The sequence below is a fragment of the Eschrichtius robustus genome, chromosome 2 (genome assembly GCF_028021215.1).
Source record: "Eschrichtius robustus isolate mEscRob2 chromosome 2, mEscRob2.pri, whole genome shotgun sequence".
Classification (NCBI taxonomy): Eukaryota; Metazoa; Chordata; class Mammalia; order Artiodactyla; family Eschrichtiidae; genus Eschrichtius; species Eschrichtius robustus.
The window spans coordinates 63080843-63612569 of NC_090825.1; the positions used below are offsets into that span (position 1 = coordinate 63080843).

A 531727-nucleotide genomic window follows, 5' to 3' on the forward strand; every position below is an offset into this window, starting at 1 on the left:
ATATTTTATTCTTTTTGTTGCAGTGGTAAATGGGAGTGTTTTCTTAATTTCGCTTTCAGATTTTTCATTGTTAGTGTATAGGAATGCAAGAGATTTCTGTGCATTAATTTTGTATCCTGCACCTTTACCAAATTCATTGATTAGCTCTAGTAGTTTTCTGGTAGCGTCTTTAGGATTCTCTATGTATGGGATCATGTCATCTGCAAACAGTGACAGCTTTACTTCTTCTTTTCTGATTTGGATTCTTTTATTTCTTTTTCATCCCTGATTGCTGTGGCTATAATTTCCAAAACTATGTTAAATAATAGTGGTGAGAGTGGGCAACCTTGTCTTGTTCCTGATCTTAGAGGAAATGGTTTCAGTTTTTCACCATTGAGAACGATGTTGGCTGTGGGTTTGTCATATACAGTCTTTATTATGGTGAGGTAAGTTCCCTCTATGCCTACTTTCTGGAGGGTTTTTATCATAAATGGGTGTTGAATTTTGTCAAAAGCTTTCTCTGCATCTATTGAGATGCTCATATGGTTTTTCTCCTTCAATTTGTTAATATGATGTATCACGTTGATTGATTTGCGTATATTGAAGAATCCTTGCATTCCTGGGATAAACTCCACTTAATCATGGTGTATGATCCTTTTAATGTGCTGTTGGATTCTGTTGGCTAGTATTTTGTTGAGGATTTTTGCATCTATGTTCATCAGTGATACTGGCCTTTAGTTTTCTTTCTTTGTGACATCTTTGTCTGGTTTTGGTATCAGGGTGATGGTGGCCTCGTAGAATGAGTTTGGGAATGTTCCTCCCTCTGCTATGTTTTGGAAGAGTTTGAAAGGATAAGTGTTAGCTCTTCTCTAAATGTTTGATAGAATTTTCCTGTGAAGCCATCTGGTCCTGGGCTTTTGTTTGTTGGAAGATTTTTAATCACAGTTTCAATTTCAGTGCTTGTGATTGGTCTGTTTATATTTTCTATTTCTTCCTGGTTCAGTCTCAGAAGGTTGTGCTTTTCTAAGAATTTGTCCATTTCTTCCAGGTTGTCCATTTTATTGGCATATAGTTGCTTGTAGTAATCTCTCCTGATTCTTTGTATTCCTACAGTGTCAGTTGTTACTTCTCCTTTTTCATTTCTAATTCTATTGATTTGAGTCTTCTCCCTTTTTTTCTTGAAGAGTCTGGGTAATGGTTTATCAATTTTGTTTATCTTCTCAAAGAACCAGCTTTTAGTTTTATTGATATTTGCTACTGTTTCCTTCATTTCTTTTTCATTTATTTCTGATCTGATCTTTATGATTTCTTTCCTTCTGCTAGTTTGGGTTTGTTTTTTTTTTTTTCCTCTTTCTCTAATTGCATTAGGTGTAAGGTTAGGATGTTTATTTGAGATGTTTCTTGTTTCTTGATGTAGGCTTGTATAGCTATATACTTTCCTCTTAGAACTGCTTTTGCTGCATTCCATAGGTTTTGGCTCGTCATGTTTTCATTGTCATTTGTTTCTAGGTATTTTTTGATTTCCTCTTTGATTTCTTCAGTGAACACTTGGTTATTTAGTAGTGTATTGTTTAGCCTCAATGTGTTTGTATTTTTTACAGACTTTTTCCTGTAATTGATATCTACTCTCATAGCGTTGTGGTCGGAAAAGATACTTGACACGATTTCAATTTTCTTAAATTTACCAAGACTTGATTTGTGACCCAAAATATGATATATCATGGAAAATGTTCCATGAGCATTTGAGAAGAAAGTGTATTCTGTTGTTTTTGGATGGAATGTCCTATAAATATCAATTAAGTCCATCTTGTTTAATGTGTCATTTAAAGCTTGTGTTTCCTTATTTATTTTCATTTTGGATGTTCTGTCCATTGGTGAAAGTGGGGTGTTAAAGTCTCCTACTATGATTGTGTTACTGTTATTTTCCCTTTTATGGCTGTTAGCATTTGCCTTATGTATTGAGGTGTGCGAATATTGGGTGCATATATATTTACAATTGTTATATCTTCTTCTTGGATTGATCCCTTGATCATTATGTAGTGTCCTTCTTTGTCTCTTGTAATAGTCTTTATTTTAAAGTCCATTTTGTCTGATATGAGTATTGCTACTCCAGCTTTCTTTTGATTTCCATTTTCATGGAATATCTTTTTCCATCCCCTCACTTTCAGTCTGTATGTGTCCCTAGGTCTGAAGTGGGTCTCTTGTAGACAGCATATATACAGGTCTGGTTTTTGTATCCATTCAGCCAGTCTATGTCTTTTGGTTGGAGCATTTAATCCATTTACATTTAAGGTAGTTATCAGTATGTGTGTTCCTATTACCATTTTCTTAATTGTTTTGGGTTGTTATTGTAGGTCTTTTCCTTCTCTTGTGTTTCCTGCCTAGAGAAGTTCCCTTAGCATTTGTTGTAAAGCTGGTTTGGTGGTGCTGAACTCTCTCAGCTTTTGCTTGTCTGTAAAGGTTTTAATTTCTCCGTTGAATCTGAATGAGATCCTTGCTGGGTAGAGTAATCTTGGTTGTAGGGTTTTCCCTTTCATCACTTTAAATATGTCCTGCCACTCCCTTCTGGCTTGCAGAGTTTCTGCTGAAAGATCAGCTGTTAACCTTATGGGGATTCCCTTGTATGTTATTTGTTGTTTTTCCCTTGCTGCTTTTAATATTTTTTCTTTGTATTTAATTTTTGATAGTTTGATTAATATGTGTCTTGACATGTTTCTCCTTGGGTTTATCCTGCATGGGTCTCTCTGCACTTCCTGGGCTTGATTGACTATTTCCTTTCCCATATTAGGGAAGTTTTCAACTATAATCTCTTCAAATATTTTCTCAGTCCCTTTCTCTCTTCTTCTTCTGGGACCCCTATAATTCGAATGTTGGTGCACTTAATGTTGTCCCAGAGGTCTCTGAGACTGTCCTCAGTTCTTTTCATTCTTTTTTCTTTATTCTGCTCTGTGGTAGTTATTTCCAGTATTTTATCTTCCAGGTCACTTATCCGTTCTTCTGCCTCAGTTATTCTGCTATTGATTCCTTCTAGAGAATTTTTTATTTCATTTATTGTGTTGTTCATCATTGTTTGTTTGCTCTACAGTTCTTCTAGGTCCTTGTTAAACATTTCTTGTATTTTCTCCATTCTATTTCCAAGATTTTGGATCATCTTTACTATCATTACTCTGAATTCTTTTTCAGGTAGACTGCCTATTTCTTCTTCATTTGTTTGATCTGGTGTGTTTTTACCTTGCTCCTTCATCTGCTGTGTGTTTCTCTGTCTTCTCATTTTGCTTAACTTACTGTGTTTGAGGTCTCCTTTTCACAGGCTGCAGGTTCATAGTTCCTATTGTTTTTGGTGTCTGCCCCCAGTGGCTAAGATAGGTTCAGTGGGTTGTGTAGGCTTCCTGGTGGAGGGGACTGGTGCCTGCGTTCTGGTGGATGAGGCTGGATCTTTTCTTTCTGGTGAGCAGGACCACATCCGGTTGTGTGTCTGTGACCTTACTATGATTTTAGGCAGCCTCTCTACTAATGGGTGGGGTTGTCTTCCTGTCTTGCTAGTTGTTTGGCCTAGGCTGTCCAGCACTGTAGCTTGCTGGTCGTTGAGTGGAGCTGGGTCTTAGCATTGAGATGGAGACCTCTGGGAGAGCTTTCGCCATTTGATATTACGTGGAGCCGGGAGGTCTCTGGTGGACCAATGTCCTGAACTCAGCACTCCCACCTCAGAGGCACAGGTCTGACACTGGGCAGGAGCACCAAGACCCTGTCAGCCACATGGCTGAATCACTGCAGGAACAATCTGGAAATGAAGCATGCTAATCTCCTAAGCCCATTTAGAAATACCTTGGAGAAGGATCATGGAGTCCGTCCAGTCTAGTTTTCCTTTCTCCTTCTGTCTTATGGTGCTCCGGTGAGTTTTCCAGACTCCACTCTTAGAGAATTTGCAAGGAATTAGGGCGAGGCGACTATCAGGAAGCTTCTTAGCATTCTTAGGGACACACAGATGGATACTGCCATAGATAACAATCTAAGAATGACATTTACATAATTAAGAGAAATATATGTTAGATATCATGTATGTTAGATATCCCCAAGCAATTAGTTACTGTGAAGTTATCCTTGATTTGGTCTTTTTGTTAGGACACTGACATTCGTTAGACTCTTCCAGAGAGGGTCTCAGCCACTGGTTTCCGCAACATCACTCTTCCTTGGGTTTCCAACTGGCTCTCAGGACACATCTTCTCAAACTCTTTTATAGACTCTTCTTCCTCATTCACCTTCTTAATTGCAAAGTTACACAGGATTCCACCCATGGACCTCTTCTTTTCTTCTTCTCCACGTATTCACTGGGTAAAGTCAACCCCAAAGGCTTCACTTAATTCTTCCAAGATAACACTCCCATTTATGTCTCCAGCCCTGACCTCTTCCTTGAGGTCCCTGACATGTCTCCTGTCTCAGAGGGTGACCTCACAGTCTACTGCGAGCCCAAGCTGCGAGCCTGGACATTGTCCTTAATTCCTCTCTCCCTCACCCTTCACCATCCTAGACACACTTTAACAATCCACTTCATTTCTTCCCACTGTCACCAACTCATTCCTGCCAACATCATTCCATGCCTGGATTTCTATGACAATCTCCTAACTGGTACATCTCCTTCCACTATGTTCCCCCCAACTGAAACCACAGGGGTCTTTCTAGAGCACAAATCTGAATGTGTCACTCTTCTGCTAAAATCCCTTGTTCAGGATTCTCACAGCTCTCAGGATAAAGTCCAAACTTTGTACAGGCTGACAAGGGCCTTCATGGTGGAGACCACATTTCCCTCTCAGTAAAATCTCCCCTATCATTGCACAACAGACTGAATGCACTATGTTGGCCTTTTCTGTTCCCTCTGCTTAGAATACCCTTTCCCCTCATGCCTACTCTCTCCTGGGTCGATTTAGCTTTTTTTGGCTAAGACATCACCTCTGCTGGGAAGCTTTCTCTGCCTTTGCAAGACTGCTTAAGGCACCTCTCCTAGGCCCTCCTGTGTACTCCTTGGTAATTCACATGTCACAGCACTTAACACGCTGAATTGCAATAGCAGGTCTTCTCCTCTGAACTGTAAATGTCTTCAAGGAGAGATGTGTCTTGTTCATTACATCCCCAATGACCACTTCATTCTAGATGCTCAATAAATATTTGAAGGCTGAATGAATGCAGTTGCCTTAAAGATCTGTTTCTCAGGTTCCTGACTCTAAAGTCTGAGCAGGGAGAATCTAATTAGCTTAGCTCGGATCAGTTTCTATCCCTGGTCCAATGAGCTGAGTTAGGGGTGTGAGGGTAGGAACAGAATCTCTTAGAAAGGAGTGTTGGGGTGAAAGCAATGGGTGGCATGCATACTAGAATTATACAAAGTCCTTCACTGAAACAATAAAACTACGTTTTATTTTAAAAATCATACATTGTATATTTTTCAGTAATTCATACAGCCTCCTCCCATCAGTTCATTATAAAGAAGTGAAACCGTACTTTCATTATAACACATAAAATAAAAGTCAGTCACTTCTTACTCAATGTTAGTCACTCATCCATCCATCCATTCACAGATATTACTAAATGCCTACTATGGGCTAAGGTCTGTGCTAGGCACTGGGTAGATAGTGGAAAATAAAACAAAATCCTTGTTCTCATGGAGCTTTAAAAAATAAAGACACAAATGTCTAATTATCAATTATGAAACTTACCATGAAAGAAATGAATAGGGTGATATGAGAAAGAATAATTGGGAGGATGTGATTCATTTATGGGAATCAAGGGAGGCTTCTCAGGGGAAAAAAAAAATTACATTCAAGCTAAGACCTGGCTTCTTTGGGAAGAATGACTGGGGATGCTGAGTTGAGGGAGGTGGGAAGGACAAGAGTGGAATTGGAGATCTCCAGGGAAATATGACAGTCTTGGCAAAAGGCTAGGATGATGGCAACTGTGATGGAAAGAAGTAGATGGATTCAGGGCATTTTTGGAAGTAGGACTGCTTGCACTTCTGATAAGTTGGATGAGAGTTTGTCAGGGGTGAATCAGAAAGAGATACCAAGAATAACAGTTGGTGTAGAGGTTAATTTAAGCACATGGACTCTGAAGCCACATCATCTGAGTTTAAATCCCTGATTACTTACTTACCATTAGTAAGATGTGTGACCTTGGGCAAATTACGTAACCTCTCCGTGCCTTAGTTTCCTCATCTATGAAGTGGGTGATAATAATAGTAGCTGCTTTACGGATTTGTTAAAAGACAAAGTTATTATACATAAAACATTTTAGGCATTGCCTGGCATGTTAGTAGGTTTTCTTTTTTTTTTTTTTTTTTTTTTTTTTTTTAGTAGTAGGTTTTCTTAGGGACTAAGAAAGAGGTAAACGTTCAGGTCTCTGACTTTGGCAACGGAGTAGCGCAGGTGATGTTTATTGAGATGGGAAGCACTAGCAGAGGAAGAGGTTTTGGCAGAGTGAAGATCAGAGTTCAGCTTTAGATTCAAGTTTGAAATTGCTGCAGACCTCTCAGATCTCCTTTGGATAGGAGTCTGATCTCACAAGAGATGCCCGAGACATGAGTCTGTGAGATGTCAAATTATAGGCAGTATTTGAAGACTGAGAACGGAAAAGACAAACAAGGGAAAGTGTGTAAAGTGGGTGCGTGAAGTGAGTGAGTAAAATGTAAACACAGGGAAAGGATTAAGCCATGAGAGTTCTCAGAGCCGAGCAGAGAAGAAGCCAAACATGATTTAGGTGGAGTGCTGTTACACACGCGCATGAGCCAAGCAGAAATAGAAACATCTAGTATAATGTGACTACATGGAACATGGCAACAAAGGACCTCTGTTGGGCCGCACCCCGCAGGCCTGCAAGCCTTGTAGTTGCCCAGCCTTGAGACTGAAGGAAGAGCCCAGAGACAGCAACAGAGACATCAGTGGTTTGGTGGACAGGGGATCTTACACGTCTGAAACAAAAGGGTCATGGAGCAACATCCCACCCCAGCAGGGAGGACATGGCAGCGATCTTTGCTACTCCAGGGAGAAGGAGGAATTGATGTCAGGTTGGCTCAGTTACCAGGGAAACCGGCAGCTGGGGCACATCCCTCTCAGCCCTTCAGGTTAAGCACCATCACAAGGGCAGATGTTTCCCTTTGATAAATTAGCAGGTGGACCCATTCTGGCCTAAGGATTAGAACAGTCGCTAGCTGGGGCAGAGGGCAAGCACGTTCATATGAGTAGGTGTAGGTGAAGCAGGGTCTGGTCAAGCAGGGGAATTACAAAGGGCAAGAACAACCTCCCTTCCATTTCTATTTTAAAGGAGCCTAAAAGTCTAATTCTCTCTTTAGTCTTGTTAAATTGATTCTGTGGCTTCATCTATTACTCATCTGAGCCTCTTCGTCCAAAGACTTAAAAGAAAGTATGGAGTGATTTGGAGATTTAGGAGGTTTGGTGGCTGGATCTTCAGTGGTGAGGACAGAAGGTGGGGGCAAAGTTGAACTTGAACCAGATGATGAAATGTCTTATAGGCTCTCTTAAGGAGCTTAGACTTGAAAACAACAAGACACCATTAAAAGGTACTAAGCAAGGGTGAAGCATGATCTTTATGCATTTTATAAAGATCACTCTTGAACAATGTGGAGAATGGTTTGGAAAGGAGCAAAACCAGAGATAGGAGGCTGATGGTGTATCTGCAGCAGTGACCCAGGATAGAAGAAGCCATGGCAGGAGCACCGTTCAGATCCAAGTGATGACCATAGTGAGGAACAGATGGGACTTGGTGATTGACTAGATAGACAGGGAAAGAGATAAGATGACACCAAGGTTTCTGGTTTGTTTTCAGACTAGTCGGTGCCTTTAAAACATTATATTTTTCCTAAAACATACTTATGCTTCACAAAGCATTCTCAATGCTTTCTATAGCAATAACCCTTTAATTTTTGAATATGTTCTCATCCTGTCCCCTGATGAATGCACACAGTCATTAAGTGGCTCAAATGGAAAATAAAGATGCAGATTTACTTCATTTGGGCTCAGTTCTCTGGGCCCCAGGCCTAGATAAAAGAAACGAATTCTATTACCTAAACCACAGAAGCTGAAATCCTCTAGACAAAGCAGAAAATACTCCAGTGATTGACTTCGTCTCTGCATCCTCTGGCTTAACTAAGTATAAATGTATTAATATGCTTATTCACAAGAGAATTTAGCTTATCATTTTGAGAAGAATCCCATGTTTCAAATAGCGATATTTTTGTAATAAATAAGAAGTCCCTTGACAAACTCTATTAAACCCCATTTGAATCTCTGTTAAAGGGAAGGTTTCCTAATGACCTAGCTCAGCACTGCTGGTTGCATGCTGACTTGATTTGCAGCTATACATAAACATACATAAATAAATAGGTAGCTACGTTCTTGGTGGGAGCTCAAGGACCCACAGGAAGGCATTTTTACCTCTAGATATCTTTCCCAGCTCTGTCATGCTTTTTACAATTATCCCCGTCATCATTTGTTTCTTCTCACTCTTCCCAATTCCTCTCCTCCTAGTCTCTCTTGAACCTATTCCTATCCGCCCCTCCATGGAAACTGCTCATCAAGGTCATTTTGCTAAATCCAACGGTCAAGTCACAGTCACCATCTTACATAACCCATCAGCTCTAGTCACTGCACTTAATCACTCCCTCATCCTTCTTCATTTGGCTTCAAGGACATCACCTTCTTTTGATTTTCCTCCAGCCTCATTGGTCTCAGGCCTCCTTTCTGCTTCTCTCCATGGTCTCTTCATGTTCAGAGTGTCCCTGGTCTCAGTTCTTAGTCCTCTTCTCTTCTCTATAACTTAAATCCTTGATGATCTCATTCAGTCTCATGGTTTTAAATAACATCTTTATACTCATGACTCTTCAGTTGTATCTCCTGAACTCCAAACTTATATCTCCTCAAGTGCTTACTCAACATCTCCACTTGGATGTGTAAAAGATATCACAAACTCAACATGTCAGAAATGGAACTCCCAATCTCCCCTCAAAAACTTTTCTCTTCAGAGCCTTTCCCATCTCAGTTGACGGCAACTTGATCCATTCAGTGCTCATGCCAAAAATCTTTAAGTCACTTCTCTTTTTCTCACAACCCACATCTAATCAGTCAAAAAATCTTGTTGATGGTACCCGAAAATACATCCAGAATCCAACCTCTTCTTACCACTTCCACTGCTACCATCCCATCCATCTGAGCCACCACCACCTCTTGGCTAGATTGCTATAATATGCTCCCAGTTGGTCTTCCTGCTCACACCCTTGTCAATCCTCAGCATCACAGCTCAAGTAGTCCTTTTAAAAAGTAATCAGCGACATCACTTCTGTACTCAAAACCTTGAAATGGCTCAGAGTAAAAGCCAAAGGCTTACAAATGCCCACAGGCTCTTACCTGGTCTGCTCCCACTCCTTAGCTCACCGATCTCATCTCTTTCACGCTCCACCTTGCTCACTCTGCTCCAGAGACACTGGCCTCCTTGCTGATTCTCAGACATGCCAGACAAACCTTCCCTTAGGACCATTGCTCCACCTAGGATGTTCTTCATCAGATATCTGGAAGGCCGCCCAACACTTCTTTCAAGTCTTTGCTCATCTTCACAATGAAGCCTATCTTGCCCTATTTAATACTGTCACTTGCCCCCAATCCCAGCACTCCCAGCCCCTTTATCCTGCTTTACTTTCTTTTTCCATAGCACCTCCACTTTCTACTACATTATATACTCTGCTTATTAGGTTCATTATTAATTGTCCCCCCCCCCCAACTAAAATGTAGTACCCCAACAGCCGAGATCTGTGTTTTGTCCACTGATGTATCCTCAGTACTAAGAACAGTGCCTGGAACATAGGGGGCACTCAGTAAATACTTGTTGAATACATGAATGAATTTTTTTTAGCCATAAGGACCTTCTGTTACAAGACAAATATGTCTGGGTATAGGTGACACATTCAGCTTCAAGCTTCCAATTTGAGCCATTAACATACATTACAAGCTACAACTGGAACTACAAGTGATACGTCTTTGACACCTCTACTTTCCAGCTCACTCCTTCAACATATTCTTTGCACCAATGTTCTGGTCTTCTCCTCGGGATGGGGAATGGATACAGTAAGCATCACCTGCTTAGGGTTTGTCCTCCCTAGAATAATTTGGTCCTCTTCCTCTTCATCTCCATGAGGTCCTCACTGTGACCCAATTCCAAAAGCCCTTGTAACTGAAAATATGAGAAGTGGTGGCTCTATTAAAAAAAAAAAAAAAAAGAGTTGGAGATTCCTAAAGTGGGTCAATATTGCCAATAAATCTGACTTTAGTTTATTGACATCTAGAGAAAATACAAATGATCACTAGACTTTTATAGCAAGAGAGAAGGATAAGGGATAGTAAGAAATGCTGGAAGGAACGGACTGCCTCATGGAGCAGCCATTGGGAAACTCACATCTTATTTTTGCTTAAGCTGGACCCTGTACTAACCCACCAAAGGTTTTGTAGGGCCCCCTCATGCTGCTGGCAACTAGGATAGCCTGGAGGGAGCTGCTCCAAGAGTTCTTGGCAACACCCACTGAATGAGAGATGCCAGGTAGGAGTATGGCGAGTGATCTATCCTACTAGAGCTTTTCTGAAGATTCCAGCCACTTCCACAATGCTCTCTATACTGAAAACACTCTAACAATCATTAGGATCAACTAAAAGAGAGGCTGAGCTTTTGTTTCATTAGGTACTGAGTTAATCCTCAAAAACTCTATTTCTTACATAGCACTAAATTGCTTAACCTCAGTCAAAAAGAAATCAACACGGAAAGTACCAAATCATAGTACTGGGCACATACCATTAGTTCGTGCTTCTTACTTCTCTTGTTTTCCTCTACTCCCTCCCCACACCCACAATCTCCTTTGAGATGACTGTTTTTCATGTTTGTCTCTTTCATGGCATGTCTCTATTTCTTCTTATTTGGCCCCAGATGTCAGACTGGCTTGCATTACTCCAGGCTGAATCATTTGATTTCCTGTCCATGTTCCTAACCTTTCCGGCTCCTTTTGTATCATTTCTCAGTCATTCCTGCTGTTTACAATACCTCTCAATTTAAAGCCATCTGCCACTCTCATTAACGAATCACTGACTCTCTCCCCCATGATCCCAGGGCATGTTGGATAAAACAAGACCTGACACCAATTCTCTTCCTTCCTTTCAAGGCACCACAACTCTGGGTTACTTTAACTTATTACCATTTTAAAATATGATTATATTATTATTGCATGTTTACTCCTAATCTAGGCAAATCTAATATATGAAAATTAGAATTGACCTCTTTTTTAACTATTCACTTTTCAGAAATTTTAATTATTAATTCCTTTAATTAGTCACCTTAGTGTACTTAAAATATGTACTCATTAGCTTACAAAAAAATAACTCAACTTTTCAAGGCTACTTACGGCCTTGAATACAAATATTTAATGTCCTTTAGCCACTTTATAAGAAATTGTTTCTTGTAGAGCTTTGAGAATAAAACCTAAATTCTTCCATTTGAATAGTAAGCTTCTGAGGAACACACCAGTTTTCTCACTGCTGATTCACTGGATCTCGGCTTCAACTTTTCTCACTCCTTTTCCTGATATACTCAAAATATTTTCGAATCCCAGCTATTCCTCCTCCCTCAAAAACTTTTTGAGCTTCTTCTCTGTCCCAAGCACTGTACTAGGTGCTGGGATAAATAAAGAAAGAGTCTCCATCCTCTGGGAGCTCTTAATCCAGGAAATAACATGAAGGAAAACAATACTGTTGCGTGCCTGCCATATTCTGGATCTGCAATGTGTTATTCCGTTTAGACCACAAGGAAACCCCATCTTACAGCAGAGAAGACAGGGTTTCAGAGAAGTTAAGTAATTTTCCTTTCATGCAGAATATGAATAGACAACTTACAGAAGAAACACAAATGGACTGTAGACATATGGGGAAAATATTCACCCTACTAGTTATCAAAGAAATACATATTAAATAAATAAATAAACTATTTTTTACCTTTCAGATTAGTGACGAGATAAAGAACTCAAAGTTCGTGGGGTTGCAGTAGAACAGGCTCTCCTACACAGGGCATCAGAGAATATAAAGTGGTGCATTTTCCTGAGAAACAACTTAATAACATATAACAAAGACCATTACAAGAGGAATTTACCCTAATGTCCACTGCAAAGGAATGAAATAAACAATGTAACATCATGCACTGAAATTGCACACAGCCTTTAAAAATCATGTAGAATATGTAGTGACCTACAAGATTTTCTGAACACTAAGTGAAAAAGCATATTACAGAACAGTACATACTAGATAGGATTACAATATATACAGAATTGTGTGTGTGTGTGTGTGTGTGTGTGTGTGTGTGTGTGTGTGTAGAAAACAGAAGACTGAAAGACTAGATACCAATAGGTTAACAGAGGTTATTCATAAGGGGTGGGATGGGGCTCTTCCTATTGGTAGCATCTAAATTTTAATAATTTTTTTTAAAAAAACCAAACACATAAAAATGTTCATACATCCAGATTCAATTATTCCATTGCATTGCAATGAATAGTAATGCAGACTCAGAATCAGGTGACTTGCTTAAAATCACCGGTTTGGTGTGCTGTGTTAAGTCAGGCTTTCTAACTCTGAAATCCACTGTCTTTCTACATTCCATTCCTCTCCCTCGCCACAGCCCCAATTACATCATATTTAGAGTTCCTTTCTCTTTGGTTCTTTTTCCTTTTAATTTCTACATCTACTATATCCCTTCCCACCTTTTTCTAAACCATTTTAGCAGTAGTCACTGTGAATTGCATATTATATGTAATACAAAACGTAAACCATGTTCATTAGATGAAAAAGACAATTCCTCCCTCATAGAGAGAACTGGGACAACACATATCAGAATAGGCACAATCTGACAGTCTTCAAATAAGTCAGTTTGCTTCTTGCATTTAAAATGAAACTGAAATCTGTTTGGTCTTAACTGTGATATTTGGAAAGCATCATGCTTCCTTCTATACCAAAAGATTTCTTAACTTTTTCAAAATGTGAATTCTTGAGAAGACCACCTGCCCAAAACTCGGATCTGAAAAACCAATCCCTAATTTTATTTATAAATGTCAAGATTTCCCTATTTTCACTCGCTTACTCAAAAAGCAGGATAAATGTAATAGCCCCTCTCTTACTTGGAAAAGCACAGCTTTTGGAGCGAGTTGCCTGTGTCAGGAATTAGCAACGTCTTTGATGATGCACAGCTGTCTTCATTTCGTAATCACAGACGTCTAAAGCATTCCAGGAGGCTGACTAATGTACCTGGAGAAATGTGCCATGTTTTCTCATCCTTTCTCCTGAACTTCTTGTCAGATCAAGAAGGGATGAGTATCTCCTTTGCTTTACAACTAGGAACTTAATTACAAGATGGAGTAAGACAAATCCTTACATTCTCCACCACCATTTCCTTCTTGTTCTCATTCATACCTGTCTCAAACATATGCGCAGTCCTCAGTGATCTTAGTGGTTTCCCCTTTATTTCAATCTTTCTCCTACGGAGATTCACTTAGGACAAGATCCCCATATGGAAAACTGAAAAGTTTTCCTACCAATGGCTGCTATTAATGGCAAAAGAAAAACAGAGCACCACTTACGTTGCAGCCTACTGTTCACCAAAGGACATCATACTAAATACTCAGGAGTTTTTGAGCACCCCAAATAGTCCCAGACCAAAGTCAAGCCTCTGAGCTGAGCAATTAATAACGAAAAATTCTGAAGGTGTTTGTTGAAAGGTTCTCAGCTTTGTGACTCCAAATACCATCTTACGGAAAAACCCGAATGATCTTTTTGGCCAATCCAACAGTTGTCTTTCCCCAAAAGAATTCTATTATCCCACCACCACCAACTCCTCTTTCCTGCTCTCTTGCAAGAAGTAAGTGATCGTTACCACCTCAATCCACCCAAGGGCATTTCATCTGAAACCCAAAGTTCATACCCAATTAAGATTTGTATTCTTTGGGGATAGAAGTATCAACAAAGATGTAGCTGGCTTCTCATGTGAGAGGAATACATACCTGAACAGCTCTACTTGGAAGGTTGATGCATTTTACTATACATAAATTATACCTCAATTAAAAAAAATAAACTCTACTAACAAAGACTCATCCCCTCAGGGAACCTGCCCTTACTAGACTAACAGCCCTAACAGGGTTCTCCATACCCATATGTGCTACCCAATTAAAAAAAAAAAAAAAATGAATATCTTCCCCACTAACTAAAGTTGCATTATTTTTCTCAGTGTATGCCTTCCATCCAATTGCATGGAACATCACTGGACTTTCTAGGTGAGCAAAAAAGAAAATTTTAAAGAAACTTATAAAGCCAAAGGGATAAGCTAACTAGAGTCCTGAAAAGTTGTGTGAGCTGTCTGAGGTTACACACACACCATGGCCTAGGGAGCAGGCCTCTAACCTCCTTTAGCACAGGCTGGAAAGAGCACAAGTGATCTCAATGCATCACAGAAAGAATGGACATTTTAAAAAGAACAACCCTCTATCTAGCTCAGTCCCAGCACAGAACTATTTTGAACGACCCCAAAATTCTTCCCAATGAAATATTCACCTCAAGGAATAAATAACATTAAACCAGGAATTAATAAACATTCAAGCAACTTGAGATTTTATTGTGAAAATAGCTATTTTGACATTATATCCAGTTTCTCATTTATCAGAATAAATTCTTTACAACATTGATCATCATCACCACTTCTGGGTATTTATACACAGTCTCTGGGTAAAATATCTTCACACTAGGCAAGTCTAGAATATTGAAATTATGACCAACAATGCTTATTTTAAGATTGTTTACTTCATAACAAAACTACAGTGTTTGTACACTAGAACAGATGTTTCAAATGTATACCATTTGAAGATAAACTTGGTGGAACAAAACCGATATGAGTATACATAAATTTCTTACTTGTCTCCTTTGCTATCAGTCTTCCAGAAAGCTAAAATTATATTATAAACACCTCAAATTTCCACTTCGGGATGAACAGAAAAATGGAAAGACATTATTTCCTATTTTACAAAATAAAACATCAAGTCAGAAGAAGAATAAAGCTCATCTTTATGCAATTAACATAAAAGCTTGAGTACACCCGTCCTTCTCCAAGAAATAAGACGCCAGCACTGCAAGAGAGGCAGCCAACAGGTCAAAGAAAGAATGACCAACACAGCCTCCTCTATAGTGCGTGACTCGCTCAGGACTGACGCAAACTCTGGCAAGCCATTGTTTCTAGACATCCAGGGATCCGGGACATGTAAACTCAATGATTAGAAGGCATTTCTCTGAATTTGCATGAGGAGATCTAAAGAATCAGAACAAAGATCCAACTGCTTTGCACATGGCCAGATGTTCACCACACCACAACTCAAACCCAAAGGCAAGCTTTCCAGCAAATACACATCCAAAGCAGGCAGTTCCAAATATGCAAGCATATACACTGCAGAAAACAAAGAGCATCCTTATGCCTGATGAGTGAACTGGGTTTATACTTTGAAATGAAATCAGATATACTTAGTCCTCTGAAATTAGAAGGTCTAGTGAGGCTTAAACTTGGGGGGATACAGAAACTTGCTGAGAATTTAATAAAAACCGTAAACCCTCATCCTAGAAAATGCATACACAAACATACAATCCTTTTTTAGACCATGTCTTCAGTAATAGAAGTTGAAAATATTAAACTTTCCTTGCTTTTGTCACTGAAGCAACTGTACACTTTCTAAGACACTATGTGTGTATGCATGTGCATATATATATATATATATATATATATATATACATATATAATAACTAGCTTGTATGTGACTTTAATGCTATAAATAGTCACTGCCTTTCTGGTACTTTTAAAGCACAGCCAAGAACAGTTTGGAATGGAACTCCAAGTTGGTTCCCTCTGTCTCATAGATGCCTAACAAGTGGTTAGTTCTCTGAAACCACCAGTTCACACTCCTGTACAGCTGTTCCAAGCCAACTGGGATTCTAGAGAAGCAGCTGGACTGACCAAGGGCCTCACATGTGCCTAAATAACCAGCCTATTTAGACCCACAGCCAAACCTCCGTCAACTCCATGGTCCTAGGGAGCCCTAACCTGTCGCTTCCATTTTATCACCACTCACTAGAAGGGCAGCCAACAACTGGAAACCTCTGCGATGAGTACAAACAAGCAGAAGCACTCTTAGGGCAGCATTTCCCTAAGTGTATTTCTCAGAACACAAATCCCACATGACACCTACTTAAAAAAAAAAAATCCACATAAAAATAAATTAGGAAAATAGTGTATAAAATACAGGCCCTTCTTGGAGTCTGAAACCACCAACAGCATATGTAAGGTTCTGAGAAGCCTACAGTACCTTAACTTTGTCTAACCCAGCATTTCCCTATTTAGCCAAAGAACCCTCTATTCATATAATAACAATATATTCTGCCAAAATACATCTTGAAATGCTTCTCCAAAGAACTGAAATACAGTTTAAAAATATCTTACAATATAATTTCAAATTAATAATAATGAGGATATAAAAAGACTTATTTTCCTGCATTTTTTTAAAGCAACTACTTTGTTTTGCTCTAAATAGTCTTTTATCATAACATTCCACTCTCTGTTTACAAACATCCAACTCAAAGCTACCCTTTCTTATATCATTGTTCAAGAATGTTAATTCTCATCAGTAATCATTGGCCTCCTCATCTGGAACAAACGATTTTTGTATGCTTTTTGATTCCGAGGATACCTCTCCACCTCAATCACAATAATTTTAAGTCTAGGGGAGGTAACCTGGACTTCTAGCAAACATTATATCCCAACAAGAGTTTGGGGCTAAATAATTTTACAAACCCTTTAAAAAAACAAAAGCAAAGCACTCCATCTTTACATCTCTATGAAAATCAACATTTTGAAGATCTAATGAAACTTCAGTTAAACCTTTGAGACTAGGATTACTGACCTTTGGTTCATGTAATTAACAACAAGTTTCTTAAAAATCTAGTAATTTCTTAGGAAATATGAAAACATTGAAAAGTAAATGTAAATTCCACAGAGCTGAACAAGAAAAAAGGCAAAAGATAATTCTAAATGCCAACAACATATACAAAAGACCGTCATTACAACCCAAATATAATATGTGGCTCTGCTCAGGATTTCAATTATATAAATAATTAAACCAAGACAAAGTCAATCACTAAATCCCTGTGAACTTAAAAAACAAAAAGCGCACAGACACGCTGCATTTTGTTCATCAAAGCATGGTCCTAGTGTAGTTAGAGAGAGAACACTTGCAAAACAAAGAAGGATTACCACACAGAGACAAGGAGTTTTTTTCAAAATATTTTATCCTCAAAAGTAAACCCACATACCATAGGAAAAAAAGATACAATTACAAACATAAAATCGTAGAATTTTTAATCTCCTAGGGAAAAGGGGTTCTTGGTTTTAGGGGTTCTTGTTGTTTTTCTTTGCTGATATGGCAAAACAGATCTTTAGATTATCATTTGATATAAATCTGAGGTGTTTTTTTCTTTAAACTCAAGAATGAAATAAATTATATTTAATTTATATTATGCATTTATTCATCTGGAACTGAATACTGAATACTATGTTTACAGCATTAAATTTTAAATCATAGTTTATCTAGATAATGATAAACTTATTGAATTTATTTTTAAAACCCTTTTATTTTGAAATAATTATAGACTCACAAAAAGAAGTTGCAAAAATAGTACAGAGAGATCCTATGTAACCGTCCCTCAGCTTCTTGTCTTTACATTTAAGCATTTATATTTTGGTTTCAGAGGGATACAATTTTTGACAGTTTATGAAAAAGTAAACAGTTTATGAAAAATCTAATAACATGGTAAATGTCTATTCCTGGAAGAGGCCCTAAGAAAACATACTACTGACTTCAAATACCACTTTTATCACATGATACTACCTTTAAAAATTGGTTTTCTGAGATACTAACACTGTTACCAATTTCTGCCTCTTTTGATGTCTAGTTTTCTTCCATTTTTGCAGACTTCTGAAAATTGTAACTTAGCTCTGATTGAAATAAGCTTCCCCATTCCTTTAAGTTAATATATCTAGCCACATTAAGTGAACAGAAATTACAAATGGAAATCAAAATGCTTCGGATTTAACATAAAATCTCTAATCCTCTAGCACTCAAAAAATAAAACAAACATGTCTAGGTTGAAATTTAATTCGTTTGTCAGTGCCAACCTTTTAGGGGGAAAAACATTGTGTAGGAATAACTGTCCTTAAAGGTCTTTTACAGTTTCTTTGGTCTTAGGGGAATGGCCAGTCTTATGGATAACTGATGACAGTTTGTTGATGAAAGATCTTTATCTTATGGGGATTATCTGACCAATTTTCTCATCCTATACTACCAAGAAACATAAACACAAACATAGTCCCTTTTATCATATTATCCTCCACCATCACTTCCAAAAGAAAGTGGCTCACAGTATTTTAAGACTGTGGACCATTTATCCCAGCCAACTCAAACTTTATCCAAAGCATATCCTGACAGGTTGCTCAAAAGCTCTCTGCCCAGTCTGGAAAGTTATCCCTTTCCAAGAGCTTCCTATATGTGTGGCTGATCCCTGGAGTGGCTTGTGCTCAGCGATAGCTTCCTAGCATCTCATTAGCTTATACCAAAACCCTCAACTAAGTAACCCAGCATATAAATTCTCACTTACCTAAATCATATTTTGCATCTTAGGAAAGATAGTCTGGAAGCATCATGGCCTATATAGCATACAGCTAAAGGCAGTTCAAAGCAGGAATGACCAAAAGGAAATAAATCATATTTACAGTTGTCTCTCTACTAAAAAAGGATAGATACTTGTTATTCTAAGATGATATTTTTTTATTAAACTTTCAACACATCAAACATTACAGTATGCTTACTGGCTGCATCTTTGTGTCATAAGAATACGATATTCCTTCCACATTCCAATAAAAATGTAAACACATTTTGCTTACTCATGGACAGTAGTAACCTTATTGACAGAAAACTTTACATAACCCAGTATTATCCTTTGACTTTGCCCATGGAGAAACCTGGAGTGAAATTTACCATTCAATTTTAGAATCTGTTAGGGTTAATATAGTTCTTTCTCCTACAAATTTTTTAGTTTTCCAAAAACTAATTTTAATTGTCCTGTTTTACACACGTTTGACAATTGTAAGTCACTTCAAATGCTTTTTGAAAGTTTTAATAGAAATCATAATCGAAAATGACTAACCCTGACTAAAGCATAAGCAGATGATTAATGTGCTAACCACTCATCTCTAATAAACATCAATCAAGCCCTATGGTCATGATTTCCAACACAGAACATTCAAACAGATTTCCGATTGCTGGACTATAACAGAAGACTAACGCATCACACACACACACACACACACACACACACACACTCTCTCTCCCACCTTTGCAGAAGTAATGTGAAACTCATTAGCTTCTTTCTCTCAATGCATCCAAACAGATGAACAAGACTTTGAAGACTACCCTGTTTCTCATTAAAACTTTCAAGAAAAAATATTTACAATGACATAAAGACTTCTGTATAAATAGCTACCTAAATACAGAACAAATTGAGAGGATGCAGGTCAAACACAGCCGAGTTCCACTCAGCTCAAATCAGACAAGTCTCTTGAGTCCAAAACTGTTTTCCTAACCTGGGGGTTTCTGCAGGATGTGACAAGATTTGCTGAGCACCATAGTAATCTTTTAAGACACTAATCAAAAACATGGTCCTATATTTTAAAAACCCCAGAAGTAGTTTTAGGACAGCAGAGGCACCTCAGCCACTAAAATAAGCAAGATTCTATTATAAGTAAAATTACCCACACAGCAAATCTTTGAATAGTTCAGCAACCAATAAATAGAAAATGTTCTTTAAAATCTGCTATTTCCGATTACTCCATTGACTCCTTCAACTGCAGTTAACTCTATGGAAAATAATTAGTTGTCATAAAGGTTGTGACTACATGATATGTTTCTTAGGAAAGAGCACTGGTCTGAGCCAAGCATGGTGAACCTGGACCAGGTGCACAGTAGTACTTCTAGTTCGCTGGCAGTGGGCTCCTCCTGAGTAGTGTCTAACCACTGGGCAAGTGTCAGTCAGACTTTACAGCCTGGCGTAATAACGATGCTAACACATTCAGCTCTCCTGAAATCAACCCAAGAAAGAGATGACTGGAGTTAAACATGTACTATGAATACACAGGTCTAAAGCTCCAATAAATTAAAACAGCCCTTGCTAACCTGTATTGAACACATGAGCAAATACTGTTACATTGAAGTGCATATAATCAGACAAATATTATATGTAACCATCTTTAATATTTATATATATGGTACTAACTCCCCCAAAGATTAGACTTATGAGAGCATAATTAAAAACACATTCCTCATTGCTTTTTAAAGTTAAATACAGGCTTTTCTACTGAAGTAAATAGAATATTAGAATAATACATTTTTCCTAACGTCTAAAATAAGCATCAGATTTCTAAACAGAAGAAAAAAAGGCTTCAGCCAAAGAGCCACATATTAGATATTTAGACTGGTCTAAGAATACTAAATTAATAAGTTAACTTGAATAAACTAACAGTGCACATTCAGAACAGAAGTGTAGCTTTGGGCCAGCAACATGTGAACCAAAGGCAAAAATCTGCCAAGGTTAAGGCAGGTTTTTTATATACAGTACAATGTGTTTTCTTTTTTCCCCAAGTTCATTTAGCATTTACGTTGATGTTATTTAAAGTGCATTGCCAAGCTAAAACACGAGCTTCCTAACTAAAAAAAAAATTGCTGTCACAGAAAGTTTCTTTTGTTTTAGAGTCTTCCTTATACTTATTTATGAATTTTCTTTTTGCCTTCACACACTTAGTGTAAGAGATTACTGCAACAATTACATGACTTTGGGCACAAAGCATGAAGACTGTCAGGGTGATAGCCGTTGTGAGGAATTACTTTCTTCTTCTGCTGGAGTCAATTTAAGTGTTGGAAGTTTCCGAGGAGGAAGCTGAGGGCTCTGGCGAAGATTGTCATCCATCTGTGGAAAGTACAAAAGGTACATCTGACTAATGGCTATGGCACCACTTATATGGACTGTGGCCTCCCCATCCAAACTATAGTCTAGAAGAGTACTGAACCTTATGTTTCTAGGACTGCTAGAGAAACCTTTTTCTTGCAAATAATCTCTCAAGAATTCTAAACGTATCTAAATACTGGCTGGCTCAGTATATGTATGAAAGCAATATGGCTCATCCTCGATGACTTCACAAAATTATAGTAATTCCACAAAATGAATAGTCTACCGAACTCAACCACAGCACAACTTGGGTTAAGAGATCTTCTAATATTAAGTGTAAAAGCAGTATTTCTGTTACATTACTCTCCACAGTTTACAAAGTATGTTCTCATTTGATCTTCCCAACGCAACTGTGAAGGAAAAAAAAAAAAAAAGGCGGACACAATCATTCCCTATTTTAAAGATTAGCAAAATGAAGCTCAGAATGGTTACCAGATTCGCATTAGGTTGCAAAGCTAGCATCAGAGCTGAAATGTGAACACAGGTCTTCTTATTCTAACACTATTGTTCTTTCAACTATAGCTCATTGCCTCAATAAAAATGGCCTGTACTCCACTCAAAAAGATCACCTCTTTTAGGCTATGACTATTTAGACCAAGAGAAGTTACGAAAAGAGACAGAAAGAAGGATAAATTCTTTAGACCTAATCCAGAGGCAATGCAAACACTGGATCAGTTCTAAGTCTGCTCCAGAGAAACAAATCAAGAGCATATTTAGAAAATGTCCAAGAGTTTCAGACTTAACCTAAGGAGTACGTTAGCATCCCGGGAAACACTAGGACAGGGGTTACTTAGAACTGAGTCAGACCTTAGAAAACTACCTTTAACCAGGGTACCCCAAAACCAGAGTGCAAGGTCCTGGTGTTAAGCTGCTTCATAAAAGACTTGAAAGCAGCTGCCATCAATGACCCAAAACCAACAGAATATACCATCTTATCATCTACTTGATAGGTAGGCTTTTTTAGAGTTTTGAATATAAGCAGCCCAAAACTCTCTCTTATCAAGATGCTTTTATAAAGCATAGGGGAAATGTTTCAGCAGAGGTACATAGGGTTCATAATAAAGGGAAAAGAATAAAAGATTAACTCTTAATTTTCCGAGGGAAAAAGTATTCCCAGTGAACTATCTGAATCAATTGTGATACCTTTTTTTTCCTTGCAAGAACTAAGTTCCTCAAACATAACTCTCTCTTTTTTTTAAGCTCTAGATTTCCTGTCTAAATGGTGAACGGTGGTAGCCAATAGAATTTGTTGTTCTAATGTCTTGTAGCAAACAGTGAACTGTACTGAAGAGCAGATGGGAAGTGGGGTGGAGAGAGGTGCTGATATAGGGTCAGGAAACTCTCATATATTGATGATGCCAAAATGGAACTGTACCAAGTGGTGACAGGGCCTCCTGGCTTCACTTTCTGCATATGTAGGTATTTCATGGTTCCCTTCACATGTCTAATGAATTTGCCACAGATAGAAATGGAAACTATACTGGATAGCCTTCATCTAGCAGAAACGTATCTAAAACAGTCTGAGTAATCTTTCCATTATCCACACTTAACTCTCAGTGTATTTCCTCTCATGAGATTTGCTGGGTTAGGCTATGAATTAAGACAAACTTGGCTTTGACTCAGCTTACCCAAACTTTAATAAGAGGTACATGCAATACCATAAAAAGAAATAAAATGGTCATTCCAGAGAGTGGCAGTTATAAATCTGGCTATTACCGCCAGTAGTAATGGATACATACTTTCATTCATGAGTTAGATGACTGACTAACTGCAAAGCCCATGCTGGAATCCAATTTCTAGGGTTCAAATTCCCTCTCTACCTCTTGCCAGCTGAACGGCCTCGGGCAGGTGATGTTATAAGCTACTCTCGAAGCTTCAGTACCTCATCTGTAAAATGGGAATGACAAAGTACCTGCACACACAGAGCTGCTGTGAAGATTAAATGAGATAACTCACATAAAGCTCATATGACACAGTGCCTGTTACTCAATCCCCCAAATCCTCTAGCCAGTGTTATTAAGTCACAATGACCTATTAGTTTGTGAAAGAATAAAGCATTATCCATTTGTATAAGAAAAAAAAAGAAAGTTTATCAAACACTTGAGGAAAACATGCATAACTCCCTTGTATTTTTCCAATTAGAATCACCCTTGAAATTTCCATTGTTGGCTCCCTCCCCTACCCAATTCCTCAATATCTCTCTCAACAAATGCATACTCCCTAAGTGGCAAAATATCCACACTGGCAAAAATTGTAGACAACGTTGAGAACAGAGGATAGGAAGGAGACAAAATAAAACCATTTATGTGGAAGAAAGAAAAAAACACCATAGTGCTTTTAGCAAGAAAGGATAAGCACAGGTGCTTACAATCTCAAGAAACGTTAACCCTCAGAGACAGAAAGAAGCAGACAAGCAAGAAGTGTTTTTTTGTTTGTCTCTCTCTTTTTTTGAAGCCAGGCTTTTGGGTCTCCTAACTTGAAAAGTACTACTAACTGGGTGGTAAAAGTAAATCCAGTACCATTATCAGATCTTTCCCCAAAGCAATCAGGCCATTACTGGCTTCAAAACACTGTATTTTATACAGCTTTAGTAAATGTATGTTTAAACAGCTTTCTGAAAAAATAAACTTAAAAAAAAAAAAAACTGAAAAGGTAAAGTTAATGCATAACCCAAAACAATATTAATTGCAGTAAGGAAAATACTAAACTACTATAAAATAACAATTGAAGTAAACTTGACCTTTTCAATCAAGTTGGATTCCTTATTTACAAGTTGTGTGAGTTTCTGCAGATTTGCATCTACCGTTTCTTGTCCAGCAGGAGAGATGCCTAAGAAGCCAGGACAGAAATCAGAAAGAGGAAATTCTGAAAGCCTTACAAGCTGTTTAGATTCAAAGAATATTGAGTCTATCCACCCTCCTAAGTGCCCCACTGCCCACCCCACCCTCCAAAAAAGGCAAAATGAAAAACCATTCTGGGTTCAAAGGCAAACTTAAGAGGGAGAGTAATGCCCCAAAACCAAACCCTAAGCCAAAGGACTATATTTGTCCTTAAGGAGACCCTGTTAGCCAAGCATTATGCAGATAACCAAGGTCATTAGCAAGAGCACAACAGTCCTTATTTCCTTCTCAAATTTGACTTGTACCTTCCCCCCCATTTCACACAGGTCTTTAGTTACAACTATTTGAACAGCTTTCTAAGGCCCAAACAGCTATCCACGAAGCATCCGAAGTACTTGGAGGAACTTTAAAAAATACAGATTCCTGGGATCCATCCCTAAGGGATTCTAATTCAGTGAATCTGGTATAGGACCCAAGATTTTGTATTTGTTCTGTAGTCAGGTTTGCTAACCACTGCTCCCAAGTAACAAGGTTGAAAGTTACTCAGTTTCATGACCCCCAAAGTAACTAACCCCTCCCTTGTTATATACAAGTGTATTACATACAAAACACATAAACCACTATAAAAAGTAAACTGTCCCTAAACCAACGATCCTTATGACTTCTATTTTTTAAAAGGACAATTCTGGCCAACTCTCCCCATACAAATTTTGTGTCCCAATCACTTAAGCACAAGGCCCAACACTCTCGAAGAATCAGAGCCTAAGTGACAGGTGCCCTCTGTTTACTGTACCTCCAGTCGGATGCAATCAGTTTTGAAGTACTGGAATCATGGGAGTGTACCTCACCAAAATCAATCTGCTGCTCATTTCTGTTCACACAGGAAAATGCTAGAAGCAACATTTAAAGTAATTGCCCATTTGCATTAGGATAAATGCTATCTTTCAGCAGGGACACAATAAATACCTGTGGTTAACTTTTAGAAGAAAATGACCCACTTCAAAGGGGCAATATTTAAAGAAAAAGAAGCAGGAACTGTATAAAATCCAGAACAGACAAACGGCAAATATATATTTCTCTATTTAAAGAAGAACTAACACATGGGAATAAAAATAAAGTTGGAAAAATGCAACTTTTTGAAGTTCTATAAACCAGCATTTAAAGACAATATACAAACTTCTTTAATAAGTAATGGATTTGGCTTATACATCCTTAGGAGAATATGCAAGTATTCTATGCAAACAAAGATTAGCTGAAGAGGAACCAGCTTACCTCCAAGACTAAGCCTAAAATAACTGTTTAGGATGTCATCACAAAAGCGACACAGGTTGGAGAGCTGTTTCAAATGTTCTTGTAACTGAACTTTAGGAAAGCATACTTTATAAAGAGGTGCGAGAAAACCAAACACATAGGCATCCAAAGTAGAAGGCCTAAAAATAAATTAAGGATTTTTTAAAAGCACATAAGAAAATATTAATTTGGGATTATGTTAAAAAAAAACACTTTTTCTCAAATACATTTGTCAATTCTGAAGTACACAATACAGTCTTTTAAAAGGTTTACTACCCATTCTGGCTTATAAAAATGATGCAGCTAGGGTTTTACTCATTTGTAGCTTTAAAAAAATACTCTACCCATTTTATTTAGAAGAAAATTAAGTTGTAAGTTAAAGATTCATTTTTAATCATAAGTGTGATATAGAGACTGGAGACACGGTGGGAATAGTCTTAGAAGTTTCAAATTCACATATGTAGCATATTAAGTCAATGTGAGATTACCCAAACAGAAAAAGTTTCCTATAGTAAAAATCCATTAAATATTTTTTTTAGGTGAAAAACTCATTGGGGATGGGGTGGGAGGACCGGGCAAGGGAACTTGCTTTAAATAACTGCTCACTGAATACATGCAAACAAAACATCAAAATGGTTTTTAAGGGCATGCACTCACGTATCTCCAAAGAAAAACTGAGATGTTCCCAGTCTGTTTGACAGAAGATTTAGGCACTCCTTGGCATCTCTGTATATCTAATAAGGATGAAATTACATCTCAGAGGTAGGAAAGATACTTGAGAACTCCTTTTCAGACTAGCATCTATAGGTAAGTTCACCCCTGCTCTTTCTCTTGTCCTCCTCTGGAGGGCCCTTGCTCTGAAGGTAATCCCAACCATACCTGAGCTTCTACATCTCGGAGGTGGTAGAGGGGAGGCTCTCCCCTGGTCAGGAGAATCCTATTCAGTGCTCCCTTAGACATTCTTCCAGGCAGGATCAAACTCAAGGGAAAAGGCATTCGTGAAGCAAACCATGGCTTTGTCACAGTAAAGTAATTGTCACTCTCAACCCAGAATGTGTGAAGCTGCAAAAGGAGGGAAAAAACACTACAAGGATATTCTTTTACTAAAAGGAAGATCCTCAATCAATGTGAAAGTTTTTCATACATATCTCTGAATGAAGTTGACTTCACACAAATTTTCCAGTTAGGATGACTCAAGGATAAATCAAGGTTTTTAAATGTGTGAGTTTTGTTGACTGCTCTATCCCAAGCACCCAGAGTAAGGCCTGGAACATAGTAGGTGCTCAATGAATATTTGTTGAATGAATGAATTACAGTTGGCCCAACTCTATACATGGACAAACTCCAATCTTTCACAGAGAATTTTTATTTCCAAAATGACATTATCTTTCACTTTGTTGTTTCATACACTAGTTGAACGTCTAACAGAATCAACCCAGTTCTGCAGTTACATGAAAGAATCAAGACTGATACATAAATGAAATTTCTTCTCTTAAGCCTCTTCCATTATTTTTCTTCTAAATCGACTAAGTACACTTTCAGTAAGTCACTAAAATACTGTAATATTCACCAATGCTCACCACTGCAGGAAGAAGTTTCTCTTCGAGGAGAGCAATGTAAGCTAGTGTATCTGCCCCTTGTTTTGCTGACAGTTCATAATCGGCATTATATTTCTATTAAAAAATATAAAACCAAAAACCTCATAAGTCAAGAACATCCCAAAACAGTGAAGCTAAATAAATTAGGACTCCTATTCTTCCTCAAAAATGGCAAACATATTAAAAGGGGAAAAGAGAAATACAAATTCAGCGACAAATGCTGGTTAATGCAAATAAAGTTCTTAGCACAGCATCATGCACATGTTAAGGTCAATAAATGTTAGTTTTAGGTGTTTATTTATTATTAACTATTATTTCAATGATTGTTAATGACCTAGTTTAGTGCATGGCATGTAGTACAAACTTAATAGAGGCTATTATTATTCTTGTTAACAATAAGGAAAAAGTTCTAATTAGTAGCATTTTCCCCTTGAAAAAAAGAAAACCTTCCAATTGAGAAAAGTTCTAAATTTTGTTGATATAGGACTTCTTTTTTTAAACTATTGGCAAAAATCAATGATAACTTTCGCATTTATGTAAATTGTTACAGTTTAAACATTTTAGATATATAAATCTTGGCATGTTCAGATATTTTGGATACATTATTTCATGAAACATTTAACTGCAACTATTAGTTTAAGTGCTTTTAAAAAATAAATAGTTGCTAGTTGATGGGAACTCAGACCTCACACCAAGCACAAAATGTGTAGCAATTATGGAACTAAATTTACAATCATATCAATAAGTACAATAGTGAAAATGGTTAAATTGAATCTACTTATTCCTAAACTTCAATAAAAACCAAGCAAAGTGCATGAAAATATAAATTGACTATAACTCACTATATGGCTTTTGAATCACAGTACAACTCATGATTTAGAGCAGTGACTCTCAAATCTATTCTTATATCAAGCCCTATGTATCTCCAAAAAAGAATTCTAAAAAAAAAATTTTTTAATGCACTTTCTTTGGAAGCAACATGCAGGGATCAAGAATCTACTTCTTCAGAAGGAACCCACCTGTTTTCTTAAAAAGTTTAGTATTTTTGCTGGCTGAGAAACAATATTGTCTTCCGTTGTCAAAACTGGTACATCTCCTGTAATCAAAACACAGTTTACATACAAGGAAGCATTTCGATTTCCTCTGAAGAGATTCCAATACCCTAAAAACTATGCCAGTCACATTTGGAGAAGAAAAAAATGAGTAACTCATCTTAGGTTTTTGCAATTTCACACACACACAAAAAGTTTTGGAGAGCATTTTCATTTCTCGTAATTTCCACTGATTTGGCTTCTCCTTTGAAGTATTACTCAGAATGATCAAAACATAAGCAACACACAGCCAAGGTCATGGTAAGAACTAAAACCCCAAGGTACTCCATGGCTACAAGCCCCCTAGCTTTAAATAAGAGGGGGGAGGGTGCTTACAGAGGGCAGAAATGGGTGTTTAAAAGTTTACACTGTACCTCTTGAACCTCTCCAGGTGTTATCTATGACATTGACTTTCAGGGGTGCACCAGAAAATTTGGCGTAAGCCTGAAAGAGAGTTTGCAATAAAACATTTTAGACTGAGTACGTAATGCAAATCTGCAGAGCAGCTTTACTTCAAAGCCGGGTCCCCCGAAGGCAGAAACGCCTGACTCGGGGGCTGCGTCCCTCCCGCTACTTCTAGCCGGGGTTGCGCGCTACCAAGATTTCGAGGACTTTTTTCCCCCCACACGTTTGGGGGATGCAGAGCGGGTAGCGCGCGCCTCCTGTTTTGGGCTTTCATTCCACTGCGCAGACGGCTTTGCAAGGCTGAGAAAACTCGGAGCCAAGCGGAGAAGCCATGACTTCTCCTCCAGGCTTCGGCGGGGTCACAGGCTAGGCTGTAACTCGTCGGACGGGAGGGAGCCCCGGGCGGTGCAGCGAGCAGCGCCCCGGCCGGCCGGGCCCGAGCGCCGCGGGAACCAACCCCAGCCGCCGGAACCCGGACCAGCCAGCCTCGCGTCTCTGGCCCCGCCCCTTCTTTCCCGCGCCCCGGCTCGCGAGGCGGCCTCACCATCACCACCAGGGACTCGCTGTGCACTGACGGGAGCCCCCAGCCGCCTCCCCAGCACCTGAGCTCCAAGGGCGCCGCCATCTTGCCGGGGCCGACCTTTGCTATCCCGGAAATACTTTTGCCGCCTACTTTCCGGCACGTGGAAACGCGGGGGCGGGGCGCGAGGGAGGGAAGGGTACTTTGGGGACTGGGGGAGGTGCAAGGCGGGAAGGGCCACTGAAGGGGTTAGCAACACGCTGAGCATCAGTTTGGCCTGGGGGTTAAGAGTCCTGGGCAATGTCATACAACCCGCCAGTAATTCCTCAAGTACTTATTGGATGCTTAATGTGTACCAAGCGCTTTGACTATTACTACCCTGGGCCTAAACTAACCCATTTGTAAACCAGGCATGACATAGTTTATTCACAAGATTGTTGTGTTTAAAATTATGACATGGAGGTAAAGAACTTGGCGTGTAGTAGGTACTCTGTAATTGTTTGACCCCTTTTCCCCATATATTTGGCTTCTGCTTCTTGCCACTCTCAATCTCAGTTAGTCACCTTCATATTTGCTCGTTACACTCTTCCTAAAAGTAACAAGTTTCCTGAAGTTTGTCAAGTGAATCTGCCGTTCTTCAGTCTGGAATATCGTTCTTCCCTGGCACTGCTCCCTCAGAAATGAGCTTAACTGTCACCTCCCTGGGACAATTTTCCAAAGTTAGAAACTTCTGGATTCCTGAAGCATCTTGTACATACTTGAATTGTAGCTTCTATCTGATACAAACCTTTTGCCTTTCAGTGTACTAGAAGTTCTTTGAAGACAGAACAGGGCTGGCTTCATAGATGTGAGACCTCTGCAGTCACACACGGCCCTATACTTAGAAGAGCTCACACTTGCCTTAAAGTTCTGGTGTCATTGTCTTGAAATTCTTAATAATTTTTGAACAAAGGGCCCTGCATTTTTTATTTCAATTGGGCCCTGCAAATCATGTCACCAGTCGTGTCTGTGAGCCTAGTGGGCATGAACTACATGTTTCTTGAACATCAAACTGACAATTTCTCAGAAAAATGGAGGAAAAAGAGGAAAGATAGGCCTTGGGAATGCCATGATCGTAACATGCTCTCTGGGTCTTGAAATTAGCACCTGGATGTCAGGCTTCTTTCTAGAAGGCAAAGTAAACTTTCTGGGATACCCTCCCAGGCACTCCTCTGAGATCCTTCCTTCCTTGTGCCTCTGAGATGGCTGGGTCCCTTTAAACAACTGAAAACTCAAAAGAAATCTCTGCAAATTTTCATAAAATTACAATTGAACAAGTAATTGCTAAGCACTCCCTTACTGTTTACATAGCCATCTAAATTACAGTATGAATCTGCTAAAGTCCATTTTCATGTTTCAAAGGCGAGAGTTCTCAGAAATGGGTACGGAAGTTATGTCAAAGGTGACATTCCTTTAACAATACTTTAAACTGGGAAATGTGTAACATATGTACCATTAAAATTAAATGTCAAAATATTTATTGAGCAGCTACTATGTCCAAAACACTGTAAGGCTCTGGGAGAATACAGAGATAAATAAGATATGACTTCTATCCTCAGGAGTTTATACTCTACAAAGGAGACAAAGGATTAGGTGTAACAAGTTAGATTATCATGTGTAAAGTTAGAGATAAAAATAAAATACTATGAAAGCAGAGAGTAGGAATGATACATCCTCTGTGGGATCAATGGAGTCTGTCTGTTCAGTCTTCAGTATAAAGCAGGTAATTCAACTTTCAGATTCAAGTAATTGGACCTCCCTGTTTAGAGAATTAAAATCCCAAGTCATAAAGCTCGGAGTCCATATACTACAATTAGGCATTTTAAATAATCGTACACAGAGAATGTAGATTACTTGAGTCTTGTTTATAGGAGGGAGGGAGGTGAAAGTGGATGTACATTCTTTGTGGACACACAGCATAATTACTCAGTTTAGCCTTCTCCCTTATTGCTGCTGTTACATACAACAGTTTCATTTGCATTAAAGAGAAATTAAATCTCCTAGCATTGAGCTGAGACAGAAAATAGCATGCTAATGCTTCTGATGAGAGAATCCTTACACACAGGTTTATTAGTGCCTGTTTAATAGCAATCTGTTATTGTTGCAATTCCTCTTGAGAGTCTGTATTTTCTAGATTGAATTTTAAAACCCTAGGCCAGTTGATTGCACAACGAGGCTGAATATGGTTCCAGAGAACCACAGAGAAAGCTGAAACCTTCAGGAATTATGCCTGGTATGGGTAGTTGGTGTGCCCCTGCACCTTTTTCTGGCTGCTAAAGAGTATTATTCAAAGTTCATCAAAATAATTTCAGATTCCTACCAGGAAGCATGCTATCTGCAAAACATTGATGTATGTGTGGGATGACCTGAATTACAGCTTTATAATGAGTATTCCAGACAGTGTTTTCCCTGAAAAAGAAATCTTACTTTTCAAAATATAGACATTGAAAGTGGCTTCATCTAGTGATGGTCATCTGGACTCCGGGGACCTGATCTTGGCATCCATTCCTATCCCTCGTGTGTTTCTTAACTTAGGAGCCATGGTATTAGGATCTTTTGTCTGGATGATTAAGAATCTGTAATATGGTGCTGTCAGCAAAGATGAAAGGTTTGTGACAAGTGATTATGCATTATGAACTAGAGAGCCTTGAATGTCGCTTTCAACTCTAAACTTCTGTAATTCAGTTCCATGTTCAGATAAGGAATGCTTGGGGAGGAAACTAACAAACACTGAATAGAAGTCAGGAGAGCTGGTTTCCTGACTTTGTTTCTAAATAGCCATATGACCTTGAGCCAATCATTTTACCTTTATTCCTCAACTCATTCACTTATAAAGTAAAGGTTGTTCTAGCTCTGAGACACTATCATTTTATGTGTGATAAGCATTTAATAATAGCTGACATTCATGGAACAATTTCTACATGCCAGAAATTGTTTTAAGTATCCAACATAACTCATTTGATCTTCATAATGACTCCATGAGGTAAATACTATTATGTTCCCCTATTTTCAGGGAGGGAAATTAAGGCACAAAGATGTTAACTAACCTTCCCAAGGTCACCTAGCCGATAGGTGATAGAGGCAGGATTTGAACCCAGGCAGTCTGGGCTTATACTCTTAACCACTATGTCATTCTGCCTGTAGCCTTCTTTTTCTTTTAAAAAAAATTTTTATTGAAATATAATTGATTTACAATGTTGTGTTAGTTTCAGGTGTACAGCAAAGTGATTCGGTTATATATATATATATATATATAACTTTTATACATTCTCTTCCATTATAGGTTATTACAAGATATTGAGTATAGTTCTCTTTGCTGTACAGTAGGTCCTTGTTGGTTACCTATTTTATATTTAGTAGTGTGTATATTTTAACCTCAAACTCCTAACTTGTGCCTCCCCCCTTTCTCCTTTGGTAACCATAAATCTGTTTTCTGTGTCTGTGAGTCTGTTTCTGTTTTGTAAAGGAGTTCATTTGTATCTTTTTTTAAGATTCCACATATAAGCAATATCATATGATATTTGTCTTTCCCTGTCTGGCTTACTTCACTTAGTATGATAATCTCTAGGTCCATCCATGCTGCTGCAAATGGCATTATTTCATTCTTTTTTATGGCTAATATTCCATTGTGTGTATATACCACATCTTCTTTATCCATTCATCTGTTGCTGGACACTTAGGTTGCTTCCATGTCTTAGCTATTGTAAATAGTGCTGCTATGAGCATTGGGGTGCATGTATCTTTCTGAATTATGTTTTTCTCTGGATATATGCCCAGGAGTGGGACTGCAGGATCATATGGTAGCTCTGTTTTTAGCTTTTTAAGGAACCTCCATTCTGTTCTCCATAGTGGCTGTACCAATTGACATTCCCACCAACAATGTAGCAGGGTTCCTTTTTCTCTACACCCCCTCCAGCATTTATTATTTGTAAACTTTTTGATGGCCATTCTGCCTGTAGCCTTCTAAGTAGTCCTATAAAAATCATAGTTTCACTCAGAGTAGAATTATCAGTGCCATGATATTACTATCATTATTTATTTAATAGTATTTGTTTAGAATTAAGCCATTAAACAAGTTCATGAAGCAACTTCTATATGCCCAGCACCTTGCTGGGCAGTCAGGGAATAAAAACTTGTGTTCATGCTTTCAAAGGGATAGTTGATAAAACAAGGCCTACATATTTGAGGTAACTAGAGATGATTAAGAGGTACCATTTTGTCAAGCAGACCACAAGTCTAATGTGGCTTTAGACAAAGTCTTTAATGTACTGCAATGCTTGGCAAAGGCCTGGTAGAAGAAGTAGGACTTTAGCTGACCTTGAAGGATGAGTGCATTGGATTTAAGTTGGCACAGAGGAAGGCACTCCATGGGATATACTACATATATAAGTCAAGGCTTAGAGATGGGAATGACAATGGCAAAGAATCTGAAGACAAGTAAATGGATGCTGGATTTGACAATAAGCTGGAGACTGATCAGGAAGAATGTTGATTGACTAACTTGAGAACCATAATTGGTGATATTGGAAGGCATGGGGATATGTAGTTTTGAGGAAGTAAAAAAAGAGTAAAAGTCTTAATACAATATTAATGGATTCACATAGTCCTGGACGGGAGGTGGAATGTTATTGTTTCATGGACATGATAGGAGGAAGCATTTTATGAACTCATGCATTGCATTATATGAATTTAAATGTGAAAATAATGAAGGGAGGAAATGCTGCAGAATATTATTAGAAGAGAGTCACCTGGCACCCTTGCACTGAGCATTTCTCATTGAATAGGTTGTTAGAAATCAAATTGCAAGAGATTACTAAAGAGAATGGTATTAGGAATAGGGGCAGGTATAATATCACAAGGAATATGCCAGATAAAGGATGGAAAGGAATAGGACAGGAGCAGAAGACTCAAGATAAAGTTCTTGACGGATTTGACAGGGTGGATCTACATACAGACATGGTGAGCAAAAGCCTGAAGATGGCAGAGAGAAGAGTGATGGGGTCCTAGGAATTACCCTAAGAGTTGAGAGGCTGAGATCAGAAGCTTGAGCAGTGGCGCTGGCATTGAAAATGAGAGACATGCTTTCTTTTTGACACTGGAGAAAGCTTCAAGGAGAGCATGGAATGCTGAGTTAGCTCAAATCAGTTACCTTCAAATATCCCTGTTACATTAGAAAACAAATCAAAAGAGCCTGAGGGAAAAAGATTAGGGGCTCTAAAGAGAGAGAGAAAGCAATTTAGAGGATGTATCAGGGAGTTAGTAAAAAGTGAATGGAAGGGCTTCCCTGGTGGTGCAGTGGTTAAGAATCCGCCTGCCAATGCAGGGGACATGGGTTCAAGCCCTGGCCTGGGAAGATCCCACATGCCTCAGAGCAACTAAGCCCATGTGCCACAACTACTGAGCCCGCATGCCACAACAACTGAAGCCCGTGCGCTTAGAGTTCGTGCTCTGCAACAAGAGAAGCCACGATAATGAGAAGTCTGCGCACTGCAACGAAGAGTAGCCCCCGCTTGCTGCAACTGGAGAAAGCCCGTGCACAGCAACGAAGACCCAACGCAGCCAAAAGTAAAAACAAATAAATAAATAAATTTATTTTTTTTTAAAAAAGTGAATGGAAGCATTGCTGACAGTAGCAAAGGTCAAATTTAAATTAGTATGAAGGAGACAAATCAAGTGAGAGCCACGGGCAGGCTAATAATTAGATGCCCTTTCAAAGAGATATTCTTTAAATATTTATTCAACTATTTTTATGGAAATGAAGTTAGCTAGAGAATGTAACAGGATCAATTTACATTTTACCGATTCCAACTACTAGAAGTCCTATGTGGGGACCTGGGTTTTAGTACCCTTTAAAGCTTGGTCCTGAGGATGATAGAAAAGGGAAGCGATCCTAGGAATTGCCCTACGAATTGAAAGAAGATGGAATCTAAAGCTTTAGCAGTGGGGCTCAGCCATCTTGAAGCCTAGCTAAGTTAGCGCAATTGTGTGACTTCCTCTAATGGTACCTTATTGCCTAGAAATGTAAATGGGGAGTCAGGTTCATTTATTTATTTGGTATCAAGGCTATTAGGCAGTGATATATATTGAAAGAGATTCACTTTGCTCCTCCAGCATAGTGAACCAGTTGTCTGTATTTTGTACAGGCATACCTTGGAGATATTGGTCAGTTCCAGACCACCACAATAAAGCAAATATCACAATAAAGCAAGTCATACAAATATTTTGGCTTCCTAATGCATATAAAAATTATGTTTACACTATACTGTAGTCTGTTTAGTGTACAATAGCATTATGTCTTAAAAAAAAACCCAGTGTACATCCCTTAATTAAAAATACTTTATAGGGGCTTCCCTGGTGGCGCAGTGGTTAAGAATCTGCCTGCCAATGCAGGGCACACGGGTTCGAGCCCTGGTCTGGGAAGATCCCACATGCCGCGGAGCAACTAAGCCCGTGAGCCACAACTACTGAGCCTGCGCATCTGGAGCCTGTGCTCCGCAACGGGAGAGGCCACGACAGTGAGAGGCCCGCGCACCGCGATGAAGAGTGGCCCCCACTCGCCGCAACTGGAGAAAGCCCTCGCACAGAAACGAAGACCCAGCACAGCCAAAAATTAAAAAAAAAAAAAAAATACTTTATAGCTAAAAAATGCTAACCATCTTCTGAGCCTTCAGCAAGTCATAATCTTTTTAAAATAATAACATTAAAGATCACTGATTACAGATCACTATAACAAATATAATAATGAAAAAGTTTGAAATATTTTGAGAATTACCAAAATGTGACACAGAGACACAAAATAAGCAAATGCTGTTGGAGAAATAGTGCCAGTAGTTTGCTCAATACAGTGTTTCCACAAACCTTCAATTTGTAAAACACAAAACAAAAAGCAATATCTGTGAAGTGCAGTAAACAAGTTATGCCTGTATTAAAAAGAATTAAGTGAAAAAAAAAATCATTTGACATACTGATCAATTATGCAGAAACAGAAGAATTATATTTTAAAAGTGGGGGTAGTAAAGGGTCCTAAAAGGAAATAAGGTTTCTATACTTCACTCAAAGTGATAGAACATCATATGCCTGTAGACTGTGATAAGTTATATATGTATATTGTAATGCGTAGAACAACCAATAAGAAAATAATACAAAGTGATATACTCAAAAACATTAAATAAATCAAAATAGGATTCTAAGAAATGTTCAAGTAACCCACAAGAAGAAAAAAGAGAGAGAGAGTGAGAGAGAAACAGAGGAATGATTAGCAGGGAACAAATAGAAAACGAATAATAAAATGACAGATTTGAACTCAACAAAATCAGTTATTACTCTAAACGTAAATGGTCTAAATACACCAACTAAAAGACAGAGACTGGCAGAGTGAATGAAAAACCACAACCCATAATAAGGACCCACTGTAAAGCACAGGGAACTCTTCTCAATACTCTGTAATGACCTATATAGGACAAAAATCTAAAAAAGAGTGGATATATGTATATGTATAACTGATTCACTTTGCTGTACAGCAGAAACTAACACAACATTGTAAATCAACTATACTCCAATAAAAATTAAAAAAACAAACAAACACAACCCAGATAAATACTGTCTACAAAGAACTTCAAATATAATGACAGAGGTAGGTTGGACACAAAAGGATGGAGAAAACTATACCGGGCAAATATTGATCAGATAAAAAAGTAAGAGTGGATATATTAATATCAGATAAAGTAGGCTTCAGAGCAAAGAAAACTACTAGGGACAAGAGGGATATTATATAACAATAAATAGGCCAATCCGCCAAGAAACCATACCAATCCTAAATGTGTACACCAAACAGCAGTGCTTCAAAACACGTAAAGCAAAAACTGATAGGTATGAAAGAATAAATATACAAATCCAGAATTATGGTTACCCCCTCCCTTCTCAGCAAATTGATAGAACTACTGGACAGAAAATAAGCGAACATCTAGATGAATTAAACACAAGATTTAATTGACATTTATACAATGCTCCAATCAACAATAGATCACACTTTCTTTCCTAGAGCTCACGGAACATTCACCAAGATAGACCATATCCTGAGTCATAAAGCAAACCTCAACAAAAAATTTTGATGAGATCATACAGAATGTATTTTTTTACCATACTAGAATCAAGCTGGAAATAAGAAACAGAAAGACAACAGTAAAATCTCCACAATCTTGGAAATTAAACAAGACACTCCTAGATAATCAATGAATCAAAGAGGAAGTCTCAAAGGAAAAAAATATATACAATTGAATAATAAAAATACAAAACAGCTTATTAGGAGACTGAAAAGATAAGCCACAGACTGGGAAAAAATATTTGCAAAACACCTATCTGTTAAAGGACTTGTATCCAAAATATATAAAGAACTCTTGAAACTCAACAGGAAAACAAACAACCCAATTTAAAAATGGGGAAAATATGCAAACAGACACCTCATCAAAGAGGATATACGGATGGAAATAAGCATATAAAAAGATGCTCAACATCATTTGTCATTAGAGAATTGCAAATTAAAACAACGAGATATCAGTACACACCTGTTAAAATGGCTAAAATCCAAAAAGCTGACAATCCCAACTACTTTGCAAGGCTGTGGAGCAACAGGAACGTTTATTCATTGCTGGTGGGAATGCAAAACTTTGCAAGACAGTTTGGCAATTTCTCCCAAAGCTAAACACTATCTTACTATATATTGTGGGTTGAATTGTTTCCTCCTCCCCCAAAATTGTGTTGAAATCTTAACTCCTAGTACCTGTGATGTGACCTTATTTGGAAATAGGGGCTTTGCAGATGTAAACAAGTTAAGAGGAGATCATACTGGATTAAGATGGACCCAAAATCCAGTAACTGATGTCCTTATAAAAAGGAGACATAGATACACAGAGACAGAGATACACAGACACACAGAGAAGGAAGATGGCCATGTGAAGACAGGCAGAAATTGGAGTGATGTATCTGCAGGCCAAGGAATACCAAGGATTTCTGGCAGCCACCAGAAGCTAGGAAGAGGCAAGAAAGGGTTCTTTCCTAGAGTCTTCAGAGGGAACAAGGCCCTGCTGACACTCAATTTTCACTTCATTTCTAAACTCCAAAACTGTGAGAGAATAAATTTATGTTGTTTTAAGCCACCCAGCTTGTCATAATTTGTGACAGCAGCCCTAGGAAATTAGTATATCATACAATCTAGCAATTGTGCCCCTAAGTATTTACTCAGCTGATTTGAAAACCTACATCCACACAAAAATCTGCACAGGAATGTTCATACCAGCTTTATTTATAACACCCAAAACCAGAAGCAACCAAGATGTCCTTTAATAGGTGAGTAGATAAATAAACTGTGGCATATACATACAATGGGATATCATTCAGCTATAAAAATAAATGACCAATCAAGCCCCCCCAAAGGCATGGATGAACCTAAAGTGCATATTGCTAAATGAAAAAGTGAAACTGAAAAATTATATGATTCTAATTACATGACATTCTGGAATAGGCAAAACTATAGATACAGTAAAAAGACTGATGGTTGCCAGGGGTTTGGAAGGAGGGAGAGAAGGTTGAATGTAAAGCACTGGGGGTTATTTAAGGAGATGAAACAACTTTGTAAGATACTGTAATGGTGGACACATGACATGATCCATTAGTTTAAAACCATAGAATTTTACAGCACAAAAAGTGATCCTTAATATATGTAAATTAAAAAATTATTTAGGAGGTCAGGGGATCCCAGCATGGGATATAGACTGTGACAAAAGAATCTTTCTTACAAATGCATGAAACGACCACACTGAAGGGGATGGATGGTGGTCCTAATCTAAGCAACTTTGGAAATGAGTGTAATCTGTATGACTAAAGGCAAAAGGAACTGTACATAATGCTGTACTGTAGTTGATAAAGTTCACAGGTACGGGTATGGGTTAGCAATTCTGGTACTGCTATATGTACTATGGATTTGAACAATTAAGTACATGGATGGCAGACGATAGGCGTCTTCACTGTTGGAGGTGGGAAGTTACAGATTAGATAAAAATCTAAAAAAATCTGAATAAAGTATGGACTTTAATTATAATTAATATATAATATATATAATTTATATATGTATATAAATTCATTTATGTTTATTCCATTGCATTAACTCAAGTTACTAGGTAAAAAACAAATTCACATGCCACATTTTTTTATGGTGGTAATTAAAAAGTTATAAAGTACCATTTTCGGAAGTGTTTAAAAATGAGTATGTAAAACAGTTTTAGTTATTTCCAGAACTTAAGTCATTCCATGATATTGTTAAGTCTGATGGAGCTGCATTAACTTTTCCAGCTTAATAAGGTACCATTCATATGAAGACCAACTAAGCTCTGCCTTGTGAAATCCTGCCCTCTGGATCAGTAGGAGTTCATTACTGAAGGATTCTTTGCTTTATAAACAAAAATTACATAAAAAAAAAAAACATAAATTGTTTTAAACAGCAAACTCCCTAGTATTTAAAAATAGTCCCTATCTATAAATTATATCTATATACACAATCACATCAGTTGTGTAAAATGACACATGTCTGGTCTGATACCCCACTTTATGAAACCTCCTCTTGAAATGTCAGCCATTACTCACATCAGTGTTTTAAATGTTATCTTAGCAGACTAAGTGTATATTTTACTTAGTGTATATTTTAAGTAATGGTATGAATTAGGAAGAGGAAAGGACAGAGTCTAATGAGTTTGAAATGGTGTCACAGGGCAGTTTTACACTTGTGTATCACTCACAGCTCTTGAAATCTTGCTTCCCATATTCATCAAGGTTGCTGAGGCAACAGCACTAAAATCAAGCCAAAAGGTATATTGAGTAGGTATATGGGAGAATGGAATATGTGTTGACTACTTGACAAAATGTCTTTGTATGTAACTACTTGTTAATATTATTAATTTTGTATAACAGTATCTATTCACACCATATGGTTGCCCACACATGAAGATGCATCCTGGTTTTCTACTTCAAATGCAGGAGCTAAGTCTTATATCCCCCACGGCACCCAGCAAGCATATAATAAATGCTCATGGTTGATGAGAGCTTCCTTAAAGTGAAGAGAAGGATGCAAAACATGTTCAACTATTAAAGGAGCAGAATTTTTATTGCCCCTTCAGTTTCCAGTGTCTCAGTCTCACCCTTTGCTTCTCATGACAATGTCTACCCCTCCTTATAGTGATTTCCTCTGATGTCTGTATTTTATCTTTCCATTGCATCTTCCCCCCAGTTCTGGAAACTTCCTCCTTTCGCTGACCTCTGCCTCTACAAGGTTTATCCATTCTTCGGCTTCCAAATACTTCATGCCTTCTGTTACTGTCACCACAGCCTTCCACTCTGTACCTCTGATTCCCATCATAAGGATGAGATGATAAGACTATTGTGTGAATAAACACAATTTATGTGCCTTTTCCCCTCTTTCTTGGAGTAGGTAATTAAGTGACCTTGAACTCTCATCCAAGGTTAACTAAATACTGAAAACCTACAAGATAAAGAGAGTGACCAAAGCAAGCCCAGATGAGGTTCTCTTGGGTGTATTTTCCAGTGTGTACAGTAACTCAGTATCAATACCCAGGGTTGGTACACCAAGAACAAGTGTGTGTGTGTGTGTGTGTGTGTGTGTGTGTGTGTGTGTGTGTGTGTGTGCGTGCACGCATGAATAGTGGGTGGAAGAAGCCTTACAAGGCAGGAATTGTTGAAGAAACTTCCTCAAGCAAAAGAAATATCCCAAATGGTCTCCATTTTGAAGAAAAAATTCTTTTCTCTCTGATCTTTTCAGGTGTAGATGTATTAATTATGTATGTAGACCTGTTTAAAAACCAATCTATTTTTACATTTATCCTTCTTCAAGATAATTTCTACTTGTAGATATGGCCAACAGTTTATAAAAATTAAGAGAGACCAGTTGACTCTCAGTTAAACTGTTCATCTGGTCCATAAGAGTCTTTCTGCTATTTGGATTTCATAAGCCAAATGGTATCTTAAAATTAGCAAATATGCTTACAATTCAGTTGAACATATTTTTCTATGGAAAATGTTATGAGTACAAGAACGACATCTAGAGATGACTGTCAATATATATTTTCTTTGCATGTACGATATATTTGTTTCTGTGTTTTAGAAATACATTAGAAGGAGGCTGGGTAACAGAATTAGCAGCAGCATTTTAAAATTCCTCCTCACAGTAATCCTAGGGATGGTATTATACTCATTTCACAGATATATCCCTCCCAATCCAGCAAACATTTATTGAGCTTACTAAATGCTGACACCAGTGTTACCAAGATAAATAAGATGTAGTTCTTGTTTTTGAGTGGCTTATATTGGAGGAGATAAACATATAACATCCATTCTGTGTGCTTCGTGCTGATGGGGATAAGTTCAGGGTATTATGAAATTATATGCGAGGGATAATTCACCCATCTGCAAATCGCTTGGAGATGAAGCAGTGTCAGGCAAGCATCCCTCATGACCAGTGAGGAGTTCCTAGCAGAGATAACAACTCCAGTAAAGACAAGGAGTAAAGAAATAGTATGTTGTGGTCTGAGAACGTGTAATTCAACATTTTAGGAGAATAAAGTGAGCAGTAGATAATAATGAGAAATAAGACTACAGGCATAGTCAGAGGCCTGTGTAGTCATGCTAAGGAATTTGGACTTGGAGACACCAAGGGTAGATATCTTGTCCTGAAAAGTGATTACATGAGGATTTTTACCCAGTTCTGTTTGTCTCCAAAGCCTGAGCTTTTTACACCAAATAAAATTTACTTCATAGACATTCTTGACATTAACTATTTACCAAAGACGTAAATAAATCATATTGTAAGAATGAGAAAAAATACAATTTGGAAATTAGTTAAATAGCATTATTTGGAAAAAGCCACTGTTATACAGCCCTACTTCCAACATTCTTTGTACTTCAAGTTTATTGATTAGATATCTTTTACTCTCATATTTTATACCATACCATGCACTCTATTTTTGTTAACTGTCATCAATATTAAAACAGCAAACTGACCAGCATCTAATTCTGGGCTTACTTGGTGGTACACCACTTGGTGGTGCTCCACAGCAAGCACTCTGCTCTTTGGACATCCAGTCACTGCCTTCAGTAGCTGCCTGACATAGATGTGGATCTGACACCAGACCTTTACATCAAGGGCACCTCTACAAAGGCACATCTGCTGGGCCTGATGGGAGCAGAGGTCTCTCTCAGTCCTGGCACCGGGGACTGACATCCCCTCATTGGATGTCAGGAAGGCCCAGTTGCTAAGGATGACTCTACCGCCCCTAAACCATTAACATTTTCCAAAGAGGAACAGGGGCCCAAGGACCATGCTCTCTGCCATGGTCAATAGTCATCCTGCCTCCGAAGGGCTGGAAGCACCTCTCTCAGTGACCTTGTGCTCCGTCCTAATGTGAATGGTTTTCATCCTTTTTCACCAAATCATTTAGAAAAGGTGCCGAGAAAGTCAACTATATTCATTTGGTACCGAGCAGAGAGAGAACATTTTATGTTTAAGAATAAATTGTCCAAGCAGTAAATGTCATTGGGGTGAATCCTGTAATGAGACAGGAGAGAACAATTGGACAATTGGGGAAACTCCAGAAGAAAAAAAAAAAAGGAAAGACTGAGAACTAAACAAAAGAGTTATTAAAATTACAGAGATTCAGAACAAGACTTCTGAACACAATTGTATTGATGGTGTTGGGAAACTTTAACTAGTGCATGCCCCTTCAGCAGGAGGTGGCTGGAGGAACAATTATTTCAGTGTACGTTCACTTGAAAAACTTTGTTTCATCTTTCTCTTTTAAAATTTAATTAAGTGCCCTGATTCTTTTTTTTAACTTATTTTATTGAAGTATAGTTGATTTACAATGTTGTATTAGTTTCTGCTGTACAGCAAAGTGATTCAGATATATACACACACACACACACATTCTTTTTCCTATTCTTTTCCATTGTGGTTTATCACAGGACATTGATATTGAATATAGTTCCCTGTGCTATACAGTAGGACCTTGTTGTTTATCCATTGTATATATAATCATTTTAAATGCCCTGATTATCATAAGAACAAAGAATGTAATTTTTTTTCAGAGAGAACAAGTTTTTTTTTAAGTTCCATTTTATAATCTGTTATAGGTGAATGAGTAGCAAGTTAAGCATTGTGTTTAACTCCTGGCATGGAGAATGGAGGGTAGATATATCAGGAGGGGGATATAGAATGGGCTTCAATAATTTGCAATAACAAACTTAGCTGAGTAGTAGGAACAAATATTTGTTATGTTATTCCTTATGCTTTTATATATGCCTGAAGCATTTCGTAGACTTTTAAAAAGCAAATTAGAGATTCAGGAAATACTTAGGGAAAGGAGAGAGGGATCAAGAAAGGGACCAGAGGGGAAGGGGATTAGACAAAGAGGAGGATTAAGTAGGGAGAGATAGAAAAATAGGTGAAGGCATGGTTTTGAACCTAGAGAGCTTTCTTTCTTTTTTAAATTATTTATTTATTTACTTACTTACTTACTTACTTACCTACTTATTTATTTAGCTGCGCCGGGTCTTAGTTGCGGCACTCGGGATTTTTGTTGCAGCGTGCAGGATCTTTTAGTTGCAGCGTGCAGGATCTTTTAGTTGCAGCATGCGGGCTCTTTCTGAAGGGTTAGGTTAGTGGTCACACCATGCTGTTTGCTAACGATTTGTCCTGATTGAGTAAGCTCTCTAACCCCTTCCCACCACACATGAGACTCAAGAACTGCCCATGGCATTCTGATCTCTGCAAACCAGACATAAAAGCAGTTCTTCCAAAGGAAAAAGGGCAAAAGAAAAAAAAGAAAAAAAAAAAAACTGAGAGCAAATGCAAGAAAAAAAGAAAAGAAAAAACAATGAACATATATGTATGAATGAACCTACAGCAACTCAAAACTGCTCCCCTTTGGGGACAGAAGCAGATACCATAGCCAAGTTCAAAATGAAATCCCATATCCCTCCAGACCCCTTTCTTGCCATTAGTGTATAATTTACATGCAAGTTGCCTGCATAGTTAATCTTCCTCTCTAGCATCTGGTATTTATCATCAGAAATAAATTGGTGAGAGATTCTGGAGAAGCTCTTCATATATTGTGGGTTTTAAACATTCCTCTACAAGTCTGTTTCTTTAAAAGTTAAAAGAGCAGCTGAGCACAGGGAAATACGTGATAGCAAGTGAGGGGATGGGTCATTCATACTTGGGGCTCTCCCAATTCGGCATAAATGAATCGGGGCCAGAGAGGTGAAGATAAAGGGAGCTAAAATTTAGAGCTAAAAGGACTTTGAAAACCTCCCAGCTCAGCTTCCTGATATTCTACCCGTGGCTGGTCACTTTCACAAGGAATCTTAGCTGCAACAGCCGAGCTGAAACTGGAGGCTACGTTTCCTGAAGTGTCATTCAGGGTTGCCTCAAGGGTTTATTTTTTTCCCCAAATGGAGAAAATAGAAAAGTTTTAGATTATCCATTTTAGAGTGATAACTAAGATATGTAAATGATATTGTTCATTCTGTAAGTGTGATCGGCGCTGCATTCGACTGGCCTGGAGAAGTCAGGACTCTGTCTGTGCCTTCTGGGCAAGTGCTTTCAAATGCTGGTGACGCAGCATCTCTTGGTGTTTGTTCCTGAGATGCAGATCTGAGGTCCTGCCAGACACATCCTGCAGGCTGGACCTTTGACGACATTGGGTTGGATCCTTCTTGCTTCTTACCTGCTAGAGTCTTCCCTTCTCTGAGGCTTGTGGATTTGATTTAGAAATTCAGAAAAATTTTAGAAATGGACAAACAGATGAAAGATTAGAGAATTGTTTACCCATTGGGGCAAAGTGGCAACTTTTAGCATTCTGCAACTGGGGTAAATGAAAAAAGTAAAATAAAAACCAATTTCAAACATTAAAATAATAACGAGAGCTCAGAAATGACAGTAATTAGACTAAGATCATGTGGAAAAGTTGCATTCAATATATTTTGGAACAAGGTGGTTTTACCTTGTTCTTTTTCTTAGCTCCTTTTGGGACTATTTTAGTGCTTCAGTGCTACTACACAGAAAATAGTGTAAATGTCTTCATTTTTACTGTAATATTCCCCAGCTCTTCCTATATTGGCAAAAGATAATAGATTATGGATTTCTTAAAGTTTAGCAGCTTGTAATTCCATGTATAGTATAAATAAGTATAGTTAAAGTTTAATTTAATTAGTAAATTTGCAGTTATCTGAATTAATTATTCTTTAAAATTTAATTTAGCGGATGTGACAATTTTGTGATAACATTAAGTCATTTCTCATATATTTTAATATACCTAAGTCACAGAGCATCTTAAACTTGGTAAAGAGAGAGCCGAGTGTAGAGGGATGAGCACTAGATAAGAGATCCAGAGTGAGCCAGTGACAGAACCTCAACCAGAATGCAGGTCTTCTGACCCCAGCCCTGGGCTCATACACATGTCACATAGTTTTATGAAAGACAGATATTATTGTTTTGGATCTTACAGTCACTTTTCTTCTGGTGATGTGGATGGTGTATTGGATTTTGTCTGAGATTATCAATATTAATTATTCACATTCTTCTCAAATTGTAACCACTTAGTTTTATTTTGAGAGTGAAGAAAGCAATAGATGGTCCTGCAAGAAAAGAAAATGAAAGACCCTGATTTGTGTATTTGGGGTAAGGTCTTAGAACAAACTGGGCCCAGGTCCAGAATAAAAGAGGACCATTCCTAGCAGAGCGTAAGAACATTTGAAAGTCTATTATCACATCACAGCTATTTAACAAAAATAAGATTGATATAATTTTCAGAGAAGAAACAAAAGATACTCTCAAGCTGTGTTCATAATAATACGGTCTTTCTGAAAGTTAATCAGTTTGTTTACGTACCACATTACCATAAAAATTTTTTTTAAACAGTGAGCATCTTCTAACTAAAATCAGTGGTTTAAATTAAAATATAAAATTGGTTCTACCAGTGAAAACTATGGCAAATGTCTCCATCTAAGATAAGGTTGCCAGATAAAATACAAGATGCCCAGTTAAATTTGAATTTCATATGAATAATGGATAATTTTTTCATATAAGTAAACACTTCAAATTTAACTCAGCTTCCTGTATTTTTATTTGCTAAATCTGGTAACTATAATCTAAGGGGCAAATTTTGTTTCCAAATACTGCTCCTGAATAAAATCCAAAGTATATGATAGCCAGTTAATTTGGAAAATAAGTACAATTTCAAATCTTATTTAGGTAGGGCTTCTCAACACCGGAACTACTGACACTCCGGGCTGGATAGCTCTTTGTTGCGGGGGGGCCGTCCTGTGCATGTCAGGATGTTTAACAGCATCCCTGGCCTCTACTCACTAGATTCAAGTAGCATGCCCCAGCTGCGACAGCCAGAAATGTTTCTAGACATTGCCAAATGTCCCCGGGGTGGGGTGAGGGGGCAAAATGGTCCCTGGTTGAGGACCATTGTTCTGAGGAAAGAAGCTTATTTATAAGTAAGTGTGGTACATGTATCTTGGGAGAAAACTAGCCTGTCCTGGTCTTGAAGAAAGAAGGGAAAAACCATATTTTACGTAGTTTTCATTTTAAAGCGTCTTGGGAGAGATACCAATGGAGGACTGATGGGAAATGGTTGAGGAGTTGAGTGGGTAGACGTGCGATTGTTTTACAACCTGAGGCTCTATTAAAGAAGCTTCTGTTTCCTCTTTGAGAGAAAAAGATGATAGAAAGTACTCAAGAGAAGCCTCAGGTTCCCAACATGGCCTTCATCCAGGCTCCGAGAGAACAGTTAGTACAGAGTCTGCTGATTTCTGGAAAAGGAGTGTTTTATTTGGATAGCAATAACTGAAATTCCAACCTAGACCACCTAGCTGAATAATCATGTATGTGTGTCCCAAAAAAAACAAATTGCCAAGAGATGTGTTGTGAACCAGAGTGGGGAAACTATTTACTATTTGATTTTCAGAAAACAATTTGACAGGGAATTTTGCTACGAGGCTGTTGCTTCTATTTTCCCCAAGAAAACATATGAATTTAATTTGCTGTCTAAACCAAGAAAGTAATGTGGTTACACATACTATGGAGAAGTTTTGAAAGAATTGACCTTTCAAGTCTTTGTGCCTCTAATTACTATTCTATAGTCATATAGAGTCACTAATCATTCCACCTGCAAGGAATTTTCAGCATAATCCTATTTTCCACTCAAGTTCTACAGGATTGCCAGATTGCAGTGAAAAAAATCAAATCTACTTCCAGTAAAGAGAGACTCAAAAGAACAGTGGTTCAAATAAAATGCCAAAGAGAATAATCAACTTCTTATTCTACTTTTATTAATGTGAAATCCACAAATTTGTATTTTGTGAGGATAATACAAAAAATTTTTTTCTAGTAATTGAGTCATTCTAACTAAATTTAGGCAAATAGTCCTACTAATGTTACTTTTTTAAAGACGTATGTCAAGGCAATTCTACTCTAAGAGTGAAGCAACTCAGTTCCAGAGTTTTTTCTTAGACAGACAATATACACAATGCCTAAAGATGCAGCAAAGGTGCACTGTCCTAAAGATAAAGTCTGGAATCCTTACTGTGGTCTACAAGGTCTTAAATTATCTGACTAGAGTTGATCACACTTTCTCCAACTCCTATTGTATAGGCTAAGCTGCTCTAACATAGAAACCCAACAATAGCGTGGCTCAGATAAGACCAAAGTTGATTATTCTCTCACATAACAGACTAGAAGGATGCAGGTGGTCAGTGGTCCAGTGTTCATGGGGAGCTTGACCCATGACATCATCCAGTGGCCCACCTACCTTCTCTCTTGTTGCTCCTCCACCCTGTAAGGCATTTCCTCATTCATATGGTCAAAGCTCGCTCACCACCGCCCTCTCTGCATTCCAACCAGTAGAAAAGTAGGCAGAAAGGAAGGCAAATAACTTTCTTTTAAAGATGTGCTGCAGGGTGGGTTTCCTAGGAAATCTGAGATGGGGATTCGCGTGTAAGAGGTTAGTTAGGCAGTGCTTTTGGGATCAACCTCTGCAGGGGGAAAGGAAGGAGGCAGAATTGTGCAGAGAGAGAAGTTAGGCTGCAGGACAATCACAGCCAGGCCTCAACTGACCCTATAGTTAACTGTGAAGGAGAGATGGCCCTTCAGAGTTGGGATGGGGAGTTGGGCCTTTATATCCCTTGACCAGTTATTGGCTGTGAGCTGCTCCAGGAGGAGGGCATGACCTTGGATGAGATGGCTCTTTTCAGCTGAGGGAATTCCCAAAGAGGGCTGTCAGCCAACAACCACACCCCACCCCCATGCCCCAATGGCTAGAGGGCAGCACAGCACAGCACCTATGATGGGATATGACCCAGAAGTTGTACAAACCCCTTGTACTTACATCTCCTTATCTAGAATGTCTAGAATGGCCACCACAACTGCAAAAGAGGCTGGGAAATACAGTCTTTAGCTAAGAGGACATATGCCTATCCTTGACTAAAAGGAAGAAGGGGTGAATGGATATTGGGGAATAATCACAGGAGGAAAGGAAAATCATTGCTTGAGTTTGTTCAGCTTGTTGACTCTTTTAGATCAAAAACTATCACATCAAGGAAGCTACCCACAAAGCACAGAGGCAGAAAGAGAGGTAAAAGGGGGGCAAGAACAACTGAGAGGTGATCATACCCAGTGATGTCCCGCGAGGAATAATGACAACACCAAACTTGGCTAAATTTTGGAATGATCCAGGGCTGGCTCCCCAGAGCTCTGCAGGAAGAGGTTCCCAGGGCACACTTCCAATCTGCTCCCCCAAACCCAAGCCACAAGGAGAACTGAATGAAAAGCCTCTCCCTAAAGGGTCCTACTTTGAGCTCTATGCCCACCTCTGGGATTGGATGCTTTTCTAAGACCTGTTACATATCAGAACCAGTCGCTTTATGTAGAGGATAAAAATACTGAAACATGGTTGTTTCTGTCAAAAAAAAAAACCCCAGTAATTATATTGACCTAAATCAGACCCAAATCAGACAGCACTAATGTATCACTTTCTTTTAGTGGTAATGGGACTTTCTGCAAAATAACGGTGTGTGAAAAGAAAGGAGGCTAAGAAAAGCTTATGTGCCTGCCCCCCTCTATCTGAACAAAGCAGCTAGACCAGTTCCTGCCACTGACTGGACCAGGGATTGGAACCTGACATAAAAGCCATCTATAGGCTGAACATAAGGAGATCAGCTTCTGACAAAGCACAGTAATAAAACTCTTACCAAGAGTGGTGCTGTATTGGATAGTGTGGGACTAACCAACCAACAGATCCTCTTAGGCAGTTGGCACAAGGCAGAGAGAGGAGCCAGTATGCACTAACAGTGAAACTAGAGAGAACAAAGCAGAGGGAGGATGAGGAACCATAAATTGTCTGCTTTCTAGAATGGCTGATGGGCTCCTAGAAGTATTCCTCTCTCCTCTCTCCCTGCCCTCATCCCCATCCTTTCCCATACACCCACTGCTGGAATACAGGGGACTTCTTAGCTGCAAAAAGGCAGGGCCATGGGGATCCTCAAAATGGAGCAAGTTTCTACCCTCCCCCGCAAAAAAAAAAAAGTGTTTCATTTCTTAACTCCACAGGCGTCTTGCCAGGATCCTGCATACTGATATTTTAAGAATAAAGTGGTAACATTAAGGGCCCTACTTTGAGCCTTGTGTCCACCTCTGGGTTTTAGCCATAGCCAGGCACATGTGACAGTGGTAATGGTGGGCTGCCCAAAGTGTATTTGTACCAGTCAGTATAGGATAAAGCTTAAGAAAACAGGTTCCAGAATTCCACAGATCTGGGTTTAAATGTTAGCTCTGCCACATATTAGCTGTGTGGCCCTGGAAAAGTCGTATATCCTCTGTAAGGCTCCATCTCCTCTTCTGTAAAATAAGGACATAATAATAGTATCTGCTTCACAGGGCTTTTGTAAAAGTTAAGCGAGGTAAAATTGGCTCTTGGCACAGGGCATAGAATGTAGTAAGCACCCAATAAATCAGCTGTAATAGTAGTTACCCCATAAATAAGCCTCCTTGGAGGAAAATTACCCTAAGATATGAAGAAAGTCAATTTGACCCAGAAACAAAGTCTCAGAAGAGAGATTCTGACTATAACTTGGTGCCCAGCTCTTAGCTCTGTCTCCTGGTCCAGCTTCACAGTGATTCATCATCAAATCCCATAGAGGTAGGATTATAGTAAATTATGAAAAGAGTTTTTCATTGAAAACTGGTTAAAGCTTTGGTGTACGAGGCAGCGTTGCTTTGGCATCACCACAACTTCCTATAATACATGTGTTCCTCCTAACCAGGAAAGAAGTAATCTCTCAAACTTCACTTCAAAATGCTGCACAGCTTTGGAATCTCACAGGATCCAAAGCACCAGAGGTGGTACTCAGCAGATGTGACAGTGGTTTCCAGCAGACATGAATGTGGTCCCTGCCAGATGTGATAATGGTACCTAGCAGACATGACTGTGGTCCCCAGCTGATGTGACAATAGTATCTAGTAGACAAGAATATGGTTCCCAACAGATGTAACAATGATCTCTAGCAGAGATGACAGTGCTCCCCAGCAGATGTGATGGGAGCTTCAGAAGCAGAATGGCGCTCTGTGGATGCAGCAGGACCCTTGGAAGCAGCAACAGACTTAAGCTGATTGATATCAAGAGAGGTGCTGGAGCTCAAGGGTGTGATATTGTCTAAGGTCAGGGGAAGAGAGCAAGAAAATGACCATGAAGTAGCTGCTAGTATTTCTTTGTGAACATGTGTGGATTATAGCCCAAGGTACAGAAATTTGGGGTATGAGGGAAGTGGAGAAAAGACTCTGATTTGAAACAGACTGAGGAAAATAGGCAGGGAGCTATGGAGTACACTTCTATTATCTGGCATTCCCATAAGAGTCAAACAAAGGGCTTTACTTACAGCACCGTATTCCAATGTGGACATGGAGAGAACACTGTACCAGGAGCCTGGAGAACTGACTGTTCATTCTGGTCTGCTACTGACTGTCTCTGGGGAAATAAGTTAACCTCCTTGAACCCCGGCTTATCCTCATATAGAAAGGAGAGAAGAGGGTTGTACTCAATAACTGAGGCCCTTTCTTTGATAGTTTTATGTCATCACTCCCAGATTCAGATAAAGCCAAGGTCTCCCTGACACTCCTTCCACATTGAAATGTGTTTAACTCCCAAGAACTTGGAGATGTTACCATTCCTGTAAGCAATCTTGTAATGGAAATTTTACATCCTTTAAAATAATTAACATTCAGTACCCAATCTTAGAACATTATCCAAACTTAGATGAGAAAAGATGAAGCAACGAAAAAGGTGTTACCTTATCATACTTTTTTTTTTTTTGGCATTAAAAAAAAAGACAATTAGGGGATGAGGAAAGTTTTAGTTTCTTTAGTACTGAGTTGGTGGCAGCAAAAGCTAAGTAGGATTTGACTATCTCAGGAATAGACTTCCCCTAGGTGACCCAGGTACCTAGGGGAAGGTGCAGCCAAGGTGAGTGATGTCCTCTGGGGCTTACATGGCCTGGCCACAAGTGAGAGACCTTCTATAAAGGTCTACAAGACCCTGGGAACATAGGAGGGTACATTCTAAAGGACTGACACCTGCCTCACCTTGGGTGGGTAGGTGGGAGGAGTTAGCCAGGACCTCTATGAGCTGTACTGGGAGAGGTGAACCCATGTTTTGAAGCTCATCTCTTTACCTTCTGGCACATTCCTTCTTCTGATAAGGAACCTCTGGTAATCACATGTCTCATTGGAACATTATCCTCATCTACTAATGTAAAATGATGGCTGACTGTCAACATTCAGAAGGTCCCTGGGGAGGCCAGGTGTCACGGGGAAGACTGCCAGACTGGCTTCCAAGGGGAATGTTCCTTTCCGTGGTAAAAGTACCAGAGACCTGGGTTGGGGATTCAGTCATAGAGATGCAGAAGCTCTTGTCTTGTCAATGTGGAGGGAGGCTGAAGGATAATAAGCAGACTGCCCTTATTTTCATTAAAAGGCAGTGTGTCTTTTACTGGGCTGACATTAGCTTTTACTGGGCTGGCAAGTACATTCTTTTTTTTTTTTTATTCAAACAGAAAGTCACAAAAATTATAATCATCCTCATCAGTTCACTCAGTCCCATGTAATTAATTTTTTTTTCATCTTGATCTTTTGTTAGCACTTTTATGAGTTCATCAGTTTTCCATTAGAGTTCTGAAAATGCTTATTCATTCAGTTCAGCAGTATAGTCAGTTACCAGAAACCTGTACTTGTCAAGTCTTTTCCATGAATTCCTTGAGGATGAAACACTTTTATAGGAACATATTTGCAAAAGCATCAGAGTACACCCAGAACTGTCTGTAAATGACAAAAGACTTAAAAATGACCACGGTTAAAGATTTGATGAAAGTTCATAATAATGCAATTGACAAGGAAATTTAGTTATTTCTGAGACATACATTTTAAAGTAATAACTAGAATTATGACTTATAACATTATACCAGAACATATAAGATTTTTAGAAATTTCATATAATGTCTGAAACATCTATATTAACATATTTCCATACAAATAACCCAATGAAAGTTTAGTATTAGTTGTTTTGTTTGTTTGTTTTTTGTTTTTTTATACTGCAGGTTCTTATTCGTCAACAATTTTATACACATCAGTGTATACCTGGCAAGTACATTCTTAGACAAACTGCCAGGAAGCCAGTTTAACAGAAATTTGCTTGGCAAGCAACAAGGGTGAGGTTTAACTGGGTCAGCCTATAATTACCTGATGCATCCATTTCTACCATGTGGCCTGTCTGCCACTTGTCCCAGAAGGGTTGTATCAGCGGCCAGGACAACTCACGTGTCCACTGCCAACTTTTGCCTCACTGATTCTTCCCATACCACCCATTTCTAAAACTTCAATGTCTGACCAGTTCCCTTTCTGACTGCCACAGTCTTTCCTTAAACGTGTTAAAATTTTTCATTGGGACAGGTTAAAGTCAAGTCTCCGTACTCTGCAGGATGTAGCTGTATACTGGGTTTACCCATTACCTGTGGTCAGCTGGCAAAAAGCTATTTCTTTGCATAGCCTAATTCTTGGGTCACCCCACTGTTGGCCTCCTCCCATATAACACCTACACTGTAGTCTTAAAATGTCATTTTGTTATTTCATTTCATTTTTATTTTCTGTGTTCTTTTGAAGGTCTCCACTGATTTTTTTTTTGAGTGGGATTGCTCTGAGAAAGAATGTTATTTTTAGCATAAATTGAATCAAGTGTGATGAACTCTTATAACAAATTCAACTGCCATAATCAGCTTCATTATATCAAAGGAGGGCAGCTTCTTTCTCCATTACTATTTCCACCTGAGAGACAAAACTGTGTTCACAAATGACGAAATATATATACGTATAATATCATGTTTAAAATACTACTAGCTCTAAAAGTTGGTCAGTAATAAGTTCTCATTTCTTTTTTTCATAATAGATTTTGCTTGTCATGTTAGTGTTTTGCACCACTAACTGCTACTAAAAACCCCAAGCATAGGCAAGCCGCTTGGAATTCCAACCCTGGATGAATTGATTCAAACAGGGTAGACTAATTCATACCACTCTTCCTGTGCTGCCACTAATGAAGAAGACTAAAGAGCAAGTAAAATAGTTACCACTTTTCAGATTTCAATTTTTATTTGCTTTAATCATTTCATTTTTACTTATTGATCCATTCAAGTATGTATTTATTTATTCCTACCTAATTTGTCCTACAGAGCATTTAAGACACGAACACAAGATGAAAATAAGGATCAGAAAAAATAAAAATAAATGGTAGATAATCAAAGTGGGAGGGGACAGTTAAAAGATCTATAGGATAGTAGCTCCTACATAATTATTAAAGTGAAGGTCAATGTTTGGGCGGGGCTTCCAGGTGGCAAAAGCAAAAATGAAAATATAATAGATACAAAATTACCTATTAGCCATAAAGAAATCTCCTAAAATAAACAAAGCTTTTTGTTGGCACTTGGATCTGAAGGAAATTTCTTATTTATAGCTTTATATAAGAAAAACTCAGTGATATGGATGGCACAGTCCCACAGTATAGTTTGGCAACATGCAAACCAAAAGAATTTTGTGTATTGGGGGGGAGGATATTTTCTTTGTTAATTTCTTCCTTCTACTAGTTCCTGAGCAATACATTTTCTATTCTCCCAGAGGTAAGCATAAATATTTTAATATTTTATGAAATCTAAACTTATCAATCATTTTACCTGCTCCTGAAAAATACAAGATCATTATAAGACTATGTCTAATTGCTTCCCTCCCAACTTTATTGTTTATAGTACTTTAGTTCTGTCTTGCTTTTTAATTCTACAAATTAAGCATCATTGTTACTGTTTTATATGACCAATGTTTGTCTATTTATTTATAAAACCTTTGCTCATCATTTCTTCTTGTATTTCAGACTTCCAATTTGAGTTCATTTTTCTCTGAGTCTGAAGTATATACCTTAGAAATTCATTTTGTGAGGATCTATACTGAGTTTTATTTGTCTTTAAATGTCCTTATTTTACCCTTATTCTTTTCATTAATTATAGAGTTTGGGATTGATAGTTTTTTTTTCCCTCAGCACATTAAAAATAATATTCCCTGTCTTCTGGCTTCCATTAATTATTATTTATCCTGTTTGGGATTTGTTGGGATTCTGTAGTTTGGTGTCTGTCAACAATTCTGAAAAATTCTCAGCCATTCTCTCTTTAAATATTGTCTCTTTTCCATTCTTTCTAACATCTCCATCTGGAACTCCAATTAGACATATGGACTTCTTACTCTATCCTCCTTTACTTTTAACTTCTCATATTTCTTTTTAATCTTGTTTCTCTGTGCTATATTTTATACAAGTTCTTTAGATTTATCTTCTACTTCACTAATTATCTCTTAATTTTGTCCAATCTACCATATAATTCATACATTGTTTTTCATTTCAATTCTATTTTCCTTTCATAGAAGTTCTATTTCAAATATACTTCAAAAAAAATTTTTGTTTCTTGTCCTTATGTTCAGGCTTCTCTTATTTCTTGAAGCATATTAAATATACTTATTGTATAGCTTGAAAGTCTGTGAAAGTGTGATTCTGTGTCAGTTGTTTCTGTTGGCTCTCACCTATGGTGCCTTATTTCCTTGAATGTTTTGTAATTTTTTTTTTATTATTTGGAACATTATCTGTAGGAATTCTTTGAGAACTGGGTTAAAGTTTTTGTCCTCCAGAGAGGATTTTTTTGGACTTTAGTTGCCTGGAGGCACTACCAGATCTCTATCTGATATTTTTTCATGCCATACAGTAGCATGAATTTAGCACTACAAAACCACAAGAAGCAACATCAACTATGAAGCATTCTTCTTTTTTTTAATTTTTTTTAAAATTTATCTATTTATTTATTTTTGGCTGCAGTAGGTCTTCATTGCTGCGTGCAGGCTTTCTCTAGTTGCGGTGAGCAGGGGCTACTCTTCGTTGCAGTGTGTGGGCTTCTCATTGTGGTGGTTTCTCTTGTTATGGAGCATGGGCTCGACGCACGGGGGCTTCAGTAGTTGTGGCGCATGGGCTCATTGTTGTGGCTTGCGGGCTCTAGAGCACAGGCTCAGTAGTTGTGGTGCGCGGGCTTAGTTGCTCCGTGGCACGTGGGATCTTTCCGGACCAGGGATCGAACCTGTGTCCCCTGCATTGGCAGGTGGATTCTTAACCACTGCGCCACCAGGGAAGTCCCTGAAGCATTCTTGACAAAAATATTTAACTTGAATCTAATAATGAGAAACAATTGGTCAAATTCAGAATATAGGACATTCTACATGACAGTTGGCTGGAATTCTTCAAAAAAGTCATTGTCATACTCGCACATAAAAGGCAGGATACTCTTCTTAATTAAAAGAAGCTTAAGAAACAGAACAATCAAATTCAATGTACTTTGGGCAGCTTCTGTTTTTCTTAAGTCATAAAATATATTTGGAAGACAATTAAGAATATTGGAATACAGACCATATAGTAAATGACATTTTATCATTACTTTTCTGAGATGAGATAATATTATGATTCTATAGGAAGATGTCCTTATTCTAGGAAATGCGTATTGAAGTGCTTAAGGATAAAGTGTCCAGTGATTATAAGTTAATTTCAATTGGTTCAAACCAAAAAAACCCAGGTATTTATCTATACGCACACGCGCATGCACACGCACACACACGTGTGTAGGTATAGATATTGGCGTATGTATAAAGAAACTGGTGACTCTAGAACTGTTCATTGTACTTTTCTCTTGACTTCTCTGTAAGTTTTAAAACATTAAATTTTTTAACTTTGTGGGAAAAGGCAAAAACAAACAAACAAAAAAACCACATGAAGGATAGCTATAGGTACAACTGCTCAGGGGGAAGATTTTCTCCCCTACACCAGAGCTAAAATCAAGACAGGCAAGATTTCTTGTTCTCCCCTTCTGAACAGAGGGTTTATTTCTAGTCCACTCTTATACTGAGAGTTTGACTCCTTCAGGTCTCAGCTTTACATGGGGGAGGGCGTCCTCCTATTAGTCTCTTCATCCTAGGAGGGCCTTAGGCTTTTTTTTATCCCTTCAACCTGTGAAGCTGATAAAACAGAAGTTTAATTTCCCAAGGTTTATCAGATACTCTCAGTGTAAAAGCTGACTTCGGTGCTCATCTACCTTTTAGGATTCAGGCTCTAACTTTATATTCGGTCTCTATGAATTTCTTGCTTTCTTACAGCTCAGTAATCCATCTAATTTTTAAAATATTTTCTACTCTGAAATGTTAATTGTTTTTACTAGGAGGATCATTCAGGGCATCTTGACAAAAGTCTTCATGCAACAACATTTTAAATAAAAATTCAATCACAATTATTTTTCTTCCAATTTTTGTAGAGATTTAAATAGCAGTTATAACCACAAGCAAGTTTCAAAAAAATGTTCCTTCCCATATCATTATTAAAAAGCCTTTGGTCTTAATACATAAATCCAGTACATTTACCTTTCAGCTACCCAGGTGAAAATATAGTTGTTTCAATACACAAAAAAGTACGCTATCAAGCCAATCTTTTCTCCTGATTTATGAAGCTCATTTACTCAAATTGTTGTAAAATCATAATCTACCTTATGTACCAAAAATGTACATAAAGAGAGGCTAGATCATGAAAGAACACCTTCTCGGTGTCATAAATTCCTTTCATAACAACAGTGGAAACAACCCTGTTGACAAGTCTGATACATCATTTTTTCCATGCTTTATTTATTTGCTTATATAAGGATCAGACTACAAAGCCCACATCTCTCCCATTTTCGTTTTACGGTACTGGACTTGGGATGCTCTGGACCAAACTACTCTATGAGGATGTCACACTTTTCTCAACACAAGGCTCCACCTAAGAACAGGGCAAACCTTTCCCCAAGATAGCTGGGTAGGTTACCATTGATTTCCTCAGCTGGATGAACACCAGCCTTAATTGAACAGGAATATTTATTAAAGAAACATAGAGAAATAAAGGAAACGTAAACAAACATCTATTCTGCAAAAAGCAAATCTCAGAATCATAACATTCCATGATGTCCCACAGACCCTGATTATAGCAGAATAATTATTCCCCAGAGTCAATTACAGTTGTGGATTGAGGATATTTTTATCCTGGGACTTTCCTTAGCCTTTACCAGCCTCCAAAACTCTCTATTTTTCTGATCTGTATGTTGGCCAACATATCTAACTGTACCTGCACACACATAGAGTTTCCCAGGAGTGAGATTACAGAGTTTCTATATATAATAGCACAGCCTCCTCCTTGATTCTGAGCTCAGTTTTTGCCCTAGGTAACCAAGGCAGCAAAAGCATTAATTCTGCTTGTAGTCAGAGTAATTAAAATTTCCTCTAAGTCCTGCTGTCTTTCCCTTCTTTTTACAAGAGGGTTGGATGTTCTTCCTCTAAGAGAATATGCTCTACTTGTTTAAAGATTGTCAAGGCAACCTACTGTTTCCCCATTTCCTCTCATTTAGGCTCTGGAGAATAATAGATTAACAAACTCAATTTAAAATGGAAATACCTGAACCTCATCCCCCAAAATAAAAGTAATAATGAAACCACTTAGAAACCACTTTGTGTCAGGCACTAGGTTAAATGCTTATATTTATTCTCTCACCCAAAAAGTGCTATTGGCATCTCCACTCATCTTACAACGGGTACCATTAGCATCTCCATCTTTTGAATGACACTTCAGTCTAAGGAACAGAGCCATTAAATGCCTTCCTAAGGGCACACAGTATGGAATCAGGATCAAAGCCATTATGGCCGCAGAGCCTACTGCATTCCTAACCAAGACAATACCCCTGCTTATTTTCAGCAGCCCTTTTCAGAAATGTTTCAGATTCACACATCCTGGGAGTCTTCAGGTCCCTGAAGTCAGAGTCTCAACCTAGGAATAAACAACCACTGTTAATTGAAAGTTACAATATGTCAGACACCATCCTGGAGCTGGTTCTCATACAACTCGCAAGGTAGGCATCATTCCCATTTCCCAGTGAGGAAATGGAGACACCACCCCCTCCCCCAACAAAAGTTTTAAGAGACCATACACCTTCTAAGGCCATACATCTAGAGAGTGATGAGTGGGGTTTCAAACCCAGGTGTGACTCCATGTGCCACCTCTCCAGATCAGACACAGCATTCCTTCACAGGACAGGGCTAGGTCATGATACACTGTGCTGGTGACCACAACCATTATGGCAATGGTCTTTAAAAAGTGTAGAGAAAGAAAAGCAAATACTGGAAAACTGAGTTTTTGGTTTCACATAATATATTAGAAGAAAATAAATTAAATTAACAGCAAGAAATTCATTCTTATGGCTTCCCTTCCCTTAGCCTGCCCAGGAAGCAGGGGTTTTTGCATTGATCAGACATGCATTCTCTAGAAGCCAGTGCAGTAGAGTAGAAAGGCGCTGGGCCCGGGGTCAGAGACTTGAGTTTGAGGCCAAGCTTCAGCATTCCCTTGGGTAGGTTGTTCAACCTCCCTGACCTTTAGTTTTCTAGTCTGTACAGTGGGAATTTTAATGTCTATCTATCTCACTTCAGTGTCGTGAAGATTAAATGAGAACAAAGATATGACAGGGCTCTGTATCTGAATGAGATAAAGTTGATTACTATTATTATGTGAGTTACTAAGACTCTTCCACAGAAAAGAGATAAGGATGGGGGGTGTGTGTGTGTGTGTACTTATGCATATACATGCATATATATGCATGCATGAATATGCATATAAATACATATGTATAAGTAAGTTGTGCTGTGCAAATGAAGATTAAAAAATTAGTCATAATGTCACAGGAAAAGCCCTGTTCGGGTGTGCTGGGGCAAGCCTGCAGGCCTTGATTTTAGCTGCTTAACTAAGCCGCTTATCAGATATGCGGATAGTGTTGAAAGACTGCTGCTGTGACCAAGATAAGAGGGATAGTAATCCTCAGAGGACTAGTACCAAAGTCTGTGCTCCCACTGGTGACTTCCAGGAGCCTCACTGAACAGCGTGTTCCAACCAGAGGGCACTGGGAAAGGAGCTCTTACATTCTGGAGAGAGAGAGAGAGGGAGAGAGAGAGGGAGAGAGAGTATGTGTGTAAGAAAGAAAAATGAAGGTATCAAATGGAACGTGGTACTCTTTGACGGGTCCTTTAAAAAGAACCAGCACTCAACACCCCTGCACACAATGAGCTTGTTCTTGAGGGACTCTTGGCTGCCTCCTCACCTTGCCTTCCTCTTTTTCTCTCCTTCTTCCCCCAATTCCTCTGCTACATTTGCTCACTTCTGCTTTTTCTGCTGAAACTTTTCCTTTATTGGATTTGTCACGTCTACTTGGCTTTCCCACTGGTCACTTTTTAAATGCGGCAGCCAAAGTCATCAACATCACTAGCAATTACATCCATACTCAGAATTATTTCTTTGAAGGGACATGCCACAACACCAGAAGGAAATCTCTTTCTGAGAATTATGCAAGGCGGAATCTCATTTTTAACTGACATGTATGATGAAACACATGCTATCTACCAATGAAATTTAATGCTCAAGTGGCAATATAAAAGGTCTGCAGTTCACATTTCCCTAGACCCATAAAAGGAAGCGTATTTTCATTAGTAAGGAATGGAATCAGCAACAGGAGTCTGCTAATATTTGCTTCCTCTTCCTTCCCTTCCTTTCTTCTGCTTCATAATTAAGTCTAACATAATGGATAGGATTTCAGAAAACGTATGGCCTAGAAAAGGGGCCAGTCACTTTTCCCGTGAAGGGCCAGAGAGTAAAGACTTTAGGGCTTTGTAATCCACATGGACTTGGTGGCAACTCCCCAGCTTTGTGGTTGTGTCACAAAAGCAGCCGTAGACAAGTGAACATGGCTGTGTTCCAACACAATTTTATTTATAGACCTTGAAATCTGAAATTTACATAATTTTTGCATGTCATAAATAACACTCTTCTTTATAATTTTGTTTTCTGCAGCCACTTAAAAATGTCAAAACTCCCCTTAGCCTTGTCGACCCTACAGAAACATGTGGTAAGCCAGATTTGGCCTGTGGGTCACAGTTTGCCAATCCCTGGTCTAGAACTTCTTATATATTAAGAGTATTCTTCACATTAAACCCATGGAAACTGAAGTTATTTCGTCTCTTTTTGCCCATCCTCTTTTCCCTAAGTCCATTATTTTTCCCCACCCCCTCCCTCTTATTCTCATTTACCAGTTCATCCCTTCTCTTCTAGCTTCGCCTATTTGAGCTATGAACCTCAAAAGAGAAAAAGGACCATTTGCCAAAGACCCACTTGTAAGCACCCAGCCCTGCAGGGGGCACTAGCAGAGTGAGAGACACAGAGCCTGTGGTGACCATGTTGGCCTGGTCTGTAATCCACCCTCCTCTCCCTCTTCCTTCCTGGTCGAGCCCACTCCCACAATGGAGGCTGAAAACACCAGTCGTCCCTTTCCCACCCTTTCTGACAGAAAAGACACAGGTATGTCTGTGACCCATTCCTGGACAATAAGACTTGAGGAGAAAGAAGTCTATTTGGGTGCTGCTGGGGAAGGTCTTCCTCATGGAAAAATGAGCAGTGGTTGGAGATTGAGAGAGATACAAGAGCAGACGCCTCACCGTCCCCTTGCTTCCTACTCTTGGATGATGTCATGTAAAGACATGACGTTAGGAGCTGCAATAACCACGAGGGAAGTTCAAGAGCTGATCCAGAGGCATAAGATTGTTAATTCACTGAACCACCCCTGCAATTCTCTCCCTCTGGACTTCATGTTATAGGAGGTAATGAACCCCTGGGATGGGAATTCTGTTACTGTCTTAACACAGACAGCCTTCATTCTTGTGAAGCTTCTGTTGTGATACAGAAAATGAAAAACTGTTATAAGAAAACATAAACTATCAAATTTAATAGACCACCACATGATACTAGTTATACTTTTAATGCCTCTTGATTAAGAAAAATCACATATCATCAACTCCCTCCCTGGCAGCTCTGTTCCATCTACGTCAAAATATGTTCCTGTCTCTCCCAATGATTACTGCCCTATCTCCACCTTCCACATCACAGGCAAGATTCTTGAAAGTTATCTTACTTTTATCATTATCTTTATTCTCCACTTCCTATTCTCTCATCCTCACTCCTCAAATGGCGGTACCCTGTTTTTCTTTCACCCACACTACTCCATCAAATGCTTCCAACAGAGTCACCAATGACTTCCATGTTGATAAGCCGAAGCACAGTTTTCAGTTCTTATCTTGCTTGACCTCTCCAAGGTATTGATACTATTCACCATGCCTCCCTGATACCACACTTTCCCAGTTTTCTTTTACTTCTCTCCATCTTTATCTCTGCCTTCTCCTCTACTGGTTCTGAACATTAGTGTTCCTCGGTGTTTTTTCCTCATTTGACGCACGCTTCTTAGGCAGTCTCATCTACACCTACAGCTTTAGTTGCTACCTGGAAATTAATGAGGCCACACCTATCGACCTCTCTCTTGAGTTACAGACCCATGTAACTAAGCTCCTAATGGACAGCTCCACTTGAACGTCTTAAAAGTGCCTTAACCTCAACATGGCCAAGCCAAACCATCATCTAGCCCTCATATCTCAGGGAATGGCACTACAGTCTGCAAAGTGGCCCAGGTCAGGACCCCAGAAATCATCTTGACATCTCCCTCCATGGTCTTGCACATAACATGCATTCACTCTGCTTGCAATGTTCTTCCCTTACTTTGCCACATGGAGAATGCCTCCTCATCCTTCATGACCCCAGTGAAAAGCCAGCTCTTCTAGGAAGACTCTTCCAATTCTCTCTAACTATAAGTTGCTTTCTCCTCAGCATTTCCTTATTTCTTAGGACACATATCTGTTATAGCCTTTGTCATGTTATTTATATCCTCTCTATTTCTGTATTTGTCGCAGCAGACTGTGAGCTGGAGACAAGAACTGTCTTTCATTCATCTTTGTATGGCCATTGTCTAACACAGTGCTGGGCACATTCTTGAAGACTGTTGAGAAATATTTGTTGGGTGAAGTAATGAACAGGCACAAAATAATTATTTGTTGGATAGCTGATTACATTAATGAGAAGAAACTCTAATTAAGATTTCATGATTGACAGGCAAATATTCTTTCTAACTCAACACTTTTGTCAATGATTGGATAGCAACACCTACAGAATTTTATAGTTTAGAGTTGGAAAAAATATTTATATATATGGTCCAGCTTCTTTACAAACTTGTTAGGGCTCATTTGTAATTAGCAGTACCAAGTTTCCTGTTGACAGTTAACTACTAAAAACCGTCATGTGTTAGTTATTTTAGTAAAGTTAAACATGCCCCCAGGAATTCACTATTCACTATTCACTTGCTTACAAACATTTTTTTACTATTCACTTGCTTACAAACATTTTTTTCCCCATAGATGAATTTCAATCCAATTCAAATCAAATCATCCCCAATTCTAAACTCCTCACATCCAAATGAATATAATTTTAGCATATTTTGCAAGTTTGCTTTATGTCCTATTATTTCATTGCAGTTTGCATCATATTTTCTTAGCAAATACATTTAGACATTTGGCACTAAGTTTGGGATTTCCCTGGAACAATAATCATTCTTATCATTAGACTTTGCAGGAACCACCATTTGGATGGATTAATGTATTGTTTAATGAAGCAGTGCAGTTACTTTACGAAATGCTAGTTGTCAAAGCTCTATCTGGACTTCAAGCTGGGTAGACATAGTTACTGGTAATAAATGTCCTCACAATTGCACTTCTGGCTATTTTTCTAACGAATTTTTACACAGTATTTAGTAAAGTATATTAAAGAAACTTAATAAGAATTTTTTTAATAGTCTACTTAGACCCTTAGTGAGATTGAAAATGAGTGATTTTACACACTTCTTTTCTTGCTTCACTAATCTTCAGTGCCTAATTGCTAAGGCAAAGTATCTTTTTCTGAGTTCTGCAAAAAAGTTTTTTCTTTTAATTGTACACTAATCAAAAGCCCCCTGCTTCATTTACTAGGCCCTTATTGGTGTTAACTAGTTTCTAGAGAAGCTATTTTCCTGTCACTTAATCAAGTTGTTGAAACTAACTCAACATTGTAAAACAACTATACCCCAATTAAAAAAAAAAAAGGATCGTTCTTTGTTATTAACACTAAACTAAATAGTAGTCCAAAGTCTACATTTTCCAGTGCTCTGGCATAAATGTCATCACACATTACAGTGTAAACCATACTCCCTTCAAACCATCTTTAAGTGTTAGTAATTATCTTCCATTTCTATTCCCTTCAAGAATTCTAGTGGAGAAGGGGGAGACCTTCAAGAGGACGGAGGAGTAAGACATGGAGATCACCTTCCTCCCCACAAATACATCAGAAATACATGTACGTGTGGAACAACTCCTACAGAACACCTACTGAATGCTGGCAGAAGACCTCAGACTTCCCAAAAGGCAAGAAACTCCCCATGTACCTGGGTAGGGCAAAAGAAAAAAGAAAAGACAGAGACAAAAGAATAGGGACAGGATCGGCACCACTGGGAGGGAGTTGTGAAGGAGGAAAAGCTTCCACACACTAGGAAGCCCCTTCGTGGGCGGAGACTGTGGGTGGCAGGGGGGGAGCTTTGGAGCCGGGGAGGAGAGCGTGGCAACAGGGGTGTGGAGGGCAAAGCAGAGAGATGCCCACACAGAGGAGCGATGCCGAACAGCACTCACCAGCCCGAGAGGCTTGTCTGCTCACCCGCCGGGGCGGGCAGGGGCTGGGAGCTGAGGCTTGGGCTTCGGAGGCCACATCCCAGGGAGAGGACTGGGGTTGGCTGCATGAACACAGCCTGAAGGGGGTTAGTGCACCACAGCTAGCCAGGAGGGAGTCCAGGAAAAAGTCTGGACCTGCCAAAAAGGCAAGAGACCATTGTTTCGGGGTGCACGAGGAGAGAGGATGCAGAGCACCGCCTAAACGAGCTCCAGAGATGGTCGCGAGCCACAGCTATCAGCACGGACCCCAGAGATGGGCATAAGATGCTAAGGCTGCTGCTGCAGCCACCAAGAAGCCTGTGTGCAAGCACACGTCACTATACACACCTCCCCTCCCGGGAGCCTGTGCAGCCCGCCACTGCCGGGGTCCCATGATCCAGGGACAACTTCCCCAGGAGAATGCACAGCGCGCTTCAGGCTGGTGCAACGTCATGCTGGTCTCTGCCGCCGCAGGCTCGCCCCGCATTCCGTACCCCTCCCTCCCCCCGGCCTGAGTGAGCCAGAGCCCCCTAATCAGCTGCTCCTTTAACCCCATCCTGTCTGAGAGAAGAACAGATGCCCTCAGGCGACCTTCATGCAGAGGCAGAGCCAAATCCAAAGCTGAACCCCAGGAGCTGTGCAAACAAAGAAGAGAAAGGGTAATCTCTCCCAGCATCCTCAGGAGCAGCGGATTAAATCTCCACAATCAACTTGATGTACCCTGCATCTGTGGAATATCTGAATAGACAATGAATAATCCCAAATTGAGGCAGTGGACTTTGGGAGCAACTGTAGAAGTGGGGTTTGCTTTCTGCATCTAATTTGTTTCTGGTTTTATGTTTATCTTAGTTTAGTATTTAGAGTTTATTATCATTGGTAGATTTGTTTATTAATTTGCTTCCTCTCTTCCTTTTTTTTTAATATATAGATTTTTTTTTCCTTTTTCTCTTTTTGTGAGCGTGTATGTGTATGCCTCTTTGTGTGATTTTATCTGTATAGCTTTGCTTTTACCATTTGTCCTAGGGTTCTGTCTTTTTTTCTTTCTTTACTATAGTTTTTGGCACTTGTTATCATTGGTGGATTTCTTTTTTGGTTTGGTTGCTCTCTTCCTTCCTTTTTTTTAATTACTTTTTAATTTTTTTAATTTTTAATAATTTTGTTTAATTTTTTATTTTAAGAAATTTATTTTATTTTATCTTTCTTTCTTTCTTTTTTTCTCCCTTTTCTTCTCAGCCGTGCGGCTGACAGAGCCTTGGTGCTCCGGCCGCGTGTCAGGCCTGTGCCTCTGAGGAGGGAGAGCCGAGTTCAGGACGTTGGTCCACCAGAGACCTCCCAGCTCCATGTAATATCAAACAGCAAAAGCTCTCCCAGAGGTCTCCATCTCAATGCTAAGACCCAGCTCCACTCAATGACCAGGAAGCTATAGTGCTGGACACTTTAGGCCAAACAACAAGCAAGACAAGAACACAACCCCACTCATTAGCAGTGAGGCTGCCTAAAATCATAATAAGGTCACAGACACCCCGAAACACACCACCGGATGTGGTGCTGCCCACCAGAAAGAAAAGATCCAGCCTCATCCACCGGAACACAGGCACCAGTCCCCTCCACTGTGTAGGAAGCCTACATAACCCACTGAACCAACCTTAGCCACTGGGGACAGACACCAAAAACAACAGGAATTACAAACCTGCAGGCTGCAAAAAGGAGACCCCAAACACACTAAGTTAAGCAAAATGAGAAGACAGAGAGACACACAGCACATGAAGGAGCAAGGTAAAAACCCACCAGACCAAAAAAATGAAGAGGAGATAGGCAGTCTACCTGAAAAGAACTCAGAGTAATGATAGTAAAGATGATCCAAAATCTTGGAAATAGAATGGAGAAAACACAAGAAACATTTTACAAGGAACTAGAAGAACTAAAGAGCAAATAAACAATGATGAACAACAAAATAAATGAAATTAAAAATTCTCTAGAAGGAATCAATAGCAGAATAACTGAGGCAGAAGAACAGATAAGTGACCTGGAAGATAAAATACTGGAAATAACTACTGCAGAGCAGAATAAAGAAGAAAGAATGAAAAGAATTGAGGACAGTCTCAGAGACCTCTGGGACAACATTAAACACACCAACATTCGAATTATAGGGGTCCCAGAAGAAGAAGAGAAAAAGAAAGAGACTGAGAAAATATTTGAAGAGATTATAGTTGAAAACTTCCCTAATATGGGAAAGGAAATAGTCAATCAAGTCCAGGAAGCAGAGAGAGTCCCATGCAGGATAAATCCAAGGAGAAACATGCCAAGACACACATTAATCAAACTATCAAAAATTAAATACAAAGAAAAAATATTAAAAGCAGCAAGGGAAAAACAACAAATAACATACAAGGGAATCCCCATAAGGCTAACAGCCGATCTTTCAGCAGAAACTCTGCAAGCCAGAAGGGAGTGGAAGGACATATTTAAAGTGATGAAAGGGAAAAACCTACAACCAAGATTACTCTACCCAGCAAGGATCTCATTCAGATTCAACAGAGAAATTAAAACCTTCACAGACAAGCAAAAGCTAAGAGAATTCAGCACCACCAAACCAGCTTTACAGCAAATGCTAAAGGAACTTCTCTAGGCAGGAAACACAAGAGAAGGAAAAGACCTACAATAACAAACCCAAAACAATTAAGAAAATGGTAATAGGAACATACATATCGATAACTACATTAAATGTAAATGGATTAAATGCTCCAACCAAAAGACATAGACTGGCTGAATGGATACAAAAACCAGACCTGTATATATGCTCTCTACAAGAGACCCACTTCAGACCTAGGGAAACATACAGACTGAAAGTGAGGGGATGGAAAAAGATATTCCATGCAAATGGAAATCAAAAGAGAGCTGGAGTAGCAATTCTCATATCAGACAAAATAGACTTTAAAATAAAGACTATTACAAGAGACAAAGAAGGACACTACATAATGATCAAGGGATCAATCCAAGAAGAAGATATAACAATTGTAAATATTTATGCACCCAACATAGGAGCACCTCAATACATAAGGCAAATGCTAACAGCCATAAAAGGGGAAATCGACAGTAACACAATCATAGTTAGGGGTCTTTAACACCCCACTTTCACCAATGGACAGATCATCCAAAATGAAAATGAATAAGGAAACACAAGCTTTAAATGACACATTAAACAAGATGGACTTAATTGATATTTATAGGACATTCCATCCAAAAACAACAGAATACACTTTCTTCTCAAGTGCTCCTGGAACATTTTCCAGGATAGATCATATCTTGGGTCACAAATCAAGCCTTGGTAAATTTAAGAAAATTGAAATTGTATCAAGTATCTTTTCCGAACACAACGCTATGAGACTAGATATCAATTACAGGGGAAAATCTGTAAAAAATACAAACACCTGGAGGTTAAATAATACACTAATAAATAACCAAGAGATCACTGAAGTAATCAAAGAGGAAATCAAGGGATTTCTGTGCATTAATTTTGTATCCTACTTTACCAAATTCATTGATTAGCTCTAGTAGTTTTCTGGTAGCATCTTTAGGAATCTCTATGTATAGGATCATGTCATCTGCAAACAGTGACAGCTTTACTTCTTCCTTTCCAGTTTGGATTCCTTTTATTTCTTTTTCTTCTCTGATTGCTGCGGCTAAAACTTCCAAAGCTATGTTGAATAATAGTGGTGAGAGTGGACAACCTTGTCTTGCTCCTGATCTTAGAGGAAATGGTTTCAGTTTTTTGTCACTGAGAATGATGTTGGCTATGGGTTTGTCATATGTGGCCTTTATTATGTTGAGGTAAGTTCCCTCTATGCCTACTTTCTGGAGGGTTTTTATCATAAATGGGTGTTGAATTTTGTCAAAAGCTTTTTCTACATCTATTGAAATGATCATATGGTTTTTCTCCTTCAGTTTGTTAATATGATGTATCACGTTGATTGATTTGCGTATATTGAAGAATCCTTGCATTCCTGGGATAAACCCCACTTGGTCATGGTGTATGATCCTTTTAATGTGCTGTTGGATTCTGTTGGCTAGTATTTTGTTGAGGATTTTTGCATCTATGTTCATCAGTGACATTGGCCTGTAGTTTTCTTTCTTTGTGACATCTTTGTCTGGTTTTGGTATCAGGGTGATGGTGGCCTCGTAGAATGAGTTTGGGAGTGTTCCTCCCTCTGCTATATTTTGGAAGAGTTTGAGAAGGATAGGTGTTAGTTCTTCTCTAAATGTTTGACAGAATTCGCCTGTGAAGCCATCTGGTCCTGGGCTTTTGTTTGTTGGAAGATTTTTAATCACAGTCTCAATTCCAGTGCTCGTGATTGGTCTGTTTATATCTTCTATTTCTTCCTCGTTCAGTCTTGGAAAGTTGTGCTTTTCTAAGAATGTGTTCATTTCTTCCAGGTTTTCTATTTTATTGGCATAGAGTTGCTTGTAGTAATCTCTTATCATCCTTTGTATTTCTGCAGTGTCAGTTGTTACTTCTCCTTTTACCTTTCTGATTCTATTGATTTGAGTCTTCTCCTATTTTTTCTTGATGGGTCTGGCTAATGGTTTATCAATTTTGTTTATCTTCTCAAAGAACCAGCTTTTAGTTTTGTTGATCTTTGCTATAGTTTCCTTCCTTTCTTTTTCATTTATTTGTGATCTGATGTTTATGAGTTCTTTCCTTCTGCTAACACTGATGTTTTTTTGATCTTCTTTCTCTAATTGCTTTAGGTGTGAGGTTGGGTTGTTTATTTGAGACATTTCTTGTTTCTTGAGGTAGGATTGTATTGCTATAAACTTCCCTCTTAGAACTGCTTTTGCTGCATCCCATAGGTTTTGGGTCATCGTGTTTTCATTGTCATTTCTTTCTAGGTATTTTTTTATTTCCTTTTTGATTTCTTCAGTGATCTCTTGCTTAATTAGTAGTGGATTATTTAACCTCCAGGTGTTTGTATTTTTTACAGATTTTTTTCCTGTAACTTATATCTAGTCTCATAGTGTTGTGTTCGGAAAAGATACTTGATACAATTTCAATTTTCTTAAATTTACCAAGGCTTGATTTGTGACCCAAGATATGATCTATCCTGGAAAATGTTCCAGGAGCACTTGAGAAGAAAGTGTATTCTGTTGTTTTTGGATGGAATGTCCTATAAATATCAATTAAGTCCATCTTGTTTAATGTGTCATTTAAAGCTTGTGTTTCCTTATTCATTTTCATTTTGGATGATCTGTCCATTGGTGAAAGTGGGGTGTTAAAGACCCCTAACTATGATTGTGTTACTGTCGATTTCCCCTTTTATGGCTGTTAGCATTTGCCTTATGTATTGAGGTGCTCCTATGTTGGGTGCATAAATATTTACAATTGTTATATCTTCTTCTTGGATTGATCCCTTGATCATTATGTAGTGTCCTTCTTTGTCTCTTGTAATAGTCTTTATTTTAAAGTCTATTTTGTCTGATGTGAGAATTGCTACTCCAGCTCTCTTTTGATTTCCATTTGCATGGAATATCTTCTTCCATCCCCTCACTTTCAGTCTGTATGTTTCCCTAGGTCTGAAGTGGGTCTCTTGTAGAGAGCATATATACAGGTCTGGTTTTTGTATCCATTCAGCCAGTCTATGTCTTTTGGTTGGAGCATTTAATCCATTTACATTTAATGTAGTTATCGATATGTATGTTCCTATTACCATTTTCTTAATTGTTTTGGGTTTGTTATTGTAGGTCTTTTCCTTCTCTTGTGTTTCCTGCCTAGAGAAGTTCCTTTAGCATTTGCTGTAAAGCTGGTTTGGTGGTGCTGAATTCTCTTAGCTTTTGCTTGTCTGTGAAGGTTTTAATTTCTCTGTTGAATCTGAATGGGATCCTTGCTGGGTAGAGTAATCTTGGTTGTAGGTTTTTCCCTTTCATCACTTTAAATATGCCCTGCCACTCCCTTCTGGCTTGCAGAGTTTTAAAGATGATACAAACAGATGGAGAGATATACCATGTTCTTGGATTGGAAGACTCAACACTGTGAAAATGACTATACTACCCAAAGCAACCTACAGATTCAGTGCAATCCCTATCAAACTACCCATGGCATCTTTCACAGAACTAGAACAAAAAACTTCACAATTTTTATGGAAACAAAAATACTCCGAATAGCCAAAGCGATCTTGAGAAAGAAAAGTGGAGCGGGAGGAATCAGGCTCCCTGACTTCAGAGTATACTACAAAGCTACAGTAATCAAGACAGTATGGTACTGGCACAAAAACAGAAATATAGATCAATGGAACAGGATACAAAGCCCAGAGATAAACCCACCCACCTAAGGTCACCTTATTTTTGATAAAGGAAGCAAGAATATACAATGGAGAAAAGACAGCATCTTCAATAAGTGGTGCTGGGAAAACTGGACAGCTACACGTAAAAGAATGAAAGTAGAACACTTCCTAAAACCATACACAAAAATAAACTCTAAATGGATTAAAGACCTAAATGTAAGACCAGACACTATAAAACTCCTAGAGGAAAACATAGGCAGAACACTCTATGACATAAATCACAGCAAGATCCTTTTTGACCCAGCTCCTAGAGTAATGGAAATAAAAACAAAAATAAACAAATGAGACCTAATGAAACTTAAAAGCTTTTGCCCAGCAAAGGAAACCACAAACAAGACGAAAAGACAACCCTCAGAATGGGAGAAAATATTTGCAAATGAAGCAACTGACAAAGAATCCCAAAATTTACAAGCAGCTCATGCAGCTCAATATCAAAAAAACAAACAACCCAATCCAAAAATGGGCAGAAGACCTAAATAGACATTTCTCCAAAGAAGATATACAGATTGCCAACAAACACATGAAAGGATGCTCAACATCACTAATTATTAGAGAAATGCAAATCAAAACTACAATGAGGTATCCCTCACACTGGTTAGAATGGGCATCATCAGAAAATCTACAAACAATAAATGCTGGAGAGGGTGTGGAGAAAAGGGAACACTCTTGCACTGTTGGTGGGAATGTAAATTCATACAGCCACTATGGAGAACAGTATGGAGGTTCCTTAAAAGACTAAAAATAGAACTACCATACGACCCAGCAATCCCACTACTGGGCATATACCCTGAGAAAACCATAGTTCAAAAAGAGTCATGTACCAAAATGTTCATTGCAGCTCTATTTACAATAGCCAGGACATGGAAGCAACCTAAGTGTCCATCGACAGATGAATGGATAAAGAAGATCTGGCACAATATATACAATGGAATATTACTCAGCCATAAAAAGAAAAGAAATTGAGTTATTTGTAGTAAGGTGGATGGACCTAGAGTCTGTCATACATAGTGAAGTAAGTCAGAAAGAGAAAAACAAACACTGTATGCTAACACATATACATGGAATCTAAGAGGAAAAAAAAAAAAGGTTCTGAAGAACCTTGGGGCAGGACAGGAGTAAAGATGCAGATGTAGAGAATGGACTTGAGGACATGGGGAGGGGGAAGGGTAAGCTGGGACGAAGTGAGAGAGTGGCGTGGACATATATACACTATCAAATGTAAAATAGATAGCTAGTGGGAAGCAGCCACATAGCACAGGGAGATCAGCTCGGTGCTTTGTGACCACCTAGAGGGGTGGGATAGGGAGGGTGGGAGGGAGACGGAAGAGGGAGGACATATGTGGATATATGTATATGTACAGGTGATTCACTTTGTTATAAAGCAGAAACTAACACACCACTGTAAAGAAATTATACTCCAATAAAGACGTTAAAAAAGAAATTCAAGTGGAAAACTTGACATAACTAATGATAGCTTTATTCAAATATCAATTAACAAATATGTATAAAGCTTCTACTTAGCTGTGCCAAATAGCAGCGTGTAATACGAGTAACTTCTCCCCCTTCTGAAGAACAGGAGGAGCATAAGCAGGATGGGTATCCCCACGCCCAGCTGCAAAAGAGTTTGAAAAGGTTTATTACTCACATAGGGAGGCTTTCTGGTGAGAGCAGGATGGGCTCCCAAGCTGGTCTGCAGATGGCTTGAGAGAGCAGGGAAAGGAGGCTCGCTTTGGGGTGTTCATGATGATTAGGGGGTGGGGCTGGGGAGAGTGTTCCCATGCATGATGCAGGGCTTGCACAGCACCAAAGGAAGGAGGACCCAGGCTTTCTTATCAAGTTGCTCAGATGTGGGACCAAGAGGAAGGGGAGTGCTGAAGCTTGAAATCTGTCAGCAAACATCAAAAATGGGGCATACTCTGTGTTAACAATAATCAGAAATGGAACGGAACCTAGTATATCAGTTGCTACAATAAGATCGTAATGTTACGATAGTAAACATAGTAAACAACCCCCAAATCTTAATGGCATACAAATATAAATGTTTAAAATAAATAAATAGGGACTTCCCTGGTGGTGCAGTGGTTAAGAATCCGCCTGCCAATGCAGGGGACATGAGTTCGATCCCTGGTCCGGGAAGATCCCACATGCCACGGAGCAACTAAGCCTGTGCACCACAACTACTGAGCCTGCGCTCTAGAGCCCACGAGCCACAACTACTGAAGCCCATGCTCTGCAACGAGAGAAGCCACCACGATGAGAAGCCCCCACACCGCAACGAAGAGTAGCCCCTTCTCGCCGCAACTAGAGACAGCCCGCGTGCAGCAGCAAAGACCCAATGCAGCCAAAACTAAATAAATAAATAAATACCTACATTTATTAAATAAATACATTTTAAAAAATAAACGTTTGTTGCTCTCGTCGCTGGAGTCAACAAGACAGCTCTGCTGATCTTGCCTGAACCTATTCACCTGTGTGAGTCAGCTGTGAGCAGATCTCAGCTGGCTTTGCTTAGGGTGACTGTGGTGACTCGGCTCTGCTCCATGTCTCATCCTCCAACAGGCTAGCACAGCCACACTATCATGGCAAAGGCAGAGGTGGAAGAGTAAGCAAGTCCAATCACACACGTATGTTTTTTACTTCTGCTTGTAGGAGTTTTGCTAAATTCTTATTGACCAAGAAAACTACACGGCCAAGCCTAGAGTTACAGCTGGAAAGCAAAAGATATATAGAGAACAGTGAAGCTTTGGGGCCATTTTTGCAATCTACGGCACGAATGGATTACTAACATATCACAACCTCTTATCCTGCTTTACAGTACCAAGAGAAGGAAAGTCAATTCAATGAGCTACTTACTATCAAGTGCCAGCACTGTACTTGGAATTAGGACTATGAAAATAAATGAGATAGTGTTAAAAAAGAGCTCAGTCTGATATGGGGGAATATTTAAATAAATTAGTACATTATTAAAATAAATTAAAATTCAGTGTAAGTGTTAACAACAGATATTTTAATGAGGTGGCACAGAAAAGACACAGATTAACTCTTTCACCTCCTTTACCATATATTTCACAGCCAATTTAATGAATTTTATTGTAATCAAATTTCCTCTTGATTCTGAGAACCTGAAGAAAAAGCTGACTGAGATTCCCCAAAGAATAGCCTCATAAAAATGCAGTCTCTTTAAAAACTAAATCATAAGTTCTATTAGGCTAGCAGAAAGTCATTTGATTCTTTTGTTGCTCAGTTACACTTAGTAGTCATCCAGTTTCAACCAAAATTTATTGTGTGCCTACCTGTGCAAGCTATTTTGCTGGGAATTTGCTAGGATTTGGGGATGACTGGCAAAGATGACTAAACAAAGATGACTTAAAAAAAATGGTATCTGCCTTCCAAATAACTTAGTCCTACTTACTCCGAAGTCCGTTGCATAAAACATATACAAGCAAAGCCATTGTGCTTAAAGCAGAAGTTGGGAGCCTGGAGCTCCCTCCAACCCAGGCCACTCCTGAGGACACCGTTTAGTGACTTGAAGATTCTCTAGTCTAATCCATCTCACTAGTGTACAGTCACATTGCTGGAAATATGTGCCCTTTGTCTCTTCAGTGCTCTCTTATATGTAGACATATGGTGACCCACTCCATACAGAGACTTAGTGTAATGTGGCATTAAATGAAGCCTGGATTAGAACTATGTTAGACCTCAAATAGAAAGGAGCTCTGAATATAGCTCACAAATTTTCAGGTCATTAGCTGTAAATGGAATCATAATTGGTGAGGGGTTATTCTAGCACAGTTTGGGAATAAGATGATGAGTTAATCTTCCAGCTTATGGCAGATAGCTTCTTAAACTTTGAAATGGAATTCTTTGAGACTTAAAGATAGGGATATAAATACTTTGCTGGATTTTCTCCATTAGTCAAGATTGTTTAAGAGGGAAAAGTTTGCCATTGTTCTGAAATATTTTTTCCTCTAATTAATCCACATTATTTTTAGGGGGCTTTGCCTAGGAGGAAGACTAATTCCTTATGTTCCTTCCCTCTCTTTTAGGTCCTACTCTCATAGCTTTAAACTGTCACTTGGAATCTTTTGGGAGGGCGGAACAGAAGTGGGCAGAGTGTTTGGAAACCGGACTGAAAAATTCTCCATAAAGCACTACCATCCTATAAATGGTTCTGTCTGGATGGATTCCTTGAGATGTGTTTTATTTCCATTAAAAACTCAAAAACTTTGAAACATTCACCGTTCACGTCTCAAAACTTGATGGGGAAAATATTCATCATTTGAAGTATTCAAGAAAAGATTGAAGAAATAAAAGAAACCAGTTGTTCTCCGGACCACCTTAGGAGGCAGAAGTTCCCGGAGAGCCTTCAGGGCTCGTTGGTAAGGGAACCCAAGATGGGCGTTAAGAGCCTGACAAAACGATGTTCTTCTGTTTAGAAAAGAAGAGGTGGGGGATGGATGGTGCCCAAAGCTAGCGGGTCAGTGTCACTTTCTTCCTCCTTTGCCCCGCTCTTGTCCTTCTTCTCTGTCCTGCGAGTCCTCACTTTCTCACCAGCCCCCCGACTGCCCATCCTCGCCCTTCGCATCCTCCTAACCCCCTCGTCCGTCCGGGCCCGGCGACTACGCCCACCCACCCAGGACCGGGTCGGCCCAGGGCTCCTTCCCGTCCCCAGTCCCGAAGCTCACGCCTCTCTCTCTCTCTCTCTCTCTCTCTCTCTCTCTCTCTCTCTCTCTCTGCCGCCCACGCTCCCCGCTCCGGCCGCCCCCATACTTCCCGGCCAAAGGGGATCCCAGCCAAGTAGGCCGCCCAGGCCTCGGCCCTCCCCCACCCCGGCCAGCCAGACCATAAAGCGCCCTGCCCCGCCGCCAGCGCACTCAGCTCCGCGGCGCCAGGACGCGAGCACCGCCCCCGACGGCAGCCCGGACGCCGCGCTCGCCTCACCTGCGCTGCGCGCGGGAAGCCCGACCGAGGGGCCGCGCGCCGTCCGCACTCCCAGGCAGGGCCCGCGGAGCCGTGAGTCCCGAGCGCCCGCGGGGAGCAGGAAGAGCCAACATGCTGGCCCCGCGCGGAGCCGCCTTGCTCCTGCTGCACCTGGCCCTGCAGCTGTGGCTGGGGTCCGGCGCCCAGGCCACCCCCCAGGGTAAGTGGGAGCGAGCCGGGGCGGGAGCCACGGGCCAGGGTCCCTCGGTCACGGAGTCCGCCGTCCCGCGCTCCACTTGGGCGAACGGAGGGACCAGCTCCGCGCGCGGCTCGGCCCCTGGCTCCTGGGGCCTCGCTCGGCACCTCTCTGTTTTTTATTGTGATTGGAAACGATAATTAAAGATTAGAATTTTCGGAGATTAGATTATCCAGCGATGAGACCAATTCCCTATACAATAGTTTGGGGGATGCAAAACCTATTTTCAGTCTAGGCAAAGACGTGGGGTTTCCAAGCTTACGGTGCGGCCCTAGACCTCGAACACGTCCTGTTCGAAGTAGGGTGAAATCCGAATTCCGTCCCCCGCGGCTCTCTCTGGCCGGCCCTCCACTCAGCCCAGCATCCTAAATCCTTCGACAGGGCAGGAGCGATGTTCCGCCCAGGTGGTCTGAGGCTGATATCCCCAAGAAAGGTGCACTATTGCTGTATTGCCCTGCCACTTGCCTTTTTCTGCTCCAACTTTGCTGTGACTCCAAAGCCTCCTTTGGGAGTTGGCTTGGTCTCTTGATTCTTGAGGTAAATTGAACTGGAAGGCTGAGAAATGGGTCTTTCTCTACAGAGGTTAATAAGTTGATTAATAATTTGAAAAGCCACCTGGATGATCAGTCTTCAAACCCCTTTGTGAGATGGGGTGAAAAGAACTGTTGGGCAGAAAGCACTTAAGCTTAAACAGAATTTTGGAAAGACCAAAAGGAAGAAATTATTTAAGCAAGAAAACATCTCAGGGCTTTAACTGGCTATCCAGTGATGACCTTCATCTGTTTGAATTGATGCCTGGGGTTAATTTTTACTGACTAAGAAAATAAAGCTGGAAGAGACACGCAACTTGAAGTAAAAATTGCTAATTCTAGGAAGGCAGAATGAAGAATGCCTGTGCTGGTGCTCTCCATTCCCTTCCCCTCCCACTGCAGTAATTACCCATTTAAACTTTGCATTTCACCAGATAACTCATTTTGATTCCAGACCAGGTAACCAGAATTGTGTTTTCAGGGGGTACTGAACTGCTTTTAGTTTGGGTTGAAATGTTTAAAATGCTGTACTTTATAGTATTTATTCATTGTGACCTTGCTTCTAGGAAGGTAAGAAAGGAAGCCTTTTTTAAAAATTAATGTATAATTGGCATATAATGTTATATTAGTTTCAGGTGTACAACATAATGATTTGATAATTGTATACATTGCAAAATGATCACCACAATAAGTCCAGTTAACATCCATTGCCGCACATGACTACCGATTTTTTTCTTGTGATGAGAACTTTTAAGATCTATTCTCTTAGCAACTTTCAAATGTGCAATACAGTACTATTAACTATAGTCACCACGCTGTACATTATATCCCCATGGCTTATTTATTTTATAACTGGAAGCTTGTACCTTTTGACGTCCTTCACCCATTTCACCCCCACCACTACTACCCCACTTCTGGCAACCATCAGTCTGTTCTCTGTGTCTATGAGCTTGTCCTTTCTTGTTTGTTTGTTTTTGTTTTTGAGATTCCACATATAAGTGAGACCATACAGTATTTGTCTTTGTCTTAATTACACTTACATAATGCCCTCAAAATCCATCCATATTGTCATAAATGGCAAGATTTCCTTCCTTTTTATGACTAAATAATATTCTATTGTGTGTGTGTATCACATTTTCTTTATTCATTTATCCGTTGATGGACACAGGTTGTTTTCATATCTTGGCTATTGTAAATAGTGCTGTGATGAATAACTCCATATATCTTTCAGAGTTAATGGTTTTGTTTTCTTTGGCTAAATACCCAGGAGTGGGATTGCTGGATCATATAAGGTAGTTCTGTTTTTAATTTTTTGAGGAACCTTCATACTGTTTTCCATAGTAGCTGCCCCAACTTACATTCCCACCAATGGTGTACAAGCGTTCCCTTTTTCCCACCTCCTCACCAACACTTGCTGTTTCCTGTCTTTTTGCTAATAGCCATTCTAACTGGTGTGAGGTGATATCTCATTGTGGTTTTGATTTGCATTTCCCTCATGATTAGTGATGTTGGGCATCTTTTCATGTATATGTTGGCCATCTGTCTATCTCCTTTGGAAAAATGTTTATTCAGATTTTCTGCCCACTTTTAAATATGTTTGGTTGTGATTTTTTTGTTGTTTTGTTTGTTCTTGCTATTGAGTTGTATGAGTTTTTTATATATTTTGGATATTAACCCCTTTTCAGAGATGTGATTTGCAGATGTCTTCTCCCATTCCATAGGTTGCCTTTTCATTTTATTGGTTTCCTTTGCTGTGCAGAAGCTTTTTAGTTTGATGTAGTTCCACTTGTTTACTTTTGCTTTTGTTGCCTTTGCTTTTGGTGTCAGAAAGGAAGCTTTTTGACACAGTTCAAAAGTTTTCTTATTGCAAACATTATTTAACAGGTTTGAATTCATGGGTATAATATTTTGTGTTATATGAATTCTTGACATTTGAACACACAACTTCATGGTGTGTTGCAGGTATGGATTTTGCTTCTCCTTGGACAGAGCTGCCTGTTTTATGGAGACTTGAAATCAGGCTATACCTAAATTATCTGGTTAATTTAATTGCTGCAGGCGATCTGATTAAGTCAAGTTTCTGATAGATTCTTTATTGAGTTGATTAGTTTGCAATTATCAGCTCAGCTGAATAATTTGCTTATCTCCTTTTTCCTCTGAGCTGCCTTGCTAGTCTTATTGGTAAGTATTCGATTTTCCTACAGTGATGGTTGGGCTCATTGGTAGCAGTAATTTCACCTGTAACACTAGAAGGTTGTGCTTAGATCCTGGCGCTATTACTAAAGCGTAATAACATTGGTAGAAATTTGTGGTGACTCATTTCCTTTTCAAAACACTCTCCAAACTCATTACTAACTAATCCCAACTTGGCCTCTTGAGAGTGAAGCCAGTGGATTAGAGGAACCATACAGATTGAAATGCGGTAAATTTAGTTTCAGCTGAATTATGAAGTAATCATGGTCAAAGCAAAAATCAGGAATACCAAGAGTTTAGCTTTGCATGCAGTTCCCATACTTTTAAACACACATCTCTTTCCTGAAGATGTCTTGTCCTGAATGGAACTTTTAAATATATTGCCTTATTTCCCTTTGCTCCCACTGGTGGAAATGTAAAGTTTCCAGTTCTCTGGAAATTTAAAAATTCTATGCCCCTTTTGAAGTACAGTGGGCAGCAGTCCTCATGTTTGGGGAATGTGGGATGCTGGAAAGAACATAATAGATATTCTGCTTTCCAGCACTGCTAGTATTAAAATCATTGTTGTATAAGGTTCTTGATACACATGAAAGAAACAATACAGATCCAATCTGAAGACAGATCATCTTTTAAAAGGAGTAGACATTCATAAATAACTAGGCTTTTGCCTGTTTGTTTTATAACTTTTTTTCTTACGAAAGCAACACCTGTTCATTGTAAGAAAAAAAAGAAAAAGAAAAAGAAAATTGGATAAGTAAAAGCAAATGAAATTAAAAATGTATAATTATTCAACCCAGAGATAGCTACTATTCTTGTTAGCATTTTGTCGTATTGTTTTTCAAATCTTTTTCTGGGCAAATACATATTTCAAATGGGGTCATGTTATACATGTACTTTTATCATCTGTCTCCACTTAATATATCATGAGCTTTTTCCCATATCTAAGTATTCAGCTGCATTACCCTTTTTAATATATAGTAATTTAATATATAGTATTTCTCTTTTTGGGTGGACCAAAATTTATTTATCCAGGGCTCTAATGTAGGACACTTAGTTGTTTCCAGTGTTTTTATACTAAAAATAATTTGTTGAACATTTGCAGTGCCACAGGATGGCTTCGGAGGGCTGAAATCCCTGTAATCTCTGTCAAGCCTTTCTGTCTCTGTTAAGAAGAGACAAAGTGCTGTGCCAGCAAAGGTTCAGGTTTCTCACCTCTTCCAATTAGATTTTCACATAACTCCTTCCTAAATAGAAATTCTAGAATTAACACTGGTGGTGAATCTCCTAAATAAATTACCATGTCATCCATTATTTTCTTAAGATAAATTCCTTTGGTAGCAACGCTAAATCAAAGAGCATATGTGTCTTAGGGCCTTTGATATTGTTATTTAAACTGGCTTCAAAGTGTTTATACCAGTTTAAATCTTACCCACCAGTATATGAGTACCCACTTTCCTGAATCCTCACCAACAGTTGGGTAGTATTGTATTTATTGTTTTTCCAATTTGATGGTGAAAATAATACCTCGTTGTTTAAGTCAGCAATTCCTTCATCATTAGTTAAGCATATGAACACTTATATATATACTTATTTGCCATTGTAACTCTTTTTCTGTAAATTGCCTTTTCATGTTATTTACCTATTTTTCTATTAGGATGCTTATTTTATTGATTTGTAAGAGCTCTTTATAAATTATGGATACTATGACCCTTTTTAGTAACCAGATTATTGCATCCAGCAGACAGCTCTGGAGCCTGAAGTTCCTGCAGGCTATGGAATTGTCCAAACGATATTTGCATAAACCAAGAAAAATACTAAGTAACTTCTAGTGCGTATTACCCAAATTTGACCTTTGCCTTTTAAATTAACTGGACATACTCTCTCATAGCTTTCATAAAGTTTGAGAGAAGGTGCTGCTGACTCGATCAAAAGCAACTTACACAAATATAAATGCAGGTTCTAGTTTTTGTAGACCAACTCTATCAGTGAGGTTACAATCAAGAAACAGAAACCACGTTGTATGGTTTTGTTTTGTTTCCACATCGGGATTTCTTAACAGAGAAACACTGGGGCACTGTAAATGCACAAAGGGAACACTTAGGTCTCACAAAGGTAGCAAACTGTTTTGTTGACAGTGTATCTCCTACCATACCCCTGCTTTCTGCTGCATATTCCCTGTGTCACTTATCACTGACCAGGAAAAGACAATTGGCTCCGGTCCAAGAGGCACATGAGAGACCCCAAGGCAGAAATTCACTACTAGGGGCCATAAGAAAAACAATGATTTGGATGCTGTTACCTGTGTTCCCCCCCCCACCTTATACGTTAAGCCTTTAATATAAAGGCTTTTAGCCTTTATAACTACTTTATTTATTTATTTTATTTATTTTTGGCTGTGTTGGGTCTTCGTTTCGTGCGAGGGCCTTCTCTAGTTGCGGCAAGCGGGGGCCACTCTTCATCGCGGTGCACGGGCCTTTCACTATCGCGGCCCCTCCCGTTGCGGGGCACAGGCTCCAGACGCGCAGGCTCGGTAGTTGTGGCTCACGGGCCCAGTTGCTCCGCGACATGTGGGATCTTCCCAGACCAGGGCTCGAACCCGTGTCCCCTGCATTAGCAGGCAGATTCTCAACCACTGTGTCACCAGGGAAGCCCCGCTTTTAGCCTTTATACTAGCCTCTCCCTAGTGGGAATTTTCAGAGCCACTTCTTCAGCCAAAACGCAATTTTGGGTTTGCAAATGTTGTCTTCTCTTGGGGGCTATAACCTTGTGATGAATACTGTGCTCTATTTCTTCTGGTTCAAATGTCCAGCCACCGTAAGAGTGATGAGGAAGAACTGGCGTGTTTGACAATGTGGAAAAATGATTACAATATCAGTTCACTTCATAGCTTACTGTCAGATTGTCTCCCCTCAAAAAACGTGTTTGCCCCAAAGTTAAACCTTTCACTGATTGTTCCTGTCTCCCCATTCTCCGCAGTCTTTGACCTTCTCCCATCCGCCAGCCAGAGGCTGAACCCAGGTGTCCTGCAGCCAGTCCTGACAGACCCCACCCTGAAAGAGCTCTATGTGATCTCCACCTTCAAGCTGCAGACCAAAAGTTCAGCCACCATCTTCGGCCTTTACTCTTCAGCTGACAACAGCAAGTATTTTGAGTTTACTGTGATGGGACGCTTGAACAAAGGTAAGGAGATTTATAGAAATTATTTTCTTAAAAATCCTCTCTGCCTATTCCAGGATCTGGGGTCTACTTTCCTTCAGATGGTTCCATCCACCATTGATTTCAGTTTTCAATACCAAATTCCTCTGATTGTGCATTTACCCGTATAGGGAGGGTGAGTTGATATCGGGAGAAAGAAGGAAGAATAGCTTGCGGCAAAAATGCCCTTTGACGTTGTCCGATCCTCGTGTTATTTTGGATCCAGTTCTGGAAGGAACAGGACCCAGGACAGTTTGGCCACTCAGTTAGTCAGCTTGAGCTGCTATAACAAATACCATAGACTGGGTGACTTAAGCAAGAGATGTTTATTTCCCACAGTACTGGAGGCTGGTAAGTCCAAGGTCAAGGTGCCAGCAGACGTGGTTCCTGATGAGAGCCTGGGTCCTGGCTTGTAGACAGCTGCCTTCTCACTGTGTCCTCATATGGCCTTTCCTCAGTGTGTGCTGGTGCAGAGAGAGAGTGTGAGCTCTGTCTTCCTTTTCTTGTAAGGACACTAATGCCGTCATGGGGGGGTCCCACCCTCATGACCTAATCTAAACCTAATTACCTCCCAAAGGCCCACTTCCTAACACCACCACATTGAGGGTTTGGGCTTCAACATATGAATTTGAGGGGAACACACACATTCAGCCTGTAATAGCCACTCACACCATTCTTGTGCTCCCTTAGAAGCATGTGGCTTAGCAGACCTAACTCCTAGCTCTGCAAGCACCTCCCGAACTTGATAGAGAGAATATATCTCAGCGGTAGAACAAAATGAACAGCTCTCTTTTCTACCTGTTTTGTGCCAATTTACACAGGTCTGTCACTTGTTTGTTCCCTCTGCTGTCAAATGTTTCACTGTCAAATTGAGTTCCTACATATACTAAGAAATGACTTCCAAGGAAAAAGGTCACTATTTTTTCATCTCCTTCTCTTCCACCCGTGCCCTGGGGACAACACCTGTTCCTGCTTATTGAGGAATGTGACAGATATGTGTCCATGCTGCCTCATGCTTTTAAAAAAGGAGGACTGGTCCTTCCGGCGAGATTTTTTTATTTCAGTTTGCTCTACAAAGTAGATACTTCTAGTGCTTCAAACTCTCTGAGATTCTAATTGTGATTGAACACTTAAAGCTGCAGGTGTTGGGAGCTGAAAGAAATTCCTAATTCTTAGAGTTCACAGGACTATGGAGTTAAAAGCAAGAACGAATGGGCTTTTGACCCCTCCTTTTATGTCAAGTTCCAATATCCTCCCTCCCTCCTTCCATCTCACTCACAAGTCTGCTTTCTCTGTCTGTTCCTCACGGCCTCTCAGGGGCTGAGGTGCAGTTTCAGACAGTGAAGGGAGTTGGGGACATGGTTCATGATTTAGCAGATGTTTCAACCATGCCTGCTCCCTTTGCCCCGCCTTCAGCCCTGATGGGAGGTAATTTCACCCATCTCTCTGCCTTGATTCTGACAACCCCATTTTGCCTCACATCTCTTGAAGGAACAGCTCATTGTCTAAGAACCCAGCTACTCCGTTTATCATCTATAAACGCCACCCTTCTTCATCTAAAGGGCAGTAGCTTCTCACTAAATTATTTTAGATGCACTGGAAGGTTTTTCTTTTAGCTCACTCAGCTTAGTGGCTAAAAGGCCCGCTATAGAGCCAAAAACTCTGCTTCTAGATTTAACTCTCTCTGAATCTCACCCTCTATTTCTAAATTGGCCATTGTGGAAAAACAAGCAACTTCCCCCCAGCTGATTCTTTCTGTTCACTCTATAGAGGCCGGGGTAATGCTAGATACATGGGCAGGTAGATGGATAGGGAAGGGGGTTGTTAAGTGCGTTTCCTTTGAAGAATCATCAGTCATGTGAGTCAGCTGTTAATACCAGCTGATCTCCATGTTAAAGGAGAAAAAAAGAGGAAAGGATTGAACACCTTTCCACCTGCCAACCTACTAGAAGAGATGAAAAGCTCTTAGAAGAAATATTTTTTAAAAGGAGTCCTAAAAGAATCCAGAGATGACAATTCTCAGAAAACAAAGAGGGATTTACAACAGTATTAGAGTTGAAGAATTTGACACAGAGAAGATTCCCTGGAGCAATAGGAAAAAGGCCAGAGATTTGCCATCCCTGGTGAATCGGAAAGTTCTAGGAAGGAGCAGGAGCCCATTGTGACTGGAACAGAAAGAGAAGTCACTGGGTCCATCAGGTCCAGAAAAAGATGCAGCATGTGTTTGTGACGCCCCATTGAGGTGTTCAGTGGTGGTGCTGGGCTGCACCCTGCAGGCCTGCAAGTCTTGTTGCCCAGCCTCAAGACCAAAAGAAGAGCCCAGAACGGTGACAGAGACATCAACAGTTTATTGGACAGGGGATCTTACATGTCTGCAGCAAAAGGTCCTGGAGTGACATCCCACTGTATAGACCAGACAGCAGGCAGGACATGGCAGCGATCTTTGCTACTCGGGGGAGAAGGAGGCTACCATGTATGGGGGAATTGACGTCAGGTTGGCTCATCAGTTACCGGGGAAACCGGCAGCTGGGGCACATCCCTCACAGCCCCTCAGGTTAACCACCATCATGAGGGCAGAAGTTTCCCTTTAATAAACTAGCAGGTGGAGGCATTCTGGCCTAGGGATTAGAATAAGCACTTGCCGGAGCAGGGGGCACGCACGTTCATGTGAGTAGCGAGTAGGTGAAGCAGGGACTGGTCAAGCAGGGGAGTTACAGAGAGCAAGAGACCATCTTCAGTGACCTGACCGTTCAGGGGGCCATGCACACCTGCCATGATTCGTGGAGGGTGGGGGGAAAGCATCTTCCTGGAAGGTGAACCCCAGTCCATTATTCAACTGACAAGGCCCAGCTGATCTTGTCTTCTGTTGCTTTGCATGGAAAACAGCGAAACAAGAAATCAAGATGTATCTCTCGTGACTTAAAACACCAGAGTAGGAAATAAGACACATCTTTCCCTCTATTAAAGGTTATGGTTTGGGAGAGGGTGACTGCACAGATGGAATCGAAGAGAGGATTTGGTTGTCTGGGCCTTTGACGAGCTCCTACGAGAAACTAAAGTGTATTCCATGAAGACGGCAAAGAATGAGTTTGCCACTGAGCTTTCTGTTTCTACCCTCTCACTCTCCAAGTCATCCTACCATGGTCGCCTCATTACTGTTCGCAAAGCGTAACTTGGATCTAGTTATGCCTGACTGCAGAGACCTGTAGTGGCTTCCGATCCCAAACTGAATAAGGTGCAATTGCCCAGGCTGGGCATTTAGGTCTTTCTATTGCCTGACTCCCAACGAGCCTTTCCAGTTTATCGGTCCTTCCAACTGTCCGTGCAGCCTGTGCTTCAGCCGGATGGACTAACTGCTGTTCCCTGGACGCACCCACGCTGTCGCTCCTTCTCTGTCCTTTTGCTCTTGCCCTCTGCTTCCCCTGGTGCATGCCCTGCACCATCTCAAGTTACTGAAATCCTACACACGTAAGACACATCTCCAGCTCCTCCCGACACCTTTCTTTATATGACTTTGTACCTCCACAGAAGGTGCTACTCTTCGCTTGCCTTGTATTGGAATTACTTAGAGGTCTTTTCTCCAGTAGGTTATAAGCTCCCCTAAGGCAAGGACTGAGCATCCCTTAACTCACCTTTGTGTATACTGCAGCACGTAGCACAGTGCCCTGTACATAGAAGTGGCTCATGAAGAGACTGGATAGACTAAATGGAGGCTGAGAAGAGTAGCTTTGTTTAAAAAAAAAAAAGACATTGTTGTGGAAATTCTAGATGTATACAGTGTCACACAGTAGGCCTGGCTCAGAATCACTTTTTGAATGAATGAATGTTGAAGACCATTTGGTTGAGGATGTAAAAGTAATACAGGTAGTATTTCTGATAGAAATGCTCTGTCAGATTATTAGTAATACAGTGGTATAGAAATAAGCATTCTATAGAAACCACCTAGCTGGGTAGAAGATATGGTTGGTGATTTTCTTGAATCTGGCATAGAGACAACTTTCCAGTTAGTATCCTGAGTTTGAGTCACAATTAAAAGTCTCATGAACTATGTCACCGTGAATACATCTCTGAATCCCCCTGAGCATCGACTTACTGTCTCTAAAGTGGGGATGATAATAGCTACCTCCCAGGTTGATTGCCAGAACTGACTTATATAAAGTATAATAACTTAGACTCTGAAGCTCAATAAAAATTTCAGGTTACTATATTAGATAGATTAGATAGATAGTGAGAGACAGAGACACCTTTCTATTATTTAGGCAACTGTCTTCCAAAAATGATCAGTTGGTGAACTCTTGGCTTACGTTAATGAAAGCTTCACCTTTCAGAAAAAGCATGAGAGGACCGCTTCTTTAGTCTTAATTTGAGAGCCACAGAAAAACAACCTGATGCTGTAGAAATGAAGGGAACTCCAAGAATTAGCAGTAATGACTGGAGAGAGTCAGGCTCCTCAGCCTATGATAGGAGAAGTCAAGTGGTTCAGAGTAGTTGTTCTGAAACCTGCAGGCTAATGAGAGATACAGCTGGAAAGAGATGGAAGAGTTTAAAAGTTAGAAATCTGGAATTCCCTGGCTGTCCAGTGGTTAGGACTCTGAGCTTTCACTGCCAAGGGCCCGGGTTCAGTCCGTGACGGGGGAACTAAGATCTCGCAAGCTGCGTGGAGCGGCCAAAAAAAAAAAAAAAAGTTAGAATTCTAAACCAAATAATGAAGGGGAAAAAATGAGGTGCCTCAAACACTTATAATAATATTTATTTATGGAGCCATTACAATGAACCAGGGCCGTGCTAAAGGCTCAACGCTCATTTTCCCTTTTAACTTTCACAGTACTCTTATGAGGTACCCTTGAATGAACTCAGTTTTAAAATGATGATATACAGAAAGTGGAAAGAATTTTCGTGAACTTTAGGACAAACCTTCAGATGGTTGTACTATTATTCATGCATTTTGGGATTTCCTGGAAAAGAAAGCTAGGATTATTTGAAGGCAAATAGGTTTACTAAAAATAAATCCTGCCAAACTTTTTAATGAATTTTATGAAGTCACTCATTATCCCTTTCTGAATAATATAAAAAAAGAATAAGCTAGATAAATAGTACTGTTAGGAGTTGGTAAATTGCCTTATAGCAAAGTATCTAGTGGTTTTTGACAAGGCTCTGTCTTGGGCATTGAACTTTTCAACATATCAGTGACTTAGGTGGAAACATAGTATTTTAACATGTTTGCAGTTGGCACAAAGCTGGAAAAAACAGTTGAACATGTCAGAGGCCATTATCAAGATTTACAGGGTCCTACCTGGCTGACACACAATAGGCCACCATCAGATTAAATTTTACAATAATAAATGTAAATCCGTCCTCTAGGAATGAAAAGTAAATTGTAGACACCCAGGATGTGGAAGACCCATCCTAAGCATTCTAGTCAACAACATTAAGAACCAAGCAATGTTGAGCACAGTGCCTGGCACTTAGTAGTTGCTCAAAAATGTTTGCTGAATGAATGAATGAATGAACAGATACAGTGATGCAACTTTTTTAAAAGCTTTTTAAATTTTAGGCTTCATTAATACATACATGTGGCCAGATCAAGGGCACTGATAGTCCCACTGTACACTTAATTGTCCAGCCACATCTAGAATACTGTGTCTAGTTGTGAGCACATTTCACAGGGACACTGTCAAGTCAGAGATTACCGTGAGGAGAGTCACCAAGCCAGCATCCCTCTGGATCCCGTTTTTTACCACATCACAAGTCAAAAAATTAAAGGAACTGGAGAAATCAAGGAGCCAGACAGAAGACGTGAGAGAGATGAAAGTTGCCTTAGAATATTTGAAGAATATCATTTTGATTGAGAATAAGATTATATCTGTCTATAGTTCTGAAGAGTAAAATTAGGACACACTGGTGGAAGTTGGAGGAAACACACATTGGCTCTGAATTAGGAAAATCTTGGGGAGCAATCCAAAAGTGAAATGGGTTTTTCTGCAAAGTAAAGTTCTTTGTTACTGGAAATGTGCTGGTAGAGACTGCACTTTTACTGAAGGGATTTGTGAAGGGAGATATTAAGCTGGATGACTTATAATGCTAATATTCTGTGGCTCTACTAAGGCTAGAGAGCATTCCATGGGCATTTAAGAAGTTGCTTTGCACCTCTCTCCTATAAGGTGACCTTGGGATTCTGTGCACATTTACAGCTCTGTTACCTACCAGATAGTTGTTTACAGTGATGCCTCATAACTTAGCAAAATATAAAGCCTTTTGCAGATGTTCAATATAACTGCTGTGCTTCCTTTCACTGGATGTTTCTTTGCTCCGTGTGTGTGTGTGTGTGTGTGTGTGTGTGTGTGTGTGTGTGTGTATTCTGTAAGCTTTACATTGGTTTAAACTGCTACAAAAAAATTTCAAAACACACATACTGCATTTATCACACCTGGGAGTCACCCAGAGTACTTTTAGGAAAAGCAGTTTGATGATTTACCTTTTATGTATTTCCAAAGCACTAAAGTTACAAAGACCTTAGCGTATAGGGCGTAAAGATAAATGAGTCAAGGCAAACAAGAATATCCGTCACAAGAGACATTAATGGCAAGAAGTCTTTTTTTAATGTACAGTTATTTGGAGAAGAAGAGGAAAGGTTGACAGCAATTACTTTCATCATATATTTAAAAGGGCCAAAGAGCAAAGCCATTTGCCAAGCAAAGCAGAAAGCCCCGAAATACCTTGCTGAGTTTGCTGCCTGCAGGCCAGGTCACTCTGAATTTCTTTGCCCAAGCAGACAAAATATTATCATTTCCAGTTCTTTAAAGCTGGCAGCCTGCTTCGTAGCTTTGATATTCAACACATCATAATATTTTTGACTACCAAGTCCGTCCACTTTTCAAAAAGCACCTTTTGAAACTTTTCCCAAGATAGCAATATTTCAAATCTTCATTGCTTGGGTTTGCTTCTTCATCTTCATCCCCCGCCAGTCACTGAGATGGTTTTAATCAGGCCAGGCTGCGTGACTCCTCTGTCAGGCTGGTGCCCAGACATGGAAATGCAGCCATAAAATGAGGCTCCAAACTCTCAAGTACACAAAGATGCTACGTTTAGAAGGAAAAGATTTATGTAAGTAAACTAATAGAAACTGCTCCCCACATTTTTAAAAAGATTGTGGATTAAAAAAAATCAGAGTAGATACATGAATACTCTATTTTATCTATTTTTTCATTCAACAGATAGTTGTATTTGGTGTTCTCAGATGCTGTGGTGTATGGGAAAATTAGTAAGAAATAGACTGCTTGTCCCAAGAGTTTATGCTTAGAGAGAAGACTTTAGTTATGCTTTAGTTATGCTTTAGTAGAGAAGATGAGAAATAAACAAATATACTAGTACCTACGTTTGTATAGCAGCTTATATTTTTGCATTTTCTTATTTGACCACCACTGAAAACAAAATGAAATAAGAAGGACAGCTTTTATTGACTCCTTTTAATAGTTTAAGAAGTGGACACTTCAGGCCCAGGGTCACATAGGGATTTAATATCCGAGCCATGACTGGAACCTGAGTCCTGAAAAAGTATACCTAGCAAAGCACCGAGAAAGTGTTAGGGAAGATGAATGAGGCAGTAACTTCCAACCATGGGGAAGATGGAAGACTAGAGGGAGTCTGGTGCATTTGAGCTGGATCTTGGCTTCAGATTTGTAGTAATGATGGAGCAGGAAGGAGAGGAGTGGAGAAGAGAACATTCGCACAGAAAGAAAAGGATGAGGGAGGCTGGAGAAAGCTAGAGAGGGGTGAAAATGGGTTGTTAGAACTGGTCGTTCAGCTTGGCTGGTGATCAGCAGAATGGAAGGTGGCAGGAAGGTTGGGCCAGTCCTGGGATAAGTTACACATTAATTAGGGACCGCTAGGGAGCTAGTGAATGATTCCATTGGCTCGCTTGTGTGTTGCATTGAAAAGGCAATCATTTGGTCAAAACAGTCCTGTAAGAATCTCAAGCTTTCAGTCCAGAAAAACTGCATAGAAAGAGACCCTCAGCAGGAAAGTAAGTAAGGAATCTGGCAGAGAAACCCAGAGATAGAACAAGGTAGAGGCAGAAACACCGTTTGAAGACCTGCAGCCTTCAGTTCTAATCAGAGGAGTTCTTGGTAGTCGCCCTGAGAGAAAACAAGGCTGAAATCTCCAAGCAAACTTGTTTCAGTGAGAAGCAAGCAAGAGAATGGAATGTGCCTCAGCTGAAGAAGCAGAGCTGTACCCAGTGACGGTTTTCCTGAGTGCGTTGCTCCCTGGGGTGCTAAGGGGCAGAAGTGGGCTGGAGCCAGGAGAAGACTGCTCCTTCCGGCTTCCAGGCCTGACTTTTCACTCCTTCTGGAGGCAGAAGTGATGTCTTACTGGCCCACTTGTATTTTCCCCTCTGTTTTGCTCCCCTCTGCTCTGTGTATATGTTGGGCTAAGATTGGGCAAGGTGAGCACTGGGAAAGGGGGACCAGAGAGAGGAAGGGAACCATGTCTGCTCTCTCCCCTCCAGTGGTGCTGCTTCTGGAGAAGGTCAGGGAATCTCCCAGGCCGCAGGCTCCTGGGTTGTTGAGGCTGTTTCTAGACTCATTGTGACTGATGGGAAAATGCTGAGTTTTCTGAGCAGGTGCCTGTCGACCCTCTGGGGTAGTCTTACTGCTCTGAAGATAAAATAAGTATAGAAGCACTGAAGTAAGGAGTTTGCAATAAAAAAGAAAAATGAAAAAATGGAAGCCATAAGCAAAATGAAAATTATTGGATCAAGTATGAAGAATGGTAAATGTCAAAGCACTTGACAATTTTCTGCTAACAGACCTTGTGAAGATGGAAGTTTCCATAATTCTTCTTTTCCTTTTTTTCCTCTTGCTCTTGTCACAAGATCTAGAAGCATGAGGAATTTGTCATTTCAGTGCTGCACTGCAACACAAAGCAAGGCAGAAGTATAGTGTGCCCTTAAATGACAGCATGAACACAATGGCAGGTTTGGCTGCCTGCAATAGATGTTAAATTGCTACTCTCTAAACTTTTAAATTTATATGTGAAAAGCTTTCAAGGCAATCACTTAATTATTCATTGGAAGTTTATATTCACAACATTAATGTGTACCTGTTATATATAACGTACTCCACTAGGTACTATTTATAAAATTAAACTTAGCGGTTCAGTTATGAAAATAAATCATGGCCCACATGGCCTGGAAGGCCTGCTAAAAGCAGGCAAGAGGCCCATGAAAATATGTTTCCTTTGAATCCCACAGAAATCCCAGGGGAGAAAGACCAAGGGTATTTGTTTTAAGCTGCTCTGTGTATCCTCTTAAACTGTTACTATGAGGAACAGAGGTTGTGGCCATAATGAAAATGAGGAGATCCTGAGTATATGTGTCTATGACCTGGTTGAAGTCTGGTAGTCCAAGTGGTGTTTTCACTGGCCTGTAAAAACGCCAGGGATTTGCAAAACTATTCAAAAAAGTAAAGAAATAGACGTCTTAAAATATTGAATTAGTGCATATATTTGGGTTCATTTTCCCCCTCTTTTGTGTACCTTATGCCTCCAATTTCCAGCCATGCTATTACTATTATAAATTCTCAACAATATTAAATAAAGGGGTAAAAAAACTCTGTTGTATCCCATGTTTAAAATACCTCAAGAATTTCTACTCACGTCTGTTTTCTTTCTCCTCATACCACATTTACTTAAATCTTACCAATACTTTGCTTCAGGAAACGTAGTAATGTACTACAGCCATAGAAAGGCCTTCTAGCCAGTCTGTTCTGTCAGGTCTTACCAATTCTTCTCTCTCGGTAAGCAAGTGGCGGCGACCACATGGGCACGAGAGAAGATCTCCTGACTCCTCAGGGCATCTCTCTACACCACAGACCCTGATGCCAACTGGCCCCCTCCAACCATGGTCAAATGGGAAAGCAAATCTAGTCAGGGTTTAGAAGGGTGGGGAAGTCAACCTAGAAAGTCTAATGTGTTTGGAGGAAGTCTTCAAAAACATCTTTAAAATTTCATAGTAGGGATTATTTTTTCTGGCAATATTGCAACATAAACAGATATTCCTGGCTGGCTACTCCATGGGGCAGCACCAAGTTGGCATTTACACTTCACAGAAGAGGTATCTGAGGAAAGATGGTCCCAGTTACTTGTTATGAATCATACAGACCGACTGTAGCACACTCTGGGTTTATATGTGGAATTCATTATTTCTTTTACTTTTTTGTATTACATAAGTAATGTGTGTTTCTTGTAGAAAAATCAGGCAATGAAAATGAAGAAAAGGAAAAAAACACATCATCCAAGCGCCCAGCAATGACCGTATTAATATTTCCTTCTAATTTTCTGTATATACGTCTATGTACATACCTACATAGTTTTTTCGGAATGAACCTGTACTGACTCATAACCTTTTTTTCACTCAACATAATACTGGGAATGTCTTTTTGTGTAAGGTAGTGGATCTCCTGTGAAGTCCTTCCAAAGGCCTATCCAGGCCTAGCATTCTTTTAGTCATGGAATAAACCACACTCAGTTTCAAATTCTAGTCCTGTCACTTACTGTGTCCTTGAGCAAGTTCCTTCACTTATCTGAGCTTCCCTTTCCTCACCTGTAGTCATTCCAGTTTCATAGGGTTGCAGTGAGGAGAAATTAAGTGTTTACAGCAGCGAAGGGCAGCACCCAGCCCTGTAGTAGCGCTCAGTAAATGTTTGCAAATTAATGAATTCATGCCTTCAGGAGCTTAGATGTTACTTGACTTTTGATGGGTTCTACTTGCTCACTGTACTCATCATTATCTGAAATTATACTGTTTATTTTCAAATTTACTACTTATTGTCTCTCTTCATGAGCACAAAACATTCTCAGCAACAGAGTGGTGGCCAGTGCCTAGAAAAATGCCTGGCACACAAAATGTTGAAAATTTATGGTGCTGACGTACTTGCGTCTTTCCAGTGACCCAGCCTCGCCATTGTCACCTGGAGGCTGTGCAGCACAGAATCACGCCCTTTCCCTTTATCTCATTATTCGCTGACCCGTGCTTGGTTCTAGCCATCCTCCGTTACCTGAAGAATGATGGGAAGATTCATTTGGTGGTTTTCAACAACCTGCAGCTGGCCGACGGCAGGTGGCACAGGGTCCTCCTGAGACTGACCAATCTGCACCGGGGAGCTGGCTCTGTAGAGCTCTACGTGGACTGCTCGCAAGTGGATTCCATTCACAATCTCCCCAGAGCCTTTTCTGGCCTCACCCAGAGTCCTGAGGCTGTTGAATTGAGGACTTTCCAGAGGAAGGCACAGGTAAGAACCCACAAATCATTCTCCAAAGTGGAAAGATGAGTTTCTGAAGCTTCTGCTGAATGCAGAAGAGTGGGCTGAGGTCAAGAGTGGGTCTAATTTTGGCTGCATGTTAGAAACACCTGTGGAACTGAAAAACTGACTGCTAGAGGGCCCACCCTCCAGACAAGTTACATCAGAATCTATAGCGGTGGTGCCTCGGCATCAGTATTTTTTAAAATACTGATTCTAACGTGAAGTCAAAATTGAGAGCTGCTCTTTTAGATGATAAGTGGAGACTTTGGGGATATAATTGTAAAGCAGGAAAGGAATAGCAAAAAGAATAGCAAAAATTTTTAAACTATCTTAGGGCAATAGGATGATCTACTTGTAATCTTTCTATAATGTTATTATATATATATATTTTTTTTTAATTTATTTATGGCTGTGTTGGGTCTTCGTTTCTGTGCGAGGGCTTTCTCTAGTTGGCGGCAAGCGGGGACCACTCTTCATCGCGGTGCGCGGGCCTCTCACTATCGCGGCCTCTCTTGTTGCGGAGCACAGGCTCCAGACGCGCAGGCTCAGTAATTGTGGCTCACGGGCCCAGTTGCTCCGCGGCATGTGGGATCTTCCCAGACCAGGGCTCGAACCCGTGTCCCCTGCATTGGCAGGCGGATTCTTAACCACTGCGCCACCAGGGAAGCCCCTGTTATTATATTTTTAATGAAAGTAAAAAAGAATGATTGGAAATTGCCAAGCACCAGGAACAACATTTTTCACAGGCCTCACTAGAGCATCCCTAACAAAAAGACCCTTATGGCCAACTTAATTCCATGAGGCCTTACAAATCACATCACTTCTGTCTTCCGTTTTATGCCCTGTTGATGGTATTTTTTTTCATCATATCATTGCACCTACTGTAGAAATTGCCACATATGTTTCTCTTAGAATTTTGCACTAGGGGGACTTCCCTGGTGGCGCAGTGGTTAAGAATCCGCCTGCCAATGCAGGAGACATGGGTTCGAGCCCTGGCCCGGGAAGATCCCATGTGCCACAACTACTGAGCCCACGTGCCACAACCACTGAAGCCCGTGCTCCTAGAGCCCGTGCTCCACAACAAGAGAAGCCACCACAGTGAAAAGCCCGTGCACCACAACGAAGAGTAGCCCCTGCTTGCCGCAACTAGAGAAAAGCCCGTGTGCAACAACGAAGACCCAATGCAGCCAAAAATAAATATAAAAAATAAATAACTTATTTAAAAAAAATTTGTGCTAGGAAATACTTTGTTTCCTATAAATAACTAGTATTCTTTGTCTTTTCCAATTATTACTGTAACTGCTCATCATTCCAGAATTTCATCTGATACAGAAGTCAATCCCAAAATCAATAACTACGTTCATCCACTGTGGCCCATATTGTTGTTTTATATATTGCAATCACTATTTTCCACTTCTATTTCATTATTATATGTTTTAACTAAATTATATGTGCTTTTAGCAAGTTATTCTGAGCCCTTTGTGTAAAGAAGCAGGGTGTAAACAGTAATTTCCATTGTAACTAGGAATGCTGAGAAGTTTTAGATAATAATGTAAACACTATGAATCAGATACTAGAATTTGTGCTTGAAACATAGGAAGCATTTTCAAGCAGAAGTTTCAAGAAAGCTAAAATCCAAGTTTAGAGAGAGGGAGAAAGAGTTGTATATATATTTAGTGTAGGTTTATAGAGAGAGAAAAAAATTAATGGAGAGATATGCCAAACTTTATTTCTGAATCCCCAGAGTAGCCCAAATAGTCAGAATGACAGTCAGAAATTGTGTCACTGACATTTCAGAAATTAGTCTCCACCACCAAATAAGTCCATTTCTAAAAACCAAGGTCATCAGAAATAGATGGAATTTTTTGGAATTTTGTCCAAAAGTTCTACCTCCTTAGACTATCAACAAGGACCACAGTGCTCTGTCTTCATAGTCACCTTCTCAGTCAGTCAGTCAGTCAGTCAATTAGTCAGTCAGTAGGCACATTCTAGGCATTAGACCAAACAGTCATGGCTCTGCCTCCATAGAGCTTATGGTCTGATTCCAACAAAATACCTGTTATGTAGCACATGTTGCATACATCTTAACTTAGCTAACTGAAAAAGCAGAGTCCCTCTGAAAATCCTTAGCATGCTCATTTCTAAATAAGAATGATGACTTTATGTTGCCAGTTAACATAAACATTTTCTATCATACATATATAAAGTAGTGTGTACAGTAAAAGCTACAAAATTAAGGGATGAGGAAATTGACTATGACTAACAATGAATGATGGATATAAACCAGTAATGTGAAAATATATGAAAATATACATCACAGAATATACAGTTTAATATCACTAATTATTAGAGAAATGCAAATCAAAACCACAATGAGGTATCGCCTCACACCGGTCAGAATGGCCATCATCAAAAGGTCTACAAATAATAAATGCTGGAGTGGGTGTGGAGAAAAGGGAACCCTCTTGTACTGTTGGTGGGAATGTAAATTGGTACAGCCACTATGGAGAACAGTATGGAGGTTCCTTAAAAAACTAAAAATAGAACTACCCTATGACCCAGCAATCCCACTACTGGGCATATACCCTGAGAAAACCATAATTCAAAAAGACACATGAACCCCAGTATTTATTGCAGCACTATTTACAATAGCCAGGTCATGGAAGCAACCTAAATGTCCATCAACAGAGGAACGGATAAAGAATATGTGGTACGTATATACAATGGAATATTACTCAGCCATAAAAAGGAATGTAATTGGGTCATTTGTAGAGACTTGGATGGACCTAGAGAGTGTCATACAGAATGAAGTAAGTCAGAAAGAGAAAAACAAATATCCTATATTAACATATATATGTGGAATCTAGAAAAATGGTACAGATGAACCTGTTTGCAAGGCAGAAATAGACACAGATGTAGAGAACAAACGTATGGACACCAAGAGGGGAAAGGCGGGGGGGGGGGATGAATTGGGAGATTGGGATTGACATATATACACTAATATGTATAAAATAGATAACTAATGAGAACCTACTGTATAGCACAGGGAACTCTACTCAGTGCTCTGTGGTGACCTAAATGGGAAGGAAATCCAAAACAGAGGGGATATATGTATACATATAGCTGATTCACTTTGCTGTACAGCAGAAACTAACACAACATTGTAAAGCAACTATACCCCAATAAAAAAGAAAGAAAAAGAATATACGGTTTATTCATCCTCATAGTCCAAGGAAACCAGAGACTTTGCTAAAACCTGGCTCCAAGACACCCTAAAAACAATAGTGTTTAAAATTGGGGTCAATGTCTTATTCATTACAGTCTAAACTCCATAAACAGACAACTCTTAAGAGGCTTCTGCCACAAAAGAGCTTGTTTACCACAAAGGAAAACTGCCTTTTCTCTTCTCCGAGTCACCTTCATGAACTCTCAGACCACGCTGGATGCCAGCACTCTCCTAAGCTACTGGTTTCTTCCATATTTGCTTCAGTCAAAAGGATAGGGCTGGCAGGCTTCAGGAAAAAATGCAAAACCACAAAATTATGTAAAGTGTCAGAGTCCAAGTATTCAGGCCTACTCTGTGATGAAAATTGTGTGCATCTGCAAGCTCATTGGCTTTTGAATGACATCAGCAATGTGTGGTATGAATCCGATTTCTTCCAGGACTCCTTGGAAGAGCTGAAGTTGGCGGTGAGAGGCTCGCTGTTCCAGGTGGCCAGCCTGCAAGACTGCTTCCTGCAGCAGAGCGAGCCGCTGGCCGCCACAAGCACAGGTGTGGGCTCTTGGGCAGTTTGCACGCCTCCATCAACACAAACCCCCAGGCCCCCGGCTGGACTGGGTCCCATCCCAGAAAGGTGGGCTGTCGGCAGAGCAGCCCTACAGGATCATGTACCTACAGAGATGAGGCTCTTGTGCCAAAGTCCAGGGCAAGGAATATTTTCATTGCACTTTTATTGGTATAATTCATAGGAATTTGGAGTAACCAGCCCAGTGGCATCATTATCATTATGTTTTAGATGAATTAAATGAATTTTACCCCAAATTAAATTCCTGTATCTTAGGTTCTTTGTCTTGATGATCTCTGGGAAATCATTTGTTTTTGAGTCACTGTAGAAATAGCTGTCACTGACTGAATGCTCCTTACCTTCTGCTATTCCTGCAGGAGACTTCAATCGGCAGTTCTTGGGGCAGATGTCACAACTAAACCAGCTACTGGGAGAGGTGAAGGATCTTCTGAGACAGCAGGTAACAAGTAGGACATACCATCAGAGAAGGCCCAGTCTTATCAGAGAAGCTCTTTGTTGGAGTTAATGGAGCTGCAGGCCTGCAGAGGCAGGGAGGGGACCTGGAGCCTGACCCCAAGTGGCCCCGTGCAGCCCGCTGCCCTGGGGCTCTGAAAATGGGGGACCAGCTTGTGATAAACACACCAGGGCTCCATGCAGAGTGGGAACTACCAAGAGCTCCTTTAACACTCCTTTAAGTACTGCTTAGTAGTTTGCTACTCATGGATTCTTTCACTCCTGGATTATACATCAGGCACTCCTTTTCCATCTTTTTTTTTTTTTCCCTTCCCATTTCTAAAGGTCAAGGAAACATCATTTTTGCGAAACACCATAGCTGAATGCCAGGCTTGCGGTAAGTGCTTTTCTAGTAACTGGTGCATTCTGAGTTGGACCAGCAAATGCCGACTGATGACGGGCCTGGGTGGGTGAGGCTCCACTGGCGCTGATTTTTGGAGGTTTGGCACAGAGGCGGAGGGAAGGGAAAAGAAGTTCACTGGGAAACTAAACTTGATTCTGTATCAGCTCTGTTTTCTTGGTGGTTTATAAGCCTGTGGATGATGGTTTTCCTCTAGGTCCTCTCAGCTTTCAGTCTCCAACCCCCAACACTGTGGTGCCCCCCGTGCTCCCAGCATCCCCGACACCCCCAGTGCGCCGGTGCAATTCCAACCCGTGTTTCCATGGCGTCCGATGTACCAACACCAGAGATGGCTTTCATTGTGGGCCCTGCCCCGAGGGCTACACAGGAAATGGGATCACCTGTTCTGACGTTGATGAGGTAAAAGTTCAACTAGATAGGATGGGGCTCCCTCAGTATCTTGTACACCCGACAGCTTATGGAAAAAGAAGCCATGTTGATGACTAAGGGACGACTTGGGTTGTCCTCCAGGCTACATAAAAACTACTCCCTCAGGAATCCTTAGAGATCTGTGATGATGGGAAGGAGGAGGCATGATGCATAGTTGTGGCTGTGATCATTACATCTCCCCTCCGTGGTTCCCACTCTTCCGGTTTGTGTTGCTACAATGCTGAGATTTCAGCCTTCAACTCTAACATTGATTCTTTCTCTTAAGCAGTCTCTGTGACAATTGTGATTTTTCCACACATTTGCAAACGTGGGAGGGGAAAGATCTGGGTAAGGGTATATTTCAGGGGTTGCAACTGATTGCTTCAGGCTTCTTAAAACAGAGGAGCAGACAGGAATCTCAAACCAATAAGACCTTTTGAAGAGGCCCCATAATCTGGGAGTAACCAAAAGTGCCCAGAGATGGAGCCAGAAAGACATACAGCAAATACGGGCTGTTTGGCCAGCTGGCAAAGCCTCTGAAGGACCATGGTTAGCCAGTCACTGGTCCAGTCCCAAAACAGTGTTCACAGTGGGTAGCAAGGCTGCCCCCAGAATGTGCCTTTGCCCTCCCATCAGGCCAGAGGAAGGCTGGAAGGAGCTTTCACACACATGGATCCTGCAGGCTTGTGGTCGCTGATTACCTCCCCAGGTAGTAAGCAATTAAGATGGTCTCTAGTCATCCCTCCACTGGAAGAACATCTGCACATGTTTCACAGAACTGCATCTGGTTTTTATCTGTAAGCTGGAATTTTCCTCCTTTTGAAAGGGCAGGAAGTAGTCATGTTTTTTACATTAGTTGGACTGGTTCAAAACAAAACAAAACAAAACAAAATCAGAATGAACCTCCTAGACTGTGAGAGCCTAGGAACAGTCATGGACTTGGTAGGGCACAAAGGCAGGCACAGACCCTGATGAATCACATCTTACTCAAGAAACAACTGCCCTGGCTTTGTCTTCTCAAGGTCTTTTTGTTTGAGTAGTTGGTTCCTTTGGACTCAACTAATAGCCAGCTGACAGGCGGTCCAGGAGCACTGTCCTCTCACAGAGGTTTTAAAACTCCAAGTTAGAATATCAGGGAATTTGCACTGGGAGGTAGACTGGTTAACATTAAGGACTCTTTCCACTCGGCTGTGCGTGATTCTATAATATAGCAAAAGCCCACTACAAGGAAACCTCCAGACCGTGTGGGTCAGGGATTCTGTGAGTAACTATGAAATTGGAAGCCTTTATTGCCTTTGATCATGTCGAGCACCAAAAAATGGGTAGTTAAATGAATCCCCAAATCTGTGCAAATAGATGAATGGAAGTTTGAGAGTGTTTTCTCCAAGTGGCTAAAGAGTGAATTTTTCTTTCTCTCTAGTGCAAATACCATCCCTGCTACCCAGGCGTGCGCTGTGTGAACTTGGTTCCTGGCTTCAGATGTGACGCCTGCCCGGTGGGCTTCACAGGGCCCATGGTGCAGGGTGTTGGGATCAATTTTGCCAAGACAAACAAGCAGGTGGGCTGAAGTTGTGGCCTTTTAATCTCTAATTACCAACAGAAAGCCTTTGGTTGGTTCCCACCTCTTTCCATATAACCCTTTACCTCCCTGAGCGGCCAAGGGTGTGCGGAATGTCCTCATGCACTGCGGGTACATTGGGAAGTTTTCCAACTCATTTCATCAAGGCTAGTGAGGAGGAAGCTAGTCAACTGGGATAATCGAGTAGCACTAGGAAAGCAGTGAAGGGGGTAATCCTGGATATGTGGCATGATTCAGCCTTATTTTGTTGGTAGTCTTTGAACATTTTGTCCCACCAAATAACTTAAGAACTGGGGAAACAAATAAAAGCTTTGAAAAATTAGATCACTTTCATAGAGTCATCGTTGCTGATCAGAAGCTGTTTTAGAGATGAGAGGATTTCAAGAGTAGAAATAATCCCCTGAGGAAACCTGCCTTTCTTCTTATATAAGCCGTAAATTGCTGTAAAGCACTCAAGCACTTTGTGACAGTCTCCGTTTATTTCCAAATGTTCTACTATATCCTGGCCATTATTTAACTGACTGACCGTGAAATTCTTTTTGATGTTTTCAGCCCTTAAAAATGGTTGGTCTATAAATATATTTTACCACTTTAGGGAAATTACTAGCTTTAAAGAAGGGCAGAGGTTCATTATTTCCTAGCAGCCTATCAAAGGATTCTAGAGGGCATCATTTTTTAGACTAGAAAAAGGAGCCAAGCTCGACACACAGGAATGACAAGAAGCCATTGGAGTAATGACCTAAGTTTTTCTTCCTCTTCTCTAAAGACAGAATCGCCAAGACTAAACTAAGGAAAATAGACAAGAAGAAACAGAAGGTGCTTTATGTAAGCTAGGAAGGAGCCCTTGCAGTGGATTTCCAGAATATGGTAGAATGAACTCAAGTCAAAGGGAGCCAACTTGCTAAAATTAAACAACAAATTTTAATGCATGACCAATATCAAAAGAAATAAAAGGAAATGTGCAGGTTCGAGAAACAAAGAGGGAACTCAAAGTCAGAGCTGTGGGTGGAAACTGATGTCACAGCAGCTCATGGGAGGTGGGAGATGGTTTTAGGTCCTCCAAGTGGGAAACTGGGGTTCAAGCACTATGTGGGTATAGCAGATGTAGTCTTGAACCTTTAGAAAGACCTAATACCCCTGAAGAAAGCCGGAAGCCTTAGAGAGCTACCCTACTCATTACAAGGAGATGAGAAAACTTTCTTAGCCCCCCAAAATCAACAGGAAGCTTGATGTCAGCTTTGGGACACGGTTGACAGAAATGACAGTTGCCCACAACAAGTCAAGGCTCCAAGCTTGTAAGACATATAGTCATGAGCTCCGAACCTATGTTACACATAGAATGCGGAAACAGAAGCCCCAAAATTGACATAAAAACCAGCCCTAGAGCAGTAAAATCCCCAGGACCCTGGCTAATATCACTTTGTGAAGAGACTGCAAAACTCAGGGCAAGTGGGACACCCTCAAGCAAAAGCAGGGCCACTAAGGATATACTCTGATCACCAGCCTACCTGAAATTCCATGTCCTCGCTTCACACAAAGATGTCAAAACAAAGCAAAATGTATTTGTCTTTCTACTTAAACAGTGTCCCTTTAAACTTCTCTGCACTAGATCTGCACTGACATTGATGAGTGTCGAAATGGAGCGTGTGTTCTCAATTCTATCTGTGTTAACACTTTGGTGAGTATTTTTCATGGCTCTTGTTATCGAAGACCAGTTACTAAAACAAGTATGTGTACGCAAATCATAACCCTAAAACACATGGAGAACATATGGGCATAACATATTTGATTTGCAAGTGAGGATAAAAGTTTGTGCTGAAAAACAGTTTTTAATGTAAGAGTAATTTATAAGTAATTTTCTATATAAGAATGATTTTATATGGGAATTCCCTGGTGGTCCAGTGGTTAGGACACTGCACTGTCACTGACGAGGGCTCGGGTTCAATCCCTGGTCGGGGAACTAAGATGCCGCAAGCTGTGTGGTGTGGCCAAAAAAAAAATAATAATAATAATAATTTTATAAATGCCAAATTTGTTCTTTATCTTCTCTCAAAGTTGCAGTGTTGGGTTTTGTTTTTTTATATATATATATATACAGCAGGTCCTTATTAGTCATCAATTTTATACACATCAGTGTATACATGTCAACCCCAATCTCCCAATTCATCCCACCCCCACCCCCCCGCCGCTTTCCCCGCTTGGTGTCCATACGTTTTTTCTCTACATCTGTGTCTCTATTTCTGCCCTGCAAACCGGTTCATCTGTACCATTTTTCTAGGTTCCACATATACACGTTAATATACGATATTTGTTTTTCTCTTTCTGACTTACTTCACTCTGTATGACGGTCTCTAGATCCAGCTACGTCTCAACAAATGACCCAATTTCATTCCTTTTTATGGCTGAGTAATATTCCATTGTATATATGTGCCACATTTTCTTTATCCATTCATCTGTCGATGGGCATTTAGGTTGCTTCCATGACCTGGCTATTGTAAATAGTGCTGCAATGAACATTGGGGTACATGTGTCTTTTTGAATTATGCTTTTCTCAGGGTATATGCCCAGTAGTGGGATTGCTGGATCATATGGTAATTCTATTTTTAGTTTTGTAAGGAACCTCCATACTGTTCTCCATAGTGGCTGTATCAATTTACATTCCCACCAATAGTGCAATAGGGTTCCCTTTTCTCCCCACCCTCTCCAGCATTTGTTTGTAGATTTTCTGATGATGCCCATTCTAACTGGTGTGAGGTGATACCTCATTGTAGTTTTGATTTGCACTTCTCTAATAATTAGTGATGTTGAGCAGCTTTTCATGTGCTTCTTGGCCATCTGTATGTCTTCTTTGGAGAAATGTCTATTTAGGTCTTCTGCCCATTTTTGAATTGAGTTGTTTTTTTTTTTTTTTAATTGAGCTGCATGAGCTGTTTATATATTTTGGAGATTAATCCTTTGTCCGTTGATTCGTTTGCAAATATTTTCTCCCATTCTAAGGGTTGTCTTTTAGTCTTGTTTATGGTTTCCTTTGCTGTGCAAAAGCTTTGAAGTTTCATTAGGTCCCATTTGTTTATTTTTGTTTATATTTCCATTTCTCTAGGAGGTGGATCAAAAAAGATCTTGCTGTGATTTATGTCAAAGAGTGTTCTTCCTATGTTCTCCTCTAAGAGTTTTATAGTGTCTGGTCTTACATTTAGGTCTCTGATCAATTTTGAGTTTATTTTTGTGTATGGTGTTAGGGAGTGTTCTAATTTCATTCTTTTACATGTAGCTGTCCAGTTCTCCCAGCACCACTTATTGAAGAGACAGTCTTTTCTCCATTATATATCCTTGCCTCCTTTGTCATAGATTAGTTGACCATAGGTGCATGGGTTTATCTCTGGGCTTTCTATCCTATTCCATTGATCTGTATTTCTGTTTATGTGCCAGTACCATATTGTCTTGAATACTGTAGCTCTGTAGTATATTCTGAAGTCTGGGAGCCTGATTCTTCCAGCTCCGTTTTTTCCCCTCAAGACTGCTTTGCCTATTCGGGGTCTTTTGTGTCTCCATACAAATTTTAAGATTTTTTGTTCTAGTTCTGTAAAAAAGGCCATTGGTAATTTGATAGGGATTGTATTGAATCTGTAGATTGCTTTGGGTAGTATAGTCATTTTCACAATATCGATTCTTCCAATACAAGAACATGGTATATCTCTCCATCTGTTGGTATCATCTTTAATTTCTTTCTTCAGTGTCTTATAGTTTTCTGCATACAGGTCTTTTGTCTCCCTAGGTAGGTTTATTCCTAGGTATTTTATTCTTTTTGTTGCAATGGTAAATGGGAGTGTTTCCTTAATTTCTCTTTCAGATTTTTCATCTTTAGTGTATAGGAATGCAAGAGATTTCTGTGCATTAATTTTGTATCCTGCAACTTTACCAAATTCATTGATTAGCTCTAGTAGTTTTCTGGTGGCATCTTTAGGATTCTCTATGTATAGTATCATGTCATCTGCAAACAGTGACAGTTTTACTTCTTCTTTTCTAATTTGTATTCCTTTTATTTCTTTTTCTTCTCTGATTGCTGTGGCTAGGACTTCCAAAACTATGTTGAATAATAGTGGCGGGAGTGGACATCCTTGTCTCATTCCTGATCTTAGAGGAAATGCTTTCAGTTTTTCACCATTGAGAATGATGTTTGCTGTGGGTTTGTCATATATGGCCTTTATTATGTTGAGGTAGGTTCCCTCTATGCCCACTTTCTGGAGAGTTTTTATCATAAACGGGTGTTGAATTTTGTCAAAAGCTTTTTCTGCATCTATTAAGATGATCATATGGTTTTTATTCTTCAATTTGTTAATATGGTGTATCACATTGATTGATTTGTGTATATTGAAGAAACCTTGCATCCCTGGGATAAATCCCACTTGGTCATGGTGTATGATCCTTTTAAAGTGTTGTTGGATTCTGTTTGCTAGTATTTTGTTGAGGGTTTTTGCATCTATATTCATCAGTGATACTGGTCTGTAATTTTCTTTTTCTGTAGTATTGTTGTCTGGTTTTGGTATCAGAGTGAGGGTAGTCTCATAGAATGAGTTTGGGAGTGTTCCTTCATCCGCAATTTTTTGGAAGAGTTTGAGAAGGATGGGTGTTAGCTTTTCTCTAAATGTTTGTTGGAATTCACCTGTGAAGCCATCTGGTCCTGGACTTTTGTTTGTTGGAAGATTTTTAATCACAGTTTCAATTTCATTACTTGTGATTGGTCTGTTCATATTTTCTATTTCTTCCTGGGTCAGTCTTGGAAGGTTATACGTTTCTAAGAATTTGTCCATTTCTTCCAGGTTGTCCATTTTATTGGCATACAGTTGCTTGTAGTCGTCTCTTAGGATGCTTTGTATTTCTGCGGTGTCTGTTGTAACTTCTCCTTTTTCATTTCTAATTTTATTGATTTGAGTCCTCTCCCTCTTTTTCTTGATGAGTCTGGCTAATGGTTTATCAATTTTGTTTATCTTCTCAAAGAACCAGCTTTTAGTTTTATTGATCTTTGCTATTGTTTTCTTTGTTTCTATTTCATTTATTTCTGCTCTGATTTTTATGATTTCTTTCCTTCTGCTAACTTTAGGTTTTGTTTGTTCTTCTTTCTCTAGTTCCCTTAGGTGTAAGGTTAGATTGTTTATTTGAGATTTTTCTTGTTTCTTGAGGTAGGCTTGTATAGCTATCAACTTCCCTCTTAGAACTGCTTTTGCTGCATCCCATAGGTTTTGAATCATCGTGTTTTCATTGTCATTTGTCTCTAGGTATTTTTTGATTTCCTCTTTGATTTCTTCAGTGATCTCTTGGTTATTTAGTAACGTATTGTTTAGCCTCCATGTGTTTGTGTTTTTTACGTTTTTTTCCCTGTAATTGATTTCTAATCTCATAGCGTTGTTGTCACAAAAGATGTTTGATATAATTTCAATTTTCTTAAATTTACTGAGGCTTGATTTGTGACCCAAGATGTTATCTATCCTGGAGAATCTTCCGTGTGCACTTGAGAAGAAAGTGTAATCTGCTGTTTTTGGATGGAATGTCCTATTAATATCAATTAAATCTATCTGGTCTATTGTGTCATTTAAAGCTTCTGTTTCCTTATTTATTTTCATTTTGGATGATCTGTCCATTGGTGTAAGGGAGGTGTTAAAGTCCCCCACTATTATTGTGTTACTGTTGATTTCCTCTTTTATAGCTGTTAGCAGTTGCCTTATGTATTGAGGTGCTCCTATGTTGGGTGCACATATATTTATAATTGTTATATCTTCTTCTTGGATTGATCCCCTGATCATTATGTAGTGTCCTTCCTTGTATCTTGTAACATTCTTTATTTTAAAGTCTATTTTATCTGGTATGAGTATTGCTACTCCAGCTTTCTTTTGATTTCCATTTGCATGGAATATCTTTTTCCATCCCCTCACTTTCAGTCTGAATGTGTCCCGAGGTCTATAGTGGGTCTCTTGTAGACAGCATATAGATGGGTCTTGTTTTTGTATCCATTCAGCAAGCCTGTGTCTTTTGGTTGGAGCATTTAATCCATTCACGTTTAGGGTAATTATCGATATATATGTTCCTATTACCATTTTCTTCATTGTTTTGGGTTTGTTTTTGTAGGTCCTTTTCTTCTCTTGTGTTTCCCACTTGGAGAAGTTCCTTTAGCATTGGTTGTAAAGCTGGTTTGGTGGTGCTGAATTCTCTTAGCTTTTGCTTGTCTGTAAAGCTTTTGATTTCTCCATCGAATCTGAATGAGATCCTTGCCGGGTAGAGTAATCTTGGTTGTAGGTTCTTCCCTTTCATCACTGTAAGTATATAATGCCACTGTCTTCTGGCTTGTAGGATTTCTGCTGAGAAATCAGCTGTTAACATTATGGGAGTTCCCTTGTGTGTTATTTCTCATTTGTCTCTTGCTGCTTTCAATAATTTTTCTTTGTCTTTAATTTTTGCCCATTTGATTACTATGTGTCTCAGCGTGTTTCTCCTTGGGTTTATCCTGTACGGGACTCTCTGCGCTTCCTGGACTTGGGTGGCTATTTCCTTTCCCATGTTAGGGAAGTTTTCGATTATAATCTCTTCAAATATTTTCTCGGGTCCTTTCTCTCTCTCTTCTGCTGCTGGGACCCCTATAATGCGAATGTTGTTGTATTTAATGTTGTCCCAGAGGTCTCTTAGGTTGTCTTCATTTCTTTTCATTCTTTTTTCTTTATTCTGTTCCGCAGCAGTGAATTCCACCATTCTGTCTTCCAGGTCACTTATCCGTTCTTCTGCCTCGGTTATTCTGCTATTGATTCCTTCTAGTGTAGTTTTCATTTCAGTTATTGTATTGTTCATCTCTGTTTGTTTGTTCTTTAATTCTTCTAGGTCTTTGTTAAACGTTTCTTGCATCTTCTTGATCTTTGCCTCCATCCTTTTCCCAAGGTCCTGGATCATCTTCACTATCATTATTCTTAATTCTTTTTCTGGAAGGTTGCCTATCTCCACCTCATTTAGTTGTTTTTCTGGGGTTTTATCTTGTTCCTTCATCTGCTACATAGCCCTCTGCCTTTTCATCTTGTCTGTCTTTCTGTGAATGTGGTGTTTGTTCCACAGGCTGCAGGATTGTAGTTCTTCTTGCTTCTGCTGTCTGCCCTCTGGTGGATGAGGCTATCTAAGAGGCTTATGCGAGTTTCCTGATCAGTGTTGGGCTTTTGAATGAATGTTTATTGAATAAAATATTATCATTCTAGTATTTTTTAAATAGGAAGAGCTTTTTAGTTTGTATTAATAGTTCAGTGTTCCAAAATATGCATTTTACTCGTGACAACACAATTCCCAAATGGTGTTCATTATTTTCATAGAACTTCTCAAAAGTCATTTGTATTAAATTAAAATGCTTAACGCTTAGTGGGTCGAAATTTTGACTAATCAGATATGGCTTTTATTCCTGAAAAGTTCCTGTTGACTCTTTCCAAGATGATAGGTGTAGCACAGTAGACTGTCAAGGAAAGAACTATTGGCTCCAGGTATGACTGCTTCTCACTTACTGTATGTTCCTGGGAAAGGTTTTTAATCTCTAGGTTCCTAGTTTCCTTATATATCAAAGCATTTTATAAATATCAAGTCACTTATTTTAATCCTCACAACAAACCTGTCAATAGGCACTATTATTATCCCCATTTTACAGTTGAAGAAACTGAGGCACAAGAAAGTTAAATAATTAGGCGAAGGCCACACATCTCATAAGACATCCAGTCTGGCTGCAGAGCCCTGTTCTTATCCACAGTGCTGCCTAGGAATATACTGGGATTTACTGCTTCTTAGCTTTTTACCAGGACAAAGCTAGTCTGCCAAAATGGATTTGGGAGACACTGACATGAAGGTAATAACTAAAGCCACTCAGGGGGAGGAAAAGTAGACAGTGGAACTGTCTACAAAATTGAACTCTAGAAAACTTCAAAAATGAAGAAGTAGGCAAAGGAAAAAGAGCAGAGAAGCAAAGAAAAGGAAAGAACTGACCAAAGGGAGTCTTCCAATGAGGCTGACAGATCACGAAAGATCACTGGAGAGAATTCCCTGGTGGTCCAGTGGTTAGGATTCTCCCAGGGCCTGGGTTCAACCCCTGGATGGGGAACTAAGATCCCACAAGCCCTGCAGTGTGGGAAAAATAAAATAATAATACTTGGAAAGCATCTTTTGGATTCAGTGATTCAGGAGTTGTGAGTGACCAAAATCATTGAAATCATTGAATTGTATAGTTTACGTGGGTGTCTTTCATGATATGTAAAGTCTATCTCAGTAAAGCTGTCTTAAAAAAAAAAAAAAAAAAAGTCAGGCTTGCCCTGGAAGTGCCATCGCAATGGAGCTGACAGCTCATTTGCCAGGTTTCTTCCACAGCACCCCACCTCGTCAAGAATTCTCAGTGCAAGGCCAACGACATTTCTCTGTTCCTTTGTCACTTGATTGTTAAAAACAAAAGCCAAATGAACATTAAAAAAAATTTTTCTCATTTGCTTTTTAACCAAACCATGTTCTTTGTCCCCAGAGTAAATTTTCTCACTCCACCTCCCAGGACTTCATTGGAGTTTTCAGCCCTTTCCTCCTTGCCCTCCACAGTGGAACCGGCAAGTCAAAGTGGCTCACTGGCCAGCCTCTGCCTTCGATTGTGTTCCTTCATGTCTCCGTGGCCTGCTGTGGCTTCCAGTCTGGTAGTGTCTCCCCCAACACTCACACAGTGTTATAAGACGTACACATAAGCAGAGGCAGGCATGGGGCTCACTTCATTCTGGCATCATCGAGTACATGTAAAAATAGACACAAGCGCCGTACCTTTGTTCACAGGTCTGAGGCCCTGGCTCACCGTCTTGCTCTGCTCCTTACAGGGATCTTATCGCTGTGGGCCTTGTAAACCAGGGTACATTGGTGATCAGACGAGGGGATGCAAAATGGAAAGAAGCTGCAGGAATCCGGAACTGAACCCTTGCAGCGTGAACGCACAGTGCATTGAAGAGAGGCAGGGGGATGTGACATGCGTGGTAAGTTGTTTGCTACTTGCTTTATCATTTTCCCCCTTGCATTTGAAACACCACCCCTCTCCGGTTTCTACTTGCTTCAGGGTAAAAGTACTCAAGAATGAAAGCAATTCCATCACAGTAAACAGAGGATGTAGTAATAACAGAGTCAGCTGAGTTTGTGGGGAGCAATCTGAAGTCCACCTAACCATCAGCCACCCTCTTTCTCTCCCTCTTGGCCGTGGGTCGGCACCATCCCCTTGGGCACCTCGGTGGTGGAGCCCCAGCCCCCAACCACCCTCTATGGAAGGCCCGAGAAGTGAGCAGCCGGAGAGGAAGGAGCCTCCTTCCCTCCCTTCCGACTGCTGCCATTCCTTACTGTCCTCACCCTGAGGACATCCAGTTTCAAAATCTGGCCTAATGCTCCAGGAGGTGAGCCGCAGTGGAGGGGTGGTGGGCTGCTCTTATACACCCTGGGAGAAAAACCTCCCGTCTTCTGCAGCACCCTCTGTTCTCTGTGTCCACCTCGGCCAGGTTCAGGAGTGGCTCAGTGGGTGCTCACTCTCCTTCCCATGCGGTTCCCCACCAGGGAGCCGGCCCGGGGAGGAGGAGGTGGGTAGAGGGCAGGGCACTTGCAGCCTTGCAAGGGTCTCCCGCCAGGCAGGTGTGTAGTGGGCCCTTGGCGAGGAATGAGGTTCATTCCTGCCATCCATCCTGCCCTGGAGCCCTGGGGGATCCTAGGCGCTGCTAAATCAGCCGTCTTCAGCCACTCACCTCCTCCTTCCTCCCCAGGGAGCCAGGCCCTTTAGAGTTGGGGGTTCATAGGTTCATGGCGATCACGCTGAGCAGCAGGATGGATCCTGGGAGACTTTTTCTCTCTTCTTTATACCTCAGACTCAGACTTCCTTACCTTCATGTTCTCAGAATTTTCTACAATGGGCATATCACTTTCAAATAGGAAAAATGAGAAGAATCAAAACTAAGTTAGAGAAATAACTGTAATGACACCAGCTCTCTCCAGCAACACAGATTATTTGTAACAAGATACTGATGAAGGAAGGAGCTGGGTTCAAGGGGGAGAAAAAAATCAACAGTTCCTCTAATTCCTGTTGATGGGGCATGTTTATTCCCACTGAGAGGCAAGCATATATCTATGTTTAAATTCTCATTTTCTGTGAACAAATTAACGATTCCCCTGGGATGGTGGGAGATGAGGCTCTTAATGTGGTTTTGAATTTGTAATAAGGCACAGTGACAGATGGTAAAGGATTAATACACTTGGTGTGACTACTAAAATAATTTAATCTGCCAGAAAATGGCTCATTAAAAACATACTTGTTCCTAGAGGAAATCTTTTCTTCATTAAAATGAGTCAAGGACCATACCCCATGGCTGAGCTTTCCAGGCCTTCTGAAGGCCCTGCTGAAGCAATTGAACAGAAATAGGGGTAGTTACTGGGAGGGGTGTCTTTGGATCCTGCCTTCTACATCTCTGGTTGCAGAAGGGGGTCGCGCATGATTGAGAACAGACAGACTACAGCTTAGGAAGTCACTGGTCTTAAATCACCTTATTTTGATTAATGAGGGCAGAAAATTTAACATTTACTCATGTAAAGTTTCTTTCCTTGGCCCTGTTCCCCCGACTCTTACCCGCCCCTGCCTTGCTGGTTCCCTGTCATTTTCCAGGCCCCCTTGTCTCCTGTTTCTTCTGCTGTTCTGCCTGCCTCTCCTCGGGCACCCATCCTGCTCCTGAGCTGAGCTCCTAGGTACCACCTCATACCCAGGACACCACTTATGGAAGGATTTCCTTTCTCTTGGGTTTATCATTCATCCTTTAGCCAGGCCAACTATATGGAATATCAGAGGGAGAACTCAAAGTGCATGTTAACCAAATACATGTGGCAGAAAACATTGAACTGGGACAGTCTTGAGTTCAAGTCCCAGCTCTGAGACCTTGGGCAAGGCACTTAGCCACTTTGAGCTGAGTCGACTCTTTTGTAAAATGGGATAGTGATGACCTTGCAGCATCGCTGTAAGGATTGGAGAAAATGCCTGTAGAGTCTGGTATAGAATAACTGTTATTTTAATGCCTTTTCTGCTGACAATGAAGGCTTGCTCTCAGCAGCTGGTGGTGGCACGGAACTTGGGTAGACTTTTCCAGAAACGTAGAGAACACGCAGACCCAGCACTACACCTGTGGGAATCTTCACCTGTTTAAAGTTATGAGTGGAGGTAAAGCACTTTGGAAGGTTCCTGCTGTGGTGGAAATTGATCTAGAAGACCATTAGATTCAGAGATACGACTGTGGCTCCAGAATGCTAAGGAAGGGGCCACAGCAGCCGCTCCACCCTTGTGTGCATTCATTTCCACTGGGAGAAGAAATTGGATAATCATATGGAGAACATTTTGACAATAATTCAGAAGTACAAATACCAATACCCTTTGAACCAAGAATTTCATACTAAGAAGCCAGTACATGTGCAGAATGATAAATGTCCTCGAATTCTTTGTGGCAGCATTGTTTGCAACAGAAAAAGGTTTTAACGACTTGACACCGACCAGTAGGGGACTGGTTGAATTAATTGAGGTGCATGCATTCCACTTTATGTGTGATATATCTGTGCCCATTAAAAAGGAAGACACAAATCTACATGTGGTAATATGAAAAGAGCTCTAAGATATTATGTTAATTTTTTTAAAAATCAAGGTACAGAGCAGTGTTTATATGTGTGCTACCAATTGTGCTGAAGGACAGAAAGAAAAAGAATGTATGTGTGTTTGCTGGTCTCTGCCCAGCATGTCTCTGAAAGTATTCATGTGAGCAGATTGCCTTGATTCCTGAGCCAAGGTGCAGGAGCAGGAAGGAGTTTTCACTCTCCCTTTGTACTTTCTGAATTTTGAACCATTGGACTATTCAAAACACAGTTTAATAGTTTTAAAATCCTACCAACAAAGCTTTCTGGCCCTCCCTCTGGGGATGCACACACAGGAGCAGAGGCCCCTGTCAGACCCCGGCCTCCCACCAGGCTCAGCTCCCGGGCTCCTGACGGGTTTTCCCTTCACAGTGTGGGGTTGGCTGGGCTGGTGACGGCTACATCTGCGGAAAGGACTTGGACATTGACAGTTACCCTGACGAAGAATTGCTGTGCTCTGCCAGGAACTGCAAAAAGGTAAGGGGGACGAGCAGGGGAAAAACACACACACACACGCACGTGCACACACACTCAGTCTGTGGCTTTCCAAAGTCACATCTTATATGGGGCAGAGGTTCTGTGGGTTCCATTTAAAATTGTATTTTTGAAGTAGCTGCATCTCAAATGTAGCAAAACAGCCATCAACAATAAAGCCAGACAGGTAGGGACTTCCCTGGTGGCGCAGTGGTTAAGAATCCGCCTGCCAATGCAGGAGACACAGGTTCGAGCCCTGGTCCGGGAAGATCCCACATGCCGTGGAGCAACTAAGTCCCTGCACCACAACTACTGAGCCTGCGCTCTAAAGCCCGTGACCCACAACTGCTGAGCCCACGTGCCACAACTACTGAAGCCCGTGTGCCTAGAGCCCTACTCCGCAACGAAGAGTAGCCCCCGCTCACCGCAACTAGAGAAAGCGTGCAGCGATGAAGACCCAACGCAGCCAAAAATAAATAAATTTATTTTTTTTAAAAAGCCAGACAGGTACAGGCAGAAATAGTTTTTGACTTAAGACAGATGGAGATGGGGATGGGGGAAATGGGGAGAAGTTGATAAAAGGGTGCAAACTTTCCGCCACGAGGTGATTAAGATCTGAGGATCTAATGTATAACATGGTGACTATAGTTGATAACACTGTACTGTATAGTTGAAATTTGCTAAGAGAGTAGACCTTAAATGTTCTCAGCAAAAAAAAATGGGGAGATAAACATGTGAGGTGATGCATATGTTAATTAACTCAATGGGGGAATCCCTTCACAATATCAACGTATATCAAATCATCACATTATACACTTTAAATGTCTTGCAATTTTATTTGTCAGTTATACCTCAATAAAGCTGAAAAAATACAAATGTAGATGTGTCTCTGAGCTGTGTTTCTCCAACTTAGGACAACTGCAAGTATGTGCCAAATTCCGGCCAAGAGGATGCAGATGGAGATGGCCTTGGAGATGCTTGTGACGAGGATGCTGATGGAGATGGGATCCTGAATGAGCAGGTAGGTGCCTGCTTTGCTGGGAGGGCCTCTGAATTGCCACGTACCAGGGATGGTGGAAGAAAGGCCGTGAAGTCAACTATTTATATTAATCATCCCGATTGTCTGTTTCCATGCCTGCGTTCCCATAGCACTGCAATTTTTTATTCTAAGATTCTGAAATGTTTATAAAACTGATGAACTTGGGCCTCCTGAGTTGCGACATCTCATGCCAGTCGGGGGAAGTTTGGCTGGCCTCCACCGCAGGACCAGGCACACAGTGGGGATTCAGTAAAAGTCAGAGTTAATGTCGGTCTTTTGATCCTTTAGGATAACTGTGTCCTGACTCACAACGTGGACCAGAGGAACGGTGACAAAGATATCTTTGGGGATGCCTGTGATAACTGCCGGAATGTCCTAAATAATGACCAGAAGGACACTGACGGGGATGGAAAAGGAGATGCCTGTGATGACGACATGGATGGAGATGGTGCGTTTGTCTTGCTTAGTCTTTTACTTGGGACTCACTTGTCCTTTTTCCCCTTGTTCTCTCTTAGGAGCAGGAATAGAATGACTGACTCTGAGGGCCTTCCCGCTCCAGGGGGTTCCACATGGCCTGTGCCTGGCGGCCCCAAGGCCCACTTGTTTCTGTGGAAGAAGAACCCTGGTGTTCTGGGAACTCTAAATCATTGCCAGAAACTTTGTAGGAATCCCTTCGAGCAGTGTCTTGTCAGGGATGTGACTTTGTAGGGCATCTGTCTTCCCAGACTGTAGCTTTCCTCCCTCCCCACCATCCTTCTCATGCATAAGGGTCCTGGAAGTGGAGGATTGAGGTAGAGGGGCTGAGCAGGGTCCTGGGCCGCAGCCCTGGGTCAGGCTCCTCCTGCAGAGAATCGGGCATTTCCCAGGAGACTGGGAAGAGCTGTCAGGCAGGGCAGCTGCATCACCCAGCTCCAGGGTCCACTGAAGGGGCCTCGTATTGTGGTCTGTGTGAATAGCACCTCTGGAGCACAACTCTGGAGCCTCACAGGCCGTGAGGAAGGACGTTTGTTCCTGTATAGCTTCCGTAACATATAGATGACTATCATCATAGTATAGGCTGGATCCGATAGTTTCTGTAAAACATATCACAACACAGGAACTTGAAGGAATTTCCTTTTAGAAATACACTACACCCACCACTAACCAACACACACCCCACACTCCAGACTATTCACATGTCTCTAAAACACGACCCCGCCTTCTATAAGCCTGACTGATGGTAAACCAGCTCAGCAAAACAAACAAAAAATGCCCCGAGTTGTAGCATTTGCCAGTTTCCATTATGTAAATACCACTTCCACCATCACTGGTTCCAAGGTACCAAGAGGAGATGACATGATTGAACGGGAATCTGGGGAGAAATGGGTATGACTGGCCTGACTCCAGCACACCACTGCCTGAGCCCCGGGGCCCTTGTCATAGCTCACACACCCATGAGGTCCTCCCTCTCCAGGGTCGACCCACCTACCCCTCATGACCCCCTCATCCGGTTGCAGTGATAGCCCTTGATATCTTCAACAAATTCTAACTCAGTGGATAAATGCCTCAGGTCACTTTTCTTTTTTAAGCCTCCCAGAATCCATCCTTTGACATTACCTCCAGGTAACTGCGGGAAAAGGTATGGCTCTCTGAGGATGACCCAGGCAGACATTACCTACTGTGTGCCATGTGCTGGCCTGATCTCTACAGCACCTGGAAGTCTGTGCTCCAGACCTTTCTGTGATGTTCGCCTGACTCAGGGAAGCATTCCTTTCTCATAGGAATAAAAAACTTCCTGGACAACTGCCAGAAAGTTCCCAACCATGATCAACAGGACAAAGATGGTGATGGCGTGGGGGATGCCTGTGACAGCTGTCCTGATGTCAGCAACCCTAACCAGGTTAGTAGGATCCAGGGGAATCCAAACTCTAGGCTGAACTGCCCAATGCAAAGACTCGTGTAAGACCCGTGTCTGGAAGAACCCAGCAGAGCCTGCCAGCCCAGTTCTTTGCTGTTGCCTTATACCTGACAGCAGAGGTGGTGAAATTGTATACTTAAGCCTGGAGGTGATGGGAAGGACATTACAGGAGATCTGAGGCCTTCTGGACTAACCTCACAGGCTGTGAAGTCCCTATGAGGTTAGGAATAGGAGTTTTTGGGGTTTCTTAAAATTTATTTGGCTGTGCAGGGTCTTAGTTGCAGCACGTGGGCTCTTCATTGCTGTGTGCGGGATCTTTAGTTGAGGCATGCAGGATCTAGTTCCCTGACCAGGGATCGAACCTGGGCTCCCTGCATTGGGAGCACAGAGTCTTAACTGCTGGACCACCGGGGAAGTCCCAGTAATAGTTTAATGATGCCCAAAACAAGTTGTTTTTTTGCTGAAAGGAAAATGCAATGTGGAAATTAACCATTGGGAGCCTCATGTCCCTTTCATCCCCAAATCCCAACAACAGCCTATGTATGGACATTTCAGATTGGGTCCAATCAGCGATGTGCTGTTTCCCTTCTCTCTCCTCCTTCCTGTCTGGATAATTGGGTATGATGTGTCACTTATTTTTAAAGCCCTGAGAGAGGGGCATCATTATTGCCCTCTGACTCACTCCTATTCTGGCTCAATTCCAAAATGCAGAAGCAGAGCAAAATCTGTTTGCCTTGTCCCCGTGCCTGTGGCTGGCTCCCTTCCGACCCGTGCCAGAGTGCCACGTCTCCACCTGCCACCATGCTGCCCCAGCGCCCTTCTCCAATCAGCTCATCTGGTGTGTAGGCAGCCCATCCTTGGAGCTTGATATTTTGGAAGGCTTTTTTGAAAATTCAGCATTGTGCCTACACCAATATGGTGTTGTCCTTTTGCAGTTTGCACCACCCCAATTCCAGAGAAATAATTCCTGAGATCCAGTGATGATGGGCTGGGTCTGCCTTCTCTGGAACATTCTGTGCAGGCCCAGGGGTAAATAACACGTTTTGTTCTCTTTGCAGTCTGACGTGGATAACGATCTGGTTGGGGACTCCTGTGACACCAATCAGGACAGGTATGGCATGTTTCCCAGCTGCACAGGGCCGATGAAAATTCCAGAGAAAGTTTTCTCTTTCAGAGCTCTCTGTTGCCACCATGCTTTGGGATCTCTCTGGGCAGATTGAGTTGCTGGAGGGACAGTAGCCCTGTCTTTGGTCAGGGTCACTGCACCTCCATGAATGGGGGAGTTGACGGTACCAGGAGGGGCCACTAGGCACTCAAGCAACTGAGACTCTATCACAGGAGAGGCGGTGTAGCATCATGCTTTAGAGATGGGCTCTGGAGCGACACAGCTAGATATAAATCCCAGGTCCTCCATTTACACATCAGCTTACCTTAGGCAAGTTACCTCATCTCTCTGTGCCTCCATTTTCTCATCTGTAAAATGGGGATGGAAATGGAATGTAGCTCTTAGGACTACTGTGAACGTTGAGTTAATTTATGGAAAGTACATATTACAGTTTCTGTTGCATAGATGTTAGCTCTTTTGCTGTTACATTCTTTCAGCTCAGGAAAGCTTCACCGTCATCCCAAAATAGAGAGCTGTCAGTGTGCTGAGGGAATCACTGTTATTTCATTGTCCTTGGAATTTTTTCTTTCAGTTTTCTTTATTTGGGTGGAGTTGTTCTATGCAAATGAATGTTGTCAGCCCTTCTAGCCCCACATGGATGGAGTCCTACGTTAAGACACGGGGCTGGATCAGATGCTATAGGAACATCAAAAATGTAGGCATGGCCAGCTCTGCCCTAGAGGTACCTGCCGTCCAAGACTCTGAACCCTTTCATCTCTGTAGGGAATCAAAGGGGCAGCAGGACAGGGATGAGAGAGGGAAAGGAGTCTAAAAGGCAAAGCAGGAAGAAACGTAGCTGCCCTTCTCAACCTCTTCTCAGAGGCTGCCCTACAGGCAGCAGCTCCCAAGCCCAACCTTGCTCAAGGACAGCTCCTATCAAGTCCCATCTCTGTCCTTGTGCTCCGTGTCCTTGCTGCACAGTGCATGCCAGCTAAGTGAACGTCAACATACTTCTCAGTCTCTGAGTCTCAATTTCTTCATCTGCGAAGTAGAGAGAACTAAATGCCAAGTGATGGTAAAAATGAAAGAATGTAGGTAAAGCTCCTACCTCCAGTGCTGGCCCTCAGGTGACCTGCAGAAAATGGTAACTGAGGTATTATTGTTATCACAGCATGAGGAGAGGAGAGGCAAGTCGGTGACAGTCTGACATAGGATGTCTCCGTTTTCGAGGGGAAGATGGGACTGGTACCCTGACAACTTCCCTCAATAATGTACATCAAGAATGTTCCCTGTTGCAGGTCATCCTGCACTCTCAGTGCCATCTAAGTGATTTCTAAAATATCCCGTCCCACCAGCCTCTAGATTTTCTGCCTGAAATAAATAACTCATTCCACTACATCTTAATTCCCACAAACTTGAGGACAGAAACTGCTTGGTTTTGCATAAAAATGTTCAGGGCTATATGGAATGGCTGCTAATGGAAATAGCTCAATCTTATGATTTGGAAAGCAGCCCTGCCACATGCCCAGGAATTCCACTGTTGGAGTTGTGTCACCTTCTGCCTGTCGGGGTTGACCTCACTTTCTCTGGGACCCATCTGGGAAGCACTGGCCTGAAGGGCATGGACTGGCCCCTGGCTTCCCTTCCTTGTCCCGTTGTGGACGGCGTGGGGCAGTTGCTGGTCCAGGACGGGCTGTGGGTGGCGCCCGTGAAAGGAGTATCTGCTGTAATCCAGAGTAGCCGTGGGAGGCCTCCATCAACTCAGGGAAGCCTGGGGACAGGGCAGACTCACCCTCAGGTGGCCGTTAGGCCTGGAAAGAAGGAATGTCGGGTGGGCAGAGAATGAGGGTTTCTGAGAAGTGCGTTAGCCCAGGGCCGAGCCCAGCCTACGTGCTCAGTTCTTGGGAAGGGCGGCCCTGCTGTTCCTGCCCTTCTCCCTGTGCATTCACATCTGACGCTTCTCAGGCTTACTGGCCGGGCATGGTGAAGAGTCACAGAAAAGGAAACACCATAGGGCTTCCCAAGAGCCAGGCACTTAGAAGTGTTTTTCTTATATTAAAACGTAACATGCAAAATTCAAATCACTTAATCATTTAGTCCTCCTAACAACCCTGTGAGGTAGGCTGTTGTTATTCCCCTGGTACAGGGGAGGATACTGAGCCATAGCGGGGTAAGCGTCACGTCCAGGGCCCCAGGCTGGTGCGCAGCTGAGCCAGGACTCACAGCGGGCAGTTTGGCTCCACTGCCCCTCACTTTGTTCCCCTCCCACTTTCTCTGTCGGGGATCACAGTCGTGCCCGGGGACTGAAAGGAGCATCTGGTCACAAAATCACAGAAATTGGCCCTTATTTGGAATAGAAAATGATCTACTTGTTTCAACAGGTTGGAGAAGTGAGAAATGGTCTCTGAGGCCCATAAGGCAGCCTCATCTAAGGACCTGTGGGTCTGATAAAAGACCAAGCCTGGTTAAGACCCCGAACCCAAACTCTCCCTCCTGAGAACTGGACTCTTCGTGTCCTCTGCTGAGCTGGGACGCAAACCCCCTCTCCTTTCTCCCACAGTGATGGAGACGGGCACCAGGACAGTACAGACAACTGCCCCACGGTCATTAACAGCGCCCAGCTGGACACTGATAAGGATGGGATTGGTGACGAGTGTGACGACGATGATGACAACGACGGCATCCCGGACCTGGTGCCGCCTGGACCAGACAACTGCCGGCTGGTCCCCAACCCTGCCCAGGAGGACAGCAACAGTACGTGGGCTCAGCCCAGGGCTCCCCTCAGCCAGGCACGTGGTGGCCCAGCTCCGCCAGGGCAGGAGCTGCTCCGGCACAGCCCTGGGGTGAGACCACGCGGGGCAGGGAAGCAGCCACGTGCCCCCCACCGGGGCTCGGAGAGCCGCTCCACCGTCTTGCTCGCGCCTCTCACCAGAGTCACAGAGCAGGAGCAGGAGCAGGAGGGAGGGGAGGGCCCCGCAGCCCTGCGTGATGCCTGATGCCTGCCGGGGCCACGCTGTTAAGGAGAGGTACGCCCAGAGCCAGAAATGAGACAGCAGAGTGGTGAGGACAGTGGTGAGCATGGGGGTGCGCTGGTGAGGCCACGCCCATCCCAGTATGCAATTCAGATTTTAATACTATCTGCCAGCTGGACAAAAGACACTGGGTGATATTCAGCCTAAGGATCACTGTAAATTATTCTTACAGAGATTTTGGTGACCATAACTTCCCTGCTTTTTATGCGTCATAGTCCAGAAAGTACTGTAGACATTTGCTTATGTAAGGTCAGGCTTAAGATCCACCAGTTGGTGAAACCCCTGTCCTAGAGGACAGCCAGCGTTTCCTGTCAGGTCAACTTTGAAGTGTACATTTTTTTTTTAAGATTTTTTTTTTTTTTTTGATGTGGACCATTTTTAGTTTTGGTTTTTTGGCTGCGAGGCATGTGGGATTTTAGCTCCCCGACCAGGGATCGAACCCACAACCCCTGCCTTGGAAGGTGTAGTCTTAACCACTGGACCACCAGGGAAGTCCCTTGTCAGGTCATCTTTGGACAGTTGCCCTCCACTCTGTCCCTAGGAAGTCCTTTTGATCACCTGCAGTGGGGTTCACCAACCCACCACGAGGACTCCGGGGCCGGCTCAGACACGGCTCATTTCAGGACTCCTCGCTCCACGCGGAGCTGGGTCTTGGGCTCTCTCTGCTCCTTGCCCAGCCCCCTCCCTGTCACGGAGGGGGTGGCTTGGAGGTAGTAGGCATTACTGAACTACCCCCCTCCTCCTCCACCCCCGCAGGTGACGGCGTGGGGGACATCTGCGAGACAGACTTCGACCACGACCATGTCATCGATCGGATTGACGTGTGCCCGGAGAACGCAGAGGTCACCCTGACCGACTTCAGGGCCTATCAGACGGTGGTCCTGGACCCTGAAGGGGACGCCCAGATCGATCCCAATTGGGTGGTCCTGAACCAGGTGAGGGTCATGCGGTTGGCACCGGCTCAGCGTTGCCTCTCAACACAGGCCCTTCTGAGAGTAGTGGGTAAATTTTGCGGGTGCCGACCTCGAGCCGGGCACTGTTCCACGTCGTGTTTGTTCCTCTCAGCAGCCCTGTGACAGAGCTCTTTCATTAGCCTCGTTTTACAGAGGATGAGCTCAAGTGTTACAAAGCTTGAATGATTACTCAGGGTAGCACTGCAGGTAAGCAGCTAAGATTGCTGGATTTGGGACCTAGGCAGTCTGGCCCTAGAGCTGTGCTCCTAATCTCTGCAGTAGATGCTCCTGTGTGTCCTCCTCCTTGTGGCCCTAAAGAAGACAGGCACAGAGAGGCTTAGTAGGTTTTCCAGTGTCACCCGGGAGGTCACATTCATTAGAAGCATATGTTCTCTAATTAAGGGTTTATTGACTCAGCTTAAGTGACAGTTTTAGCAAAACTATTTCTACTTAGCTTTGAGGGTTTTTTGTTGTTTTTTCCTAAGTGTACGCTTTCTTTGAGCACGTAACAAGGTAGAGCAGTTCCTCAGATAATGAAATCTTTACATGGAGGTCTGAGGTTCTGGGCTTCTTTGAGATTATCCTACCCCCTCTAAGGTTAATCTTAACCTCTTCAACTCTCTCTGCAGGGCATGGAGATCGTGCAGACCATGAACAGCGATCCAGGCCTGGCAGTGGGTATGTCCAGGGCCTCATCACCACTGGTGCAGAATTCACTCTTTCCAGCTACTCGTGTGGCTTGTCTGTTTTTCTCATCTATTTTGATCTTTACAGGGTACACGGCTTTTAACGGAGTGGACTTCGAAGGGACCTTCCACGTCAACACCCAGACGGACGATGACTATGCTGGCTTTATCTTCGGTTACCAAGACAGTTCCAGCTTCTACGTGGTCATGTGGAAGCAGACAGAGCAGACGTACTGGCAGGCCACCCCGTTCCGAGCTGTCGCAGAACCTGGCATTCAGCTCAAGGTACTCATCTCCCTTTCTTCTGGGCCCTTCACCCGCCTTCTAAGTTCTGTGTTCGCCCATATGGCATTTATTCATCTAAGGAATTGATGCATTCCTGCCAGCATTCAAGTTAGTTAGGGAACACTGGAGCCCATCCAGGGCCTTGCCTTCACTCCTGCGTGCAAGCTACATGCTTCCCTCGGGATGACTGATGGTGAGAATGTCAGCCCCAGTAGGGCCCAAGAGGTGGGGAAGATTTGGAGGTACAGCTTAAGGCACACTCTTGGAAACTGGCTAATGTGTTTCCTTGATGGGGCCAACTTTGTACAGGAGGGCTGGAAGGCTACGTCTGTCTGTCAGTCATTCCTGCTGGGAGGAGAGGCAGACTTCAGAGCCCTCATTGGCCAGATGTGGGGAGCAATGGATTTTCAGCAGGAAAAACATGGACTGGGTTAGTGGAATACTGGCCAGGGCGGATTACTGGAAGGCTGGGGGGAGCATCGCAGTAGAAATGGCACTTAAGTGTTTATGCTTTGTGTCCAGATCCAAAGCCACCAGATTGTAACCGTGAATTCCCACCCCATCACCACCCCAGGGATGCGGGGTGCAGGAAGGGTGGTCTGTGCATTCTAAGACCTCGCTCGTGTCGTTGTCCAGGCCGTTAAGTCTAAGACGGGTCCGGGGGAGCATCTCCGCAACTCCCTGTGGCACACCGGGGACACCAGCGACCAGGTCAGGCTGCTGTGGAAGGACACCAGGAACGTGGGCTGGAAGGACAAGGTGTCCTACCGCTGGTTCCTGCAGCACCGGCCCCAGGTGGGCTACATCAGGTAGGTGCAGCGCCCCCTCCTCCCTGTGCACTTGAAGTAAAGCGCATCCTCCTCCTGCATCGCGGAGCCTTCGCTTCCCTGAGCAGAGGGTCCCCGAGGACACGCTGGGACCTCAGGCTCCCAGAAAAGAGGTGGGAGGACGACACCCGGCTCAGACTGACCGCCTGGGTGGTAGGGCCAAACTGGGGGTAGAAGGACCTTCTGTGGGGGAGGCCTTGGCACCGGGGCACCGGAACGGTGATTCCCCTCTGCCACGCTGACCCGTGTGAGGTGAGACGTGCACTGATTCTGCCATCCGCATCCCCGTGTGTTCCCTCTGGGCCCTGTATCATCACTTACCCACAAACAAACATTTCACGCTGCAGTGAGTCCCTCACGGTCTGATAAACTCCACGAGGGCAGCACCCATGTCTCATCTTATCTTGGTCTCCCCAGTGCCTGACACAGTGACGGCACGTCCCACCCTCGGCATGAACTGACCCTCATGTGAGCCGATGTAATCTGCCTTATTTCCCTGTAGCACTATTTAAAAAACAAACAACTGTTCTCAGAAGCTAGGATACCTTAGCACTACATCTTTCTTTGAAATTTAGTCGGTGTACTTTTCTCCCTCATTCCTCAAACTTACAGATCAACACCCATGCCAGCTTATGTAGCACTTTTAGGAAGGGTGCTGATTACTTTCTCCTGACCGGGGGCAAGGAAGCTGCTGAGTGGAAAAAAGCGAATCATGAGGGCTAATTCATATTTTGTCCTTCTTTGAGACATTACATAAAATGTAATCTGTCTCACAGTAAGATGATCATGTTCTCAGCCCTATTAAGCTTAATGCCCCTTTTTTATGACGTATTTTGAAATGCCCCCTCTGTGTCCCAAAATGAAATCATAGAAAATATAACCTACCTGCACATATTATTTGAGAGAGTCAATCTGATCCCTAATAGAGAAATAATAATTTATAACAAAATCATGTAAATGCTTGGACACAACCACACCCAACACAGAATGAGACAGACACTGGCACCTGTGCCTAGAATCACTGCAGAGGCAATGTCCTACTACAGATTGGTGTGTTGTGGACACAACAGTGGTATTGCCAGCTGTGATGTGACTTTCTAAAATGGTGAACAGCTACAGAGAAGGACAACTATCGTATGACATCGCTTATATGTGGAACCTAAAAGGTACAAATGAACTGATTTACAAAACAGAAGTAGAGTCACAGATGTAGAAAACAATCTTATGGTTACGGGGGGGCGGGGAAGGGATAAATTAGGAGGTTGGGATTGACATATACACACTACTGTATATAAAATGCATAACTAATAAGGACCTACTGTATAGCACAAGGAACTCAATATTCTGTAATGGCCCATGTGGGAATAGAATCTAAAAAAGTGGATATATGTATATGTATAACTGATTCACTTTGCTGTACAGCAGAAAGTAACAACATTGTACATCAACTATACTCCAGTAAAATAAGTAAATAGTGAACAGCTTAATTTTTAAACAAAACAAAGTACAGTTGACCTTTGAACAATTCAGGGGACCAGTTCCAGGACCCCGCCGTGGATAAAGATCCGCAGATGCTCAAGTCCCATAGTCGGCCTTCCGTATCAGCAGCTCAGTATCTGCAGAGTCAGCCACCTGTAGATCACATAGTAAAGTAGTACTTGGGAAAAATCCACATATAAGTGGACGCATGCAGTTCAAGCCTATGTTGTTTAGTACTCAGTTTCTCAATTTACCCTGGAAAATCAATACCAGTGCAAAAAATGCTTGATGTTCACAAGTGAGAGAGAGTTAGTTAGGTTCTAAGCCCAGATAAACAGTCTCTCCACCTACCCAAGGGTCTGGAGGAGCACCCCAAAAGTGTCTGGATGCGGGACAGGTTTTGATTTTTCTCTCCAGGGCCTTGTAAGCCACCCAGCACCCCTGGCCTCTGTCACTAAATGCCACGGTGACAGCTCAAGATGCTCCCACAAATTTCTAAAAACCCTGCTTAGGGAGTGCTGTCCCTCCCGAGGAGAATCATCGCTCTGGGTTTCCACCAAATGTTATCAGTTCGACCTAGAGAAAAGCAGTGGTTTTCAAGCATGATGTCTGGACAAGGTAACTCACTGGACAGTGAAGTCACAAAGCCTCTTGGTCCTGAGTCGTATTGTGATTTCTCTTTAACTCATCAGCGAGTACCCACCGAGTTGAACTCGGTGCCCAGCATCATGCTAGGCCTTTGGAGAGACGGAAGAGGGGAGGTGTGGACAGGTGGTCCCTGACCTCATGGAGCTTCCAGTCTCGTAGGGAAAGGGGAACACAGCAGCGGGAGTGCGATCCAGGTCTGCGAAAAGTGGAGTATGAAACAAACAGAGCAAAGACGCAGGTGGATAAGAAGTGGGACCCCCTGGATCTTATGACAGGCGCTTCCCCCAACCTTGGTTTGAGACCCGCTCGTGGAGACCCGCTCTGGCTGTGTTGTCCGCAGGGTGCAGTTTTATGAAGGCTCCGAGCTGGTGGCTGACTCGGGGGTCACCATAGACACCACCATGCGTGGAGGCCGGCTCGGCGTGTTCTGCTTCTCCCAGGAAAACATCATTTGGTCCAACCTCAAATATCGCTGCAATGGTAACGTACATTCTTGTTACTGCATAATATTACTACTAGAAAAAAAATCAAATAACGCCACCCTATTGTATAGCACACATCCCTTCCAGAAGCCACAAGCTCATGCCACATATTCCCGAAACCTGAGAATCCCTGTGTAATCCAAGTAAAAGGTAGATCTCATTTTTCCTATTTGTGATAGATGAGGAAATTGAGCCCCAGAGAATTAAGCTGCTTGGCTTAGGACGTGGGTTCAGTGAGAGATTCAGGCAGGTTTAATTGACAGGCAGCCTTCATTTTCATACAGCTCACACATAATCATAAACTCAAAATCCATTCTGCGTGCAAATTTTCTTTAGGCCTGTGAATGAGCACTCCTGGGCTTGAAGCCAACAATTTGCAAAGCAGCCTGCGGTAGAAGATGGCTGCCGGGGGGGTGGTGGCGTGAGGTGGTGTCTTTGGGGGCCTGCTGGGTGGACTGAGAGCAGCCCCTACAGGAGGCCTCCCAGCGTGAGATGCACCAGGATGTGGGCTGGAGGGAGCCCTCCTAATCCCGCTGTGCCTGTTCTCCTTTGCAGACACCATCCCAGAGGACTTCCAAGAATTTCAAACCCAGAATTTCGATCGCCTGGATAACTAAACCAAAGAAACAATCCGTGACTTCTTTTACAAACACTGAAACCACATATTTTTTAACTTCCTACAACTTTCTTTATATACACTGTGGCTTTCTTTTGCCCACCCAAATATACCAAACGTTTTATATGAATGTAGCAATAAAGAAGAGATAATTTCTAAAAACCGTGTTACCCAGACATCGCCTGCACGTGGCTCAGGCTTTGATGATGTGTGTGCCGTTCTCTGTGGTGTCCACGTTCGACTTGCCAGGGGATCTTTTTTCCTCAGACGTGAGATTGAGCGCGTGCATCAATCAAAAGGCTCAGGCCAGAGGTCTCATCTTCCGTCTCTCCAGTTAGCTTCACACAGAAGCCTAACAGTCCCGTGCTCACCTCGGCAGCCTCCTTATTCTGGGTAAGGAGCCTCAGAAACACTGCTCAGGGACACCTTTCCTATGAAGACTTTCCCTGACCCATCCTGGGGCAGATTTGTCCAGTTCCTTCTGTTACCCTCCCCACCTCACACTCACTTTCTGCCCACACTTCTATGCCAGCACTTTCAACGCGGTTATTGTGCTTATTTATATATTTGGCTCCCCCTAGTGGAATATCAGCTAATTGAGAATTAAGGACCATGTCTTAACTACAGTCTGTATAATCTGAGTGCTGGGCATGGAGTAGATATCCAGTAAATTTTTTGCTGGCTGGCTGCACGAATGCCTCTTAATAAGGACAATAGGGTATATGGATCATGTAAGCCCTCTTACAACTCAGAAAGCGGCTCACAACATACACTCTATCTGCAGTGGTATCAGCAGCCTCGCTGTATGTACGGGACAGAAATGTGCCTGATTTTTGCACTAGCCTTTCTCCAATTCCATTTGTTAGGCAAAGATCCAGGCAAATTTTTATGAATTCCCTTAGATTTTTGTTTCAAGGAATATTGCTGGGCAATAATATATTCTCCAAATTCTAAAATTCCTGGAAATATTTTAAATCATAAATAAAGGATAAACACTGGGACCACTGTTTTATTATGATTTCAGTAGTCAGAAAACACAGTGGCACATGCATGACCAATATGAGATGTGCAGGATTTCGGGCCACCTCTCACATGTAAAGCCTACAGATGGAGGTTGCCTCAAAAGTCAGGACTTAGACCTTCAATCAGGGTCTTCAGTGAGTGGACAGAACTTAGACCTGTCTACCAATTATTCCCTCTGCTGACACACAGGGAATCTAGTCTCGCAGGCAGATCCTGCTACAGGAGCTGCCTTCCCAGGATCTCTGGGCCATATTGCTGTCATGACACCTGTGGTTCCACATCTACAAATCTTTCCCAGTTCCAAAAAGCCCAGGAAGGAGAAGTAAATTCATATGGTTGGAGATTGTCATCTCTTAATCTTCCCCGCTTTCCTTGCTTTTTTGTATCCCACTGAAAGGTTATTTCCTGAGCCCTGAGGGCCTCCAGGAGCTCTCTGGCCCTCCTGGTCCCCACCCACTCTGTGGTAGAGCTACATTATACCTTTATAGGTATAAAGGTATTTCATACTACAAAATTTTAGTGCGCTTTCTCTGGAGTCCTTGGCACTTTACTAGCAATATGTGATGAAGGCTACAGATCCTCTTCTTGGGGGATTTCATTCTAATCACTGAAGTACATGCCAAACCCTGTACCTGAAATACATGCATTTATAAGAGAAAAGGGTGTTAGCTGATCAGCTCTGGATGTGAACCTGAGTTGAACTCTTACAGTATCTCGATCTGACTTTCAGTGAGACTGGCATGCTTATTAAAACTATCCTGTGCTCCTGTATTTTCCCCTACAAGCCTCCCTGAGGCTGGTGGAAAGAGGAGGCAGCCTCCCTGCTCTTAGCTGGGCAGTTGCTCCCAAAAAGCAGTATGTCCACAGGAAAATTTCTTTAGATAATTGATACATTTTTGTCTATGACCATGATAGTACCATGGGCTCACAGGAGATTTAGAACATAATTCCATACTTTAGAGAGCTTATTAACATCATATATAATAAGTTTTGTCTCCCCCAAAATCAGAAGGCAAATAGAAAAGGTAGACCCAGTGGTGTGCTTAATTAAACCAGCACATGCCAGCTCATGAGAGCTAACCAGTAAATTCTTAGGAACTTTGCGAGACAGTTCTTGAATTGTTGAAAATGTGAAATTAGCCATGGTGGGCGTATTTACACCACAGAAATTGGCAAACACTACAAAGTAGATCTCCAGATTGCTGACTGCCAAACATTTACCAGCACACAACTGGGTACACTTCCTTATTCCTAGTCATTCTTCATCAATATCTTGGAAGCTGGTGTAGAAAGCTTGAAACTTTCAGAAAACTTCTTGTTTAAGAAGTAGAGAAGTACTCTTAGAAGTAAACGTAGGGAAGAAGCTCTTTGACACGGATATTGGCAGTGATTTTTTGGATACGATACCAAAAGCACAAATGACAAAAGCAAAAATCACAGAGCAGAATAAAGAAAAAAGAATGAAAAGAACTGAGGACAGTCTCAGAGACCTCGGGGACAACATTAAACGCACCAACATTCGAATTATAGGGGTCCCAGAAGAAGAGAAAAAGAAAGGGACTGAGAAAATATTTGAAGAGATTAGGGTTGAAAACTTCCCTAATATGGGAAAGGAAATAGTTAATCAAGTCCTGGAAGCACAGAGAGTCTCATACAGGATAAATCCAGGGAGAAACACGCCAAGACACATATTAATCAAACTATCAAAAATTAAATATAAAGAGAACATATTAAAAGCAACAAGGGAGAAACAACAAATAACACACAAGGGAATCCCCATAAGGTTAACAGCTGATCTTTCAGCAGAAACCCTGCAAGCCAGAAGGGAGTGGCAGGATATACTTAAAGTGATGAAGGAGAAAAACCTACAACCAAGATTACTCTACCCAGCAAGGATCTCATTCAGATTTGATGGAGAAATTAAAACCTTTACAGACAAGCAAAAGCTGAGAGAGTTCAGCACCACCAAACCAGCTTTACAACAAATGCTAAAGGAACTTCTCTAGGCAAGAAACACAAGAGAAGGAAAACACCTACAATAACAAACCCAAAACATTTAAGAAAATGGGAATAGGAACATACATATTGATAATTACCTTAAATGTAAATGGATTAAATGCTCCCACCAAAAGTCACAGACTGGCTGAATGGATACAAAAACAAGACCCATATATATGCTGTCTACAAGAGACCCACTTCAGACCTAGGGACACATACAGACTGAAAGTGAGGGGATGGAAAAAGATATTCCATGCAAATGGAAATCAAAAGAAAGCTGGAGTAGCAATTCTCATATCAGACAAAATAGACTTTAAAATAAAGACTATTGGGCTTCCCTGGTGGCGCAGTGGTTGGGAGTCTGCCTGCCGGTGCAGGGGACATGGGTTCGAGCCCTGGTCTGGGAAGATCCCACATGCAGCAGAGCAACTGGGCCCGTGAGCCACAATTACTGAGCCTGCGCGTCTGGAGCCTGTGCTCCGCAGCAAGAGTGGCCGCGATAGTGAGAGGCCTGCGCACCGCGGTGAGGAGTGGCCCCCACTTGCCACAACTAGAGAAAGCCCTCACACAGAAGCGAAGACCCAACACAGCCATAAATTAATTAATTAATTAATTAATTTTAAAAAAAAAGAAGTCACAGCTTCATTTCCATTTCAAAAAATAAAAAAATAAAAAAAATAAAGACTATTACAAGAGACAAAGAAGGACACTATATAATGATCAAGGGATCGATCCAAGAGGAAGGTATAACAATTGTAAATATTTATGCACCCAACATAGGAGCACCTCAATACATAAGGCAAATACTAACAGCCATAAAAGGGGAAATCGACAACAACACAATCATAGTAGGGGACTTTAACACCCCACTTTCACCAATGGACAGATCATCCAAAATGAAAATAAATAAGGAAACACAAGCTTTAAATGATACATTAAACAAGATGGACTTAATTGATATTTACAGGACATTCCACCCAAAAACAACAGAATACACATTTTTCTCAAGTGCTCATGGAACATTCTCCAGGATAGATCATATCTTGGGTCACAAATCAAGCCTTGGTAAATTTAAGAAAGTTGACATCGTATCAAGTATCTTTTCTGACCACAACGCTATGAGACTAGATATCAATTACAGGAAAAGATCTGTAAAAAATACAAACACATGGAGGCTACACAATACACTACTTAATAACGAAGTGATCACTGAAGAAATCAAAAAATACCTAGAAACAAATGACAATGGAGACTCGACGACCCAAAACCTATGGGATGCAGCAAAAGCAGTGCTAAGAGGAAAGTTTATAGCTCTACAAGCCTACCTCAAGAAACAGGAAACATCTCGAATAAACAACCTAACCTTGCACCTAAAGCAATTAGAGAAAGAAGAACAAAAAAACTCCAAAGCTAGCAGAAGGAAAGAAATCATAAAGATCAGATCAGAAATAAAAAGAAATGAAGGAGACAATAGTGAAGATCAATAAAACTAAAAGCTCGTTCTTTGAGAAGATACACAGAATTGATAAACCATTAGCCAGACTCATCAAGAGAAAAAGGGAGAAGACTCAAATCAATAGAATTAGAAATGAAAAAGGAGAAGTAACCACTGACACTGCAGAAATACAAACGATCATGAGAGATTACTATAAGCAACTCTATGCCAATAAAATGGACAACCTGGAAGAAATGGACAGAGTCTTAGAAATGCACAAACTGCCGAGACTGAACCAGGAAGAAATAGAAAATATGAAAGGACCAATCACAAGCACTGAAATTGAAACTGTGATTAAAAATCTTCCAACAAACAAAAGCCCAGGACCAGATGACTTCACAGGCGGATTCTATCAAACATTTAGAGAAGAGCTAACACCTATCCTTCTCAAACTCTTCCACAATATTGCAGAGGGAGGAACACTCCCAAACTCATTCTACGAGGCCACCATCACCCTGATACCAAAACCAGACAAAGATGTCACAAAGAAAGAAAACTACAGGCCAATATCACTGATGAACATAGATGCAAAAATCCTCAACAAAATACTAGCAAACAGAATCCAACAGCATATTAAAAGGATCATACACCATGATCAAGTGGGGTTTATCCCAGGAATGCAAGGATTCTTCAATATATGCAAATCAATCAACGTGATACATCATATTAACAAATTGAAAGAGAAAAACCATATGAGCATCTCAATGGATGCAGAGAAAGCTTTTGACAAAATTCAACACCCATTTATGATAAAAGCCCTGCAGAAAGTAGGCATAGAGGGAAATTTCCTCAACATAATAAAGGCCATATATGACAAACCCACAGCCAACATTGTCCTCAACGGTGAAAACCTGAAACCATTTCCACTAAGATCAGGAACAAGACAAGGTTGCCCACTCTCACCACTATTATTCAACATAGTTTTGGAAGTGTTAGCCACAGCACTCAGAGAAGAAAAAGAAATAAAAGGAATCCAAATCGGAAAAGAAGAAGTAAAGCTGTCACTGTTTGCAGATGACATGATACTATACATAGAGAATCCTAAAGCTGCTACCAGAAAACTACTAGAGCTAATCAATGAATTTGGTAAAGTAGCAGGATACAAAATTAATGCACAGAAATCTCTTGCATTCCTATACACCAATGATGAAAAATCTGAAAGTGAAATTAAGAAAACACTCCCATTTACCACTGCAACAAAAAGAGTAAAATATCTAGGAATAAACCTACCTAAGGAGACAAAAGACCTGTATGCAGAAAATTATAAGACACTGCTGAAAGAAATTAAAGATGTTACAAATAGATGGAGAGATATACCATGTTCTTGGATTGGAAGAATCAACATTGTGAAAATGACTCTACTACCCAAAGCAATCTACAGATTCAATGCAATCCCTATCAAATTACCAATGGCATTTTTTACAGAACTAGAACAAAGAATCTTAAAATTTGTATGGAAACACAAAACACCCCGAATAGCCAAAGCAATCTTGAGAACGAAAAATGGAGCTGGAGGAATCAGGCTCCCTGACTTCAGACTATATTACAAAGCTACAGTAATCAAGACAGTTTGGTACTGGCACAAAAACAGAAACATAGATCAATGGAACAGGATAGAAAGCCCAGGGATAAACCCATGCACATATGGTCACCTTATCTTTGATAAAGGAGGCAAGCATATACAGTGGAGAAAAGACAGCCTCTTCAATAAGTGGTGCTGGGAAAACTGGACAGGTACATGTAAAAGTATGAAATTAGAACACTCCCTGACACCATACACAAAAATAAACTCAAAATGGATTAAAGACCTAAGTGTAAGGCCAGACACTATCAAACTTTTAGAGGAAAACATAGGCAGAACACTCTATGACATACATCACAGCAAGATCCTTTTTGACCCAGCTCCTAGAGAAATGGAAATAAAAACACAAATAAACAAATGGGACCTAATGAAACTTAAAAGCTTTTGCACAGCAAAGGAAACCATAAACAAGACCAAAAGACAACCCTCAGAATGGGAGAAAATATTTGCAAATGAAGCAACTGACAAAGGATTAATCTCCAAGATTTACAAGCAGCTCATGCAGCTCAATAACAAAAAAACAAACAACCCAATCCAAAAATGGGCAGAAGACCTAAATAGACTTTTCTCCAAAGAAGATATACAGATTGCCAACAGACACATGAAAGAATGCTCAACAGCATTAATCATTAGAGAAATCCAAATCAAAACTACAATGAGATATCATCTCACACCGGTCAGAATGGCCATCATCAAAAAATCTAGAAACAATAAATGCTGGAGAGGGTGTGGAGAAAAGCGAACACTCTTGCACTGTTGGTGGGAATGTAAATTGATACAGCCACTATGGAGAACAGTATGGAGGTTCCTTAAAAAACTAAAAATAGAACTACCATACGACCCAGCAATCCCCCTACTGGGCATATACCCGGAGAAAACCATAATTCAAAAAGAGTCATGTACCAAAATGTTCATTGCAGCTCTATTTACAATAGCCAGGACATGGAAGCAACCTAAGTGTCCATCATCGGATGAATGGATAAAGAAGATGTGGCACATATATACAATGGAATATTACTCAGCCATAAAAAGAAATGAAATGGAGGTATTTGTAGTGAGGTGGATGGAGTTAGAGTCTGTCATACAGGGTGAAGTAAGTCAGAAAGAGAAAAACAAATACAGTATGTTAACACATATATATGGAATCTAAGGGAAAAAAAAAAAAAAGGTCATGAAGAACCTAGTGGCAAGACGGGAATAAAGACACAGACCTACTAGAGAATGGACTTGAGGATATGGGGAGGAGGACCGGTAAGATGTGACAGGGTGAGAGAGTGGCATGGACATATATACACTACCAAATGTAAAATAGATAGCTAGTGGGAAGCAGCCGCATAGCACAGGGAGATCAGCTCGGTGCTTTGTGACCACCTAGAGGAGTGGGATAGGGAGGGTGGGAGGGAGGGAGACGCAAGAGGGAAGAGATATGGGAACATATGTATATGTATAACTGATTCACTTTGTTATAAAGCAGAAACTAACACACCATTGTAAAGCAATTATACTCCAATAAAGATGTTTAAAAAAAAAAAAGCAAAAATCAACACCTGGGACTACATCAAACTCAAAAGCTTCTGCACAGCAAAAGAAACAATTAACAAAATAAAAAGACAACCTGCAGAATGGGAGAAAATTTTTACAAACCATATATTGGATACGGGATTAATATCTGAAATATATATTTTTAAAAACCCATACAACTCAATAACAAAAAACAAACAATCCAATTTTTAGATGGGCAGAGAACTAAACAGTTTTCCAAAGAGGACATCAAAATGGCCAACAGGCACATGAAAAGATGCTCACCATCACTAAGTATCAGGGAATTGGAAATCAAAACCACAATGGGATTCATCTCATCTATTAGAATGGCTATCATCAAGAAGACAAGAGACAAGTGCTGGCGAGGAGGTGGTGAAAAGAGAACCCTTATATACTGTTTGAATGTAAATTGGTCCAGCCACTATGGAAAACAGTATGGAGTTTCCTCATAAAATTAAAAATAGATCTACCATAAGATCAGTATATACCAAAAGAAATGAAAATAGGATTGCAAAGCAATACACGCACTCCCATGTTTATTGCAGCATTATTCACAATAGCCAAGATATGGAAACAACCTAAATGCCCAATGGATGAATGGATTAAAAAAAAAGATGTAGTCTACACACACAATGGAATATTATTCAGGCATGAGAAAGGAGGATCTCCTGCCATTTGCGACAACATGGATGGACCTTGAGCATAGTATGCTGAGATAAGTCAGATAAAGAAAGACAAATACTGTGTGATATCACTTGTATGTGGAATCTAAAAAAGTCAAACTTTTGAAAAACAGAGTAAAATGGTGGTTACCAGAGGATGGGGAGTGAGGGGATAAGATTGCTGTTGTTTAAGGGTACGAACTTGCAATGAGAAGTAAATACGTCATAGAGAGCCAATGCACGATACGGTGAATATACACGACAATATTGTACTACAATCATCAAACTTGCTGAGACTAAAACTTAATTATCCCAACCACTAAAAAGAAATGATAATTATGTAATATGATAGAGACACCAAATATCACTGCAACAGCAATCACATTACAACATGTAAATATATCAAATTAACATGCTGTATACCCTAAATTCACACAACGTTATATATCAAATATATTCAATTTTAAAAAGCAAAGAAGTGGAAGAAGCTGTGAAAATCGGGAAGCACTTGAGAGAGGCTAGACAAAGGCCAGATACACACCATAGGAACAGACCAGCAGGTGTGGTACCCTCTTCCCCAAGTCACAACCTGGGACTTTTGAATGTTTACACTCAACTTTATCTCAGTGACTCAAATTCCTATTAGAGCTTCATTCAGGTTAGTAAGATCCTCCTTTGAGTTTTAGTAACACCCCTAGGAGTCTGAGCAGCCATCACTCACTCACCAACGAGGATAAAGTCATCCTGTTGCCTATCCACCTCCTCACTTCTGACTGAGATCAAGGGTCCTGGGGGCATGGGAGGTGTGACTGGGCGAGAGAAGAGGCTCATCACTGTGGGAAAAAGACTGTGCCTGGGTAGACTCCCACCAGGTGTGGGGAGAGTTCTTGGGGCAGGAGGAGGGTGCTGAGGGCATCAGGAGACAGCCCCAGGGCCTGGGAGCAGGTGCAAAGAGGGAGGTAGAGCACATTTTGCCTCCACCCAAGAAAGAAAGGAAGCTCTTCCCTCTCCCCTCCCAGGTTGTTATTCCAGGATCTCAGAATTAATAAAAGACACAAACTACAAAATCTTAAGTTTATAAGTTCAACTTAAAACTCTTACTATACTCGGGGAAAGGGCAGGGGGGATAAATTAGGAGGTTGGGATTAACACATACACACTACTATATGTATAATAGATAAGCAACAAGGACCTACTGTATAGCACAGGGAACTCTGCTCAATATTCTGTGATAACCTACAAGGGAAAAGAATCTGAAAAAGAACAGATATATACATATATACACATATATCTATAACAGAATCACTGTGCTATACACCTGAAACTAACACAACATTGTAAATCAACTGTACTTCAATTTTTTAAAAATCTTACTATTCTACTATACTCTATCAATATGCAAATCTACTTAGTACTCTATAGCAAAATTTATAACCACTTTTAAGCTTTTGATTGTTTAGTCCCATTTGCAAACTTAATTAAATCTCCCTAAGCATTAAAAATTGCATTTATAAACTTAATACATTAATCTATAACATAATACTACAGTAATTTGTGATATACTATAAATTTACTATGTTTCAATTTCACTTATAAATTAAATTTTTCTGTCATTTGTCTGACAAAACCTACCTACATACTTATGTAACTCCTACAAATATAACAAACATGCATATTGTGGATCATAAGGTATCTTAACCACCTACTATTTATATATTCAACCAAACCCTCCCATACCTTTTAACTTAACATTACAAGACTAAAATCAAATACTCAAGTTCAGTTTATTAAATGCTCTAATATGCCAAATTCTCTTAAACATTTCAAGTGCTTTACATACCACATAGTCAAAGATAATTCCCAAACACCACACAAAAATATTGGGATGACCAGTTCAGCATCTCTATATTTAAGTTTCCTTAGGAATAAAAGACCCTTACCCAATAAGGAAACTATACTGTTTCAAGACATTTGGGGTGAACTCAGTGGACTGAGGTTGTTTATTAGCCAAAGTTTTGGGGCTCTGGACACCGAAGGGGATTTTTCTCATGACCCCAAAGGGAAAGCTGAGCCCTCCTACAGTCCCAATGTTATGAGAGACTCCAAGTGTATGCCCTCCAAACAGGGGCGGCTCATATCCCACTCCCCTAGATTCATGTATAAATGACCTAGTTCTCAAGTTTCCTCACCTCTAGACCAGATTCTTTTTGTGCTGGAAGAATCTACAGTAGCCATAAATTGTGTTTTCTGTGTACAAAAGCTTCCCTCATAAGGAAAAAAGCAAAACCAACAAAAAACAGCCAAGTGACAACACTGATAGAATTTTTTTTTTTTTTTTAATTTTGGAGGAGTCTGGGAAATGCATCCTCAACTCCAAATAAGTGGCTGACAGTTGTTCTAGAGCACAGCCCATTTCTACAATGGGGATTGTCACTCTGCAGAGGGGACTGTCACTGTACCTTGGTGCAGCCCTCCCTGGCTCCAAGGCCATCAACACACAGCAGGCTGCAGCATCACCGAACGGCCTGGCGATCCTGCCACAAACCCTCTGAGGCAATGAGCTCAGGGTCCACCCTCTGCCTGAACGGAAGAAATGGGGGAAAGGGAAATATGAGCAGGAGGTGGGTCTGTGTCTCAAGGTGCTACCCTACCGCATTCTGAATGATCTCAAATGTTGGTGATCTAAAGGGTAGGATCATCTTTGGGTTTCTGGGGCCTACCTGAAAAAACAAAATAGCCACCAGGGATACGGTTTGGAAAAGTAGGACTTGATCAAGGAATGAAACTGGAGTTGGTCTAGAGGTAGAGGGGGGTGGCCAGAAGAAGAGAGAAAGGGATTCCCCAAGGCTGGTGGAGCAGTGGGGTGGTGGGGTCTGGAGTGGCAGGGTCTGCCCTACTCCCACACAGCAGGAGAAGGTGGAGGAGCCTCCAGTGGGGCACCCGTGGGTGACTGTGGACTGGACACTTAGCCCGCACCCTGAGAGCAGAGGTGAGGGCTCTGGGTAGCCAAGACTGCAGGGGCAGACAGGCCCATTACAAGCAGCATCACTGCAGCCACCAAGAAATAGCGCCCCCGTGTGGTGGAGGACCAGACGCCCGCAGGAACATCCAGTGGCTGAAGAGCAATGGTAGAGTGGGTGACCACCAAAGATAAAGCCCCCAATCTCATATTCTGAAGCCATATAAGCCCAGGGATACTGAATGGGGGCATGGGGGTGAGGGAGGAGCCCCAGGAAGAATTGACAATGGAGGTCGGCAGGATGAGTGGGCAGGAGGCCAGAGTGAGAGCAGGGGCATCTGCTGAGCCCCAACAGAGTGGAGCAGACAGAAGGAAAGTCAAGGAAGGGAGGACATGAGGGGCAGGGCCAAAGGGAGCTGCACTCGGAGGAGAGAACTGGGCCACAGCGAGAGCAGGACCGCCTCCACGACCCACACTCCCAACTCCAGAAGGTGTTTCTGGAGACACTGTCCATCCAGCTCCATTCACCAGAGGCAGTAGCAGGCAGCCCCAGACCCACATGCAGAAATGGGGAGCCTGCAAAGCACGTGTACTGTTCTAAGATAAAACTCCTGAACGTGTGTTGTTTCTGTAAGAAAGAATGGAATACAAGTTAAGAAAGTGTCACACAGTCCCATGAGCAGTTTAAATGGGTTCAGCAAAATATTGCCTAAGAGAAGTATAGATGAATAAATGATATAAAATGAGAGCAATTAAAATACAAACAAAACAGCCTTGATTTCAACTCCTAGTTCACACCACCAAGGCTGGACCCCAAGTCAGTTTCTTGAGCCACTACAAATCAGACTTGCATTATTCAGCTCCTACTGACTAAATTTGTTCTTAAAATTAAAAGCTGTCTGTGTTTAAACCAGGCCACATCCTTCACCTTAGAAATTCCACAAAATAGCTCCTGAGCCGAGGGGTCCAGATGGGTGGCTGGGTGGTGGAGCCGGGTCCCAACCCTGCCCTGAAGGGTAGCCCTCAGAAGTCACAGCTTCAGCTCAGAGTACTCCGAGAAAAGGATTCGTTTCAGTCCTTGATCCAAGTGGTGAACTAACACACAAGTTTCGCCTCCGTGAAGTTTAACTTGCTAAGTACTACCAAATTTATACACGATAGAGCACAGCAGGAATCACTTTCGGGAGAATGTGTGCCCACAAAAAAAGACGTGCCCAGCTAGGCATGAACATCTGCTGCCACGTTTCAGGTTCTTAACTAAATACTTGTTCATTAATGCTTATTCTATAGCATCCGCTAGAGTAAGCAGTAGCAGACATCTGAAGTCTAAGAAAGATTTATGGAAGGAAAATTTTTATAGAAAACTTCTCCGTTAATTTATTTTTAATGAGTTATCCTCACAAGCCCATCCTGTTTCCCAACCCTCTCCCACCAGAATTCTGAGGATGAGAGCTCGAGAACCAACATCTCGCAAGTCCCTTCTCACCCTGTGGTTTCTGTGAGCTCCTGGAGGATGAGGACTGTGCAATATTCATCTCCATCCCTCCCCTCTCCAACCCCCCACCCCCGCCCTCATTAAAGTGTTGAATTGGAAATGCCAACTGCATCAAGCCCAAGAGCAGTCGGCTTCAACTTCCTGTCTTTCTCCAGAGAATCCACTAGGTGGCAGCAATCCTCTAAAAATAGCCCTATTCTGAACAAACTGCTCTTTTTTATTTTTTAGCTAAAAGACAACTCCTAAAGTTCTAGCACTGTTAACTGCTAATAGTTCAGTGCTTAAGAGCTCTTATTTACCAAAACATAACAACAAAACAAAAAACAAGCACCACACATGAAACATCCTAAATTTGAATTATTGCAAATTGGGCTCTGAATGATCACTGAAGCCTCATTTCCTTTGGTTTCTTTCAGGAATTGCCTAGAGAAGCCTTTTTCCATGTCCCTCAACCTAAATTCACATGATAGTCTTCTCTGTGAGCCAAGCAAAGAGCCATTCTCCATCCATTCATTATTCATTCATTCATTCACTCACTCATTCATTCATCAAACACCCAATAAGCAATTACCATGTGCCAGACACTGTGCTAGGCACTGTGAGGGCTACAAAAAAGTACACAAGTGCAGTTAGCTTCAGTCCAGGCCTCTGTATGAGTGAAAGTCATTTTCATTCTAGTACTGATCATAATTGCAAAAGTATAATTGATTTTAGAATTAGATGAACCTTAAAGCCAGTCTCTAGATTCCCTTGCTCTTAGACTATCTATAACACATTTTTCTATTGGAAGAACCCCTACTTACTTAATCCTGAGAGTTCTTAGCTCTTAGCTGGGTCAAAAGAGCCTTGTCCTAAATGTCCCACCAGGAAGGATTTTCCAGGGAGCAGAGGGCAGAGTCCCAGGCCAGGACAGGTGGCTTGACAGAAACTGACTGAGGCAAAAACTGGCCTGCAGGGTGTTTTTGTTGTCGTTTGGTTGTTTGTTGGTTTTGTTAACCCAAGCAAACATTTAAAACACAGAAGAGTTCACATAAAAATCTGGATTTCCAGCTTCCCTCAAAAAATCAAAAGCTCTGGCCACACCATCTGCACTCCTGACCAGGAACCTCAGCAAGGGCTATGTCCTCCAGGTCTCCCAGGCCCCATTCAACTCTCGGCACTCAATAGGCTCCTGCCTGGCTGCTACAGGCGACTGAGTCTGACTGAGACCCTCAACTTGCCATGTCCAAGGTACTCGGCAAGCCAGCCGGGAGTACAGAGAAGGGTTAGACGGCAGCCCTCTGGCTGATGACCTGCTAGGTACCTTGTCCCCAGTCCCACAGCTACTGAATGGCTCAGGCTGGGCTCCAATCCAAGTGTCCTAAGTCCTTGTCTTAGCAGGACTCCACAAGAAACAGAAGGCTGTCAAATTCATAATTGAGACGAGTTTAATAAAGGGGCTAATTTAGAAGGTAGGGGCAGGTTTCGGGAAACCAAAAGCGAGAGTACAGTATCCCTTCCTCTGCTCCTGCCCCACTCCACCCACCAAGCAAGAGAGGGGAGCTGTTCCCGTCCCTCCCCACCTCCCTTGACAGAACTAGAGGCAAGAGTTGTCACCATTTCTGGAGAGGGTGAGGGCAGTGAGTGCAGCCAACAGGACCTTGGGTAGAGGGGCACAGCTGCACCCCACGTGTGCAAAACCCCACGTGCGCAAAACCCCACGCAGGAGCCAAGGAAACAAGCAGCCCACCCTCAGTCTCCTCCCCCTCCCCGATCACTCAGACTCAGCCAGAGCCAATGTGCCGGGGTGTCCACTGATGCAGAACGCCGATGCCAGCCCCTCCAGACAGAAAGCAGAGGAAGGGCAGGTGGGGAGTGGGCCCCCCTTTTGACCCAGGACAAAGAGAAGACCCCCTACTTCTACTCCACCTTAATTCAGCTCCACCACACTGCCCTCTGCCCCGGGCATCAGACCAAAATATCACACACCAACACAGACAGGGAGGAAACAGACTAACAGTAACAGCTCAACTTAGCGTTCCAGACAGCTTGTACACACTACATCTAATCCTGACAACAACCTGCGGGGGAGGGGGAGGAGGGAGAGGATTCCCTTCTTGTAACTGAAGAAACTGAGGCACAGACTGGGAAAGGGACTTGGCAAAGGACACCTACTTTATAAATGGCAGAGACAAGATTCAAACCCAGTGTCCCTGGCTCCATAACCTGAAATTATTATATAGTTATAGAAAATATGCATCAACTGTGCAGAAAAGGGTTAACAAAGCAGGCCTGAGATTTCTATCCTAAAAGCCTGCTTGCAGTTTTGATCATGAAGAGATGTTGAATGACAAAATTGTTTTTTCCTCCTCTACTACAGGGACTGTTTGGTTATTCTGCTTTATTCTGTTTATACAGTGAATTACATTTTTAGGTGTCTTTTAATATTAAACCATTCCTTAAAAAAAAAAAAAAAGGCCTGCTTGCCAAGTTGGCCTCTGGCTGGCACCTGAGAGCCTGGGTTTGGGGAGGGCTACCTCCATTCCCAGAACTGATAAGTGTGGCCCATATTGTACCATGTGGCTTATGCTGAACACCTGCTTCCCTACCGGGCATCTGGAATTTTGGTACATGCTAGGCAGAGTGTGCTTGCATGCCCAGCCCCCAGTAACAACCCGGCTGCTGAGTCTCTAATGAGCTTCCCTGGTGGACATTTCACATGTGTTGTGGCAACTCCTTGCTGGAGGGGATTAAACACGTTCCTCTGGTAGAGGAATCTTGGAAACGTGCACCTGGTTTCCTTAAGATTTTGCCCCGTGCCCCTTTTTCCTTTGATGATTCTGCTTTGTATCCTTTGCTGTAATAAATCATCACCACGAGCTTGACTGTATGCCGAGTCCTGGGAGTCCCCTAGCAAGTCACTGTACGGGAGGTGGTCTTGAGCACCCCTGAAACATCAGGCAACTCTCACTAGCAGGTGAGTGAGGCCGTGGGGCTTGTCAAGTGCAAAGACTAAATGAAGGGCTATTTCTGCATCATTCATGAGGAAATAAAGAGGGACCCAAAGGTAAAAGCTAAGGCTAATAACTACAAACCAGGGGCAGAGACAAAATGGTGTGGCTTATTCGGCTACTCCTGCACCTGGAGGAATTTAAGGTAGAGGCTGCAACTCCCAATATCTGCTCTATCCTTCTTTCATAGGCATAGAGCCCACAATTTTACCTGGAACATAGATGCCCGGAATAAGTCTACATCTCCCAGATTTCCTTGTAGTTGGGTGTGGTCATATGACTGAGTTCCAGCCAATGGCATGTAAGCAAAAAAATTATGGTAGCTCTGGGACTCTTCTTTTAAAGACAGTTGATGTTTCCTCTCTATCCTTTTCTCCCTCCTCCTACTCTGGAATATGGATGTAACGGCCAGAGGTCCAGAAGCCATCGTCGACAGAGGAGACAACTTTGGGAATGGAAGCGTCATAGCACAGAACAGGATAGAATTGGTACTGTGAAGTCAAACACTGGCCCTAATATTTCTACATCTTGGCTTTTTGAAAACGAGAATTTTTCATCAGCGTATTTGGGGCTTTTCTGTTACTCCCAGTTGAATTTAATTCTCCCTAATACAGAAGATACTCAGGATGGGCAAGTGTTTGCAAAGTTATGTATCCAAAACCATGAAATCACTAGATTTTATATCTGAATGGTGATTAGGGACCATCTTTTTCAACCTCCCCATTTTACAGTTGGAGAAATGGAGACCCGGTCATCTCTGATTTGTCAGGATCCCATGGCTAGTTAGGAGCGGGGCTGAGACTAGATCCCAGGTGTGGGAACCTGCAGGCTCAAGCTTCTCCTTCTGCTGTGAGAACCACCTCAGCTAAGCCAGGTCAGAGGTGAGGTCTGAAACGCTGTTCCCCTCCAGAGCGCTCCAACAGAAAGTGCTAATAGAAGGTACGAGACAAACTTCCAGGAGTCTCCTGGGAGGCCACCCCACCTCCTGTTTTGATGGGGAAGACCCAGCAGTGGAAGGTGGGCACGTCCTGGGACTTTGGAGGCCCCAGGTTTTCTTCTCCACACCTTCTTGTCACCCTCACCAGACTTCATGCCTCCATCTATCCTTGGAGTTCAAACCCGAGGCTACTGGGAGTGCCTCTGACCCATATGGTGCATACTGAGCAGGACCCAGGCCGGACTTGAGCCCCAACTGTGCCTCCTTGGCCAGCTGCCTTTATGAAGCGCACAAAACCAGCAACTTTATAAAGCTGACCCTTGAAAAACACAGGTTTAAACTGTGGGGAGTCCACTTATACGTGGGCTTTTTTCAACAAATACGTACTGCGGTACTACATGGGCTGCAGCTGGTTGAAACTGCAGGTGAAGAAACACATAATACGTAGGGTCAACTGTAAAGTTATACTGGATTTTCCACTGTGCGAGAGGGTCAGCACCCCCAACCTCCATGTTGTTCAAGGGTCAACTGTACAGAGCCCCTAGTCAACCTCAGGCTTGAGAAAGAGCTCACTGGGATCCACCTTGCTTCCCAAAGCACACTTGGCCTTGCTTACATCAGGGGAACTTATGTTCCTACTGAAAAACACTGTGGCAGGTGCGTTTGGTGTCCATCTCTCTCAGCACTTCTCACTCACTGATGTCAAAATGCCAGCACCTGCAGCACTTTTTTCAGAGCGTTCTCTGGTGCTGAGACAACTTTTTCTACCCATGTCGCAGGCTGGGAGTGCAAGGGAATTAAGAGTCCCGGGAACAGGCTCCAACTAGCCCCTCACCTTGGGGGGGATGCCCCTGAGGTATTGTTGCAATGTACATAGAAGTGAGAGTTTTCTTTCTTCTCCTGAGAGCAAGGAAAGCAAAGGGAACCACGAACAGGCTAGATAAGAAACATAACCTGGCCTGAAAGAGTTAATCACTCCTTGTTTTACTCTAACTGTCACTAATTTGTAGTAAATAGATTTGTACTTTACAAAGCTAACCTCACTCCCTGACACTATGTAATTTACATTGGGCACCTATCACCCCCAACTCTGCGTGAGTTACATCAATAAACCAGAGGCAAATGGAAGCAATTACCGGGCGGCCTGACACCAGCTATGACTGTTTTGAAATAATGTAAAGGAAAGGAAGAATGCAAGACCTTCACTACTTTGATCCTTATCATATACCCTGGACTGCGAGACCCACATATAAAATCTTCCCTGATTTCCAAGGGCTGGGGGAGCACAGTTCTTGAGGCGCTAGCCTGCTGTGTCTTCCCTTCTGCCTGGCAGAAAAATAAAGCCATCTCTCTCTTCCTCCAAATTCCCTGTCTCCATATTTTTGTTCGGCACTGGTGTACAGGGAAGCCGATACTTCGGCAACAGTATGTGTTCTCTGTCACCCCCAGCACAATGAAGCTCCAGTTGCCTCGGTGGTAAATGCCATCCCCTCCCTGCCTCACTCTCCACTCCCCTACCTGGGGTGCCTTCACCTCCAAATAAACAAGCTGTACTCAAATCCTTAACTCAGCGTCTGCTTCTGGATAAACCAACCAGAAGTAAACCTCCCTCTCTACTAGCCCACTTAGATTTTACTTGATCCAGAGTTAGGGAATCTGAGGCTTGAATGGATACCCAGTGCTCATGAACATGCGCACACATACACGTGTAGAAATGTCCATCTCCCCTCTGGAGCAGTCATCCCAAAGACATCCATGTGTCTCAGCCACTTAGCTGGGCTTCACTGTCCCTCCATGAATAGCCCAGAGGTCCAGTACATAAAAGGAAAACTAGAACAATGAGGGCATAGTGATACTGGATCTCATTCATCTTTTTAATCATACCCGCTGTCCACCATCACATCCAGCCCACAGACTTTGGTAAATGCTCATTAAACATCTGTTCATCAGAGAAGCAGTTAGAAACAGGCAGCTTCCGCTGCACAACAGCCCACCTCCAATGCCCAACTATCTCATCTCTCTGGGCACCAAGGATAATTCCCCCACCCCTACTCTCTCCGCACATAGCGATGCAGAAACTGTACTTGGTTTTTTTCAAGCTATTCTTCTGCATCTTCAGAAGCATGTGCCAGGAACATGCTCTTGAAACAGCCTGCTTGTTCATAAGTACATTTCCATTTTAGCAAGCACAGCTGTCGCTCCTGCTGGTCTCACCCATGCCACCTGCCCAGAGGGAAAATTTAATTCACAGAAACTCAGAGTACCTCCCAATTCAGGGGTTCTCTCAAGAGCCTCCCTGACAGTTGTCATCTCGCTATTTCATGAATACCTCAAGTGACAGGGAACTCACTACCTACAAACTTTTGACCTGATAGGCTACATGAGGTAGACTATCCTTTTGTTGGAAGGTTCTAATTATAATAGTTTTGAATAATAGACATCCATTATACATTTACTATATGCCAGGCGCTATTAAAAGTGCTTTACCTGTTGGAATTCATTTAATCACCACAGCAACCCCATGAAATAGCTGCTACTGTTATCATCCCCACTTCAGAGCACAGAGAAGTTCATAGCTTGCCCACGATCACAGAGCTGGCAACTGGCAGAAGGAGATTTCAAATCAAGGAAATCTCACCCCAGAGTCTTCCTTATTGCCTTTTTCTTTTTACTCGGGGTAGAAATCTCCCACCATATTAACTAAGCCCTTGTAAGTCCAGATCCTTGTGAAATTGTGATGAAAGCCAAGGACCCTCCCTCTCCCTTTGCTAGTGTGCAGATGGACACAACATTTTGCATATAATTTCAGGGAGTCAACCTGCCCAGCCCATGGCACACAGGTTAAGAACCACTACCAACACACCAACACAGAATATTTTGCATTTGCCTCTACTTGAAAGTCATTTGAGGAGATTTTATGTATTCAATGGGCTTCCGCATGTTTCTCCAAGCTAAATTCACCCAGTTCCATTAGGAAAGAATATTCAACCACCCCTCCCCCCAGTAACCAAAGAAAGACAAATTTTAAAAATAATGAGATTAAACAATAATGAGTGCTATTATGTACTTTTTTAAAACAAGCAACAATAAAGAAAGACTTAAAAATCATGTGCTTGAGGGTTGTACTCATTTGTTGCTGCTGGCATTGGACCTATATCCACTACGTTTAGAAAGAAATTTGGCAACACACAGGAAGGAGTGATGAAAATGCCCACAAGCTTCTGACCTGACAATTCCACTCCCAGAATCTATTCCAAGACAATGATTTATGTGGAAATAAAAGCCATATATAGAAAGATATTCATAGCAAACTTACTTCTAAGAGCAAAAAAGAAAAAAAAGGAAAAACTTAATGCCCAAAAAACAATGGGATAATTATAAATATAGTTATTAATAATGGAACATATCAAACAATGGAAAGCATTATAAGAATATTCAGAGAAAAAATGTGTAACAGAGAAAGAAAGTCATGATTGTTGTTAATTATGGAGTGATAAGGCAGGAACGCCCAGAGAGTTTTAATTAGCTTTTTAGTGCCTCACTCTAAAATGTGAGACCCAACAATGAAAATAAAACCAGCTCAGAGGGGTGAGAAAGAGGCCATAAAGGGACCAGAGGAACACGTAAAAGAAAAAAACTAAATAATACCCTCCTTGGGAATTCCCTGGCAGTCCAGTGGTTAGGACTCCATGTTTTCACTGCCGAGGGCCCGGGTTCAATTCCTGGTCGGGGAACTAAGATCCCGCAAGCTGCGTGGCACAGTCTAATAATAATAATAATACCACCCACCTTGAAATATGAGAAGATATGTGCTATGGTCCATATATTTGTGTCCTCCCTAAATTCATATGTTGAAATCCTAACCTCCAAAGATGATAGTATTAGGAGGCTGGGTCTTTAGAAGATGTTTATGTCATGAGAGTGGGGCCTTCAACAACAGGATTAGTGCCTTATGAAGAAAAAAAAAAAGGCTACAGAGAGAGCCCAGCCTCTTCCACCATGTGAGGGCACAGCAAGAAGGTGCTGGTATGAGCCACGAAAAGGGCCCTCACCAGAAGGCAACCAGGCTGGCACCTTGATCTTGGAATTCCCAGCCTCCAGAAGTGTAAGCAACAAATTTCTGTGGTTTATAAGCCACCCAGTCAGTGTTTTTTTGTTATAGCAGCCTGAACAGACTAAGACAATATGCATCCAGGAAACAAGAACAGAATGCTATTTTTAGGGAGGGAAAGGAATAATCAGAAAACAGAAAAGAACTCTTGGTAGATAGAATTATGATAGCTAACATAATAAATTCAACAGAAAATCTGGAAGATAAAATAGAGAAACTCTCCAATAAAGGGAACACAATAAATAGAAAGTGGGAGAGAGAAGGTGACTAATCTGGAAGGCTCAGTATCTACCTAGTAGGAGTCCAGAAAGAGAGATCAGAGACAATTTCCAGGACAGGGAGTTTAACTGGCCAAGGCAAAGGCATGTACCCTGCCCACAGCTGGGCAGGGAGGGGAGGATCTGGCCTCTTTGAGTTCTTTAGAGAAAGGGCACTGCCTCCACCACAACTATACCTAGGAGTAGCGTCTCCAGGAGAGAAAGTAATAAGGTGCTATTAGGAAGTGAGGTTTAGATCATGGACAGCCAAAAACTACTAATGTCACTACACAGGAACACACGTTGACTCCTAGAAAACAGACATTCTTCTCCAACTCCTGATAGAACACCTTAGAATCCTATCAAATGCAAGATCTCCCATTCTAGATCTTTTGTGTATCATCATAGGATAGATTTCTTGTGGTGTCCTACATTCCAGTTGCTTCATATAGGTTATCTCATTAAAGCCTTACAACAAAGCAAAAAAGTAAATACTCTTCATATCCCCATTTTGCAAATGAGGAAACAACTACCCAGAGAGGTTAAGAAGCAAGTTCAAATAAGAACCTGCTGTATAAAAAAATAAATAAAATTGTAAAATTAAAAAAAAAAAAAAAAAAAAAAAGAAGCAAGTTCACCCATCTAATAAGAAGGAAAGCCAGGATTTGGACCAAGTTCAACTGATTGTGGAGTATGCCCCCTTACCCATACCACAGGACTTGATATTCCTCTCCCAAAAGGCTTCCCAGTGCTCCCAGAGACCCAGATGTCCCACCTTACTCAGGACTCCAAAGAGGATGTAAGGCAGCTCATTAAATGGCCCACAGCCTCAGCAGAGCCATGTACCAGGAGCATGTAGCTCAGCACCTCAGCTCAGAAAGTCCTTGGCATCCATGGTCACCCACAGGAGGGCCATGAGCCTTCTCCAGTAACCTTTTTTTCTAACTGACATATAACATTACTTTAGTTTCGGTTGTACAGCATAATGATTCAATTGATACTTGTATTCATTGAAAAATGATCACAAAATAAGTCTAGGGGGCTTCCCTGGTGGCGCAGTGGTTGGGAATCTGCCTGCTAATGCAGGGGACACGGGTTCGAGCCCTGGTCTGGGAAGATCCCACATGCCGTGGAGCAGCTGGGCCCGTGAGCCACAACTGCTGAGCCTGCGCGTCTGGAGCCTGTGCCCCGCAACGGGAGGGGCCGCAATAGTGAAAGGCCCGCGCACCACGATGAAAAGCGATCCCCGCACCGCGATGAAGAGTGGCCCCCACTTGCCGCAACTAGAGAAAGCCCTCGCACGAACTGAAGACCCAGCACAGCCAAAAATAAAAATAAATAAATAAATAAAGTAACTATAAAATTAAAAAAAAAAAAATAAGTCTAGTTACCATCCATCACCACACACAGAGACAAATGTTTTCTTCTTGTGATGAGAACTTTTAAGATTTACTCTCTTAGCAACTTTCAATATGCACTACATTATTATTAACTATAGTCATGAAATATTCTCCAGGATCGATCACATGCTAGGCCACAAAACAAATCTCAGTAAATTTAAGAAAATTGAAATCATATCAAGCATCTTTCCTGACCAAAATGCTATGAGACTAGAAATCAACTACAAGAAAAAAACCTGCAAAAAACACAAACACATGGAAGCTAAACAATATACTACTAAACATTCAACAGGTTAGTGAAGAAATCAAAGAGGAAATTAATAGATATCTGGAGACAAATGAAAACTCAGTGATCCAAAATCAATGGGATGCAGCAAAAGCAATTCCAAGAGGGAAGTTTAGAGTGATACAAGCCTACCTCACGAAGCAAGAACAATCTCAAATAAACAATTTAACCTTACACTTAAAGAAACTACATAAAGAAGAAAAAGACAAAACCCAAAGTTAGTAGAACAAAAGAAATCATAGAGATCAGAGGAGAAATAAATGAAATAGAAACAAAGAAAACAATAGCAAAGATCAATAAAACTAAGAACTGGTTCTTTGAAAAGATAAGCAAAATTGATAAACCTTTAGCCAGACTCATCAAGAAAAAAAGAGGACCCAAATCAGTAACATCAGTTATAAAAAAGGAGAAGTTACAAATGATACCACAGGCATACAAAGGACCATAGGAGATTACTATGAGCAATTACACACCAATAAAATGGTCAACCTATAAGAAGTTAACAAATTTCCAGAAATGTACAATCTCCTAAGACTGACCCAGGAAGAAATAGAAAATACAAACAAACCAATTACCAGTAATGAAACTGAATCAGTTAAAAAAAAGAAAGAAAGAGAGAAAGAACAAAAAACTCCCAACACAGAGGAACCAAGATGGCGCAGTAGAAGGACATGCTCTCACTCCCTCTTGCGAGAACGCCAGAATCACAACTAGCTGCTGGACAATTATCGACAGGAAAACACTGGAACTCACCAAAAAAGATACCCCACATCCAAAGACAAAGGAGAAACCACAATGAGACTGTAGGAGGGGCACAATCACAGTAAAATCAAATCCCATAACTGCTGGGTGGGTGGCTCAGAGACTGGAGAACACTTATACCACAGAAGTCCACCCACTGGAGTGAAGGTTCTGAGCCCCATGTCAGGCTTCCCAACCTGGATGTCCGGCAACAGGAGTAGGAATTCCTAGAGAATCAGACTTTGAAGCCTAGTGGGAATTGATTGCAGGACTTTGACAGGACTGGGGGAAACAGAGACTCCACTCTTGGAGGGCACACACAAAGTAGTGTGCGCATCGGGACCCAGGGGAAGGAGCAGTGACCCCAGGGGAGACTGAACCAGACCTACCTCATAGTATTGGAGGGTCTCCTGCAGAGGCAGGGGTGGCTGTGGCTCACCGTGGGGACAAGGACACTGACAGCAGAAGTTCTGGGAAGTACTCCTTGGCATGAGCCCTCCCAGAGTCTGTCATTAGCCCCACCAAAGAGCCCAGGTAGGCTCCAGTGTTGGGTTGCCTCAGGCCAAACAACCAACAGGGAGGGAACCCAGCTCCACCCATCAACAGTCAAGTGGATTAATGTGTTACTGAGCTCTGCCCACCAGAGCAGCAGTCAGCTCTACCCACCACCAGTCCCTCCCATCAAGCCTCTTAGATAGCCACATCCACCAGAGGGCAGAGAACAGAAGCAAGAAGAACTACAATCCTGCAGCCTGTGGGGAAAAACCCACATTCACAGAAAGATAGACAAGATGAAAAGGCAGAGGGCTATGTACCAGATGAAGGAACAACATAAAACCCCAGAGAAACAACTAAATGAAGTGGAGATAGGCAACCTTCCAGAAAAAGAATTCAGAATAATGATAGTGAAGATGATCCAGGACCTCGGAAAAACAATGGAGGCAAAGATCAAGAAGATGCAAGAAATGTTTAACAAAGACCTAGAAGAATTAAAGAACAAACAAACAGAGATGAACAATACAATAACTGAAATGAAAACTACACTAAAAGGAATCAATAGCAGAATAACTGAGGTAGAAGAACGGATAAGTGACCTAGAAGACAGAATGGTGGAATTCACTGCTGTGGAACAGAATAAAGAAAAAAGAATGAAAAGAAATGAAGACAGCCTAAGAGACCTCTGGGACAACATTAAACGCAACAACATTTGCATTATAGGGGTCCCAGAAGGAGAAAAGAGAGAGAAAGAACCTGAGAAAATATTTGAAGAGATTATAGTCAAAAACTTCCCTAACATGGGAAAGGAAATAGTCACCCAAGTCCAGGAAGCACAGCGAGTCCCATACAGGATAAACTCAAGGAGAAACATGCCAAGACACACAGTAAACAAATTGGCAAAAATTAAAGACAAAGAAAAATTATTGAAAGCAACAAGGGAAAAACGACAAATAACATACAAGGGAACTCCCATAAGGTTAACAGCTGATTTCTCAGCAGAAACTCTACAATCCAGAAGGGAGTGGCATGATATACTTAAAGTGATGAAAGGGAAGAACCTACAACCAAGGTTACTCTACCCCGCAAGGATCTCATTCAGATTTGATGGAGAAATTAAAACCTCTACAGACAAGCAAAAGCTAAGAGAATTCAGCACCACCAAACCAGCTCTACAACCAATGCTAAAGGAACTTCTCTAAGTGGGAAACACAAGAGAAGAAAAGGATCTATGAAAACAAACCCAAAACAATTAAGAAAATGGTCATAGGAACATACATATCGATAATTACCTTAAACGTGAATGGATTAAATGCTCCAACCAAAAGATACAGGCTTGCTGAATGGATACAAAAACAAGACCCATCTATATGCTGTCTACAAGAGACCCACTTCAGACCTAGGGACACATACAGACTGAAAGTGAGGGGATGGAAAAAGATATTCCATGCAAATGGAAATCAAAAGAAAGCTGGAGTAGCTATACACATATCAGATAAAATAGACTTAAAAATAAAGAATGTTACAAGACACAAGGACACTACATAATGATCAAGGGATCAATCCAAGAAGAAGATATAACAATTATAAATATATATGCACCCAGCATAGGAGCACCTCAATACATACGGCAACTGCTAACAGCTATAAAAGAGGAAATCAACAGTAACACAATAATAGTGGGGGACTTTAACACCTCCCTTACACCAATGGACAGATCATCCAAAATGAAAATAAATAAGGAAACAGAAGCTTTAAATGACACAATAGACCAGATAGATTTAATTGATATTTATAGGGCATTCCATCCAAAAACAGCAGATTACACTTTCTTCTCAACTGCGCACGGAAGATTCTCCAGGATAGATTACATCTTGGGTCACAAATCAAGCCTCAGTAAATTTAAGAAAATTGAGGGCTTCCCTGGTGGCGCAGTGGTTGAGAATCTGCCTGCCAATGCGGGGGACACGGGTTCGAGCCCTGGTCTGGGAAGATCCCATATGCCACGGAGCAACTGGGCCCGTGAGCCACAACTACTGAGCCTGCGCGTCTGGAGCCTGTGCTCCGCAACAAGAGAGGCCGCGATAGTGAGAGGCCCGCGCACCGCGATGAAGAGTGGCCCCCACTTGCCGCAACTAGAGAAAGCCCTCGCACAGAAACGAAGACCCAACACAGTAAAAATTAAATAAATAAATAAATAAATAATAATTAAAAAAAAAAAAAAGAAAATTGAAATTATATCAAGCATCTTTTCTGACCACAACGCTATGAGATTAGAAATCAATTACAGGGAAAAAAACGTAAAAACCACAAACACATGGAGGCTAAACAATACGTTACTAAATAACCAAGAGATCACTGAAGAAATCAAAGAGGAAATCAAAAAATACCTAGAGACAAATGACAATGAAAACATGATGATCCAAAACCTATGGGATGCTGCAAAAGCAATTCTAAGAGGGAAGTTTATAGCTATACAAGCCTACCTCAAGAAACAAGAAAAATCTCAAGTAAACAAATTAACCTTACACCTAAAGGAACTCAAGAAAGAAGAACAAAGAAAACCCAAAGTTAGCAGAAGGAAAGAAATCATAAAGATCAGAGCAGAAATAACTGAAATAGAAACAAAGAAAACAATAGCAAAGATCAATAAAACTAAAAGCTAGTTCTTTGAGAAGATAAACAAAATTGATAAACCTTTATCCAGACTCATCAAGAAAAAGAGGGAGAGGACTCAAATCAGTAAAATTAGAAATGAAAAAGGAGAAGTTACAACAGACACCGCAGAAATACAATGCATCCTAAGGGACTACTACAAGCAACCGTATGCCAATAAAATGGACAACCTGGAAGAAATGGACAAATTCTTAGAAAGGTATAACCTTCCAAGACTGAACCAGCAAGAAACAGAAAATATGAACAGACCAATCACAAGTAATGAAATTGAAACTGTGATTAAAAATCTTCCAATAAAGAAAAGTCCAGGGCTTCCCTGGTGGCACAGTGGTTGAGAATCTGCCTGCCAGTGCAGGGGACACGGGTTTGAGCCCAGGTCTGGGAAGATCCCATATGCCACAGAGCAACTAGGCCCGTGAACCACGACTACTGAGCCTGCGCGTCTGGAGCCTGTGCTCCGCAACAAGAGAGGCCGTGAGAGTGAGAGGCCCGCGCACCGCGATGAAGAGTGGCCCCCACTCGCTGCAACTAGAGAAAGCCCTCGCACAGAAACGAAGACCCAACACAGCCAAAAATAAATAAATAAACAAATAAATAAATAAAAATTAAAAAAAAAAAAAAGTCCACGACCAGATGGCTTCACAGGTGAATTCTATCAAACATTTAAGGAGAGCTAACATCCATCCTTCTCAAACTCTTCCAAAAAATTGCAGAGGAAGGAACACTCCCAAACTCATTCTATGAGGCCACCATCACCCTGATACCAAAACCAGACAAAGATACTACAAAAGAAAATTACAGAACAATATCACTGATGAATATAGATGCAAAAATCCTCAACAAAATACTAGCAAACAGAATCCAACAACACATTAAAAGGATCATACACCATGATCAAGTGGGATTTATCCCAGGGATGCAAGGATTCTTCAAGATACGCAAATCAATCAATGTGATACACCATATTAACAAATTGAAGAATAAAAACCATATGATCATCTCACTACATGCAGAAAATGCTTCTGACAAAATTCAACACCCATTTATGATCAAAACTCTCCAGAAAGTGGGCATAGAGGGAACCTACCTCAACATAATAAAGGCCATATACGACGAACACACAGCCAACATCATTCTCAATGGTGAAAAACTGAAAATATCTCCTCTAAGATCGGGAACGAGACAAGGATGTCCACTCTCACCACTATTATTCAACATAGTTTTGGAAGTCCTAGCCATGGCAATCAGAGAAGAAAAGGAAATAAAAGGAATACAAATTGGAAAAGAAGAAGTAAAACTGTCACTGTTTGCAGATGACATGATACTATACATAGAGAATCCTAAAAATGCCACCAGAAAACTACTAGAGCTAATCAATGAATTTGGTAAAGTTGCAGGATACAAAATTAATGCACAGAAATCTCTTGCATTCCTATACACTAATGATGAAAAATCTGAAAGAGAAATTATGGAAACACTCCCATTTACCATTGCAACAAAAAGAATAAAATACCTAGGAATAAACCTACCTAGGGAAACAAAAAACCTGTATGCAGAAAACTATAAGACACTGATGAAAGAAATTAAAGATGATAACAACAGATGGAGAGATATACCATGTTCTTGGATTGGAAGAATCAATATTGTGAAAATGACTATACTACCCAAAGCAATCTACAGATTCAATGCAATCCCTGTCAAATTACCAATGGCATTTTTTACAGAACTAGAACAAATCATCTTAAAATTTGTATGGAGACACAAAAGACCCCGAATAGCCAGAGCAGTTTTGAGGGAGAAAAACGGAGCTGGAGGAATCAAACTCCCTGACTTCAGACTATACTACAAAGCTACAGTAATCAAGACAATATGGTACTGGCACAAAAACAGAAACATAGATCAATGGAACAAGATAGAAAGCCCAGAGATAAACCCATGTATGTATGGTCAACTAATCTGTGACAAAGGAGGCAAAGATATACAATGGAGAAAAGACAGTCTCTTCAATAAGTGGTGCTGGGAAAACTGGACAACTACATGTAAAAGTATGAAATTAGAACACTCCCTAACACCATACACAAAAATAAACTCAAAATGGATTCGAGACCTAAATGTAAGACCGGACACTATAAAACTCTTAGAGGAAAACAAAGGAAGAACACTCTTTGACATAGATCACAGCAAGAATTTTTTGATCCACCTCCTAGAGTAATGGAAATAAAAACAAAAATAAACAAATGGGACCTAATGAAACGTCAAAGCTTTTGCACAGCAAAGGAAACCATAAACAAGACTAAAAGACAACCCTCAGAATGGGAGAAAATATTTACAAACGAATCAACGGACATAGGATTAATCTCCAAAATATATAAACAGCTCATGCAGCTCATTATTAAAGAAACAAACAACCCAATCCAAAAATGGGCAGAAGACCTAAATAGACATTTCTCCAAAGAAGACATACAGATGGCCAAGAAGCACATGAAAGGCTGCTCAACATCACTAATTATTAGAGAAATGCAAATCAAAACTACAATGAGGTATCACCTCACACCAGTTAGAATGAGCACCATCAGAAAATCTACAAACAACAAATGCTGGAAAGGGTGTGGAGAAAAGGGAACCCTCTTGTACTGTTGGTAGGAATGTAAATTGATACAGCCACTATGGAGAACAGTATGGAGGTTCCTTAAAAATCTAAAAATAGAATTACCATATGATCCAGCAATCCCAATACTGGGCATATACCCAGAGAAAAGCATAATTCAAAAAGACACATGCACCCCAATGTTCATTGCAGCACTATTTACAATAGCCAGGTCATGGAAGCAACCTAAATGCCCATCAACAGACGAATGGATAAAGATGTGGTACATATATACAATGGAATATTACTCAGCCATAAAAAGGAACGAAATTGAGTCATTTGTTGAGACGTGGATGGATCTAGAGACTGTCATACAGGATGAAGTAAGTCAGAAAGAGAAAAACAAATATCGTATATTAACGCATGTATGTGGAACCTAGAAAAATGGTACAGATGAACCGGTTTGCAGGGCAGCAGTTGAGACACAGATGTAGAGAACAAACATATGGACACCAAGAGGGGAAAACTGCGGTGGGGTGGGGATGGTGGTGTGCTGTATTGGGCAATTGGGATTGACATGTACACACTGATGTGTATAAAATTGATGACTAATAAGAACCTCCAGTATAAAAAAAAAAACAAACAACAACAAAAAAACAACTAATACTAAACTTTCTTTGGGTTATTTGTATGGAAATATGTTAATATAAATGTTTCAGTCATTACATGAAACTTCTAAAACTCTTATATGTTCTGGTATAATGTTATAAGTCATAATTCTAGTTATTACTTTAAAATGTATATCTCAGAAATAACTAAATTTCCTTGTCAATTGCATTATTATGAACTTTCATCAAACCTTTAACCGTGGTCATTTTTAAGTCTTTTGTCATTTACAGACAGTTCTGGGTGTACTCTGATGCTTTTGCAAAAATGTTCCTATAAAAGGGTTTCATCTTCAAGGAATTCATGGAAAAGACTCTGACAAGTACAGGTTTCTGGTAACTGACTATACTGCTGAATTGAATGAATAAGCATTTTCAGAACTCTAATGGAAAACTGATGAATTCATAAAAGTGCTAACAAAAGATCAAGATGAAAAAAAATTAATTACATGGGACTGAGGGAACTGATGAGGATGATTATAATTTTTGTGACTTTCTGTTTGAATAAAAAAAATAAAAAATAAAAAAAACCCAAACAAACAAACACACAACAACAACAAAAAGTCCCATCAGCCTCCCAGAGGCTCCTATGTGTATTTTAATAAGAATGATCATCATGAATGACGACGACTACTGTCATCATTGTGCTTTGTATTTAGGGGTGGGGAGGGCTCTTGGCTCTGCAGACGTGGCCTGGGGGCCTCACCCAGGCCTCCCAGGAGGAAGGTGGCCAGTGTGCCTCTCCAGGCTTCAGAGGCACCCCGAGGGGCCTGCCCAGGCCCACACAGCTGCACCTCAGGAAGAGGAAAGCCCTACCCACCACCACTTACTGTGGCAGGCTTTCCCGGTCCCCAGTCTCTCCTGGGCTACTCATCTGATACCCTTAAGCATCATGGTTAAGAATGAAGTTTTAGGAACCAGACAGGCTGGGTCTGAATGTGACCTCTGCTATGTAATCTGGGCACAACTTCTCTGTGCCCACCTCATGGGATCATTTTGAGGATTACATGAATTAACACATGGATCATGCTTAGAACGATGCCTGGCATGAAGCAAAGCTCAATAAATGCTGGCTTTTATTAACAACAACAACAACAAAAACTCCCAACAAACAAAAGTCCAGGACCAGATGGCTTCATAGATGAATTCCACCAAACATTTAGAGAAGAGTCAACACCTATCCTTCTCAAACTATTCCAAAATATTGCAGATGAAGGAATGCTTCATTCTACAAGGCCAGCATCACCCTGATACCAAAACCAGACAAAAAATATATCACAAAGAAAATCACAGGCTAACATCCCTGATAAACAGATGCAAAATTCCTCAACAAAATATTAGCAAACAAATTCAACCATATATTAAAAGGATCATACACCATGATCAAGTGGGATTTATCCCAGGGTTTTGATATCCACAAATCAGTCAATGTGATACACCACATTAAAAAACTAAAGAATAAAAATCATATAATCATCTCAATAGATGCAGAAAAAGCTTTTGACAAAATTCAACATCCATTTATGATTAAAACTCTCAACAAAGTAGGTACAAAAGGAATATACCTCAACATAATAAAGGCCAAATATGGTAAGCCCACAGCTAAGATCATACTCAACAGTGAAAAGCTGAAAGTATTTCCTGTAAGATCAGGAACAAGACAAGGATGCCCACTCTCACCACTTTTATTCAACATTCCAATACCATTCTTAGTATTGAAAGTCCTAGCCACAGCAATCAGACAAGAAGAAATAAAGGCATCCAAATTGGAAAGGAAGAAGTAAAACTGTCACTGTTTGCAGATGGCATGATACTATACATATAAAATCCTAAAAATGCCAGCAAAAAACTGCTAGAACTCATCAATGAAGTCAGTAAACTTGCAAAATTAATATACAGAATACAGATACAAAATTAATATACAGAAATCTGTTTTCATTTGTATACACTAACATCAAACTATCAGAAAGAGGAATTAAGAAAACAATCCCATTTACGTCAAAAAGAACAAAATACCTTGGAATAAATCTAACTAAGGAGGTAAAAGACCTGTACTCAGAAAACTGTAAGGTACTGCTGAAAGAAATTAAAGACCACACAAACAGATGGAAGGATATACCATGCTGATGGATTGCAATAATTAATATTGTTAAAATGAGCATACTACTCAAGGCAATCTACAGATTCAGTGCAATCCCTATCAAAATATCCATGGCATTTTTCACAGAACTAGAGCAAATAATTCTAAAATTTATAGGGAAACATAAAAGACCCAAAATAGCCAAAACAATTTTGAGAAAGAAGAACAGAGCTGGAGATATCACGTGCCCTGATTTAAGACTACACTACAAAGCAACAGTGATCAAAACAGTATTAGCAAAAAACAGACATGTAGATCAATGAATCAACAGAATATAGAGCCCAGAAATGAGCTCATACTTATAAGGGCAATTAATCAACAGCAAAGGAGACAAGAACATAAAATGGGGAAAAGACAGCCTCTTCAATAAATTATGTTGGGAAAACTGGACAGCTACATGCAAAAGAATCAAACTGGACTACTCTCTCACACCATGCACAAAAATAAATTCAAAATGAATTAAAGACTTAAATGTAAGACGTGAAACCATAAAACTTCTAGAAGAAAACACAGGCAGTGTGCTCTTTGACATCAGTCTTAGTAATATTTTTTCAGATATGTCTCCTCAGGCAAAGGAAACAAAAGCAAAAATAAACAAATGAGACTACATCAAACTAACAAGCTTTTGCCCAGTGAATGAAACTATCAACAAAGTGAAAAAGCCACCTACTGAATGGGAGAAGATATTTGCAAGTGATATATACAATAAGGGGTTAATATCCAAAATATACAAAGTACTCATACAACTCAACAGCAAAAAAACCAAACAACCCAATTTAAAAATGGGCAAAGGATCTGAATAGACATTTTCCCAAGACATACAGATGGCCAATGGGTACATGAAAAGATGCTCAACATCACTAATCATCAGGGAAATGCAAATCAAAATCACAATGAGATATCACCTCACACCTCTCAGAATGGCTATTATTAAAAAGACAACAAATAACAAGTGTTGCAAAAATGTGGAGAAAAGGGAACCTCATGCACTGTTGTTGAAAATGTAAATTGGTGCAGCCACTGTGGAAAACAGTATGGAGATTACTCAAAAAATTAAAAATAGGACTACAATATGGTCCGGCAATTCCACTCCTAGGTATTTATCTGAAGAAAACGAAAACACTAACTAGAAAAGATATATGCATCTCTGTGTTCAGTGCAGCATTATGTACAATAGCCAAGATATGGAAGCAACCTAAGGGCCCACTGATAGATGAATGAATAAAGAAGATATGAGATATATATATACACATATATACATATATATATATATATATATATATATATATATATATACACAATGGAATATTGCTCAGCATTAAAAAGAAAAATTGAAATCTTGCCATTTGTGACAACATGGATGGACCTAGAGAATATTATGCTAAGTGAAATAACTCAAACAGAGAAAGACAAATATTATATGATTTCACTTATATGTGGAATCTAAAAACAAACAAACAAACAAATGTAACAAAACAGAAACAGAGTTATAGATACAGGGACCAAACAGGTGGTTGCCAGAGGGGGGCAGGGTAGAAAAGAAACAGGTGAGGAAATTAAAAGGTATGAACTTCCAGTTTCAAAATAAATGAGTCACAGGCATGAAATGTACATTGTGGGGAATGTAGTCAATAATTAGGTAATATCTTTGTACGATAACAGAGAGTAACTAAACTTATCATGGTGATCACTTTGATACCACTAGAAATATCAAATCACTATGTTGTATAACAGGAACTAACAGTGTTGTAGGTCAATTATACTTCAAAAACAAACACACAAATGAACTCATAGGAAAAAGAACAGATTTGTGGTTACCAGAGGCAGTGCGGGGTCGGGGTGGGGGGCAGGGGGGTGCAGAGGGTTGGAGGGAAGAAGAATTGGATGAAAGCAGTCAAAAGGTACAAACTTCCCCTTATAAGGTAAATAAGTACTAGGGCTGTCATGTACAACATTATAAAGACAATTAACACTGCTGTATGTTATATATGAAAGCTGGTAAAGAGTAAATCCTAAGAGTTTTTAATCACAAGAAAAAAAAATTTTTCTACTTCTTTTATGTTCTATCTATATGAGATGATGGATGTTTCATTAAGCTTATTGTGATGATCACTTCATGACGTATGTAAGTCAGATCATTGTGCTGCACACCTTAAACTTATACAGTGCTGTATGTCAATTATATCAATAAATCCGGAAGAAAAAAAAGAACTATAGTCACCATGTTGTACGTTACATCCCCATGACTTAGTTATTTCGTAACTGGAAGTTTGTACCTTTTGACGTCCCTCACACCTTTCACTACACTCCCACCCCCGCCTCTGGTAACCCCCAGTCTCACCCCTCCTTCTCATCTCAGGTCTCACTCAGGGGCTCTGCCTGCGGGTTTGCTCAGGCTGTGGAACAGGAACTCCTGTTCTTTCCCTGCTGGGAAGCCAGACAAAGCAGAAAGAAGCTCGGGCAGTTTTGAGATCCCCCAGACAGCTGACACCTCCTCCCAAGCAGCAACAGACAAGGCCCCAGTGCTTCACCAGCATGAGAGCAGCTATGCAAAGAGCACACTGACGTCCTTGTCTGAGCCCGTGGAAGCTTCCACGGGCACAGGCTGTGGGTCAGGTGGAGACCCGCCTTGGAGCACTCGCCTCTTTTTTGCCTGACTCTTCCTTGTTCCTTTTCTTTAAAATGCTGACCTGGACAGAGAAGCTCTCAGCACGTAGGAAACATTCACTCTAACTCCATCAAACGTGAGCTCTCTATAAAAGTTCTTGAAGTGGCTCCCAATCTCAGGCCACAAGTCCAGGTGTGCAGAATACACACACATTTTCTATTACCAAATTTAATTTGTTTTGATCCCCAGCCCACCAATGTGGCAAAAACATAATCTCAGTTTGGAATTTACCCCCTGCCTGAACCTAAGATCTTGTCAAAGTCCCCCTAAGCTTTGAGGGATGGGGTCTTCAATGTCTTCTGGTTGTCCGTGTGTCTGGATGTTGTCACATATTGTCACTTTGTGGCCTGCACAATTGCAGGCTCACCATCCAAACATTTCCTATTGCTGCTGGAACAAATTACCGCAAACTTAGCAGCTTAAAACAACACAAATATATATTAACTCACAGTTTCTGTAGGTCAGAAGTCCAACACGGGTTTCCCAGGGCTAAAATCAGGTGCTGGCCAAAGCGGGGCTTCTATTGGAGATCTTAGGGAAGAATCACTTCCGAGGGCATCCAGGGTTTTGGCCCAGCTCAGTCCTTTGTAGTCAAGGGACTGAGATCCCCATCCCCTTGCTGGCTGTCCACCAGGGTACCCCTGGTTCCTAAAAGTCTCTCTCTGGGCCTTGCACATGGGCCCCTCAGCACCAGCAAAGAGGCAGCAAACGCCCCCCACCCTTGGAAGATCTGTCTCTGACTTGGCGTCCTCTGCACCTCTCTGACGGACTCTGACTTCCTCTCCTGCTTGATTCCATTGGGCCCACCTGGCTAATTCAGGCTGATGGCCCTATTTTAGGTCAGCTGATTAGTTACCTTAATTCCACCTGCCAGAGTCCCTTCCCAGCTGTACTAAATTGATGCTTGATTGACCAACCAGGGGATGGGAGAATGGCTCAGGGAAGGCAAAGGGATCTTTGCAATTCCACCCACCACACAAACCCTGTGAGGGCACCCGAGGAGGGATGCAGTGCGGCCACCCTGCATGCCCACTGAGACATCACCCGCCCCCTCAGCCCACAGCCCCTGGAACACAAGACCTCCTTTCAAGGTCATGGTCCTCTTAAGGCTGACGCTTCGCTGCTACTCTCATGGCCATCTCAGGAAGGAACTTGCTCTGCTCTGAACCACACTGGGATGGGAAGCTCTGGGGGCCAAGGTGTCACTTCTGCCTGAACACACTGCACAAGCCACTTCCTTTTTGGGGTCTCCCAGGGCTCTTTCTAGTTCACAGGACATAGGACATCCCTCCCACCATAGGAACCCCCATTTCTGTACTGTCATGGCTTTCCTTCTTCCTCCCTTCCCCCATCCCAGAGGAATCTTTTCTCCTGTTTAAGTGAAATCATCCTCTCACCAAACCCCCCAAATTCCAAATGCTTTGGCTACATCCAGAGTCCTGTCCATTCAGCAGCGGCTTTAGGCTTTTAGAACCGGAGGTCCGGTCCTGCTTTCCTCTCTGTTACATTCCTCACCTGGGGCCAAGGGGCTGGAAGATGGCTGCTTTAAAGTTCAAGCTGCTGGGGTAGGAGGCGAAGGGAGGGAGAGGACGGCAAAGCAGGGAAATACTTGAGTTAATATTTCAAACATGTTTTCCTGCCACTCTCCTGACCTGGCCTGTTCTTTAAAATGCCCTCGGCATGCGGCCCATCACAGGAGTCCATCCTTGGGGACTGAGCTGGAGCCAGCGTCTCCCCGGCCCCAGGCTGTGCCTTCAAGTGCCGGGCCAGGAGGGGCTGCGGGCAGCTTTGAGGCCTGCACCTTCTTGGAGTCTTTTTTTTCACTCTTCGGAGCCTAATTCAGAGGTCACCTCTCTATGCGGCCTCTCCTTCCCTTCAGGTAAGTGTAAGCACTCCCTGCTCTGGGCCCCCAAAGCTCTTTGACTTGTTTTTGACCACACGGCCAGGGGGTTCGGCCTAGGTTAAATCAAAACCAACCAAGATCCTCAGAGCAGACTCCCTCCACTGGGATTACAACTCTCAGCCCGTCTCTGCCTCAGAAATGCCACCACTGCTTCCTTTAGGGGCTCCTCATCCTCTTTGGTCCCCTGAGTGTCTCCCTGCCTCCCACCCCGGACTCCTGAGGCTCTGGCTGTCCCACTTGGCTCCCGCCAACACAATGCACAGCTGCAAGGGCTGCCCCTCAGGACGGGGCAGAGGCTGGCACTCCAGACTCCAAGGATGTCATCATCATAGTTCAATCCAGACACACTCCTAGAAGGGCCTGCAGGAGACCCAGGGTGCCCATGGACCCTGGAGCAGAACTGGGCTTCTGTGACAGCTCAGGCTCCAGGACCTAGAGATGGTTTCCAGGAGGGGGCAGCAAAAGGCCCTGCAAACCAACCAGGCCACCGCTCTCCCCCACCCCACTCAGCACCCATAGAGGCCTTCTCCAGGGCCAAGGGCTTCTTGGATATCCTTTCAAGGTCATGGCAACACGCTCCACAACCAAGAGGGCTTGTTCTCAGGATCAGACTGGAAGGGCAGAGAGATGAAGTCGCAAGAACCTGCAGCCTCGATGAATGCAGTGCTGTGCCCAGGCCCACCTGGAAGGACCACATTAGGCTCAGCCTCTCACCCTAACCATGCCAGAAAGTCTACGAGCAGAAGTGAACAGGAAGGGAGGAAAGTTCTTCAGATCAACGTGGTTTTATTGATATTCTGACCAGCACTGGGCAAGGGCCAGTGGAATTTTTAAAAGGAACATAATCCTGGTCTTTGCCCTCAGGAAGCTTATGATTACTGAAGAGAACCAAGACTGTCACATAAGTAAATTAGGCCAGACACCGCTGGGGGATGGAACAAGGCCTTGGCCAAGTCAAGTCTGTGTGTAATGGAAAGTGAGCTGAGCAAATAAGGAGAGAGAAGAGGTAGGGGGTAGGAGTTACCACAGGTGGTGAATCCATTTGCTAGGGCTCCTGTAACAAAGTACTGTCAACTGGCTGCCTTAAACAACAGACGTTCGATGTCTCCCAGTTCTGGAGAATTGGTTTTGGAAATCAAGGATCCTTCCAAGGGCTTTGAGAAAAGGATCTATTCCAAGCCTCTCTCCTTGGCTTGTCAGTGGCCATCTTCTACCTCTGTCTCTTCACATCATCTTCCCTCTATGCACATCTGTGTCCAAATTTCCTCTTTTTATAAGAACATGAGTCATATTGGATTAGGGCCCACCCTTATAACTTCATTTTAACTTGATAAACTCTGTAAAGATCCTATCTCTAAAAGGGTCACATTCTGATGTACTTGAGGTTAGGACACCGATATGTCTTTTTTAGGGGACACAATTCAACCCATAATAGGTGGCTTCAGGGAGGACTTAAAAGACTCAAAAAATTTGCCCATTTGAAGGATCAGGTCCCCCAGCACGGGTGAGAATTTTATGATTACTGAACAATTCCCCAGGGAAGTACTTTCAGGATTTGGAACTGAAATCCTGTAGGAACATCAGGACCAGAGGACACCATGTTGGGCAGGCTTTCTTAACGCAGGTCCTGAGTCTGGGAGCAACAGAATCCTGGCCCCAGCTGTGCACAACGGCTGAAGCCAAGCCTTAGATTTTCCCACCAAAGGGGAAATCTTCTGGGATCCACATGAGGACCATAGCTGAGATTGGTTTAGAGGGCAGCAAGCAGCCAGAGTAGGCCAAGGAGGAGGGAAGAACCTTTCTCCCTGTTTCCATCCCCGCATACAAACACAGGAAAAATCAGACACCTCCTGCTGCCCACTTGGATGGTTTATGGGTCCAGGACACAGACAGGGGGGAGGAAGGAGGGCCACTGGGCCTGGGTCTTACATTCATAAGAGGGCTTTATTTTAGCCTTTCGATGTTATTTCCAAATGTTTGTTACAAGCTGAGTTGTATTCTCCAAAAATTCCTAACACCCAGGACTTCAGAATGTAACTGTATTTAGAAATAGGGTCTTTAAAGAAGTTAAGTTAAAATGAGGCCATCAAGGTGGGCCCTAATCCAATATGACTGGTGTCCTTTTAAGAAACGGGCAACTGCACACAAACACACAGAGAGAAGACCACATAACAACATGGGGGGCAGACGGCTAATCCACAAGCCAAACAGAGAGGCCTCAGAGAAGGCAACCCTGTAGACAGACACCTTGATCTCAGACTTCCAGCTTCCAAAACTGTGAGACAATTTCCGCTGTTTAAGCCACTAACTTTGTGGTACTTTGTTCCGGCAGCCCTTGCAAACTAATACAGCGTTAAATCTATATTCACATTGTCTGTGTTTTTAAACATTAATTTTTTTTAAATGTTATTTCCAGTGTATTTTTTTTTTAATTTATTCATTTTTATTTTTGGCTGCGTTGGGTCTTCATTGCTGCGTGCAGGCTTTCTCTAGTTGCGGCGAGCGGGGGCTTCTCATTGCGGTGGCTTCTCTTGTTGCGGAGCACGGGCTCTAGGCGTGCGGGCTTCAGTAGTTGTGGCACGTGGGCTCAGTAGTTGTGGCTCACGGGCTCTAGAGCGCAGACTCAGTAGTTGTGGCAAACGGGGTTAGTTGCTCCATGGCATGTGGGATCTTCCCGGACCAGGGCTCGAACCCGTGTCCCCTGCATAGGCAGGTGGATTCTTATCCACTGCGCCACCAGGGAAGTCTTAAACATTAATTTTTTAAGTGTAAATATATTTTAAAAATAGTATAACATTTAACCTGTTTTTTTCCCAGCATTTTTAATGTATTGGAAACTACCACCACCCGTCCTCAAAAAATGAAAGTGGCCCAGGAGTCTGTAGCTCTGAGCAGCCCCTGAGAGAATCCAGCAGCCCAAGTGGCAACTCTCTGGAGATCTGGAACGATGGTGTGTCTGGACACAGCCTTCATATCTGGCCCGAGAGCCAGCTGGCACTGTTAGGCCGAGGAGAGAGCTCTGGGCTTCCTCAGTAGCTGGCAGCATCCCAGCCTGCCTCCTCCCAACCACCCCCAAACCATCTGGAAAATGAAAATAATGCCTCTGCTTCCTACCAGGCTCCAGAGACCCTGCGAGAGACAGGGAGAGATTATCCACTAAGCCCCCCACATTCCTGGAGAAGGTTGCCCTGGAATGGGCTCCTGCCCGGCCTCCTTTGCCCTAAATAGCAGAAGTAAGACGCTCATCGGGGCTCTCGCCAGCTGCCCTGGCCTGGCCTCTGGAACCGCTTCTGCTCGGAGGCCACCCGATTGAAGGCGAGGCTTTCCACCGGCTCCCGCTCCTCGGGGTGTCCTCTTCCTACCCCGCCCCTCGTCCCCTGCAGCCTGCCTGAGATTCAGCCACCTGAGTGGTGACTCTGGCAGAGCTATGCAAAGGCAGCTGTGCTCTTGAGTCACCTGCAGATTTGTTAGAATGCAGAGTCTGATTCAGCAAATCTGCCCCAAGGCCCTGAGCTTCTGCCGTTCCCCCTGGTGATGCAGATGTCACTGGTCAGAGTGGAATAGCGCTAGACAATACAGCAGGAGGGAATTATAGTCTCCAAGGCATTCTGGCAGAGGCCAGCACTCCCAGTCAAGAAGCTTGACCACTGTTAGGAGGGAAACGTGATGCTCTCCCCCGCAGCTCCGAGGGGGATGCAAATCCACACAGGCTTCTGCCCAGCCGCTTTTCCTCGCGCTTCCACGTGGGCACATAGCCCTCAAGTCAAAGCAGCCGTTTAGCCAGCTGGCAGTCCAGCACCAGCAATTCATCTTTAAGTTAGGAACCTGGGAATCAATAGGCGGGCACAGCTCAGTTTTGCGGTGTCCCTGAGAAACAACGCAGCCCCTCTCCAGATGGGCTTCTCTGCACCTTCCCTCCCTCCAGTGGGGGCTGGCCAGACCCCAGGGTGGATTCGTTCTGGGTAATTGCACTATTCCTGGCAGGGCTTCCAGGCTCATGAAATTCATCTCTTGCCAAAGGCAGAGGATCAGCTGGCAACAGAGAGCATGGGCTGCAGCTAATCAGGTGCAATCATTTTTTTAATGACATCTTTTCCCCTCTAATTATCAAAATCATGCAGCAACTCACTTTAGAAAATTTAGAAAACATTGTAAATAGAAAGAAGGAATAAGCCTGCAATTCTACAATTCTAAAATAATCCATTTTAACATTTTGAAAAATGTCCTTTCAGTTCTTTTTGTGCTTAAATGTCATCGGCATGCAGTTACACATTGGGCTCCCCAAATTCTTTGAAAGCATTTTTTTTCAAATGATTAACATCTTATTATAGAAAAAGCATCCCAAATACAGGATTTCGTAAACACTGGTAGGTGAACAAGTGCAACTTTAAAAGTAAATACAAAGTAAAGAGGCAAAAAACCTATAAGCATTTTGCCTTCAAGAAAAAATGTAATGTTCTCCTGCAGAGGTGATCCCACCCAGAGCATGAATGTGGCTCCAACCCCCATAAAGTCATCAGGTTTACTTTCTGAACTATGCCCAGTTTATCAATTTCAAAATGATGGCAAGAAGTGGCATTGAATAAATCACTGAGACAGATTCTTAACTTTCTATTGATTATTACTCGATAAAAGCTTCCCATCACACTTTGACAATTTAAAGCCTGTGTTCTGATTGTTTTTACTTACAGAAGGGCTGGAACACTATCCATCCTTCCTGGGCTTATTCCACAGTATTTTCATAGATAGACCTGTATACATTAGGTATACAGAGATCAGAGAACTAAATTCCAAGAGAACAGAGATCACACTGTTCTCTTGGAATTTAGTTCAAAATAATATTGGCTATTGCATATCGTGCAGTAAATCCAGCTACTTTCTAGCTTCCTTACCTTTTTTTACTGTCATTCTTTTAATACCTTTTCTCCACTTTGGAGAAACCATTAAGTAATCTCACCAGAAAGAATGATTTTCAATAGCTGCATAATAGTTTCCCCAAATAGACCTTGAGCAAGTTGAAGGCAGACTTGTTCTTTTCCACATTCCTAGAACTTGACAAACAATAGGTACGCAACAACATTTTGTTGAATAAACGAAACTTTCCTGAGTTTATGTTTACCACATAAAAGTCTATACATTTTTGCTGTCTTACACTTACTTCTTTTAAGGTGTCAATATACTGAAATTTGGTAAATATAATTTCAATCCCACTTGAATCTCTGAAGGCTAGGTAAGAGTATTACAAAAAATGTAGACGTGCACTTACCGTCTGCAAGCAGGGCCATCTAGAACTCTTCTATGGCTCTTTAACAAACCTTCAGTGGGATTCCTACCTCCACTGACAAATGGGGAAAATTCTAGAAAGGAGGGAAGTCTTTTTGATTGGGATGCTTAACAGATTATTCACAAAGTTAATTCAACATTGGAAGGATAGAAGATGTCAATTCCACACAAATGTAGAAGAAATCAACACTCTGGCCTCATGGAAACCCATGCTGGGGAAGGCGGGGGCAGATGGGGGAGGAGTGTAGGGCAGAGCAGAAAGCCATTTCTTGGCTGCAGCAAAATGCAAAATCAGGCCCCTTACCTTTGGCCCCTCCAGCACAGCACTCCGTCCTGTCTCTTCCCTACTTGGAGAAAAGCAAACTGTATTCAATCATCTTTTCAAATTCTAAAACCAGGCTTTCCTGTCAGAATCAGGCCCAGGAATTTTCCATTCCCTCTTGCACTGAGGATATTTTACCTGGGTCTTAAGTCCATAATATTGAGAGCTTCTGGGAAAGGAATAGAAATGAAAATCCAGCCTCGTGTCCCTCTCCTCTCCTGAACAGAGGGTGGGACAGGCCCAGCCAGTCCAGATCACCACCAACCCAGAGGAAACTTCAGTCCATATTCCCTATTTCCTTCACTGGGGTTTGCATGCTATACCTTCCTCCAGGCAGTGAGAGGCAGCGCTCACCTGCCTTCTCCCCACCCCTGTGTGCAGCAGCTCCGTAACTGAATGCAGAAACCGGTGGCTCACCTCCAAGAGGATGCCGTGCACTTCTCCAATGGCCCTGTAGCAGCCAGAGATCAGCTGGCACCCCGTCCTATTACATCTCACTCATTAACAAACATCTGCGGAGGCGCGCCTGCTGTGGCCTGGAGGGGCATGCCATACACTAGAGGACTCAGGCTCATGGAGCCCATTGCTCCGTCCACCCCTCTGGCTCTGGCCACCCAAAATGGTGGAGCCGTTAACTACAATGACTAAGCATGTAAGAAGTTACTAAAAGGGAAGACGATGTAGGGAACTGCTTAAGCCAAGACTCAGGAGCAAGACAGACCTGAGTTCCAGGCCTCCCACTGGCACGTATTCACTGTACAACCACAGGTGGGAAATCACCTTTCTGAGCCTCAGTTTCCTCATCTGCAAAATAGGATAATACTAGTACTTACCTCATAGAACTGATGGGAGTTTTAACTGAGGTAATGCAAGTAAAGCACTTAGTCTGGTACCTAGCACATATTAAGTAGTCAACAATATCAGAAATGATGAAGGTGATGATGGTGATGATGATGTAAGTCCAACACAGAGAAAGAGACAGGCAGGTACTAACAGATAATTACATAGGGCTAACTGACCCCCAATTTCAGTGATCTCTGTCTCTGATTTTCAGGGTTTTTTTCAATCGGTCAGCACACAACATAATTCATCCTTGAATTATATGCTCCCTGAGGATTTTGCTTAAAACAAATAGGGTGTATTAGTTTCCTGTGACTGCTGTTAAAAACAAAAACAAAAACAAGACAGCCACAGACTGGTGGCTTAGAACACAGAAATTTATTTTCTTGCAGTTCTGGAGGACAGAAATCTGAAATCAAGGTGTTGTCAGGGCCCTCCATACTCTCGGGGACAATCCATTCCTTTCATCTTCCAGCTTCTGGTGACTATCAGCATTCCTTGGCTTGTAGCTGTATCACTCCAATCTCTGTCTAGAAGTCACATCTCCTCTTCTGTGTCTGTTTTCTCCTCTGTGTGTCTCTTATAAGGACACATGTTACCCACCTGGATAGTTCAGGATGACCTCCTCACTCAAGATCTGTACCTTCATTACTTCTGCAAAGGTCACATTCACAGGTTCTGGGGGATTACGATATGGACATATTCTTTCAGCCCACTGCTCAGAGAAACTAAGAACATGAGCTTTAGAATCAAACTGACCTGGATTCAAATACCAGATCCACAACCACTAGCTAGTTGAGTCACCTTGATTAAATTACTTGACATCTTTGAGCTTCAGTTTTTGGAAACAATGCCGACTCCTCAGTGTTTTTTGTGAGAATTAAATAAGCTAATATGTAAACTCCCTCTGTAAATGGTACTCCCTCTCATTAATGGTAGGTTTACTTTACCAGACTAAAAGCTTACAAGAGCGGGCAGCATCTTGCTTTGCTTCCTTCACGGGTCCTTCTAGCACACGTCTGCAAGCAGTCCATCCTCAGTGAAGACAGGGTGAGAAATTGGCTGAACAAGCAACCCAGGCAACCAACATCACCAATGACATGAGATTCTACAGATGATAGGAAGTTGGGTTCATGTTCTCCACATCTGAAGGAGGCCGTTAGAGGAGTCCAACAGTGACCCCAACCTGAGCATTGCAGGGGCCCAGATGGGTGGGCTTTAGGCAGAGAATAGGACCATTTGGCAGGCATGCAACTGGCCTCACTCAGCCCTGTTGTTACCATTGAAAAAAAATCCCTCCCCAGTGACATGATTCCTTGGAGTGGGGCAGGGGAAGCTACTCTGGAGAAGCCCCAGAATTTCATAAACAGATCAGAACCCCAATTCCTAGCAAGGAGCACTTTTCCAGACCAGAACTGGGAATTCACCTACTCATGTTCATTTCAACACATCTGAATAACCCAGGGTGCTTACTTAATGCAGATTCCTACCCCCTCCCTGACCCCCAGACTGGCTGAATAAAACTTTAGTGGAGTGGGGCTAGGAACTAAACATTTCAAACAAACCTCTTAGGTAATTCTGATTCATTTGGAGAAAACCAGCCATGATAATCAAATTATAATCCAACCAACACATCCCTAAACATGGGTTTGACCTCCAAACACTCTACCGAAGAACTATTATATGTCAAACTGGAAAGAGTAAGAGTTTGGGAGTCAAATAGGATTGAGATCCTAACTGAGGTGGTTCACATAACAGCTGTGGGACCCTGGGAAAATTATTTCTCTGGCTCTCAGCTCCCAGTTCTGTAAAGCAGACCAATATGCCTCTCAGGGCTCTGGTGTTAATTAAATGAAAATTATGTAAGGTGCCAGTACACAGTAGGTTGAAGCAGAGACTGCTACTGTTCACCAATCCATTTCTTCTTCATTAATATACAGCTAGACTATATCTCCAAGCACCCTGACAGCTAGACATGGCCATGTGACCAGCTGTCACCAAGGGAATGACTGTTAAGTGATGTGTACTTCCACTAGACAAAGGCTGGAGGAACAGATGCATCTCCTTCATGTTCTTTCATCTTGCACCAACTGGATGTAGGTGACAGCCCTAGAGAAGTGAGGAGCTACAATATGGAAGGAGCTACAATATGGAAGGAGCCTGGGTCTCTGAATCACTGGGTAGAGGAAAGCTACCCACCAACCAGAATACCTGCCTTGGACTTTTTTTTTTTTTTGCAAATGAGAACTAAGTCCCTATACTTTGGGAATCTATTTTTTACAACTAATGTATAGGTGGTCAGAAGATGTTCACCTTCTTTCTCTGCCTTCAAATAATAATTACACGTTACCCAGAACTGGTTCAAGAGTTTATCTCCACTCAGAATTTCTTCAAAGTATAAAACATGTGGTAGGCAAATTCTAAAGACAGCCTCTCCAAGATTCCTGTCCCCCGGTTATTCATTCAATTAAACACTAATCTAGAGACTTCTGTGAAGGAATTCTTCAGAGATAATTAAAGTTCCAAGTCAACTGACCTCAAAATAAGGAGATTATCTGGGTGGGCCTGATCCAGTCACATGGGTCCTTTAAAGGACAGATACAGAAGTCAGAGAGATTGGAGTGCAAGAGGGCTCCATATGCCCTTGTTGCTTTGGAGATAGAGCACCATTTGAGAAGGAACTGAGGGTGGCCCCTAGCTGGCAGGCAGCAAGGAAACAGAGACCTCAGACCTACAGCCACAAAGAACTGGATTCTGCCAATAACTTGAAAGAGCTTGGAAGCAGATTCTTCCCGGAGGCTGCAGATAAGAGCCCCGTCTAGCCAACGCTTGCTTTCTGGCCTTGTGATACCCTGAGAAAAGAACTTAGCCAAGCCCACCCAGACTTCTGACCTCCAGAACTGTGAACGAATTCATTTGTGTTGTCTCAAACCACTAAATTTGTGATAATTTGTTACAGCTGCCACAGAAAACCAATACGTTTTCTAAATCTGTTTCCTCACCTGTGTTTTTAAGAATTCTGTGGGGTGGTGGTAGAAAGTAGGTTAGGTGATATCCAGGCATCCTTTTAGCTTTACATTTGTTCAGTTCCGTGTCTCCATTGTATGTTAGGGAGCCCCATGGCCCTACGGCACTTGGAATCTGGTGGGAACATGGCACAGTCTGGGTATTAGTTGCAGCTTTATGAGCAGATGATCCACTCCTACTTCACCAGCCCCCAAATCCAAATCTTAGAGGTAGCACTGCTGTCAAAGAAAACAAAGTTGGGCAAAGTGATTCCAAAGCCTACTGTGCTAACCTGCAATCTCCCAGCAGATCTCCAAGCCTGATGAATGTGGAGGATCCAGCCTTTACCACTGTGCTCTACCAGCTCTGGGTGTCATGAACGGGGAAGGTGGCTTATTCTGATCACATTTCCTGGAACCCTCCTGGCCTGATGCATATATCTTATTTCCATGTCTCTTATCCTAAAACACCCTCCAAAAGCAGAAAGTGTTCCCGCACATATTATGCCCTTGACCAAGATGAATTTAAGAAGTTTTTTTTGAAGTAAAGGAGTTCAATACATACAAGTATCATCATGAGATACTGAATATACAAACGGACAATGGCCAGATTATATATAAAAATAGAACTCTGGGGAATTCCCTGGCAGTCCTGTGGTTAGGACTCGGCATTCTCACTGCAGGGGCCCTGGGTTCGATCCCTGGTCAGCGAACTAAGATCCCACAAACCGTGTGGTGTGGCCAAAAAAACCCAAAAAAACAAAAAACAAACAAACAAAAGAACTCTGACACACAACATGCAGCAACCAGACCAGGAATCCAAACAACAACCCTTGTAGCAAATGACTCAAAATGGCCAGGACTTGGTTAATAACTGATAGCTTCCCTAATTTTTGCCCCCATTTCCAATTTAGGACTAACCAGAGAAAGCTAAATAGGCACCTTCACCAATCACACAGGATGCCTGCATCTAGTTAGCCCGTTAGCCTGCAAACAGTTTCCTCATGGCAGCAGCTTCCAATAAGAGTATAACTGAAGTCTTCTCTTTTCTCCACTATAAAGCTTTCCCACTCCTTTGTCTTTTTGAGCCTGCCAAGCACTGGTGACGGTGGCTCACTCCCCTGCTATACAGCAAGATCTGGAGAGCCTTTGCTTGTTCTCTTTTAGGTAGTCTTCATTTATGTACTTATTTTTCAAGCAGATTTAGAGCTTTGAGACATAAAGTGACATATTGATTGTTTTTAGTAATGTTATGTTATTCACACTAATTCCAATAATAAAAGGAGAATTTCGTAGTAGGCTACAGGAGTGTTTCCTGGAAACTCAGGGTCAAGAGAGCATCTGGGCCACAAGAAGATCCTAGAACCATAGTCTGGAAAAGCCACCAGAGCTCTCTATCTTGCATCTTATCTCAGAAAGTTTTCTCTACCTTATCTTGTTGCAAACAGAAATCTTTGCTTTTCTGGCCCACAGGGCAGAAAACGTGACCATGAACAGGGTCTGTGTTTAATGGTGCTTGTCCAGCCAAGGGGGAGTTATCTGCAGAGAGAACTCCCCTCCCCTCCCCTCTTTTCTCTTCTCTTTTCTCTGTCTCTGTCTTAATTGCAAGCTCCAGGGTAAGGGACACAGACCAGGCCACTGGGTCTAGTGCCATCTTAGAATAGTTCACCAACTATTATAATTCTATATTCTAGGATAAAATAATTCATCCTAGAATAGTCCCCAACCCCGAACCCAGGTGGTCAGTGGCTGTGGGCGGTCTTGTTTATGACCGCGGCAATAAGGAGCCCATCCCTGTAACTGTTTGAGGGGAAGAGGGGATGGGGACAGTTCCCAGAGAAAATGTACAGGGGCAGACAACCCAATAGGGATTCACTCCATTCCTGATGGCACAGGGAGAGAGTAGTTATGTGGTGCTAGATTCTGTGCCTCCCAGTATCACTAACTCACATGGTCTAGTCACTGATTTTCCTTGGGAAGAGATTCATCCATCCATTTCACAAAGAGCAAGTGCACATCCCAGCATTATGCTAGGTGCTAGGTGTACAATGGTGAAAAAACCCATCATCTCTGCACTCATGGAGAGGAGGATACCACCACATAAATGGAAAATTAAAATACGGTGAAGAGTATTATGCTCAAACCATAACCCAAATCTGATCCGGGTGGGGCTGAGGAGGGAGCTGTTTCAAGAAATCTTCCTTAAAGAATATGATATCTGAAAGGAATCTTGAAAATTAGGGAGGTTGGCAGAAATAAAAGAAGGATGAATGTTCCAGGCAGAAGCAAGTTTCACTGTCAAGGAAGGGCATTTAGGGACACCGAAAGTAGTATAGTAAGGTTGACACGAGGAGTATTAGGGTGAGAGCACTGGGAGGTAGACTAGAGAAGGGGTCAGAGACCAGGTCTAAAGGTGAAACCGTGACCCTCAGATTGGGACTTGAAGCCACGTGCTGGGACTCGAACCCAGCCAAAACCCAGATTGGGACTTGAAGCCACATGGCGGGACTCAAACCTGGCCAAAACCCACAGTCTTCCAACTGATACTGCACACCTGGTTTCAGGACTTAATGAAGCTCAGGTTCTTGATGTCTCATTGCAGAAAGAATTCAGTGAGAGACAAAGTGATAGGTAAGAAGTGGATTTATTTAGAGAGAAACACACTCCACAGACAGAGTATGGGCCATCTCAGAAGGTGAGAAAGGCACCAGGGTATGGGGATGTCAGTTTTTATAGGAGTGGGTTATTTCATAGGCTAATGAGTGGGAGGAGTATTCCAGCTATTTCAGGAAGGGGCGGGGATTTCCAGGAATTGGGCCACCACGGCCCACTTTTGGATCCTTATGGTCGGCCTTGGAACTGTCATGGCGCCTGTGGGTGTGTCATTTAGCTTGCTGATGTGAGCGTATACTGAGGCTCAAGGTCTAGTGGAAAAAGTCGACTTGTCTGCCATCTTGGACCCATTTGGTTCTAATTAGTTTATGTAATGTCCTCAGGCTATGTCATTCTTTCAAAGGTTGTGCCCTGCCTCCTTCCCTCCTGTTTCAAAGGGACTTGAATGCCATAAATATATGATGAAGGCCATGGGCCCCTTACACAGGAGTGACCTAGATTACTAGATTTACATTCCTGAAAGGTCACCAGGGCTGGTAAAGGATTGGGTGTATCTGAAAATGGAGAGAGCCAGTTGGGCAAATTATGCAGTAACCTTGGGGTTCTAAGGTGAACTAAGACAGAAGGCAAACTGATTCAAGAGATGTTACCACATGGATCAAGAAAAGGCCATGCAGTGGATGAGGTGGTTGGGGGAAGATATATATATAAAGTTATTACTTGAAATAATGGAAGAAAGGTTGAGAGAGATTGATTCTATCACCATTTATTTGGCAGGATCACAGGCTGAATCATGAGCCTTCCTGCAACCTAATCTAAAGTTTGTTCAGTTCAGAGATTCTATCTGAGCAAGGAGGAGCTTATGAGTCAGTCACCTGTCAATGTGGTCTTGTGAGCTTTCTTGTCTCCAAGAGACAAAAAGGAAGAGAAGAACACTTTAGGATTATAATTATGAAAATTCATTTAAATATACTGAAAAACCAAAGTGGTGGGGTAGAGGGGAGAACTGAAAATCTGATTTCATCTCAACCACCAAGTAGATTTGGGACAGAAACAACAAATTAGGCAGAAATCCAATTTGGATTACAAAAAGCTAGTTCATCAGTAAGATCAGTACTGACTGTAAAAATCAGAAGCAAATGAAGAGTCAATTAAGCACAAAATCTTCGCTGTGATAATATGCAAAGAGATCCAAGCTGTACTAAGTGTAAGTTTCCTGCCAAAGAGAAATATCATCTTCCATGGTGGCAAAAGTGAGAATTTCATGACATCAGCCAGATAACCACAAAAGAATGTATCTTATAATACAAAATGCCTCTAAGCCATCATGAGACTATGCTCTCCCCACCCAACTAACCAACATTCATCAGTTACTGAGGTATATATTTAACAAACACATTAAATTTTATAGCCACACTCTTTCTAAGCTGACAGGTTGGATAGAGAGATACCTAAAACACAAGCTCTCCAACATACATTTTTTCCTTCTATGTTGTGAGATATTAAAACACTGTTTTACACACATCACCCTTCCTATATTAAAAACAAGTTATCCACTGCCTTTTTTGTCCAAATAAAATTTATAAATTTTAATCTGGCTATGAAAATTTTAATTAAAACTTTAAATTTTTAATTTGGTTTCAAAATAACTATATATTCATTATGGAAATTTTCAAAGAAGAAAATTAAAATCACCCTAATTCCAATACCCAGAAGCAATCACTTCTGTAAGTTAAGATATTGACATCATGTATGACAGGGGAAAAAAGTAAATTATAAGAATTTTTAAAAATCTCCTTATTCCCTATTATAGTAGGTTGTATTATTGTTCAAAATATCAGCTGCCCCACCCTGGGGGAGGGTAATACTTCCCTGCCTCATTGCATCAGCTATGACTTGAGGCACCCCTCCTTGTGGGAAGATTATATATCCCCACCCTGTGGACCTCAAGAGTAGCCATAGGACTTGCTTTGATCAATGCAGTGATAACAGAAGTGATGTGTACCACCTCTAGGAAGAAGCTTTGGGAGTTACCATGTGATTCTGCCATGTTCTCTCTTTCTTCCATGAGACCAGTGTAGGGGAGGAAAAATAATTTTCCCTTTACTCTTCTAAGCTCTTAGCTGAGACTTCTGTAATAAAACAGTTAACAAAAGACAAACAAAGACATTTATTAACATGCATACCTCATGTATACATGAGAGATACCCAAGGGAAAAATGGCTCCCCAGAGTGGCTTAGAATTCACTTAAATACCGTCTTAATAGGGAAAGAAGAAAGAGGATGTAGGCCTTCTAGGGGAGAGTAATGATTTTTAGGAAGGATGAATGGACCTTTAGAAGAACAGATGGGAGTTTATGTTGAAGTCTGTCTCGGTGTGGTGTCAACTTCTAGTCTCCTCTGGTTGATGAAATTCCCAGGGAAGGGCTCTATGACTACTGAGTTCCTTTTGGAGGATCTCTCTGTAGGCAGGTAAGGGGCATTCAGAGAAAGCTTCTCCCTACTTGCTATAGCTCAAAACAATCAGTATGCCAAAGTGGCATATTTTGTGGTGGCATGTTTTGCTACCCTTCATTCTGTACCTCATGTATACATGGGAGATGTACTGGAAAAATTAGTAGTTCTCAGAAGTAGCTTAGAACTCAGGCTTAAATACCATCTTTAGCTAAAGACAAGGGAAAAGTATGGGAGAAGCCAAGTATGAGGAAGTGACCAGGAAAAGCATGGTAAACTAGAGTAAGTTTTATTATGCAGATTTAAGTCAATGTCTTCTCCATTGATAAGGGTCCAAAGTTGCCTCCAGGTATTAATGTTTGTCCTTCCTGGTAGAGAGGGGAGTAGGGATGCTTTTCTAAATTTATGTTCTGCTCTTAGGCAAATGGGGGAGGGCAAAAAAGTTTTCTTGTATCTTCTCAATTGCCTTCAGCTCAGAAGAAGCCTTCTTCCAAAGTAGCATATTTTGGAGTGGCAAGTTCAGCCACCTTCATCAGCAATATCCCAAATAGGGGCTGCTGTATCAGCCTGGCTCTCAGAGTGAAGAGAACTTGGAGCAGAGCTGCAGACAGCCCACAATTGAAATGTAATGTGAGTGAGAACTGAACTTTACTCATTGTAAACCACTGAGAATTTTAGACTTGCTTGTTACCACAGCATATCTTAGCCTATACTGACTGACACACCCAAAGTATCAACTAAATTTTTCTTATGTCTGAAGACAGCTTTTATGCATTGAAAGAGTTTCAACTTACATTTTATATACTTAAATTATATGTATTTTTAAAATAATTTTAAGTCTTTAAACTCATGTCATTTTATTTACAAATTGATTTATTTTGTGTTAATATTACTAGTCAATTTTGTTTTTGATTAATGTCTCCTTGGCTTATAAATGTGATATATACACCCAAATGTTTATCACGGTTTAAAAATTAAGTCTTAGAAATTTCAAAGTACAATCTAATTTTAATACATTCGATTTTCTCAAGCCCTTCAAAAACCCAATAAAGATTCATGTTAGTACAGACAAAACTCTCTAAACATTTAAAACACATGAAACCTAAAAAGTTTAACCTTATAAACTTGGCTTTAAACTTAATTACCTGTATCTTCTTTTGAATTTTTATTAATATTGTAAGTCTAATTCATCTGAGTCTCTTCACTCACTTTCTCACCTTAAAAGGCAGAAAAACGCATAACATACTATAAAGATTACAAAATTTACTTCTAGATAATAGTCATTGCTAGACATAACTTAGCTTGTCACCAGAGCGTCTTTAAAATTATTCTTGTTTTCTGGCAATAACAAGATACTCCAGACCTTTATATTTCCTGCCCTGAAATGTGCAATGTGCTTCTCTTCAGGGAGCCCTGCACCCTTCCTTGGTTTTCTGTCTGTAATGTAGTTAGGATGGATCTGCAAAGCAGTCCCTGGAGTCCACAAAAGAAAAGCCAGAAATTCACAGTAGTCTTTAGCCTGACATCCTTGAGATGCTGAACCAAAATCCCAGGTGTTTAAGGCACTGAGGTTCACTCTGCTACTCAAATGCAAGTCCTTACTGATATAATCCTTATGCAAATAGAAAAACCAAGAGAAAACTCTATATACTAAAAGGAAAAACTGACCTACAAAGGAAAACCTTGGGAGGTGGAGAATGGTAAAGAGAAAAGGAGATGGGAAAGATGGGTGGGGAGAGGTGAGATTTGGCAACCTCTGTAAAAACAGTTGCATTTAGTAAGGATTTTAAGAAAAGTTCGCCTTTTTCCTTCACGTGTAAAATGAGAATTAGAACAGTAACTTCCACAGGATCATTGTGAGAATTGTACCAGGCATACATCAAGTGCTCAGTGAATAAGAGCTATCATTATTATTTCAAGCTGGGGTTCCAGAACAGAATTCAAGTGGGGGACATTAAGTACACCCTAAGAAATCCGTAAGTCCATTCTCTCTCTCTCTCTGCCCCACCCCTTCTCTCTTTCACAACTACGCCTCTGCATATCCATTTTAATCCTAGATCTTCCTGCAAATTGGCTTTCTCCCTGTGTCCTAAACTAATCACTAGCAACATCTTTTAAGTTTCCCAACTCCTTGTTTCAAGTCCAAATTTCCAGAGAGGCTGATTGCCGAACTTAAATGGGAAGTCCATTCCTGAATCAATTAACTGTAGCTATGACAATTATGTGGAAAGAAAATAGCTGCTCCTGCTACAGCCATGAGAACAGTTCCCAAAATGTGGAGAGGGAAACACAGGGCGGGGGTGCTGCTATGAAGACAAAACAACGTGAACACTTTGGGTGCATTTTCTCTGAGCGCACAAGCATGCATGTGTGTTCTAACCAAGTCCCTCTCCTTGACCAAATGTTAGTCAGGCTCCTCTGAGCTCTCTTCTTGACTAGACCTCAACCTTAGTCTTCCACATCCAGCCTGTCCTTGCCAGGTGGCACAGCCTAGTCTTAGCAAAACTCCCCACCCTTGATATCTGACCAAGTTCTTCATCCCCTCTACCTTTGATGTATAAGTCCTTGTGTTACCCAAAAACTGGGTTCACCTCTTCATGGGTGTTGAGCCAAAAGACACAACCAAGCCAAAGATTGAGAGAAGGAAGGATTTATTATTACTTGCAGCCAGTAAGGAGAACAGCAGGGGTCTTTCTCAAAGCAGTGTCTCCCTGAATAGCAAACTTGGGGAAGCTTTAAGCTAAGGGTCCATGCATATTCATGAAGGGGTTTGTGTGGTATATGCATATTCATTAAGGGGTGTGAGCAGAGGAGAATTCAGCATAGACTTGGGACAAAGGTTGACAGAGTCCAGGCCCTAGTTGATAGAAGTCATGAGGGTCAGAAAATGTCAACATCATCATCCCTTAGGTTCCAGTTAATCTGATGGTTGAGGACTCCAGGGGGTTTGAATTCTGCAAAACAACTCAAGAATGTGCTTCAGGGTAATCTTTACCTTTGAAACAGAACTGGTAGTCTTTACCTTCTTTTTTTCCCTTAATATCACTGACTACTGAGACCTATCCCTCTGCAAGGACAAGCACTGTAGCCAGGCTTAGATCACAAAATGGCTTAGGCCTAAAATGGCTTCTTATGTTTATAAAGTTATGTCTGGTTCTTTCTCTGGGGGCCCCCTACCCTATTTGCTTACACTTGGCCTACCTTTAGCAAGAATCTCTCCCCCCCGAGGTCTCCTCTTGTAATTTTCCATCTACTGGATCCCTTCCCTCTGCTTGTTGGCTATCAGTCCCCACTGTCCTTGTATTGAGTTGAGCCTGATCTCTCTGCCCTATTGCAAAACTCCTAATGAATGGACTTGAATAAAGTCTTAGCATGTTGTTGTTATTCTTTTTTTTTTTTTTTTGGCCGCACCATGGGGCATGCGGGATCTTAGTTCCCCGACCAGGGATTGAACCCAGGCTCTCGCAGTGAAAGCACCGAGTCCTAACAACTGGACTGCCAGGGAATTCCCAAGTCTTATTGTTTTAACAAGTATCAGAATAATTTTTTCTTTAAGAGTTCACACAGGCAGGATTTGGATCACACTGTATATATGGTTTTCTAAATTACTTTTCATTTAACAACACACTGAAACACTTTCAATGAAATATTTTTTCAACAACACTATTTTTTTAACTACTCATCATTTCTAAGATGCCACAAGTAAAGTGTGGCCTCAAGGTCAAGATAAAGCCTCTTATTATGACCTCAGAGATTTAAGGAAGTGCGTCTCAAATCCTCCTGGCTAGTGTGTCTCCTAATCTCAGCTAGATAAAAGGGCTTCTGTAAGAATAAGGGTATTGTCACACAGCACTCTGACCTGTAGCCCAAAGTAGAGGGGAGTGTTTCTGGAAAATATTGGTGGGGATGGTTTTATCTAACGTAGTGAATCCCAGTAAGAGTCACACAATGTTTTTAAGAGAATTGAACTAACAAAAGCACCACCAGCTTGTACCAATAGGGACAGGGACAGAGACGGTTCAAACTGAAGCCACTGGGCTCCCAACCACTTACGGGCAGGAAGCAGGCTGAGCAAACTATTCAGCTACAAATCAGGCCTTTTTTTAAGGAAAAAGAAGGATGACCCAGAAGGTGGAGCTAAGAACTAAGTCAGGTCCTGTTGTGGATGATACTTCCAGGGGTGGTTCCTTGGATGTCGTTCTGTGGGTGCAGAGACTGGAAAAGACAAGTTTTTTAATTAATTAATTAATTTATTTATTGGCCGCGTTGGGTCTTCATTGCTGCGCACGGGCTTTCTCTAGTTGAGGCGAGCAGGGGCTGCTCTTTGTTGTGGTGCGTGGGCTTCTCATTGCAGTGGCTTCTCTTGTTACGGAGCACGGGCTCTAGGTGCTCAGGCTTCAGTAGTTGTGGCACACGGGCTCAGTAGTTGTGGCTCACGGGCTCTAGAGCACAGGCTCAGTAGTTGTGGTGCACGGGCTTAGTTGCTCCACGGCACGTGGGATCTTCCTGGCCAAGGGATCGAACCTGTGTCCCCTGCATTGGCAGGTGGATTCTTAACCACCGCGCCACCAGGGAAGTCCCAAAAGACAAGTTATTTGCCTCCCATGATCTTAAGGGCAATGTGAACAGGGACAGGATAACTACAATAGACAATCCCTTTCAAAAGGTGGGGATGAGTGTATGTAAAAACCAGTAAAATCTGAACAAGGTTTGTAATTTAGTTGACAGTTAATACTGCCAAGTGCTGGTAGGTCAAGTAAGATGAGGACAATGGATTCAGCAACATGAAGGTTACCAATGACTTTGAAAAGCACTTTCTGAAAAACGTGTGTGTCAAAGCTTTACTGCGGCAGGTTCAATTCAAGAGTGAATAGGAGAAACGATAGAAGCATAGTTTTTGGATCTTCCTGAGTTCCTACACAAAAACAGTGCGAGAGGATAACACAACCAAAAACCCCATGGACAACATTTACAACAAAAAGTGGTGAACCTCAAAGCACAAAAGCCGGAAGACCTGAGCAATGTCAGCATTTATGTGGGAAGAAGTGGTGGAGGGTGGGGAATGGCAAATTCACAGAGGTAGAAATAGGATGGTGGGTGGTGGCTGCCAGGGGCTGGCGGGAGGGGAACGGAGAGTTGCTGTTCGATGGGTAGAGAGTTAGACCTTTGCCAGAGGAAAAGGATCCTGGAGATTGGCCGCACGACAATGTAGATGTATGCCAACTCAAGGTTGGCCCCTGCCACCGGCCTCTACAAGGATTAAATCACAAGCTGCTGGGACCGCTGACCTTCAACACCCCCTGAAAGGAGTTCAGGGTGGAGATCAGGAATGAGGCACTCTGTGCTCTGGGAAAAACTGGCAGAACAGGCCTTCAGATAGTTAGATATTTGCAGAAGAAGATTTTGAGTCCAATTCTTGCACCTCCTCATATCTAGAAAAGCACTAAAATCTTTCATGGTGATGTCTGCTCCTAATATACTGACCTTCCCCGCTACCTCTTCGGAACAGTTCCTCAGAGCTATCTGAAATGCTGTCTCTTGGGCTATAGTCCCCATTTTGCTCCAAATAAAACATAACTCACAACTCTCACGTTGTGCTTTTTTTTTTTTTTCAGTCGACATGTATTTAACACTGCTGACTGCACACTAAACAACAGTTAAGATGGTAAATTTTATATTATGTGACACATACTGTTAAAAAAAATCAGGATACTAACCTCACATACAAATGAGGATTAGAAGTATCAAGATTAAATCCCATACAAAGATATTTTAATAAAAACAAAAGTATCATTCAATACTGCTAAAGAAATTTTAAAAGGCCTATGTAAATGAAAGATACAATCATACGTCAGAAGACTTAATGTTGTTATCATGTCAACTCTTCCTAAATTGATCTAATGACTCAATGCCATCCCAATCGAGGGAACTGGCAAGTTAATTCTAAACTTCAGAGGGAAACGCAAAAGACCTAGAATAGCCAAATCTTGAAAAAGAAGAACCATGTTGGAGAACTCACACTACCTTGTTTAAAGACTTACTCTAATTCTCATGTTTAAGACAGATGTCGTTATCATAAAAATAAGAAAAAGGAAGCAGGCTGCAGGGGCTTTCAGAGAGAAAGAAGGCAAAAAGCTTGCGTTTTCCTGTTTGTATTTTCATTCTCTAGAACTAGAACAGACTCTATGAAGCTTATGAGAGAGCAAATTAACACCTGAAGACATCTTTGGAAAACAGTACCTGCAAGACTTTAATTACAAATGTATTCAACAGAAGGGAGAAAAAACAACAGTTTTCAATTTTATTAAAGTTAACAAGTTTTGAGTTTTCTACCTAGGAAAAGACTGGTCAACTTCGGCTGCTTCATAGAAAAATTAGCATCCAAAAGAACAAACATAAATCCATAGTTGCCTTTGTGACTTAAAGGAAAAAAAATAACTATTTTAAAAGTTACCAAAACTCCAACCATATCTGAGAGCATTATAAATTTCAAACAGTAGATTTACCACACATATTACATTTTCAAATTCTAACATAGCAAAACATAACCACATAATTTGGCTACATCTAATTATTTCCGAAAAGTTAAAAAAAAAAGTAACAAAGTTATGACTATAAAACTTTTGTAGTTTTTTTTTTTGCAAAGTAAAAAAACCTTAAATCTTTAATAAAGGAAAACAAAACAATCCTTAAATTTCTTATAAATAGCTCTCAAGACATATATTACCCATCTGCTACAAGCTTTCTTTACCTGACAGAATTTCCCAGGATCCTTCACCACAAAGGATTACCTTAAAGAATTCTTCTAAAAAAAAAAAAAAAAAGAATTCTTCCAACATTTTACTCACATAAATATGATTAAACACCTGTAGAAGTGGATGTGGACAAATGCATTCTTAATCCACCCTTCCCCAAGTAAGTTTTTGCTGAAAGGATTTTGCTTTTAAAAAAAGAACACCTCTTTGGTAAAAGACAAATATTTCCTCCTTTCAAAATGAACGCCTCTGCAAATGATTTACTGAGGAAGCGGCGGGCGGTGGGGGGTGGGGGTGGGGGGTGGGGAAAGAGTGAGAGGTCTTTAGAATGGCTAGTATCAATTCAAAAGATCTGTGTCTTGCGAAGCAGCTCCAACATTAGAGAACGCATTTCTGCCTAAAATGCAAAACTGGATTAAAATGTCTTGAGGCTTTACAAACATATTAAAGATGGCAGGAAACACAGTTAAGAACGAGGCCAAAGGGATTTAGTAAATTAAGGAGAATACCCTCTAGAGAATGCCATGAATCCAGGGGCATTGGCACTGTACCTGATTAAGGAGGGCCCAGCGTGCTCTCTGGACACGTGGGGTCTTGGCCCAAGGTCACAACCTTCTTAGTTATAACTAAAACCGCCTTTCAACTTCCAAGAGGGGGTAGGACAGGAATACATACCAAGATGAGATGCTCTTTAGAAAGGCAGTCAAAGGAGAAAAAGGCCTAGGCAGCTTAAATGCACACAGGCTCTGGAATTCCCTTTTGCAGGGTAACAGGAAGCACCAATGGTAGTAAACTTCTGGCCAAAATTAAATAAGCACATAATCTTAAAAAGGCAGAAGGTGACAATTTTGGGGGGATTAGCACTGCAGAGGTCATCCATAATGAAGGCACCGCTGAGCAACTGGAAATAAACAATGGGGTGTGGGAGCCCCTCTGTTGGCCATTCTGATGGGCACCAGAACCCCAAATCCCCAGTAACCCCACCCTCCATCAGTCCACACGCACATGGCCCATCTACTCTACAAAGGAGCTCCAAAGACCTCTGCAACAATTCTTTCAAGCCATTTCCCAAGAAACTGTGAGAACAAAAACAAAACCAACTAACCAGTATTAAAAAATTCAACCCAGTAAGGACAAAGTAGGGTTTCCAAAAACCTTTGACAAAAAAAGTCTCCGGTCTTCAGTGAGGTGACACATCTAGACATACACTGCAACACTCCAGAAGAATCCCTTCCCCTACTTAAGTGTCTGTGCTCGTGAAAATGAGAGGGGAAAAAATTTCCACATCGGATGATCAGCACAGAGGAAGCACACACAGTTTTAAAATATCTTCGGCTTTCATCACTAAAGGAGTCTGACCAGCAGCTTCTGGGAATGCACTGTTTAAATCATGTATAAAAAGTTGTAGGAAGCAGAAGTCTATTATTTTAAAAAGATTATCAGTGAATTTATCAAATGGACATCATCCTTAAGAGCAACTCGGAGCAACTGGCACAATGTTTCCAGTTTCTTAAAACACAACAGCACAAAAATGCAGGTTTTTTAAACCCATGAATGTTGACTTATCACCTGAGTATTGTTTATTACAATTAATAATCATTAAAGTCAACTTATTTATATGCCCTCTGTCCTCACAGAACACCTACATCTCTTGATCATTCAGATAAACTTGCTTAAATTTTCAGTTGAGAATAAAAATCAGTGACTGTAACTCTCCTTCTTGTGTCAGACCAACCTTCAGAAAGGAACATTATTAGGCACCAACCAAGTCTTAAGCAGCTGGAAAATGGGGGTTGGCTGTAGGAGAATTTGGGCGGCTAAGGAAGGAAACTCCGAGGGCCTGGCCACTGGCAACGTCCTTTCCTCTGTGTCTCCCTGAGCTTCCTTCTGCACAGGAAGGGCCCAACGAAGGCCCACTAAGGAACACAGGGCCTGGTCAGCTTGACCTTGACCTGCCAGAAGGGCCAGTTCTAAAGTCACACGGCTGGATGCCAGACCCCACTAGACCCCAGCAGGGAGAAGACACAACGAAACCTGTCACTGATGGCACCCCGGCTTACCCAGAGCCCGTGTCACTGCACCAGCCGCTGCGGTGGCCTCTGCCAGGACGCTGCGACACACACAACCCCACTCCCTCCACCTGTCCGGCCCACAGAGCTCACGCTCCCACTGGCTTAACCTCGGGCTACACATGGCGGCCATTCACTTTGTGCCTACAGAAGATCTCTGGACCACCGAGCCCAAAGAGCTCCTGGTCTGAAAAAAACTTGATAAAGTTTACAAAACAAGGCTCTCACTCACACACACAGTGAGCGAACCTCCAACACTGTAAGTTCCTGGAGGAATTCATCCATTGTTTGACCCCCGCCCCCCAATTTTCTTGAAAGGAGGGCAAAGCAGTGAGTGGAAATGAAGAACTGGACTAATTTCCCAGGTCAGCATTTGGCACACTGGAGGCCAGCTTAGGTGGGACCCAATGCATACAGCAGGGCACAGAAAGTACAGGCCAAATCTCTTCATCCTCAGACCCTCTCTGCCCGGGTGCTGAGAGGATTCTTTCCATCCTGCATGAAATACTAAGAGGAGGGCGCCCACCGTCCTCCATCAGGGTCTCTGATGGACTTTCCACTGCGTAAACTCTCCCCTGGCTGACAGCATCAGCACTGAAAATGGACGTCTTCTTGGGCAGCTGCCTAGAGTCAAAGCTTTCTTCAGTATCACCTAAAAAGTATGTATTTTGGAAATTTCTGCGGCTTTTGCTTATGGCTTAGTTAAATACCTCCCCACCCACCTTTTCTTCTAAGTACATTTGGTCACTTCTACAACTTGTGTAACTGGAGGCCTTACCTGGTCAGCCCTGTTTGAGGTGTTGCCTGTGATCCCCACCTCAGCAAATCCACCCCCAAAATCATAATGGACATTAACGGTGTGGTCACATTACAGAGCTGGAAAACAAAAGTCCTTTTGCTTTTACAATTTCAAAGGCCTCAAGTGGAAGAGAAACTGGCTGACTTTAGTAATGGAAAGAGGGGTGCAGCAGGCTTCAGTCAAGAAGCAACTTCCCAGGTAAGGTCCTAAAGTATCATGACTATCAATCCACAAACAAGAAAGAACCATAGCAAAGAAAACAACACAAATATTGTTCTCTAATCATGTGAATAACACCACGAGTAAGAGTCATATTATTGCAGTAACTCAGATCAGGTAGTGATAATCTGGTGGGGGATCACATGGGTGGTGATGGCAAATTGTGCTTTTTCACATTATAACAAAGATGTTGAACCCAGAAAGGATGAGGGGAGCTCTGGGAAGGGCAAGGACAGAGGGAAGTCTGTGATTCCCAGCATCACAACTTCAAAGGGGAACGTTTGGGGGCTGGGAGGAAACAGCACAAGGGTGGAGTTAAAAGCAGATGCTTCCTCTTGTAGCCAATAAATCCCAGGGAACCACGAGCAGGGGTCCCGCAGGCCAAGGTGTGGGAGAGGGGTCTGCGTTCTGTCAGGAGCTCAGGGCTCCAGATTCTGTCATGTCTTTCTATTTCAAGGATAGGAATAATAGGCCACACAAGGTAAGCTTTTCTCCCTGTGATAAAATGTCATGCCCCAAACTCTGTTTTGGTAAAAACATGCAGAAGGAAAATACTAGCCTAACTACTATCCCAGTTTTTAGGGGTAAGACACATACAAAATATATCACTCAGGATCAACTCGGGTGAAATTTTCAATTCTGGGGGGACAAACTGGTAGCTTCTTTTCGAATTTCAGAATTAAAAAAGCTAAGCAGGTGATTTTTTTTTCCCCCCTGTAAGTTTTTTTTAGACCCACTCAAGCCAGCCAGGGGAATGTCAGCTTGTCACAAAGTACCAGTCACTGCTCAGACTCCTGGTACATTTGTTCAAAGGACGTCACTGCCAGCCTGCAGAACCAAGGAGATCGCTCACATCCTCACACGGAGAAGTGCGGAGAGGGTCGACAGAGGGGAGCGACCAGCGTACCCAGGTATAACAGCACACATATCCAGCAGGAAGCCATCTTGACCCAGAAGATGGACCAGCTCCCGCTGAAGAAGGTTTCAATGTTGGCACTTTCATAGCTGCGGAAACAAGAGACCCAGTTGTGATCAGGGCAGGGAGAGAACAGGTGGTGAGAAGGTCTCTTCCACCAAGTCTGTCTCTCCCTGCTTCCACCACCTCCAGCCTTTCTTTTTTCCCTAGCAACTCAATTCAGGTATAATTCACACTGACTTAAAGTACACGATTTTTGTTACATTCATAGACTTGTGTAACCATCACCACAATCAATCTTAGAACATTCTCACCCCCCCGGAAAGAAACCCTGCACCCTTCAGCTGCCCTCTCATTTCCCTCCTCCTCCCAGCCCCTGCCACGCATTTATCCACTTTCTGTCTGTATGGCTTTGCCTATTCTGGACATGTCACCATGCATGGAATCATGTGGCCTCTTGTGACTGGCTTTTTTTACTCAGCATACTGTTTTCAGGGTGTATCTACGTTGTAGTATCTAACAGTACTTTATTCCTTTCTGTTGCTGAGGAATATTCCATTGTGTGGATATAGCACCTTTTGTTTATCCATTTGTCAGCTGATGGACATTTGGTTGTTTCCACTTTTCGGCTATTATGAATGATGCTATTATGAACATTCGTGTACAAGTTTTTACGTGGACATACGTGGTTTTTTTTTCTCTTGGTTATATAATTAGGAGTGGAATTGCTGCATCATATAATAACCCTGTGTTCAACATTTTTGAGGAACTATTTTCCAAAGTGGCTGCACCATTTTACCTACCAGGAGTGAGAGGGGGTTCCAGTTTCTCCACATCCTTGACATGTTATTTTCTGCCTCCATCCTTTCTTAAACTTCCGAAGCCAAAATTTTCCAGGAATTCTCCAGGTATCACTGGGAAGCATTAGAGGCTCTAACACCCGCTTCTCCCTCAGGATGTTGGGGAAGAATCTCCTCAGGGAAGCCTTCCCCATCACTCTATTTGAAACCGCTGCCCCCAGCATCCCCGACCCCACTGGTACTCCTCCTTCCTCTTCTTCACTTTTCTCCCCAGTAGTCAGCACTGTCTGACACGCTGTATTTGCTGTGGATCACCGTCCATCTCCCCTGTTAGAATACAGTCCCTGCCACCCACAGCAGTGTGGCATGAAGGAGCCACTCACATGTTTGTTGTACAGTGAGTCTTAATGTCTATCCGAAGTTATTCTAATGTCTATCTTAGGTATATCCTCAGGCACAACAAATTATGATGCAACAGAAACTTTGGATCGGGCAAAGAAATCTCCAAAAGGAATCAAAAAGAATCTCCATGTAGTGACAGGGAAAGTCGGGCCCATCATGTATTGTCCATCACGTAAGTTAAAAAACAACCCTCAAAGGGGAAAATATGTGTAATCACATTTATGTTTTAAAAATTATATAGGCTTATAAATGCACAGAAAAGGAACGAAAGGATACATACCATATAGTTAGCAGTGGTTATGGGGTGGGGGTGGGGGGTCCATTGTTACTTTTCACACTTCCACCTTAATTTTTTTTTTTTTTTTTGGCCGTGCCATGCTGGCTAACCCGCGCCCCCTGCTGTGGAAGCCGGGAGTCTTAACTACTGGACCACCAGGGAAGTCCATATGTTAGTTTTTTTTAACAAGATGTTTCAAACTTTTGTAATGAAAGTGTAAAAAAAAAAAAAAAAAAAAAGACAAAGTACAAAGTAGAAAAAAAAGAGTATCTTCTCTTTCTTAAAGGCACAGTTCCATGTTCTTCCTCCTTACTATTACTATGCTCTCAAGACTGCCCACGTGCCATTAACCTCCCATTTTCTTAAAGCTGCAGTAAGTATCACCAATTGCCAGGCTTAGAAGCACTCCAACAGAGGGACTTCCCTGGTGGTCCAGTGGTTAAGACTCCATGCTCCCAATGCAGGGGGCCTGGGTTTGATCCCTGGTCAGGGAACAAGATCCCACATGCCGCAACTGAAAGATCCCGCAACTGAGACCTGGCGCAGCCAAATGAATAAATAAATATTTTTTTAAAAAGCATGCTGACAGACTGTCAGGAACACAGACTGTTTCTGTGAAGATGAGTACAGCAGCACTTGGAGAAGAAGTTAGTTGACTCCAAGAGATCTGATCTTCGGGCCATAAAAAATAGGACGTTTTTAAAAGACTTTTTTTTTAACAACTTCTAAAACATCTAAGACAATGGGGCCACTCACTTGAACCAGTTGGTGACGGTCATCATCACATAGAGGGAAGCCAAGAAGAATACGAAGTGGAAATAGGCATAGCTGTAGACAGTGCTTCTCTTCTCATCATAAATGACCCTCGGGCCCTCTTTCACATTCTGCTGCTCTTCTGTGTCTGTGAACCACAAAGCGAGCACAAGCCCAGTGAGTGAACACACTTATGTTTACCATTTTCGCAAAGCCACACTCGCTAATTTCCATCCCAGGGGCTGTTGAGTAGAAAAGCTGTCAAAAATCATTTGTACCCTCAGGCAATTTCATCTATGCCATAAGCCCCAAACACCCACCTCACCCCAGAACCTTCTAAAACAGGATGAGTTACCTAATGTCGGTCACTTTATTTTAACAGAAGAGAGCCCTTAAACACACAAAACATATTATAAGCTCAGAAGAAAATGAGAGAGCAGAGCAAGAGTTGTCAAGCCCCTGGGATGCTCTAATTCAAGAAGAAAAGTAAGCTGAACGAAAGAAATTTTCCAAATTATCATTCCTTTAAAAAATGCACCTCCTGCTCCTTGAAATCTCACTGGGTAATGTAACTTATATAAATATGACCCAAAATATAGACTGTTCTTCGCCTGCCAGAATATCAACACAAACAAATCCCAGCAACCCTTTGGGAAGAATGTGTAAAGTGTTAACACATAAGAAAAAACCAGCTCTGGAATAAAAATTTCCTCTTACCACTCAAGTTATTTGCGTCTGAATCCCAAATGCTTACAGACTAGAGCTACAGGTCTGCAGGGCCACACGGAGCACAGAAGGAAAGCTGTCTACTTACCCTCTCCACCGGAGCCGAAGCAAAAACAACACCGGGCTACCTGCGAGGGCAAAACCAACAAAGTCAGGCAGCTTGCTTTCTGCTTTTCTATCTCCACATTGGTTAAGAACTAAAGGCCACCTATGTGCCAAACCTTCTCCATCTGAACTATATCCCAAGCCCTGAACTGCACGCTTCATTCCTTCGAAATGTTCTGACTACCTGTTTGTTCTTCCAAGACGCTCTGGGGGCTACTGACAGGAAATAAGGACATGGAGGTGAGCCACGCAGATCCCCTTCCAAGGTGCTCCCTTAGTGCTTGCTCAGCTACTGCGAGGCTCTAGAAGGCAGCTCCAGGCTTTGCCCCAGCTGTGGGTTGCCCCACCCTCGAGGGAGCCTGTCCTGGGCAACCCATACAGAATGCCCGCTCACGGCAGGGCTGTAAAGGCGCAGCCACTGACCCCTGGGGGACAGCTCTGATGGGTCGGGTATCTGCTCCGAGTGCCCGGGGGGTGAGCAGTGGCTCTGTCCAGCCTGCAGTGCCCTTCGACTTCACCCTCTGCCCCATGCTGCCCCCTCCCGTCCTTCCACATGTTTTGATCCCTAATAAACATCCTGCACATCAGGCTCTGCCTCGGTGGCTGCTTCTGGAAAACTCAACCTGGAACACAAAGTGAATGAGACAAGGTCGCCACACTCATGGAGCTCACTCCTGGTGCTTTGCTCTACTTGCTACTTGATGACATCCTCTTCAGCACCTGGGGCTGGGATCATTATCCTGTTTACACGTGAGGAAACTGGGGTCAGGCAGGCTGAATAACTGGCCTGAAGTCACAAAACTAGGTTAGTGACAGAGCTGGGAGAGGAACGCAGTGAACCCCAATAGGCAGCATGTGGTATCTAGGAGATCGTGGGGCTGACAGACTCAGAAAGGGTAAAACTAAGGGATCTGGGGCCAGGAGGCCTACCCACATTTCCTATTAAAATCAGGCTCTGAGCTGGCTGCCTCATGGGGGCAGGGGTGCTGGGGACAGCAATGGATGGGATGCTTTCCTTTAACAGTCCTTGGTTCCTTCCAAATGTCATGCCATGTTTCTGACCTACTCAAAACAATAAACAATTTTTAAAAAAAATCAGGTTACGAAAAATTACTACATGATTCCAGAAGTACGCTGGTAAACAGAATAAGAAATGCTACACATGCCAAGACAGTCTGGGAAGTGCTGGGTCCTCAGCACCTTCTGGCTAACAGTTTCACGACGAAGAACAGAGAGCCAGGGTCAAGGACATGGGAGCTTGAGCCTTCGTCCCATTTATACATCTCAAAGCCAAGCCCTTTTTCCTTCGTGCATCAAGGAAACTTGTCATAGAGGGATTGGCCTTGACAGAATCTTGGATCAAGTGATACAGTCTAAGATTCACTAATTCATTCAATGGGGCCAAGACATGGTATGCTTAAGCTTTTGAAGCTTAAGTTACAACAAGAAATGAGTAACTCTCTCTTTCAAAGGTATATCCGTGAAATGTGAGGCAAGGAGTTAGCAAACCAACTTCCATCCTGTGTGCTCTCCAGTTCAGAGGGAAATGCTGGGGCTCTTTCCTTGGAATGAGAAGAAAAACATCCTCTCTTAAATCTAATTCGGAGACTTGCTGTTCTTTGCACTTTAACTCTGTACACAATGGGGATATTGAAGCCAGAGCGGTCCAACCTCAGCAGGGGGTGACCCAGTCAGTGGTGTGAATGACCACTTGCCTTCTAGAGGCCATTCTCTTCTGGGAGAATAGGCAGTAACCCATTCAAACTCAGCACAGCTTTCTCCTTCTTCAAGTGACAGAAAGAGCTGTTGAATGATACTGGCAGACTGACAACCCCTCATAATGGTCCACTATCTCCAGATCTGGTGCAGGGAGGACCATCCCCAGAGACCCACTGCAGAACAAAGTGCCCATATCTGGACAGACACCAGGGCCCTTCCTCCACGCAGCCAGGGCTCGGACGCCAGGCAGGATCAGCAACAGGGCCCGTGGAGAGCAGCTGAATCTCCGGCAGTGGTGGTTAGAACACAGCACAGACTCCGGAACCAGAGGGCACGGTTTACATGCTGGCAGATCAAAAGTTTCAAGGACTTAACTTTTCTGTTTTTCCCCCTTCTGTGAAATGGAGATAAAACCCTCCTTGGGTTTCTCTGAGGATTAAATGAAGTCACAGATGTAGCACTTAGAACACAGCTAGTCTTAGCCATCATCGGAACCTCCTGTTCGTTCCATTCTTGGGGTCAGGGCTGAGTCTCTTCCTGGCTGCCTCCATCTGATTAGACCTTTTGTGACCTTGGTGGATGTTCCACTGAGGGCCCCAGAAAAAAGACTTTTGCACAAGAAAGAAAATGACATTCTGCTGACCGACAGGCACCCGCCGACCAGCCTGGTTCTTCGGACGCCGACCGTTCACCATTCTTCGCCCCATGAGATGCCCATCTGCTGGAGCTGCTGCAGTTAACAAGCTCACGTACAGACAGTGCCCAGCAGGGCGGCACAGAGCACAGGCGTGTCCCTCCCCTGCTCCTTCCCGCAGCTACCGTATGACCTCATGGCCATGCCGTGTACGGAGAGCGCAGACAGGTAAAGACGAGGGGAATGGGCGAGAAGTTAAGACAACCCGCACACATTCTGTTACAACAGAGGAAACGAGCAAAGAGCAGCCCAATGAGCTACCCAGGCCTCTGCTGGGAGTGGGGCGGCCGAATGCCACACCAGAGGCCAAATTTGTTGGAGGAAAATCAAGGATTTATTTTAATCCTGTAGTATATTCAGGACATTTCTTTTCCTGTACGAAAATTGTATTCCTTCCTGAGGAGAAAAATGGGATCATGGAATGCAGACCACTAAAGATGCAAATAAACACAGAAAAAGCCTTCTGAAAAATGGGCCTTCTGAGATGAAGCAGGGCAAGAAAAGGAAATGAACTTACTTCCAGTTCAGGAGCTGCGTACCGCCCCTGCAGAGCATCGGAACTTGATCTGGTTGTCGACGTCAAACTAAGAGATAAACAAAAAGGTCAGCAAAGCCTATTAACGTGTTACATCACATAGAAGGAGGGCAGAGCCCCCTGGCCGAGGCGCCAGTGAGAGGCTCACTCTAACCTACAGTTCTGCTTAAATAAAAGTTGTCCATTTTAACATCCCACTTTATTCCAAAATTGCCTGACCTGTTCGATGGCTGATGTTTTTTTCCCATGTTGCATGAGATCATTTTATGCAAAGAGAAGTTTATAGGTTAAAAAAAATAAAAGTCATTTTTTGGTCCTATTATCCCGGTTTTCACTATTGGTTTCTGCTTCTCCTCCCTCAAATGCCAAAATAATTTTCAGATTTCACTTTTATCTTTCCCCTCCCTTTGACTAGTCTCACTTAGAAGGGATCAAAAGCAATGAAAAGAAGCCAGAAATGGCAACAAAATGCACAGGCATGAAAAGCAAAGGTCATCACTATTTTCTGTGATAATCAGCCTGTGGCAGAACAAGGTTTTCTGTTTGGAAATTCAGCACGGAGTAGTTATCAGTGTGATTTAAAAAAATTCTTCCTGCCACTCTCCCCATGCCTAGAGAGGTAAAATGTTATAAAATCTGGCTTACAGGGGTAAAAAAAGAAAAAAAAGGTACTTATTTTTCCTGGGGGGGAAAAAAGGACCATTTTAAGCAAATAGAAAAATATTCAATATATATGAATAATCTTTACAGATTGATTTAGCAAATATTTACCGAAGGTGTGCCATGTGCCAGGCCCTGTTCTAAGCACTGGGCACTCAGTGAAACACACGACAATCCCTGCCCTCCTGCAGCAAATGCACTAGCCTGGGGGCGGTGGGGCTAGTGGAGAGGCAGGAATCAGCAGACTCATTTCAACCAAATAAACTGCAAGAGGCAACACTGCCTTCTCTGCTCATACTCTTCCTCTTTCCCAAGGAGAGAAGAGATCAATGAGATGCAAGTAAACAATAACAAGCTTTCCTCATAAAAAGGTCCCTTGGGATCCAAGAGCATTGCTTCTTCTGTGGTCCCCTCAAGTCCAATAGCATCACTTTCACTTCCGCTTTGAACAGATGGATGTTAATGGAGGCCCACTCCACTCCCACGTCCTGACTTTGAGCCTGGTCTGAGGAATGACAGAAACAATTCCCAATGGCTGTGCACCCAAGAAACACATACACCTTGCTCCTGCACTCAACGGCGTGCTCCATTTTGTGCATATGAATTAGGATTTAACACAGTATATCGTTTCCATGGAGGAAAATGTAACTTAACTTTAGGAAGAGATCAATATCTGGAATTTTCATCTGAAAGATGGTATTTATTCTTTAAAAAAGTTCAAATAAATATTCCATTTCATAAATTCTTGGGAATAAAATGGTTTCAGAAAAGTAAAGCTTTTGATCCTGGCACCTCTGCCACTTTGCTTCCATCATCAGAGAGCCCTTTAAAAGGGGAAGCTTTTGTTCTTCTAAAAATACCTATAATCAGTTCATCATTACTGACACGTGACTTCTACAAGTAGATGTTACAGTAAAATAAGGTCTTTATTCAGTCATGGCCTTTACCCACAGAACACTCTTCTTAAAATTACTGAGAAAATACTGTTTTTACAAACTCTTTAAAAGCCTAGGAAATTCTTATTGTCTGCACTCTGGCTATTACTAAGACCCATCTGGTCGGCACAAGACAACAATTCCCGGATTATCCATAACCTCTTCCCTTCCAGGGCTAAGGCCTGAGTGACTTTAACCCAGTACTTCCTGTGGGGGTGGGAGAAGCCTGACAGCATTTGGTTGGGACAATGCTTCAGTGGACAGAGAAGGTCTAATCACCTTATTTGTTTACTATCTCGAGCCCTCACTCACCAAAAGCCAGTGGCATCTTGCAGTTGTTGTGACAACCAAAAAAGAAAAACGCCTCCCTGCTACCCCCAACCCCTCCCAACCTCTGTCATGCCCAGAATCTCTTCCATATTGTAAGAATGATCTGCAATGCAGGTGCCCCTCCACATCTGCTTCAGTGGTTCTGGAACTGGCCAAACTCCACTAGGTCACAGAAAATCTCTAGACAACATGTCCAGACTTTCCTATCGGAGACCGCAGATTCTGCCCCCGACAAACTTACAGGGCCCTTGAGAGATCCCGTGACTGTTCTCAGACTTGGTATAATCAAGTTCAATTATGTTCCCAGTGGAAACCAGAGTTGGTGGAAAGGGGTCTTCAGCATGTTCCTGATGCAGAGACATGAAGATTTCTAGCTGGCAGGTTAGGGAGTAACAGGATTCCCAAAAGGTACTCCCCCCTCTTCTTAAATAAAAGCAGTAGGTCCAGAACTCACCAAAAGAAGAGATAACCCTCCTTGACTTGCCAACTTTTCTCCATTTAAACCAATCTCTCCAGTGCCATCTTACCAATCTTGCACCTATTTCCATATGGTCTGCTATAGTGCTGTGAAATGTCCCATTTGGAACTAGCAAGTTGTTTGACCTTTTTTTTTATTTTTATTTTTTTTAATATAACAAGCTTACCCTTGTTTTTTTTTTTTTTAATTTTATTTATTTATTTATGGCTGTGTTGGGTCTTCGTTTCTGTGCGAGGGCTTTCCCCAGTTGCGGCAAGCGGGGGCCACTCTTCATCGTGGTGCGCGGGCCTCTCACCATCGCGGCCTCTCCTATTGCGGAGCATAGGCTCCAGACGCGCAGGCTCAGTAGCTGTGGCTCACGGGCCCAGCCGCTCCATGGCACGTGGGATCCTACCAGACCAGGGATCGAACCCGTGTCCCCTGCATTGGCAGGCAGACCCCCAACCACTGCGCCACCAGGGAAGCCCCTGACCTTTATTAAAGAGTCAGTTTTTCCAATTTTGTACTCAAATTCCTAAGACAGCTGAAAAAATAGTTATTTTTTTCACTTAAGCATAGCTAAAACTGAAATAGCCGGGGAACATTTTACAGCACAAATGCCTCTTAATAACGCCATTATGCAAGTCATCCAGCTGATTGTTCCACCTAAGTGAAGGACCTTACTCCAAGTCTTCCCAGGGGGGGAAAAAATGACGATGAACCTGTCTCTCCCAATACGCCAGCAAAGGAGATGTAAGGAAAGGCTTCCTGAACTGGGGGAGAAATATAGGAGCAGTGCCCACATCTCAATTTTCCTTATGTGAACAACGAGGGAATTGAACTTTTCTTTTTTTGGGGGGGGGGGTGCGCGCACAGCTTGTGGGATCTTAGCTTCCCGACCAGGATGAAACCCGGGCCCTCGGCAATGAAAGGACACAGTCCTAACCACTGGACTGCCAGAGAATTCCCAAGAGGGAATTGAACTTGATCGACTCCATGATCCTGTCTCATCTGACAGTTTGCGAACTTGAAGCCAACAGAATAACAATTTCAATCAATATCTAGAGACCAAGGAGGGACTTCAGGAATAGCTGGGGGAGGCCAGGGCCTATGACAGCAAGGATCCAGGCCTAAGGGGGTACAGGGGCATCCGCTCATAGAAAGAGCCATCGGGGGACTCCTGACGGGGTCCGGGCTGTGACATTTCTTTACAGCGTAATGCCTGGGTACAGTAGAAGAGGCTTTGGGAGAAAGGGCAGCCTCAGTTGGAAAGCTGGGGAGTGGGTTTTGGCTGAGCCCTTCTTCCAAGCTAAGACAGCCAAGAGTAAAACATCCTGACAGTGAGTGCCCAGAAGCAGGACTTGGGACAGACAGCCAGAAACTGAGACTGGAGGTCATCATGAGAGCCTCCTAAAGAAGTGTTTGAGAGAGAGAGAGAGTATGTCGGGGGTGAGGAGACTCCAGTTGGGTGAGAACATAGCACAGTGAGCCTCTAAGATCTTACCAAAAAAAGTGAACCCCAATCCCAAGCAACCCTGGACTTCCATTGAAAATAGGTGATTTCTTCTCCCTTCAATGCACACACCACCCGATCTTCTGGCTTCCTACAGATTCTATGGAGAATTCTAGATATTCCTGCAATCATCTTCAAATGACAGTTTTCGCCCAGGCAGGGCAGCCTCCTTCTGTAATATCTTCCAATCTCTCAATCCTCTGAGTCTAGGAAAGTCAAGATTTGAAACACTCCTAATTGTGCCGCCTCTCACGCCTCCCCGTTTAAGGCCCTCCTAGGCTGAACTCAGTACCCCTTGAGCTCCAAGATGCTTAGTATCAAGTTCTCAAAGCCCATTCCTCCTGGAGCTGTGGTGGGTAATCAGAGCAAACATCAGTCCCTCAGACACCCTCACCCCACCCTGCGCAGCACCTCACTGACCCCTGAGGAATCACCTGCCTTCACCAGGCAGTGTGTTCGTGCCGTGTGTTCCACCAGTACCCTGGAGCTGCCTGTCTACTCCTCATCTGCACTCGGTGTGGCTGCTGTTTCTGTCTCCTCGTTCCTTTGCGCTCTACGGTTTTGCAGTTTGGTTACCAGCATTCAAAAATGCTTGTTACTGGCATTTAGACAGATGTTAAGTAGCAGCTGTCAGCTTTGAAAGTTATTATCTTTTGGGAATATCAGATTAGACCTTACCAACCTCCACTAAAGTGCCTCTAAATTCCAAAAGGAGCCATGTTTTATTCATCATTTCTCACTCAAGGGTGGCAGTGAAAATCTAACAGGGTGGAAATTCCACACCAACTGGTGGCAGTTCTATCAGCACATTAAATAGCATTTTTGCCATCTTTTCCATTGATGGGCTTATAGCAAATCTATGCCCTATTTATATCTCAGGGCACAAACATTTTTTATCATGCAGGATTAGGCATTCAGCAACTCAAAACACATATGATTTTATTCTAACAAATATCTTTACAGCTTTTTTTTCCTGATAGTACAAACAAAAGAAACACTAGCTCACTGTAAAAAAAAAAAAAAATTTTTTTTTTAGAAAAAAACAGGAAAAAAAGTTATCTCTAATACCACCACTCTTACAAGCTTGGTTTATCTCCTTCCAGGAGTTTTTCTACATGTGTAAATACAACTATATTTTATTTCTAAAATGGAATATTCTACACTTATAGTTTAGTAACCTACTTTCTCCTCACTGGATTTACCAATATTTTTTTACATACCAATACAGAAAAAAACGTGAGTGACAAATCGTAAAATTAGCCATGTTGCTGACACTTCTCCCCAAAGCCCAACAATAACAGACTCAGGAAGGAAAATCTTAAGAAAGGAAGGGCTAAGAATCAGGATTAAAATGTGGGTGGCCTTTATGAGTTTCCTGAAAACATTCATTGATGAGGGCCCGAATCAGTGAACAAGTATGGAATTAATAACGGTGCAAGGCCAGAAACCCGGTCACCACAGTCCCTTCTGCTGCAGCATGGAGAGGCTGTCACCACATCACAGACAGGCTGAGAGCTTGCACGCATTTGCAAGCTTGATGCATGACTGTGAACACGTGCTTTATAAAACTCAGTTCTCTTGTCTACGTCTGTCGTCTATGTCTATGTCTGTTGGTCCCTCTCTATGGCATTAGGGGGTGTTAGAAGCTCTACGAGAAAAAGCCAACATGCTCAGAGAGACATTCTATTTATACAAGCTATCACCACCAGGATGGTACAGTTTCGGCCAGAGGAAGATTACCATGTGCCTGTGACTAGCTGAAATTTTTAGACACTGAAATATAACAAACGAGGGACTTCCCTGGTGGTCCGGTGGGTAAGACTCCATGCTCTCAATGCAGGGGGCCCAGGTTCGATCCCTGGTTGGGGAACTAGATCCTGCATGCATGCCACAACTAAGAGCCCGCGTGCCGCAACGAAGATCCCATGTGCCGCAACTAAGACCCAGCACAACATACATACATACATACATACATAAATAAATAAATATTTTTAAATAAAAATAAAGAAGAAGAAATATAACAAATGAAATGTAAAACACAGGAGTAAAACCTAAACATGAAAGGGTTACTGTCAAAGGGAAGCTTGCTCATCAGTGAAATATGTACCTGAAGTAAGAAACTTATCATTCCTACCCTTTACTTTTCTCCTTCTCGTATCTTCTACAGATTTTGAAGGTGGAATAAACCTCACCCCAAGCATCTGCAACACAGCCTGTTTATGTATCACACCTACTTTTGGAGGAATGACTTCGCCTCCTTAATAGCAATGTGGGTTTTAGCATAAAAGAAAAGGGATGCTTCCTGTCTTTCCTGGACCAAGCACAAAATGACTCTGTATGGAGTGCTCTGTACTCTTTCCATCAACAAGAGAACAAACGGTATTTCCGCTGGAGTAGAAAGTTGCCAAAACATTCTGGCACATACCACCTCTTCCTTACTTTGTGCTCCCTTACCCTCCAAAAATGCTTTAGCAAGTAATACTCAACCGTCTGCTAAAGGATTGCAACGTACCATATATTTTATTTACCTCATAGAAATACAAGTTAGGCAAATGAAGTCCAAACACCTAGATTTCATGCTGTAATACCAACCTTTTTACTTCGGGCTACATTTTCCCTCTTCCTCAGATGGTATTTGTTTGGCTGCCTCACACTGCTAAAACGTATTTAAATTCTCCTCTTATACTTTTAAAGTCTGCAAAGATGGCCTCAGGTAACTCCTGAAACTTACCAGGAATACAAGATGCACGCACACAAGAGAGTGGTACCCAGTCCAGCAACCAAGTTTTTGTCTCTGTACAGGTCCTGACCAAAGTCAGGCACACAGATGGTGATGTTCTTCCCATGTTGATCTAGAACTTGTGAAGAAAAGGGAAAGGAATCACAGCCAAATTAGAAAAGCCCGCTGTAGCTCAGGAATGCATTCACTTTGGGAAAATTCATGCAGCGCAGAACAGTGAACACTCAGCACTGGAGCTTCTCCTCTACCGTCCCACTCGACTCAGACTAGATTGTTACTACTGTGAAGCGCCCTCTGCCACCTAGGAAGCCTCTCGGAGCAAGACCCTCGGGTTCCAGCTTAGTGCTAAAGGGATCTTCAGTCCCAGGACTTTCTAAGAGTCGTGTTATTTTTCAGTACTATTGAAACAATAGTAAAAAGTAAACTTCGGTCGTTTTTCAGTTGATTGGGCGGCAGGTAGCATGCAGCTAACTGAGAGCATCCTCCATGTCTGTCCTCCCTGGAGGAGCGTCGAGACTATTACATCAAACAGGAACCTGCAGGAACTGCTATCTGGCCGACAGCCTCCACCCAGATGAGAAGTCATTTTACTGTCGGTAACAGGACAGTCATGACATCTTAAGGCTGTAACCTGGGAACCTCCTCAAATGGTCTAGAGCTTTAAAAAATTGTGAGAGGCTACATAACAAAGAATTGTATCATATTACCATCACTAGTCGTTTACTTTTTATCTATCACAGAGTCTTCAATTTTGAACACCCAAGCTGGGTCTGTTTGCCAACTCTGCCCAAAAATAAGGAACATAAACATAAAATAACAGGCTAGAAACCATTTTACAAACATGCACATTCTGAGAGTTTAAAGTTGGACTAAAATTATTACTGGTGCTCCCACTTGAAACTGTAAACTTAACTGTGTGTGCTGTGGTTTAAGGAATCTTTATTCTTAGGCCAATGAAAATTTTCTTTACAAAACTGACCAAAATATGAACTTTGCTATTTAAGTAGTACCACCCGAAATTAAAAATAAAAGTTTTTTTCTGTATTTAAGTGATACCTGCCATTAAAAAGAAAAATGTTGTAACCAAAAACCCCGTTAAGTTAAAAACAGAGATTAATACATAAATAGTCAAAACACTCATAAAAGTCTTAAATAGACTAGACTTAAATAAACTTAGAGTCACGATAGACCTTTTTTTTTTAAAAAAAAATTATATCCAGGATAGACTATACTTAATATGACATACAATTATATTCGCATTGTACTATAAATAGCTATAAAGGCAAGACCCATATGTAGCACATGTATAGGCTAAAATTCCAAATTATCTTTGCATTTGCTTTCTAAATTTAAAAAAGGAAAACAACTTCAATTTTCTATTCTAGAGAAAAGAGAGTACATGTATTTAACCTGATGTATATAAGATAAAATGTACCCAAACATACTCACGTGTATATGAGTATACATTTATGTATCACAAAAGTGATAAAGATGATGAAATATAACAAGTATAGAAATCAACACAAGAAAATTTGGTCCTTTACTGGGAAAGCTTATAATATAATAGTGCTTTTATAGTTCTCAAATATTCATTGCAACTACTCTACAAGAATAATAGGTACCCTTTATATAGCACCTACTACATGCCAGGAACTGTACTTATACTTATATACACACACATACTCACTGAATTCTTAAAAACCACCCTATAAAAGAAGAATTTTATTTAATTATCTTCTTAAAATAATAATTAAAATTCTTATTTTAGGGGCTTCCCTGGTGGCGCAGTGGTTAAGAATCCGCCTGCTAATGCAGGGGACACAGGATCGAGCCCTGGTCCGGGAGGATCCCACATGCCACGGAGCAACTAAGCCCGTGCGCCACAACTACTGAGCCTGCGTTCTAGAGCCCACGAGCCACAACTACTGAAGCCCGTGCGCCTAGAGCCCCTGCTCTGCAACAAGAGAAGCCACTGCAATGAGAAGCCCGCGCATCACAACGAAGAGTAGCCTCCGCTCCTGCAACTACAGAAAGCCCGCGTGTAGCAACAAAGACCAGATGCAACCAAAAAAAAAAAATCTTATTTTAAAGGCGAGATATCTAGGGAGAGAAAAGTAAGTGACTTTATACAAGTTACTTAAGCGGCAGAACCACTCCCACGCTCTTTCTACTCTCTCCGTTACAGTCAGAGAAATGACCACCTAAAAACAATTAATAACCATCTAAAAATAATAATAAAAAAATAAAGAGAGCAAACAAATTTTTCTTGAAAATTCTGATTATTTCTTGAACATTTGAGTATTTCTGAGCAGGAAAATGCAGATTAGGCCTCAAAGCAAACTCAACAGCCCTCCTTAGTTCATGTCTTTCCTGAACAGCAGGAAGACTCAGGAGAAGGAAGTTTCATGTTCATATCCCATGTTGAGGACGTCATTTAATGAAGAAGTCTAGATCATCTATTTTGATGTGTCGTATCCCTGATACTGAAACGATAGCTCACAGAGACACAGTGCTCACTCCACAAATGACACTATTCATCCTGCAAGCACAGGCTCCCTAACAAGCCGGCTTACCTACTTCTACAGGTTTGCTGGACAGAGCTGAGAACGTGAGATACGTGACGTAGCAGCTGATGAGACCCGACTGCAGTAACCCAGAGTGCGGCTGTCCTGGAGAATGAGAAGAGACAGCGTTTTAAATCAATGATGAGAAAGCATATGTGCCTTAAAAAAACAGGTCTCTCCCAAATGATATCCCTCCAACTTGGAGCCCCACCCTTCAAGGTAAGAAGAGGTACGTAATGTGTTTCTCAGACGACACCAAAACATTTGGGGAGGGGGCGGGGCGGGGAGTGATACACTGAACCTAACTGCTGTTTTAGAGACGACAAGTTCTGCCGAGTTCTCTCCCAACACCCTATTTTGATAATAACTACAGCTGTACTGAAACATATTGCCTGGTCTCCCTGAGGTTCATAACGTTAGTTCTTAAATCACAAAATCTCCAAAGAAAATTTACCGTTGTTATTTGTGACATCACATAGCTTAGTGGGGTAAATGATGGATTTTATAGGGTGGGCCTGGATTCCAGATTCAACAAGGCCATCAGACACACATAGTCCATGACAGTGGGAAAAAGCTCGTATCTGTCAATGGACAAAAAACCTTTGGGAATACCAGAGCTGGTCCAAACCAAAGAAGAAGGCTATGGGACTGAGCATTCACTGGGAAAAGGGCTTCAATGTTACAATATTTAAATTAAACTGTTTGGATGGTTGAGAGTAACCAAGATGTGATAAAAGGGATTCATCCTTTTTTTGGTGAAATTTTCAACCACCTGCAGACATAAAAGGATTTAGTTTTACCCAGTCTTCCCTCTGATTAAATTTATGCCCAGAGTTATAATTATTAAATTATAATGACCAATAAAGGTAAAAAATAGGCCCTTTTATAATGTTGCTCTTTGGCATGGGAATAAGACTCACCTTAACAATTAATGGCATTAAACCAAATATTTCAAAATATTATAACTATTTCAAAAAGTAGGATTTAACCCAAAGAATATTTTAATCTGAATACTAATGCTTTAGGAAATTCTTAATTGATCAATTAAAGGAACTGGAGGAGTAATAACAGTCTCAATTTCAATAATGAACTTCGATCATCTCTTCCTTTTGGCTTTGAAACAAGCATGAGCAAGATGAGGCTCACAGGTTTCTGTTGGCTTTGCAGAGGAAGGACCGGGATATGAGAAAGGTTAGCTCCCGGAGCTAGCTGCCGGCAGAGCCAGGATCGGATTTCCTGCTTCCTGACTCTGGGACCACGCTGTCCTCAATTTGTGGTCCACAGGGGTCTTAAGTGAAAGATGAGCCGCAAAACAGCTCCTTCCGTAGCCTTCTCACTCATTCAAGTTTTACACAGAGATCACACGGAAGAGCTAAATATCCACTCAAGGTGTTTTCCATTGAAAGGCTCCTTGTAGTACATTATGTAATGGCAACATCTATCTCCTTATTTATTGGCTTCATTACACTCAAATCTTGGACACAAGGCATGCGTGACTATCACATTCGCCCCAGTGTGGGGCATGAAGGGGACACTGGGGTCCCACCTTTCCTATTGCTGACCCACCCGTGGTAAATTAAGGAATGACCATAATTTCCAAAAAGGGAGGGGTGTTGCTCAAAGACATTTATAATATGAATAAGGAAGAACGGAAAAAAACTGTGCTTACGATTTTGGACACAGGGTGAGATGGCTACCGCTGAAATAAGCAGACACAGGCCTCCGTTTATCCCCAGAAGAATTTTATTTTCCACGCAACCATCTTTCTGTGTATAAAACACTGCCATCAAAATCAAGCCTCCCGTGGCGATGGAGTACATGATGAGAGTCACCAGGGACAGAGAGGCGTACCACAGCTTGTTGCTAGCTGTGCCTGCGGTCCTGTTTCTCCAGGAAGTGGAGAAGAGGAAGGGGAGAGAAGACAGGTCAGTTGATTCTCCGACAGCATCTACCATCCCTCAGGCATTATTAACTAATGCTATCAGGCCCCAGGCCATAGTAATGAGTTATCCAGAAGGCCTATCATTTTACCGACTAGAAGCTCGAAGGTACAGGTAAATATGTAAAAACTTCTTGGCTCAAGCATAGAATTTTTTCTAAACACTGAAAACATTCCATCTTTGACTCAAGTGTATTATTCACCAAGTAAAATGAATATACCACAGACTTTATTCTAGCTTCCCCATTCTGGATGTCAATTACCCTGGGACAGGTTTTGGCAGTATTAAAAAGTGGCTCTTTGCTGGAGTTTGAGCTTTCCCCATAAACACAGAGCCTGGAGGTGCCAGTCTCTTACGCCAAGCGCTGCCAGCAGCTCCTGCTGATGCTCATCTTCTCTTCAGGGAGAGAGAAGCAAATGAACTTCACCCGGAGAAAGACTGGCTGACCTCAGCTCTTCTGTCCCTGCACTGAAAAGGAGAATCTCTACTAGTACTGCTTCTCCCAAACAATGCCAGGTATGATTAAGGAGAAGTTTGACATTAGAAAAAGTGAAGACAGGAATTCCCTGGTGGTCCAGTGGTTAGGACTCAGTGCTCTCACTGCCAGGGGCCCAGGTTCAATTCCTGGTTGGGGAACTAAGATCCCGCAAGCCACGCAGCACAGCCAAAAAAAAAAAAAAAGGGGCGGGGTGGGGGGAGAATAAAATCAGCCGGCAAAAGAGTAAAAATTTTAATGGGATTTACAATAAAGAATCTAAAAGAGGAGGTTAATGTGCTCTCTGGTTTATATAAACATTAATAAAGGGATGGGAGAAATAAGTAGTGATTTCACAATCTACAGAAACCGTTCAGAACAAAGAAAAGAGTGCTTATTGTTGCTAAATGAAGAGGACAGAACAACAACAGGGGGATGGACTGAATCACTGTCGTCTGCCTCAGGATTCAATTGCCCTTTGTAACCACACTCTCACAAACCTTCACAGAGAAAGCAGCATACTTAAGGTCTTCACAAAGCCGGAAAGTGTTCAAGCAACCCAGCTAAAATGTTCCAATTATGAAGTTACTGCAGCCGGAGACAAAGAAAACAGGGAGGAAAGGCCAAAATGACAATGACCATCATATTCCTGAAACTGAGCCAGGTGCTCCGATGACCACAGAGTTATTCTCACAGAGAAGGCACACAAAGCAAATGAAGAGAAAATGAAACTAGAGAAAGGAAGGAGCCAAATGGTAATCGATGACATGGAGAGAAAATGGATTATGTAGAAAAAGGTGAACACTGCTGACCAGTGTGTAGGTGGGGTCCAGCTGTTTCCTCACTAGTCTTTTGGGCTACGTTATTAGTATAAGAAGGATTTTCTTAACAGTTAATTTATGCTCAGATTCCCAAGGTTAAATCTTCAACCCTAACCTCTCCGCTCAACTCCAGGCTCCTATTATCCAACTGTTAATGTCTCCACTTGGAGGTCTAATCTGCATGTCAAATTCAGCAGGTCCAGATTAACTTCCCAATATTCAAACCTCCATCCCCAAATGTGCTCTTCTATGATCTTCCCAACCTCAGAACACGGCAATTCCATTCTTCTCATTAGGGGTGGGGGTGGGGGGAGATTAAAGAACTGCAGTTGCTCTTGACCGCTGTCTTTTTCTCTCCCTGCTCCTGTCCTCTCCCCACCACCATGCCATCCCCAGCAGCAAATTCCACTGGTTCCAACTTCAGACTATATCAGAATCTGACTGCTGCTACCATGTGGCTCCAAGCCACCTCGTCCCTCACCTGGATCACCTCCCACTAGTCTCCTTACTTGCACCTGTAACCCCCTCTCATCTTTTCTCAACTTAAAATGTGCATTAGACTCCATCTCTCTAGTGCCCTTGCATGATGGTCCCAGAAGCCCTTCATGAGCCAGCCCAGGGCCGTCTCTGATTTCATCTCTTGCACCCTTCCCTCACCACTGGGGTCCAGCCACAGTGGATGTCCCTGTGCCCCTTAAAGAAGCCAGCACAATCCTGCCTTAGGCTCTCCCCAACTTCCCTCGTCTCCCTCACACCTCGTCATGAAAGCCTTTCCCTGCTCTGCTCGCCCCAACTCCCATACCCTGCTTTCTTTTTCTCCAGAGCACTTTTCGTCATTGAACCTAGTCGTATTTGCTTGATTATAAGTTGATTATCTATCCCCCCTCTCCCCAGGAGAATGTACGCTCCACAGAGCAGGACACGGTTGCATTCACTGCTGCTCTCCTACTGTCGAGTGCCCGGCAAATAATAGGTGCTTAATGAATACGGGTGCAAGGACTGCCAACTGTTAGAGAATAACTGGGTGCAGCAATGGTGGCAGAGTGGCTGTGATTCCTGCTGCTCCAGACTCAATTGGTCCTCCCAATGACATCTGCTATAGACACCCCAAATAAGTGCTGTGACTTATTTACCTTTATACTCTTGGTGCCCGGCACACAGTTAATACTCCAAAAATTTTGAATCAGTGCTCAATAAGAAGCACTTGGATGGAGATTAGAAAAAGACCGGGCAGCGGGGAGGAGTGTATGGACACAGAAGCAAGCAGGTTATCAGGTTAGGAAAGATGGCTGGGCTCAGGCTTCGGGTGAGGGTTAGGAGTAAACAAAACCCAACAACAACATTAATTTAAAATCTAGAAAATCTAATAAATAAATAAATAAAATCTAGAAAATGGGTCTTCATTAGAAATACCTAAATAGGGCTTCCCTGGTGGTGCAGTGGTTAAGAATCCGCCTGCCAATGTAGGGGATATGGGTTCAAGCCCTGGTCCGGGAAGATTCCACGTGCCGCGGAGCAACTAAGCCCGCGCACCACAACTACTGAGCCTGCGCTCTAGAGCCCGCGAGCCACAACTACTGAAGCCCGTGTGCCTAGAGCCCATGCTCCACAACAAGAGAAGCCACCGCAATGAGAGGCCCGCGCACCGCAATGAAGAGTAGCCCCCGCTCGCTGCAACTAGAGAAAGACCCAATGCAGCCAAAAAAATAAAAATTAATTAATTAATTTAAAAAAAAAATGCAACTCCCCCCAAAAAAGAAACACCTAAATATACTGTTTACTTTTTGTTATTTCAGTTTTTTTTTTAAATAAATTTATTTATTTATTTATCTATTTATTGGAGGCGTTGGGTTTTCGTTGAGGTGCACGGGCTTCTCATTGCAGTGGCTTCTCTTGTTGCGGAGCATGGGCTCTAGGTGCGCGGGCTTCAGTAGTTGTGGCACACAGGCTCAGTAGTTGTGGCTCACGGGCTCTAGAGTGCAGGCTCAGTAGTTGTGGCACATGGGCTTAGTTGCTCTGCGGTATGTGGGAATCTTCCCAGACCAAGACTCGAACCCAAGTCCCCTACATTGGCAGGCAGATTCTTAACCACTGCACCACCAGGAAAGTCCCTGTTATTTCAGTTTTGATATAGAACTGATGGTTCGAGTTATAAAAATTGACCTAGAAAGTGTCAAAAACAAGACAACAGGCTTAGAAAGGAGTCGCTTATGCTAAGCCCCACATCACCAAACCAACACAGCTTAGAGTTTCAGCTCTCCCAGAAACGGAATCTTAAACCAGTCAATCCGGAATCCCCTGATCAGCACTAGTTAGGTCACCTAACTGGCAGACGCCTGCCATCCCCTGAAGGAAAGTTACCTCACAATAACCAACCTGCTTTTTTGCCTAATATTACTTCCTTGTCCCTGCTCTCTGCTGCCTATAAATGTCTTTTATTTAGTACAGCTCCTCGGAGCTCCTTTCTATCTGCCAGATTGGAGGGTGCCCAATTTGAATCAAATTTTGCTCGGACAAACTCTTAAAAAAATTTTAATATGCCCCAGCTTACCTTTTAACAAAAGAACAAAACACATGAAACATCACCCACCCACAACATTTTTCAGGTAAAAAAAAAACTGAGGTCAGAGAGGCCAAGTCATATGCCTCAAGTAAAACAGCCAGAGAGCCAGGGGCACTAAAATCTGCAGCATTTGTGTCCAGGCCCATGCCCTTTCTATCCTACTGCTTTTCGGGTATTCTCCTTCTCAAGATCTTTACAAAAGGAGAGAAAAAAAAAAGAAAGGAAAAGGGAAGAAAAATTTTGGTTGTTCCATGAAGAGTGATACAGGTATTATATTTTCTAGACTAACCTTGTAAGCAAGAATCTCTGTTAAGAAACACACCAAAAAAAAACTAAATTAGATGAATTTACATAAAAATAACAATACTTGTACGTTTCCTAGCTTAATCCTAATTTTAGGCCGACCAACCAGCTGTGCGTACGTAGACAAAAGAGATTTTGTTGGGACACTGGCCTCAAAGCCGGGACAACAGCAACATCAATCGTTGCAAAGCTCTTAAGCCGTTCCTATTGGGTGGTTTCTGGAAAGTTTTTAAAGCAATCAAACTCTTCCAAAATGCCTGTTAAAACCTGGCATCGATAATTAGTCCCAGAAAATGGCTTCAGAATCAATCAAAACATTAAAGTCAGAGTAAAAAAAAGCACAAGTATTCTCAAGAGAACATACTATTTAATGGGCAAACCAGGCACTCAGTATCAAAGATGTTGATATTTTACCATGAAGTTCCTTACTCGAAGTTTACTTGTAAAAATTTTAGAAAAAACTTAGGGTGATGCATTCATTTTGTCAAATAAAAAATTCAGAATGAAAGTACTTAAGAATCACCAGGGAATTCCTTGGTAGTCCAGTGGTTAGGATTCCATGTTTTTACTGCCGAGGGCCCGGGTTTGATCCCTGGTCTGGGAACTAAAATCCCACAAGCCACATGGTGCAGCAGCCCCCGCCACCCCCCCCCCAAAAAAAAGAATCATCATCAATGGAAAGAATGGTATTTAATCAATTAAAATGCATTTCCAACTTACTGTGCATATTTCTTCTGCATAACTGAGAACAGAGTCACATAGAACTATAGTCAACCATTTGACTTACCTTTAGGAAAACTTTGCTGCCTCGAAACAAGATCTAGTAGAAGCCCCAAACATACTAGGTTTCAGAGATGACCCAAAATGCAGGACAGCATGCAATATTAAACTTATATATGTACTCACACCTAGAAATCTGTATTATCATAGAGATTAAGATTTGAGGGGAGTTCCACGGCAGTCCAGTGGTTAGGACTCTGCACTTCCAATGCAGGGGGCGCGGGTTCAATCCCGGGTCAGGGAGCTAAGATTCCCACATGCCGCGCAGCGTGGCCCCCACCCAAAAAAAAAAAAAAGATTTGAAAAAATACCAAAACACGCCTGTAGTGCTACCTGTATGACTATTCAATGTGCTGTAAACATTTTTAAATTGGCATTTGGGTGCTTACTCCAATATTTACCAAATAATAAAATGGTTAACACTATCTTTTCACTCAGGCATCTCATGATTCGATTTTCAAAAAAACAAAACCAAAACAAAACAACTACTACTACCACCAAGCTGAGGAATATAATCAGGATGAAAAGCGTTTTGAGAGAATTTGGACAGTATATTTTGTTTTATCCAAAATAAAAAATAAAATTCACATTCATATAGAACTTTCAGATCCCCCGCCCAAACAGTACAAAATAACGTGATGCCTACAAAATCTACAAAACTACAAAAGCCTTACTAGATATAGCGGGCAGTTATTTTCATTCATATTTTATAAGTAAAGTAAGACAGAGCACTTCAGTGCTTTGCCCAGAGGTCACAAAGAGAGTCAACCTGGCCTTAGCACTGAAGGAGCTGGACCCTTGCCTAGCTGTCATTTCCTCAATGTGGCTCAGCAAGAAATAAAACGAGCCATTAATAGTTTGGCATTTCCCATGTATTCTAGGATGTGAATTCTATTTTCAAGGCACTTAAAAAGGGTCTGTATTTTTTTTTAAAGTCGAGGAGGCTTTCTAAGGTAGAACAACAGATCTTCCTTATGAAGGGGTCCTTCCCCTCTTAGGCAGTTGAGAAGGAACAAAATTTTTTTTAAAAAGAAAAGCACTATTTCATTGAATATTCTTTGCAGAAAATGAACCTCCAGCTCCAAAGTACTTTTTTCTTTTTAATCTCCTAAGGATGGGCGCCTAAGATAAAGCCTACCCAAATTTTCAGCCACTAACGCAAGCATGGAGCAGGGGCTGCGAGGTGCCAGCAGTGGGGTTGAGTGTGGCTAAGTCTTAGAGCCCAAATGAGAGGGTGCAGGCAAAAGAGAGCCAAAGAGTGAAAAGAAATGAAGTGGAAAAAGGAAAAGTAGAAAGGCGAGAAAAACAGTATGGGAGAGGAGTAAATGAAGAGGTCCAAAGAGCAGGAAGAAAGGGAGAGAACAAGCAAAAATTGTTTTTGGTGTAAGCAGGCTGCTAATCCCTGGCAATACAACTCGGGGCAGAGCCTCTGTCAACACTGGGCACTTTCTCTGAGTCAGAGAGTGAGTTCACGTGGAAGCTCTCCATAAAGGCACATACCAGTTCTTGTTCCATTTATGTGCAAACTCCACAAGTAAGAGGAGCTGGATGCCTATGAACAGGAAGCCTCCGACGGCTCCCACATAGCGCCAGGCTGCAAAAGAAGACCGTCCGAAAGGAGATGAGGTGACTGTCCCAAGTGTTTAACTCAAAAGAGAGTAATGACTACAGTTAGTTTTTACTGCAGGCTCCCTGTACCAGTAACACATTTAATTCCCACACAACCCTACAAAGTGGGTACTACTATTACACCCACTTTACAGATGAGAAAAACTGAGAGTCTACACGTAAGTTGACGAGGTCCCATAGCCAGTAAAGGGTGGGGCTGGGATGTGAACACAGGCAATCTGGCACCACAGCATCCAAGCTTCACCTCCATGCTATAAATAAATGCCAGATATCCTAACAGATGCAGTAATTCATAAAATCAACAATGACCCTCAATTTAAAAGTAAAATCACACAATGCCAGAAAAACCAAGGATTCAAATTTTACCGGATAGAGACCCACCAATGTCCAGTGAGGAAATGAGGTTCAAATGGGGGGCCACGGACTCAGGTTCTACTTCTGGCTCGGCCACAGAGAAGCCCAAACCTTGGATAAGCGCATCACATCTCTGGGTTGTCTATAATACGACTGAGCTGTGCTAGAGGATGGACAGCTAGGTCCCGTCCCATTCTAAATATATTATCCTAATATATATAAGGACCTCTGTGGAGAATAGAAAACTAGTTACCAGTATTTTAGGTAAAAAGACAACTTGGATACAACTTCCTTAAGGAGTACATAAAACCGGTATGACCCTAAGAAACTATCTGGAGCCTGGTATGTGGCTATTTGAGGGACTATGGCTGTTCCTTCTTCACAATGTGAATATTTTTACTATCTTAATAAGGAAAGTGAATCCATTTGGGTCTGAACAGTGTTCTGAACCTCTAAAACTCAGGCTTTTTTTCCCCTCCCTACCTCATATGAAGAAGGGCCCCTTGTTTCAGCTATGATTGAATGCTTTATATTAAATAATTTTGGTAGGTTCTATCAATAAGGAATATAATTCAGTGTTAATACATTTTCACATAAGGCGAGTTTAGAGATAGTCTGGAGGATGCCTTTCTCACCCCATTATAGCTACAGCAGATTTAAAGCTGCTAAGAAGCCCTAAGTTTGTGTGCAGTGCTCAGAAAGAACAAGGTCCCCCTGGGTCACGCTGACATGCTAAACTAGTTTTCAAACAAGTTTTAAGTGCTTCATTTTCCCTTCAGGCTAATAACCTTAATTTCAATTCTTCAACCGGTAGAGTAACTAAAGGTCCTCTCACCCCTCCCAGGGAGGGAGAAGCGGCGGGGGGTGGGAGGGGGGAGGAAGTACAGAGGGTGGGTGAAGTGTGGGCAGCTGAGGCAGGATTTTTTTTTTTTAAGCTACAAGAAAGTTAGTAACCTACAATATCAAAGGCACCCCGGACTACGCTTTCGAACGGTTTTACAAAGTGAATAAAAACACAATAAATAGATACCCCCAATACCCCATTTGTACCATTTAGAAAGGTCTCCTGATCTGGAATGAAGAAGGCTCCTGAGCACATGGCCCCCAACAGCAGAAGTTTAAAGAACCAAAAGCTGGAGGGGAAGAAAAAAAAAAAAAAAAAAAAAGGAAATGTATTTAAATGATATTCAAGGAAGGACAAAAGACCTCTTAGAGGTAAGCGTGTCAATTCACGATTCTGTTCTCTCCAAATGGAGGGGAAGTAATTAAGTGACGGGAGACTGCCTTTTCTCATAATTAGACTTCGGTGTGGCCTGATTGTGCAAAACCATTTTGTTGCAGGGGTGGAAGTGACCTGGGGGAAGCTCTTGGTACAAGAAATAAACTCTTATCTCCAAAGCATTTCTCATCATGGTACCAGGTGTTACAAATAGGATTCCAGTTCTTAGGCCACTGTGTGGTGGTAAGCATCAGTTCCACCTTCCCTAAAATCAGTGTCAACAGTTTCAACCAGAGGAAAGCAGTCAGAGGGTCTGAAGAGTGGAAGAGGTCCTGGAATGTTGCTCTGAATATAAGGAACGGTGAAAGGATCCCCAAAAAGACTCACCCATTGTGAATATAGGCTCTACAACTTTTACTGTTGTTGATTTTCAAGGTCAGGAGGCAGAATATAAAGAAGAAACAGGCCATTCCAAAACAGACTCTATATACTGCAGAATACCCCACCAGCTTCTCACAGGTGTCGCCAGCTTTAATGCCTTTACAGATATCCTCGAAAAAAGGGATCTGAAGAAAAAGAGAAAAAGTCATTTGTTAAAACTAGGAAAAGAAGGGCTGCCATGGAGTGTTCTTTCAGCCTACAAGTCAAAATCCAGTGTGAAATACACCATGTGCAGAGAGAAATTAAGACTGAGAAGAAAGTCTCTCTTCCAAAGACCTCTTTCTTTCTCTGAATCTTTCTTAAAAATATAGTGCTCATAACATACCACTCCACCTCCACTTACTCCTAATGAATTCTGAAATCCAGCATCAGAGTTTTAAAAAATGATATTTATAATACACAGGTATATTTTTCTTTATTCATTCATTCATTCATTTTTGCTACGCCGGTCTTAGTTGTGGCATGCGGAATCTATCGTTGCGGCCTGCAGATTTCTTAGTTGCGGCCTGTGGGATCTAGTTCCCCAACCAGGGATCGAACCCAGGCCTCCTGCATTGGGAGCTCGGAGGCTTACCCACTGGACCACCAGGGAAGTCCCACGGGTATATTTTTCTTGAAATTCATAAATATAGAGAATAATTGCACATATGCCATTATTTATATAGGATAAGCTCCTGACCTGGAAATGAAATCGGTGGGTCAAGGAGTATCTACATTTTAAAATTTCAAGAGATAAAGTCAAATCACACTTTTAAGGGCTGCATTTACATCCTACCAGTAATATTTGCGACTGCTCACATTCCCAACCTGAGCACCAAATTTAAAGGTTAAAAAACACTATCTTGTTTTAATGTCCTGTCTTCCTCATCACTAGTAAGGTTCACATCTTTTCTTAAATTTATGGCCATTTGTATTATTCTCTGTGAATTGGCAGTTAATTGGATTTTTTTCTTGATCCACTGGAGCTCTTAATTATGGACCTTAATCTTCTGATAAATGTTGATAATGGTTTATTCTAGTACAATTAGAAGGTTTTAATGTAAAACCCACTTACATTTTCAGAATAATTAAAATCTTACATTATGAGAACAAGCAGCACGTTTCTATTAATGTCAGAAAATAAAGATTTAGTCAGTGTTTAAAAAAAAAAACTTGCTTCTTACCAACATCAAAGCTGACCACTCTTTAGAACAGAAAATAAGTTGAAAATCACATTACAGCCTTTACTCACAAGCCAAAAAAACAAAACAAAAAAAACCCAGGAAAAAAATGACATAAAACTAGAGGTAAAACTGAAGCATGATAATTTAGTTTCTTCTCCAGAAAATATCCTAAAGAAACAACAACAGTGGAGGTTATTAAGATTTCCATAAACAGAAGGAAGACTACATTTAATTGCAGTTCATCTTCCTCCACGAGGGTTCCCTCCCTCAGAAAAGAGCTTCAATCATTACTACACCTGAATCTCAAACATGCTTTTCCAAACAAAGCATGTTTTTCAAAATTAGTGTCTCGGGCAAAAAAGCATTAATACTGAGACCCTATTAGGATAGCTCCATTTCCATGAATAGCTATAAAAGATTTCATGGGACTTCCCTGGCGGTCCAGTGGTCAGGCTCTGCACTTCCACTGCAGGGGACACGGGTCTGATCCCTGTCGGGGAACTAAGATCCTGCATGCTACGTGGCGCAGCCAAAAAAAAAAAGATTTCATAAAGAAATGCCAAATATTTTGCAGTCAGCAAGTTCCTGCAACTCCAATTTCTTTTTGATCAGAGCAAGATATAAATGCATAAAGGGAGACACTACTGTATTTTTGACCAAGCCGGGTAAAATACTAAGCCTAATAAAATACAGAATGTCTAGTTAAATTTAAATTTTGGATAAATAATAACTAATTTTTTAATATAACAACACTTGGGACATACTTAGACTAAATATTGCATGGGACATATTTATGCTAAAAAAGCATTCCTTAGCAAGAGATGAAGCTCAAAAGAAGGCAGGGTCTTGGTGGGAAGGGCCAGGCGTATGCCATGCTAAGGAGTCTGGCTCCCACCCTGTAAGGGAAACAACTATTTAAGCTGGAACGCCTTTGGCTGCAAAGTGGAGAACGTATGGGAAAGGGACAGGTTTGAGGCAGGAGGATAAATTAGAGGGCCACTGGATTAACAGTCCAGATAACAATCGAAGAAGGTAAACTACTAGCAGAGAAAACAGAAATTCTGTGCCTAGAAGTCATAGTTGGCAGGACTGTAGGGACGGCGAGAAAGTGAAGGATTGGGGGGAGGGTTCTCTTCTGCTTTTTTAAAGCTGTTTGGGGTGGTGGGGGAGTAGGGTTGGCAGAGGACAAAGAGTGGAACTGAAAAGAACAGATCGGGAGTTTGCTTTTAACATATAGGGTTGGAAGCGCCTTGGGGCATCCCAGTGAGAACGGCTGGTCTGGAAATTGCTTCAGTATAGCGATAAGGATACAGGATAAAGGAAGTGCCCTCACACAGGTAATGAGAAGTCAGGAAGGGCCTTCTGAAGGACCTTGAACTTTTAGCAGTGTTTCACAGTGAGTGAGCAAACTCACATGGTTAAGATCCTCATATACTGAAGTAATGGGGGACGCCACACAAGTGAACGTTTCAGAGCCTCTAGCAGGAAACAAAAGCTGCACCCGTATGAGTGGTACCGATAATAAGGAGGTAACACTGCATCGAATCTGTAAAAGGAGGCGCCATGCCACCTCACTTACTCCGTTTTGTTCATATGGGATTTACTGCTCTGTAATATTCATGGAACTCTTCTCTTCCCTCCCTTCCGTGTCCCACTCTCTCAGCAAAGCTAATCCCTGCTGCACACCGCCACCCTCACTTCCACTGTAACACGCGCATGGCAGCATCCCTTTCGTCTACACCAGCCCATCTTTCCCGATTAGACTCTTCTCCACCTCCCTACCCCACACCCACTTCTCTCTTCTCCTTCTCAGATCAGTTCAAGAAGAACGCTACTGCCAGCAGGCCTGAACGTCTACCCTACCATCCCGCATAAATCCCCCCTCCCCTAAAACCCTTGTTTACCGCCAGAGGCCCTTAGGCTCATCAAAGGCTGAGTATGTGGCACTGCATACTTCATCCAAAATATCAGTAGGCAAACAACCCCCTGCTCCAAATACTAAGACCTGCTTTATGCTCTGTGGGTGACTTAGTCATGTAGCCTTCAGTACGTGGTGAATATTTTTAGGCAAAGAACCTCCGAGTTGAACAAGCTGGCAGGATTTAGCGAGGGGAATCTGCTCTGATTAAATATTTGCTTTTCCAAGCTCCATCCCAGTTTTAGAAAAAGAAAACATACATTACACACACAGATAACACACTGTGGGGTAGAGGGGACAGGCCTGCTAAGGGTGTTACCACTTATGTCTGGTTCTGGGCAACCAAGGACACTGCATCTGTGTTGGTTCTGTGCAGACCCAAGGGCAAGGGTTTCCCCCCACCCCTCAGGCAACCAAACTCAAAGCCACAAATTATCAGGAAGAATAAAAAGCTCACATGGACTTCCAACCCTGAGAATTAAATCAGTGAATCGTTGTAAAAAGTGCTCATCACAGCTCCTAATCCACAGTAGCCATTAAGTAAACGTCCTTAACTCTAAGGTACTATTTTATAAAAAGAACTTCTCAGGGAGGGAGTTAGGCACATTACATGAACCCCTGATTGGTTGATGCATTCTGATTTAAACATGGGGGGAGATGAACATCTTAGAACTCAGTAGATGCTCTATTCACTTTACAAAGGATTCATATTGAAAGTTACAGTTGGACCCCCATATCTGCCAGTTCTGCATCTGTGGATTCAACTAACCACAAATGGAAAATATTTTTTTAATTTTTTTTATTTTCCAGGAAGTTCCAAAAAGTGAAACTTGAATTTGTCATGTACCAGTAACTATCTACATAGTATTAGATATTATAAATAATCTAGCGATGATTTAAAGAATATAAGAGGATGTGCCTAAGTAATATGCAATGTCATTTTATATAAGGTACTTGAGCATTGGTGGATTTTGGTATCTGATAGCGTCCTGGAACCAATCCCCCACAGATACCAACAGACAACCGTACCGGGTAACTTTCAATAAGGTGAATCCTTCCCTGGCACATATATATATGCATACATCAGAGATATTGCAGGTTCAGTTCCAGACCACTGCAATAAAGCAAATGTCTCAATAAAGCAAGTCACACAAATCTTTTGGTTTCCCAGTGCATATAAAAATTATGTTTACACTACATTGCAGTCTATTTAGTGTGCAATACCACTATGTGTGTTTTTTTTTAAAAAAAGCAGTGTATAGACCTTAATTAAAAAATATTTTATTGCTAAAGTACACTAACCATCATCTGAGCCTTCAGTGAGTCATGGCAGTAACACCAAAGATCACTGATACCATAACAAATATAATAATAATGAAAAAGTTTGAAATATCATGAGAATTACCAAAGTGTGACACAGAGACATGAAGTGAACAATGTTGTTGAGAAAATGGCACCAACAGACTTGCTAGATGCAGCATTCCCACAAACCTTCAATTTGTAAAAGAACGTAGTATTTGCGAAGTGCAATAAAGCAAAGGACAACAAAACAAAACAAGGTATGCCTGTATAAGAATTGAATTCTAAAAAACAGTGCTCACTACTTATCTTTCAGAGACCTAGTTGCCACCCAAAAGAAAATATGTCTGAACTCCCAAATCAGGGAAGACATTTTGAAACATCAACACAAGTATTAAGCTCAAAGAGATGGAAGCTAGAAAATCCCCGTAACTCATCTATATAGAAGAGATGCTAGCTATGCCTCCAAAACAATTTCAATCTCAGGTAAATGAATATAAACAAACAACAGAAGAGCTATAGGAAGGCTTACAGGTCTAGTTGGCCAGGGGCCCACATGCTGCAAACTTAGCAATAAAGTATAGAATTTGGGAGTGTTTCTTACAGAAATGAAGAGGAAAAGGAGCGGCGTGTTCCTATAATATTAAACTATTATTTGGGAGAGATGAGAAAATGGCATATTAGCAAAGCGAATGAGTCTTACATTTCATTACATCGAATTCTTAGGGCACTGAAGGAAACCAAGCTGCAGAGAAAGCTTTGGGCGGCTGAGCAGGAGTGATACCATAAAACCTAGAAGAACCGTATCTGTAGGTTCTGTTTAGTATCTCTTACTTGAAATGAATTTCAGAATCGAGACCCTCTCCCCTTTTTGATATTCCACTTATTTTCAAACTTTCTAAGACAATTTCTTTTTGTCTGTGGAAAAATTCCAGTGTCCATGAGAGTGATGCCTGTCTGTTACCCACCCACGGACAGGAGCTGTGAAACAGGGAACACTAAGATCAGCTTCCATCCTCCCCTCCACGGCCTCTAGCAATCAAGGCTCATTTCTCTGGAAATTATTACCTTTGAGGCCCTTTTTGTTGGGGGGGGGGGCTATTTTTAAAAACAGTAACAATCTCACATCTCTTTTGTTTGGGTTTCTAGACATTTTTAGGAGAAAAGTCTACATTGTGTCATTATCAAAAGCCATAAGGGGAACTAAAATTTCACCGAGCCTGGTTTTATTTGACCCCGCCACCTCTGCCATCAGGAACTTAACGTCCGCAAATAGTAACTCCCCAGAATCTCGGAAGCATGCAAGACAGAGACGGCACTGATGCTCACAGCTCCTCCTCCACCATGAGCATTTCGTCAGGATCAAACCACCCCACATACGATTAGACAGTTAGAAAACAACTCCAACCAAACTTTAAATAATAAGCTTGCAATCCAAACAAGACAACTTGCAGAGAACTGACTAATAATGACGGCACGAAGGGCTCTTCCTCAGAAGGGAAGCAGGGACAGCTAACGTCAATCTGCTCAGGGAATTAAGGTAACATGAAGGCAGCATGTACAAACAAGAATCACGCCAGTTACTAATCTTGAAGGAGAGATAAGAGTTAATCCCAGCAAAAACTCATATAAATCTTCAATTAGGCAATGGCAGTGGGGATTGGGGCCATGGAATAGACAGGTCCCGTGTGCTGACTTGATGGGGCCTAGGAAGAAAGGCAGAGGAACCCAGAACTAAGATTCCCAGTTCCTCGCTTGGCAGTTGGTTGGATGGCGGCCCAGCAGCGGATAGGAGTCACAGAAGAGCGGTTTCAGGATGGAGGGGCAGTCATTCACTTAACGACAGGCGGCCAGTATCCAGCGGAAATGTGGGCAGATGGCTAAGCAAGGGTGCAGTGCTCCAGAAAGACAGCAGGACTAGAGAGAAGGGCAGAGATGGCAAAGGAGGCACTCAATGGAGTAAATAAACTCACCTGGAGAGGAATGCGGGTAGAGGAGGGGGAGGGAGACAGAGGTGGGAACAGCCCGGAATGCTGGGGAATGCAAACATTTGGGGACTGGGAAGAAGGGGAAAATAACCAAGGAAGAAACTGAAAAGGTACAGAACCAGAGAGAAGTTGAGGGAGGCTTTCAAGAAGCAGAGTGTGTCAAATACCACCAATGCGATGACGACGCAGGTTGGATTTGCCAACAAAGAGTCATCGGGGCAGTGATCAGAATATTCTCTAGAGCAGATGGGGGCAGAAGCCAGACTGATGGCTGAAGGCTGAGCAGAGGAGACAGTCAGGGGGGCTGGGTAGCGGGCAGGGAGTGAACCCAGCAGCCCTTTCACCCCTGCTTTCAAGAAATCTAACTGCAAACATAAGAGTCCAAGCATCGTTCTAAAATATATTTATTTACAATTATACAAGCAATACATAATTATATTCTTGTTGCCAAAGAAAATGTAAATTATAACAGATACAGATAACTGAATCCCCTTGCCCATCATCACTCCAACCCTAACCTGACTGCTTCCCAGAGGGAACCACTGTCACACTTTCGTGTGTATCCTTTTAGGCCCTTTGCTGTGTTATTCCCCTCTCATTACGTCTCACACACTGTTGCGTGTTCAACACATAAATCTATTTGCACCCTTTTTAACTACTATACAGAAATCCACAACCCAGACCAATCGTAATTTAGTTTCTGTGACGCTAGTGGCAGACATTTACGTTGTTTCTGAGTTTTCACTCTTATAAACAATGTACAATGGATAGTTCCCATATTGTGCATATCACTCTCTGCACATGTAGAGCATTTAGGAGGACTGACATCCAGAAGATGAATATTGAGTCATAAAATTGGTTAAATTTTAACAGACACTGCCAAACTCTCCCCAGGGAGGGTTTCTGAAAACTCTAGGGCTGGGGGGAACAGGGAGAGCAGGAGAGAGGAACAGAGATGCCCACAGAGCCCCCCACACACCCATCTCGGAGCCAGGAAAGTCTCTGCTGCTCCCCCCTACGGTCAGCATCTCAGTAAGCACTGCCCCCCATAATCAAGAGAAAAGGGGTGGAAGCAGGGGGCCCTCTGAGTCCAGAAAACAAATCCACACCTAACCCCAGAGACAAAACTGCAGCTATGGAGGTCTGGACTTTGTTTTAGATGGCAAATACGGTTATTGGCCCACACTCCCTCCCACAGAATGCAGGGTCTGATAGAGAACTCTGTGACCCCTGAGAGGAGCAAGGCCCACTGACAGTTCTCTCCTGAACACAGAGATGCTGAAGTTTCTATTAAGAGGACTAAATGCCTAAACAGGCAGAGCTTTCTAGCCAGACCACTCATCGGTGGGAAGATGTGCTTACGGCCTAAGTGAGCACCAAATCAGCTAACTTCCTCTTGAACTTGTGAACCTGGAATAGAGTGGTAACATATCATATGCAAATCCAACTACGCTCATGGCTGTTTTCTGTAAATCATTATTAAAAGCCCAGTGAAATTAGAGTTTACGTGTGTATTCTTCATCCCACACGATATATTATATAACTATACCTAAGCGTCACAGCACAGGGTTTGCTCATTCCCTGACTCATTCATATCTACTGTGTACAGGTACTGTTCTAGGTTATGGAGATTCAAGCAGCGAATAAAGCAGGTTAAAAAATCCATGCTAACAAGGAGCTAACTTTCTAGCGAAATACATGCTGTACACACAAAGCCATGTGTGCTCTGCTTTATGGATATTTCAGGCATTTTCATGGTTTAATTTCAACTATCCATGATTTTGCCTTAGGTGGGACACAAGAACCTAATATCCTCCAAAAGACTGAATCCTACCAAACCTATACCCTCAAGATTCTGAGAGCCCCTAGTCACTTGTTCCCCAATCCTAGTTCTGAGAACCCGGCCAGGCAGACATTTCAGTTTCTGGCCCAGCATCCTTCCCATTTTACACTGGACCAGGAATTGGGGGCCCCAAGGAGCAAAGAACTGGGGTACCCACACACTCATTTTCTCCATCCCCACTTCTTCCCAATCACCAAAATGCTTGGTTTGGCTACCTAAAAAGAAGGGCTGATTTTTTTTTTTTTTAACCTTTGAATGATTTACCATGTATTTCAAAAGGCCAGGAAGAGTAAGACATCATACTGTTGAACGTGTCACATTGAATTTATCCCTACATTGTTCTTGCCTAGTCAACCCAGTACATACGAGCTCACACAGCCCAGTATTTATTTGCAACTTAATCAGGAGCTCCGGTACCCTCAGCACAAAGTTTAGGCCATTCAAGTTTCCCCTTCAGGGAGAAGGGGAGAATAACTGCATATGACATGCACAGGGCCACTGAGGTCTACCACAGGCCAGCGAAGCAAAGGACAGCGTGTGGTAGCTCCTGTTCATGTAAATAGGGAACACAGCCACGCTCATTTGCTGGCCTTTTGTTTTGGCTGCAGAGTTGAGTAGTTGCTAAAGACCACAAGATCCTCACAGCTGAAACGTGTACTAGCTGGCTCTTTACAGGAAAAGTTCGCCCAGCCCAGGACTAGGAAGTAGAGCAGAGGAGCTGCGCTGAACTGCCGCTGAAGCATGAATTAGCATCTCAAAGGCAAATGACAACTGGCGATGACTTACTCTACAGATCATAAGTCAAAGGAGCAGCAGAGACGCGACTGGCGGAACTTGTGCTTTAAGAGAATTAAATCGTACACCTCCCATATGTCATTTTCAGAGCTGCAGCTTAAGGATTTTAAATTATCTGCCTGCAAAAAAAAAAAAAAAGCTTTGTGGAGGAGGTGGTGGAGGACATGTCTGTGAGTTCAATGCTTTTTTTTCTGTGGGTCAGAAGCCCTCATAGTAGAAAAAAACCTCACATCTGTTATACAAACATGGCTTGTGGAACCAAAAATAAAACCCACACTGATGAAAGCCGGCATGTAGAGAGATAATTTTAGACTTAATTTTAAGACTGTATAAACAGCCTCACTGAAATTTAAAAACCACACCCCCCCAAATACCCAATCCCCCTTGTGATTAAGCTCAACCCTGCTTTAGAGGGCAACACATTCCAGTCCCTTGTACAAACCTCCTTCCTCACCTCGGCTCCCAGTCTCCCATGAGGACGGGGAAAAAGCACTCCTGAGTTCTAACGTCACCCCAAAGGTCAACAGAAGGGACAGCTAAGCTGACACCACCATCTCCAACAGTTGCTAACGGAATTCAGATTATTTTTAACTATGCAGCCTAACGCTGGGGGCACCTTCTTTATACACTTTCCACCTGAGGCCCAGTTCTCTAAGGACAACTGTATGTTACTCACACCCACATCCCCTGCACCTGCCACAGTGCTTAGCACTTACATAGGCAGGAAAGAAAGGAGGGAGGGAGGAAGGGAGGAAGGAATCAATTACGTGACTTAAAAGATATTTTAAAACATGAACTCGGATTACAGCTTAACCAAGTAACACGATCACCCTTTTAAACTCTGTTATCAAGTATCAAGACTCAACTATTCACAATATTTATATTTCCTGCTCCCAGCGATCTGAGGCTACTGGTGTGTATTGTGCTATTTGTTCCCTCTGGCCCCATTTTTATAACAGAGCTGTTTCCAACCATAAGCTCTTGTCTGTCCCATTTATCTGCAGAGGGCTTCGCGGTCCCGTCTATGGACAGTTGCTTAACGGGTGCTTTTGATGGTCACAGAAAAAAGGGTCAGGAAAACTTCAGTTCTCACATCTTATCACTGTACTCCTCCTACAGTTGGATGGATCCTGAAACAGAGATCCTGTTAACGTCCGACGCTCCCCCAAAGCTTCTGGGTAACGGATCCTCCAGACCGAGGACGATAACTATTGTTTCTTGTCTTCTGGCTCCTGGCAAGCTCAGTATTACTGGACTAGGATCAAACCTCTCTGTCTCTGGTTCAGACTCAAAAAGGCTCTCACAGCAGGGTTTACATTAGTTCAAATCACTGCCTGTAGAACCAAACTATTTCCCACCATCACTCTCCCCGCATTCACTGAGCGCAGGAGGTTGGGGCCTGAGCCATGAGAGAAGCGAGGGATGGGAGGGCTGCGGGGACTGTTTTCTCCAGGTAGTGTTACGCCTGGATGAACTTGAGATCTAAGATAAAACTGTTTGGAAACATGTGTCCCCAGAGTCGCCCCAACTTAGAGAGGAGGGGACCCACAAGATTTAAGAGGTGGAACCTCACTGCCAACGCACACCAGGGAAGCTCTGATCAGGCCACGGTGAGAATTTTCCCTCTGTGTTCTACAAAGAACTTGAAGTTCAATGGCCCAGGCCCACCTTTAACCTCAGAAACACACTCGCTGATACACTGGACACATATAAGGTACAACAGTACAAAGAATTCAGCTGCTGTTCAGAGCGAGGACTTTTGAAAAGCATTTTATCTCAGCTGGATTAAAAAAAAAATACTCCAGACTCAAATAACTGGGTCAGCAATTTTTTTTTTGGCGCTAATTCAGCACTTGTTCTAACACAAAAGCATAAAATGTCAGCTGAGAATGGAGAGTTCTACTCCCTAGAACTTCAATGCACGATAGCAACACCTGATGCTGGGTCTCAGGTACACAGTTCTCTTAACATTCAACCAGTAAAGACCAAGATCAAAACAAGAGCCAGACTTTCCAGCTTCAGCATGAATACCTGTCATTCTATGCTGCGACAAACTACATGGTGTTTGGGATCAAACTGGAATATTTTTCGTTGCTGCTGTTTGTTTACTTTGAAAAGATGGTCACGCCAAACACAACTTGAAGGCAGGTTCTATTTCACATGCAACGCCAATGAATAAATAAATACTGGATCTGTGGTTGCCCCTATTTTCTATTTCAGACTAGCCATCATCCCTAGAGCCCAGCTTCTGGCTTTACAAAGGGAAGGAGGCAAGTGGGGAAGATAAGCAAAGAAAGCCACTGAGGGCCCGAGGTGGTACTATTTCCAGAGGAAATACTTCTCCCTCACCACCGAGTCCAGAAGAAAGATCAGGAATGAAGAGGAAGGATAAGTTTGCTAAGGCTTCTTCTGCTACTTCTGTGAACATCTGAGCAACAGCCAAACCCAGTCGTACAGGCCGGAGGGGCACCCCTGGCTGGGGACCAGCAGTCCTGGGTCCTCGTCCCAGCTCTACCTGGTGTCACGGCCTTGGACAAGCCACCTCACTGCCCTGCGCCACATCCTCTCATCTGTCAAATGAGGGCGTTGGTTAGGATTATAACTTAAGATTCTTCCACTTTAAAATAATGTTTTATCCAAATTATACTCTAAAAAGAGAGCAATATTTTCTCTGCATGACACTTAACACCGCATAGCATCTGCTGTCTCTTCACTGGGCAGAACACTTATGAATAGGAGCTGCATCCTTTTTTCCATTTCTTATCTGTTTAACTAGATCCTTTAACTAGTAACTTTGTTTCATGTATTTTTTTTTTTTACCCCCTGTGACTGGCACGGGAATGGGAATGGGAGGGCTTTCCCAAAACCAATACTTATTCTAATGTTTTCATATTCCTAATACTGTAGGTTAAAAAAAGTAGAGTAGCTCATTACCAAATTTCAGCATCTCTAACGTGCTGGATCAAAGCTCTGTCAACTCTAGGAACCACCGAAGTATGGTTAAACGTCACTGTGAACTGACCTGACCACAGGGTGTACTCAGGAGAGCATTTTGAAATCTAAGTCGTCTCTAAGGAAAGTAGCTTCTGTGTTCATCTATAGTTGCTACACTGTGGGAACTCCAGAATTTGAAAATGGAGTATTAGATGGGAGACATACAAGTACAAACAGCATCCTCATGGGGTCACCCATGGGATTAGTCATCTGTAGAAAGAAGTCTGAGCGGAAGTGAATGTGTGAAGCTAGGGACGGGGACAATCCAAGTCTAAATAAGACAACTGGAACAGGACATCAAGGAGCCTGGTGGGGTCGAATCAGGACTGCCTGAATGCAGAGCAGAAACCCAACCCTTTTATGACCTGCGTGGGGAAAGTATGTGGTCAGCACTGGACCTAGAAAAAAGGGGGAGAATGGATCTGTCCCCAGCACTGTCCTGAGAAAAGTGTGCCTCAACCAGCAGATAAACATTAGGAATAACCAAAGCCGGAAATGAAAGCACGGCCTAGGGAAAGCAGGCAAAGGAGAAGGGCTCAGGCCAGGAAATGACCACTACACTCAGCGGGGATGGATAACCAGATGTGGATATGGCCTCGGAACGAGCCTGGCTATAAACAGTCCTCCTTTATTTCATTTTCATCCATCTACTTCCACATAATCTTATGTTAATACAGCTAATATACATGAATTTCCCATTACCACATCTCCTTCTTTTTTTTTTTTTTTTTAAGATTATTATTGATCAATTGATTGCTATGTTGGGTCTTCGTTTCTGTGCTAGGGCTTTCTCTAGTTGCGGCAAGCGGGGGCCACTCTTCACTGCGGTGCGCGGGCCTCTCACTATCGCGGCCTCTCTTGTTGCGGAGCACAGGCTCCAGACACGCAGGCTCAGTAGTTGTGGCTCACGGGCCTAGTTGCTCCGCAGCATGTGGGATCTTCCCAGACCAGGGCTCGAACCCGTGTCCCCTGCATTAGCAGGCAGATTCTCAACCACTGCGCCACCAGGGAAGCCCCCTTCTCCTTCTAATGAACAGTGAAAATGACTGAGAAATACAGAGCAAAGCTAATTTATATATCCCCTCTAGGGAATGTGTTGAGAGAGACTGGGTTTTCTGAATAAATAGAGAAAAGTCCTTTAAGCCCATCCTGCTACCTCTGTTCCAGGGGCCTAAATCCACAGTTGGTAGCCTCAACATCCATCCCTGTTCCCCTTCCCTGGCAAATTTTGGACTTCATGATAACTGTAGAAATCGCAGGTAGAATACCTACTTAAGATTTTTTTAAAGGGGTGGGGGGAGGTGATGACTGTAACTTGGGAATGTAACTGAAGGAGGGGCAGATTTAGGTCCAATCAGCGTCCCACCTCCACTTAGTCCTGAAACTGAGTGGTCCATTGAGTCCAGTGGACCAAAGTGACCAGAACAATTTCTAAATAGTTAATTGGATAAAAATGCCAGATTCCAGCGTACCAAGGGTAGAGGAGTGACGGCAGAGACAGGCTTCTCGAGCCCCGGCCTGGGGCTGTGCGTGAACATCTGCAGAGACCACCCAAGCACACTCAGCAACCTCCCTACTGCTCACCGTCAGGGGTGGGTAAGACGCCTGGTGTCCGTTCCGACATTTACAGCCTTTTCAGAAACTCGTGAACTCAAAGAGTTTAAGCTATTTCAGGAATTTCAAATCCAAATGCTACTCTTGGGGGGCAAGAAGTAAGGGTAAATGTATGGGACCTGATATAAGTAAACATCCAGTGATGGGGTCTGTGGAGAGCTACAGCATGCCAGCCCCTTCCGCAGGCAGCCAAATGCACATTAAAAAAAGAAAAATCTGCTGGCCAAACAAGAGCCTGTAAGCCAACTTAACAATGCCTGAGCTAGGAGACGTCCAGGCGCACCTGAAGTCTCTGGGTGTGGCACTGCCTAGTGGGGGAGGCTGGGGCATCAGGGGTTCTACCATCAAGAGCTGGTTTTCATTAAGTCCAGGGAGAGAATGGAATTCAGAAGCTGCTTTTAAGACACTGAGGAGACTGCAGCCCTCAGCCCCCCTCACCTCTGGGTCCTGTCAGATCTCGTCCAACCCTCCTTTGAAGCCCACTCTACCCTGCAACATTATCATCCTGTGCTGAAAAGAATGGAAAAGCTCTTTTCATCCAATCATAGGAATGGTTCAATTTCCACATTCTTACTCACTCAGGGGAAAACTGACCCAAACCCACCAGCAGAAAATAATGTATAAAGCAAACCATGTCTCCAAAAGAGATTCAGTAAGAGTACAAACAAAACGTTAACACCTTTTAAAACAACTGAAGGAACAAAAAAAGATTGCTATCAAAAACAGAGATCATAGTAGCTTCTCCTCTCAATACAAGGAATGATTCTTCAAGATTTAAATTTCAAGCAAAGAAACACACTAAAACAACACCAAAAACACGTCTTCCGCGATGTGGAAGATATGTTTTGGTTCTGGAAGAAAAAAAAAAAAAAAACGCAAAGATTCAGGTGCTACCTACCACCCATGTCAATGACTCAGAGCAGCCTGGGCACCAAGGGGAACGCGGGATGGAGAAAATGGATTCTTCTGCTCAGGAACCTTTAGGGCTCTTCTTCCCTCGGCCTGGCACACAGCTCGCAGGGAAGAAGCCCTGAGGGCCACATAGATGCCCTGTCCTCCCTTTTCCAGTGCAGGCTTAGTCTTAGGGGCTCCTATCCCACAGGAAACAAGAAGAGCCTTCCTTTCTCCTCCCTCCCCGAATGCCCGCACAGCTCCCTAGGACGCCCAAACTCAAAGTGTCATCGCTGGTCTCCACACAGAAGTTACACCTTGATTTAGCGGTGCCCGTCAGGAGGCCTAAATCTCTCGCCCATTCTGTGGTTGCTGTTCTAATTCTAAAATGCATTTTTAATCCCCACAAGCATCAAATATCTCGAGACTGTTCCTGCGTGAATTACATGGTCACTGACAAGAATGACCTGCAATAAAATGGCTGGTATGTTTTGAGATGGGAAAAATGCTCCAGGAGAAGACAGAAATCGCGTCCCATTCAACCAGCACAGCAGAGCCAAAGTTCTCACGGGAAAGAGGAGTTTCCCGAGAGAGAAGAGGCGGGACGAAGTCTGGCCCAGCAGCTCTTTGCAGTTCCCTCTCGCTCAAACTACAACACAGGCTGCATTGGGAAGCCAAGGCAAAAACTGAAAACAACTGAAAAGGAGCTGCCCTGTGTTCAAAATCCGCACACCAAAGGCCACGTGGCTCCGGACGGAGCCCTGGCCACCGCGCAGGAAGGCAAGGATGCCCGGTAGGAGGCAATTCCGCTCTCCCATCTGGGCTGTTGCAAGGATATGTGCTTGCCCTCTTCCTGTCACACCCTCAACCATCTCCCCAGGCCAACGAGGAGGGAGGACTGCAGCAGAAGCTCAGTGTGCATCCCCCAAGGGACCTTTCAGCGCCGCCCTCAAGCACCGCCTGAGGGTGAGGCCAGCCTCTATTCTATAGGCCCAGAAACAAGCTGACTTGGTGACCAGCTGGCTGGCCCCCTGTGAGGCCTTAGACATGGGAAAGTGTTGGTTTCGCCAACAGAGGCCTCATTCCCTATGCAGGAAGCCCAGCCAAACCATCTTCAAATAAGTACCTTCAGGGGACAGGCATAGAAACATTTACAAGAGCCTCTGTGAGGCCTCAGGGTTGCTCCTTCCCTCTCTCCCTCCCTTCCTCCTTCCCTCTGCTCTGACCCCAAGTCACACTGCACACACACCACTGCTGGGCTCACCTCCCTAAGTATCTCTGCCTGTTTCTATGACAACAGCCTCCTACTCAAGAATCTATAATGGCTTCTCACTTGCCATGAGACCACGGCCAAATGCCTCACCGCAGCACTGAAATTCCTGCAAGTCATTCTAGCTGCCCATGTCTCCTTCCTCTCCTTCTACACATGCCTTGTCCTTATTCTACCTACAGAGCCTAGTCACTAAGAACTCAGTCAGCCTGGATTCAAATCCCAACTCCACCACTTAGAGCTGGAGACCTTGGGCAAGGTACTTAAATGACTCAGTACCTCAGTTTCCTCATCTGTAGAGCAGGGATAATACTGCACAGGTGAGTACAGTGGTCATGAACTGAGATGATAACGTAAAATGCTTAGAATAAAACCTGGTACATGGTATCACCCAACAGATATTAGCAACTGAAATATTCATCATTATCACACAAGTCACTTCTTCCACGAAGCCTTCCCTAGAAACACTAGCCAGCACCTTCTGTTTCCCTTCTTTCTTTTCTTTTTTTTAAATCTTCTGTTTCTTAAATGTTCTATGAACAGTCAGATACTGACTGGAGTTGTTAGGGACTGTTCCATGAGGCAGGTTACTTGGATGGTAATCAAATGTTAAAATTATTATTATGAAAGTCATATCCTAGAATAGGTCCTGTGGTTCCCAAATTATCTTTACCTCCAGTAACAATGTTTCTGATGGGTTCATCTCTAAGAGGTACTATACATTTGTAGTTTCAGATTGTGTTTCTGGGATCCAAAGGCTAATGCTACAGAGACTGAAAGCTTCTTAAGAGCACCATGGACACACTGGCAGTTCCTATCACAGAGACACACTGGGGCCTTTTTTTTTTTTTTAATTTTTCCTTCCTTTCTTCCTCTCTCCCTCCCTCCTTCCCTCCCTCCATCCTTCCTTCCTTCCTTCTTTATTTATGGCTATGTTGGGTCTTCGTTGCTGTGAGCAGGCTTTCTCTAGTTGCGGTGAGCGGGGGCTACTCTTCGTTGCCGTGTGCGGGCTTCTCATTGTCATGGCTTCTCTTGTTGCGGAGCACGGGCTCTAGACACGCAGGCTTCAGTAGTTGTGGCACGCGGGCTCAGTAGTTGTGGCTCGCGGGCTCTAGAGTGCAGGCTCAGTAGTTGTGGTGCACGGGCTTAGTTGCTCCGCGGCATGTGGGATCTTCCCAGACCAGGGCTCAAACCTGTGTCCCCTGCACTGGCAGGCGGATTCTTAGCCACTGCGCCACCAGGGAAGCCCCACACTGGGTCCTTAAGCCAATGCTTGTTCATTTAAAAAGAGAACATTAAGTTACCTGAAGAGCTAATGTAAGAAGTGGGAGATTAAACAGATCTTCAGAATAAGAGTTAAAATCTACCCTTTCAAGTATTCCTCCTCTCAAACTTCTTATCACAAGCATTTAAGATTAAACCAAGTTAAGAAGAAGAGAAGAGTGGAAAACACCACCGAGATGGAGTAGGACCTGGTGTAGACGAACAAGGCAGCCTTAGCCCTTGGTCTCCCTGCCTCCAAACTTCCACAGCACTTCATGCATCCTCCCATAAGACACAACTTCTACCTGGTTTTAAGCCTCAGAAGACTTTATACCTGTCTCTGGGTTAGAAGCTCCTTTTCTCTCAAGTTTGAATGCCCCATGGCTCCCACTGCAGGGCCTTACTGAGCAGAGATCCACTGTTTAAAGCAATCAGAGGAGAATCTAAATTTCACAAGTTTTCACATTAGTTCCAGTATATTCCAGATCATACCACCACAGTTATAAAAGCATTACCCAACAGAAAGCTTCAAAGGGACTACTTTAACTAACGGATAAGAATATAACAAGTGCTTCTAAAAACATGGTTGTTCTGAAGCCCTTGAGTGCATTTAACATAGTCTGTAGTTTCAGCAGAAGGTTGGGGAGAACAAACACTTCCTCAGGAGTTGCTCCTGGTGATGCCATCTCCATGCTTCCAGTAGGGCACTGCCCTGACCTCGCCCCCTCCTCACCCTGCTGGCCCCAGGAAGATGCAGTGCTCAGCACTAAGGCTGTGGGGCAAATGGTGTCTGGCTGGCTAGCCTTTCTTCTCCCGCTTTCCCTCCGAGGAGAGCTGCCCCCAGAGAACACGCCTGCAGCTCTTCCCAGCAAACTGTGCCCCTGCAGAGGAAGTGCTCCCTGGCTCAGGTGGGGTCCCCAGATGGGTTAAGTCTGACTCATTTTGGGGTTCAGTAGTAGGAAGACCACTTCCTTGCAGATACAAGTCACAATGTCTTACATCAACTTCCGGGGGGATAAAGGTGATGTTTGGCATCTACCCGCTGACATTGTAGTCTTTTTTGTCAATTTGTTCAAAATGTCAGAGGGGAAGGATGGTGTTATTTATTGGGCTCCCTCAGAACCCCCAACACCTCCCCCCATAATCAGGCCTACTATGAGGAAATTCCAGAAAAAGGCCCTATATGTGTCTCTATCAGCATCACGTACCAGGGATACCTTTGTAGACACTGCCCAGGAAATGGCTGGAAGCAAATCCATCCCTCACCCCTGGAGACACCCACCCCACAAGTGACATGTCCAGAAAAGTAAAACTTGTCCAGTAGCCCACTCCTCATTATCTGTGGGATTATGTAGGCTTAACCATACTGGCCACATTAAGTGTTTATATATAACAGCCGCTACTAGAGACACTGGCAGACAGCCTTAGGACAAGGGAAGAGAACAAAAGTCTACAAGAAAAGACTACACATCTAATCAGGAACGGCCATCAACAAGGCTAAGATGGGACTTCCCTGGCGGTCCAGCGGCTAAGACTACGTGCTTCCACTGCAGTGGGTGTGGGTTTGATCCCTGGTTAGGGAACCAAGATCAGGGAACCAAGATCCCGCATGCCATACGGCGTGGCCAAAAAGGAAAAAAAACAAACAAAAAAAAAACCCCAAATGAGGCCAAGACAACACACACAATCTTCTCCACCAAAAGCATCAGATGGCATCTGTCCTTCTGCTACAGATAGAGATGGTGAAGGGTTCGCCCACTTGGAAGCACTGAAGAGGCTTCAGGGAAGTTTAGGGAGAGCAGGTATAACCCTAAATCACCCTGGGGTGGGTGAGCCCCATCCTCTAAATGGAATGTTTCCCACACACCCTCATCAACCGTTCATCAGGAGTAGGAAGAGTTGAAGGGGTGACTTACATGCTCCCTCATCTCATTGGCCACGGTGTTGGACATCATGATGCAGCAGATGACGATGACCAGGATGAAGTAGAGCGCGTACATGAAGCGGGTGCTCCGGGACTGGCGGATCTTGGGGCAGCAGCCACAGCAGTAGGAGCAGCCAGCATTCCCACAGCAGCAGGCCAACTAGGAAAGGAACACAGAACATCCTCTCGGAGCCTCTCCTTCACAAACCTGCTTACCCCAGACCTCCACAGGTGAGCTACCATTCTTCCAAGGCGTCCTGCCAATAGGACACGTGTGAACAGCTGAGTGCGTGAACAAAGTTTTTGCCAGAATTGGTCTGACATTGTCTTTAATGAACATGATGGCTTGGGAGATGCCCAATACTTAAACAGAAAAGGCACACTTCACCTGAAGCACTGTGAGCACTTAGACAAAAACCAATTAGGGAAGAGCAAGAGAAGAAGCCAAGAACTAGAAAAAGGACTAAGTGAAGTGGGAAGGACAGAATACCAAGAAGTTGGGCCCAAGAAAGGGACCTGTCAAAATCCATGAGCCAAAGAATGAACTGCATGGGGTGGGGGTGGGGGGGGTAACTTGAAGTACAAAAGGCACAGGTGCCTCTTACACGTGTGTTGTTGACCACAGCTTCACGCCCCTAAGCGTAGGCTTTAGGCTAATGAGTGGGGCAGGATTGGGCTTTACTGGTCAATGCAACCGGACATAATTTTATTTGAGAATATTAAATGAAATAGGGGATTAAGTTTTCAGGTTTGGGTCTGGTGTTAATTTTTGTTTTTCTTCTTAAAGAGTTTGTTTTTTTAGAGTAGTTTTAGGTTTACAATAAAACTGAGGGGAAGGCACAGAGATTTTCCATATGCCCCCTACTCCTACACATGTATAGCCTCCCCCATTATCAATATCAGTCACCAGAACGGTACATTTTGGGTTCACTCTTGGTGTCGTATATTGAACAGGTTTAGATAAATGTATAATGACATATATGCAACATTATGCATCAGAGTATTTTCACTGCCCTAAAAGGAAACTAGATCTTTCGTAAGCCTGGGTTTGGGGCCTGGCTCTGCCACCTACCAGCTGTGAGCATTTTCAAGACCCAGACTCCTCATGTTTTAAAGTGAGGGTGCTAACAGCACGTAGTGTACTGGGTGGTCTCTCGGACAACCTAATCAGACACACCTGGTGTTAGGGAGGGATATCCGTTTAGCAAATAGGGAATAATACAAAAGAGATTACCATAAACCACGAATAACAACCAAACCTACATGTATTAACACTATATATAAAACATACCAATGCAATCTCTTGATAATGATTTAGCAGGAAGTTCAGAGCTTTGCATGGCTGCAAAACAAGCATCAATTAGAAGGCTACCCTATAAACATCACTTACAGTAAGAAGAGATCACAGGTGTAAGACCACAACAGGTTATAATCATAATGACGTTAGGACGGATCTTGGAAACATACGCATTTCCCGAGATATTTCATCTACTTCATGGAACCGCCATTGTTGGAGCCCTTTGTCATTCTGTACTATTTCATTACTTAAAATTTCTTAATGTACTCTCTCCATCTTACATTCAGTTTTCTAAGCCATTTTTCTCAAGACTCTTCTTGCCTCAGAAGACTGGGCTACTGCTTTGCAAGACAAGCTATTCTATCGGGCTGACCTAACAGATCACACGAGTGGGATCCTAACACTGCTGCCTGTGTGGTGTTCTTATAGGCCACCTTCCTTTACAGTTCACTCATCCACATTCCCTGTCCCTGATTTTATTGATCCCTTTCCACTCATATGCCCCAGTTTTTCTTTTCTCTCCCTCCCCCGCTCCCTCTTCTCCGCTCCCACTGGCTTAGCTGGCTTCTGGCCCAGACCTGCCTCCCTCCTCCTCTGCCTGCCAAATTCTTTCCAAACTGCCTCATTCATCGGTTGCTAACTCTTTAAGCTCTACGGTCTTAGATAACCAGTTTTACTGTATTTCAAATGTGATCAAATATTTATCCTATCTGGAAAAAGAAATATCTAGAAGCAGTTGATACATCCCATGAGAGAACCTACCCATAGCAGAATCAACATTTACACTTACTATCTCCACAGAGGGGAAAAATGAACACATACAGACATAATGTCAGCCTAATTGGTCATTTAAAGACAAATAGTGACAGAGGAAAGTGATCATGGAAAACATGAAGAAAAAATCACATTGGTTTAATCCTACCCTGTCATTAAAGCCATGTGTCATTGTATGGATCTAATTTTGTAAACTCTCCTTATTTTTCACTTTCACCCTACACATAGTGCCATGATATTTATATGTGTGTACACATATATACAGACAAGTGTACATGCATACACACATGCCTAATATTAGAATCAAAGAGCACTTCTCTACTAGCCTAAAAGTTATTTATGAAAGCAAACTATGCCAATCACCAATACCATAGTACAAGTGCATTATCTTAAGCTAAACGCTGATATGGAAGTGGAAATTCAAAACAGCATCCACACAAGCAATGTTATGTTAGCAGTGAGGAAAATCTCACAGCCCTGCTGACTTACTACTTCTTTCCGGAAGAGCATAACTTAGAATAAAATGGGTTTACCTTTTATTCCTTGCCACTTACAGCTTTATTACTGTGAGCATGTCACTCCCCTACTCTTCACCCTCAAAACTGGAGAAAGCAACTCCTGGCCAACCTAACTTCTGGGGCTGTCACAAGCTTGGAGAGAAGCACCTCTGTCTTGTTACCCCCCAACTCCAGAGGACCTAAACATTTTACTGAACAAGTCAAGGTATAAAAAACAAAGGTAGCTCATGCACAACACCAAGAGTGAACCCTAATGTAAACTATGGACTTTAAATAATAATGATGTGTCCATGTAGGTTCACTGGTTGTAACAAATGTACCACTCTGGCGAGGGACGTGAATAATGCGGAAAGCTGTGCGTGTGCAGGGGCAGAGGGTATACGGGAAATCTCTGTACCTTTCTCTCAATTTTGCTGTGAACCTAAAATATCCCTTAAAAATGAAGTCTATCAAAAAACAAACAACAACATATGAACAAAACAGTGCCCATCAACGGCTCAATAAATGTTGAATGAATAATATATGATAAAGTCATAACAGCAACACTCCTCAAACAAAAGGGCTGGCAATCCCACTCCACAGGGCCAAGGACACAAGTCATGTGCTGCACTCTGAATTTCTCACACCCACATTGTATCACAAAGAGTTCATTATTAAGGGCTTTAATTTGTAGATACTGCACACAATCTTTTTCCACAAGAAATTAGTATACATTCAAGAGGGACCCAAGACAATCTTTTGGGAGGACGATGCTTGCAATTCTTCTAGAAGTTCATCCTGCAGATATACTTACACAAGGGCACAGAGATTTAGGTATAAGGTTGTTCATTAAAAGCATAAAAACGGGGACTTCCTTGGTGGCGCAGTGGTTAAGAATCCGCCTGCCAATGCAGGGGACACGGGTTCGAGCCCTCATCTGGGAAGATCTCACATGCCACGGAGCAACTAAGCCTGTGCACCACAACTACTGAGCCTGCGCTCTAGAGCCCACGAGCCACAACTACTGAGCCCATGTGCCACAACTACTGAAGCCTGCACGCCTAGAGCCCATGCTCCACAAAAGAAGCCACCGCAAAGAGAAGCCTGCGCACCGCAACGAAGAGTAGCCCCTGCTTGCCGCAACTAGAGAAAGCCTGCTCACAGCAATGAAGACTCAACGTAGCCAAAGATAAATATTAAAAAAAAAAAAAAAAGTATAAAAGAAGGTCTTATTCTCCAGCTACACAGGGGCGGAATAAATGAATTATGGACTATCCATACAATAGGACATAGTTTAAAAGAATAAGTCAGTGTTATGGGCTGAACTGTGTCCCTGCCCCAGCCCCTCCAGTCATATGTTGGAAGTCCTAACCCCCTGTATCTCCAAACATGACTTTATTTAGACAGAGGGCCCTTAAAGAGGTAGTTAAGATTCAATAAGGTCACTGGGGTGGACCCTAATCCAATATGACTGGTGTCCTTGTACGAAGAAGAGATTAGGACACAGAGACACACAGAAAGAAGACCATGTGAAGACACAGGGAGAAGACAGCCATCTACAAGTTAAGGAGAGAAGCCTCCTTAATCTCGGACTTCTAGCTCCCAGATCTGTGAGAAATTAAATTTCTGTTGTTTACACTACCTGGTCTGTGGTACTTGGGTTATGACAGCTCCAGCAAACTAAGACAGCCAGTATGCCTGGATATTTTATACGTATGCATATCTGTACGTGGGGAATATGTGTGTGGACACAAGACCGCTAACATCGATCACCTGGGCCTAGATGAGTGCGCCTAGATGTGGGGAGGAAACTAAGACAGCCATGTCTCACTGTTCTGCTCTCTTTTTCTGATTAGAAAAAGAAAACAGACTATTTAAGAAAAGTAACTAAGTTTCAAGATAACCATATAGAAGTATTTGCAATGCGGTATTGACTTGTGTGATTTCTTTCTTTCTGAAGAAACTTCCCCTCCCCCAAATATACTGAAAAAGAAAAAATTCAAAGAGCCGTTCACACCCTCTATCTAACTTCCTTCAAAATAGCAACAGCGTGGATAGCAAAGGCTTTTCTAAATAGAAGGTGCTTTGTCTTTGCCGGGGCAGAGTCCAAATGAAAGGACTAGCCAGCCTCTTGCTGCTACCTGGAGCTGGGCCTCCCCCTTAGTGTTAGTTTTCTTCTCCTATCTAAGGTGCATGCGCCCGCACACACACAAACACACACACACACACACACACCACCACAACCACAGTAAATAAATACACAGTCTCTCTCCTTGTCCTCCCCACTGGCCTTGGGCTGACAGTTCTTCTAAGGACTGATGCCAGGCACGTGAGGAAGTGATCACAGAAGCGAAACATGAGCTAGGGCTGGTAGTAACTTCCGGGTTCTTTTGTTAAACTAAAAAGCACAATTCCTTTATTACCTAGAATTCCCTGCTGACACCACCACCAACTGGAAATAGCAAAGAATCAGGAAGAAAGCCAAAGAGATGTCATAGAATCAGCACAAACACATGCCCGTGTATCTTGTGAGAGTTCCCCTCTTCCCCCCTCAGGTCTTTTTTTTCACAGTTCCAACAGGCTTGCTTAAGCCCACTGGAGGGAAGAGTACAGGTCTGAGAACCAGAAGGCCTGGATTCTAACTCTGGGCAGCTCTGGGTCTTGGTTTTCCTCACTTGCACATTGAAGGAGCCTAGGCAGATGACAGATGGCAGGTAAACAGGTTTCATCTGACGCTCAACTCGTTGGCAGTGGCCGTCTTGAGGCAGGTTCTAAGGCTGAATGTCTCAATCCACGGGGAGAATGCAAGGACCAATGGGCACCATGTGCATGGTGGCACCCACGCTACAGTCTGGTCATCCCTGTAAGAGGTGATCTGATTGATCCCTACCATCCACAAATTCTTAGACGTTGAAAAATGACCTGCAAGAGGCAAGCACACTGGGTTAAACCCAAAGCAAGAAGAAAGAGAGAAAAATCCATCAGAAAGAGAAGAATTAAAAAGTGGAGCAGTCAAAAGCTCTTCAAGCAGGCACGGGTTCTATGAGCATCACTCCACTGCTTCCTGGGCTACATTCTGCGATGTTCAGCTCCCGCAGCAGTGAGATAACTCACATTCATCATAATGGCTCAGACACCCCATTAACTCGGGTTCCCTTCGTTCCACTTAGGAAGGCAAACAAGTTGCGTAGGACACTTCTGTCCCAAGAATCACCCCAAACACGGATCACATTTTTTTCAGTTCCAATGCTTTAGTTTGGGGGAGTGTAAATCCCTCAGCAAAGTGGAAAACATTCATTCATTCAGACTTATTCCTCGAGAGCTCTGGACAGCCTAGTTGGCTTTAGCACGTCAAAACTAAGTTCAAACTGCAAAAGGAAAGATTGCTTCAAATCTGACACGGACCTTCATTCAGTCCCTTTTCCTGACTTGGAAATGCAGGAGCCCTAGCAGAACTGAGGAAAGACCTAAGAAATTGTCTGTTAACTACAATAATTACAATATTGTCCCTTAATAAATGGTGAGGAGGCGGGGCAGCAGTAAGGAAGTTCCTAAAAAACTGAAGTTGTTGAAGCTGCTGGCAACAGAACCCAGGTGTTCCTGTGCGAGCTGAGGGGGGGGGGGGGTTTAATACCAAGGAAACAAGAAAAACACACAAGACATAAAACCAGGTTCAGAACATTTTATTAAAGTGAACGGTGCTCTCTATCTTTTAATATCCATTTCCACATCTTTCGGTAACACACAATACTACTCATGCCATGTCACAGCCCACTTTCCTTCCTTCTCCTTTGAGGTTTTAGGATTATCTATGAATCACCAGCGGTCAGCAGAGAGGTAAGGAACAATTGATTCTACTTTGATAGCAGTATTTATTTAAATTCTGGACTACATAACCAATATTTTGCAGCTCATTCTCCTCACTAGATGCTCAGAAACAGCTTCCCACTGAGCTTATACAGACCTTTTTCTCCGCTACAGTCAGGAGGCAGAGGGAGTGGTAAATAGCAACTCTTGCCACCGTGGCACCATGTGCTGCCCTTTACTGGTAGCTATACGAGAGAATGATGCGACTTGAAAGCTAGGAGAATAAGAACACGCAGTTCCTCTGCTCAATAAAGGCGTATTTTACTGCACAAGAAATATAGGTGGCAGGTAGTCGTTAATTCGCAAAAGGATTGTGTTTTAGAAACCTCAACACATATTATACATGTGTTAGTAAGTTGGTTTGTTTGGAGCTTACAGTGGATTTCTCCCACACAAAAGAATATAGGGCAACCTAGTAAAGCTTACTTAAGCCATAATAATATTAGCTAACCATAGCGAACACTTATTAATCCCTTGCTCTTTGCAAGGTACTACAACTTTTTATATCATTAGCTGTTATATCAACCCCACCTGACAGAGCTGGTGAGTGGCAGAGCCAGGATCTGAATCTGTAGGCTCTTTGCCACTCTGCTCTATTCACCGCTGGTATATACAGAGGGTGCACTGGACAGACAACACCGGCCTGAAACCTTGGTTTCCTACAGAAGGGAAATTGGCTGTGTGGGAAGGAAACAGCAAGTGAGGAAGCAGTTTTTCTCTCCTGCCCTCAGGGGTACAGTAAGCATTCAACAGATATCTGAAGAAGGCATCTCCCTCTGTGTGCCCCCTCCTCTCTCCTGGCAACCTCTGGCTTCACTGGATCTGGATGACCTCTATTAGAGCCCTGCCAGAGCAGCTCAACCACTCCCATTACCAAGCTCCCCACCTCACCTCCAAGTCCTACCCCACTTTAAAAGCCCTACCCCTAATCCTATGGAAATAACCAGGCCATTCATTCACTCAACTAATGGTTATTATACTACATACCTACTTGTGCAATGTTAATTCCTGGGAATGCAGCAATAAACAACAGACCTTGTTTCTACCCGTGAAATGACTCTATGGGGCATTCCCCCAAACCCTCTGCTTTAGCTCCTCTCTGAAGTAACTAGATAACAGTATCTAATGCACATTCCTGAGTTGCTTTGCAGATGTGAAAACCTCCACCAAATGAAAGACATTAACTACCTGATGACCATGAGCACATAACCCCCAGACCTACTGGTGCCTAAGGACTGGTAGTGTTAACCCCTGTGACACTGCCCTGTTACCTCACCATCAGCCAATCAGAGAACTGTGCACAAGCTGACCACATACCCTGTGACCCACCCCCCCCCCCTCACCTGGCCTTAAAAATGCTTTGCTGAAACCGTTCGGGGACTTCGGGGCTTTGGAGGGGGCACGAGCCACCCGTCTCCTTGCGTGGCCTTGCAACAAACCTTTCTCTGCTCCAAACTCCGATGTTTTGGTTTGTTTGTCCTCACTGTGTGTCAGGCACACAAACTTGTGCTGACATAACGAGTTGTTTAGAAGAAAGGAAACTGGATGCTCCTTTCTGTACTGGAAGGAGAACTGATCACTGACATAATGGTGCATTCATATTAATGAATCCAATGCACCCACTGAAATGACTATACAGGAAAAGTTACCGCCATGGAAAGATGTCCACACTGCATTAACTGAAAACAGTTAATAACACAACAGTATAGAGCATGATAGCACTTGGGGTAAAATTATAACAAGACATAGATCTGCAATAACAACAACAAAAAACAATCTAAAAGGATATACCAGTATGTCAATGGTAGATAACAGAATTGTAAGATTATGAGTGACTACGCTTTTCTGTATTTTCTGAACTCTTTGTAACCAGCACATATCTTGTAATTAGAAAAAAAAACACTTCAAGTTTCTCTTTTGGAAGAAAACAAAACATTTCTCTTCTACCTTACAGGTGGTAAGCACTCAAGTATTTGCTAAACGAATCAGCCAGCGAGAAAATGACATCTACTTCTGCTATGTGATTGGTAGAAAACAGCCAGAGTGAACTATCACTGTAACTGAGGCATAAAACTAGGAAATTCCACTGTGCTGTATTTTTAAGTATGGTTAAGACGGTGAATTTTGTTTTTACCTCAATTTAAAAATTCTTTAACCCTTATAATGTTTTTTAGAGTTTAATTGCTATAAATAAATCTCTACTTGGTAGAATTTGAAGCAAATGAAAATGAAGTAGGAAAAATTAAATGGCTACCTAAGAGTGCAAGTTGAACAAGAAGCTGTGTATTTGCCTGGCCCAGAAATTGGCTCTTGTGTTTCCTTCATTTCAGGTTCTTAAGTTTTTCTCTTTTGAGTTCAGAGAATCCCTTAAAGCTCCAAGGTTTTTACAATCTTTTCCATAACTGTCGCGACATGATTCTGGAGGATTGTCGGAAAGGAGTTTGGGACAGGAGGTTTCTCACACAGGTTTCCACATTCTAGAACGTGCTGGTTTCAACAGCATTTCCATGAAAAGCATTGTCAAGGGTCAGTGTCCTTCCTTCATGAGCACTGAGTACCCACAGCCACTGGGACCAAATCTGAAATGGGCAAAGGACAGGTCATCAACACCCACTAAGCCAGCACTGGCTTTTGGGTTACAACGAATCTGGACACAACCGTTCCCCTTGTTGGGAGCCTCTTTCTCACGAGGTTAGGGTTACTTACAGCACCAAAAGAATGCTGATCGAGTTCTCTGTTCTCAGACAGCAGTTGGATTCTTTGAGTCATTCCCTCACACCACCCTCCGCTTATGCACCTTCTAAAAAACACCACACTCGATACACTTTAGTAAGTTGGTGGAGAGAATCTATAAGGTTTAAGGTTAAAAGGTAAACTAACTCCGCTTTCTGGCAGTTCAACAGAAAACAAACACTCGTGGGAGACAGATCATTTAGAGCAAAGTTTGTCAAACTCAGCACCCTTGGGAGCCCCATAATTCTTTGGGGCTGTCCTGTGCACTGTAGCATGTTTAGCAGCTTCCTTGGCCTCTCCCCACTACACACCAGTAGCAGCCCCCCCTCTTCTCCCTCACAAGTGGAGCCGATCAGAAATGTCTCAGACAAATGCCCTCCCCCCTTCTCGATGGAGCCAGGCTGTCTGGGTTCACACCCAAGCTCCAATGCAGCCTGGTTAAGCGTCCTTGGGCCAATTCTTTTTTTTTTTTTTTTTAATTAATTAATTAATTTTTTATTATTTATTTTATTTATTTTTGGCTGTGTTGGGTCTTCGTTTCTGTGCGAGGGCTTTCTCTAGTTGCGGCGAGTGGGGGCCACTCTTCATCGCGGTGCGCGGGCCTCTCACTATCGTGGCCTCTCTTGTTGCAGAGCACAGGCTCCAGACGCGCAGGCTCAGTAGTTGTGGCTCACGGGCCTAGTTGCTCCGCGGCATGTGGGATCTTCCCAGACCAGGGCTCGAACCCGTGTCCCCTGCACTGGCAGGCAGACTCTCAACCGCTGCGCCTCCAGGGAAGCTTGGGCCAATTCTTTACCTCTCCAGGTTTCAATTATCTCATTGTTAAATGGGAATAAAATTACCTACTTCACAGGGTTGTTGTGAGGATTAAATGAGTCAGTTCAGGAAAAGCTCTCAGCACAGAGCCTAATACAGGGTACCCACCCACCTTCCCAAGAAAGCCACCTGTACTCATCATCTACATCATCAATACTCATGTCCCTCCTCCCCAGAGAGACCCCCCTCCTTAGTCCATCAGGTAGATATGGAAAGAGGTAAAGATGGGAGGGGGATGGGATCAAATCATTACTACCTCACTTATAACAACGCTTTCATTTTTCTGCGCTAATGTGAAAGATAAATGCATCTCTTGAAGGAAAATACTTTCAGAAATAAAACTTCTGCGATCTAAACCCAGGAAAGCATCCTAGCAACTTGGGGAAAAGTCGTCATGTGTGTGGAAGCACTTCCCACGTGCCCAATTTATTTCCACTGAGGAACAAGCAAGACAATCAGAACATTCATTTGCACCCACTGAAGCCACAAATACCTGCAGCAGAACAGTTCTGAGAAAGATGAGTTAAGCAAGTTCTAGAAAAAAAATGGTGTAGGAAAACAAAACCTTGAAATTCAAAATGGAAAAGTGTAGGATGATGGGAAGAAAAGTGCTCATTAGGTTTAAACCATGTTTAAAAGTCAGTTTTAAGGCTTCTCATCAAAATGAGAGAGGGGGGAAAATCCTGCTTGTTCCACTTCATAATAGCTTATCAACAAGCAGTTAATGAAACACAAAGCCCAAAATTTGACTGATTGTGTCGTGGAGATTATGCCACAATGAAGAAATCTGCCAAGCCCTTTCTAAGAGGTGCTTTACGCCAGTCCAGTCCCCCGACGCTGCCAAGCCTGGTGATGGAGGCCACAGAGCCAACTAGATCCAAGTGTGCTGTGGGAAGGAGAACAGAAATGGGCTCATTTCACAGACAGTTCCAGTGGCATGACCTCAGAGCTCAGGTGGGCCAGCAGTTTCAAGGGGTTAGCAGTGCACTCCTTTCCCTACCAAGTGAAATCCCATGTGCAACTCCAATGTATAAAACATATAGATGCACTAAAACACTACAAATGTTCTTACATATACATACAACACATATTTATCAAATGCTTACTAGTGACCAGGCACTGTTCTAGGAGCTAGTAGTACAGTCGCTGCCCTCACGAAGCTTACATTCTAGTCGATTTATATCAAACTCGGCATCCCCCAAATTCCACCCAAACTGGGACATGTCGCAGCACCTCGGTTGAAAACCTCTGATCCAGTCCAGTCCCCTCATTTTCCTGATATGAAATCGGAGGCCCAGAAAGGTTAGGTTATTTGACTGAAGGACAAATCTAGGGATGGGCATCAGTGGACCAGCAAAAAAAACACACCATTTGAGACAATTCAGCAGTCTGGAGGCAGGACGAGCTAAAAAAAAACTCAGCCTGTGGGTCCCACACTTCTGCATCCATAGCGCAATCAACTCACAGACATGCAAACCCACTAAAACATGGCACCATAAGTAGTTTAAACAACGCTCTGTCGACTCTAGCAAGAAGGCAGTAAGTGTCTAAGTGTCTAGTACAGTTTGAAAGGTTTCCATCACAACACAGTTAAAGTGATGGCATTTTACGGCTCACGATGAGTCAGCCACAAATCTGAGCTCTCTGGAAGCTATGGGCTACGGCTGCTAAGTGGCCAAGCCCCTGAGGTGCCTCCCTCCCTACGTTTGAGAAGCAGGCAAGTCACGCCCCGCATCCCTCACACAACTGCAGGGTCAACTGCTGGTCACGCTCCCTCCCCGCCGTAGGAAGAGGCCACGGCTCCAGACACCTCCGACCCCTGACAAGTGACAAGCTGGCTATCTCTGAAGGTGAGACTAGCTGCAGTGGTTCTGTGCAAGGACAGACTCACACACGCCTCCTGCCCTAGATTTTCCAGCAGTCAGGATTGCATATAACCCTATTCTTTAGGATTCCCAAAATGCCCGATAGAAGGTGACGTTTTAAACCTGTTTTCACATAAATGAATAGAAGAACTGGAAAGAGAAATGTCAGACAGAGGCCTCTGGTTTGGAAAACCCCGTACCTGAAGGGCACCAGCCCTCAGGGGCAGGGAAGGGAGAGAGAAAGGGCCGCAGTAGCTCCTGGTTCTCACGGGGACCCTCCTACAGGGTCGCCCTCACCCGTCTCTCCACATGAAAGCCTGCTGGCCACATGAAAGGGCCTGGTCTCACAGCCTTTTCTCAGAGCTGGAGTAACAGCTGCACTGTTTTCCTGCAGCTGAGAAAACACCTCACAGTTGAGATTGCCGTTCCTCAGTCCCTCAAAGATTCAGGAAGCCTTCTTCCCAGCCCCCCCTCTCCTTCCATCCCCGAAGTTTACCTCCTCCTCATACTTGTAGCTTGAAGAGGAAGGAATGAATAGGTGTGTACCCTTCCCCCAGGCAAATATCCGCAGTTAACTGCCTTTTTTGTTTGAAGAGCTGCCCAGGGGCCCAGTGGATCTTATCGGCAACCCGCCTACCCTCTTCTGAACCTGGTCCTCATGACAAGTCCAGCTGGCACCAAACCCGAGGTGACAGGGTTTGTGAGGTTGCTTTTATTCAGCGACAGGCAGCTTTCACGGCACCGGCTGGCAGAGAACTCTCACACACGTGCAACGCCCCCCTGCGACCGCGCCCCCATCCTGAGAAGCTTCCTGTTAATGTTCTTAAAATACCTCTGCAAAAGGAACCGAGGCCACACATGAAGGAGCCCATGAATCATATTTTTTTCTATCAAAATATCAACAGAAATGAAAATATCCTTATGTAGTCCCCCCCGCCCCAGCCTTCACCTTCATATTTTTAATCCACCAGAGCGCTGGCTGTGCCAGCAAGGAGGGCAGAGGGGAGTCTAAGGGAGGTTCTCCCAGGGGCATTCTTTTTAATGAAAGAAGTCACTTCCCAAGTTGGGAGTGGTGTTCACTCTGCCACTTAAAACTACAAAGATAGAGCCCTTCTACTGGCCCTACACTGTGGAAGAACAGTACCCCGGCTTCAAAATCAAATGCCATGGATCAAAAAGCTAGGCTGACGCACATACTCAATGAACTGTTATTGGGCTGCAAGGTAAATAGGCCCAAGGGGTAGGCGGTTCAGGAAATGGACCTGAATTACTGTGATTTGTTCAGTCACACCTGGTGTTTCTCAAGCCAGCTGGGTGGAGTGGATAGGGGGTAGACAGAGTAGAGGGTTCCCTGCAGGAGTCTGGTCTGTCTCGCCCCTCCTTCCTTCCCCCAGGGAAATCCAAGGGTCAAGGGGCCCAAGTGGGGCAAATGCCAGGTTGGGGCCAGGGCAGGACTGACGGAGGGTGCCTCTGAAGCGGGACCCTCCAGGGAGAGAGAGGGAATCAGCCAGCATGAGGCCTGAGCGCCCACACAGGAAACTGGGGGGATGCGGGCAGCAATGAAGTCGAAGTCACGAAGGAACCTTCCTGGCCCCTGACTTGGTGGTGGCAGGAGGGGGAGGCCCAGGAAGCCAAGAGCTGCTGGAGTGACAGGAGCACATCTGGTGGGGATGTGGTGAGAGCACAGGACTGTGGACAAGAGCCTGGATGAGGGGATGGACAGAGGAAGTGCAGGAAGGCCCCCAAACAGACCGGTCCAGAGTAGACTAAGCCACAGACTGCTTCACAGCAAGAGCGGAGAGCGCTCGGCAAATTCTGAGGTGCCCGAGCTCGAGGTGCCAAGTGTGGCTCCCGGGCCAGCACCGTGGGCATCGCTGGGAGCCCGTCGGGTCCCAGCCCCCAACTACTACTCAGAACTGGAACCTGCACTTATTCAAAAATAAGCTCCCAGGTGATCTGTGGCTCCTTCAATGCTGTACCCAAGCTCAGGGAACTAGGGTGAGGGCTTTCCTTCTGCAGCGGCAGGGCCTCCTCTTCCACGGGTCTGGAACAAGCCAATGGCAGGTGCGGGTGTGTGTTTAAGGAAGACATTTCACAGCCCTCTCAGCAAGTTCCCGAGCTCTCCGCTCAGGAGGACTCTTCAGGGATGGCAAATAGGGAACGCACGTTTCCAGGGGGATCAAACACTGCTTCAATATGACAAGATAAGGGAATTGCGACAGACAAGTATGCGGTCCCTGAAAAAGATGTCGTTAAATAATTTAATATGGGAAAATGCTCATGGACACATCCCTGGGAAAAGACAGAGTAAACACACTAAAATATAAACCAGAGCTGTGATTTTTAAATCATCTTTGTGTTCTTTACCTTGTCCTGATTTTTCCAGGTTTTCAACATTAGGATGAATTTCATAACAAGTTCTTTTAATTAAAAGAAAATTATACAAAATTTTAATCAGTGAAGAATAAAAGAGTAGAAGTCTTCTGACCCGGAAAAAAGTACAAAGCCCATTTAATTTGCTACCTTCCACATACGCTATGACTTGCTATCTAGCTGTCTATTTTATTTATAAAATTCATTCTAGGAATTCCCTGGCAGTCCAGTGGTTAGGCCTCCACGCTTCCACTGCAGGGAGCACGGGTTCAATCCCTGGTCGCGGAACCAAAATCCCGCATGCCGCGCAGTACGGCCAGAAAAAAAAAAAAAAAAGAAAGAAAAATTCATTCTCTTGGGGTACATTAAAAAAACAAGACAACCTTGGCAAAATCAAAGAATATCAGAAGGGAAGAAATACCATAAGCAGCTCGTGCAGCTCAATATCAAAAAAACAAATAACCCAATCCAAAAGTGGGCAGAAGACCTAAACAGACATTTCTCCAAAGAAGATATACAGATTGCCAACAAACATATGAAAGGATGCTCAACATCACTAATCATTAGAGAAATGCAAATCAAAACTAAATGAGGTATCACCTCACACCAGTCAGAATGGCCATCATCAAAAAATCTACAAACAATAAATGCTGGAGAGGGTGTGGAGAAAAGGGAACCCTCTTGCACTGTTAGTGGGAATGTAAATTGATACAGCCACTATGGAGAACAGTATGGAGGTTCCTTAAAAAACTAAAAACAGAACTACCATTCGACCCAGCAATCCCACTACTGGGCATATACCCTGAGAAAACCACAATTCAAAAAGAGTCATGTACCACAATGTTCATTGCAGCTCTATGTACAATAGCCAGGACATGGAAGCAACCTAAGTGTCCATCGACAGATGAATGGATAAACATGTGGCACATATATACAATGGAATATTACTCAGCCATAAAAAGAAACGAAATTGAGTTATCTGTAGTGAGGTGGATGGACCTAGAGACTGTCATACAGAGTGAAGTCAGAAAGAGAAAAATAAATACCGTATGCTAACATATATATATGGAATGTAAAAAAAAAAAAGATTCTCAAGAACCTAGGGGCAGGACAGGAATAAAGACACAGATGTAGAGAATGGACTTGAGGACACGGGGAAGGGGATGGGTAAGCTGGGACGAAGTGAGAGAGTGGCACGGACATATATACACTACCAAGTGTAAAATAGATGGCTAGTGGGAAGCAGCCACATAGCACAGGGAGATCAGCTCGGTGCTTTGTGACCACCTAGAGGGGTGGGATAGGGAAGGTGGGAGGGAGACGCAAGAAGCAGGAGATATGGGGATATATGTATATGTATAGCTGATTCACTTTGTTACAAAGCAGAAACTAACACACCATTGTAAAGCAATTATACTCTGATAAAGGTGTTAAAAAAAATGAAATAAAATTCAAAAAAAAAAAAAAAGAATCCAAAGAATTATATGCTGTTCTGCCATCAAAACACCGAAAATTAAAGCTGGGAATGTCTTTAAAAAAAAAAAAACCTGGGAGTGTCTTAAGCAACCAGGGAGATCCTTCTACCCAGTACTCATTATAAATAATAGTTACCTACCATTTCTTAAACACTTCCTCTGTATCAAGGCACTACACTAGGGTGCTTTCAAGACCTTCTTTGATTTAATCTTTTTTTTTTGGCCGCAAGGCATGCGAGATCTTAGCTCCCCCACCAGGGACTGAACCCGTGCCCCCTGCAGTGGAAGCACGGAGTCCTAACCACTGGACCGCCGGGGAATTCCCTGATTTAATCTTCAGAAGAGCCCTATGATTTAAGTATCACAATCCCCATTTTACAGATAAGGAAACCTCAATCGCTGATTGCAAAGCCCATCAGGATTCTGAAAACTGTTGTTACATCACCACATCCCCAGAAGACCTGGAGTACACTGTTTTGAAGCCTCCTCCACCCGCCCCCATACAGAAACATAAAACCAAGAGAGACCCAAAAGCACCTAAATGCACACAAGACCTGAGGCAGTCAGAAGGGCCCATTAGATACGCATCGTCCTCACTGGCCCTCACTCAGCACCATTCCAAAGGCTTGCTAGAGTATAATACAGCCAAGGCCTTCAGCATCAAGTATCATTCTGAAAGACATTTGGCAGTGTTTATTCTTCTTATAAGTTGTGGTAGCAGTAGTAACAGTAGAAAATTGTACTGTGTATTCTCTAGGTGCCAGGTAGGGCCCTAAATTCCTTACATAGATTCATTCTCACAATCCTGTGAGGCAGATAATGATTTACCAGTTTTTCACTGGTATTTTTGCCATCTTTTCACAAATGAGAAAGTATTACTTAACTTTTTGGCATGAAAATGTACCACTTTTAGAATCAGAGAAAAAATTTATAAGTTATGCTGACTTTGAAGGAGTGATATAAAGACAAAAGAAGAAGTAGAGGAAAGAAGGAGAAAAGAGAGAAAAAGGAAAAAAGAATGTCAATTCCATTTTTTTTTCACAAATGAGAAAACTGATGTGGACAGAAGTGAGGCAACTTTCCTAAGGTCCTGAGATGTGAACTCAGTCAGCCAGGTCCTAACACTCAAACCCAAACCTTTATGGTGCCATCTCTAGGATGGAGCAGCCATCAAGAGTTACTGGCATACACTCAGGATAAAATTATATTCTACAGAGAGGGATGATGTTTAAAAGTTTCTAGCAATTATTTTGGACTCTAGCTTTAAAAACAGACACTAAGCATAAAATAGAGTGAAACTGAGTTTGGCACTTTGCAGCAAGCCTAAAATCTGAACTACAATCCAAATCTCCTTTTATCATTCGCCTTCTTCTTTCAACTATTACATTAAGTAAAAAAAACTCAGGTTGCCTACATTCTCAATCATTATGATACTGCACAAAATGTCCATTTCTAAACTGTCCCATGATTCACATTTTTCCCATTGCTAACATTAGAACACCTCCCACGCTTTCTAATAGAAATAAAAAGATCATTCTGAACTCTTCCGAACGAATTATACAACAACAAGATACATAAGCAAAAGACAGAAAAGAAAAATTACATTTAGGCTTAAAGTAAATTTCATGGTAAGTTCAGAAGACTCCCTTTCCCTCAAAATATCACATAGAAACTTTTCTTTTTTTAATTTAACTTCTTGGGATCATCTCTTCAGAGACTGCATAAAACAAAATAGTTTTTCAACCAACCTTTGAAGTTATCAAATAACTGAAAAGTGATCAATATAAACAAACAAGAATTTGAACTCACCTACACTAAACATTCACAGTTTAAGACAACACTAGGCAAGAGTAAAAGTTAACAAACAACAGAAACTTGCTCCCTAATGTAGGTAGGAATCCCTTGGCCAGTGGAGCAATGCAAACAGACTTGTTCCCCCGTATCAAAGCGATAATGATGACATCTTTAAGGAGGACATGAGGTCAGCCATGTAAAGTGCTCAGCCCACGTGCCTGGCACGTAGTAAGTGTTCAACATTAGCTTGTATTAAATGCTCATTCCATCAATACAAGGTTACTTATCAGCTCTGCACCTCAATCACCTCATCTACAAAATAGAGATAATAGTAGTTCCAACATCATAGGATTGTTAGGACAGAAAATGTAGTAAAGCACTTAGAACAACAATGTTAGTTACCAATATTATTCTTAGCACCCTCAAAAAAGAAACTGAGAGGCTTACAGGGCTGGGGTCTGAACCCAGTAGCTCCAAAGTAGCTAGCATCTCATTTCCTCAAACTCAAACCTGGAGCTGACGCTTAGAGAGACTTACCCGGCTGCCAGCTCTCTTCCCACTGCACAAGGAACAAGGGGACAAGGAACCTACGGGCTCCCTTCCTCTTGGCAGCTCCACCTGCTCCAGCAATGTGCAGCTTCAGCACCCTCAGCCCCACCACCCAAACCTCACATCTAACCAAAAAGTTATTCCCCTTTGCATTTCTGTTTGCCGACTTTTTCCAAAAGGATTTTGTTGGGGGGTGGGAGGGGGGTGTTTTGTAACTATGTAAATGAACAACAACAACAAAGGCAACTGCTCCCATTTCTGCAGCACTCACTCCCAAATGCTAGGATGGACTCTTACGTGTGGACAGTTTCTCCCAACCTGTGAGATACTTACTTCTGTTATTATCCCCACTGCAGCAATGAGAAACTTGGGCTCAAGGAAATAAGTTGCCCACGGTCACAGCTCATTAAGGGTGAGGACAGCGCCCAAACCCAGGTGTGATTTAAAGTCAGCATTCTTAACTGCCTCACCGAACTAAATGTGGAAAAGAAAAAAGGAAAGAGGGATTAGCACCTTCGAAAAACAATAACTGTTTTGGAAAATCCAATCAAAATTCATTTTCTAATGAAGTTACTGCTTAATAAATGAAAATATTACATAAAGAGCTGGCTAGTGCTGCGTACAGCAAGGAAGCGTACTTTAGTCCTGACAACTCCATGACTCAGAAGCACAGTTTACCAGTGACATAGGGACGACTCCAGTTTCCACTGACACAGTATTTATACTTTGTGATTTGTATAAACAAAACCATCTCTCATGCCTCCAACATCTACCACAGCCCTGTGAAACCTACAGTTAGAAATCTGAAAATATTTTATCTCATGACCACACGAAGAAATGAGCCAACCATCTAAGACTGACTAGTCACCAGTCCCCAGACTGCAACCTCCAGCCCACTGACCAACAGTCCCACTGTGTCTAAATCCCAGATGGATAATTCCTCCAACGTAGGATCAATTTCTTAAAATTAACAGAATTGAGAGCCCAGAAATAAACACTAACATTTATGGTCAATTAATTTCTGACAAGTGGGCCGAGTTAATGCACTGGAGAAAAAAAAACAGTATTTTCAATAAACAGTGCTAGAACTATTGATAGATACCCAAATGCAAAAGAATAAAGCTGGACCCATTCCTTATACCATACACAAAAATTAACTCAAAAAATGGACCAAAGACCTAAACGTATGAGCTAAAACTATGAAACTCTTAGAAGAAAACACAGGACTAAATCTTCGTGACCTTGGGTTGGACAAAGCATTTTTTAGACACAAGATATAGCACAAGCCGGGAAAGAAAAAATAGATACATTGGACTACATCAAAATTTTAAAAATTTTATGTTGCAAATGATGCCATCGAGAAAGTGAAAAGATAACTCACAGAATGAGAAAACATTTGCAAATCACGTATCTTACAGAGCTGGTATCTAGAATATAAAAAGAACTCTTGGGCTTCCCTGGTGGCGCAGTGGTTGAGAATCTGCCTGCCAATGCAGGGGACACGGGTTCGAGCCCTCTTCTGGGAAGATCCCACATGCCGCGGAGCAACTAGGCCAGTGAGCCACAATTGCTGAGCCTGCGCCTCTGGAGCCTGTGCTCCGCAACAAGAGAGGCCGCGATAATGAGAGGCCCGTGCACCGCGATGAGGAGTGGCCCCCGCTTGCCGCAACTACAGAAAGCCCTCGCACAGAAACGAAGACCCAACACAGCCAAAAATAAATAAATAAATAAATAAATAAACCCAAAGTTTAAAAAAAAAAAACTCTTAATATTCAATTTTGAAAAAACAACCCAACTTATAAATGAGCAAAGGATCTGAACAGACATTTCTCCAAAGAAGATATGAATGGACAATAAGCACCTGAAAAGATGCTCAACATCATTAGTTATTAGGAAAATGTAAATCAAAACCAAAATGAGATACCACTTCACAAACTAGGGTGGATATAATTTTAAAAAAAGAAAAAACAGACAATAATAAGCATTGGTGAGGATATGGATAAATTAGAACCCACTTACACTGCTGGTAGGAATATAAGATGCAGCAGCCTCTTTGGAAAATGATTTATTTAAAACAGCCATAAAGTGGAAACAACCTAAACAACCGTCAGCTGAAAAATGGATGAGATAAATGTGGTATTTTGCATAAAAAGGAATGAAGTACTGACATATACTACAAATGGATGAACCTTGAAAACACGCTAGGTGAAAGAAGTCAGTCATAAAAGCCACATATTGTACAATTCCATTCACATGCAATGTTCAGAATAGGCAAATCCATAGAGTAAGAAAGTAAATTAATAGTTGTCAGGGATCTGAGGAAGTTTGGGAAGAAACTGGGAACAACTGCTAATGGTCAGAGAGGTGATAAAAATGTCCTAATATTAGATTGTAGTGATGGTTGTACAACTTTGTGAATATACTAAAAAACCACTTAATTTTTACACTTTAAATGGACGAGCTAGGGACTTCCCTGGTGGTCCAGGGGTTAAGACTCTGCGCTCCCAATGAAGGGGGGCCGGGTTTGATCCCTTGTCAGGGAACTAGATCCCACATGCCGCAACTAAGAGTCCGCACCCCACAACTAAAAGATCCTGCACACCGCAACTAAGACCCAGCTCAGCCAAATAAATAAATAAATAAATAAATAAATATTTTTAAAAATAAATAAATGGATGAGCTATATGGTATGTGAACTATATCTCAAAACTAACTTTTAAAATTTTATAAAGAATTTCTTTAATTAAAAAAACCCTAATATAGTCATTTTTATAAGACAAATAAGGAAGTATCCAAAAAAAAGAAAAAAGAGGAAACCTAAAATAATAATTTTAAAAGGCTGGACTTTTCTGCTCAACAGAGAAGTAAACGCTTGGGCATTGCTCCAACTCACTTTAATGATAAAAATAAAACTATGAGGTTTTTTTGAACACCTGTTAATTTAAACAGGAATAAAGTCTCCCCAAGGGCAAATTCCCAGCACTTTGGAGCTGAAATTGTTCCATGTGATTCTTAAATTATTGCTCAGCTATAAAATGCTTTGTAAAGTTTACATTATTTCATGGATCTTTCAACATTGAGTTTTCTTAAGAGACTGCACATTGGAAATGGCTGATTCTTAGTACTGGAGCTCCCATTCCTCTAACAATTTTCTTGTACCAAAAACAGCCCTTTCAATACTTCCTAGTAACCCACGGCCAGCTGCAGCACCCTGACAAAGACTGATTTGACAGCTTAACTATAATCTTGGCAACCACTTTTATGGGTGGCACACTTTTTTTTTTTCTAGTTCTATTCACTTCAGTACACTTTAGTCAAGAAAAGTCTACATTTACATATGTAACTTGTGGGTAATGCAGATAATAATAAATTATACCACACATCCTTATCAACGGCGCAACCAAACTGATAATCTCAGTTTCCTGTCTCTCTGGACTCAGGCTTCTTGTCACCAGAATTGGCTCTTAATTATTCAACTGTACTGCCTCTGGGACTATCCACAAAAAAGCTTACAAAATGCATACTGGAAAAATATCTAAATGAACTCTCTCACCATAAAGCATGCTTTTCCTTCTCCTATCAAACACGTAACTTTATCTAACTAGCTTAGCTTAAGCACTCAATCTTAATATGACACTTCTGAGCAACATTTAAAGTAAACTACATCCAAAATACAACCTGCTGTCTGTATGTCAAGTTTTGAATGCATGTTATATAAGTCAAGGTGGTGCTGTGGTAGAATCATCTACCTTGCTTATCTGTGTCCTTTTTTTATCTCCGTATGTACTACTGGAAGTAGGATTCAGTCCATTTTGCAGTTCTAAATTCCATGGAAAAATTATCAAGGCCAAACCACCAAGCGGTTCTTGTCTGGGCAGCACCATCCTCCCTCTGTGGCCTTGTGGGTTGTTGCTTATAAAGGTGGAGACAGTTTTCACAAAGACTGGTAAGTGCTACTGATATCTAACTGGCTTAGCTTCGGCACTAAATCTTAATGTTATCAAGCATACTAAATACCAGCTCAGGACTCCCTCAAGAGAAAGAACTGCTTCACCCAAAATTCCAACAGCACTGCCCCGGGGACCCACGAGTTAAAGATCATTCCTCCCAAATGCCACAACTCACTAAATTAGTTATGGCTTTTTCTTTAACTCTTCTAATAAAAGCCTTATAGAATAGATACTTTTTTTGATCAGGAGCTCCCTCCCTACTTTCTCTTAGTACCTCAAGCATTTTTATTACTCTCAAAGTCTTAGAAAGATCGGGAAGGGGGAATGGAAGGACAGTGCTGAGTGGAGGAGAAGAGGGGCATCTCTCTAAAATCTGGGAATACGGTCAGGTCAGACTCACAATGAAGGGGAAATGGGATAAGCATCAGCCTCTTCCAGCGCTTTGTGCCCTGCTTTCTTTCTGCCATGTCACAGCAGGAAAATGAAGTCAGAGACTCAGCTCTGCTGGACCTCTAGCTTCCAAGAAAATACAATCCCATGACAACCCTCAACCCTCTCCTCCCCCCATCATAAGGAAATAATTTACTGCTTCATGCTTTTCAAAGCATGCAGCCAGAAGCCACTGCTGGGTATAACAATTTGCATAGAGCGCCTCATTGGTTAACCAGCTCAATCTAAATGGCCTAATACCCCTTACTCAGCAACCTGCAACTTTCACAAACTACATGGCTTGGTAAGAAATAAAAAAGTACATTCTTAAAAACTGCTTTCTGTTAAAGCTCATGATCCACAGATGAAGCAGAACTTCCTGGAAAAAAAAAATTCAAACAACTGCTTGGGAGTTTAATAGAAGAGAGAGGACAAAAGGTTTAAACTGATTTTACTGCAGCAAAATACAGTGGAAAAAAACCAATGTGAGGTTTCAACCATAAGATTATGTTTAAAATCTGCAACCATGAGCTCTCTGTTGAACTGCAGATGTCTTCAGAAAAACCCCAACACTCACCCATTCTCTCTCCTGTCATTTACCAAATGTCCACTGTGTACAGGCCACGGGGGCACACCAAAGGCCAGGGTAGCAGGCCAGGGTGGCAGTCCCTGCTGCACGCTGATTAGCTGTGTGAACCCAGAAGAGGGCCTGAGCCCTGCGGGCCTGTCTCTTCTTCAATAACATGAGAGGGTGGACATGCCATTCCCTTAAGGATTCATCTAGCTCCAGAAGATGACTGTGTAACTAACCAGATTCTCACCGTCCATAAGGTACCTGAGAATGGTAACCCACCAAAGGAGTGACAGGCATCACTCACATCAGAAATCTCATGGTCAGCAGTGAGACTTTCTCTGGCTTGCTGCCAACCAAAAACTTCCCATGATGGTTCTAATTTCAAACTGCCTGACCATTATCCTTAAAAACTATTTGGGAGTGCTAGAAGTTCCAATAATCTGGCTTCCGACTGAACCTTCTCATACCCAGAGGTACAATTCCCCTCTGTCAGCATGTCCCAATTTTCAGTTTAAGGTTTGGGTAGACAGTGAGGATTTTCATAACCAGGAGAGCTGCATCAACCCAACTGTGGTCCTCTATTCCCCAGGAGCCAGAGCCCATTCCCACCTTCAATGCTGCCTCTTCTACTCTACAAAACCACTGCAACCCTCTCCAAGTTCTGGGCCAGCAAGTCATTTCAGCCTGGGGAGGCTGGCAGGAAGAGGAATTCAACCAGAGCTCCCTAAAATGAAGTAGAGCTGTTTCCAAAGATAGGAAGAGTTCCTATCTCTGAAGTTGTTCACTTACTATAGTACAAGAAATCTGAGCACAATTGGGTAGGAGGATCAGAAGACCCTTCCAGCCACTTCCAGTACCAACTTTCTGGGAGTTTGTCCAAAGAGAAGCAGCGGGCCCAGCTCCTCCCTCACGCAGCTAACAGGCATACGAATTGGTCAGCCTTTCTGAAGGAGGTTTGCCACGTCCAGGGCTTCTGACCTATGCATTTTATAGTTGGTTCTGCTATACTTGCTCTGAAAATACAAATTTGTTCCAACAGGACTGATATGGAAGGAGTTTAGAGCATCTCACCCCAAGATATGACACTTTGGCATATTGATTATTTTGAGTTAAGGCACCTGAGAAACAGCAGGTGCAAGAAGGGCACTCTGACCTTCATGTTTCTTCCTGAAAGCAGGAGATGACATTCCCACATGAGAGGTGTCCTCCCTGTACCAGAAGGAAGGCATTCTTATCAAGGACAAGAAGTTGAGATGGAGAGAATTCTATACAAAGAGACCTTATTAAAATAATTTTTATCTTCCTTTCACCTCCCCACATAATTTAGTCATTTTTCCACAACTGCCTCTCTTTGTTCAATCTAATATAAAAGTAGGTCTCACTATTTCTTGGGTCTTCATTTCCTTATGAGGGCTCCCAGGTCACATAAAACTTGTGTTAAATAAATGTGTATGTTTTTCTCCTGTTAATCTTTGTCAGTTTAATTTTCAGATCCAGCCAGAGACCCTAAAAGGGTCAAGGAAAACTTTTTCCTCCCCTACCATGTTAGGGGACAATATGAGCAAAACAGGACGTGCAGTTTTGTCTGTGAGAAACATATACTGAAGGCAGAACACCGTGCCCAGCTGAACTGAGCTACACAGAACATATGAAACACACACTCCTCCACTCCACCTGCATTATGAGTCACTCGAAAACACATCTGGTGTTACAACTTTCCATCCAGTTTCAGATAACCCTCCATCCACCACTTCACAACAACTCACAAGCTGCAACTTTTCCAACACCTGCTTCCACAAGCAAATTTCAGGCCTTTTTCAAGGTCAAGTGCCAAATTTTCATAGTATTACATATCTCTTAACCATTTAACATTTGTAAAACTGTAATATCATTTTTACCAGGTTCCCTTTTTGTGTGTGTGTGCGTGTGTGTGTCACTGACAAAACTTTCAATGCTGTGCTCCAACCCCATTTTCCCCACAAGGCCTGTGGTTTTTGCTGTTCCATTTTGCATAGTGTGATTTTTTAGGAATGCATATTCATGTTGTGTTACAGAAGGACTATTTCCAGAGCTCTAACCTAAAGAGGCATGGGACTAAAAAAAGATTACATAAGAGTTACTTAAGTTTTTGGTTTTTTTTAATATACTAAACATTTAATAAAGGGTAAATAGTGAAATAAATGTCCATGTGATCAATTAAATGTGATACTGCCATTAAAATGTTCTCATTCTTACGATATGTGGAAATGTCCATAATGTTGTGTGAAAGTAATTTAGGATATAAAACAGTACATAAAGCATGATCTGATATTCATTCATTTATTCATTCATTCATTCATTCATTCTGCATGGCTTGGGGGATTTTTAGTTCCCTGACCAAGGACTGAACCCAGGCCGTCAGCAGTGAGAGTGCGTAGTCCTAACCACTGGACTGCCAGAGAATTCCCAGTCTAATTTATTTTAATACTAGAATGAAATAAAACAAAACACTAACAAGGGTTTGTTCTCTCTAGGATTATAAATGATATTCATTTTCTTCTTTATACTTTTCTGTATTTCCCAAATTTTCTATGATAACTATATATTATTTTTATAAAGCAGAAAGTACTGTTTGTTACTTGTCATTTGCTAAAAAGTCTAGTAAACTGACCCACTCTTATCCTTTCTTCAAGATGCTATAATACATACTATAATCTTCACAAAATTTTAAGGAATAAAAAGGCAATAAAGAAGATAGAATACTGAAAAACATTTAATTAATGCCCATCCTACCCCTCCTCCCAAAAAAAGGTAAGAAAGAACAAAGAACAGACGAAGAAATGGAAATGACCAACAATATATAGCCTGAAGTTCAAGCATGAATAATTACATTAAATGTAAATGATCTAAACATCCAATTAAAAGGCAAAGACTGTCAGAAGGGATCAAAAAGTCCCAACTACATGTTGTTTATAAGAGCATTTTTAAATCTAAGACACAGATGAGTTGAAAGTTAAAAGGGTAGTATGGCCATCAGACAAAGACTTGAAGACAAACACCATTACCAGAGATAAAAAGGATCATTTTATAAAAGGATCAATTCATTAAGGAGACATAACAATTCCAAATGTGTGTATACATAATACAGCTTCAAAATATATTAAACAAAAGCTGACATAACTACTGGTAGAAAGAGACAAAAACACAATCATATTTGAAAAATTTAACACCCTTCTCCCAGTAACTGACAGAATTAGACCCCTCTATCCGTAAAGATAGAGAAGATTTGCACAACACTAGCAACCAACTTGAACGCTATACCCAACCTGCTGGTAGTATGGAAAAATGAGCAGGCAGTGAAGAGACTAGGAGAGGAAAACCAGTTTACACGATACGCACTTCCATCTTCCTGCCTTTAAGTCAACCCCCTCAACACTCTGGCCTTACTTGTAAGGCTGTCATTTGGTCAAGCCACGATGGGCAGTAACTACCCAATAACTGTAGAAAACATGTTCTTTTCAAGAGCACATGGAACAGTCATCAAAATGTATCATATTCTGAGCCATCAAAAAGAAATATATACAGAATATGTTCTCTTATCACAAGCATAAACTAGAAATCAATAGCAAAAATATGCCTGGAAAATCCTCAAATACTTGGAAAATAACAACACACTTCTAAATAACCTACAGGTCAAAGAAGAAATCACAAGGGAAATTAGAAAATATTTTGAATTGAATGATAATGAAAACAAAGCATATCAAAATGTGTGGGATGTAAAATGATTTTAAATATGCCCTTGAGAGGAAAGAAAAGATTTAAAATAAGGGTTTACGTTTCTACCTATAAAAAAACCCATAAAATAATTTAAAATAAATAATAATAAAGATCAAAGTAAGTTTAAAAAGGGAAAAAAGAGCAGAAATCAATGAAATAGAGAATAACTAACAATAAAAAAAATTGTTTCTTTCACAAGATTAATCAGATTGATAAACTCCTAGAGTCATCAAAAAAAGAATAAAGAACACAAATTACTAATATCAGAAATGACTGAAGAGACGTATTAAGCACATTGTTTTTTAAAATATAAGTTATCTCGATACAGACCACTAACAGATTCCTACAAAAGACTTGCATTTAGAAAATCCATTACGTTAACCCCAATGGTGTTGAAAAATCAGGCAGGGGATGACATGGTTAGGACTATACTTTGGTAGAAGGATCAACCTGCTGGTAGTATGGAAAAAGGAGCAGGCAGCGAAGAGACTAGGAGAGGAAAACCAGTTTACACGATAATGTATTTCCATCTTCCTCCCTTTAAGTCAACCCCCTCAACACTCTGGCCTTACTTGTGAGGCTGTCATTTGGTCAAGCCACGATGGGCAGGAAGTACAGCACTCACTAGGGTTATTACACTAGTTCCTCCTAGCTTGTGCTCCACAGGGATAGTTCTCTCATTCAGCCTACATTCCCACCCTCTTCTATGGGTCTTCCAGTACTGAAGAATCTGGAAAATGTAACCACATTTCTCAGACTCCTTTGCTGTTGGGGACCTGACAATTAGCAACCCTCACAATATTTGGAAGGTGAAAACAAGGTGGGGGACCATCCTCCTGCTGCAGTGTCTGCTTCCCAGCAAGGTCCTAGGACAATGGCCAGACTTGGGGTTCCCATGTTAAGCCGCCACCTGTGTGGGTATCAAGAGGCGGGGGGGCAGCAGCCTGGGCTTTCAGACATCTGGCTTACTGCTGGAGTGGTGTGCCCTTAAATCCAAGAGTTCAAAGGCGGCCCCCTGACTCTTGCTCCTCTAGCTCTTTAATTTCTTCAACAGTTAATTCCCTACATTAAATCGTTCTGCTTAAAACTGAGTGGTCTCAGTTTTCTGCACTGAACCCTGACACACCTGCATCACCAACTTACAGATAACAAAGAGTCTTAATATTGTCTTGTTTTCATCCCTTTCAACAATCATATAAGGGAGGCAAGACACAAATTTCCCCCGTTTGATGAACAAAGAAACCAAGGCTCAGAAAACTTAAAAACTGGGAAGGGGGGGCTTCCCTGGTGGCGCAGTGGTTGAGAAGTCTGCCTGCCGATGCAGGGGACGCGGGTTCGAGCCCTGGTCTGGGAGGATCCCACATGCCGCGGAGCGGCTGGGCCCGTGAGCCACGGCTTGTGAGCCTGCGTGTCTGGAGCCTGTGCTCCGCAACAGGAGAGGCCGTGACAATGAGAGGCCCGCGCACGGCGGTGAGGAGTGGCCCCCGCTCGCCGCAGCTGGAGAGGGCCCTCGCGCAGAGACGAGGACCCAACACAGCAATCAATCAATCAATCAATCAATCAATCAATCAATCAATAAATTTATTAAAAAAAAAAAAAAACTGGGAAGGGTAGTGAGTTCCCCAACACTGGAGAGGCTCAAACACACCAGAGGTACACTTAGGAGGGGCATTTTTACAAGACGTCTAAGCTTCAGATGGGGAATTAAAAGGGATGCCTTTTAAAGCCTCTTCCAAAAGTTTCTTTGATTCCATGATCTGCTTCATCAATCACCACACAAATAGCCCAACCTGGGCTAAGGATCAGAGCATTAGGCGACTCAGCCCTGCGTAAATTACTGAGATACAATGCGAGAAACAAAACACTGGAAAATAAATCCCGTAAAGACCTCATGAGCTTTGTTTCAAAGAGCAATTGGCTAGTTTATAAAAAACGATATTTAAACAAACATTAGCCTGATTTTCCATCTCTCCTAGTTATCTCTGCATAAATAAGATTTAAGCGGTTGTGTGTATGTGTTTTTCCTACTTTTGTTTAGACTAGACAGTTTTCATGAGGGGGAAAATGCTGTCTTATCACTATATTTTGTAACCTTACTTCAAACCGAAATTGTTTCAAAATTTATTCTGTGATAAGAACCCACCCTAAGTTTTTCCATAACAGCTGCTTTCCTTAAACATCAGCTCAACTTTAATCTCACAAGGCAAACTACAGAAGAAAAGCCAAAAGTAAAGTCCTATTTCCTTCAAAATTCAAACAGATGTTTTAATGTAATCAAACAAATCCATTGTTTGAATTTCCTACACACACACTACACTGACTCCCAGATTATGTTCTAAAATCTTCGAAAATATCATTAATACACAAGCTAGAAAATACGAGGATGTCCCCACTGGAAATGTTTAAAATTCATTTTAACAAGGGTTGCAAAGGTTCACTTTGGACTACTTGAAAAACCTGATCGTTAGGGACAATCAAGGTGGTCTAGATGAGTAACTTGATCCATTGGATGCTTGCTCTGAGCATCCTATCGCAATCGCAAATTCAACTAACAACAGCAGCATGTCATGACAATTCACTAACAATGCTGCTTGACTCAGGACACTGAAAGAACACAAGATCTTTATCTATAATTACCATTATAATTAAAGATACAGAAAGCACTTTAGTCAAAGGGTAAAATGGAATTATGTCCAATGGCTAGTTCTGCAGACATATCATGTTACACGAGGACTTCCTTTTTAATGTTAAATTATCATAGGTGAACAGGCCACATACTGCTCGTCCTGCTCTGAATACAAGTAGACAATGCCATCGTTATTGCTCTGTCCCTTCTAAAGGCGATTTACATTAAAACACCTGGGAAACTGAAAAGTAAGCTTCTGAGTCTCACAGTTAACTCACTCCCAGATATTCAATCTCTCTGGGAAATTGACAGGCGATATTCATAGGGAAAACGGGGGTGGGAAGCAAGCAGTGGGCAAGGGGGTGTTACCTTTTATCTCATTAGCAGAGAGATGAGTCAGAGGCTGCCCTCTACTCCCTACAGATGGGCCCTCCCAGCAAAGCAATCCCACTCAAGACCTGCCGCAGCCCAAAGCTATTTGCCAGCCTGCCCAGGTCAGCTCTAAAGCCACCCAAGAAAACAAATCTGAATGAGCAACCTTCATGCTGACTCTCCGCCTACAACGGCAACCTTCACTCTCTTCATTGTTCAAGGTCAGTGACAAACTTATCTTTACAACAACGTGAACTTGGCTAACTACACAGAGGCATCTCCAAACCACTCTTTCTGTATCAGCAACAGTTCAACATCAGCCGAATCACCACCACCTTTGTCAGTATGGTAGAGGAATGATGTGGCCATTTTACTGCAACTTGCCCGCATTTTATAAAACGAATAGAAAAATAAAACTGCCAATACTAGTGATAAGCACAGGACTCAAATTTAATGCAACTGAAACAGAGAAGGGCACCTTTATAGAGCAAGAAAACAGAGACTCAAACACCATCTAGACAGATGGTATCCGCATAAGTGACTGTAAAGAAAAAGACCAAAGTTAAAAATGATGTTGAAAATGGTTATTGTCGATGGCATCTAAAGGAGGTGTAGCTGGGATTTTCTTCATTATTTTTAGTCTTTTGGGAATTGAAACACGCGCACACACACTCGTATTAACACATAAGCCTATTAACTGACTTTCACATATTTACGTTTACTTAATACCTCTGGAAAAATTGCCATGTTTGAAGGTAGAGGACTGAACTACTTTCTGGGTATAAGCCCAGAAAACATGGCTGCAAATGAGTGGCTGGTGCACTTGAAAAACTCCTGTAATTCAGCAGAGTTGAATCAAACATAGCACCTACAACATAATCCCAACTCCACAAAGTAAAATCATATATATTAAATGTGAGTGACTGTTATAAAATATCAAAATATAGTTCTCTCTGGGTGATATGTATTTCACAAATGCCCCAAACTGTTCAAAAAAGCATCAGTCATGCAAAGAATGAACTTTTGTGCCTAGATCCCTTCCAAGGGTGGAAGCAACACGTGATATAATGAGGACCTAACATTTCCAATCACTATAAACAAAGAGCTGTAGGGAAAAAGTTTTGTAACCAAAAGCACACAACAGGGGGTTCAGCTAGGTCACAGTACATGCTCTGTCTAGGAGAGAGGAAATGCACCCACACAGTAGCCAGGAAACAACTCCAGTGCATCAGATGACCACATACTAGGTGGTGTGGACAGGTTTTGTGTGCAAGTTCTGAGAATTCTTAAAGCAAGGGGAAGGTCATTTCTGAGGAAAATGCTTCTTGAGCTTGGCCTTAAAAGCAGAGATTTGGGTTTTATAGAAAAGGAAGGACATCTCAGGGAAGTCAGTACTTTTATGTGGTATGTAATTTACTTTTTAAAGAGGTCCTCATGGATTTTGTGTGTGTGTGTGTGTGTGTGTGTGTGTCTGTGTGTGTTTTAAGCTACAGTCTAGAGGTGATCAGATGCCCTGATGAGGAAGACCCATTCCAGCTAACACTTAACAAAAGCCAGCCTCTAAAAGCCTCCTGCGTGGGCTTCAGTTACTTCTAACTCCAATGAGCCCAGGCTTTGTTAACCAGCGTTAACGATGAGACATGGTGAAAACCGCAAGAACTCTCGATACACAGCAACTCTGCTCAAACCCTTGCACGAAGGACTTGACCAAACTTTAACAGGCTTCTAGTAGCCTGAGGCTGCATCCCTGGGATGACCTAGCTGCCTTTTGCCTTTTTGAGTTCTTGTCTGGAAAAGTTCAGGGCTGTAAAAAGAAATTTACTGTTTGTTCTAGCCAGCACCTAAGATAGGCCCTAACCTCCCTTTCTTTTTTTTCCTTTTTTTTAAATTTATTTATTTATGTTTGGCTGCGTTGGGTCTTCATTGCTGCGCACGGGCTTTCTCTAGTTGTGGTGAGTGGGGGCTACTCTTCGTTGCAGTGCGCGGGCTTCTCATTGCAGTGGCTTCTCTTGTTGCGGAGCAGGGGCTCTAGGTGCGCGAGCTTCAGAAGTTGTGGTTCGCGGGCTCTAGAGCACAGGCTCAGTAGTTGTGGTGCACGGGCTTAGTTGCTCCGCGGCATGTGGGATTTTCCCGGACCAGGGCTCGAACCCATGTCCCCTGCATTGGCAGGCAGATTCTTAACCACTGCGCCACTAGGGAAGTCCCTATCCTCCCTTTCTTAAGAGCATTTACTAAATAGGGCTAATAATTGTGAATCCTTCCTCTGTCCCTGAGAAGAGGGACAGATAGGACACATTTCCTACAAGTCTGGAGTGTCTTTCTCAAGGACTTAAATGCCATTCCTTTGAAATGTAATCATCAGGAAGGATAGGGTCTATCTCCTAGTCTCAGCGGAAGGACAGAATATAACCTGCCAGCTATCAGACCCAGCTGGCCTCATCACCCATACTCCAAACAAACCTTTGTAACGTCTCACTTCCCTAACTCTACTTGGGCCTCCACTCACTCCTCCCTATTCCCTCATCGTCCCTTGAAAACTCCCAGTGATCTGTGCTAATCAGGATGGAGCTCAGGTCTTTCTGTCAGTGAGTGGTTACTGAATAAAATCTGTTTTCATTGCTTTAACTAACGTCCAGCTTTATTTATCTTTGACAGTGGACAGTCCCTGGTGGCATTCTGTGGCTTTGTCAATCAATTAACATAACAGACGTTAGAAATCTGCTTTCGTTGGGGAAAATCTCAGGGATTAAGTAATACAATCTGGCTGGAAACACCCTGGCGTGGGCATTCCCACCCTTATATGAACCGGCTACAAGGACAAGGAGTCTTCTGCCTGAGAGTGGGACCGTGGGCTTGATCCATCCATGCGGTCCTGTGCTTCAGCAGTCTTGGTCAAGTTCTTCCTTCTAGAAGGTTGTCACATCTGCCTCAGGGGAACATGCAAGTCACGTGTCAGTGCACCAAGAAGGGCAAAGAGCTGGAACTTCGTGAAGCCGCAGATCAGGCTGTGTAACTGTGCTGTGCCTGCCTGCCAATAAATGCCTGCACAAGCGACAGAATTTGGTCTGAGACTTGCTGTCTTTATAACCTGGACAGACTATGAGGAAGAAGCTAAACCCCACCCACTGGTAACTCCTGGCAACCACCAATATCTACCAAGACAGCCTCATAGCTATGCAATCAAAGCTGCCTTAGGGCCATTATAAGCAACAACAATGAGCAACAGTTCCTCATGATTTATTCATACTGTATTTAGAATAATAAGGAATAACAGTTTCCCAGTTAGGAGCTCCAACTCGAGTCAGGTGGACCAGTGTTGAAGGCCTGGCTCCACCACCATGTAAATATCAGTCAAGTTAATTTATCTCTCTGCACTTCAGTTGCCTCACCTGCAAAAGGAGGCCAATTAGGACATTCCCCGACCCCATAGGGTTGCTGTGGAGAATGAGTGATATAACGTAGGTAAAAACAGCACACTCGTGGGCATGAAATAAGCTTCAGCTATTGTTACTATTATCATTAATGCTTATACTTGCCTGGAGTAAACACTGCCAAGCCTTACTCTCAAATTGCCTTGACGAGGTGTCTAGATCTTCCAATTACACATCTCATTTCACCTCTGACAGGGTGTCCTGTCACTTTCTGCAGTGAGCTTCCCCCACACTTCCAATCCCCAACTAGCCCTTAAGTTCCAGGAGAGCAAGGACGCACTTTGTTAATCACCCAGTGCCCAGGGGCCTTACCACAGTGCTGGATACCCAGAAGGTGTCGAGTAACCACTGTCCTGTGACCTCTGCTTCCATTAGCACCGATCAGCCAACGGCCTAAGCAAAATCTAAGTATATCAGGGTCAATGCAAAGATAAAATGACCCGGAGACTGTCCAGGTAGAGGTGGATAATGGTCACTAAGATCTTGGGGGTTCCTTACTCTGTGCCAAACCCTGTACGAGAGACATTATCGCATGTAATACTCATAATAACCCTAGGAGGTATTATCATACCCATTCAACCACGGAGGAAAACTGAGGTTAACTGAGGGTAAGTGACGTGCACAGTCACACCACCCCTCCGTGTCCAGATTTCCCAATTCAAATCCAGACCTGAGTCCAAAGCCCAGGCTCTTTTCTGGGTTACACATTGTTTCTGACAGTATCAGTTAAAGTCCCCCAAATTTCTATCTCCAACCTCAAACTTCTCCCAACTTAAAAATCCAACTGATGACTTGCCATCTCCATTTAATTTATAATAGGCATCTCAAATGTGACAGAGCGAGAAGAAAACTATGGGTTTTCCTTGCCAAATGTCTTCCTCCCTTCAAGGAAGAGCCAATGCTCTCATTCCCACCCCCCACTTCTAACCCATGTAAAAGTCCAGCTCTACCTCTACAATATGCCCAGAAGCCAGTGACGCCCCACCGTAAGCACCACGACGCCCTAAATTAAGGTACCACACTCTCCCCTCCTTGGCCTAGGGCAACAGCAGGTTGCCAGGATTCAAGCTCCGTCAAGAAGAATTTGGGCTCACTGCGGAAGCCCAGACCACTGCTCACACGCAGGAGGAGGCAGCTTAAAAGTATTCACCGGGTGGCCAGCTCTGACTGCTCTCTCTCCATGCCAGTCCCTGACAGTCAAGTCTTCACAGCACCCAAGGTGACCACTTCTTTTCCTCCAACACCCTGGAAGCCTCCCTACCCAGGCCCTGATGTGGGTGCCTCTCCTCCTTTATCGGTCTCAATTCCAAGGGCATCTTCTCAGACAGACTTCCCCAGCAACCCTACCCAAAGCCACTCTGCCACCAGGACCTGTGACAGTACCAGTACTTGCTGTTTCACTGCTTGCATGCTTATGAAATGCCACCCAACCCCAGTCACTGAGGGCAGAGATGATGTTTGCCTGGCCCACTGCCGTATCTCCAGCTGTTGGCACACAGTAGGCGCTGTGATATTGTGATATGATTAGAAATATTTATTCGGTCTTCCACCCCAGTGTGGGAGGCCCAGAAGACTTGTGATTGGTAGCTGGAGTGTGCGGGGGAGGGAAGGGGGAGGAGGGCGGACCCCTAACCTGTGGGATACTAACTCCAGGTAGTGTCAGAATTGAATTGTTGTACAGCCAGTTACTATCTGGAGAGCTGGGAAACTGGCTGGTGCGGGGGTAAAAACAAAACAAAAAACCCGTACGTTGATGTCATAAGTGATGTAGGGAAAAACAATGCACAGGTGCTCAAAAAATGTTTGCAAAGGATTCACAGACTTAGATATCTTCTGACAGTGCTGCATTTTTTTTTTAATGCAAACTTAACAGCCCCATTCATACGAAATTATAGTGTCATCACCCCCTCCCTGTGTTGAGAGCCACCACAGTGAAGCCTCAAGCAGTCCCTAGAAAGCAGAAGTTAATTTTCCTGTGATGAACGGCCAGGATTTGGTTCTTTCCAAAGTCCTGAGAGGGGGATTTCAGAAACAAGTCATGAGGACTTCCCTGGTGGCGGAGTGGTTAAGAATCCGCCTGCCAATGCAGGGGACATGGGTTCGAGCCCTGGTCCGGGAAGATCCCACATGCCGTGGAGCAACTAAGCCCGTGTGCCACAACTACTGAGCCCGCTTGCTGCAACTACTGAAGCCTGTGCTCCACAACAAGAGAAGCCACCTCAATGAGAAGCCCGTGCACCTCGATGAAGAGTAGGCCCCGCTCACGCAACTAGAGAAAGCCTGCGTGCAGCAACGAAGACCCAACGCAGCCAAAAAATAAATAAATAAATAAAATTTAAAAGTTCTCACTTTAAAACAAACAAAAAGAAACAAGTCAGGAAACCCTGCCAAAATATCAACCATACCAATCATTCTTTTACAAGACCCACTTGAGTACTGGCAATAATTTTCAGAGCCCTAAATCACCTGCTGGGAGCCACAGAAAACCTCAAGGGGCTTTCAAGGGACTGGAGAATAGGTGCCCCGAAATACTTGTAACGTAATCACTATATAATGAAGTGTCACATCAAATTAGAACTATCTCAAAATAACAACCATGAACGATTATGCAAAGCTTTCTTGACATTTGGAATATTCTGAAAACAGCCTTTTCCCGGCCACGTTGGTCTCCAAAGCCCTGAGAAGGTGTTAAATGTCCTCCTGTCGCCTTGCCTGACTCAGGGCAAGGCATTCCACCTCAAGTTTAAAACCTCAATTTCCTCATCTCTGAAAAGGCCAGCTTGAATGCATGCCAAGTACAGTATTAGACCTCAAAAACCAAGTGATAACTTCACACGGCCACTGGAAAGAGGACGGATTATCTATCAGTGTAATCGGCGGGTTAGAGAAACCCACAGCTTAACCCCTGCATCAGTTACGGGCTGGCCTCTGATTGTCGCAAGGCTGAATGTATTAAGAAGCAAAAACAGCCCGGTATGCCCTCCGGAGTTAGACTCATTTGAGAAAACGCACCATTAAAACTGTACAGAAATGCTGATAATCAATACGGCTAGGAAGGAAGGAGCGCGACGTGCGGAAGGCTTTACCTACTTCTTTTTTTTCTAACTCTGCAGGAAGGAGTGAAATCAACATTAAAGGTTAAAAACTACTACTAATTATGCCCTGATGCACTACTAACCGGTAGAAGACGCCTGTCCCAAGCGGACACAGGTGTTTTAAGATCTCATGAGTTTAACAGGCGAGAGTTACAAAACAGGCTCGGGCAAGTTCAGCTGAAAGGAGGGATGGGAAGGCTCGCGCTCTACCCAATCAGCCGCGTTTGGGTCCAGCCAGGGTTGGGTCGGGAGACTCAGGAAGCAGGGCTGAGTCTTCCCAGCGCCCAGATCTGAGCACCGCGGTTTGGAAAGCAGTCTTCCAGACTTTCTCGAAGAAAAAGAGCCACTGCTCTAGAGCCTTGCGAGATGTCAAGCGCAACCCGTCTGGGCCATACGACCCGAGTTTCGTTCAGGGCATGGAAAAGGAGTGGTTGCCCAAACCCACGTCTTCTCCTGGGTTCATCGGGTTGGCAGAGCCAGGTGGCCTACGGAGCTCAGCACCACACACTCGTGTTCTGGGGAGGAGGCGACACCCTCCTGAAACAGTCGGGATCCTTCGCCCGAACCCTGCCCGCCCCGCCCTAAGCGAAGTTCCTAAGGCCGAACGGGAAGACCTGGTGTAGCCTCTAGGGCTTCCCCGTGTCCCTCTGGCCCGCCCGCCGCGGCACACGGTTTTCCCCGAAGGCCGAGCGCCGCGCTCCGGCCCGGAGCACTCACCCAGGCGGCGCAGGGTCACCCACCCCACTTGCGGCGGCGGAGCTGGGACGTGCACCCAGAGAAGCCCGCGCTGCCTCGGCTCCTGGCCCGGTCTCCCGACCTGTCTCTCCCGGCTCACCTGGCCCGCACAGCACTGCGCTGACATCGTGGCGGCCGACCACCACCAGCGCGCTTGCCGGCTCCCAGCTTCCCTCTGGCCCTCCTGGCTCCCTCCGGCCTCGAGCGTCCCTCTGCAAACCCGCTCACGCCTCCACGCGGCGTAGCCCCAGCTGAACGCGAAGCACTGTGGCCTTGGTAAAAACAACTGCCGCCAAACCCCGCCCCGCCACCACAGGCCCCGCCCCACTCGCCCGCTCCAGCCGCGGCGGCCGCCCGCAGCCCCGCCCCGTGCCCGCCCCTTCCCGGGCGCACCGCCTCCGAGCCCGCCAGCTCCGGGCTCATGCTTCCGCTGGCGTCAGGCGGTGGGTGGTGGTCATCACTTCCCGGTGCAGCGCTGGACTGCGAAGTCTGTCCTCCAACGCGCCGGCCAGGTATTACCGGGCTCCTACGCCGGCCTGGCGGCGCTCGGTCCCCAACCCAGGAGAGCGCGGCGCCCCTAGTCCCCGGCTCTGGTGGAAGAGCTGGTTGCTGACTCCAATAAACCTTGGAGCCCTTAGTGAGCGATTCTGAGTGTCCTGCACTGCACAGGCGCAATAGGGGTGGCCGGGTGGTGGTCTGTGCTGCGCCTCGCGCCAAACTGGGATATCCACGGGATCCCTGTTCCAGAAATCCCTTTATCTCCCTCATCTGCCAAGAAAATTTCTCAACTTTTGGGAAAGTTCCCTCGGCCCAAGCTTCGAATCCCTGGGCTTGGCTGTCCTGCCCTGACGTTACCATGGCACTTGGGGGATCCTGGGAGAACCCTTTCTGTGCTTCCCTGAATATTGATCTATTTTCCAATCTCTCCCCCACCACCCGCGTTAAGAGCGCATCCCGGCCCAGGGACTTGGTTTGCATCCCTACTTCCTCTCGCCCGACTCCACTAAAAAAGGGTTCCCTATATTTGTTTGTTACATGCAGAAGACAGAGAGGGTGCCCCTAGTTTATCTCCCTACCCAAATCTTCTCTCCTCGCGGCCACTTTCCCAAGAAGAGGAATTTCTGTTATTACAAACTTTGTGCCAAGGCCTTTTTACTCCTTAAAATAAGCATTACAGTATATATTTTAGAAATGAGGCAACAGGTCTATTATTTAACACACAGGTTAAATAACTTGCCCTAAGCTTAACAGCAATGCTGAAGAAGCAATACTGGGACTGGAATCCACGTGTCTGATCCCCTCGGGCATGATACAAAGCTTGACCTTAAGCCTTTGGCAAAGTAGTGTCTTTAAGGGCAGTTTAGGAGGTGGAGACTAAGAGGAAAGTCGCATGGAAACCAATCCTTGGATTAGGAGCAGCACAAGATCTCCTAGAATTGAGGCAGGCTGGGAACTGGGATCCTCTACAAGAGTGCTTGCACCTGGACAAACGTCTCCTTGAGCAATAGGATACAAAAAAATTATGTGACTAAAAATAACTGCACACATGCACAGTTGAGGCAAAGCTGAGCAATAGGATACAAAAAGACCAGAAACAAACCACAAGTTGTTGAGGTGCCAGGAGCTGAAGCATGGTACTGTGCATGATCCTGTCCACTGCACCACCAAAGAGGTGGACAGACCATGTAATGTATGTCTCCTGCAAAACCCACCCATGCATCCCTGTTGTTACCCCATTTAAGGACCCAAGCAGCTTCACTCCGAGAGCTGGCAAGGGTACCTGTTTCTTGCTTTTGCTCCCTGATGCTGCAGCTCCAGCCCCAATAAAGCCTTGCCTGAAATTCTCCTCTGACTTCTTACCAATTTCTATTGATTAAAGAGTCCAAGGGCCCGGGTGAGTAACAGAAGCTCCTAGAATCTCAGCTGCCAGCGTTTAGAGGAAGAGAAATAATGGAGCAGGCCCTATTCAGAACCATGGAAAGTAATGACAGTTGGCTCTAACTATAAAAAATTTTTTTTAAATAAATTTATTTATTTATTTATGGCTGTGTTGGGTCTTCGTTTCTGTGCGAGGGCTTTCTCTAGTTGCGGCAAGCGGGGGCCACTCTTCATTGCGGTGCGCGGGCCTCTCACTGTCGCGGCCTCTCGTTGCGGAGCACAGGCTCCAGACGCGCAGGCTCAGTAGTTGTGGCTCACGGGCCCAGTTCCTCCGCGGCATGTGGGATCCTCCCAGACCAGGGCTCGAACCCGTGTCCCCTGCATCGGCAGGCAGACTCTCAACCACTGCGCCACCAGGGAAGCCCAAAATTTTTTTAATAATAGTATTAAAAAGAAAAAAAAAAGCATAAGCAGTATCAGACCAGTGCAGCCACCTGCTTGGTGGCAGCCTATGATTCATCAGAAGCCAAGGATCTCACCAAGACTGTCTAGTTAGGTTCACTGTCGGCTGGGGTGGTCACTCTGACCCCATTTCTTGCCCTGGGAGATTACTTGTGTGCCGGAAGATTCCGCTCCCCTGGGAAGAGCCAGGCAGCTTCTGGGGAGGGGGAAGATGTGAAATCTACCTAAGTTTGAGCCTGCTGGGACTACAAGGTCTCCTCACCTTTTAGGAGGAGCTCAGGAAGATGAGATCCCTCATCAGGCACCACTGGGTTACAGGCAGAGCTGGTAGTAGGATCCAGGCCTCCTGAATCCTGAACTCTTTTTTTCCAAATGGATGCCAACATGGGAGGATTCTGTGACAATATTAACATCAGCCTGGCAAAGAGAGAATATGACTTAATAACTGGAGGATATGTAGACTGTGCCCAAGGTACCCAAAAAGCATAGTAGAAGCCTGAGCTTCTGGAGCCATAAAGTTGTAAATTTTAACTCCACCAAGAACTCGCTGGGTGACCTCTGAGCCTCAGTTTTATCATCTGCAAAACGGGGACTGATAGTGCATTAAACTCACCCCTACAGACCATGTGGTACAGGGCCTGGCCCTCATAAGCACTGACTAAATAGTAGCCCTGACTGGTATTAACAAACGAGTTAAAAAGACAATAACAAATAATCTATGCAGGCTGATTCCTCCTCCCTGCTGGAAAATCTCAAAGGAATATGACTATTGTTGACCAGAAGAAAAACGTACAATGTAAAGTGAGTTGAGTTGTATTCAGAGAACTTACTGTGGACCATAGCCCAGGAGACAGCCTCTCAGATAACTCCAAATTGGGGAATTGCTCCAAAGAGATAAAGGAAGAGCCAGGATATATGTGAATTTTTTGCTGGAAAAAAAAAAAACATGTAGTCAAACATAAAAATATTACTGCTAATCACAAAGAACAGACATCTCAAGTTAATTATTTTAATACTTTTCTATGAATGGGAAGATACAAGAATCTGGGGTTCTTGAAATTTTTCCGTAGATGTGCTTCTTAACTATATAGGGGCCAGGATGTTTTTCCTTAGATACGCATCTTAACTATCTAGAGGCAAAATGCAGAATGCTTCCTGTTTTTCTCCATCCTGAAGTCCCCTCAGGGCGCATTGTTGGTGGGTGACAGTGGCTAATGGCTTGATCCCTGTAGAAATGGAATGGCTGGCAACATTTTTTTCTTTACGCTAGGTCTGAAGGTTTACTCCTTTCCTGGCTCTGAGGGCTTCGCACTTACTATTTAAGGTCTGGTCCATAGTATCCTTTGCATCTGTGGTCAGTTAAAAAGAATAGAGGTAATGTCAGTAGACATAACATAAAACAGTGGCACCTTAATTTTATTTTAAGTACTCTGCAGGCCTTTTCAAGAAAGACAGTTGTACACTGTTCCTAACAGGAAGGTAATTTTACAGTCCATCCCTTTTGATGTGGATTTTTCAGGAACAAGCAGTAATAGACCTGTTTCAATAGACTGTAGCTCTTGGCAGACCATGTGAAATATTCCCCCCACAAAAATGTTCTTAAATTAACTAAATTAGCTCCTTTTATACGATTTAATTATATATGTATATTTATGGCATATTATAAATAACCAGCTTATAATTTGCTTTTTTCCCCTCCTGAATTTAAAGATTTTTATTTGGTTTTTCCTTTTTAGGAAGAAGCCACTGTTGAGCTTAAAGACACCACTCACTGAACTGAAAACAATAGTTATATACATATGTTATTAAAGTAAAAAAATCGTCATACATTTGCTTTTTTTTAACTTTGAATTTAGAAAACTTCATTACAAATTTAATTTCCAGTTCAAGAAATGGCTTAAAAGCCAATAAAATTAATTATTCTAATTCCCTAAAATTTTCTCAACTTTGAAAAAAAAACCTAGTGATGTGTTATTGGTATTTAAATATAAAAGAAGAAATTTCTCCAATCTTCACTTATAAAGCTCTAGGGATCTCAGTCTAGTAGTGAAAGTTTAATTAATTTCAGTTACAAGTAAACAATGAAGTATTCATTTAGAAACAAATAGCTATAAATTTGGGACCCAGGCAAAAAACAGTAGGCTGCTATAGTGCCCCCGCCCCGCTCCTTATGGTAATTGCATTCTCCTTTATTTCTATTAAATTAATATATGTACAATGTATTTTAAATGTCACAAATATTACAAAACATAAAATAAGAAGTAGCATCTCCCTTCTCCACATCCTTCCTTTCAGTCCCTTCCCCAGAGGCAACCACTTTCAATTACTTCAGCAGTTTTTCCTTATTACCTCCATATTTTTTTAACATTTATTTACTTTTTTATTATTATTATTTTTCACGCCACACGGCATGAGGGATCTTAGTTCCCTGACCAGGGATCAAACCCATGCCCCCTGCAGTGGAAGCACGGAGTCTTAACCACTGGACTGCCAGGGAAGTCACAACTCCATATTTTTAAATAATATTTTTATGCTGTTATTTCCTGATCTGTTGACTATATTTCTTGTGTATTATCTTTTATGTTTCATGTGGGCTGAAAGCTTAACCCACTGAGCACGTCTATCTGCTATCTTGCCAATCTAATTATATCACTTTTCATAAAATAATGTGTAATTAATTTCATAAATTAATATGTAACTGGCTAGTAAAAATTATTCATTGCATAGCCACATGGTGTATAATAATAGCATTTCTTTCTTGTCTCTTTTTATTTTTCATTCCCATCCCCCTTTCCTGGAGAGGCAGTATATTCTAGTGGTTAGGGTTAGAGACTCTGGAGCCAGACCCTGAGATCAGACCTTTGCTTTTGTCGCTTATTAGGTCTGTGATTTTAAGCAAGTGACTTCTCTCTGTACTTCAGTTTCTTCCTCTTTAAATGCAGAGGATTAATAAAAGTATACAGATTAAAGCACTTAAATAGCACCCAGCATGTATTAAGTGTCTGGAGTTGTGTTTGACTCACATGGTTTTCTTTCTACCTAATTTTGATTTTTCTCCATTTGTCCATCTGATCTGTCATAATTCTTTTCTCCCAGATAAGCAACCATGTCAGATAATCTATCAATTCCATTTTCCCCAAGAGTCCTTTCTTTCTGGCAGACATCTCCAAGCTACTGCAATCTGGATCCCTCCAGGCTGCTACTGATGGCTGCCATCCTGGCATTCCCCTTGCTACTCTCTTCTTGGATATCTGGCTTTCTGGAGTCCTCTTTCTTGATTTTCTCCCTTGCTTTGGTGAATACATCAGAACCTTGGGACGCCAAACCCCTTCTTTTAACCCTATATTGACCTTCCTTGACCTGCTTAACTTAAAAGTTATTCATCTTTCTTTTTAACTCTAATCATTCTGTTGTACCCTCATCCTACCTTTAATTCCATTACCTCCTGTCTCCTCGACTTTCTCTCTTCCAAGCATTTTTTTTTTTAATAAATTTATTTATTTATTTTTGGCTGCATTGGGTCTTCATTGCTGTGCACGGGCTTTCTCTTGTTGCAGAGCATAGGCTCTAGGCGCATGGGCTTCAGTAGCTGTGGCTCGTGGGCTCTAGAGCGCAGGCTCAGTAGTTGGGGCGCACGGGCTTAGTTGCTCCACAGCATGTGGGATTTTCCCGGACCAAGGCTCAAACCCATGTTCCCTGCATTAGCCGGCGGATTCTTAACCACTGCGCCACCAGGGAAGTCCCTCTTCCAAGCATTTTAAGCTTTTGCTTTCTACTGAATCATTCTCAAGCTCCAAACATGGTCAGATTTCTCCTAAATTAAACAACAAACGAAAACCTCATTTCAACTCAGCGACCACCTTTTCCTCTTTTCTTCATCTTAAAACTTCTAGAAAACAAAGTTTGGTGCTCCACTCTCCTGAACTCTCTCTGGCCTGGCTTCTGTCCCTCTAGGCCACTGAAGCTGCAAGCTTCTGAGGTCACTGGGGCCCCCAGCTCCTGTTCCTAAGCCTATTTGCTTTAACTCCTGCTTAAAATCATTTTCTTTTTATCTCTTTATCCAAACACAGAAAGAAAATTGAATATTACTCCACTAATTCCCATTTAGAAAATTTTTAAAGAAGTGTGCTTTTATTTTTCCAAATTCAACTAAGACAACAAATAAGCTAACAATGTGTTGCCTAGTCAAGATTTTTAGGGTAAATGCTTTGGGAAACCGGAGAAATCTTTTGTAATCATCCTCAGTTATTTTGTACTTAGAGAAAACTAATGATTCTTCAGAACTCAAATGGGTGCTTTAAAAGTTTTGTCTCAGTATTTTAAAGATTCTCCCTTTAATCCATTTCACATTATTAATTTGCTTGGAAAGTCCTTTGAGTGTAAATAATACAAAGGAATATACTCCTATATAACACCCCAGGGAACCCAAATTCCAAGTTAATGAAGAGGGTAGAGCGTTGTTCAACAGGTTTTTCAGCATTGCTCAACCCTTCTGGGAACAAATTAATATTTTTTAAAGTCCTCTTGGACTAAAGGCCTAGTCTTCATATCAATGGAAAGAATATATATGTATATTATTCATATATAATATGTATATATTTCCCACACACCCCCATCTCTGAGATGTATCATTTACACTCAGATTTTGTTACCTCTTTCTAAGAAAACTCAGTAGGAATGTTTAGAGAGGCTTTGCATCTCTAACTTAATAATCTATATAGTTGTCTTTGAGTAGATTTTCGAAAGTTTCCAATTTCTTCTCTTAGAAATAAACATTTGGGTAAATCAGGCAAATAATTATTACAATCACTATTCAATCGTATTATGAACTTTAACAAACATTTCTGAAAACAACTCATTTCTGTTCTTCTGCATACCAAGGAAAATTATTTTGACTTCTTTGGTTTTAAAACTCAATCCAGAAAACTTTCCATTTCCTGATTTCAAGTAAACACATTCAGAAAAGCTTGAGGTTGGAGGTTGGGGTTTGGGGGGCTGGGAGGGGGACAAAAAAGAGAGCAGGCATCCTTTTCAGTTTTCCTGGTTAATCCACTCTAATTAATTTCCTGAGCAGAAGAACAAGAGGTGAGCCCATTTCTTCAAATAAGAGCACTTTGTGTTGTCTTATCTTTTTAATGTGTATTTAAAGGGACTACTCCTGCTGATTTGTTTTAAATTTGCTTCATAAGATGCATCCTTTGAAGTAAGCGATCCTTGGAGGTGATTGGTTTTAAAAGAATCATGGCCAGTTAAATGCCTGTGAAACCATATAGTTTCATGAAAATCAATAAAAGGCTTTCATTGAGGGTTTCACTTGAAAGGTGTTTACACTGTTCTGTGAAGACTGGAAAAGCAAAAGAAGCTTCCTGAGGTTCCACAGAAAGACAATCCAGCTTCTTTATTCATAATAGGATTTCAGTTGCAGAAGAGCATTTTAGATTCAACAGTAGGGGAATTTTAAATGGCTGAGAAAAATTGTAAGAAAAACTTCAAAGAACATTTCATTTTTGTTTCCCTCTTTAATGCAAAAGGAAGGGAAATACACCAAGTGAAGAAAGTTAATAACTCTGAAGCCCAAATGAAAAGTTCTAAAAAACAGCTGCTTTAAGGGGGAAAAAAAGAATGCATTTATTGAACTGACATCATCAATCAACAATTTTCAATATTTTTCTGTGTTTTCTCCCATGCTGATTCTAACAGGTTGAAAGCAAGATTAAACACTCCTATTCCTTTGCTTTATATAAAAGCAGTGGGCTTCTATTCCATAATTGGACTACATTTTTTGAAGAAGCAAATGGAGCCTTAGGCACATTCATTTCTGACCCACCCCTCAAAGTATGAAATCCAAAATGGGGGTGTGTGGCTTGAGTCACAGTAAACTGAGGCAGGGAACAAGCACCAATTTTTATTTATTTATTTATCTTGCTGGGACATAGGGGCAATTAGTAGAAATGCAGAGTTAAGGCCACATTGTAGACTTGAAGGTGGAGCGGTAGAGACAAGGGAAGGAGGAAAGCATAAGACTGTCCATTTAGCAGAGAAAAGTCTCGACTAAAATCTCCCCCAAGGAAAACCTTAGATACCAATTTGTGAAAGGCCTGTGCTGTACGTAGTCAGTCTCCAGATTTACCTTCTAGCCCCGGAAAGGTTAATAGTGATGACTTCATACCTTTATCCTGAGATAACTTGGGGAGATTTTCCCTTTTAGAAGTACTAGGTTTCCTGCTGCTGTTATTTTTAAATCCCTCTGGAACACAGAGACTTTTGGAAAAGTAGGAGACAGAGTAGAATGTTTTAGCTTCTACCCTAAGAATAGGTGTGAGGTTCAGTGATTGGGAGAAAAAAATACCAGTAGATGTAAAGCCTTTTGGCTTTTATGTCTTTAAGAATGCCAGATGCTGACCCTACCTATATGTCCACTGCAACCAGATGCAGGGTGGCGATCAGCCCAGACCCTGGTCCATAGGTGATGTTGTCACCATCTTTCCTCAAGCCCTGCTCCATGGGAATCTCCAAGAGGAGACAATACCTTAACCCTGTCACCTGAAAAAAATGCACAACCTAAAAGTTGACAATTATGTCTTATTTGGCGGACAAAACTGAGGACTTAAGCCCGGGACACAGCCTCTCAGATAGCTTTAAGGGACTACTCAGAAGAGGTAAGGGAGGAGCCAGGATATATAGGCGTTTTTACAAGAAAGACCAGGTAGTCACAACATCAGAAGATTACTGTTAGTTAAAGAAAACCAGCCATCTCAAGTTAAGGCATTTAGCGCTTTTCTATGTACGGGAAGATGCAAGAGTCTGGGCTCACTGAAATCATTCCTTTGGTATACACCTCAGCTATCTGGGGCCAGTATCCTGTGCTTTCTCGTCCTGAGTCTCCTCAGGGTGCACCGTCCGGAGGGACTGCAGCAGTTGACTGCTAGATGGCAGGCATCCTGTTTCTATCCTGAGTTCCCTCAGGGCTCACTCTTGGGGCCCTGTAATGTCATGGCTTTGATGGCTGCAACATCCTTTGTTTACTGATATGGCAGGCAACATTTTTTCATTGATAACCTAATCAGAGTTCTCTAACTTTAGGGGTCAGTTACACAGGGAGTGCTGGGGGCAAACAGGCCTTTGAACAGTTGTTAGTTCAGATGGAATCAAAATGTTAAGGTATAAACTCCTGGGCTTCTGTTTTACCATAGTTGATACTGGGGCCCCTGGGTTTCAGGGAAGTGCCTGAGCCAAGAACTACCAGCTCTTATGTGATGGGAGGCAGGGGTAAGGGAAACCCATCATGTCCCATTGATTTCCAAACTTAAACCTAGTGCCTTATTTCTGCTCTTATGTCCAAATCAGGACAAGGGGTCACAGGGCACCTCAGAATAAGGACAGCTCATACAGTGAGGTTTGTCTTATATTTTTGTTCTGGTGAAATAATTTTAAAACAAAAGGGAAGGGGCTTCCCTGGTGGTGCAGTGGTTGAGAATCTGCCTGCCAATGCAGGGTACACGGGTTCGAGCCCTGGTCTGGGAAGATCCCACATGCTGCGGAGCAGCTGGGCCCGTGAGCCACAATTACTGAGCCTGCGTGTCTGGAGCCTGTGCCCCGCAACAAGAGAGGCCACGATAGTGAGAGGCCTGCGCACCGCGATGAAGAGTGGCCCCCGCTTGCCGCAACTAGAGAAAGCCCTCGCACAGAAACGAAGACCCAACACAGCCATAAATAAATAAATATTAAAAAGAAAAACAAAACAAAACAAAAGGGAAGAGGTTTGGGGTTCAAAGTGGCAGATTTAGTAATAGAATTTATCTCCCCTCTTTCACAATATCTACATTTGTTTTTTCTGTAAATTCAGTTTTATTAGATTCCATATATAAGTGAGATCATACAGAATTTGTCTTCTGTCAGATTTATTTCACATAGCATAACACCCTCAAGTTCCATCCATGTTGTCACAAATGGCAGGATTTCCCTTTTTGTGGCTGAATAATATTCTATTATATATCTCACAGCTTCTTTATCCATTCATCCATTGATAGACACTCAGGTTTTTTCCATGTCTTGACTATTATAAATAATGCTGAGATGAATATGAGGGTGCTGGTATCTCTTCCAGATAGTGATTTCACTTCCTTGAGATATATACTCAGAAGTAAAATTGCTGAATCATATGGTAGATCTATTTTTAATTTTTTTTAGGAACCTCCATAACGCTTTCCACGGTGACTGTACCAATTTACATTCTCACTAACAGTGTAGGAGGGTTCCCTTTTCTCCACATCCTTGCCAGCACTTGTTCTCTTGTCCTTTTCATAACAGCCATTCTAACAAGTGTGACAAGATATCTCACTGTGGTTTTGATTTGCATTTCTTCCTGATAATTAGTGATGTTGAGCTTTTCATGTACCTGTTAGCCATTCAAATATCTTCTTTGGAAACATATGTATTCTGGTCCATTGCCCATTTTTTAATCAAATTATTTAATTTTTTACTATTGCGTTTGAGTTCCTTATATATTTCGGATACTAATCTCTTATCAGATGTATGTTTTGCAAATATTTTCTTCCAGTCCATAGGTTGCCTTTTGATTTTGTTGGTAGTTTATTTTGCTGTGCAGAGCTTTTTAGTTTAATATAGGCCCATTTGTTTTTTGTCTGTTCGTTTGTTTGTTTGCCTTTGTTGTTTGTGCTTTAAGTGTCATATCCAAGAAATCATTGCCAAGACCAAAGTCAAGGAGCTTTTTCCCTATGTTTTCTTCTAGGAGTTTTATGATTTCAGGTCTCTTATTTATTTATAATTAAGAATTCAACTATTTTTTAAAAAAAATATTTATTTATTTATTTTGGCTGCACTGGGTCTTAGTTGTGGCACGTGGGATCTTCATTGAAGTATGCAGGATCTTTAGTTGCGGCATGCGGACGTCTTAGTTGTGGCACGTGGGCTTCTTATTTGTGGTGTGTGGATTCTTACTTACGGCATGTATGCGGGATCTAGTTCCCCGACCAGGGATCGAACCCAGGCCCCCTGCATTGGGAGCACAGAGTCTTACCCACTGGACCACCAGGGAAGTCCCGAGTCTTATATTTACGTCTTTAATCAATTTCAAGTTATCTTAGTGGTGTAAGATAGGTATCTTACATTTATTCCTTTAAAATGATAGTAAAGGAATAAAAGGAACGAGTTCCCCACATTAAAGCAAATAAGAGTGGATGAGAGATATGGACAGTTTCTGAAAGATAGAAAGCTGGAAGAGGAAAACGGTGGTGCATGAGGCTGGGTGGGGAAGCTGCTACCTACAGTACAAGCCACAAGCCAGGGAGATGCTCCCAGGGAGGGCACTAGTTTGACAAAAAGAACCCTGGAGAGGCCCTTTAGAGACAAGAGAGGGCCAGGATGACACTCCATGAAAAAGCAAGAAAATTAATAGAAATTCCTAAATAGCAGTAAATTACTCCCATCATCACCCCCACCCAACCTCCTGTGGATAAAATACTTGGGAACAGCGTTCTCCCTACCCCTACTCCCCCAGATAAAATCAGATTAGCACCAGACATCTCATTTGCAACACTGGATGTTAGTAACACAGCGGAGCAACACCTTCAAAATTCTGAGGGGAAATTACTTTGAGCCTAGAATTATACAGTACAAGAAAGTAAGGTACTGATTTTTCAGATTTTAGAATGAATCCATGAACGTTGTATAAGTGGTTTAATTATGGGTACAGAACAGTATGTAAATGACAGAAAGTTTGGTGATGTCTAAGTGTAGATGAGAGAAGTCAGAGGATGGGAGGTTTGAGGCGAGAGGGTTAAAGGGAGGGTAGAGCCATTAATACCCTTGTCTGACTGAGTTGGGAGTTGTGGTAGGCAGACTAATGGGTCCTCAAAGATGTCCACATCCCAATCCCAGGATCCTGTGAATATGTGAGGTTACATGGCAAAGGGGAATTAAGTTTGCAGATGGAGTTAAAATTGCTAATCAGCTGCCCCAGAGATGAGGAGATTATCCTGGATTATTTGGGCAGGCCCAATGTAATCATAAGGCTCCTTATAAATGGAAGAGGAATGCAGAAGAGAGAGAGCCAGAGAGATGGCAGCATGAAAATACCGATATGGGGGTGTTAGTTTTGGATAAGGAGGTGACTGTCCAAAGAGCTAAAACAGAAACACTGAGATTCAGGAAGTTGTTCCTGAGGAAACTTTGTGCACTGGTGGTGGGAATGTAAACTGGTACAGCCATTATGGGAAACAGTGTGGAGTTTCTTCAAAAAATTAAAAATAGAACTACCTTATGATCTGGAAATCTTACTTTTGGGTATATAGCCAAAGGAAATGAAATCTAGATATGGAAGAGAGATCTGCACTCTCATGTTTACTGCAGCATTATTTACAATAGCTAAGATATGGAAACAACCTAAATGTCCACTGATGAACGAATTGATAAAAAAAAATGTGTATATATGCACAACAGAATAGTATTCAGCCTTAAAATGAAGGAAATTTTGCCATCTGAGACAACATGGATGGACCTGTAGGACATTATGCTAAGTGAAATAAACCAGGCACAGAAAGACAAATACTGCATGATCTCACTTAAATATGGAATTTAAATAGTTAAACTTACAGGAGTAGAGAGTAGATGGGGATTGCCAGGGGCTGGAGGGTGGGGTTGGGGATAGAGGAATTTGGGGAGATGTTAGTCAAAGGGTACAAAGTTTCAGTTATGCAAGAAGGATAAGTTCTGCAACACTGTATTGTATACATGAAATTTACTAAGAGGGTAGATCTTAAGTGTTCTCACCACAAAAAAAGAAAGAAAATAAAAAGAAAATGGTAACTATGTGAGTCTATGGATATGTTAATGAGTTGGATTGTAGTGATCATTTCACAATGTATACATGTATCAAAATAGCAAATTGTACACCTTAAATATGTATAGTTTCTATTTGTCAATTTCAAAAAAAAAAAAAAAAGCTTGAAAGAAGCTGTCCCTGAGGAGCAAGACCAGTAGTGAGAAGGAGTGGGGTAGAGGAAGCTGCTTTTTAGTATCAAAATCTTCTTTTAAGGTTGAATTTTTAGACATATGCAGATGTGACTTTATAAAACAAAGGCAGGAGGGACAAATATTGGTTTCAGAAGGGACATCACAAAGGCCCAAGGAATGTCAGATTTTCCAAATCCCAAGGTTGAATGGGCACTTCTTTAAGAGGAGGTTGATCTTACACCTGGGGACCACATAAACAATCAGTTCTGATGTCTATGGCAAATGTTTCATCATTTAAGAGTTAACAAACCAGTATTTGATAATGTTTTACTTTAAACAATTAATTAGAGTCATTCTAGATTATCTGTCCCTCAGTTGCATTCCCAAGTGTTTTGTTGGGTGGACAAGAAAGGGATGGAGCCTGAATTTTGTACTGCCCACATGGAACATTCTCTAGGATTGACTGCATACTAGGACACAAAACAAATGCCCTGGTATGCCATGTGAGGTGTCCCAAGAGTCAATGCCATTCCTCATGGGTCTCAAGGATCAAAGCCAGAGAGCTACTGTGCCAGAAGACTTACCCTAAATAATGAGCTGGGGTTAAAAACTCACCCACCCTAAAACAGTCCTCAGGAGCTTATGCTTTGGGAACACCTGTCTATATGTGCTTAACTGTGAAATATAACAGTCATTTACTTAAAGTAAATCAGTAGCAGTTTAAAGAATAAAGGGAACATCTGTGTATGCCCTTCCTATCCCCTCCAAAGTTAATGTGTATCCTCAGTTTTATCTTAATTATTCACTTCCTTTTCTGTATTGTTTTACCAACTATGTATGCAGTTTTGAACGCTCTATAAATGAAATCTCATTGTATATATTCTATGAATAGTTTCTTTGCCTGAAAATTGTTTTTGAAATTAAATTGTATTATGCATGTAGTTATAGTTCATTAATTTTTACTACTGTATAATATTCCCTTGAAAGAATAAATTGCAATTGATTTATCCATTCTACTGTTGATGGACACTTAGGTCGTTTCCAAGTTTCCACCATTCTGAAGAATGCTGCTGAGTACATGATGGGAGAGGTAATCTACCTTGAGCCCAGAGCATCCCTGTACATTCCATGCAAGCAGAAATACAAGGTCCTGATTGCTTTTTGCTTAGGCCATTTCTCAGGGTTGTGCTTACAGCCAGAAACCTTAGGGGTGTGAAATACTGTTTCCTTCCAGGACAAAGAACAGGCTCACTGTAAAAGAGGTTGATTCCTCTAGCTCAGCATTCCTCAGCTGTAATGTAAACCCATTATGTGTCACACCCATCTGAACTCCTCCAGTGTCCCTTCCTTGGGACTTGGGGACAAGGAGAACTTGTATGAACATGATACTCAGGCAGCTTGCTGTGCTCTGAATAATAAAGTCCTTTGTCTCTGACCCAAGAATCTCATTTTCTGCCAGTATCCATAAAACAAATTAACTTAACCACCCAAAGATCTGAAAACAGAAACAGACTGAGATTCAATTAGTTGTCCCCAAGGAGCAAGACCAGTGATGAGGAGGAGTGGGGTAGAGGAAGCAGTTTCAATATCAAATTCTCATTTCATGGTTGAATTTTTAGTCATATTCAGGTGTGACTTTATTAAAAAAAACAAAAACAGAAAACAAAAAAAACCAGGGGTGGAGGAGTCACAACCACTGATTTGAGAGGGGACATCACAAAAGCCCAAGGAATGTCAAAATCCTTGTAGGATAAAGTCATAGACCCTGACAGCACATTCTTGTCCCTTTCTCTTAGTGAACATGTCCAAGGGAGTGTAGAATTGCTGGGTGGTGGAGTTTGCATTTTATTAGCTAATGGCAAACTCTTCCCATAGTGGCTGTACCAACTTTTTTTCTTTTTGGTCACACCATGAAGCCTGCAGGATCTTAGTTCCCCGACCAGGGATGGAACCCGCGACCCCCCTGCAGTGGAAGCATGGAGTCTTAACTACTGGACTGCCAGGGAAGTCCCTGGTGATACCAACTTTTATCCCCACCAGTGCAGATGAAGAGTCTGGTCTCTCTAGAATTTATGAATTAGTAGGGTTAGATGCTATTATTATATCCTTTTTTTTTTTTTGTAGATGAAGAAATTGAAGCTGAGAGAATTTAAGCAACTTGCCCAACTTTGTCATGCAAGCAGTAAGTGGAAGAAACTGGGATTTGAACCCAGGCAGTCTAGCTTGAGTGTGTGTGTGTAACAACTGTACTATGCTGCCCTAAGTAATATGCTGAGTGATTAAAGACATATAGAGTTTAGAGTGTTTAAAGAACTTTTAAGAAGTTAATGAGACAGGAAAATGTACGTTTTAAAAATTGGGGCAAGGGACTTCCCTGGTGGCGCAGTGGTTAAGAATCCGCCTGCCAATGCAGGGGACACAGGTTCGAGCCCTGGTCCAGGTCCTTCCTGGTCCAGGAAGATACCACATGCTGTGGAGCAACCAAGCCTGTGCACCACAACTACTGAACCTGCGCTCTAGAGCCTGCGAGCCACAACTACTGAGCCTGCATACCACAACTACTGAAGTCCACGTGCCTAGAGCCCGTGCTTGGCAACAAGAGAAGCCACCGCAATGAGAAGCCCACGCACCACAACAAAGAGTAGCCTCCACTCGCTCCAACTAGAGAAAGCCCATGCACAGCAACGAAGACCCATCTCAGCCAAAATTAAATAAAATTTTTTAAAAATAACTAAAAAATAAAATAAAATTAAAAATTGGGCCAAAAAGGCATTTTACTGAGGAGGAAACAGGAATGGTCATAAACACAAGATAAAATGTTCAAATTATTTAATAATCAGAAGACGCAAATTGAAATCACAGTGAGATGCCATTTTACACCCACCACGTTGTAAAAATTAAAAATACAATGACAAGTATTGAAAAAGTTGGAAAGTGCTTAAAAGAGTGTCTGACATATAAGTTTTATATAAATATTTGCTATTATTGTTATCATCATCGTAGTCATCATCATTATATTAATACTACTACCACTACCTTTATTAACCTTTTGTCAGTTATATGTGTTTTCTCCTAGTGTATGGCTACTGTCTTTATGATGTTTTTTTTTTTAAACATTTTTTTTTAAAATTAATTTATTTATTTATTTATGGCTGTGTTGGGTCTTCGCTTCTGTGCGAGGGCTCTCTCCAGTCGTGGCAAGCGGGGGCCACTCTTCATCGCGGTGCGCAGGCCTCTCACTATCGCGGCCTCTCGTTGCGGAGCACAGGCTCCAGACGCGCAGGCTCAGCAATTGCGGCTCACGGGCCCAGCCGCTCCGCGGCATGCGGGATCCTCCCAGACCAGGGCCCGAACCCGCATCCCCTGCATTGGCAGGCAGACTCCCAACCACTGCGCCACCAGGGAAGCCCTATGATGTTTTTGATTAACAGAAATTATTTATTTTACTATAGTTGAATTTGTCAGTCCTTTTAAGAAATCCTTCCCTATGTGAGGTTATAGATATTCTCCTGTATGAGAATAAAGATCTCCTTGTATATACTTTTAAAGTTTTATAATATTGCTTTCAGTCTTTAATCTCTCTTCTGTAACTTATTTTCTCATATGGTTCCAGGTAGGGATCTAATTTTCTTCCAATATGGCAAATGAATTGTCCCTATGCTCTTTATTATATACTTTATGCTTTCTTTTTTTCTTTTTTTTCAAGTTTATTGAGATATAATTGACACATAACATTGGGTAAGTTTAAGGTATATAATGTGATGATTTGATACATGTATATATTGTGAAATGATTACCATAATAGGGTTGGTTTACACCTCCATCACCTCACATAATTAACCTTTTGAGTATGTGGGGTGGGAACATACTCTTAAGCAACTTTCAAGTATATAATACAGTATTGTTAACTATAGTCACCATGTTGTACATTAGGTCCCCAGAACTTATTCATTTTATAACTGGAAGTTGGTACCCTTTGACCAATATCTCCTCATTTCTCCCACCCCTCCAGCCCCTGGCAACCACCATTCTACTCTCTGTTTCTATGAATTCAGCTTTTTTAGATTCCACATATAATCCAGATCATACGGTGTCTGTCTTTCTCTGACATTTCACTTACCATAATGTCCCCAAGGTCTATCCATGTTGTTGCAAATGGCAGAATTTCCTTCTTTTTCATGGCTGAATAATATTCCATTGTATATATATTCTGTATCATCTTTATCTATTTATCTGTAGATAGACAATTTTAGATTGTTCCCGTATCTTGGCTATTGTGATGAATGCAATGAACGTGGGAGTGCAGATATCTCTTCCACATCCTGATTTCATTTTCTTTGGGCATACACTCAGAAGTGGGACTGTTGAAGCATATGATAGTTCTATTTTTAATTTTTTTGAGGAACCTCCATACTGTTTTCCATAGTGGCTGCACCAACTTACATTCCCACCAAGAATGTACAAGTGTTCCCTTTGCTCTACATTCTCACTAATGCTTGCTGTCTCTCTCTTTTTGATAACAGTCATTCTAACAGGTGTGAAGTGATTGAGGTGATAACTCATTGTGGTTTTGATTTGCATTTCTCTGATAATTAGTGATGCTGAACAATTTTTATGTGCCTGCTGGCCATTTGTATATCTTCTTTGGAAAAATGTCATTTCAAATCCCCTGCACATTATTAAATCAGATCTTTGATTTTTGGTTTTCGTTTTTGTTTTTGTTTTTTGGCTATTGAGTTGTATAAGTCCCTTATAAATTTTGGATATTAACCTCTTATCATATGGATGGTTTGCAGATATTTTCTCCCATTGTGCAGATTGCTTTTTCATTTTGTTAATTGTTTCTTCTGCTGTACAGAAGCTTTTTAGTTTTATTTAGTCCCACTTATTTATTTTTGCTTTTGTTGCTTGTGCTTTTTGTGTCATTTGTAAAAAAATCATTGCCAGGACAAATGTCAAGATTTTCCCCTACTTTTTCTTCTAGGAGTTTTATGGTTTCAGATCTGATGTTTAAGTCTTTAATCCATTTCAAGTTATTTTTGAGTGTAAGACAGGGTCGCAGTCTCATTCTTCTGCATGTGATTATCCAGTTTTCTGAGCACCATTTATTAAAGAGAATTCTCTCCCTATTGAGTATTCTTGGCTTCCTTGTCAAGTATTAGTTGACCATAAATGCATGGGGTTATTTCTGGACTTTCTACTCTGTTCTATTGGTCTCTGTGTATGTTTTTATGCCAATACCATACTGTTTTTTTTAATTAATTAATTAATTAATTAATTAATTTTTGGCTGTGTTGGGTCTTTGTTGCTGCATGCAGGCTCTCCCTAGTTGTGGCGAGCAGGAACTATTCTTCCTTGCAGTGCATGGGCTTCTCATTGCGGTGGCTTCTCTTGTTGTGGAGCACGGGCTCTAGGCACATGGGCTTCAGTAGTTGTGGCTTGTGGGCTCTAGAGTACAGGCTCAGTAGTTGTGGCACACGGGTGCTCAAAGCCGTGTCCCCTGCACTGGCAGACGGATTCTTAGCCTCTGCACCACCAGGGAAGTCCCAATATCATACTGGTTTTTTTTTTTACTTTTTAAATTTATTTATTTATTTATTTATGGCTGTGTTGGGTCCTCATTTCTGTGCGAGGGCTTTCTCCAGCTGCGGCAAGCGGGGGCCACTCTTCATCGCGGTGCGCGGGCCTCTCACTGTCGCGGCCTCTCTTGTTGCGGAGCACAGGCTCCAGACGTGCAGGCTCAGTAATTGTGGCTCACGGGCCCAGTTGCTCCACGGCATGTGGGATCTTCCCAGACCAGGGCTCGAACCCGTGTCCCCTGCATCGGCAGGCAGATTCTCAACCACTGCGCCACCAGGGAAGCCCTATCATACTGTTTTGAATACTAAAGCTTTGCCACACAGTTTGAAACCAGGAAGTGTGATGCCTCCAGCTTTGTTCTTTCTCAAAATTGCTTTGGTTATTCAAGGTCTTATATAGTTCCATACAAAGTTTAAGATTGTTTGTTCTATTTCTGTAAAAATGTCATTGGAATTTTGAAAGAGACTGCATTGAATCTATAGACAGTTTGGGGTATTATGGACATTTTAACAATATTAATTGTTTTGATAAACATGGGATATCTTTCCATTTATTTATGTCTTCTTCATTTTCGTTCATCAAACTCATAGTTCTCAGTGTACAGATCTTTCACCTCCTTGGTTAAGTTTATTACTAAGTTTTTTGTTTGTTTTTGATGCTATTGTAAATGGAATTGTTTTCTTTATTTCTTTTTCAGATATTTGTTGTTATTGAATGGTCTGTTCTTTTCCCATTCATCTGCAATACTCTGTAAGTCACGAGTCAAGTTTTTTATATATGTATGGATCTGTTTCCTGGGCTCTTCACTACAATCCATTCATCTAATTGTCTATCCTTGCACTGTATATGCTTTCTAAAATTCTTTGCCCTCCAAATAAGTATTGATGTATGGTAGATTAAGTCCCACCCCTTCTTCAGGAATGTCTTAACTGTTCTTGGCCTTTTGCTCTTCCATGTAAATTTGAGAATCACCTTATAAAGTTTCATGAAAAGCCTGTTGGAATTCTTATTGTAATTTCATTGACTTTGTAGATTGCAAAGAATTGACATTTTTACAAGAATGACTTCCTATTCAAGGATACAGTATATATTTCTCCATTTGTTTGAGTCTTTTTATTAACTTTCATTAAAATTATATCATTCTCTCCACATAGTTTTTTGTTAAACATAATCTTGAGTCCTTTTGTTTTGTATTGTTATTGCAAACGATATATTTTTTATTGTAAAATTTAAAATAGCTATAGTGAGTATATAAACATATATGTACAGTTTAAAGAGTAATTATAAAGCCATCACTCATGTAACCTCCATCCAAATGAAAAAATGAAACTTTGTACTATAAAAGTTCCCTGTGCCTATCTTCAGTAATATCTTCCTTTCTCCACCCTGGAAATATTCACATTCCTTGCCTCTCTTTATAGTTTTACTACATTGTATGCATCTCCAACTAGTTTAGTTTTGCCTGTTTTTGAACTTTGCAAAAATGACATCATACTGTATGTATTATTATAGACTTCTCTTGGTCATTGCGATTTTGTGATCCATTTTAATACATCTAGCTGTTTTCATTCATTTTCACTAATATATATTTAATTGTATGAATATACTACAATTTGTTTACCTATTCTACTCTTACTGGGTATGTCTTATTTCCAGTTTTTGGTTATTAAAAACAATGCTGTTATAAAAATTCATGCTCATAAGGTTTTTATGTATCTTCTGGGTCAGAAGTTCATATATTTTTCTAGGTCAGTGGTTGTTAAAATGTGGTCTGAGGACACCTAGGAGTCCCTGAGACCCCTTCATGGGTACTAGGAGGTCCTCCCTTTTCCAAATATATATCTTTCTGCGTTCAAATATTCTTTATATCCTTCAGCCAAAACAGTATACCACAACATATTGAAAGCAGAAGCGGATATGAGGATCTAACTGTCTTCTATTAAACAAACATTAAAAAGGTCTTTAAAAATGTAAAATAGTAATTGTTTTGTAGAAGATAGTTATTTTACAAAAATTTTGTTATTTTTGCTAACATGCAATGGATTTATTATTTTTAAAAATGAATTACATAAATATTTAAAATCTGTATTAATTACTGATACAGTAAATAGCTATGACCCAAATAAACAAATGCTATTTGTTGTTCTTCACAATCTTTAAGAGTGCACAAGGATCCTGAGTTTGAGAACTGTTCTTCTAAGGCATGGTCTTCAACCTGGTTGCACTGTTCAAGATGTATACAAGGTACAGATAATTTAAAGAGTCTGTTTCCAGATCCCTAATGTCCAAATGTACTGTGCCTAGCTTCATATAGCTCTCCTTTCCTACCTCCCCCTTCACAAGTGACAGTCTTGCCAGAGTTGTCTTTGCCTGACACCTTCTGGTCAAAACAAAAAGTGCCAGCCTCAAACTCTAAAGAACAAATAACTTAGAGGAAAACCCCTGAGACCACAGAGGAGCAGTTTTTTTTTAGGAAATGCTGCTTCACCAATGCTCTCGATGCCCCTGACCCCTGTTGTATGGGACAAAAAGGGCATTGACTCCAAGTAGAAGTCATGATTCGTATGAGCCAGGCTGACACAGTTATTTATTTTACAAGGTTAAAAAAAACTATATCAGTATTTTTTAAAAGCTCTTTCAATAAGTATAACATTTCAATTTTATACCACTAATAATTGTAACTTATAAGACTTAGATCTTTATGGTCACAGGAAATTAAAATGAATATTTCAACTTATACATACATTTTTGTTGCAAAGAATTATGAGAATTGATTAAAAAAACTTTCAAGCATAAATACATGTTACATTAGGATAAAATTCTGGGGAGGGGGTGGATTGGAAATACAAATACAAGGGTAAGGAGTGATACAAAATTTCCCATTGTTAAAGAGAAGCTTGTTTGTATATTTTTTAAGTGAATGGTGGTACATATCAAAATCACTATAGTGTTTAGAGCCTATTGGATACATTTAAAAGAATGATGTAACAGTTAAAAATCTATGTCAAAACTTTAACATGCAGGAATAATATCCTATGTACTTAAATGAAATTTGATGAGAAATTTTAGATGTCAAACTAGAAATGTGTGAGGGAATACATACTTTAAAAAACTTTTATGTGCAGTGTTCTGAGGCTGGAGATAGATGGGCTCCAGGCTAGGTATTTATAACTGGCCTCCTGTTTACATTTCTTGTCGAGAAAAAGATGGGCCTTAGGCCTGACACTTACAACTAGCCTACTGTTTGCATTTCCTGAGACAGGAGATAAGTAGGCTCCAGGTTCGATATTTACAACCAGCCTCCAGGCTTTGTCTCCTGAGGACACTTGAAGGTAACAGTCATGGCAGGAGCAGAGAGGGGCTAAACCTTGTTTGAGTAAAGCATCAAGAGGTCACATATTTCCCATCCTTGGGGCAAGGGAGACACTGCACATGCACAGCAAGGCTCCTTGGGGGTCAAAAAGGAGGAGGCACCACCCCAGAATAGATGATGCCAAGGCCCCCCCAAAGCCCTTTGGGCTGGAATCCACCTTGGAAAAAAGTTGCACACGCATGTTGGGGAGGGCCCTAGGGCAGGTCAGGTGTGGGAAAAGAAACCAGATGATTGGCCAAAGGTAAACAAAGACCTGGAAGCACTGCCCTATATAAATGACCTAACGGCCTGTTTACTGCACTCCTCATTAGGGAGGACGCCCACACCCTTTCTCTCTGGGTGTGTGTCTCTGCCTTGCTTCTGTCTTAACTAAACGAACTGTTTCTCTGTGTGCTCTCCCACTTGTTGTGCTGTGTCTCTAGTAATAAACTTTGTACTTGTTTTTACCGTTTTTGCCTTCTTGAGAAATGCATTTTTCAATGGGGTAAGAGCCAGGAAAAATTTGCTTCCAGCCTCTAGCCCTTGCTGGCCTAGTGGCTAGGATTCCTGGTTTTCATCCAGGCTACCCAGGTCCAATTCCTGGGCAGGGAACTAAGATCCTGCTTCAAGCCACCGCTCACTGCTGCTGCCTCTCTGAGATCAATACTAGCAAAGAGATTTGAGGACTAATAACGTAGAACATTGACAAACATGTAGGTGTTCACAGGATCCAACCTAGTGATAGGAAAATAAGGCATGTATCTGGACCAGTGGAATTCAGTGGGGTTGGAAGGTGGGGTTATGCATATTTTATCTTCTACTTTTTGCTGGTATTTGAATGGAGTCCTTATGTCAGCAGTTCCTCCCAGATAAAGGAACTCATTAAACTGCTCCACTCCAGCTCAGACCAGCACTGTGGCCTTGAGCCCAGGGCTCTGCCAGTGTGAACAGGGGAGGCCTGGTTTGCTCAAGAGCAAGGCACTGATTAGCAGTTAATATGAAATGCCTTTGAGGGGCACAGACGCAGGTTAAGACAAATGAGAGGAGGAACTGAGGAAGGCAGAAGACAGGATTAGGTTGAATTCAGGCCTATTGGAAATAAGAGCTGTGACAAGCACATCCAGGAAAAGAGATCATTCAAGAAATATTTAAATTGTTTTGGATCTCTGTCTTACACAGACAAACACACTCACATTTTTTTTTCTCCTTTCTGAGTAACTCAACCCCAAACTCCCCCCACTTCTAGCCCACAAAATGCTCCAGATGACTTTGCAATGAAGACAGAAATAATTCACTTCATCTCCCTTCACATTCCATCACTAATTCAGCAGCTATTCTTTTTCAAGGCAGCTATCGTAGCTGAAACTTAGACAATCCCAGGGCTGGGATCTTCCTTAAAGAAGAAGCATTCTTCCTGCTCATGTGAAAATTCTGTTTCTGTGACACCCCGTTCCATGTCTCATTCACCTCTTGTACCAAGACAGCAGAGACTGCTAGTTGGCTACGTCAATACCTTTCTCCCTTTCTGAGAACTCTCAAACCAGACAAGGTCAGCCCAAGTTAAGAACATTAAAAATCAATCTCATTTATGAACATACATGGAAAAGTCCTGAATGAAACACAAGCATCACTTTCACTTACATTCCATTGGCCAGAACATACAGTCACATGACCACATCATGTTGCTAAGAAGACTGGAAAATATACTCTACTCCAGGCAGCCTTGTGCCCCACCAAAATTGGTTTTAAATTCTCGAAGAAGTCATTTCTGTATCTCTCCACTCAGCAACAGGATCAAGATAAGCAAGCTTCTTACTGGCCCCCTGCGTGATGTGCATTTATTTCTACTTTACCCTTACACAAAGAGCTTAGCATTTTGCAGACCCAGATTTATAGAGAAGTCTTCTATTAGACTCTGAGATGGGTTTTGTCACCTATCCTCCTGCATTAGACTCAACTGTCAAAACTGAAATTTAAGTTTATGAGGATTTGAATATGCCCTGAAGGAAGAATATGGTTTCTTGTTTTTTCTAAATTCCTACTTTCCTTTCTCTTTTGATTTTTTTTTTTTTTTTGGCCACCTCAGCAAGACAGTTATATAATTTTAAAAACATTTACTCCTGCCCAAGTGGAAGTTCACTCTGGTATTTTTAGAGGTTTGTTTAATAAAACTTCAAAGGACAGCTAATCTTCATCTTATACAAATTATTTCAGAGAACAGAAAAGAAGGAAAGTTACACAACTCATTTTAAAACAGTTGTTTAATTGTGACACCAAAACCAGGTGCTGACAAGGTCAGCACAAAAAGAGAAATTTAAAAATCATTCTCACTTATAAACACTGGAATTTTCAGTTAAATAGGCTAATAAGTTCTCTTTTGTGCTTAAAACGTGATTTAAAAACATAGATGGAAATGTCCCAAATAAGACATAAGCAAGGGACTTCCCTGGTGGCACAGTGGTTAAGAATCCGCCTGCCAATGCAGGGGACATGGGTTCGATCCCTGGTCCTGGAAAATCCCACTTGAGCAGAGCAGCTAAGCCTGTGTGCCTAGAACCCGTGCCTACTGAAGCCTGCATGCCTAGAACCCGTGCTCCGCAACAAGAGAAGCCACCACAATGAGAAGCCTGCGCACCGCAACGAAGAGTAACCCCCGCTTGCCTGCAACTAGAGAAAGCCATCGTGCAGCAACAAAGACCCAACACAGCCAAAACAAAAAACAAAAAACAACCATATGCAAATCCAGTCCAATAGTGTATTTAAAAAGAACATGATTCCAAAATAATTCAAGGGTGGTTGAATTACACTGATAGATTTTCTAATATTAAACCATCAATTTCTTATGGCAGCTTAACTATCTCCTTTAAATATTTTGGGCTTCTATGGACACTCATAACCTCGGGGATTTACCTTTTATCTCAAGTAGCAATAGCGGCAGAGGCTGGAGGAAAGGAGGTCAGCAGAGGGGTTAAATGAACTGGAGACTTCCCAGAAAGAAAGCGATACCTATTTTTAGGATCATTCTAGCATAGGGAGTTAGAGAAGCCCGAGGGGCCTCTGGAGAAGGAGGTCCCACCGCAGGGTGCAGGAGGGGCAGACCACTCTGTCTGATTGTGCGGGTTGGCGATGGCGTGACTTCGTGGGTACCAGTCACATCATACTCGTTGTGGATTTGTGCATTTATTACAACCATCTTGAGGCAGATAGCAGGACAGTATCCTGGAAGGAGTGTCTGTTTCTAATTCCTACACAGGTGCCACTGGGCTACCTGTACTGCTGAGGAGAGAGTCTGACTACAGCAGGGCTGGGATAAGATCTGGAGATGGACCAGCCCTGCCTGATTCTGGAATTAAGATCTGGGTGTCAGAGCCAGACGCTGTACAGCAGGAGGTCCTGGGGGACCAATGAATCCTGAGCTCCAGCTCTTCCTGGACTTTTCTTCTCAACTGGCTCTGCCAGGAATCTGCTTCATCTGGTATACTCACTGCCCGTTCCGAGGCTCCTATCTTTGGCGCCTGCTGGCCTCAGCATTCTCTCTTCTCTGCCTCATCACGGTACCCCACTGCAGTCTCCGTAGCCTGATTTTCAGTAAGTGCCTTGGAAATCTATAAGCGTAACTGTGTTACTAAGAAGTAATTACTTTGGCATTTTCCAGGGGGAATGCTTCTGTCCATAAAGAGAAAAAGATATGAAATGACTGGCAGCACACTGTGCAGACATTTAAAAGCCTCTTGGGGGAAAAAAGAAACTCTTAGAGTTGTCAGATTATCAACTGATCAAAGCTACAAAGATGTTTTTGGGGGAACCCAAGATACAAATAAGAATCTCTTTGAGGAAATGGCCTTAAAGATGCAATCAAAGGGCTTGAAGGAACAAATCAAAGGCCAGTGGTAAATCCACTTGTTATTTTAGGCCCCAAGAACAGGAATATAAAAACCTGGATAAAATATTAGAATGCAAGAACTCACTGGACATATTACTCATTTTTACAAGGACTTTTGCAAACTTTCAGAGTTGAAAAGAGCCTTTAATGAAGTTAATTTTAGTAAAGGGACAAAACCTGGATTCCCAAGGGTTAAAAAAGAAGATACTGGACTTAAGAGGCTTGGACACTTACAACTGGGAGCAGAAAACTGAAAGGAGCTGAGTGATACAATCAAACATCGTCAGAAATTTCCAGAAAGACACAGCAAGTGCTCTTGCTCACAAAGAAAATGAAATGCAGGTTTTGAGTAATGGTATTGTGCAGCTGAAATAGCTGGCAGGTGACCAGACTGAGAAGTTAAAAACAGATGATAGATGGCTCACGAAAGGAGCCTTTGTTAACAATAGTTGAAAAAGATAAAGGCCATTTCCAATCTAAACTAAATGCTGAGATGCTAACTCGGCAAGGGCTGGAAAACAGAGATGTTGGAACACGAATCTTGCCGACTTATTTAAGCCAAAGTTCTACTGGAAAATGACTACAAAACTTTGCATCAGAAAGCTGATATTCTTAATAAACTCTTGGGCAGAAAGGCAGCATTCTTCCAAAGAAGCTGTTCCAGGAAGAATAAGAAAAGGAAGAGAGAGAGCAGAAATACCAGCTAGAGAGTAAGTAAGATTCCATAAGCAGAAAACTCAAGAAGCGGAGGATGAAGTACAGAAAACAAAGATCTTACGAAACCCAGATTTCCCTTCATGATAAGAAAGGTCATGACAGCTGGCTGATTGCACATACTGCAGAACGAGCTCTAGCGAGAAGAGGCAAGCTGCTAGCCCAAGACAGGTATTAATATGTGTGCATCTAAGGACAATAATTTTTCAAAAGTCAGTGAATGTCCAACCAACCCCAGGAATACCGTAATGATAGAAACTTCCAAAGAGAGAGTTACTAATCCAAGATCAGTCTTTTGGTCCACCCGTTGAAACTAGTGAAAGCCTCTATTTTATTGGTATTGTTTCTACCTGGAATCTCTTACTCTTGTCTTAATGGCATAGATCTGTAAAAGTGAACCTGTGTCTGTCATTGGTCCCACAGCTGATCCTAGGAGGCCATTTCAGGCATCTGAACTAGTATCTATTTCTTATCTGCATTTTGGTAGAGCTTCATCAGTAAATCTTACCAGGGAAACTCACCATGATCTCACACGTATTCATTCATTCCACAAATATTTAGGTATCTTTCATGAGTCAGGGATTTTACAAATGTCAGAAATACAACAAAGAACAAGACAAAAATCTTGCCTTTGTAGAGCTTACATTTTAACAGAGAAAACACGTAGGTAAAAAAGAAATTAATAATATAATGCCAGGTAGGGATAGGGTTACAAAGGACAACTAAGCAGATTGAAGGGGTAGTCACGGGAGCACCACTTTACATATGGCGATCATGGAAGGCTGCATAAGGAGATGACATTTGGGTAGAGACATGAGTGGAAAAAAGGAGCGAGCCGTGTGAAGATCTGGGAAAGATCCTCCCAGGCAGCGGGAATAGCTGTGCAAAGGCTCTGAACCAGAAGCATGTTTGTTGTGTTAGAGAAACAGCAGGAGTTTCAGATGGAGAGTACTGCGTGTCTGAAGGCTGAGAGCTGAGAGGTGAGAACTGAGAAAGAACATCCTGTGTTCTCATATATATGAGAAAATAAAACTTCTAATGGCTCCGATAAGGTAAGCAGGGAGTTATAAGTGAAGACGGTAGAAGGGTAAACCCCTACCAGATGCTATTGTACATTATGAGTCACGTTAAAAAGTTGAAACTTTAGTCTTAATAACATATTACTATCATATGTTGAGTCCTTACCACATGTCTGTCAATGTAATAAATACTAGGATTTTTCTCACTTGATCCTCATAAATATTCTATGAGTTAAGAATCAATGTTATTTCAATGTTAGAGATGAGGAAACTGAGTCACAAAGTGGATAAATCATTTGCCCAAACACCCAGAGCTACTAAATAGCAAAATTGGCATAGGAACCCATATCAACTTGAGTCCCAAGCCTGAACTCTTATCCTCCACTATTCCACATTTTTATTTATTTATTTATTTATTTTTGGCTGCGTTGGGTCTTCCTTGCTGCACACGGGCTTTCCCTAGTTGCGGCGAGCGGGGGCTACTCTTCGTTGCCGTGCGCGGGCTTCTCATTGCGGTGGCTTCTCTTGTTGCAGAACACGGGCTCTAGGGCACGTGGGCTTCAGTAGTTGTGGCTCGTGGGCTCTAGAGCGCAGGCTCAGTAGTTGTGGCGCACAGGCTCAGTTGCTTTGCGGCATGTGGGATCTTCCCGACCCAGGGCTCAAACCTGTGTCCCCTGCATTGGCAGACAGGTTCTTAACCACTGCACCACCAGGGAAGTCCCTGTAAAGTTGTTATTTTAATTTTATTTTACTTGGCCGAGCAGCATGCGGACTCTCAGTTCCCTGACCAGGGATCGAACCCTCATCCCCTGCATTGGGAGCACAGAGTCTTAACCACTGGACCCCCAGGGATGTCCCTATTCTGCACTTTTAAATGATCTATATGCATGTAGTATAATGGAGGCTATAGAGTGGGAAGGAAACCCGTTAGAGGCGGGGGTTAAAGGGAGAGGGGATGGTAATGGGATCTTGGTAATAACAGTGGGGTTGAGAAGAAAGAGATGGGCTTGAGAGAAGTTTAGAAAGTGGAATGATTGGGATTTGGTGTTTGATTGGATCCGAGGAGGGAGGGAGGAAGGGAGAGGGTGGGGGGAGTCAAAGATGATTTCCAGATTTCTGGTTTATGAAACTCTGTGGTTACCATTTAAGGAGACAAGAAACCAAGCAGGAAGGGCAGTTTGGGGCTTAGGGGGAAGATGATGAGTGGTTTTAGATTAAGGATGGTGGAATAAGGACCTCTGAAAATCCACTCCTCCATGTAAGCAACAAGATCAATGACCAAAAAAAAAAAAAAAAAAAGTCAAAATCAACTTTTTAGAACTTGGAAATTAACCAAAGGCTTGCAAGAATCCAAAAAGCATTTATTCAAGAAAAACGACGGAATCTCAGTAGAAACAGTGAGCTTTGTACTGGGGCAAGAAGGCAGATTCTAGCGGTTTGAAGAGTGAGCAGGAGTGAGGAAACCAAAATAGTGTTTAGCCCTTTGCTTGGAAAGACAAGAGAGATGGGGCTTTAGCTGGAGAATGGGTAAGGACGCAGTGTTCTTTTTTATTTTGTAGAGATGTAAATAGTGCAATGTAGCTGGTAAAAAGCCTGGTCTTTCAGGAGGTGAAAAGGCCTGGTATCCTGATAGGCAAAACAGCTGAAATCTGACACCTAGAGACAAGCTACTCAGGTTCTTCTTAACTTTATTCTTGGCTCCATTTCACTGTTTGCCCTTTTTGCTCTAGAGATAGAAGCTTGTCTTTAAAAATTAAGAAAAAAGGCAGAATTAATGACCAAGAAACATCATTGTGAGGGAAGATTAGTTATTTACATCATTCAAGTTCTGTGCAATTCTTCTAACGTAGTTATATAATCATTAGTCTTATCAATTACCATAAAGGTATGCCAGTGTTAGGTTTATAGCATGTCATCTTGACAATCTGTCTTCAGAGCATCCTAGGGATTCTCAAACACCATATGCAGGAGTTGGAAACTGCTTGGTCTAATTGGGCAAGCATTGAGTTCTAACTGAAAACCAGGGCAAACAAGTCTAGAGATCTAATGTATAAGCATGATGACTATACTTAATAATACTGTGTCAACCAGAAAATATGCTAAGAGAATAGATATCAGGTGCACTCACTGGACAAAATGCTAACTATGTGAGGAGATGATATATTAATTTGCTTGACTCTGGTACTTATTTCACCATGTATATGTATATCAAATCATCATGATGTACACCTTAAATATATATACAATTTTTATTTTAAAATATATAAATAAAAAATAAATCTATTCATTAAAAAAAAAACAAACGAAGGACTCTACTTGGAAATGGAAATCTACTGGGAGGTTTAAAAAGTACTGATGCTTGGGTTCCAACCTAGAAACTGTATTCAAATTTAGTTTCATGTCTTTTAAAGGTCAGTTTTTTTTTCAGTTCAGGATCCAGTCCAAGATCACATGTGGCATTTAATTGTCATGCCTCTTTAATCCCCTTCAAACAAATCCAGTCTTTCTTTGCTTTCATGACTCTGAGCTTTTTGAAGAGTATAGTCTATTTATTTCACAGAATGGTCCTTCAATTTTTGTTCTTCTGATATTTTCTCATGTTCAGATTGAGATTATGCATTTCTGGCCATGAATACCACAGAAGTGATAGTGTGTCTTTCTCACTGCATTCTGGAGGCACAGAAAATTTTATTTGTCCCATTACCGGTGATGTTAACTTCAGTCACTGAAGGGGTACATGCTATTGACATGACTCAACACTGATGTTTAATAGGCACAGATAGAGTTTGCCAGCTTTCTTCACTGTAAAGTTACTTTTGCTCTCTCTTTCCACACTCTACTCTTTGGAGGCAAGTCATTAAGCATTGTCACAATCTGCGTTTCACCCCTTGTGTCTTCTGACCTCTTGGTTGATTTTAAAAAGATTTTATACATTACAGTTCACTCTGTGCTGGTAAGTTTTGAGAAATGCAGTCATATATCTATCACTCCAGTACCATACAGGTTAATTCTATCACTCTAGAGATACTCTGTGCTTTCCCTAGTTAACCCCTTCTTCTGGAAACCACTGATCTGTTTTCCATCCTTACAGTTTTGCCTTTTCTAGAATGTCTCATGAATGGAATCATTCAATATGTAGCCTTTCCAGTCTGGTTCTTTCAACTTAGCAAAATGCATTTAAGATCCATCTATGTAACTTTGTGGATGAATAGCATGTTCCTTTTTTCTTGCTGAATAGTTTTCCACCATGTATCCCACAGTTTGTTCATCTATTCACCTATTGAGGGACATCCTGGTTGCTTCCAATTTTTGGTGATTATGAATAAAGCTGCTAAAAACATTTACATGCAGGTTTTTGTGTAGGCATAAGTTTTTAGTTCAGTTGGGTAAATACCTAGGGGCATGATTGCTAGGTCATATGGTAAGTCCATGTTTAACATTATAAGAAACTGTCTTCCAAAGTGCCTGTATCATTTTCGCTTTCCCACAGCTCTTGCTCCAAATCTTTGACAGCATTTGCTATTGTCAGAGTTTTTTTTTTTTTAATATTCAAATGGTATGTCATGGCATCTCATTGTTTTGCAATTTGCCTTCCCTAATGACAAATTATATTGAGCATCTTTTTATGCTCAATGGTTTATTTGCCATCCATATATCTTCTTTGGTGAAGTGTTCTGGTTAGGTATTTTGTCCAGTTTTATTTATTTTTATTTTTTTAAAATAAATTTATTCATTTATTTATTTATTTTTGGCTGTGTTGGGTCTTCGTTGCTGCGCGCGGGCTTTCTCTAGGTGCGGCGAACAGCGGCTACTCTTCGTTGCAGTGCGCAGGTTTCTCATTGTGGTAGCTTCTCTTGTTGCAGAGCACGGGCTCTAGGCACGCCGGCTTCAGTAGTTCTGGCTCGCGGGCTCTAGAGCACAGGCTCAGTAGTTGTGGCACACGGGCTTAGTTGCTCCACGGCATGGTATCTTCCCGGACCAGGGCTCGAACCCGTGTCCCCTGCATTGGCGGGAGGATTCTTAACCACTGGGTCACCAGGGAAGTTCCTGTCCAGTTTTAAAATTGAGTTTTTTGCTTTCTTATTGTTGAGTTTTAAGAGTTTTTTATGTATTCTGGGTACAAATCTTTCATTGCATATGTGATTTACAAGTATTTTCTCCCAGTCTGTGGCTTGTCATTTCACTCACTTCAGCAGTATCTTTCACTGAATGAAATATTTTAATTTTGAGAAATTCCAATTTATCAAACTTTTCTTTTGTGGGTTATGCTTTTGGCGTCATATCCAAAAACTAATCATCAAATATAGGGTCATACAGATTTTCTCCTGTTTTCTTCTATAAATTTTAGTTTTGCATTTTACATTTAAGTATAAAATCCATTTAGAGTTAATTTTTTTGTAAGGTGTGAGTGTCAAAATTTATTGCTTTTTTTTCATATGGATGTCCAATTTGTCCAGCACCATTTGTTGAAGTGCCTTTCTATCTTTGATAAAAATCAGTTGACTATAGTTGTATGAATCTATTTCTGAGCTTCCTATTTTGTTCCATCTATCTATGTGTCTATCTTTTCACCAATACCACACTGTCTTGATTCCTATATCTTTAGAATAAGTCTTGATATCAGGTCATGTGAGTCCTCCTACTTTGTTTTTCTTTTTCAAGATTGTTTTGGCAATTCTGGATCCCTTGAATTTTTACATGATTTTTAAGATCAACTTGTTGATCTGCAAAAGAGGCAGCTGGGATTTTGATAGAGATTGTGTTGAGTCTGTGGATCAATTTGAGGAGTATTGCTATCTTAACAGTACCAAGTCTTCAAATCCATGAACATGAGAGGTTTTCCACTTTAGATCTTTAATTTCTTTCAACAATACGTTGTAGTTTGCCGAGCGTTAAGTTTTGCACTTTTTTTGTTAAATTTTTCCCTGCATACAACCACTGTCATTATTTGCAGCAGTTTTGTTCTATAAGGTCACTGCCAACATTGAATTAGCCAGTACTTGAATACTGCTTCTAAGGGAAACGTGGACAAGGTTAGAGGCTTGCGAGTCTCTGGTCACATTTTCCATTTTCATCAGTCAAAATACCATTTGCATTATGTAGGTTTGTTTGCCAACATTCTTGTAAAACAAGCCAGTCTCAGCAGCTGTGAAAACCTGTTCTTCCACGTAACCCTTTTTCTACTAAACGCTTAGCAGAAATTGAAAAATTCTTCCACAGTCTACCTGGCTTCCTGGGCAAGTTTAACGAGTTAAGGCAGGAGGGTGGCCTCTAACTCCAGCTCTCATCATAACTAGCTGTAACTTTGGGCAAGTCACTTAGAATCTCCACTCTAAAACTCTGATAAAATAAGACTGTGGATGAGAATATCTCCATCGTTCCACTCATTCTAGAGTTCTATACTTAAAAAAAGGGGGCAGGGGGAACTGGCGGGGGGAGGGGGAGGTTATATGGCAATTTTAAAAGCCCACAGCACCACCTGGTGGTCAAAGAGAAGACAGACTGAGGAAAAGTGTTAATAGACATATCCAGCTACATCTACATTTTGCTTGTTTGAAAATTTCACATTTTCAGACAATTTCTCCTCTAAAATGGCTACACACGTACAATAATACCTATAAAAGCAGTCATACGGCATTAGGTTTAAAATCACACCCTGCATAGAATGCCTTGTAAATATAAAGACTCTAACCCTTGAATAGCCATCATTATTGAGCTATCATTATACCTTGGTTAAAACAAAAACAAAAACAAAACAAAACAAAAAACTATTGAGCAAGTAGAAGAATTACACGAAATAAAAATATACTTCATTGTACCAAAAAATCCATCATGTTAAAATTATTCACACAGTTGAGTAAGAAAATGATAGTATTCAATTATAACCCCCCCGAAATAAAATATCTGTGAGTCCATACATATATAAATACATAGGTGAATGAATGAATGAATAAAATGGAGATGTAAATACAGGAAAAGAGACAGCTATTTTTTACAAAATAACTCTAATCAATAAATATAAAAGGAATGAGAGAAATAGAAAATCACCATTAGATTACCACTGTAATAACTGCTGCAGGCAAGATTCACTTCTGTATACTAAAATTATACTGTATAAGCAAACGTTTGAGGAGAAACAGGATAATTTCCTAGTCTCAAAACATCCTCCCCAGGACGTTTATTAATTATAAAGGGAAAGATAGTAACTTTATAGTAGTTTAATTCAGCAGATATCACTTAATGAAGTGACCAAGGTTAACATCACCAGAAATAAGACATGTTGATATCATGTACCCTTTGATATGATTTCTATTCTTGTTAAGGCAAACTGGTTTTAAAAAGAGAGAAAATTCTATGCATGTTTTCTAAGAGCTTTTTGCTCTTCTTTTTCACATTTCTTTTTTTTTTTTAAGTCATTAAGCTAAGGACACTTAGTAGATAGCAATTGTAAGACAATCCAAATGTGTTTAACATTCATACTTATCCACTGGGCTTACGGGTCAATAAAGAAAAGAAGACCACTCTGGTGGCTTTTCAGTATCTACAGTAAACTCAAATTTCAGTAAAATTAACAGAAATTTTATTTGAAATTCATTGTATTTGTAGGGAGGAAGGAAATATTTAAATCCCCTTTTGATGAAAAGAGAATTCTCATGGTATCTTGACCAAGCTACCTTCAAACCAGTTTCCAGAAAAATCAAAGACAGGGTAATATCAGATTTATGTCCAAAAGCATAAAAAAAACTGCAAGCACAAGAAGAAAATAGAGAATTCAGTTTCTTTCAAGTATCCATAAAATATACATGAACATTGTTAATCTATTAGGCCAAAGAGAAAATATCAATTTCAAAAGTAGGAATATTATATTTTCTGATTACAACACAATAAAGCTAGAAATTAATTACCAAATCAGGAAAAAAAAGTTTCCTTGTCCTGGAGATTTAAAAAGTATCTTAAATGATGGCTTGAGTCAAAGGGAAAAACCAAAATATCAATCAAAGTTGGACCTTATGAGATGGATTTAAAGCATAAGGGCAATCTCTAGCCTCTGTGGTATCATTGTGTGTGGGTCAGAAAAGTGTTCCCTCTTCAAGTAAAAAACAAGACCATCACAACTGCATCTGTGGATGGTCATGAGGTGATGGCTCTGAGCCCAGCTGGCTGGAAGCTGAGCATGACACTCAGGGAAACTAAAGTCAAAGTGAGTTGGGAGCTGTGAAAGAAAAAAAATGTAAATTTCTCTTCTCTAAGGAAAAAAAAAACAAACTGCTAGATAATGAGTTTTCCCTTAAGATTAGAAGCAAACTTCTAGTTAGTAAAGTGCCTGCTAGCAAGATTTTGAAGGCCAGGAAAAAGTCTCACCTAAGGAATGTTTTCTTTGGTTGAACTTAATATTCTCAAGGCCCTGACTCCTAAGGACAAAGAGACAAGAGTGAGTACACTTGGTTTAATACTCTTCAATTACTTTTCTATAAGCCACTATAGGATTTCATTGTTTCAAATACTTTAGGTAAATTATGCCATTTTAAACAAGTTCTTGTAAAGAGTAATTAAAGTTTTATATCCCCTGATGTAAATGATTCAGGAGCAAGCTTACTAAGCCTGTCTTAAAGGATGCCTGAATTCAGGGCATCCTGGTGGTCCAGTGGCTAAGACTCCACGCTCCCAATCCAGGGGGCCCAGGTTTGATCCCTGGTCAGGGAACTAAGAGCCCACATATCGCAACTAAAGATCCTGCATGCGGCAATGAAGATCCCACATGCCGCAGCTAAGACCTGGCTCAGCCAAATAAATAAATAAACATTTATTTTTAAAAAAAAGGATGCCTGCATTCCAAGCCAAGAAAAGTCTCAATTTGTAATTGTGTTGTTAAGAAACCATTCAGATATTCTCTTACTGCATTAGAATATTTTTTAATGGAGCGATTCCTGATGTTATTTCCCTAAAATCACAGAAAGATTGCAGCACTTTTTGGGTTCTATTTTGTAAGGATGACTTTCTTTTGCAGTAGCATCTCTCCTAGAATGGGACCAATAAGGGATCCAGGTGCAATGAAAGAATGGGGACCCTCACCAGGGACGACTTCTCTCAGCCATGCACTTAAGTGTTAGAAAAACATACCGCAGTTGAGAACATGTTGTGTATGGTGGGGATGAGAGGAAAGTCAATGAATATGATGAATATGAAAGTCACTGAATGAGATGAATAAAAACCTAGAAAAGGAAGGAAGGGAAGGACTGGTGTAGAGATCTTTCTGGAGTGGGGAGTAGCTTTAGGCTTTGAGTCACCGGGTGGGAGTTTAAGAGGTTTCTACTGTGACTCAAAGGAAACAGAATCTGGGGACAGGCCACAATGGTGCAGTGACAGAATAAAGACCTGGTTGCCAGGATCAGGGAATAAACACCAGAAGCCTGGAGAAGGAGAGATGGAGCCCTAGCTCCTGGTCCCCTTTCCCACCCTCCTTCCCAAGTTGTGTAAGATGTTACTTTCCACCTAAACATCATCTTCCTGGTTTCAGACCTTAACTCTGGTCTCTGAGTTCTGCTTAGTTCCACATTCTCTACCCATTTGCACAGAGGACCACCACCTTCCCTTCCTGGAATCTCTAAAGTTTTCTGCTTTGCTCATGCCCTGGTCATCAACCCTACTAATTCAGCCTGAGATGGAAGTGCCCACCCTCTCCAAAACGCTTAAGTCTCCTGATCTCAATGAAGAGTCTTTGGACCCTAGGATTATCATTGCCTTATTTGAAATTGGATCACTTCCTCCTGTTGCTTGCAGTTCTCTCCCTTCCCTAAAAAATAGTGACCATGAAGCAACTGAACAACGAATTGCAAAGAAGTTTGAAAACCTCTTAAAAGAAATTAAAGATATTGTTAAACATATGACAGGTTATGAAGAGAAGGTCATAGAAACAAAAGAATCTTTTGAGGAAACCAATATCTCTGAGGATGTGTCAGAACTTAAAGAAAAAATCAAAGAACTTGATAAAATAAATAAAGTACTATTGGAAAAGCTGCTTGCTAGTTGGGACTTAGGGAAAGAACAGAACTCAAAGAAACAGGAGATGATGTTGGAAAACCAGAACTCCAAGGACACCATGCAAGGTTGTGCAAGGGATTTGGTAAATTGTTCAGAAGAAAAAAGAGCCCTTCATGAAACTCAACTAAGTAAGGAAAAAGCAAAGCACAGATACCCTCTTGTTCAAGAAGAAAATATCAAACTGAGGGACAACATGGAGCAATTACTACAGGAAGCAAAACACTGGAGCGTGCAACATACTGAGCTCAGTGAACTAATAAAATCCTATCAGAAATCTCAGACAGACATCAAAACTCTTGAAAATAATGGCGCCCATTCCCCAACTCAAACGAATAATGGGATGTCCGCTAAGCATGAGCTGGAAGAACAAGTGAGGAAACTGAAACAAGACACATATTCACTGCATTTGATTGCAGCTTTGCTGGAGAATGAATGCCAAATCTTAGAGCAGAGAGTAGAGCTTCTCAAGGAACTCCATCATCAGAAAGAGGGACCTCTACAAGGGGAGCCAATTCAGATAAACTATGAGCAGAACAAGAAAGAACAGAAGCTATCAGAGGCAGAGAAGGTCAAAATACATAAGCAAAACATGCAAGAAATGTTTCAAAAAGGAGACCAATTCTGTAGAAGCCTGGATGTTTGTCATAAAAAGAAAGCTCGTAATAATTTGTTCAATACTCATATTGCAAGAAGAGCTCTTGTAGGAAAAAAGAGGCCAGCAAGCAGCCTAAGTTAGAAAATACCAAGAGTAGAAGAAAAGGCAGTTCTTCAAAAAACTACAGTATATCCAGCTCCAGGCATGTCAATCATCAAACCTAGGATAGACCTTTCGGTTCAACCAAGAAATAGCTATGGAACAAGAAGATTAACATTTAACATTATTCATTACATCAGTGGTTAGGTAAGTTTGGTCTTTAATGATCATCAGTGTCAACTTTTGGTCACATTTGTCATCTTTACAATCTGTTTTTGTAGTTATTAGATAGAGATCCTATGACACTTAAACCAAAAGTGAGAATTTACAGGTCCAAATAAGTAAAGATCTAAATAAAAACCACAACAAACAAAGGAAAGGGTTTTTTTTTTTTCTTTATTTATTTAGTCATTGTCTTGGGGAGGAAGTTCTGGGGAAAAAAGTATATAACACTTTAACTGTGAACCTTTAAAGCTCCCTTTTCAAATGCATATTCCTTTTCCTATTTATTGATATTATCCACTGAAGTGTGGGCAGTAGTTGAATTAAAAAAAAATTAAAAGCTGATGAGCCACCCCTAAACAGCTTTTCTCTTCTCATAAATCTCCCTATTCCCTGGATCTACTGTTACTAATATTCCTCTCTTGCTCCTCAACTAGTAAATGGTGGGCATACCAGGCAGCAGAGGCCCTTGGGGAAGGACACCTTGGCTTCTTGAGAAGAATAGATGTGTGTCTAGATTTTGTTCCATGCTGGAAAAATTCCTCTCATTACTCCAGGTGGGGGCAGTAGAGTTATTCAGGGAAAAAAGCAATATCTTCTGTTAAGTGAGCTGAACTTTTTGGTTCCAGAAAAGATGGAGCAGAATCATTTCTCCCTATTCCTCCATTAAATAAGCTAAAAACCCTGGACATTATGTATAAAATGAACGTAAGAAGACCCTGAAAGATGGAGAGAAGGAGATGTACTGGCCAGGGACCTTGAGACTTAAAGAACAGCATAGTGTTAAGTTCCCTGAGTTTTCTTTTTGTCTCTTATATATGCTGGGAGCTGATAACCCAGAAATGCCAATGCATTTAGACAAAAAATGCACGTGCACCCACCCCCACAAGCCTGCGTTCTCTTGCTAAGGGATGAGGAAACAGTCTGGCAAGACAGAAACCTTTTTAAAAAACTGCCCTATCTGGCCAAACTGCATAAAAAATGCCATGCCTCCACTCTCAGCCCCATCAGCAAATACTGAGCAGAGACACTAGACTTTCACACTTGCCTGGGAGTAATGAAGCACTCCTCCTTCCTTCTTCTAGGGTGGTACATACAGAGGTGGCAGAGAAGGGACCTTGGAGTTCCACTCCCACCTGATGGTAACAAGGTGCTCCTCCCTGAGCCCCTTCTCCCAGCGGAGTAAAATGTCAGTGAAGGCCACATAGGTAGCCTAGATTTCTATACCCTTCCCCTGCTGGCACAGCATAGCTAAAGCCTGCTAAAACAGAAGATTTAGCTAGGATCCAGGGTCTCAAAGCACAATGCCCCAAATGTCCGGAAAACATAGAAAACTCACTCATATCAAGAATCAGGAAAATCTCAACTTGAATGAGAAAAGACAATCAACAAGTGCCAACAATGGGATGACACAGATGTTGGAATTATCTGACAAGAATTTTAAAGCAGTCATTATAAAAATGCTTCATTGAACAATTACAAGCACACTTGAAAAAACAAAAATAATAGAAAGTCTCAGCTAAGAAACAGAAAATATAAAGAAGAAACAAATGGAAACTGTAGAAATGAAAAATATAATTTGTAAAATAAACTCAATGAATGTGCTCAGTAGTAGAATGTTGAGGTCACAGGAAAGATTCCATGAACATGAAGATAGAGAAATAGAAATTACCCATTCTGACCAACAGAAAAAATAGGCTGAAAAAAACCCACAGTCTCAAGACACTTGGAATAAAAATAGATCTAACACTGGTGTCATCAGAGTCCCCCCAAAAAAGGTAGAATGCAGGCTGAAAAAGTATTCATCAAAAAAATGGCTGAAAATTTCTAAATTTAGTGAAAGGCATAAACCTACAGATTCAAGAAACAGAGTGAACTTCAAATAGTATAAATTCAAAGAAGTTCAAGGCATTCATAATCAAATTTCTGAAACCTAAAGACAAAGTGAAAATCTTGAAAGCAGTTATAGAGAAAAGACTCATTCGATGTAGGGGAACAATGATCCAAATGACAGTGACTTTCCCATCAGAAACCTCAGAGGCTAGAAGGAAATGAAAATTTTTCAAGAACTGAAAGAAATGTCAACCCAGAATTATTTACCCAGTGAAAATATCCTTTAGGAATGAAGGTGAAATCAATAAATTCTCATGTAGAGGAAAACTGAGAGAATTAGTAACTCATTTCTCATTTGTTGAAAAAGCCCATTTGGTTATACAACTAACCCTCACTTTTTTACATTCAAGAAAATGAGTGTTCCCTCTAGCCTCAGACTTTGTCTTATTCCATTTCCAAACAGGAATTTCACATAGGAGATGCTAAATGAATGAAATGAGAAACTACAATATAGCTGAACCAAACAGTCACTTCTTGTATTTCAGCTTGTTCATATGCATTACCTAACAAATTCTGTCAGCATCATCTATCTGTCAAATGTTAAGGGGCTAACTTTCTAGTTCCTCGTCTGTGCACTGATGTTCCCCTGGTACCACAACAAACAAGAGAACTGCAGGATTTTCAAATTTTTTAGAGAAACACTGCAATATGCAACATCTGTTGCACACAATACAAACTCAAGGTAGTCATAGTTTCAACTTTAGATTGATGTAGCACCGTACCCAGAAGTAAAATTTCCATTGGTGAGAACTCAGTCACAAGGCCACACCTATCTGAAAGCAACTGGGAACTGAGGTTTTTAGCTGGATAACTATGTTGCCCAGGCAGAAGAAGAATTACTTTTGGAACACTGTGAGGTGGAGAGAAAATATTTTTGTTTCTGCACAGTTAGGGCATTCTAAGCAAATTTTATGGAAACTTGAGATCCTGGACTACAAGCAAGCTCTAGAAGATATTTTCCAACCGCATAGATAATAAGTGTTCAAAAGACTTACCTAACTTTAGAGATGTGTGTTAACATTTTAAATTGGGGGTGAGGCCTGGGATTGGGAGACTCCTCTGGGTTATAAAGCTGGAGACACTGGACTTAGATAACCCCTGGAGAGATTTATTGGATTGGCCAAAAAGTTCGTTCGTGTTTCTCCATAAGACGTTACAGAAAAACCCAAAGGAACTTTTTGGCCAACCCAATACATTATAAAAGGGTTATAGTGAGAACCCAGGATCCAGAGGGTTTTTTCCTCTGTCCTTTTAGAGGGGGAGAAGGACAGCTGCCTTTCTTTTCTACATAAAAGCCTGGATTCCTTTTCTCATCATTCCTCCCTTATATTTCAGGCCCTGTTGCATGTAGGGTGACATCTGGTTCTCATCTCTCTCCAAGGGTAAGTATTGGAGCAAGGGGAACTAGCACAATTATTATTATGTAAGTAATAATAATCTGTCTCTGATTTAAAAACCTCACGTGTGCATTCAGGATAAAAGAGAGATGAATATTAAAAACCCAACAAAGTCAATCACAATCTCCACCACAGGTTCTATTATGAATGAAGCATAGGGCATGAGAAATTTTCATATGTTGGAAGTACAAAATATGCAATTTGAAATATTGCTCCCTACTCCATAAACATTTCTTTCTCATGTCTGGAATATGTATCACTTTATAAATAATCTAAGAGACAAAATTTTCCTGTTATAGCCCTTAGTAAAAGAAAAAGATTCCCAGTTAAACAGTATTGGGGCTACTAAAAGAATCACATATTTTTTCCATTTGCCTTTCCCTCTAATGGAAACTACCATCTACTTTATTCTATTTTCCAGCCATCTTGGTTAACAAAACATTGTGCAGTTCATTCTATACTTTACCAAATATGTGCTACATGTTACCAAGAAAAAATTTTTTGCTAAAATAAATTACAGGTTTTTAATTGTCAGATACAGCAAGCGATCTCTGCTATATGAGACCCTCTAGATTTGATATTGACTTTAAGATGTTATATGTGTGATAAAATTGTTCTTCTACCACAAGGTCATATATATATATTTTATCTAATTCCTAAACATGTAAATGAAAATTTCTGAAAATAAGGCATTTTTAAAGGTGTTTCATGTGGGTTCCAGTGGATAACGATCTATTATATACTTTCAGTTAATGTAAATTTACTTGGAGAAGTATCATGGCATTTTATATGTGGAAGGATCTTTAGGCCATCACTTGTTGGCAGTGAAAAGCCAAGGTGTGAAATCAGTGAAAATCTGGAACAATAATTAGTATTGACCTAGTCCAGAGTTCTTTAACCCTATATTTTCTCATACCTGAGGGTCAAATTCCAATAAAAATCAAACTGTTTTTGAAACTTGTAGATGTCCAGCCCTATCATCAGTATACTGCTGTCCAACAGCAATAGTAACTTTTAAGATATATATTTTTGGATAGTCCTCTTAGGAAGAAGGGAAAACCCATACAAACTTCTTTGTCAAATAAATTTTTCCCAATAAACTCTTCATAGTAATAAACTAGATTCTTGATTTCAAAGTACTTGGATCCCTAAAAGTTTCCCCATCAAGCCATAGCAGTTCCACAGATTTTTTTTTTAAAGTTCTTGATAATAGTGATACTTTAGTAAAAATAACTACCTTGTTTCCCCCTTTTTTAAAATTTATTTATTTATTTATTTTTTTTAGAAATTCACGTTCTTTTATTTATTTATTTATTTATTTATTTATTTATGACTGTGTTGAGTCTTTGTTTCTGTGCGAGGGCTTTCTCCAGTTGCGGCAAGTGGAGACCACTCTTCATCGTGGTGCGCGGGCCTCTCACCATTGCGGCCTCTCTTGCTGCGGAGCACAGTCTCCAGATGCGCAGGCTCAGTAATTGTGGCTCACGGGCCCAGTTGCTCCGTGGCATGTGGGATCCTCCCAGACCAGGGCTCGAACCCGTGTGCCCTGCATTGGCAGGCAGATTCTCAACCACTGCGCCACCAGGGAAGCCCTCCCCTTTAAAATATATTCCATGAGCCAAATATTATTTTTTAAAATTTGGTTTCCATTCAGATCAAAATAAGAGTTTATTTACTACCTTTTAACTGTTTAAAAAATTATGAAATATGACAAATATACAGAAAAACACATAAAACTTATATGTACAATTTAACAAATGATTAAAAATCTATGTAACCACCCCTTGGGTCATGTCATACTGTTTTCTAAAGTGGTTGTACCAATTTACGTGCCATTCATTACTGTAAGAGTGTTTCTATTGCCCTATAGTCTCACTTAAATTTAGTTTTGTCAGACTTTTTAATTTGATGGTTATGTAATAGTACCTCTTGGTGGCTTTAATTTGCATTTCCTTGATTACTGAGTTTAGTCAACTTTTTATGTTTGTTAATCATTTGTGTTTCGCTTTTCATGAAGTGCCTATCCTTTGCTTCAAATTATTGGTTTATAGGAGATTTTTATGTATTCTGAACACTAGTCCTGTGACAATTATGAGCTGCAAACATTCTCTCCCACTCTGCGGCTTGGCTTTTTTACTTTTTTCGTGGTTTCTTTTGGTGAACTGAAGTTCTTTTTTTTTTTTTTTTTAACATCTTTATTGGAGTATAATTGCTTTACACTATTGTGTTAGTTTCTGCTGTATAACAAAGTGAATCAGCTATACATATACATATATCCCCATATCTCCTCCCTCTTGCGTCTCCCTCCCTCCCACCCTCCCTATCCCACCCCTCTAGGTGGTCACAAAGCACCGAGCTGATCTCCCTGTGCTATGCAGCTGCTTCCCACTAGCTATCTATTTTACATTTGGTAGTTGAACTGAAGTTCTTAATTTCAATGTAGCCCAGTTAATTAAACTTTTCCCTTTTAATTGTGGCTATGTTTTGTTTAAGAAATCCTTACCTATATCATGGATAAAAGTCTTCTAAATTTCTTTAATTTCTTGTCTTTCATATTTCTTTCTTTAATCTCTGAATTGGATCTAGACAGACAGAGTCATTAATGTATTTAGGTTGGTTGTCCAAGGATTCTGCAATTATGGATATTTTCATTCCTTTTTCCATGTCTATGCTTTGGGGGTACTTTTTAATCTTTCCAATAAGAAAACTATGAGAAGCTTTATATTAAAAAAAGTAAGGATGGTATAATGAAAGAAGCATTGCACAAAGAGGGAGGTGATTCTGGATCCTAACTCATCTGGGTCCTAACTCATCTGTTCCTTCTACAAAGTGGAGATAGTAACTTTCTTTTGGACCAAGGACCAATGGTCAAAGATTCTCTGGCTCTCTTCAGCTAAGGTCTTATTGCTCTCTGAGGAGTAGGAACAGACTAGATGAGAGAATTAGAAACTAACCAGAAGCAAGCATGCCCCAAAAGGAAGGGAACAATAGCAAATAATCCAGGTATACAAGATGTCCAGGAGTTGGGGTCATTGATATTTTGAAAGTAAAAAAGAAAGGTAATTTTACATAAAGGAGAAAGGTGTACCAGATCAAAGTGAAGCAGAGGAGTGGATTTATCATCATCACGCAGTCATCATTATTATTTTTAAAATGTTCTCCCACAAACCTGATCAATGTAGAAAGTAATGTTTAAAATATTTCGTAACACAAATAAGGCCTCAGACAAAGATTCATCATAGGAGTGTCACAGTCAGTTGAGTGTTCTTTTCTCACAATTACAGTTTTCTCGGGGAAACCACTAACCACTAATCCATATTTAATTAAGCCTTCTCTCACAGGGAAGCATACAGTACAGCATTTTGGTTGGCACTGGTCTGTTATGAAGCTTCATTTTATGAGGAAGTAGGTGCTGATATTTGCATTCTATTTTTATTTTAAGAATTTTTTTTTTTAATTTAAGAGAAACGTACCATTTAGTAATTCTCAGACTTTTCTGGGGAAATATGCTATTTTGTTTATTTGTATCTTTACCCTTTTTCTTGATCTACCACATTAGTCTTTTCCAAAAACTGGATTTGGGTTTGTTAATCTTCTTCATTATTTTTTTATTCCATTTCAATAATTTCTGTCCTTATTTTGATGCCCCTCCCCTTTTTTTAATGTTTTGTTGTGCTTTTTCAATTTCTTGAGTTGAACCCTTACTGTGTTTATTTTTAACCCTTACTGTTTCCTCAAAAAAAATATTAAAAGCTACAAATTTCTCTGTATATACTGTGGATGTAGATCATAAATATTCATAGGAAATGCTTTCATTATTATTAATTTTAGTTTTAAAAAATATTTTAAAATTATTTCCTTTATAACCCAAACATTATTAAGCAGGTCAGTAGATACACTGCTATGACTTTAAGTATTATTTTTTAAGTTATACATAGACATCATATGTTGTCCTTTGTGTGTTTGATATATTTCATAGGAAAAAACGTATAATGATAATATACTTATAGCCCAGCAATTTTACTTATAAACTCTATAGAAACTCTTGCACATGAGCAAAAGTAAACTGTACAGTAATATTCTTTGCAACATTGCAGTATTGTGGGAAATAAACCCTAATCTATCAGTAAAGAATAATTAAATTGGGCTATATTTATGAAAAGTAATAGTATAGAAATTAAAATGAACTAAATTTACATGTATCAGCACACAGAGATGTCTTTTGACATCTTTGGTCAGAACTCTGGGCTGATATCAATTACAATATCTAATCAAAAGAAGCATATTTTCTTATTAATCTAAGAATTTTAAATTACTTTAATAAAACTAACCACCTAAAGTTTTACATATCTTAAATAAATATAGTGTTTACACAAGTATTTTTATAATGTTATCATTTTTCATTGTTTTTCTTATATATTTCTGTCAACAGTAAAATACTATCTAATATTCTTTTTTTTCTTTATTATTATTATTTTTGGCTGCATTGCGTCTTAGTTGCAGCATGCGGGATCTTCATTGAGGCATGAAGGATCTTTCATTGCGGTGCAGGCTCTTCATTGTGGCACACGGGCTTCTCTCTAGCTGTGGCGTGTGGATTTTCTCTCTCTAGTTGTGACATGTGGGCTCTGGAGCGCCTGGGCTCTGTAGTTGTGGCATGCGGGTTCTTTCATTGAGGCGCGCGAGCTCAGTAGTTGTGGCGTGGGGGCTTAGTTGCCGCATGGCATGTGGGATCTTAGTTCCCTGACCAGGAATCGAACCCGCGTCCTCTGCATTGGAAGGTGGATTCTTTACCACGGGACCACCAGGGAAATCCCATTACCTAATATTCTAACATATTTTTAAGTCACTTTTTTAAAAGGGACAATCCTCTGAGGAAGAAACGAGAATGGCAACTTTAACCAGTCATCATATTCCAAATATATTGCTGTCAGTTATGACCATACTTTTAGATGTTCCGATAGTGTCTTCTGAACACCAAGTTCATTGGTGAAAATTATTTTTAAAAAGAGGACATTAGCACCTCTAACACGCATACACCCAAATATGCCTATAACATTTTTTTAAGTCTTTATTGAATTTGTTACAATATTGCTTCGTTTTATGTTCTGGTTTTTTGGCTGCCAGGCTTGTGGGATCTTAGCTCCCCAACCAGGGATCAAACCCACACCCCAGCAATGGAAAGCTAAGTCTTAACCACTTGACTGCCAGGGAAGTCCCCTATAATTCTTAATTATGAAAAGCAGCTAGTAAACAATATAATGTTCTTAGCTAACGTCCAGTCATTAGTTCTATTTCAGCCTTGAAATCTTCTGAGTTCATGCATTTATTATCAACATAGGAGTTTTGCCTTCTTATAAGCTTTTAAAAATACCTTTATTTTGTTGCCAGGCTGGGCTTGGCTCCTCCTCATAGGCAGCTGTGTCTTGGAAGACACAAACTTGTGGGAAAGCACTCAGCCTTTTGCCACTGAATATGAGGTTAGCTGTAGAGTTTTGTAGATATTCTTTATCAAGTAGGGAAGTTTCCCTCTATTCCCAGGGTCCTGAGGGTTCTTATCAGGAATAAATGTTGAATATTGTCAAATGCTTTTTCTGCATCAACTGAAATGACTATGTGATTTTTTAAAATTTGCCTGTTAATATGGTGGATTACATAGATTGATTTTTGAATATTGAACTTGCCTTGCATCCCTGAAATAAACTCACTTGGTCATGTTTTTTTTTTAATATTACTGAATTATATTTGATAATATTTTGATAAGAATTTTTGTTTATATTCATAAGGGATATTGGTATTTTGTTTTCTTTTTTGTACTGTCTTTGTCTGGTTTCAGTATTAAGGTAATACTGGCTTTATAAAGTGAATTGGGAAGTGTTCCTTTCTCTTCTAATTTCTGGAAGAGATTGTGTACAACTGATGTTAATTCTGCTTTAAACATTTGGTAGAATTCTCCAGTGAAATTATTTGGGCCTAGAGTCTTTTGGGGAAGATTTTAAATTATGAATTCAATTTCCTTAATAGTTATAATGCTACTCATATGCTCTATTTCATATTGAGTGAGTTATGGTAGTTTGTGTTTTTTGAGGAATTAATCCATTTCATCTAAGTTGTCAAACTTACATGTGTAGAGTTGTTTGTATTATCCTCTTAATTATTCTTTTGACATCTCTAAGGTTTGCAGTGATATCCCTTGTCCCATCCCTGATATTGAAAATTTGTGTCTTCTCTGTTTTTTTCCCTGTTGGTCTTACTCGAGGTTTGTCAATTTTACTGATACTTTCAAAGAACCAGTTTTTTTGTTTCATTGAATTTTTCTCTTCAATTTCTTTGATTTCTGCTCTTCATTATTTCCTTGCTTCTGCTTGCTTTGGGTTTATTCTTGCTCTTATTTTTCTAGCTTTTTGAGGTGGGAGCTTAGATTATTGATTTGAGACTTTTGAAAATTCCCTATAATACCAAAATCATAACCTGAATATATGACTGCTGTACAGCAATTGGTAAACTTTTCTTTTTATTAAGTATTGAAGGACATTATTTTTCATAATGTTTTTCTAACATTTAAAGAATGTTAGGAAATATTATTAAATTATCATTTTATTATATGCAATATTTCAGTTGAGATTATTGTCTTATTATTTAATTTTATCAATAAAATTATCAATAAAAATATCTGTATGGCAGGATCTTGTGTGTACAAGAATATAACAAGACTAAGCCTTACACAAAAGCTACTAAGTCTTCTTGTAGTGTACTGAAGATAGAATTCTGGGAAAACTTTTTAAAGAACATCAGCTCTCACACTCTTTCCTCCAAGTAGCCCCCCTTACACAGACTCCTCATCAACTATTTTCCGGTGTCATCTCCCTTCCTTACACTGGAATTCTTGCTGATTTTTTTTCTTATTGTTGAATCCATTGGCATTTTGCAACCATTTTTTAAATTGTGCTCTATGTGGCCCTTGACAGCTTTGATCCTGCTCCTTTATGCACTGACTTTCCTTAGGGTTCTGTTCTTAGTTCTAATCTCTTCTTATGTGATCTCATTAGTACACAAGTCTGCATTAATCCAGACACCCCACTCCAAACCCTTAAAAAGACTGCTTAAACTAAAGAATAGACATAGCAGGGCCAAAAAGTAGGGATGAATATGAGATTCCATATCTCATGGGCTATATATTCAGTATGACTTGGTGAGGATATGTGCACTTGGAAGAGTGAGGGTGAGGCAAAAGGAGGAGCTGAAGATAAGACCTAAGGTTCCAACTTCAGCCCTGGGTTCCATTCACTAAGCTAGGAGGTGAAACAGGTTTGGAAAGAAATATAATGAGTCAACCTTTGGATGTGAAATTTCTGTTTCTTTACTGTTTCCCACAATGCACAAACAACTGAGGGCATATATTTGAAAAGAAAATAATTCCATAAGTGAAAGTTCTATATGTCTACCTTTTAAATAGAAATATGTAGGCATATTAGTCAACAAATTTTTATTAAGCACCAGGCCTTAGGTAAGGTATGTGTTAAAGAAACAGAGAGAGAGAAAGATGTTTTGAGAGACAATTCTTCGTGGATTTTTGTGGTCTTGTGGCAGCTTTTTTCTGAATCACCTGTTCAAGGATGTTTGTATAGCAAATAGCCTTGCAAGATTCAAATAGCGTTTCCCTCCAGGGCAAAGAGCAGGTATGTTTGCTGTCTAGGATAATGAAGATAGTGTTTCCCTCCAGGGCGAAGTTTGGGTAGGTTAGGTATTAGCAACTTTTAAAGATTGGGATGTCCTAAATTCAAATTTCCTCAACTGGGACATAAATCAATTACATGTGCAGAATCTATCTGAGTCCTTGTCTCTACCACCCCCATGGGATCTTGGGGAACAAAGGAACAGATGGAAATATGAGGTTCATGCTGCCTCTGCTATGAGTAATAAAGTCCTTTGTTTCTGACCCAGGAGTCTCATGTCTTCAGCCAGCACCTGTGAAACTGTGACACGTTAACTAGTTAGCTTGAAAGTAGGGTAAAATCTCAGACCATTCATAGTTCTTGACAATGTCCAGCCAACAGTTGGATAAGAGATCTTGAGTTTCTTCTGAACTCGAGATCCTGAATCCAACTGTCTGCTGGACATTGTCCAAGATATGGCTTTGGGTGTCATCAGCATATAAGCGGTCATTAAACCATGGTAGTGGATGTGATCATCTAGGTTAGTGTTACCTGGAAAGGAGGACTTAGTACAGAGCTTTGAGGAACTCCAGCATCTAATAATCTGATTGAAGAAGGGGGTTCAAGGGAGTCTTGAAGAAGACTTCAGGTCAGTGTGATGCCACAGAACCAAAGGGAGAGAGTGATTAAAGGAGAGAATGGTCAAGTGTATCAAATGCTGAGAGACCACATAAAATGAGAACTGAAAACGTCCATTGAATTTAGCAATTTGGTCACTGTGACTTAACAACAGCCGTAAGAGCAGTTCAGTGGCGTAATCGGGTGGAATCCTAACTGGAGGAAATGTAGGCAGAGAGTAAGGGCCAACAGCTCTTTCCTACAGAAGAGGAAGGGGAGGAAGAGGGTTCACGGAAGAGCCTTTGCTTTCAGCTTTATGGGCAAAGATTATGCAAATAGCAATGTGATCACCACCAGTGCTTTTCAGGTGAAAATACTTTCTCTGATTTCAAAAACTTGCTAGTAGGACAGGAATAAAGACACAGACACAGAGAATGGACTTGAGGACACAGGGAGGGGGAAGGGTAAGCTGGAACGAAGTGAGAGAGTGGCATGGACATATACACCACCAAATGTAAAATAGATAGCTAGTGGGAAGCAGCCACATAGCACAGGGAGATCAGCTCGGTGCTTTGTGACCACCTAGAGGGGTGGGATAGGGAGGGAGGGAGGGAGGGAGACACAAGAGGGAGGAGATATGGGGATATATGTATACATATAGCTGATTCACTTTATTATAGAGCAGAAACTAACACACCATTGTAAAGCAATTATACTCCAATAAAGATGTTAAAAAAAAAAAACAAAACTTGCTGGTCTAAAGACAGTCCTTCGGTTTGAGGCTGAATAGAGTCTGTTGAGCCAGTGTGTACGAAATTAGAAAAGTTATACTTATTCCAAGAGATCTTCCAATGCCTCCATTCAGAAATGGACTTAATGGGGATATAGGCCATCATCAAAACTGCAAAAACAGATTAAAAAAGCTAAGAATGAAAGCCCCATTTTGGGAAAAACGTGTATGAGGAAATTTAGTGTCATCAAGATAACTAAAGCCCAGATGGCATGCTTAGGAGCTCTTGGCATTAAAAGGACACTGATAAAGAGATGATTATAAAGAGAATTCCCTGGCAGTCCAGTGGTTAGGACTCCACACTCTCACTGCTGGAGGGCCCGGGTTTGATCACTGGTCAGGGAACTAGGATCCCAAAATCCATGCAGCATGGCCAAAAAAAAAAAAAAAAGAGAGAGAGAGAGAGAATCATAAATAAGGAGAAAATGCCAAGGAGGGAATGAGGTCCCACAGAAGCTAAGTCCCTCTGTAAACTGAGCACCTGTTGCAGTCGCCCTGTAAGAGGAGAGGCATGGACAGAAAGGTTCCGGTTTTCCATTTAGTGCGTACTTTTCTTTAACCTGTTTGTCAGATTTTTTTGTTTAATTTATATTGTAAGGACCTGAAAAGCCATGTGTCTCTATTGAGATTTATTTAACCAATGAAGATGGGATGAAATCAATATTAAGACAAATTATACAATATGCAGAAAAAATACATCTAGTGCCTCTTAGAGTCTATTCTTGATCTGAAGGAATAAATTAAAGATTACTGGCTACAACACCCAAGGAGCAGAAAGTACTAATAAAGATCACTGGGGATGTTCCTATAGAGGGAAGTATTCCTGCTCTTTTTCAGTCTTCTTTACTGAGAGATTAAATTCCATACTTAATGGGCACTAAATGGTAGGGTACAAAAAGTCACAAACCCTTATTTCCCTAAATCAAATGTAATCTACTTTGAGGAGGGGGAAAGTCAACCTCAGTTATTTGAGGACTCCTTTCGCTCCCCAGGATTACACAAGAATTCTGGGCTCCTGCCTTTTAGAAAATGGGTTAGGACTGGCTCTTTGTCCTCAGTGGTTGCATCATTGTCATTGCTTTGAAGACTCTGCAGTGCTGCTATAGAGCCTGGTCCCAGCTACTGTTTTTTGGGCCCTGAGGCTCCAAGCAGCTTCGGGCATGAGTCTCACCTTATTCTTCCTACTGACTTCAGGACATATGCCCCTGTTCTCTGGTTCCCTACCACTGGGTGGTCCCTGTAGTTTCCTATTGCCTTCCAAGGCCTGAAAGAAGCTTAAAACTCTCTTTCTCTGTCCTGAGAAACATAATCCATCTTTGTAGTGGTGGGGATGAGCAAACAATAGGCTAACTCCAGTTGATTTTTAAAAATAACCTATTTAGTTTAATTCATATAACTCAAAGTTTATTTTAGTCATTTTTTTCATCCTTCTCTCTCACAAAATATATTTATTGAAGAAAAGATAACTGATTAGAGTTTCACTACTTTTCCCGGCTTCAGTGTTAAGAGGTGACTGGCAGGAGAATTAGTTCACCAACAGTTGGCTGTTCTCTATAGATTTGTTATAAGCCTGGTAGTAACTGTGCCATTTTGAGTCCAAGTGTGAGTGTCTTGGTACTCAGCTTTCAAGCATTCAGTTCAGATACTCCATAAAATAGTACAGGGAGAGCGGCCAAGATGGAGGAACAACAGAAAGACCCTGAGCTCACCTCCTCTCAAGAGCACACCAAAATCACAACTATCTGCAGAGAACAACCATCGTTGAAAAGGTGTGAAACCTACCAGAAAAGATCCTCTACATCAAAAGACATAAAGAAGGAACAACAACAAGATGGGTAGAAGGGTCATACTCTTGATATAATCAAATCCTACACCCCCTGGGTTGGCGACCCACAAACACATACTGCAGAGATTCTCTCACAGGACTGAGAGTTCTGAGCCCCATGTCAGGTTCCCCAGCCTGGGGGTGTCTAGCACCAGGAAGACGAGCCCCCAGAGAATTTGGCTTTGAAGGCAAATAGGGCTTAATTGTAGAAGCCCCACACTGGAGAAACAGAGACTCCAGTCTTCAAGGGTGTGTACAAAACCTCACATGCACTGCGACCCAGGGCAAAAGCAGTAATTTGATAGGAGCTAGGGCCAGACATACCTGCTGGTCTTGGAGAATCTCCTGGAGAGGTGGAGGGTGGCTGTGGCTCACCCTGGGGACACAGACACTGGTGTCAGACATATTGGGGAACATTCAGTCACATGAACACTGCTGCTGCTGGCTGCTAACATCTTAGCTCATTATCACCAAGCCCTGGCTCCACCTAAGAGCCTGCAGGCACCAGTGCTGGGATGCCTCAGGCAAAACAACTAATTGTGTGGGAACACAGGCCCACCCATCAGCAGACAGGCTGCTTAAAGACTAAAGAACCCACAGTGGCCTCTGGACTCGCCCCTAGACATGGCCCAGCCCACCAGAGGGTCAAGACCCAGCTCCACACACCAGTGGACAGGCACCAGTCCCTCCCGCCAGGAAGCCTGCACAAGCCTCTAGGCCAGTCTCACCCACCAGTGGGCAGACACCAGAAGCAAGAAAACTACGATCCCCGCAAAGCAGGCCAGACCCTACCCTGGGACCAGCTGGTCCCTGGCCCTGCCCGCTCACAGGCCAAAGCAACATTTCAGACACCCTGGGCCTCATATCCAACTGTGGCAGGAACTGCCCCTCCCCCCCACCCCCCTACCCCCACTATGATCTGAAACAAGCTCTGTGATCCTGGGGTCCTGAAGCCAGACTCCAGGAACCAGCTCTGCCTGTCACTAGACTGGCACTAACTCCAGGATCTGGCTTCACCTGCCAGTGGGTGGGCAACAGCCCCAGAGTCTTTGGGACCCTGACTCTGCCCACCAGTGAGCCAGCACTAGCCCCAGGGCCCCCCAGAATTCCACAACCAGCCACCTCATGACCAGGCCCCACTAAACAGCAGCCAGCAGCATCTGCACAAAGCAGGGCCTGGCAACCAACCAGTCTAGAAGTCCACCCACTATGTGGGTGGTCTGGTTTGGTTTTCCAGAAGGGGCTCATAATAGAGGACTCCCTTCCAATCCCACCATATATACAACATCACCTCTTTGGATGAAGACCGGCCTTTGGTGTGGTTGGTGGTGATTCATTTCACTTGCCCCACGATCTCTTCCATTCCACATTATTGTACAGCATCCACTTTTCATCGCCCGTCATAATTTGTTTTAAAAACAGAACGTTTTCATTACATTTAAGTAGAGAATCGCATGTGGAAATATGGTCAAGAAGGATTTTTTTTGCTTATGTGGAACGCAAACATCAAAGCAATTAACATAATCAAGCTAGTGCAAATGATTTTCAATGCTTGATTTGGATATTTTGAGTATGTCGGCTATCTCCCACGTGGTATAACGTTGATTGTTCTCAATTAATGTCTCAGTTTGATCACTATCAACTTCAACTGGTCTACCCAACTGCGGAGCATTGTCCAGTGAGAAATCTCCAGCATGAAACTTTAAGCCTCTTTTGACACATTTGATCAGCCACAGCACCTTCTCCATACACTGCACAAATCTTATTTTGTGTTTCAGTTGCATTTTTACCTTTCTTGAAATAATAAAGTATAATATGCCAAAAATGTTGCTTTTTTTCTTCCATCTTCAATATTAAAATGGCTACACAAAAATTCACCTATTTTGATAAGTTTTTTAAAATAGATGCTGATATGGCAGCTGTCACAATACAATTTAACAAAATTGTTTCAAATGAAGTTAAAGACAACTAAGCACTACTAGAGCCATCTTACGAGAAAAACCAAACTTTCTGGCCAACCCAATACAAATAGAAACTTAGACAAAATGAGGCAGCAGAGGAATATGTTCCAGACAAAGGAACCAGATAAAACCCCAGAAGGAGAACTAAGTGAAGTGGAGATAGGAAATCTACCTGAGAAAGAAGTCAGAGTAATGATCATAAAGATGATCAAAGAATTTGGGAGGAAAATGGATGCACAGAGAGAGAAGTTAGAAGTTTAAACAAAGAGTTAGAAAATATAAAGAACAAACAAATAGAAATGAAGAATATAATAACTGAAATGAAAAATACACTAGAAGAAATCAATAGTAGACTAAATGATTCAGAAGAATAAATCAGTGAGCTGGAAGACAGAGTAGTGGAAATCGCTGCCACTATACAGAAAAAAGAAAAAGGAATGAAAAGAAATGAGGACCATTTAAGAGACCTCTGGGACAACATCAAGTGTACTAACATTTGCATTATAGGGGTCCCAGAAGGAGGAGAGAGAGAGAGAGAGGGCTTGAGAAAATATATGAAGAGATAATAGCTGAAAACCTCCCTAACCTAGAAGAAGAAAGAGTCACCCAAGTCCAGGAAGTGCAGAGAGTCCCATACAGGATTAACCCACAGAGGAACACACCAAGACACATTGTAATCAAAATTATAAAAATTAAAGATAAAGGGCTTCCCTGGTGGCACACTGGTTAAGAATCCGCCTGCCAGTGCAGGGGACATGGGTTCAAGCCCTGGTCCGGGAAGATCCCACATGCTGTGGAGCAACTAAGCCCGTGCGCCACAACTACTGAGCCTGCGCTCTAGAGCCTGTGAACCACAGCTACTGAGCCCGCGTGACACAACTACTGAAGCCCACGCGCCTAGAGCCTGTGCTCCGCAACAAGAGAGGCCGCGACAGTGAGAGGCCCGTGCACCACAACAAAGAGTAGCCCCCGCTCGCCACAACTAGAGAAAGCTCACACGCAGCAACGAAGACCCAACACAGCCATAAATAAATAAATAAATAAATAAATAAACAAACAAAATGAAAGATAAAGAGAGAATATTAAAAGCAACAAGGGAAAAGCAACAAATAACATACAAGGGAACTCCCATAAGGCTATCAGCTGAATTTTCAGCAGAAACTCTGCAGGCCAGAAGGGAGTGGCACACAATACTTGAAGTGATGAAAGAGAAAAACCTACAACCAAGAACACTCTACCCAGCAAAGCTCTCATTCAGATTTGATGGAGAAATCAAAAGCTTTGCAGATAAGCAGAAGCTAAAAGAATTCAGCACCACCAAACCGTCTTTACAACAAATGCAAAAGGAACTTCTCTAGGTGGAAAAGCCCACAGCTAGAAACAAGAAAATTACAAAATGGAAAAGCTCACTGGTAAAGCCAAACATACAATAAAGGTAGGAAACCAACCACACACAAAGCTGGTAGAGAGGTTAAAAGACAAAAGTAGTAAAATCATCTATATTCACAATAAGTAGTTAAGGGATATACATAAAATAGTAGGTATTTGAGAGGACATGTTACTTCTAGACCTCGGGGCTGGAGGCCCAGCCCTGGCTCCACCACTCCTCCCAGGAGGGACTGGACCATTCAGTGCCTGTGTCCGTCCCCCCTGGGCCTCCAGCGGGCCTTTGGGCCAAATCTCTGGGCCTCCCTGGCTACAAGTCAAGGCTGAGTTGTTCATCCCCAAACCCCCAGACGGCAGTGTCCAGCCCCTGCTGTTTGCTGCAGCTACTTGGTGATTGAAACAACCTCTGGTGCTCAGTCAGCTGCCTTTCTCCATTTAACCCCCGCCTTCCCCCAACCCTGCTGCTTTGGCAAAGAAAATGACATTGGGAGGGGAGGTGCCTCACCTCTTGGCTTTTCTCCAAGTGTTCTCATAGATACTGGTAATCTGTAAATGAAGAGGTAATTCTCTGTGTGTACCCACTCCTGCAGAATGTCCAAGAAACCATTTTGTGTTAGTATTAATGCCAAAAAATTTTTTTAATGTTTTGTATTCAGCACATCATATGAACACACGTTCTTTCTGTCATTTCAGGGCAAACCAACTGGTGGGGAGCCCTTGTTATGTGCTATTTTAAGCAGTGTGTCATTGGCCAAGTTGCTTCCCATGTATGCTATGACATGTTTATATCGTCCAGAAAGTATTGTTGAGGCTTTAAGCAGATGCAACTGGCAAACCCTGGAGAGAGAGTGCCTACCGTCTTGACCAACAGCCTGTCTCTTCTCTTTCTTGTTTAGTTACTTAAAGGAATAAATCATCTATGAGTTTAAAAAAAAATAGTACATATTTGCTTGATAGTATATATGTTTGTATATTATTTTTAATACATATGACATATTAAGTATAATACATAACACATATACATAAGACATATTAAGATAAAAGAAATACATATACATTTGTATATGTATTAAATATATGTATTTGTATGTGAAAGTGTATATGTATATAGCTTCGAAGATATATATATATGTTTTACACCTAACCTTAGATGTGAAAACAAGCTTATATTTTTGAAAAAGTTTTTATATCGAGCACTTTGTGTAAGTAAATGGAAAAAATAGAAATCTAACAGATTAATAACCAGATCCTATTCACATTTGAATTTTACTGACTGTATTGCCTATTTATGGTAATTATGATTTTGAATTGGTATTATGACTATGGATACTACTATAATGGATTATTATATATATTAGGTATTTGGATGAAGAATTGTGAAAATGCTTAGCTATATTAAAGGTACAAAATTAGATGGGATTTCTGATAACCTGGGGAACTGAATTAGAATTCAATTGACCCTAAAAAATAGTACTAGTGAGGGGAAATTTATGTAAAATATACTTACCTGGAAAACTATAACAGGAATAAGTATAGGGTAATTTGCTTATGAAGGAAAAAAAAAGACGTTTAGAGAAAAAAAATGAGGGGGAAATGCTATTGCATCATGTCAATCAAAATATATTTTGGGTGATTCAGAGATCTTGTGTAATGATGTTGAAGTAGTATGTACTAAAAACCTGCTGAAAATATAGCTATCCCTCATTCTAGATTCTATGAACGTAAGCCCAACAATATATCCATCATTCAAAGACAGCCGTAGTTAATGATGTAATGTATTTCCTCCCCTCCTTTTTGTCTACTAATTTCATTTTACATAGCATAATCACACTATATATTCAACTTTTGGTTACCTGTGTATGATTTATATATTTTATGGATTATATACAGGAAAATTTTTATCACAGTTTAGCTTTTCTTTCGTAACAAGCTAAGCTCTTAATTGTTATTTGTCAAAAAATAGAAATAATTTTAATATGAAGAAAGTAACTGGACTGCCAAAAATTCAAATGTCTTTCGCAAACAAGTCAAATAGTTCATTAAATGATTCATTTACTATATCACTACTTCATGAGTACTTACTGTATGAAAGGCACTGTGCTAGAGTCAGTGAGAATCAGAAAGATAACATGTTTTTGTCCTGGAGGAGTGAAGGATTCAGTGTATTATAACATCGTGACAATTGCTTGGAGTTAATGATTATTTTTCTCACCAACATGAATATATTGGGACATGAGTCCAGATTCTTTTCAGATTTGGCCAATTAAATGTTCTGTTATTTCACATGATGATTGAAATGAAGAAATTTGTACATCAGATGTAGTACTAAATCAAAAATTAATGAAAAAGAATTGCTTAGTGTAATTTGAGAAATAACTGCTAAGAATCCTTCCAGGGAAGATCTCCTTGTTTCTAAGTGAGCATTTGGAGCACTTGAGGAATTCATGCCAATTTTAAAGTATTTGACCAATTTATTCCCTCTCAAAACTAGTCGTAACTTTAATCATCAACAGCTTCACTATTTTGAATGGTAGTCAAATCATGTTGATGGTTTTAGGAAGCTTAAATTACATAGTAGCATGTTTTTCCAAATTTCCATATGTTTTACCCTGAAAACCATATTATTTGTAAACAAGCTATTTTCCCTTTGTGTGTAACCTGGATGTAGAACATACCAGGAGCATATAACACTGAACTATTTGTAGTTTTCCCCTCAATGTTTATTGTTTCTTAAATGGTCTTACTATAATAAACATTTTAAAGCAAGGAATCAATGCTGTGAAAAAATAGAATGTGATCTGTAATTTTATTTTTGGATTTGTACTTGGCCATTGGATTTGATAGTATTTTTTTTTTAAGCAGCATGTGTTTCTTTGAAAACAACTGTATTTCAATACAAACAGCTAAAATCATTTTCTCAGAAGAAAGCACCCTTGTTACAAATAATCTTCTGGTCCTGGGCTAGTTCTGTTGGTTAAAGCAGTGATATTTAAGAAAAATAGCCATGGTTTTGATGACCACAAGAACTTTTAAATTACCTTTACTCAGTGCCAAAGCCACAGACTGTTAACTCTAACTACATTTTCTGAAACAAGCATGTTACAAAGTAATGCAAGATGAGTGAAAAAACCACTGTCTATATCTATCTATCTATTATTAACTAAAGTCCATACTTTATTCAGATTTTCTTAGTTTTTAACCTAATATCCTTTTTCTGTTGCAGGATCCCACATTACATTTAGCTGCCATGTCTCCTTAGGCTCCTCTTGCTGTGACATTTTCTCATCTTTCCATGTTTTCGATGACCTTAACTGTTTTGAGGAGTTCTGATCAGCTATACGACAGGATGCTCCACTATTGAACTTCATTTGCTATTTTTCTCATGACTGGACTGGGTTATGGGTTTATGAAAGGAAGATCACAGAGGTAAAGTGTCATTTTCATTACATCATATCAAAGGTACATATTATCAGCATAATTTGTAGCTGTTGATATTGGCCTTGATCACCTGACTGAAGTAGCATTTCTCAGGTTTCTCCACTGGAAAGTGACTCTCCTCTGGCCCCCTTCCCATTCTGTACTCTTTGGAAGGAAGTCACCACTCACAGCTCACACTTTCACCATTTTCTCTTGGAAAACAATTTAACGTGCATGCCTTTCTGATTATAGATTAGTAACAGACTTCTGTTTCAGTTCCAATAAATTAAGGAAAACTCAGAGTTTGGGTAGAACATTATAACTGAATACTAGAATGGATCTGAAGAAAGTTTCCATTTATCCGCAACAGCTGAGGAGTGAGTCACAATATGTAATTTGTAAGGATTATTAATTTCCAAAAGTGTAATAATAAAATACCGTTACCCTTAAAATTACACACACCTTTATGTATCTATTTCTTAGTTGTTATGATTTACAAGGTACTTCAGGACCTTGTAGTGCATGCACCAGGATCATCAACAAGAACAACAATTTAGGGACTTCCCTGGTGGCACAGTGGTTAAGAATCGGCCTGCCAATGCAGGGGACAAGGGCTCAATCCCTGGTCAGGGAAGATCCCACATGCCACAGAGCAACTAAGCCTGTGCAGCACCACAACTACTGAAGCCTGCGCTCTAGAGCCCGCGAGCCGCAACTACCAAGCCTACATGCTGCAACTACTGAAGCCTGCATGCCTAGAGCCCATGCTCCGCAACAGGAGAAGCCACTGCAATAAGAAGCCCATGCACCGCAACGAAGAGCAGCCCCTGCTCGCCACAACTAGGAAAAGCCCATGTGCAGCAATGAAGACCCAACACAGCCAAAAATAATTTTAAAAAAATTTTTTTTTAAAAATAACAACAATTTAACAAACAACAGATATTAGTTGACTTGAATAACAGATATTCCCACATTTCACTGAAGATGTAGGCAGTAGAAAAGTTTTGCATAAGCAACATGGATGGACCTAGAGATTATCATACTAAGTGAAGTAAGTCAGAAAGAGAAAGACAAATACTATATAATATCACTTATATGTGGAATCTAAAATATGACACAAATGAACTTATCTATAAAACAGAAACAGACTCGTACACACATGTGGTTGCCAAGGGGAAGAGGGGGTGGGGGAGGGATGGATTGGGAGTTTGGGATTAGCAGATGCAAACTATTACATATAGAATGCATAAACAACAAGGTCCTACTGTATAACGCAGGGAAATATATTCAATATCCTATGATAAACCATAATGGAAAAGAATATGAAGAAGAATGTATATATATGTATAACTGAATCACTTTGCTCTACAGTATAAATTAACACATTATATATCAACTATACATCAATAAAATAAAATAAAATAAAACATTTTAAATAAATTTGTTCTAGATATGACTACCAGGAAGCCAATAAAATAATTGGCATATCTTATCTTGTTTTCTGACCCCCTAAAACCTGGTTAATTTGCACTTCTTGATATTTGGAGTGTTGAACGTATAAGGACACACTCTGTTACTCTTTCCAAGGATCTTCAGTGATTGCATTGTGGACGTTACAAATGTGACTACCCTTAGAGCATCAAAAAAAGCTCTTGTAAGAACCAATACTAAATAATAGTGTTTGGTTGAATTCTCTTATTTAATCAACAACTATTTTAACACCAAGAAGAATTACTGATACATAAATTTGGCTCACAGCTAAAGACCAAAATTGTTCACAATCAGGACTTTGTAAAAAGGCACAATGAGTTAGCTCTTGTTATGAGTATTTTTGCATATAAAGCTAATGACTGTAATCAATGGATAATAACTGTTTTAGCTCTCTTTTGGAATATTGCTTCTTCACGAACGTGCCATCAGAGATGAACAGTTTGCTGTTAAAGTTTACATGAAATAACTTGGAAGAAAGGCCTATTTGAGTTGTCATTGGATTACTGTTTTATTCCCATGCAGGGACTAAAAGTTGAAATCTGAGTTCCTGAATGTAAATTTTTGCCTGTTTTGTAAAGGCCAGAGTGAACCACTTTTTAGAAATCGGTAAATATATTTCAAATATAATTATGTCAATGCCCTTCAGCCAAAATCCACCAGGAATACACTTAGAGTTGTGTTGATTACTCATTGTAAGTAAGGGAGAGGCAACACCACAGGGAACTATAGCAGGTCACAGGAAAGGGATGTTAGAAAAAACTTCGAGGATTTGGGCTTGTGTTAGGTGATGTTGGGGGCTGTTTGAGGAAGCAGGGATTTGCTCTGGATTGGAGACTGTTGGGAAGGGGGAGTAATTCTATGATTAGGTATCTTAACAAACTTATGTAGGAGAAGGGAAGACCAGACCCACACTAAAGCTTTAATTAATAGAGGCAACACTCGTGTCAGCCAGACAAGGAGGTGTTTGGTATTTTTGAGGCTTGGACAATTTCATGTTTTCTCTATATTCAGATGTGATTATGGGGAGGTCTTATTTTTGTCTTGATCCATCATGGCTTTATATGATATTACTATTCTGTGAAATTTTTTATGTTCAAGAGGAGAACACCATGGCCTAATTGTGAGTGCCAGGCCATCTCCCAGATGTCGGGAGATGATTTTCTCTTTCTTAACTGTTAGGTCATTAAATGACTAAAGTAATAATCACTGATTTTGAAGACTTTTTTCAATATTATACATGTGAATGAAATTCAATATCTACTCAAAATATGAAACAGACATCACGATACTTCTAAAGGTTTACTAAACTGTTGCAATGTTTTTGGTCAACTTCAGAATTAAATTCCTTCTTTTTTTTAAAAATAAATTTATTTATTTATTTATTTATTTTTGGCTGTGTTGGGTCTTTGTTGCTGCACACAGACTTTCTCTAGTTGCAGGGAGCAGGGGCTACTCTTTGTCGCGGTGCATGGGCTTCTTATTGCGGTGGCTTCTCTTGTTGCAGAGCATGGGCTCTAGGCATGTGGGCTTCAGTAGTTGTGGCACGTGGGCTCAGTAGTTGTGGCTCACGGGCTTTGTTGTTCGGCGGCATGTGGGATCTTCCTGGACCAGGGTTCAAACCCGTGTTCCCTGCATTGGCAGGCGGACTCCCAACCACTGCGCCACCAGGGAAGCCCCAGAATTAAATTCTTATCATTAAGTTCTTTGGCATTAAATTTGAGAGTCAAGGAGTATAAATTTTGTATTTGGTAATTTTTTATTTCTCATTTTAAAAGATTTTTATCTGCATAAGGTGGCATTCCAGTGGAAAATCAATGTGTCCAGTGTCTTGTCTTTAATTTATTTGTTGTGGTCGTTGTCTCTAGTTTTATAGACTCGGAGATTCAGTGTACTAGAATATCCAAGTTATATTGGGCTCTGGGCACATATGCATACTAACTAAAATCACGAAAGACTAACATATCTACAAGAATGCTAATGCATTAGTTCACAGTGGGAAATATAACCATCAATAGTAATAATAGCTAATGCTTATTGAGTGCCTACTACAGTAAGCATGTGATATGAATTAATTCGTGAAGCTTTCACAACAACCTTATGCGGTAGTCACTGGTCATTTGGAAAACACTGGAAAAGACAAACTCTGCATGCCCCTCCTCTTCCTCCAGGAGCCTCCTAACTTCCTAACTTCCCTCTCTCTCTCTCTCTCTCTCTCTCTCTCTCTCTCCCCACCCCCAACTCTCATTTCCAAGAGTTGTTGGATCTGTGCTACTATTACCTTCCATGTTGATGCTATACCCATTTCCCACTGGTGTATTCTATCATTTAGAGCAAAATGATGTAGTGTGTTAAAAACTGAGGGATCCTTTCCCACCTCTTTTTCTTTGAAAAAAAAATCTGAAAGGTGACCAGAATTTTATAGTATTTACTTATTTTTATTTATATCAATGCAAATTCTTTTGTTATGATAGATTAGAAATTAAATGTGTTGGTGTTTTATGCAATTTTGACTTGAAACTGAACTCACAAATGAGATAATCCTATGATAATCTCTTTTTATTAAAAAATAACATTTATCACCTTAATGTGTTTTATCCTTTTGCTCAGTCATGCATCTCTAATGCATCAAAATCAGGTTTAATGAATTGATCTAGATATTCATATATATTGTAGCCTGGGGTTTTTTGGGGGGTGAAAGAAGGTGCTTTTTTAATTGTTATTGTTACAATATATGCTTATGGTTTAAAAAAATTGAAAAGTACAAAGTAAGCAAGGTACAAAGAATAAAGAAGGAAAATAAGCCATAATTCTCCCACTTAGAAGCAAACAGTTACTAACATTTTGGGTTGAGTCCTTCAACGTGTCTTTCTACACAGTTGGCATTGTAATGTACCTAAAATTGAGTTCTCTACTTTTTTTCCCACACAACATCACATTACAAGCTTTTCCATTTTTAAAAATGTAAACAAAAGATTTAAATATTCATGTAACACATGAATAAAATGTCTCCTTTTTCACATATTAAAATATTTAGGTGTAAGGATATGTATCAATTTAATTTTTTAAAGCTTTTTTCTTAGAGCAGTTTTAGGTTCATGGCAAAATTGAAAGGAAGGTACAGAGATTTCCCATATATACCCTGCCCCAACACATGCAGAGCTTCCCTGTTAACAGTATCTCCCACCAGAGTGGTATATTTGTAATAACTGGTGAAATTATATTGACACATCATAAGTAACCCAAAGTCTGTAGTTAATATTAGGGTTCACTCTTGGTGTTGTACATACTACTGGTTTGGATAAATGTGTAATGGTTTGTATCCACCATTATAGTATCATACAGAATACTTTTACTGCCCTAAAAATACTCTGTGCACTGTCTAGTCATCCTTCTCCCCTCCCTCTCCTCTCCCCTCAACTCCTGACAACCACTGATCTTTTTACTGTCTCCACTGTTTTGTCTTTTCCAGAATGTCATATAGTTTGAATCAACCAGTCTTTTCAGATTGGCTTCGTTCATTTAGTAATATGAATTTAAGATTCCTCCATGTCTTTTTATGGCTTGATAGCTCATATATATGTATATATTTTTTGGTATTTATTTTTAACATCTTTATTGGAGTATAATTGCTTTATAATGGTGTCTTAGTTTCTGCTGTATAACAAAGTGAATCAGCTATATGCATATGTATATACCTATATCACCTCCCTCTTGCATTTTCCGCTCACCCTCCCTATCCCACCCCTCTAGGTGGTCGAAAAGCACAGAGCTGATCTCCCTGTGCCATGAAGCTGCTTCCCACTAGCTATCTATCTTACATTTGGTAGTGTATATATGTCAATGCTACTCTCTCACTTCGTCCCAGATTTCCCCTCCCCCTCCCCATGTCCTCAAGTCCATTCTCTACATCTGTTTCTTTATTCCTGCCCTAGGTTCATCAGAACCATTTTTTCTTTTAGATTCCACATATATGTGTTAGCGTACGGTATTTGTTTTTCTCTTTCTGACTTACTTCACTCTGTATGACAGACTCTAGGTCCATCCACCTCACTACAAATAACTCAATTTCGTTTCTTTTTATGGCTGAGTAATATTCCATTGTATATATGTGCCACATCTTCTTTATCCATTCATCTGTCGATGGACACTTAGGTTGCTTCCATGTCCTGGCTATTGTAAATAGTGCTGCAATGAACATTGTGGTACATGTCTCTTTTTGAATTATGGTTTTCTCAGGGTATATGCCCAGCAGTGAGATTGCTGGCTCATATGGTAGTTCTACTTTTAGACTTTTAAGAAACCTCTGTAATGTTCTCCACAGTGGCTGTATCAATTTACATTCTCACCAACAGTGCAAGAGGGTTCCCTTTTCTCCACACCCTCTCCAGCATTTATTGTTTCTAGATTTTTGGATGATGGCCATTCTGACCAGTGTGAGGTGATACCTCATTGTAGTCTTGATTTGCATTTCTCTAATGATTAGTGATGTTGAGCATCTTTTCATGTGTTTGTTGGCAATCTGTATATCTTCTTTGGAGAAATGTCTATTTAGGTCTTCTGCCCATTTTTGGATTGGGTTGTTTGTATTTTGATACTGAGCTGCATGAGCTGCTTGTATATTTTGGAGATTAATCCTTTGTCAGTTGCTTCATTTGCAAATATTTTCTCCCATTCTGAGGGTTGTCTTTCCGTCTTGTTTATGTTTTCCTTTGCTGTGCAAAAGCTTTTAAGTTTCATTAGGTCTCATTTGTTTATTTTTGTTTTTATTTCCATTTCTCTAGGAGGTGGATCAAAAAGGATCTTGCTGTGACTTATGTCATAGAGTGTTCTGCCTATGTTTTCTTCTAAGAGTTTTATAGTGGCTGGTCTTATATTTAGGTCTTGAATCCATTTTGAGTTTATTTTTGTGTATGGTGTTAGGGAGTGTTCTAATTTCATTCTTTTACATGTCGCTGTCCAGTTTTCCCAGCACCACTTATTGAAGAGGCTGTCTTTTCTCCATTGTATATTCTTGTCTCCTTTATCAAAGATAAGGTGACCATATGTGCGTGGGTTTATCTCTGGGCTTTCTATCCTGTTCCATTGATCTATATTTCTGTTTTTGTGCCAGTACCATACTGTATTGATTACTATAGCTTTGTAGCATAGTCTGAAGTCCGGGAGGCTGATTCCTCCAGCTCGGTTTTTCATTCTTAAGATTGTTTTGGCTATTTGGGGTCTTCTGTATTGCCAAACAAATTGTGAAATTTTTTGTTCTAGTTCTGTGAAAAATGCCATTGGTAGTTTGATAGGGATTGCACTGAATCTGTAGATTGTTTTGGGTAGTATAGTCATTTTCACAATGTTGATTCTTCCATCCAAGAACATGGTATATCTCTCCATCTGTTTGTATAGTCTTTAATTTCTTTCATCAGTGTCTTATAGTTTTCTGAATACAGGTCTTTTATCTCCTTAGGTGGGTTTATTCCTACTATTTTATTCTTTTTGTTGCAGTGGTAAATGGGAGTGTTTCCTTAATTTCTCTTTCAGATTTTTCATCATTAGTGTATAGGAATGCAAGAGATTTCTGTGCATTAATTTTGTATCCTGCTACTTTACCAAATTCATTGATTAGCTCTAGTAGTTTTCTGGTAGCAGCTTTAGGATTCTCTATGTATAGTATCATGTCATCTGCAAACAATGACAGTTTTACTTCTTCTTTTCTGATTTGGATTCCTTTTATTTCTTTTTCGTCCCTGATTGCTGTGGCTATAACTTCCAAAACTATGTTAAATAATAGTGAGAGTGGGCAACCTTGTCTTCTTCCTGATCTTAGAGGAAATGGTTTCAGTTTTTCACCATTGAGAACGATGTTGGCTGTGGGTTTGTCATATATGGCCTTTATTATGTTGAGGTAAGTTCCCTCTATGCCTACTTTCTGGAGCGATTTGATCATCAATGGGTGTTGAATTTTGTCAAAAGCTTTTTCTGCATCTATTGAGATTATCATATGTTTTTTAATCCTTCAGTTTCTTAATATGGTGTATCACATTGATTGATTTGCGTATATTGAAGAGTCCTTGCATTCCTGGAATAAACCCCACTTGATCATGGTGTATGATCCTTTTAATGTGCTGTTGGATTCTGTTTGCTAGTATTTTGTTGAGGATTTTTGCATCTATGTTCATCAGAGATATTGGCCTGTAGTTTTCTTTTTTTGTGACATCTTTGCCTTGTTTTGTATCAGGGTGATGGTGCCCTTGTAGAATGAGTTTGGGAGTGTTCCTCCCTCTGCTATATTTTGGAAGACTTTGATAAGGATAGGTGTTAGCTCTTCTCTAAATGTTTGATAGAATTCGTCTGTGAAGCCATCTGGTCCTGGGCTTTTGCTTGTTGGAAGATTTTTAATCACAGTTTCAACTTCAGTGCTTGTGATTGGTCTGTTCATATTTTCTATTTCCTCCTGGTTCAGTCTTGGAAAGTTGTGCTTTTCTAAGAATTTGTCCATTTCTTCCAGGTTGTCCATTTCATTGGCATATAGTTGCATGTAGTAATCTCTCGTGATCCTTTGTATTTTTGCAGTGTCAGTTGTTACTTCTCCTTTTTCATTTCTAATTCTGTTGATTTGAGTCTTCCTCCTTTTTTTCTTGATGAGTCTGGCTAATGGTTTATCAATTTTGTTTATCTTCTCAAAGAACCAGCGTTTAGTTTTATTGATCTTTGCTATTGTTTCCTTCATTTCTTTTTCATTTATTTCAGATCTGGTCTTTATGGTTTCTTTCCTACTGCTAACTTTGGGGGGTTTTTGTTCTTCTTTCTCTAATTGCTTTAGGTGTAAGGTTAGGTTGCTTATTTGAGATGCTTCTTGTTTCTTGAGGTAGGATTGTATTGCTATAAACTTGCCTCTTAGAACTGCTTTTGCTGCATCCCATAGGTTTTGGGTCATTGTGTTTTCATTGTCTATTGTTTCTAGGTAGTTTTTGATTTCCTCTTTGATTTCTTCAGTGATCTCTTGGTTATTAAGTAGTGTATTGTTTAGCTTCCATGTGCTTGTATTTTTTACAGATTTTTTCCTGCAATTGATATCTAGTCTCATAGCGTTGTGGTCAGAAAAGATACTTGATACGGTTTCAATTTTCTTAAATTTACCAAGGCTTGATTTGTGACCCAAGGTATGATCTATCCTGGAGAATTTTCCATGAGCACTTGAGAAGAATGTGTATTCTGTTGTTTTTGGATGGAATGTCCTATAAATATCAATTAAGTCCATCTTGTTTAATGTATCATTTAAAGCTTGTGTTTCCTTATTTATTTTCATTTTGGATGATCTGTCCATTGGTGAAAGTGGGGTGATAAAGTTCCCTACTATGATTGTGTTACCGTTGATTTCCCCTTTATGGCTGTTGGCATTTGCCTTATGTATTGAGGTGCTCCTTTGTTGGGTGCATATATATTTATAATTGTTATATCTTCTTCTTGGATTGATCCATTGATCATTATGTAGTGTCCTTCTTTGTCTCTTGTAATAGTCTTTATTTTAAAGTCTATTTTGTCTGATATGAGAAGTGCTACTCCAGCTTTCTTTTGATTTCCATTTGCATGGAATATCTTTTTCCATCCCCTCACTTTCAGTCTGTATGTGTCCCTAGGTCTCAAGTGGGTCTCTTGTAGACAGCATATATACGGGTCTTGTTTTTGTATCCATTCAGCCAGCCTGTGTCTTTTGGTGGGAGAACTTAATCCATTTACATTTAAGGTAATTATCAATATGTATGTTCCTATTCCCATTTTCTTAAATGTTTTGGGTTTGTTATTGTAGGTGTTATCCATCTCTTGTGTTTCTTGCCTAGAGAAGTTCCTTTAGCATTTGTTGTAAAGCTGGTTTGGTGGTGCTGAACTCTCTCAGCTTTTGCTTGTCTGTAAAGGTTTTAATTTCTCCATCAAATCTGAATGAGATCCTTGCTGGGTAGAGTAATCTTGGTTGTAGGTTTTTCTCCTTCATCACTTTAAATATGTCCTGCCACTCCTTTCTGGCTTGCAGAGTTTCTGCTGAAAGGTCAGCTGTTAACCTTGTGGGGATTCCCTTGTATGTTATTTGTTGTTTTTCCCTTGTTGCTTTTAATATTTTTTCTGTGTATTTAATTTTTGATAGTTTGATTAATATGTGTCTCATCATGTTTCTCTTTTGGTTTATCCTGTATGGTACTCTCTGTGCTTCCTGGACTTGATTGACTACTTCCTTTCCCATGTTAGGGAAGTTTTCGACTATAATCTCTTCAAATATTTTCTCAGACCGATTCATTTTCTCTTCTTCTTCTGGGACCCCTATAATGCTAATGTTGTGTGTTTAATGTTGTCCCAGAGGTCTCTGAGACTGTCCTCAATTCTTTTCATTCTTTTTTCTTTATTCTGCTCCCTGGCAGTTATTTCCACCATTTTATCTTCCAGCTCACTTATCCGTTCTTCTGCCTCAGTTATCCTGTTATTGATTCCTTCTAGAGTATTTTTAATTTCAGTTATTGTGTTGTTCATCACTGTTTGTTTGCTCTTTAGTTCTTCTAGATCCTTGTTAAATGTTTCTTGTATTCTCTATTCTGTTTCCAAGATTCTGGATCATGTTTATCATCATTACGCTGAACTCTTTTTCAGGTAGGTTTCCTATTTCATCTTCATTTATTTGGTCTTGTAGGTTTTTACTTGCTCCTTCGTCTGTAACATATTTTTTTGTTGTTTCATTGTTTTTTCTTTTTGATGGGTGGTGCTGTATTCCTGTCTTACTAGTTGCTTGGCCTGAGACATCCAGCGCTGGAGCTTGCAGGCAGTTGGATAGAGCTGGGACTTGGTGCTGAGATGAGGACCTTCAGGAGGCCTCACTCTGATTGATATTCCCTGGGGTCTCAGGTTCTCTGTTAGTCCAGCGATTTGGACTTGGAGCTCCCACCACAGGAGCTTGGGCCCAACCTCCAGTCCGGGAACCAAGATCCCGCAAGCTTTGTGGCACAGTAAAAAAAAAAAAAAAAAAGTAAGAAAGAAAGAAAGAAAAGAACAATACAATATCAAAAAATAAAAAACAACATAAAATTAGTAAGATAAAAAATATATTAGGAAAAATAAAAGTATAATTGAAACAACTGCATTAAGGTAAAATAAAACCACAGCAGAAAAAATTTTTTAAAAAGGGGGTGGGGCAACAAGACAAAAGGAGAGATCACTAACAAAGCATAAAGAATAAAATAAAACTAGAAAAATAAAAGATTTATTAGGAAAATAAAAATATAAAAGAATCAACAGCAATGAATCAACAAGGTAAAACAGAACCCCAATCTAAAAGAGGAAAAAGGAAAAGAAAAAAAAAAAAAGCTGTGGCTATGGGGGCAGAGTTTAGGCAGGCGGGTGGGGGGGTGGGAGTGGGGGGTGGTGAAACTTAGGCAGGGGCGGGGTTTAGGGTGGGGCAGGACCTAGGTGGGTGGGGGTTTCAGCATGGGGCGGGGCCTAGGCTGGGTGACGTTCAAGCATGGGGCGGGGCCTCTGTTTAGGACCTGCGTGGAAGGGGAGAGGCAGCACATAGAAAGGAGGGCCTCTGGAGTGTGGAGTTCCAGAGTTTGGAGGTAGGGCCCTGAGTGAGGGTGTGTGGGTGGGGTTTAGGCCCAGCACATTGGAGGGGGTCTCCGGGTGCAGCGGTAGGGCACTGGGTTGGGGTGTAGCGGTGGGGCTTGGGCTCTCCAAGGCAGGAGGGAGGCTCTGAGGGCAGAGGATTAGGCCCGGGAGCCCAACCGGCTTCCTGGTGCCTAAGTGGACAGGGAAAGCACAGGCCCTGTTCCCTTCCATTCCTTTGTGCCCCTCCCCCACTGTCTCCCCCAGGGTCTCCCCCATCGCTGCTGGACCCCTAACCATGGGTGGGTCCCACTGGGTGTAGGAACTCCTCCCCTCCCCCAGCCACCCCTCAGGGGTGCCCATCCTGGAGGTCCGGCTCCCCCTTCCTTCCCTCCCACTCCCTCAGGACCCGTGCGGCTGGAGGGGGCCTAGGTGGGCAGAGGATCAGGCCCAGGATCTCAGCAGGTTCCCAGGGGTCCAAGTGGGCAGGGGAAACCTGACCACGCTCCCTTTTGATCCTCTGCTCTCCCAATGGTTCCCCAATTTCCCCCTTCAGGCATGGGATCCCTTCCCCTCCCCCAGCTACCCCTCAGGGGCGCCAGTCCCCTACCGCCTCCATTTTTCCTCCCTATTCACTCCCCCCATGCCCCACATCCTACCTGGTCACTGGGGTTTCCTCGCATCCCCTTAGGTGCCCGTGGTCCCCCTCCGGTGCCTGGTAGGTGCCCTAGTTGTGAGGAGACGTGAATTCCGCATCCTTCTAGTATGCCATCTTGACTCTGCTCATATCATTTTGATGCTGAATAATACTCCATCTTCTGGATGTATCACAGTTTATTTATCTATTCACCTACTGAAGAACATCTTGGTTGCTTTCAAGTTTTGGCAATTATGAATAAAGCTGCTATAAACATCTGTGTGTGGGTTTTGTATGGACATAAGTTTTCAACCGCTTTAGGTAAATATCGAGAAGTGAGATTGCTGGATCATATGGTAAAAGTACATTTAGCTTTGTAAGAAACTGCCGAACTTTCTTGCAAAGAGGCTGTACCATTTTGCATTCTCACTAGCAATGAATGTGAGTTCCTGTTACTCCACATCCTTGTCAGCATTTGGTGTTGTCAGTATTCCAGATTTTGGCCATTCTAATATGTGTGTATCTCACTGTCATTTTAATTTGCATTTCTCTGATAACACATAATGTGGAGTGTCTTTTCATATGCATTTGTCATTTGTATATCTTCTTTTGAGAAGTGTCTCTTAAGGTCTTTGGCCCATTTTTTAATTGGGTTGTTTGGTTTTTTATTGTTGAGTTTTAAGAGTTCTTTGTACATTTTGGCTAACAGTCTTTTATCAGATGTGTCTTTTGCAAATATTTTCTCCCAGTCTGTAGCTTGTCTTCTCATTCTCTTGATGTTGTCTTTTGTAGAGCAGTTTTTAATTTTTCAATTTAATTTTGAACACCACTCCTGATTAGAGTATTCCTCATAGGAAAATGCCACTGTTTATTTAGTCATTGTCTTGAGTTATTTCCATTATTTTCCTAGTCAAACACTGGTACAATGAACATTCTTTGACATATCTTTGATATAAGTTTCTTCAGGGTAAAAGGTAGAAATGGAATTTCTGGGTTATAAGGTATGAAAATTATTTAGTTATAATAGACATTTTTAATGCTTAAATAAAAATCTATTGTATGATTTTAATGTTGCACTTTAAATGCTCTGTTGAAAATATCTTTGTCCACATACTTTTGTGCTTATTTTATGTTATTCCCTTAAATTTCTAAAAGGAGAACTACTCATTCAAAGTGTATAATAATTTTGAGACCTCCTGATACATAGCATCAAATTGTTTTCCAGAAAGATTACTTTAGTTTAGAACCTCAGTAGGAGTGTATGAGATACCCATTTTACCATCCAATTAAACATTAGATGTTATCACATTTAAAATATATATTTTTCAATTTGATAGGGATGAAAGAGTTGTCTGCCTGAGAATCATCTGTTCTTCCACCACTTTCTAAAGAAAAATTTCCCTGCATCCCTCTTACATCAAAATAGGGATTTTCCTCCTTTGATGATACACTACACATTCATTTATCACTATGTAAACTGTATTAATTTACTTTAAAACACTTTTTATTACTTATATCATCTTGTTCTCATTGTTCTATTGGTAGATTTTTCTATTTGTGAAAAAATTGTTTGGGTGTTTTGAGATGGGATAGACTATATCATCAACTTCTCCCATTAAAATTAATGGAAATACCTTTTCATTTAATGGCAGGATCTTCAGGAATGAAAGAAGTCATTAATTGAGGGCTAAGTATTAATTTATTTGTATATTTTGTAAAAACGAACAACCCATATTGTATCCTGCCCTTTTCATGGGCAATGGTATTTTAGATATCTTTCTATAGCAGTATACATAACTCTATGCATAAAGATTTTAAAGCAGATTTTTGTATGTAGTCTTGTTTAGTGCAACTAAGCTTTAAATATTATTTCTTCTAAAATCTCCTTTTTAGTGTTAATTAATCCTGTTGTGCATGCCTTTCTTCTAGGTACTTTTCAATCCCTGGTTCAATCCCTGGTTTCTGGGCTTATCATATGTATCTAGAGACTTGTAACTTAAAGGATACACAAAGGTTAGTAATGTATGACTTTCTTCCAATCTATTGTAGAAATTTCCTCAAAGAATATGATATTTTTATATTTATGGGTGGAAAGTTATAGAGTGCTGCCTTTTTCTGATGGCTGTGTGTTTGATGTTTTACTTCAAATCATGAGGCCCAAATCAACCTCAAGGTTCTTCTCTGTAGATAAGCAAAGGAAGCTACAATTCATATTTAAAGCTATATACTTCCTCTATTACTGTTCTGACTCTGCAGTCCATTTCTATTCTTAGAATACGTAAAACAGATGGGTCTTAGTGTGCTAAAACCACATCATAAAGCTGTTTTGCTTCATGGCCCAGGAATTCTGCTGCTTACCTAACTCTTAAGAAAAATCCCTGCTTCTGAATAACTTAATACTTTGCTGTGACTCCATATACGTAAAGAATAATCTTAAACTTTCAATTTTTCAGGCCCCTGGGGAAATCATTCACCTAGTCCATAGACTTCAAAAAAGATATTGTAAGAGTGAGGTGTGAGTATACCATATTCTAGTTTCTTGGTTCAATTCTGCAAGATTTATTACTAAACAATTTAAGTTTTAGTCAAATATTAAATTATAGACATTGACAAATGTCTTTACTGAGGCTTCAAGAGATGTTTCATATGTTTTATCTCTAATGTGATACAATAATGTGTATTAGCAAGTATAATTTTTTTTTTGGCTCCAAATCATTTCTAAATGGTAATTAAATTTTTCTCACCAGCTAGTCACACATATTGAATTAGCTTATCAACATTTTCCACGCGCCTATATTTTCCCTCTATAGTAAATAAATGTCTTGCAATAGGAAACAAAATTTGAACAGAATAGATTTAAAAACAGAGGAGGGACTTCCCTGATGGTGCAGTGGTTAAGAATCCACCTGCCAATGCAGGGGACATGGGTTCAAGCCCTGGTCCGGGAAGATCCCACAGGCTGCCGAGCAATGAGCCCATGCGCCGAAACTACTGAGCCTGCGTGCTGCAACTACTGAAGCACACACACCTAGAGCCCATGCTGCGCAACAAGAGAAGCCACCGCAATGAGAAGCCCACGCACCACAGCAAAGAGTAGTCCCTGCTCACTGCAACTAGAGAAAGCCCGCATGCAGCAGCGAAGACCCAATGCGGCCAAAAATAAATAAATAAATTTTTAAAATAAAAATTGAAAAATGAAAAATGGAGAGAGAGGAGAAGATGGCAGAAGAGTAAGACGTGGAGATCACCTTCCTCCCCACAGATACATCAGAAATACATCTAAACATGGAACTGCTCCTATAGAACACCCACTGAACGCTGGCAGAAGACCTCAGACCTCCCAAAAGGCAAAAAACTCCCCACGTAGGAGTTTTTTGGGTAGGGCAAAAGAAAAAAGAAAAAACAGAGACAAAAGAATAGGGACAGAGGCTTCCCTGGCGGCGCAGTGGTTGAGAATCTGCCTGCCAATGCAGGGGACATGGGTTCGAGCCCTGGTCTGGGAAGATCCCACATGCCGTGGAGCAGCTAGGCCCGCCCGTGAGCCACAATTGCTGAGCCTGCGCGTCTGGAGCCTGTACTCCGTAACAAGAGAGGCCGCGATGGTGAGAGGCCCGCGCACCGTGATGAAGAGTGGCCCCCGCTTGCCGCAACTAGAGAAAGCCCTCGCACAGAAACGGAGACCCAACACAGCCAAAATAAATAAATTAAAAAAAAAAAAAAAAAAAGAATAAGGACGGGACCTGTACCAGTGGGAGGGAGCTGTGAAGGAGGAAAGTTTTCCACACACTAGGAAGCCCTTTCGCAGGTGGAGACTGCGGGTGGTGGAGGGGGGAAGCTTTGGAGCCATGGAGGAGAGCGCAGCCACAGGGGTGCGGAGGGCAAAGCAGAGAGATTCCCGCAAAGAGGATCGGTGCTGACCAGCACTCACCAGCCCAAGAGGCTTGTCTGCTCAGCCGCCGGGGCGGGCGGGGCCTGGAAGCTGAGGCTCAGGCTTCGGTCGGATCGCAGGGAGAGGACTGGGGTTCGCGGCATGAACACAGCCTGAAGGAGGCTAGTGTGCCACAGCTAGCCGGGAGGGAGTCCAGGGAAAAGTCTGGACCTGCCAAAGAGGCAAGAGACTTTTTCTTCCCTCTTTGTTCCCTGGTGCGTGAGGAGAGGGGATTCAGAGCACCGCCTAAACGAGCTCCAGAGACGGGCGCGAGCTGCGACTACCAGCGCGGATCCCAGAGATGGGCATGAAACACTAAGGCTGCTGCTGCCACCAACAAGAAGCCTGTGTGCAAGCACAGGTCACTATCCACACCGCCCCTCCCGGGAGCCTGTGCAGCCCGCCACTGCCAGGCTCCCGTGATCCAGGGACAACTTCCCCGGGAGAATGCACGGCGTGCATCAGGCTGGTGCAACGTCACCCTGGCCTCTGCCACAGCAGGCTCGCCACGCATCCGTACCCCTCCCTCCCCCGGCCTGAGTGAGCCAGAGCCCCTGAATCAGCTGCTCCTTTAACCCCATCCTGTTTGAGGGAAGAGCAGACGCCATCAGGCGACCTACACACAGAGGCGGGTCCATATCCAAAGCTGAACCCCGGGAACTGTGTGAACAAAGAAGAGAAAGGGATATCTCTCCCAGCAGCCTCAGGAGCAGAGGATTAAAGCTCCACAATCAACTTGATGTACCCTGCATCTGTGGAATACCTGAATAGACAACGAATCATCCCAAATTGAGGAGGTGGACTTTGGGAGCAAGATATATTATTTTTTCCCATTTTGCTCTTTTTGTGAGTGTGTATGTGTATGCTTCTGTGTGAGATTTTGTCTGTATAGCTTTGCTTTCACCATTTCTCCTAGGGTTCTGTCTGTCTGTTTCTTTTGTTTTTTTACTTAAAAAAATTTTTTTCTTAATAATTATTTTTTATTTTATCTTACTTTATTTTATTTTTTTCTTTCTTTCTTTCCTTCCTTCCTTCCTTCCTTCCTTCCTTCCTTCCTTCTTTCTTTCTTTCTTTCCTTCTTTCTTTCCTTCTTTCTTTCTTTCTTTCTTTCTTTCTTTCTTTCTTTCTTTCTTTCTTTCTTTCTTTCTTTCTTTCTTTCTTTCTTTCTTTCTTTCTACTTTTTCTCCCTTTTATTCTGAGCCGTGTGGATGAAAGGCTCTTGGTGCTCCAGCCAGGCATCAGGGTTGTGCCTCTGAGGTGGGAGAGCCAACTTCAGGACACTGGTCCATAAGAGACCTCCCAGCTCCACGTAATACCAAACGGTGAAAATCTCCCAGAGATCTCCATCTTAACACCAAGACCCAGCTTCACTCAACGACCAGCAAGCTACAGTGCTGGACACCCTATGCCAAACAACTAGCAAGACAGGAACACAGCCTCATCCATTTGCAGAGAGGCTGCCTAAAATCAAAATAAGGCCACAGACACCCCAAAACACACCACCAGACGTAGACCAGCCCACCAGAAAGACAAGATCCAGCCTCATCCACCAGAACACAGGCACTAGTCCCCTCCACCAGGAAGCCTACACAACACACTGAACCAACCTTAGCCACTGGGGACAGACACCAAAAACAATGGGAACTACGAACGTGCAGCCTGCGAAAAGAAGACCTCAAACACAGTAAGATAAGCAAAATGAGAAGACAGAAAAACACACAACAAATGAAGGAGCAAGGTAAAACCACACCAGACCTAACAAATGAAGAGGAAATAGGTAGTCTACCTGAAAAGGAATTCAGAATAATGATAGTAAAGATGATCCACAATCTTGGAAATAGAATACACAAAATGCAAGAAACATTTACCAAGGACCTAGAAGAACTAAAGAGGAAACAAGCAATGATGAACAACACAATAATGAAATTAAAAATACTCTAGAAGGGATCAATAGCAGAATAACTGAGGCAGAAGAAAGGATAAGTGACCTGGAAGATAAAACAGTGGAAATAACTACTGCAGAGTAGAATAAAGAAAAAAGAATGAAAAGAACTGAGGACAGTCTCAGAGACCTCTGGGACAACATTAAACGCACCAACATACGAATTATAGGGGTCCCAGAAGAAGAAGAGAAAAAGAAAGGGACTGAGAAAATATTTGAAGAGATTAGAGTTGAAAACTTCCCTAATATGGGAAAGGAAATAGTTAATCAAGTCCTGGAAGCACAGAGAGTCCCATACAGGATAAATCCAAGGAGAAACACGCCAAGACACATACTAATCAAACTATCAAAAATTAAATATAAAAAAAACATATTAAAAGCAGCAAGGGAAAAACAACAAATAACATAAAAGGGAATCCCCATAAGGTTAACAGCTAATCTTTCAGCAGAAACTCTGCAAGCCAGAAGGGAGTGGCAGGACATATTTAAAGTGATGAAGGAGAAAAACCTACAACCAAGATTATTCTACCCAGCAAGGATCTCATTCAGATTTGATGGAGAAATTAAAACCTTTACAGACAAGCAAAAGCTAAGAGAATTCAACACCACCAAACCAGCTTTACAACAAATGCTAAAGGAACTTCTCTAGGCAAGAACACAAGAGAAGGATAACACCAACAATAACAAACCCAAAACATTTAAGAAAATGGGAATAGGAACATACATATCGATAATTACCTTAAATGTAAATGGATTAAATGCTCCCACCAAAAGACACAGACTGGCTGAATGGATACAAAAACAAGACCGGTATATATGCTGTCTACAAGAGACCCACTTCAGACCTAGGGACACATACAGACTGAAAGTGAGGGGATGGAAAAAGATATTCCATGCAAATGGAAATCAAAAGAAAGCTGGAGTAGCAATTCTCATATCAGACAAAATAGACTTTAAAATAAAGACTATTACAAGAGGGAATTCCCTGGTGTCCCAGTGGTTAGGACTCTGTGCTTCCACTGCAGAGGGCACAGGTTCGATCCCTGGTCGGGGGAGCTAAGATCTCACATAACACGTGGCCAAAAAAAAAAAAAAAGACTATTACAAGAGACAAAGAAAGACACTACATAATGATCAAGGGATCGAACCAAGAAGATATAACAATTGTAAATATTTATGCACCCAATATAGGAGCACCTCAATACATAAGGCAAATACTAACAGCCATAAAGGGGAAATCAACAGTAACACAATCATAGTAGGGGACTTTAACACTCCACTTTCACCAATGGACAGATCATCCAAAATGAAAATAAATAAGGAAACACGAGCTTTAAATGATACATTAAACAAGATGGACTTAATTGATATTTATAGGACATTCCATCCAAAAACAACATTTTTCTCAAGTGCTCATGGAACATTCTCCAGGATAGATCATATCTTGGGTCACAAATCAAGCCTTGGTAAATTTAAGAAAATTGAAATCGTATCAAGTATCTTTTCCGACCACAATGCTATGAGACTAGATATCAATTACAGGAAAAGATCTGTAAAAAATATAAACACATGGAGGCTAAACAATACACTACTTAATAACCAAGTGATGACTGAAGAAATCAAAGGGGAAATCAAAAAATTCCTAGAAACAAATGACAATGGAGACACGACAACCCAAAACCTATGGGATGCAGCAAAAGCAGTTCTAAGAGGGAAGTTTATAGCAATACAATCCTACCTTAAGAAACAGGAAACATCTCAAATAAACAACCTAACCTTGCACATAAAGCAATTAGAGAAAGAAGAAAAAAACCCCCAAAGTTAGCAGAAGGAAAGAAATCATAAATATCAGATCAGAAATAAATGAAAAAGAAATGAAGGAAACGATAGCAAAGATCAATAAAACTAAAAGCTGGTTCTTTGAGAAGATAAACAAAATTGATAAACCATTAGCCAGACTCATCAGGAAAAAAAGGGAGAAGACTCAAATCAATAGAATTAGAAATGAAAAAGGAGAAGTAACAACTGACACTGCAGAAATACAAACGATCATGAGAGATTACTACAAGCAACTCTATGCCAATAAAATGGACAACCTGGAAGAAATGGACAAATTCTTAGAAATGCACAACCTGCCGAGACTGAACCAGGAAGAAAGAGAAAATACGAACAGAGCAATCACAAGCACTTAAATTGAAACTGTGATTAAAAATCTTCCAACAAACAAAAGCCCAGGACCAGCTGGCTTCACAGGCGACTTCCATCAAACATTTAGAGAAGAACTAACACCTATCCTTCTCAAACTCTTCCAAAATATTGCAGAGGGAGGAACACTCCCCAACTCATTCTACAAGGCCACCATCACCCTGATACCAAAACCAAAGATGTCACAAAGAAAGAAAACTACAGGCCAATATCACTGATGAACATAGATGCAAAAATCCTCAACAAAATACTAGCAAACAGAATCCAACAACACATTAAAAGGATCATACACCATGATCAAGTGGGGTTTATTCCAGGAATGCAAGGATTCTTCAATATACGCAAATCAATCAACGTGATACACCACATTAACAAATTGAAGGAGAAAAACCATATGATCATCTCAATAGATGCAGAGAAAGCTTTTGACAAAATTCAACACCCATTTATGATAAAAGCCCTGCAGAAAGCAGGCATAGAGGGAACTTTCCTCAACATAATAAAGACCATATACGACAAACCCACAGCCAACATCGTCCTCAATGGTGAAAAACTGAAACCATTTCCACTAAGATCAGGAACAAGACAAGGTTGCCCACTCTCACCACTATTACTCAACATAGTTTTGGAAGTGTTAGCCACAGCAATCAGAGAAGACAAAGAAATAAAAGGAATCCAAATCGGAAAAGAAGAAGTAAAGCTGTCACTGTTTGCAGATGACATGATACTATACATAGAGAGTCCTAAAGATGCTACCAGAAAACTACTAGAGCTAATCAATGAATTTGGTAAAGTAGCAGGATACAAAATTAATGCACAGAAATCTCTTGCATTCCTATACACTAATGATGAAAAATCTGAAAGTGAAATTAAGAAAACACTCCCATTTACCACTGCAACAAAAAGAATAAAATATCTAGGAATAAACCTACCTAAGGAGACAAAAGACCTGTATGCAGAAAATTATAAGACACTGATGAAAGAAATTAAAGATGATACATATAGATGGAGAGATATACCATGTTCTTGGATTGGAAGAATCATCATTGTGAAAATGACTCTACTACCCAAAGCAATCTACAGATTCAATGCAATACCTATCAAACTACCAATGGCATTTTTCACAGAACCAGAACAAAAAATTTCACAATTTGTATGGAAACACAAAAGACCCCGAATAGCCAAAGCAATCTTGAGTACAAAAAATGGAGCTGGAGGAATCAGGCTCTCTGACTTCAGACTATACTACAAAGCTACAGTAATCAAGACAGTATGGTACTGGCACATAAACAGAAATACAGATCAATGGAACAGGATAGAAAGCCCAGAGATAAACCCACGCACATATGGTCACCTTATCCTTGATAAAGGAGGCAAGCATATACAGTAGAGAAAAGACAGCCTCTTCAATAAGTGGTGCTGGGAAAACTGGACAGGTACATGTAAAAGTATGAAATTAGAACACTCCCTAACACCATACACAAAAATAAACTCAAAATGGATTAAAGACCTAAATGTAAGGCCAGACACTATCAAACTCTTAGAGGAAAACATAGGCAGAACACTCTATGACATACATCACAGCAAGATCCTTTTTGACACAGCTCCTAGAGAAATGGAAATAAAAACAAAAATAAACAAATGGGACCTAATGAAACTTAAAAGCTTTTGCCCAGCAAAGGAAACCATAAACAAGACCAAAAGACAACCCTCAGAATGGGAGAAAATATTTGCAAATGAAGCAACTGGCAAAGGATTAATCTCCAAAATTTACAAGCAGCTCATGCAGCTCAATAACAAAAAAACAAACAACACAATCCAAAAATGGGCAGAAGACCTAAATAGACATTTCTCCAAAGAAGATATACAGATTGCCAACAAACACATGAAAGGATGCTCAACATCACTAATCATTAGAGAAATGCAAATCAAAACTACAATGAGATATAATATCACACCAGTCAGAATGGCCATCATCAGAAAATCTAGAAACAATAAATGCTGGAGAGGGTGTGGAGCAAAGGGAACCCTCTTGCACTGTTGGTGGGAATGTAAATTGATACAGCCACGATGGAGAACAGCATGGAGGTTCCTTAAAAAACTAAAAATAGAACTACCATACGACCCAGCAATCCCACTACTGGGCATATACCCTGAGAAAACCATAATTCAAAAAGAGTCATGTACCAAAATGTTCATTGCAGCTCTACTTACAATAGCCATGACATGGAAGCAACCTAAATGTCCATCATCAGATGAATGGATAAAGAAGATGTGGCACATATATACAATGGAATATTACTCAGCCATAAAAAGAAACGAAATTGAGTTATTTGTAGTGAGGTGGATGGAGTTAGAGTCTCTCATACAGAGTGAAGTAAGTCAGAAAGAGAAAAACAAATACAGTATGCTAACACGTATATATGGAATCTAAGGAGAAAAAAAAAAGGCCATGAAGAACCTAGTGGTAAGACGGGAAGAAAGACACAGACCTACTAGAGAATGGACTTGAGGATATGGGGAGGGGGAAGGGTAAGCTGTGACAAAGTGAGAGAGTGGCATGGACATATATACACTACCAAATGTAAAATAGACAGCTAGTGGGAAGCAACCGCATAGCACAAGGAGAGCAGCTCGGTGCTCTGTGACCACCTAGAGTGGTGGGATAGGGAGGGTGGGAGGGTGGGAGCAAGGGAGATGCAAGAGGGAAGAGATATGGGAACATATGTATATGTATAACTGATTCACTTTGTTATAAAGCAGAAACTAACACACCATTGTAAAGCAACTATACTCCAATAAAGATGTTAAAAATATTAAAAAATTAAAAAAAATTAAAAAATTAAATATAGAAACAGAGGAGCCTTGAACCCCATATAAAACAGATTTTAATATTATCATTTCACATTTTTTATTTGTAAGTCTATTTCATACACACACACAGTCAGTCAGTTGTACCTGTAGACATTTGTCCTACATCATCTAACTGTAAATTTTATTAATTTCTTATTTTTCTTCATTTTATCAACTCATGTTTTCCTGTTAGTACTCATTCTCATCCTTTTTTTCTCATGAAAAATTTCTACCTATAGAATGGAGTTCCCTGTGTTTACTATCTTAAACACATTTCTACAGTTCATCTAAGAGAAGCATTCTCCATTGACTTTTAGCCATGGGACCATTTGCTTTTTTCCCATCCAAAATCTTATAATGAGCTGTTTTATAGTGTGAATTTAATTTATAATGTCAAATTATAGCATTTCATTTATTTACTTTTTTATTTCATTTGATGCAACTTTTAAGATGGAATTCTGGGATGTCAGATCTTTTTGATGACGAATGTTGTATACATTGCTTATAAGAAATTATTATTCTTTGTTGGAGCAACAAGCATATGTAACACCAGTTAGAACTTTAACTAATTCTTTCTAATCTTTCACTTTTTGTTTTGAATCAAGAGCATTTGGAGTTCCTTGCAGCGTTTGATTTAAAAAAGAAGAAGGAGCAGGAGGAGGAAGTTGGGCGGGGGGAGAAGAATATTTAGGAGACATTTAGATGTTTGTAAGATTGCCTTTGCAGAGGTAACAGATCTTGAAGTATCTGAGTTAAATATAAATTTTTAAAAAAATTTTCTTGTTCTTCCTCTTTTGACTTTTTTGTCAAATTGTTGAAGTGTAGAAAACCTTAGAAATTTGGGACTGAGAGTATAGGTGAGTACTTCCCACTTTGCTGACACCATGTCAGCCATGCATAAAGTTCTCAAGCTTTAAAGAACGGGCAGATTCCCTAAATACATTTCATTATTTCACATGAACCCTGTGAATGACACGTAGCTGTAATTATCATCTCATTGTACAGATGTGGAAACTTAGAGAAGTTAAAGCACTTTCCCAAGGTGACATAGCTTAGTTAGTGGTAGAGACAGGTCTTAAACCAGATCTGCTGACTGCTGACTAAATGCTAGATCTTTAGAGGATGCATTGTTAACTCCTGCCTGCAATGCTAAATGCCTTAGCACTATGGTGTTTTTGAAAAGAAAGTAAATCTCAGCAAAAAGCGTCCTGGGGTAAATAGAACAGGATTAGCTGTTCTCTTAGAGGCAGCACTCAATCATGAGAGGTTATAAAAAAGTCTTCCCTAGAAGTCTCTAAAAATAAGATTATAAAATACACCCATATGTTTTGTAATGTCAACTACAAATTGGCACCTGCCATTGGCACTTGCCATCTACCTCTACAAGGATTAAATCATGTGCTGCAGCTGCTGACTTTCAACACACCCCTGAAAGGAGCTCAGAGTGGAGAGCAGAAATGAGGCACTCTGTGCTCTGGGAAAAACTAGTGAAACAGGTCTTCAGATAGTTAGATATTTTCAGGAGCTGATTTTATGACCCCAATTCTTGTATCTCCTCATATCTGTAAAAGCACTAAAATCTTTCATGGTGACGTCTGCTCATTGTGACTAGCAGAAACCTACTACAAAAAAATATGGTCTTCAAAAACAGAAATATAGATCAATGGAACAGGATAGAAAGCCCAGAGATAAGCCCACACACATATGGTCACCTTATCTTTGATAAAGGAGGCAAGAATACACAGTGGAGAAAAGACACCCTCTTCAATAAGTGGTGCTGGGAAAACTGGACAGCTACATGTAAAAGAATGAAATTAGGACACTCCCTAACACCATACACAAAAATAAACTCAAAATGGATTAAAGACCTAAATGTAAGGCCAGACACTATCAAACTCTTAGAGGAAAACATAGGCAGAACACTCGATGACATAAATCACAGCAAGATCCTTTTTGACACAGCTCCTAGAGAAATGGAAATAAAACCAAAAATAAATAAATGAGACCTAATGAAACTTAAAAGCTTTTGCCCAGCAAAGGAAACCATAAACAAGACCAAAAGACAACCCTCAGAATGGGAGAAAATATTTGCAAATGAAGCAACTGACAAAGGATTAATCTCCAAAATTTATAAGCAACTCATGCAGCTCAATATCAAAAAAAACAAACAACCCAATCCAAAAATGGGCAGAAGACCTAAATAGACATTTCTCCAAAGAAGATATACAGATTGCCAACAAACACGTGAAAGAATGCACAACATCACTAATCATTAGAGAAATGCAAATCAAAACTACAATGAGATATCATATCACACCAGTCAGAATGGCCATCATCAAAAAATCTACAAACAATAAATGCTGGAGAGGGTGTGGAGAAAAGGAACCCTCTTGCACTGTTGGTGGGAATGTAAATTGATACAGCCGCTATGGAGAACAGTATGGAGGTTCCTTAAAAAACTAAAAATAGAACTACCATACGACCTAGCAATCCCACTACTGGGCATATACCCTGAGAAAACCATAATTGAAAAGGAGTCATGTACCACAATGTTCATTGCACCTCTATTTACAATAGCCAGGACATGGAAGCAACCTAAGCATCCATCAACAGATGAATGGATAAAGATGATGTGGCACATATATACAATGGAATATTACTCAGCCATAAAAAGAAACGAAATTGAGTTATTTGTAGTGAGGTGGATGGACCTAGAGTCTGTCATACAGAGTGAAGTAAGTCAGAAAGAGAAAAACAAATACTGTATGCTAACACATATATATGGAATCTTAAAAAAAAAAAAATGGTCATGAAGAACCTAGGGGCAAGACAGGAATAAAGACACAGACCTACTAGAGAATGGACTTGAGGATACGGGGAGGGGGAAGGGTAAACTAGGACAAAGTGAGAGAGTGGCATGGACGTATATACACTACCAAACGTAAAATAGATAGCTAGTGGGAAGCAGCTGCATAGCACAGGGAGATCAGCTTGGTGTTTTGTGACCACCTAGAGGGGTGGGATAGGGAGGGTGGGAGGGAGGGAGATGCAAGAGGGGGACATATGTATATGTATAGCTGATTCACTTTGTTATAAAGCTGAAACTAACACACCATTGCAAAGTAATTATACTCCAATAAAGATGTTTAAAAAAAAAATTTACTTGATTGCATGTACTCCCCCTTCACCAAAATTACACATATACTGACCTTCCCCCCTACCTCTTTGAAGCAGTTTCTCAGAGCTATCTGAAATGCTGTCTCCCGGGCTATAGTCCTTATTTTGCCCCAAATAAAACTTAACTCACAGCTCTCACATTGCGCAGTTTTTTTAAGTCGACAGTAATGAACATAGTTTATAGTCAGTGGACGTCTAGAAAATAATTTTATAATAAGTTCCACATGAAAGCATTTGAAAGGCCTGGCCTAAAACAGTAAACAGAATGTCCCCATTAAATGGTAGAAATCAGATATTTCTTGAAAAATAAAAATTTATTTTTTGTTTTTAAAATCAGTATCAAATGTAGAATTTTTTATTTTTATCACATCTTTGGTGAGTTAATCCAAACTAAACTCTATGTACCTTTACCTTGCATTGGGATAAAGAATGATATAGAATTAACTTCTGATCATCTGTGCTAATATAAGGGATCAGGGGCACAGGCATTCCATTTGTCTTAAAAATGTGTCATGAGATTGTGCATTGTGAGGTGGGTTTTTTTGTTTGTTTGTTTGTTTTTCAGGTGAATGGGATCATAGGATGCTTGTGTTTTACTCAGTTATATAGTATAATCCATTTGTCATTTTTTAACATATAGCAGCCAGTATTGGAAGGAATTGGCAACAGTGAATGACAGGCATCAGTGAGAAACCAATATGGAATGCCAATATGTCACAGGAAAATCCACAAAGTACAAATCTGCTTGTGGATATACCCGAGTGTCATCTGTGAAATTAGACCATATTCCTTCTGAGGATTTGTAACTATTGAAGGCAAATGCTGGGGTTCAGGGATTTGACAGCCAAAAGGGGAAAGTTAGGATCATGTTTCACTTTCTATTTCAAGTGAAATCTATTCTTTCCACATTTTTTGTTAATTCCCACTTGAGATCCTGGCCGCAACACTTCCTTGGTTCGTACTTTCCTTTCTACTTTCTGTGGACACGGTGCTTGAAAAATAATATACAAACTTGTGTGTGCACACTCTCATCTTTGTGAGAAAATAAGGTACTTTTTGGATTGAAATCTTGCAGTGCTTGAGAACTGCCTCTATTATAGGCCCTGTTTCTTTGCTAAAAATGGCAGCTTCTCTTAGGAAGTAGCTTCCTGCATTCAGAACAGAGGTTCAGTAATTAGGTAAAACAGCTACTTTGGTTTTGCTTCTCCATTTTTTGTAGAATAAATGCAAGTATCTGTTTCGGGTTAACTTCATTGTGGAGCGCAACGGATATTGAAACATATGATTGGTTTTACATGATAGAATCAACTCATTAATTAGATTTTGTTTCCATCATTCAAGTGTACAAATAGTAGTTGGAATGACAGTTGAAGCCATGTACAAATGTTGATCTAATCAAGACACAATTGGTTCCCTATGTTGGTACTTAATATTTCCTAAATTCATATATCTTTCATGTGGCCCTAAAATTACTATGAAAGTATATAATAAAACCTATTAGTGTTTATTAAAATCACAAGGATGAGCAAACACTGATTAACGTGAAGGTAGGCATGTTAGAAAGGTAGAGTGGGGCAGTGGAAAATGGTCATATCAGACAGATACGTGTGAAGCCGAACCTCACCACCTACGAGCTATGTAATCTTGGTCAAGTTACTTCATTTCTCTGTGCCTCAGTTTTCTCCTCTGATAAGTAGGGAGTAGTAACTGCCTTGCACATTACTGTAAGGATTCGAGAAAATATTTTCAAAGTGTCTAGCTAGCTCAGTATCCAACACTTGGCAGGGATTCACTAAACTGGAAGCTACTATCTCTGGTCTTGAGAAATAAATCATTTAGACTACGATTCTAAAAATATTTCACTTTTATAGAAGGGGGACAATTTTCCTTTAAACTTTCAGAGTAGATATGAAAGCAAACAAATATTAGCAATGCAGGGGGAAAGTCTGGTTATTAGAGCAGGTATTAGAAGCATCTGGCAGGACTTTGAAAGGTGGCAGCATCAGTCAGGTTCTAGGCAGAAAACCAGAACTGAGATATTTTAATAGAGAAAATTTAATGTGGAAAACCAGTCACAGAAGTGATGGGAGAGCTGAGAAGGCAATCAGAGGTCAGTGAGGCAACACAAAGTTACCAATGGCAGGAAACAGCTATTGCTCCCACAGCCAGAGGGACAAAGGAAGGAGGTGGTGGAACCAGAGCTGAGGAAGCCTGGAGAGAGATGGAACCTGCCTGACGTGTTACACAAAGCAGAGAGAGAAAAGAGAAGTACATTCATTTTCCTACTTCTCACCCTTCAACCTCCAGTCATTGTCTCCTCACTGGTCCATCCTAATAGAAGTCAGTTGTCAAACAGCTTGGAAAATGCAGTTTGCAGTGGTGAGGGTCCTGCAATACAGAGCAAAACAGGGGAAGGGCAGGGAATAGATCTGAGGACAAATAAACAGATAGCCAGCACAGGGACATTCACAGTTATTTTCTGAAGAATTGTTTGCATGGCCTGGGACAGAATTGCAAGGCAGATAGTCTACTGCTTTTGCATTTTTCCTTTCCTTGCCATCAGTACCCTCCCTCCCTGGATTTGGTGTAGGGCAGGTCTAAGGTAGTGAAATCCAAAACTGTGATTAGACCAGAAGGAGGCTCACAGGTACCACAAGTCAGAGTAGTTGGGGTCATACCCAGAGCAGAAGGCTATGGCAAGAAAAAACAAAGGCAAGTAGGGTTTACTAAGCCAAGCAGATAAACTAGATTCATTGTTGGCAACAAATCAAAAGTCAATGTTAGTAGAACAATCTGCAATAGACTAAAGATCATGGTAGCTCACCCCAGATGGTGAGAAATGGATATATTTCGGGGGCGGAGCCAAGAAGATTATTGACTGATAAATGTAAGTGTGAAGGGAGGAAAAATAAGAGGAGTGAAGGACGATGGCCAAGTTTATTCTGAGCCAGGAGGATAAAACTGCCATTTATCAAGGTGAGCAAACTGTGAGAAGAGAAGGTTTGGGGGGGGATAGCAAGAGTTTGACTTTTGATATGCTGAATTTTAGAACCTTTTGTTTTCAAAAGTTTCTTTTAAAAACTGCCCTTTTTGTGATTTTTTTTAACATAATGCAGGAGGCTCAGTACTGAAACTAGGGAAATTATTACACATCTCATGGTGAAACCTCATCTTTCTACCTTCTTTGATTCTGAGAAAGCTGGCAGACAAGGTTTACCCACACCCTGTCCTCAAACTCTTCCCCCAACCCCAAGAGACTGGTATATTACTCTTTGGGGTAATTGGCTAGCTCAAGAGAAAATCCCTGTAGGTACCAGTAATTAAGGATTTCCCACAGGAATATCTGAATCCACGGTGACTCCAAAGTAATTCCTTATAAATCCCCAAGCTCTGACCATGCACACTTCCATCCTGTTGTTAATTCAACACATACACGAATGGACAGTCAAAGGTCAGCACAATGTTAGGCACAATGTTAGGCCCTGTGAGAGACTCAAGGCCAGGAGACCACACCTGCTCATCAGTCTCAGAATTCAGGCAAGAATTATTCTGGGTTTGTCTCTGACACCTGGTAAACATTCTTTCAAAAACATTGAGTACATGCATGTTCATAGCAGTGTTATTCACAATAGCTAAAATATGGAAGCAACCCAGTGTCCATCAGTGGGTGAATGGATAAGCAAAATGCGGTACATACATGCAATGGAATACTATTCAGGCTTAAAAAGGAAGGAAATGCTGACATATGCTACAATATGGACGAACCTTGAGGACATTATGTTAAGTGAAATAAACCAGTAACAAAAGACAAATATTGTATGATTCCATTTAAACAAGGTACTTAGACTAGTCAAAATCATAAAGACAGAAAGTATAATGGTGGTTGCCACTGGTTGGGGGAGAGGGAGAATGGAAATTAGAGTTTAATGGGTATAGAGTTTCAGTTTCACAAGATGAAAAGTGTTATGCGGATGGGTGGTAGTGATGGTTGCACAACAATGTGAATGTATTTAATACCACTGAACAGTTCACTTTAAAATGGCTAAGATGTTTACCAAAAAAAGTTGGGAAAAAGAAAACACTTGGAACTTCAGAAGAAAAGAGGAGTTACTATTGTATAATGGCAGATATTCTCCAAATTGCCTTTGACCAACAATTGATCAAGAAAAAGAACCAGGCACTAAAATTGCACAAATGGACAAAAGGCACTGAAAGAAAATCAGAAAAGATAAATTAGAGGCACCTTAAAAGGAATGTTAAAATATTATTCTAATAACAATGACCAAGTATAATTTTTATATTTTTATTGTTAAACATAAATACATTTATTTCAGTCATGCTCAGTGTAAGCAATGCTATAATTATGTTGCACTTACACTTGTGATCCCATTTAACCATGCAGTATCTATGAACAGAATAACAAAGGAGGTCATTGGAGGTTAGAGCTGCCAATGACCTATTGTAATAATGAAATCATCTTTTCAAATTAACAGCAGAATTACTGCTTTATACTCTATTGTCTCATGTAAACAATACCAGATTTAGTGGAAAAAAATTAACGAAAGATGTAGATGATTTAAAGAGAACTCCCCAGAAAGAAATAATATTGATAATATTGATAAAACCCACAATTGAATATATCTATCTATTTAGCCAATACTGAATGTGTATACTGATATATATAATGCATATATTTGTTCTCAACTATGTTTAAAAATTCTCAATAAAAAAGACATTGTCTTTAGTTTCTATTCTTAAATCCTCAATAATATGTAGGGAATGTGTCTGAGAAAGAGCAGATATGTAATTATTTATATTGGTTGACAGTTTAAGGAATGAAAGACTAAATACTATGATGACAAGCTATAATAATAATTTTTTCTCTTAATATGGCATACAGTCTATGGTTTGCTGACAAGCTCACATGTTTTTTAAAATTTCTGTGCATTCACATGGATAATAAAGAACCAGCTTTGGCTAATCAAAGACAAGTTACTTGTTTGCTCAGACACTGAAAGAAAAGGAAGATACTGCAAAGCAGAATAAAGATCAAATTACAGATGTAGTTTTGGGGATCCTCAGCACATGTGATAATTGAAGCCTGCAGTAGATGAGTTCATCTATGTGTAGTGGTGGAGGAAAGAACGACTTAGAACTGAGCTCTTAGGAGATCCACCATTTTGTGTTTTGATAGAGGAGAAGCTCACAAAGGAGATTTACACGGAACTTCTGGAACAGTGTTGTGTCATAGAATCCAACAGAAGAGAGGGTTTCAAGAAAGAGGAAGTGTCAGCTTTGCCAGATGCTGAGAAGCCAAGGAAGACAACAGAAAAACACCTGATTAACTTAGTTTCATAGGGTCCCTGTTAGTGTTTGCAAGAACAGTGGAGTATTCAGGGACAATCCATTCTAGAGAAGGTTGAAGATAAATAAAGGAGGTGGGGAAGTCAGTCAGTGAGAGCAAACACTCCTTCTAAACATGTGACGAGGGGAAGAAAGACAGTGAGGGGTGGAGGGACAGTTTCGTTTTTGATTGCATTGACAATGCAATCATTAATAGTGTGTCCCAGTGTGATTAAGAGGTCAGCCTTTATTCTGGAGTTGCAAGTATCATGCAGAGCCTGTTCAGATCCATGCTATTTTATGAATCTGTGTTCTTGCAACAAGGGAGCTCCCAATGGCACCATGGTTCAGTTAGAGTGTGGCAGAAATTGCTATTTCCTCCCAATATCCATTCTCCCATTAGAATTTTCAGCGAGGCACAGGGCCCTCCAAAATAAAGACACACAGGGCCTCCCAAAATAAACAATTCCCGTCTTCCTTGTAATTATATATGGCCAGGGGAATAAGTTCTAAACAATGCAGATAAGCAAGAGTATCCTGCAGCAGCTTCAGAGAATCTTCCTTAAGGAACAGCTTGCATGAACTCTTTGACCCACTATGTCACTTTCCTCTTCCTAGCTAGTTGAAATATGGACATGATAGATGGAGCTGAAGAGCCATCTTGGACCATGAGGTGACCTTGAGAATAGAGGCCACAGTTGATAGAGTAAAAACCTAGAAGAATCCAAAGTATGTGTTGACTTCATAGAACAGAGTTCTATGAAAGCCCTAGACCATCTGTATCTGGATATTAAGGCAAAAGGAAAATAAGCATCTAGTTTAAGCCTCTGATATTTTGGAGGCTACTAATACCCTTAGTCAAATCTAAATCTAACGAATATATAGAAGGACAGCAAGAAAAGTGCAGACTGTAATAAAATTGACAAGTCATCATTGAAATGAAAACAGATTAAAAGTCACTGAAGAGGGACTTCCTTGGTGGTGCAGTGGTTAAGAATCTGCCTGCCAATGCAGGGGACACAGGTTTGAGCCCTGGTCCAGGAAGATCCCACATGCCGCAGAGCAACTAAACCCACGTGCCACAACTACTGAAGCCTGCGTGCCACAACAACTGAAGCCCATGCACCTAGAGCCCACGCTCCACAACAAAAGAAGCCACCGCAATGAGAAGCCCGTGCACCGCAACGAGGAGTAGCCCCACTTGCCGCAACTAAAGAAAGACTGTGAACAGCAACAAAGACCCAACACAGCCAAAAATAAATAAATAAATAAATAAATTTATTTTTAAAAAGTCATTGAAGAAAATTCTATTTAGGAAAAATAATAATGTTAATTTAAGACCATGGATATTGTCCAGGAGTCGATATTAAGAAGGAAATGGAGAATGAAATTTTGCCATTTGCAGCAACATGGATGAACTTGGAGGGCATTATGCTAAGTGAAATAAGTCAGACAGAGAAAGACAAATACTGAATGATATCACCTTTATGTGGAATCTAAAATATACAACAAACTAGTGAATAGAACAAAAAAAGAAGCAGACGCAGATATAGAGAACAAACTAGTGGTTACCAGTGGGGAGGGGGGGAGGGGCAACATAAGGGTGGGGGAGTGAAAGGTACAAACTGTTGGGTGTAAGTAGGCTACAAGGATGTATTGTACAACACGGGGAATATAGCCAATATTTTGAAATAACTGTAAATGGAGTGTAACTTAATTTTTTCTAAAAAAAATAAAATCATATGAAAAAAATTTTAATAAAATAAATTTTAAAAAATTTAAAAAGCCATATACAAAAATAAACTCAAAATGGATTAAAGATCTAAATGTAAGACCAGATACTATAAAACTCCTAGAGGAAAACATAGGCAGAACACTCTTTGACATAAATTACAGCAATATTATTTTGCATCTGTCTCCTAGAGTAATGGAAATAAAAGCAAAAATAAGCAAATGGGACCTAATTAAACTTAAAAGCTTTTGCTCCACAAAGGAAACCATACACAAAACAAAAAGACAACCTATGGAATGGGAGAAAATATTTGCAAACAATGCAACTGGCAAGGGATTAATTTCCAAAATATTCAAACAGTTCATACAGCTCAATATCCAGAAAACAAAAAATGCAACCAAAAAATGGGCAGAAGACCTAAATAGACATTTCTCCAGAGAAGACATACAGATGGCCAATAGGCACATGAAAAGATGCTCAACATCACAAATTATTAGAGAAATGCAAATCAAAACTACAATGAGGTACCACTTCACACCATTCAGAATGGCCATCATTAAAAAGTCTACAAATAACAAATGTTGGAGAGGGTGTGGAGAAAAGGGAACCCTCCTAGACTGTTGGTGGGAATGTAAATTGATGAAGCCACTATGGAGAACAGTATGGAGGTTCCTTAAAAAACTAAAAATAGAGTTATCATATAATCCAGCAATCCCATTCCTGGGCATATATCCAGAAAAGACAAAAACTCTAATTCGAAAGGATACATACACCCTGATGTTTGTAGCAGAACTATTTACAATAGCCAAGACATGGAAGCCACCTAAATGCCCGTCAACAGATGAATAGATAAAGAATATTACTCAGCCATTAAAAAGAATGAAATATTGCCATTTGCAGCAACATGGATGGACCTAGAGATTTTCATACTAAGTGAAGTAAGTCAGACAGAGAAAGTCAAACATAACAAGATAACACTTATATGTGGAATCTAAAAAAAATGATACAAATGAACTTATTTACAAAATAGAAATAGACTCACAGACATGGAAAACAAACTTATGGTTACCAAAGGAGAAAGGGGAAGGGATAAATTTAAAAAAAAAAAAAAAAAAAAAAGGAAATAGGCAGGAAAATTACCATAATAGGAAGAAAATGTCACATGAGGAAATGTGGTCCCATATTATCCAGTCTCCTTGTATATCACTGGTCAATCACAGCAGATACTCTTGCAAAGTCTTACTTCAAGAGAAAAAGTGAGGTAGATGATGATTCCCTTTTCCTGTTTAGTATATACTTTCATACTTTCTTTTAACCTGTTTAACTGTATATATATTTTAACTTGTTTAACCTGCTTGTGTATCTATCTTTCTATCTATCTCAGATGTATAAATATATGTGTGCGTATATATACACATATATAGTTTAATATGAGTTGTAAAAGTCTCAGAGTCCATATGAGTCTATTGGTTTCTTTTTAACATTAAGGAAAATTGTAAAGTGTGCAGAAAAGTTTCTTTTGGTTATCTCTCTTTCTTGATCTGAAGGAGTAACTCAAAAATATTTTAAATGAGAAAATTCACTTTTGAACTGACTATCAAATCTGTTACCAAAAAAAGCTAATAAAAACATCACCATCTCTCATAAGAGAGGACAGGATTTCCATTCTATTTTTATTGAGAGATCACCATTATAAAACTACTTATAGTGGGCATGAATTTTATTTCACAATGCCAGGATACAAGATATATCACATTTCCCTATTTCCTAAATCAAATATAATCTGTTCTGAGGTTGGAGGGAAAATTCAACCAATCATTTTTGGGATTCCCTTCTCTTTCTTGATGGGGTCCCACAACAATCCTAGTAATGTCAAAATCAGGAGGTTGAGCTGTCCTTTGCTCTGTGTGGTTGCCATATTTGCTGTTGCTCTGTTGACTGCAGGACGCTGCTATACAGTGCTGGAGCTGCCTCTTGGGCACTGAAGATCAGGCAGGCCCAGAGATACATCTTACAAGGGATCTTTCCACTGACTTCAGACTGTGCCTCTCACTGCCAAGTTCCTGAGGTCACTGCATGCCTACAAGTCTTGGTCTCTGCCACCCAGTGGTGGGTTCCTTGTCTTCTCTCCAGCTGTAGAAAGTTAATACTCTCCCAATGTTTGGAAATGTGATCCCTTTTCTTGAATATACATAATGAAAGGAGCTGGTAACCCCAGTTCATTTTTTCTCCTAATTATACACAATGTTAAATTTATGTAACTCAGATAGTATGTCAACCTTTGTTTTGAGCTTGTTCTCACAAAAATATAATTATTTAAGTGACTAAAAAGTAGAATAATTAATTTCACTTCTCTGATTTGAATTTCAGTTCTCTTTCTGGCTCCAGTTTACATGCTAACTGGCAGTGGAATTAGATCACTAACAGTTGCTTCTTCTCTCTGTAAATTGCCTGATATTGTCACTTGCATCTTAACATATTTGAGCTTTGGTGAATTTCCTTATGCCAGCTTCCTAAACATAAAATTAGTATAACTGTGCACTAATATGATATACCTATATCTTTGAAATTTTTGTAGATGAATTCAATTGTGACTATCCTTAGATATAGTATAAAAGCACCAAATAGTTTTGATAACCTTTTCTTATTGACCTGTTTTATGACTTTATAGAAAAAAGTAGAAATCTAACATTAGAGTTATAAGTATATCCTAATCTGATTTAAATTTAATTATAATTCCTTGGACCATTTTAATAATATTTTTCGTATCATGATTTTGGCAATGGATATGACATGTGTTCATTATAGTATTAAACATTGGGATGTACAATGGTGAAAATGCTGAAATGTGTTTATTAAAAGCTAGAGAACTGGTTTAGTATCATATATATGTAGTATATGATATGTAGTATCATATACATACATACATTTAACTTACATATATTACCCCCCACACACACACACCATTAGTCTCCTTTAGACAGTACAAGGGAACCAACTCATTCTTCTGAAAACGGTCAGTAAAGTAAAAGGTTGAATATTTAACTTCTCTTTCCTGTATGAACTTTATTTCAGGAAAACTAAATTGTTATTGAGGGACATTTTTCTTTCCCTAGAAAAATTCCAGCCAATAAATAAAAAAGAAATGATAGATTAGAATGTCACCATTTTGCAAACTCCAAATCAAAGGATGAATCCAAGTAGTGATTATCAATGGTTGCTAACATCACTGAAAGAGAGCCAACAAGATATTATGTGTCTCCTGATGGAAGTACACACCATCTATGAAGTAGCCTTGCCAAAAAAACTGAACTGTATCAAACCAAGCCTCTAGACCTAGCTACAAGTTTACAGGAAACACAGAGGCAAGAGACACGTGTTAAAAGATACTATGCAGAGGGAGGTGCAGAAAAGTCCAGATACTGAAAATTTTATAGGCTAAAAGACATGGCTTTTTAAAAAAACAAATTGCCAGGAACAAAAAAGAAAGAGGGAACTTTATTACACATCAACCAATCTCAATTTGTTGACCTTATTTGGATTTTGATTCACCCAAGCTATTTAAAAATGATGACATTTATGAAACAATTGGAAATATAGACAGCAATGCTTAAATATTTGACACTATTGAAGAATTAGTGTTAAATTTTTCAGGTGTAATAAAGGTATTATTAATATATTTTTGTGAAGAGCTGTTTTATTTTAGAAATACATACTGAAATATTTATGAATGAAATGATATAACGTGAGATTTTCTTCAAAATAATAAGGTTGGGTAAGGCTATAGATGAAACAAAGTTATCCATATTGAAGTAAGATACTAATATTGGATAGAAAAGGATTTCATTGCATTATTATTTCTACTTTGTAAAGTGCTTATCTTTTAAATATATGTGTAGAAAAAATTTAGAGATGAAAAGATATGATAAATATAGCAGAGAGAGGAACACTCTCAAACACATTCTATGAGGCCACCGTCACCCTGATACCAAAACCAGACAAAGATGTCACAAAAAAAGAAAACTACAGGCCAATATCACTGATAAACATAGATGCAAAAATCCTCAACAAAATACTAGCAAATAGAATCCAACAGCACATTAAAAGGATCATACACCATGATCAAATGGGGTTTATCCCAGGAATGCAAAGATGCTTCAATATACACAAATCAATCAATGTGATAAACCTGATTAACAAATTGAAGGAGAAAAACCATATGATCATCTCAAGAGATGCAGAAAAAGCTTTCGACAAAGTTCAGCACCCATTATGATAAAAACTCTCCAGAAAGTCAGCATAGAGGGAACCTACCTCAACAAAATAAAGGCCATATATGAAAAACCCACAGCCAACATCGTTCTCAATGGTGAAAAACTGAAACCATTTCCTCTAAGCTCAGGAACAAGACAAGGCTGCCCACTCTCACCGCTATTATTCAATATAGTTTTGGAATTTTTAGCCATGGCAATCACATAAGAAAAAGAAATAAAAGGAATCCAAATCAGAAAAGAAGAAGTAAAACTGTCACTGCAGTTTTACTTTATTTGCAGATGACACGATACTACATGTGGAGAATCCTAAAGATGCTACCAGAAAACTACTAGAGCTAATCAATGAATTTGGTAAAGTAGCAGGATACAAAATTAATGCACAGAAATCTCTTGCATTCCTATACACTAATGACGAAAAATCTGAAAGAGAAATTAAGGAAGCACTCCCATTTACCACTGCAACAAAAAGAATAAAATACCTAGGAATAAACCCACCTAAGGAGACAAAAGACCTGTATTCAGAAAACTATAAGACACTGATGAAAGAAATTAAAGACAATACAAACAGATGAAGAGATACACCATGTTCTTGCATTGGAAGAATCAACAATGTGAAAATGACTCTACTACTCAAAGCAATCTACAGATTCAATGCAATCCCTATCAAACTACCAATGGCATTTTTCACAGAACTAGAACAAAAAAATTTCACAATTTGTATGGAAACACAAAAGACCCCAAATAGCCAAAGCAATCTTGAGAATGAAAAATGGAGCTGGAGGAATCAGGCTCTGGGACTTCAGACTATACTCCAAAGCTACAGTAATCAAGACAGTATGGTACTGGCACAAAGACAGAAATATAGATCAATGGAACAGGATAAAAAGCCCAGAGATAAACCCATGCACATATGGTCACCTTATTTTTGATAAAGGAGGCAAGAATATACAATGGAGAAAAGAGAGCCTCTTCAATAAGTGGTGCTGGGTAAGCTGGATAGCCACATGTAAAAGAATGAAATTAGAACACTCCCTAAATGGATTAAAGACCTAAATGTAAGGCCAGACACTATCAAACTCTTAGAGGAAAACACAGGCAGAACACTCTATGACATAAATCACAGCAAGACCCTTTTTGACTCACCTCCTAGAGAAATGGAAATAAAACCGAAAATAAACAAATGGGACCTAATGAAACTTAAAAGCTTTTGCCCAGCAAAGGAAACCTAAACAAGACGAAAAGACAACCCTCAGAATGGGAGAAAATATTTGCAAATGAAGCAACTGACAAAGGATTAATCTCCAAAATTGACAAGCAGCTCATGCACCTCAATATCAATAAAACAAACAACCCAATCCAAAAATGGGCAGAAGACATAAATAGACATTTCTCCAAAGAAGATATACAGATTGCCAACAAACACATGAAAGGATGCTCAACATCACTAATCATTAGAGATATGCAAATCAAAACTACAATGAGATATCATATCACACCAGTCAGAATGGCCATCATCAAAAAATCTACAAACAATAAATGCTGGAGAGGGTGTGGCAAAAAGGCAACCCACTTGTACTGTTGGTGGGAATGTAAATTGATACAGCCGCTATGGAGAACAGTATGGAGGTTCCTTAAAAAACTAAAAATAGAACTACCATATGACCTAGCAATCCCACTACTGGGCATATACCCTGAGAAAACCATAATTGAAAAAGAGTCATGTACCACAATGTTCATTGCAGCTCTATGTACAATAGCCAGGACATGGAAGCAACCTAAGTGTCCATCGACAGATGAATGGATAAAGAAGATGTGGCACATATATACAATGGAATATTACTCAGCCATAAAAAGAAACGAAATTGTGTTATTTGTAGTGAGGTGGATGGACCTAGAGACTGTCATACAGAGTGAAGTCAGAAAGAGAAAAACAAATACCGTATGCTAACACATATATATGGAATCTAAAAAAAAAAAAAAAAAAGGTTCTGAAGAACCTAGGGGCAGGACAGGAATAAAGACACAGACATAGAGAATGGACTTGAGGACACGGGGAGGGGGAAGTGTAAGCTGGGACGAAGTGAGAGAGTGGCATGGACTTATATACACTACCAAATGTAAAATAGATAGCTAGTGGGAAGCAGCCGTATAGCACAGGAAGATCAGCTCGGTGCTTTGTGACCACCTAGAGGGGTGGGATAGGGAGGATGGGAGGGAGAAACAAGAGGAAAGAGATATGGGGATATATGTATATGTATAGCTGATTCACTTTGTTATACAGCAGAAACTAACACACCATTGTAAAGCAATTATACTCCAATAAAGATGTTAATAAAAAAAAAAAAAGAAAAGATAAATGAGATTCTCCTCAAAATAATTCAGTTGTGCGGGGAGGGATAGAGTGGGTGAGTTTATAGGTAAAATAAGATCTTTGATTTTGATTTGATTTTGATTTGATTTGATTTTGAATCTATTGCACTAGTCTCTGTACTTTTATGTGATTGATGTTTTTCATTAAAAAAAAAGTTAAAAAAATTCACTATCATTCTGAGTAGTAGTAGAGGTTAAGCATGTGTTTACAACAAAATGTATTTACCTAGTAAATCATAATAATTGTAAGTATAGAATAATTTATTTGTGAAGGCAAAACACATTGGGAAACGACGCTGCCGTAAGTAGCCTCACTGAGACACCACCCTGGTATATGGTTCAGAATAGCTACGTCCAAATCTCAGAGACATAAAACAAAGTTTATCAGCTGTGACAGGCTAAGCTATGTTGCAGTAACAAATTACCCCCAAATCTCAGTGGCATATAACAACAAGGTTTATTTCTTGTTCTAGAAGTGCTCTGGAATCCCTCAAGAACTCACACTAATGGAGTGGCCACAGTATCAAGTCTGGTCTATTGCTGTGCCAGAGGGAAAGGAGGCTCTGGAGTGCCTCACATTGGTAAGTAAAATATCCAGTCTAGAAAGACACGTGTCACTTCTCACAGTTCATTTGCCTCAATAAGTCACTTGGCCCTATTCAACCATAAGGGGGCCAGAAGATACCCTGCCATCACATGCCCAGAAGAGAGAAGAACTAGAAATATTTGGCAAAGAAATCTGACCCCCTCAACAAGAGAACCCATGTCATGATGTTGAAGCTGTATCAAACCTGAGCCCTGGGGACTTCCCTGGTGGCGTAGTGGTTAAGAATCCACCTGCCAATGTAGGGGACACGGGTTCGAGCCCTGGTCCGGGAAGATCCCATATGCTGCGGAGCAACTAAGCCCGTGCGCTACAACTACTGAGCCTGCGCACCACAACTACTGAAGCCCATGCGCCTAGAGCCCGTGCTCCACAACAAGAGAAGCCACCGCAATGAGAAGCCCGCACACCGCAATGAAGAGTAGCCCCCGTTCGCCACAACTAGAGAAAGCCCGCGCAGCAACGAAGACCCAACGCAGCCAAAAATACATAAATAAATAAATGTATTAAAAAAAAAAAAAAAAACCCGAGCCCTGGGAATCACTGTACCTTGCACCACCTCTAAGACAGTATCCAGACACAAGTGCTCATCAATCCTTTCGGGTATATTTCTCTCTGATGACTCACAGTCATGCAATATATTGTATGCAGAGATTGCATAATGAATATAAGGTAATTGGTTGGCTCAATTACGAATTCAGCAATACTTTTAAAAAGGAATCCTTCCATTTTTCCTCTTGGATTATTAAAGTAATATGTTCTCATTACAAAAAAACTTGGAAAATATGGAACACTTGGAAGAAGAGGGAGAAATCACTCATAATTTCACCTTCCAAAAATAGAGTTAATATTTTAGTGGAATTCCTTCCAAACTTTTTCTATGCATTTTTAAAAACTAGTTCGCACAGTCACCAAAACTATAACCATTTCTTCATTGGTGACTTTGTTCCAAATAGCTGATCCAATTGGCCCTAGACCAGCAGACAATTTTTTTAAAAACTGTTTCAGCTCTTTTCCTTGTAACATGGGTGTTTTAGCATGGTTATATATCACTTAAATGCAGATGGGTAACTAACAGTTGCATGTCACATTCTGTATTTTGGTGCAATGAATCCCTAGTTCTAAAACTGCTTGTTAGTCTCAGACCAGCCATGAAACAAATGAATAATTGTAATAGTTATTTTCATTTGCTTCTGGTATTTTCTCCACCCAGTTTACTTATGAAAAGGGAACAGCTTTGGAAGTTCATATTACAATGGAATTTAAGCCTCTTAAAATCATCAGGATCCTGGTTACCTTTCAAAATAATAAAAACTGCTGATGATCCAAGTGATGACTAGGTAGTCTAAGGAATAAATTGACCAAGTATGTTATAACTAGGATGATGACTTTCCCCAAGTCCAGAAAACATTTAGTTATAAATAGGATCTTTAGGTAAAAGATGATACATTGAATATTTCAGTAATATTACTCAACTTTTGCCAAGGACTCTTTTTCCTTAATATTTTATCTGACATTACATTTGATGTGTAGCTTTCTTCTTTATTTCAACCAACAAAGGAAATCACAGAAAATTTGACCAAGAATCTATACAAAGCTCTTGTAATTTTACTATACTGCAGCAATCTCTCAGCTATTTATGTTAATAAATAAAAGAATGACACGGTGGATTGTGAACTTCTTCAGGGCAAAAATCATAAATTATCCATCGTTATAGTCCTTATAACTCCTAGCATACTGCACTGTATAGAGGAAACACCCATAAACAAATAAATGTGATACAAGGTACAATTTATATGTGAAAGGTAATTGGGTTTTGGTACCTTGTTTATTTTCCTTATTGTTACTCATCTAAATCTTTGTATTCTGATATATCTCCTTATAATTTCCAAAACAGAAGTTACTGAATTAGGTCATGTGAACATTTCTTGATATGATTTGACAAGTAACTTTCCAAAATCTTTGTCTTAATTTATATACCCAACAGGGTATGAGTGCTCATTTCATTCTACCCTCACCAATGGAGTCTATTCACAATGTAAACAAACTAATTAGATCCATGGGAAATAATACCTTTTTTGTCTTCATTATTAACGAATTTGAACATTAGTAAAATATGCAGTAGGCATTTAAATTCCTTATTTTGTGAATTGACTGTTCATGTATATACTTTTCCCATTTACCTGTTTAAGGTCTTAGTGTTTCCTATTTCTAGTTTTTGTCCTCACACTGTGCAATGTAAATACTTCTATCTCAAATATGCACTTGTATACATGCATCTTTGCTGTAAGACTGTGTTTCTATAAGGGTAGTGACCCCATTTTATTTATCTGTGAGCAACACCGGACACATATTAGAGAAAATGCATACTGTTCTTCGTAGGATTATTCTTAGGATTAAATGAGATGACCTAAGCAAAGCATTTAACACAGTGTCTGGCACATAGCAGATGCTCAATAAATTATTTTAAGCAATCAATACAAGTTTCACCGTTGAACTAAAGCCACACAATTTCATTTCAGAATTTAGGAAAACCAAGATGAAGTATGTTTGAAAGATCAGTAACCATGCTTGTCCAAGTTGCAGATTTGGGATTTGAACGCTGATTCTCAAATCTGTCACCGCAAATTACATCAGACTTAATATTCCTGAGATACTAAAACTCTTGAAATTTTTGAAAGAGCAGTATGAATTCTGAACCGGTAAAACCTTTTGGCAACCGACGGATTCTTTTCCCCAGTCTGTAATACCCTGACCTCACACAGATGTCTCTTCTTCCCTCATTTAAATTTATAGGAAACTTGTGGTGAACACAGTAAGGCTCAAACAAGCACAAATATACATCACATGATTGACATTTACTTCTCCGGATGAGTTAGCTTGTGTTTTCATACAGGGGGGGCAGCTGTTCTCGCGGCCACTGTCAGAAAAGCAGAACTAAAGCAAGGAGAGGCAAAGGCAGAGCCCTCGGGAATGGCCAGTCGGCTGGAGGGCTTAAGGCTTGGCAGGGGGGTAGGAGCATTTTTGTTGCTGCCAGGGTGTGAGGGGGAGGGGGGCTGCGGGTGGTTGCAAAACCAGCCCTAAGCAAAAAAAGTGAGGTTTTTTTCCGGGAAGACAGCAGAGCTGGGGGGAGCAGGCCGCGTTGGCTGCCCAGCAGGCGGGTGTGTCCAGTACAGGCCGCAGGACGCAGGAGGCTGGGGGCGGGGGAAGCTGCGTCTAGGTCAGCGAAGGGCAGAGGAAGCCGGACACGGACGCAGTCGCCTCCCGATCCCGGCTCCAAGGCTTCTAGTGGGAAACCGAGTCCCGACCTACGGCCGATCTTCAGGAGCCCCAGTCACCCCAGAACCTCCTCAGGCCTTTCCGGTAAGAAGCCCGACGCCCGGGGCTTAGAACCTGCATGGCAGCGCGCAGGCGCCTCGTGAGCCGGGAGGCCGCGGACGCAGGAGGGGGTGTGTGAGGCACAGAAAGCCTTCTCTGCGCCTGCGCTATCTGCTCTCCCTAGGTCGGTGGGGGGGTAGGGGGGGCAACAAACCTTGAGCCGACATCGCGCACACCCTGGATTCCCGGCCGGGGTCGCTCTTCACTCCTTAACGCGGCGTCTCGTCAAGCCTCACAGAGCTCCGCAGGGGTGTGGGGAGGTAAGAGCCCCCTGGAACAGGCGTCTTGGCCTCTCCTCACCCCTGCTGCCCTCGGGGAGGGGGCGGGGTGACCGCTGGTCGCGCTGCCCTAGGCGCTGGGTCTGGTCCTCCTGTTCCTCCAGGGACCGAGCCTTGGGCCCCCGACCCATTCCTTTCCTGAGCCCCCTGAGCTGGCTGGGAAATAAGGACTCTCAAACCTCGCGGCTCCTCGGTAAAGCCTGTTGGGCCGGACCAGGCCAGGATGGCAATCACGGCCGCTGTTTGCCGGGTCCCACCCACCCGGGCCTCCCGGAGTGCTCGGCGCTGCCGGGGGAGCAACCCCCGGGCCGCGGCGGATGGAGGGAGAAGAGCCCCCAGGGCCGCCTGTCCCTCCAGGGAAGGGGCTGAGCCTGCAGGAGGGACTGTCGCTCCCGAGGAGTGAGTGGTAGCCTCTGCGCTGAAATGACTCTGCCCCCGCAGAGGAATCTGTCATCGCCGCCCGTGCTCTAGCAAAGTCCATTCTCGCACCGATGCATTTTCTCATCGTTTTAGACCAGAAGGACGCGCTAGTGTCCCTTCGTCTACCTTTTCTTTAGTACCTTTGCAAAATGATAAAAGATGATCTAACTTTTAAACTATAAACTTATTTGTACTACCGTGACTGCATGATATTATATTCCAGACTAAGGGAGTTCTTGTTAGTTTGACTGGTATGGAAACCAGTCCATACATTTGATAACTTAATATTTTTCCTTTAATAAAATAGGCAGTTTGTTGATCGAATTAGGTTCCTTAATTTATTATTTTGAGCTTGTCTTTTGAATTGGCACGAGTTCAGTGGTTTGATCTAGTAGAACTATATATAATTTTCCACCTAATTTCTTCCCTTTTTTCTCCTCTGGATATTAAGCCGCATGTTTAGTGTAAAAAAAATTAAATATAATAAAGAATAAGGAAAAATAATCAACTTTAATTCCACATTTAAAGGTAATCAACAATAGTTAATTTTGTCTTTTCACCTGAGTCTTTTTTTTCCCTGTGGCATTTTCTTAATTGAAATAATGAGATTTTATATACAGTTGGATTGCCTGCTTTTCTTGCTTAAAATTATATTTTAAGCATTTCCCCATGTTTTTAAAAAGCTTCATAGACATGACTTTATGATTTTTGATTACACAACTGATACATGAGCAAAGTGTCTTTTGAAACAGTTACATTACAGATAAAAATAAATTCCCTTTTAATTATCATCCCCAGTTATAATATTACATAATATGATGGTATCACAGTTTATTTAATCCAGTGGGTCTCAGGATCCCTTTATACACTTAAAAATTATCGAGGACTAGAAGAGTTTTTGTTTTCTAATGCAGTATATATATACCATTTTAGAAATTAAAACTCGGAAAATTAAAAAATTTTTTATTCATTTAGAAGTAATAAACCCATTATATATTGAATTAAATTATATTGTTTAAAGTAACTATATTTTTAAAAAAAAATTTAGTGAGAAAGATGGCATTGTTTTACATTTTTTGTAGGTCACTTTAATGTCTGGCTTTATAGGAGATGGCTAGATTCTCATATTTGCTTTGCCCTTCGGTCTGGTGCGCTACCTTGTTTAACCTGAAGCATATTAAGAAAATCCATCCTTGCACAGATTGGTATTTGGAACAGGAAGGCCCTCACCCCCCGAAAGCTCTTGGGGTCTTTAGGGGTCCTCAGACCACAGTTTTAAAAAGCTGATTTAATCATTCTTGTATTGGTGAGCTGTTAGATTCTTTGCAATTTTCACTATTACAAACATTGCAACATTGAAAGTTCTTTATAATGTGTTCTTGGGCCTAAGTACTAGTGTTTCTCTAGAAGTGGAATTGCTAGGTCATAGAGTATATACTTTAAAAAAAAAGTTTTGATAGACATAAACATCACTTATGATGCCTGCATAATTTTCTGTGTCCTAATGTCAGTGTTTAGATTGCTTCAATTAATGATTTGGCAAAATATCTTTGCATATTTTCAGTTGTTTTGGATTATTTTCTTAAATTTATGAAATGGGAATCGTTAGATAAAATGTTAGGAATCCTTTTGAATCGATTGATGCATATTATCACATTGATCCCCTGAGTGAGTATACCAGTTTATTTCCTATCAGCAGTGTCTGAGATGCTCTTTTTATCAAACACTTACCAACATTGAGTACTTTTATTATTAAAAAGATCATATTCTGATCTAGTAGGCAGTGAATGGTATGTATTCTGATTTGTGTTACTTTGGTAATGCAGGTTGTACATTGAATGTTTTTTCATAATCTTACTAGTTATCTGTTCATATTGTTTGCCCATTTATGGTCCAGTGTCCAAGTGTTTTTCTAACAGATTTGTATTACCTTTTTACATTATAAGGATACATGCTATCACTTTTTTTGAAGGAAAGGAACAAAATTATCTTTTTTCCTGTTTATAGAAGTAGTATATTTTTGTTAAAAAAATACTATAAGAACATGTAATATAGATGTTATGCTTATATAATCTCAGACACCATTATGAACAGTTTGGTGTTTGCTCCTCTGTATTTTTTTTTCTTGTGCCTTTGCTAATACTATATATTTTTTTTTTTTACAACTTATTTGTAAAAATGGATTTGTACTATGCATGAAGTTTTACAGTTTGATTTTTTTGTCTTTTAGCATTATATATTGGATATTTTTTCATGGAAGTACATAGAACTATGGGCAAAGTTTTTGCAGAGTGGCTTTAGGAACACCAGTTGTGACCTTTAGTTATCTGATGTCAGGCTCCTGTCCTCTTCTATATTCTCTTCCTAGGTGATTTCATCTATTAACAGCTATGTGCTGCCAATTCCCAAATCTTTATCTATCTCAGACTTCTCTCCTGCATTCCAGATCCTTAATTCAACTGCCTATTGGACATCTCCCCCAGGATGTTCTCAAGGTACTTCAAACACCAGTCCAAACGTGAACTCGTGTTTTCCCTCAGTCCTGCTCCTCTTTGTATTGCCTGTTATGGTCAGTGCTACCTCCGTCTACCCAGTCACTTGCGATGGCAACCTGGCAGTAATCCTAGCTTTCTCCCTTGCTTTCACTCCCCAAAGTTCCCATTCTTTAGCCGCTTTTATATCTGTTTCCTTTTCATCTGCCCTGTCTCAGTTCAGGCCCTCATCATCTCTCACCTTAACCATTTTAGGAGTCTCCTTATTATTGGTTTTGTTGTTTTCTGACAAATCTTGCATGTTGTTGCCAATTTGGTTTTACTCATGAAGAGATTTTTAAAAATCATTTTTGCAGAGTAAATATTGTAAATATTTGTTTATAAAATTATGAATACATAAATGGCCAAGTTAGTAAAGATAATACCTAAAACAAGTTATCATATGCACACATAAATAAACTTCCTTAGAATAGGGAGTATATCTTGTATTTCTTTTGTGTCTTCTGTACAAGGGTAGATTACTGGCACAATAAGTAAATCTTGATTGAAATGGGACGTATGTGCAGTTTAATAAGATTTCATGTCAAAAGATTTCAATGTCATACCTTTTACAAATTGTTAGATTATATTATTATTTATCCTACCTTGTTTTGTATCTTTTAGGTGACTCAAAGAACATAATACTTAGTAGTACATTGCTATTTAGATAGAAATACTTTTTAAGTAGATATTATTTAATAAATTCTATAATTTTTAAGAAAAATTATTGGGCTTTTTCTAATGAGAACTGTTTTCTACACCTTTGAGTTCTGTGCTTTATTTTTTAAAAATACATTTTGTATTATAGTTCCTTTATTACTTTTTGCTATTATATTTAAGGTAATGTTTATGTTTATCAAAGGGATACCTGTACATAATTTAAAGAGTCAAATAATCCTACAAGACTTATAGTGAAAAACAGTAGCCTTCTGCCCTCATCCTTCTCTCCCTGAATCCCACTCTACAGAAGCAGCTTTTCTAAGTGTTCCTCATTGGAATCACAAACACAGAAAATAACTTGAGTAACTATTTTCTCAGCTTCCCCAAGGGTGATTTATAACTATAGTAGACCCTTGTACAACACGAGTTTGAACTGCAGGTCCACTTATACTCAGATTTTTTCCAGTAGTAAATAAATACTACACGATCCTGCTTGGTTGAATCCATGGATACAGACAGGAATCTCAGATACTGAGGAACTGTGGATACAGAGGGCCGACTGTAAGTTATACAGGACTTCGTGAAGTCAGCACCCAAACCCCATTGTTCAAGGGTCAACTGCAGTAACACTTCAGATGCATAGGAGAGATGTTAATTCATTACATAAAGTGAATGCCTTAGGGGCATTAAGGCTTAATTCTCTCACAGAACCCTTACTCAGAAAGGCTGCCCCACAGGCAGCGACTATTTAACTCTTTTTCACCTCTAGGTTTTTAAATAACATGCTCTCATATACAGCTATTTCTCCTCTCTACCCCCATCCTACCATAGTTTTAGACATTATTTACCAATTTCCTATTATAGAAGATGGGAATTTATGTTTGTTACACCAGCCTCCACATTTAAATACTGCACTTCTCCCCTCCTTTATATTTGCAAATTAGTTATATGTTAATTTTTAGTTAAATTATTAGTGTTTGCATCATTTATGTAAATATTGTGTACAGCTGAGCCAGGTAGTATATTGTGATGATACTTCCTTTCATATATAATTCTGTGTTTTTCCTAGAGTTAATAATCATCTTGGTTTTTTACTATATCTTTTCATATCGTTTATTTAATCTATTAACAACCTTTCAGACAAGATGTGTAAATCTCCTTGTGGTAGATTCACACACATCAGATAATCTGTTTGTTTATTTTGCAACATCTTTCCTGTAATTGTCTGTCACCCTGCGTCCATCTTGATGGGTTGCTCTCTACGCCTGTTGTACAGCTATCTTCCTGAAGTGTCCTTTTATGATCATCTGTGAATTTCATTTTTCTCTCCCCTGTGTGGGATAACCTGTTTCCAGGATGTCAGGTCTTTTTTCTTTCTTGGTGTTGCCTTCATGTTGGCAAAGTACATCTTCTAGTAGTTTCCTGAGAAAGACTGAATGGGAGGCAAATTTTGACATACCTCCTTCATTATGTGTGTGCATGTATGTGTACATGCATTTCCTTACTTTCCAGCATTATAAGATACTCTATGCTCATCTTGTATATTTCTTGTCCCAGTCTTACAATCAGCGATTTCTCCAAGGAGCCTTGGTTCCTTTTGTTGGAGAAACCAAGATCTGGGCACTAGTGTGCTTGTTGCCACTAAGACGTCTTGCTTTTAGGCCCTTTCAGCTGATGGAGCAAGAGATATGGTTTATGCTAATATCTATAAATATTTCAAATAAAAAATTATTACAAATGTGTAACCATCTGTGTCCATATTAAGCTAAACATGAATTTATACTGATGTCTCCAACTCAAATTCATTACCACATGGATCATTCTAGCTTCCTCCCCTTGCTTATATATAACCTACCCCTCCAAAAGTGGAAACCTCACTCCCACCATCAGCCATCCATTTATTTAATTTCATTTCTAGCATATGTGTATGATGGTTTCAGAATTAACCCATACCCCCAGAAGAAACAGCTTTATCAACTAGAGTATAATGCTTGTGTTGCCTTTAGACTCCACTTATTTCCAAAGGTAGAACTTTATTTCTCCCCCTTTATTTCTCCCCCTTCAGCATGGTTGTTTTATACATTCATAATGCATTTAGACTTTTTTTTTCCACATTCTGCATTCCATCTGAGTCCCCCAACCTAATAAACATTTTAAAAAATTTGCGTACATTGAGGTTATTCTTTGTGTTATAAAGTTGTATGGGTACTGACAAATGCTTAACGTCTTGTATTCACCATTATAGTATTATACAGAATAGTTTCACCACCCTAAAAGATCCACTTTGCTTTACCTGTTCAGTCCTCCCCTACTCCAAAGCACTGGCAGTCACTGATGTGTGTACTGTCACTCTAGTTTTACCCATTCCAGAATGTCATAAAATTAGAATTGTATGGTATAGAGGTTTTTTAGACTGCTTTCTTTCACTTAGCAATACCCATTTCAGATTCATCCATCTTTTTGTGGCTTGATGGTACATTTCTTTATATCACTGAATAATATTCCATTGCATGGATGTACCAGAGTTTATTTAGCCGTTCACTTACTGAAGGACATCTTGGATGCTTCCACATTTTGGCAGTTATGAATAAAGCTGCTATAAACATTCACATCTCAGTTCTTGTGTGGATATAAATCTTTAAATCAGTAGGGTAAATACCCAGTATTATGATTGCTGGTTCATATGGTAAGACTATGTTTAGTTTTGTGAGAGACTGCCAAGGTGTCTTCCAAAGTGGCTGTACCATGTTGCATTCCTATCAGCAATAAATGAGAGTTCCTGCTGTTTGGCATCCTTGGGGCATTTGGTATTGTCAGTTTTTTGGATTTCAGCCATTGTAATAGATATGAAGTGGTATCTCATTATTTTAATCTGTAGTTCTCTAAAGATAAATGATATTGAGCATTTTATCATATGCTTATTTGCAAATTTTATATCTTTTTAAATTTTTATTTTAGAGTATAGTTGATTACCAATGTTGTGTTAGTTTCAGGTGTACAGCAGAGTGATTCAGTTATACATATACATGTATCCATTCTTTTTAAAATTCTTTTCCATTTAGGTTATTATAGAGTATTGAGCAGAGTTCCCTATGCTATACAGTAGGTCCTTGTTGGGCAAACTTTATATCTTCTTTGGAGAGGTATCTGTTCAGAACTTTTGCCCATTTTTTAATTGGATTGTTTGTTATCTAATTATTGAATTTTAAGAGTTTTTTGAGGACTTTGGATACAAGTCCTTTATCAGTTATGTGTTTTGCAAATATTATCTCCCACTCTGTGGCTTGTCTTCTCATTTTCTTAACAGTGGCTTTTTCAGAGCAGGTTTTTTTTTAACTTCAGTAAGGTCCAGCTTATCAAGTTTTTTCTTTCATGTGTCATGCCATTGGTGTTACATTTAAAAATTCATCACCAACCCAAGGTTATATAGATTTTCTCTTATGCTTTTTCAAGAAGTTTTTAGAATATTGCATTTTACATTTAGTCTCATCCATTTTATTTTTAATTTATTTCTTCTTCCAGTTTCATTGAGATAAAACTGACATACAGCACTACATAAGTTTAAGGTGTACAGCATAATGATTTGACTTACATGCATCATGAAATGATTACCAGAGTAAGTTTTGTGAACATCCTTTATCTCATATAGATACAAAATTAAAGAAAGAGAAAAAAAATTTTTTCCTTGTTATGAGAACTCTTAGGGTTTACTGTCAACAACTTTCATAGGTAACATACAGCAATGTTAATTATATTTATCATGTTGTACATTACATCCCTAGTACTTATTTATCCTATAACTGATGTTTGTACCTTTTGCTACCTTCATCCAGTTGCCCCTCCCTCCACCCCCTGCCTCTGGTAACCACAAATCTGATCTTTTTTTCTGAGTTTGTTTGTTTGCTTTTGAAGTATAAATGATCTACAATACTATGTTAGTTGCTGGTGCACAACATAGTGATTTGATATTTCTGTACATTTCAAAATGATCACCACGGTAACTCTAGTTACCATCTGTCACCATACAAAGATATTAAATAATTATTAACTGTATTCCCCACACTGTACATTTCATACCCATGACTTACTTATTTTGTAACTGGAAGTTTGTACCTCTTAGTCTCCCTCATCTATTTCTCTCCTCCCCCCGTCACCCTTCCCTCTGGCAAGGGGGCTTTGTTCTTTATATATATGACTCTTTCTCTTTTGTTGTGTTTGTTCATTTGTTTTTTAGATTGTACATATAAGTGAAATCATATAGTAATTGTCTTTCTCTGTTTGACTTATTTCACTTAGCATAATACCCTCTAGGTCCATCCATGTTGTTACAGATGGCAGTTTTGCCATTTTATTTCCATATGTCTTTGTTCTCTTTGGGTTGATCTTGTTTGGGACTCTCTGTGATTCCTTGATTCTGTGGGTTCTGAATGTCTGTTTCCTTTCCCAGGTTAGGGAAGTTTTCAGCTATTATGTCTTCAAATATGTTCTCTGCCCCTTTCTGCCGCAGACCGGCTGCAGAAAGCTAGAAGTTCCTGGCGGTGAGGGGTAAGGAACTGAAAAGCACCAGTATGGGGTCAGAAGGGCCAAGACAACTGATGGTTGCAAGGCAAGTTTATTCAAAGAGCATGAATGTATATACAGGTTTAGTACGGAACGAATATTAGACAATAAATCAGTAAACCTTGTATTTCCCCATAATTCTGTGGCCACTATCTATGCGCCACTATCATCTATGCGCCACTATCTATGCGTCAGCATGCCTTATGGGCCATTCTTTGGAGATACAGACTTCCCCCTCAGAGCAGCACGTCCTTCTTCTGGGGAACAACCAGGGGCTCTTAGATCCAGAGCAGGCACCTGGAACGAAACTGGCCGCAAGCCATTTTCCTTTTTTACGCTCAATACCGCAGCGTCAGGAGTGCATACCAAGAAAGAGACAAGCAGTTCTCCGGAAAGCAGAAAGCTGAATAAGCTTACAGCTTGGGGGCCACCACATTTCCCCCTTTTTTATTATTTTTTAAAGCTTGATAATTTAGTTTTAAGCCATGAACATCCTGACGCAAGACAGCGAAGCGCCCCATTACAAATCTAACAACACAAGGTAATAAACCGATCACCAATAAAAGTAGTACACCAATTGATATCAGGCCTGAGAGCCCTCCATGAATCCATTGTATCGGATTTAGCCCTTGTAGTTGATCTAATGATCCTTGAATCAAATTCTGGGGTCCATCTTCGTCCAGGTGGGCCTCTTGAATAGCTTGTATTTCGGCATTTAACTTTTGAATATCAAGGCTAATGTGTCCATCAGTCCATACACTTAATATACGCTTTTTTACTTTTTCCCAATCCCATTGTGAATCATTATATAAATGTTGAGTTACACAAATCCAGGTATATTTGGCGTGACAAATCAAACGCATTTTTAATTTTAAAGCCATAACTTGATCCCCTATTCCTATTAGAACATTTTTTAATTCATCTACTTCCGTTTTTAGTTGGGTATCAATATGACTTTGTAGGGCTAATGCTACACTAGTATTTTTAGATAACTGATTAACATAATGAGCCTGGTGAATAGTTTGTGAAAGAGCAGTCCCAGCAGTGGCCGCAGTAGCAGTTAAAGCTGCTAAGGCTAGGATTGCACATATTAGAACACCTATAAATCTCTATGGTCGTTTTAATGCTTCAGTCAATTCCAGCCAGGCTTTCATGCCAGTGTTATGATACCATGGTTCAGACAAATTAACAGGTAACATTATATAAGAAGGTTGCTTCATAATCATAACAGATGTAGATCCTTTAACGGGCAAAACACAACTACTAAAGATACAATTAACACAAGTAATATTATAACCTATAGGATTCATAGTGTTTTCTACAATTAAATCTCCAATCAATAAAGCATAAGGAGGAGCGACGCAAGTAATCACCGGTCTATAAGAAAAGGATAAGGCAAGTTTCCAGAATTCCCATTGCTTGTAAAAAACAAGGCTGTTATTATTAACGGGGACAGAAGAAACTAGTATGGTGGCATTATCATAATCTAAAGTACACCAGACAGAGGCTTTAGTCCATGTATCATTACAAACAGGAAAATCAAACTGCGGGAATTCAGAAGCCATAAAAGCAGGAAATTGTAGTCCTGTGACAGTCTTTACGACCGTAATTTGATGTCCAGCTAATAACGTCCCTTGATTACCTATGGTAGTTTCAATACACAAATAATGTCCAGTATCTTCAATCCTCAAGCGATATATGCATAGAGAATGATCCAACGAAGTATTAGAAGCAAGCTTAGTTACTCTAGCATTCATGTGAATGGGAACGTTATCCTTATACCAAAATACAAAGGTGGATAAATCTTCTCGTCTAGAAACAGTCTGTTTGCAAGGAAGACAAATATTAGATCCCATAGCTTTATAATTTTTACGTAAATGAGTAAAAAATTGAGAATTTACAGTGGTTTGGTAAGAAATAGCATGTTCTAAAGCAACAGCCTTAACACAACCCGAATTGGTACTCATAGGACTTAAACAAACAGGGGGAGTATTAAACCAATTAGAGTAATTAACAGAAGTATTAGTAATAGGCAAATTTCCTAGCACTCTTCCAAAAGTAGAATCATTATAGAAAATTGGAAGGTCAGCTTCAGACCATGTAACAGGTTGTAATAAAGGAGGATCGGGTACATAAGCCCAATAAGATTTAGCCTCTATAGGTGGGGCTGCCAATACAGCTATCATGGCTAAAAAAAAGGTAAGAGGAGAGCGAGGATGAGCACTCTCCTCCATAATCCTACGTGCTTGAAATACTAAACATTGCAATTGATACCAAGTAATTTGATTTCGATCTCCCCTCGCCTCCCTGACAAGTTGTCTCCTACTCCGTCGCCGCATTCTTCTCGTCCGCCGGGGGAACCGGTTGGGGTGTGCTGTGGTCGATTGCGAGAGCCTCAGGCGACGCATTCTTCGAGTCAGGGTGTTTATTGGTGATGGCATGATAATGTCGAACCAAGCGCTCCGGGAGCCATCGCGGAGAGTCTGCCTCCCTAGGGAAAACACAAACATGGCCTCGGCCCCATACTAAAACAGGGTCTGGTCCATGCCAAAGGTTAGTCATGGGATCTTTCCATTTAACAAGCGCTTTTTCAGGAGGGGTTCCAGAAAGACCTGTAAACAATCGTGCATAAGGCGTGTGACTAAATGCATCTAAAATTAAAAAATTTAAAATAAATAAAGCATGATTAAGCATAATCTGAGGAGATCTATCATATTCCCCCTTTTTTATTTTTTGTAATGTAATTTTTAATTGTTGGTTGGCACGTTCTACAATACCTTGACCCTGAGGATTGTAGGGAATGCCTGTTTTATGTGAAATATGGAAAGTTGCACAAAAATTGGCAAAAGCTTTACTCGTATATCCTGGAGCATTGTCTGTTTTTAAAGCTTTAGGAATTCCCGTAGATGCAAAACAATGAAATAAATGAGTAATTACATATTTAGTAGATTCCCCAGCCAAAGGCGTAGCACATATAAAATTAGAGTAAGTATCAACAGTTACATGAACAAATTGTAATTTACCAAAAAAGGGAATATGAGTAACATCCATTTGCCAAAGATGATGAGGGAGTAAACCCCGAGGATTGACTCCAAATTGTGGAACAGGAAGGTGGGGTAAACATTTAGAGCAGGACTTAACAATGTATCGGGCTGTTTCTCTAGAAATAGAGAATTGTTTTTGAAGCATAGCAGCAGATTGATGATGTAAATTATGTGATTGAGTAGCAAGATCCTGAGGTTGAGATAAACTTAAGGCTATAATCTTTGTATTTTCGTCAGCCAATTGATTTCCCAAAGACAATGGGCCAGGGAGACCTGAATGGGCTCGAATATGTAATATGGCTACAGGAAAGTCATGCTGACGAATAATCTTTTGTAGTTGAAAGAAAGTCTGAAACAATTGAGAATCAACAGTATTGCCAATTATAGCGGTTTCTATGTTACGCAAAATAGTAACCAAATAATGGCTATCCGTATAGAGATTAAAAGAACAATGTGAAAAGATTTGAAAAGCCAAGGAAATCGCATGTAATTCAACTCGTTGGGCAGAGGTATGATCTGTTTGTTCTTTATGAAGTAAGTCATCAGAAATAACAACAGCGATGCCATTGGCAGAACCATCAGTAAAAACATTTGGGGCATTGAGAATAGGAGTTGAACAGATAGTTTTAGGAAAAATAAATAGATGTTGAGTAGCAAAATGAAGGAGCTTATTAGAAGGATAATGATTATCAATAATTCCTGAATATCCAGCAAAAGCAAGAGCCCAAAAATCAGAGACAAATAATAGCCAAGAATATTGATAAGTAGTATAAGGTATAATAATAAAATTTGGTTCATATCCTACCAACTGAATATTTCTTCTACGACCCAATTGAACAAGGGTTGCTATTAACTCATAATAAGGTGTAATGACTTTATTAGGCGTATTTTTCATATGAATCCATTCAAGAATTCCTGTTTCTTGCCATAATAAGGCGGTAGGGGTATGTGACGTAGCACAGATTATTAATAGTATAGGTAAAGAAGGCTCAATTCTAGTTAGCTGAGCAGATTGTATTGCTTTGTTTACAAGCTTGAGTGCTTGTTGAGCTTCAGAAGTTAAAATACGAGGGGAAGAAGGATTAGGACTTCCCTTTAGGATATTAAAAAGAGGCTGTAACTGACCCGTAGTTAATTTTAAAGAAGGTCGCAGCCAATTAATATCTCCTAATAACTTTTGAAAATCATTTGAAGTTTTAAGAACGTCAGTCCGTATCTCTATCTTCTGAGGTGTAATATTATAATTTGTGATATACTTACCAAGATATGAGAAAGGTGGGTTCATCTGTACTTTGTCAGCAGCAATGACTAGTCCTGATCGTGACAAATGACTTTGAAGGGAATTATAAGCCTTAAGTAAAATATGTTTATCAGAATAAGCAAGTAATAAGTCATCCATATAATGAATAAAATATATCTGAGGGAACTGTTTACGAACAGGGGCAATAACTTGAGCTACAAACTGTTGACATAAAGTAGGACTATTAGCCATACCCTGAGGCCGCATTTTCCATTGATAACGTTGCATAGGTTCTATAAAATTTAAAGAGGGTAAGCTAAAAGCAAATCGCAACTTATCAGCCGGAAATAGAGGAATAGTAAAAAAGCAATCCTTAAGATCAATAATAATAATCATATAATTTTTAGGTATGGCTGCAGGAGAAGGCAAACCTGGTTGCAGAGCTCCCATAATTACCATAGTTTGATTAACAGCACGTAAATCTTGCAATAAACGATATTTTCCCGATTTTTTCTTTATAACAAATATAGGAGTATTCCAAGGGCTATTAGACTTTTCTAGTCTGCCCAAAGCAAGCTGTTCATTAATTATATTATGGGCCGCCATTAATTTCTCCTTAGAAAGGGGCCATTGGTCCACCCAGACAGGATTATCAGAAATCCAAGTTATAGGGTCAGCATGTGGTGGAGGAGAATCCAAGGCCCCTAGAAAAAACCCAAGCCTGTTTTATCCCGTTTATTATCAGTCTGTAAGGGTAATTTATTTCCCTGTTGATTTTTTCCCAAACCATTCCTAGGATCATACCCTTGATTTAACAATATATTAGTTACAGTAGGGTTGGTACTAAGCAATAGGATTCCCATTTGTTGTAATATATCTCTTCCCCAAAGGTTAACTGGCAATCCGGGCAATACGTAGGGTTTGAATATTCCTTGATTACCTTCAGCATCCTGCCAATGTAGGTATTGTGAACTTTGTTGTGGAGAATTAGATTGGCCAATACCTTGCAACTGTGTAATGGTTTGGTGCACGGGCCAATTTTTTGGCCAATGTATAAACGAAATAACAGAAACATCAGCACCAGTATCTAATAACCCAGAAAAAGGCCTTCCATTTATTTGTAATACCAATTGTGGTCTTTCCCTACCAATTTGTTGAATCCAATAAACTGCATCAGAGGAACCGAAAGCCCCAGTTCCTCTTTTGTTATGTTGTAAAATTTTTCCTTCTGGTATATATGGAATTAATAGAAGCTGAGCTATTCGCATACCGGGCGTGATAAGAAAAGATCCTTTTGATGTTTGAACCATAACCTTTAATTCCCCTTCATAATCAGCATCAATCACCCCAGGAGTAATAGTTAAGCCTTTCATAGACATACTACTTCTTCCAAGGATTATACCAACCGTTCCCTGGGGTAAAGGCCCAAAAGTTCCCGTAGGAAGGGCTTGGGGTCCCATATCCGAGGTTAATAAGAATTGGGTGGAGGCACAGAGGTCCAGTCCTGCACTATTTGGCGTGGCCCTTTGAAGGGAGGAGATTCCATTCCCTGAGGAACAAAGGTCTGAGCTGGAGACGGTGGAGCAGGTTGTGGGGGGATTATTGACATTGCTCCAATTGTTTGATGGGGCCGGAGCAGGCCCCTCTGGAAGTTTCCCGACAAGGGAGTTCCATCTTTATGAGTCACTGATCGACATTCTTTAGCCCAATGCCGTCCTCTTTGGCATCGGGGACAAATTGTGGGAGGAGGAGATTTACCTTGAGGCACAGAATTTACGACAGGCATATTAGGAGTATCAACAGTACAATTTTTTGCAAAATGACTTGGCTTCCCACATTTAAAACAGTTTTTACTTTTAGCATTTGGCCCAAATCCTGCCTTAGTTAGGGCTGCAGCTATAGCTGCTCCCTGTAAGTAAGATGATCCAATATCAGAACAAACTCGAATATAATCCTCTAAATTTCCTTTCCTTTTCCATGGACGTATAGCTGCTTGACAAATATTATTAGCATTTTCCAAAGCCAATTGTTTGACGATAATTGCTCCAGAAGGACCATCAGAAATAATTCTATTAACAGCCTGTAATAATCTATCCACAAAATCAGCATAAGGTTCATCTGCCCCTTGCCTTATTTTAGCAAGGTCTTCAGTCCTAGTGGAGGCAGGTAAATGTTTCCATGCATGTAGAGCTATATGATTGATCTGAGCATAAGCCACAAAAGGGAAAGCTAATTGATCCTGTAATAACTGATGTTGTCCTTCCCCAATCAACATCTCATAATTTACTAGCACATTATGTGCAGTATTTCTTTCAGCTTGTTCAGCAGCCTTTTCATAATATTCTGATTTCCAAAGTAAATAGTCGCCACCAGTGAGACAAGCACGAGCAATAGATTTCCAGTCTGCTGGAGGCAATGCTTCTGTTGCAATAGTATCCAACATAGTAATAGTGAAAGGGGCTATAGGCCCATATTGTGCACAGGCTGCTTTTAAATCTTTCAAAACCTTGAAGGAGAGAGGCTGATATTCCCGATTATTTTGTTGTGGATTTTGAGGATTGGGTCGTTCCACCACCGGGCAGCAGAATAAAGGATCCTCCCCTCTATTAAGAGCTCCCCGTACTGCTTGTTGTAAAGGACTAAGCTTAGGAGGGATAGGGACAGAGACATGTAATTGCTGTAACCGCGGAAGAATATTTTCATCAGGATATTTTTCAGCCTCATATTTGGCTTCTTCATCCGCTAGATCAAAAGAAAAGTCATCATCATCAAGTGAATTAACACTCTTTATCCTCGGTGGCAACGGAGGAGCAGTAGCTACTGCAGCAATATGTTCTACAGATTTAGCTGTTAATTTTGGAACTGAATCATAAATTGGATTAAAACAATCTCTTATTAAATTCCACAAGCTAAAAATGGAAACTGAAACAGAAGATGGTCCATGTACTTCATGATATTTAGATAACTCATCTCCTACACGAGTCCAAATTGCTAAGTCCACTGATCCTCCTTCAGGGAACCAAGGACAAGCATCATATACTAATTGCAAAAATTCCAGAAGTTGTGAGGTAGTTACCTTAGTTCCACGGGCTTATAACATTGAAAGCAAAACCTGAGCAAATAAATCACGCTCCTTAGAGCCCTTTTGTCCCATATTATTTTACTTCTGACTCTTTCTCGAGTTACCGTCCTAAAAACGAAATTATTTCTTGTGGCCACACTATCTCACTCGAGAGTTCTACTTACCTGAAATCTTCCGAAATGCCTCACGCACTCAGGTCCCTGTTCGGGCGCCGCTTGCCGCAGACCGGCTGCAGAAAGCTAGAAGTTCCTGGCGGTGAGGGGTAAGGAACTGAAAAGCACCAGTATGGGGTCAGAAGGGCCAAGACAACTGATGGTTGCAAGGCAAGTTTATTCAAAGAGCATGAATGTATATATAGGTTTAGTACGGAACGAATATTAGACAATAAATCAGTAAACCTTGTATTTCCACATAATTCTGTGGCCACTATCTATGCGCCACTATCTATGCGTCAGCATGCCTTATGGGCCATTCTTTGGAGATACAGACTTCCCCCTCAGAGCAGCACGTCCTTCTTCTGGGGAACAACCAGGGGCTCTTAGATCCAGAGCAGGCACCTGGAACGAAACTGGCCGCAAGCCATTTTCCTTTTTTACGCTCAATACCGCAGCGTCAGGAGTGCATACCAAGAAAGAGACAAGCAGTTCTCCGGAAAGCAGAAAGCTGAATAAGCTTACAGCTTGGGGGCCACCACACCTTTCTCTCTCTCTTCTCCTTCTGGAACTCCTATAATGCAAAGTTAGTGCACTTGATGTTGTCTCAGAGGTCTCTTAAGCGGTCCTCTTTTTTTTTTTTAATTATTTTTTTCTTTTCCTGTTCAGCTTGAGTGATTTCTACTACTCTGTCTTCTAGTTCGCAGTTCGCTGATCTGTTCCTCTGTATCATCTAGTCTACTGCTGATTCCTTCTAGAGTATTTTTTGTCTTTCATTTATTGTATTCTTCAACTCTGTTTGGTTCTTTATATTTTCTGATTCTTTGTTGGAAACTTCTAACTTCTCACTGTGTTCATCCATTCTTTTCCTGAGTTCTTTGAGCATTTTTATGATCATTACCTTGAACTCTTTATCAAGTGGATTGCTTATATCCACTTAGTTCTTCTTCTGGGGTTTTATCTCGTTCCTTCATTTGGAACATATTCCTCTGTTGCCTCATTTGCCTAATTCTCTGTCTTTATTTCTGTGTATTTGGTAGGTTGGGTATGCTTCCTGATATTGGAGAAATGACCTTATGTAGAAGATGTCCTATGATGCCCAGCAGCATATTCCCCTCTCATCCCGAGACCTATCTGCTCTAGGGAGTGCCCTTTAGGTGGACTGCATGGGCCCTTCCGTTTTGTTGGGGTGACTGCAGTGGGCATCCTGGTAGGTGTGGCTGACCCCTTGTCTGGTTTGGTTGCCAGGCCCTGAGTAGTGTGAAGACTCCTGGCTGCTGGTGGCAGGGCCAGGTCCTGACATGGCTGGCTGCATGGCCTGTGGTGTCCCAGTCCTGATGCTAGACTGCTGGTGGGCAGGGCTGGGTCATGAGGTGGTTGGGCCAGGACTAGTGCTGGCCATTAGTGGGCGGAGCCATGTCCTAAGGCTGGTGTTGGCCTCTTGCTGGGCAGGGCTGGTTCCTGACATGGTTGGCTGTGAGGTCTGGGATGTCTTGGAGCTGATGCTGGCCTGCTCTTGGTTAGGTCCAGATCCCGTGGCTGATAAGCCAGAGGGAGGATTCCAAACTGGCGCTTGTCATCACCAGTGTCCTTATGGTAGAATGAGCTCCCCAAAATGACTGCTGCCAGCATCTGTGTCCCCAGGGTAAGTCCCAGTTGCCTCCTGCCTCTCCAGGAGTCTCTCTAAGATCAGCAAGTGGGTCTGACCAAATCTCCTTTCAAATTACTGCTTCTGCCCTGGATCTCAGAGCATGTGTGATTTGGTGTGCACACTTTAAGAGTGAAGGCTCTATTTCCCCCAGCCCTCTGGCTATTCTGAATGTAAGCCCAAAGCCTAATGTTTTAGGAGGCTCATTCTCCTGGTGTAGGACCCCTAGGCTGGGGAACCTGATATGGAGCTCAGGCCCCTTGTTCCTTGGGGAGAACCTCTGCAATTGTAATTATCCTGCTGCTTATGGATCACCCACCCAATGGTATGTGTCTTGACTGTACCATGTCTCCACCTCTCCTACCCATCTTGTTGGGGTTCCTTCTTTATATTAAGTTGTAGAAGATCTTTTCTGCTAGTTCTCATCAATAGTTGCTCTTTAAGTAGTAATTTTGGTGTGCCCATGGGAGGAGGTGAGCTCAAGGTCTTCCTATTCCTCTGTCTTAGCCACTCCCCCTCTGTTATCCATTTAAAATACATTCTTATGTAAGGTGTAATTCTTGCAGTATTTCATACTTTTCATTATTATTATATTTGTTATGGTGATCTGGGATCAGTGATCTTTGATGTTACTACTATAACTTGCTGAGGGCCTAGATGACGGTTAGCATTTTTAGCATAAAGAATTTTTTAATTGAGGTGTGTACACTGGTTTTTTATACATAATAGTATTGCACACAATAAACTACAGTATAGTGTAAATCTTTAAATCATTTGGACAAATACCATATAATACCATATAATTTTTATATGCACTGGGAAACCAAGAAATTTGTGCAGCTCACTTTATTGTGATATTCACTTTATTGCAGTGGTCTGGAACCAAATCTACAATATCTTCAAGGTATCCCAAGGTATACAGGGATACCTTGAAGATATTGTGTTGGCTGTTATATAGGTCCTTTGCCTTTCCATATACACTTTAGAATGAGTTTCCTGAGTTCTACAAAATAGCTTACTGGGATTTTGATTGGGAATGCACTGAATCTACAGATCAGGTTGGAAGAACTGACATCTTAACAATATTGTCTCCTTGTCCATGAACATGGACTATATCACCATTTATTTAGATCTTCTTTGATTTTTTGTCAGCATTTTGTAGTTTTCCACATATAGGTCCTGTATATATTTTATACTTATATCTAAGCATTTAATTTTTGAGGTATATTGTAAATGCTCTTTTTTAAAATTTCAAATTCCAACTGTTCCTTGCTCATATAGGAAGCATTTGACTTTTGTATATTAACCCTGTATCCTGCATCCTTGCTATTACACTCACTTTTCCATATTGGGGGTCAGTTTGGGGGGACTTTCTACATTGAAAATCATGTCATCACAAATAAAGACATTTTTATGTCTTCCTTTCCAAACAGTGTACCTTTTATTTCCTTTTCTTATTACACTAGTGAGGGTTTCCGTACTATGTGCAATAGGAGTGGTGAGAGAAGACATCCTTTCCTTGATCCCAGTCTTTGGGGGTAGGGCATCTAGTTTCTCATCACTAAGTATATTGTGTAATGGTAGCTGTAGGTATTTTGTAGATATTCTTCATCAAACTGAAGAAGTTCCCCTCTACTCATAATTTGCTGAGAGCTTTTATCATGAAGAAGTATTGGGTCTTGTCAAATGCTTTTTCTTTTGCATCAGTTCATATGATTATATGATAATTTTTCTTTAGTCTGTTGATGTGGTATATTATATTGATTAATCTTCAAATGTTGAACCCACCTTGCATACCTGAATAAATCCCACTTGGTTGTTGTGTATAATTTTGTTTATACATCACTGGATTCAATTTGCTAATATTTTATTGTGGATTTTTACTTCTGTGTTCATAAGTTACACTGGTCTGTAGTTTTTCTTTCTTGTAATGTCTTTATCTGGTTTTGGTATTAGAGTAATGCTGGTCTTATAGAATGAGTTAGGAAGTGTTCCCTGTGCTTCTTTTTTCTGGAGGAGACTGTGGAAGATTTGGATCATTTCTTCATTAAATATTTGGTAAAATTCACCAGTGGAGCTATCTAGACCTGATCACTTTTTTTGTGGAAGGTTATTAACTATTGATTCAGTTTCGTTAATATATATAGGACTGTTCAGGTTGTCTGTTTTTCCTTGTGTGAATTTTGGTAGTTTGTGTTTTTCAAGGAATTGGTCCATTTCATCAAAATGATAAAGTTTGGGGGCATAGAATTGTTCATAATATTGCTTTATTTTCCTTTAAGTGTCCATGGTATCAGTAGTTATGACCCCTCTTTCATTTCTGATATTGGTAATTTGTATCTCTCTTTTTTTTAAATTAGCCTAGTTTATCAATTTTACTTTTTTCAAAGAAAGAGTTTTTGGTTTCAGTGGTTTTTCTCCATTTCTCTATTTTCCTGTTTTTAATTTCATTGATTTCTGCTCTAATCTTTGTTACCTTTCCTTCTACCTACTTTGGGCTTAAATTGCTCTTTTTCTAATTTCCCAAGGTGGAAGCTTAGATTATGGATTCTTAGATCTTTCTTTTTTAATATATGCACTTAATGCTATAAGTGCCCCTTTAAGCACAGCTTTTACTACATTCTGTAAGCCTCACTTGAATTTTAAGATTTGTGTTATCAATTTTCATGATCACTTTTTTCTTCACATGTTCTTTACGTATGGCTTCCTGTTGCTGTTTCATAGTTGCATTGCTTTTTTTTTCTGAGAATATTAGTTTCTTTTAAGTTTTCTTCTTCCTATATTGTCTCTTCCTCCAAGTTCCTTTTATTTGTTTTGGTGTCTATGTTTTCATGTACTTTTGTATATGTATGGTATAAATAAAATTTAAAAATGGAAATAAAAGAAGTAATATGCTTTAATGAATAGGATGGCATACCATTGTTAATGAGAATTGTTCTGAAGTTTACCTTGTGCTAGCATAATTATTGTTTCTTTGAAGATGCCATTTTCTGTCTGACTGTTCTATCTTGGAGTTCAAAAGTTTCACTATAGAGTATCTAACTGTGGATTTCTCTTTACAGTTGACCATTGAACCATGTGAGGGTTGGGTTGCCGATTCTCTGCAAGTCAAAAATTCACATATAACCTATAGTCAGCCCTCCGTTTCCATGGTTCCTCCATATCCATGATTCAACCAACTCTGTGGAGTATTGCAGTACTTACTATTGAAAAAAATCTGCATATAAGTGAGCTGTGCAGTTCAAAGCCATGTAGTTCAAGGGTCAACTGTATTTATATTGCTTGGTAATGGGTTACCTATATCTGTTGTGTTTTTCATCAGTTCTGGAATTCCTGGCATTATCTTTTCAAGCATACTTGTTCCATGCTCTGTTCTCCTTATGGGGCTCCATTCTCATTCTGTCATCCATGTTTTTTAACTTCTTTTTTCATATTTTCTTCTTCCTCATCTCTCTGGGCTACATTTTAGGTTATTTCTTCAGATAGGTCTTCCTGTTTGTTCAATTCTCTTAAGCTCTGTCTACTCTTTTTTAACCCATCTTTAAAGTATCTCTCATTTTTTCTGAGCCTCATGTGTCCTCAGTTCATGGTGACCATCATAAGTGCCTCTAGTAAAGCCCTCTCAGTAGTTTATTGTCTTTTATCCTTCATTTCCCACTCCTATTCCTTACTCAGGGCACCATTCAAATGTGTTTAATAATCTATATCTTTTTGTTTGTATATTATTGCAAAATTTGTATTGTTTTATTGTGTTTTACAAAAGTAACAGTTTGTAACAGACTGGAAGTTTAAAAAAAAGTCATTCACTATCAACTGTTTAAGGAACATTGCTGAAAAGTGTTCCCCCTTCTGGATTTAGCTGATTGCTTTCTTTTGATATCATTTAACTTGTCCCTGTATCCTTGAGTTTCCTGTAAATATGCAGTTAGTACTAAAAACTTGATTAGATTTGGATTCAGGTTTTTTGGTTTTTTTGTGGTTTTTTTTGTTTGTTTCTTTGGGCAGTAATATTTTGTATGTGATTCTATGTCTTCCACATTAATTGATGGTGAAATTGGTCACTGGATTTAGATGTGTTGGCCTGATCCCACCATTATAAAGTTCCCCTCCAACCTTTCATCTAACAGTTTTAACATCCATTGATAGCCATTGCCTAGTCTATTTATTGCTTTAGGGACTATGAAGAAATGATTTAAAAATGTTTAATATCTTTCTGCATTTAGCAACTGGAATTCTTATCTAAAGAACTCTTCCTCAGCAACTGTTTTCTTATCCTAAAGTACATTTTGTAAATAAAGGGCAGGATAAATTCTTAGTTCTTTTCTCTTAGTATATCAATTTTCAGAGTAAAGGGTTACTGCCCTAGCAACCCTCTAATGAGTGGTGGTTTTTGTTTTTGTTTTTAGTATCATTATGATCTCTTGGTTTGTTTTTTTTTTTAATCCATTTGATTTGTGGTCCGTCCTTTGTAGTCTTCATTTATTTGAGGTTCATTTGTCCCATTTAAGCCAGTGATACTTAGCTCCTGTATCCTTTTAATATTGTCCCATTAGTCATTGATAGATTCCTTCAAGGTGTCTCAGGCTTATTTGATGGAGCTCCTGCCACAGATCAGAGGTTCACCTACTTTATTCATAAAACTAACTTTTAGTTTTCTTGTACCTCTCTCATATGCTTGTTTTCTATTTCTTTAATTTCTGCTGTTAGCTTACTTGTTTTCATTCTTTTTTTTCTAGTATAAGCATCTAAGTCTCTAGGTATCTGTCTTTAAGTATTCACTTTTGCTGAATCTCACAAGTTTTTACATGCAGTATTTTTATTTGTGTGTAGTATATTTTATATTATTTGATACGTGGTACTTACAACTATTTATAGCTTTCAACTATGCATTCTTTGACCCATGAGTTATTTAGATAAGTGTTTTAAATTTTAAATAGTTTACGTATGCATGTTATGTTGTTAGAGTTTGTTTTCATGTCATTTTTGTATATATAGAGGAATTTCCCCAACTAAATAACAGATTCTTCAAAGCAATACTCTTAAATTTTATTTGTGTCTATTCCCTGGCTGTGTTTCTTGTTATGCAGTACATGGTATAATATTTATATGTCAGAGAATTAAATGAACTATCATACTTCGTATTTTCTAGGCACACAAGAATTAAATTCTGAGTAAGTCTACAAGTAGGATGGACAGTTATTTTAAAGCAGCAGTCAGTGACTTGGACAAACTCCTTGATGATTTTGAACAGAATCCAGGTTTGTCAATTTTTCATTTTTACCATTAATGTAATTTTAAAATGTCCATAATTAGTACTCTTAGCAGAACTTGGTTTCAGTTTTGGTCACATGGTTATCTTCTGTAAAACATTCACTTATTATAATGAATTAGTGTATCCTTATACTGCATAGAACCAATAGCCAGAAATAGAAGTAAGAAAGGTAGAAGTTTCTCTCCAGATACACATTTAGGTAAAAGAAAGACCTTTAAAAACAACATACGAACCAGCTGAAAGCAACCTGAAAGTTCTATATTAATTGGTATTTCATTACTATGAAAGATAGTATTTTCCTCATCTTAGGATGAAGACTAGGAAACTGGAGGGCAGAACAAAGAAGTTAGATTGTTTTTCAGCTCTTCCTTAGTCTGGTTTTTATAGTGCAACTGAGTTATTTTGAGTAGAATTTCTATCATATTATGACATCTACATTAAAAAGTAAAAACCCCAAGTAGTTTAAATCCAAGTGAAAATAATTTTGGAGGTTATTACTATTTTGCAGGAGAGTAATATATTTCTGGTCTAAAAAAAAGTTTAGAAGTCATAGAAACCATAACATCTTTGTAATAATTTTGATTTGGGTCTCCTGACTAACATTATATTTCTATTTTAATTAGATGAACAAGATTATCTCCAAGATGCACAAAATTCATATGATTCTAACCACTATTCAGTCTCTTCAGAGTTGGCTTCCTCACAGCTAACTTCACTGCTACCAAAGGATCAACAATGCATTAATTGTTGTGCCTCATCAGAAACAGGCTATGAAACAAATCAAATTGCCCTGAATGAAAAAACACTTGAGGGACTAACTTCTATACAAAACGAAAAAAATGTAACAGGACTTGATCTCCTTTCTTCTGTGGATGGTGGCACTTCAGATGAAATCCAGCCTCTATATGTGGGACGATGTAGTAAACCTGTCTGTGATCTGATAAGTGACATGGGTAACTTAGTTCATGTAACTAATAGTGAAGAAGATATTAAAAAATTATTGCCAGATGATTTTAAGTCTAGTGCAGATTCCTTGATTGGATTGGATTTATCTTCAGTGTCAGAAACTTTCTGTGTTTCTTCAACAGACCGTGGTAATAATACAGTCAGAGAGGAACAGAATGATGTCAGTTCTGAATTACAAAACAGAGAAATCAGTGGAACTAAAGAATTTGGTATAAAAGTAGATACGACACTTTCAGATTCGTGTAATTACAGCGGAAAAGATAATTTAGAGGATAAAAAGATCTCTAATCAGTTAGAGACAGTTGTTGATTTTAACATGCCATCTGCTTTGACTCAACAAAGTTCCAAAATGTTTGATGCCAAAGACCACCTACAGTACAAGAACCAGCCATGTGAATTAGTAAAAGCTGATGGCTGTTTGGTAAAAGAGGAGGTAGATGTGCCAGTCATAGCTGCCCCAGAATGTTTAAAAGAAGGAGGCAGCACGAGTGCTTTGTCTTGCAGTCTTCCAAAAAATGGAGGTTTATGCTTAAATGATTCAAATTTAAGGGATGAAAATTTCAAGTTACCTGACTTTTCCTTTCAGGAAGGTAGGACTGCTATATTTATAAAACAATCTGCAAAAGAAGACTCAAGAAATCTAGATCTTAAAGATAATAAAGATGAAATCCAAGATTCTGCTTCAACTTTACATGTTTCAAGTGAAAATACATATTCCTCATTGTCCTGTCTTCCAGTATCTGGGTCTTTGTGTGGATCATTCATTGAAAATAAAGCTCATGGTGATTGTTTACCCCAGAATGAATATAAAGATAATATAAAAGATTCAGTGACTGTGCATGAAGAAATACAGAAGAATATGACTTCAGGTGGGGAACCTTTGAAGGAGACTGATCTTTTGATACAGGAAAAATGTAAAAACATACCTCATCAGCCATTAATTGAAAAGATGGGAGATAGAAAGGTAGATTCTAACCAGATGGTAGTTAGAGTTGAGTCTTTGGATTACCCTGATAACACCAGTTCTTCTACAGCTGCAGAATCTCAAATAGAGCTTTCTGGTGCTAATGCCCCAGAATCTCCTGATTGTTGTGAAGGTTTCACTTTTTCAAACAATGATATCAATGGACAAGACTTGGATTACTTTAATATTGATGAAGGCATGAAAAGTGGTACACCAATTAGTGATGCTGAACTTGATGCCTTTCTAACTGAACAGTATCTTCAGCCTAGTAACATAAAATCATTTGAAGAAAATGTAAGTGACTCAAAATCTCAGATGAATCAGATAGATATGAAAGGCCTAGATGATGGAAATGTCGATAATATATATTTCAATGCTGAAGCAGGAGCTACTGGGGAAAGTCCTGGTATTAATATGATTTGCGAAACGGTTGATAAACAGAATACAGCAGAAAATGGTAGCCTTTCTTTAGGGGAAAAAAGTACAATTCCTGTTGAACAAGTGTTATCTAGCAGTAAGTCTGAGATTACAAATGAATTATCAGTCTCTGATAGTAACAGTCAATCTGTTCATGTTGGAGGCGCCAGACCTAAGCAACTGTTTAGTGTTCCATCAAGAACAAGGAGTTCAAAGGAACCAAATAAGCTGGATGTTCCAAATATGCCTGAAAGTGAACTCAGAGTAGCAAATACCATTGTTCCAACCACCTGTGCTATAGATTCTGTGACTGATCCTCAGGTTAGCTTCAATTCTAATTACATTGATATAGAAAGTAATTTTGAAGGTGGATCCAGTTTTGTAACTGCAAATGAAGAATCTCTGCCTGCAAACACTTGCAAAGAAGGTCTTGTTTTGGGCCAGAAACAACCTACTTGGGTTCCTGATTCAGAAGCTCCAAATTGTATGAACTGCCAAGTCAAATTTACTTTTACGAAACGGCGACATCACTGCCGAGCATGTGGAAAAGTAAGCTATACAAATCTTTGTCTTTTATTCTTTTGAGACATTTTAAATGAAATTTAATGTGACAAAAAGCTGATTAAGAGATGATTACAAGATTCAGTTAGTTTAAAATCATCGTTTTTCACCTACGTGGAAGTGTATAAAGCACTGTCATTTTACAGATTGCTTGAGGTTTGAATAAATGTCACATTGTCATGGGTATTACATACTGGGAAATGAGGAACACTAATTTTTGTGAAATCTAAGAATACGTTTCATTCTCTCTCTAACATGAACACGTCAGATGTACGGAATTCAGTCAGCTTCCAGTTTATCCTTGAATACTTAATTTCAAGACTACTCTGCAGCTAGTGTTACGCTCGATACTTGAGGTAAACACTGAGAAAACAAGCAGATTGGCTTGCACAAGGTTCAGAACACTGAAGCTGTGACCTCATTTGTGTTCTAACTATCTTAATAGTCTATGGACTCTTAAGAGTTGCCTCTAGAAATAACATTGCATTTTTTTCAGCATTTTCCAGTAGTATGTTAGTCTCAGATCAACCCTACTCTCTTTTAGAAAAATAACATTCTACTTGTTTTTCTTTTTTTTTTAATTGAGTATAGTTGATTTACAATATTATGAAAGTTTCAGGTATCGAACATAGTGATTCACAATTTTTAAAGATTATACTCCGTTTGTAGTTATAAAATACTGCCTATATTCCCTGTGCTGTACAATATATCCTTGTAGCTTATTTATTTTATATTTAGTAGTTTGTACCTTTTAATCCTCTACCCCTATCTTGCCATTCCCCACTTTCCTCCTCCCGATGGTAACCACTAGTTTGTTCTCTATATCTGTGAGTCTGTTTCTTTTTTGAATAACATTCTCCTTTTAAAAGTTGTAAAGGAGGGGGACTTCCCTGGCGGTCCAGTGGTTAAGACTTTGTGCTTCCACTGCAGGGTGCACAGGTTCGATCCCTGGTCGGGGAACTAATAAGGTGCCGCATGCAGCGTAGCGCGGCCAAAAAGTTAAAAAAAAAAAAAAGTTGTAAAGGACCACAGAAAGCTTTTTAAGTTATGAACTTATTCATTAAGAAAGTTTTTGTTCCCTTCCAATTAACATAATTGATTTAAAGGAATTCTCATCAGAGATACAATTTTAAATTACAGAAACCTCATTTAAGTAAAATAATAAAAATAAAAAGAATCATTTAATAATTACCTATGATTATGGTGATTAGAAAACTTGTTTATGTAATCAGAAAAATGGTTTTTGGTTAGAGTTCGGGTCTCTCCTCCTCCTGCCTCCAGTCGGTATAAACATGCTTGAAACAAAATCACATTTGATATTTTGTCCTTTATAGGTATTTTGCGGTGTCTGTTGTAATAGGAAGTGTAAATTGCAGTATCTAGAAAAGGAAGCAAGAGTATGTGTAGTCTGCTATGAGACTATTAGTAAAGGTGAGTATTAACCTGACATATCTTCTTCCAGTAATTGAATATATCTTAAAAACAACTGGATTGTGACAAAGATAAACTTCTTTATTTTCTTAAGGCAAGGACCTAGTGTTGACTTATCTGGCTTAGGTGGGACATCCCAAGGCTTGGTTTCTCTTCTTTTTGTTCCACTCTCACAATTATTACTACCAGTGTGGAAAGGAAGCGTTCACTTTCTGGAGTGGCAGTTCATTAACTTTTAACAGGTACCAAGTCCCTAAATGCTGCATTTCATCTGCCTATTTGTTTTTGTCACCATCATTGTCATCCTCATCATCTTAATCTAAACATTTATAGAATATCTACCAATAAATAGTATATAATCTTACATATTAATAGCATAAGGCAAGATAATAGTTCCCACCTTATAGAAAATTACAACCTAAAGTGGGGAATAAAAGATAAGGTATAATATTTATAATTTTTATATAAATTCATAGGACTGTCACACTATTTGCACATTTTTGTCTTTTATATATTTTTTTCCCTTCTCAATTTTAGAATTTTGTTTGTATGTGTTTCCCATTGTTTCTCTGGCTCCCTAGCTAGCTTACTGTTATCAGCAATAATCTTACTTGAGTTCTCACAGTTTTGTGTGTCTGTGTTTTTTTCTTCAAATACACGTTTGTTCTTTTGAGTACTTCTTGGCATTTTCAAAGATTTGTTGACAGTTTAATTCCCAGCAAATATTACTTGGGACTTTTAAGACCAGGCCTGTGCGCTAGCTCAGGTGCTGCTTCCTGTTAGCCAGGAGAATAAATACCTGATAATAATTTGTTTTTCTCTTTTGAATGAAGATAAATTTTTTCAGCAATTCTTCAAAAAGCTCTGATGTGAGTCTGTTAGCCTGAGGTAAGCTGCTTTACTCTCTGCTGTTGACCTCTGCTCTGGAAGATAATAGAGTGTAAATCCTCTTATATTTCCATATTACCACCAGTGTTTATGAAGAATTTAGTTTAAGTGCTTGTAGTTGTTTTGTTTTTTGCTTATGCTGTTTCAGTAGCCTTTAAGACTACTGCTGGTGCTGTTAGCCAAGCAACCTGCTAGAGTTAAGAAATCTTAGAGCAAGCTCCCACATAATTATCTCTCCCCACTTAAAAAATAAAACAGCCATGAAGATTTGAAACATTATTTGAGTTGACAGGTCAGATTTTTAGGTGAACATTAAAACATATTGACCATAAGGATCCAGGAGAGGAGAAGATATAGTCACTGAAGAGACTTAGTAGGATAGTGAGATCAAGCATTGGTTTATCAAAGAAAATATTTGGAATGGATTTATTTATTTAGTTATCTGTTTTATTTATTCTGTTTTGATATCTTATAGCATGTAATTTCATTTATGGCTCTGTTTATCATTAATTTATACACTGCAGGAAAACGTAAATAAAAGTTAGTTTAACTCCAACTTTAGGGTTGAAAACAGTAGACATGATCATTTAAAATAATGTTACTAATAAGAGGAGAAAGATGGCTCAAGGGTTATAAGGCAAATTCCACAAAGAAGAAAAGATAGTTTCATTAGAGATTGTGGACAATGAGGAAGTTGTGCTGAGACTGTATAAGTTTTAAAGAAGCATGCATGTGAGTGCCATTACATAAACTTAGAGGAAGTTGGAAATTACTTTGAAACTCAAAGTACTGTGTTTGGATTTTACTTGGTTAGCGGAAGCCATTGCATGAGGGTGCTAATTCATTGGCACTTGAGGAAGGTTATTGTAGTAGTGGCAGCATTTATAGCAGATCAGTTTGGAGAAGTGCTGAAGGGAGAGGTACCAGTGCTGTTCCGTGTTATTTGGATGAAAAAATCATTCATCAGTATTTAGGCACTGTTCTGTGCTTTGGAACTCCAGCTGAGAACAAAATATATTCCCTGTTCTTATGGAGCTTTTGATCTCATGGACCTTATGAATGTGAGGAGACGTGGACAGAAAGCAAAGAGAATATCAGATGGTGATAATATTCTAAATGAAAATAAAAGAGTATAAGAGGGATAGATAGTAACAGACTGGTGGCAAGAGGTTGTAATTTTAAATGGTGGTCAGAATAAGGGTTTATGATAGTATGATGTGTAAGCAGAGACCTGAAGGAAGTGAGAGAATAAAGCCATGTTGAAGAACTTTCCAGGCAGAAAGAATAGTAAGAGCAAAGACCCTAAGCTAGAACAGTGCTTGCTTCCCTTGTTGAAGAACAAGGAGGCCTCAGTGGCTGGATTCTAATGAGCAAGTAGGATTTTAGTGAGAAATGATGTCAGACAGCTAACTGGGAAAGCAGAGGAGGTAGAAATGCAGACTATGTAGGGTCTTGTGGGCCACTGTAACAACTTAAATTTTCATTCTTGTTGGGAAGCCATTAAAAGATTTTAAACAGAAGAATGATGTGTTATGATTTATGTCTTAAAAGAATCACTAGGAACTATATTGGAAATAGACTGTAGGAGTACAAGGGCAAAATCAGATGGTCATATTAAATAGCAATGATTTTCTTTAGATATCAAATATATGCCAAAATTATATTGAAATAACTAATTGGTAGCTTATACTGAAGTGGAGTGCTGCCAACTAAAGTAAGGATATTATCTTTGCCAAGTGCCACTTCTTAGTTAGCCATTAATTTCTTTCTCCTTACAACTTGAAAAATAGAATATTTATCATGATTTACTTTGAAGTTCCAAAACACCTGAGATCAAGTTTTTTTTCCCTTTATAGCTCAGGCATTTGAAAGGATGATGAGTCCAACTGGTTCTAATCTTAAATCTAATCATTCTGATGAATGTACCAACATCCAGCCTCTTCAGGAGACTCAAACATCCAGTATATCTTCACCTACAACTTTACCAATCTCAGCACTTAAACAACCAAGTGTTGAAGGTAACTTGAAGAAAATGTTCTGTCTAATATTAAAGATAAATGATCAAAGTAGACGTTTTCTAGTATTGACAGGATCTAGTGAGAAAAGAGAAACCAGACTAGCTACCAGAAGGAATTTAATACAGGGAACTGGTTATGCATGTACGTTAGAAGCGTAGAAGAACAAAAAGGGCATGCTCAAGTGACTCAGAGATTAGTAAGTACAGGAAGCAACCACCATCCCTAGGGTTGGGAGAATGCAAAGGGAGAGGCAGTATTACTAGAACCCCGTGCAGGAACACCAAGAGATGCTTGGTTCTCAGACCTAGTATTCAGGGATTACGGTACCACGTCACATGACTGGTACTGTGACTTCTAGAGGAACACAAAGTGGCAAATGCTGGGACCATCAAGGAGCCTAACAGGGTTGGTGTTCAGATGACGGAAAGAGTGTCCCAGGCTTGATGTAAGAAGTACTGAAGATCACAGGACATGTGGGTATATCTGGTGGTGCCGCTGCTGCATAAGTCCTGGCAGGAACTAGAAACAGAAAGAATTCCTTCTGTTCCCACCTTCCAGTCTCCAACCAGTGCCTGTCACTGCTGGAACGTGACCAGAACCAACTAGCAAGGGGGTCTGGGAGTTGCACTTTCCAGACTTCCAGCCTGGCATCAAGGAGCACCATGTGGAACGGTGGGCTTGGGTTTGAGAGACAATAGGTAAATAATTGGCATGTCTCCCTTTCCTTAAAAATCTATTTTTTAAAAAAAATTAATTAATTAATTTATTTATTTTTGGCTGTGTTGGGTCTTCGTTTCTGCGCGAGGGCTTTCTCTAGTTGCGGCAAGCGGGGGCCACTCCTCATCGCGGTGCGCGGGCCTCTCACTGTCGTGGCCTCTCTTGTTGCGGAGCACAGGTTCCAGACGCGCAGGCTCAGTAGTTGTGGCTCACGGGCCTAGTTGCTCCGCAGCATGTGGGATCTTCCCAGACCAGGGCTCGAACCCGTGTCCCCTGCATTGGCAGGCAGATTCTCAACCACTGCGCCACCAGGGAAGCCCTAAAAATCTATTTTTAAATGTATGTTTTACCACAATAAAAAATGTTTCTTAAATCTTTTAACAAACTTCTAAAGATTTAAAAAATCTTTGGGCTCTCTGTTTTTTTTACAGCCTATTGTAGTTTAGGATCTTGAGTAAAGCCTGTGTAGACTTTTTATTTATTTTTTTAATTTTTAAAATTGAAGTATAGTTGATTTACAATGTTGTGTTAGCTTCAGGTGTACAGCTCAGTGATTCAGTTATACATATACATATATATATCTATTCTTTTTCAGATTCTTTTCCCTTATAGGTTATTACAAAATATTGAGTATAGTTCCCTGTGCTATTCAGTAAGCCTGTGTACACTCTTAAAAATAAACTATTAGTCTGTAACATGCTAGAAAATAACTGTAATTGTCAGTTAGTGACAAATTCAAGTATTTCTGTCAACTATTTTGGATTTCACTTATTTCTCACTTAATAGCTATTTTCTGTTTATCATTTTGACTTAAATAATGACTTTCAACATATATGGTTGTATATTATAGCTCTAAAGATGAATGAATCTGCTTTTAAAAATATTTATTCTCTTATATTGACTTTTAAAATTATTAAATTATAAAGTATTGCAAATACAAGAAAGATACCTTATTTAATATGTCCACCCGTGTTGCAAAAATTATACATATATGATTCCAATTTTTTCAGTGTTATCTGTATTATGATATGGAAGGTAGATGTTGGTCCTTTTGATGTTTATATGTTCTAAAATCATCTGGCAGGAATTTTCATAACTTTCCTCCATGGATGCTTTTTAATAAAAGAGAACAAATATTTATGCTGACATCTAGTTATTTCCTCCAAATTTGAAAGGAAAATACTAATAAATATTAATAAATTTCAATACCAACATTATAAGAACAAAGCATGTTATGCTTCTCTTGTTAAGTAAGTTAAAAGTAGGAAATGACCTCTGATGCACAAGTGATCCTGTTTCTTTTTTTAGACTTTTTATGCTTCTTTCTTCTGTTCTTCATACTTTTTTCCCTTTGCTTGTCTACCATGCTCTGGTCTATTCCATTTTCCCTCCCTGTGCCTTAGTCTCTAAATTTTATTCCACACTCACAAAGTTAGCCTTAATAATATAGGCTTTAAATCTGCCTTCAATGTCTTTAAGGTATAACCTCTCCTGTCCACTCTTTTTCTGAGTACGGGATTCCTAGGGCCAGCCCTGCCTTTGTATGAATTAGAAAAGAACTTCTACTCTGGGTAGATGAATCACAAAAGGCCATTTCTCTAGGCCTTGAAACCCTGAGAATGCAGGGCTTGCCAATGGTTAGCAAAAAGCTTTTGAAAATGTTTCCTGACCCATTTAGTATTAAATCATTGCAATATTATCAAATTAAAATGCTTTACTTTTTAAACTGATTCTAGGATTATGCACCAAAGAACAGAAGAGAGTATGGTTTGCCGATGGTATATTGCCCAATGGCGAAGTTGCAGATACAACAAAATTATCATCTGGAAGTAAAAGATGTTCTGAAGACTTTAGTCCTCTCTTACCTGATGTGCCACTGGTAAGGAATCTAAAGAATGACTTGTTAATTTAATAAAGTTTTATTTTGTAAGAAATTCCTTGTGTGATTTTTTAGAGTACTTTTTTTTTTTAAATGCTTTGAGCTTCATAAAATGAGAAGCATATGATGTATGAATATATTTTAGATTTTACCTTTTTTTAATGTCAGTTTAAGGCAGTGATTCTTAAACTTTTTGATCTAAGGACCCTTTATGCTCTTAAAAGTTATTGAGAACCCCAAAGAACTATAGGTTATGTGGACTATGTTTATTGATAATTACTGATATAAAATTGACAAACATTTTAAAAATTAATTAAAACATAAACTCATTAAATTAATAGAAATAATATTTTTAATGAAAAGTTTTTGAAACAAAAGTTTAGTGAGAGGAATAACATTGTTTTACATTTTTGCGAATTTCTTTAATGTCTGGCTTAATAGAAGATAGATTCTCACATCTACTTCTAAAGTCAGTCTGTTGTGATATGTTTTAGTTAAATTATATGAAGAAAATCCTAGGACCTCACTGACTTCCTGAAAGGGTCTTGGGGACCCCAGAGATCCCTGGACCACATTTTGAGAACCACTGGTATGGGGAAATAGAACTGAGATTTAGTAAGTTAATTTAGACTAATTTGTTTAATGATTTTCAAATATTCAGTAAAGTACCTGATGGTAGTATTTATGTTTATGTTTATACAAATGTCCTAGGTGTTAAATAGAAGATACATAATATAGAATCCCAGCCCACTAATAACTCTCATTGTAAAGTAGCAAAATACTCATAAAAGCAAGTATTAACACATGAAGTAGGAATACTTTTTTATTCATTAAACAAATATATATTGAGCCTCTCCTCTGAGCCAGTTACCTGGTTTATATTGGGTAAAGATACATCAGACAAGATGGATGTGTATCCTGCTCTCTTCAAGTTCACGTACCATATAAACTTATGTTGTTTGTCAGTAAGAGTTCACGAGCTAGTTTTTACAAGTAGCTCTAATTACCAGAAGTATGTTTCTTAGCTAGCACCTACCCTCAATCAATATTTTAACAAATTGGAATTTCTATAGAGGCTAGTATTACTTGAGTTCATAAACAGTTCTCTATTGACTTAGGTTTGGCCAGTCTAAAAAGAAAGGGGCTTACTTGAAGCAGACTTGAGGTGTAGTTTATTCTAGGTGGTTACTGTTGTGAAGTATGTCTACCATTTTGCTTCCTAACCGCTCCCCTCCCTGCCTTCTCCCTTCTTCCTCTCCCTTGCCAACCCCCAGCCAGGCTTTTTTGTCTATTAGGAGGAGGAGTGCCTTGAGTTGAACTAAGTGTGCTCACTTTGTGGTATGGTATAGGATCCTGAAGTTCTCCTTGCCTCCTTTTTCCAGTCTATAAAATTAGTCATAAATACCTACCTGAGCATAGAGTAAAGCTAAACCTGTGCTCTTGAATTTAAAGAACCAAAATGGTACTATTTCTTGGGAAATGTGGCTTCTGAAGAAAGAAACTATGAACTGATTTGGGTTTTTGTTTTCCATATTTTACAGATGATAAGCACAGTGGATCATGCCCATTCTACTACAGTGGAAAAACCAAACAGTGAGACAGGCGATATAAGAAATGAGATAATTCGAAGTCCTATTTCTCAGGTTCCATCTGTGGAAAAACTGCCTACAAACACAGGAACTGAGGGGTTGCCTACAAACACAGGAACTGAGGGGTTGCCTACAAACACAGGAACTGAGGGGTTGCCTACTTCTGGCTCTTTTACACTAGATGATGATGTTTTTGCAGAAATTGAGGGCCTATCAAGTCCTACTGGTGTCTTGGTTAACAGTCATGTACCTGTTGCTAGTATTTCAGATTATAGGTTATTGTGTGGTATTGACAAGAATGTTTGCAATAAGATTAGTCTTCTACCTGATGATGAGGACAGCTTGCCTCCTCTTCTGGTTGCATCTGGAGAAAAGGGATCAGGTAGGATAGCAGTTATTTAAATTTAAAAAGGAGCTTTTTTTTTTTTTTAAAGAAGAATATATTGATGAATTTTGTCTGTGATATATAAAATGTATTTTTAAAAATTTAGACAGTGTGGTTGAAATATGTATGATGGCATGGAACTCCAGTCTACAAAAAGTCTTACTATATAAAAACAAATTCTAAAAATATCTGACCTTTTGAGTTGATTTGAATGTGATTCACTTATCTCATCTGGGTCCCTAATTTAAAATAAGGCAAAAGTCCAGTACAACAGGGAAATTCATAGACTTTTAGTCCTGTATTAGTTTTGACTCCATATCATTTTTTTTTTAAGGAACATAGTGCCCAAAGAAAAGAATATTGGATTGGATGACAAAGCTAGGAATTTTAGTTCCTCATCTGCTACTTAATACACGTATGACTGGAAGCATGTAATTTAATCTCTTGGGCCTCAGTTTCCTTTGTAAAAGAAGAGAACTTAGGTGGTCTTTAAGGTCCTTTCTAATCTGGAGATTCTGTGGCTACCTCCCACCTTGGAGTAGTTCCCTAGGGATATATCCTTGTTACCCTAGGCATTATGCTGAATCTTACATGAAATGATTATGTTCTGTGCATGATAATGTAGGGGAATGAAGCCTAGGATCTCTGTTCTGAAAGTAGGAGCCATTTCATGATCCTATTGATAGTGGCAAAAATACCTTAAGCCCTGTTCTTTGCATGCCATGTATATTTTCCTGTTGGTTGTCAAGTTCTTTATTCACCACTTGTCACTGACATAAGGCTTATGGCAGCAAGCAGCATGTACAACTTGGTTCTAGACTACTTTCACAGATGTAAATTTCAGAATTTATAATTGGAGTGGCTGGCAGATAGGAGTCCACTTTACAAAAACGTTTGTTTTAAAACTTTAAAGGTGCTAAAATTGTATCAATATGCTGTTTAATTAACATATTTGTCCATAGACTATATATAATATAATTGATCAGGATTTATATGTATTATAATATTAATATCTTTACATAAATTGAAAAGTAAAAATTAGTATATAACAGTTGTCCAGGTGTTGACTGATTTTATAAAACGTGTTTGCTTTTGCTTTTAAATGTGATTAAGCCATTGGTGGATTTATAAATCTGTTTTTTTCATTATAGGCATATTTAACAGGAAGACATGTTTATTCTAATTAATATATTATTTTCATGTTTTAGTGCCTGTAATAGAAGAACACCCATCTCACGAGCAGATCATTTTGCTTCTTGAAGGCGAAGGTTTTTGTCCTGTTACATTTGTCCTAAATGCTAATCTACTTGTGAATGTCAAGTTAGCATTTTGTAAGTAATGATTCATCTTTCTTTGCCTAATTGGTAAGCAGGATTTCTGAATAATTAATTACATTGTCAGGTTAAATTTTGACGGTCAATGGTGAAAAATAAGCAGTATTGGATATTGGTTTTTGTAGCCAAATATTAATATAAATAAATTTTGCAGTTTTATATGCAGTGGGACTTGAAGTAATAGCTTAAAGATTTTTATTAGTGTCCCTCATTCAGTCCTAGGTTAAGGCCATGGGCTTATAACAAGCTGTATTTTGATGCTCATGATACAGCTGACCATGTATATATATATTTTTTTGAATTTTTGAATTTTATTTAATTAATTTTTTTATACAGCAGGTTCTTATTAGTTATCCATTTTATACATATTAGTATATATATGTCAATCCCAATCTCCCCAGCTGACCATATTTCATATAGGTTTTAGGTAAATTGAAATTTGGTAATTGAGGTAAGCAAGAATCCTGATTTAGTAACAATAAAGACAGTTTTAAAGTAAATGACACTAGACTTAATTAAAAGTAAGGAAGTAAATATTTCTCAGTAATAAATAGTCCTCAATACTCAATAATGCATCTGTTAGCTTTTCATTCTCTTTGAAACTAACCTGATTCTTACCCACTACATTTCAGCTTGTTAGTGCATCTTTTATTTTATTGTTGTTTATTAATTGACTCCATCAGATAATTTTTCATTCTTTCTCTTTTTTATATTAATCTCATACAATTCAATTTAAAGTTTTTGTGAGGAGAATGTTGGGAAACTAAGGAGTTTAAAAAGTTGTGCTTCATGCAAAGGACAATTATATTTAATTTTTTTGGTTAATGGAAGTTGACATTTATAGTTGTACACTTTTGTCACTTAAGATTCCTCAGACAAATATTGGTACTTCTCAACCAATGGATTGCATGGCTTGGGACAGGCAGAAATTATTATTCTATTGTTATGTTTGCCAAGTGAAGATACTATTCCTAAGGACATCTTCAGACTCTTTATCACCATTTATAAGGATGCTCTGAAAGGTATACCATTTTATTTTGAACTGTTCAGACCAGGGGATGGATAAATTAAGGGCATTTTTGCTTTTGGCTGTGCTAACTGTACTAAAGATTTATTTTGTGAAGAGATTGCTGATTACTTAAAAGAGCTCTGTCATCATTTTCAGTCTCCTTAAATTTAACATTTTATGTAATTAGTGTCTTTATAGTTTTTTTAATTTTAAAAGTGAAAATATATTTACCTTCTTGATCTCTTTATGTGTCTACACAATAATCCCCCCTTATCTGCGGGGGATAAGTTCCAAGACCCCACTAGCTGCCTGAAACCGCGAATGGTACTGAACCCTATGTACACTGTTTTTTCTATACATACATACCTGTGATAAAGCTTAATTTATAAATTAGTCACAGTAAGAGAACATCCGAATTGCCAACAACACTTCTCTTGCACCTTGGGGCCATTATTAAGAAAAATAAGGGTTACATGAACACAAGCACAGTGATACTGCAACAGTCGATCATAACTGAGACTGCTACTGAGTGACTAATGGCTGGTAGCATATACAGCGTGGATATGCTGGACAAGTGATTCACGGTGTGGCTCACATCCCAATGGGGCAGAGCACGATAGTGAGAGATTTAAAATTTGCTGTTTATTGAATTTTCCATTTAATATTTTTGAACTACAGTTGACCAGGGGTAACTAAAACCATGGAAAGCAAAACTGTGGATAAGGGGGGACTACCGTATACTTTTCTGTCTGTATAAGATTTGGGGGACATGATGATGACTTTTCACTTGACCGTGAAGTAAGGAGAAAAATTTTAAAACACTTAACGGTTAGAAACATTCTCAAATTTTTGTTCAAAATTCCCAATCTTCAGGAATAACTGAACTTTGTGCACACAAGGTATTCAGTGCTTCTTCAAGAGTGGAAATAAAGAAAAAATATATTACATTGCTTTTATTTAAGAAAGGTTATACTGGGACATTCAAACTCATAATGCTGCTTCAAAACAACTTAAAGTCTTTCTATAAATGATTTTATTTCTAGGAAAATACATAGAAAACTTGGACAGTATTACCTTTACTGAGAGTTTTCTCAGCAGCAAGGATCATGGAGGATTTCTATTTATTACACCTACTTTTCAGAAACTTGATGATCTCCTGTTACCAAGTAATCCTTTTCTTTGTGGAATTCTTATCCAGAAGCTAGAGATTCCCTGGGCAAAGGTTTTTCCTATGCGTTTAATGTTGAGATTGGGTGCAGAATATAAAGGTAAGTTTTAGAATAATAAGCAAATTACATAGGTTCAAATATACTGAATGTAAATAAGAATTTCAGATATCATTAAAATAAATTTTTAAAGGATTAATGGGACTACTTTTGTTTTGATGTACTTTTAAAATTCTAAAACAGCCCTCCTCTACTACCAAATTAGTCTAGACAACCTTGCTATGTCCTGAGTTTCTAGATATTCATAATTATTATATTAACTTACCTTAAAATTTTTTTTTGAATTTCAGAAAAAAAACATAGAAAACCTTGAAAAGTTTTCTTAAAAGTATTTGCTGTAGGGAGTTCATTTTGTTATGTTGCCTACATATTAAGAAGGTAAATTATTGCCCCCCCATTTGTGTACACCATAAAGCCAAACATAAGTGGTTGTGAAATAGTGGTCTAGGCTTACGTGTATGATTATTTCTGAGTTGAAATCATTTCTGTGTTCGACTGTCTTTGAATTCGTACCCTTTCTTTATCCCTCACTTTTTTAAAGAATAATTTATTTGTTGCATGTGAAGTACATCACATCTAAGGAAAATTTAGGCATTTGATTCTCGTATAATTTAATAGGTATTTTCTTGGAGGAAAATTAAGTGTAGAGAAGTTATAAAAGTGACCATTACTATTTCAAAATGGACAAATTCAGTGAAAGAGATACTCATTTAAATCTATTTGGCAAATTTATTAAACTCTCTGTTCTGAGGGGTTGGTCCTTACCATTTAAGATTTAAATATGGGATACTCTTAAATTGTGGTGCAGGAAGTAAAAATTAACTTTCATCTCAGGTTTTGTACTGTGTGAACCAAAGAGCTTAAGAGACTTCATTCTGAGCCAAGTGTTTCATCCATTCAGCCTAACGTTTTATCTCTGATACTAATATTTGAATGCTATTTTTATGGAAGGTTAGATCAAAATACTAGCTAATCTTAAGTCATTGTGGAACATATAATCTATAAGTGTGGCCAGTATTTTTGCCAGTATCACTTCTAGATAGTAAATCTATTTTTCTCACACTGAAAGCAGGAAAATCATAGAGTAACGTGAGAGACGTCTCAAAAGATCACAGGGGCTGGAGCTGCAAAGCTATGATAGCTGTTTAGTGGTGATGAGGGAAAATCACCAGTTATACATAGAAGTTAATTAGTCTCAGCTGTTTTCTGAGTTCTTTGTGTTCAGCTGGATTTTAGATAGACTGGCATTTTGATGTTACTGGTGCCCATGCCTCTTTAGACTAGAATTTGGAATTGTGATGTGTGTGTGTGTGTGTTTATTTTGTTATAGAGATAATGTACCTATGGAAAAGTTAATGGCAAAAGTTAGAGTCCCAAGATTAAAGACTAAAAATAACTGTCTGAGATTAGTAATTTTCAAATGGGGATTACCTACGCTTTTATGTTGAGACTATTTGGAACACCATTACATGTTGGATTAGATGATTTATGAGGTCCGTTTGTAACTCTGACAGAATGTCATTCTAAGCCATAACCTTTTGAAAATTACTGTTTTAGATAAAATTACCTCTATCAAGTTGCAAAGGATGCTCTTATTCATAAAAGATGAAGTAAAAAGTCAGCATTTACCTTAATCATATTGTTTATCATTTTAATGTGTTTTACCACTAATTTATGTTTCTTTCTGTACTCTCTGTCATCCAAATAACTTAGTTGTCCTTTTTAAAACTAAAATATATGCTTGTAATAGCAAAGATGTGAGTTGCCCTGACTTAATTTTTTAAAATGGATAATGTCATGTGTGTTTTCTTAGACTTTTAAGGAGGTATATTTGTATAATATGTATTAGAGAGGTTTGTTTGCTTAACCTAAGCTGAGAACTGAAATTCTCAGGTTAATTCTTGGGTTAAAAATGTGTCCGATTTTTATCATCATAGATATAGTCTTACCTTCCTTTTTTCACTTTCCTTTTCTTCCAGAATTCCTGCAGCATTGCCACCAAGTTACTTTTCCTTTTTGGTGTGCAATATTTATAGTGTCCTAAAGAAACAGAAAAGTAGTTAGATGACAGACTCCATATCACTTCTTCTCTGCGTTGACTTCTCTGATTCTATGTGTTCCTTTTATCATGCTGACCCAAGAACTATAAAAATTTACTATCATCCATAAATCCACACAATTGAACATTAATTACAAATGCCTTAAAAATCTTGAATTCTTCATATTTTGCTTTAAATTATCAGAATATTTCTTTTTAAATTATGAGAACTTTATGTAGGTCTAGCTAGTTATGGTAATTTTCTAGCCATCATAATGTTTGGAAACAACATGTATGATGAAAGATTAAATGCTTTGGAATCAGGCCAAGCCTGGTTTCATATCTGTTTCACCAGTTATTAACTTAGAAACCATAGGCAGGCTTATTAATCTGTGTCTCTACTTCCCTATTTGTAAAGTAGGGATAGACATACTTGCCTCATTGGGTTGTTATAAGGTTTAAATAGGATAATGTATGTAAAGGTCCCAGTTCAATGTAGCATCTGGTAGATACATGGTATGGGTTAATGTCATTTCTTGCTTTCCCCAGAGAACTGATTGAGTGGTATTTATCCGTAATGTTTGAAAAATGAAAATTAAAGGTAATAAATTTAAGACTTTTTTTGGTTTTTGTTGATGGTAACCAATTTTCTATTCTTGTGTATAGCATATCCTGCTCCTTTAACAAGTATCAGAGGCCGAAAACCTCTTTTTGGAGAAATAGGACACACTATTATGAACTTACTTGTTGTGAGTAATTGAACTGTTTTATTAAGTGTTCTATATTGTTACTTTAACAATTCATTAAGCAAATTTTACATACTTATATTTTTCTATTTTAATTTGACATATTTGGTATAATGAAAGTTCATTTATAATAAATCCTAATTCATTTAACATAAATGGCCTCTGTTTTTGATGAAGTGCTTTTTAGAACACGTCCTAATTTATGTATACCTGATTCAGATTGCCTTTTGATTCATTCTGCTGCAGTGCTTACATATTTAGGTAATGTGAGATTCACACAGTTGTTGAAGCCTTAGTAAAAGAGTAAAGTCAATCAATTTGATGATTTTGAGCAAACTGGCCCAAGTTACCTCATCTTTAATAGGAAGTATTGGATTAGACGATCTCAGGTTCCCTTCCACCTCTAATTTATGTAATTTTGTGTTTACCTTTTATTATAGAAATGTATTTCAGTGGACTTGCTTTTTTTTTTTAATTAATTAATTAATTTTATTTTTGCCTGCATTGAGTCTTCGTTGCTGCACATGGGCTTTCTCTAGTTGCGGCGAGTGGGGGCTACTCTTCGTTGCGGTGCGCGGGCTCTTCATTGCGGTGGCTTCTCCTGTTGCGGAGCACGGGCTCTAGGCATGCAGGCTTCAGTAGTTGCAGCACGCGGGCTCAATAGTTGTGGCTCGCAGGCTCTAGAGAGCAGGCTCAGTAGTTGTGGCGCACAGGCTTAGTTGCTCTGCGGCATGTGGGATCTTCCCAGACCAGGGCTCGAACCCGTGTCCCCTGCATTGGCAGGCAGATTCTCAACCACTGTGCCACCAGGGAAGCCCAACTTGCTTTTATTTATCCATGTTCGGTTTGAAAATCTACTGTTTTGGAAGATCTGTAACTAGAAAGAGATCACCCTCAAATACTACAGAATTCTTCCTGAGAATGATATTCTTTATTATTATTGTGGAGTAGCTGGAAGAATTAGCTGGATTTTGAAGTTGCTGTTGCTTTCTGGATGGTGTTTTGATAGTTATGTATCACAAGTTTTAAAATGATGGATACTCTTAAAAAAGGATTTAATGAATGGGTAAATGTTCATGGATAGTAGTTTAAGGTTTATGGAACTATCATTATTTTATGTAGGACCTTCGAAATTACCAGTATACCTTGCATAATATAGATCAGCTACTGATTCATATGGAAATGGGGAAAAGCTGCATAAAAATACCTCGGAAAAAATACAATGATGTAAGTATAATTGCTTTATTCAAGTTTTGAGATAATTATTGAACATTAGATTTCTTTAGAAGTGTGTTAAATTTGTTTTGAATTGGACTAATATATAATGACAAAAAAACTTATTTTTGAAATTTTAGATTTGTTTCCTAATAGAGGATTTGGTTAATCCTATTTTTTCCATTTTTTTCTTACTGTTTTATCTGTGTTTTAATTGAGGTGATTTTATTTTAAACATTTGTTTCTATCACATTCTCAGGGAGTTGTCCAGACTAAAGCTTGATAAAGGTGGTCAGAAATGTGACTCTTTGAATTATTGTAACTAACAAAGGCACAAAATGTTAAAAATGTTTCTAAATGCGTATTGTTTTTTTCCAGGTAATGAAAGTAATAAATTCTTCTAATGAGCATGTCATTAGCATTGGAGCTAGTTTTAGTACAGAAGCAGATTCTCATCTAGTCTGTATACAGAATGATGGAGTTTATCAAACACAGGCCAACAGTGCTACTGGCCATCCTAGAAAAGGTGAGTATTGGTTCCTAGTGTCAATCCATAAAACCATCTCAAAAAGTAGAATTCCTTTCAAAGAGGAATATACCTACCTATATGTAGATATCTTACTTATTTGCTGAATTGATGGTGATAAAACAGTATGCTTTAAATTTTTAGCTATACAAACAAAAAAATTGCTTCTAATATTTGTGTTTATCTTGGGCAACATTAGGTTTAAAAACTTGGAATACAGTATTTATTTTGATGTCTTCAGGTTTAGTGTGTCCCATATGGTGGGTGTCTCTGGAGTGAGGTATTTTTTGCCTTTGTTTGCTCTATGCTCCAACTCCTCTTAGCGGGGAGCACAGGGTAGATAAGGATGAAGAATGATTTATAAAACTGTTAAGTGGCTGGGAATATAAAAATGATAAAGATGGTGATGTGAATGACATTACTCGGCTGAATGGCCTCAGTGACTGCTGTGATTACCAAATCCTTGCAGTAGAGAGCCTAACAAATTGAAAGTTAAGAAGTATTCCAAAAAATTAATACATTATTGTAAAATAACACATTTAAAATAGTCAGACATTCTGGCTGCTAATAAAAAATCTTCCTCTGATTATAAAAGTATGTATACTCATTTGTAGTAAGCTTGGAAAATATGTTTCAAGAAGTAGTAAAAGGAAAAAAAATGCCAAAATATGGCCTTTGTTGACATTTTAATATATTTCCTTCTTATATTGATATATATGTTAAACAGATGATTTTATACTGGATATTTACTTTTGTATTGTGCTTTTTTAACCTAACATGCTATTGACATTTTTGTCATTAAAATTTTGCAGCCATTTAATATTTATTTGATGAATATTTATGTAGTATAAAATTCAAAAGGTATAAATATTCACACTGCAAAATCTCCTTTCCTCCCTAGACCCTCAAACTACCCTCTTCCCCTCCCCACAGGCAACCAAACCAGTGTTAATCAGTTTCTGGTATATCCTTTCAGAGATTTCTTGCTTGTATGTATATATAAGCAAACACCACCCCACCACACACATACACACACATACACCTTTCTTCCACTTTTTTTAAACAAGTCATAACATTTGTTGCACCTTGTTTTTTCTTTTGGAGATTATTCTTTGTTAGTATATAAAGGACTTTCACATTGCACATAACTTTCCACTTTATATGTGAACATCATTTAATTGTCCCTTATTAATGGACAGTTGCTACCAATCCTTGGCTGTTTATAAAAATGCACTATGAATAACCTTGTATATGTGCCATTAATTTCTAGAAATGGAATTTGTATGTCAAAGCATACATGTGTTTGTAATTTTAATAGCAATTTATCAAGTTGTCCTCCATAGAGATTGTTCTGATTTATGCTCTCAACAGTAGTGGATGTTTGATTTTCCACACCCTCACTTGATACAAACACTGTAAATAGTACAACAGCCATCAATTTTTAGATACAAACATTAAATAAACTTTATGCAATATTTTATCATAACTTTATTTTGTTTGGTATTTTTTGTTATTCTAATGTAAGTGGTATGGGCATGGCGTTTATCAGGTACTTAAAATATGCTGTGCTCCACATTATGCATTTAACAAATATTATATAGCATAAAAAGAGCAGTTTAAAACATAATTATTGTATTTTTAAATCAGTGACAGGTGCAAGTTTTGTGGTATTCAATGGAGCTCTAAAAGCATCTTCAGGATTTCTTGCTAAGTCCAGCATAGTTGAAGGTATGAGTTTCATCTTTAAGATTGGTTTAATGTAAAGATGTTTTCTATCTCCTTTTAAAAATGTATTTGATACTTACAAAAGAATATATGTAAGTTACAAAGCATAGTACAACAAACTTGTGTGAAATCATCACTCAGCCATGAACTAGAATATGACTAACATTTGGGCCTACCTCAAGCTTGACAACTCTGCCTTAGCCTGCATTTCCTGCTTGTGCGTAGCCTAAAGGTTAGTCTGAGGTGAGAGCTTAGGGTCTTCTCAGGTCTCTCCTTAGCATGCACACACCCTGGGCATGCGCACAGTATTGCACATGCATGGGGCCTTCTAAATTCCCAGATATATGTTAGAGCCTTTCAAAGCTCTTATGGACATCTTATTCCCCAGCTTTTCCTTTAAGTGTTTGGTTGGCCTATCGTTTGCCTCTACTAGTATCTGCTGCCACAGGCAGCTATGATGTTGATCACTGGCCTCTAATTGTTTTTAACAAATACTCCCTGAGAAAAGACTTTTTTCACTGGGCAAGCTTAGAGTCTGGTCAAATAAAGACATTGTACGTGGAGTCTTCCAAGGAACCACCTGACAAGTCAAAAAATGACAGTTCTCCAGTAATGAGGTTTTGAAGGAGTTCCAGCCCCATTTGCCTTCTCCAGTGGATACCAAGCTGATGGTTTTTTACTGTGATTGCAGGCTGTTGGTTTTTAGGCTTCTGCTAAGCTGGAGAGGAGGGGATGGGAATAGGAAAGTTTAAAATGACACAAAACTTGCTGTTTTTAATCAAGTTCCTGCCGGGTTTTTTTGTTTGTTTTTTAAAGAACCAGCTTTTAGTTTTATTGATCTTTGCTATTGTTTTTTTTGTTTCTATTTCATTTACTTCTGCTCTGATCTTTATGATTTCTTTCCTTCTGCTAACTTTGGGTTTTGTTTGTTCTTCTTTCTCTAGTTCCTTTAGGTGTAAGGTTAGATTGTTTATTTGAGATTTTTCTTGTTTCTTGAGGTAGGCTTGTATTGCTATAAACTTCCCTCTTAGAACTGCTTTTGCTACATCCCATAGGTTTTGGATAGTCGTGTTTTCGTTGTAATTTGTCACTAGGTATTTTTTGATTTCCTCTTTGATTTCTTCAGTGATCTCTTGGTTATTTAATAACGTATTGTTTAGCCTCCATGTGTTTGTGTTTTTTACGTTTTTTTCCCTGTAATTGATTTCTAATCTCATAGCATTGTGGTCAGAAAAGATACTTGATATGATTTCAATTTTCTTAAATTTACTGAGGCTTGATTTGTGACCCAAGATGTGATCTGTCCTGTAGAATGTTCCATGTGCACTTGAGAAGGAAGTGTAATCTGCTGTTTTTGGATGGAATGTCCTATAAATATCAATTAAATCTATCTGGTCTATTGTGTCATTTAAAGCTTGTGTTTCCTTATTAATTTTCTGTTTGGATGATCTGTCCATTGGTGTAAGTGAGGTGTTAAAGTCCCCCACTATTATTGTGTTACTGTCGATTTCCTCTTTTATAGCTGTTAGCAGTTGCCTTATGTATTGAGGTGCTCCTATGTTGGGTGCATATATATTTATAATTGTTATATCTTCTTTTTGGATTGATCCTTTGATCATTATGTAGTGTCCTTCCTTGTCTCTTGTAACATGCTTTACTTTAAAGTCTATTTTATCTGATATGAGTATTGCTGCTCCAGCTTTCTTTTGATTTCCATTTGCATGGAATATCTTTTTCCATCCCCTCACTTTCAGTCTGTATGTGTCCCTAGGTCTGAAGTAGACAACATATATATGGGTCTTGTTTTTGTATCCATTCAGTGAGCCTGTGTCTTTTGGTTGGAGCATTTAATCCATTCACGTTTAAGGTAATTATCGATAATGTATGTTCCTGTGACCATTTTCTTAATTATTTTGGGCTTGTTTTTGTAGGTCCTTTTCTTCTCTTGTGTTTCCCACTTAGAGAAGTTCCTTTAGCATTGGTTGTAGAGCTGGTTTGGTGGTGCTGAATTCTCTTAGCTTTTGCTTGTCTGTAGAGGTTTTAATTTCTCCATCGAATCTGAATGAGATCCTTGCTGGGTAGAGTACTCTCGGTTGTAGGTTCTTCCCTTCCATCACTTTAAATATATCATACCACTCCCTTCTGGCTTGTAGAGTTTCTGCTGAGAAATCAGCTGTTAACCTTATGGGAGTTCCCTTGTATGTTATTTGTCGTTTTTCCCTTGTTGCTTTCAATAATTTTTCTTTGTCTTTAATTTTTGTCAGTTTGATTACTATGTGTCTCGGCATGTTTCTCCTTGGGTTTATCCTGCCTGGGACTCTCTGCGCTTCCTGGACTTGGGTGGCTATTTCCTTTCCCATGTTAGGGAAGTTTTTGACTATAATCTCTTCAAATATTTTCTTGGGTCCTTTCTCTCTCTCTTCTGCTTCTGGGACCCCTATAATGCTAATGTTGTGTTTAATGTTGTCCCAGAGGTCTCTTAGGCTGTCTTCATTTCTTTTCATTCCTTTTTCTTTATTCTGTTCCGCAGCAGTGAATTCCACCATTCTGTCTTCAGGTCACTTATCCGTTCTTCTGCCTCAGTTATTCTGCTATTGATTCCTTCTAGTGTATTTTTCATTTCAGTTATTGTATTGTTCATCTCTGTTTATTTGTTCTTTAATTCCTCTAGGTGTTTGTTCTTTAATTCTTCTAGGTCTTTGTTAAACATTTCTTGCCTCTTCTCGATCTTTGCCTCCATTCTTTTTCCGAGGTCCTGGATCATCTTCACTATCATTATTCTGAATTCTTTTTCTGGACGGTTGCCTATCTCCACTTCATTTAGTTGTTTTTTCTGGGGTTTTATCTTGTTCCTTCATCTGGTACATAGCCCTCTGCCTTTTCATCTTGTCTGTCTTTCTGTGAATGTGGTTTTTGTTCCACAGACTGCAGGATTGTAGTTCTTCTTGCTTCTCTCCTGCTGTTTTTTTTTTATAAATACTCCCCAGATTGCTGCAAGCCTTTGGTTAATTTCCAGAGTTTCGAAAAAGTTTCCTCTGACATTTTATTGGTTTCCTTGTTGTTTTTATGGAGTAGTGTATTTTCAGAAGTTCTTAGTCTGCATTTTCACTAATATCATCCTCCATACTATCTCAGTTACATAGCTTTATAGGAAGTCCTCCCATCTCTGATGCCACACACATGCCTTATTCCTCATTTTAGTAGTGCTCTGGCCAGTCTAAGCCCTTTGTTTTATCATGTTAATTTTAGGACCAACTTGTCAGGTTCTAAAAGGTCCATTGGACTTTTTATTGGAATTGCATTATATTGCTAGTTTAATTTTGAGAAAATTGGCATATTTTCTATTTTCATTGTTTCTATCCATGTACATTGGCTACCTTCAATTTATTTACATAATATTTAATAATATTCATTTCCAATAAAATTTTATAGTTTTTGTGTAGGTTTTGAATATCATTTCTTATTTATTCTTGTACCTCATAGATTTTATTGCTAATGTAAATGGTATCTATTTATTTACTTATTACAATTTTAGTGTAATGTAAATGCCATTATAATTTTTTTAATTTATTTTTTATTGAGGTATAGTTGATATAAAATATTATGTAAACTTCAGGTGTACAACAAAGTGATTCACAAGTTTTAAAGGTTATATTCATTTATAGTTATTATAAAATATTGGCTGTATTCCCTGTGCTATACACTATATCCTTGTATCTTACTCACTTTATACATACTATGTTGTACTTTTTAATCCCCTACCACCCCTCCCTGCTTACCTCTCCCCACTGGTAACCCCTAGTTTGTTCTCTATATCTGTGAGTCAGTTTATTTTTTGTTATATTCACTAGTTTTATTTCTTAGATTCCACATGTAAGTGATATGATACAGTATTTATCTTTCTCTGTCTGACTTATTTCACTTGGCATGATACCCTCCAAGTCCATTCATGTTGTTGCAAATTGCAAAATCATTCTTTTTTATGGCTAAGTAGTATTCCATTGTATATATATACCACATTTTCTTTATCCATTCATCTGTTGATGGATACTTAGGTTGCTTGGCAACTGTGAATAATGCTGCTATGAACATTGGGGTGCATGTATCTTTTTGAATTAGTGGTTTTGGTTTTTTTTTGGGTAAATACACAGGAGTGAAATTGCTAAGTCATATAGTAGTTCTATTTTTAGCTTTTTGAGAAATCCCCATTTTGTTTTCCATAGTGGCTGCACCAATTTACATTCCCACCAACATTGTAGAGGGTTCCCTTTTCTCCACATCCTTTCCAGCATTTGTTATTTCTGTTCTTTTCGATGATAGCCATTCTGACAGGTGTGAGGTGATATCTCATTGTGGATTTAATTTCCATTTTTCTGATTAACAATGTTGAGCATCTTTTCACATGCCTATTGGCCATCCTATGTCTTCTTTAGAAAAACATCTATTCAGGTCTTCTGCCCATGTTTTAATCAGGTTTTTTTTTTTTTTTTTGATGTTGAGTTGTATGAGCTGTTTATATATTTGGATATTACCTCGTTATCAGTCATATCATTTGCAAATGTTTTCTCCCATTTGATAGGTTGTCTTTTTGTTGTGCTGATGGTTTTCTTTACTGTGCAGAAGCTTTTAAGTTTAATTAGTTCCCATTTGTTTATTTTTGCTTGTATTTCCTTTGCTTTTGGAGACAGATCCAAGAAAATATTGCTACAGTTTATGTCAAAGAGCGTTCAGCCTGTGTTTTCTTCTAGGAGTTTTATGGTTTCTGATCTTACATTTAGGTCATTAATCCATTTCGAGTTTTTTATTTTTTTGTACATGGTGTGAGAGAATGTTCTAATTTCATTCTTTCCTAGCACCACTTATTGAAGAGAGCGTCTTTGCTCCACTGAATATTCTTGCCTCCTTTGTTGTAGATTAAATGATCATAAGTGCATGGGTTTATTTCTGAGCTCTATTCTATTCCATTGATCTATGGTTCTGTTTTTGTGCCAGAAGCATACTGTTTTGATTACTGTAGGTTTGTAATATAGTCTGAAGTCAGGGAACATGATTTGTCCAGTTCTGTTTTTCTTTCTCAAAATAGTTTTGGCTCTTTGGGGTCTTTTGTGTTTCCATACAAATTAAAAAATTATTTGTTCTAGTTCTGTGAAAAATGCCCTTGGTATTTTGATAGGGATTACATTGAATCTGTAGATTGCTTTGTTCATTTTAACAGTATTGTATGTTCATTTTAACAATATTAATTCTTCCAGTCCATGAACACAGTATATCTGTGTTCCATCTGTTTGTGTTGTCTTCAGTTTCTTTTATCAGTGTCTTACAGTTTTCCAAGTACAGGTCTTTTACTTTCTTAGGTAGGTTTATTTCTAGGTATTTTATTCTTTCTAATGCAGTTGTAAATGGGATTATTTCCTTAATTTCTCTTTCTGATAGTTTGTTGTTAGTGCATAGAAATGCAAGAGATTTTTATATATTAATTTTGTACCCTGCAACTTTATCAAATTCATTCATGAGCTCTAGTAGTTTTCTGGTGGCATCTTTATTATGTTGAGGTATGTTTCCTCTATGCCCACATTCTGAAGAGTTTTTATCATAGATGGATCTTGAATTTTGTGAGAAGCTTTTTCTGCATCTATTGAGATGATCATATGGTTTTTATTCTTCAGTTTGTTAATGTTATGTATTTCATTGATTGATTTGCAGATACTGAAAAATCCTTGCATCCCTGGGACAAATCCCCCTTGGTCATGGTATATGATCCTTTTAACGTATTCTTGGATATCTTTTTAAATTAAAAATTTTATCTTATGTTGCTGGAAAATAGAAATTAATTGATTTCTGTATTTTTATCTTATCACCAGCTATATTGCTAAACTTACATTATTTAAAATAATTTACCTATAGACTCTTTTAGAGTTTTTTTATAACTATAAATAATGATAGTTTATTAATAAGGATAGTTTTGTTTCTTTCTTTACAGCCATTATGGCTTTTTAATTTATTTTTCTTGTTTATTGGCTAGTACTTCTAGTGGAAGCAGTGATTGTAAATGTTCTTGTCTAGATCCGTGTTTTTCAGTAATACGTTTTAAAAGTAAGTGAGCTTTATGATTCCATTTTGTGTGCCATATCTGTCTTCTGATGATGGAATGTGATATATTCAATTATATTTCTTATATCACATTATATGTGATAAGAAGTAAGGAGAAATAGGTTTTATTTTTGTTGGGTTGTTTGTGGTAGGTTTTGATTTTGCTCCTTTTTTCAGGGAAGCAGTGTGCCCTGGGACATCAATTCTTTGATAGATCTAAGAGTTGTTCATTTTATGTTTGTTCAGCTTTTTAATTTTTTTAAATTTATTTTTAAAAATTTTACTGAAGTATAGTTGATTTATAATAATCTATTAGTTTCAGGTGTACAGCAAAGTGATTCAGTTTTTCATATGTATATATATATTTTTTACAGATTCTTTTTCATTATAGGTTATTAAAAGATATTGAATATATTTCCCTGTGTTATACAGTAAATCCATGTTATTTTATCTATTTTATTTATATTAGTGTGTATCTGTTAATCCCATACTCCTAATTTATCCGTCTCCTCCCTTTCCCTTTTGGTAACCATAAGTTTATTTTCTATGTCTGTGAGTCTGTTTCTGTTTTGTAAATAAATTCACTTGTATTATTTTTTAGATTTTACATATAAGTGATATCATATATTTGTCTCTGTCTGACTTCACTTAGTATGATAATCTCTAGGTCCATCCATGTTGCTGCAAATGGCAATATTGCATTCTTTTTTTGGCTAAGTAATATTCCATTGTGTGTGTGTATACACACACACACACACCACATCTTCTTTACCCATTCATCTGTTGATGGATACTTAGATTGCTTCCATGTCTTGGCTATTGTAAACAGTGCTGCTACGGACATTGGGGTACATATATCTTTTTGAATTAGAGTTTTCATCTTTTCTGGACATATGCCCAGGAGTGGGATTGCTGGATCATATGGTAGCTCTACTTTTAGTTTTTTAAGGAACCTCCAGACTGTTTTCTGTAGTGGCTGTACCAATTTACATGCCTACCAACAGTTTAGGAGGGTTCCCTTTTCTTCATACCCTCGCCAGCATTTATTATTTGTAAACTTTTTGATGATAGCCATTCTGACTGGTGTGAGGTGATCTCATTGTAGTTTTGATTTGCATTTCTCTAATAATTAGTGATATTGAGCATCTTTTCATGTGACTGTTGGCCATCTGTATGTCTTTGGAAAAGTCTATTTAGGTCTTCTGCCCATTTTTTGATTGGGTTGTTTGTTTGATAGTGAGGTGTATGAACTGTTTGGATATTTCTGAAAGTAACCCTTCGTTGCATCATTTGCAAATATTTTCACCCATTCTGTAGGTTGTCTTTTCATTTTGTTTATGGCTTCCCTGCTGTGCAAAAGCTTTCGAGTTTGATTAGGTCCCATTTGTTTATTTTTGCTTTTGTTTCTTTTGCCTTGGCAGACTGACCTAAGAAAATATTGCTATGATTTACATCGAAGAATGTTTTGCCTATGTTCTCTCCTAGGAGTTTTATGGTGTCATGTCTTATATTTAGATCTTCAAACCACTTTGAGCTTATCTTTTTATATGGTGTGAGGAAGTGTTCTAATTTCATTGATTTACATGAGGTTGTCCAGCTTTCCCAACACCACTTGTTGAAGACACCGTCTTTTCTCCATTGTACATTCTTGCCTCCTTTGTCAAAGATTGACTACTGGTGTGTGGGTTTATTTCTGGGCTCTCTCTTTTGTTTCATTGATCCATATGTCTGTTTCTGTGCCAATACCATGCTGTTTTGATTATTGTAGCTTTGTAGTATTATCTTAAGTCTGGGAGGCTTATGTCTCCAGCTTTGTTCTTTTGTGAGGATTGCTTTGGCAATTCTGGGTCTTCTGTGGTTCCATATAAATTTTAGGATTATTTGTTCTAGTTCTGTGAAAAATGTGATGGGTAATTTGATAGGGATCACATTAAATCTGTAGATTGCCTTGGATAGTATGGCCATTTTAACAATATTAATTCTTCCAATTCAAGAGCATGGGATATCTTTCCACTTCTTTTTTTTTTTTTAATTAATTAATTTATTTATTTATTTATTTTTGGCTGTGTTGGGTCTTCGTTTCTGTGAGGGCTTTCTCTAGTTGCAGCAAGCGGGGGCCACTCTTCATCGCGGTGCGCAGGCCTCTCACTATCGCGGCCTCTCCCGTTGCGGAGCACAGGCTCCAGACGCGCAGGCTCAGCAGTTGTGGCTCACAGGCCCAGTTGCTCCGCGGCATGTGGGATCTTCCCAGACCAGAGCTCGAACCCGTGTCCCCTGCATCAGCAGGCAGACCCTCAACCACTGCGCCACCAGGGAAGCCCTCCACTTCTTTGAATCATCTTCAGTTTCCTTTATCAATGTTTTATAGTTCTCAGCATGTAAGTCTTTCACCTCCTTGGTCAGGTTTATTCCTAGGTATTTTTTTTATACAATTTTTAAAGGGATTTTTTTTTTTTTAACTTTCTGATATTTCATTGTTTAAAGTAATGCAAACTATTTCTGTAAATATTGTAGCCTGCTACCTTGCTGAATTCGTTTATCAGTTCTCATAGTTTTTGTGTGGAGTCTTTAGAGTTTTCTATATAGAGTATCATGTCATCTGCATATAATGACAATTTTACCTCTTTCCTTCCAATTTCGATACCTTTTATTCTTTTTCTTGTACGATTGCTGTGGCTAGGACTTCCAGTACTATGTTGAATAGAAGTTAGGTTTATTCCTAGGTATTTTATTGTTCAGCTTTTTTCTTGTTTTGAGGATGGAAGTGACAAGTTCCAAGCTCTTTACATGGAGCAGACACCAAGAAGTCATTAGTATTTTTTGTAATACAAGTTGGCTGACTTGCATTTATCTAATGTTGTCTTGCCTTTCATTTTTCTGAAGATGTCTTTATTTCATTCTCATTTTTTATGGGTATTTTTGCTAGATATAAAATTCTGCTTTGAAAGTCTTTTCTTTAAAGATGTCATTTCATTGTCTTCTGACCCTCATTATTTCTAGTGAAGAGTCAGTAATAGTTTTTATATTTGTTTCCTTGTATTTAATGTGCCCTTTTCCTCAGTCTGTTTTCAAGATAGCCTCTTTATCTTTGGTTTTCACCAGTTTTACTGTGGTGTGCCTCAATGTGGTTTTCTTTGTATTTATCCTATTTGGCATTTATTAAACTCCTTGGATGTGTGTGTCAGTATTTTTCATCAAATTTGGGGAATTTCTTACCATTTTTTTAAATGTCCTGATCTTTCTTCTCCTTCTGGGAGATAGTCTTATCTATGTGTATGTAATCCATATCTGTATTAGACTGTTTTATACCATCCCATGGGTCTTTGATGCTCTTTTTATATTTCTTCATTCTTTTTTCTCTGGGTTCTTCAGATTTGATCATTTTTGTTGACCTTTCTTTATGTTCTCTGATTCTTTTGCCATCTTCAATCTACTATTAAGCCGATCCATTAAGGTTTCTGTTTTAGTTGGATTATACTTTTCAGTTATAGAATTTGGGGGGAGGGTTTTCCAGTTTCTATTTCTCTGTTCAGATTTTTAAAAATCTGTTTATAAATTTAGCCAGTATTTGCTTTTCATTCTTTAAATATGTTTTCCTTTAGGTCTTTGAATATATTTTAGATAGCTATTTTAAAGTGTTTTTGTGTTTAATCCAATGTCTTGGCCATCTCATGGTTAGTTTCAGTTTTATAGGGGCTCACATTTTCCTGTCTTTGGTAACTTTTTATTATGTACTGTCATTATTGATATGCTTTAGAGACTTTAGATTCTTTTAGCTTTTTTTAAAGGGATTTTTTTGCTGAAGAAGGCTTATTTATGTTTAAGCAGGCATTTTATGTCTGCTTACCCTGAGCTTGTGTAGCCTTTATTTTTTTAACAGATGGATCTATGGATATTCTAAGGTGTTTACAGTCTGGCAGGACTCATCCTCCAAATCTGTTTTGCCTGTAGATTTTGTAAGAGCTTTGATTTGGCATTGCACAGTTCAGGGTTAATGAGGTGCTAATGTCTATTTTGGTTGGTTTAGACTACCAATATCCCCCAACATTGCTTGACTTCTAGTATCTCTGTTCTGTTCCCAACCATATAATAGCCATTTTCTGTTATGCCTCATCTAGGGTCACTCTATTAATGTGTTCTCAGTTCTAGTCCAAGGACTCAAAAAGTCCTTGAACACAGTCTCCTGGTGCTCCCCTTTTTAGTGTCTTGACCACAGATTTCAGGTTTCCCTGAACTCTTATCTCTGACTTCTCAGCCCAGTAGAGCAATTGTAGGCTTACTGGTCACCATGCAGAAATTGTCCCCAAGCAGAGAGCCTGGGCAGTTATGGGCTCACCTATTGAGTTTTCCTGTAGGGACCATGGTATTGTACTTCCTGTTTTCCAGAACCTGAAAACAATTGCCTCATACATTTTGTCTAGTTTTATGGTCGGTTTTCATAATGAAAGGGCAGTTTGGCATCATTATTTCATCATAGCCAGAAGTGGAAGTTCTCACCTTTATTTGTTTAACCATTAAAAAAAAAAAAAAGAATCCTTAACATTGTGCAATATTTTTCATATCCCCTAACAGAAAACAGCCATCAAGATGATTTAACAGATGGTCTAAAACTTGCACGGAACATATTTTGATAGCAAAATTTATGGCTTAGACATATAAATTTATATTCAGTAAAAGAAATGTGAAACATAATTCTCATTTTTAGATGGCTTAATGGTACAAATAACTCCAGAGACCATGGATGGCTTGCGGCTAGCTCTACGAGAACAAAAAGACTTTAAAATTACATGTGGGAAAGTTGATGCTGTAGACATGAGAGAATATGTGGACATCTGCTGGGTAGATTCTGAAGAAAAAGGAAACAAAGGGTAGGAATTTTTTGTTACCAAAATGTAATTGATTTGATGGAGGAGAAAGGATAAAAACATCCTGTTAACAAAATTAAATATTTTATAAATAAATATAGAATTATACCATTAATTTAAATGTATATACTCTAATTAATAAATGCAGTCTGTTTTTTTCAAAAATGTACCTAACCAGCGTCATGTGTGTTTTCTTAGCCAGGATGCTGTAAATTACTAAAGGGTGGTCAGTTTGGGAGGGGGCAAATGATAAAATGTGCATTGTGTAGCAGTGTAGGCTTGATGCCAGGTCTGAGAAAGACAAGATACTTTGTTATATGGTACATTGAGGCACACACATATTTCCCCCCAAGACTGCCTTTTATATACCAGATATGTATTTTCATGGAATTATTTGAGGATTATTTTTGTCAAATAAGTAATGGATTCCCTTTGGGTGTTTATTCTGTATTATATTGATCCACTGTAAATGCAAACAACTGAATTCAATCATATGTACATTAGAGGCCTTACAGAATATTACTGCCATTCCCTCCTCTCTTTAGTTACCCATTTTCTTTCTTTTTTGGAGACTGGCTAAGGGATCTGGAGCAAAAAAGGAAGAGGAGGGCTAATGCTGAAGGATTCCAAGATAGAGTTTTGCAATTCATGAGACAGCTTTTCTGTTAGGAGACTAAGGTATTTTAAACCTCAGGTCTGAATTGGGCATATGAAAAAGAGATATAATTTGCTACACAATCAAGAAATCTTGGTAAATGAATATGAGCTGTTTTAATTATTTTTTATATAATTGAGATGTCTTACTGATGCTTTAAATTTATAGCTTTCATAATTTTTATCCTTATTCCATTTGTTCAAGTCTAATAATTTACTTCATAGAAAGTACTTTGGTATTAAATAAATCTGTTCTATTATATTTTATTCTGCAGTGTTATTAGTTCAGTGGATGGAATATCATTACAAGGATTTCCAAGTGAAAAAATAAAACTGGAAGCAGATTTTGAAACTGATGAGAAGATTGTAAAGTGTACTGAGGTAACTTAGAAAGACGTTTCCTTCCATTTACATGCTGTGTTTGGATATATTTTTGTTAATTTGGAGATTTCATAGGACTCAACCTCTGAATGTTTAAGTGCAATGTATTACACTTTCATTACACCTTGAGACACACATATCTCCACCCCAGACTGCCTTATATACACCAGATTTGCATTTCCATAGGATCATTTCAGGTTATTGTATGGTGGTACTGCCTGTCAGCTCACAGTTAAGTTTTCACGGCATTGCCATCTTTGTTTGTACAATAACATGTTATTTGACCATGGTGTTTTCATTTTTCTCTTATTTTACAAAAAATAAAATATTTTATAGATATCAGTTTATAATCAGCATTTACATATGAAAGTTAGTTTTGCATGTTCCAGTTTTTTAAAAATAAGAGAATATGAAGCTATAGCCTTACAGCCCCTTAGTCTACCTCCATTCTCCCCCTCACTCTACCTCCTGGGTCAGACAATCAATGTTACTGATTTCTTAGGTATTCTTTGTGATTTTACACATGTAGAAGATAGAAACTATAGAGGGTATAGAAATTATAGGACATTATTTCTTTGTTTGATCTTAACTTCATTAAGATGTCCTTATGGGATGGTGATCTTATTGGGTGGGCTCATCAGTACCCTTCTTTAAACTGAGTTAACAAAGCTTTTGTTGCTACAAGTTAACTTTAGGCAAAAATAGCTGTCATTCCCATATTCCCTAGTCTTTGGTTTTAAGTTTTTACTTATACTATAGATCAGGCTATATATAGTATATATATATACTATATATATAATGTTCCTAACTAGTGAATTTCATGGCACTAACATTGGAATTTTATTCATAAAGTTGAATTGAAGGTAGCAATTGTTGCATTTTTAAAGCTACTTTTAATCTTAATCATGACTTGTTTCCTAATTAAATACATTTCAGGTGTTCTACTTTCTAAAGGACCAGGATTTATCTATTTCAGCAACTCGTTATCAGTTTGCAAAAGAAATAGCCATGGCTTGTAGTGCTGCACTGTGCCCTCACCTGAAAACTCTAAAGAGTAATGGGATAAATAAAATTGGCCTCAGAGTTTCCATTGACACTGATATGGTGAGGCATGTTTTTGTGATGTATTTTTGAAATGAATATATCTTATATTAAAATAATCAGAAGTTTTTCTTTAACCTTTTACTTTGAGATCACTGAAGAGAATTAAAGTTTGTTGAACGTTAATGTTCGGTACACACTTCCTGTACATTATCTCCTTTACTGTCCACAGCAGGGGCCAGCAAACTTTTTTTGGTCAGACAGTAAATAACTTAGGCATTACGGTCTGTCAGATTTCTTTCACAACTACTTAACTGTGCCATTATAGTGTGAAAGCAGCTGTAGACAGTAACTAAACAGCTTAGCTGTGTTCCAGTGAAACTTTGTTTACAAAAACATTTGGTGGGCCACATTGGCCCACAGGCCATAATTTGCTGACGCCTGCTCCACAACATTTCTGCTTGATAAGTAGGTTTTTTAATTATGCTGACTAAATTCTATATTCATGTGACTTAAAATTACAAAAGTCTAAAAATGTTAAAAAAGGAAAATTTTCAGTTTTTTCCGCCTATGTAGGGAAAAACCTATTTCTTCCCTCCTATATCTTTCTTTCCTGTGTGTCTCTTTCACTACTCACAGAAAACACTTCTGCTCACCAGATGTGTAGAGGCTTTCCCCCACCCCAGCAAGCAATTCTCAGACACAAGCAGGGTGTCCAAGAATTCAACTCAATTCTGACTTGATCTACCTGGAGATAGCATCAGATCCTACAGCTCTTACAAGACTGCCTCCTCCCCCACTTCATATGCCAGTCAGTTATCACCTGTGCTTCTGACCAACCAGTTATGGATCAGAGCTTCCAATGACCCCCTCCTCCTTGGGTTCAATTAACTTGCTTGAGCGGCTCACAGAACTCAGGGGAACATTTGCTTATGTCTGTCAGTTCATTAAAGGCTATACAGATGAACAGCCAGATGAAGAGATACATAGGGCAAGGTCTGGTAGAGTCCTGAGCAGGAGTTTCTGTCTCCACGGAGTTGGGGTGCATCACCCTCCCAGTGTGGATGTATTCACCAGCCTGAAAGCTCTCTGAACCCCCTTCTACTGAGATTTTATGGAGGCTTCCTCATGTAGGCATGATCAATTATTAAGTCAGTTTTTAGCCCCTCTCCCCTCTCTGGAGAATGAGGGGTAGGGCTGGAAATTTAAAGCTTCTAATCATGGGCTTGGTCTTTCTGGTGACCAGCCCCTACCTAGGAGCCCATCCAGAGTTGACTCAAAAGAACAAAAGATGCTCCTCCCTCTCTTATCACTTAGGAATTTACAAGTTTCTTAGGAGCCCTGTGTCAGGGATGGGATCAAAGATAAATATTAGAACAAGAGATGTTACTGGTATTCTTATCACTTAGGAAATGACAAGGGTTTTAGGAGCTTTATGCCAGGAATTGGGGTCAGAGACCAATATTTTCTATTATATTATATATTCTATTCTATTCTATTATAATATTATAATTATAATTATAATTATTATATTCTATTATATTATAATTATATAATTATATATTATAATTTTCTATTATCTCACAAATGTATATATATCGGGACCACCTCATTAAACATTAAACATGCTAGAGAGCAGCATTCACACAGTACTCTATTTAATTGGTGACCTCTGGAGATATTAACTCCAGGCTACAATGTAAATGGTTCCCAGTAGAGTTGCATCAGGTAATAGCCCTGGAAAGATCTCCTTCCTACCCTTGACTCCTAACCCTTCAGTCCACTTCCATACTCCCCCTCATCCTCCCTTCTTGGTCAGGCAGTCAAATGTTATCCATTTCTATGTATTCTTTGTAATTTTTTGCATGTTTGAGCAATTAAGTTTGTACGTCCTTTTTGTTCTCTTTTCACTTTTTTTTTAACAGTGCTTCTTTAACTTAATATATCTTAGAGATATTTCATATTAACTACATATTCTTTTTAAAGTTGCATAGTAGTAGTTGATTATATAAATGTACCATAATTTATTTAGTGCTTATGCATGTTTGGTATGTCCTGGTTGATATTTAAGGTATCCACAATATTTTGCTTTTGCATAAGTGTGAGTATATAAGAAACATTCCTAGAAGTAGAATTGCCAGGTCCAAGTATGTACTCAATAGATATTACCATATTGTCTCAAATAGAGGTTATGACAATTTGTATTTCTACCACAATTTATGAGAGTGTTCTTTCTCTCACATCCTTATCAAAGCAGAATATAATCAAACTTTTGAACTTTGCCAATTTGATAGGTGATAAGTGGTACTCCAGTAGTATTTTTTTTTTAATATTTATTTATTTATTTGGTTGTGCCAGGTCTTAGTTGCAGCTCATGCGCTCCTTAGTTGTGGCAGGCACACTCCTTAGTTGTGGCACGTGGGCGCCTTAGTTGTGGCAAGTGGGCTCCTTAGTTGTGGCATGCGAACTCAGTTGCGGCATGTGGGATCTAGTTCCCTGACCAGGGATCAAACCTGGGCCCCCTGCCTTGGGAGTGTGGAGTGTTAACCACTGCACCACCAGGGAAGTCCCAATCCAGCAGTTTTTTAATGTGCCTTTTTAACTGTTTCCGACATCCAATATAATAGATTTCAGTCCAGGTTGTTCATTAGAATGGTCAATCTTTTCTTTTTTTTTTTTGGCGGTGCCACGCCACATGTGGGATCTTAGTTCCCCGACCAGGGATCGAACTCACGCCCCCTGCAATGGAAGCGCGGAGTCTTAACCTCTGGACCACCAGGGAAGTCCCAGAATGGTCAATCTTAACATGAACAATTTCATATGTTGAAGGTTTGCTCTTCTTCAGGCAGGATGTGTTACAGTTCTTACTGGAAAAAAAGAACTTACATTTTTATCTCACTATTAAAAGTTCCTTTTTCAAGGAAGCACCTGATATTTATTTGAGTAAGCATTGTTAATTTTTTTAGTCATATGTATTAAAATGTAATTTTCACCAGCAAAATTAAATTCAAATATTATTTTATGATAAATTCAAAATATTTTTAAGTAGATCTTTTTTTAAATACCATGGGGTTTTTATTTAAGTCATGTTGACAATTATTCAAGACCTTGGTCTGCCAATGTGTTTACATGTTCATTGAGAAGAAACCTGAAGTATGAAGTAGTGGCAATTTTATTTTCATAGTATCTGTGGAAGGGACAATTATAATTTATGTAGTAGATAGAAGAAATAAAGGAGAATGTAAAACATTATTTTATGAACAAAATATCAAGTATTTTCTTAACGTGCTTAAATTGAGTGATATTCTTAAATAGTTTATTTTATATTCATCTGCTGAACTAAACAAGATTGCTCACTTTCTAGGGTTGACTCATCAAGATTTTTTTTTTCCAGGTTGAATTTCAGGCAGGATCTGAAGGCCAACTTCTTCCTCAGCATTATCTAAATGATCTTGATAGTGCTCTAATCCCTGTGATCCACGGTGGGACCTCCAACTCTACTAGTTTACCATTAGAAATAGAATTAGTATTTTTTATTATTGAAAATCTTTTTTAGTGAAAGGACCTGAGTCGTATTATATATTGCAAACTGATTTGTTAAAACTAACTCCAGCACTAAAGCTGAAATGCCACAAACACTAAAAGTAAATATGTTTGATGTTTGAAACATGTAAGCTTTGCTTTTTAGGCAGGAATGATCTTTTAAAAATCATTAGCACAATATTTAAATCTCCAAAAATTTAAGAGATCCACAGTTTTTGAAGCTTTACACTTTACAAGTACTGAAAAAGACAAGGATTTCTTCTGTCTTTAAAAAATTTGTAGCATTTAACTGTGTTATTTAAATGCTAAGCCAAAGTATCTGCACTTAGGTATACCTCTTTATGCCAAGAATGATTTTAATGAAGGCTCCTTTCAGATGTAACCTTATGAAGGAACTACCTTTTTTGTTTATATGCCAGTTAAATTACTGGTTTCTAAAGTCTGTTAAAAATGTATTTCAATGGCACAGACCAGTTTCCAGATCTTAGACTTATATGGTAATTCTTTGAATAAGGCAGATAACTTATTTGTATAATTGGAGTGGAGACCTACCTCCATGATTAGATAAACTGATTGTTTGCATTAAAATCAGAATTTTGCCTTTTTTCTTTTCAAATTATTATTTTATATATACATATATGGTTTTCTCTTGATTAAATGGGTATTCTTAAAATAATTGTGGGTGCTTCAGGATTTTGTGCTTCTATAATTAAGTATATTGCTTTTATAGCGAGAACATGTGATTTGGTATGTGTTTTCTAAATCTTTAATAATTTATAAATAGGTAATATTTTTGTATTGCAGTGCATTATTTTTCCTCCTTTCCTTCCAAAGTATACCACTGTATATACCACTTCTAAGAGTGATTGACAACAGGCCAGATGACCCTTGAAGTAGTCATTATGTAGCAATAAATGAAGCCTGAAACAGGTGTTTTTTTAACTTCTCCTTTAAAGCTTAAAAGTTTCTTGGCAAGTCTACATATTTTCATTGACACCAATGTATTAAATATAAATTTTAATGAACTACTTACTTTTGCATATTTTAAATTCTTTATATAGTAGTTATTTTTTATAACAGGATATTAACATAAGTTAAATTCTATGTATTTGAAACTGTTACAGAACTTTCTTCTTTACTTCAAATAGAAAAAAATTTTTAAAGTACGTTGTGTTAAAAAAAGTAATGGTCATATTTTAGTTAATCCTGTCATTTAAGTTATTTAAAATATAATCATTATTTTAATGCTTTTTTTATTCTAATGTGGAATATATATGTTTTTGTATCAAAAACACTCCTGTGTCTCAAGAAAAAGAAACTACACTAAATAGCCCTGTTTTAAGAAAGTATTTATGAAGCATCTCAACCTGAAGACGAAGTCAGGGTTATAACTCAGGTTCTTAGGTCTCAGGCTAGGAAAAAACTGAGAATTTGAATCAGTTTGGTCATATGATTCCTACTGAATCACATCTGTAGTACTAGCCAAAGATACAGCATGGAGAAAAATATCAGTCTTTTGGAAGTAACTACTTCATAAACAATGTAAAATGTTGCAGACATTAAATAAAATTAAGCAACATGTAATAACTTGTGAAATTTGTTGACATCATAAGCAATTGCATATCTAACTCAATTTGTTTTCTTTATATTTTTGTTTATTTTGCAGTATAAGTTAAGGGCACAATCTATGAATACTGAAGTTACTTTAAAATAACCAGAAGGTAGAGGACTCTTCCCATGATGGGATAGCTTTGGATTTGTTTCCATAAAGTCTCTGCATTTAATAAAAATTGGAATTACTGTGCCTTTGGAGGCACATTTTAAAGTATTCTTTGTAGATGTACAATATGTTTCTGAATGCATTTAGTCATGTTCTTCACATTGATAATTTAAAATTTTAATTTTTTTAAAGGTGAAGAAATAGAATGGTCCTTTGTACTCAGTCTACAATGATCTATTTTTGGTCTATGCCTTTTAAGAATACTGTCTTTCCAGAATTTTGAAATATTAAGTAAAATTTAGCCCATTTGCTTTTGCAGCAATCCAGCAGACTTAGTATATGCATATATGCTTGCTATACGCAGAGCACTTTAGTAGGCTTCATTGATTGAAAGATGAATAAAATAGTTCTTTCCCTCTTGGAGATGAATGTGTGAAGCAGATAATTAACAAAGTAAAAGTAATTGCTAAAATAGAGATATGACTTCTGAGTAGCTGGTTGGAAAACAATCCAGGAGGATAGCCATACCAATAAAGAGAAGGCGTGGGCGTTAAACTTGTCTAGGCAAGAGCTGAAAATCTGAAGAGTCAGTAATATGTCAAAACATTCAACTTTCCCTTTTAAGGCAATTTACTTTAAAGAGTCTTCTGTGTTGTGTGAATATCTTACCTTATAATTTAATCATAAAAGTAGTAGCCTGACTATGGTGTCTCAATTGCCTAAGTTTATAACCGCCTAGATTTAAATATTGTTTTATAAGTAAAGAATACAACTCTTCTTTTTTTAATAGTAATATAACTTTGATAACTTGACTCAAATTTTAAAAGAAAATATCTTGAAATCTTGAAAATAAACCAGAAACCTCTAAACAATCCTAGGTTTTAATTTTTTTCTTTGTGATTAAAAAAAAATGCTTCATATGTGTAATATATAAACATTCAAAAATCAGAAAGAAATGTTAAAAACTTAATCAATATAAGTCTTACTGCCCACCTTGTATGCATCTACCTTGTTCTTCTCACTCTCCAATCTCAATAAGAAGTGATTTTTATTATTGTGTATCTTTCCAAGGTTTAGGTGCAGTAGCAGCAAATATGTTTTTATTATCTCCCCTCATTTTTTATACAAAATATAGTGTGCTGTTTACACTGAAGAACACAATGTCATCTCCTCAATTACTTTGATTTATATGGCTTCTATTTAGAATCTTAAAGTTTTCACTGCTTCTCCAACCACTGTGTAATTGATAAAAGCAATCTTAATTGCAGAAAAGCAAGAAGAAAATCCATTACTGGAATTACGACCATATGTTTCCGTAGGAGGACTGTTTCTCTCATAACAAATTTTTACGAAAATACTTGCAATGTTATTTTTTATTTGAGCTATATTGAAAACCTTTATTTTTTTTCCTACCCAACACTAAGCCTCACCATCTAAATTTATCTTTTATCACTTAATTGACATTGACATTGGTGTTCTTTTTGTTTTGTTTTGTTTTTTTACATCAGATTTTTAGTAGTTTTAAATCTTCTCTTTATAGTCTGTGTTTTGGATTTAGCTTGGAATGATACACAATTTAATATTTAACACCTTTTGGGAAACATTTTCTGTATTTGCATTGATAAAATTACAGCCATATTTTCATGCTTTTTACAAATGAAGAAATAGGACTAATTCGAGAGCTTTATTATGAACCTCCGAATATAGTAAAGTTTTTTTTTCTTTCTTTTTTTGTTCTTTTGGTAAAATAAGGTGCTCGCCAGCTTCCAAGATAGCCCACAATGATCCCTGCCTCTTGGTTATTCACACCCTTGTGTAGTCACCTCCCACACTGTACCACTGTTGGTCTTTGTGACCAACAGAATATGGAAGAAGGGATGGGATGTCATTTCCAATATTATGTTATAAAAGTTTCTATGGCTGCCATCTTTGGTGTATTTCTCCCCACTCTCTTCATTTCATCCCTCTCTCCCCACCTCTCCCTCCCTGTCTGTCTGTCTCTTTCTCTTTCTCCTTCTCTTTCTATTGAGTCACTCATTCTTGGGGAAGCCAGCTGCCAGGCAAGTGGAAGGGGATCCTCCAACCCAGTCAGGCCTTCAGACTGCAGCCCCAGCCACAGTTTGACTGCAGCCTCATGAGAACCACCCAACTAAGCCTTTCTCAGATTTCTGAATATCAGATATAAATGTCTGTTGTTTTAAGCTGCTAAATTTTCTGGTGGTTTATTACATGAAGCAACTAATATTAGCTAACTAAAACAAGATACCTATATCTTAGAGCAGCTATAAGTACAAATTTCTAAAAAAAAAAAAGATTAATTGCTCTGACAAAATTAAGCATAGTTCTTATCAACATTTATGGATTCCATTCCACAAGTAGTATGTGCTAAGTGCAGAGAATACCAAGAGAAAGAGTAGGGTTTGGCCATGTAGGAACAAAGATGCAATTGTGGGAAACTTCCTGTTTCTGGAAATTGCATGTTAGGATATTTAGAGCTATGCCATTGATAAAAACAACCAAAGCTGATTAAAATACAAAAAGCATCTTAAAAAAAAAAAAAAAAAGCATCTTAAAACATCAAAGAGATTTTTAAGACAGTATGGAACACCCAGTCCAAAAGTAAAGAGAAAAAGAGAAGTGAGCATGGGGCCCTAATATGACAGCCTAATGGGGTAAGGGGGACAGATATCAAAGTTCAAGGCCCACACAAGATGGTGAATCTAACAGGAATTGTGAATCTAACAGAAGAACTTCCCCACAGTAGGCTGAGACTCCCTCAAAGGGTTTTGGCCTTTAGATGAGGATGAATCAGAAATATAAATTATGTAAAATTGTAGCCAAGTTTAGAATTGCCTACATCACCCAAAGACTCTTAAGCATTTAACTTGCTTTAAGGTGGTCCCCCCCCACACACAAACCAAAACAAACAAAAAAAACAGGCACATAAGGAAGCTAGATTCCAGAGGCAAGAATTAGTAGAAACAGTTAAATTCATATAGTCTTAGGTATTACATTTATGCTTTCTGTGTTTAAAGAAATAAAGTCAAGTGTCAAATACCTGTAGAGAATTGGAAACTAAAAAGTGATGGAACTAATTTGGGAAGTAACTAAATACAAATGTTGCAAGAATATATAAAAACTGAACTTTAAAACTCAGTAGATAGGTTTAAAGGCAGAACAGAATATAACCAATTGGAAGGATTTATAAACTGGAATATAAATCAGGAGAAACTATCCAGAATGCAGCATGGAGAAACAAAAAGATGGAAAGATGGAAAAAACAGGAGACATATAGAGGATACAGTGAGAATTCCCAACATCTGCTTAATTAGCTGCAGAAGGAGAGGGGAGAGTAGAACAGAACAAATATTTTTAGATATAATGTAGACTTTTAAAAATTGATGAAAGACATGACTCTACAGATTCAAGAAGTTAAACAAATCCCAAACAATAAATAAAAAGGAATCTACACATAGGCACTTTAAAATAGGAACTGCCAGCTGGCACAGACAGAGTCCAAGGAACAGTCTGCTCTCTCTAGTCAGAGGACAGAGAAGGGGGTTAGGGGGCTATGAGACAGAATCCTTTTGAATTTACTTACCTTATTCCAGGAGAGCTGCAGAAAAACAGCAGCACCCCTCCCTCCCTACCATGTCTAAACGCTATGGAGCAATGTGGACTTTCCCTGCACTACCTAATCTAGAGACAGCAAAAAGGCAGCACCCCCCTCTCTACCCACTGTGCAATGGTGGCAGTCAGTGCAGGGCAGAACACTAGCAATGTTGTGGGGAAGCTAAAGGTCTGCCTTCTAGCCAGAACACCAAGAAGGGGTGATCTTAGAACCAGAGAGTGTGGGGAAGATCACTGATAGGAGGGAATTGAAGAAAGGGAACCTCTAAATTTGTATATAAAATCCTGAGATCACCTCCACACTGTGCATGTGTGAAATTGACCAGAAGCAGCCAAGCAAAGGTTTTGAAAACTGATCTACAGTATAGCTCACTATCCAGGTTTCAGACTAGCCACTGGGTGGTGCACAATTTGGGTAGATTAGAATGGCAGTGGAAAGTCACTGAGAACTAAAGTTTGGAACCATAGCCCACAGAAAGCAGGCCAGGATGTGTGGTGTGAACTAACTGGATTGACTGCCAGCTAAAACAAGACAAAACGAAAACACTCTTCTGAAGATTTAAACAGGACTGAGAATTTCATAATATTCAAAATATCCAGGAAATAATCCAAAATTATTCAAGATGCAAAACACTAGGGAAATCTAAGTAACTCTCAAGGGAAAAGACAATGAACAAAAAACCAATTCTGAGGTCACCCAAATGTTGGAATTAACAGAAAAAGACAAAAAGAATTATTTTAATCAGGTTCTACAGAGCAAAGGTAAACATTATTGAAATGAATGGAAAGATAGAAGTCTTCACCAAAGAAATCAAAGCTATAAAAAGAACCAAATAGAAATTTTAGAACTGAAGAATACAATAAAAAAATTACTGGAGATGATGGATGGAAGAGTCAGTGAATTTGAAGATACATGAGTAGAAACTATCCAGTCTGAATAACAATGAGAAAAAAAAAGTGGAAAAAAATGAAGAGCTTTGAGGACATATGGGACAATATTAAAAAGTCTAATATTTGTGTCATAGGAGCTAGCTGAAAACTTCCAAAATCCCATGAGTCTGGGTTTTCATGATTCACTCAACCCTGTAAGTAAACACAGCTAATTGGATGAGTGGCAATAATGCCTGACAGATTTGTTAACTTAAAAAAGAAAATATTTAAGCAACTAAAGGAACCAAGATATAAAGTAGTTAAATTCTCAATTCTCAAAAACCCTTTAACTTCAAGCCTGAGGGCCATTTAAAATTCATTGAATTAAATTAGTTTTTTGTTTGTTTTTAATCACAATTTAGGGAGTTAGTAGGATCCCTGGTTTTAGCATTAAATTATGTGGAAGTGGGAATCCAGTGCAGAGACTCCCAATTTGGCAGATGACATTTAAACATCTTTTTGTCTGCTGAACTGCAGAATAAATCCAGGACAGGAATCAAAGTAAGTGGAAGCTATCAATGTAGGCATATTTAAAAAGAAATTTGAGGCAACCAGAGAGTAAAAATTGACTGCTTTATAGTTACGAGAATTTGCAACTGGGCTGGCAGAAAACTTGTCAATAACAAAACAGAAGCCAGAAAATTATAAAATATATACATTTAATATATATATTTAAGTGCTAGGTGGAAAGTAAATTCTAAGGCCAGCTACACTCTTATTCAAGAGTGAATTGTATGTACTGAATCAAAGGTCACCCACAGATGACCTCATCTTATTCCACTCCTCTAATACACATAATCTCACCACCTGTACCCAGATTGGGTTAATCAGAACTAATATTATACCATTAATTCCTATTTAAATATGTCATCAAAAGCAGCTCCAAACTATCAGGTCAATGCCCATTTTTCACATTCTGATCTTCATACGGCTCTGTACATCTCCTTTCTTCAGTGTACCATATACCCTTAATACATGAAACCCTTCCTTTGTGCAAAAAGATTAAAAGTAATTAGACACATATTTGCTATGAAATTTTCCAAACACTCAGAAGTAGAGAAAATGGTATGATGAAACTCCACGTACCCAACCTATAACAATCCTCAGATTCAACAATTATCAAGATTTTCCACTTTTGCTTCATCTATCTCTTGATTTCTTTGCTGGAGTAGTTTCAAGCAAATCTTAGACATCATTATCTCATGCCACATATTCCACTATGTAGTTCTAAAAAATGGACAGTGAAGAGTAATTTTAATTGAGCCAGTTACTGTAAAATCTATGAAAATATTGACCTAATACGGTTATCAATAGGCCATAAAAACTTTTGTACTGCAACTGAAACGATCTAGAACGTGAAAAGACAACCTGCAAAATGGAAGAAAATATTTGTAAATCATATATCTGTTATGGGACTTGTAGTCAGACTTTATAAAGAATTTTTACAATTCAACAAAACCTACACGAATAACCTAATTTTAAAAATGTGCAAACAATTTGAATAGACACTTCTCCAAAGAAAATATATAAAAAGCCAACAAGCACTTGGAAATATGTTCAACATTATTAGTCACTAGCGATATACAAATAACGACCACAATGAGATGTTGCTTCATATCCATTTGGATGGCTATAATTAAACAAACAAACAGATAATAACAAGTATTGGTGAGGATGTGGAGAAATTGGAACTCTCATACATTGCTGGTGGCAATGTAAAACGTTGTATGTAGCTGCTTTGCAAAACCGTTTGGCACTTCCTCAAAAAGTTAAACATAGAGTTACCATATGAACCAGCAATTCCACTCCTATGTATATACCCAAGAGAAATACAGCTGCATAATTCCACACAGAATTTGTACAAGAATGTTTATAGCAGCCAAAGTTCATTAGTAGCCAAAAAATGGAAACAATGCAATAGTCCATCCATTAATTGATGAATAGACAAATAAATGTGGTATATGCAAATAATGGAAATTTATTTGGCCACAAAAAAACTTTAATAAAGTACTGATACATGCTACAATATGAACCTTGCAAACATTATGCTAAGTGAAAGAAGCCAGTCACAAAACACTGTATAGTGTATGATCCCATTTAAATGAAATGTCCAGAATGGGCAAATCCATAGAGACAGAAAGTGGATTAGTGGTTCCTTAAGGTTGGGGAGAAAGGGAAGTGACTGCTTTGGATGATGTAAATGTTCTAAAATTGATGGTGTGCTGGTTGCACAATTCTATGACTACACTGCATTGTACCCTGTAAATGTATAACATTTTGTATCATTAGGAAATGCAGATCAAATTCAAGCCTATCAATTGTATATCTCAAGAAAGGTTTTCTTTTTAAGGTCAATGAAGTCATTAAAATTTAGTGTTTTCTGAAACTCAAGAAATCTTTTCGATTGAGCTTGAGAAAATCCAGAGAATACGGAAGCCTTATTGAAGACATATTGAAATAATTACAACTCGTCTGGAAAGACTTACGTATATTAAAATATGAAGAGTTGGGCGAGAAGGGCTGCCATTTGTGCTTTGTGTGAGGTGATGTATTGTCATCCTAATTTTACAACTGACGGATTGAGTGGTATTAGAGTTACAGAACCAGAATAGGGCAGTGCTGCATTGCTTATTCAAGTCAGTCTGACTCCACTGGCTCTTTTTCCAGGCCCAGCTTGGCTGTGGAAAGGAGTCAAGGAGGGCAAAGAAGGCAGTGGGTGGGAGAATCCAGTTGCTAGGAGTGTTTCTGAGTGAAAACCGGTAGAGAAGGCAAGAGGGGAACAGAAAACTTCCAACTTATCACTTCAGTCTCCTTATGCAGAAACGCTCATGTTTATGGAGACAGGATTTCATGTCATTTTTTAGGATGCTACTAAAATTAAAAAGAGAAAATATATCCAATTTGGAAATTCGTACCCCACAGCAGCAACTTGGCGTCTCAACCCAGCTTCTGTCTTCACTGACGCCGCGTTCTTCAGAACTACCCATTTCCTGACTACCTTTCAAAGGAGCAACGCGCGCGACACTAGGACGCGAAAACCATCCGGGAAGACGGCGGGCTGGCGAAACTCAAGCCGCCGCCTCTGCGCGTGCGCACCGCTCCTCGGCCCCTTCCGCCTCCGCCTCGGAAGCTCCTCCTAGGCGGCCGTCGGAGGCCACGGCGAGGTCTCTTCACTGTAGAGTCGGGTTTTCTCGCCACCTGTGACAGGTCTTCGGCGGCACCCACCGCTCAGCGCCTGCGCAGACTGAGGACCACGGTCACCATGACAGCGACCGCCGGGGCCCCTGGTAAGCGGGGCTCCCCAGGCTCCGGGGCTCCCCAGGCTCCGGGTCTGGGACGGTGCGCCACACAGTGGGCTTGCAGTGGACGTTTTCTCCGGCCCGCTGCCGGTAGTTGGGGGCCCTTTGAGAGACTCCTCTGGCTGTACTCCTTCCTCTTCTGGATCTCGTGGTCCGCGTTCTCTACGTGCTCCCAGAATCAAGCGGCCTAGAGCCTTGGTTCCCGGCGTGGGCGGTAAAGAAAAGCTTTTGGGGTGGCAAAGAATGGCAAGAATATTCTGACATTTTGTAAAGGAGTTTTTATGTTTGTTTTAAGAGCAGTTTTAGGTTCCTGGGAATTGAGCGGAAGACACAGTGATTCTCCATATACCCCCCTACGTGACATACGCATAAGTTCCCCATATCAGCCTCCCCCACTAGAGTGATACTTTTGTTACAGTTGTGAGCCTACACTGATGCATCGTAATTACCCAAAGTCCATACTTTACATTAGGGTTCCCTCTTGGTGGTGTACGGTCTGTGGGTTTAGACAAATGTATAATGAATGACACGTTCCATGGTAGGGTATCATACAAAATAGTTTGACCATCCTAAAAATCCTTTGTGCTCCACCGACTTATCCTCCTCCCCCCAACCCCTGACAACCACTGATCTTTTTACTGTCTCCATAGTTTTGTCTTTTCCAGAATGTCATGTAGTTGGAATTATACAGTATGTAGCCTTTTCACATTGGCTTTTTTTCACTTAGTAATATGCGTTTAAGCTTTCCCCGTGTCTTTTCATGGCTTGAGAGCTCATTCCTTTTTAGAGAGCAGTAATATTCTGTTGTCTTGGTGTACCACTGTTTATCCATTCACCTACTGAAGGATATCTTGGTTGCTTACAAGTTTCAACAATTATAAATAAAGCTGCTATAAACATAAGTGTGCAGGTTTTTGTTTGGACATGTTTTCAACTCCTTTGAGTAAATATCAAGGTGTATGATTGCCGGATTGTATGGTAGGAGTATGTTTAATTTTGTGAGGAACTGCCAAGCTCTCTTTTAAAGTGGCTGTACCATTTTGCATTCCCACCCACAATGAATAAGAGTTCCTGTTACTCCACATCCTCACCAGCATTTGATATATCAGTGTTCCGGATTTTGGCCATTTTAATAGGTGTGTAGTTATACCTTGTTGTTTTAATGTGTGTTTCTCTGATGACATGGATGTGGAACACCTTTTCATATACTTGCCATCCGTCTGTCTTCTTTGGTAAGGTGTCTGTTAAGGCCTTTGGTCCGTTTTTTAATGGGGTTGTTTTCTTATTGTTGAGTTTTAAGAGTTCTTTATATATTTAGGATAATAGTCCTTTATCATATGTGTCTTTTGCAAATATTTTCTCCCAGTCTGTAGCTTGTCTTTTCTTTCTCTTGATGTTACCTTTTGCAGAGCAGAAGTTTTTCATTTTAATGAAGTCCAGCTTATCCATTATTTCTTTCATGGATGGTGCCTTTGGTGTTGTATCTAAAAGGTCATTGCTGTGACGTGAGCGTAGATACAAAAATCTATGAAGGTCATGTAGATTTTCTCCTATATTATCTTCTAGGAGTTTTATCGTTTTGTATTTTACACTTAGGTCTATGATCCATATTGAGTTAATTTTTGTGAAGGTATGAGGTCTGTGTCTAGATTCCTTTTCTGGATGTGAACGTCCAGTTGTTCCAGCACCATTTGTTGAAAAAGCTGTCTTTGTTCCATTGTATTGCCTTTGTTCCTTCATCAAAGATCAGTTAACTCTATTTATGTGGGTCTATTTTGGGACTCTCTGTTCTGTTCCATTGATCTATTTGTCTGTTCTTTCACCAAAACCGCACTATCTTAATTACTGTAGCTTTATAGTAAGTTTTGATGTTGGATAGAGTCATCACTTCATTCTTCTCCTTCAATATTATGTTGACTATTCTGCGTTTTTCGCCCTCCACATACACTTTAGAATCAGTTAGTCGATATCCACAAAATAACTTGGTGGGATTTTGACTGGGATTGCTTGAATCTATAGATCAAGTTGGGAAGAACTAACATCTTGACAATATTGAGTCTTCCTATCCATGAACATGGACTGTCTCTCCATTTATTTATTCTTTGATTTCATTCATCAGAGTAGTTGTCCTCATGTTGATCTTGTACATATTTTGTTAGGTTTATACCTAAGTATTTTAGTTTTGTGGGTTTAATGTAAATGGTATTGTGTTTTCATTTCAAATTCCACGTTCAAGGCTGGTAAATAGGAAAGCAATTGACTCTTGTGTATTAAACTTGAATTCTTCAACCTTGCTATAATCACTTGTTAATTCCAGGAGTTTTGTGTTGATTCTTTTGGATTCTCTGCATAGACAACCATATCTTTGTGAACAAAGCAGTTTCATTTCTTCTTCCCAGTATGTACACCTTTGATTTCTTTTTGTTGTCTTAGTGCATTAGCTGGTACTTCCAGTATAATGTTGAAAAGGAGTGGCGAGGAGGGAGGAGTATTACTTTTTGAGATCTTGGTTGAAATGAAAGAAATGTGACATTTACCTGACCCATAATTTCAGCAGATGAAATGAGGAATAGTTTGAGCAGTCCTATTCCTCTTTGGCAATTGGGTGAGGATAGGAAATGTAGACAAAGTGATGTGGCCAAGCATTATTCCAGCTTTTTTTTATGCAGCCTTTAGAAGCTGGTAATTAGTGTGTCTCTGTTGTTTGACCTCAGAGTTAGAGGTGTTTTTTTTTTTCACTTTTTAAAAATTGAAGTATAGTTGATTATAGTATTGTGCCAATCTTTGCTGCACAGCAAAGTGACTCATTTATACACATATATACATTCTTTTTTTATATTATTTTCCATTATGGTTTATCCCAGGAGATTGCATATCGTTCCCTGTGCTATACAGTAGGACCTTGTTGTTTATCCATTCTAAATGTAATAGTTTGCATCTACCAACCCCAAACTCCCAGTCCATCCCTCTCCCTCCCCCCCTCCCCCTTGGCAACCACGAGTCTGATCTCTATGTCTGAGTCTGTTTCTGTTTTGTAGATAGGTTCATTTGTGCCATATTTTAGATTCCATGTATAAGTGATGTCATATGGTATTTGTCTTTCTCTTTCTGACTTTCTTCATTTAGTGTGATAATCTCTAGTTGCATCCATGTTGCTGCAAATGGCATTATTTCATTCTTCTTTTTAAAATATATATATTTATTTTTAATTTATTTTTTATTTTATTTTATTTTTGGCTGCGTTGGTCTTTGCTGCTGCACACAGGCTTTCTCTAGTTGCGGCCAGCAGGGGCCACTCTTTGTTGCGGTGCACGGGCTTCTCAGTGCAGTGGGTTCTCCTCCTGCGGAGCACGGGCTCCAGGCGCACGGGCTTCAGTAGTTGTGGTACAGGGGCTCAGTAGTTGCGGCTCATGGGCTCTAGAGCACAGGCTCAGTAGTTGTGGCACACGGGCTTAGTTGCTCCACGGCATGTGGGATCTTCCCGGACCAGGACTCGAACCCATGTCCTGTGCATTGGCAGGCAGATTCTTAACCACTGTGCCACCAGGGAAGCCCTATTTCGTTCTTTTTTTATGGATGAGTAGTATTCCATTGTATATATGTACCACATCTTCTTTATCCATTCATCTGTCAATGGACGTTTAGGTTGTTTCCATGTCTTGGCTATTGTAAATAGTGCTGCTATGAACATAGGGGTGCATGTATCTTTTTGAGTTATTGTTTTGTCTGGGTATATGCCCAGGAGTGGGATTGCTGGATCATGTAGTAATTCTGTTCTTAGTTTTCTGAGGAACCTCCATACTGCTGCACCAACTTATATTCCCACCAACAGTGTAAGAGGGTTCCCTTTTCTCTGTACCCTCTCCAGCACTTGTTATTTGTAGACTTTTAATGATGGCCATTCTGACTGGTGTGAGGTGGTACCTCATTGTAGTTTTGATTTGCATTTCTCTAATAATTAGTAACGTTGAGCATCTTTTCATGTGAGTACTGGCAATCTGTATGTCTTCTTTGGAGAAATGTCTGTTAAGGTCTTCTGCCCATTTTTTGATTGGGTTGTTCATTTTTTTGTTGTTGAGTTGTATGAGCTTTTTGTATATTTTGGATATTAAGCCCTTGTCAGTCGCATCATTTGCAAATATTTTCTCCCATTCCGTGGGTTGTCTTTTCACTTTTTTTTTTTTTTTATGGTTTCCTTTGCTGTGCAAAACAGTTAGAGGTGTTTTAAGCCAGGCAGTTCTACTCCAGAAGGTTACAGTATCTTTTACATAAACATAAGTGGTCACATCAGACAGTTTTGGTAATACATTCTTTTTTTTTTTTTTATAAATTTATTTATTTATTTTTGGCTGTGTTGGGTCTTTGTTGCTGTGCGTGGGCTTTCTCTAGTTGTGGCGAGCAGGGGCTACTCTTCATTGCGGTTTGCGGGCTTCTCATTGCGGTGGCTTCTCTTGTGGAGCACGGGCTCTAGGTGCGCGGGCTCAGTAGTTGTGGCTCGCCGGCTCTAGGGTGCAGGCTCAGTAGTTGTGGCGCACGGGCTTAATTGCTCCGTGGCATGTGGGATCTTCCCGGACCAGGGCTCAAACCCGTGTCCCCTGCGTTGGCAGGCGGATTCTTAACCACTGCACCACCAGGGAAGCCCCAATACATTCTTTTTTCAGTTTAAATTTTTTTCCTGATTGTAAACATAATACATGCTCATTATAGAACATTTATACAGTAAAGTATATTGAAATAGGAAAACAATTTACATAGTGCCCATATTCAGAGGTACCATTAGTTAACTTTTTGGTATATTTTCTGACAATCCTGACTTTTAAGAAAATATAGGGAATTCCCTGGTGGTCCAGTGATTAGGAGTCTGCACTTCCCCTGCAGGAAGCCTGGGTTTGATCCCTGGTGGGGGGAACTAAGATCCCATAAGCCGTGTGACATGGCCAAAAAAAAAATACATATAGTTAAGATTGTAGTATACATGCTACCATATACTGTGTTCTCGTTTTTGTTCTTCTCCCACTTTTTTTTTAAACATACAAACTAGTGTTTTAGAGCATTAGTTTTTAGTGGCTTAGAACAACACAAATTTATTATCTTATAATTCAGGCGGCCAGAAGTCTGAAATGGGTCTCAGCTAAAAATCAGTGTCGGCATGGCTGCATTCCTTCTAGAGGCTCTAGGGGAGAATCAGTGTCCTTGCCTTTTACTGTCCTCTAGAGACTGCTTGAATTCCTTGGCTCATGGTCTCATCCTCCATTTTCAAAGCAAGCAGTTGCTGGTCAAGTCTTTCTCACATTGCATCACACCGACACTGACTCTCCTGCCTTCCCTTTCACTTACAAGGATCTTATAAAATGCTTAATGTGATTAAATTAGGCTCACCTGGATAACCCAAGCTTAGAGTCAACTGATTAGCAACTTAAATTGTACATGTAACTTTAATTCGCCCTTGCTGTGTAACAACATATTCACAGTTTCCACAGATTAGGATATAGACATCCTGCGGGTGGGGTGGGGATCATTATTCTTCCTACTGCAGTACCTATACATATTGTTCTCCACCTTGCTTTTTTCTCGCTTAACATATCTTTGAGATTATTCTATATTACACGTATGGATCTGCCTCATTCTTTTTTTTTTTTTTTAAAGATTTATTTATTTATTAATTGATTGATTGTTATGTTGGGTCTTCGTTTCTGTGCTAGGGCTTTCTCTAGTTGCGGCAAGTGGGGGCCACTCTTCATCGCGGTGCGTGGGCCTCTTACTATCGTGGCCTCTCTTGTTGCGGAGCACAGGCTCCAGATGCGCAGGCTCAGCAGTTGTGGCTCACGGGCCTAGTTGCTCCGCGGCATGTGGGATCCTCCCAGACCAGGGCTCGAACCCGTGTCCCCTGCATTGGCAGGCAGATTCCCAACCACTGCGCCACCAGGGAAGCCCGATCTGCCTCATTCTTACTAATGGCTGCGTTGCGTTCCATTGCATGGATATACCATAATTTATTTAGTGAATTCACTGTTGCTGAATATTTAGGTTATTTTCACTCTTTTGCTGTTACAAACAATGCTGCAATAAATATCCTTATATCAAATGTGTCATTTCCTATATATTACAAGCATATCTGTCAATGGGATAAGTTTATGAAAGTGGAATTTCTGGGTCAAAGGGTAGATGTATTTTTCTTTTTTTTCTTTTTTTTAAACTTTTAAAAAATCTTTATCGAGATATAATTTTTATACCATACAATTCACTCATTTAAAGCATAGAATTCATTGGTTTTTAGTATATTCAGAGTTGTGTAACCATCACCACAGAAAGATGTAAAAATTAGGGGAGGTCACATATAAGAACTCTCTACTTTTTGCTCAGTTTTTTCTATAAACCTGAAACTGCTCCCACTAAAATTCTAAATTTTAAAAATTACAAGTAATTTTGCCTTTCTCCTAGCCCTATTTTCAGAATAACAGTTTACTTAAAATAGTGATAATACCCTAGATTATAGGTAATTAGAGTCTGAAATTCTGTGTATAAGAAAAGATATATACAGTTGTGGCTAAGTGTAAGGTACAGTTTCACCCATTAACTGGGCAAGGAGAACTTTTTGCGTCAAATGTTTTTAATTTCTGGAATCATGGTATTTTATTATTAATCTGCAAGTTACCCTTATAAAAATTTTGAATCCAGTGTGTTTAGTTGGAAGGTGTCAAGGATACATCTAGCATGCACTATTAACTAACATTTAGTTTTTGTATGGTAACATGCATGATTACCATTTCTGCGAGATTTTTGGCATATCTCAAAAACTTCATTTTTAACAGCCACATCAATTACGTATTTTATCATGAGGATATACTGTGATTTAATTTTTCCCATTGTTGGACATTTCTGTTTTAGCCAGTAGTTACTGTACCTTTTTAAGATGCCTAAGTTAAACATTTAAAAAATGATGGCCATGTATTTTCATCTGAGTCTGAAAGGTCTGTGAGTCTCTTGCCTATGCTAAAAAGGGGCATGTGTTTTGTATAGGAGACTGCTTGGATAGTGGATGCTACAGCTAACTGTTTAGTTTCTTTATTCTGTAGCCCAGTATGCAGAGTGGTTACTGAGTTCCATGCATGTTACTTAGAAGTTATTTTTATATGCCCCTCCATTCTCTTATCAAATTTTACTTTCTCTCAATGTCTTATCATCGGTTTATGATGGCCATTTTTAGGTTTTTAACTGTTGTTAGGTGGAATTAATAAACAAATAATTAAACGGAAGACATAATCTCATGCATAGGGAATTTGCAGCCATTCGGTAGCCACTTAAATGTTTAAACCAATGAACAAGAATTGGCGAGGTAAGATTATAGATACCTCTTTCACTGTTTTTCAGTCTTTTATCCTTCTTATATTGCGATATGGCATAATATGGAGTAGAACTGATTCAAGTATTTTAGTCTTGGTTAACTCACACATTTTAATGCCTAATTAAGAAAAAAATCTAGTCTGCCAAAAACTAGTCGATAGTTATGGGAATTACGTATATTTGTACATGCTAGATAAATCTGTAAATACTAACTCAGGATTTACTTAGTCACTCATGTAAGTGTTGTTGACATTTATAATTTGAAGGTGAATATGCTTAAATGTGTAATTTAAGATTCTAAATGGTTAATATAAATATAGAATGGAGCCTCAGGTGGAGAAGACAATTAAGTTCTACAAAATTTAGAAGTTTTTTAACACAGCATTGGCTTTATATACATTTTACTTATTTATGGGGCCAGGATTGGAGAAGATACCATGTGAAAATTCCTGCTTTAAAATATCTGCTTCTTACCAGTTTTTTTTTTTCTTCCTACATATTTCCTCACAGTTCTGAGGTTCAGACTATCCTATATGTTTACTAATTATTACTTACATCATAAATAGCATATTTATATATAAATATGTATTTTTATACTTGCCACATCTTAATACTTGTTCTTAATTTTTAAAAATCTTATATTTTCCCAGTTTTATTACTTTATTGTTCTCTATAAATATATGCTGTGCCCTTTTTTTATTAAAAAAATTTACCCTATAAAAACTTCTTTTTAATATAAATGCTGTTATTTTAGGATCTTGGAGTGAAAACATACTGGAATATTTTCTCAGAAATAACCAGATCACAACAGAAGATGGCGCCCAGATCATCTGGTATCATGCGGCTAACCACAAGGTGCAAGTGAATGAGGCACTGAGAAGTAAGTCATTAGTTACTTGTATTTACATTAGATTATAGATGAAGTCAACTCTTTTTAAAAAAAATATCTGGTCATATTTGCAGGTGCCAGAGACTTAGATGATTCAAGTGTAGATTCTTGGCTAACATAAACATTTTTGTAAAAGATCTCATTTTATTTACAAAATGAACAAGTTTCCATAATGGAAGAATTTTGTCATTTTCCAGAAGTGATTTACCGTTTCTATGCCTTATTTAAAACTCTCATATGTTACTACATTTGCTTATATATTGTAGTGATTTAGGTAAAATTTTTAAGATCAGGGTTGTATGTCGTACATACATATTTTTGTGTCTTTCCCAGTGTACTAAGGAGAAACTCAATAAATAGTTGTTGAATGGATGAATGAAGCCATTGAATACTAATTTATAATGCCTTGGGCAATATTTATGCCTAGGCTAGAAACCAAGCCTTTTGGTTTACTAACTCCATCTGTAATCAGATGATTACTATAGCAGTTTAGTTAGCCTTTTCCTATGAAGTACCCCTGTTGGCTGCAGCAGCTCAGGAGAATGAAAGCATATCACCAGAGGGGTAGGGCATAGCTTGAAGTGCCCTGTTCCAACAGGAAGAATTCCTTGTAACCTTGTGTTTTATTGTAAAAATTTACACATTTTTTGCATCTTAGTTATGTATCTGGATAATGTATCTAAATATGCATTTCTTTTATTGTAAAGATACTCTTTTATATTGCTTTTCTTTGTTCCTCAAAGGGAAGAACCTTGTCTTCTAATATCCCTAATACCTAAAACAGTGCCTAGCACATAGTAACCAAACAGTGATTATTTAATAAATAATTTTAGCAAAAGCGGTGCTTTGGGAAGATGTTGATTAGTGGCTGCCTGGAGCTGATAGGAATAGGGACTAGAGAGTAAATGCTAATGGGTACAGCGTTTCTTTCTGGGGTGACAAAATTTTTCTGGAATTAGGTGGTGGTGGTGATGGTTGCACAACTTTCTGAATATTCTGCAAACCATTGAATGGTACACTTTATTTATTTTATTTATTTATTTATTTGGTTGCATTGGGTCTTCATTGCTGTGCATGAGCTTTCTCTAGTTGCAGCAAGAGGGGGCTACTCTTCGTTGCAGTGCACGGGTTTCTCATTTTGGTGGCTTCTCTTGTTGCGGATCACGGGCTCTAGGCATGTGGGCTTCAGTAGTTGTGGCTCACGGGCTCTAGAGCGCAGGCTCAGTAGTCAGTGGCACACGGGCTTAGTTGCTTCGCGGCATGTGGGGTCTTCGCGGACCAGGGCTCGAACCCGTGTCCGCTGCATTGGCAGGCGGATTCTTAACCACTGCGCCACCAGGGAAGCCCTGAATGGTACACTTTAAAAGGATGATGTTATAGTATGTGAATTATATATCAATTTTTTTAAATGGAAAAAAGATAGGAATAATACAACTGTTATGTACAGACAATATGGTTGCATATGTAGTAAATCAGAAAGATTCTACAGATAAATGATTATAATTCATAGGTTAATTTAGACAGTCTGTCTTTTTTGACAGTATAAAATCAAAACAGAAAATAAATTTTATTTCTATATAACAACTAAAAATTTGGAAAAAATCTTAAAAATTTACAATTTGTAATAGTAAATGCAGAAGCCTCATACCTAGAAATAATTTAATTAACTATGGATCATTTACTTTTAGCCAAGTTTTAAAAATGACTAACGGAAGTCATTTCCAATTGCTGGAAGGCTGGTGTTGATGTGGGAATTTTTTATAGGTTACTTAGTTTTCAGATAATATCCTCTTTACCTTCTCTTAGGCAACAGGAGCCCCAAGTTTTATAGTTTGGGGGATGTTTTTCATCCAGTCCCTTTTCTCAGCTCTGGCTAGTCTTGCAATTTCTTTCTAGTCCAAAGGAAAGAAAACAGATTCCTGGAGACATGTATTTCATTGGTTTATCTTATTTCTCCCAGAATATTTAAATTTAGTACAACTGTTATTAATGAAGCTATTTCTATTTTGATTAACATGTGATACTGGATTTTCAACAATGTCTATGTTTTAAAAAAACAAAGTACAGGAGGAACAGTGTAAGAGTGCCATTTGGTGTTGCATTGTCAACACATCCGACCTCAGAATAGTCAAAATTGTTTAAAAAAGTTATTACATATAATGTAATTTTTTTGTTATAACATTTCTGCATGTAGATTTTTAAAAAATATATATTAAAAGAAACGCTGGTTAAAAAATTGAAATCATCAAGTCTTTTTGAGAATAAAAAATGTAGTTTTTTAAAAAAGACTTTGTAACATATTTAGGAAAAGTGTGACTATAGTCATCAACTAAATGTATTAAAAAGTATAATAAATTGCTGCATTAGAGCATGTAAACAGTATAGGCAAGATAGATAAGTTTAACTTCATTTCTATAAACATATTTCTTTGAGTTTTGTTTTGAGTGTGAGTAGCAACTATTTGGGATTTTCTTGTGCAGAAAATCAGAAAAAACAAAGCTGTTTTCTACTGTCTGGCTCTTGTCACAAGCTGGGGCTCCTGTGGTTGGAGTGATAATCTTGATGTGCAGACTTCCTCATCTGGCTCTCCCTGAGTTGGGAAATATGGTGACCAGGCAGTCTCCCAAAGCAGAAGCATTCCCTGACCTTCAGAAGGCTTCTACCCAAGGACCAGGGGTGGGAGAATAGGGAGAGAGGCTGGACAGCTCACAAACATGTCTCCAGGCCAGGCCTCCCTCTCTTCTGTATTAGTCTGTACAACTGCTTATTTGGTGTTTTCACTAAGAGAGTTCTCATGCATCACAAATTTAAATTATTCAAAATGAAATTCTTAATTATGTCTACTAACCTGTACTTCCTATGATCTTTGCTATCTCAGTAAATGGCACCATAATCCACATAGATTCTTTTGTTTGTTTGTTTGTTTGTTTTTGGCCATGCCACGCATCTCGCGGGATCTTAGTTCCTTGGCTAGGGCCCACGGCAGTGAAAGTGCCAAGTCCTAACCACTGGAATGCCAGGGAATTCCCCATGTATTCTTAAGCCAGAAATCTGGGAATCATCTATTCTTTGTTTTCTTTATTTCTTGCATCTGCTCTATTATCCAGACATTATAATTCTATTCCAAAATATATTTTGAATTAGTCCACATCTCTCCATCTCTGTTGTCATCATCCTAGTTCAAGCCACCATGATCTCTTGCCCCTACTGCTTAGCTTCCATTCTTACTCTTTTTTTTTATTATTATTTATTTATTTATGGCTGTATTGGGTCTTCGTTTCTTGTGCGAGGGCTTTCTCTAGTTGTGGCGAGCGGGGGCCACTCCTCATCACGGTGCTCCATTCTTTTTTTATTTTTTTATTTTTTAATTTTTATTTATTTATGGCTGTGTTGGGTCTTCGTTTCTGTGCGAGGGCTTTCTCTAGTTGTGGCAAGCGGGGGCCACTCTTCGTCGCGGTGCGTGGGCCTCTCACTGTCGCGGCCTCTCTTGTTGCGGAGCACAGGCTCCAGACGCGCAGGCTCAGTACTTGTGGCCCACGGGCCCAGTTGCTCCGCGGCATGTGGGATCTTCCCAGACTAGGGCTCGAACCCGTGTCCCCTGCATTGGCAGGCAGACTCTCAACCACTGCGCCACCAGGGAAGCCCCATTCTTATTCTTAAAAGAGACCTTCAGGAACATAATTTACATGGGACCTGAGACTCCTTGTCACTGCCATTTAGTGATTTTTTTTTCTATTCATGGGAAATGAATGGAGTTAATAAATGGAGACACTGACTATTACTGTTAAGGAATTCCAAGGCCTATATGCTCCTTTACAACCGCATTGATAGAGAAGATGGAATGCCTACATATATTGTGGTAAGTACCACTTTATTGAGAAGTCATGTTTGCTTAATTTTTATGAAATTAGACAGAAGCTTGACCTATTGCATCTCAAATATAACTCTGTTTAACTTTTTTTGAGAAACTGCAAGCTTTTCTGAAGCAGCTGCACCTTCTTACATTCCCACCAACAGAGTGGATGAGGTTTCTAATCTCCCCATGTCCTTGTCAACATTTGTTATTGTCTTTTTCATTATAGTCTTCCTAGTACTTGTGAATTGGTATCTCATTGTAGTTTAGATTTGCATTTCCCTGAAGGTTAATGATGTTGAGCATCTCTTCATATGCTTATTGGAAAATGGCTTATATATATGCAGCTGGGTAGCTTTTTCAGCCTATTTCCTGCCTATAGAAATTTGAGAGTTCATAGGCTTCTTTTCGTTTTGAACTGTCTCTCTCTTTTTTTTTTTTTTCAGGTCCAAGTGGATACAGCTCTATTAAAAACGTACTAGTCTTTCTATATAACAAATTATAAACCGTCCCTTTAATCAAAAACCTTATTGCCGGATCTCTTTGGAGTAGGCCTCTCTCTACTTGGTCTGCTAGTTAGGGTGCTATGGGATAACACCGTTAAGATTCTATAATGTTCTTTTGTCTAGCTATGTGGGTACCCAAGGCATCATCTTTCTGAAGTCTTAATAAAGGGTCTTGTAGCTGTATCCTTGGTTTGGTCTTGATCCCGAGGCCATGGTTTACTAACAGCATCCTGGATTTGACTTTTGACCTGAGGCTTTCTCCTGCTTTGAGAATCTTTTGCCAGCTGGAAAGAATGGTTTTATTTTCTAACTCAGCACAAGTCCTGAGTTGGAAATATTTCCTCTCTATGCTGCTTAAAATGTAAATAGTTAATTATTTAACTCAGCTCTTTCTTCCCATTCTTTATCATAGGAGCTAAAAGAAACCCCGTTGGCATTTTCAGCATTCTGCCTGGAAACCTCCTTAGCCAAATCCACAAATTTACTAGGCACCCTCTCTATCTTCCACCAGTTGCTACAAGTGCCAACGTTATCAAAAGTTTCACCACTAGTGAAAAGAATTTCCTCACTGCTCTTCTAACTTGCTTTAACAGTGCCTTCCTAGAATCTGCTGGATCCCAAAACCAGTGTCACAGGTTTCAGGTTTTTGTTATGGCAGGGCCCCACTTCCAGGTAGCTATTTATGTTTGTTTTCTCTTGCTGTGTAATAAACTACCCCCAAAACTTTGTGGCTTAAAATGACGATGATTTATCATTTTTCACGGTTTTGCGGCTCAGCTAGTGGTTCTTCTGTTGCATGTGGTATAGATTGGGAGCACTCATGTTGCTGCATTTGGCTGGGAGCGCAGCTGGGCCTGGAAATTCTAAAATGGCCTCACTCACGTGTCAGAGACCTTAATGCTATCTGTCGGGCAGGCAGTCTTAGTTTTCTTCCATGGGGCTTCTCTCTCTCCATGTGGTTTCTGAGTCTTCAGTAGTCTTACCTGAACTTCTTTACATGGTACCTGGCTTTCAAGAGGATGAAAGCAGAACCTGCCAGGCCTTTTAAGGGCTTGGCTTAGAACTGAGAGTTTTACTTCCACTACCTTCCACTGGTCAAAGCAAGTCACAAAACCAGCCCAGACTCAAGGGGAGGAGAAAGAGATGAGAGAGGCACGTACGTATGGGAGGAATTGTTGTCAGCCATCTTTGGAGTTAAGTCTCTCAGAGCCTGCTAAGCACACTCATACTAAGTGACTGGTGAAGCTCTTTACTCATTCCAGGGATGTGTGCTTTTAAATAGTAGCCAAGCTTTAGGTCAAGGAACTGAATCTATAACATACAATTTCAAACATAAACAATAAACATCTGTAGTTTCTAATTTGAGGAGTGAGAAGATAAAAGTACTATTTTTGTTCTCAGAAGCGTCAACAAATACTTATTAAGCCTCCCTTTGTATTCTCACTTTGCCATATACTGGGAAGAAATTAACTATTAGGACAACAGCTTGAGTGTGACCTAGGCAAAGGTATTGAACTCCTCACTGCCTATTTGCTCACGTGTAACAACTAAGTGCGACATGTAAGGCTTGACATAGTACCTGGCACTTAGTCTTTACTCAGTAAATTTTATTTTCTTTCCTTCCTTTTATCTTCCTCAAAAGGGTACTGAATATGCCATCTCCTACAGTCTCTATTTTATTAGCATCAACGTAAGTTCTTTTATTTGGACAGGTACTGCTCATATGATAGAGGCTGATGTCATTTTTCCAAGCGATGGATCAGAACATGGCCAGCCAATCATGGCTCATCCTCCTGAAACAAACAGTGATAATACTTTACAGGAATGGCTGGCTGAAGTTATAAAAAGCAATAAAGGCATCAAACTGGATTTTAAGAGGTATTTGTACAAACATGTTCAGTCTCCTAGTTGTTATAGAATAACAATATGGAAAAAAAATCAGTAACTTCATATATCTGTGCCTGACTAAATAACTTTATACTTTATCTAAACTGAAAGTGGAATTGCAAACTAATATCTTTCAGGAATGTACCAAAGACACACTGAGTTGTTTGCCAGAATTGTTTCTTGGGAACCCTTTAAGGCTAAAATTAAGTTAATTTTTATAAAGGAAGTTATCATAAGTGACCATTGGTAATAGTAGAATGGTAAATTTTAAAATACCACTTTCATTAAAAAGTAGTTCAAGAGAGAGATTTGGCAGTAGTTGGGGTAGTTAATGCATTTCCTACTTGATTAGTGTTATTATATTTGTGGAAGGGGAATTATCTAGAATTCTTTAATAACTGAAGAGTTTCTTAAAAATAATATTTTGGAAACATTGATAATGAAGAGAGCAAGATTAAGTGTTGTTTCTTTCCCTGTGGCTATCACGGAAAATTTTACTTCTGTGGTATTTTGGCAGTATAAAAATTATAGGGAAAGCCAGGAATTTATTGTGACACCATAAAAACTCACCATAAGGCCCATGAAGGCAACTGCTATGAAAATCTAGGATGTGTGGTAATCCTGCCTTATATTTGAACAATATTTTAAAATTGAATTATCTCAAGAAATTAATAAGGATTTGGAGCTCTTACTCACAGGGTTTTTAAGATTACTCTAATCAGTTGTTGTGGGCCTGAGTGTACCAGTCAACCTCTTTACACTGTTGGTGAATGAAAGCTGTTTCAAGATCTTAAAGCTTTTAGAGTGGTGAATGGTCCAACTCCATTTTCTCGACAAAGAAACTTAGTCCTAGAGAGGTTAAGTGACAATAGCTAAGCTTGAGAGCTGAGCTAGGACCAGATCCCAGGTTTCCTGGAGCCAGTCCAGTGTTCTCTGTACCGTGAAATAAAGCATTTAATCATTAATGCTTGGTGAGCCGAATTTTAGAGCTCCTTGCCTTTTCACGTGCTCAGGTTTTTTTTGATGTTTACTATTGCCCGTAGACTTGCTCTCTGTAATATATTCTTTGGCTCCTCACCAGTCAGACCAGCTCCTTCATTCCTAAACGCTAGCAGCTACCACTGAAAGGCTGTGCCATTAAAAAAAGAGTTTTGGTCATAACGTATTTGAAGGGGAATGAATTTAACTAACAATTATATAAGCACTTATTGTGTGTCAGACACTGTTCTAAGAGCATTAAATGTGTAAATTCATTTAGTCTTCATAACAATCCTAAGAAGTAGGTTATTCCTATTCTCATTTTCCAGATGAGGGAACAGAGGCAGAGAGGGGTAAGTAGCCTGCTTGTGGTCACGTAATCGGTAGGAGAGCTGCCAGCCTGGCTGAAGAGTTCACACTCTGAACCGGAACTCTGCACTACGTCTGTAAGAGTAGCTGAATGACCTAATAGTCAAATTTTAATAGTTCTTGTTTTGTGCCTCTGAGTTATTTTGTTTGTATACACGTAATAACTAAGTAATATATGATGATTTAAAATTTGTATCTGGAATTTTACCGTCGAATGTAATTTTAAATGGTTTATTATCATTTTAAGTATGATTTTTATTTTGTTAGCCCCAATTTCTAAACGAAGTTAATAGGAAAATAGGTACTGAGAAGTTTGACTTACCAAGTAACTTTTTAGAAAAAAAATCTATTCTATAAGAGCTAAGTTTATATTCTTCCCTGGAATTTCCTAAATAAGTACTACCAAAAAGAAATTTTAGGTAGTATACTGATTAGGACCCTCCTCTTCAAATGATCATTTTGGCAAACCTTTTGTCAGTTCTTTATGGGAAACTTAATACTAATACATGTAAGGATTGAGAATCCTTATTTTTAATTAGAATTACATGGAATTTATAGATTAATTGGGAACGAAGTGTAATTTTGCAATATTTATAATATTGAGTCTTCCAGGCTAGGAACATAGTATGTTATTCTTTGTAGTAAACATTGTATCTTGGGCTTCCCTGGTGGCGCAGTGGTTGAGAATCTGCCTGCTAACGCAGGGGACACGGGTTCGAGCCCTGGTCTGGGAAGATCCCACATGCCGCGGAGCAACTAGGCCCGTGAGCCACAACTACTGAGCCTGCGCGTCTGGAGCCTGTGCTCCGCAACAAGAGAGGCCACGATAGTGAGAGGCCCGCGCACCGCGATGAAGAGTGGCCCCCACTCGCCGCAACTAGAGAAAGCCCTCACACAGAAATGAAGACCCAACACAGCCAAAAATAAATAAATAAAAAAAAAAACAAAAAAACAAAAAAACATTGTATCTTGCTCTTGGGCAAAGTTCATCCTCAGTCTTTTTTTTTTTTTTTCCCAGAAATGTTATGGCTTTTCCTCCACATTTACTCTTCCAGAGGAATTTTATTAATTATTTTGTAAAGCTCCAGAAAGTTAAAACTACAACAAAAAGTTGTTTTCTTCTTAGTAAAGTTTTGTGTTTTTCTTAATATACGTTTTTTTTTTCTTATTTAAGTTTCTGGTAAGGGAAAATGACATTACTATAGTCTATATTAGTGAAAATTAAAATATTTACATATAAAACAGAATATGTACATTAAATTCTTATTTCATTATGTTCTGTGTCTTAGCTCTGTATGTCTAACTGTGCAGTGTTTTGCATGTAGTAGACACTTCATATATGCTGGTGGAATTTCAGTTTGGGAGAGAATATGCTGAGACTAGATATTATCAGATGGCGAACCATTGTTAAACAGCCTGATGTCAGCTTACTAAATTGAGAAAGCATAAGAAGCTTCCTCCCAAACGTAAACTGGAAATTACTGTTCAACCCAACCTCCACAGACACCAGATTTCTTAAGAAGTAAGAATCCTTTCTGGAAAAGGAGAGGAGACATGCGTGGATTAGTTCAAGGTTACCTCCCACTCCACCCATGAAGAGCAGAACCCCATGGGGACTTGGCTGCTGCTGTGGGACTTGCAGACAAGCAAGCTTTGGAGTAATAGATACAAGTTGATTGCTACTAAAAATGGGGGAATTTTGTAGGAAGTACAGCTGGCCAGATCTCAGAATTGTGGTTTTTAACACGGCATTGATACCATTCAAGGCAGAAAGCATTTGAGACAGAGAAATGACAGCATCTAAATTAGAGTCTGTAAGGTCTAGCATTAGAGTTTATCAATCCACTAAGATCTAGGGCCTCCATTTCAGGGGCATAAGAGTGAGAAAAAAGCAGTTTATTACATGGGAGCAGAGTGAAAGAGAGGCTGGTTTCCTCTGGTTTTAGTGAACAGTATCCTTGCTCACTAATAAATATGACCCTATAAATAATGAAGTTATCAGTTTCTGCTCTTAAAGTAGGAGGCCCAAAAGGAGTGAGGTGAAGAGTGGTAGAAGCATAGGCAGAAGGACTCCAATCCATTAAGAAGAAAAATGGAAATGTGAGGAGAGGTGCTGAATGTTCTCGCTTCCAGTATCCGTCTCCCAGATTCTTAGCCTCCCATCGCTGTATTCACTAAAAGCTAATTTTCTTAGAAATGAACGTAGGCCTTAAAGGTTCAGAAGACATTCAGAATTATAAGTAGTGTAGCTTTCCAATAAAGTTTGTGTATGTATTTTTAATCAGTAAAAATTATGTAGGCTGATTAAAATCTTATTGTTTCAAGATATATGTGTCCGTTAGAAAAGATGTAGGGAAGTAAAAAGACTGAAGCTGCTTTTTACTTTAAAAGTAACTAAAATATAGTTGTCTCTTGTTTCCAGGAAAGGTGTTTACAATAAAGGAAAAAATGAAGTTTATAAAAGCTTTAAAGAAATGTTATAATTTTACACTTGGCAATCATTTTTAGCAATGTGTTTATGTGTCCAGACTCACACAAGTATGCATGAAGGAAAAGAGGCCCTTTTCTCCAAGGTCATGAGCTGGTATTAGAGACATGTAGTGTCATTATTCATACATTTATTCATACATTATTCATACATATTTCATTATTCATACATATCATTATTCATACATTTATAGACCCTTTTAGGTACCTTCATGAATAGTAAGTATAAATCAGCATTTTAAGATATGGCACATGTTAGCTTTCCCCTCTAGTGCTATCTGCTCTTTGATTTTGTTTAATTCAGGCATTATGGTATTATACTTTTATTATGAATTTGACAACATTAAAGCCACCAGTCTAAAAGAACTTTTTACTTTTACTTTAGGAATATATCTCATTGACAACAAATTGTTTTTAGTCTGGCAGCTGTAGAACCATCCATGATGCTCTTGGAAAATGTGAAGAGGCATCTGAAGCGTCCAGTGTGGATTAATGCTGATATTCTTCCTGGTCCAAATGGAAATAGCAGAGTAGTGGATGCAAAACCTTTTATAGACACTGTGACATCCTTCTTTCCAGATGTGACATTTTCCCTAGGTTGGACAACAGGATGGCATCCTGAGAAAGTCAATGAAGGTGATAATTTTTTAAATGTATTCCTTTTTGGTCAAATTAAAATATACTCAAATATAAAAATAATACCTTTAATACAAAACCAAAAACACATTCTACAAAATCTAAGAGCCTAATGGAGAGAAAGGTCTGGCCCTAAAGATGTGTGTATGACTCTTCCTTCTGTTATTTCAGATAGATACTCATTCATTGGTGACATTCTGTCGCCAAGCTTGCATGGAAAATATTTATTTGCAAGGTCTAGAATAACCAAAGCTGCCTCTTTACATACACAAACGAATCCTGAATTGGTCTCTTTGAACTTATAGAACATTCTATACTCTTTTCTTCTTTCCTTTTACTTTGGAGCAAACTCCCTATGTCAGATAGAAGATAGAGAAGTGGTAATTAAAACTTTCCAAGTAATGTGAGGCCAGAAGTCGGTGGGTGTATGGTTGAACAGCACAGATTCTGTTCCCTAGACATTAGAAGGAGCTCCAAATGTAGGCTGCTGGAACCTTGGTGCCCTTAAGCTCTCTTTGGCTAGACAGGGGGTATATGAGGCCATGAGACTCTCTCTTCTAGGCTGGATTTCTTCTTTCTCTTTATGTACTCTTACAGATGGACCTGATATTCAGCTTCTTTCTCCTGGCTGAAACTTACTACGCTATTTGGATTCATCTCTCTATTTATTCATACATTCCTAGGTAGTGATTTTCCAGTAAACAGCCATTAAGCAAACAGATGCTCTGGGACACCTGAACACATGGTAAAAATAATTAACCAAGAAGTTATTTAGAGCCAGTGGAGATGTTAGCCTTTATCTTGTGTTCAGGGCATTCTTTTTACTTATTTGCTACTATTGTTTTTAGATGTAAAGTTTTAAAATCTAACATGAGGTTAGAGTAACTGCTATCTGGTGAGTAGTGACATTTAGGTTATAACCCCCTGGACCAACAACTGATGTGATTGAGAAAAAAATAATATGCTTTAAATTTGTTCTATTTTAATTTTCTAATCATTTTAATTTTTATTAGTTTCAGTAAAGAATATAGCATATAATTCAGAGTGTTTAAAGAAGGTAAACTGGAAACAATTTAATAGCCTCCATACTGATTCTAATCTTTTAGTCACGGTTTAGTCTAACTCTGGCTTTAATCTCAGGCTTGAACCGAGTTAAACCATATCTGAGTCTTTAAGTTAATGTTGGTGTTGAATGTTTCCAGGCTGCTTTTCCCCCACTGGCCTCTGGTCGTTACCAACATGTGTTTTATCCTCCCTTACTTCTTCTGCTACAAAATTTAGAAAAGAGTTTATAAGTTTTTAAGTAATGTAAGTATAGCTTCTGTTAGCAACCCCTTTTTCTAATTAAAAAGATATAATTTTCCAGATTTTAAAGGAAAGCAGACCTTTCCCTTCTTTCATGAGGCATTTAGCTGCTAAACTAATGTATTCACATAGGCTTTTTGTAAATTGTTCCTTTACTGACCAGTACTTTTTACAACCTATGGATACTTTTGATAGAGTGTAGGGGCTATTTTTAAAATATAGATTTTTTTCTGAAGCTGTTTATAAACAGGCAGATATGTTTTCCACAATGTCTAAACATGATTTAAAACATAAAACACATATATAAAAGTCAATTTTAACACTATTTCTATTTTAGATAAAATGTGTAAGTAATTTGGACTAGACCCCCACCCCCCAAAAAAAACTGAAGTTAATTATTACTTAAACAGCTAGTAAATACTCTTTCTTTCTCTCGGAAAAGAAAACTTAACAACAAGCGGAAGATCTAAGTTTATCGAGAATATTAATGATGCAGAGCCTTAGAATCTTTAACGTAAATATAATGTCAGAATTTCCTTTTTTGTACTTGAGAGATTAATAAATTCCTTTCTAATGTTTTAATTTTTTGTTTATTGCTCTAGGTCACTTGTGACATGACTTTAGATTTAATTTTTTATCTACATTTTCCACTCAAAATTTTTTCTTGCATTAAGTGGTATTTTAATTTCTCTGAATCCAAATGGAAATGTTTATGAATTACCTATGAATTTACCTATTCACATGTAATTGAGTTTTTTACTTAATTGACTTGTAGGACTTTGGTTAGAAAAGTTAAATATCTTTCTTTTCATTTCAGGTTACAGTTGGATAATGGTGAAAGAGATGGAATATATATGTAATGAACTAAATCAGCTTGTAACATTTCCTGTCAGAGCAGCATTAGTCAGGCAGTCTTGTTCTCAGTTACTTTGGCTGTTAAAGCAATCAAACAGGTACGTGTAAGTTTTACAATATAGTGTGTGCATGTGAGTGTGTGTGAGAGACAGAAAGAAGATGGAAACTGATTATGTAAAGACAATGTGTGTGAGAGAAAGAGACAGAGAATGAACACTGATTCTGTAAGTGCTCGGACTTCCTCACTGGAATGAAGATCCTTGATGAACCTTAACATCATGTCTTTCACCTCTATTCTTCACAAAAGCTTTTGCACATAGTAGGTGCCCAGTAAATGTTTGTCATTTTTTTCATTATGTTATACATTCACAAAAAGTTATAAGTGGGTAAAATAATTTCCCTTTGAATTCTGTCATAATTCCAGAAGTCTTTCCCATATAAAAGTTTTATTTATTTATTTATTTTTTTAATTTTTTTTTTTTTTTGGCCGTGCGGCTTGTGGGATCTTAGTTCCCTGACCAGGGATTGAACCTCGACCCTCGGCAGTGAAAGCACCAAGCCCTTACCACTGGACCGCCAGGGAATTCCCAAAATTTTATTATTTTAATATGTAATAAAAATTGGTTGGGCCATATATTAAATATTATAAAGCTACAGATATTGAAATCGTTTTGATACTGTCTTTTCAGTAGACTAGTCAATAGAACAGCAGGGAATGTCCAGAAATAAACCCAGCTCTATCATGGAACTTAGAACAGGAAAAAGCTGGTATTTCAGATCATTGGAGCAAAAGTTCAATAACTTGTGTTGGGACAACAGGCCAACATTGGAGGAAAAACAAAGTTAACATCTTTCCTTAATCCTTCCTCCAAAATAAATTCCAGATGAATTAAAGACTTGAACAACAAACATTAAATGCATAAAAAAACCACAAGTGATGATTCTTTTTTTATATAGTTTCAGAATGGAGAAGACCCTTCTTAGTAAGGCGCAAAACCCAGAAGCTATAAAAGGAAAGTTTGATACATTTGAATACATAAAAATAGGTTCTGGTAAAACTATCCTCAACACATAGGTCAAATAGTTGTAAAGAATTCTGACAAATAAAGAATGATCACAAATCATCCAGAAAAAAGACCCTGTTTGATAATTCACTATATTGTAGAGAGTAAGGAAGCATATACTCAAACATTAAAGAAGTATCCACATTCCTGTGGGTATTGAGTTTTTACTAAATGCTTTTTTCAGTTTCTATGAAAATAACCGTATTTTCTCCCTTTATCTATTAATAAAATAAATTTTATTAATATCTTATATATTGAACCATCCACACATTTACAGAATAAACCCCACTTGATCAGAATTTATCATTCTTTTAATGTACTGCTGAATTTTATTGCTAATATTTTAGTTAGGATTTCAGCATTTGAAAGTGAGATTGGTTTGTAGTTTTTTTTTCTTTCTCAGTTTTAGGTATCAATATCATGGATATTTCATTAAAAAAACTAGGGACCTTTCTTTCTTTTTACATTTTCTGGGATGTTAAAAGTAACATTCAAATGAGGCCTGTACCTGAGTTTTCATAAACTCAACATTGAAACCGTCTAAACCTGGTGCTTTGGGGAAAGCTTAACTTATACATCTTTTCTGTTTCTTACATGGTAAATGGTTGATTTTCTGTATGGTAGCCAATTTTAATATATTGTATTTTCCTAGAAAATTGTTTATCTCACCCAAGTTTTAAGATTTATTTACACACAGATGATTAAAATAGTTTTCTTTTGGCTTCTTCTGGGTCTCTAAAATAATTTCCTTATTTTGTTTATCTGAGTTTTCTCCCTTGTGTCTTGATTAAACTAGAAAATGATTTCTCTCTCTTTTTTTTGAAAATGAACTCTTGGATTATTTATTTTTCTGGTTTATGGTTTACTAATTTCTGCTTTTTATCTTTTAAAGTTCTTTTCATGTAGTTTCTTCTAATTTCTTGAGTTAGATGCTTATTTTCATTTTTTATATTTATTAATATATTTATATTTATTAACATAAATATTTAAGACTACACTTTTTTCTCTGACCACTGCTGTAGCTGTATCTTATTGTTTCTTATGTGTAGGTTTTCATCACTGTTAATTTATAAATATTCTGCAATTGTGGTTTTTTCTCCTTTGTCTCAAAAGTTGTTTTAAGAGAAAATTTTTTAGGCACTGAGATAGTAGAATTATTTTATTTTGGATTGGTTAATAGTTTTCTAGGTTTATTGTATAGTAATCAGATAATGTCTATATTATTTCTACTTCGTAGACTTTATTAAGGTTTTATTAATGGTTTGATATATGGATATTTGTATGAGTTCATGTATTTTATGAGGATATAGTTTGGCTGTTATAACAGAAACCTAAATTAACAATAGCTTAAACTTAAGTTTGTTTCTGTCTCACATAACTGGAAAAGCATAAATAGGCCAGGGCGGATTTGATGCCTTCACAGTGTCAGGGACCCAAAATCCTTCTGTCTTGGTACTTGTTTTCCTTAGGATATTGACCTCATCTATATGGTCAGATTGATTACTGCCATGTCTGAGTTTTAGTTGGTAGGATGGAGGGAAAAAGAGGCTCAGGGCCTGTCCCTGTTCTTCAAGGGCATTGGACACACTCATTGGCTTGCACACACTCATTGGCTTTAAGTTAGTCATATGCCTATACCTAGCTGCAGGGGAAGCTGGGATATGTAGCTATTATTCTGTACAGTCTTATGCCTAGTTAGAATTCAGGGGATTGCTATAAGACAGAAAGGAGACTGGATATTAGAATAAAACTACTAGTTTCTGTGACAGGTTAATAACATACATTATTAGTTACGTGATTTAAGTCGTTCGTGCCTTACTCTTTGCTTTTAAAAATATTTTTAATGTAATTCTTTGAATAAGTAATATAATCACACGGTTTAAAAACCAATGAACAGATTTATACTGTGAAAAGCCTTTCTCCCATTCACCCAGTCCTGCCCAACCTCACAAACCACAGTTGGCAGTTTCTTGTTCAACCACATTAGTAGTTTCTTTATGCATATAAAAGTGAATACAAGTATAGATTCTTATTTTCCCTTCCTTTTTAAAACAAAAGGTATCATATTATATACCTTGCTTCTGTTCTGTTCTTTGCTTTTTTTTTTTTTTTTTTTAACTTAGCAGTACATCTTGGAGCTTTTTTCAAGTTTCCTCATTTTCCTTTTCTAGGTGCATCGTATTTATGTATGTACTATAATTTATTTAACCAGCCTCCCCATTGATGAACATAAAGGATGTTTTTAATCTTTGATATTACAAACAATGCTATAATGAATAACCTTATGAGTGTGCCATTTTGCGTGTGTGCAAATATTTGGCATCTTTAATTTTTTGGCTACTTGCTCTCTTATGGACTAAGAGAGTTAGAGTCTCCAACTATTAAAGTGTTTTTGTCTGCTTCCTCTTCTGCCTTCATAATTTTTGCTTATTAAGTGCTCATGATATGTTATTTGGGCCATATTCATATAGGTTTTATTATCTTCATGAAGAATTATACCTTATTATTAAAAGTTCTCCTTCTTGGTCTTGTTTAATGATATTTTTTACCTAAATTCGCGTTGTCTTTCTTTGTTTGGCTTGAATAACTTTGCTTTATCTTTTCTTTGAAAAATAAATTTATAAAGTTTTATTTTTCATTCACTATTTTAAGGCTGATTTATTGTCATTCAAAAAAATAATTTTAAACATACAGAAAAGTTGCATAAAACTACTACATCTCCTTTACCCAGATTCCCAAATTGTTTAACCATTCTCTCTCCCTCCATCCCTCTCTGCCCCCACCTCTCTTTCTCTCTTTTTTTCTATGTTTTTTTTTTCTATCATGATGCCTCATATCCTTAAGTACTGCAGTGTACACTTCCCCACACGAGGATGCACTCCTGTATTACTAGTATGCAGCCTTCCAACCAGGAAATCAGCATTGAGGCAACACTGCCATGCAGTCTGCAGACCCCATTCAAATTTATCAACCATTCCAGCAATCCTTCTTATTTCCTTGTGGTCCAAGAAACTCTCCAGGAACATGCATTGCATTTAGTTTGCATCAGTCTCCTTCAAAATAGTTAGTTCCTCAGTTTTTCCCTTCCTCTCGTACACATGACAGTCTTCAAGACTACAGGCCTTTTATTATGAAAAACGTCCTCAATCTCGGGCAGTTCAATATTTCCTCATGACAGACCTCAGGTCTTGCATTCTTGGCAGGCTCATCACGTACTTGTCCCAGTTCTCAAATCAGTCACTTCTTCAAGGATCCCTGCTTGATTATAGCAGCAGGTGGTATTTAGAAAGCAAAATCTGGGATTTTAGTATAATCATTGCTCCTAGGGTGTCAATGCTTCCAGGACCTCTCAATGGACAGAGCTGGAAAATATATGTGTATGTATATGTGTAGTTATGGTCTGTGTCTGTATATATGTATGTATATAAAAACACACCTATAACCTGGTAGACCCTTAACTAAACTATAGTGGTGCTATTGAGCACTACTATAATAAAGCCACCATTATTTTTTATGAAACATCTAAATATATTTTAAAAAGGCTATTGTGAGGGCATTATTTTGAAGTGATGTTTAAAAAGTTAACATCAAATCAAATTGTAAATTAGCTTAAATATATTGCCTTAAGGACCTACTAAAGAACGTGCCACCAAACTTTAAGTGATGGTTGCAATATCCTTGTCTAAAACAAATCAATGTTGACTTAAACGATTTCTTTAACAGTTGTCTTTTTCTTTCTTTTTTTTTAAAATCCGATCTTTCTCTTACTTTTTTTCATTGAGGAAGTCTTTTACCTTCCCTCCTCACTGAGAAGTACTGACTTCGTGGTACACATTCTAAAGCATTTCTGATTTGAATATTTTTGTACATTTTTATCAATTATTAAATCTTCTCTTCTAGTGAAAAAAAAAAAACACACCTATATAGACCTACATACATATACACACCCCCTACATATATGTCTATAAACATTTCTGTATCTGTGTGTGTGTGTACTTGTGTGTGTGTGTGTGTGTGTGTGTTTAACCAACCCATGAGTTCATACTGATATTTCCAATTTCAACCCAACCCCTCAGGGTTCTTTCTAGCCTTCTTTCTTTCCATGTTGTTAAATTCCTTATCAGATGCCTAGATACCTAGCTCTCATTAATCTAATCTAACAGTCTTTCTTTTAAAAGAAGAGTTTAACTTATTTACATTCATTTATAACACAGATATGTTTGGTCTTGTTTCTGTCATTTAAAAGAAAAACTAGCATATTTGCTATTTCTATAGCATTAAAAAGCATTTCACTGTAGCTGTTTTCTTTCTTTTGTATTGTTAATTCTGAATATTTGGTAAGTTAGTTTTTTTTCCTATTTGTTATTTCTTACTGCTACTTTATAAAATATGCTTAATCTACTTCTTTACAAGTACCCGTTAACTTCCATGAGCAATAATAAAATTAGTGTATTTCTTCACCCCCCTCTCACCTAATTTGAGTTGACTGTACTCTCTTTATTAATGTCCAACTTTGTACTTCATATTGAATGATAGATTGGCTGGCTGTAAAATTCTTGGCTCACAATGCCTTTTGGATTTTGAAGTCGTTGCCCTTCTCCTTTTTTTTTTTTTTATATAAATTTATTTATTTTTTTGGCTACGTTGGGTCTTCGTTGCTGTACGTGGGCTTTCTCTAGTTGCGGCGAGCAGAGGCTACTCTTCGTTGCGGTGCTTGGGCTTCTCATTGCGGTGGTTTCTCTTGTTGTGAAGCACGGGCTGTAGGTGCGCAGGCTTCAGTAGTTGTGGCATGCAGGCTCAGTAGTTGTGGCACATGGGCTCAGTAGTTGTGGCTCGTGGGCTCTAGAGTGCAGGCTCAGTAGTTGTGGCGCACTGGCTTAGTTGCTCCACAGCATGTGGGATCTTCCCGGACCAGGGCTCAAACCCATGTCCCCTGCATTGGCAGGCGGATTCTTAACCACTGTGTCACGAAGGAAGCCCTGCTCTTCTGCTTTCTTTTTTTTAAATTTATTTATTTTATTTATTTATTTTTGGCTGCATTGGGTCTTCATTGCTGTGTGCAGGCTTTCTCTAGTTGTGGCGAGCGGGGGCTACTCTTCGTTGCGGTGCGCGGGCTTCTTATTGCAGTGGCTTGTCTTGTTGCAGAGCACGGGCTCTAGGCAGCAGGCTTCAGTAGTTGTGGCACGCGGGCTCAGTAGTTGTGGCTCGCGGGCTCTAGAGCTCAGGCTCAGTAGTTGTGGTGCACAGGCTTAGTTGCTCCGTGGCATGTGGGATCTTCCCGGACCAGGGCTTGAACCCGTGTCCCCTGCATTGGCAGGCAGATTCCTCACCACTGTGCCACCAGGGAAGCCCCTCTTCTGCTTTCTAATGTGAGTGTTGATGTGGCAAAGTGTGAAGCCAGCCTGATTATTTGTTTGCCCTTATAAGCGACTTGATTTTGGAGGGGGGAAATGGGGGAAACTGAATGTAGAAAGGATTCTTTATCTTTGAGGCCTAGTAATTTTACTAGAATATGTCTCAGTATGGACCATTCTATACCAGTTTTTTCAGCGATGTGGAGTTTTTTTCAATATATAGATTTAAATGCTCTTCTTTTCTGTAATATTTGTCTGAATTGTATTTTTAAATACTTGTTCTGTTGCCTTTGTAACACTATGTTTTCTCTTTCAGAAACTCCAGTTATGAATATGTAGATCTCCTTTGCCTGTCTTTGGTATCCATTGTTTTCTCTTTAGTCTTTCTTTCCTTTTTATTTGTTTGCATTTTATTTTACTTTATTTTATAATTTGTCTTCTCTGACCCTTACAATATGTTCAACAATGTCTGTTCTCTCTAGTCTAGTATACCTTCAGATTTCACCATATTCTGTAATAGTTTTAATTTTCCACTTCTTTCCTAAGATCTGCCAATTAATATTTTATCATCTCTTTTCTGTTGTCTTGAAACTTCTTCCATGAATTTGTATCTCTGCTTTGTGCTCTTCAAAGAGGCAGCTGCATCATTTAAAAAATATGTGGGTTATGGCTTTCATCTGTTTTGTGGCTTTTTTTTTTTAATAGTTTTATACCTGTTTCAGCTATCTGATAGTTTTTTTTTTAACATCTTTATTGGAGTATAATTGCTTTACAATGGTGTGTTAGTTTCTGCTAGTTTCTTTTTAATGATGAGGTTTTTATTTCTCCATCTGCCATGTGTTTTTCCTTATATTTTCTTGTACTCTCTTGTATAAAATCTCTGCCAAATTTATTCTGATTATCTGCTTTAAAGAAAGTGAGGTGTTTTTTTTGTTTTGTTTTTAAAGTTACTCTTTTTTTCTTTTTTTATATGAATGGCTGGATTTTATTTATTTATTTATTTTATTTTTTTGGCTGTGTTGGGTCTTCGTTTCTATGCGAGGGCTTTCTCTAGTTGTGGCAAGCAGGGGCCACTCTTCATCGTGGTGCGCGGGCTTTTCACTGTCGCGGCCTCTCTTGTTGCGGGGCACAGGCTCCAGATGTGCAGGCTCAGCAGTTGTGGCTCACGGGCCTAGTTGCTCCGCGGCATGTGGGATCCTCCCAGACCAGGGCTCGAACCCGTGTCCCCTGCATTGGCAGGCAGATTCTCAACCACTGCGCCACCAGGGAAGCCCAAGTGAGGTGTTTTTTAGACCAGCTAGTTGCCTAAAGTTCATAGTGGAGAGGGATCAGGACTATGCTCCTTATGACCCAGAGAGTCTTACGTGTGACTTGTTTAGCCTTTAACTTCTCCCCAGTCAGTGGAGATAAGCAGTTGTGGTGTCTCTAGGTAAGATCTTTCACGTGTCTCTTAAATTTAAACTTTTGGGTTTTCACAGGAACAGTCTGATTCCTACAACTATGGCTTTCCTGTTCTATTTCTTTGTTTCCACTGCTTTTTGAGACCAAATCTAATCCAGGAAAGCTCCCACTTGTAGTTCAAGGACACCATTCCCACTGTGCGAAGTGTTTCGGTGGGATATGCCTCTCATCCAGAAGAGTCTCTTATAGGCTTTCTCTGTAATCTGCATACATGAGCAAACTCTCTCCACCTCCTTAACATGTGGCCTTAATTTCTGTTGCTGTTAGAAACCTTCTCACCTGTTTTGTAATTTGCACTTTCAGTTCTTTCTTAATTTCATTGAAGATGGGGTTTCTATTTTCATTCTTTTGTTCTTTTTGTTACTTTCAGGTGATTCTAGGAGAAAAAGGAGGCAGTGCTGACTTTAGGCTGCCATGTTCAAATAGGATGATCCTGCCATCCCATTTCTTTCATTACTTACTGCCTCAGTTTCCTCACCTTCCACTTCTGTGTAGTCAGTTACTCTCCTGAAATTTCTCACTTGAAGATCATACTTTGTTCAAGCCAAATTCTTAACCTCTGCAACATTTGAGTACTGCTGGTCCCCCTCTTCAGTTTGAAACTCCCTTGTCCTTTGGCTCCATGGCATTATACTAAGTGGATTCTTCTACTTCTCTGTCTAGTTTGGTTTTTTTGGGGGGGCGGGGGTCCTATTTTTGTTATTGTTGATTTGTTTTGGAACTCTATCCCTAATTTTGGGTTTCTCTTCATCTCTTTCAGAGTCTTTTATTAAATATGAAAGGTAAACAACAAAGCTTTTTTAAAAAATTTTATTTTATTGAAGTATAGTTGATTTACAATGTGTTAATTTCTACTGTACAGCAAAGTGATTCATTTATACATATATATATATATATATATATATATATATATACACACACATGCATATATATACATTCTTTTTCATATTCTTTTCCATTATGGTTTATCACAGAATATTGAATATAGTTCCCTGTGCTATACAGTAGGACCTTGTTGTTTATCCATTCTGTATATAATAGTTTGCATCTGCTAATCCCAAACTCCCAATCCATCCCTCTTCCAGGCTCCCTCCCCCTTAGCAACTGCCAAGTCTGTTCTCTATATCAGTGAGTCTGTTTCTATTTCATAGGTAAGTTCATTATAAATTCTGTATTAGAGCCCTTTTGATTTACAAAAATCTTCCACAACTCTGTGCCTAACCTGTTCATGTTCTTCATAGTATCTTTTGATGGAAGGAATTTCTGAATTTTAATGTGTTGAGATTACTCGAACATATCCTTCATGGCTAGTGATTTTTGTGTCTTGTTTAAGAATTCTTTCCCATCCCCAATGTTACAAAAATTTCTCTAGTAATATATTCCATTAAAGCTTTGTTGTTTACCATTAATAAAGGAAATTGAAGATGATTCAAAGAAATGGAAAGATATCCCATGCTCTTGGATTGGAAGGATTAACATTATTAAAATGGCCATACTACCCAAAGCAATCTACAGACTTAATGCAATCCCTATCAAATTACCCATGGCATTTTTCACAGAACTAGAACAATTAAAAGACCCAGAATTGCCAAAGCAATCCTGAGGAAAAAGAACAAAGAAGGAGGCATAACACTCCCAGGCTTCAGACAATACTACAAAGCTACAGTAATCAAAATAGCGTGGTATTAGCACAAAAACAGACATACAGATCAATGGGACAGAATAGAGAGCCCAGAAGTAAACCCACACGCCTACGGTCAGTTAATCCTCGACAAAGGAAGCAAGAATATACAATCGGGAAAATACAGTCCCTTCAGCAAGCGGTGTTGGGAAAGTTGGACAGCCACATGGAAATCAATGAAGTTAGAATACACCCTCACACCATACACAAAAATAAACTCAAAATGGCTTAAAGACTTAAATATAAGACATAACACCATAAAACTCCTAGAAGAGAACACAGGCAAAACATTCAACATCATTCAGTTTATTCTATTATTGAATGACATTTGGATTATTTCATGGTTTTGGCTATTGCAAAGATTGCTGCTGTGAACATTCATATATATAAATGTACACACACACACATCCTGGTGCAAATGTGCCTGCATTTATAAAGGTTATATCAGAAAGGAATTTCTAGAAATAGAATTTCTAGGTCATAGGGTATTCATATTTTCAGCTTTAGTAGATACTGCTAAACTGTTTTCCAAAGAAAATGCATAAACTGTAGCTACATGTTTTAACTTGGATAAATGTCACAAACAATATTCAGCAAAAGAAGCAAGACCAAAAAAATTATATCCTGTATGATTCCATTTATATAAAATTCATTAACAGGCAAAAATTAAACTGTATTGTCTAGGATGGTTATACAGGTGGTAAATAAAGCAAGAAGATGGCAACCCAAAAGACAAGGTTGTGAGGACTCCGGGTGAAAGGCGAGGTTGTGATGGGGCAGTGATATACAGGTGTCTCCTGAGGTGCTGGCAGTGTTTTTTCTTGATTTGTGTTTTGTTACACTGGAGTTCATTTTATAATAATCTGTTAAAACTTACATTTATGTTTTATGCATCTTTTCCTATACATGTTACTTCACAATGAAAAGAGCTTTAAAAATGAAACCTGAGAATTGATTTGAATGAACGCATTTAAAATACCCTTAGTCAATTTTATTTTTCCTACTTTTAGTTTAAATTCAGTAGCGGGAGGATTAAAAGAGGCAAAATAACACTGCAAATAAAATGAATAGCTTCTTTTAACCTAAATTCATATCTGTCTTTTTATAACGTTTGTCACCATGGTGCTCAAATAAAGTAATAAAAATGCCATTTTAGCAAAAATATAAGTTTTTAAAGTAATTCTCATTTTTTTTTTCTGTGTTCCCTACTGTAGTTTAAAATTCTTTTTGGTTTGTCACATAATACTACTATGGAACAAAATCCAAAGTACTTTCCTTTGTTACATTTCCAGAATGGTGTCATCATCCTTAAGGACAGTAATGTGTCAGTATAACAAGAATATATACATTGGTTAGACTGTTTCTTATCATTAGCAGAAGAACTGCTTTGGAGATTTTCCCTGGATTCTGACATGTTTATGAGGAAAATAAATATGAAAATACTTAACAGCTTCGCATTTCTCTAAACTCTTAGAGTAATGTAATAGTAATGTCACAGGAAGAAATGAAAATATACGATTTAAGTAACATTACAGTTCTGAGCATATTCTTATATCCATAATAAATCTGCATATATTATTATTGGTTTTTAACTCCAGAAATAGATCTAGGTTTATTCTGTTTGGCATTCTTAGTGACATCTCTTGGCATTCTTGTATCTCATACAGAAAACCCCCAGAAGGGATAGTGGGGCCACTTATAAGTGAATATGAATGTTGGGAACGTCAGTGACATTTGTGTCTCTTCACTGTCCCTTCCAGTCGTGCTTTTGACTGTGGCCTGGCTACTGAAGAAACGAGGTTAGAGCTGTGGTTTTTGTGTAGGTAACAGATTCCTTGATCAGCAACACAATCTCCTCAGTTCTTTTGTCCAAAATCGGACCCATTTCTAGTGCTACCAGTCTGGGTTTCTAAAGCCATTTAACATTAATTCAGATACGGCGGGTACCTAATTTAGGCAACAGCAGTGTGAATTTTATTCTGTCTAGTCCCTTTGATGTTGATGAAGGAATGAAACAGGAAAATATAGTTCCACCAGTGCTAATTAATTTTTTCTTCTGTGTGAATTTGGGTTAGAGACAAACGAGAGTAACTGTTTTTAGGCTTATTGGAATTCTTCATCACTGTTTCTTATCTTTCTCTTTTAACTATATAATTCTGTTTTATTTTAATGCAGGTACAGCCTGACTGTTTGGACTGGAAATAACGACAGCTATTCCACTGAAGATTTACTTTTTATTAGAGGCCATTTTGACAAAAAAAGAGTTTTCTATGACATCTTGGAACCACAAAACCATGAATTTAAACAAGCCATTGGAATCAAAATTAATCTCTAAGATGAAAATTCTGCTACATTATTTCATGTTTTGGTTTCATAATCCTTCTTTGCTTTGGTCTGAATCGATTACCATATAAATTATGATGATTGATTTATGTTCCAGTTCATCCAATCAAAAAACACTTATTGAGTGCTTACTCTGTTAGGCTTATGTCCTTATAATACTGTACTTACCTAAAATATTTGGAAAGAAGAGATTTCATTGGGCTAGTATAACAATAATTTAGGAAAATGAATCTTTAAAACTCTTTATAAAAAAATTTTGGTATACTGAAGATAATTGAATGAATCCACATGTCATACAGCTATTAAATCACATTTTGTTGGCACTAGCATTATAGAGATTTCATAAAAATATGCCATCCTCTTCCCTTTTTCCTGGAGAACTAGTTATTCAGAGACTACAAAAGAGTAAGAGGACTTTAAAAATGTTTTTAACTTTCACAGGGATGAGCAGCTTTCTTATAACAAGATCAAGTCTATTTACCGAAAACAATATGGATTAAATTAGATGTATCTAGAACTTCCATATTTTTGGGAGTATGCCGACAGCCATATATGTTTCTTGTATTCTTTGTTTTGATCATAATATCTAGAGTGAGCAAAATACTATCGGAGAGCAGAATTTTAATCCTGGTAATATATCATTTGATTTTCAAGTTTCTCACCAACATCACCTTGGTTCAGGCCCTTGTTCTACTACTAGAATTTCAAAAACTAGTTCTTCATGACTTCATTCCTCATACTCTACTCAAAGATACCCTGAATATTTCTGCTGGAAAAAAAAAAACTTTTAAAAAACACCTCTTTCTTTATGCCAAATCAGAAATCTCTAGGGATTCTTAAATTCAACTTTATTGAATTTTACTCTTTCAAGACCCTTCCTAATGTGGTCCCACTCTGAAAGTTAATTCAGTGTCCTCAACACAGTCCTTCATTTCAAAAACAGCTACACCACCTGTAGTCTCCAGATCTTACTTTAACAGTTAATTTCAACTAATATTTTTCACTAATTGTGTCATACATAGTAGTTATGTCTCCTCAGCTAGATTATAAAGTCCTTTATGGTAAGAGAGCATTCTTAATTGTCTTTACAGTGCCTGGCATAGTCCTGAGCAAGGTATTCAGAAAAACATGTTGCTTCTTTGATTTATTGAAAAGTAATTTACCAATGAATGTCCTAAGATATGTAATTTATCTTTTATCAACCATTTTCTCCCAGTGAATAAAGTAGTGCGATGTAGAGAAAAAAGCTTGGGTTTTGAATTCAGATAGACTTCCCTTACAGCACCACCTGTGTCCCTTAATAGCCATAGATTTGGGGAAATATTTAACCTCACTGAGTCTTGATTTCTTCATCTATAAAATGGGGGAGGGGCGCAGAGGATGAGGCTTCTCTTGTAGGGTTGTTGTGAAGGTTAAGGGAGATTCATGCAATGGAAGCTTGTAGCTCAATGCTCATCACATAGCAAGTGCTCAACAGTTAGTTCCCTTCTTTTAGACTTATCATGTGATCATATCCATTGCAGATAGATAGATAGCAGTAAGACATATAACATGAACATTGTACACATATAAATACTTCAAGAAAATGATCATATTTCCACTTTAAATTTTAGCTACAACTGAATATGGTGCTATTTGTCAAGTAAAACCTAAAACTTCACTTTCTATGGTTGTTTGCCAACAGCAAAAGATGCAATTTCATAATTATAAAATGTTAATAGCAACAAATAACTCTTAAAATTATAGTAAAAAGTAATGTTTACATTATAAATGTTCTAAAATGACCATGCTTTGCTTTTACAAAGAGAGCTGAATTTATAAATGCATTGCATTTTAATTAAGTTTGAAATCAAATTCATTTGACCAGAAGATTAGCTTTACTACTTTATTCTTAATAATATTTTTTAAAGTATTAGTCTTAAGGCAAAATGCCTTTATATTGAGAAATTTATCAACTAAGTGTCATTTAGATTAAGATTTAAAGCTATATTTTAAAGTGTTCTCAGGAATAAAAATTATATAAGAGAATTATAAAATGTATTCTGTTGAAAAGTAAATTTTTTAAAAAATATTTATTTATTTACTTATTTATTTGGCTGCGTCGGGTCTTAGTTACGGAACGCGGGATCTTCATTGCAGCATGCAGGATCTTTCGTTATGGTGCGTGGGCTCTTTGTTGCAGCACGCAGGCTTCTTTAGTTGTGGCATGCGGGCTCCAGAGCACACAGGCTCAGTAGTTGTGGCACACAGGCTCTCTAGTTGTGGCAGGCGGGCTCAGTAGTTGCAGTGCATGGGCTTAGTTGCCCCGTGGCATGTGGGATCTTAGTTCCCTGACCAGGAATCGAACCCATGTCCCATTCATTGGAAGGTGGATTCTTAACCACTGGACCACCAGGGAAGTCCCAAAAAGTAAAATTTTAATGGATTTTGGTCCCTATGGAAAAAGGAAGACATTGATTCCTACTTCACACCATATACAAAAAATAATTAGAGTTGACTCTTAGGCCTAAAAGTGAAAGCTAAAACTATAAAGCATTTAGAAGAGAATAAAGGAGAATGTTTTCATGACTTTGGAGTAGGCAATTATTTCTTTCCTTTTTTAAATTTCAGCTTTATTGAGATATAATTGACATATAAAATTGTAAGATACTATTATGAAATACTTGGGAAGAAGTTCACAGACACAAAAGTAAGTAAATGGTTTAGTACCACCTATTTTTTTCTCTCCAGCTTCTTAGGTCTAATGTATTGCTGTTAAGATCCCATAGCATCCAAGTGCTATTTCCCAAGCCTGGCAGGGCCATCCTAGTCCTAGAAGATAGTTTTGTACAAGATCCAATTTTTCAAAAAATCAGAGCTTTTAAAGGTGCAGTAGCTTATGGCCCTGTAAGAGTGATGTGATTGCTAATCAACCAGATACATACTCATTTATCCAGTTGAAAACTGTTGCAAGTTATTCAGAACAGGTTGTGTATTTGCTTGTTTGTTGGAGCTAGGGTCTTGGATTTTTCCTTGTAATTAAAAAAAACTAAATACCTAGTGAATATATAGAAAAATGCTATATTCCTCATCTTGAAATTTAAGATGGGAGCCTACCTAATATGAGCTTACTATCTTCTTACAATCATAAATTCATGAATCCATGCAAGGAAAATAGTTGTGTGTTAAAAAGAGAGATGAGAATAGTAGCACTGAAGTACTTTTTAATCTAGAAAATGGGAGTATAATGAATTAGTGAAACCAAGAAGAGCTGATAACCAGGTCTTGGAAGAAGTGGGGCGGGATCCAGGAGCTCTTGGCACCCCAGCAGCTGGAACTCAGGGTCTTTGTTCCAGTGTCCCCCATGAGTGTCACTCTTACCCTTCACTGTGATTGCTTCTCTCTCTTCTTCGTACCTTTGGACTGCCATCCTTTGGTCCAGGGACCTTAATTTGTCCAGTCACTTGTGTCTTTCATGAGGGAGACATGTAACAGGACTTCAGGGCTCAATAGGAACTCTGGGGGGGAGGGAAGGGGACATCTAATTAATGTCTAATAAGCTAAGGTTGTGCAAATAATTCAGAAATGATTCCTACCTCAAGGATCTTACCATCTAGTAGGGGGAGAGAGAGACTTGTTAACAGTAAGTTGGATATTTGCTGTAACTCCTATGATGGAACTATATACCAGGTTGTGGTGAGAGACAGCAGTATTTTCTAATTGGGAGAGAATACTTAAGTTGTGTTAAGTAAGATTCACCAGGTAGACAGAGCGAAGGGCCTTTCAGACAGAGGCACGTGAGCAAAGGAACTCTTAAGTGGAAAAGAGCCTGATCTGACTTGTTCAAAAAAGTTTGTGGAGGCACTGTATTTCGAAGCTGAACATTTAGGCAGGGACCAGATTCACTTTCCAAGCTAAGGAGTTTGTTCCTTTTCTCTCAGGCTGTGGGAATCATCATACCATTTTAAGCAGGGAAGCGTTACCAGTTTTGAGTGTTGCAAAGGTGATTCCAGTGGCATGAGAAGGAGCCTTAGAATTCTTGAAGAGAAAGGAGATGATGCCCTGAATTAAGGTGGTAACAAAAGGGGATGGGAAGGCTCAAGAAACAGAGGAAAGGTTAAGAAGGAAGAACTTGTAAGAGTTTGTAAACTAGTTGAATGGGAAGTATGGGGGAGAAGGAAGAGTCTAATATACATATTTTGGGCTTGGGTACCAGAGCGTCAGGTGGTGCTACTGACCCAAACAGGATAGAACAGAGGCCAGGTGTAGTGATATTTCTCAGTGATTTGTTGACATTGCTACTTTATACCAATTTGGAAAGAAAAATGAAAACCCCATCTTCCTGCCTCTGAACTCACCTCCCACTCTGACTTCAGAAAGGATGCTCTTTAATTCTATCGGTTTCTTAAAGAACTACAGCCCCCTGTCCCCGTAATTGCTACTTTACTACATATTTTTAATTATGTCATAATTTTAAACAATGAAAGCTACCCCCCCCCCGCCCCCGCCTCAGTCTAACCATCAGAGTAGACAGAAAACAGGCAGGCCTTGAAAAGGGCTCACCCAGCCTCCTGTCCTCTAGGGAGGCTCTTTTGTTTCTATGCTTCTGCTTGTGAAAGGTACCAGTCTGACTAAATCTGGCAGCTGAGTTGTTCCAGGTTTGGTTGTTGCTATAGAATTTTCATAAAGGCTGGTCATTGTCCCTTTCTTCTTTATCCCTTTCTTGGGGTCACATCATGTAGTAAGAATTCAGAAAATTCAATTGAAATATTTGCTGTGAGAGTCTGTTGCCACTTGTGAATTCAAGAGCTAATCAAAAAACTCTGAATTAAAGTTGAAGGGCGTGACCTCTTCACAGAGCCTGTTGAGCTCTGCCCGTAAGTCAAGGTTCCTGTAAAGAGTCTTTCAAGACTTCCCCAGGGCTTTCTCCTGATGTACATCCTCTGCTAGATTACAGTTATTTTATGCATTTGTATTTTGCCCTCAACTGTGCTGTTCTGGGGGGAAGAAATTACTCACTTTTATGATACCTGTAGGCCTTTATCAAATGATGGATGGATGGATGACACAAAACCTCAATAATTCTCTTAGGCCAATTGTTCTTATACTGTGGCCCACAAACCCCTCAGTTCCCCTGAGATGCTTTTAGAAGATGGATGAGGTCAAAGCCACTTGTGAAATTGCCTGTTTCACTGTGTTGACATTTGCAGTGATGGTGGAAAAAAGAATGTCAGGTTAAATTGTGGATGCCTTAGTATGAATCAAATTCATGGCATCAGCTATCAATCATATTCTTCACTGCCCCACACACTAGAAACAAAACAAAAAAGACATAGGAATATCATCAATGATTCAGCAAAAATTATTAATTTTAGTAAATCTTGACCCGGAGTACACATCTTTTTAATATATCATGTGACAGAATGTGAGTTAAGCATAGTACAATTCTGCTGTATACTGAAGTTCAGTGGTTGTATTAAAGAAAAGCCCTTGTTGCAAACTGAACTAGCCATTTTTTTCATGAAAATAATATTTATACTTGAAAGAACAACTGACAGACCAGTTACTTAGTCTTGGGTATTTGGCAGATATTTTCTCAAAAATGAACAAAGCAAGCTTGTCGCTTGAAGGAAAAGAACTGACAGTATCTGCTGCCAATGATGAAACCTGAATTTTTACATGAAAAATTAGAATTTGACTAAACTTGAACCCATCATTGTGAGCTTGACAATTCCCAATACTTAAAAGACTTTGATATCAGTGGTGATATTAATAAATACTATTTTTTTATGGTATATAGTGAAATGTGTCAACACTTGGAAGGTCTGCATAACTCAAGGAATCAATATTTTCCAAATGACTGATGCACCATATTATAAGGTCTTGCTTGGGTAAGGAATCCATTCAAAGTGCGAGACAGAGCAGTGAAATTTAGTGTAACAGAAAATGGAAGTTCCTTGGTGTGGTTTCAGATTCTACATTATAACTAACCTTCTAAGAAACTACCACTTACCAAGCTTGAGTATAGTATCAAGGAAAACTATCTACAATTATCTGAAAAGCCTATTATTTCTTCCTTTTTCAACTGCATATCTGTGTGAAGCCATATTTTCTTCATATGCTTCAACTAAACATTACAACAGATTGAAGCAGAAACACAGAAGAGAATCCAGCTGTTTTCTATTAAGCCAAACATTAAAGAGATTTGCAAAAACATAAAACACTGCCACTCTTCTCACTAAATATATTTTGGAAAATGTAGTTATTTTTCGTAAAATACTTATGCTAACATGTAATGGGTTTGTCACTTTAAAACAATATTTAAAAAATTCTCAGTTTTAAATTTTAATGTAGTAAACATACACACAACCTAGATTTTTTTAAAAAGCAAAAAACAACAACAAAAAGCCTTTGAGGTCCTGATTTTTAAGACTGTTAAGGACTTTTTTTTTTTTTTTTTTTTGTGGCCGTGCTGGGTCTTAGTAGCGGGACGTGGGATCTTTGTTGCAGGGATCTTCATTGCAGCGTGCGGGATCTTTAGTTGCGGCATGCAGGATCTTTAGCTGCGGCATGCAGGATCCTTAGTTCCCTTACCAGAGATCGAACTCGAGCCCCTTGCATTGGGAGTGCGGAGTCTTAACCACTGTACCACCAGAGAAGTCCCAAAGACTGTAAGGAGTTCTAAGACCAAAAAGTGTGAATGTCTCAAAATGTTATAGGTGTTCAGCATATATGGATTAAAGGTTAATGCCATTTCTGCTTTAATCATTCTAGCATTGTTTAAGCTATAAAATGTGCGTAGTACATTTAAATATATTCTGCATCTCTATGTATTCAGTTCTTGAAAAAGTTTTATTAGTCTCTTTTTTTTTACATTTTTTCGTCTTGGATGCACTGCATGGCTTGTGGGATCTTAGTTCCCTGACCAGGGATCAAACCCAGGCCCTCAGCAGTGAAAGCTCAGAGTCCTAACCACTGGACTGCCAGGGAATTTCCTATTAGTCTTTAAATTGAAAAAATATATATGCAGGTGGTTTTTAAAAATTCAAACAGTGCAAAAGTATATTTAAGTTGTTTTTGAGTTAAAAGGGATGTATTAAATAAATGACCTATTTGGAACTTAGTAGGGGAAAGAGAATAATTATAACCATTGTCTCACCAATTTATCAAAGTTTTCTAGTTTTTCAAAATTCCTTATCCTCATATTTATGATGATAAGAAGCAACAAAAATTTGGAATGCATACTATATGCCAGGCATTGTTCTAAAGAGCCTATGTGACATGCTATGGTCACTGATGAAGACACTGTCTCCTGATACTCTCTTCAAAGCTGAATCCTTAGGTGCCAAAGCTGCCCTATGAGTTGGAACTTTCTTTGTGTGAGCCATGCAGTCCTTGTTCTGATAATGATTATCTTATTTCTGGACGATATTTTCCATTTTGATCCAATTGATACTGCTTTAGGTACTGTCTTGGTCAGAAACATTTTGGATGCAATAATAGAATCCTACTCAAATTAACTCCAATAACTGAGGCTAGGGAGGAAGTTACCATAAGGAAACATATCCAGAAAATTTAGGGAAAAGCTGAACATCTAGGCTGCAGGAAGGCTAAGAACTAAGACCACCGTCCTAGGCAAGAACTCAGACAGGGTCCTCAGCAGAGGGAGGTCATGGACTCCAGTGCTCCACAGAACAAATTCAGATTACTGAGAGAAAGCCCCATTGGTTCATCCCAGTTTGTTCCTTTCAGTCACTTGTCCATCCTTGGTCCAGTTTTCTGTTGGCGAGGAAGGGAACCAGTGGGGTCATATGACACCTTAGGCTGTCCCTCCCAACAGCTGTGGGCAGAAATGTCAAGAATGTACCTGGTGGTGTACCTCCATCTCTTCATTCTTGAGAATTCTGAGGCATTGATGCTTCTGCCTGTGTGGGATTGTGATAATCTATATTTACCACTGGCTATGATAATACAAGGGAGTCCCCAGTGAATTGCTCAAATTCCACCCATATTCCTTCTAGCTCCTATTTGTAGTACTGAGAATTATTCCAACGAACGTCATGACCCCTTTTTCTCTTATGAAGGAGCCTGGGATGACTAGATGGTTATCACAGTTTCCATTTGAGAGGACTGTGATAGAATCCCTTGGTGGAACTGTTCTTCCCTTGGATGTCAGATTCTTCATATTTATAGGACCCAAAGCTGCAGGGATAATATAGCAATTTTTTTTTTTTTTTGGAAATGGAGAAGATCCTTTTTGAAATGAGTTGCCTGACAATCAAAATTTAAATTTGCGCCACTAAAACTAACACTTAATAAATGTGAAAATAAAGCTAAGAAGTCATGTGGATGATTGAAATTCAAAAATGTAATTTCCAATGTGATACATCATATTAACAAACTGAAGGATAAAAACCATATGATAATCTCAATATACGCAGAAAAAGCTTTTGACAAAATTCAACACCCGTTTATGATAAAAACCCTCCAGAAAGTAGGCATCGAGGGAACTTACCGCAACATAATAAAGGCCATAGATGAGAAACCCACAGCCAACATCATTCTCAATGGTGAAAAACCGAAACCATTTCCTCTAAGATCAGGAACAAGACAAGGTTGCCCACTCTCACCACTATTATTAAACATAGTTTTGGAATTTTTAACCACAGCAATCAGAGAAGAAAAAGAAATGAAAGGAATCCAAATCAGAAAAGGAGAAGTAAAACTATCACTGTTTGCAGATGACATGATACTATACATAGAGAATCCTAAAGATGCTACCAGAAAACTACTAGAGCTAATCAATGAATCTGGTAAAGTAGCAGGATACAAAATTAATGCACAGAAATCTCTTGCATTCTTATACACTAATGATGAAAAATCTGACAGAGAATTTAAGGAAACACTCCCATTTACCACTGCAACAAAAAGAATAAAATACCTAGGAATAAACCTACCTAGGGAGACAAAAGACCTGTATGCAGAAAACTATAAGACACTGAAGAAAGAAATTAAAGATGATACCAACAGATGGAGAGATATACCATGTTCTTGGATTGGAAGAATCAATATTGTGAAAATGACTATACTACCCAAAACAATCTACAGATTTGGTGCAATCCCTATCAAACTACCAATGGCATTTTTCAGAGAACTAGAACAAAAAATTTCACAATTTGTATGGCAACTCAAAAGACCCCAAAGAGCCAAAGCAATCTTGAGAATGAAAAACGGAGCTGGAGGAATCAGGCTCCTGGACTTCAGACTATATTACAAAGCTACAGTAATCAAGACAGTATGGTACTGGCTCAAAAACAGAAATATAGATCAATGGAACACGATAGAAAGCCCTGAGGTAAACCCACACACATATGGTCACCTTATCTTTGAAAAAGGAGGCAAGAATATACAATGGAGAAAAGACAGCCTTTTCAATAAGTGGTGCTGGGAAAACTGGACAGCGACATGTAAAAGAATGAAATTAGAACACTCCCTAACACCATACACAAAAATAAACTCAAAATGGATTAAAGACCTAAATGTAAGGCCAGACACTATAAAACTCTTAAAGGAAAACATAGGCAGAACACTCTATGACATAAATCACAGCAAGATCCTTTTTGACCCACCTCCTAGAGAAATGGAAATAAAACCAAAAATAAACAAGTGGGACCTAATGAAACTTAAAAGCTTTTGCACAGCAAAGGAAACCATAAACAAGACAAAAACACAACCCTCAGAATGGGAGAAAATATTTGCAAACGAATCAACAGACAAAATATTAATCTCCAAAATATACAAGTATCTCATGCAGCTCAATATCAAAAAACAACCCAATCCAAAAATGAGCAGAAGACCTGAATAGACGTTTCTCCAAAGAAGATATACAGATTGCCAACAAACACATGAAAGGATGCTCAACATCACTAATCATCAGAGAAATGCAAATCAAAACTACAATGAGATATCATCTCACACTGGTCAGAATGGCCATCATCAAAAGATCTGCAAACAATAAATGCTGGAGAGGGTGTGGAGAAAAGGGAACCCTGTTGCACTGTTGGTGGGAATGTAAATTGATACAGCCACTATGGAGAACAGTACGGAGGTTCCTTAAAAATCTAAAAATAGAACTACCATATGACCTAGCAATCCCACTGCTGGGCATATACCCTGAGAAAACCATAATTCAAAAAGAGACATGTACCACAATGTTCACTGCAGCACTATTTACAATAGCCAGGACATGGAAGCAACCTAAGTGTCCACTGACAGATGAATGGATAAAGAAGATGTGGCACATATATACAATGGAATATTACTCAGCCATAAAAAGAAATGAAATTGAACTATTTGTAGTGAGGTGGATGGACCTAGAGTCTGTCATACGGAGTGAAGTAAGTCAGAAAGAGAAAAACAAATACTGTATGCTAACACATATATATGGAATCTAAAGAAAACAAATGGTTCTGATGAACGTAGGGACAGGACAGGAATAAAGATGCAGACGTAGAAAATGGACTTGAGGACACAGGGAGGGAGAAGGGTAAGCTGGGACAAAGTGAGAGAGTAGCATTGACATATGTACACTATCAAATGTAAAATAGCTAGCTAGTGGGAAGCAGCTGCATAGCACAGGGAGATCAGCTCGGTGCTTTGTGACCGCCTAGAGGGGTGGGATAGGGAGGGTGGGAGGAAGGTGCAAGAGGGAGGGGATATGGGGATATATGTATATGTATAGCTGATTCACTTTGTTATACAGCAGAAACTAACACCACATTGTAAAGCAATTATACTCCAATAAAGATGTTTAAAAAAAATGTAATTTCAAAAAAAAAAAAAAATGTAATTTCAATCATTAGTTTTCATCTTGTCCCAATGAATCTAGAATTGTTAATAAGTAAAGCCTGTCTCAAACAACCTTCAAAATTGAGAAGACTTTAAAGACTATTCAATAAAGAGAATCTCTTTTGTTAAATCTCTGATCAACATCTATCCTCAGCCTATTTCCAAAAGTGGTTCTTATCTTCCTAGGATAGACTTTCCCATAGATGGACAGCTCTAGTAGGTAAAAGAGTTGAAATATTTCTGTAACTTCAAATTTCTAGTTCTAGTTTTTCTTAATCTGGAGGATTCAGACTAAGTCAGTCATCAGTCCTTTCAGTACTTAAGGTCAGCTGTCTAATCTCAATTGAGTCCCACAGGATGACTTTACAACCAGGCTCAAACAACTACAGTCCCTAAAATGTTCCTAGGATTGACACAAGACTAAAAATTCTTCCAAATATGGCCAACAAAGTTTTAATCCTATTAAATATTCTTTTCATGTTGGGATGAGAATAGCAACAAATGTTATTCTTTCTTAGTTTTCTATTTACTCAAAGTAACATACATGGCACAATTTCTCTTCGGATTATGTTGAAATATTTATCATTAGTATTTGAGGTAAGTAAAAATCACTGATACTCCAAATGGCATTTAAATCTTTATTGATACCATTTTGTTTATGAACTAATCTAGCTACATATTCTTCCAAACTGTACCCTTACAACGTAAAGCCAAGAACCTTTTCTCAATATTAAAACTTGCGAAAAGGGTTTAGGTTACCTATAAACATCAGGTACAATTCTAAGTTCTGAATCAAAAAATACTTCTAGTGCAATTAATATTAATGTTTTTCAAAACATTAAATGGAAAACTTAGTTACTTTTTTCAAATAAAAGCCACAAGAAATTAAATAATTACTATGTACATAACAACTTGCTTATATCAAATTGTGAAGAAAAGCATCATGCCAGTTGCTAGGATCTCAAATTAATACACTCAGGTTTTGTACAGTTTGATTTATTCTTTGTTGTAAAACTGCTAGATTGAAATAAGGTCTCTCTATAAACACTATGCTTTGAAATCATATAGATAATAGAGTCATTTTATAATATTTTATGGTTCTAGCATGGTATTCATTTACTTTGTTAGAAGTTATTCGCAGGTCCTAAATACTAGATGATTGGAATGTCACACAAGGAAATTATCCTTGTTATTCTAATTATATAAATGTCTAATAATTATATATCAGAAAAAAAGATATTGTTTAATATTGACCGAATATTTAATACATTTTGTACTTAAATTTCTACTGGCTTTCTTAATTTTAGCTAACCTAAGATAATCTAATAATCAGTTTTTCTTTTTTACAACCAAAGCAAGCATTTAGTTTCTATTTGTGATAAATCCCAAACTTTTTGTTTTGGTTGTCTTTAAAAAGACAAGAACACTTTGATAATAAGAAAACGAGAAATGCTTTCTAAATGTTGTATTATCTTGTTATTGGGAACCTATGAATAAGCTTCAAAAAACAATAACAGGAACTAAAAGATATGGAGAAGGAAGAATTCCATAAAATAACATTAAAAAACAAAGCAAAGCAAAAAACAGCGCACAAACACTTGGCACAGATTATTACTAGCTTAATAATCGGATCTGCCATTTTTGACACTTATTAAGCTGACAACACATATTAGCTGCTATAATTAATTAATAATAATTATATAATTAATTAGCGTCTACTATAATGGTTGACCTTTTAAAATGTTAATTAGATTGTCACCTACCTGCAGTCAACATTTTTCAAGAATTAGTTCATTCTTTGTAGCTTAGGCTTATTGATCATAGAACACTATAGCTGTTTATGTTTTCTTTTATGCTGTTGGCATCATGGAAAATTACAATCATGAAATGCTTTTTAAAAATTGATTTGAACACAATGTTTCCTAATAAAATATCTGGCAAATCTGAAATTTTTAAAATTATCTCCAACATATGTGACCTTCTTTCTTTGCTTATTTTTGTTTAAATTAAAAACTTGAACCACATGAAGGTTGTTAAATATTGAAGGTTTTGAAAAAAAATAGTTTTAATTTTGTTTGAGAGAATTCCCTTAGCAAAAGCTATCTATTATTTGTATATCCACAGTGCCTAATATGATGATACACAGTACATTTTGATACCCCTAACTATTATGGACTAACCACTTAAAAGATTTAAAAGGATGAACGTTTGAATTTTCTTCTCTAGTTCCATATTTCTCTGGTATAGACATGTGAACAAAATGTATTTTCTAGCCGTCTCTTAAAAATTAACTAATTGCTTAATTTGTTCTGTTTGCAGTGATTGTCTCCTTAACAACATTTTTTTGCTTTTGAATTCTTTGGGGAAAATAGGAACTGTTGGCATAAGCATTTTTTGACCACAAGAAAGAAGGCTGGAAATCTTGTTGGTGACATTGATATCTGAGATGGGAGGGTGAGGATTCACATTTAAGGGTGGCAGAAATCCTGGTCTGGTTTGTGTAGTGCTGTGATCTAAAGGGAAAGCTCCTGAACCGCGCCTTTCTAAAAGGGCATGATTTCTCCTGCTCGGGGGACCTGGTGGGATATTCTCCAACAATTCTTTGGATCCTGACAACAAAGAAGAAGATGGTGAGAGGATCTTTTTCTTTCCTATAAGTGTTTTGCCATCATCCAAAGTTGCAGGGATAAGACCAGCTGAGAGCTGGGAATCAGAGCTATAGTGATTTGCTCCTGAGTTTCTTTTTTGAACTATACTTCTTAAGGTGGAAGTAAATATTGTCTGGTTAGAGTCTGGGTCCCGGTCAACTGGGATGTCAATGCATTGCTCATTTCCTTCTGAAAAAAATGATTGATAATTTATTTCCTCATATGACATCTTTCTTGAGCTGGCCTGATCAAAGGCTCTTAACAAATGTGCAGTGTCTTTTATATCAATACTTTGGTGCCTAGTGATGAATCGCTTGGAAAGTGCCAGCCCATTGGTTTTGTAGGATAATTCTTCCTCTGGAGTAATATCCTGGAGCTCCTCTTGTAATGAGGCCACTCTGTTCTGGTGCATTAATGAGGGGGGACTCTTGATCCAGTGTGGAGTCTGAGGTAGTTTGGGCCCGTTAGGGGCCACACGAGGCTTCCTCAAAGGGGAGCTTGGGTCCCCCATATCATCACTGCTTCCTGCGGGTTCCAGATCTTTAAAGGCAAAAAGTGTCATTTCAGTTTCAGAAGAATGTGATAGTGGCAATGAGGCTGTTTTTAAGTCTATTTCTGAAGGAGTGGCACAGGTGGCTGGGGAATAACGCTCATCCACATCCACAGGAGGCATATTTAAGTACTGTTTGGTAGTGTGCCTGCCAGAGGGCGATTTTGCTGTCGTTATGATAATGACCTCTTTCCCTTTTGCCTTGCAAGCACTAAGTAGGACTTTCAGGGTCTCTCTGTCTTCTGAATTTATAGCATAAACAAGGGCCGAGTAACTAGAGTGGTCTTGCAAGCTGAGGTCAGCCCCACTCTCTAGGAGCAAAGAAACAACTTCAGGACCAGCTTTTTCTAAGCAAGCATGCATCAAAGCAGTTTTCCCAGATTTGTCCTGTATGTTGGGATCAGCATTGTTTTCTAATAGGTATTTAACCATTTTGGCTTTATTGACACTCTGGTGATCAACATGTTTGGTCTTACAAGCAATCATTAAAGGTGTTTCCCCTCTGTCATTGCTCTCATTAATGTAGGCGCCACCTTCCAGCAAGAGTCTTGTAAGGCGAAGCCGGCTCTGATGGACCGCTTTGATCAGGGAATTTCCATCACTGGAAATTTCTATACCTTCATCCATCTTCAGAAGTCAGAATCAATACCTGGTTAGCAAAGAAGATGAAGAACAAAAGATTAGCCAGAATCAATGTCCCAATTTATATTCATGTTGTTATTCACAATTAATTTCTGAAATATGTATAGACAACAAAGACATAAATAAGATTATGTTATTAATAAATATAGAGCAAAATTTGAAAAATTTAGAATAGTAACAACCTTTAGGGAAGTTCAAACTAAAATTTACTTTCCCAAAATCTTCACTGAATATTTATGACATAACACTAGCCTAGTACTTCTCTAAATCCCACATCAATTAAACAATAATCCACTTAGTTTCCACCTGTGAAAAATATTTTTAAAATAATATTAAAATGCAAATTTAAGCAAAAAAGCCAAAATTCTGTGTAACTGCAACTGAATCAACTAAAATAGAACATGTTTATAATAGCTTAATACAAAAAACTTCTTAGTATTAATTACTTAAACATGCTTTTCAGTTAAATAATGCAATTAAGATCTAAATTTTCAATTTGAGGGGCATTTCGATGTTTCTTTTTTTTTTCTTCCACTTTTAGAATCAAACTCAGCTCTTCCTCATATTTACACTAACTTGAATGATTTCTTTCAATTCTAGAATTGCATGCAGTTCTCTCAATTTCATTCCCATGGGTTTAACACTTCCCTTAGCAAACGTCATCCCAGGGACAGTTTGGACTTCGGCTTATTTTGAATTTATTTATTTATTTATTTATTTTTGGCTGTGTTGGGTCTTCATTTCTGTGCGAGGGCTTTCTCTAGCTGCGGCAAGCGGGGGCCACTCTTCATCGCGGTGCGCGGGCCTCTCACTGTCGCGGCCTCTCTTGTTGCGGAGCACAGGCTCCAGACGCGCAGGCTCAGTAGTTGTGGCTCACGGGCCCAGTTGCTCCGCGGCATGTGGGATCTTCCCAGACCAGGGCTCGAACCCGTGTCCCCTGCATTGGCAGGCAGATTCTCAACCACTGCACCACCAGGGAATGCCCGATGTTTCTTTTAAAGGATGAAAAATATTTGGACTACAAGATGTTAAAATAACTGACATAATGTCTGGAATTCACACTGAGATAGGAATGGTGAGCATGCGATCATGCATTTTTCTTGATTCCATTACTTAAATTATACACTGACTAGGTTATGGGGTTAGCAACATACTATTGAGTTAAATTTTGACAGTTGCTCCAAAAAAGTTTTCTAGGCTAGAAACAAGTGAAGACATATAGACTTTAAAAACACTTTATTATCGTTAAAACTGAAAATTATTTATGTTTAATTTATTTAAATAATTTAGATTCAGGAATTCCCTGGCGGTCCAGTGGTTAGGGCTCTGCGCTCTCACTGCTGAGGGCCTGGGTTCAATCCCTGGTCGGGGAACTAATATCCCACAAGTCATGCGGCATGGCCAATAAATAAATAAATAAATACATAAATACAAATTTAGATTTAAACTTATTCAACAGATAATTTCATTAGGTGATAAGAGTTATGTCTTTATCAAGAGCCAAGGAAATGTTAGTCTTGTAACAGTCCTTAGAGCTGGGGAGAAAAATCAAATAAAAGTTTGTATAATATTTAAATCTATTTCATTGAATTGTGTAGCTTTGAGAAATCAAGAAGTATTATTTATTCTACTCATTTACTTTTAAAATAAAGAATATGGGACATGAATTTCTATTGTATAGTAGAATAGATAAGGGGTCCCCAATCCCCGGGCCACGGACCAGTACCAGTCTGTGCTGTGGCTTGTTAGGAACCAGGTCGCACAGCAGGAGGTGCGTGGCAGGCAAGCAAGCGAAGCTTCATCTGTATTTACAGCTGCTCCCCATCGCTCACATTACCGCCTGAGCTCCGCCTCCTGTCAGATGAGCAGCAGCTTTAGATTCTCATAGGAGTGTGAACCCTACTGTGAACTGTGCATGCAAGTGATCTAGGTTGCACTCCTTATGAGAATCTAATGCCTAATGATCTGAGGTGGAGCTGAGGCGGTGATGCTAGCGCCGGGGAATGGCTGCAAATACAGATTATCATTAGCAGAGAGGTCTGACTGCACAGAGACCATAATAAATCAGTTGCTTGCAGACTCTTATCAAAACCCCATCAGTGAGTGGCAAGTGACAATTAAGCTGCATCTGGTGGCAGGCTTTATAGTGGCAAGTGAGTTGATGTACTTCAATTGTACAGCTGCATCTGGTGGCAGGCTTTAAGTCAGAATCTGATACTTATTTTAGTCCGCATGTGGCCCACCCATTGTTTTATTTACCACTTCCGTCCACGCCTCTTTCCCCGCACTGCGCACTTGTCTCAGTCACAGTTTTGGTAAGCCAACAAGCTAACCGTAGCCAAAATGAGTAAAAAACAAACGTTGCTGGAGAGCTTCTTTGAAAAGGGGAAAAGACACAATGATGAGACAGCAGAAGACTCTTAATTAAGACTGCCAACAAAAGGAAAGCTGCATTTAAAAGAAAATACCAGGAGTCCTACTTAAATTACAGGTTCACTGCAACAGGCGATTCACATTCTTCAAGCCTGCTCTGTATAATATGTGGCTGGCTATCCAAGGAAGCCATGAAACCTTCAAAACTGCTTCGCCACATGGAAACCAAGCACCCTGCACTAAAAGACAAGCCTTTGGACTTTTTCAAAAGAAAAAAACGTGAACACGAAAAACAGAAGCAATTATTGAAGGCCACCACTTCATCAAATTTGTCTGCACTGAAAGCATCATTCTTAGTGGCTAACCGCATTGCTAAAGCTAAGAAGCCCTTTACTATTGGTGAAGAGTTGATCCTGCCTGCTGCTAAGGACATTTGTCATGAACTTTTAGGAGAGGCTGCAGTTCAAAAGGTGGCATGTGTTCCTCTTTCGGCTAGCACCATAACTAGATGAATTGATGAAATAGCAGAGGATACTGAGGCGCAATTGTTAGGATTAATGAGTCACCGTAGTACGCAATCCAGGTTGACAAGTACACAGATGTTGACAACAAGGCAACAATGCTTGTTTTTGTGTGATATATTTTTCAGGATGTGCATGATATGTTATGTGCACGTTTTTTGCCAACCAAACACCACAGCTGCAGAAGTATTCAACTCTTTGAATGATTGCATATCAGGACAACTGAATTGGTCATTTTGTGTTGGTATATGCACGGACAGAACGGCTGCCATGACTGGACGGCTTTCTGGTTTCACTACTCAGGTCAAAGAGGGTGCTTCTGAATGTGAGTCTATGCACTGTGTCATCCCCAGAGAAATGCTGGCTAGCTGAAAAATGTCACCTGAACTTAACAACATTTCGCAGGATGTGATTAAAATTATCAACCACATTAAAGTACATACCCTTAACTCATGTCTGTTCGCACAGCTCTGTGAGGAGATGGACGCAGAGTACACACGTCTTTTCTTATACACAGAAGTGAGATGGCTTTCTAAAGGTAGATCACTGGCCAGAGTTTTTGAGTTATGACAGCCACTCCAGAGATTTCTTTTAGAAAAACAGTTACCACTGGCAGCACATTTCAGTGACACAGAATGGGTCGCAAAACTTGCTTACTTGGGCTTCCCTAGTGGCGCAGTGGTTGGGAATCCGCCTTCCAGTGCAGCGGACACGGGTTCGAGCCCTGGTCTGGGAAGATCCCACATGCTGCAGAGCAACTAAGCCCGTGTGTCACAACTACGGAGCCTGCGCTCTAGAGCCCGTGAGCCACAACTACTGAGCCTGCGTGCCACAACTACTGAAGCCCGTGTGCATCGAGCCCGTGCTCCAAAACAGAAGCCACCGTGATGAGAAGCCCGCGCACCGCAACGAAGAGTAGCCCCCGCTCGCCACGACTAGAGAAAGCCCGTGCGCAGCAACGAAGACCCAACACAGCCCAAAAATACATAAATTAAATAAATAAATTTATTTTTAAAAAAACAAACAAAAAAAAACTTGCTTACTTGTGTGACGTATACAACCCGCTCAACGAACTCAATCTGTCACTTCGGGGGAGAACGACAACTGTGTTCAAGTCGGCAGATAAAGTGGCTGCATTCAAAGCCAAACTGGAATTATGGGGGTGACAAGCGAACATTAGGATTTTTGACATGTTTCAAACATTAGCAGAGATTTTGAAAGAGACTGAGCCAGGGCCTTCTTTCTCCCAGCTGGTGCATGATCACCTATCTCAGCTTTCAAAAGAGTTTGAGCATTACTTCCCAACTACAAAAGACCCCCGAACTGGGAAGGAATGGATATGTGACCCATTTGTGAATAAACCAGGTGAATCAACTTTGTCCAAGCTACAAGAGGATCTACTGCTTGAGACTGCAAATGATGGTGGCCTTAAAAGTATGTTTGAAACAACTTCAAATCTCCATACATTCTGGATTAAAGTCAAGGTGGAATACCCTGAGATTGCCACAAAAGCACTGAAAAGCCTGCTTCCATTTCCAACATCCTATCTTTGTGAAGCAGGGTTTTCTGCAGTGACAGCGACCAAAACGAGATCACGGAGGAGACTGGACATAAGCAACACACTTCGGGTCCCTGTCTCCCATCACCCCCAGATGGGACCATCTAGTTGCAGGAAAACAAGCTCAGGGCTCCCACTGATTCTGCATTATGGTGACTTGTATAATTATTTCATTATATATTACAATGTAATAATAATAGAAATAAAGTGCACGATAAATGTAATGCACTTGAATCATCCTGAAACCATTCCCCTCCTACCAGGGTCCGTGGAAAAATTGTCTTCCACGAAACTGGTCCCTGGTGCCAAAAACGTTGGGAACCGCTGGAATAGATAATAAATATAATGACTTCTTGAAAGAAAGAAGAGATAAAGAGAGCAGAAAGAAAGTGAAGAAAAAAGGGAAAGACAGACATGCACATAGAAATTAATTCAATTGTTAAACAGCTATAAGCTCCTAATATGTGCTGGGCACTGAGCTACAAAGGTATAGGCCCTAGCCCTGAAGAGGTTACATAGCTGTTTGGAAGAGTTACTGTCTAAGCAGCTGGTTATGAGTTAAAGTCATGAGAACACACAGACTTTAATGGTTTGAGGACGGAAGGGGCTTCACAGAGGCCAGCCATTTGAGCTAAACCTTGAAGACTGCGAAAGAGTTTGGCAGGCAGAAAAAGGAGGAAAGGAAAAGTAGAGAACACTCCTTGTGCAAAGACCTAGAGGCTTAAAACAGAACAGTTATTTATCACAAATCAGGCTCTACACCATACTACAACCAAACTTTAGGAAAATATTTTAGCAGATGATTATAGTTACGGTGATGTGGCAGAACACATACATCTAATTTTGCCCCTTCCTGAAACCCCCTAAAAGTAAAGATTTTTTTCTAAAAAAACATAAACTCACAAAGATAGCAGGAAAAGGAGAGAAGATGACAAACAACATTTTGGAAGCCGGAAAGCAGATGGGCCAGTGGTAACTGACTGAGCCAACCTGAAAAGGCTGTGCCTCGAGTCATCGGTGGCAGAGTTGAGAACTAAGCCCGTGTACACTACAGAATCCTCGAAAGAGGCGGCAGCAGGAGGCTCTATAACTAGGGGGTGGAGAGTACAGCTAAATAAGGAGGGCTAGGAGAAAAGCTGTTAGAGAGGCAGTTGGATCCCTAGGTCTTGCTCCGGGAAGTGCCGTGGTCCTACCTTGGACCAGCAGAAGCAGCATTACCTGAAACTTGTTAAATATGCAAAATCTCAGGCTCCATCCCAGATCTACTGAGTCAGAGCCTACAGTTCAACTAGATCCCCAGGTGATTTGCACGCACATTGAAGTTTGAGAAGTGCTCCTCCACTCCAAGCCACTAGGAGATAGAAGACTGCCCCCTCCCACCTCAAAAGATGTCCAGTGGTTTATTCTCCAGAAATGGTGAAACAGAGAGTCTCTGGACTGAGAGACACTAGGCATGTTTGAGGACAAGAAAATAGGAGAATAAGTGATGGTATGTTTACTGACCACTGAGTGAAGGGACTCACAGCCTTCTACCCCAACTCAGCTCCGAGAACGATGGCAGCCATATCTTTATCCTTTAGAAGAAAACTGCTATACTCTTCTCTCAAGAATCTGACCTACCAAGGAGAAAATACCTAAGAGTACTGATCACAGGGATTCCCCAACATGCCACCCAGATCATCCCACAGTGTGGCTTAAAGGTCACTCATGTGTAAAAGCTTCACATTAGGTTTTTAATCCAAGCCCTTTAATCATGAGCATGAAAACAAAAAAGCCTCTTACATTTAAGACAGAGAGCAGAACTAATAGAAAAATCAACTTGGAGAAGACGGATATTAGTCCGAAAAATGAAAACTTCAAAACCTCAATATCCTCAAAGGGATAAGACGATGTTGTAACCATGAAACAGGGATAAGAGTCTATTAAAAAGAATATTCAGAGATCATAAAAAGCTCTCAGAAGAGAAAAACATGATACAAACTGCAAAACTCAATAGAAGGGTTGAATAATAACATTGATAAAAATCTCTAGCACAGTCAAGCAAAAAGAATAGAGAGAAAAAAAACAAGAAAATTAGAGGACTAGATCAGGAAATCCAAGATCCAACTAATAGAAGTTATTGCAAGAGAAAATAGTGGGGGTGGAGGAAGGGGTGAGCAGGAGAGGAAATGATGAATAAGATCAAGAAAATTTTTTAGACATGAGGGACATTAATTCCCAAATTGAAAGGGCCCAAAGAGAACATAGCACAATGGATGAAGACAGACCCTGACCATGGCACATGGTTGTAAATTTCCAGAACACTGAGAACAGAGAAGATTTAGGCAACGGAGGAATATTTTTTAAAATCTGAAGGAAAAATGATTCCCAGCTTAGAATTCTCTACCTAGCCAAACCATCAGTCAAGAATTGGGATACACTCTCAAGAACCTACTGAAGAATATAATCTATCAAGATGAAATGGTGGAACAAGAAAGAAGAAACGAGATCTGGAGATCATCATAGAGGAAAGGCACCGAAAACCCCCAAGAAGATGGTGAGAGGAGATGCCAGGATAATGGATGTGCACAGACATCCTCTCTGAGATCATGCTGCCATTTTACCATCTTGTTAACTGACGACCAAATGCCCAGGTAAGCCTGATCTCAGTTCTTTAATTGACTTGCTTTGTCCTGACCACATCTCTGCTCTCCCCTCCATACCCTGCTTTCTGGGGCAGCCACTGGCACTCGTTTCAGCCCTACTCAAATGTTCTCCTTTGACCTGCTCTGAGATCTGGGGATAAGTCATGGTGAGCTTAGGAGGAGAAAGACTCAAAACCCATTGCCTTTGCATATCCACTATCTGCTCTACACTGCAGCCCGCCAGAAGCCCTATCATGGTAAGCCCCATGTTTCCCAGGACTCACTCATGACCTTGCCCAGAGGGGCTCTTGTAAAGGCTCAGGAATGCTGAGCTGAACTCAGATCCGGAGACTGTTCAACTTATGTTCTCCTGAGAACTTTTGCCATATATTGTTAATATTGATCTTTCTTTATTCATCTAATTTTGTGCTTTCTACCCAGTTCTCCAAAAATAAACAATTAATTTACTTAAGGATCACATGCAAGTGGGAAACTCAGAAAACAAAAAGCAAAGGAACGATTTACACAATAGTCAAGACTAAGTTACCTCTTGGTGAGGGTTAAGGAGAACAATGCAATTTGGGAGGGACACACAGAGGCTTTTAAGGTTCAGGTAATGTTCTGTTTCTCAACCTGGGTGGTGTGTATATAGGTGTCCGTTTTATTATTATTCTTCAAACAGTATATATTTCATGTACTCACCTGTATGATATTATTATTCTCTTTTGTAAAATGGGACATGTACACAAAAAAGAACACAGCATTTATGTAAGAATGTTTCATAATTAAAATTTATAAAGAGCCATAGTAAGTCTTAATTTTTACAACATAAATCACTTTTTGTGGTGTTATCAATAGTATTTATGCCTAGACTTTCAGATTGATAACAGTATCAATCATGTAAAAACACCTTTGACCAAAAGTAGCATTTGATAAACAGATATTCAAATGAGAACCAGTTGCCAGATACCAGATTTCAATATTAAACTTTCATATAGTTTCTAGTATGGGGGACAATGTTGTTTTAAAAAAAAGTCTTAAAAGAATCTTTTGGAAAGACATTCAAACCTTTTCACTTATCCTCATGTAAAGATCTTTCTCCACAGTGCTAAACCCGGCTACTTCCTGCCATAACTTTCCCTCCCACACTCGGCATCAGGAGGTTCTGGGAGAAAAAGGGGGGCTGGCTGCGATGGCTGAGGGGGGGCAGCGGCCCCGCCGTGGTCCTGTGGAAAGGGAGGGTGCTATGGGCTCCAGGGCCTCAGAGAAGCTGGGCAAGTGACACCACTAGCCAGTGGCAACTAGCGAATATATCTACCATGAGGCCGTAGGCAGACCTCGCCCCTTAGTACTGCAGGGCTGTCAAGCAAAAACAACAAAGGCTTACTTACACTTTGCTCATTATAAAGACTTCTAAGGCCCACTGGATTGCTCACTTTTTAAATTGTTCACATTTAATAGAGCAATTTTGAAATTAAACGCATTAAATTTTTCAGAAAAAAAAGTTATCAGGTACTTTATCTTCCATGTGTATACATGTTAGGTTTCCTAGTGTCTCATTTTGTAATCAGTAGTTTATTGGAATAATCCCCTTGTCTTCATGCCTTCACCCTCTTTCAGTCCATTCTCTTATCTCATCGATTCGCAGGTCAAAAATGCCGATATTGAAGTTGATTTATTTACTCTTCATAGAGGTAAGCCCCACCTGGGATGAAAACCACGTCTCTAGCCTACAATGATCCTAGTTCAGAAATGTTCCCGCCCTCTGTGTCCTCCTGTGAAACATCCTTACTGGGCACCTAGTGCTAATACTGTATTAACACTCAGTCAGACTCTTATAATCTAGCTTCTAAATGATTCCCCAGTTCAGTTACACCTTCCAAACAGAGAGCAGTTCAACTGGAGAAAGTCTGAAAGTCAGGTAGACCCAGATTTCTATCCTGACCCTCCTAATTACTAGCTGTATGCCCTGGTCAAATCTCTCAGCCTCTCAGAGTCTTGAGTTCCCCATCTGTGGAAGACAATCATGAAACATTCGTCCCCTGGGGGCTGGTAATGAAATCAGACATCTAGAAAAAGACTATCCTGTTGTGCCTTCATACTCACTGCGTTCTTCTTTTTAAAATTTTTATCTCAGAATTTAGCCATCTTTTATTTTTATCATGTCTCTAATCCACAGGCTATTTAAATAACATAAAATATTTAAAATGTTGTTTTTTTAGAATCTGTAAATAATGGTTTGTAAATATAAATGGAACCTAATAAGTGAGCTATGGAAAAAGATATCCTTTAAGTGCATTTTCCTTATAATTTCCAAATACAATAATTTCTGCATTATTATAAGATGTTAATTATTAAACAGCTGGATAAATTGCTTTTGATTTTAAAATTAGAATGTCTTTAACTTTGCTTGTAATTCATCATGGCATATTGCTCTACTCTTTTAGTGCCTCTCTCCATCTCCCAAGGCCCCACTAAAATTACAGTTTAGTGATTTTTTTTAAAAGATATCTATTCTGAAGAACACAGAAAACTGGAAGAGAGATATCATCAGATGACCGATTTCAAACAAGCTGTGGAGACAGAGGCGGGGGTGGTGGTGTGGTAAACTGCCTTAGCATAGCAGAGGCTACAACATAAAGCCCCCAGGAGGTGGCCCCCATGAGAAGGAAGCCAGCTTACCCACAGGACCCCGGAAGCTTAGGACATGGAGGTTCCAAACAACACCGAAAGTGGCAATGAGGCACGGGGCTGAACATGACAGGATGGTTGGATAGAACAACCGGACCCCCAGAACTTTACCCCACCCCAAGCAGACAACCACTCTCTTAGGCAAGAAAACAAAGATTCATTCTCTGAACAGATTGATCAGGTAGGCTCCAACCTTGGAAGCTGTGTGCTGAAAACGAGAGAAAGTGAGTCTACAGGCTGACTGGTGAAATTCCCAGCTACCACGGGACTGGAAGGCAGGAAAAAGAAGTAAAAAGCACTGGATCTTAGAATTATGAGCCCTACTAAAAATATCTGTCGATAAATGAAGCAATTCAAACTATAACTACATTCACCCCTCCAGACACCCACTCTACATGGAAATAGAAAGTTACCTGAAAACATTATTCAAAATTTCATACTTATGTCTTTTCTCTCCCTGGACGAGTTTTCTGTCAGCCAGCTGTCAGTTCCTACTGAAGGAAATCAAAGCTATTCAGAGCTACATAAATACCTATAATTTGTTCCACACATCTCTCCCATTTGGAGTCTAGTTTTTTAATTCCTTGTTAAGAAAGACATCCCCACAGTGTTTGTGCAGTTAATCATATTTCACTGATTATGACTCTGTAAAGTGTCTGGAGTGGATTCTGTGCACGGCAATCCAGTGTGTGGTGTGTGTGTGTGTGTGTGTGTGTGCGCGTGTGCGTGCAGGAAGCAGTCTACCCTGCAAGGACTGCTGAGGTTGGAAAGGCTGCACCACTCACCTGGTCTGCCCCATTCTGTGCAGGTGAGGTGGCTGAGGAGGGAAAGGTACTCTTTCTCTTACTCACCTGATTGCCAGGACTTAACTAGATGTTCCTGTGTCCCTTCTCTTATGTCTCCTTGCTTCTTACAAAGTAGGGTTCTGTTTTGAGTACCTAATTTGTGTGGTATCTAACACGGCAGTGCCACATGGGCCGAGGTGCTTTAAATGCTATCTTGGAGGTGATAGGCTTGGTATTTCCTGTGACTTTTTCTCCCCAAGCCACCCCCAGTTTTCCTGTCATTCAGAAAGAAATTTTATTTTCCTCTGAGCCTCTTACTCCACCTCCAGATAGGATTTATGCTCCCTCCCAAAAAGCTACTTATCTGGCCATGGTGGGGGAGGGCAGCAAGGGGGTGGAAATTAACAAATGGGCTTCAAGTTCAAAATTCAGCCCCTCACCTTTGCCCCAGGATGCCCTCTGTGCTGCCCACAAGGGGACCAGAGGAGGCAGCAGACTGTGTATCAAAGCCTGGGGCTCTGTCTCCTCCCAAGTTACCGGCTCTTGAGAAGTTGTTCCTTTGAGCCTCTGTTTCCTCATTCCTAAAGTGGGGATAATACCTACTTTACTGAAGATGACTGAGAGGAGTTTAGAAGATCCTAATATATTTGCCACTTAGGAATTCAATAATGTCAGGTTCTAAACATATTATCACTAAACGTGAATGCTCTGGGCTAATGGGGTCTGAGAATGGGGGCTAAGGTGCCTATACCAACAGTTTCTCCACCTTCTGTGGGCATAAGATCACATGGAGAGTTTGTTAATAAGATTCCAGGCTCCACTCCCAATAGGGGGTGCTTCCCGTGCACGCTTGGAAAGAATCTGTGACAAACTCTTCATTCTTCATCCCAATCCCACTACCTATTAGCTATCAATCCCTGCCTCAGGCTCCCACCAAGCTGTCTCCATCATCACCTCCAGGCCACCTGATGCTCAACTCTCCCGCACACGAGTGAAGGGCAGAGATGCCTGCCACGCCTAGAGAGGGGCAAAGGGAGCCCACAGGCTCAGAGAAGAGTACAGCCTTGAGTTAGAACAAGCCAGGTACTGGAGGTCTGCTGTCCTACCCTTCCCAGACAGGTCTGAGAAAGTCCAGAGTTGTAGTGGGCAGCCCAGGCCAGGATGCAGAGGCCAGCTGCACCTGGAATGAGGCAAGCCTGCCTGCCACAAGCAAAATATATGTCTTCTCCCCATGCAAGGAAAGGGTCAGAGCCAGAACAAAAGATGCAGCTGAGACTGCCCCAGGAAACATAGTGACTTGCCAGGAAAAGTGTTCTCTGGCACCAGCTTGAAAGAACTATTTAGAAACTGCCCAAGAGGGAGGAGTAGCTGGTAAGGTTTGCTGTCTTTCCCACACGTACCCAAAAGGGCTGGTTACTTCTAGTTACTTCAGCTGTCCCCCAGGTCCCTGGGGCTGGGCCCTGGGGGAGCTGCACTCCCACCCCCACCCCCTTCCCAGCGCACACACATAAAGACACGCCAACCTATACCTCCAAGTCTCAGGGAACCAAGGTGATGGGATATCTAGGCTGCTGAGGATTCTGGCAGCGTCTTCACAGCCCTCACTGGCTCAGCTTTTCCTGAGAGCGGGGAGGGAGCGAGCCCGAGGTGCTGTCGGAGAAGGGCAAAGGAAGGTGACTGGGGCGACAGCACCGGGACACCGATGGGGGCGGGGTGCGCGTTTCGTCGCCTCGTCTCGGAGCCAAGGCACAGCTGGCAGGCTGAGGCGATCGCCGTCCACGAGAAGGGGTTCTGCCCAGAGCCGCTGCGGAGCGGTCCCCGCACCGCCCGCCTGGAGGACACGGCCCTCCTTTGGGAAATGGCACGCCCGATGGGAGCAGCCATTGCCCCCATGCTTGGGCAGGCGCACCTCTGGACCCCAGTTATCCGACAAGGGGACTGGGGCCCTGGTGCCAAAGCTGTGCGCCCCCAACAGCTCCGGGGACCCGGCTGCCCGCACCTGTGTGGCTCGCATTTGTGGAGACAGTGGCTGCAAACGGCTCCGCAGCCCCCTCTGGCCCGCCCCCGGCGCCCAGCCTGCACCTCCCGCCGCCAGGCGGCCGGAGACACCTGCGGAGACACGTCCAAGTCCGCCCCTCCGACCCGCGCGCTCTTCCGGCCGAGCGCGCGCCGCTCCCGCTGCGGCGCCGACCCGCGCCCGCGAGGCCCCTGCCCCGGATCCTCTCAGACATCCCGCGGCCGCCGGCTACCCTCATCACGTCCCCAGCGCTGCACGGCCGAGAAGGAGGCGAAACCCGCATGCCGGCGGGGTCCAAGCCCGCGCCGCCGCAAAGCCCGAGCCAAGAACGGGCGGGGACTGCGGGAGGCGCGAGAATGGGCTCCGTGGAGCGGCCCGGAATGGTGGGGCAGAGTCTTTGGACAGGGCCCTGCACCCCGAAGGCCTTCAGTGGGCGCCAGGTCTCTGCAGAGTCAGGGTGCGCGGGAGGTGCCGGCTCCCAGGGCCTGAGCGGACCGGGCGGGACGCACGGAGGCCGCTGGGCCCTGGCTGCGCTCTCCTCGCCCTCCTCCCGGCAGCCAACACGCAAACCAAAGTTTCCCGAAGTGCAGCTCGCACAGCCAGGGCCTCACACTGACCTGGGACGCGCTGTCGAGTCGGCGGGGCGCCTCCCGCCTCCCCGGTTCCGCTTGGACCCTCCGTGCCTGTGGCCCCGGGGCGCCGTCCGGGCTGGGATGTGGTCTTCGGCGGCTCGAGTCGCAGATCCCGGTAGGTGCCGCCGTGTCCCCGCCCCCACCCGGCGGAGAGATGCGGGCGTCTGACCCCGAGCGGCGAAGCGTCGTAGCGGGGGCCAGGAGGCGCGCACCTCGCCAGACGCCCGGGCTGCACGGCGTTTCCGTTGGGAGTGACGCGCCGGTTCGCGGCTGTGCTGCAGGTGTGGGAGGCGGCCCCGGGGGCAAAAGTGTGGCCACTGAAGCCCCGCCTTCTGTCCCCACGAGTATCCGCCCTCCCCCCATTCCCACACCCCAACCCGGCCACCGCGCTTTGGCTTGAGCGACTTGGCCCAGAGCAAGGGCGGCAGCGTCTTTCCTACAGCAGGGCGTCGGCCACCCCTCTATAACGGCCCTTGGTCCCCCAGCCTGTCCACATTTGCATCCCTCCCCCGCAGTTCATCTCCACCCGGCTGGTCCGTGTGTCTGTCCCCCACGGGTCTCTCTTCCCCCTTCCCGTCCCTGTACCCTCTTTTGGTAAAGCCAGAGCCTCACTTCAGGTTGAGGCATTCGTGAGAGCAACCGTTCTTCTTTTGTTTTGATGAGTTTATAACTTCATTATACTATTATTAAAACATTAATACATATTAAAATTCCACAACGTATATTTTATGTATTAAACTCCACTGTGGAATTAAAGAGAGATGAAATTAAGAAGCAGCAATGATTTTAACTCATTTATAAGGGATCATCTGGTGGAGAAAAAGACTATGACCTTTTGCTGTTGTTGTTCAGATGAAGTCAATTTAAAATAATTTGTAGTTTTGACTTCTCAAAGGGGGAAAGTACACTTATCTCTGAGCAGGCTTCCTTTATTTAGGAAAATAATCCGCTAAATTTGGCCCTTTAGTAAGTATATGTTAAGCAAGTTCACAGGTCATTTTAACCCAGAGTTGGTCTCTACAGAGCTGGAATCTTAGATCTGGGTTGACCATTGCCCACAACCGTTTGTTTGGGAAGGTCGGGGATTCACAGGAGGGGATTGGGCAAATTTGCATGAAGGCACCGGTCTCCTTTCCCCCATTAAAAAAGTTTTTAATAATGTATAGTAGATGTTTAATAGGTGCACATTTCACAATTTCAATGATTTTGCTCAAACTAAAGCATCGTTAAGATCAAGAGACAGAATATTACCAGCTCTCCAGAAGACTGTCTCATATTTCTTCCTTCCAGGGGGCAGAGTAGTGGCTTCAACCAGCCTAGATTACTTTGGCTTGTATTTGCACTTTATAGCAATTGAATCATACAGAATATACTCTGTTTCTGGCTTCTTTCACTCAACATTATGTTGAAGAGGTGCATACTGTCTATGGATTTAGCTTGTTCATTCTTTTTGCTGTATAGTATTCCACTGTGTGAATGTACCGGGATTTACTCATTTTATTACTGATACGCATTGGGGTAATTCTCAGGTTTGGGACATTACAAATAATGCTGCTAGGAACATTATAGCAGATGTCTTTGGTGAACATATACACACATTTCTGTTGGGTACGTACCTAGGAGTAGAATTGTAAGTCATGAAGCAGGCATATGTTCAGCTTCTGCAGATATTGCCAAACAGTTTTTCAAAGTAAGTGATCTAATTTTCACTCCTATTTTATTAGTTTCTTATTGCTGCTTGTAACAAATTACCACAAGCTTAGCTTAAAACAACACAAGTTTATTCTCTTACAGTTCTGGAGGTCATATCTAAACTGGGTTTTCCATGACTAAAGGTGTTGGCAGGGCTGAGTTAGTTCTGGAGGTTCTAAAGGATAATCCATTTCCTTGCCTTTTGCAGTTTCTAGAGGCTGCCTCCATTCCTTGGCTGGTAGCCCCTTATTCCCTTCATATCTCAGGGTCTCTCTCTCTCAACTCTGCTTCTGTTATCACATGTCTTTGTCTCCCTCTGCTTCCTTCTATCCTCTTGCTTCACTCTCATAAGGACCTTTGTGATTATACTGGGCCCACTCAGATAGTCCAGAATAATCTCCTATGTCAAGATCCTTAGTTTAATCACATCTTGCAAAGTTCCTTTTGTAACATATCCATAGATTCCAGGGATTAGGATGTGAACCTCTTTGGGGAGGGCATTATTCAGCCTACTACACCTGTCATCGGGGTATTGGAACATGTTGGATGGATGGAGAGAGGCTGGACTGGGGGGAAAAAGGACAATGAAGCCCTGGGATACAGTTCACCTGGAGGATTAGTGCTGTTGACTTGGGTGCTGTGACAGGGCTCATAGGCAGGAGAGGGAGGCTGATGCTGGAACATCACAATCCTGGCACCACCAACACATCTGAGGCAAGAGGCTTTCATATAGGGAATGAGAGTGCAGGTCAATTTGGGCCTGGGTACCTCGCTGAGTGAAACGTTAGGGAAGGCAGACTGTCCTTTGTGGGAGTTGGGAACAACAAGAAAACAATGGAGAACAGATCAGATTTTGCACCGTGGGCAAGGTCCTCTCAGTGGGCGGTACCCCCAGCCCATGTCATGTCCCTGTCCATCCTCCAGGCCCTGGGGACTGACCTGTTTCGGGGCTGATGGTGGAACTGTGGGGACTGACTTCCCACATAGGTGAGGTGAGGTGAGGATGAGGTGGGATGGAAGAGCTTGTTAATCTAGGCAGGCGTGCCCTGCCTTCACCGTAACTTGAATGTTGAAGGGAGATGACTTTAACAGTCAGGGCTTGAGGATGAGGACATATAGTTTCTACCTACTTCTGGCCTCATTTTAGTCCAGCAAACACACCTTGAAAGAAACAGGACGGATGTTATTATCTCCACTTTACCTATGAGAGCAGCAGGGCTCCAAGCGGCCCTCTAATTTACTCGAGGAGTCTCAGGAATGGAACCAAGAACAGAATGAAACTTGCAGCTCTTCCTGTCGTCCTTGGCGCTGCTCCACCTCCCTACTGTGTGAGATTCACTGAGACGCAAGGTGATGGGAGCTGAGAGGCAGAACTGACCCAAGGTGTGCAAACCCAATTCAACACATCCTACTTTGTAGGTGATAAAGCGGGATGATCTGGAATATGAAACATGCTGTCCTCATGGTTTTATACCATTAACAATATGTTTTGGTGGGGTTTTAGGAACAAGTAAAAGTTGATGCCTGTGTTTGATAAGCATCTTGATCTGAAATCCCTCCATCTACTTTTTGCCTTCCAGAAATAAGCTGAACACTTTGGTTTACTGGTGGAACCCCTCCAGCTCTCTTAAAAATTGTGGTTATACTAGAATTCATTTACTATCTATTTAATCCTGATCTCAAGACAGAGAGGAGGGGCTTCCCTGGTGCCACAGTGGTTAAGAATCCACCTGCCAATGCAGGGGACACGGGTTCGAGCCCTGGTCCAGGAGGATCCCACATACCATGGAGCAATGAAGCCCGTGCGCCACAACTAATGAGCCTGTGCTCTAGAACCCGCGCGCCACAACTACTGAGCCCACGTGCCACAACTACTGAAGCCCACGCACCGCAACAAAGAGCAGCCCCGGCTCACCCCAACTAAAGAAAGCCCATGCGCAGCAACGAAGACCCAACACAGCCAAACATAAATAAATGAATAAGTAAATAAATTTATTAAAAAAAAAAGAATACTTTAACTTGTCTAGGTGGCATCAGGGAAGCCTTCTTAAATGAGGTAACGTTTCCAGTGAGACCTGAAGGACAAGTAGGTATCATATCAGTGAAGAGTAGAGGGGCTTTTACATGGAGAGAAACAAACTTCTCATCTATTTAAGCCGTTGTCATTGGAGGGTCTCTGTTACATGCATCCATATCTATTTCATGACGAATATATTCTTTGTACCAGAACAAAGGGTGGACCAGTGCAGGGAGGCACTTTGTGTGCCAGGATAAAGGACTCTGGGTTGCTAGCTGCTTCTCTTTAGGGAGGTTTTCTTTGGTTGTCCCCTGAATATCTTAAAAACATAACAAAAACCAAAGGCCTCTTACTCACTGATACCCCTGCAGTTCCTCAGACAAGTTCTCTGAGCTTACTGCATATTCTGGAAGACAGTCTCAGTCCTTGAGCTTGTTGACAAAACTCTCTTCTATTACATTGGCCTTGGGAGGGGTCCCACTTAACGGCAGCAATCCAGTGGGAACCTTCCTGCCTTCTTGTTCTCAGGGTGGAAGAACTGTTTCTTAGGCTTAGAGGATTTGTTCTAGAAAGAGGCTGAGAAACTTAGCTCTAGTGTCTCTTCTGACATCTGTCACCTAAACTCCAGATACCTCAGAAATCCCAACTGATCTATAAAACCAGGACAGTGCAACGACTTAAGGAAACTAACATCAGCTCTGTGAAGAACTTTAGACCAGAACGAAATACCAAATAGTATTATTTTTACTTTAAAACTCAGTGACAACCTATGTTCAGAAGGAAGATGTGTTTTTTCTTCCGATGATTCATTAGTCATTCCAAATACTCATTTTGTCATGCAGATGATATGACATCTAAATATGAGCCATGTAAATATGAAAAGCCAGCTCAATAAATTAGTCAGCATACTGATGAATATGTTTTCATTTACTGGACCAACTACTGATTCATGTAAATCAACGAAGAGATGAAGTAATGCTGGAATAATTGATCAGATGTAAACCTCTTGATAACATGATTAACCTCTTAGATACGCCTTCAAGATGTGTTAAGTTTATAATCATAAGTGAGAAAACTATGTGTCATTTTGCATTGTCCAGCATCCAAACACCTTTTCTATTTTGGCAAATCCAAGATGAGTGGAAGCCAGGATCTGACTTCCCACTCTGGAACATGGACCGGAGCAGATAATTCCCCTTTGGACTCCTTAGACCTGTGTGTGGACATTTGAGCAAGGTTCAGCCAATCAGAGGCTCTTTACTGAGACTCTGAGTCTTCAGGGAGTGATAACAAGGCTAGAGACAGCTAGGGATCACTCAGAGTGGCTGGATGGACTTGAGACTTCGGCGGATGGTGACAAGCATCCAGGGCAGAGATGCCAGAGGCAGAACCCTACACTTACTGAACCTCTGGTGGAATCTTGACTGTGCCATACACCCCTGAGTTCCTGTTTCCAAGGCTGATTCTCCAGTCTTCCTGAAATTCTTTGAAATATCAGGTATCTTTCAAATAAATTTCTTTTCTGTATAAGTTAGCCTGTGTTGGTTTTATTATTTGGAGAAACACTGGCTGATATACACTCTATGTGAGAGTAAGATACAGGGTATTATTCTGTACCTGGTCCAATTCTAGGTCAGGAAGAATTAATTTAAAAAACTGCAGTTACTTTTAGGGTCCAACTGACAGGAAAGCATGTATTTTACAAAAGATGTTGCATTCTAACGTTTGTTCAGTGCACTTAATTGCTCCTCACCCTTTTAACACACAAACGACTAATCAGGGACAAGCCACAGTCTCCAAGAGCCTGACAGAAAGGCAGTGGTATTTTAGAATTCAAAAGGATCTTTGAAACCATCTCATCCAAACCCGTCATTTTGCAAATAAGAAAATTGAGATTCAGGCTGGCTAAATGATTTACCCAAATTGTATAGCCACTTTGTGAAAGAGCAGGGGTTATAATCAGATACCACTCCTGGAGAAAAGATGGGGCGGGTGGGGAAGGGAGAGGCAAAGACAGGTATCCAGTTTGCAGAACTGAGATCTAAAAGTGTGTGTTTGGTTACGAGGCCAGGGCAGTCACAGAATCAGGTCACGAGGTCAGAGAATTGCCACACAGAAAAGTTGAGTAGGTGTTGAGTTGCTGCTGGAATGCAGGGTTGGCTAAAACAGGGTAGGCTCAGAGCCAGGGTAATACCTGAATTTTTCCTCTTGTCCCAAACATGTGCGGACAAGGAGCCTAAGTGTTTAAACACTTTTTTTTTCAACCCTGTGGGAACTTGTCACCTTTCTAAAACTCTCATGAATCCAGCTGCACTTCTGGAACTTTGGTCCCTTCTTCTTTTGGTCATGATGTTGAAATGCCTAGTAGAATTTCATTGCAATTGGACATGTCACCAGTCGGTGACACTATCTGGCCATTAGGGAGAATTATTCCTTCAGTTTGAGGTATTTGCTTTACATGTTGGGCAGATATTAGTTATATGCTCCCCCTGCCAAAAAATAAATAAATAATAGATCACTTCAAAGGACAGAATTTGTCTCATTCAGGCTTGAAAATTGGTAATTAAAATAAAACTGCTTTCTCAGGCATTACTACCATGCAGCATGCTTTTTTTTGTGTGCTTGACAAACATAATTTTTTATTTGCTATGTGGAATAAAGACTAGGGAAGGGAGACACAAAAGTTAGACACACCAGTTAAGAGGGTATTGTATTACAAGGGTACAAAATAATAGGAAAGGGCAATTACAGAGGTAATTAGGAGAGAAAGCCAGTTCAGGAAATTGTATTTCTTTCTAATTGATAGACTTCCAAGAATAGTTTTTTGGGTTTTTTTTAACATCTTTATTGGAGTATAATTGCTTTACAATGGTGTGTTAGTTTCTGCTGTATAACAAAGTGAATCAGCTATATGTATACATATATCCCCATATCTCCTCCCTCTTGAACCTCCCTCCCACCCTCCCTATCCCACCCCTCTAGGTGGTCACAAAGCACCAAGCTGATCTCCCTGTGCTATGCAGCTGCTTCCCACTAGCTATCTATTTTACATTTGGTAGTGTATATATGTCAATGCTACTCTCTCACTTCGTCCCAGCTTACACTTACCCCTCCCCATGTCCTCAAGTCCATTCTCTACGTCTGCATCTTTATTCCTGTCCTGTCCCTACGTTCATCAGAACCTTTTTTTTTTTTCAGATTTCATATATATGTGTTAGCATATGGTATTTGTTTTTCCCTTTCTGACTTACCTCACTCTGTATGACAGACTCTAGGTCCATCCACCTAACTACAAATAGTTCAATTTCATTTCATTTTAAGGCTGAGTAATATTCCATTGTATATATGTGCCACATCTTCTTTATCCATTCATCTGTTGATGGACACTTAGGTTGCTTCCGTGTCCTGGCTATTGTAAATAGTGCTGCAGTGAACATTGTGGTACATGTCTCTTTTTGAATTATGGTTTTCTCAGGGTATATGCCCAGCAGTGAGGTTGCTGGCTCATATGGTAGTTCTATTTTTAGATTTTTAAGAAACCTCTGTACTGTTCTCCACAGTGGCTATATCAATTTACATTCCCACCAACAGTGCAAGAGGGTTCGCTTTTCTCCACACCCTCTCCAGCATTTATTGTTTGTAGATTTTTTGATGATGGCCATTCTGACCGGTGTGAGATGATACCTCATTGTAGTTTTGATTTGCATTTCTCTAATGATTAGTGATGTTGAGCATCCTTTCATGTGTTTGTTGGCAATCTGTATATCTTCTTTGGAGAAATGTCTATTTAGGTCTTCTGCCCATTTTTGGATTGGGTTGTTTGTTTTTTTGATATTGAGCTGCATAGGCTGCTTGTATATTTTGGAGATTAATCCTTTGTCAGTTGCTTCGTTTGCAAATATTTTCTCCGATTCTGAGAGTTGTCTTTTCGTTTTATTTATGGTTTCCTTTGCTGTGCAAAAGCTTTTAAGTTTCATTAGGTCCCATTTGTTTATTTTTGCTTTTATTTCCATTCCTCTAGGAGGTGGGTCAAGAAGGATGTTGCTGTGATTTATGTTATAGAGTGTTCTGCCTATGTTTTCCTCTAAGAGTTTGATAGTGTCTGGCCTTACATTTAGGTCTTTAATCCATTTTGAGTTTATTTTTGTGTATGGTGTTAGGGAGTGTTCTAATTTCATTCTTTTACATGTAGCTGTCCAGTTTTCCCAGCACCACTTATTGAAGAGGCTGTCTTTTCTCCATTGTATATTCTTGCCTCCTTTATCAAAGATAAGGTGACCATATGTGCGTGGGTTTATCTCTGGGCTTTCTATCGTGTTCCATTGATCTGTATTTCTGTTTTTGAGCCAGTACCATACTGTCTTGATTACTGTAGCTTTGTAGTATAGTCTGAAGTCAGGGAGCCTGATTCCTCCAGTTCCATTTTTCTTTCTCAAGATTGCTTTGGCTATTCGGGGTCTTTCGTGTTTACATACAAATTGTAAAAAATTTTTTTCTAGTTCTGTGAAAAATGCCATTGGTAGTTTGATAGGGATTGCACTGAATCTGTAGATTGCTTTGGGTAGTAGAGTCATTTTCACAATGTTGATTCTTCCAGTGCAAGAACATGGTATATCTCTCCATCTGTTTGTACAGTCTTTAATTTCTTTCATCAGTGTCTTATAGTTTTTTCTGATTCAGGTCTTTTGTCTCCTGAGGTGGGTTTATTCCCAGGTATTTTATTCTTTTTGTTGCGATGGTAAATGGGAGTGTTTCCTTAATTTCTCTTTCAGATTTTTTGTCGTTAGTGTATAGGAATGCAAGAGATTTCTGTGCATTAGTTTTGTATCCTGCTACTTTACCAAATTCATTGATTAGCTCTAGTAGTTTTCTGGTAGCATCTTTAGGATTCTCTATGTATAGTATCATGTCATCTGAAAACAGTGACAGTTTTACTTCTTCTTTTCTGATTTGAATTCCGTTTATTTCTTTTTCTTCTCTGATTGCTATGGCTAAAAATTCCAAACTATGTTGAATAATAGCGGTGAGAGTGGGCAGCCTTGTCTTGTTCCTGATCTTAGAGGAAATGGTTTCAGTTTTTCACCACTGAGAATGATGTTGGCTGTGGGTTTGTCATATATAGCCTTTGTTATGTTGAGGTAGACTCCCTCTATGCCCAATTTCTGGAGAGTTTTTATCAAAAATGGGTGTTGAATTTTGTCGAAAGTTTTTCTGCATCTATTGAGATCATCATATGATTTTTATCCTTCAATTTGTTAATATGGTTTATCACATTGATTGATTTGTGTATATTGAAGAATACTTGCATTCCTTGGATAAACTCCACTTGATCAGGGTGTATGATCCTTTTAATGTGCTATTGGATTCTGTTTGCAAGTATTTTGTTGAGGATTTTTGCATCTATGTTTATCAGTGGTACTGGCCTGTAGTTTTCTTTTTTTGTGACATCTTTGTCTGGTTTTGGTATCAGAGTGATGGTGGCCTCATAGAATGAGTTTGGGAGTGTTCCTCCCTCTGCTATGTTTTGGAAGAGTTTGAGAAGGATAGGTGTTAGCACTTCTCTAAATGTTTGATAGAATTCGCCTGTGAAGCCATCTGGTCCTGGGCTTTTGTTTGTTGGAAGATTTTTAATCACAGTTTCAATTTCAGTGCTTGTGATTGGTCTGTTTATACTTTCTATTTCTTCTTGGTTCAGTCTCGGAAGGTTGTGCTTTTCTAAGAATTTCTCCATTTCTTCCCTGTTGTCCATTTTATTGGCATATTGTTGCTTGTAGTAATCTCTTATGATCCTTTGTATTTCTGCAGTGTCAGTTGTTACTTTTCCTTTTTCATTTCTAATTCTGTTGATTTGAGTCTTCCTCCTTTTTTTCTTGATGAGTCTGGCTAATGGTTTATCAATTTTGTTTATCTTCTCAAAGATCTAGCTTTTAGTTTTATTGATCTTTGCTATCATTTCTTTCATTTCTTTTTCATTTATTTCGTATCTGATCTTTATGATTTCTCTCCTTCTGCTAACTTTGGGGTTGTTTTTGTTCTTCTTTATCTAATTGCTTTAGGTGTAAGGTTAGGTTTTTTATTTGAGATTTTTCTTGTTTCTTGAGGTGGGATTTTTGTATTGCTATAAACTTCCCTCTTAGGACTGCTTTTGCTGCATCCCATAAGTTTTGGGTCATCGTGTTTTGACTGTCATTTGTTTCTAGGTATTTTTTGATTTCCTCTTTGATTTCTTCAGTGATCTCTTGGTTATTTAGTAGCGTATCGTTTAGCCTCCATGTGTTTGTATTTTTTACAGTTTTCTTCCTGTAATTGATATCTAGTCTCATAGTGTTGTGGTCAGAAAAGATACTTGATATGATTTCAATTTTCTTAAATTTACCAAGGCTTGATTTGTGACCCAAGATATGATCTATCCTGGAGAATGTTCCACGAGCACTTGGGAAGAAAGTATATTCTGTTGTTTTTGGATGAAATGTCCTATAAATATCAATTAAGTCCATCTTGTTTAATGTGTCATTTAGAGCTTGTGTTTCCTTATTTATCTTCATTTTGGATGATCTGACCATTGGTGAAAGTGGGGTGTTAAAGTCCCCTACTATGATTGTGTTACTGTTAATTTCCCCTTTTACGGCTGTTAACATTTGCCTTATGTATTGAGGTGTTCCTATGTTGGGTGCATAAATATTTACAATTGTTATATCTTCTTCTTGGATTGATCCCTTGATCATTATGTAGTGTCCTTCTTTTTCTCTTGTAATAGTCTTTATTTTAAAGTCTATTTTGTCTGATATGAGAATTGCTACTCCAGCTTTTTTTTGATTGTCATTTGCATGGAATATCTTTTTCCATCCCCTCACTTTCAGTCTGTTTGTGTCCCTACGTCTGAAGTGGGTCTTTTGTAGACAGAATATGTACGGGTCTTGTTTTTGTATCCGTTCAGCCAGTCTATGTCTTTTGGTTGGAGCATTTAATCCATTTACATGTAAGGTAATTATTGATATGTATTTTCCTATTACTATTTTCTTAATTGTTTTGGGTTTGTTATTGTAGGTCTTTTCCTTCTCTTGTGTTTCCTGCCTAGAGAAGTTCCTTTAGCATTTGTTGTAAAGCTGGTTTGGTGGTGCTGAATTCTCTTAACTTTTGCTTGTCTGTAAAGATTTTAATTTTTCTGTCAAATCTGAATGAGATCCTTGCTGGGTAGAGTAATCTTGGTTGTAGGTTTTTCCTTTTCATCACTTTAATATGTCCTGCCACTCCCTTCTGGCTTGCAGTTTCTGCTGAAAGATTAGCTGTTAACTTTATGGGGATTCCCTTGTATGTTATTTGTTGCTTTTCCCTTGCTGCTTTTAATATTCTTTCTTTGTATTTAATTTTTGATAGTTTGATTAATATGTGACTTGGTGTGTTTCTCCTTGGATTTATCCTGTATGGGACTCTCTGTGCTTCCTGGACTTGACTGACTATTTCTTTCCCATGTTAGGGAAGTTTTCGACTATAATCTCTTCAAATATTTTCTCAGTCCCTTTCTTTTTCTCTTCTTCTTCTGGGACCCCTACAATTTGAATGTTGGTGTGTTTAATGTTGTCCCAGAGGTCTCTGAGACTGTCCTCATTTCTTTTCATTTTTTTCTTTATTCTGCTCTGCAGTAGTTATTTCCATTGTTTTATCTTCCAGGTCACTTATCCGTTCTGCTGCCTCAGTTATTCTGCTATTAATTCCTTCTAGAGAATTTTTGATTTCATTTATTGTGTTGTTCATCATTGTTTGTTTGCTCTTCACTTCTTCTAGGTCCTTGTTAAACGTTTCTTGTATTTTCTCCATTCTATTTCCAAGATTTTGGATCATCTTTACTATCATTACTCTGAATTCTTTTTCAGGTAGACTGCCTATTTACTCTTTATTTGTTTGGTTTGGTGGGTTTTTACCTTGCTCCTTCATCTGCTGTGTATTTCCTTGTCTTCTCATTTTGTTTAACTTACTGTGTTTGGGGTCTCCTTTTCACAGGCTGCAGGTTTGTAGTTCCCGTTGTTTTTGGTGTTTGCTCCCAGTAGATGTGGTTGGTTCAGTGGGTTGTGTAGGCTTCCTGGTGGAGGGGACTGGTGCCTGTGTTCTGGTGCGTGGGGCTGGATCTTCTCTTTCTGGTGGGCAAGCCTGTGTCCAGTGGTGTGTTTTGGGGTGTCTGTGAACCTACTATGATTTTAGGGAGCCTCTCTGTTAATGGGTGGCGTTGTGTTCCTATCTTGCTAGTTGATTGGCATGAGGTGTCCAGCATTGGAGTTTACTCGTCATTGCATGGAGCTGGGTCTTAGCATTGAGACGGAGATCTCTGGGAAAGCTTTCGCCGATTGATATTACGTGGGGCCAGGAGGTCTCTGGTTGTCCAATGTCCTGAACTCGGCTCTCCCACCTCAGAGGCTCAGGCCTGACACCAGGCCAGAGCACCAAGACCCTTTCAGCCACACGGCAGGTAGGAGACAGCTAAATATGCAGGTATCTCAATGGCTTCTTAAGTGATGGGGAAGATGTGATGCATGAAGGAATCCAATTCAAGTCTCACAGCTTAGTTCTGTGATCTTGGACCAGGCAGTTAACTTCTGTGTGCCTCAGATTTCCTTTCGTGCAGCACCTCCTCGCCCCAAAGGCCCAGTCAGGTGCGAGGAAAGGGCTGTCGCTCACAGCATGTGCAGGGAGGAAGCCAGGGAAGCTGGCGCAGGATGCTGGCACAGGACCAAACTCCAGCATGCTTTAATGTTACGTTATTGACAGATGGGATGTGTCGAAATCACTGATGTGCTTCAGGATAGCTCATCTCTTCTGCATGCTCTTGCCATTTAGAGTTTCTTTTTGTCTATCATTTGGTTTATGCCCAATATAGATCTTCTTACTATTTTTTAAAGTTACATTGCTGGATGAGCAAACGACCTGCAGTGGAAAAAAAAAACCTCTTTCCAAACCAAGCTGGTGACTATGTAGGGGATGGTGGTATCCTAGTACAGAGAAGACTAGAGAATCCTGGCAAAACTAGGACAAACTTTAGTGGGGAAAGTCCAGCAATATGTTACTCCAGGAAAAAGGAGTGTTCAAAGAAGGACCGTTCCTGCTGACGTTTTACCTCCTACTTAACAAATATGTAGAAGGAAGAAAGAAAACTAAGAAATGATCACCTGATTAAGATACAATATTTTAAAATATTTTTTAACTTTGAAAATATTTGGTGAGTGTTTTTACATCGCAGTGTGATGAAAATAGCTGTTATATTCTGTATTAAAGTAATGTTTAGGTGATAATAATCATTGAGGAATATGATACTTTGATAGTTCATGGATTTAAGTCAAGGATGTGCTATTTCTTAAGCAATGGGGAGTTTAATAACTAGAATATTAACAATTAATGTTGCTTTCAGTTTTGTTTCTAATTCAAGGAAATCATTTTAAGCATGAAATGTTAAAATGGATTATGAGGCCTTCGTACTAATGTAATATAGTCCATGTCTCTAAGTTCTGTGGAAAAATACACAGAACCTGTCAATGCTTCTTGGAAAAGAAAACCACCTTTTCTGTGATTTTCTGGTGGCTGAATTTTAAGTGTTCCTTGATCCCAGTTAAAACTGATTATGCTTAGGTAAGAGAGTTTACCCAGGATATTCTCTGCAGACAGTTTTCAGGATCTTATGCAAGGTAAGGCGATGACTGAATTGTAGTTTGAAAAGAACAGGAAGATGTTTCCAACATACTAATTGGTTCTGGTTTACCATCATGAGCAGCATTCAGTAAGGAGTTAGTTAATGAGTATGGATGGAGTCACCATCGCCACTGGCCAAATCATTTCTTGGAAATGGACCAGACACATTCCTTCCTCTGATCCTTTGTTTGCTCATTTTGTCCTTTCTGCCCCCTCTTTTCCTCTCTACTTTTGTAAATCTTACATCTCTTTGGAAACCTAGCTCACCTCCTGCATGGAGCCTTGGCCAACCATCCCAACCACCATGGCATATTCCTTTTTAGAATTCCTATGATACTTACATGGTAATAGTCATTTGGTCTTTAGTTTGTATGTAGATTATTCTTTACGTGCCTTACCTTCTTAGCAAAATTCTAAGCTCTTTAAGGTCCAGAGTCATATCTTAGATCTCTGAATCACTGCTGGTGCCACCTCAGTACAGGCAATGAGCACTGGATGACTGATCAACAACTCCATTCAGCATGATGGTTCATTTTAAACTCTGCAGAGAGAAGAAACCAGCATTCAGGGAAGAGAGCTGCCTTCAGATTTCCAAATCCAGACTCAGCCTAAAAGTCATGTTGGAATTCCTGAGATATCTCCACATAATAACTACCCTCTTAGCTTAAGCTAACATGAGAATGTTTCTGCTATTTCCTTCAAAGACACATGGAACTGACAAAATTAAATTAGGTCCTGGAATGTAATTGTAAAAGGCAATGTACAACTTCTCAGATAGTCTTTTTTTTAATATAAATTTATTTATTTTATTTATTTATTTTTGGCTGTGTTGGGTCTTCATTGCTGCACACGGGCTTTCTCTAGTTGCATCAAGTGGGGGCTGCTCTTCCTTCCGGTGTGTGGGCTTCTCACTGCGGTAGCTTCTCTTGCTGCTGAGCATGGGCTCTAGGCCCACGGGCTTCAGTAGTTGTGGCTCGCGGGCTCTAGAGCACGGGCTCTAGAACACAGGCTAAGTAGTTGTGGCGCACGGGCTTAGTTGCTCTGCGTCATGTGGGATCTTCCCGGACCAGGGCTCGAACCTGTGACCCCTGCATTGGCAGGCAGATTCTTAACCACTTCGCCACCAGGGAAGCCCCTCAGATAATCTTTGACGATATCACTGTTGGGAGCAGGAAGCTTTGGGGGGTCCTGGAATAGATTAAATGACTTGGAAAGCTTTTACTGAGAGTCTTTTGAGTGTTGGGCAAGATTTTAGGTATGAGTATAGCAGATGCTTTTGGTGCCTCATGTCACATCCCCTTGGATCACCTCTAATTTCAGCCAGGTCTCCATTACCTAATAGTGACCTTAGGAATGTGCCCTTTAAATACTTTCTGTCCTTTCTTGCTTTATTCTCTCACTTCTTCTTCCTAGGATCGCATTCCACCTGTTTCCAGACCTTGTCGAGGGGGAACTTGAACTAAGACAAGTAAATATATAGGATATGATATTTGCCCATAGACATCTTATAAGTTTAGATGGAGTATTTGGACACACATTGTTGGAAACAGTAAAATGAAAATAAAAGGCAGACTTCAATTCAATGACACACAAGTAGTACAGGGTCTAGTACTTTATAGTTGATATAGATTTTATTAAATTTTAGTAGTAATTCTTACAGCTCTGATAACTCTAACCAGGAAGATTTGGTTCTTCCAGAACTATTATTTCTTTTGATATTTTATTAATCTCATATACCACTGAAGCACTCTGTTCTTAGCAAAGTATGAAGAGGTGGGATTGGGTACGTTTTGTACTGTATCCTTAGTGATCTGTAATTATATCCTGCCATTCAAATGCTATTCTGTTCAACTTTACAGAGCTTAAACATCCCTTAACATTTTGCTTTTCCTAATACCAAATGGAACACTTAGGTCTTCATAAAATTATCTTGGAACATGTCATGGGAGTAATCGAAATGAATTGAAGTTATGATTTTGTACTTGGGAGCAATTGTTTTAAAGGACAAAGAAAAGGAATTTAATTTTTTGTTGCCAAACCAATATAACAATGTTAAGAACAATTTGATGAATAAAAACATCATCAATAGAGAAAACATACTAAACTTGTTATTTTAATTTTATAGATTTTTGTGCTTGGCCATGATACAGATATATCTTTTACACAGTTGTAGCATTCATAAAATTTTGTATTCAGTCCTTTATCGAGAGAATTTTGGAGCATTAAGAAGTCATCTTGAGAGATTTGCTAGTCACATGTAGTTTCCTGGGATTATATACAGTCAGCAGCCCTTCATCATCAAGGCTATTTTCCTGATAACCTTTCTTGAATCACCTAATCTGTTTTATAGTCTCGTTTAGATCAGGGAATCTTGATTTCCATATTTATGAAAGAGGTCACTATAGAATGCCTCAAAATAGCAAGCTTTTAAAATGTTTAAATTTTTTTTTAGCTTTGTTGAACAGAAATATGTATTATGAAAGCAGGACATTGGATTTGCATTTCAGAGTCTGGGCAAGACCCTTCTTTACTGCTACACTTTGATTTTTACTTTCTTCCAAATCCTATGATGATAACTTATCATCAGAGACGATGATGTGCCTTACTGTGGGTCTTTAAAATTTATTTTTGCTGTGCTTTCAGTGGTAGGACCTTTTACTATGAACACTCCCATCCTTCAGTTCTAGGAATTTTTCTTTTATTACTTCTTTGATAATTTATTTGTTTCCTCTTCTCTTTTCTATTTGTCTGGGTCTCCTATTTTTAGCATGTTAATATTGGATTAATCATATGTATAATTTCTCTCCTATTATTCATCCCTTTGTCTTTTTCTACTTTTGGTAGGATTTACTCATATTTATCTTTCAACTTCATAAGAGATTGTTTTCATTACTAATGTCATATTTTAAATTTTTATTAGTTTGTTTTTAACAACTGAGGTTTACTGAAAATATCAAATGAAAGTACTTCATACACACAGTTGTCAGCAGAACCCAGGCAGCTCAGCAGTATAATAAAAGGTGGTTTATCCAGCAGTCTGTTGAAGGGGGATGCTGCTAAGGATGCTTGAGCATAGCCATAGTACCTTTGTGTTGTGTGTGTGTGTGTGTGTGTGTGTGTGTGTGTGTGTGAGAGAGAACTACCATCATATCTTTTAATTTCCAAGAACTCTTTTTTGGCATTTGAATATTCTTTTTCTATAGCATCATCCTCTTGTTTCACAGATATATTATCTTATTTAATCTCTAAGGCTATTAATAAGATCATTTTGAAATTTTTTTCTCTTCTTTTTGTTATTTCCAAGTTCATATTTTCCACATCACATTGTCACAATTTTGAATCTAATGGGAGAGAGTCTTCAAAAATGTAAGGAATATTCCCAGAGTTTAATCTCATTACCTCTGATTGGCTCAAGTCAGGTTATTTGCTTATTCTCGAACCAGTCACTGTGTAGGGCAATCACAGTTTTCCATTTGATTGGGAGTGGATCGATGTTCTTTCCTAGAGCTAGATAGAGAGTTGGCTCTATCAGAACTGAGAGTAAGATAGAAGTGGGCCTTCAAAGAAAACTAGGGGGCTGTTACTAGGAAAAGAACAAAGGGATATTGGATGGCCACAAAAATAGCAAATATGCTTACCACAGCACCTGGTACAGGGGTTTCCTCTGTAACAACCTGGCCTAGAGCTCAAGAGTTAGTGTCAGAATTCCTGCAGTGACCAGCTACTCACAATTTCAAGGCAACCCAGTCTATTCCCAGGTAATATTGCTTTTTTAAGAACTGAGGTATAGTTGATATACAATATTATATAGGTTTCAGGTGTACAACATAGTGATTCACAATTTTTAAAGGTTATATTCCATTTATAGTTATTATAAAATATTGGCTATATTCCCTGTGTTGTACACTATATCCTTATAGCTTATTCATTTTATACATAGTTGTTAGTACCTCTTTATCCCCTACCCCTATCTTGCCCCTTGCCCCTTCCCTCTCCCTACTGGTAACCACTAGTTTGTTCTCTGTATCTGTGAGTCTGTTTCTTTTTTGTTATATTCACTGGTTTCTTTTATTTTTTAGATTCCACACACAAGTGACATCATACAATAATTGTCTTTCTCTGTCTGACTTTTTTCACTTGGCATAATATCCTCCAAGTCCATTCATGTTGTTAAAAATGGCAAAAATTCATTCTTCTTTATGGCTGAATAGTATTCCATTGTGTGTGTGTGTGTGTGTGTGTGTGTGTGTGTGTGTGTGTGTGTGTTTATCTCCATTCCTTAGGTTGCTTAGATGGACACTTAGGTTGCTTCCATATATTGGCAATTGTAAATAATGCTGCTATGAACATTGGGGTGCATGTATCTTTTTTAATTAGTGTTTTCATTTTCTTTGAATATATGCCCAGGAGTGGAATTGCTGGGTCATATGGTAGTTCTATTTTTAGTTTTTTGAGAAACCTCTATACTGTTTTCCACAGTGACTGCACCAATTTATATCCCTACCAACAATGTATGAGGGTATGAGGGTTCCCTTTTCTCCACATACTTGCTAACATTTGTTATTTCTGTTCTTTTTCATGATAGCCATTCTGACAGGTGAGAGGTGATATCTCATTGTGGTTTTAATTTGCATTTCTCTAATGATTAATGATGTTGAGCATCTTTTCATGTGCCTGTTGGCCATCTGTATGTCTTTTTTGGAAAAATGTCTATTCAGGTCTTCTGCTCATTTTTTAATCAGGTTGTTTGTTTTTTTGATATTGTGTTGTATGAGCTGTTTATATATTTTGGAGAGTAACCCCTTATTGATCACATCATTTGCAAATATTCTCTCCCATTTAGTAGGTTGTTTTTTCATTTTGTTGATGGTTTCTTTTGCTGTGCAAAAGCTTTTAAGTTTAATTAGGTGCCATTTGTTTATTTTTGCTTTTATTTCCTTTGCTTTAGGAGACAGATCCAAAAAAAATATATTGCTATGATTTATGTCAAAGAATGTTCCACAGATACACTGCTTTTTAAGAAAGTCTTATATTGCACCAAAATATAGCTTCCTTTAGCTGTCATCCATGACTCTAGCTCTGCCCTTTGGTGTACCCCTGAATTATGTGACGGCAGCTCTTGGGTTCCAGGTCTTTCTTTTCAGAATCAACATCACCTGTTGCTATAGCAATTCCTAATCTGACAGCATTTTGAATCCTTTCTCCATCTTAGACCCTTTCTTTCTTCCTCTAGGTTTGTGCATTTTGGTATAGCATGAGTGGTCTAGATTATGAGTATCCACCATTTAGTACAGTTGATTCAAATTAGTTTCTGCATATAATCTAAGAATATGTAAAGAATTTACATATATGGTCCTTCTATTACAATAATTCCTAAACCTTTGTTGCACAAAAGAAACTTAAAAATCCTGATACCAGACCAACATTGGACTTTCTGGGATGGGGGATGGAAATTCTTGCACCAGTGTTTTTGTTTTTTTTTTAATAATAATAATTTCCAGTTCTCTGCTGAGATTTTCTATCTATCTATCTATCTATCATCTATCTATCTAACTATCTATCTATCTATCTATCTATCTATCATCTACTTGTCTTGGTTGTGCTGGGTCTTAGTTGTGGCATGAGGGATCTTTGTTGCGGCGTGCAGACTTCTTAGTTGCGGCATGAGGACTCATGTTGGGGCATGCATGTGGGATCTCGTTCCCCAACCAGGGATCGAACCCTGGCCCCCTGCATTGGGAGCACGGAGTGTTAGCCGCTGGACCACCAGGGAAGGCCCATAGCACCAGTGTTTTGTTAAGATCCCCAGGTGATTCTAATGTGTAGCCCAAGCCAGAAACTGCTTTACTATGTGACAGACCTCCTTAAAAATATGCTGTCAGTGGTTAGAGGTTTCTTTAAGGTATGCTTTTAAGAAAATGAATTTGAGGCATATCTCCATTGTTTGCCTTCGGCTAACCTTGTTCACTTTCTGTGAAGGATTATTCATCAAGTCACATCAGAGGAAGCAACCTGGGGCAAAGCAGTGATTTGGCCATATGTAATTATTGAGGTTTCTGGGAAAAGTGCTTATATGAATCCTAGGTAAAACCATAATTTTTATGTAATTTTCTCAGTTTGGTTGATAACTCCTGGAGAACACTGCCTGACTTTATTTAACTGACCTCATGCAGCATGAAAAGTAGCATTATGTTCCGGTGGGAACTTAAGAAGAGCTTTTGAAATTATTTTCAACCAAAAAAATGTAGTCTTGTCTTTTATGAGTGTGGATTAGAGGCCCTCTGTGAAGCTGCTGAGTTTTACAGAAAAGCCTTCACTTAGACTGACATTTATCTTGTAATGTGGCAGTAGAAAAAGATTCTGAAACATTTGCAGAACAAAGGTTAAGGCCAAACTTTCTCAGTATAATGTTTATAAAGAGGATAAATCTCCACAAAAAAGGGTAGATTTATTATTTATGTTTAACTACAGTGGCTATTGTGTGTTAAAAAAATCTCATATTATGTGGAATCTAAAATATGACACAAATGAACTTATCTACAAAATACAAACAGACTCACAGACATAGAGAACAGACTTGTGGCTGCTAAGGGGGGGAGGGTGGTAGAGGGATGGATTGGGAGTTTGGGATTAGCAGATACAAACTATTATATAGAATGGATAAACAACAAGGTCCTATTGTATATCACAGGGAACTATACTCAATATCATGTGATAAACCATAATGTAAAAGAATATGAAAAAGAATGTATATATATGTATAACAATCATTTTGCTGCACAGTAGAAATTAACACAACATTGTAAATCAACTATACTTCAATAAAATAAAATTTTTTAAATCTCATATTAAATAAAGTAGATTCACTGAGAAAAAATGGAAAGGAGAGAGGTTGAGAATAAGAGGGAAAAAATCTAGTGAATTTTCATAGGAGCCTTCTTTGAACTGTCTCCTGACACTTCCTGACTTCAGAGCATTTTCCCCCATTTTTATTTGGAATATTTTCAAACATGTGGAAAAGTTGAAAGAATATTGCAGTGATATCTGTATATCCTGAAAAGGCCTGAAAATCAGGAGAGCTGATGGTGTAGTTCTTCTTCAAAGGCCAGCAGCCTTGAGACCCAGGAAGAATGGATGTTTCAGTTTGAGTCTGAAAACAGGAAAAAAAAGGTAATGTCCCAGTTCAAAGACAGTCAGGCAGAAAGAATTCTCTTACTTGGGGAAAGGTCAGCTTTTCTGTTCTATTCAGGCCTTCAACTGATTGGATGAGGCCCACCCACATTAGGGAGAGCAATCTGCTTTACTAGGTATACCTATTTAAATGTTAATCTCACCCAAAAACGCCCTCACAGAAATATCCAGAATAAAGTTTGACCAAATATCTGGGGACCCTGTGGCCCAGTTAAGTTGACATAATTAACCATCACACCTTGTGTTAGTTTTCTATTACTACACAAAAATATCATCACAAATTTAACACCTTAAAACAACACGTATCTGTTATCTCACAGTTTTTGTGATTCAGGATCTTGGCATGGCTTAGCTGGGTCCTGTTCTTAGCGTCTCTCAAGGCTGCACAAGGTGGCGACCAGGGCTGTGGTCTCATCTGAGGCTCAACTGGGGAAGGATCTGCTTCTAAGCTCACTCAGGTTGTTGGCAGAATTCAGTTCTTTGAGGAGTTCAGTTTCTTTCTGGCTGTCAGCTGGAAGTCATCTTCAGATCCTAGAGGCTACCACAGTTCCTTGCCATGTGGGGCTCCCAACATGGCCACTTGCTTCCTCAAAGCTAGCAAGGGAGAGAGAGACTCCACTAAGACAGAAACTGGAGTCTTAGGTAACTTAATCACATAATCACGTACACATAAATATGTGCACCCTACATCTTTGCCATATTTTATTATCTACACACACACAAGTCCTGCTCACAGTCAAGGACAAGGTGTCACAAAAGAGCATGAACTCCAGGAGGTGGGGATCATGGGAGCCACTCCAACTGTGCACCACAATTCTCTATTTAGATTCAAGAATTGTTAACATTTTGCCACATCTGCTTTCTCTCTGTCTCTCTCTCCATACATATACACATACAAACACATACACATGCATACATTTTTGTTGAACTATTTAAAAATACTTGTCATGATTAACATTACTCTCTAAATAAACATTTATCTCCTCAGAGTAGTACATTTTTACGTAACTACAACACTATTATCAAACTGTTTTCAAAATTAACAATTATTTCATTTAATCATTTAATATTCAGATCATGTTCAGATTTTCCAATTGTAAAACATGTCTTTTGTAAATATTTTAAAACCAAGATTCAATAAGTTTTCATGCATTACATTTGGTTATGTCATTTTAGTCTCTGTTAGTCTAGCTCAGTTATGCCACTAAATTAAAAATTTTTTGAATTATACTGTGCATATAGAAAAGTACAAAAATCATTGGAAGTTGTAGCCTGCATTATAAGCTAGAAAAATAAATAAATAGGTGTAAAGTTTGGAAAGGAAGAAAGAAAACTGTCTTTACTTCCAGATGATATGATTATACACAAAGAAAACCCCAAATAATCTATAAACTATTAGAATAAACAAATTCATCAAGGTCTCTTGATATAAGGTCATTATTCAAAAATAATTTCTAGGGACCTCCCTGGTGGTGCAGTGGCTAAGAATCCTCCTGCCAATGCAGGGGACACAGGTTCGATCCCTGGTCCGGGAAGATCCCACATGCTGCGAAGCAACTAAGCCGGTGCGCCACAACTACTGAGCCTGTGCTCTAGAGCCCACGAGCCACAACTACTAAGCCCAAGCACCTAGAGCCCGTGCTCCTTAACAAGAGAAGCCACTGCAGTGAGAAGCCTGTGCACTGCAACGAAGAGTAGCCCCTGCTCACCACAACTAGAGAAAGCCCGCATGCACAATGAAGACCCAATGCAGCAAAAAATTAATTACATGGGACTGAGTGAACTGATGAGGATGATTATAATTTTTGTGACTTTCTGTTTGAATTAAAAAAAAAAAATCCCACAAGGACTCAGAGGCAAAGAATATACAAATCAATTTTCACTGCAAAGTAAAAGAGCTGTTACAGTGGAGGATTACTGGACTGGATGTCTATATTATGACATAGTATGAGTGTGTTTCGTGTTTGGTAATTGCAATCATTGTTGCTTTTGTTGTGGTCATCCGTTTACAATGCTTGGTGTCAGTCTATCTCTTGTAAAAATAAAATACAGTGTGTGTGTGTGAAAAAAAAAAAGAGGGAGGGGATATGGGGGTATAGGTATACATATAGCTGATTCACTTTGTTATACAGCAGAAACTAACACAACATTGTAAAGCAATTGTACTCCAATAAAGATGTTAAAAAAAAAAACCCAATGCAGCCAAAAATAAATTTATATTTAAAAATCATTTATATATACTAGCAACAAATAATGAAAATGAATGTAAAAAATTTAATTATAACACCATCAAAAAACACCAAATTCCCACAAGCAAACCTAACAAAAGATGTAAAAGACCTCTCCTCTACACTAAGAAGTATAAAATGTTGATGAGAGAATTAAAGAAGACCTAAATAAGTGGAAAGATGTTAAATCTACATAGTTAATCTTTAGATTCATAATAATTCCAATTAAAATGGAAATTGACAAGGTGATTCTAAAATTTATGTGGTACTGCAAAGCACCTAGAATAGTCAAGGCAATGTTGAATAAGAAACAAATTTGGAGGATGTGTACTATAAGATTTCAAGACTTTCATGAAAGGAAGAATAATCAAGATGGTGTGATATTAGCGCAAGGAAAGACAAATAGATCAATGGCATAAAACAGGGAGTCCAGAAATGTATGCAAACACATATTGTCCCTTGATATATGATAAAAGCACTACTGCAGTCATGTGGGGGAAATTATTACCTTTTTAATAGAAGGCCTTGGAGCAATGGGGTATTTATATAGAAAATAAAATAAGATTGACCCCTACCTCAAATGACATACAAAAAGTAATTTAAGGTGGATCATAGACCTAGATGTGTCAAATGAAACAATAAAGTTTCTAAAAGAAAACAAAGAAAAAAGTCTTCCTGTCCTTAGGAAGATAAATATATCTAAAATATTAAACAAAAGCATTAACCTTAAAAGAAAAAAAAACCTGATAAATTGGATCTCATTAAAATAAAGACTGTTCATCAGAAGACACAATAAAGAAAGCAAAAAGAAAGCCACAGATGAGAAGACAGCTTCAGTGCTTGTATTTGACAACTTTCTCAGAGTTTCAGAATATACAGAACAACTCCAAATAACTAAACAAAACAAAACCCAAGCTTTAAAAAAATGGACAAAAGCATTAACAAGTACCTTACAAAAAAGATATCCAAGTGACTAATAAACATATGTAAAGGTGTTAGACATCATTAGTCATAAGAGAAATGCAAATTAAAACCACAGTGAGATACGATTACCCACTCATCAAAATAGCTAAAATTAAAAAGATGACAAATCCAAGAGTTGAAGAGGTTATGGAAATATTAGCATATCTCAAATATCTCATATATTGCTGGTAAGGGTAAGGCTGGTACAACTACTTCTGAAATTGTTTGGCAGCATCTACTAAAGCTAAACATAGGTCCACTCGATGACTCGGCAAGTCCACTCTTAGATTTATAACCAAAGAGAAATGAGTGCCTGCGTCCGCCAAAGATATGTACAGGAATTATTCATAATTCAACGCTAGAAACAACTCAAATATCCACCAACAGGAGAATCAATAAACATAATGTGCTATATTCAGACAATGGACTATTATACAACTTAAAAAAACTATTGACACATGCAGCAGTCAGGATGAACTTCACAGGTGTTATGCTGAGCAAAAAAAGATCAGACACAGAAGTTGGATGAAGTTCAGCACATGAAAAACTAATCCAATACGATAGGAGTCAGAATAGTGTGTGTGTGTGTGTGTGTGTGATTTTTAGATGGGAAATGGGCATCATGGAACTTTCTGGGGTGTTGAAAATGTTCTATATCTTGATGTGGGTGGTGGTTACAAGTTGCATATAACTGTAAAAAATCCATCTAACAGTATGTATTAAGATTATTACTTTATGCCCTTCACTGTATGTGTACACCACAATTTTTTTAAAAAAGTTTTAAAAGAAGAAAAATAGACAGATTTTAAGTTTATGACTGAGTTTTCACAAACTGAACAGCCCTGATCTCTTCCCATCACTATCCCCCAAGTGTAACCAGGATCCTGACTTAAAACACCATAGATTAGTTTTGCCTGTTTATGAACTTTATGTAAATTGAACTGTAGCGTAATGATTCTTCTGTTTCTGTTTCTTTTACTCATCATTATTTTTGTGAAATTTATCTATTCTCTTGTGTGCAGTTGAAGTTCATTCATTCTTGCTGTATAGCATTACAATATAGGATTGTACCAAAATTTATCCATGCCACTGTTGATGGGCATTTGGGTCATTTCTAGTTTATGGCATTGACATTTTTCAGAGTCCAATCTAGTTTTCTTAAAAAATATTCAACACTCTGGTTTTATGATGGTGCGATTTGACTTGTTCCTTTATCCTCTGCATTCTAATAAATTAGAATTTGGGTCTGGAGGCTTGATTCAATTCAGATTAAATTTTTTGGCAAAAGACTACATATGTAGTGCTGTGTACTTGACTCTGCCAAATTTCCCTCCATGGGAGCTGTACCAGAGTATGCTGTCAAGCTTTTCAGTTTTATGGTGCAATTTTAATTGGCATTTTTCTTATTTTTAGTGATGTGAGCAGCTTTTCACATACGTAAGGGCCATTTGTGGTTTTTCTGTGACCTTTCTGTTCTTTTGCCATTTTTCTATCAGCCCTTTGCTCCTTTTCTTGTTTATTCTTCAGTACTTTTTATATATTATGGAGACTGAAACTTTTTTTAAAAAGGTACGTGATTGCCCAAAGCTCAACCAATCCATGTGTTTTCTTTTAGTATTCTCTATGATTTATTCTGGGTTTATTAAAGGAGAAATGATGACTTTCCCTGCATCCTTTTCTACTGAAAAACTGGAATATATGAGATGTCTACTTTCATCCCCAACTATACATGACCTTGACAGATGCTACATACACTACTGCAAATATAGGCTGGCTTGTTCTTTATATATCTATGACCCCTTGTCAGCTCCATGTCACATTGCTGCCTGTTCTGGAGCCCACATGGCATAAGCATGTGCTCTCTCTTCTCAGAGAGGCTTGCTCCGTCTCTCCATATTCACAGGGATTTAAGCTCTGCATATGAATTATCTTCAGTTACACATATGACTTCCTTTCCTTCACTTACCCTGCGAGCTGGGCCCCCCTCCTGACTCCTTCCTTCTTGCCACCTGCTCTTCAGGACCAGCCCCCTCACCTCTGCTCTGAAGCCCTCAGGGGTGTCCTCCCTCTCCATCACTTCCCTCTCTAACTTTTGTCTATCTTCATTCTTGGCTTCATTGACATCTTTCCTTTCAGCTAATCTATAAATACATGTTCCCCACCCCCACCCCCCCCATCTTAAATCCTTCTCTAGAATAGGTTTGTCAGGACAGTTTCTTGTGTTCACAATGGGGATAGCCAAGTATATTACTAGGCAGAGCACTAGGAGTTCTGGACTGGGCTAGAGACTCAGGGAGCATAAGAAAAACAGCACATTACTGAGCCTTTCAGAGAACATCTACCCCGAATGCTATGTAAACACACACACACACACACACACACACACACACACACGGCTAAAACTTTGAAACTACAGCTTATCCTTATGTTGGTCCAGATCAAATTCTTAGTTAAGGCAAACACCTCTAATCTTTGTCAGAGAATAATGATTTGTTCTGTCTCTGTCCAGAGCATACTCCTGAGTGGCAGGATGGGAGTGAGCAGCTAGTCTTAGGGATGGTGGGGTTTTCTTCCAATTAATGAGTCTCCCTCACCCCTGCAGACAGGTGTCTGCCCAGGGTCCCTACCATGGACCGTCCCTCTCACACTATACCTTCTCTGGACCCATCGTCTCAGATGCTTTCACATTTTGATGTCTCCACATCTCGACCTCCATCGCAGCCTCCTATGATGAGCAACAGGCTGGCACATCCAGCTGCAGAGCCCCTCAACATCTCTGCATGTTCCAGAGGTACCTCAAACTCCATCTGTCCCAATGGAGGTAGCGCCTCCCTGCTTGCTTCCTTTCTGAACTCCTTCTCTGGGGCTCAGAGCTCCTCTCCTCCCTAGACCCTCAAGCTAGAACCCTGGGAGTCATCTTCTCATCCCTTCTCTTCCCTACTTTCAAAACGATCACCAAGTTCTGCAAATTCTACCTTCTAAAACTCTCTGGAGATGCTTATGTCCTCTCCTACCCACTCTTCCCTCATCAGATCAGGTCCTCATTGTCTCTCCTTGAGACTATTGTATCTGTCTTTACCACATCTCTGCCTCTGTTCTTGCCCCTCTCCAATCCAGTCTTGCTCTGTCCCCCAGCTTGCTCATTGTAAAAAGTAAATCTGAAATGACTCCGATTAATGACTGAGATTGATCCACTAATCTAAATTCTTTCATGACTCCCCAAAGGGCATGGGATAAAACTCAAACAACTTAGCAAGGCATCCAAAATTCTACATGATTATTTGGCCTTTGCTACTCTTCTAGCTTCATTTTGGGCCATATTTCTTAAACTTCAGGTTCTGGCAATCCTAGAGTGTTTCTGTTTTTGGAACTCCCCATAATCTCTACAACCACTGTGCTTTTCACGTTATTTTCTTTGCTTGGAATGTCCATAGTCCTTCCTCACCCTACCACCCTCCACTGCTTGAACATCTGACAAATGTCTCCTCGTCCTTTATATCTCAGCTCAGGTGTCACCTTCTCTGAGAAGCCTCCTCTGACTTACTCAGCCAAGCTGAGGTTCCTTTTTCCCTACCTCATCCGCTACCTGCTAACTTGTGCTTCGGCACCATCACTGTTTTCTTGCATGTTTGTTTCTCAAATAGACTGTGAGCTCCTTGAGATCAGAAACCATGTCTTATTTATCTTTGGATCCCTAGTGCTGCTATGACTTACAGTACATGCTTATGAAAAAGACTGAAGGAAAGCATCTTAACACTAGGTCTGCAGTGGGCTGTAGGTGGGACGGTTGGGGCTGCTTTCATAGATACGATCTTGTTTAATCCTGGATGGTCAACTCCATGAGGGCAGATATACATCAGTTTTATTCACTCTTGTAACCCCATTGCTAAGCACAATGCCTGGAAAGCACTCAATCAAAGTGCTTCATATAGAAGCTCAGTGAATGCTTTTTTTTAAAAAATTTTATTGAAGTATAGTTGATTTACAATTTTGTGTTAATTTCTTCTGTACAGCAAAGTGATTCAGTTATACATATATGCAAATATATGTAAATATATATTCTTTTTCATATTCCTTTCCATTATGATTTGTCACAGGATATATTTTTTAAAATATTTATTTATTTATTTGGCTGTGCTGGGTCTTAGTTGCGGCACACGGCATCTTTGTCGTGGCATTCAGGATCTTTAGTTGCAGCATGTGGGATCTTTAGTTGCAGCATGCAAACTCTTAGTTGTGGCATGTGGGATCTAGTTCCCCCACCAGGGATTGAACCCAGGCCCCCTGCATTGGGAGCATGGAGTCTTAGCCACTGGACCACCAGGGAAGTCCCTGTCACAGGATATTGAATATAGTTCCCTGTGCTATATAGTAGGACCTTGTTGTTTATCCATCCTATATATAATAGTTTGCCTCAGCTAATCCCAAACTCCCATTCCTTCCCTCCCCTACCTCACCTCCCCCTTGGCAACCACAAGTCTGTTTGCTATATCTGTGAGTCTGTTTTTGTTTCATAGATATGTTGATTTGTATTGTATTTTAGATTCCACATATAAGTGATATCATATGTTATTTGTCTTTCTCTTTCTGACTTACTTCGCTTATTAGCATGATAATCTCTGGATCCATCTCTAGGTCCATGGTCCATCCATGTTGCTGCAAATGGCATTATTTCATTCTTTTTTATGGCAGAGTAATATTCCACTGTATATATATACCACATCTCCTTTATCCATTCATCTGTCTGTGGACATTTAGGTTTTTTCCATGTCTTGGCTATAAATAGTGCTGTTATGAACATATGGGTGCATGTATCTTTTCTAATTATAGTTTTGTCTGGATATATGCCCAAGACTGGGATTGCTGGATCATATGGCAACTATATTTTTAGTTTTTTGAGGAACCTCCATACTGTTTTCCATAATGGCTGCACCAATCTACATTCCCACCAACAGTGTAGGAGGGTTCCCCTTCCTGCACATCCTTTCCAGCATTTATTATTTGTAGACTTTTTTAAAAATAAATTTATTTATTTAATTTATTTATTTTTGGCTGCATTGGGTCTTTGTTGCTGCACGCGGGCTTTCTCTAGTTGCCACGAGAGGGGGCTGCTCTTCATTGCGGTGCGCAGGCTTCTCATTGCAGTGGCTTCTCTTGTTGTGGAGCATGGGCTCTAGGTGCGCAGGCTCAGTAGTTGTGGTGCACAGGCTTAGTTGCTCCGCAGCATGTGGAATCCTCCCGGACCAGGGACCGAACCTGTATTCTCTGCATTGGCAGGCAGACTCTTAACCACTGTGCCACCAGGGAAGCCCTGTAGACTTTTTAATGATGGCCATTCTGACTGGTGTGAGGTGGTACCTCATTGTAGTTTTGTTTTGCATTAATACATGATTTTGAGTGCACGAGTGATAACTCTGTTGGCTGTGCAGATGCTAGCATCCTAATACAGTTGAGGAACGGTGGTCTGGGAGAGGTTAAATAACCTGCTTAAGCGTGTTGGACAAGCCAAGCCTCAGAATGCCTGGCCCGCCACATCTCTTTAGAGAAGGAAGGAAGTGGGCTGCTCAAGGCAGCCAATTGACCAGGGGAGGGCCCTTGTCCCAAAGCAGCCAATCCTTACTGGGCTATTGTGAGGCCTGACTTTAAAAGCTGGAATAATCGTATTATTGCTT

The 531727-nt window shown here is 40.1% G+C and overlaps 7 protein-coding genes, 1 long non-coding RNA gene and 1 other non-coding gene across 21 annotated transcripts; 6 read left to right on the plus strand and 3 right to left on the minus strand.

Annotated features, from left to right (window-relative positions):
* Positions 1-14684: 14684 nt before the first annotated feature.
* Positions 14685-29010, minus strand: MTX3 (metaxin 3). Of its 4 annotated transcripts, XM_068535569.1 has the most exons (10): positions 28915-29010; positions 28340-28409; positions 27894-27970; positions 26857-26949; positions 26156-26338; positions 25934-26010; positions 25259-25416; positions 24780-24876; positions 23887-23975; positions 21019-21107 (listed from the first exon to the last, which is right to left on the minus strand). In XM_068535569.1, the coding sequence occupies exons 1-9, from the start codon at positions 28993-28995 to the stop codon at positions 23909-23911; spliced, it is 903 nt and encodes a 300-aa protein (XP_068391670.1). In that variant the 5' UTR covers positions 28996-29010; the 3' UTR covers positions 21019-21107; positions 23887-23908. The 4 variants fall into 4 exon arrangements, with proteins under 4 accessions (XP_068391669.1, XP_068391671.1, XP_068391672.1 ...); XM_068535568.1 differs by lacking the exon at positions 24780-24876 and having other exon boundaries at positions 14685-21107; XM_068535570.1 differs by lacking the exons at positions 24780-24876; positions 26857-26949 and having other exon boundaries at positions 14685-21107.
* A 46434-nt stretch (positions 29011-75444) lies between these two features.
* On the plus strand, positions 75445-125014 carry THBS4 (thrombospondin 4). Its single transcript, XM_068535572.1, has 22 exons — positions 75445-75763; positions 81499-81702; positions 92758-93005; positions 96681-96789; positions 97180-97262; positions 97601-97652; positions 97873-98075; positions 99505-99642; positions 101273-101341; positions 108528-108680; positions 111721-111825; positions 112736-112843; positions 113150-113309; positions 114622-114740; positions 115817-115869; positions 118424-118617; positions 119652-119830; positions 120478-120526; positions 120623-120819; positions 121456-121628; positions 124114-124253; positions 124811-125014. Exons 1-22 carry the CDS (start codon positions 75676-75678, stop codon positions 124870-124872), a joined length of 2886 nt encoding a protein of 961 aa, XP_068391673.1. The 5' UTR covers positions 75445-75675; the 3' UTR covers positions 124873-125014.
* On the plus strand, positions 101551-101623 carry TRNAD-GUC (transfer RNA aspartic acid (anticodon GUC)). Its single transcript has one exon. It is a non-coding gene; the product is annotated as a tRNA-Asp (tRNA).
* A 57273-nt stretch (positions 125015-182287) lies between the features above and the next one.
* Positions 182288-371382, minus strand: SERINC5 (serine incorporator 5). 4 transcript variants are annotated; one of them, XM_068535578.1, is made up of 14 exons: positions 370887-371382; positions 271634-271732; positions 271066-271220; positions 231448-231615; positions 212440-212618; positions 211884-211966; positions 210351-210444; positions 203638-203849; positions 201978-202073; positions 199396-199522; positions 192752-192818; positions 189805-189844; positions 188994-189138; positions 182288-186847 (listed from the first exon to the last, which is right to left on the minus strand). In XM_068535578.1, the coding sequence occupies exons 4-14, from the start codon at positions 231529-231531 to the stop codon at positions 186700-186702; spliced, it is 1275 nt and encodes a 424-aa protein (XP_068391679.1). In that variant the 5' UTR covers positions 231532-231615; positions 271066-271220; positions 271634-271732; positions 370887-371382; the 3' UTR covers positions 182288-186699. The 4 variants fall into 4 exon arrangements, with proteins under 4 accessions (XP_068391679.1, XP_068391678.1, XP_068391681.1 ...); XM_068535577.1 differs by lacking the exons at positions 271066-271220; positions 271634-271732; positions 370887-371382 and adding an exon at positions 268564-268733; XM_068535580.1 differs by lacking the exons at positions 271066-271220; positions 271634-271732; positions 370887-371382 and adding an exon at positions 253846-253886.
* Positions 294193-367826, plus strand: LOC137759402 (uncharacterized). 3 transcript variants are annotated; one of them, XR_011073079.1, is made up of 7 exons: positions 294193-294297; positions 309512-309558; positions 327032-327234; positions 340856-340939; positions 341380-341441; positions 367224-367331; positions 367600-367826. It is a non-coding gene; the product is annotated as an uncharacterized lncRNA (long non-coding RNA). The 3 variants fall into 3 exon arrangements; XR_011073081.1 differs by lacking the exon at positions 294193-294297 and adding an exon at positions 296279-296358; XR_011073080.1 differs by lacking the exon at positions 341380-341441.
* Positions 296234-306103, plus strand: SPZ1 (spermatogenic leucine zipper 1). The gene is made up of 2 exons (XM_068535582.1): positions 296234-296286; positions 304902-306103. The coding sequence occupies exon 2, from the start codon at positions 304952-304954 to the stop codon at positions 306101-306103; it is 1152 nt and encodes a 383-aa protein (XP_068391683.1). The 5' UTR covers positions 296234-296286; positions 304902-304951.
* Positions 370458-432895, plus strand: ZFYVE16 (zinc finger FYVE-type containing 16). 4 transcript variants are annotated; one of them, XM_068535573.1, is made up of 18 exons: positions 370460-370717; positions 393497-393605; positions 394243-396515; positions 397862-397958; positions 400703-400864; positions 403318-403460; positions 405002-405431; positions 406643-406765; positions 407635-407790; positions 408821-409045; positions 411708-411790; positions 412910-413014; positions 413381-413528; positions 415176-415256; positions 426049-426211; positions 427138-427243; positions 428180-428347; positions 431679-432893. In XM_068535573.1, exons 2-18 carry the CDS (start codon positions 393536-393538, stop codon positions 431838-431840), a joined length of 4695 nt encoding a protein of 1564 aa, XP_068391674.1. In that variant the 5' UTR covers positions 370460-370717; positions 393497-393535; the 3' UTR covers positions 431841-432893. The 4 variants fall into 4 exon arrangements, with proteins under 4 accessions (XP_068391677.1, XP_068391674.1, XP_068391675.1 ...); XM_068535574.1 differs by lacking the exon at positions 370460-370717 and adding an exon at positions 370869-370992; XM_068535575.1 differs by lacking the exon at positions 370460-370717 and adding an exon at positions 373906-373925.
* An 8008-nt stretch (positions 432896-440903) lies between these two features.
* On the plus strand, positions 440904-476215 carry FAM151B (family with sequence similarity 151 member B). 2 transcript variants are annotated; one of them, XR_011073078.1, is made up of 7 exons: positions 440904-441394; positions 449505-449630; positions 455711-455876; positions 460138-460355; positions 462478-462613; positions 473743-473874; positions 474251-474322. XR_011073078.1 is itself a non-coding variant. In XM_068535583.1 (6 exons), exons 1-6 carry the CDS (start codon positions 441370-441372, stop codon positions 474408-474410), a joined length of 831 nt encoding a protein of 276 aa, XP_068391684.1. In that variant the 5' UTR covers positions 440996-441369; the 3' UTR covers positions 474411-476215. The 2 variants fall into 2 exon arrangements, 1 of the variants encoding a protein (XP_068391684.1); XM_068535583.1 differs by lacking the exon at positions 473743-473874 and having other exon boundaries at positions 440996-441394; positions 474251-476215.
* An 11309-nt stretch (positions 476216-487524) lies between these two features.
* ANKRD34B (ankyrin repeat domain 34B) lies at positions 487525-489070 on the minus strand. Its single transcript, XM_068533593.1, has one exon. It carries the CDS (start codon positions 489068-489070, stop codon positions 487526-487528), a length of 1545 nt encoding a protein of 514 aa, XP_068389694.1. The 3' UTR covers position 487525.
* Positions 489071-531727: the final 42657 nt, after the last annotated feature.

What these genes read in the sequence shown, in the direction of transcription:
- MTX3 (XM_068535568.1), bottom strand. Translation starts at nt 28,995, where the DNA reads ATGGCGGCGCCCTTGGAGCTCAGGTGCTGGGGAGGCGGCTGGGGGCTC. An exon ending in CACCTGGAGAGGTTCAAGAG is followed by an intron (nt 27,971 to 28,339) that starts GTACAGTGTAAA and finishes TTTTGATTACAG; the next exon opens with GAGATGTACCAGTTTTGACA. An exon ending in AATCCAACTTGATTGAAAAG is followed by an intron (nt 21,108 to 23,886) that starts GTCAAGTTTACT and finishes TACTTTCCACAG; the next exon opens with ATGGATGACAATCTTCGCCA.
- THBS4 (XM_068535572.1), top strand. Translation starts at nt 75,676, where the DNA reads ATGCTGGCCCCGCGCGGAGCCGCCTTGCTCCTGCTGCACCTGGCCCTG. An exon ending in TGACGACATGGATGGAGATG is followed by an intron (nt 113,310 to 114,621) that starts GTGCGTTTGTCT and finishes CCTTTCTCATAG; the next exon opens with GAATAAAAAACTTCCTGGAC. An exon ending in CCTCAAATATCGCTGCAATG is followed by an intron (nt 124,254 to 124,810) that starts GTAACGTACATT and finishes TCTCCTTTGCAG; the next exon opens with ACACCATCCCAGAGGACTTC.
- SERINC5 (XM_068535577.1), bottom strand. Translation starts at nt 268,590, where the DNA reads ATGTCAGCGCAGTGCTGTGCGGGCCAG. An exon ending in CTCACCCTGTGTCCAAAATC is followed by an intron (nt 202,074 to 203,637) that starts GTAAGCACAGTT and finishes CTCATTCTCCAG; the next exon opens with GACAGCCGCACTCTGGGTTA. An exon ending in GCGTGCATCTTGTATTCCTG is followed by an intron (nt 192,819 to 199,395) that starts GTAAGTTTCAGG and finishes TTTATCTCTTAG; the next exon opens with TTTGACGTCGACAACCAGAT.
- SPZ1 (XM_068535582.1), top strand. Translation starts at nt 304,952, where the DNA reads ATGCCCTGGTCATCAACCCTACTAATTCAGCCTGAGATGGAAGTGCCC.
- ZFYVE16 (XM_068535573.1), top strand. Translation starts at nt 393,536, where the DNA reads ATGGACAGTTATTTTAAAGCAGCAGTCAGTGACTTGGACAAACTCCTT. An exon ending in ATCTGGAGAAAAGGGATCAG is followed by an intron (nt 405,432 to 406,642) that starts GTAGGATAGCAG and finishes TTCATGTTTTAG; the next exon opens with TGCCTGTAATAGAAGAACAC. An exon ending in GAAGAAAAAGGAAACAAAGG is followed by an intron (nt 426,212 to 427,137) that starts GTAGGAATTTTT and finishes TTTATTCTGCAG; the next exon opens with TGTTATTAGTTCAGTGGATG.
- FAM151B (XM_068535583.1), top strand. Translation starts at nt 441,370, where the DNA reads ATGACAGCGACCGCCGGGGCCCCTG. An exon ending in ATCAAACTGGATTTTAAGAG is followed by an intron (nt 455,877 to 460,137) that starts GTATTTGTACAA and finishes AATTGTTTTTAG; the next exon opens with TCTGGCAGCTGTAGAACCAT. An exon ending in TCCTGAGAAAGTCAATGAAG is followed by an intron (nt 460,356 to 462,477) that starts GTGATAATTTTT and finishes TTTTCATTTCAG; the next exon opens with GTTACAGTTGGATAATGGTG.
- ANKRD34B (XM_068533593.1), bottom strand. Translation starts at nt 489,070, where the DNA reads ATGGATGAAGGTATAGAAATTTCCAGTGATGGAAATTCCCTGATCAAA.